Source organism: Hermetia illucens, chromosome 1 (assembly GCF_905115235.1).
Source record: "Hermetia illucens chromosome 1, iHerIll2.2.curated.20191125, whole genome shotgun sequence".
In the NCBI taxonomy this organism is placed as follows: domain Eukaryota; kingdom Metazoa; phylum Arthropoda; class Insecta; order Diptera; family Stratiomyidae; genus Hermetia; species Hermetia illucens.
In genome coordinates this window covers 71,039,568-71,527,446 of record NC_051849.1, presented here as the reverse complement: position 1 = coordinate 71,527,446, position 487,879 = coordinate 71,039,568, and the positions used below count along the sequence as shown (strand labels likewise).

Sequence of the window (487,879 nt, the reverse complement as noted above, 5' to 3'; positions counted from 1 at the left end):
GAGAATACTATCCGGTCCTAGTCCTTTTTTGCCCTTCATGGGCAGGACCGCTTCTTTCATCTCATCAACAGCGTCAGATCGAATCAGGTGGGCAGGAAAAAGTGCCTGCGCGACTTCTCCCTTCTTCGCTACTTACATGGAACAGGGTGATCGATAGGCATTGCGTTTTTTCTTATACCTTAGGTCCCAAAAGACCCTGTTACGTCGCTGATTGACTCCTAAAAGCAGCATGCTGTTCACCTGTTGATTTCATGGTAGAGTTCCTTTTGCTCCCTTGTATTCTGCGGATCTAAAGGTTACCTCATCTTTCACGCTGAGCAATCCACCTAAGTCTGATGCGGCTCCTTCGTAGACTAGCAATTCCAGCCGTCCTCCAATACATAGTTCCCATGATACAGTCTCTTTTGAACCACCGATGCATTGCAAATTGCGGTGATAAGACTGATTGTTTAATGCACCAACAATTCAGTTGCAGTTCTTCTGTCGCGTCCATGTCTTGTGACTCATTTACAAATCTAACAGCTTCAACAAGTTTGCAAACGCCGATTTTTCCCATGTACCACTAGAATATTCGGAGGAGCCATTTGTCACTTCGAAAAAAATGTCCTGATTATTACTGGCCGTGAAAACTTCCGCTGCATGTGGATCATGATTCTTGACTTTTCAGGTTTTACAACTCATCTTTAAAGATCTGTCACCTCCCGGAACCGGGAATTTTCTTTCTGCAGCCCGCGGTCTTTGCAAAGAACACACCGCTTTTCCGACTCGCGAGTGTTCACTTTCTGTTCCAGTTCGACACACCTGTAACGTAAAGGGCTTCTGTGGTGCCCTTTGCAAACCTTTGCTATGTACCCGTAGGCCAAGCACTTAATGCAGCGGGTCGTCTTATGCTGCAAATGATCCACCCGATCTTTATTTTCCCCCAATACAGAAATTAGATCGCTTTTTTCTCAGGGACTATACCCCCTCTGACAAACAGGTGAGAGTGAATATTGAAGCCATTCAAAACATAATTCTCAGTAACACCTATAAAGGAGAAATGGATGCCGCAATAACCGCAGTCAACAGAGGTCCTAGAGATGAAGCATTACCAACTGGTTCAAAAATGAATGAAAGCTCGAATTGGATGTGTACCGAGCAATGCTGCAAACAAAATTGCGAACACCATTGCGTTCGGGAAAATAATCCTTCGAAGATTTTTTGGTCCCCTAATGGACGATTTCGTAGCCTATACAACGACGAAATTTATGAACGACACCAAAATAATCTGATTCAATGGATTGCGGTGGGTGTGTCACTTAATCTGAATATATGACAATGATCCAGCTTGGAATATCTATAGGGGCAGTATCTATGGTAGAAAAAGAAGGCTTGGCAAACCGTGCCTCAGGTGGAATGATGGTGTGGGCAGCTTTTAGGAATATAATTGGTAGACCTCGGCACAAAATGGTGATATCTGGAGACCGGATACCGACTGTTGCGCCGTTGATGATGATGTCTTCTGGCTGTTTGGACATCAGGCAGTAAATTTCGGACAAAATTGGTAAGGACAGTGGGCACCATTGCGGAAATGATCCATAACGAGATCAAAAACGCACCCGGACTTACAAAAAGTTACTAGGAGGTATTGATTAATATATTTCCCCTGTGAGAATATTTGAACTCTATTCGTAGATGTAACTCGAATGCGTGGGCGCTCACAGCTCCCACCTTATCACCAAATTTTGTACCAATTGTTTTACAAAACCTTAAAACATCACTAACGATTAGGGAAAAAAATTGTCTCATTTTTAAGGGTTCGTTGAAAATGAAAGGTCTTGAGGGGTACTTTCCGAAGCCAGTATTGATTTTGACATTGATTACGGGAGTCCGTAAAGAGTCAATTACTTCAAAGAACCGCTCTCAGAAATTACCTACCTGAAAAGGCTGAAAAATATTATGGCGTCCATTCATATGGTATCTAGGCCTCAAAATACTCTCCAAGGGACTACAGAGTGAATCCTACCTGGTGGCAACTTCTCCTAAACCTTCGAAGGAGCAGGCGGAAGAAAGAGAAGCCAGAGACGTGAACGGAACTGACTTGATGCCAGTTCGAGTGATCGAATCTATGAAAACCGGGCACCGCAAACCAGTCAGGGTGCTAAGTAGAAAACAGAGGAATGCTCTGCGGGATGAGATGAGACTTTTCTTGGAAGAGGACATGGAAACTGCGGTACCTCCAAGGGCGGATTCAGTACAGACCCTCCTGGAAGTACACCACCCGGGAGAGCGGGTGAGAGAAGTGGTAGGGGGAGAGTTGACGGTTCTTGCAACCCCTTCAAAACGTAAGTGCTGCAAGGGGAACTGGAATACTGCAAAAGCGGTTGTTACCCATGAAAAGATGAGAACTGCCATACTGTCCTTTGAACTTTTCAAAGCACCTGGCATGGATGGCATCTATCCGGCAATGCTAAAGGAAGGTATGGAGCACTTAGAGCAACCTCTAAGAAATATTTTTCGAGAACGTCTTGCTCTGGTCTACGTATCTTCCTCTTGACAAAAGGTTAAGGTAGTCTTCATACCGAAACCTGGGAAAGATGACTATTCTAATCCAAATAACTTTAGGCAAATCAACTTAACGTCATTTTCGCTGAAATGTCTGGAGAGGCTTGTTGAGCATCACATTCGTCAGAAGGCGCTAAAGTCGCACCCACTAAATGAAAACCAACATGCTTACCCATGTACTTTCGCCACTTCTGTGGAGTATGCTGATCGACTCACTACTATGCGAACTGCAAAATTTCCCAAGCTTGTGCTGATGACGTGGCTGTGCTTGCTATTGATCGGGATCTTGGGACGGTGTGTAGAAATATACAACGTGCCATTGATTTGATAGATAGTTGGTACCTCAGACATGGCCTTTCAGCTAATCTAAATAAAACAACAATGGTATTATTCACAAAAAGGAGAAAACTGGATGAACTTTACCTCCCTGAGATGAGGGGTACTACTCTTTCAACTATCCGAAGAAGGGAAATATCTGGGAATTACTCTAGATAAAAAACTTCTTTAGAACAAACATGTAGAGGTAGAAATGAAACGAGCTCTCATAGTTTATGGGCTACGGTAATATGAATATACATTGATATCACTAGGCCCATGCGGTAATATAGATATACATTGATATCACTAGGCCGATGTTCGTTTATGCATCCGCAGTCTGGTGGGTTAAGGTGAGTCAAAAAGGTTTTCACCGTAAGCTAGGCGGACTGTGTGTCTGGGTATCACTGTTCCCATGAGCACGACATCCGGCGCAGCTCTAAATGCACTACTCAATTTGCAACCTCTGGATATATTTATTCAAAGCACTGCAATGAGAGGAGCTCATAGACTAATTCGATTAGATCTACGGGGAAACAATAGGCGTGGGGGCACAGAGCATTGGAAGAACTACTGGATACTGAATCCTATTCTTAAAATGCCTTACGATTCTCGTGTTCCCATACATCTGTTTGGTAGAAGATATAAAGCTACTTTGAAGCGTAGAGAGAACTGGGAAGTTCCAGAGGAATGCGTGGTCTTCTACATCGATGGCTCAAAAACAGAAGAGGGAGCTGGAGTCTACCTCTAGAATAAAAACGAGAAGTGGGCTTTTCCTTTGGGACAATATGCAACGGGTTTTCAAGCCGAAGTTTATGAGATCCTAAGGGCGGCAAACTGGATGATTGACGAACTGTTGAAAGGCAGGCACATTGCAGTCTGGAGTGATAGCCAAGCTGCATTGAGGGCGTTGACTAGTCCTTTGATCACCTTGAAAATTGTTGAAGAATTCAGAAACCCTTTGAACTCTATCTCTATATTCAATACGGCGGAACTACTCTGGGTACCTGGTCACTGTGGGGTAGAGGAAAATGAAATCTCGGATGCTTTCGCGAAAGAGGGGTCAATCTCCCCTATGGCGGGACCGGAACCAGCAATTGGAGTATCAATAGCATTGGCTAAGTCTGTCTTCAAAAAATGGGAACAAGCTTCCCGCAATAACAGGTGGCAGAGCCTAAATGCTGCTCGACGAACAAAAATTTTCCTGCCAGAACCGCACATGCGTACCGCAAAGTTTATCCTGTCCAAAAGAAGGAGGACTTGCAAGAGTATTGTGGGCATTTTTAGAGGCCATAATTGACTAGTTGGGCAAATGTTCAGAATAGGAATTACTCAAGATGATACGTGCCACTCCTGTAATGAGGAAGCGGAATTCACGAAGCAATCCCTATGTGAAATCCCCGCCAATGGATGCATGAAGCATCAGATCTTTGGTGTCGATGTTCTCCAATTGCAACGGGTAGCATCACATCCACAACACGGCCTGAGTGCTCAGAAGCTATAGCTTCTCCCCCACCACACACGCACGCACGAGTCACCTTGGAGACGATACAAAAGAAGCTTAAAAAATACGAGGACTAACATCAATGTGGCCGGGGGAGTAAAAATAGGAAAAGAGTGTGATTTGATGCGAATTTTTCAAAGATTTTCATTTTCATTTATTCAAAATAAAAAAAATATACAATTTGTCTCATTTTAGCTTAGCAGTTTCTGGTAAATGTATTGCTCTAACTAACATATGTTCTGATTCTTTCATTGGTAATGCAGGCGTATATTAACTATACTAACTTAAGGGGGTCATCTCGTGTGAAGGATGTTTTTTTGGCTTTTTTTATATTTTTTTTTTGTGAAGAACTGGAGAAAGATACAAATACAAAGTTTCCACCATAGATTTAATAATATCCTGAGCGTGCATAGTAATTTTTCCAGCTCGATCACATAGTTCCTTATTGAAATACAGAGCAATTTACACACCCGTCTCCAAAAAAAAGGTTTTCTGCTGCCACGCTAGAGAGCGCTGCAATCATCTTAAAGAAAAAAAGTAAACGCGATTTTAACGTGCGGACTTAACTACAGTTCGCAAACTAGGATTATTAAAAAATATGAAAAACTAAATTTTTGGTGCCATGTTCGACTTTTTTTTGAATTTTGGTGTTTTTTTACGGCTTCTTCAATGAATAAAAAGAAACTACTGAATGAATCGCAATTATCCTAGTTTGCGGACCGTAGAAATATGTTCTGAAATTCAAAGAATTTCATTTGATAGAGTTTGGGCTATGGTGGCAGCCGATTTTCTACATTCAGTTTCGAGAAAAACGCATTTAAAAAGTAGAATGTGATTTTTAGCCATAAAGTCTTAACTGACCATTAATCTGCTATACCTAGTCCATAAACCTTAGGTTTCTTCCAGAAACACATGTACGGCCTTGGCTTCAATTCTTGTCCTTTTAGCGAAGTCATTCGAACGTCATTCGGACCGATAAATACGAGCTTTATTGCGGCGATCGACATAAATCTGGCATGCGACTTATCACATGTTTATCACTGTAATTTCCGAATGACTTCGAATATCAAAAAGTCACTTTGCCCATATATTCTACACTATAGCTAGATACAATGGATGCAAAAAAAAGTTTGATTCCGCGAATCCGACACACGGAATGACCCCTTAAGTCAAATCCTAACCAACAGTCAAAAATCAGCTCACATAATAATAATAAACATAAATGAGAGTAATTAGTCTTCCAACAGTGCCATGCTCTGCCAGATATTTTATAGATATCCCAAATCCAACATCAGCACGCAGTAAAACGTTAAAGTTCGTTATTTCGACTGCTGCTAGCCCACATTAAAAGAAAAATGATTTATTTTTTCACTTACGCCACTCTCACACCGTCTTATGAATATTTATTAAACTCCTAATTCTAACTGTTCTCCACTAATAAGATGGATTATACACTAATTAGCTTGGCCAGAATACTGGCTAAAGCTTGCGTCCATCCGCACCCATGGGAATCTGCAGCCATTCCGAGCTACTCTTTCTTCCATCTTCCGTTTGATTAGGTTTTTGGAAGATATCGAAACGTAGATAATATTTTGGCCAATCACTCCTCAAATTCAATCTGATCCACAATATTGGAAAATTGGACAGAAAAGTTATTTATTGCACTTGTTGGATATATGGTTTTTTGTTTGCTGATTTGCAAATTTTTTCGGAATAGAAAGTTTCACTCGCCAAAAAACCAATTTTCGGGACACTGAAAACAACAGATTTCACCCTTTTTGGATGAATGAATCGATTTTCGTGGCGAATCGGTTGCAAATGAATTTTCGATAACCTTCAAATCCAATTCAGCTAATTCGTTTAATTCGTCTACAAACCAGTAGTTAACATGGATGGATGGATGAGAACTTGTTTACATTTCTTGGGTTTCTCAGATATTTATTATGATTAAGGTGAATGTTGAATCTGTGTCGCTCTACTATGGCGGTGGGTGCACAATTTGTGGGAAACGTCCACTGTAGAACTAGTAACCCGCTTTCATCAATCCAAAGTAGCCAAACTAGCTAAAGCATGAGAAACAACAAAAGATTTAGAACTTTCTTCAGAATATGCTTATAAAAATCTATCCTCCTCATAAATGGCTCACTTCTATGGCTGCATCTTAGGTAAAACATCTAAAAAGAAATTTTAACAGTTGAACCTTTCATTGGTAGGACATTTGAGGTAGAGAAGGCTTTGTTTCTGTCCTATTTGAACGATACTATATACGGACTGGTAGCTAGCAAATTTCAGAATTAAAAGTTGATTATCAATGGTTACCCGCCCCTCGTTTAATCACGGACGTTTGCACTGCGACCTTCGGATAAAAAAAACAAGAATAAATTTTTACCACTTGCTTTCACTCCTGAACTACTCTATTAGTAGCTCTCTAGTAGGGCGAGAATTCCAACGTTATGGGTTGGCTTTAAGCGTTAAGCAAAGTAAGATGGTGGAATTCTAAAAAGCACTCCCATCTTTTATGGGCTAGATGCCTATCCAGCCTATCAAGCGACCATTGTTTCGACCGGCGTTATGATCGTTTACCATCTATTTCGATGTTCAGACCAATCTTGGCGAGTGAATTCTCTTTAGCGCGAATTACATGACCACACCTAGGAAGCCTCTCACGCAATTTTTCCACGATCTGTGCCCATATCGATCACAAATATCCCCAGTTCGGGTGTTATCAAGACGTCACTAATCCAACATAACATCTTCGTCTTCATTACCGCGAGACGTCGTTCATTCTCTTTTATCATCATCATTAATGGCGCAACAACTGGTATCCGGTCTAGGCCCGCCTTAATAAGGAACTCCAGACATCCCGCTTTTGCGCCGAGGTCCACCAATTCGATATCCCTAAAAGCTGTCTGGCGTCCTGACCTACCATAGATATTGCCCTTATGGGCTTGCCGGGTGGGATCACCCTCATCCATGCGGATTAAGTGACCCGCCCATCGTAATGTATTGAGCCGGATTTTACCCACTACCGGACGGTCATGGTATCGCTCATAGATTTCGTCGTTATGTAGGCGACGGAATCGGAGGATTCTTCTCTCGAACGCGGTCAAGGGTTCGCAATTCTTCCTGCTAAGAACCCAAGTCTCCGAGGAATACATGAGGACTGGTAAGATCATTCTTGCACAGTCTTGTACAGGAAGAGCTTTGACACTATGGTGAGACGTTTCGTTTTTGTAAGCTGAAATAGGCTCTGTTGGCTGACATCAACCGTCCGCGGATTTCCTCATCGTAGTTGTTATCGGTTGTGATTTTCGACCCTAGATAGGAGAAATTATCAACGGTCTCAAAGTTGTATTCTCCTATCCTTATTCTTACCGTTTGACCAGTGCGGTTTGATGTTGTTGATTGGTTGGTTTTCGGTGCTGACGTTGCCACCATATATTTTGTCTTGCCTTCATTGATGTGCAGCCCAAGATCTCGCGTCGCCTGCTCGATCTGGATGAAGCCAATTTGTACATCTCGGGTGGTTTTTCCCATGATGTCGATATCGTCAGCATAGGCCAGTAGTTGGTTGGACTTGAAGAGGATCGTACCTCTTGCATTCACCTCAGCATCACGGATCACTTTCTCGAGGGCCAGGTTAAAGAAGACGCATGATAGGGCATCCCCTTGTCGTAGACCGTTGTTGATGTCGAATGGTCTTGAGAGTGATCCTGCTGCTTTTATCTAGCCTCGCACATTGGACAGAGTCAGCCTAGTCAGTCTTATCAATTTCGTTGGGATACCTAATTCTCTCATGGCCGTGTACAGTTTTACCCTGGCTATGCTATCATAGGCGGCTTTAAAGTCGATAAATAGATGGTGCAACTGTTGCCCATATTCCATAAGTTTTTCCATCGTTTGCCGGGGAGGGAATCTGATCTGTTGCTGATTTGCCTGGAGTGAAGCCTCTTTGGTATGGGCCAATGATGTTCTGGGCGTATGGGGCTATCCGGCCTAGCAAGATAGCGGAGAATATCTTATAGATAGTACTCAGCAACGTGATACCTCCATAATTGCTGCACTGTGTGATATCTCCCATTTTTTGTATAGGATTGATAATGCCTTGTTACCAGTTGCCAGGCATTGATTCCCTGCCCCACACCTAGAGGATGAGTTGATGAACCACTTGGTATATTTCGTCGCCGGCTGTAATTCTATCGGCTCCTGGCGGCTTATGGGTTTTAAGCCGATGAATTGCACGAACTGTTTCTTATATGCTTGATGGTGGCAGTATTTGTTCGTCGTCGTCTTCAGTTGGCGGGACCTCCAACTCGCCGATATTTTGGTTGTTCAGTAGGTCATCAAAATACTCAACCCATCACTCCAATATGCCCATTCTGTCATAAATCAGATTTCCCTGTTTGTCTCGGCAGGATCAGCATCGAGGAGGCTTCATCCTGCTGACTTGTTGGTAAAACTTACGCGCCTGGTGTGGTTGCTCCCTGTACTTTTCGAGTTCACAGACTTGTTGGTTCTCCCAGGCTTCTTTCTTCCGTCGTGAAGTTCCTTCTCCGCTCGACCGAGTTTTTGGTAAGTCTTTACGCGTGCCCGCATTCTTTGAGAATGCAACATTACTCGGTATGTAGCATTCTTCCGTTCCGTTGCTAACTTACATTCAATGTCAAATTAGCCGTTTCTACTTTTCTTGCGGCTGGGGCCAAGTATGTTTGTAGCCATATCAATAATAACGCTCTTCAGATGGTTGTGAAGATTTTCGAGAGAATCTTGAGAAGTCTTCCATGCAACTCGCTCGAGGAAATCTTGAGCTTTCCGCAAGACTTCAATGCAACTCGATTCGTCAAAACTTTTCCTCAGGAATACTGCTTGGTAGCGATGAATATGGTTTCGATCGGGCCACGCTTTTAGATTTCGCCAACCCTTTAATAAAGGCTACAAACTTGTTGCTTTTGGGTTAAAACCGCAGAAGGAAATCAATCATAAAACTTTAGTTGATTTTAGAATATAAATAAGTTTATTACTTAAAAAATGGAAGAAGAACTAAAACTTTTTGTGTATACTCTCTTTCTTAAAATTGACATCTCAATAATTCATTTTTCAAATTCAATTATTTTTTTCAAATCACGGTCTGCTCCGCCACGGAAAACACCGATGGTGGCCACAAGATCATTTGTTGATGCTTCATCTCCAGGGTATCTGTTATCTGCTGTTATTCCGGCATCCATTTTCCTCTACGGAGGAGTTTGTTGTGAATGACTGTATTCACTCTCTCCTAATTGTCAGTGGGGATTGTAGGTAGTGTTGTAATTTAAGCCCGGTGATCCGAGGTTATATTGGCCCCCTATATGTTCTGATATTCATCAAGGCTGAGAGAGGCGGCGTTCAATCAGCACGTAGTCAATTTGGTTTAAAGAGGTCCCGTCTGGAGAGGCCCATGTATGATTGTGTACCGCTTTCCGCGCAATCCAGGTACTCCCAACAACCATTTCGTGCGATACTGCTTAAACCAGGTACTTATAACAACCATTTCGTGGGATACTGCGAACTGAATAATCCGCAGTCCGTTATCATTGGTATCCCTATGTAAGCTATGGGAGCCGACGTATCGCCTGAATATGAACTCCGACCCTACTTCCCTGTTGAAATCCCCAAGTATGATTTTGATATCATACTTGGGGTAGGCTTCGAGGGTCCGCTCAAATGCCTCGTAGAAGGTATCCTTCTCCGACTCTGCAGTCTCCTCTGTAGGGGCGTGAACGTTAATGAGGCTTATATTTCTAAATTTGCCTCGCAAGCGCAGAGTGCATAGCCGTTCGCTTGTTTTCAAAGCCGATAACAGCCGGTTTCATTTTTTGGATAACTAAGAAACCTACTCCGAGCACATGGTTGACTGGATGGCCACTATAATATATGGTGTAGCGGCTATTCTCCACGAAACCGGTTCCTGTCGAACGCATTTCCTGCAACGTTGTGACACCAGCCCTATATTGGGACAGGGTATCGCCAGGGAGCGCAGGTTCTCATATGATATAAATTATGTACACGATCCAAATGCGAAACTAGTCTCCTTACTGTCCCCCAAACTTTCGAAATGTTTCTTGATGTTTTCTTCCTGCATTAAACATGCAAGCACCCGTCGAGCTGCCACAAAACGCAAGACCCCATCCGACACAAGTTCAGTATCCATCCTTCATCCATCCAAGAAAAATAAATTCAATTTGCCGCCTTTCTGATTAATTTTCTCTTCAACGACTGCAGCGACACATCGCCGACATTCCGAACGGTCTCTTCACTGGTTTGGTATAATAATGCCAGTCTGAGTTCCAACATTATTGACATTTCGGGACCATTTCTAATTTGTAAACAGCTCCCGAACTAAGTCCAGGATGTCCGAAGCACAAGTTTCTTTTAAAAAAGTGAACAGAAAGCAAGCATTCGCTAGAAAACGGAAAGGATCCTCATCTGAGTCAGGTAAGCGCTATATCGGCAGTAATATTCTCCAGGGGATAATCACGAATCACGCTAAAATTGCAGATTCTGATGCTGAGCAGCAATCAGCCGTGGTCCGCGCAGAAAACCGCCGCAAAAAGACGAACCCCAATATTCAGAGCACGAAAACGTTTCAAAAACGGAAGAAGGAGGAAAGCTCGTCCGGCTCTGATAAAAGCAGCGATGATGAGGATGTTGGGGTCTCGTACAGATCGAAGCGGACGGCCTTGCCGCAAGGTCCCAGCGACCAGGGAGCGACCGCCACAAATGAAATGGAGACGGAGCTGGACAGGGACGCGCAGGCAATCTTCGAAAGGAGTGTAGAGATCAACAAGGAGCTTGGGGGCAAGGAGGACGACAAAGTCTACCGCGGGCTCAACAACTACGCACAATATTACAAAAAGAAGGACTCGGCCGTCGGGAACGCCAGCTCTGGTCTGGTTAGAAATGGTCCAATCCGAGCGCCCGCCCATCTGCGAGCCACCGTACGGTGGGACTACCAGCCGGACATCTGCAAGGACTACAAGGAGACGGGATTCTGCGGGTTCGGCGACAGCTGTAAGTTCTTGCACGACCGGAGCGACTACAAGGCCGGCTGGCAACTGGAGCAGCAACACGCAGCACAGCAGGCGGGCGAGTCGGACGACGACGACACAAAGTACGAAATTCACTCGGACGAGGAGACGCTGCCCTTCAAGTGCTTCATTTGCCGCGACAGCTTCACAAACCCAATCGTAACCAAGTGAGTCGGAATTTCTGCTGCGTCCGCTCGTCAATAAGCTAATATGAATCCCTTTTCAGGTGCAAGCATTACTTCTGCGAGCAGTGCGCCCTGGACAACTTCAAAAAGTCGTCCAGGTGCTATATTTGTCGGGCGCAGACCCATGGAGTGTTCAATCCGGCCAAGGAACTGATTTCGAGGCTGAGCCGGGGACACGAGCATGACCACGATGACTGCGGCGGAGGCGACGACAGTGACTCCTCAGATGGCGATTGATTGCATTATTTAAGAATAAGGTGTACAGCTGGCATTAGAATATTGTTTTATGGGAAATATATGTTATTTGAAGTAGAAAAAACGAAAAATACGATTTTAAATTTTTGCTAGTTATTCAGGTTTTTCCGACATGAATATGATTGCTATGGAACCCACCACTTATCGGGGACTATTAGATGGAACTTCTTCCCATAGAAAGATGGGATTCAGTAGAAAAAAGCATTTGTAATGTGAAATCCGTAAACAGAAAAACATTCATCGCCGCTCTTAATTCCGCTACTTTCTACACACTACGATGTCGCCCCAATCGCTAAAAAGCCAAGTGCATAAACGTCAAAATCACTAAATTCCAATTGACATCGAGTGTTTTCGTGAATTTCGTTCGTGAAAAGCGCTACAGTGTTTCCTGTCGATATTTATCAATTATCTTCAAAGGCAATTTGCTGTTATCCAGTCCAAACGTCTCAGAATCGAGTGCGGTACGTACACAATCCAAATAACTCATCATTCACATCTTCCATCCGCTGCTGAGCCTGAAAATTGTGCTGCCGAGGAAAAGCACTGTCTGCATTCGGCCCCCTTAAATCGAAGAAATCTCTGGCATGGTGGCTGCCAAGGCGAATATTTCCATCTCGTGCGCTTTGACGTCGTCGGCCAATGCAGAACGATCGGCTGACAAAGTTTATAAACAATTGAAGCGCTGATCCGCCTGCGACTTCGAGTGGGAATTTGTGCGTTGTGTCGCGACAGCGGAAAGTTACCCGACAAGGAGCAGTCCACGAGCGGTCGCTCGCCTGGCCCTATTCCTGCTCGTTCGGAATTGCGGGCTCCATCAAGGCTGGACGAACCATGGCCTACGACCACCGCCAAGCAGAAATAAGTCGACGGTCTATTTGCGGAACAAATCAATAAAAACCTAGTTTTTCGCAACACACGAGCTATTACCGTGAAATGATGTCAGATGCGCAATGGGGACGGCTCCCTCCTGTAATTTACATGACCACACCGGCCAATTTGATTTGAGCTTAATTAGCAGGCGAAGCGCTCCACTTGACGCCCGCGGCTTACCCAGGTGCATGCCAGCGGCCGCTCAGAGCGCCATGGAGCGCACAAAATCGCTTCACATATCCCCAGCTGTTTTCTCATATGGACTTCATGCGCCCAGTCTTGGGCAAACACATATTCAGAGTCTCTGGCTGCCTCCTTAATTCGTTAGTCTAAAAATAGCCTCGTTGGGCGCTGCTGATTTGTTTTTAACGCTGCTTGGGATGGCGCGTTCTGTTCGATTCTATGACGTCCGAAAAGGGCGAAAGCAAACGCTCTAATGAGCTTAGACGTAATCGAACAGCAAATGCCGCCTTCAATAAGTTTGGCTGAATGCAATTTGTCGGGTGACACGCACGTGACGTCAAAGGCGACGGGATAGGACGCAAGTCTAAGTTGGCGATAGTCACCATTTTCGTATTTGATGTAAAGCATTTGAAGATTGTTTTTGTTCCTTATTGCGAAGGTTAGTGAGTCGCCTGAGCAGCCACCAGCAAAAATAAACTAACTCCTTTGTAGGGATTTCCGATGTTTATGCCGATCCGAAATCTGATCCTAAGCAGCATTCATCCCAAATGGTTGATAATTATCGTAACGTGAAAAGGGACTGCATTCCTTCCTGAGCTAAAGCGGACGTGAATGGGATTCACCCCATTTTCGGTCCCTTCAGTCTCATGTATTATTTCGCGGGGTGGGTTCGTCTTTACTCCTTGTCTTTTAAGCTTTCTTTTTCTTCAGCTTTTGACCCGTTCACAAGCGGGGTCGGCTCGTCGTGATCGGTTTCGCCATTTGGCTCTATCGAATGCCTGATCTGGGTGCAATCTCGAAGCTTTCAAATCCCCATCCAGCGTATCAAACCACCGTTGTTTCGGCCTTCCTTTTGGTCGTTTACCATCCACTTCTATGTTCAGACCAATCTTGGCAAGTGAATTCTCGTTAGCACGAATTGCGTGACCATACCATCGAAGACGCCTCTCTCGCAATTTTTTCACGATCGGTGCAACCCCATAACGATCGCAGATATCCTCATTTCGGATGTGAGCAAAACCTGTCACGACATTAGTCCAGCGCAACATCTTCGCCTCTATTACCGCAAGACACCGTATACGTCGATCATAAAGAACACCAGTTGTGGAACGTCACTTCATCCAGGTTGGGTTAGTGCGTGAGGCAATTTCATAACGCAGTTCTCCATTGGCTGATAGCGTTGACCCGAGGTATTTGAATCGCTCAGTCCTGAACAGATAACTTCCGTTGACAGTGATTGTGCCTGTTTCATGGGGATCGGTCGTTAAAAATTCAGGTTTGTTTAGATTCAATCTGAGACCGTGTTGCATGAGGCGATCATTCCATTTTCGGACAAGTTGCTCGAAATCATTTTTGCTATGTGATGCTAGGAAAACGTCATCTGCATAAAACAGTGTATTGGGCGCAGGACGTTGGATATCCCGTGTCCATAACAAAAACAAGAAGGAGTGGTGAGAGGGCGCTTCCTTGACGAACACCAACAGAGGCACAAAGCGGTTTTGATACGCCCACCATACTTCGAACTTTACTTTTCGGATCGTACTAGACCAATTGAACCCAGCGCACGAGTTCTTCTGGCACTAAGTGTTGTCATAAAACCTACCAGATGAGTTCGTGTGGCACACGGTCAAACGCTTTCTCTAGGTACAGAAATACAATGTAAAGAGGGCGATGTTTCTCCGTGAGTAACCGCGCAGCGTGTATTGCGTCAGTAGTTCCGCAGTTCTCGACTAATACGGCTTGATTCACAATTATGTCAACGATTTCACGAATACGTTTGTCAATAATGCGTTCAATCTTTATGGTATGGGAAAATAACCGGATCGAACGGTAATTTCAACATTCTGCTGGACTACCTTTCTTTTTCCATATTGGCAAAGTGGTACTTTGTTGCCAGTCAAATGGTGTGCTACCTTCCTGAATAACCCGATTAACGAATTCACTGAGCTTCAGTGCTGGGTCCCAGCTCCTCTCTTTCCAGAGCTCAGATGCGACGTCGTCAGGTCCTGTGGCTTTCCCCGATTTCATTCGTTTTATCACCTCCTCGACTTCAGTTGCGCTGACAGGTGGAACTAGTATAAATGTCTTCAGTTGAAATCTGTTCGAAGTATTCTCTCCATCTATCCTTTGCGGCTCGACGGTTGCTAAATAAAGTACCGTTCTTGTCATTAACGCAACAGAAGTGTTCGATATCCTGTGTGCGTTCGTTACGACTTTTGGATGTGGATACGGACCTTTTTCGCCATGCCAAGTGTCTAGTTTATCGTAAAAATGGTTCGCTCGGATGATGTCGACGGTATTCTTATAAATTTGCCAATTGGCCAGTGTTTTATCGTCGAGAAATTTGTAGTTGTTCACGGACCTTCATTTCAACATCATTATTGCAAAGCCAAGTATCTCGGTTGATGTACCGCTTACCCGGCTTGGTGACCCCGAGGGTTGCAGAGGCCACTTTGTGGATCGTGTCTTTTATTGGGTTCCACGATTCTTCCCCATTCATAATGGTTAACAATCGCGTAAATGAGATCATTTCTTCTCAGGAAATCGCCACCATTTAATGCGCGACGGGCCAGTGCGTTCCTCACGCTGTTTTATCGATGGCTGATTCCCAGGACGGCGATCATCGGCCGATATTGAGGTGCGACGGTCTCATAGGGAACGGCTTTGCAATCAGTGACAGTGGTAAAATATCGCCGTCTTATGAGAATATAGTCGATTTGCGTTTTACTGTTTCCACTATAAAATTTAGGAAGATGAGACAACCGTTTGATGAACCATGTATTCATAACTACAAGGCCATGGGTGTCCGCAAAATCGATTATAAGCGCGCCACCCTCATTGCGCGCTCCGAACGCCTTTCCCCATGACACCTGTTACCGTCTGCCTTTTCACCCATATGACCATTAAGGTCGCCAGCATATCATCATTGCTGTCAACAGGCACGTGACAAACCTTTTCATTGAGAAGTTGCCAGAAAGCATCTTTCTCGGCATCAGGTCGACCTGTCTGTGGAACGTACGCGCTGAAGAAGTGAATAGTAACAGATATCAATGCGCCTTTTTCGAAGGGCTCTTGCGAGTTTCGCGGTCTTTTCAGTTAGGGTACCAATATTTAGCGTGCAGACACGTATTTGTTTTGTTCGGACTAACTTGCTTACGTCCTGACGCCATCCATGCGTCAAGAACCCTTGTCCATTTCTTGACAGGACAGAGACGCGTCCAGCTGCGTCGACTGTGGTGGACGCCCTAGCATTTTTCCGAGGCTCGTTGTTACTCAATCCGATCCTTTTGTTTTTAACGACATTGAATGCATTTGCTTGGTTGGCCTGTCGCGGGATCTGTCAACAAGAAAAATCAGGTAGGGTTTAGCTGAGTGGAATAACTCCAACTATACTCTATTGATCGCTTTCCCTGATCTCAGCATTTTACTTTTGTTTTACTGAAGATAGTACAAAGTACGGTGCCTCAAATCCTCCTCCTTTACCTGGGCTTGGGACCATCATACTATGGTAATACCATGGCGGAGTTTGTCTCTTAAGCTTTCCTCCTCTATGTTTCATTCACCAGCTCGTTCTGTATTTTTGGCAAACATTGTAACCCGCGATGAAATGGATAATGTGGCAACTGCTCTCCCCTCTGCGCTCAAACCACGCCTTTATGTTGGGAATGAGCCTGTTCATCCGCCGACTCTTCGAAAACTATCTGCGTTGCCAGAGATCATGCAACGCTGGCTTTGCCGCATTCCTGCGTTTTCATTCTTTTCGCCACAATATCGACAGGGATCATGCCTGCCACCACCAACAATGCATCATCTGATGTGGTTCTAAAGGCACTTCATGATGACATGCATAATCTAGATGCCCTAAAGCTCAGTTTGTCGTCAATAGATTCCCCGCCTTATTTTCAGTAATGACGGAAATCACTCCTATGGTGCAATCTAATGTTTGAAATTTCAACCAAATTCAAACAGACTAAAAAGCCCGCCCCATGTTGCGTGGTATCACAACTCGAGCTAAGATAAGTCGGAAACACAATTACGATGCGTGCGGAATGCGGACCGCACGTAGTTTCAATGTACAATGAAGATTTCAGGTCGGCGAAGTTCGCTCCACGTCGGCAAGCTTCGTTCTGATGACCGATTACGGCATTTTGCAAATTGGCGGCGTTTTTCGTTTTCGTCTGTTACTTTTGAATGAATTCGTTTTGAGAATTGCGGAAGGCACTATTTGCGTTGTAAATGCTAATTATTAATGTCACTTGGATTAGTCCCGTTGTCCCCATTCATAAAAAATGAATTTAAGCCGGAGGTACGTTCAAGTAACAGCCGAAAACGTGAACTGTCAACAAAATATCTGTCACGCATCGTAAAAGTTCAATTTTCCGAACTATTTTGCGTGTTGCATTGCGCATCGGACTTGTTTTATATTGCTTTATACGAGTCCGGGTTTTGCCCCTTAATTCCGCATATGATCAAACTGTCGCGCGTCAGAGTGCAGATGCGGCTGTCCCACCCTAACCCACTGATAAAAAATTTCGCTACGCGCAATGCCTCGTTATGCGAGCAGAGGTATTACGTGTCAGGGCCTGCTCTCCTCTCGGATAGTAATTCTCCTCTCAACCATCACGACTCTCTTCCTTCCTTCATCTCCTCCTTTTATCAAAGCTCCTCCCCAGACTTTCACAGAGGCTAACCGCGTCGGGCCAATGTTCCGGCATAGAATCCCCGCGTAGGTGTAGATCACCTTTCATTATTTTTCTTTATCTAGTCTACATTAAATCAATCAATATTAATTAGCCTGTACAATTTGTGGTGTCTGAAAACATTAACTTCTCCCCTAAATTAAGGTCTCTCTTTCTACCAATTAGGCTCCACAATGCATGCCCCGCAATCCCACAGTCCTCTTCATCCTTCCCGCCTTTGGTCATTGTCCTTGCCCGGGTCCAAATCGGGTAAAAAGTAGCCCTTTCTCAATTTGCAGTCCTTTCTCGCTTTACTCCAAATTAGTCCCTCAATCCTGTCCCTCGGTGCCCTAAAACTCCCGTTTTCTCGTTTGCCAATACGGAGTACTATTTTGTGTTGTTTTGTCTTATGTTTGTTTAGTTGTAAGTTATGAATTATTCTTAGGTTTAAGCACATGCTATGTCAAATGAGCATTGACATTAACCACATTTTCACTTTATACCATGTAACCGGCTAGGTCGGATATTTCCATAGGTTAGCGTTCATACTTAATTAGTCACGCTTGAGCTTTTAAGTTATTATTTTGTTGTACTGCACATGTATTTCTTTCGTTTGCTTAATAAATAAATCTGAAATCTGCTTCATACAAGTCCGTGTATTGAACTTCATTTGTCATCTCTCTCACTCCGCACGCACTTCAGTAGCCCGGCAACAGGCAGTTACTCATAAAAAATAAAACTGTCAAAATTAATTTCCCGCGTCAAATGCCAAGGATGACGATAAAGTATTGTTTCATGCCTTGCTGCACAAAAAAAACTCCAAAAAATTCCACACAAAGCTTTCTTGGCTGTTCCGAAAGGAGATTTTCCGAAGAAGTGGATCACCATCCTCCGACGAAATCCAGTTTCTTTGGAGTCAGGTTTAAACTGTGAGGATCCTTTCAATGCGAATTAACATTTTTAAGGTTTTGTGTGAAACAAAACCTTATTAGAATCGAGACGGTGTCTGTCTGTCCGTCTGTTTGTCACATCCGATTTATTCGGAAACGGCTAGACCGATTATCACGAAAATTGGTGAGAGTATGTAATCTGGTGTTCCCTTTACATGCAGTAAGTGGCGTCATCTTGTGTCAAGTCTAAGGGGGGGCTCCCCATACATGTGAATGGAGGGAGCAAATTTTTTTTTCACAGAATGTAGCCATGTGGGGTATCAAATGAAAGATCTCAATTAGTACTTTTCGAAACTGGTTCAATATTTGATATTGGGTGAAACATAGGGGAGTGGGGGTTCAAAATATGACCCCCAAAAAGTGTAACAGGTCTCCTTCTCAGAACCTATCCAACCGAAAACTCTGAAAAAAATCACAGTGGTGCATCTCTACGAAATCTAGGCCTCAAAATATATCCGGTTCCGATATCTGAACAAATAAAGTTAATAATAGTATATTTCCACATTTTAGAAATTTACCCGACACCGCCCCTTATGTTCATCGCAGAAGTACAAAATTTAGCATGCATATAATGAAGAACATAGTGCACAGTTTGGTCCAGTTTGAAGAAAATCCAATTATTACTAACAAAGTTATAGGGGGTAAAACTTTACCATTTTTTGTGAATTTCACGACATCATCATCACATATCATTTCGTCAATACCACAACGAAATGAGTTGTTATGGATGAATTATTTTGTTGTTATGGATGAATTATTTTGTTATATTGAATTATTTTGTTTTAGTTTTTTAATCATTTGTATGTAAATATCAATTACTCCAACCCATGTGTGTATGTAGGTATATAGTATATGCGTGCTAATGAACTTTGCGGGTAGTACCTAATTCAGATAGATATAAGAAGTAAATCGGAAATATGGGTACGATCAATTGATATACGTGCATATATGTGTACAGTATTCGGAAATAGGCAGTTTGTTTGTTTAGGGTGAGCGTAATGTGTACGTATGTCTCGTAGTTTGGAAAAATATAGGAGGATTATGTTGGATTTGTAGCTATATACGGATAGAGAAATGTGCGTTGAAATTTCTTACATAAGATGAACACAAAACCTTCATACCCGAAGCGCGAGCTTCCGGTATTCCGACTTGTTTAAACTTAACTACAATCTTAATTAATAATATACGATTGCGTTAGGATTTGATGTCACGAAATTCAAATCCCGCTCAGTGCAAATCCATTTTTTTGCGGCCGGGCAATCTTTCAGAAACGTACTTCTTATCGACGCCCAGGTAAAGATGTCAAAATTTTCTGTTTTGTTCTACCATTACTGACTTTCACTTTCACGGTGTTTTCCTTTCTACGGTCCGTTTTCCGTTCTTTTTTCATCCGCCAGGGTCAAATTGTCCTTTTCTAGCCAGGTCTTTACTACTCTCACCGTCTCGATCGCGTCCACATCCCCTGGGTGCTCTGGCGCAACAAATACAGCGCCCAATACCAAGCCTTGTGGAACCCCCGTTGTTACATTGTAAACCTTAGGACTCTTATCCGTATCATACCAGAGAGTGCTCTGCAAGGTAATTCTCAATCAGACTCGTCAAATATCCACGAACACCCAAGTTGGCGCAACTGAGTGCGTTTTTAATATCCAATGACAACACGGCACAGCAGGCACAAGAATTCAGTCCTTTTCTGCAAGGCTGCCCTGTGGGTTGGGGCTTAAGAATATCCTCAAAGTCTTCCCTGCTTGTTGTAAGAGGCGACTAAAAAGGATAGAAATTTGTGGGCTACCAACCTACAAATTTTGAAACTTGATTGCTTCAAAACTGTCAACAACGCGTCGGATAATGACTAACCTTACGGCTATGACCTTTGGCTATCGAAAACGGACTATGATTGGTTTCTGGAATGTGCGCACGTTCCTCGACAACGGTAGCGAGTGTCTTCAGAATGCTCGCTTTCTTCAACTTGAGCAAGAATTCCAACATATATGTAAGCTGTAAGTCTAAGCGAAGTAAGATGATGGGATTCTGGATAGTACCCCTTTCTCCCTTGCGACAACGGGCCTTTGTATTCCAGAAAGCCAAGTGGTAGCAAATTCGAATACTGTGTCGGGTTGTTTTTGAGGCCAACGGCTCTTTTGACCTGGGGTTGATTTCGGACAGACTTTTAACTGCAAGATTCAGATCCACATTAAAGAGCATCACAATTGCACAATGCTATACACCAACGGACTCTTCCGACATAGGGAAAATGCTTTCTACTAGCATTTACACACAGTTCATAGGAGGTTTCCTAAAGGTGACATTATGATCGTGATAGGTGATCTGAATGCCAAGGTGGGATCTGACAATACTTTGCTCAGACATGTGATGGGGTAAGAGGTTATTGGCGGTAGAAACGGTGGGAGGTTCGCGGATTTCTGCAACTTCCATCGCTTCGTCTTTGGTAACACCGGACGAGCAATGAGATTAACCACTTCGCGATCTGCAGCAGATTTAGGAGTTGTCTGATGGATATGCGCAACAAAAGACGCGCTGACATCGCCTTGAAAAGGATCAGCATCTGATGGTCGCTTACTGTGTGTTGCACCCGCCACTTCCCGCAGGGTTGGGGAGATGCGACCTCCTAAGTTCAACCGCTTGTATGATCCAACTCTCGCTCGGCAGTGGGAGAGCTATCTTACTGATTGGACGGTAGATATACTGGATAATTCGCATCAGAATGTCGAAATGCTCTTTTTCGGGTGCTGCGCAAGTTGTCGGCCACGTCCCGAAGGGTGTCATAAAATCTGGCTGACTGCGGAATCGTGGAAACGGGTAAATGAACGGAAGTGATTAAAAGCTCTATTGACCGCTGAGACATGAGATTGATGCTTAGTGTCTGTGTGTCTAAGCCTATATTCGATGTATTCCCTAATTAATGAAATTATAAGAACCCAAAATGAATCTATGGGATAACCCTGGTCCCTGTTGGTACTGTTTGGGTGCTTTTTATCTCAATAGCCTTATGATGTTTTCCGGGGTAATGTGACGCAATTTTTGATAGTACCTTGGTCCTGTCGAAAAAGAATTGATGCCCCAATAGCAATTTGTGCTTCGCTGAGGCTGACTCTCTAAAGCGGTGTAGTTTACATCGCTTTCGTTCTCCTCAATCCGTTGCATCATCCTGCCCGTCTCTCCTATGTGAACTTTTCCGTAGGAGCAAGAAATTGTATATACCTCGCGTGTTGTGGCTTTCTGTTCTCCGGGATTTTCAGCATTAGGTCTATTTTGGTCGGGGGCTTCAAGATGGTGCGGATTTTGTGTGTCCTTTTGTGAATCCGTGTTCTCTTTGGGACTCCTCTGTTTCTTAATAGATCTATTTATTTGCCTGGATGAGGGCTTCCTTTATCGTAGATGCTCCTTGTCTGCAATGTTTATCCCTGTGATTGCATTATGACTTAGTGTGTTGTCTGGTTACTTGTAGGCCAGTGCATCCAGAAAGGGTAGCTTTCCATTTTGTTCTTTCTCCATGAAAATCTTGTGTTTCAGTACAGCCCTTTTCCGTATATAAGGAATTCATGAAGTGGGGTGACACGTTTTGATCACATCCGAAGTGAGGGTATTCACGATCGTTTTGAGGTTGCACTGATCGTGGAAAATTTGCGAGAGAGGCGTGTTCGATGGTATGGTCACGTAATTCGTGCTAACAAAAATTCACTTGCCAAGATTGGTCTGAACATCAAAGTGGATGGTAAACGACCAAAAGGCAGGCCAAAACAACGGTGGCTTGATACGCTTGATGGGCATCTAAAAGTCTCGAGATTGCCCCCGGATCAGGCATTCGATAGAGCCAAATGACGAAACCGATCACGACGAGCCGACCTCGCTTATGAACGGGACAAAGGCCGAAGAAAAAGAAGATGAAGTTTTTCATGTCCACGTGGCCAGATTAAAAGTTGAAATCGCCACCTAACATGGGGTATCTACCTAATTGCGCAGCTGGGTCCTTTTATATAAACAAAAATGATCAAAATACGGACTAAATGGATAGGTTCTCGATGACGACTTCCTCAAATCTTAGTCTTTCCCGCCTGAAAGAGCAGCACCGTTGTGGGAATCATTCCAGATATCTGAGTGTAATTATGCGGTGTTTCAAACGATTAAAATTCCATATAGTTTCCGGAGAATTTTACGTGATGGCTGCTCTTTAAATGCATCTCAGAAATACAGTAGATATCTGTTTTCAGGGAATCAACTAACAGCTAGGCAGTGGCACGTTGGGCGCGTGAAATCAAGGACGTGAAATTGAATGTAACGACACTTAAGACTTTCAATTCATGATAAGTTTGATAGCAGCGATTTGTCCATGTTCATTATTTTGGGCTGAAGCAAGAGCTTTTTAAGCAAACTTGGAAGCCGTTGAAGGAAGGCGTAGAAATTGGTTGCGGCGTAATTTTAGGAAGATATTTAACATAAGAAACATCCGGTTTGGCCAAATTTTATGGCGCCTGGGGCACTGTTTGCTTAGCTCATGTCACTTTGCTAGCTTCCGTTTTGGCCAATATGTTCTATATATACCAGGCCTCCGCAGTAGTGACGCGATATCCCGTTTGATCCCAATTGCAACAGTGTGGTGGTTCAGTCTTCGGTCTTGGATATTTTCCACGTGGATGTACACTTAACGCATCTGTGTAGTCCTGGCCAATTTGTTTGCCGTTCTTTGTCTAGCGACCGATTGCAATGGTAAGTTCCGAAAGGGTGTCGTCAATATCTCTTTTCCTGTGGGGACCACTAATAATAAGCGAGCGAGTCCTTAGCGTTGGTGCGGTGCTTGTTAAGATTTTAATCCTTTCTCTCTGTTGAGGGAGAATTGTTTCCCATGGTCCTCAATGCACTCAGCAAAGAATCAGATCATATCTGCCTTTGTATTCTTTGGTGACGTTTTAAGATTTTTCTCTTTTACAGTCTTCATAAAGATGGGGGAAGACAATATACAAATAAGTAAATTCTCGAAAATAAGCTTTCTGATCTGAGGCTAAAAATAAGCATGAAAACAAAACTGAGTTCATTGCGTGGATAACAACCACATACCTAGGTAGGTTCAAAGATGTTTGAATATTAGTCTCAGAACGGCGATATAGAAAAATACTTGGAGACCCTCTACATTTACTTCACCAGAAATTCGGTCATCAAAAAGTAGACGTGGTATCGATGATATTAATATATTATGGTATTCTAGACCATAACAGAATAAATTAGCATTAATTAAATAAACTCATGCCTGCAAATTATAAAAAAAAATTCCGATTTCCTGATGCGGAGATGACTGAGCAAAGCCTCGAAAGGAGCAAAAAAAGGCCAATTGATGTGCTCACAAAGCTCGGCTTTATAGTTCAGTAAAAAATCACCTCATTTATACCCTTGAGATAAGCAAGATGTTCTATTTTTGGAAAGTCGCTACAAAGCGCGGTGGTTTTTCAGTCATTAACCGTATCTACTGTGTTATAATGGGAAAGATATTTAAGCCGGGGCAAATTCCACCAAATGTTGTGACCAATCTCACCACCTGCAAAGAAGTTCTGGCGAATAGAATTTGGAAGATTATAATTTTACTGCGGAAAGCAGCGAAGAAATAGTTACACACTCTGCAATGAAGATTTTGTTTTCATCGATCTTTGTCTTGTTAATAAATGATTTAGTTCATAGCTGGAATAGGAATGGTAACTGTGACAATGGACGTACGGACGGAGTCAGTCAATAAAAGTGATGGACAATTGGGCTTGAAATTCAATTGCTCGTAGTTCAAGTCCTTGCATAACTAATTGGATCAGTATACATATTCGCGATCTCCACTGGTTTTGTATATTACTTGAATCACCAATTAATTAGATTTGTAATTAGTTGCATTTTGTTTCCAAGAACTATCAAGATCATTATTAGAAATTGTAGAACTTGCTTGCAGTTTTCCTTACTATCTGCTTATGTTTCATAGAATCTAGTGCTTGTGATGGTTGTTTCTTCCTCACATTGGTTGCATATAGCTGAAACAACCACCCCAATCTTCTTCATAAGGTAGGTTAAGGAACAGTGTAGCGTTTAAAGCCCTACTGGGGTTTTCATGACCCACTTAAGGGACAACAAAAATGTTTTTGTTTGGATGTTCACTTGCCAGCAAGAGTTCCAATTTCTCCACTCGATTGCGTTAACCCTTGCATTTTCAACCTTGGCACATGCAAAAAGCGGGTTCTGGCCCCACCATTGTGGATCCAGACCCTTGGCGAGCCAGGCCACCATACGATGCATGCATACATCAAAATAGGTTTTATTGTGGTTGTATACATCCAATAAATCTATTACGATGAAAGTCCACAGGTCATCCCTATCGCAGTCCTACATATGGTGCTTCCATGAGAGCTTGGGGTCGATATGTGCTCCTAAATATTTAATCGTTTATACCAGCTGGATTTTCGCACCCGATAAGGTGAGTAGCGTATAGCTGTCCCACATTACGTTCCTAATGAACATAACTAGTTCAGTGTTCCTAGCGTGCATCGTGAGTCCATTTCGGAATTCATGAAGAAGGATTCACTTCAGCTTTGGGATTGCCTCAAGAGAGTTAGTCTTTTGGCAAAAGAGTCTCCATGATGAACGTTTAGCCGATCATATGTTCTTCTTTAGAACCTTCTGTGCTTCTGTGGCGAAACGAGCAACTTGCGTGTCGGATGCACGAACTCCTCTCAACTAACTTAAAAATATTTTATACGTCGCTTAATTTGTCTTCCGCGGATTCCGAAATGAAGTGGCCGGAGTGGATCTATACCCATTGTAAAACCAATGCATTTGTGATCCGAGAGTGTGATATCATTTGATACTCCCCGACAAGAGACACAATGTTAGGGGATCCTACCGTAATGCCAATGACATCTCGCCTGACCACGTTGAAGAAAGTGGGTTTATTATCCAAATTGAGGTTCTGCAGATCGGTTCTTACCAGATACTCTTGATAGTCTCGATCCTCTTGCATTGATATTGGAACTTTCCCAGTATATGTAATAGGCGTCACATCCTGCTATTACCCCCATGCCTTTACTATTGACATGGGGCATGAGAGCTTTTTCTGCGTCGTAGGAGAAATATACAGGGTACTATAGAATTTCTTTATCAATGCTGACTTTTTATGGTTAATTTGGCCGTTGTGGTGTCGCTATCATATAGGTCGTTAACCAAATTAGCCTGCGGATCTTTTGAGACCAGTATGCAGGAGCAGGACCGACCACTCCCATTGGCAAAGAACTGGTCAGCATGTTGGAAGTCTAGGCCCCTGACGACCCCACCAACAACTCATGGTTCTTGTATGAAGTATATAAATGTCTTACAACTATGATTCCGACGACTATTAAGTGCAGCCGCCGCTTTACAATGCTGCAAATGTGAGCCACTCCTTCATGTTCTCCGTATGCACCTATCGACTAAAAGCGAAGCTTAATGCTTGGGTTTTCTCCCAAACTTTTCGCACTGCTCAGTATCGCAAACAGATGGCTTAGTGTCGCCATATAAGATCCATCCATAGGCTGCAAATACAGGATTAGCCATTGCCGGCCTAGCCCTCTTTGCTGCCCTTTGTATCTAAGAGTTAGGATCATCCGGGGATCGGTGCCGCTCGATTTGTCCTTAGTCGCAGGTGCCCCGGATGCTCCTTTATCCTCAACCTTGATTTGCTTGGAGGCAGTTTGCCCGGAGGTTCAGGTTTTCCACCGATGAGCTTATGGTTGTCCATTCACTCGGGGTTGGATCGCCGAGATTTAATTTTAGTTTGTTTTTAAATGTTTTTTGATTTTTCATAAATGGCCACCATGGCCTCAGTTTTATCAGGGAAAGTAAGTGAATATCGGCAAACCGTCTTTTTGCTGAGACAAGGCTAGTTGAAACTGGGTTTCGCCTAATACCCAGAGTTCACCCTTCACGGGGACATCATTACCCCTGTAACCATTCAGGCCTCGGCCCGGTAGTCCCAACTTGGCTTGGGGATTTTGATTATCGCTTGGGTTCAGATGTCACCTCTTATTTCCTAGAGGATATTTCTGACTGAGCTCCCTCACCACGACAGGCTAAGTAATCGTCGAGGGAGAGCTGTCAGCGTGATGGCCATTACTTTTGTTCCCCGTTCAATGAATTTCAAATTTCCGCCGTCGATTAAGCTCTCTGCTTTGCTTTAATCACATAAATTCGTCTAGAACAGATTAAATGGTCAGAATGATCCGTGCATTTATGCTGAACGATTAGATAATAGGAGAATATGCAGCAAATTGCTAAACTAGATGACTGTTTATATAAGAGTGAATCAACTTTGAACCGGATTTTTGCTTTAGAACATTTATTGATACAGTATGAATATTTATTTTGCTATATAATTGCGTTCGTTCACATTTTTCCGTCCGAATCAGAAATTGTTTAATTCAGTCGCACCTATACCCAATTGCGCACGAATGTTCTTACACCCTCATCGTTTGGATGGTTTATGAATGAATGTATGATCGATCATGCCATAGAAAAGAATCACACTTCGAATAGGCATAACTCGCATTTTTAAAGTTTTGTGGAAAACAAAACTATTAAAATCGGTTCAATGTTTGTTCCTCTCTCTGCCTGTTACACTCAATTTACTCAGAAACAGCTGAACCCATTGTCATGAAATTTGGTGACAACATATGGTCTGTGTGTCCCTTTACATGCAACGAGTGGCGCCATTTTGTATTAAGTTTGAAGGGGGCTCCCCATACATGCGAGAAAAGTAAATTTTTTTTTCGCACAAGATGATCATGTGGGGTAGCAAATGAACGGATTTAATTAGTACTTTTCACCTCCTCCCTCCCTGACTTCATTTCTGACGTTGGCTGCAACACAGGGGAGTGAGGACTCAAAATATGTGGCCCAAAAAGTGAAAGAGGTCTCGTCCTCAGAACCTATTCAACCGAACAATCTGAAAAAGATCACAACGAAGCACCTATACAAAATCTAGGCCTCATTCAGAAATCTGCTCGAATAAAGTTACTAATAGCATATTGCCATATTTTAGAAATTTACATGAAAACTCCCCTTCTAGAAGTACGAAATTTGGCATCAGTATAAGTGGCAATATAAGAAACAATTTGAATGCAATCCAACTATTACTAACAAAGTTATAGAAGGTCAAAGTTGTGGATTCCGCATGAATTCATTGTACTTCGACATGTGTGACGTGCGAACTCACATTACACACATCTACTGGATGTCGGCCGCACTAATTTGAGTAGCAACTCGCTCCGCTCCGCTTTTCAATAGATGGCGGGCTCATGAGTACTCATCAACTCACTGGCGTTTTCGAACAATAATTCATATCCTTGTCGAGTTTTGAATTAAACAAAGTAGAGCAAAATGGCACCTACCGCGGGTTTTGGTTGCGGTGTTCCTCATGGTGGAGGCGCGAGACAGCCCCTAATGAGATCGCCTTCACCCTACAATCGAAATCGACCAACTCACAAATTTTTTGTGGGTAGTGGATCCCGATGGATGTCGGTATTTTTGTATTTAGATATGTACATACATATGTATGCTTCGGTGCATGCGGCAAAGTAGAAATATTCAATATAGGTGTGTATATGGTAATATGGGGTAATAGACAATGTTTATTTAGAATGAGCCTAATATTTATGTCTTTAATATGTACATATATCTGAAAGTTTGGAAATACATGAAGGAATATTTTGACTTTGTTACTATCTGCGAAAAGAAAAACATGGATAGAAAGCACCTCACATAAGATGAACACGAAGCGCCAAGCTTCCGGTATTCCTACTTGTTTGTCGATAGGCCAGTCTCATTTCATCAAGCAGTTGTCAATAATACGCAGCATTGTACGTCGACTAATAAGAAAATAAACGAGCAATACGCATCTGCAATCCGAAAAAAATTGTGACAAAAATTTTCCTAACAAAACGTAAGGTCTTGTTTTTCCGCAGTGTTGTGCCTCCAGGTTTTCGCCATTCCATGCTTGTCTGCTCAGATCCTAGGGTGTAATGATTCACTCACATCTGTTCGATATTGTGCCAAAAGTCTTTCACACGCGGCAGATCAGGCTGCTTTCTGATCTTCTTCGATAACACAAATCATCTGAAATTATTGATATGATTTCAAATATTGTCAGGCGACGGTCTCCTTCAATCATCTTACGGATCGCAAAACTAGTATGTTGCACTGGTCAGCGGGAACTTTTTGTGGCAGTCGTAGGATTAGGCCCTTGACAGTGTTTGCTTCAGCGAATTGTGCAATCAGTCAACTCCAATAACGAAAATTGTATAACAATGTGTTCTTCAACCGACATGCTCTTGCTCAAACATGATGCTACTAACGCCAGATTATCGGGCTGAACCAATGAACTTAGCTCCTTTTTACATCCTCAGCACATTTAGTAAAACGTCACGTTACTTCACCTACGGAGCGTTAAGAAAAGTTCAATTAATTTTGATAATATGATTCACCCTCATATGTTACACAAAATGTACGTAAAAATAGTTCATATCATCATCAACGGCGCAAAAACCGGTATCCGATCAAGGCCTGAATTAATAAGGAAATCCAGAAATCCCGGCTGTGAGTCGAGATCTACCAATTCGCTATCCCCTAAAACTGTCTGGCGGCCTGGCCTACACCTTCGGTCAAGTTGAGGCAGGTTCTGGCTCGTTCTGTTTTTCTATCATAGATATTGCCCTTATAAACTTTCCGGGCTGGATCATCCTTATCCATAAGGAGTAAGTGACCCACCCACCACAACTTATTGAGCCGGATTTTGCCCACAACTAGATAGCGATGGTATCGCTCATAGATTTTGTCGTTATACAGGCTACGGAATCGTCCATCCTCACGTAGGGGATCAAAAATTCTTCGAAGGATTCTTCTCGTTTCGAGTGGTGGAGTTTTTGTAAGCAGAAATAAGCTCTGTTGGATGCCAACAATCACGCGCGGATTTCATCGTAGTAGCTGTTATCGGTTGTGATTTTCAATCCTAAATAGGAAAAATTATGAACGGTTTCAAAGTTGTAGTCGATTTGATGTTGTCGCTTCTTTGTTCTTTGCTGCTGACGTTGCCACCATCTACTTCGTCTTGCCCTGATGCCTGCCAGGTGTATAAATATTATACCGCCTTTTTTGAGTTGAAAAACTCATATCTTTTAGAAAAATGATTAAATTCATTTCATTAGGATTATTCGGCATCACTAGTTGTACAGTTTTGTCAATTGTGGATGCCTTACCAGTGGAAGCTTTGGTCTATTGAAATGAACCATACATCGAGCCATTTTTTGACTTCTTCATAAGAGCCGAAACGCTGCTCCGCAAACGTGTTTCCCATTGATGCAAACAGGTGAAAGTCAGAAGGCGCCAAGCTTGATTAGTAGGAGGATGAAGTAAAACATCCCAGCGAAGTACAGCAATGGTATCCCTGACTAGTTTTGATATGTGTGCTGGGGCGTTATCGTGCTGAAAAAATACTCTTTCGTGCCTGACGTCCCGTTCTGCTCGCTTTTCAAGCAATGCATGATTCAAATTGACCATTTGCTAGATATGATCACACCCTTGTGGTCCCACCAATCACAGAGGATTGTCTTCTTTCCAAAGCGTTTTGGCCTTGCAGTTCGCCTAGATCGGCCAATGATTTTCTCTGTAAAGGATTCTCGAAATGGATCCATTTTTCATCCTCGGTCACAACTCGATGAAAAAGAACGCTTTCTTTCGTGCCTTTCAACAGTACGCAGAGCGGTAGTTAGCTGGTGAAAGGTTCCGTTGCGGTTCTCCGCCTCGGGCTGATTCCAATAAACCCGTTGGGGTGTTCCGTCCCCACGTACTCGAGGAGGGCGATCAGACCCGAGTCTGCAAGGAACTCACCTGAAGTGGCTCTGCCACGAAGCCTCACCGGAGGTTATCTGGTACCATGGGAACCGGGATGGCCCTCTGAGAACATATGCTCCAGGAGAATTCCTGGAGGATGTGTTCTCGGCCCGGTTATTTGCGGTTGGCCCTCTAGTGGGAGTTTCATAGTGGTTGTGCTTATGCCTACATCGCGGGCAGAGCTCCTCGGAGCTCGAGCGTGGAGTTGCGCTGTAAAACTCGGGTGCCGTACCCCTTAGTTGCGGCAAAGGTGTTAAATAGGCCTCGCATCCACTAGTATGAATGCTGAGCCTGCACTCAGTATAAACCAGGATCGCTGTGCTTGCATGGCGGGGCTCTGATCGTAGTCCCAAAATCAATCCGTGTCCGAAGAGGACCGTGAGATTAAGCCTTAACGGCAGGTACTCACGTTAAACCCCCAGGACTTTCGGACTTTCGTGCCTTTCAACAAGAATTTCACAAGTTGTTTTTCGAATTTTTTGCTGTCTTTCGTTCAATTCATGTCGCACACATTTTCCGCGCTTTTGATCCTTTCTCATGGCTTCCACACGTAAGAAAACATTCAATTGATTCACATTCAATTGTTCTCCGAGCAATTCTTGCAGTTAGGCATCTTTAAAATTTTTCGGTGGTCTTCCACGTTCTTCGTTTCTCAAATCGAAATTGTCACTTTTGAATCGTCGAAACCACTCTTTGCACTGTGTTTAGGATAGAGCATATTCACCGTACGCATTTACCAGCAAACGATGACTTTTTTGACGTTTTTCTTCAAATAAAGGAAAGTTTTGAAAGATCCCCACAAAACCACATTTTCTGGTGGTGGATTCGATATTTTCAAACCGACAAAAAACTATGTTGCCGTATGAAATCTCAAACGGTATGTGTTATCTATTTTTGACGAATGTCAAAACAATAAAAGACAACCGACGGACTAACACAGCTATTTATGAACAGCCATCAATGAATGGAGGGCATATTTATACACCCGGTAATGTGCAACCCAGGATGGTGCCTCTCGCATTTAGATCAGCATTGCGGATCACTTTTCCCAGCATCAGGTTAAAGAGGATGCATGATAAGGCATACCCTTAGACCGTTGTTGATATTGAATGGTCTCGAGAGTGATTTCGCACATTGGTCAAGGTCAGCCTAGTCAGTTTTATGTATTTCGTCGGGATACGGCATTTTTTCATGGCACAATTTTACCCTGGCTATGCTATCTTAGGCAGCCTTGAAATCGATGAAAAGATGGGGCAACTGATGGCCAGATTCCAAAAGTTTTTCCATCCTTTCCCGCATAATGAAGCCTTTTTGATATGGACCGATGATGTTCTAAGCGTATCAGGCCATCCGACCTAGCAAGATAGCGGAGAGCAACGTGACACCTCTACAATTGCTGCACTGCGTGATATCTCCCTTTTTATGTATGGGACACGATGCCTCGTTGCCAATTGTCTGGCATTGATTCGAACCAGTTTAGATGTAATTCTATCGGCTCCTGGCGATTGATTGATTTGATTTTCAAGTCAATGGATTGGACGACTGTTGCTTCCGTGCTTAGTACTGGCAGCATTTGTCCGTCGTTTTCAGTTGGCGGGACCTCTAATTCGCCGATATTCTGGTTATTGAGTAATTCATCAAAGTACTCAACCCATCGCTCCAATATGTCCATACGGTCAGAAATCAGATTTCCCTTTTCCGTATCGGGGTGTATAAGGCTTCATCCTGCTGACTTATTGGCAAAACTTCCTGTACTTTCAGAAACTTCTTGGTTCTCGCAAGCTTCCTTTTTCTGTCTGTGAAGTTGCTTCTCCACTAGAAAAAGTTCGTGATGGGTCTCTGCACGTGCCCGCGTCCTTTGAGAGTGCAACATTGCCTGGTATACAGCATTCTTCCGTTCGGTTGCTAGTTTACATTCGCCGTCGAATCAGTCATTCCAACTTTTTGTTAAAGCGCAATAGAGGGCATAATATTGGAAAGTTTGAAGGGAATCGTGTGATTATTAATTATTAAATAGGTCTAACTTGTCTGTTGACTTCATTGCACCCTGAATAGTCTGACATATTGAATTTATATATAGTATGACCTATTATCATCATCATCATCAACGGTGCAACAACCGGTATCCGATCTAGGCCTGCCTTAATACGGAACTCCAGATATCCCGGTTTTGCGCCGAGGACCACCAATTCGATATCCCTAAAAGCTGTCTGGCCTACGCCATCGCTCCATCTTAGGCAGGGCCTGCCTCGTCTTCTTTTTCTACCATAGATATTGCCCTTATAAACTTTCCGGGTGGGATCATCCTCGTCCATACGGATTAAGTGACTCGCCCCCCGTTACCTATTGAGCCGGATTTTATCCACAACCGGACGGTCATGGTATCGCTCATAGATTTCGTCATGTAGGCTCCGGAATCGTCCATCCTCATGTAGGGGGCCAAAAATTCTTCGCAGGATTCTTCTCTCGAACGCGGCCAAGAGTTCGCAATTTTTCTTGCTAAGAACCCAAGTCTCCGAGAAATACATGAGGACTGGCAAAACCATAGTCTTGTACAGTAAGAGCTTTGACCCTATGGTGAGACGTTTCGAGCAGAACAGTCTTTGTAAGCTGAAATAGGCTCTGTTGGCTGACAACAGCCGTGCGCGGATTTCATCATCGTAGCTGTTATCGGTTGTGATTTTCGACCCTAGATAGGAGAAATTGTCAACGGTCTCAAAATTGTATTCTCCTATCCTTATTCTTCCTGTTTGGCCCGTGCGGTTTGATGTTGTTGGTTGGTTCGTTTTCGGTCCTGGCGTTGCCACCATATATTTTGTCTTGCCTTCATTGATATGCAGCCCAAGATCTCGCGCCGCCTGTTCGATCTGGATGAAGGTAGTTTGTACGTCTCGGGTGGTTCTTCCCATGATGTCGATATCGTCAGCATAGGCCAGTAGTTGGGTGGACTTGAAGAGGATCGTAACTCTTGTATTTACCTCAGCATCATTGTATATACCTCAGCAAACGGGACAAATTGTACCAACTGGTCCTCCAGGTTGGGGGTTGGGTAGGGCTGACAACCCTACACGGAAAACAACTTGTTACGAAGCCACAACAGGAGCCTCGGACAGGACGGATTTTAAAACGACGGACCCGGCAAAGAACACGGAATAACGATTTACGCATTTTCTCATGGAACGTGCGCTCCCTGTACAGAGATGAAGCTGACGAGCAGCTAGCCGATACCCTGTCCCAATATAGGGCTGATATAACAGCGTTGCAAGAGATGCGATGGACAGGGACCGGTTTCCTGGAGAAGAGCCACTACACCATATATTATAGCGGTCATCCAGTAAACCATGTGCTCGGAGTAGGTTTCTTAGTCAGCCAAAAAATGAAACCTGCTGTTATCGGCTTTGAAAACATAAGCGAACGGCTATGCACTCTGCGCTTGCGAGGCAAGTTTAGAAATATAAGCCTCATAAACGTTCACGCCCCTACAGACGAGACTGCAGAGTCGGAGAAGGATACCTTCTACGAGGCAGTAGAACGAACCCTCGAAGCCTGTCCCAGATATGATATCAAAATCATACTTGTGGATTTTAACAGCCAAGTAGGGAAGGAGCCCGTATTCAGGCGATACGTTGGCTCCCATAGCTTACACGAAAAAACAAATGGTACCGGACTGCGGACTATTCAATTAGCAGGGTCACACGAAATGGTTGTTGGAAGTACCTGGTTTGCGCGGAAAGCGGTCCACAAACATACGTGGGCCTCTCCAGACGGGACCACTTTCAACCAAATTGACACCAATTGATTGAACGCCGCCACCTCTCAGCCTTCATGAATGTCAGAACATATAGGGGGGCCAATATAGACTCGGATCACTATCTCGTTGGCATGGAGCTCCGAGCTCGAATAACAATACCACCTAGAATCCCCTCTGACAATCAGGTGAGAGTGAACAGTGAAGCCATCCACAACACAACCCTCCGCGACACCTATAAGAGGGAAATGGATGCCGCAATAACCGCAGTCAACAGAGGACCTGGAGATGAAGCATCAACAAATGATCTTCACAATCACCTGAAGAACGTTATCATGGATACAGCCACAAACATACTTGGCCCCAGCCGCAAAAGGAATCGGAACGGCTGGTTTGACGATGAATGTAAGCTAGCAACGGAACGGAAGAATGCCGCATACCGAGTAATGTTGCATTCTCAAAGAACGCGGGCACGCGCAGAGACTTATCACGAACTCCGTCGAGTGGAGAAGCGACTTCACAGACGGAAAAAGGAAACCTGGGAGAACCAACAAGTCTGTGAACTAGAAAAGTACAGGGAGCAACCGCACCAGGCGCGGAAGTTTTACCAACAAGTCAGCAGGATGAAACCTTATACACCTCGATGCTCATCCTGCCGAGACAAAGAGGGAAATCTGATTTCCGACAGAATGGGCATATTAGAGCGATGGGTTGAGTACTTTGATGAGCTACTGAACAACCAGAACATCGGCGAGTTGGAGGTCCCGCCAACTGAAGACGACGGACAAATACTGCCACCACCAAGTTTAGGAGAAACAGTCCGTGCAATTCATCGGCTAAAAAATCATAAGTCGCCAGGAGCCGATGGAATTACAGTCGAATTGGTTAAATATGAAGGCGACCAGTTACACCAAGTGGTTCATCAACTTGTGCTCAAGGTATGGGACAGCGAATCAATGCCTGACGATTGGCAACGAGGCATTATCTGTCTCATACATAAAAAGGGAGATATCACACAGTGCAACAATTATAGAGGTATCACGTTGCTGAGTACCATCTATAAGATATTCTCCACTATCTTGCTAGGCCGGATAGCCCCATACGCCCAGAACATCATTGGCCCATACCAAAGAGGCTTCACTCCAGGCAAATCAGCAACAGATCAGATTTTCTCTCTGCGGCAAGCGATGGAAAAACTGTTGGAATATGGACAACAGTTACACCATCTGTTCATCGACTTTAAAGCCGCCTATGATAGCATAGCCAGGGTGAAACTGTACACGGCCATGGGAGAATTCGGTATCCCGACGAAATTAATAAGACTGACTAGGTTGACCCTGACCAATGTGCGAGGCCAGATAAAAGCAGCAGGATCACTCTCAAGACCATTCGACATCAACAACGGTCTACGACAAGGGGATGCGCTATCATGCGTCCTCTTTAACCTGGCCCTCGAGAAAGTGATCCGTGATGCCGAGGTAAATGCAAGAGGTACGATCCTCTTCAAGTCCACCCAACTACTGGCCTATGCTGACGATATCGACATCATGGGAAGAACCACCCGAGATGTACAAACTGCCTTCATCCAGATCGAGCAGGCGGACCGAGGTCTTGGGCTGCACATCAATGAAGGCAAGACAAAATATATGGTGGCAACGTCAGCACCGAAGACGAATCAATCAACAACATCAAACCGCACTGGTCAAACACAAACACGAACAAGAATAAGGATAGGAGAATACAACTTTGAGACCGTTGACAATTTCTCCTATCTAGGGTCGAAAATCACAACCGATAACAACTACAATGATGAAATCCGCACACTGTTGTTGTCAGCCAACAGAGCCTATTTCAGCTTACAAAGACTGTTCCGCTCGAAACGTCTCACCATAGGGTCAAAGCTCTTACTGTACAAGACTATGATCTTGCCAGTCCTCATGTATTCCTCGGAAACTTGGGTTCTTAGCAAGAAAAATTGCGAACTCTTGGCCGCGTTCGAGAGAAGAATCCTGCGAAGAATTTTTGGCCCCCTACATGAGGATGGACGATTCCGTAGCCTACACAATGACGAAATCTATGAGCGATACCATGACCGTCCGGTTGTGGATAAAATCCGGTTCAATAGGTTACGGTGGGCGGGTGACTTAATCCGTATGGATGAGGATGATCCCACCCGGAAAGTCTATAAGGGCAATATCTATGGTAGAAAAAGAAGACGAGGCAGAACCTGTCTATAAGGGCAATATCTATGGTAGAAAAAGAAGACGAGGCAGACCCTGCCCTAAGATGGAGCGATGGCGTGGGTCAGGACGCCAGACAGCTTTTAGGGATATCGAATTGGTGGACCTCGGCGCAAAACCGGGATGTCTGGAGTTCCTTATTAAGGCAGGCCTAGACCGGATACCGGTTGTTGCGCCGTTGATGATGATGATAATGATGATCACGGATCACTTTCTCGAGGGCCAGGTTAAAGAGGACGCATGATAGGGCATCCCCTTGTCGTAGACCGTTGTTGATGTCGAATGGTCTTGAGAGTGATCCTGCTGCTTTTATCTGGCCTCGCACATTGGTCAGGGTCAACCTAGTCAGTCTTATTAATTTCGTCGGAATACCGAATTCTCTCATGGCCGTGTACAGTTTTACCCTGGCTAAGCTATCAAAGGCGACTTTAAAGTCGATGAATAGATGGTGCAACTGTTGTCCATATTCCAACAGTTTTTCCATCGCTTATCGCAGAGAGAAAATCTGATCTGTTGCTGATTTGCCTGGAGTGAAGCCTCTTTGGTATGGACCAATGATGCTCTGGGCGTATGGGGCTATCCGGCCTAGCACGATAGCGGAGAATATCTTATAGATGGTACTCAGCCACGTAATTCCTCTATAATTGCTGCACTGTGTGATATCTCCCTTTTTTATGTATGAGACAGATAATGCCTCGTTGTCAATCGTCAGGCATTGATTCGCTGTCCCATACCTTGAGCACAAGTTGATGAACCACTTGGTGTAACTGGTCGCCTCCATATTTGACCAATTCCGCTGTAATTCCATCGGCTCCTGGCAACTTATGATTTTTTAGCCGATCAATTGCACGGACTATTTCTCCTAAACTTGGTGGTGACGGTATTTGTCCGTCGTCTTCAGTTGGCGGGACCTCCAACTCGCCGATGTTCTGGTTGTTCAGTAGCTCATCAAAGTACTCAACCCATCGCTCCAATATGCCCATTCTGTCGGAAATCAGATTTCCCTCTTTGTCTCGGCAGGATGAGCATCGAAGTGTATAAGGCTTCATCCTGCTGACTTGTTGGTAAAACTTCCGCACCTGGTGCGGTTGCTCCCTGTACTTTTCTCGTTCACAGACTTGTTGGTTCTCCCAGGCTTTCTTTTTCCGTCTGTGTAGTCGCTTCTCCGCTCGACGGAGTTCGTGATAAGTCTTTGCGCGTGCCCGCGTTCTTTGAGAATGCAACATTACTCGGTATGCAGCATTCTTCCGTTCCGTTGCTAGCTTACATTCATCGTCAAACCAGCCATTCCGATTCCTTTTGCGGCTGAGCCCAAGTATGTTTGTGATGATGATGACGTGATGATAACGTTCTTCAGGTGGTTGTGAAGATCATTTGTTGATGCTTCATCTCCAGGTCCTCTGTTGACTGCGGTCATTGCGGCATCCATTTCCCTCTTATAGGTGTCGCGGAGGGCTGTGTTGTGGATGACTTCAGTGTTAACTCCCACCTGATTGTCAGAGCGGATTGTGAGAGGTGGCAGCGTTCGATCAACACATGGTCAATTTGGTTGAAAGTAGTCCCGTCTGGAGAGGCCCACGTATGTTTGTGTACCGGTTTCTGCGTAAACCAGGTACTTCCTACAACCATTTCGTGTGATCCTGCTAATTGAATAATCCGCAGCCCGTTTTCATTTGTATTTTCTTGTAAGCTATGGGAACCAATGTATCGCCTGAATACGGGCTCCTTTCCTACTTGACTGTTAAAGTCCCCAAGTATGACTTTGATATCATATCTGGGACAGGCTTGGAAGGTTCGTTCTATTGCCTCGTAGAAGGTATCCTTCTCCGACTCTGCAGTCTCGTCTGTAGGGGCGTGAACTTTAATGAGGCTTATATTTTTAAATTTGCCTCGCAAGCGCAGAATGCATAGCCGTTCGCTTATGTTTTCGAAGCCGATAACAACAGGTTTCATTTTTCGGCTGTCTAAGAAACCTACTCCGAGCACATGGTTTACTGGATGGCCACTATAATATATGGCGTAGCGGCTCTTCTCCAGGAAACCGGTCCCTGTCCAACGCATCTCCTGTAACGCTGTTACATCAGCCCTATATTGGGACAGGGTATCGGCTAGCTGCTTATCAGCTTCATGTACAGGGAGCGCACGTTGCATGAGAAAGTGCGCAAATCGTTATTCCGTTGTCGTTGCCGGGTTCGTCGTTGTGTTATCAGTCCAGTCCGAGGCTCCTGTTGTGGCTTCGTAACAAGTTGTTTTCCGTGTAGGGTTGTCAGCCCCATCCAACCCCCAACCTGGAGGACCAGTTGGTAAAATTTGTCCGTTTTTAGGCGCGGGAAGCTCGCCTTCATCTTTCTCCATCTGCAGCTTTTTGTTAAGAAAGAGCTCCCAGCGGTCACCACGAGGAAGTGGAACTAGGGGTTGGGAGTAGAGCTATTGGTGTTGGCAGGCGTTTCCCAGGTTTTATGCTCCCTGGGACCTATAGTACCCTTTGATCGCCTATTAGCTACTTACAAATAGAACTCTTGTGTAACGAAATATCCTTACATATAAAAAAGTCTTTCATATCTGAAGTGCCGAACTTAAAGTTCCCGACTTGTTTTATCATGTTTGTTCCAATCTAGAATGCAGTCTTGCATAAAACATTTACTTGACTCACTGCGCCGATAACTCCTTGCACCATTAAAATCCAAAAACTGCCTACGGTGGTTTTCTAAATATTTATCTCTCACAGGATGACACCGGATATTTTTCATTTTTTACGTTTATAATTTCGAAACCTCGCGTGTCGTTGATAGAAATTTTCCACTCGATTTTCCCTGAGTTTGTAATTAAAATTGGTCGCATTTATTTACCGAAATTATCAAAATCGCGGGCAGGTGCTGTAAACTTGGACCAAACTTTGATCTTAACATTCAAATCAAAACTACTGAAGACACCTTTTACTGATTATTTTTCTTATTATATCTGAACGCGTTAATAACATTGGAAATAGCAAATTAACTCTCAGGTGTAAATTTGAGCATGAAGTGAATCCACATTAAATGAATTTCGAGCTCATTAAGAAGGGAACAGTTAACAGACTTGGCGGCGTGTTCTCAAGAAGGTTTATGCTTTAATTGCGCTGGCCGTGTATCCGTAAAACGTGCTTCGCATTGTTATAAACATTATATTGCTGTCTTTCTGTTTAGTCAGCACGTGCTAATTCGTGTCCATCGCAGTTTCCTACGTGTGTATCTGTTAATAGTTATCCATCACTTCAATGGTTATGCTTACATAAATTGACAACTGCTCGGCTGGAAGAAACATTGTCCATTAGATTAACATTAGAAATTATGCAATGGTCATTCAGGCACAATTAATAAGTTTAAATCTTCAGAAAAAATAGCCATAGGTGCTACAAAAGCTAGAAACAATTTACGCGCCTCCGGGAGCATTTATAACATAAGATTAGAAAAAGAAAATGATATGAATAAGCTTCCATTCCTCCTACCCCAAGTCTGAGAAGAACAGTTGGGCTTTGTGTTATTGATAAAATACAATGAGTTTTTTTTATTTCTGCTAATTGATTGCTAATGACATTGTCGTCGCTTTCTTCTACATTTACATCACCATGAAGCCATACAGTCTAATTCTCACATAGGTGGCCTTTAGCAAGTCCATTTACTACAAAATTTAGCAAAATAAAGTTTTTTATGTCCAAATTCCATAAACAAAATGTTTATCTTTTGTAGAAAAAGAACAAGTATTCGTCGCACACGCCAAATCTTCTATTCAACTCAGATGAGAATATCCCCAACTGCCAGGTTTTACAATTCTTATTTGCTTTTGAAATTATGAAAATTCTGGTCATATTTAGAAAAATGGCAACATACCAATTAAAATAATACATTTTTGGTTTTTGCAAACAGTAAGTGCTAAGTGGCGAAGAGATCTTTTCAGCCTCCGAAGTTTTCGTGGAAGTCATGTAAATCCAAATATTTTGGAATGTTAGTTATTCAATCGATCACGGATCTTGTCTCTGTGTCCAGTAGATGTTCTATTTTATAACCAAACAACCGCTAATCGGACTTATGAATCTCTATCTATTTCATCTAACAAAAACAAAACATTAAAATGATTGGAGTTAAATATGAAGGATAAACAACGGAACAATTATACTTAACAATATCATCAACATCCACGGCGCAACTACCGATGTTTTTCGATGGCGCTACAGCCAAAAACGACCCTTGGCCTCCCGGATGTATCGTCTTCAATTATGTCAATCCAAAGACCGCGTCCTCCAGTGAGAAAATCTTAGAATTGATCTGCAATCTGCATCCACTGAGTCTTCCCTTTTGGTCGGCTATCATCGGCACTGCCTCTCAGCATTCGCTTCGGAATCCTTCGCTCGTGCATTCGTTCGATGGAGCCAACCCATTGCAATTTCCGGATTTTGACTAATTTCGATGCTAATGGGTCGTCAAATAATTCATACAATTCATGATTGTATCTGATTCGCCATGCATCCCCTTCCTTTCCGGCTCCGAAAAACTTTCGGATTTTTAATTTACACTCTCCATTCACATGTATCGAGAGCCTCCCCTCAAACTTTACACAAAATGGCGCCATTTGTCGCATATAAAGGGAACAACAGACCACACGATCTCACCAATTTTCGTGAAAATTGGTCTATACGTTTCCGAATAAATCGGTGTGACAGACAGACAGACATCGAATCGATTCTAATAAGGTTTTGTTTCGCACAAAACCTTAAAAAACACACTTTTCCCTCAATCGTCAGGTATTTGTTCGGTTGTCTGTTGTTCTACTGATTAGTTTGTAGATTCCACTGGTGAGCTTTCTACCCCCTTCTTTTAAGAGCTCGGCTGGGATGCCATCGATTCCGGGAGCTTTATGTGATTTTAATTTAAACAAACCTGCCTCTACCTCGTACAAAGTGGGGGTGTGGGTACTTGTTCTCCGTTTGGGTCATCCGGAATGTCAAAGGAGAGGAAATGTGTCGTCGTTGAGTTCAAGAGTTCTTAAAAATATTGGAACCATCTTGCTCTTATTTGAGTCGCGTCAATGATGATATTCTTATTCTGATCTCCGCAGAGGGTGGTTTGCGGTTTGAAACTTATCATCTGTTTCACTGTGCTAAACACTCCCCGTGCGTCATTTTTTTTCAAGCTGCCGTCAAGTGTTAACATTTTGTTGTTATGAAACTTTCGTTTCTCTTCTTAGCGTATGGTCTTAGTTCGTGATACTTGTTTTTTCTGGCTCGGGTTCACCTTTCTATTAGTAGTCGGTAGGCTTCTTTTTTCTTGCTAATCACTTCTAGGCAGGCATTGAACCATTCTTTACGGTTCCTCTGTACTACTTGCCGAAGGGTGTTTTTAGTTGCACTCGGGATACCATCTCTATTTTCATATTTCGCCACTATTTTCCTCAAGACCAACATGCGTGTGTCGAAATGTACCTTGATTGTGAACATATAAGCCGCTTTGACCATGTTGTCTTTCAACTTTTCCACATTGGTTTTAGGAGTCCAGCTCCTGTGACTGTAGCTGTTTTTGCCTATCCGACAACGGCATTTCCTTCTAACCGGAAAACTAAAAGCGTCCTCGCGTCCAATAAGTTTGAGGTAGCTCTTTTTTCGACGAGGACGTGGTCAATTTGATTGACGTCATTTTATGTATGTTCTTAAGGGAAGGAAGTCGATAAGTCTTTTGCCATTATCGTATATTTCATTGTGGAGGCGTTGCCCTCCTGTTCTGCCTCATTGGAGAGCAACCCATTAAAATTTCTGTCCAGTTGGGTGTAGAATCTGTCTTTAATTTAATCATCTTTGTCCTTCATTGGTGCATGGCAGTTGATAAATCACATTGAAAAACTTCATATTGAAGTGGATTGGGCAGATTCGTTCATTGATCGGTTTGAAATCAGCTACCAACTGCCTAAATGTGCTGGTTATGACAAAGGCGACACCGAATTCTTGGTTTCCTCGCTCTTTGCCGCTGGTGAATATTGCGTAAGATCCGCAACCATTTCCTTGGCTCCCGAGTCATTTCGTTCCTTGGAGCGCGAGAATACTAATGTTTTTACGGAATACTTCCTGAAAAAGCTCCCGCAGTGCACCCATTCGAAAAAAGGATCGCACATTTCAAGACCCAAAAGAATAGTCCATTTGACGATGCTGAAGTCGTTGCCGTTTGATCTGTCCGATCCGAGGCTGTATCCTGGGTTCCTAGACACGTTGATATTTTCCGACAAAGCGTTGTCAGCGCTTTGCTCAATCCCCTACCAGGAGGGCCGACCTGGGTAGTATTTTTTCGTTTTAATGGCAAAACACCTAGCGTTTACCGCGTAGAGATGGAGGTAAGATTCGATAGCAGAGCTGCATATGTTAAAATACAGGAGACGTTTCATAGGATTTGTGCTAGCCTTGCACCAGATCACGGTGTCGCCGGGTGATCTTTACTATCACCCTGTCGATGTTCGGTCTTCCTTAATAAGGAACTTCGAACATCCCGTTTTTGCACCGACGTGCACCAACTCGATAAATAACAGCTGTCTGACTTTTTGATCTACACCATCACTCCATTTAAGGCAGGCTCTACCACGCCCTCTTTTTCTACAATGAATATTGTTCCTATAAACCTTCCGAGCTGATTATCCCATACGGATTAGGTGACCCACCCACCGTAGCCTATTGTACCGGATTTTATCCAGAAACAAACGGTTTTGGTATCGTTCATAAATTTCCTCGTTATGCCCCCCATCTGCATTCAGTTTAACCGACAGCAGTAACGATGATGGGAAGCGGTTGATCTGCCAGTTTTTGCTGTTCGCTCGGTCGGTAATCGAATGAAAAATTATTCGGCCAACATGTTTAGGATATGAGCGAGCATTTCATGTTTGTTTAGGCTATGAGCGAGAATTTTATAGGCATTTTTATCGCTAATGAACATTTTTGATAAATGTTCACACACAAAAATATCTCATCTTAAGCCCTTCCACGTGCAGAGTTAGTGATGTTACGGCTTGTCGGTACGTGGATGGTGCTTTCAGTTCAACTAGCGACCGGATGCATTGCGGGCTCTTTCGGCGTAACTGGCAGGTCTAACTGAATGTGGATGGCGGGCTTTATATAGGAATCGTCTATCTTCCTGGAAGCGGCCAAAAATTGTCCAAAAAATTCTCCTTTGAACACAACTAAGGATTCGCAATTTACCTTGCTAAGCATCCAAGCCTCTTGCTATTACGCAGGCCGCTTCGTCAGATTGTGTTCGAAAAGCGCAAAATAGTCGGAGTGCATTTATGTGATACGCACCTTCAATTTTTCTACTACTTCATCATCATCATCAACGGCGCAACAATCGGTATCCGGTCTAGGCCTGCCTTAATAAGGAACTCCGGCCAAGAGTTCGCAATTTTTCTTGCTAAGAAACCAAGTTTCCGAGGAATACATGAGGACTGGCAAGATCATAGTCTTGTACAGTAAGAGCTTTGACCCTATGGTGAGACGTTTCGAGCGGAACAGTCTTTGTAAGCTGAAGTAGGCTCTGTTGGCTGACAACAACCGTGCGCGGATTTCATCATCGTAGCTGTTATCGGTTGTGATTTTCGACCCTAGATAGGAGAAATTGTCAACGGTCTCAAAGTTGTATTCTCCTATCCTTATTCTTGTTCGTGTTTGTGTTTGACCAGTGCGGTTTGATGTTGTTGGTTGGTTCGTTTTCGGTGCTGACGTTGCCACCATATATTTTGTCTTGTCTTCATTGATGTGCAGCCCAAGATCTCGCGCCGCCTGCTCGATCTGGATGAAGGCAGTTTGTACGTTTCTACTACTTGCTTTATTTTATTGTACATTCACTCACACTGGGGCTGCATATAGTAAGATCAAGCTGACCACTCTTGAAATGAGGAGTCGATGTCTCGGCCTTGGACCACTTTTGGTAATGTGCTTCCGAGCAGTGCTCCGGTGTTACATGCCTTGATTGAAGAAACAGGGTGTCGTTGATCGGATACCAAACGAGATAGATAGAGCAGAAGCCGTTCATTATTTTCAATGGTGGGTACATAAGGTCAGAATCAGGAGAGGGTACTAGGAGATGGGAAACGCTCGCTGTCCACTGTTGCAGTTTAAAGCCTGGTCGATGTAGAAAATTAATAACTTCCTCCTGAATTTGAAATGCTTCAGTAATACTGCCGGACGCATCGAGCACACATTGAACTAGAAAGGGTGCGAGAAGAAGGTCAAAGAGAACCTTGAGATGTTCTTCCTCTATATAGTCAGAAAAGGCTATGCAAGCTAATGCAAGCGACTCACCGTTAAAAGCAAACCATTTAATCCTCGGTGGAGTATAGGGCATCTACACAATCAAAGCTAACAGCAGCAAACAAGCTTTTCTAGGCAAGATTAAAAGCGAAAACTTTATTAAGTATTCAATCTTCAGACTTCCCTTTTGGTTTAGAACACCTTTGAAGTTTTGCATTTTATTTCTCTCAATCTTTCTTTTTCGCTGTACACTCGAGATTAACTCTTAGTTATCGCTGTTAGGAACCTTTTAAAAATCAGTAAGCAACCACACCTACTTGTCATCACTGCCGCTTGACTGAAATGTGTTTAAGATTACTCTAGGCCTTCCTGAGGAACTTTTCCTCTACTGTTCAGTGCCAGTTATTGCTAGGACGATCCTCATGAGCTACGGAGTTGTGGCACTTCAAACTCCATTGAGATTTTACTTCGATGCAGCATGTAACATTAGCTTCTCCGGAATACATCTCCTGCCCAAAGAATTCACGTTACACTTCCTACTGATGTGGTTGAAGCTTGCCAAAGTCAATGAAGAGCAAATTAAATGGCAATCTGAACTCCACAATGATCCTCAAAGTGTTGTTGATCCTGAGGTAACTAGCATTCCAGAAGCAGAAATTTGTCAGCACTTGCTAGTTCTTTCGCTTTAGAGCTTCTGTGTCCTTGACTACGATACGCTTTTTGAATCGCTCCACCTATATTGGCAATAACAGTCTTCAGTTTTTTACGTTTATTGATCCGCTTTAAGTTTCAGCAGTGAACCAGATGTTATGGCGCCCTTTCAAAACATGGCTTGACTTTGACCAGAAAAAAGAGGACTTTTGATGAGGCCCGATGCTCATTGATATTCTCCTGTGACCTGTTCAAGATCTCTGTCAGCCGGTGATTACCTCAGCGAGGTATTATTTTCTTGACCTAACGTAAATATGATTAGCCTGAGTGAGGGTTGGTCCAGCTACACCCTAAGACGCATAGGTGTTAAGCGGCCATTTAGACTTTAGTAACTTTTTCCCCCTATTTCAAATTTAGATCCTCTATGGCGGAGTGAAAAAAAATACAGTTTAACTTTATCTGAAAAGAGATATGCCACAGCCTACATCCGCAACGATCTAGTGCTGTATTCAAGCTCATTGCTTAAGGCAGTTTACTCAGTACAGATATGGCTAAAGACTCACTTTCGGGACGCGTTTATTAGTCCCGCTTAAGAACACTAAACACAGGAGACTCCCAGCGCATTATTCGAAATTATATGATGGGGAAAAATCTTTATGCATCTTGAAAATACTGTCATTAGAAAGTGGAGCCGTTGAAATAAAATGCTCATATCAACAAAGCTTCCAGTTATTAGCCTGGGTGAGTCGTCAAACAATAACCATAGATTATCGTTGCGCTTTCATTCTACGTCGTTGTTGTAATCTTTTGGCGGTAATATAATATCGCAAGAGAATACGTTCGGGGTTCTCCCATCTCAAATCGACTATACCCAAACTGTGCAATCTGTAACACTGGAGCTTTTTTAAGAAGCGGTCTAGGCTTCTATTGTAATGCCACTATCAGAGGGCGTTTACAAAGCTTTAGTTTTATCCCGAATATAGTAACCAAAAAATAGTCCGTTCTTCGTGGAGTAAGCAGTTGCTAACCCAATAACTTTTTTGTTTTAGTCGACTTCTAGGACAATTATAAAATACTGGAGATAATTTTTATATCAACTCATTGGAGAGAGCCTACGATAATCAAATATCCCGAATTTGTGTTCCGTGTACATCTCGGCAATTGAATAATGAATTTATCAGACAAAAGGTTAGCTATCAAAAAGGAACCCTTCTGGTTCAATTCCGTTCATTTTAAGCTAATTCGCCTCCCCCTTTCTTTCGATTTCGACTACCTTATATTTAAATCTAGCGCATAAAAAGCGTTGATCCAATTTATCACAAGCCCATTAAAGAGGGGAATATCTTACAGTTTAATTCTGCACAGCCATGAACTCGCCTCCGTTAAAGATTGCTTAATTGAAGTTATTTGCTAAATTGAAGCATTTCCCATCATATGTCCAATTTGCATTATGATATCACTTTAAAGATTCAAACGGCTTGAGTTTACTGCTCAGTTATAAGCTCTAACCAAAGGAATTTGATCGCTTCAAGAAGTTGAAATAAAGACAATCCAATTATTGTTTCCTATTAATATATAATAGTTTGACTGTGTTGAACTTTGAAGATGCTTTTGGTGATGAGGTAATTTAGGCTTCAAGCCTGTTGGGGACTTTCCAAATAGGAACACAACCATTAATCAATTTCATATAAAAATATTTGTGTTTCAATTTGAGGGTTCATTAACAGGGAATTCATTTGAGGGCTAATATTTCCATGATATGAATCATGCATTTTAAAATAAGAGTCCCATGAAAGGAAATATGTAATATGTCTGGATCTGATATAGAAATAAATTTTTATGGATTATTATATTATAGCTGTCACTTGTACACTTAATACCAACCTTTCGATACATCAAATCTTATCTTGAGTACTTATCGCTCAAGATTATCTTTACCCCCCTCATTAAAATAACAAAAAGAAAACGTTTTCCTTCTATCTACTGTATATTAAATACACGCCGCAATATCGACTTAGGTTCAGAGGAATTATTCAATACAATAGAATCTCGATAATTCATATCGTCACAGGACAATTTGGTACGAAATATAGGTATTACCAATTACAGGGAGTGCAATATAAAGAAAATCAACTCTGGGGATCGCCAAATTTGTACCAATTAGCCGGAAATACGAATTATCAATGTTCGAATCATCGTGATTCCACTGTATTCTATTTGCCAATTAGATCTGAAGACCACACCATTTCTTGTGACAAACAAAGCAAAAGTTTTTCAGCACTGCAGACACACTTAACAGATATACTGCATAATTCGATGCAACATCTGGTCAAGATCAGTGCGATATTATATGAGAATGTTAAAAAAAAAATCATATTTCAGTATTTCAGTGTTTAAACCCAAACATCCGATGAATACTATCAAATTGTGCGTTTTCCTTCAAAACCAATACCTCAGTGGCAGGCATTACACCCAGCGAAATAATTATATGTGCAAACAATTATTTTGAAATTGATAACAAAAGTGGTTTTATTTGATTTTGTTTATATTTTTATTGAAACAGGTTTAATATAAGAATACAAAAAATAGATTGCCCTTTTTATTCTGTTGGCTCTTTTAGTCAATATAAAGTGAAAAAATTAAGCTCCGAAAGAAATATTTATATGTGCAAAAGTAAATTAGATTATAAAAAAAATAAGAAAGATAAGCTATAAAAACAAGAATTGATATTTTAGTATTTAGTATGGTCTCCATTATTATAAACCACTTGACTTAATCTAAATGGCATAGAATTAATTAAAGAATGGAGCGTAGAATCGTCGATTTTGGCCCATTCTTCCTTGATAGCTTCTTTGAGGTCCTTGAGGGTGTCAAATTGGCGGCCATTTTTATAGACTTGCTGAGAAAGAATACTCCACAAATTCTCCACTGGATTTAAGTCTGGACTGACAGCAGGCCACTCCAATAAAGGCACATTTTTGGAAGCAAAGAATTGCTTTGTAAACTTAGCAGAATGTATTGAAGCGTTGTCCTGCTGAAAAGTCCAGGACTCACCATAAATATCTTCAGCAAAGTCTAACAATACATCGTTAAGGAGTTCCACGTACATCTGCGCGTTGACTTTATGCGAAATAAAGCAAATTGGTGTCTTTCCATGGTACCCGAAACCTGCCTATACCATCAGAGATCCGCCGCTGAAATTGCGAGAGTAGCGCGTCTGTCGTGGTTGTCTGGAATCTCGCCAATACTTTTGGGAACCATCTGGTCCATCCAGATTAAACTTTTTCTCATCGCTGAAGATGACATTTCGCCACTCTTCGTGCCAAAATTTATATTTTTCAGCGAACTGGAGACGTGCCTTCCTATAGTGAGGGAAGAGTCTGGGTTTGGCACTGCGGTTTTCATATCGAATGTTACTGCTTTCATGTAAAATTTGTTGAATACGACGCCTAGTCACTTGCAGATCCAGTTCTGCTTTAATTTGTCCAGCACTCATGTTTTTGAACACAGCTAGGCGACCGATTTCCCGTTTGGTCCTATAACAAACCATGGGTATTCTTCCACTTCGCTTGATTTTGGCATAATTTTCAGAGTCGTCCAGAAAGTTTCTAATCGTATTCCAATGGCGATTAACTCTTGCAGCAACTTCCCCAATTTTCATAACAGATTCATGAAGACCAATTACGATTCCAGCTCATTTTCCGTCAGAGTGGTTCCACGTGGCATAGTGCTTTAAAAAAAATTCTGTTCGAAAAATAACTATTTTAATCTATAAATATAAATTTACCTTCTTCTTGAATTTCCTTACTGATTAAAATACTCACAAAACGTAATTACTTTCACACTGCGCGCTTCAAAACACTATCGCTATTGAAATGCACATATAAATATTTCCTTCAACAGACAGACGCCGCCGCAGGTTTTTGTTAAATAACGGTACCGCAACAGAGCGAAAATGAAAAAAACCGATTGTATTAAGAAACTACACACATACACGAAGTTATCTGCGTACTCAATGAATAATAATAATTATTATAAAAAGAAATCATACCAAATATATTTTTGCACATATAATTCTTTCGCTGGGTGTATTCTGGTAGAAAATCAATTTTTGGGACATAGCAAAATCAAGCACTTAAGGGGGTCATCCCGTGTGAAGGCCGTTTTTTTTGGCTTTTTTTAGAAATTTGTTGTAAAGAACTGGATAAAGATACAAATACGAATTTTTCACCATAGATTTATTAATATCTTAAGCATGCATAGTAATTTTTCAGCCTGATCGCATAGTTCGTTACGGAAATACAGAGCAATTTATGCACCCATCTCCAAAAAAATGTTTTTCTGCTGCCACACTAGAGGGCGCTGCGATCATCTTAAAGAAAAAAGTAAACGGCATTTTAATGTACAGACCCCAAATTTAAATGTACAGTCCCCAAATCACGATTAGTAAAAAATATTAAAAGCAAAATTTTTGGTGGCGTGTTAAACTTTTTGTTATGGATTTTGGCGTTTTTTCACGGCTTCTTCAATGAAAAAAAAAACTACCGAACCAATCGCAATTATCCTAATTTGCGGACCGTAGAAATATGTTCTAAATAAGTCGTGAAAATTTCAAAGAATTTCGTTTGATAGATTTTGGGCTATGGTGGCAGCCGAGTTTCAACATGCAGTTTCGAGAAAAAAGCATTTAAAAAGTAGAATGCAATTTTTAGCCATAAAACCTTAACTGACCATTAATCTGCTATACCTAATCCATAAGCCTTAGGTTTCTTCAAGAAACACATGTACAGCCTTGGCTTCAATTCTTGTTCTTTTAGCGAACTCATTCCAACATCATTCGGACTGATAAATACGAGCTTTATTACGGCGATTGACATAAATCTGGCATATGACTTATCACGTGTTAAACACTATAATTTCCGAACGACTCCGAATATCAAAAAATCACTTTACCCATATATTCTACACTATATCTAGATGCAATTGATACAAAAAAAAATTCTCACAAATCTGACTGGTGACAGTAGGATTTGTATCGTAATTTGACGTCGGATACCAATCGACTCAGCTGTGGATGAGTACCTGAGTCAAATCAGAATAATAATCTCGGGCGGGCGCAATGCTAACCACATTGGCTCCTATAGAGTACTATTACCTTGGAAATGCACCGTTACGGTCTTAAATGAAGTGCTCTAATGCACTTCAAAACCCTGGTCCAATTGGATTGTTGCGCCAACGATTATTATAATTTCTTATCACTAGACTGATATGAAATTTACGGCAATGCCATATAGGTATGAATGCAGAATGAACCTTTCATGCAAGAGAAGAAAAAAACAAAAGGTTCTTATATACTATAGAGATATAGAGATATTTTCATATAAAAATGAAGTTTCTATTGGTTTTCTCGGCATTGCAAAGAACCTCGGCAGACGCCGCAGCCCCGATGTGATGTACCGAACGATACATTGCAGTAATACTCGGTGATGTTTAGTGATGCCTTTTAATGGATATAATATCGGCACGGACTTATCACAATAATATCATCATTACTTCTCTACTGGATGGCAAATCGGCGATGTTGTGATGTTAAATGATGTTTACATCGCGCTCGATGACGGTAATGTGATATTACATTTTAAGGTGATATTACATAACCTACCCATCTCTTCTTCCAAATCTGATCAATGCGGAGAGAAAAGAAGAAGAAGATAAAGAAGAAAAGACAACAGGACAAAAGCGGATGTTGGCAGACTTAAAACTGCTTTCAAATAGCAGTACAAAAAAAATTGGCGCAGCTTAATGTTATTAACAATGTACCTGCATTTCAAAACAAATACAAGACAAAATATTGAAAATGAATTTACCACTATGATTGGGTCGAGTGATGCCGAAACAACGCTATCTAGATAGATAGATGTATGTACTAATTGTTCGGCATCGGCGATTTTCTGTCCATTACGATCCACGATCGGGATGATCTATCAGACTGGTATCGTCATTTTGTTAGTATTTGTCTTCAGTCTCGTTATCAGTGTTTCTTCCAAATCTGGGGGCATTCGGCTGCAGTCCGTTGAGCTCTCCTACGTCTCCCGACCAAGGCAACATGAAGAACGTCACCGATAACGAGAAAAAATAGTATCGGATTCTGCTTTGGAGATGAAGAGCAGAACGATCCCCAGCATTTATTACTGTCAACACGAGAAAAACTAGAGCGAAAAGCAGCCTGCATCTATCGGTTGCACTTTTTAAATATTTTGTGATGCGTACCAGGATTGTTTTAGCTGTTATCCTTCCGGATGTGAGTGGTTAAAGCACAAGGCTGTCATATGGAAGATCGCGGTTCAGTTATCACTGGTGGCAGTGGAATTTGTAACGTGATTTGACGTCGGATACCAGTCGACTCAACTGTGATTGAATACCTGAGTCAAATCAGAGTAATAATCTCGGGCGAGCGCAATGTAGTCAGCCTCCTACAGGGTGCTGTAATCCTGTAGTGTATCATTACGACCTTGAATGAACTGCTCTAACACAGGCCCTAATCTAATTGCCCCAACGATTATTATTAGTATCCTTCCGAAAGTAGGTAGAACTCAAATACCCCTTCGATGGTCGCAATCAAGACAAGCGTATTTCTTTAAGATCTTCACCACTTTCTGAGAAATGATTTCAGGATGAGCAGGTGAAATAATTTTGCTTGAGAATCGATGTCTGCCAGTTTATTAATATCTTCTGACAAATTTCTCAAAATTTCTGTGGTTGGTGCAGGAAGAAAAGTTTCCCACTACTGATCGATAACCGAATCGCAGAAACATCTCTTGTTGGTACAAACCCTTCGCCCCTGTAAGCGAAGGTAATGGAGCATAAAATTATGTCCACGATACGGTCAATCTGACTAAGTGTTTCTTAAGGACCAATCGAAACCCAACTAACCCTGTGACATGTCTTTAGCGTAAACAATGTGCCACCGACAACTAGGCAATTTGCAGAAGACTATAAATCTCATCGTTACGATGATCGAGACCACCAACTATCATTATCATTATCGCCTTTAAAAATTCGTGTGCTACGTAGAGTTGCCATAGACAGCATCCTTCTCTATTTCTGAAGTCTCTATTAATGTGCAACCCTGAGCTAATGTGACGTTATTTACCCCAATTGGTTTTGAAATTTGCTGCTGCTGGCAAATTTCTATTCCCTTTAATAGCCTTCAACGTCATGGAGGTTTCCTTCATTCATTCATTACAGTAAATTCTTTATCCACGGCTCAACAATCTTTGACCGATTTCTTACCATATTTCAATTTTATCCCGACTTTTTCCACCTTTGTCGTATTTACTATTTTTCAGTCCTTTCTCTTGCCGAAACCAGTGACCACGAGTTTCGCTCCTCTTCCCAGAATTCTAGTTAGTTATAGAGATTTAGACGTTTATGGTGTTTTCAAAGATTTTTCGTCTTATCCCTACTTTTTCGGCCCCATTTCATATATCGCTTTCATCACGAATTACGCTCCTTTTCCTTGAATTCTCTTTAGCTACGCAGATATAAGTACTAAATTCTTTTAAAATACTTCTCCGGCATTTCTGACGTTCATTTTATAGATCATTTCCACCGACCACAAATTGCACTTCTTTCCCCTGAATACCTCTTAGTTACGGGAATAGAAGAGGTTGAAGTGTTTCAAAAGATTCTTCATTTCTTCGCATTTTCTACTGTTGTTTTTCTTCTCGTTCAACCAGCATCTTAGATACCAATTTGCTTCCATTTCCCTCCTCGAGAACAGGGATCATTAATTTCGCTAGTTTTACATTGAATTTTACTTAATTTCGGTGATCTAAGGACATAAATTGTTTCAAAACATTTTCCAATTTTTTAATTTTTTATATATTCAATATCTCTAGGTTCTTTTTAGAGTCCTGCTACAACCGTTGAATTTGTTCATTTGGGTTAGAAATTTTTTCTAGAAGACTTGCGAAATTTGTATATATCAAGTAAATTATATTTTAATCTAACCTCGTCTTCATATCAAGAATGTAAATTCAATTTTAGGAATCACCAGGTGAAGTGGATGAGTCGGCAATGAAAGCCTTTTCGATAAGCTTGGAGCGGTTTGTGCTCTACCTAACATCCTTCTTAACTTAACACAGGCAATTACATGAAAGTAATTAGTACCAGGGTGAGGCGGAAAATCGGCGATATTACGGTATTGTTTACTGATGGATAAAGGATAATCTGCGGATTCCGAGCCAATACGCACTACGCAGCCCAATGGTATGGTCTTCCAAGCTATGCCAGTGTATTTCAAGCGAAAATACTGGCCATACTGGAGGCTTGCTGATGGCGATACGACCCGAGTCCCAAGAGCAACATAGTAATTTTCACCATTAGGGTCAACGGGCTGGTCAGAAGGGGCCCTGCTGCTGATAGTCCCTCGGCAGTCGCAGTCTAGAACCCGCGGGCTACTACAAAAGGGGGAATCTGTTTATTCTACTTGACAACTGACGGATAGCAAGGCACTATTTCAAAGAAGATCTGGTCCTTCTACAACAATACCCGATCACGACAAGTATACAGGATTACGTCGATTTTCACGGATTACTGACCTATAGGAGACATCAATCCCAGACTCCGCATTTTCTGCAATTCGCATTGCCGAATTGAGAAGAAAGGGAGATACTCTCACTCATTTCCTTTGCGATTGCCCAGCTCTAAGTAGAGCCCGGCTGTGTACACTAAATAAACAATTCTTTGTAGACCTCAAAGAGACCTCTAGTTTCGAATCTAAACATGAAAATCCACGCCGCACACTGCCTTAGTTGCGGCCGTGTCTGGCAGTCGCATTTATTGCTCGGCATGGTCAGGGCTTTGGACCGGTGTCATATATCGCTCCGCCAAAGCACGCTACCCCCAGCTGAAACCATGAACCAAGAGAACCCTTGCCAAAGCCGACTGCCGACTGGAAAAAAACGTCAACCTGCTCAAGAACGCCGTCTTGTGTCTGCCACCGAGGAACTTAACTATAAGGGCCCTCGTATGGTGGCTGCAGCGGCTTCCGGCTGGCGTCAATCCCCACCAGCTAATGATAGCAGATATAAGGAAAATTAGGAAAGCCACACGATTTTATAAGTTGTCTTTTAAACTGTTTTGTTGAAAACAAAACCTTATTCAAATCGACTCGATGTCTGTCTGCTTGTCATACATAATTTTCTCATAAATGATAACATTGTCATTAAATTTGGTTGATTGATTGAACTGTGAACCCCCTGTTTTCTGAACTATATCGGTGCACTTTGAAATTAAGGGGAGAAGGTCCCCATATAACTAGAAGATGGATGCTAAATTTTTTTCACCGACTATAGCGATGTGGGGCATCAAATGAAAGGTTTCGATTAGTACTTTTTGCGGCAAATATTAGTTTTGATATCGGATGCAAAGAACGGCAGTGAGGGGGTCCGAAAGGATCAATTACTTTAAGGACCCGTACTCGGAAACTACCAAATCAACAAATTTAAAAAAAAAAACAAAATACTCTCGATTGCAACCTCTGCTCAAATAAAAAAAAAGTTATTAAGACTCCACTAAGTTCAACCAATATTCGTAATTCTGCAGTAATATAGGTCACAATGTGTTTCAATATCATATTAGAAAGTTTGATGGAAATCCCAGTACTAGTGTTTTGGATCAGGGCCTTGAGCGTGTTAGAGCACTTCATTCAAGACCGTAACGATACACTACAGGATTATGATACCCTAATTTGGTAATTTGGTCAGCATTGCTCTCGCCCAAGATTATTACCCTGATTTGACTCACAACTGAGTCAACTGGTATTCGACGTTAAACCACGTACAAATCCCACTGTCACAGTAAAATTTGAACCTTAACATTCCGTTCCGCGCTCTAACCACTCAACCATCCCGACACACAAGGCTTTTCTTGTCTTATATCCACATTCTAGAATGTCCATTTTGTTAATCGAGAAACACTAGGCTATTGCAGCAGTCTCCTGGCTAAGGGATTAGGATGTGAAGCTGCAATGAGATCTCCTCTCTTACTGTTGTAATTTTAAGATCTATGTGGATGTTTTCATTTTTCATATATCATCGGTAATCATTTGTAGTATCTTGGACTGCACTTTCTGTAGCAACTCTGTATTAGATGTACACACTGAATTCCGGAAGTCCATATTGGCATTATGGCGATCCGTGGTATAGACGTGGTAGACGGTGCCTAGAGGGACTTCAGCTTGGATGCTGTATTCGCAAAACGTGAAGCTTTTAAATAAAAATAAAACTAGGTAGCTTGCTCCTACTACAATATATTAGTAGGAGCAAGCTACCTAGTTTTATTTTTATTTAGAAGAACTACAAGCATCGGAACGATAACTATTCTATGTGAAGCTTTTGTATTTCACTCTAAATTTGCACTCGAAGTGAAAACATGAAATTGTACTGGAAGCAGTTTCTTAATTTTAAAAATCAGTCCTTCGTGATATACTTTGGCGTAGGCTTGCGCAACATTCAAAAAGACCGCTGGTCTTTCCATCTTCTCCTTCTCTCAGGATATGTAGCACACTTATGGACCTGTAGGATGCAACCTGCGTTTGGCCTTTCCCACATTTAGGAGGCATTGTAATTCCAAGCCTTGGGGAAATAGGCGAGATGTAGAATTACGTTGAATATGTGAGTCACGTAGGGATTGCAACCCCTGGGAGTTCCTTCAAGGGATAAATGCCTCGGAATTTGGAAAATTCTAAGGGACGCACTCTTTAAAAATCCCAGCTTCATTCATGCCCAGTAGTAAACATGTTGATATTCGCAGCATTATTACTATCAGCCTACTTCTGAATAAACCGATAATTAACTCTTAAGTATCATATGAGGCACTTTCAAACAGGCGGAATTCTGGCAACATGCAATATTTTCGAGCCAACATAATTTAGAGCAGCATACATCCTGGCGCTTTGATAGACCTGCTTCTTTCCTTTCTCTCCCACAAATTCCTAAAATGCTTGTGTGCAGTGCCCCTACAAAGCACGTGCTTTTAAGTGATTCGCTTCAGACAACCTGAGTTCAAATATGTCGTGATATTTCTAAAAATATTTAGGAATATTTTTGCAGTAGACGCTGTGTTGGCTGCATGAGAAGCTATAATTAAATTGGGCAATCAGTTCGGCAGATAATTGGTTGACACTTTGATTTCAAGGCTCGGAGTGAAATTATGCCTCTTTCAAAAGCGTTTGCTGAGATACGCCGCTATCACTCCCGAAAAATTCCATCCGAAATTGTCTAAACCACTTTTTGCTTCGGCATTACTACAGTTTTTTTCCCTTTTGCAGTGTACTTTGCTTGATCTGAGCTTCAATACTTGATAGAAAGGGGAATAGCGCATTTCGCTGTTATCAGTTATTATACATACGACCACCACATATGACCTGCTAGATTGAATTCAACAAGTTCTATTCATAAGGCAGCCGCTGTGGTGTGTTATCTCGATTATCTTGGGAATATTATCAGTTGACATAAATTATTCACTAAAAATAAAAATCGATGTTCCAATGTTGGACATAATATGACGTCAATTATCTTAGAATTCTCTGCTTACCGACAACGGATAAATGTCGTTGCCTCCGCAAAATAGCGCACCAGTCAAGTGCTCACAAACCTATACAAATTTCATCTTATGGAGAAAAAATTGAAAACAAATCGAATTTATTAGAATGTATATGTATACACGATGCTGGGCTTTATTTTTCTTTTCACTCTCACGGAAAATAAAAGTGAATTTTGCAACCACCATTACTGCAAATAAATACGAGTGGCAGCTTCAACGCTTTGATTGCTTAATCGATCGTGAGAAATGGTGTGTTGTGCTTGCGAATGAGTTGAGAATGTTCTGATTTTAGCATTTCTTCTTTCAAATAAACTGAATAGTCTATTTATTTATGAATCGCATTAAAAGATTTATTTACTTTGTTTCAGGTTCATCTGATTATGCAAATATCACATATAGGTAAGGATTATTCATATTATCCTAGAAACGCACACATTATAAGGGCGGAACACAATAATTGAAGAAATAAACAATTAAACGCAACTATGCGATCTGCACAGGCCACTTTAGATTCATTGATTATGAAGAACTCCTAGAAAAGGAGAAAATTTTATTTAGAATAAATTCAACAAACAATTAAGGTGGTTCCCGCGAAAAATCGTTATCTTCTCCAAATAGAGTAAAATTGAAGCTGCCCTTGAATATAAGTAATAGCCTTTTGAACTTCGAATTTCTCTGGCAACTAACATCGGTGTAGCACACAATTGTCTTGCTGATTTTTTTTCAGAATACCCCTCCTTCGCAAAGTCATCAACTTCCGCATTTGATCAACTATTTTTTTACAGCAACGGTCGAAATCAAAACTAGTTTGTGTTCACAACAACGCACAAGCATATACCTCCATGGGTAATATGTGGATATTCCTATGCAAATTCAGAAACTATCAAAATCCTACACCAAAATAATAGTTTTTGCAAATAGGGCAGCGCCTGCGCAGAAAGGTTTTCATAAGTATCTATTGTCAGGTAATTAAAATATCGGCTCCAAAACAATTATACTTTTTAACGATATGATACTGACCCAAGAGGAATGTTACACAGGAGGTGAAACTATCCAAAAAAAGCAGGACAAAAATTAATCATCCAGTTTGATTCCGAGTCAAGAGCGTAGTGCGTTTTGCGCATCTGCGCTGTGTGTCGTGTTTCTTTAAGACTTGCGTGCGAATCCATGTAACTAAGCAGCGAGCTGCAAACTACCAATAGATACGTAAATAAATACAATAGGAAATTGATAAAGTGACGTTGCTATATTATACGGATCGCCGCCTTCTACGGTTGGTTTTGGCACCAAGCTGAAAATTTTCTATGCCAAACGCGGCCACGAGCACTAACACCTCGCACAAATGGGAATCAATATCATTGAAGATGCGCAGAACGCAATTAAGATCTTGCCTGAAAAACCCCGCCCACCAGATCTTTTTTCTCCCATAAAAATTCAAAGCTTGCCTAGGCAGTTTCACCTTTTGTGTATAGTCTTCTTGGGGGGTCACCCCATTGTATTGGGTTGGGCCACATGAAATGCCAGATTTTGACGTAAGCATTTAAAGAACTGATATTTTTTTTTAAAAACCGTTTGCATCTGAAACTTCTTTTATGGACAATTTGATTTTCGGACGCTGTAAAGTCCTCAAAGGTTTTATGATGTCTCCTTCGTTTCCTTCTTCCGACAAAATGACTCCAGACTGTCGAAACATCAATAAAGTACGTTGGATGCGGAAGAATTTCAAATCACGACTAAAGGGGTTTATACACCCTTACATCATACTGTGATGTGTTTTGGTTTTTTCTTTTCTGTTCGACCACTACCCAAATCCTTTATGGCCATATAAAATTCGCTTTTCATCACACAGCATTATATGGTGTGAAAAAGGAATCGATTTCGAGTTATAAAATATTTTATCACCGAATGTAATCATATGAGATATCAAATGCTCTCGATTAGTAGTTTCAGAAGCAGGTTCTAGTTTTGACGTTGGTTGTAAAAGGGGGAAGTCCGAGGATCCAAAAAGGGTCATTGATTTCAAGTACCCGTTCTCAGAAACTACTGAGAGGATAGACTTCGATAGGCATCATACAGGAAATTGCCCCTTTCACATCAAATATCTACCCCCCATGATATAAATTGTCAGTATCACTTCGACTGAATATCAGCTATATTCAACGTATTTTCACTACGAACTTTATATACCATGTAGCCAAATACTTTGATATTAAATTTCAACAAAACGTTTCATACCTGCAGCGCCGAGCTTCCGAAAGAAAACGCCAAAATTAAAAAGAAAGTTTACCAAACTACCAAAAATTTTCCTTTGGATATTTTTTAATAATCCTATAAGTTTTATAGAAATAGTTCCTTTCTTTCCTATAGTCCTTTTTAAGTAAAACTATTAAAAGGAAAAGACTTCTTCATTGCTGGTTTTGTAACAATTTATTTCACTTAACTCTATAGCCCTATATACCCTAGCCTATTAAACAAATTAACGTGATAATTAATTTTTAATTAATTTTTCTGAAATTGTAATACTGCTTTTATTAATTATACTAATTATCTGGAATAAGCTAAATGAACAGTTGCCCATATCGGTGTTCAACAACCTGGCGTTACTCTGTTTAAATATTACCAAATTTTCTGCGGAGTCTAGTTTGTGGACTTTATTTTTTGGGGGGTTCTAAGTTACGTATGTCCGCTTTTAAATTAGAAAAAAATAAATATATAGGTTATATGGATTTAGTATGTCCAAATATTCATTTTGGTGTTAGATTGATATTCAAGGTCTTAGGTTGGAGCAAATTCGTACAAAAGAGACAACTTTGATTTCTTATAAATTTATCCGTAAAATATTAGGTGAAAAGTTTGCAAGCCCCTTTTGCATGTATGCCCCCCCCCTTAAATTCAATGTAGAATGATGTTAGGGACCGCGTGGGAGGTTTACAATTCCAACCTTTTCACCAAATTAATGTCAGTAGGTATAACGATTTCTGAGAAAAGTGCATGTGACATAGGGCTAGACCGATTTCACATAAAAGGTAAAGAAATGATCGAATTCTACAATTATTTCAAATTGAAGTAAAGCTAAATAAGGTGGATGCTTGACGCTTCGGGTATAAAGGCTTTGCGTTCATTTGTCTGAGAAGATGCATGTTTTTCCATTCGTACCAAGCTAACAATTCAAAATATTCCTTCATATATGTATTTTCAAATTCCAAGTTGCATGTTCATATTAAACATAAATATTATGCGCATCTTAAAGAAATAAACATTGGTTATTACCGAATACAGTGGAATCCCGATAATTCGTACATCGATTATTGGTATTTTCGGCTAATTCGTACAAATTTGTCGGTCCCCAAAGTTAATTTTCGTTATTTTGCACTCCCACAATTATTAATCCCGATATATCGTATCAAATCCTCAAATTAATTGAGTTTCCTGTAGTTGCGGAAGCCTAATTAATTTTTCCGTATATTTAACTTTTGTGAGTTTCTACTGTATACCATTATTAATTTTATTTGGGGGTGATTGTATTTTGAGGCCTAGATTTGGTATAGATGCATCATTGATGGTTTTCAAATTTTAGGTTCTAAAAACGGGACGTGTTCCACTTTTTGGGGCTTACATTTTGAGCCACTGTGTTTCATCCAAAAAGAGGACAAATTTCGAAAACTACCAATTGAACCCTTTTATTTGATACCCCACACGCAATATCCTTTGAAAAAAAAAGTTGCACTTCCCTTTCGCATCTATATCCTTTCCTCTTAAATTTAATAGAAAATGGCGCCACGTCCTATATGTAAAAGGATTCAGAGACAACACAACTTTCATGACGATAGATTCTGCAGTTTGTAAGTAAACCGGGTATGACAAATAGACAGACATTGAATCGATTTTAGGTTTCACACAAACCTTAAAAACATGTTTAAAGATAAATGGGAGTGTAGAACGTGTTTGAAGAAACACACGGTTTTATTTGCAATACCAATGCCGTGAACTCTCCTTCATAACAGGGTTGTTCTTGACATGCCGCGTCACTCCCTTCGCGTTCGATACCTCATATCGGAATCGAATCACGCACATCTCCGCTTGAAATCCCAAGGTAATTCGCAAAACTTCCATGGTTATCAAAATCGATAACAAACCTTTATTGAAGATCACTACTGTCAAATTAATTTCACATTCGACCAACTTCTTGTCTGAAAGATGTGTTTCGGCGCCTACACCCAGGTTTTCGATTTCAATTTCTCTATAGAATTAGAGTTCCGCTAAATTGTTAGTCCGTCGTCGTTTCGTAAAATGCCCTACGACCTTGTCTATTAATTTTCCTTTCTTCATCACCAACACTTCTATTTTCTCTTTTTTTTTATTCTCATCTTCTCTTGTTGTCACGGTTGCCGACGTATTTGACGTATTTCACACTCTGCTTTTCCAAATATGGCATCAATTAAAATCCTACCCGCATTTGCTGTGTACTTTTGAACTTGAGTCTCGCACATTTGATAAAAATTCGATTTTACCACCGTATCATTTACTATTTCGCTATCACTTCCGATAGATGTTGAGACGCCAAATAAGGAAGCGAATCCCAGCTTTTCCAAAAACAATCTCCGGAAACAGTCAAACACTGGGCAAAATTCCCGTGCTTTGCATTCAATTCTTTCTCCTTGTTCAGGGCTATCCCCAACGCAATGTTGTAAATGAAAGCTGCAGAAATGTCTAAAGACCCAAAAAATTTATTGAATCCGTTCAGTCCGACAACCAACAAAAAAAGGATGAATTCTAATCGGCCATTCGCTTTGTAAGCGCTTTTAATATGCGGGTAACTTTGTACACTTTTTTCTTCATAATTCTCTCTCTCTCTCACACTACATAAGTATTTTGAGACAAGTTCACTTTTTTTACACTCCCATTTCCGGAAACCCCGTTGGAAATTCCTCCGTCTCTTACTCTCTTTGTACGGCTAGCGATACGACTCAGAACCTTCTATCATTTTGGAATATGGTTCTGGTAAAAAAAACTCCAAAAAAAGCAGTAAAGTCTGAAACGATCGAGACGATTTCTACTTATGACAATTCAATTGGATCTGAAACTTGGAGCATGTTAGAGCACGTTATTCAAAGCCATAACGGTACACTACAGGATCCTGTTGGAGGCAATATGGTCAGCTCAGGTTTTTTTGCGGCTCACCAAAGATGCGTATAGTCTAAAATTACCGTGACAGAACAGAACTATTTTATGATTTTTTCGAATTCAGTGTTCGATCAGTCCCACCACAGTTCTGGTGAAATTCTCCTTTTGAAGTCATTTGGGGCGGGTCTTCACGTCGTGACCAAAATCGTTTGCGCTACACATTTACAAAAATGTGAACCATTTATTTCTCCTCAGCAGCTCATCTTTTTTTAAAAAAAAAGGTTGTTCAGACATAAGGGTGAGACTAACACCCCTCCTGAAACCTCAGCACATATTTAGCCCATCACGGCATCTAATTCGCGGTCCTTAGAAAAAATGGTAGAGGATCCGGCCGGATATGTACTCCACACCATCGTCGCTTCTAAACATGTCGGTACAGTGTTCTTTTCTCCAGAAGATGAATCCGAAAACGATCGAAGGTCCAATCAACCGTTGTAGCAGAAAATTGTGTCCTGATTCGAAAGCATCGTCTACATGACTCATTGCCTCGTTAACTTGGGTGATACTGGATAAGATGGAGGTGATGCGACACCCAAATAAAAACCCATTTAATGATTGGAATAGGGTCTAAACTGATGGCGTCAGAAGACGTTTTTGGAGTTAGCCTCTTTTATTTCCGTAGAAAAGAGTATGCCCTTCGTCGAGATGTAAAGCCATTAGGTCATCGGAATGTCCGCTGGGAAGAGAGATGCCAACAGGGCGGGTATTGGGATAGGAAAGCAACTTCTGAACTTCCTTGCGGAATTACTGACCATCTAGAATGTTAAAGATTAGCTTGCAGAGCTGCGGCATGAAATTCGGGATGTTATGAAGTTTATATATAAGTTTTGAGGATTAAGAAAGCGTGTTTAACCAAATGCCCTAATCAGAACTGAAAATCTGGGATAGAATTGTTCCTATCGCAGTGCTCATCGATTATTAGTTTGATGGTCTGATCGAAAACTTTGGTGGCGGTTAACTGGATGAGGACAAGCCTTCAGCTGTTAGGAAGGAGAGAATTATCATTCCTTTTAGGGATCGGAATTATTTGAAATCACTTCCAGCTCACAGGAAAGCAGACGCTCCGAAGGGAGAGTATAAGTGACGAACTTCGCCTGATTTTCCACAAGAAGATTCTTAGTCGCTGTGTAATCATCTTTGTGCTTGAGAAGTATCTGATAATTTGAACTTTATGTAATGCCAGCATTCTCAGGCGGTTAATAACAACAATTGGAAGAATTTTCTTACTCGCCTGTTATAGCTTAGATGACGCTGGGCTTGCAGTTGGCTACCAAATTTGGGTGGAGCAATGGGACAGGGAAACTGCTTTTGCAACGTTAATGTCGGACAACTGATCAATTTGCGCTGGATCTAGGGTGAAATGACACAATTAAGAAAGAACTGGAGAATTGGGGGTTTGGAGTTTATGCCAAAAGTACGGAAGTCAAATATGAGTTTTAAGCTACTGTTTGTAAAATTAATAACAGTAACATTTGCACCAAATTAACAAATGCTTTATACTTCATCTGAAATCAAATTCAGTCGGGTTTCATAGAGCATTTTCAAAATATTGTGAAACATTAGAATATTTTGGGTTTTATTCTTGCAAATATATAGTGTATAAAATGCCGTATTTAGTCCCTGGGTTAGATTTGATAATTTTGTGGTTTGACAGTTTATGACCGTCCATCCTAAAATCATATAATGTAAATTCATCTCATTCTCTTCATTCAACTGTAATAGTAAGATGCACAGGAAATCATATTTAATGGGGTTTGGTTTTGCTTCTACAAAACCTTAAATGATAGAGAATTCCTGAAAATTCTGGCTTTTCTCACTTTTACTTTGAAATTATCATCTCGGAGGTCATGAATTTGCGAACTCGAAACGCTAGACAGTTGGAAGCCCTCCAAACCGGCGTAAAGTTAAGCTTCTCGGGATCAGCTGTACTAAAACGTAAACCGATAAATCGTGTACCATGCCATTGTTTACAAACTCAATCGTTTAAAATACACCAAGATGTCTGCTAAGTATCGCAAATCTCGGCAAAAAACTAACATCTTCAAAGAAAAATCTCAACACGGTCTATCTTTGCAGCCCATTGGAAAATGATTGTTCATCCAGACTGACTACTCTCTTCTATCAGCACTCAGACAGCCAATAGAGTTTGACTTACTACGGGTAGCTTTTAACTGATAGTACTAATCATTGTCGTTGGTTTTCGCTGTCTAACCAGTATTGAAACAAACCTGAAATCTGTATCTATACACTGTCGAACGTTGGTTACGTTTTAAGATTCATAAAAAAGAAATGTTTTAGTTACTCTCAGACACGGATTGCGTTTGGATGTTACTCTCGATACGTTAATACGTTTTATCACAATCGGAATATTTTGTTTTTAGTGAGATAATTTGAAAAGGAGTTAAGATATTTAAATATCAACCAGTGTAATTTGTGCGATCATGTGAATCGTAAACAAGCACTACAAGTACGGGTGTTTATTATCGAACATAAAACTAGGTCTCATTTTATAACTTTTCTCATATTTACAAATTGGCAACGTGCTTTGTGTATACCTTCCCACAGAAAGTGGTTACGGTTATTTGATAGCTTTTTTGAAATACATTAGAAGGTCGTCTGCAGTTTTCATTAACAAACGGGATACATTTGGAACTTGCAAATATCTTCACTGTTGTCATAGCCGCCGCTCCTATTATTTACATCAATCCCGTGAATATATGAAGTTTGGTGTTATTAATGCTAAATAGTAGTATTAACATTTACATATGTTAATTGAAAGTCAGTTGCTTGTGAATTGTGTGCGAATTTATCGCGGAATCTAATCTTGCTACAAGTATCTTATCGAATATTGCTCTATTGGTGTTTAGTGTTGGAGAATTTGACCAAAAACACATGAACACTTGTGCACATGGGAAATTATATCAAAACTTGAATGGTAATGATACTTTATTTATATCTATATACGATGGCACAATGAAATAGACAGTAAATGATAAAGTTAACAATTTAATTTTTACAAAATTGATAAATCTCAGAGCACTTGGTGCTTTTTATAACAATTGTCTTCAATTTTTGATTTTAAATTAAATCAGACCAAGCGTCATTATTATAACGAAGGGGTGTTTGTTAGATTGTGTGTAACCTTCATTCGAGAGTTTTTTTTTATTTGCTGAAATATAGGCAATAGAAAAGAAAGAGTCTCGACCTTTAAAATTGCCTCCAATCTACATACATTAAACGGAATCAAATTGTTTACTTTTCCTGCATTACATTTTTTCACTGGCTTCTTTTTCTTTGTTAAAATTAGATTTCTTTATATATTCACTCAAATTGCATTTGGAACATCAGGCAATTTCTTCTTCTTATATGATACCCTCATAGCCTCCTGCATTTATCTCCAATATACATTTGATTATACTTTAATTTCATTATCTTTACAATAAGCGCTGCGCAAGTGATAAGCCTATTGCATCAGGACAAACACCAGCCTCACTTGAAGACGACTAAAAAAAATTGAAAAATTTTATGATTATTGCAATCAAATTGCAAAATTAGAATAAAAAAAAATATTGATTTTATTAGAGTTTGGAAGAATGGTCTTTTTGAAGCTGATTCGCGATCTATCATGAAATTTGATACAGGAAATGACATGATTTAACATTAAGCTAAAAGAGGGAGAAAATGAAAAATTTATGTGGCGCGCTATGTCCCGCATAGGGGTCTATGGCAACCATTAATAAGAGCGGGGAAGAACCCAATAAGTTAAAACAAGTCGGAAATTGGAATATCATCGCTTCAGGTAGAAGGTTTTGTTGATTTTTTATGTAAGAATATCTGAATACACGATGGTTCCATTTATATACAATATTATTATAATTCGTAATGTATATACGTTGAATATCCCCGATGTTCAATTCGATATGGTACTGACATTTAACGCGCTGGTGGAAATCATTCTATTATAACTTTTTTAATAATAGAATGATTTCCACCATGCTTTTCAGTGTGCTGCTTGATATTAAAACCTATATTACTGAAAGGGGGGGTTTGGAGTAAATCGTCAAAATATAATAATATAGTGTTAATAACTTGATTTGAACAGATATCGTAGCGCAGAGTATTTTGGTGACTAGAAATAATGTGCATGGGCCATCATATTTCTTTTCAGATTTTTGGGCTTGATAGTTTGAAATAATTGACTCCTTTTGAACCGCCGCACCCTTCCCCTTGCAATCACTGTCAAAGCTATCTGGTACGGAAAGTACTCATCAAATCCTCTTATTTGATACCTCACATGGCTATATTCGGTGAGAAAACAATTTAGCACCCCTCTTTACGTGATCCTCGTTAAGTTCAACATGTAGCAGTGTAATTCACGGTATGCGTAGGGGTGTACTCAGTAGAGCACAGCACAGCTATATGTCACAAATGAAATTTGGTGCAAATAACCATTCAAATATGACCGCATTCCTTTATATTAGGTGGTTCAGGAAGTTGGGTGGATACTACTCGTTTCAAAATTTCGTAAGATAACATAAGAGATCTTCAAACCTGGTTCCAGACAGCTGAATTTGCTGAAGTATTAAAGAGTCTCTGTACCTATTAGGAACATAAATACTGTTACACGCTTCTATGCTAGAAATTTAAAAATGTTGTTTCTGGATATATACAATACATTTTTATTGATATATATTGTATCTAAAAAGCAAATACTCCTTCGAAATATTCGAATTTGGCCTTCAGGCGCGCTTTAAGTCAGATTGGTCAACCAACAATAGCCGCATGTGCCTCGTTCATTGGAAAATTGGCTACAGTACGAACCAAAGCTGTCAAGGGGGAAATCACATTAAAAGGCCTGTTTTCGCATATTTTTTTTTGAAATTTTTTTAGTGGCAAGAATTGCTCGGAATTGAATCAAATTTGGACATTATATTAGTCATATTCCGAACAACTTTCGAGAAGTTTTTGAAAAGTTTAAGCTAAAAATAAAAGAGTTACGCGACAATATTCTGCTAAAGGTCGTAACTGGAGTTCTCCAACTGCGGGACTTGTAGCGAATCCAATTTTTCTTTGAAATTAAAAAGCTTTTAATTTTACAACCACTAACTTATTTTCTAAGAATATGAATCTCAATGCTGCTGAAAATAATGAAAATCAAAAATTTTGTAGGTGCTTCAAAAAAATATTTCGGTTTTCATCATTTTTTTTCACTGCTCTTTTTTGCGGGCACCCTTAAGAATATGATTTCATACCAAATGTTGGTTCATATTTTCATTCATAATGATTGATTTATTACTTTTTGAGTCCCGCAAATGAAACTCGTCGTTTTGAGAAAAAAGCGTTTGAAAAAAAGGTGGACCTAACCCCATGCCCAATAATCCCTCACTTCTAACCCTATAAAATCTAAAGGAACACGGCCGTAATGAAGTGCGAATTTGCGGGTCCGAACGACGTCCGATTCACTTTGATAAAAGAGCGAAAATTGAAGCAAGGGTTTACATGTGTTTCTAGAAGAAATCGAAGTTTTATGGGCCATTTATCCTAGATTTACAAAAATTTGGAGTAATATAGAACATATGAAGCATGTTATCTTTGTTTGATCAAAATCGTACTATTACTAACAAAGTTACAGTATCTCAAAATTGACTTTACCGTGTAAATTTACTTCAACCCAGAGTACTAAATATCAATATTACACCAAAGTGGGTAGCCTGACAAGCTAAATTTGTACACATAACCGGCTAGATACAAATGGGATATTCCGCACTCAAATATATTCACAGACGAAACAAACAAAACCTTTCATATTTGAAGCGTCAAGCTTCCGGTTTTCCGGCTTGTTTTATATATATATACATTAGAGAAAGTGCCAAAAACATCAAAATTTCCAAAAAAAAAGTTTAACAAACTACCAAAACTTCACCTTTTGATATTTTTAACAATTCTGGTTTGCGGGTGGGTGTACTGAATTATTCTTTTCTTTTAGATGAGCAGGTCGTCCTCTAGCGAGCACTTTTTTGGAGATAGTTGGATAAATTGCCATATAGTTTAATAATGAGCGATGATATCAGTTTAAAAAAAGTGTTACGTGTGCTCAAGATATTAGTAAATATATGGTGGAAAACTCTCATTTGCATCTTTATTCAGTTCTTTAAAAATAACCAAAATAAAGGCAAAAAACAAGCGTGTCAAGAGAACAAGAGTGTCGGAGCTATAAAATGATCAGTTCTTTCATGGACTCATTCTCAGTATCTACTCAACCGAAAAATCTGTAAAAAAAAATGTCAAAGCTGCCTATCTTGTCCAGCTCTCAAAACATTCTTCAAATAAGTTAATAATATTTGGAAATTGACCAAAAATCTCCCTTAAGTTTATCCTAGCCATAAAAATTTGTAGCAATATAGACTATTGTATGGAACATGATATTCCCACTTTTGGTCAAAATCGTTCTATTGCTGACAAAGTTACAGTAGCTCAAAGTTGTATCTTCCTGTAAATTTACTGCAACGCAAAACGCTAAATGCTAATGTCACAGTAAATTGAGTAGTCTGACATGCCTAATGCATATATGTATGTAAATTACCGGCTACGTACAAATGGAATAGTTCTTCACTCAAACATACTTACACAAGAAATGCACAAAACCCTTTCATTAATTCCATATCTTTCAAGCGTCGAGCTTCCGGTGTTAAACTTTAGAACAGTATTTTAAAAAATCTCCGAGCAAACATCTGAACTAACAATTTCTTGCGGACCCTACTGGACAAAGGAAGACATCCCAAAACACAGAATAAAATTCTTGATTAACGATTCCCACGAAACTTTTTCCATTTCCTCAAATACAATTCCTATCGAAAATTCGAATGATACAATCTTTCAATATCAATCACCGGCAAGCTGATAGAAGTACATTAGAAAATGGACATATTACAATTTAAACAGTGTCCACCAGAGACAATAAATAAAAATAAAAAAAGCGATACGGATTTCGATTATTCATATGATCGTGTAATACTAAGCAATCAATTTTGATTTGAAGACATAAACGAAAATGGGATAACCAAAATCTCGTTTTCTTCTCCTTCTTTAGCCTTTTTTTCGTTCAGTAGCGGGGTCGGCTTGTCTAGAGGTTTTCAAATCAGCATCTAGCGTATCAAGTCATCGCCTTCTAAATTCAGACCAATCTTAGCTAGTCTGCTATCGGCAACGCGAATTACATGGCCATAGGATCGAAAACTTCTCTCTCTCGCAATTTTTTCATGATAGGTGCAACCCCATATCGATCGAGGTATCAGATGTAATCATAGCGTGTTACTGCACTGATGCAACAGAACATCTCGAAACTCGCCCACCTGAGCAACTCGCCTATCTGCCACTGCAAATACCAGTTTCTCATTACTTTAGAATAATCCCTCGAAGGTTGAACTTACCGCAGGTAAAAGTTCTTCAATTCCAACAGAATAGTTTAGGAAATCAAATGAAAGGTGTTTATTACACTTCTAGAAGTATATCCTAGCTTCATCATCAACTTGCTACTCGACCGAAAATTATGAGCAAAAATTATTTTGTCTAGTAAAAAGAAATATTTTCGCATGAAATTGAAGGCTTTATTTAGCTTACCCAGAATAATCGTTGCCATTTTTAACGTAATTGCACTATGTCTCTCTCGAGCCCTCCTCTCTATTAGCAAAAAACTGAGAGAGTCCATTTTCAAAAACCTCTCTCGAGGGGAATTTTTCACCAATAAAATCGTTCACCATCGACAGGAACAGATAATACTCACTTGGCGCCAGGTCCGGTCTATAAGAACCCCTCAATCAAACTTCCGGGGCTTCTGGCAAGTTACTATACTATTGATGTATGTGGCCTGGCATTGTACTGATAGAATTCTTTCGGACGGGAACTCGACGCAATGCAGCTCTTGAAGAGCTACTATATATCTAAATAACGTCAATGTTAGTGACTCCAGTGATGTCGGGGCAGAACAAGTTGGTTGGAAGCCGATGTTGACTATGGTGACACGGCACAGATAAGCAATTAGAGGAAGACGTGGAGTCCATATCAGTTTAAACAAAAGACGTTCTCACTCGCAAACGAAGCCAATACCTGCTCGCCAAGATTGGGCACAAGTGGTCTCTCTATGCGCCTGAGCAGAAAGATGGGAGATCCTCAATTTCATACTGGCCTGCAACTAGAGATAATACAATTAACGCCAAAACTCCAAAAGAAGGGTGGAGTGCTCTATCTTCAGATAACATTTTAGAAATCGTTATCAAATTTACACATGAAGAAATGAAGATTTACTAATTTTTTGAGATTTATTATAAATTACACATTTTTGTATAAGGGTAGGGTAGGTGTCAGTGGGCACTCCGAGGAGCCCAATTAGCGCTTTGGTGCGCCGTTTTGATGCCACAAACTCCTAAGACCGTGACTGTTGTTATCGGAGCAGGCAGCCAGAGTCCAGCCGGCTCTGATCTTCAGAGCCAGCCCCTAGCATTCACGAAGTAAAGCAACTCTCGCACCCTGCAGCTAGAAATCTCTCTGAGGTCCCCAAAGAATGGTTTACCCAGTGTCCGCAGCCTGACTCTAGCCAGAGCTGGGCAATCGCAGAGAAAGTGCAGGAGGGTTTCCCTTCCTTCTCCACAGCTTCGACAATGCGATTGTAGGGTATGCCAAGCCTAGCGGCATGGTCCCCTATGGGCCAGTGCTCCGTGCAGACCGCCGTAGTCTTGTATGCATTTGCACGTGTCTGGCACAAGAGCTATCGTGATCGGGCTATGTTATAAGAAGAAGCCAACATACTGGTACATACAGGGTGTCCGAAAATCAACGATAATACCTAAAGAGTTGGTACAGCAACTGAAAAGCATCCGGAAAAACATTAAATGTCCTTAGTGAAAAGTTTGATGGTTTTCGAAATATTAGCAATTCGGAATTGGAATTGGACTTCGATATTCCCAAAGGACACCAGTTGTGGAACTTCACTTCTTCCATGTTGCGCTAATGTGTGAAGCAATTTCATAACGCAGTTCTCCAATAGCTGATACCATTGACCCGAGATATTTAAAACGCTTAGGCTTAGGCTGGTCACTGCCACTGACAGGGATAGTTCCTGTTTCATGAAATTCAGATTGAATATGAGGCCATGTTGAATGAGGCGTTCATTCCACTTTTGGACAAGTTGCTCGAGGTAAATTTTGCTATGAGATCCTAGGAAAACATCACCTGCATGAAGAATTGTATGGGGCGCTGGACGTTGAATATCCCGTTTGACGGTGTCCATAAGAAGAACACAGAAGAGTGTTGAGAAGATGCTTCCTTGACGAACACTAAACGGTTTTAGTACAGCTAGCACACTTCGAACTGGCAGTTTTTCTGGCAGTGTTGTCGTAAAGCATACCAGATGAGTTCGTACGGCACACGGACAAACGCTTTCTCAAGATTCAGAAATGCACTGTAGAAAGAGCGATGCTCCTCACGGTGTTCCTCCATGAGTAACCGCGCAGCGTGTATTGCGTCAGTAGTTCCATAGTTCTTGGCCAACCCCGCTTGATTCACAGTTATTTGAACGATTTCGCAAGTACGGTTGTCAAGAACGTGTTCAAAAATTTTCACGGCATGGGGGAGCAACCGGATCGGACGGTAATTTGAATATTCTGTTGAACTACTTTCTTTTTCCATATTGGAACTGTCTTGCTTTCTTTCCAGTCAGATAGTGTTCTATCTTTCTCAATAACTCGATTAAAGAAATCACTGCCACAGTATTGGATCCCAGATCTTCGCTTCCCAGAGCTCAGAAACGATGTCGTTCGGTTGTTTTCCCCGATTTCAATCATTTAATTGCTTTCTCGACTTCAGTGCCGCTGGCAGGTGGAATGGGTCCAAATGTCGGCAACTGTTGTGGAAGAGGAGGATGAACAAATTCTTCTGTCGCGTCTCGAAGGTCGGTAAGCAAAATCATAACCGCAACAAATGTGTTCGATATCCTGTGTGCATTGGTGTCGACTTTTGACAAGTCGGTACAGATCTCTCTCGCCATCCCGAGTGCCCAGTTTATCGGCGTTTCTTTTCACGGACCTTCGTTTAAACATCGTCATTCCAAAGCCAAATATCTCGGTTGATGTACCACTTACCGTTTTGTGAATCATGGGTTTAACTTGGTTCCACGATTCTTCCACATTCGTAATGGTTGGTAATCGCGTAAAATCATTTCTCCTTCTCGGCAGACTTAAAGCTCTAAATCAAAAAACAAAAAGTTTCGAGATAAAAACTCATAATTCTCTGACCACCCTCATATTAGGTGCAAGTTTACCCTTTCGGCGGTAAGTAATTTCTACCTTAGTTCTTAGACTAAACTAGTGTAACTTTTAGGATCCTGCAAAGTACCCAACAAATCGAAAAATAAAATGCTTGATACCGATTAAGATCAATTGAAGCAATAAAAATCTTATAGCAGCGCAAGTATTAATAAATTTCCCTTTCGCATGGATAGGGAGCTCCCTCGATCTAGAAGCAGAATCTTACCACTTGTTGCATGCCATTGGTTGCACAAACCACAAACTTCGATCAAATTTCGTCGCAATAGATTCTGAAGTTTTCAAGTAAATGGTGCGTGGCGGCAGACAGGTTTTACGTAAAAAGCCATAAATAATCTTTCTGGCAGTTTTTATATATTATATAACATAATTTACTTTTTTTTTTTTTTTAAATTTTGTCGTTCCTGTGGATATTTCCAACTTCCTTTCTATATTTTATTGCTCGATTTTATTTTTATATCATAAGCTGAGGTTAATTTCAGCTTCTATTCCTGTAAGCTTTGTCATTTGACCACTTCTAAATCTATTATCCCTTATATCTATATCTATTGATATTGCTGTCTAAAAACATTGTCTTGCGCATACAGGCAATTTAAGTCCAGGTAATTTAGATTTGTTTGTTGTGCTAATTATTTAATTAATACTAATTAATAGCAAGTTTTTAAAAATTAAATTTTGGAGCATGATTTTTGTGTTAAAATGAATTTGCTGGTGGTGATAGGTGAAACCTCCAATTGGGGTATTTTTCCCTGAAGGCTTTCGTAATTTATTTATTCTATTTAATACTGAATGGAGTATGTATACAGTACGTAACAAAGTATGTCTATTTTTGAAGGTTGGTTTGTTTGGTGCTGTTGGCGCAAGTGTTTGATATTCCATATCTTTTGTTCGATTGCTGTTATACTTGTATAATGAGGCGGAGATCGTAAAAAATAGAAATTTCATTGCTGGTTGCTTTGATATGTTCCGCCGATGCAAACCTCCTTCTTTATTATTTGCCTTGTGCTGAAATCTTCTAATCTAGAATCAGAGATTCTGCTCTTTATTAATCCAGATTTGTAAGATAACTTTTGAGCAAATGTCAACAAATCTACATCTTTGTTATAAAAAAATTGTGATGTGGTCTTATACTTTTATCAGCATAGTATACTGATCATATTGCTCTAATAATAATTTTTATTAATTTCGAATTGTTTGTCTTGTTTTTTAAGATGTCTGTAGACTTAAGGTAGTAGTACAATGTGACGAGTTGAAGAAATCAGCTTTTTACGAAAGTGCATAGATGTTGAAAATTTACTGTCAAAATATCAGATTGCAATTCAAAATATTTCTCGACTCATCGCGCAAAGAACGGGGCGCGGCAGTAGATATAACTAGGAAGGACCAATAGTCGCAAGCATCCGTTCCAATCGTCCCTCTATATAATACCCTTCTTATAATCAGCTGACTCAGATCTGCGCATTATGTAAAAATATACACTGCTAGAAAATAAGTATACGAAAAAATATTTTGGAACATCTAGTCAGTAAAGGTTGTTATTAAAAATCGTTTATCAAAACTTTAAACTCGTTTTACTGAAAACTACTTAACAGACTTATTTACCTACTCATGCCGATATGTGGAACCATAAAAACGTTTAGTTTTATAATAATAAATATTTCCTAAACTATTTGGCATAAAAACTATTTGAAAAATGAAAAAAGTCCACAATTCACCATTTGTTAATTTTAAGAAGTATTTGCATATTCAAAGTTCCACATGTTGCGGTAACCCAACATAAAGAAAAAAAATTCATTCGCCAAATGTTTCCCCGAGTAAGATCATCTTTTTTTGGGAGGAGTCTACTTTGGCCATAAAAATATTTGTATTTACCACACGGGTACTTGCATACCCATCGACATACAAACAAACTCTCGGATCTTCACAATAGACTTGATTTTCACTAATGATGGAAATCATTTCCACGAAGATTGGGCCAACAAAACTCTCTTTTGAAAAAAAAAAACTGTTTTTGAAATTATCAGTATTTTAAATTTCAATCAAATTCAAATAGACTGAAAAGCCCGCGCCATGTTGTGTGACGTTACAACTCGAGCCGATAAACTTCTGTAGCCCGGCAACTGACAGCTACTCATAGAAATATAAAACTGTCAATATTAATTTCCCGCGTGAAATGCTAAGGAGGACGATGAAATATTGTTTCGTGCCTTGCTGCACGAATAATTTTTGACTGTTCCGAAAGGAGATTTTCAGAAGACGTGGATCGCCATCGTCCGGCAGAATCCAGATTCTTTGGAGACAGGTTTAAATTGTGAGGATCATTTCAATGTCAGTTAACATTTTTAAACGTTAACTCCAACCTTAGTTGATAATATACGATTTCGATAGAATTTTATGTTTAAATTCAAATCAAGTCACAAGAGAAGAGATACCGCAGAATATTCAAGGTTCGAATCCCGCTCAGTGCGAATCCATTTTTTGCAGCCTGTGAGTCTATCAGAAATGTACGTTTCATTGCCGTTCAGGCAAAATCCCCAGAATTTGCTATATAGCTTATTACCATTACTGCCGAAACGTAAAGTAACTTGAAGGATTGTCCATTCACTCTTCACTTTCCTTTTAAAAACTGATTGATTACTTGAAAAGTAACAGGTAATAAACACTAAACAGGGTGAAAAAGTTGACTGTCGGGGAGCGTAACCGAAAGTAACGACAGATGGTACTTTCGGTCACGCTGAAGAGGAAGTAAGTCGCTTCCCAAGTGGTTCGGTCCGTCACCAAGTGGGTGCGGACCCAGGACTCCCAGCATCTCAACACTAAACCGGATACCTTATGTAGATAAGATTGCTCGCTTGATGACATCACCACGTTTTCTTCTCCGCCTTGTGGGAACTCCCTCTTTAAACCATTATAATAAGCAAATGAGCGTTTCGCAGGTGAAACTACTATTTCCGCTTAAAAAAGCATATAGCCATTTTCTAACGCGAGGAGTCTATTGGTCCAATTTTCTGTCGAATTATGCATTAAGCAATTTTCTTCCATTTTTTAGCTAAGAAAATTTTGAAGCCGAAAAAAGTACACGTAAATCCATCCGGGGTACCCGGGTACCCCTTTACAAAATTTATTTATAGTTATTAAATAGATATTAGATAAATAAATTATGATAGGTTATGTTCATTTTTATTAAGGGGGTCATCCTGTGTGAAGGCTTTTTCGCTTTTTTAAAATTTTTTTGTGAAGAACTGGATAAAGATACAAATACGAATTTTTCACCATAGATTTATTAATATCTTGGTCGTGCATAGTAATTTTTCCACCCCCATCGCATAGCTCTTCATTGCAATACAGGGCAATTTATACACCCATCTCCAAAAAATGTGTTTTTCTGCTGCCACGCTAGAGAGCGCTGCAATCATCTTAAAGAAAAAAAGTAAACGCGATTTTAACGTGCGGACTTAACTACAGTTCGCAAACTAGGATTATTAAAAAATATGAAAAACTAAATTTTTTGTGCCATGTTCAACTTTTTTTGAATTTTGGTATTTTTTTACGGCTTCTTCAATGAATAAAAAGAAACTACTGAATGAATCGCAATTATCCTAGTTTGCGGACCGTAGAAATATGTTCTGAATAAGTCGTGAAAATTCAAAGAATTTCATTTGATAGAGTTTGGGCTATGGTGGCAGCCGATTTTCTACATTCAGTTTCGAGAAAAACGCATTTAAAAAGTAGAATGTGATTTTTAGCCATAAAGTCTTAACTGACCATTAATCTGCTATACCTAGTCCATAAACCTTAGGTTTCGCCAAGAAGCACATGTACAGCCTTGGCTTCAATTTTTGTCCTTCTAGCGAAGTCATTCGAACGTCATTCGGATCGATAAATACGAGCTTTATTACGGCGATCGACATAAATCTGGCATGTTACTTGTCACGTGTTTAACCCCATAATTTTCGAAGGACTCCGAATATCAAAAAATCACTTTACCCATATATTCTACACTATATCTAGATACAATTGATGCCAAAAAAATCTATTCCGCGAATCCGACACACGGAATGATCCCTTTAATTGTTTATAAGGTGTATATGCGAGTACGATGATTATAATTATATTTCATAAGACCATCGTTGCGAAAAATATATCAACTTTTCGGCGATAACATAGTAATACAAAAAAAATAATGAAATTATTGCATTGTAGTAAGTAGATTTATTCAACATAATTTGAATGTATTCATTGCATTCTAAACATTTAGTTATTTTTGCCGGATGTTCATCACCAACGGATTTTTACACTTATTGCAACTAGAAATTAAAACTCAACATCGTCTCCGTCATTGTATACACCCGGGACTGAAGAAGGGAACAAGTTGTTCCCGAAATATCAATATTTACAGAATAAAAAGTTACTATAGCGACGGAGACAGTGTTGCGTTTTAATTCCTAAGAACTTTTTGCTAAAAATATCGCGAACACGCGTTGATTATTATTTCCTGGTCTTTCTCCGTTTGCAAATAGGTTGGTTACTGCAAATGAGGCATGATCCTACTATAACCTTTTTGCCAGTATTGTCTCGCACTTGATTGGCACCAGTAACCTCTACTATAATTTGGTTTGTCTTCTTAACATTTGACCGCTAATTTCACTGGTTGATTTCGCATAATCTGTTGATTTGAAACTTGATCTTCACTCGTCTATATTGCTAATTCTTCTGCCAGTTATCATACTAAAAGTCTCCGTTGGTTGTTCTTTTTAGGAATAACTATATTTTCCTAATAAAAGATGTAAGCATCAAGGGTATTGAGGAAAAACGCTAGCGACCATCTATACGTACATTTGGCTCACGATATCGACACCGTTTTAGTTTTACTATAAAATATAATTATCTGTGGCTATGTCATCATCTAAAAAATACATAAACATGTGTCTTATAAAAACGAAAAGCTTTATTTAATTTTACAAAAAAATGTTAAATAATATACCGATCAACATGCGGGAATATCCGAACTGTGCTTGTAATAGCCATGCAACGTGTGTATCTTTCTTCTTTGAGTATACAAAAGCATACTAAACTAAACTAAACTGCCTCCAAAATGTATAAATTTGCTCCAACAATGTTACAGAATGTTTCTCAGATATCAAAGAATATAGAGATCTTCCTTTTTACTTATCTTTTCAATTCGAGGAAATTGGAATTATCTGAATTAAGAAGGTATACTGGGTATTATACCTGATTCAGGATTACAAACCACTATTTGTGATTCAATAACATATGATAATAAAAAAAACTCACTATATAATATTTTATTCACTTTAAATACCTTCATGAACCATAACTTAGTCAATATCTGTCTAATATATGAACTACTTTTGAGCTACAGTATTACTCATAAATCTGTGCTTGGGCACCCGGGTGGTAAACAACGTAGATTTTTTTGAATGGTAACACATATAAAGACATTGTTTCATTTTGGCAAGGTTTAGTAAATTGGGAAAAGTAAGTGACAACACGTGCTATTTATTTATGTGTCCTCTTTTGCTGACATATAATAATATAAGCGAAAAGTTAAAAGGAGCGTAATCCACAAAAAACATGTATCCAAAATACAATGGAAAAAAGTAATTGAAATGCAGGCATATTTCGCACTGTTGAAACACGAAAAATTACTTTTTTTTCTAACCTGTCACAAAAACAAATGACAAGAGCTATCGAGTTAAAATTTTGAATGCTCATTCACACACTTTGAAGTTAGAAATTTCACTTATAAAAAAAAAGATAGAAACGAAATTGGGGTGTCCATGCCTTTTCGACATATGCAACATTTTCTGCGCCTTTTCCAGGGAAATCTGACGGGAGGATACATTTAATAATCTTATATATAAAAATCAATTGCTGTTCGTTTGTCTCGCTAAAACTCGAGAACGGCTGAACGGATTTATGTTATCTTGGTTTTGAAATGTTCGTGGAGGTGAGAAAAATTCGAATAATTGCCGGTAAATCCCTGAAAACAGCACTTTTCTTTTTCTCATATAAACGTTTTTTTCTAAACAAGATCCTACAGGTATGCAAATTGATTGTTTGGGATGAATGCACAATGGCCCATAAGAGGTCACTGGAGGCACTGGACAGAACGTTGAAAGATCTTCGTGACAAGCCAACTATTTTCGGTGGGGCCATGATTCTGTTGTCAGGTGATTTTCGTCAGACTCTTCCAGGTATTCCCCGATCAACTGTTGCTGATGAACTAAATGCATGCCTAAAACAATCGAATTTGTGGCAGTATGTAAAGACGCTCCAATTAACAACTAACATGCAAGTATTTTTGGAAGAAGATGATACTGCGAATGTGTTTGCAAAGCAGTTGTTAGACATTGGAAATAATAAAGTTGCAGTGAACACCTCGACCGGATTCATCACGTTACCCACAGATTTCTGTCACATCACAGACTCAAAAGAAGAGCTTATTCAGCGTATTTTCCCAGATGTAGCGCAAAAGTTAAATAACCATAATTGGCTGGGTGAACGAGCAATATTGGCGGCGAAAAATAAAGATGTCGAGGATCTCAATGCGACCATTCAGAATTTTCTTCCAGGACAGTTGGTTTCCTTCAAATCAGTCGACACCGTTATGAACCAGGATGATGTTGTAAACTATCCCACGGAGTTTTTAAATTCACTGGAATTGTCTGGATTACTACCTCACAATTTGCAGTTAAAAATAGGGTCAGTTGTCATGGTGCTGCGTAACATTAATCAACCTCGACTGTGCAATGGAACAAGACTGGTTGTGGAAAAGCTGATGAATAACGTCATTGAGGCAACAATCATAAAAGGAAAATACAAAGGAGAGGATGCCTTGATACCGCGGATACCAATGATTCCAACGGATTTACCATTCGATTTTAAACGCTTACAATTTTCACTACGCCTGGCCTTTGCGATGACCATAAATAAATCGCAAGGACAGTCGTTAGAAGTTTGCGGAATCAACTTGGAGTTTCCCTGTTTCGCGCATGGACAATTATACGTCGCGTATTCGCGTGTCGGACAACCGTCTTCTTTGTTTATTTACGCACCACAAAACAAAACAAAAAATATAGTTTATGAGAAAGCTTTAAATTGATTAACAAACTGTATCATAGCAGTGTGAGCCTGTCAATATCAAATTTAATCCTTATAAATAGCCAGTATCTCAGGAAAGCTCTATTTTGTAATTAAGCAACATGAAGTGTCGAAAGTAATAATAAAATTTCATGATTCATTCACAATATGCTTTTTTATTTAATACGGATTCGTTTTGTTTGTTTTAAAATTATTTTATACAAAAGTTTGGGTCTTTTATTTATCGATTGAGGCCGTTCGAAGTCTGCCGGGTCAGCTAGTATGCAATATTTCTTCGTTCTCTCAAATATTAACACCTAGCTTTCCCAATATACTCCTTTCAATTTCTTAACTTCCATTCCAACATCTATTTACATCCAACATTTAAAATGATTAATTTTATTCATTTTAAAATAAATCTAACAATTGGTAGCTTTCCCCTAAGCACTTAAATCCATTTCCATTTTTAAAAAAATTAATTTGTACACAATAACAATTCCCTAATATTGTAAAGGTCTCGGTTAGTAGGAAAAGTGGGTAGTGCGGAGGCCGAAAGTGATCATGTCTTTAAGCTAGAACCCATTCGCAGAAACTACCCAAACTAAAAATTTGAAATAAATCAGGAATTTGCCACTATATGTGGCATATATAGTATTATAATATTATTAACAAAGTTAATAATATTAGTTTTAGTAATTGACTGCAAAACCCCCCTTAAGCTCATTCTAGCACCATGCAATTTTGGGATAACATAGAGCATGATCCTACCAAGTTTGGTGGAAATTGCACTATTAGTAACAAGGTTATAACAGGTCAAGGTTGTCGCTTCTTCGTAAATTCAAGACTGAATGGGGATATTCTCACATAATATTGTATATGCATATATTACATGCTACGTACTAATGGGACAAGTGCACACTCAAATGTCTTTATAAAAGGAATACACAAAACCTTTCATACCTGAGGCGTCCAACTTCCGCTTTCCCGACTTGTTCTTTATAAAAGCAGTCAATGCGACGTGACTGGCTAGAGCCTATTCCGTTTTTAAAATCAAAGAAATCACGCCTTTTAAATTTTCAAGCAATTATATAACTAATTATATATGTACATTTTTTGGATAGAAAATATTCAAATGCCATGCTCATATTTACGCTCGATCTGAGACATAAAATTACTGTGAAAATTACTGACTGATTTAAAGTTTTTGAAGGATATTTCACCAGCGAATCCATATTACATACTGCACCGGTAACTGAGAACAGCTTTCGTTAAATTCAAAATTTCCCAAAAAGAAAGATTATTAACGGTTTGTCTTCAGATGATTTACTTTTTAAAAAAAATCCCGGTGTCATTGACTTTGAAATCACCGGAACTATCGAGGCCTTTCCGGGAACCAGTCTAAATTGCTTGAAGTTTGCCGAAATTACGATTTATATAAATGTAAAGCCAACTCTTAAAGCTCTAAAGGGGAAAGACCTTTTAATTTCGCATAAGCACTTTATTGCTTTTTTGTTTATAAATCATAACCTTTTTAAAATCGGTTCAATGTCTGTCTGTCCTATTCACTTTTCTCGGAAACGGCTATACCGATTGATACTAAGGTGGGGTTGAAAATGGTGATTTCTCTAACGAATCTATTCTCAAGAACTACCCAACCGAAAGGCCTAGACCTTAAAATGCTCTTCATAACAATATCTACTCAAATACAGCTAATAATAGTATATTACTGGGTTTACCCTACAGTTGCAGGAATATAGACTGAGGTATAAAGTTTGATCAAAATCGTATTGTACTATTATTGATAAAGTTACAGGCTATTAAAATTGTAGACTTACTGCAACCCAAAATACTAAATATCGGTATCACACTAAAGTGAATACTTTGACATAATAAATGTACGTATACATTGCGGGCTACATACAAATGGGATAGTTCCCCACCCAAATATTCATACAAAAGATGGCGGGGGAGAGGGAGATCTTGGATTGCACATCAATGAAGGCAAGACGAAACATAAGTTTGGCTCGTACGGTTTACGGGATATCACCATGTTTGTTTGGTTTTTTCGACGCAAACCCACGCATCGGTTAAGAACACGTGAATTTTTGTACAGTGATACTTGTAGAACTGAAGTGTAAAATTCTAATAAGTTTTCTCAAACCGTAGACTAACCCTTTAACTGACGAGTATACAAATTGAGGATAAATCCTCTTCTTCCTTCTCAATACTCAATCTACACTTTACAAATTTTTGTAACGAACATCCCCTCTGAAGGTTGAAGTACAGAAATGTTGGGTGAAGATATGATCCTTCTTAGATCTTTCCTTTCTCGCTCTAAATCACATGCGACCGAGAGCCCGTTTCGATGGGCCATTTTAGTACAGCTGCACCTAACTCCAGCACATTTTCATGATTTTAGATAAATTTGCCTTCGTGGTAGGCAAAAGCCTACTCGGAAGGTAATTTTGGTCATTCCACTTGTAACCATTTTTTACATTTGCTTTCCCAGATTTTCCAATCGAGTTGGACATTTTTCTGCAGGGATTGAGCGAGTACTACTCGATTTGAAAAATTGAGATAGTATTGCAATGTTGAAACAAGCAAGAAGAAACAAGATAAAAATCGATGATATTCGGAAGGAATTTACCAATAAAATAAGAAATGTCATTTTTGTGGACGTTGCCATTTGAATGATAAATTTATCTACGTTTTCGCGTAGATATGTAACATAAAAACTGCATCTCAGAGGCCGAAGTAAGAAAAACACAACATATGTCATTTGGGTGGAACGAACTTAATCACATGTTAACACACTGAAATAAAACACACTACGGAATGACTACGGAAATAATTATACCAACAATAATTATAATTAATGGTGTATCCAATAAAATATATGAATGGATGCAATTGGCTTTGTGTCGCCTCCGTTACTAAACATCGGGCCTGAAAATGTTATCTTCAAAGTAGGAATATAATACCAACCGCACTTAACCCACTATTTATGTTTAACTCTTTGTAAGTTTTAAGTATGTTATTCATATTACTAAATCAAAATACCAATTCATAAAATGCAGAATAGTGTGTGTGAGGAAATCCAGTTTGAAACTAAATTTCGCCCCATTTTATCCGTTTAGCTCTCGTTTCACTCTATACGTCAATAATGATCAACACTTCGCGCTCTTACAATATGGAAAAATACAATTATTCACTTTAAGTTGAATCTACCATTGGTTGTAATCAAATCCAACACAATGCCTTTGATTTAGGGCTAGAGTTTATTGAACGTTAATTTATGAAAGAAATTATCATTGAAATCGGCAAAAACTCACCTATAAATTGCTTAGTAATATTTGTGCGTCTGACATCATGCGTAACCGTGTTCAGTTTTTTGTGAGACTATGGTTTGTAGCTGCTTCAAAACAGTGTTGAGAAAACTTGTTTTACAGTGTGGTGTATGCATAGCCAGCATGAGTTAATACGCAATAAAATGTAGAATCATGTTCCCGAAACTCATTTACTTTGCAAGATTTTCTCTCTTGAGATTGAGGTCTAATTTCAACCATATCTGACTTTCTGGTTCTGGAAATCTTCCACTTGTAATACATAAACACGTCCGAAATTCAGCCTTGTAAAAGAATTGTGGATTGAATCCGCAATAGTTCTAACTTTCTATACATGAATTGAAATCCTACATGCTGGTGTAGATTCAAAAAATCAATGAAAACTAAGTATCACTATTGTGAATTGAAGTTAAATCAAACATAAAAGCCATCCGTCAGTTATCGAACCGAGATTATCGCAAATATCTTATTTATAAAAATATATTCACAACTCCGATTTTATCAAAGGGGGATTTATCCCTGCCGTGATTCAAAACCAGATCAAAGCCGAAAGACTAGTCTGGAATATATTGATATCGTTCACTTAAGTTAATATTTACATATTTGGCGTACTTTCGTAAAATTGGTAGTTTATGATAAGGTTTACTCTGAAACAGGTTAAAGAGAAGTATTTTTTCATTGGGATTTACGAGTGTTTATCCGCTGCCAATATACTATCACGGCCGGTAGAATTTTATTCAAATGAATAGCTTCCTAATGAGAATAGAAAAAAATGCAGGACCAGAAACTTACTTAAGGGAGATCAACCATTCCGGAACTTCAACCTTCTTTTTATGAAGAGGTATCATAATTCAGGATGCTGATCCGTTGAAAAAACATTATCTGAATTACCATATTAATGGTTTTAATTTAATGTGATAATCATTGACTAGGCATTAAGGGGGAAAGATCCTACAGTACTTTCAAATTTGGCACTTTCCTTTTTTTGCTTTAAAAATTCATTTACAGAGAACGTTAAGAATGTATTTGGAATGTTTGAGCTTAATAGAAAGTCTAAGGTCCCTACCAAATACAAGATCGAAAATTTTACTCCCGAGGCTTTCCCCCTTAAGGAAACTGTCAGAATAATTTGCTAAAATATGCCTTTAGTGCGAAAGATTAATTTGGATTTATATTATTTTTTTTTTATTGTTTCCATTTCATTAGAAACCAATATTTTCCCAAAATTACAGATTTTTAACGAAGAAAAAACCGTTAATCGAAATTTCGTCCCGCTTATTACTTACATCAAAAGCTGAGAAGTAGAACTTTTGATGTAAGTAATAAGCGGGACGAAATTTCGATTAACGGTTTTTTCTAAAATTTTGTTTAACACAAAACCTGATTAAAATCGATTTACTGTCTGTCCGGCTGTCTGTTTGTCACATCCTTTATCTCTGAGAAGGTTACTTCTATTGATATGAAATTTCGCAGAAAGGTGGGAACTGTGAATCCCCTCGCATACAGTGAGTAATACAGTTCTGCGCTGAGTTTAAGTGGAGGTCCCCATACATGCAAAGGGGGAGCGTAAATCTCAATGTACACTTTCCAAAGCTGGCCTCAGTTCTGACGTTTAATTTAAAACGGGGGGAGTGTGGGTGCTGGAAAATGATAATTTCTTTCGGGGACCTATTTCCAAAAACTAACCAACCCAAAAATGTGAAAAAATAATGAACGGTGCCTAGGCCTCAAAATATCCTCCCTACCGATACCGATAAAGCTAACACTAGTATATTACCATATTTATGATTAGTGTATATTTTAAAATTTGACTAGGAAGCGCCCTTAACTTTGTCCTAGAATCTTCAATTATCATAGACTATACTATAGGCCACGATATGGCCAAATTTGATGAAAATCGCACTATTTCTAACAAAGCTGTAATAGGCACCAAATTAAAGTGAATGGTCTGAAAAACTAAATGCATAAACATTACGAGCTGCATAAAAATGGGGCAAATTCCCATTCAAATATTTTTATATAAGAAGCAGTAGAAGGAGGTTGATAGGTTATGGCTGTTTTTTCCACTTTTGTTTTGCACCAGTGACGAAATAATAGAGAAATCTACGCAGAAGAAGAAAAACAAAATTGTCTGTTGCCAGTTTCAACATTTCTGCCGAATTTCATGCTAAATGGTATAACCGTTAGAATGACTTCTCTACCGGGCGACCGTGGCTAACATTCCCACAATTAAATAACATTGGTAAAAGAGGCAATTAAAGTAGTTAAGATGATTCTCGACTATTTTGTTTCAAATAAGTATGTGAATGTAATTGGCAACGCGAGATTACCTATTATTATTACCTTAAATACATATGCGGAACATTGCGCGTCAACCCCACCTTCGTACCGTTGCTATCGAGTCCTGGCAATATGCATCAATTCTCTCCACCATTTTCTGAGAAACTTGCAGTCCTCCTCCGCATAGTCCTCTGGCGACCAAACGTCAATCATTCTGTGATAGTAGATTCCATTGCATGGCAAAACCCACAATGGAGTTGTCGTCTTTCTCAATTTGTGATATATTTCACTTCCACTTTCTGATCGACTTATCCACGTACCAGCACGCAAATGGCACAGCCAAGAAAAACAGGTATAACAGGAACGTCATCGTAAATCGGATCCAAATGAAACTACGCCAGGCCTTAAGGCAAACATTTTCCACATTCCTCCAGGAGCAAACACAAAATCAAGGCAACGGGTACTTGGAGCTGACTCAGAACATCCAAAGGATGGCGTGGATTCCGGGTTACTTCAATCATTAGACGATATTTACTGAGGACTCGAATGCAATCGGTTAAGGATAAGAGGAAGTGTATGCGAAATGATTTATGTAGGGCAGACAAAACGAATAGCTTTAAAAACCCAAATCATAAAGAAAATTTTCAGAAGATGAAACACTGAAGAAGGAGACAGTTGGTTTCCGAATTACGTATTTGTATATATTTGAAATTATTATTAGCAAATAAAGGAAACTCTTTCCCCTCCATTCTCGCCTGCAGTGACATTTGTTAGAGTTGATTTCCAGAATGGCTTTAAGCGCCCTTTTCGATGACACTTTTAATCAATCGTGTTGATACCACAATGACCACATGATTTCTTTTAGTTTTTGGAGGAACCAGAAGTCTGACGGAATCAAATTAAACGAATAGGACAGTGGTTGAACGTTTGATGACATTCTGGTAGTCTAAATTAAGTTTTCACACGCATTAACACAACCACGACATGAGGTATTGCATCTTAAGTTCAATTGATCTTTTAAAATCCATTAAATAAACCATTAGTTTAGATGAAAATCCACTGCACGCACCTAAATTGGGCCATCAATTTTCAATTTTGACAATTTGCCAACCTTAGGAACATACCAGATTCGTTTTTTGTCGCTTTCTTATTGCAAAAGGTTCTCCCAAATTTAAGGAAAATTGGATTAATTCTGTTCATTAGATTTTTCTCTATGCTACTCCGCGCACCAAAAAACATGCTTTGAGAAGAAGCTTTTATTACTGATTTCTACTGTATGTAAACCATTGGACACACCATTCGAAATATCCTAATAGAATTGCAGTTATTCTTGAAAAAAATAACGCCGACGCACAATGCATCGTCCAGTGGACAATAATCGAAATATACCATAGTTTGACGAGTTTTTTACTATTTGGTATTAATAGGAGGACCCTCGACAATTGTTAAATCCGAATAACAATGGCGGAAATTAAGGAATCATTCTTTTTTTAAATAACCGCTACTTCAGTTATACTTTATTTTTCGTGTGAAACGCCTCATATTTTGAATAGAAACCCGTCTCCAAATATTTGTCACTAAACTGTCTTGCTGGCCTGTCAAGTCAGAATAATTACCATTATTGATATATCCTTTGGTAATTCTTACATATTTTAGTTGCCTTATGTATACACTTGAATTTGCTGTGTAGCTTGTGTACGTCTGAATGAGACTTCCTAGGTTATAGCATAGCAAGGGAAGAATTGCAAAGGAAAATCAGCAACATGAGCACGCTTTTTTATCTCAAGTTTAAGAAAAAATTGGACAAAGTCGGTAAAAATCGTAAAAATTTCATCTGCGCTTCGCTTTTCCGCTCCTGCAATATGTACAGTCGTCAGTGGACCCTACAAGCATTGTAACGTAGCCTAGGCCAGGCGAACTTTGTGGAAGACTTTAGACTTCATTCAGTTGCGCTAGATAGAAATGCGAGTGAAGGAGCTTTGCTGCAGATATGGCTGCAAACTCTTCAATTAGTGATCAGCAATCATCTTTAAATTATCCCCAGGCCCGAGTTTTATACATTGACTTAGAAAGTATAACTTTTTTATGTCTGTGATTAACGATATGCATACCGACTGCTTTCCCAGCATTTATTCATTAAATTTGAAGATCACACCAAAATGTTCCAACTGAAATTTCCTTTTGCGTAGACTCTTTTGTAACTTTTTCGACTGAAAGCAGAATTGGGTGTAGAGATGAAGGGAAAGAATTAAAACTAACATGCCAATGGAGATTCAATGACAATACCAGCCATAGCCAATATACGGTCACCAATGTTGCATTAAGCGTCGATGAATATTTCTTTTTAAGGTTTTCTTTGCAAAACAAAACCTTATTAAAATCGGTTCAACGTCAGCCGGAGACGACCCAGAGGGGAGAGCAATGCTACTAATGTCTGTCTCTGTCTGTCACACGAACTTTTCTCAGAAACGACTATACCAATTGATACGAACTTTAGTGAACTATGAACGCCCAGACATGCACTGAATGATATCCTTCTACGTTGAGGTTAAGGGGGGAGGGGGGTCCCCATACATGCAAAATGTTTTTTCACCGAATATAGTCATGTTGGGTATCAAATGAAAAGTCTCGATTAGTACTTTTCGGAGCCGGTCTTAGTTTTGAGATTTGCTAGAAAGGCGGGAAGGGTCAAAAGCGATGATTTCTTTAACGGGCCCATTCTCAGAAACTACCCAACCGAAAAATCTGAAAAAAATCATGAAGTGGCCCCTGTATGGTGTCCAGGCTCCAAAATACTCTCCATATCGATATCTGCTCAATATAAGTTAATAATAGTATATTTCCATATTTTTGGGGAAATTGAGTTAAGTTTATCCCAGAGTTGGCAGTAGTATAGAATATAATATGAAGCATATTACCCCCAAGTTTGATCAAAATCATACTATTATTAACAAAGTTACAGTAGTTGAAAGCTTGACTTCTCCGCGTAAATTTACTGCAACTATATTTCAGTATCACACTAAAGTGAGTAGTCTGACATGCTAAATCCATATACATAACGGGCTTCATGCAAATGGGATAGTTCTGCACTCAAATATACTCAAAGAAGAAACCAACAAAACCTTCATAACTGACTTGTTTATGGCTACTGTGGGTCAACCCGCGTCCATCGTCTACTGATTACTGTCGGCCTATAAAATGCACATTTGTTGAGAGCTGAGTAAAAGATCGTAATGGAGAAAGTTTTTGAACTCCAGATAAGCGAAATTGGGTTATAAAACCGCCAAGCAACGAGACTGAACTTTATGTTTCTCATCTTGTTGGGAGGTAGTGCTTTCTTTTCTAATCCGTAACATTACAATCTATAACTTAAAACCAAGAATTTGCATCCCCATATGAACATGCACCCGAAATCATTTTCTAGCCCAAAGCCAGCCCGAAACCAACATAAAAGCAAATCCGAAGTCTGCCCGAAACTAGTCCAAAGCTAACCTAAAGCAAGTTCGAAACAAACCTAAAGCAAGCTCAAAGCCAGTCGGAAACCGGTCCGTGTAAACACAAGACCTTATTAAAATCGGTTTACTGTCTGTCTGTCTGTCCGTCTGTCCGTCACACGCATTTTTCTCGGAGACAGTTGTAGCGATTGGCAAAATTTGGTAGAAAGATTGGAACTGTGAACGCTCACGCATATAGTGAATTACATCCTTTTACGTCGAATTTAAGGGGGGCTCCCCATATATGCAAAAGGAGGGTGTACATTTTTTTTCATCAAATATAGTCATGTGGGGTATCAAATTAAAGGTCTCGGTTAGTACTTTTCGAAACCGGTCTTAGTTTTGACATTTGTTGGAAAGGCTGGGAGTGCGGGGGGTTCAAGGGGGGGTTTTAACGAACCCATTCTCAGAAACTACCCAACCGAAAAATCTCAAAAAACAGGGTGCTGCCACTATATGGTGCCTAGGCTCCGAAATACCCTCCATACCGATATCTGTGCAAATAAAGTTAATAATTGTACGTTACTATAATTTTTAGTAATTGTCAGGAAAACCCCCCTTAAGTTCACCCCTAGAATCACAAAATTTTGCAGTAATGTAGGTTACAGTATAGAGCATGATCCTGCCAAATTAGGTGAAAATCGCACTATTACTAACAAAGTTATACTAGGTCAAAACTGTCGCTCGTCTGCAAATTCAAGACTATGAATGTCAATATCACTTAAAAGTGGATATTTTCACATAATATATGCATATATTACGTGCTACGTACTAATGGGACAAATGCACACCCAAATCTCTTTATAAAAGAAATACACAAAACCTTTCGTACCTGAAGCGTCTAGCTTCCGGTTTCCCGACTTGTTTAGGATTTCCTTCTTCTGGTGACCGCCATTTAGCGCCGATACGTATTGAAAACATCATGTTTCATCACCAGTAACAATAGTTTTTAAGCAGTTTTTGGTATACAATGGGACAAATGCACACTCAAATCTCTATATAAAAGAAATACACAAAACCTTTCATACCTGAAGCGTCTAGCTTCCGGTATCCCAACTTGTAATGTTGCATACCTCACCTACCCATCTCTAGATAATATCCTCAGTGAGTGATCTCTAAAACTACAAAGTTCCTGCATTTTCCTCCCCTACCGTCTGAGTGGCTCCTGTGTCCTATAGCCATTTAAACTGCACCTATCCGTCGCTCCGTCTTTCGTAACCAAGCTGGGGCCGGCTACGGTTTCATACGCACGAAAAAAGATCATCGGCATATCCTCCAGTGGCCCGCCGCTACGTTCATCATCGTCGCCCGACTCACGAGCACTTTTAAACCATTCATGCTCCTGATAGACGACCCTTTTTTAGAAAGTGTTGTTGCCGGAAACAGTGAAAACGCACAAAGTTATGGCGTTGAAATTTGGAGGGGAATGTCAGTACAGATGTGGCAATTAAAATCGTGTTAATAGGAGCACGACGAATGGGCTCTTCTTCAAGGGATGGTTTTTAGTTTGAACTCACGCAATGCATAGTTCCGGATTTTATAAGCAAAAAGATATCATACCCTAAGGTATGTTAGAATGTCTTTCTGTGACACCACAATGTACCGTTACGTCCTGAGTAAATTTTGACTGATGGGCAAAAAACAGGAACACATGCTTTTAGGTAGTGAGAAAAAGTGGATTAAACTATTATAATTTGCTTAAAAAAATTGTGGAATAAGACCGCTGGAAGTAAACAACAATACCAAGACGCACAGGATTTCAGCATATACTCAAGATATTCTTAGAATTTTCATAACGTTATTGAACTACATGCAATGAATGACACCTCAATTTAAAATATCGAACATTCGTCATCAATTACAATACAATACAATTGGCCTTTCCGAACAGCTCGAACTAGGCTGCAACAATGGTTTCAATTACGCTCTCCTACAAAGTATATTAATATTTCCATGGAAAATGCAGAATATTACTTTATTACATTTCTGGGAAAGATCACAATGGACAGTGGTGAACATATCACCACGAACAACAACTAGCGCTTGCAATAAATCTTCAACAAAATCTGAATTGTAACAAATAAATTTTAATATGTGGATATGAATTCTTTTTACTTCCGCATATCTCCAGAAATATTCTTCAAACTACTGGATGAAACATCGACAAAAAAACTACGCCGATATTTTTTTATCTAATTGCAGAATAACATGGAACCTGAAGTGAAACGGCCAAGATTTGCGTTAAAGATTGATGAATGTGAAAATTCCCGAGAAAAAACAGGAAATGTTCCCATGGAAATAAAATGTGTTCTAGCCAACGAGCTCACTAATCAAGTTAAAACCACTCGAGTGTATGTTGGCATCATAAAAAATATGAAAAATGTATCCACATTGATTGACCAGCTGAGCCGCAAACTACCCTTAGCGGATTTACAACATCTGAAGCGTGTTCGAAAAAACCAAATAATTCTGTTCAAAAAGGATGCAAGTGCGACAACCGACAGTAGAATAATTGATGAACAACATCGAAATACCGTTCTACAGTTTTTAGAGAATCAAGGACTAGACGCTAACATTGCTGCGGAACTTTGCATTGATTTGTCGATTACTGAAGTTGCTGCAACCCAACCAAAACTGCGCTGGCAGTACGACGAAATGAATCGATTATGGCCGTGTAAATTTCATCCAAATAAATATTTGGAAGCCTTACATTCAAATAAGAACTTCAAGGACGCGGAAAAATCCTTTCATATGAAAATAATGTCAGCAGTTAAATGTCTAGCGGAGAATGAACAATCAAGAACGGCTGGAATTTGTGTTGATCCCCGCACGAACAATATAGTCGCAATAGCTTCAGAGCAAACCCAAATCAATCCGCTACTACATTGCCCGATGGTGTTAGCCGATTTGGTCGCAAGGACCCAGAATGGGGGAGTCTGGAGTTATAGTATTGACTTTATGGAAAATACAGGAACTCTTAATTTTAGTGGCATTTCAAGGATACACTACGAACTTCTTAATGCAAATTTTGAAAGTCTAAATTTCGGAGCAGAAAAAGTTGATCCGAATCGGAAAATCAATAATGTGGATGCAATGGAGCAGGACAATTTATCAAAATATGGACCATATCTATGTACCGGTTACGACATCTATTTAATGGAGGAGCCGTGTTTAATGTGTGCTATGGCTCTAGTTCATAGTCGAGCCAAAAGGGTTTTTTACATGAAAAAGACCAAGAAAGGGGCACTAGGATCCAGTTTAAAATTGCACACTGTAAAAGATTTGAATCATCATTTTGAAGTATTCCAGATATTCGAATCAAATGAAATGGTTGATTAATCATGACTGATGTTGAACTAATCACAATTTTGACGAGAGAAGATTCCACTATTAAGTCAACTTTTAGTGCTCTTTCATTAGGTTTCCCTCTTGTTTCTTCCTGAAAAGTTAAAGACCCATTCAAAATTTAATTGCGCACTAATCAGGAATTCATACTTCAGAAAGCTTATCTCTATGACCAGTCATCCTGAGTCATTGGATGTTTTATATTCAAATATCAAATTTAAGCAGTAAATTTTTGGGAAATAATTTGTCCGCAGTCTGTAACACGGAATGTCACCATTAGGTTAAATTAGGAAACATTTGAAAAAAAGATCCAATTTCCAATTAACTTGAACAGTTGCTATGAGATCCAAGTGATGCCTTTTGTCTTGAATTGTTACTTGAGAATTTAAAGCCGCAATTGACCAGCTCTTATAACAGTATTCTGAAGACAGTTCATGTCGGCATGCAAACCGGAGAATATACATCTTATTAATAAATTCAAATAACTTTTTTTCGCAATTAAGTACAATTTCAATTAGAAATTAAGAACGTGACGTAAATGGTTGAAATTTTTATTTGCAAAATTAGCAGAGCAACGTATGTGTAGGAGTACACATTGTGACTTGTGAAGGATAAACAATTAAAATTTATGTTGGATTTTATTGTCTTTATTGTGCTTGGAAATTTTCCATGGAATCGTTAGATGATCCTCATAACAGAAAATATGAATGGCTTTTAAATTAAATTATTCTTGAAAATGTTGGTTTTATTGTAAAATTAAGACGGAATAAGGCCATGGGCAAAATTTGAGCATCATATTTTCTTCACTGTATATCCAGTCCCTTCATTTTAAATTGGGTTTCATACTAATTAAATGATGTTACTCGAGTAAACTCCAAACCAAATCAAGTCGTTAATCGTTTATTATTCGACAATTCCAAGCAAGACACAATTCAAAATGAAGAACTTCGTCGGGTACGGGCCAGATACCGTAAACCCCTTGATGAGAAGGCGGTGCATAATCATATATTAAGAAAGGGCAATCTCTCCATTGCGGACTAAGCTATGCAAAGGAATCCACTATCCCAGGATGGCTGACGAGCGGGGCGTCTCAGAAACGCATGACGTTGGACAGTGGAGAAGTGCAATAATAATAATCCTTGGCGCAACAATCCATGTTGGATCAGGGCCTTGAAGTGTGTTAGAGCACTTCATTCAAGACCGTAACGGTACACTAGGAGGCAATGTGGTCAGCATTGCGCTCGCCCGCGATTATTACCCTGATTTGACTCAGGTACTCATTCACAGCTGAGTCGACTGGTTTCCGACGTCAAATCACGATACAAATTCCACTGCCACCAGTGAGATTTGAACCGCGACCTTTCGTACGACAGCCTTGCGCTCTAACCACTCAGCTATCCGGACACCGGAGAAGTGCAAGCTTTTCGGAAAGTCCCGAAAAATCTGAAACACATTTCAACAAGAAGTTAGATATTGTCATCTATTTGCAGTTAAGTCTAAAATTGATAGACCAGTAGCTTACTCCACACTACAATTTTATTTTATTGTATATATATATATATTTCGGGAGCAAGTTGCTCCCGAAATATATATATACACAATAAAATAAAATTGTAGTTTGGAGTAAGCTACTGATTTATCAATTTTACATTTCAACAAATTGGCAAATGGCTGACGCGCCTCTTTTAGGAATATGTATGTATGGATGTGAAGCCTGGGAAGGGACTCAGTCTCTGAACATTTAGACCTTAGTAGTGCATTTTACTTGAGATCCCCTTCCAACCAACGGAATATCCCGAATTCGCTTATGTATCGCAGGATCTCCGTTAATGGCCGAGGTACTACCTGCTGCAGCAGAAGTACATTAGGATGGACACATCAACTTCTTAGTGTACGCCCGGCTAGTAAGTTCGATACTCACAATGCTTCTTGACTAGATAAACTTTGCAGTATTCTTTTATTTTTTTTTTTTTTTGTTTTTAACACTTGCTCCTATTGTTTCCAGTTTTTGATAGCAGCAATAGGCAATGCTTTTGACACTCCCAATTGCTGGCTTCAATCTCGACAAGGGAGAAATTGACACTCCTTTTCCTAAAGCATCCAAGATTTCATTTCTTTCTATACCACAGTGAGCAGGTAACCACATTATTTTTACTGTATTGAATTTAGATATAGCGTTCAAACGATTTTTATATTTCTTAACAATTTTTGAAGTAAGCAAAGGACTGTTTGAAAGATAGACCCCAAACCTTGTTCTGTCCTTTAGTCATCGGACGACCTCAGTATATCTCGCCATGCATTCTTCTGGTCGTTCTCAATTTTCTCAACATTTTACCCCCATTTTACATCTCTTGCCAAACAAAAGTTCCCAGAATTCATCAATAGATGTTACAAGAGCTGGATTCGATTTTTCCAGTGATATATACCACTCAGGTTCGCTGTTTCCCCATAGACCTAAGGGCATTAATTAGCCTATAAACTGCTATCATTGCATGGCTCTGAGTATGGACACCCTCTCCCCCCAAAATATTCGGAATCACAGTATGCACATGAAATCAATATGCAGCTAGTTAATTTTCTAAAATAAACCTTCCTTTATAAACTGTCAAAGTTTCATGACATTTTGTTGAGGGGAAGTGTAAATACTACAGTTAATTTTGACAATAGTTTCTGTGCATCGGTCGAAAAATGAACAATCAGCTGAATGACCATCAAAATGTTGTGTTTGAAAATTGCAAGGACAGCATTAAACACGCTGGTAATGCCGAAAACTTTCTAAAAACTATTGTTACTGGTGATGAAACATGGTGTATTATGTTCGTACGTACCTGAAACTAAGTGAACGGCGGTCACCAGAAAAAGGAAATCCTAAAAAACACGTTTAATAAATTCAAAAATTAAAACAATATTCATGTATATTTTGTTGTTCATTCCGGTTACTTTTGGAACAGAGGGTGTATATTTAAGGGTTACAAATTGAATAATGCATCAAAAGTTGCGCCAAATGTCATGTTTATCGCATCGGTAATACTCAGAATTCTTCTTTCTTCGGAACGTTGCAAGGTTTTGGCAAAAACCGACCAGTTTCCTCATTATTGTTAGAGATATCGTAGTTTTATTTAGATTCACTGAAACCGTGCGAATCAATGCCTGACGACTGGCAAAGATTATTATCTGTCTCATACATAAAAAAGGAAATATCATGCAGTGCAACAATTATAGAGGTATCACGCTGCTGAGTACCACCTATAAGATATTCTCCGCTATCTTGCTGGGCCGGATAGCCCCGTACGCTTAGAACGTCATTGGTCCATACCAAAGAGGCTTCACTCCAGGCAAATCAGCAACAGATCAGATTTTCTCTCTGCGGCAAGCCATGGAAAAACTGTTGGAATATGGACAACAGTTGCACCATCTTTTCATCGACTTTAAAGCCGCTTATGAGCCAGGGTAAAACAATGCACGGTCATGAGAGAATTCGGTATCCCGACGAAATTGATAAGACTGACTAGGCTGACCCTGACCATTGTGCGATGCCAGATAAAAGCAGCAGGATCATTCTCGAGACCAGACGACATCAACAACGGTCTACGACAAGGGGATGCGCTATCATGCGTCCTCTTTAACCTGGCCCTCGAGAAAGTGATCCGTGATGCTGAGGTAAATGCGAGGGTACGATCTTCTTTAAGTCCACCCCACTACTGGCCTATGCTGACGATATCGGCATCATGGGAAGAACCACCCGAGACGTACAAACTGCCTTAATCCAGAGCAAACAGGCGGCGCGAGATGTTAGGCTGCATATCAATAATGGCAAGATGAAGTTCATGGTGCAACGTCAGCACCAAAAACGAACCAACTGACAACATCAAACCGCACTGGTCAAACGGGAAGAATAAAGATAGGAGACTACAACTTTGAGACTATCTAGAGTCGAAAATCAGAACCGATAACAGCTACAACGATAAAATCCGCGCACGGTTGTTGTGAGCCAACAAAGCCTATTTCACCTTACAAAAACTGTTCCGCTCGAAACGTCTCACCATAGGGTCAAAATTCTTACTGTACAAGACAATGATGTTTCCAGTCCTCATGTATTCCTCGGAGACGGGTTCTTAGCAAGAAAAATTGCGAGAACTTGGCCGCGTTGGAGAGAAGAATCCTCCGAAGAATTTTTGGCCCACTACATGAGGATGGACGATTCCGTAGCCTACGATACCGTAACCGTCAGGTTGTGGATAAAATCCGACTCAACAGGTTACGGTGCGCGGGTCACTTAATCCGTATGGATGCGGATGATCCAGCTCGAAAAATCTATAAGGGCAATATCTATGGTAGAAAAAGAACACGAGGCCTGAGGTGGCGTAGGTCAGGACGCCAGACAGCTTTTAGAGATATCAAATTGGTGGACCTCGGCGCAAAACCGGGATGTCTATAGTTCCTTATTAAGGCAGGCCTACACCGGATACCGATTGTTGCGGTAACAGTCAAATTGAATTTTAAATAACGGTAAATACAAATTATTATTTTAATTACTTCATTTTTCCTTAGCCCGACAAGTGTTAGGACACACGCCATGTTCCCAATCATGATACCAGCTGAAATGATGGAATCAAATAGCTTCTCTCCTCCAGAATTACATTTGCTATTTGCACAATAAAAAGCATCACAACGTCGTATTAAATTTAAGACCACTTGACTCGACATACGCTACCAGATCCTTTAGTTTCCGGATCGGTGGAAAAGAGAGTAGGTATACAAAGATAACTGCGACGCTTGTCCTTTCACCATTAACCTGGTATTGTAAGAGCAACGCAAGTAGACGCTTTGTGCCCAGGGTCTAGTTGCGTTGATTTGTTGCTTTTAACAAATTAAAGTCAGGACACAGGTTCTCCGTTTTGTGGATCTTTCATCATAAAATGTTTTTGATTCAATACCTCAGATTTGTTAAACCGAATCCATGGCTTTTGTATCAAAACTGGTCTCGGATTCCGCTAAAACTTCCGCTTCATTGCATCCCATTTCTCAAGATAGTTCCACATCTGGCGGTGCAACAACGCCATTTAGGGGTAAATGACAACCATATATTTTATTAAGAACGAAATTCAGATCCTGCGCCTATACTCAACTACTGCATAGTCAGCGATGATTAGACGGAACTTTTCCCAAAGTTTTTCGACACAAGCGCTACATTACAAAGTATTTTCATTTACAAAATTCATTATAAGTAATCTTCTAGCGGGTAGTTTTCTTCAGTATCAGACACAACTCAGGAAGTGCTACCGCCTCATGGCATTACCTGTAGCACGCTTGCCGTCGGCCCACAGATAATTCACGCTGAAGTAATTTCATGATCTTTGAAACTCTCAGTATCCCAACTTGTTTGAAATACTTGAATACATGAAAGACAAACTAATGCCATGTGCGAAATAATTCGAAACGTATCGGGGGAAAGTATCTATTTTTAATAAAATCGAATTATTTCTGAGAATCGCAGTTGTTGCTACGAAAAGAGGCGAAAATACTATAACTTCCATAAATTTTTGAAAAGCTTTTATTGATAATGCAATGAACGGTGCGCAGCAGCCTGAGCAGTCTGTAGTTTTCCATGATGATATGATTCTCATTTACAAGGTGCTTGGTTATCAATGATCTAATTTTCTCTGATTTTCTAAGATGTTCTTGGATTCCAGTAGGCGCGAATCTTTTGATTTGTCCGCTATGAGTTTGTTCGAATTCGGGACGAACTATCAGTATACCACTTCATTTTCGTATTGCTGGAGACCTTTTTTGTGGATTCTAGTAAATAATTTGTCATAAAAAAATATATATGCATATTATTCATTTGACAATCTTAAAAAGTAATCTGCAGTTGTGTGGTCCTTCAAATATTTGCATTGATTCAGGTAATTCTACATAATTTAAAAAGGAAAATCATTTAATGTGTGAAATCAACTCCATAACAGAGTTAAACCAGTTTTCTCTTTTAGGTCTTTTAGGCTTTTCCGAAAGGTGTAAGGGGAAGGGGGATTGGGAAGAACAAGCCATATTATTTCGTTAATTTCCGATAAACACATTGACGTTTCCTATATTATTGTCTTTCAAGATTGGTGTGTTCTCACTCCCTGTACCATGAGCTTGATTCTATTATTGACCCTCAAGCTAATATCTCTGGTCTGTAACTCAACGAACAAAATTGTTCTCTTTGTTTTTGGTATAGGCAGGTCAATTATATTTGCATAGTCGATGAAGGCTACCACTTGAAAAGACCTGAATAGTGCCGACAGAAACTGGGATTTAGAGGCGAACGTATATCAGAACTAGATCGAAAAGTTCAGTTCTCCGTCCATCTCCTTATCGTCAAAAGTTCACCGATTACAATTTGAACGGTCGTGAAATATTATCATATAAGAAACCATTGGCTCACAGTTTTAGACATCCTCGTTGTAAGGAGTAAAGGTGCTAAGTATTTTACATACATTGCTATTCTAATTCTGATTTAGAGCTCACCGAAATTATACTATTAGTAGCCTTTGCAAAGACTCTCTATATCTAGTGCCAGAAGACCTCATGCACTATATTAAATTTCTGTACCACTATCCGAAGAAAATACAGTTTGAAACGTTGTATCAGGTACAGTGTATTCCAAAATAATAGAGCTTTGTTTGATTTGAACGAATTCAATGCGAATACATGATATTCGACTTAAGTGATTATTTTTTTTTTTATCGTATTATGAGTTCGAAAAAAACACAAAAATCACAACATCCTATCTGCCGTTGAAAAAAGACAATGAAAAACACTATTGTATTTCCATTATTTCATCGATTCAATCCGTTCCATTCGATCCAATTTCTGCAAGAAGTCGTTCTCCAGAGTGTACGACACTTCGGTAATAACCGTTTACATCTCATCAACGACACGTACTGCTACAAACATCGATTTTCTATCAAATTACAATACGGCAAATTATTCAATCCATAACATCGTTCTTCTGTAAATTGGCGCGCTATACTACTGGTAAACGAATGGCAAAAGAGGCTGCTTCTCAAAAACCGGATAAGGCTCGATTGAAGTACTGCAACATACGACTATTCAATTCATGCAAGAATCCTCTTTTCATCACTAACTATTGTGACGAAAATCACTTTGAGAAAATTATGTGTGACGTCGATGTAAATCGTAGTAATGGCAATTAGCTAGGACACCAAAATGATATAACAGTAGGGCGAATATTTAGTTAAGATAATTATTAACAGATGGCGCCAATGCCAGTAAGGAGATCTTGTCAAAGGTGCAAAGTAGTTTTCTAGTAAAATGTTTGTATGCCTTTCTGGAATCTTCCGCGGGGTATAAAAGGGGCGGAGGTTCCAAAATTAGAACAGATCGCGTCGGTTGCAAATACGCCTCGAATTGTAACAGTTGAAGGAATTGTTTCAGAATTAATTATACAGTATGGTTGCATAATTTAGTGTAAAATAAACGCTTATATTAGTTATCTTACGGGTTTTTGTCTAGTAGTAACAGTATTTCACACATTTTTTAAGAATTTTTTTTAGCTTGGAAGATAATTAAGGTTTTGTGTGAAACAAAACCTTATTAGAATCGAGACAGTGTCTGTCTGTCTGTCTGTCACACCCGATTTATTCGGAAACGGCTTGACCGATTGTCACGAAAATTGGTAAGAGTATGTAATCTGGTGTTCCCTTTACATGCAGTAAGTGGCACCATCTTTTGTTAAGTTTAAGGGGGGCTCCCCATACATGTGAATGAAGGGTGCAAATTTTTTTTTCACAGAATCTAGCCATCATGTGTCGAATGAAAGGTCTCAATTAGTACTTTTCGAAACTGGTTCAATATTTGATGTTGGGTGAAACATAGGGGAGTGAGGGCTCCAAATATGACCCCCAAAAAGTGTAACAGGTCTCGTTCTCAGAACCTATCCAACCGCAAAATCTGAAAAAAATCACAGTAATGCATCTCTACGAAATCTAGGTCTCAAAATATATCCGGTTACGATATCTGCACAAATAAAGTTAATAATAGTACATTTCCGCATTTTAGAAATTTACCCGGCACCCCCTTATGTTCATCCCAGAAGTGCAACAACAAGTACAATTTTGCGTGCGTGTAACGAAGAACGTAGTGCACAGTTTGGTCAAGTACGAAGAAAATCCAACTATTATTAACAAAGTTATAGGGGGTGAAATTTTACAATTTTTTGTGAATTTCGTGCACTCTACAACCTGCATGACGTCATCATCACATATGAATTCGTGAATACCACAACGAAATGAGTTCTTATGAATTGGGTCGCAGAGAATTATTTTGTTTTAGTTTTTAAGGTTTTGTGTAAACACAAAACCTTATTAAAATCGGTTTACCGTCTGTCTGTCTGTCTGTCTGTCTGTCTGTCTGTCTGTCCGTCACACGCATTTTTCTCGGAAACGGTTATAGCGATTGACACCAAATTTATTTATTTATTTATTTAATTAACGGACAACAAACAGAGAGAATTCCAATTAATTATTGTCCTCAGGAGGAGGAGAAAGCAAACAACTTATCCTACGTTTAAAGCTACTTAAAGTAGGGAAGTTAAAAGGACCAAGCTGTTTTGCATTATAATTTCGGCAAAGCCTGGGAATCGGGGAATGAAAATAGACTTCGAACTCCGCGAAGGGCACGTTGAAAATATCTGCGTTACGTGTGTCATAAGACGCAGGGCGGCAGGTGATCTCGTCAGCGGCGGAGCAGTCCATCAGGCCCGAGGAAAGTTTAAAGAATGTGCATAGATCCAGATAGGATCTACGCTGTTGTAGGAAGGGAAGGTTTAGAAAGCGGAGGCGGGAGGGGTAATCCACACGAGGGAAGCTTTTCTTAAAGAAGAGAGAACGGGTGAATTTACTTTGCACATTTTCAAGGGCAAGACAATCACAGTTACGAGTGGGTGACCAGATCACGGAGCAATACTCGAGGGTATTCCTCACAAGGGAATTGAAGAGAGCTAAGGAGGGTTGGATGGAGTCAAAATCAGAGGAGGAGCGAAGAATGAAGCCTGACAATTTTGCTGCTCGATTGATAACATCGAGGTAATGGGTGTCAAAGCGCAGCTTATTGTCGAAAGTGACTCCGAGGTCTTGAGTGGAATTTAAGCAGGATAAGGAATGTCCGTTAAGCGAGTAGGAGAAAGAAGTCGGTGAGGATTTTAGGGAGTAGCACATAGAGTGACACTTTCTGACGTTTAGCGCTAAACCATTAGTCGAGCACCAACGAACCAGAGTGTCCAGGTTATTCTGAAGGGAAACACAGTCCATAGGCGACGATATAGCGGAAAACAGCTTAAGGTCGTCTGCATAGAGCAAACAGGGACAAGTAAGGAGGGGAGGAAGGTCGTTAATAAAAAATAAAAATAGCGAAGGACCCAGAATAGACCCCTGTGGGACGCCAGAAGAGGGGGAGAAGGAGCGGGAAGTACAGCCGTCAAAAGAGACGCGGCAGGATCGGTTGGAAAGGTAAGAGGCAAGCCATAAAACCAGTGGTATGGGAACATTTAGGGACGAGAGTTTGGATAGAAGTATCTTGTGATTTACAGTGTCGAAGGCTTTCGCGAAGTCAGTGTAAATGGTATGCACTTCTTGCCGTGAATTTAGACATTTGGCGACAAAGTTGGTAAAGTTGAGCAGGTTGGAGGCAGTGGACCTACGTTAAACGAAGCCGTGTTGTTCTTTCACTATGTGTTGGCCAAAGTGGGCGGACAACCAGTCGCTGACATATCTTTCCAGGATTTTGGAACAGGAGGACAGGAGGGAAATGGGACGGTAATTCTCGGCAAGCGAACGATCGCCACTTTTGTGAATGGGGATAATGAGAGCCTCTTTCCACAAGCTGGGAAAATGATTCTCTTCAAGGCTTTTGTTGAAAATAAGAGATCGGGGAAGGGAGATGGACTTACCAGTTTTGATCAAAAAGAGGTTTGGAAGACCATCGTAGCCAGGTTCGACCTTGGCATCAAGTTCGCCAATGAGGTATTCGATAAGGATAGGAGTAAGAAGGGGAATGGTAGGCGATGCGGGGCAGGCTACATCTACTATCGGGAGGGATTCGGAGGAAGGAGGAGGGACATAGACTGACGAAAAGTAGCGGCAGAGTAAATCACAAGATCGTTGGGGGGAGTTAGCTGAGAAGCCAGAGAATGTAATGGACGGAGGGGATAACTGGGCGGGGCAGCGGGAGTTGCGAATGTGGGACCAGAAAGGTTTCAGATTTCCGCGCTTTAGTGAGTCTTCCACGCTGGACAAATATTCCTGTCTGGACTTACGTATTAAAGATTTGACCGAGGAACGAAGGGATTTGAAAAAAACTAAGTCAGCAACATTTCTAGAAGACAGGAACTTCTTTCTCGCAGTCTGTTTTTGACGTAGCTTTTTATGAATTTCAGTGGTGAACCAGACGGGGTAAGAGCGTAAGCACTTAGGAGAGGAGGGAACGTAACAAGGAAGAAGATCAGATAAAATGGTATAGAAAGTGTTGAGTGCTTGGTCACATGTAAATGGAGAGAGTAGGGGGACCCAGTTGATTGACGCCAGGGCTGAGTTCAGACCTTCGAAGTTCGCCTTACGAAAGTTGAACTTGGTAGGCTTGCGAGCGACAGGAGAGTGGAGTCGGGATATCTGAACATCGAACTCGAGAGCAGGATGATGGGCGTCAGGGGCAACGTAAGACGGAGCATGAAGGGATTGGGAAAGACAACGTACAGGAAGGTTAGAGAGGACAAGGTCAAGAGTGCGATCTAGGTGGTTTCTAGAAAGGTTAAATTGGAGAGCCCCACAGGTGTACATGAAAGTGGATAGAGGAAGGGAAGGGTGGGTCGAGTTATTAGGGAGGGAGGGAAGGCCAGGTGTAACGGGCCAGGAGAGCATAGGAAGATTAAAGTCACCACAGAGGATGAAAGGAAGTGAGGGAAACAAAACGGTTAGGGCTTCTGATAATCTGTCGAAGAAATCCTCGTACAGAGAAGGCGGGCTTAGGCAGGGAAAATATACACACGATATGATAAAGGGACATACGTTTGGCGGAAGGACACGTATGGTAACAGAATCGTAGGAGGAGGAGGAGGAGGAAAAGATGATTTCGGCACGGAGAGGGGATTTAACAGCTATTAGGGCACCTCCGCCAGTTGTCTTGCCAAGCGCAACGCAGTCTCTGTCACAACGAAAGACAGAGTAACCTTCGAGGAGCTCAGAATCTAAAATCCTGTCATCCAGCCAGGTTTCAGAAATGCAGATGACATGATGTTGGAATGCTAAGGCAGACAGTTTGAAACCCGACAGCTTGGTCCTTAGACCCCTTACATTTTGATAAAATAGCTTAAAGTTATTGGAATCATTCAAGTTCGGCGAGGCAGGCGGGCGGGCCGGAAATTTTGACGAATCTTAGACCTCTGATAAGGCTTAACGAAGACCCCCTGTGGCCAAAAGGAGGATTGGACGATAGCATCGAAGTCATATGGATATGTCACTTTGAAAGAAGCAATCACTCGGTCAGGAGAGCCATCCTTCGTCAGCTTCACACAGGAAAGAGGTGACAAAGTTGAGTTGCTTTTGCTTCTGATATAGGTCAGAATTTCGTCGGGCGTAGTGGAGTACGCTAGCCTTGACACGAACAGCTGTTTCGGTGGCGAGGCGACGTTCAATTGGGGACCGCTCGGACGACATGAGGTCGGAAGGGCCTGCGGTTCAGCGGTGGCGGGCGTCGATGATACACAGGAGGAAGCGTGCGGTGGTGCTAATGTAGCGACTGTAGGATAAACGCCAGAACTTCGTAGCGCATCCGATGTTGCGTAGGGAACTTGGCCCTCGGATGGAGGATTTTTCAGTAGGCTAGCGGACGTCATCGGGTTGATACCATCTTTTATGGACACACTGGAATTAAGCGAGGCAGATCGAGGCAGAGAATTAGAATTAGTCGACCGGGGCGACTTAGGTATGGCGCCAGTTTTGTTGGCTGCAGTCGCCGGCGAGGTATAAGCAGAGCCAGTCAGCGGAATCTCAGGAGCTGAGACTACGCTGGAGCTCGATAAAGTAGCAGCTTGCGGGGGCAGAATTGTCGGCGATTTTGAAACTGCAAGTTGAATCGATGCCAAAGTCGTCGTGTGTTGATGCAGCAGCTGAATTGCATCCGATAAAGTGGTACCGCAGCAGGCGTTACAGCGATAGGTAACGTTAGGGGAAAATTTAGCCCGAATGTCTATAAACGCAGAGGGAATACCCAAGCACTTGGCGTGGAAGGTCGCACCACAGTACCCATCGCAGTCTAAAAATTTGGAGCGAATAGATTCCGGCTCCTTACAAATGGCACACAGAATGCCATAAATCGGTGAGGAAGTTGCCATAATAAATTTGAAAAAAGTTGATTAAACGCACAAGCCACGGGAGTGTAGTCACAATAGATTATCGATAATAGTAATTTGAAGTTCAATTGGGAATGAAATTACGCGCACACTGTAAAGATTCGGCAACAGTATAGTTTATTAAAGAAAAAAGAGAGTGTAGAGTGGGGCGTAGGAGGATCGAACTCAGTATCTAGCGCACAATAGGCGAGCGTGTTATCACAGTACCACGTAACACTTTCAGTATCCTCGATAACAGAGAAACAGGAATTAGTAACGAAGATCGCCTAAAGATATGCAAAAAAGTCAGAGTTATTTACAAATCACTGCACTTCAAACAAAAGGTAATTGACCGGGGAACAGTAATTCCAAAATTAGATGTAAAATATTGTTTTCGGAAGAAAATTTTAAGTCTTCGAGAGCACACAAGAAGCGCGAGAATTAGCCGTTTCACTTGCGCGAGGTATTGATACAACGCACAGCACCAAGTTTCTCAGGAAAAGGCTCAGAGAATAAGGCAAAAGGAAACAGCAGAGTAGTCGCAATAAAAAGTCCGTTTAGCACGTCCGTTCGACTCAAAGTCAAAGTGGGAAATTTGGTATAAAGATGGGAATTGTGAACGCTCACGCATACAGTGAGTTACATCCGTTTACGTCGAATTTAAGGGGGGGTCCCCATTCATGCAAACGGGGGGTGTAAATTTTTTTTGCATCAAATATACTCATGTGGGGTATCAAATTAAAGGTCTCGATTAGTACTTTTCGAAGCCGGTCTTAGTTTTGACATTTGTTGGAAAGGTGGGGAGTGCGGGGGGTTGAAAGTGACCATTCCTTTAAGGGGGCCATTCTCAGAAACTACCATACCGAAAAATCTGAAAAAAATCAGGAGGCTGCCACTATATGGTGCCTGGGCTCCCAAATACCTTCCATACTGATATCTGTACAAATAAAGTTAATAATAGTATATTACCATAATTTTTTGTAATTGGCAGCAAAACCCCCCTTAAGTTCAAGCTAGGACTACGAAATTTCGCAACAATATAGGATATAACATAGAGCATGATCCTGCCAAGTTTGGTGGAAATCGCACTATTACTAACAAAGTTATAATACGTCAAAGTTGTCACTTCTTTGCAAATTCAAGACTATGAATGTCAATATCATCCGAAAGTGGATATTCTCACATAATATATCCATATATTACGTGCTACGTACTAAGAAATCCACAAAACCTTTCGTACCTGAAGCGTCCAGCTTCCGGTTTCCCGACTTGTTCCATATTGGAACTGTCTTGTTTTCTTTCCAGTTCACGTTAGCACCATGAAATTTCCCAATAATATAGGGTATAACATAGAGCATGATCTCACCAAGTTTGGGTGAAATAGCACTATTATTAACAAAGTTATAATACGTCAAAGTTGTCGCTTCCTTGCAAATTCAAGAATATGAATGTCAATATCATCCGAAAGTGAATATTCTCACATAATATATGCATTTATTACGTGCTACGTACTAAGAAATACACAAAACCTTTCGTACCTGAAGCGCCCAGCTTCCGGTTTCCCGACTTGTTTAGTTATTTGTCAACCAGACATGTGGGTGTGTAGGTATATAATATATGCGTGCTAATGAACTTTGCGGGTAGCGCCTAATTCAAATAGATATAAGAAGTAAATGGGAAATATGGGTACGATCAATTTATATACGTCCCTATATGTGTACAGTATTCGGAAATAGGCAGTTTGTTTGTTTAGGGTGAGCGTAATATCTATGGCTGTAATATGTACGTATGTCTCGTAGTTTGGAAAAATATAAAGGATTATGTTGGATTTGTAGCTATATACGGATAGAAAAATGTGCGTTAAAATTTCTTACATAAGATAAACACAAAACCTTTATACCCGAAGCGCGAGCTTCCGGTATTCCGACTTGTTTTTTATTTAACTCTACTTTCTGCCGATATTTTCTTCGGTGAATTTCAATTTGCCTTGCTAAGATGTGCCGGTTTGTGCCTAGCGCGCAAAATCACTGCTTCGGAATATTTACCGAACGCCCGCATTTTATTTCGCCTGTTGACTTTGTTACGTTGGATGCCTGTCAAAAATTTCACGACAATTTCAGTCAGAAAGCTTCAGAGGGCGATCCTCTCTTTTCAGTTCCGTAGTGGTGGCTTTTTATTCGTCCCTTTCCGCAGGTGTGTATTCCACAAATAGGGCTTTGCATTGCTTCTTTGCTTTCTTCGGCATTTTCTCATTTTTCCCAACTGAAAACAGGCAAAATCAATTAACTATTAAAAATAGCGTATTAAAGTTACAAAAAATTAAAATTAGGAATTGGAATTAATTTGTATCATTTTTTCCGCTATCCGAATCATTTTTGACAATCATCATAATCCTAAGGAGCAACAAACATCTGCAGAATACATCTTGAAGGATAGGACTTCCCATTCAAATATTGCCAAATATTCTTCTACCGATTCCGCGTTGCATTTGACATGATTTTTTTTGCGATTCGACAATTCCTTCAATTCATTATCTTCAATTTTTTCTCGGTTATCCAGGTCATCCTTTGTTTTTCAAATCAAAGTCACCCCTTTTAAAACGTGCGAACCATTTATGACATGTTTGCTTAACTATACACATACAGCGAGTCACAAGTGCGATTGAATAGACTCGACATTTTTTATATTTTAAAATTAAATACATTGGAAAGTATACAAACATAGTTCAGTTTCCTCAACAAATGTTTAGCAAAAATATCAAAAAAAAAAAGATTAATATCTAAAAAGTTACACTCGAGTAGTCTTCTGATTTTGGCCTAAATTTATTGTAATACCGCATTAATGTTTTGTATGTCCGCCTTTTGCTTTTCAAATTGCTTCAGCAAAACATGGTGTCAACTAAGTTCTTGCATTCATCTGGATCAATTCTATCTCACTCTCTAACGACACAAGCATAAATTTCATCCAATCCGATCAGATTTGAATCCGATGATCATGGTGGCCAGTGGAACCATTCAAAGGACTGATTTTGTTGCTATGTTTTCGTCGCCCTAACAGAATGCTTCGGAAATCATTGTCATGTTGGAATTTAATGCCTCGAACACTTTTCACCATTTTCGAAAAACTCCCTTCAACTTATTTAAAACAGCAGTACGCAGACATCCTTTCCCATACCTCCTCACACATACCAACCCCCTCTGACATAATTCGACTCCACATCATCACATTACCCCCACCGAACTTCATCGTTTCCTTAACAATATGTGGTGTAAATTTTTTTCTGCGACGTCCCATGTCCACTAGCGTCCGTTCGACTTCAATCTATTTATTTTTATTTCGCCTGAAAAGATAGCACCCTCCCAGGCCTCTATAGTGAAATGTCCATACTTTTTCGCGAAGCTTTGCCGTAGTCTCCAATGGCGTTTAATCAGCATCAGTTTTTTAACCTTGCGGGCCTCCGTAAACCGCTCACTCAACTCAAACTCAACACATTGTTTCTTCAGTAAAATTAATATAATCTTTCTGTTACAGACTGCATTGTAACGGTATTATTTCCTGCTCCTGTCCTAATCGGTGGCATAATTTTGTGATGCGTCACGACAAGTAATTTGGGTGGTTGCTCATTTCGTGCATGCGATACGGCATCCAAGTATTCTTTTATTATGGTTAGCAGATATTTACTGGCCGTGCTAATTGATATACCTAACTGTGCAAAAATTTGACGGTGAGAATGAATTTATCGGTTTCATCCTAAATGGAAATGTAGCAACCACAATAAGCACTCTTGTTGAGTTAAAAAATCTGAAAAAAATCATGAAGCTGCTTCTATATGTTCTCCAGGCCTCAAGATGCTCTCCATATCGATAACTGCTCAAATTAAGTTAATAATAGTATATTACCATATTTTGGTGGAAATTTGCCCAGAGTTATAAAAGTTGGTAGTAGTATAAAATATGATATGAAGCATATTATCCCCAAAGTTGACTTTACCGTGTAAATTTACTGCAACTAAATATCAATATCACACTAAAGTGAGTAGTCTGACATACTAAATGCATATACATAACGAGCCACGTACAAATTGGATAGTTCGCACTCCAATATACTTACAGAAGAAGCAAACAAAACCTTTCATACCTGAACCGCCGAGCTTCCGGTTTCCCGACTTGTTTTATTGGGATTCAGAAGTTCTCCAAAAATCTAAATAAGCGTTAGTTTAGAAACTGCTTTTCTCTTTCTGTCATTAAAATGTATCTTTCCGATGTTTCTAGCGATTAAATAAATAAGTGAGGCTGAAGATGTATTTTGGCTTTTCGCTAATGTTTTTATTAACCTTCAGTACTGGACGCCTGCTAACAGTTACAACTTATATACTTTTATTATTTGCAAATCTGGTTTTATATCTTAATTGGATAGGAAAATCGGATTTTTAATAAAAAGAAAAGAAAATTACAATTATCTACTATATATCTGAATTACGTGTAGTGTCCACTGGTCGCCTATAGATGCATACATTTTGGTACGCATGAAGTTTATTCGTTTCACTTAGTCATTTTGGCACCTGTCGATCGCTGATATACACTTTATGACACTTCTGCTATGTGTTTTGCTACGATGGATTTGGTAACTTTACTCAAGTTCTTAATTGCCGCTTTCGTCTCCTTTATATGGCCCCTAAATCTAATCTTCTGCAATGAAGTTATCACGTGTACAGCATTAAGTGTAATGATATCTGTGTAGATGTCCTTCACAAAGGAGTAAACAGGAAATTAAAAAATTTAATTTAATCCTAAACTTAGTGGTTACCAGTCTGTTCGCGCAAGCAGTGCTATAGATGCCTGTTCTCCAATCCCTTCAATAGAAAAGTTTTAATTTTATCTGGAACATTTCGCTTGGCCCTGTTAGTCAAACCTTTTCCTACTGCGCCGTGTCAGGTTTGAATAGGTGACACTCACTCTCTTCAGTGGGCTTAATGAATCCTCCTCATTCATGCAAAAGGGGAGTATAAATTGTTTTTCACCAAATATAGTCATGTGGGGTATCAAATGAAAGGTCTCGGTTAGTATTTTTCAAAGCCCATTCTCAGAAGCTACCCAACCGAAAAATCCGCAAAAAAATTATGAGGGCTTAGGCTCCGAAATACCCTCCATACCAATATTTGTTTAAATAAAGTTGTTAATGGTATATTACTATAATTTTTAGTAATTAACTGCAAAGCCCTCCTTGGTTTATCCCAGAATCATGAAAGCATAGAGCATGATCTTACCAAGTTTGGTGGAAATTGCATTATTACTAATAAAGTTATAATAGGTCAAAATTGTCGCTTCTGTGCAAATTCAAGACTGAATGTCAGTATCACGCTAAATTGAATATTCTCACATAATATATGCATATATTACGTGCTAGGTACTAATGGGACAAATGTCCACTCAAATGTTTTTATAAAAGAAACACACAAAACCATTCATACCTGAAGCGCCCAACTTCCGGTTTCCCAACTTATTAATCTTTGGTTTTGAATCATCGCTTCAATAATGCATATATTCATTTTCCGTGGGAATATCCGCGATTTGGTTCTTTTTTTTTTGGAGAATTCTTCAGACACGAGCGGAGCTTGTATTAGGTGCCCGATCATTACAGCCATTTTCGGTTTGTTTGCCTAGAATGATGTTCTAGGGATTATATGTTGAGTACTGGTAGTTTTTTATTAATATCAAATGAGACCTTACAATATATGTATAAATTGGGATGCAAGCAAACAGTAGTAGCGGGATTCACGAATAAACTTTGCAGTATCATTTCTTATATAATAAATTTATATATAATAATTTATAAGTAAAAAATAAAGAAAATGCAAGTAGAAATTTCGTCTAGCTCCTATCTAAATACTAACAATTTACAAGAAACGCTAAACCTTTGTAATCTTACGGAGTTCACCTTACCCATCGAATTAATTCTCAACCCATCGAAATGTTTCAGTATTTGATGATCTTATGTAGTGTGTATAAAATTGGTAATTATCTTCTTCTTCTTTCTTCATTCAGAGCTGGGGTCGGATTGCAATTGGTAATTATATTGTTTAGTAAATGGATTGTAACTAGGAGCGTTTTAATGAAACTCGTCGTATAGACAGACCTCTGTGGAATGTATTTCAGACTATTTATTGTGGTACTGATATTTTCTGATGTCTTAGAATGCATCCGAATTCATACGAAAACGACATCTTTGGTGCTATAACTTTGTTAATACAATTTAATAGTGTCATGTCTTTTGTTATGAATTTCTTTTATAATGGAGTAGAAGGCAAATAAAAACCCTATCTGGCTTCCCGTTAAAATCCATCCGCGGAAAATGCTCCACCTCGACGATCTTACCCGTCGGGCAACTAATAATATAATGTAATCATTTGTAGTGTAGTGTTCTGGCATGTGCGTGTACAACTGGTAATGAGTGTATGGAAATTGGTAATTCTCACACGAGAAGTGCTAATTTGATGTACTATAACTTTGTTAATTATAATGCCATTGTCATCAAACTTACTAGTTTCATGTAATATATTATGAGCTATTACTGCATTTTTATGCTTCTATAGTAAGTGGGTTGTGCTGGTGAGAATGAAACTTTAGGACGCATTTAGGTCCCCCACTCCCCTGTACTTCATTCGAGATCAGAAATAAGCCCAGCTTCGAAAAGTACTAATTGAACCATATTATAAGAAAAACAAGTTTGTACCCCCATTTCACATGTATGGCAAGCCCCGCCTCACTTAAAATCAACACAAAGTGATGCTATCCGATGCATTTAGGAGGATTTCACTCACCACACCTCCTCTCCAAATCTCACTGTAATAGCTTCGGCAGTTTCCCAGTAAATCTGGGGTGATAGGTAGACCGACAGACATTGAATCAATTTTCACAATATTAATTTTACACGAGGACTTAAAAATGAAAATGGAAACAAAACACAAATTTTAGTCTCAGTTCTGAGCGCTAGTATCATGTACTAGTTTGATATCAACCAAATTTAAATTGACAATGCGTTCTGTCATAGAGTTGGAGAATATCAATAATATTGATGCTTCTTCAGATTAACTACGTTTTAACGTCAATAGATGAATTGATGAATTATTTTTTTAATAGCTGTGAAACCTGGAGCCAACGAAAAGAGACGGCCCCAAAATGTGTCAAAATCTATCTATCTATCATCAATTAGCACTAGCAAAGTTGTTCATTAGCTTAAAAGTTCTAATTTTAATATTACCGAAATTAGATCAAAGGATAACAACCAAATCAAAGGGGGTGCATTGATAATTTCGATTTTACAAAAAATCGATAACTGTTATTAGTTTCATATAGTGCATACTATTTGTGGTTTTCATTGTTAATCTATTTACTTCACGCTGAAGCTTCTCGTAATCTGAATCTTAGTAAACACGCCAAATGAGACTATCAAGCGGGTGTATACAGTATTCGAGAATCTTATTATTCATTGCATTATGACATAACTCTAAACTGGTTTTCACCATTCATTTAAAAATTCAACTGATGTGCGCAGGGAAATCTGTGGCTAGTTATACACCGGGAATGAAAATGGAATCTTATGTCAGCTTCAAACTAAGCAATTCGTTATACATATCGCATGCATATAAGGGTAAAACAGAATAGTATGGTAATATGGTGTACGTAGCAACTTCAATATTCCAATTTAACCGGCGCAATGAGAAAAGGCAAATGGTATTATTCTCAATTGAAAAAACGTGAGCCTTCATTCTATTGTACAACTTTTATTATGTAATAAGTCATACTGTTCACATAAATTTATGTCCTCTAACAACTTCAATTTACATACTTTAAACCTTTATTCGTTTGAAAGAGACATAAATAGCAAATGCATCTCATTACATACTTAAGTAAATGCAGTTGGCATACAATTTACGTTGCTGACTTTAATCCTTGCCACTCTGATTAGCCATAATTTGTAGTTACACTAAACGGCACTATACGGTATACTCTGCAGTCGAATATTGGAATTTATGTCTTTTAAATGAATCTAAGAAATCACAATGAAGATCTATAGAATGCAATTGAATAGTAGTATCTAATTCTAGATTAATCTGTATGAATTTCTATCTAAGTTTAGGAAAGCAGAGAGCAATTAGTGAAGCGGTAGTAATGAAGGAAGTCGCATTTTTCAAAAATGTCCAGTATACACAATTGATGCAATGAATGCGAGAACGACATGTGACTAACAGCAGAATACATGAATAAATGAATTTATCGTGTACAAGTTCAAGGATACGCTTGCATCTATTTATTTTTTCTTGATTGCTCATATTGAAATGAATGCTTATATTCCCGAGCATATATTTGTCTATGCAGCATTTCTCGTAATGTTGAGTGAGGAGGCCGCTATTTCGATAGCTTGCAAACATCGAAAAAATATTGTTTTGATCCTCTATGGAGAGTTACATTGACCCTTGTTGTTCAGATGATACCTTGTTCTCTTCCCGGGTCCATACAAATAAACCCACACATAATTTATTCATTTAAGTTTAATTCTTCAATAGAATATAGAATTACCGAAAAAATGCTTGTAAAGCATGCTTGTAAAAGCTTGTAAAGATGAAAAGAAAATTCTCAATATTTTGATAATGAGCATATAACTAATCGCTTTTTTTGACAACTAACGAAATAAATTGATCTGTTTATTTAACAAAATGTTCGAGACAATTCATCGAATTGACATTTGTTAGCTATTTTTCAGAATAAAATAAAAAATTACGTTATATGAGGAGATGCCGAGATTATCCTTATTTGCAGTCATCATGATTTTTTTGCTTCTTTGGTTATCTATTTCATATTTCCAGCCTGCACTTTACGTCTTCTCCCGTGTTATGAGTGCATTATGGAACCCTTTGCGTTTTTTGCGTCCTCAAATAATTATCGAATGGAATGGTGTGACAGCGGCATGAATTCCATTAGCAACGGTTTAGATGCTTCTAAGGCTCATACCATTCAGCTTTTTATGAATTATTCTTACGTCAACCATCGTTCGTAACTGTAGCAGGAATTGTGGAGCAGTGTGAATCAATGAAGAAATCCAATTTTTTTAACAAGGACGCCCTTAGTACGAGTATTTTAGTACAAATTGTAATTATGCGAAACAAAACCTTGTTAAAATTGATTCAATGTCTGTCTGTCTGTCACATCCGATTTACTCCGAAACCACTGAATCGATTGACACAAAATGATGGTGAAAACATGCAAATCCCTTTACATGCATCAAGTGGACCCATTTTGTGTTGAGTTTCAAAGGGGGAAAATGAGTTTTGATATTAGACGGAATATGGGGAGTATGGGACTAAAAAAGCGAGTCCGTTCTCGGAGCCTATCCAATCGAAAAATTTGAAAAAAATCACAATGATGCTTCTGTATGAAATCCCTCAAAATACACCCCAGTATGATATCTGCTCAAATAAAGTTAATTGCCATATTTTAGAAATTTACCGAGAGACTGCGTACAAATTTGTCACTAATATAAGTGGTAAGATAGGACATCATTCTGAAGTAGATCCAACCATTATCAACAAAGCTATTGATGGTCAATGTTTGCTATTTCACGTAAATTTATTGCATTCTAAAGCGTGTATGACGTCATCATCAAATAAAATGAACTGATGTGAGCGACGGGTCACAAGGGAACATCTTAATTTTTTCTTTAGCTTTTCTTAGTTATTTATGTGTTTGTATATGCTAAATTTCCGAATAGTATCCAAGTAAGATGGTTATATATGCAAAGGTTTCCGATGCTTGTAAAGTCTTTTAAATTCTAAATATGCACGTATGCTTTTGTGCACGGAGTAAAGAGGAAATATTGAGATACTTTTGATCAATTGCGTGAATATATGTACATGTATTCATCAGTGTGCTGAGTAGGCAATGTTTGTTTTTTTAGGATGAGCACAATATCTGTCTTTAATATGTAAATATATTTTGGAATTTGAAAATATATGAAGAAATGATTTGAATTCTTAGCTTTGTACGAATTGAAAAACGTGCATAGAAAAAAAAGTCAAGCGACGACGGCTTTACGGTTTCTTACCAGGGCAGAGGCAAATCGTCAGACGCTGCCTCACCTCTGCCCTGGGAGCAGCGTAACCGTAGCGGCTCGCAGATGTTGAATGCTCCTTTATATAATTCGTAAAACACGACATGCCTACGAATTATATTGAGCGCAAATCCGCCTTATTGACCAAAGCTGGCCAGAGCTGAAATATTCGTTTTGAGAATGAAGGGGGTCCTAAGTCCGCATCAACTTAATGCAGGACCGGACCAATTGAGGAGCAACTTACTCCTTCCTTTCTGGTCCACGGACCCCTCGCTTAGGGCTTGCACCCAAACTTTTAAAAAAAAAAGTCAAGCGACGACGGCTTTACGGTTGCCTCTGCCCTGGTAAGAAACCGTAAAGCCGTCGTCTATTTCCTAATTAGAATTAAGGGGGTCATCCCGTGTGTCGGATCCGCGGAATCAATTTTTTTGGCATCAATTGTATCTAGATATAGTGTAGAATATATGGGCAAAGTAATTTTTTGATATTCGAAGTCGTTTGGAATAACACTATAATGTTAAAAGTCACATGCCAGATTTATGTCGAATGATGTCCGAATGACTTCACTAAAAGGACAAGAATTGAAGCCAAGGCTGTACATGTGTTTCTTCAAGAAACCTAAGGTTTACGGACTAGTTATAACAGATTAATGGTCAGTTAAGGTTTTCTGGCTAAAAATCGCATTCTACTTTTTAAATGCGATTTTCTCGAAACTGGAGGTTGAAAATCGGATGCCACCATAGTCCAAAATCTATCCAACAAAATTCTTTGAAATTTTTACGACTTATTCAGAACATGTTTCTACGGTCCGTAAACTAGGATAATTGCGATTCATTCAGTAGTTTTTTTTATGCATTGAGGAAGCCGTGAACACCAAAATTCACAAAAAAAAAGTTTAACACGGCACCAAAAATTTCGCTTTTAATATTTTTTAATAATTGTAGTTTGCAGACCGTAGTTAAGTCTGTACGTTAAAATGCCATTTACTTTGTTTCTTTAAGATGATCACAGCGCCCTCTAGCGTGGTAACAGAAAAACACCATATTTTTGGACATGGGTGTATAAATTGCTCTGTATTTCAGGAACGAACTAAGCGATCGGGCATTACTACTACTATGCACGCTCAAGATATTAATAAATTTATAGTAGAAAATTCGTAGTTGTATCTTTATGCAGTTCTTCACAAGAAATTTCTAAAAAATGCCAAAAAACGGCCTTCACACGGGATGACCCCCTTAAATGATTAATTTTATCGCACCAACGAAAGTATGGCAAGCCTTTTATCGCACCATCTTCTAACTTTCAATCCTAAAAAGGAATCATTTCCTGGACGAATTGTGCTCGTAATACAACCTACAACCTAATGTTTAAATGTCATGGAACAACCACATAATGACGATGATGCAGTTTTTACTGTAAATCTTGTTTTAGGGTTCAGGGTTCAGATTCGTTGTCATAACGATTACCAAAATCCCAACCTAGGGCAGTTGATCAACTACAGCGGCAAACCGAACCGAATTGAATTCTTATGGCAATAATACTACTGAAGAAATGAGCAGAAGATACATATATATGTGCAAAGCCTGCATTGTACTCAGAAATTAAGGAAAATCTGAAATTTGAATGATAATGTCACACAATTTAAATTAGACCTTTGTGGCAGAGTACCTCGCCCAGATTTCACATAACATTCTTAAAACATTATCGTGCAATCTAATAGAACACAAAGTAAATCAAATGCTGTTCCCAATATAATTATAGAAACCCACACCAAAATAAACAGCTTTGAAAATTTGACATTTGAGTTACTAATTTAAAAATGGCCTTCCTTCTCACCAAGCAATACACCTTGGATTTTCTGCCCATTAGTCAGTCAGATTAACAACATTAGATTTGCTGGAATTTGTTCGTAGTCTAACCCTCCTTACCTTCATCTCGAAATCTTAAAGCATTTGGGCAAAGTCTTAGTCTCTGTACGAAAGCAGCAGGAAAGATAGCAAAGTGCATTGAATGCCTACAAATTATCTAGCCAGCATAGCATAAAGGATGCACCGATAACGAGAAATAATGAGCAGGACAGCGACAGAATGTAACCCTGACGCCGATTTAAACTCCAAATTCCTTTGACGTTTTTCTAACAATTTTCTGGAATGCCTTTTATACGTATACCACTAAAAATACGCTTCTTATTGTCGAAAACCTCAACATCTATGGAGAACATGTGGAACAGAGGACACTTCTATTTGAAAGCCCTTTCGTGATGCGGCATGCAATAGCAAAACCACTCTTATTTGCACCAGTTTCCACCCCCTTGACCAATGCAACGGTCCCGTTCTCTTTATCATAATAACAGCTCCAGCGCATCGCGCGTGTAGTGACAATTTGACCCGCGAGGCAATTTCAACCAAGCTTTCCAATGTGATGCTTCGTATTAAAACCTATATTACTGCAACATTAACGAATTTAGAATGAACTTCAGAATATAATAATGCACTATTATTAACTATATTTAAGCTGATATCGTAACGGAGTGTATTTCAGGGCCTAGGTATCATGTGCATGGACCACCATATTTTTTTCAGATTTTTCGTTTGGATAATTTCTGAGAATGGCTCCTTGAAGTAATTGACTTGTTTCGGACCCCCGCACTCCTCCTCCTCCTGCTTCCAAAAAAAAAAATGCGCCATCCTTTTAGGTCTATGGGAACAGTCGCAATCTTTTTGCCGCGTCAATAGATGTAATCGTTTCTGAGAAAAGTGCGTTGTAAACCGATTCGACAAAACCTGATGTCCTTTAACAACTGGTTATCAAAAGATAGTATGTTTCTAATAAATTTCTTTGTAGCCGAAAAGGAAGACCATTTTTAGTTATATCTTGGTTTTTTTTTTTTTTACAAAAAGTGACAGATTAATAACCGCTAGTGACAGGTATGTCTATTAAGATTCTATTTTCAGGAGTGCGAACTATATCGTAACAATGCAATGTAATTCGTTTCAGCCTCTATCTCCTCTTCTATCATAAAATATTACTTTATAATATACAAATATAGAAATAAAAAGTCAAATTATCTTGTTTATCCGAAGTCTGGTATGTTGAAACCAGCATACTGACATTAACAACATTAACTTACTATGGAGTTACTCTTTTAGCAGAGGTAGAAAATCATCTAACCAATTTATGTACTCGAATTTTAGTATTTTGTTTGCGCCAAAACACCAATAAACAAGTTTTAGTTTGTTTATAAGACTCTGATAAACAAATTAGTGACTTTTTTGGAATCTTCGGATCCGATAAAAAGCCAATTATTATATACATATATCGATAGTCATTTTCGCTTCTCGCTCTCTCAGTCCTTGGCAGCAACAAAATGATGTTTATTAATCATCAAATGAACCTCCGAAACAGAAAAATTCGCCCGACCAGAAAAAAAGCCAACATTTTGCTATCTTGACCTAACTCTAATTGATCTCAATTGGAGACAACTAATTCGACCGAGCAGCAACTTATTGTGCATATGTTAAATTTGCTTCCACATATAAACGCTCCACATAAAAGATACTCAGCCGTCATCCAGATCAACAATATAAATGATAGATACTGGACAAATGTTTTTATTACGTGCGCTGCCTATACATGTATGTTTTGATGTTTTATACATTGGGCATGAGAGAAAGTTTACACCCTTTTCGCAGGGGTTCCAATATTGGTGACAAATTTGAATTCTGAACAAAACGCATTATTCTGCTCAGTCGAAGTGTGAACAATGTTTCCTTTATTTTATCCCGTCTCCCTTTTTGATAGAGCAGCATTTTTAGAAGATAAGTTGAAGATTACTGCTTTTCGTCATTCGCTGACTGAAGAATATGGCGATCGTGCTTCAGTGAATACATCGTATAATAAGATTTTGTGTGAAAGGTTTTGTTTTACGCAAAACCTTAAAAAGTAGCTTCAGTGATTGAAAAAGGATTGCCAACCGGCAGAATTAGAAAAAATTCCCTTCTAGATCTTCTAGATAAATCTTTTCAAATAGAATAATCGCAAAAATCGAAAACTTTGTTGCTACAGAGGCCTCGAAGAAGGAACAATTGAATTGCGAGATACTAGTGTATATATCTTCTTCTTTTCTGCAGCCTTTGTCCCGTTCACAAGCGGGGTCGGTTCGTCGTGATCAGTTTCGCCATTTGGCTCTATCGAATGCCTGATCTGCATCTCGAGGCTTTTAAAGTCCCATCCAGCGTATGAAGCCACCGTTGTTTCGGCCTGCCTTTTCGTCGTTTACCATCGACTTCGATATTCAAACCAACCTTGGCAGGGAATTCTCGTTAGCACGAATTGCATCGAAGACGCCTCCCCTGCCATTTTTCCATGATCCATGTGGTCAAAACGTGTCACGCCACTAGTCCAACGCAACATCTTCGTCTCCATTACCGCAAGAGGTCGTTCATTGCTTTTTATATTCGGCCAACACTCAAACCATAGAGGGCAACAGGACGGGCGACTTTGCGGTAAATTTTAGATTTGAGACGTTCGTTGATACGTCGACCAGAAAGAACACCAGTTGTGGAACGCCACTTCATCCAGGTTGAGTTAATGCGTGAAGCAATTTCATAACGCAGTTCTCCATTGGCTGATAGCGTTGACCCGAGATATTTAAATCACTCAGTTGTGGGCAGATCACTAGTGCTGACAGTGATTGTGCCTGTTTCATGGGGATCAGTCGTCAAAAATTCAGTTTTGTTTAGATTCAATCTGAAACGATCATTTCATTTTTGGACAGGCTGCTCGAGTTCGTTTTGCTATCAGATGCTAGGAAAACATTATCTGCATAAAGCAGTGTATAAGGCGCTTGACGTCGGATATCTGGTGTAACGGTATCCATAACAAGAACAAAGAAGAGTGGTGAGAGAGCGCTTCCTTGATGAACACCAACAGAGGCACGAAGCGGTTTTGATACATCCGCCATACTTGGAAATTTACTTTTCGGATCGTGGTAGAGCAATTGGACCCAGCGCACGAGTTCTTCTGGCAATAAGTGTTGTCATAAAACCTACCAGATGAGTTCGTGTGGCACACGCCCAAACGCTTTCTCTAGATCCTGAAATGCAATGTAAAGAAGGCGATGCTTTTCACGGTGTTTCTCCAAGAGTAACCGCGCAGCGTGTATTGCGTCAGTAGTTCCGCAGTTTTTGACAAATCCGGCTTGATTTACGGTTATTTCAACGATTTCACGAATACGGTTGTCAAGAATGCGTTCAAAAATCTTTATGGTATGGAAAAGTAACCGGATCGGACGTTAATTTGAACATTCTCTTCGGCTATCTTTCCTTTTCCATATTGGAACAGTGGCACTCTCTTGTCAATCAGATGGTGTTCTTCCTTCCTGAATAACCCGATTAAAGAATTCACTGAGCCACAGTGTTGGATCCCAGCTCTTCGCTTTTCAGAGCTCTGATGCGACGTCGTCAGGTCCTGTGGCTTTCCCCGATTTGACAGTTAAGCCCTGGAGTGTTTAACATAAGTACCTATCGTGGAGACTTAATCCTATCCTAGTCCTCTTCAGACACGGATTGATTTTGTGACCACAATCAGAGCCCCGCTGAGACAAGCAACAACGGTACCAGTCTATACCAAGTGAATGGCTTAGCATTCATACTGGTGGATACAAGAATTACCCTAAATCTCTACCGAACTAAGGAGTACGGCACCCGTATTGAAACGCAACACCACATCGAGGCCCGAAGGTCTCTTCTCGCTTGAGCACAACCACAACCACCATGAAACTCCCACTAGGGGGGCCAACCGCAAACAACCGAGCTGTACTCACATATAACGGGAGTTCACCCGAAGTATGAGAGTCCAAGGGCTATCCCGGTTCCCATGGTACCAGTATACCCTTGGTAATGTTTCGTGACCAATTTGCCACTTCAGATGAGTCCCCGTAAAGACTCGGGTCTAATCGCCCTAATTAGGCCTTTGGAGCATTCGCCTACTGCATCACGGCCGGCAAACCAAAGTGAATACAGCATCTCGCGGTGCCACCACTATGAAGGTTCTCCTCGACCAATTGGTTTTGGTTTGGCCGACAGGGTTGCCGCCCCGTCTTCCTTACCGCCACCTCTGAGCACCTCCCCGATTTGACAGGTGGAACTGGTCCAAATGTCGGCAATAATTGTGAAAGTGGAGGATGTGCAAATTCTTCAGTTGAAATCTGCTCGAAGTATTTTCGCTTTCTATCCGTTGCGGCTCGACGGTTGGTAAGCAATGTACCGTTCTTGTCATTAACGCAACAACGATATCCTGTACCTTCGTTACGGCTTTTACAAAGTCGATACAGATCTCTCTCGCCATCCAGTGTCCAGTTTATCGTAAAGATTTTTGTAATGGTTCGCTTGGATGACAGCGACTGCTTTCTTTGCTTCCCGGTTGACATTCTTATAAATTTGCGAATTAGCAAGCGTTTTATCGTCCAGAAATTTGTGGTAGAGGCGTTTCTTTTCACAGACCTTCATTTCAACATCATGTATGTACGTCTAAGTTAAATGAGCCCAATTTGCCACTTATTATTAGCATAGTGACAAATTTTATCTGAAATAGAACAGAAACTTATGCTCATACCCAATACATATGTCAAATTTGTATTGGAACGAAGAAAATTGTATTCTAGCTAAAATTGTATATTGTGTGTAGTATCAAACCATAAAGATGTTAAGCAAGTGGACGGTGTACATACAGGCGGTAGTTTTGATTGAAGTATGTACAAGTGTCTCCAAGAACAGCGAGGTCGTTGGACAATATCATATTAATAAACAAACTAATTAAGTGAAGAGCAAAATTATCAAGCAGACAGACAATAGCATGAACAGTAGATATTCCTTTTCATAAAATGTATTACCAGTTAGCATAGTATTGTAATATGTAGCATACAGTATGTGCTAGAAGCAAATTTCCGTTGTCAGCTAGTTAACGAATAAAATGTCCAAGCAACAAACAGAAGCTGGCGATCGAAGCATTACGAAAATTTTTAAGTCCTTTCATCTTTCGAAAGAGGTATTCTGGCTCAAAAGCAATTTAGCATATGTGCGAATTCACTGTGACCAAGCAAACACAAGTAGAATCAATCAGGCAGATGCTTCTACCGAAAAGAGTTGAAAATTTCCATTTGCCCCTTAAGAGATTCATACCACCAAACTAGAAAATATGTATAATCAGCAACCTAAAAGCAGCCTCTATGGTGCATAATTCACGTCAATAGGATGAGTGCAAACAAATTCAACAGTTGGTTCCCGAAATACAGTTTTTGCGACTTCAAATAGAAAACATTAGCCAGTAAAAGGAATTATCCCTGAACTTGTATCTATATTAAACTACCTTATCAGAAAAAATGGAAACGCTATAGCAATACGAAATTAGCCGAGCTTATTTCACAGTCGAAACAGTAGGCAAACCATGGATTTAGCTTTGCTCTGTTGACGCTACACGCTTTATAGTAAATTGGAGCCTCATGGTCCCAAAAATGCATTTCCTGCAGTTCTACAACAACTATTCATCTGTGGAGTAAATTTTGTAAGTTGTATGTATTTCCTTGCCATAAACGCTTTGATCCACTTCCACCTTCTGATTAATAAGTTCAAGGGTCTTTAGCCCATTTGCCGACGAAGTTGATGAAAGCTTGTAACTTTCGAGTAACAATATCGATCCCTTTCCTGATGCTCCTTCCGTATAGATAGCAGGACAAACGTTTTGAAATTGCTAACGCAATTTATGTGTGGAGCGACATCAAGTTCAACAGAAACTATACTACTAAAATATATTGTACAAATTGTTCAATGCCCTCGATATTCTGCCCATTAACGCAGGTAGCAGAAGAGCGATGGTGCGTGAGGCTGTCATACTGCCTCGATACCCTCATCAACAATATTTCCTATATGTATCCTGTTCAGTCCTTTATAGAGTACGGTACAAAAAGATACACAAACTAAACAGGATTCGAACCCAGGATAACGAGATCGATAGGCTGACGCTCAACATTCATCAATTTCAGGATATTAGTTGGCACCTCCGAATCAATGACGCCACTATAAGGACAAAAGTAAACGTAACACTAAGTGTTATAAATACATGCGACCTCTCATTGTCCTAACCATGTCTAGCAAACCCCTCTTACTTGGCTCGTCTTGCTAGTTTCTTCACCGCCCGGGCTTACTTCGGTCACCATTCACTTAATCCATCAGTGGCCCCAACGTTCAAGAGCTTGATATGCCGCACGAGTACCTGTACCAACTCGACGAAGAATACAAACTGACCGACTTTATCCTGCGACGTCAAGCAGGGGGAACCATTCACTCCAAAAAGGCATCGTTTCCCAAGTATCAATACACCGATTTTGCTTAGTGTACAATCCTGTCCCTAGCCATCTAAGCAGTGGAGCGCACACTTCCTTAAAGAAAAAAACCAGTAATACCATGTATTTATCTTAATAATTTTTGGGCATTGACCATTACCACCAGTCTTGGCAAGGATGGACGATTCCTACATAATGACGAAATCTATTAACGATGCCAGGACCGTCTCGTTGTGGATAAAATGCGGCTCAACAGGTTGCGGTGGGCGGGTCACTTAATCCTTATGGATGAGGGTGATCCAGTCCGGAAAGTCTATAAGGGCAATATCTATGGTAGAAAAATAAGACGAGGCAGACTTTGCCTGAGATGGAGCGATGGCGTAGGTCAGGACGCTAAACAGTTTTTAGGGATATCAAATTGGTGTATCTCAGCGCAAAACCGAGGTGGAGTTCCTTATTGAGGCAGGCCTAAACCGGATCCCGGTTGTTGTGCCATTGATGATAATGATTTCCTTTTCGAAGGCAGAACGAATTCCATCAGCCATCAACAAAATACTGGACTACATAACTAATGACCGGGTAGCCAGTTCAAAACTTCCATCAGTGGTCAACCGCTGGGATGACATAAATGTGGAAGAGCTTCCTTAGTAATGGCACATGAATTCGAAAAGAGGATTGCTACCACTTTGCACCATTCGAACTTTCATCATTGGACCAGCAACTGATGGTGAAACTGACAAACCTCCAGGAGATCCCGATTTTATAGTTGCTCTAATAGCGCTAAGAGGTCTCGGTTATGAAGTAAACCAGACTACAGCCTTCCATATTTCGCATTCTTAATTATTCCTCTTGGTCTTGACGGTCCAGTAAAAGTTAAATCTACATGTAACTGATCTAGCAAAAAGCTCGTTATACATCAAGACTGCGAACCTGGGTTTTGGCTATAATAATAATAATCGCTGGCGAAAAAATTGAATTTTATATGGCTCTTGAAGCATGTAAGGGTGCTTCATTCTAGACCGTAACGGTACACTGCAGAACTATGGTACATTGGCAATAAGGTCAACATTGTGTTCGTCTGTGATTATTATTCTGATTTCACTCAGGTACTCATCCAGTGAGTGATATCCAGTCACAATGCACATCCCTCTGTCCCCAGTGAGATTTGAGAACACGACTTTGCGCTGCGACAGCCTAGCGCTCTAATCACTAAGCCATCTTTAGGATACTTTAGGTTTTGTTGGCATTTATTTTCAGTCCAATTCCGTCCAGAACTGTTTCACCAAGATCCATGGATCGGTATGAGACCAGCAGAAGTCGTCAGTGTAGTTGATTTGTTTAAGGAAAAAATAGACTAGTCCACGTCGTGCAACCATGGCAGTCACCGAGAATAAGAAGAAATATATCGATGGCAGAAGGTAATCCTAGCGGGCCCCGCTTTAGACTCTAAATTCCTCCAAGGTATCACCTCGGTGCACCACATGAGATTTTGTTCCGTCATATGCCGCTAATAATGATAATGTTATTTGTCCGTCAAGAATGCCAGAGCCCTACAGATATACTCCCCATTGACATTGTTGAAAGTGCTGGATGGAAAGTGGCTGGAAGAGAAGTCTAAACTACGCCCACTGCTCCATAATGATCCCAAATATAGGAATGAGGTACAGAAGGATCCAACCAGAATGCTGCATATTGATCAAACTTTTGAAGTGTTCTTTTATACTTTCCAGGATTATGTCAGCTATTTTCTCGAGCACTCAAATATCCCTGAAAGTGTTGCATTCAGAACTGGTGCCCTCTTTCGTAGTCTTAACGATCATCCACTCCTTTATTTCCCTGTCGATTTCCAGGGTTTACATATAAGTGTAAGTAACAACTCTGCAGAAACTGATGAAGAGAGATAGAGAAATAATTTTACAATGAGACCGTCAAGGCAAGGGTTTACTCCAGGACGAAGTGCACCTTCCACTCCTTCAGCTACTCATCATCGCGGATAAAAACCCTATCGATAACCTCTAACCTTTTCGCATTATATTATTTTGGTAACGAAATCATTGCTATTTGCAAAAGCTGCTGCTTGACCGAAACGGAATCAAGTTACTTTTTCACGGTGCCTGATATTTCGTATTTTAAAACTTCTGTTCAGCAGAATTTGTAGATCTGTTGTATCTAGCCCTGTTTCCCTTGCTTTAATGGGGACAGTTAGTCCTTTGCAATATTTGAGTTAGAAACTGTAAAGCTAAGAATTTAGACTCTTGCAAATGTTCAACTACACTGAATTATAAATGCTAAGCAAATATGCAAAGTTTCAACTTCAAGCACCAATGAAAACCAAAGTTTTCAATTTAAATTAACAAAACAGGTATTTCAGCGACATATGTGTGTAATATTGTCAAAGCCCAACAGCGTACATTTAATACACCTTTCATGCGACTAGGTGTACTGTAAATTCAGTTTCTAAGCATTGTTTTTAAATCAACGTCATTGTATATCCTTACTTTTCTCTTTCCAAGCGTAGTGTTTCTGTATTTCAAATAACTGCAACAATCCTCTATTGGGTTTAAGTCCGCAGAATTACCGGGCCAAGACGTTTGATCCAGATCCAGTGAATTTAGGTTATTCATACTAGCTCTGGATGTATGGTAAGGTGCGCCATCCTACACGTATACAGAAACTGCAGATTGTTGATCTATGGCATACAAACCCTTTGTTTTACGTTAATGTTCTGCCCAAATCCCACTGTATCTTCAATAAATTGTATTGGATCAGATGCTTCTTCAGGAATGCGGCTACTGGTGGATATCTGATCTTTCATCATCAGAAAAATGTTCACCCTTTCTTCTCCGAACATAATTTATCATCTCAGTCACCGTCTCTAAACGACATTCGTCACTAAAGATGACCTACAAAAAATTAAAAAAAGGGAAAGTATGAACTTCGAAAAAGAAGGTCAGGAAAAAAATTATTTTTAACCAGCTTTTTTTTTAGCTGATCTCCTGCATTTCAACCCGTTTTCATACAAACACCTACGTAGTGTATAGCGTCTCTCATCTCATCCGAAATACACTGGGATGTTGCAGTTTGAGCCTCTTGAGACTTCCGTAAAATAAGCCCGTCTCCCTTTGTATAGCTTTGCGTTTTCTCTTGAAGTTTTTTTAACTACTTCGAAAAACCTTTGGTTTATTAGGAACAATGCTAAACTCTCTTGCTATTTCAGTCACTGATCATTTAGAAACACCAAAATTTAAGGTAATCGCTACACAGCTTGACCTTCCCTCTTTCAAAACGGACATAACTTAATTTAATATGTTACCGTAGGGGGGTCATATTACAGCCATAGATATTATCCTCACCCTAAGCAAAAAACTGCCTATTTCCGAATACTGTGCATACATATGTACGTATATAAATTGATCGTACCCATATTTCCGATTTACTTGTGCACAAAAGCATAGATATGTACATATATAGCACGTATATTAAATACCGCTGGTTTAATGTATAAATATATCTATCTTAATTAGACACTACCCGCAAACTTCATTAGCACGCATATATAGTGTATACCTACTACACACACGTCTGTTTAGAGTAATTGATATTTATATACAAAATGACTAAAAAACTAAAACAAAATAGTTCCTTCCGGCCCCATTCATACGAACTCCCTTCGGCGTGGTATTGACGAATTGATATGTGATGAAGACGTCATGCACGAAATTCACGAAAAATGGCAAAGTTTCACCCCCTATAACTTTGTTAATAATAATTGGATTTCCTTTAAACTTGACCAAGTGTGCATTATGCTATCCCTTACCCCCGCACCGAATTTTGTACCTTTGGGATGAACATAAGGGGAGTTGCCGGGTAAATTTCTAAAAAGTAGCAATATACTACTATTCACTTAATTTTTACAGATATCGGAACCAGATGTATTTGGAGGCCTAGATTTGAGATGCACTATTGTGATTTTTTTTCAGATTTTTCGGTTGGATAGGTTCTGAGAACGAGACCTGTTACACTTTTTGGGGGTCATATTTTCATTTCATTTGTTTCACACAAAACCTTAAAAACCGTCAAAAGGATCGCAGTTATCCTACTTTGCGATCCGTAGAAATATGTTCTGAAATTTAGAATGTTTATTAATCATAAATTCTTAACTGACCATTAATCTGCTGTACCTAGTCAATAAACCTTCGGTTTCTTAAAAACACATATAAGGCTTTGTCTTCAATTTTCAGTCGGTTAGTCCAAATATTCTACACCATATCTAGGTACAATTGATGACTGGGGTGTATATGGGAAATAAAATCAATGTTTTTACTCACGTGTACCGTTAAGCACGCCACAAATCTCACAAATCGGTTAACTTCCCAGAACTCGACCAGCTTAAAACACGACTTTGCACAAAATAGAGCGACTAGCAGGCAAATAACGGGTCTAATTTTATTCTAACATCCCACCCTAGATAGTAAAAACAAATAAAAGTGACAACATATTTTGATATTTCTTCACAATCGAAAACGCAATGATAGTAAATTTTCTCAAAAAAAAATCATAGTTCATAATTCGATGGACAGATACTATACTTTTCGATAGTCGGTTTGGACTTCAGGATTCTTTTTCGCTTAGATACTACCTGGATTCATTCACCTTATTTTGTACTTTAGTTGCAAATGTTTTCTCAGGTTCAGTTCTAATTCGTGCTATGAGGAGCTGAAGTATGAACATACTACTGTGATCAAAAACTAATTAATTTATAAAATATAAATTCTTTATCTATTCTTCCAAATCATTTTCATCCTCTTCAAAGTAATCCCCGTCCGATAAAACGCACTTTTGCCAACACTTTTTTCAGTCCTGGAAACAGAGGGAATAGTCTTTTTTCGGTATAGCCTTCAAGACCTTCTCCGATTCGGTTTTTATCTCTATCTATCGTGTCAAAGCGGCGTCCACGCATTGGCCTTTTGAGTTTGCTGAATAGCCAGAAGTCACGTATGCGTAAATCCAAGTCTCGTCTCCAGTAATGATGCATTTCAAGTGGTCCTGATAGTCAGACAGCAAAATTTGACACACATCAACGCGATGCTTTTTTTTTCCAAAAAATTGAGCGGTTTTGGCGAGACTTGACGCATTTGAGACACAAAACATCCTTCACAATGGTTTGGGCTGATCGAAATGATATTCCAACACTATCAACGAGGTCTCTAATTGTCAATCGTCGATTTCCAAGCACCAAATCTTTGATTTTTTGGATGTGGCCTTCGTCGGTAGACGTTGATGATCGTTCAGAGCGCGGTACGTCTTCAACGCGTTCTCGGCCCACTTTGAACTCGTTGTACCACTTATAAAATTTGTTTGTGCGATAGTTTGATCACCAAAGACCTTCCGCAACATTATCAACGTGTCCGCACAAGAATATTTTTTCCGCAGACAAAATTTGATGCAAGTTATTTGCTCAACAAAATCACCCATTGTAAAAATCGAAAAATTCACTTTTGGTTGTTTACAAAAACACGTGTAACTCGGAGATAATTAAACCTTTTGACAAACAGTGCTACCAACCTAGGAAAAAGAAAATTTACTTGCCTTCCTTTACTTCCTTATTTCCTTACTTTTTGATCACAGTAGTATGTAGATCAGATATAGATAACGACCTCACGTGAAGAGTTATGCCGGTGTCTCTTCACCAGCTCGCCATTTTTGCCACTTTGAGGTTGAGTTCTATTTATAGTTTATCTCCTGTTCGCTCCTTTGTGGAGTATAGGGCATCCACACAAGACTGAGACTGCTTCAGTTTATTATCATCACACTGTTTGATAAGCTCACAGCAGCAAGACGAACACATGCATCCATAATGACTAGGATTCGAACCCATAGCACCGAGAACGCTAGGTCAGCGCTCAACCCCTCCACCATTGCAAAGTCCCACCGCCCCCCGTTCCTTAATAATTTGGAACTGATGACACAGGACAAAGTACATGTTTTATCATTGTACGTAGTCATATAAAATTTATTCTATAGGATATCGATGTATCATGTATATTTTTCGTCGTATTCTAAAATGTTCTAAATCAAGGTTGGGTAGAAAATCTTTAGGTTACCTTTTCACAAACCTAGGAATAAAATCGAAAATTGCTGGAGGTTTCGTCGCATTGTCAGAAGCTGCCTCACTTCTGCCCTGCTGAGTATGCTGTTAGTGTTGCTTGATCCGATTATATTAATTCATAAACACGAGTGACCCATGCAGTAGGAATCAGTCGCCTCCGAAATTAGTACCATCAAGCAAATGGGAACACATTACCAACTCAAATCCTCAAGCAAATTCGCATAACTGTAGCCATCAATATTGAGCCATAGCCTTAATAAGGAACTCCAGACATCCCGCTTTTGCGCCGAGTTCCACCAATTCGATATCCCTAAGTCTTGCGGCCTGTCCTACGCCATCGCTTCATATGAGACAGGATCTGCCACATCTTCTTTTTCTACAATATATAGACCTTATAGACTTACCGGGGTGGATCACCTTCATCTATACGGATTAAATGATCCGCCCACCGCAACCTGTTGAGCCGGATTTTATCCACAACCAGACGGTCATGGTATCGCTTATAGATTTCGTCATTATATATGCGACAGAATCCTGGAATTGGAATTTTCCCCTTAGGAACATGTGCGACTGTGACTTATGTTTTAATTCTAGTTTTGTTAAGGGTGTTGTTGTTTATCTCTATGTTTGTCCTATTGTTATGGGTACATTATTTGGATATCATTTGTTATCAGGAAGCAGAAATATGTTTCCATCAATAGCGAAATGTAAATAGAAATCAAAGAAAATATAAGAACCATTTTATCTCTCATTTCTCATAATAAAGAAATCACAAGTCAGTGCTATGATATAAAATCACTGTCATCCCTCATCATTATTTTCTTCATATCAAGTAGTCAGCATTTGTATCTTTTTCATTCGATCCCAATTTGAGTGTCATTTATTTGATTTTAAGAAGCCAGAAATTTTATATCTCTTCCAAGGTACTATTTGTTATTCAAGAGGTTGCAAACGGGTGCTTCCAAATCATTCTCCCCAGGGAGTAGTAGTAGTGTAGTAGATAGTAAAACCGTTAAATGTTAATATATTTGAGAAATAATGAATGGAAGCGTCTCTGAAATTATAGTATATTTAATAGATCTGGTTTCTGAACGCGTTTTTATTTATCTTTTTTCAGATTGCGTACGCATCTCTATGATAATATACTGTCTAGAACTGACGACTTACTAAGGCCGCTGAGTGGAGTCCATCGAAGTCGAGTTGTGGGGAGAAGCCTCTGGTCAGAGAAGCTAATTGCGCGCGCATTTTAGGCTCTATTAAGCAAGTGATCTCAGTGCTGAACTGTTCAACAATTTATACTCTACGTTGGTAGTAGTATCTGCATACTTGCCCAGCTTGAATCAGCCATATCAACGTATGCTCGAGCAAATCTTACATATAGCCTGATAATTTTCGTTAGATGATTGCTCCCATATCAATCGACCCAGAGGAAAAACGACAACCAATAAGTATTTAGTACTTGTTGGTGGAACCTTATTGCCGGTTGAATACATTCACGGGAGAAGAAGTTTTGTTATCATCGTTGTCGTCATCATCAGTGGCAAATCGTTCTCGTGTTCGTGAATATATAGAATCTAGTGTCGGGGCTTTTATTCGTCAAAAACAACGTCTTCGTTTAAACCATAAAACATTTTATCAATTCAGTTGTTTAAGTTTATCCAAACAAGATAGACGAACATAAGGAAATTTGCAAATCGGGTCTTCGCAAAATTTGTCAACCTATAGTCGGTTGTTCAAGTTTTCAAGTCGTTAAAATGTTGTTTCTACTAGAACTGGCGAAGCAAGGCTTCGTTAAAAAACTCCTATACTGAATTGAGAACATTAGACTCAACCAAGTAACAAAGCGAGAGTTTTCCGCCATTTACAACACGTCTACGGAGTTTTATACGAGCTGTAGTGTTTTAGATTGCTCGTGAAACAAAAAGCCGACCAAAAGTCCAACTCCAAGGATACTAAACAAATTTCTTGAAACCCAGCGTTCAACAGATTGTTCACCACGTGTTGCAGATAAAAAAAACTGTGCTATCTTATATTGAAATCAAAGAGCCTCTTTCGGAGTGGCGCGAACAAAAAACATTTAACCGTGAATCTAAATCGTTTGATTTACCAACATTTCCCTTATCTTCAAAGACAACTGATGGAGAAAGAAACCATTATCAGCGAAAGTGAATTTGTGGTTTTCATGTTTAACAAAATGCTGCTGAAAATCGAAAATACCTTATTACGAAGCCACCGACAACGTGAAACAACTGGAATTAAGAAACTGTACAATTCATTTTTTGTTTTATTCTAATCGTGATAGACTTGACTATTTCCTGTATCCAACCAAATCAAAAAGTTAGTTACGTAATTGTTAAGGAAACAAACATTCTTGGTCAAATATTTTCCGTGTTTCGTGTTTGTTCAATCAGTGTTAAGTTAAAAAATATATTAGTTCTCAGTTTAAGAAAAAACAATTATCTCAGAGCGTCAAGTGCCTTATTATTAAAAAAAAAATATCCAAAAAATAGCTACGATTTCACACAGTGCTGCTTTTAATGTTAAAAATACAACTTTAAAAATTGGTGAATAATTTTATGATAATGTACAAAGTAATTTTAGGAGTTAATTTAGTTGTAGTTTCCAAAAAAATTCAGGACAATGACGCTGGAGTAAAACAAGAAAATGCATTCTCACTGTAGGTTAGTGTATTAAAAAACCAGGCGTTAAAGTTCTGCGTTCCGGCTCCTAAAATAAAACACGGATAACCAAATGTAATAAATTTTCGCACGTCTAAGTTTCCGCGGTGTGAAATTTCAGAAATATCGTTTTCATATAAATCTGACTTCGAAGGACGAGTAGAAGGATCTTTTTTTCTTTTTCCGTTCTCGTTTGTTGCATTAGTGTCAAAGTGCTACGATTTGTGTTGAAACCAGAGTCGAAGTGAAGTAAATATAATTTGTAACAATCAAGAATTCGGTGGTAAACAAAAGAAATCGTACAACGTGGTATATTAATAGAAAATACAAACAGAATATTAAAACGCGGTGGTAGTGCCGGGTTTGCGTGGAAGGATTTCTAACAAATTTAGCCGAATGGCTCTTTCCCTTCTATCGCAGACCAATTATACCGAACTGCAAAATATTTTCGATCCATCACGTTTAAGCTTTGATTATCAACTTTCTGACCAAATGGAATTGGCAACAGCCCCAGCACCTATCCATAATAACTTACAGGTAAGTTTCACGAAGTTTTTTCTAGACCTACTTATAGCCTTTCAAATGTATTTTTAAAATGAAATCCCGTATGCAGTTTTACCCATTTCCCTATATTTGAAAGCGCTGTTGAACCTGTCTAAATAGACCTCATTATATATTAAACATAGTAGGTCCTAAGAAAGCGTATAAACCATTTTTAAGAATATTCACCTTGCACTTTATACTGGTTGAAGCATCTTTTTCACCTTGAAGTGGCCGGGTATCACACAATTAAAGTTTTTGAATAATGCTTAGACCTGATTTGGTGTTGAGAAACATTCATCATGCATTTCACTTTTGAAAAAAAAAAAACAGTTTTTTTCATTGTCTGGAAATTTTGTAATTGTACATGACCCATCCACTGAAGCTTTCGAATGGTTGGCAGCTTCTAAGTCATTTTATAAGAGACACAACTCTCTTTAATTGCACGTAATTCGCCATATACCGTCTTCTTTCATTGGGCCGAAAATTCTTCAAAAGGCTCAACATTCAAAAATTCATCGCCCTGGTTTATTATCCATTTTTCGCTCCCGTAAAACAGGGTCGGCCAAATCAAGGTTTAATGTACAATACTGTTAGCTTTATTTTTTGCGCTTCTTTATTTTCAATATTAATAGCTCGAGATTTGTTTGCAAACAACATTAGCTCTTTGATTTCGTCCATTTCACTGTTGTCCTTTGTAACTGTTGCGTCTCAGTGAATGGCATTATCGGCTTGTTTGAAATTCTATAATAGTTATTTAACGTCACAATTTGTGTGATCGACATCTTCTTTCTAGTTGGTGCCATAAATTTATTTTTATGCTCGTTTATGTTTAGGCCAATATCGGTTGCTATGTCCCATCAAGTCTTTTTGGCCTTACCTTTTGACTAAGCTAGTATATTTTTATCATCCACTTAGGTCATGTAGGCCTGCTGGCATTTCCTGGATAAGATATTTCAGAGCGATGCTGGATTTCAGCTCAATTCACTGACCACTGCTTGCTTTTAATCTAGAGTTTGTACTTGTTAACTGATTTATTTGTACGCTGGATTAATTTATTGTCATTACGATGAGTCTGATCAGTTTGGCCAGGCCTCCAAATTCAGGCAGTATTCGAAAATCAATGAAATGAAAAATTGCACATATTGAAAGAGCTAAAATTCTCTAAAAACGACGCTGGCCAACATCATTTTTGGGCTAATAATTCGTTCCACACCTTTAGCAGAGCATTTTTTACCAATTCAGTTGGTATGTAAAAATTTTGCCTACAATCCAATGAAAAAATGAAATGATGGGTTTAAATTGGGAGAATTAGACAGCCATATATCCTGGTCCAAAAAGGAAAGAAAATTGTTTTTGGAACAGATTAAAATGCTTTGCGCAGAATACACCGGCGTCCAGTCTTGTTGCAAAGTCCAATCTTGATTTTTGAAGAGGTTTGGATCCTATGACTTTACTGCGGACTGTACAGTACCCTTTTGGTACACTGCTATATTCAATTTGGTCCCACAATCAACGAAAATCAAAGGTGTTTTTCGTTCCCACACACATTTCGATATCATAACCCTTTTTGGGGCAAACATGTACTTCTAAAATTTCGATTTACGTACTAGATTGAGCAGAAATGCTTCCTTGAAAAACAAATCAACCCTGTGTTTTTCATTTTTGACCATTTTCGCTATTTCACTCCTCAGTTGATCTTCATTTTGTCGGTAAGATATTCTCTTCTACCCGGCGTGTATGCTCGAAGATTTAAGCATTTTCTAACAATTTTACGAAGAGAAAATTGCCTAAAATCAACAGGTTGAGCCATGGTATACTTTGCCTGTTCTGGATTTAAATCAGTGTGCTTTCAAATTCAATTGATGTTTTTTGAAGTTATAGCGGTTGGTGGCCTTAGATCACTGTTTCGACCACTTTCCATTCGTCCTACGTCGTCGTAACCTTTTAAGATGTTACTTTTATTACTGTGCGGTATTTTAAACATTTTCAAGATGTTTGATGGTCCGACACAGTCCGGATACACTTTCTCCTTTCGCTTTTGAACTCATTTTGCTTGCTCCAAACATAAAGATTACAGAAGAAAGCGAACAAAGTAGACAAACATTACTGACTTACAACAAAAAAAAAAACATAAAAAACGTTAAATCAATGTTGCGCCTTCTACTGCACCCTGTATACTAGTTTTGAAGTCCATGAAAACTTGATGTTCGTTAAATTTATTTTCATAACATTTCCGTAATTCGTTGAAATCCTTCCTAGTAATTGCAGATCATATTTTTTGCTAAAGGCTCGAGCTTTCTTTCTATTATACTATTTTAAACAGCACTTGTCATCATGTACACAACAACGGTATTCCTCACAGCAAAGTTTGTCAGTTTTTTTTATTAATGGAGCGCATTACACTTTTGCACCATCCGTTCTACTTAGATTCTTGAGTTTAAATTGCCTTTAGGAGTTCCTGATGGTAAATCTATACCCTCTGTCCGAGGCATAGAAGTTCCGCAAGTATTCTGTCTACATCTGGCACTTGGTTATTTTTTAGTATTTTTAATATATCCTTAACTTTCCCGAGTTTAGGCGATGGGGTGTTGACTATTTGCTCGAAGTATTAGGCCATCGGCTTTTGATCTAATTCATATTTTCTATGAGATTCCCTGCTGCGTCTTAGCATAAAGTAGTTTTGGGTTGTAACCCTGTGTTCTTCTTTAGGGCAGGTTTGGAACAGAACTTGAATTAATTACTCAATCTACTCTGCAAATGTTGCCATTTATATGCTTAGGTTTCTTGTTTCCACAGACGTTATCAGTTGTTTAATTGTACGTATTTGTTTGTCGCTACTAGTACTACTTATATACAGTATTTTTCCCATCAATTACGTGTTGGCATTCTTCACCGAATCAATGCTTTCTCTTTCAACTAAGTTCCTGACCGATTACTTTCTCCGAAACTACTTAATTGTATATTTTAATTGATCTCCAAACCATCTGAATGATGTTGATTCATTAATTTTGGTATAGCGTCAACACGCTCCGAAATAATTTAGTAGCATAAGAGCGCACCTGCTATTTCCCGTGTATTCTATTCTATATCGATATCTCGCTCGAAGGAAGTACGGACCCCTATCTAAATTTTTTCCGTCGATTTGATTGCACATCAAAGATGCAAGAGATCGATTTATTTGGTAAGGGCCACTATCTCTTGTGAATTCCTCAACATGTTGATGAGCTGAGCAAATTTCTGCTTCAACAGGTCTATAGCCATTAACTTGGATATGTCGTGGAGACTATTGCTTTTCAAATTCTATCTGCACATAAGTAGCTCGATGGCAGAGCATCAAGTACTAATTCAAAATACGTAAATCGAGAAAGGAACAAATGATTTAACTGGAAAAAATGCTTTTCAACGAGCTCTCAAACAACACCAAAAACAATAGTGCAATGCTATCTGCAAAATGTGATATTAACTGGATCATCCGACTATTTTCGGTACAAGGTGAACATGGAAGCCGAGTGGGTACAAAGTGACGCCGAAAAGGGAGCAGCATCCGCAAAGCATTTGCAAAAGGGTCTTAATAGTATATACGCAATTCCCAAAAAAATACTTTTTGTTTTAGAGCAGGACAGGCTGTCAATAAACAGATGAATTCGGAAAAAGTTCCCGATCATATTTTCATCACAATTAAAATGCTCATGAAGTTCCCGGGAATTATTTGCTTTGTATTGAATAAGAAGATCGTGAATCTGCATCTAGTTGAACATTGACTCCATTGTGTGATGAAATTTGACACAATTTCATCCAATACATGCAAAAGGGGGGTGTAAATTTTTTTTCATTAAATATAGTCAAGTGGGGTATCAAATTAAAAGTCTCAGTTAGTGCCTTTCGAAGCCGGTCTTAACTTTGACATTTGTTGAAAAGATGGGGAGTACGGGGGGTTGAAAATTATCTTTTTTTTACGAACCCATTCTCAGAAACTACCAAACCGAAAAATCTGAAAAAAATCAGGGGGCAGCCACTCTATGGTGTCTAGGCTTCGAAATACCCTCCATACCGATACCTCTTCAAATAAAGTTAATAATAGTACACTACTCTAATTTTTAGTAATTGACAGGAAAACCCCCCTTAAGTTCACCCTAGGCTACAGCATAGAGCATGATCTTGCCAAATTTGGTGCAAATCGCACTATTACTAACAAAGTTATACTAGGTCAAAACTGTCGCTTCTCAGCAAATTCAAGACTATGAATGTCAATATCACTTGAAAGTGGAAATTTTCACATAATATATGCGTATTTTACGTGCTACATGATAATGGGACAAATGCACACTCAAATCTCTTTATAAAAGAAATACACAAAACCTTTCATACCTGAAGCGTCTAGCTTCCGGTTTCCCGACTTGTTATGATGAAAGCCTCACATATTCAATGGATAATATGACTAAACTTTTTCTCAAGTAACTTGAAATTATTTTCAACTATGTGTACTACTGCACTATACTATTTCCAAATTGCAACAGATTTCCACCAGGTTCCTTTACCAATGACCAAGATACTTCACAACCACCAACTGAGGTATTTGCCCTTTTGATTCGAAAATACTCAATTTTATATTGGTCGCTGACTAAATGAATGAAAATTTGTAAATTCAACATGAATCACTTGATATCTGTGTTATGTACTTTTCAAGAAATATCCCTCTATTTAAAAACGCATAGCTGAGAAGTCGAAAACACTCGATTAGCACTTCTGAAATGAAAATAATGTCAATATACGCTCAATTGAGAAATAAATCCATCAAGACATGTGCTATTCTATTAAACTACCGAAATTGTGCAAAATCACGATGATTATTCTATAAATAATTGAGTTTCCGAATACAAATAGTATTCGTGTATCTTCAAGTGAGTGTAGTTATCGATCTTAAATGTTTTCCAAAATTTTGTTATTTAGGAAAGTTGATTTGGTCACTACTAGTTCTGCCATTGACATGGTATGTGATATTGAATTGGATTTTAGGTGGGCCTTATAGTGAAAAGCTAATCACATAGACCCTGTTGTAACTCTATTTTTGAAGACACAGTGCAACCGTCAGCGAAACAGGTAACGTTTCAGTTTAAATTTCAGTTCTTTTCTAAGCTGCGAAACAGAACCAAGTTAGATTCATATTCACTGCAGCATGCAGCCGTTTCTGCAACGAAATTTAAATCCCACATTTCATCTTCTCCTAGCGGAATCACGCTCAATTATTTTAGTCCTTTCCTTTTTTCGAAACAAATATATGTTTTCGTATCTTATCCTGACTACTTCCTATCGTACAATTGTTCATAGCCTTTTCAAAGTTGTATTCTCTTCGTATAATTCTCTCGTTGATATGAGCCTCCATTTCACTCCTTTGTGGAATATAGAGAACCTCTCAGTTTTCTTTTTTATTATTTTTCCTTCTCTATTTCATTCTCGGTAGGTATATGTATCATCTTCATTATCATTACACTAAATGCCAAGAAAACAAATAGAAATTCAAACCCGCGGGAGCAAGATGAAGCTCATTAACTCGACCATTCCCACGCCCTGGCCTACGTCGTTCCATCTCAGGCAGGGTTTGCTTCGTCTTCTTTTTCTACCATAGATATTGCTCTATAGACTTTTCGGGCTGGATCATCCTCATCCATACGGATTAAGTGACCCACCCACCGCAACCTATTGAGCCGGATTTTATACCACAACCTGACGGTCATGGTATCGTTCACAGATTTCGTCGGTATATAGGCTTTTCCATAAATCCGCGTTAAAATTCTTCTTCCTATTTCTGTACGTAGTGTGATGACACACAGTGTTTCCTAGTCAGTTTTGCATCCATAAAACTGGAATAATAGGAATCATATGAGCTTTCATCTCTAACTTCATTCACTCAAGTTCATTAGCATTGAACCTAATCACACTCTCAATGCTTTCCCGTAAATCCAATAGCACTTTTCTGCTTCATCTCAATACCTACCTGTCAATTAGCCTCTTCCTGCATTCCTTATATGTATTATTTTGCCTTTGTTCTTGTTCTGCTTGCAATGTTAATACTTCCAACAATCTAAAATTTAAAATCCTTGAAATAAGGGGTATACAAGGAAATTCACGAATACGCATGACACCATTCTCGAACAGGCCCGTTGATACTTCAAATTACTTGAAAGTCAAAGGTGAAAGGTGATGATATGGTGTCCCAAAAAGCCCTTTGGAGCATCTGTGTTATAATGTCAACATACGTCTTGATGCCTTGAACATCGTCGAGCCAGTATTTTGTTTCAATTGACCCCAGATTATCTACATCAAAGACTCGATAATTTTGTCCTTTGGCTTCAATACATTGGCAACAATGCCTTCCAAAATGTTCATGTGGATTTTGTAGCATTTTTTGGCAGGTCTCGACACGTCGTTGTGTTTGTATTTTAGTCAATTCGTGAGGAGCTTCTCGGCAATGCCTACTGACATTTCCAAAAGTGTGAAGATGCCACACAAATTGAAATTTTTGGAATGTCGTGTCTAGCGGACAATATAGGAGTGCTAGTTAAGGGATTTCTTACAACGGATTGCCTCAAAATTCACAGCCACAGTCGGCCTGAACGTATATTGTCTCCGTCACTGAACTTTTTGAACGAGTTTCGCGCAATACGATCCGACACCACATTCTCATCTTTAACTTCGTATATATTTTTTGTTGCTGTTGCTGCACTGAAGCCTTGGTTCCAGTAATGGCGTAAAAGGACTCGAAATTCAGATTTTTCCATTATTTTTACATATTATATAACAAATTCATATCAAATTCCTTTATTTAGTAAAAAAAAAAAAACAACAAGCAAGTCGGGAAACCGGAAACTTGATGCTTCAGGTATAAAAGGTTTTGTGCTTCCCTATGTGAGAAGCATAACGCAGTTCTCCATTTGCTTGTTATTGCCATTGCCAGAACTACGCGTTTTAAATATCCCGAGGGGCAGGTTACTGTCATTGCCAGAACACAGCGATTTAAATATCCCAAGTCAATGCTATCAGCCAATGGAGAACTGCGTAATGAAATTGCTTCACGCATTAACGCAACCTGGATGAAGTGGCATTCCATAATTGGTGTTCTTTATGATCGACGTATCAGCGCAAGTCTCAAATCTAAAATTTACTGCAATGTCGTCCGTCTGCCGCTCTCTATAGTTCTGAGTGTTGGCCGACTCTAAAAGACAATGAACGGCGTCTTGCGGTAATGGAGACGAAGATGCTGCATTACACTGGTGGCGTGATACGTTTTGATAACGTCTGAAATGAGAATATCCGCGATCGATATGGGTTTGCACCGATCGTGGAAAAACTGCAGGTGAGGCGTTTTCGACGGTGTGGTCACGTAATTTAGTACACCTAGGATAAACTTCAGGGGAGTTTTTTAGTTAATTTCTAATAGCTGATAATATACTATTAGTCAATTTATTTGAGTAGATACCGGAATGGGACTTAGATTAGTTTAGATTTCACATAAGTATTTCACACAAAACCTTAAAAAGGGCTGTAGATAAGTAGGTTCTTCATAAATGCGACTTTAATATTTCACGCGAATGTCAACTTTGCCAACTTGCTATAACTTTGGCGTTAATGGCCAGATTTCCATGAAAGCAGTATATAGGAAATATTATCTTCTATGCTGGTGCAAAATTCGGAAGCCCTAGGATGAATTTAAGAGGGCTTTTTCAGTAAATATCTAAAAGTTAGTAATATACTATTAGTAAGTTTATTTGAGCAGATATCGGAATGGGACATATTTTGAGGCCTAGATGTCATTTAAGCGCACCACCCTGATTTTTTTCGGATTTTTAGGTTGGGTAGTTCCCGAAAATGAGTCCTGTCTCACTTTAAGAGCGTACATTTTGACTCCTTACTCACGCACTTTGCAATCAACGCCAAAACTAATACCAGTTTCCGAAAGTACAAATCGAGACCTTTCACTTGATTCGCTACACGACTATATCCGGTGAAAAAATTTTTTGAATCGCCCCTTTGGATGTATGGGGAGCCCCCCTTTAAACTCCACCCAAATTTATGCCACTCGCTTTATGCGTGGGATTTCATAGTTCCCATCTGTCCTTCAAATTTCGTTCGGATCGGTTTAGCCGTTTTGGAGAAAAGTGCGTGCGACAGACACACAGACATTGAATCGATTTTAATAAGGTTTTGTTTTACGCAAAACCTTAAAAAGAAAACGAAAATAACCGGTTGTGCCAATTGGAAATCACCGCTACTGTTTGATCATAAGGTAAATAGTTCTATTTCGTATATATGTACATTGCCGCGATCTAACTTTCAGCGTCTGAAACACACATACATTGCAATAGGTCAATTAGCCTCTACTTAAGATGCTGCGAGGCTATAATCGTTTGCAGTTTTGCCCTTTGGCCTTACCTTTTGCACCTAAAGAAGAACGTCTCTGTTATTCCATAAGCGAACATACGTGAGTTTCTTCGTTTATTGAATAAATAAAATCTATATCAGTTGCTCAAGTACTTACCCTACATTACCCTATCCATCTTTCTTTCAAAACTAATTTTCCAAATTATTTCATAACCTTAGCCAGATCATATCTACCATCAAAAAGCTGAAGCTAAACAATTTCGAGCGTCAAACACTCCCAAAAGTTTCCGATACTGTAGTTTTCGTCCCTCATTTGATTTCTCGTTTACCAATATGTAATTTTCGCCCACAAACCTGAGATGTGTGAGCACATGTCTGTGCACCCTGATAGAAGTGTACATAAGAAAGTGTTCCCACCTCCTGATATGTTCTCCAGAAACTACAAACTATAATAACCGAAGATATCTATGAAACTACACTCGTTCAAATCAGCTACTTCCGCCAAGATTCCACTGTCTGGGAAGTTTATGAATTTTTTCAATTTTTTTTTTGCGCCTACAGATTTGCACGTTTCAGTTCCATTCCCAATCAATATTACTGTAGTATATATTCCAACACGGAAATAATAGATACGTCAGCCAGAGATTGAAATCAATTAGAAGGTCTTCCCAAGCAGCACAGCCAGTACAAAGAATACAGCAAGTAACCCAATTTAATAGGTTAATATCAAATTGGCAAATCCCACATACATTTGCAATTTCGCGCATAAATGCTTGATTAAGGAATTCCGGCCATTTCATCGCACAAACGACGCATTGCAAACTTCGTGATCCATCTGGACAAATGTTAATATTCTGCATTCTCCGCCATATTACGGATGATGAGAACAATCAGTCAATTTACACACGAGTACATAGAAGTGAGCATTTACGAGTAACGTAATGGTTACAATGAAGTAGTCTACCCTAGCTTCAGGTTCTACTCATTTGTCATATGAGCAATACAAGTAACGACTAAACGGTTTAAATGCCACGTAACATACCAGAACAAGCGCTAACTGAGTCATAAAGTTGACTAAACGATTATAATGCCATGAACTTCAGCCAGATAATAGCCGAAAATCAAACTTCATTGAAAAAGAGAATTTTATAAACTAATTTTTAATCCTAAAAAAATCTTCCTAAAAATTTGCGAGAAGGGTAAAGGAGAGGAGAATTAAAGAAAGGGGATGGATAATAGATATGTTCTCGAAATAGAAGGGAGATATTGTTAAGAGAGAGGGGTGAGAGCTGAATGATAATTGAGAGGGTCATTCTCATAGCCAGCTTCTTGTTCATCAATTCGAGCTCTGCAGCCACTCCTAGAACTTGCTACATTTCATATCTCCAACAATAACTTATTTCAAAAGTTGCCTGTTTTCGTCCCATTATAGCGCATGATTGCATGGTTAGTCGGATAAATTTCTTACAATTAGCCGAAATTTAAAAGATTAAATGTTTCTTCAGCTCATCTAGAGTAAGAGAAAAGTATGCACAACTCATATGGGGGAAAATCAACAGCCTATAATCCTATAATCTAAGTCTCCCATAAAGGGAAACTCAAATCCCTCAGAAAAAAGGGAAATCAAAACAGTCGACATACTTATGGCCAAATACATCTAAATTAAGGGTAACAAATCACGCTAGTATTATTCAACAAAACGTTCCTCCACTTGTGAGTGACGGACTGTTCCTCAAAGCAGAAGAGAAATTATTACAACCATCAATGCACTCAAACGAAGTAAAGCCGCTGGACTTGACGGTCTTCTTGCAGAATTATTTATCGCATCGCTGTACCTGCAGTTACTGCAGATTTGCTCCTTCCACTTGTACGCAAATCTTGGGAATCCAAGACTCTTCCCATAGGATGGAAGAAACGGATGATCGTTAGGACTCCAAAAAGGAAAACCCGTTTTGAATGTGACAATTTGAGGGATATCTGCGTGTTCCCTGCCGTCACAAAGATAATAAACAAAATAATCCTGTAGCGCTTCAAAGAACATCTCGAGAACTTGATCGGGAGAGAGCCTAATGATATCCGCTCCGGATACTCCTGCATTGACCACGTTTACACCCTACGGATAATTTTGGAACAGTACGCGGAGTTTAGACCTTCGCAGCAGCTGCTCTTTATCGATTTCGAGAAAGCTTTCAGTAGCATGAAAGGGGAGCGTATATGGGGTGCTCTACGTAGGTAGCAATAATATATATAGATAATATTCAACAAAGTCTGAACTATACAATTTGTTATTTAATTCTCTCTATACAAAACGTTATAATGACTATTTGGAGCCAACAACACCAGTAGTCGCTTACGGTCAGACTGCTTCGCAAAGTAGCAAGATGAAACCATCCGTACTTTTTGTACAAACGTCCATATGCCCAAAAGGAATGAACGAGATTTAGAGATTGACGCTCTACCCCCTCAACCATCGCGCCGGTTGTGAAAAAACAGGAAATGAGTAAAATTCTCGAGGACTTAATAAAGTACATAGGAATTAACAATTCGCAATGGAAACCGAAAAAAGGGAAATTAACATTTTCATATATCAAACAAAATCCAAGAGGCACAGAACGAGTCATACCATATACATCAAACCATGGCTTCCATCACAAAATATCGTCAGACTTCATGATCCGCAGGATATGAGTAAAACTCCGCCAATGAAGAAGAAGTAAAAAGCAGCATAAAACGGATTGCGGAGACACAAAATTAATAAAAGTGTCCAAATGACGATAGGCGAACGCAACGGCCGCAGTCTACTAAAACGAAGCACATGAAACCCAACCGCAAAAGGCTCACGGTTCAAACTGTAACTTTGTCAACGATTGTATGGTTTTGGCCATCATGCTTTATACTGTAGTCTATATTGCTGCAAATTTTTATAACTCTAGGATAAACTTAAGAAGGGTTTCTAATCAATTTCCGGAAAACGTAGTAAAAGTTTCATGATTTTGTCAGATTTTTCACTTTAACATTATTTTCGACTCTCCGTCCTCGCTGCATTTCCAAAAAATATCAAAACTAAAACTGGATTTAAAAAGTACTAATTGAGACCTTTCATTTGATATCCAACATGATTGCATTCGGTGAAAAAAATTCTTACACCCCCTTTAAACTCAACATATAAAGATGTAACTTACTGCATGTGTGGGCGTTCACAGTTCCCACGGTCTACCCAAATTTGGTGTCAATTGTTATTGTCGTTTCCGAGACAAACAGACATTGAACCTATTTCAATAAGGTTTTATTTTACAAATGAAACCTTAAAAATGGTACAGTAACGAGCAACGTAGACAACTGAACCTCGATAATCAATGAATGCCAAAATGCCGAGTTACGCGACCGAGGATGAAAAACCTACCCATACCCACCCATACCCCCTTCATACATTCGTGTTTTCTTTAGCCTCAAATGACATGGCATCGATTGCGCTATCTAATATTCGAGATGTCCTTTTTGGAAAAACCCGGCCGAAATTTATTATTCCCTGTGAGGTGGCATTACCCAGATATTTTACTTTAGTTATTTCTCCTTTCGTTTTGCGTTCAAAATGTGTCCCGGTTTTATTGTTTTTAGCTATATTTATAAGATATGTGACATTTTTTTTTGTTTAGTAGAAGTGCGAGGAACTTAGCCCACATTCCTGAACTATCATAGTGACATACAAGCATGTTTTGATAGATGCTTCTCACGAACTGTAGTTAGGTCCGGACGAACTGGCCCGGTGACAATTCGTCTATTTGTGAATGGTTATCAAAAGTCAACACAGGATGAGCCTTTGTGGTTGATAATTGGAAGATTTTTCTCGCCTTAACTTCCAATCCTCCCCTTGTCCCTCCTTCTCACCGTGGTGAATGGTAACTCTTCAGGGGTCAGCCTGCCTTCGAAAGTCTCAAAAAGACCTTTTTTCTCAATATTTTTAAGGAAAAATGAATTAAGCTCTAAGACGAAAGATTCAAATTTGTTTTCAGTTAGAATACTTGGTGGAGTTTTCTAATGGCGTGAAAGGTACAGCTCGCGATTCTTCTGCGAAACGGGGAAATCGAGCAGTCATTATTACATTTTTTTCTTCTCATTTCAAAGGATTCATTCGTTTTTTTATTTCAATTACGCCGCCCAATTTATAGAAATCATACAAATAAAAAGTCGGAAAAACGAAAATCAAAGTTTTCCATAAGAAAAAGTACCATTTTCGTAGTTTTCCGTAGTTATTCGCTAATCAGCTATTCACAGCTACTGTGTTGAACGTCAGTTACCTTTGTAAGTTTAGGCATTCGGTTATACCGTAATTACCTGACACTCGACTGCTTTTGACTTTGTATCTACAAAACTATTGAGTATTAGACTCTGTAACTTTGTCTTGCTATTTTCAAATATATTAAGAATCGATTGACATGAAAAAAAAATCGATTTTACTCAACTTCGTAAAACAGGAGGAAAATCTCTATCCTAGAAGAGAATTTAGGAAGTAAAACGTCATCATATCTGCCCGTCCGAAGAAACAACTTTTGCCTTTTTAGGATCGATTTCTCCATTTTAGTCTACTGTTTTGACATTCTTCTTGAATATAAAGGTGTATTCAAATTTCATCCACAGTAATTAATCACTGTCAAAACTCTTGAGTTGATACGCCTACGTTGCGATAACAAATGACCAGCTTCCACATTTCTAAATCTGAATCCAACGTGTTGCAAGCACGTTCATTGGACATCTTCATAGCTTCTCCTATTTCTTGGACCTTAATTCAATGGTCATCGGGCACCATTGGGTTGGGTCATCAAATAACATTTTTGTTCCAACCACCAATAAGATAAGCACACCGCGATGCCAAATCATCCGCTTGAAGCACCCATCCAAGAAAACTGAAATTTCAAATTTAGCTCCTACGTGTAGTCAGTGCGTATGTGCCTCTGTGTTAACCAGTTCAGGACCGTAGATCGGGTCATTGCAATTAGCCCACATGCTTTTAGTCTGATGTGATTGTAATTTATTTCAGGATAAATCTTGAAATACATACAATTCAAGTATTTCGTGCAACAATAACCTGGTCAACCAAAAAAAGAAGGAAAAGAAAAAAATAGACCGCTCGAAGCAGCCGGAGTTTCTACAATGATATGAACAGGACTGTAATTGCAAAGGACCTGATTCACATTCCCGAACTGGCTAGTGCAGAGGCCGCAAACCTATAAGAACAAACTTGGACACTTCTTCAACTTTTTGAATATTGTTGCTGCTGTCCCTCCTATCGTCAATTCGGATGTACATTCTATAGATCCCCAGATGGATCATTATAAATACGAGCAAAATGCAAAACTCATGCAATTCTCGAGGGCCACACGTCAATTTCTCCCTGAAAAGACCTGCACCTGTAGCCGGCGTTCTCTCCTGTGCAATGCTGAGGAAGCCCCAAAGTCTTTTCTGTTTCGCCGTTTATCTTATTTTCACATAAAGACTTTGGACCGTCCGCACTGTTTTTATCTTTCTATTATTATCATTGTGCATTTGTTTATGATTAAAATTTATATTAGGGATTTATAATACAATACAATTTTGACACTTTTCCTATAGGTTTTAAAATATTTCACTTTCAGGTGTCACAGATATCGCAAAATACGGCAGATTATCACGATTACGAAGTTATTAATTTCGTTGATTCACCACCAAACTCAAAAGATTCGTGGCCCAACGATTACCAGAAATGTAAGTTAAATAAATACAATATATACACAAATTTCTACAACAAATTTATACACTACTTTCCAGTTTGAAAACTAATCTAAATATTTTGTTATCTATTTAGCGGAAAGTAACACAGAAGGGCCCGTTATAATAGACGTCCAAACGGTTTACTCTTTAAATTCAAATCGAAAAAGACGAATGGATTGGGAATCACTGGATATTAATCAAGGTGTTGATACTTTATCCCAAACAAATACCAAAATTCCTAATTTGGGTAATAAAGAACGGGAAAAGAAAAAAATAGCAGGTAAGATATTTTTTATTTATTTAAAAGAAATCAGGATATAGATACCCAAATACTGTTTCAAATCTTATTTTACAACAAAAAACAGTTTAGAAAAAAATACTTAACAAGAAGCCTTTGTCCGGTATCGGGTTGGCCAATTTTATCGGTTATAGACTTGGTCCGGGTAGACCCGAGAGATTTCCAAATCATCATCTAGGATATCACACCACCACCGCTTGGTCGCTTCTTATTAACTTCGATGTTCAGGCGTGACTACAAACATAAATATCAAGTTAATTTAGAAAACTTTAGGCATATCCTTTCCTTTCACTATCAGCAATTCCCATGATAGTCCAAGGATATCAAAACATCATGAAAATCATCTTGCATAGCTTTTATGGGTTGCAAGAGCCCTGGATCCCTGGAACCCCCAGCAATTGGGGGAAACTGTCGGTCACGTTTTCGGTACATGAACCTATTTTTTCGGCATAACATCCATTTTTTTTTTTAAAAATAGGAACTGATTAGTTCTTTCAAGTTAAAGCAACTTATCAGACACTGGTTCAGCCCTGCCCTGAGAGTAAGAATATTGAAACAGGTGATGGTGCAAGGGCAGCAAAGTTTTGTGTTTCTCTATGCGAGGAACAATGAGTGCATGAGGGTCCTGTGTGTACATAATCAAAAATTCAATTGCATTCATTCATTGCTGTTTTTAAAGCGCCATTTGCACAATAGTCAACCTCATACGCTTCACACTAGTAGTTCAACATTATCAGCAAATGTGAAGAAGTTCACCTTCAAGAGATACAAAAGGCTGAGGCGAATGTCAATTATTCTCGTTATTTATGACGTCAGCATCTTATTTACATGGCTTAAGATGCAGTTTATTCGCGCAAATTTGATAAATTTGAACTACTACAACTTTGATGTTAATAGCCGAATTTCCACAAAACTTGGCAGTATTATGTGGGATTTTCAATCAATTTGAAAAAGTTGGTAATATTTAAGCAGATATTGAAATGGGTCATATTTTGAGGCCTAGATTTTTTATAAGCCCCTTGCTTTGATTTTTTCTAGATTTTTGGGTTGTATAGTCTCCGAAAATGAGTACTGTGTTGCTTCAAGTGTGCACATTCTGACCCTTCATTGGCGCATTTTACGATTCACGTCAACATTAATACCAATTTCAGAAAGTAACTAAGATCTTTCGTTTGATATCCCACATGACTATATTCGATGCAAAAAATGTTCCACCCCTCCTTTGCATGAATGGGGAACCTCCCTTTAAATTTCCAATTATGTTACTCACTGTACGCGTGGGATTTCATAATTCCCATATGCTCAACAAAGTCCGTTTAAATCGGTGTAGCCGTTTTGTTGCATGTGTCAGACAGACAAGTCACATTCCCGAATTCCTTCGCTGTGCTACTTTGCCCTACCTGTAGAGGTGAACTGTGGTTTGATTCTCCAAGTACCCAGAATGAATACCAGTAGTACACTTGAAAATTTTTTATTATTCCCGCTGGATCTATCGAAAATTTCTCCTATTTAGGGTCGCAAATCTCAACCGAAACCAACTGAACTTGTCTCAGCTTGTGCATGTATGTGTACGGGGTGGGGGAGAAACGTAACCTCTGAACACTTAGACAATAGTGATCCACTATATTCGGAACTTCCATGTAACGGAATATCCCAGATTCGTTTATGTACCGTAGTATTTTCGTTGGTGGTTGTGCAGTGGGTAGCACTCTGGAGTACATCAGCACCGAAAATCTAATGTCTGGTGCGTCCACAATCGAGGCACTCGCATTCGATATGTTCCGTTTATTCCGCTTCCTCATTACAAGATGTAAAATTCCTATTCTGTGTTCAGCAAATAAATTATGACCAGTCAGAATGGCCACCATTCTTCTGCCTCAGTATATCCCGGCACGCATACTTCCGGTTCGCTCTTGTTTTGTCTACGTTTGAAGATAACTGTTCTAACAAACAGATATATAGGGATCCGAGATCCAAAAACATTACAAGAACTGAAACAATTCTTTCAATATCTCTCCCAATGCCTCCCATGTCCACTGCTTCCCCATAGGCCTAAACGAATTGGTCTATGAACTGCTCTCATTGTAGGGCTCTGAATATACATGCATGTATATCCAAGGGCTGCAAATTGAGAAATGCATTTAAAGCTCCACCGAATGTCATGCTCATGGCACCGATATTACCCAGTTCTTTGCAGTGAGGCTAGTTTACAGTCAAAGCTCCTTTCGTTTCACCATAATCCACCACATTGCGGTTGCTTAAGCTAACATTTGCCTAATGGGAGCAACGTATATCCACATTACTGCATGAGGCCTAAGTCAAAACAAAGGTCCACCTGTACAGCCCATAAGCTGTGAGAGCTTGTTTCATCTTTATTTTTATATATTTGTTCATGAGAAAGTAATTACCTAGAATAACTCCCAAATATTCTTCACTTCTGCGAAGAGTTGAAAAGTTGTGCTCCTCGACTCTGGAAGCCAAAGACCACTCAGTTTTTTTTCCCTTTTTATACATAATGCCATCGTGGTTTTATTTGAATTTGCTGAAAGCCCATGCCTGAGGCACCAATTTTCAATCAAAACATTGTAGATTTCTACACACCAAGGTCTCGATCAACAGCTAACACAGCCGCGTTATCAGCATAACTATGGGCAAGTGTTGGCAGATTTTGCAGTTCACATAGCAGTGAGTCATCAACATAATCCACTGAAATTGCGATAGCATACCTCCTGAGCAGCCTTTCTTTGTTTCTGTTGTCAGGTAACAATCAACACCTACTTCAGCACTCAGCAGATCTATGCCTCAATATGATATACCATACATCCATTTTATTAAAAAATGGACGACATCATACTCTCGGGTAACACTACAACGTTTTTGGAAGGGCGCACAGTCAAAACCTCATTTAATGTCCACGAACACTTGCACCTGCACCTGAAATTTGCGTCCTGTATCTTGAAAACCAAGATATCAACAGCAGGCTTACAGAACTTTCTACGCTGATAATCATGTTGGATTTTTTGACGGGTGCGAACGCGACCCTCAACCAGTCTCTGTCGACATTTCAGCAAGAATAATGTTAAGTTGATTTGTCTGAAGTTTTTGCGTTTGAATACTCATCTTCCCTCATCCACCCCCCCCCCCCCCCCCCCCATTTGATTTATGGGCTTATTAACTTCTTCAAAATTTTCATATATGTTCCCTGAGACGGTAATTTAAACTAGTCCCTCCTTCTTTTCACCCCGATATGGAGCCGTCTGCAAAAGTTTAATTAATCATAGAGCTAATTTCAAACATTAAAAGAAATTCATCTTTTTGTTTATTACTAATTTCTTCAGTTGATAATAACGCCTTCAGTGGAAAAATCCTATTAACCTTATTCGCGAAATTTTATTAAAATTATTTGCATTTCCATTTACTTTGCGTACGTTAGCACCGGAATCTCTGCTCGCGAAAAAATATCAACTGCATTTTCCACCTTTATTTAATTAGAGTTGACTTGCGATTGCTGCTGAATTCCTATTTCCATATCATACAGATACATGTGTTTACATCTCCTCGTATATTGCACATAAAAGTTAATAAGAACGGTCATCATCATGAGCAATGTCGGGTGTCATCCTTTAAACTCAATTAAAAAAAATTGGACGCGTTAAGTGTAATAAACAAGATCAATTTTCATTCCATTACCATACACACCTACACACATTCGCACCAATCATGTGTACCGATTAATATTCGTTGGGGATTATACTGGTATCACTTAGTAACTGGCGCAAACTGGCAGAAATAGTATAATGGAACTCGATGCCTGCGTTTACTAGATTTCGATGAAGTATAACAGCATATTATGATTGAAAAGAGAATCAAGTAAATTACCACTATATTGAATTTGGTAATCTTTCTCAAATATCATAAAATTATCACGATGAAGTGATAATATGATTTTATTGCGATTAGATTGAAATAAGCTCCTGCTATATTTGTTTTCTCTGGCAGCACTATCTAATGAGCTTGTTGAAAACTTTATGGACTCATATGGGACTTTAGAACGTGTCTCAATTAAGTTTAGCGAAAACAACTCCCCGCATTTTACATAGACTTTACTCTTGACGAGCTATTTCTAGAATACTATGCCGTTGGTGGTCACTATGAAAGAGCCTTCCCGCTATTCCTCTTCGTTCTTACTGTGACGCGGGATATCCAGGATTCCGGGATGTCATAGCATCACAGCATCTGCGTGGTTTACATAGCAAGTACAAACATTCGCCATATTTTGCAATTAATTCAAAATATAAATTATGGTACATACTTTCATATATAATCAACTTTATAATTTTTCTTAAGAATTTTAAGCACTCTGAAGGCAGGGTGCGATCTTAACCAAGTGGTGGGGGTGTACGTGGACTAGTTCTTACAAATTTTTGACGAGTAATCAAATGCTTACTATAAAGAATTCAGCAACCTGGTGATCTGCATGAAAGAACTCAGGGCTAACCACATTCACTCGTACGAGTGACGGAGCTACGTTAATGCTTACCCATTTACTACCTTCACCAAAAACTTCCCCGAAGTTGTTCAGAAAATTTGAAATACAAGGTAATTCATCAAAACCCATGTTGTCCCCTTCAAAGTAATTCCCATCGGCTTATTGGACACACTAATCCTCGAAACATTGTCTATACTCGGTGTTTGGTGTGTCCATCAAAGAGCCCCCTGCAATTTTTCCATTAGCTCCTATCGCTGCTGAAACGCGTCGACTGAACGGAAAGAAATCACACAATCACATTCGTTAGTTGTTGTATAGTTGTATAGTTGTTGAATGATATTCTTTACGTGTTTGGTAAAAAATTCCCGGATTATAGTGGCATTAACAATAATTGTTAACTATCTTTTAGCAAAAATTCATAATTTACAACATCATTTCGATGGATGAAAACCATGAGCACCGAATTCTCCTTCAACTGAAAACTACGTGCTTTTTTGGCTTCAACTCATTCGTAGCATGCCATTGACTGGCCTAACGTTTGGGTTGCGTGTCGTACTTATAAACCCATCTGCAGTAATGACTCGGTTCATAAATGTTGGATCCGATTCAGCAAGAATCGTCTCGCAACATTTCATAATCGTTGCAAATTCAGTGCCATTTTTAAAATTGTAAAAACAGAAATTGGGGAGCCGCAGCTGGAAGCATACACGCCTTTTATTAGATACATTGTACTATTCTTTGAAGCAGCTTCCTACCTGCGGCGTTTGTAGCTTTTTTTCGAATCTGAGAACATTTTTCAAAGCCCAAGAGCTGAAGAAGGTGGGCAGTTATATGTAAAATACAGAGCCGTCTCCTCCTTTTCTTCAAATTGGCTACATAAAGCAGAGACGTCTACCCTAAATTTTTCCGTAGCGGTAATCTAAAATGCAGTGTTCCATTAAAAACTCTACTAAAGTTTGCGTGTACCCCCTTAAGCGATAAGAGGTCTCAGGTTCTTTCATAGATTATTACTAACCTCCTCATTACCAGTGACGTTCGGGTGCACTCACATCAGGAATGCTTCTTTCGGTTGGCCAATTTTCAACAATAATTGCCAGCAGCTCCATACCAACTGCCTGACTATGTCATGCTTACCTGTTGGAGCAGATTCGATCCCGTGATTTTTTCGCAAATATTCCTCATCTGCCGATAAACGGATAATTTTTCGGATATTTATCTATTTTTCAAATAAGCTTGTGGAGTGCCATCTCTATTACTTCTCTAGGATCCATACTGCCTGCAGTAGAATGTTCACCTAGGAATTTATATATCCCTTATCAATCGATCTACTAGTCTAGTAGTAGAAAAGAAGTTAGAATGATTGATTGGAAACCTCTTGCGTCTGTGCAAATGGTTTACCCGGGTACTGGAATAAATATCACCTTCATGTCACACCAGATAATTGGAATACGTATGAATCAAGGATTCGCGACATATATTTTGAAAAGACCCAGGGCATCCATTTCCCCTATCACGATGGCAAGAATCACGTCACGTCGGCCCGCAGGTTTACATCTATAGAACATGTTACATAAATGTCTATTTTACCTGCTCAAATTTACAATTTTGCATGCCAAAATCTAATATCTATCTTGAGGGCTTTATTTTGAATGCTGCTTCAAGGAAATGATTTGCCGTTTCCTCATCGCTTTCTATGGACTTTCCACTCTGTAAACGTAAGATATCTATAGCTATAATATATATATATATGTTTCAACTTCGAGCTCGTCTCGAACGGGTTAGTCTTTTCGTATGTCCACGATGACCGTTTAGTCGTCCTTGTGCTCAGAGTTTTCTAAATCTCCTTTGTCGCCTCATTATTTGTAATGAAGCGTCTTTTAAGGTTTTGTGTAAACACAATGATCATTCCTTTAAAGGGCCATTCTCAGAAACTACCCAACCGGAAAATCTAAAAAAAACTCAAGAGGCTGCCACTATATGGTGCCTGGGCTCCGAAATAACTTCGATACTGATATCTGTACAAGTAAAGTTAATAATATTATATTAATATAATTTTTATTATTTGGCTTCGAAACCCCCCTTAAGTTCATGCTAGCACTAAATTTCGCAACAATATAAGGTATAACATAGAGCATGATCTCACCAAGTTTGGTGGAAATCGCACTATTGCTAACAAAGTTATAATACGTCAAAGTTGTCGCTTCTTTGCAAATTCAAGACTATGAATATCAATATCATCCGAAAGTAGATATTCTCACATAATATACGCATATATTACGTGCTACCTACTAACAAATACACAAAACCTTTCGTACCTGAAGCGTCCAGATTCCGGTCTCTCGACTTGGTGGTATTGAAATTGTTCTGGATATCAAGTTGAACCAGAAGCTGAGCACCAGCAGATCCTAATTTTGAAACCAGAGAAAGTACTTATTGAGCGATGGCAGCTGAGTTATCCTCTTTGGAGTTAGTGGCGAACCCCTCCCACAGATCATTGAGGATGAAAGAGGAAGGAGCAGTACTATCCGAGCCAATCGTTCATTCTTTCATCGGCAAGTTTAACTGTTACATTTTACAGAATACACCCACCAATTCGAAACAACGCTTGATGTTTTGTGCTGATACGGTCTCTTCATAATCTGATCATATTGCTCCCGCGCCGGCTGAGTCGCCTTTGCTGTCATTTGGGTTGATGAGTTAGGATCCTCAAAGGATAAGAGCCGCTTAAGTTTGCCCGTAGCCACGGAAGCCCTGGACGATCCTTTCCCCTGAATTTTAAAGTACTTCCGCTTGCCTGTTAAGGACTGTGTGGCAATGGAATTAGTCCCCAATTGAATAAGTGGAAAATCCTAATACCAAAAGTTCACCATTCGCGGCCATATCCTAGTCCATCTATAATAGTTTGGAGTTTGATTAGCGCTTAGCTTCAGGTTTCTGTAGTTACCCAGAGGATCTCCCTTACTGAGCTATTGAGTACCATTTTTCTAGCATTACGCAATCTGATTTCTACTTGCTTCGAAAATAAAGAATAAAATACAAATATCGGCAGCACTTAGTGAGTATTTGAGAGGCAGTGGAAGGGAAGAGAACTTCTATATAATCTCTGGGTATGCACGCATCCAGTTCCTCAACCCTCAGGGTACGGACCATCAAAATGTAACTGTCAGTACAGACCTAATCCTTCAACTTTAATTGACTGTATATTTGTTTATAATGCAAAACTATTCTTTTAATCTATTGGGGATTTTTGTCAAAAAATGCGATAGTTTTATCAGATTTGTAATATTTTTTATTAAAAAAAATTATACTTGAAAATCAAACAATATTGCAAAAATATTCATAGGAACAAATGTTTCCTTTTCCAAAAGCTAACATTTTTATGAAAAAAAGGTACAGACACTTTATAGGTAGCTGTAGCTGAAAAGTTATACTATGATAGTATTATTTATTCTTCAATTTGTTTCCATAAATATATATACTTTTTTCAAGGAACCAAAAATGCGTTTTTCGGACTGATGAAAAAAAGTTATCCAAATATAATAATTTATCATAAATCTCCAAAAAAAATGTTTTATAATGTAGAAATATTTATTCCTTCATTTATATATTTGATAATGATTTCTAAAATGTCATTAGAAAATATAACACTCACGCACACTACTTTTTTGGCGTTCATGCGTACCTAGTTGCAACAACAAAACTTATGATCTCCTATCTCTCTGCTCTGGCGCATAGGGAGACCATTTGTGCCCACTCTTGGAGCATAGGTATGCGGACCCACCTCGTTTTAAGGGAAGGATGCTTATTATTTAAGCTGATCCAGACTCCTCGTCTCCCCCTAATTCCCACCTGCATCACCACTGCGTTGCGTCGGTTTCCCAGGTCTAGGAACTCTCAGCTTGTTCGTCCCATTTTCGACGTCGAGCTTTTCTCAATATAGCCCTTCAGGAGCTACAATGTTCCGAGTACTCGGACGAGACGGTATTTTTGCGGAAAATGCAAAGCCGACCATCGTTTTTCTTTTGGAAAATGGCGTTTTTTTCAAATTCATCGAAATTACGCTAACCCGGTCTGCGGCCTGAGAGATAATAATGGTCTCTTGGCTAATTTCCAGGTAGAAAAAAAATATTTGTGCCATTGAAATTGCTCGACCATTTATTATTCAATTTGTTTGATTCTTTAATTTTAATTTTACAACCCGAAGTACTAAATCTGACAGGCTAAATGCATATTTTCAACGGGCTACGTACAAATGCGATAGTTCTACACTCAAATATACTCACACAAGAAGCAAACAAAATAAAAATAAAACTAGGTAGCTTGCTCCTACTACAATATATTTTAATAGTTAGTAAATACGTATTTCGAAAGCTACTTACTTTCTTCCTCAGTACTTAAGCTACCTCCTTAGCTCTTTTTTTCCTTGGATACTAGTCATATACGAATGAAAAAATGTATTGAAAGTTTCTCACATAAGATGAACACAAAACCTTTATATCCAAAGCGCCAGTTTGTTGGGTTGGCATCACTTCCAATGTTTTAGATTTAGTATCCAAGGAAAAAAAGAGCTAAGGAGGTAGCTTAAGTACTGAGGAAGAAAGTAAGTAGCTTTCGAAATACGTATTTACTAACTATTAAAATATATTGTAGTAGGAGCAAGCTACCTAGTTTTATTTTTATTTAGAAGAACTACAAGCATCGGAACGATAACTATTTCAAACAAAACCTTTCATACCTGAAGCGCTACTAATTGCGCTCTGACTGTGAAAAGTTTAATTAAAAAACATCCTTTCCACCCATAACATAAGGATCCGTGGAACAGAAACTGAGAAAGAAAATTTCTTTTCAATTGGTTCGCCATCAGCGGACAAAGGACTCCCTTATATCCCTAAAAGTCAGCTTCGGCCGATTTGAGCCTGAACCTAGTAAGCTATGAATTATATTGTATATAAGGAGGCAAACAACGCCGAATAACTGCTTCGATCACGCTGCTTCCAGGGCAAAGGCAATGTTCGAAGGGTTGCTCTATCATTTGGGTTCTCTCTCTCTTCTAAAAAAGAAAGAAAAGTTGACTGACGGTTTCGTTCAAGGCAGAGGCAACTCATCAGACGCAGCCTCACCTCTGCTTTGAGAGCAGCGTGGTCGAAAGTAGCGACAGGTGATAATCGCTCCATTTATATATAAGCGCAAACACGACATGAGTGCAAATTATACTGAAGTGAAATCGTCATAAGTTTAGACCTAACCCAGGCCGAAGTGAATTTTTTATTGAGGATTCTAAGAGTCCTAAATTCGCATCCACTTGATGACGGATCGGACCACAGAAGAAATAAGTTTCTTCCTAAGCGGTCCGGTCCGTCATCAATTGGGTGTGAACGTACGACTCTCAGCAACCTCAACTAAAAAAGAAAGTTTCTTTCCAATTAGTCCGGTCCGCCGTCAAGTGGATGGCGGACTCGGACTCCCTTTTATCCCTCTAAAAAATTTTAACATCCTTTTATTTTCCAAGACTAAAATCTTATTGAAATTTTTACCTTCTTTAGTTATTATGATCGACTACCTCGTTATTTGTTAAGTTTCTTTTTGGTTTTCTATTAATTTTTCCTTGAAATTCCGGGCATTATGGTTTTTTGTTTGTTTAACTTTACACTAAATTCTTTTATTAAAAATTCAAATCTTCCACTTTTTTCAATACTAATAAAATTAGGAATCGTGAGACATTTTTAACGCAGATGAATTCGATTTATTTTTTAAATTGATGCCAGATAAATACCATGTTTTCAATGGAGAAACTTGGCATGGTGGTAAAGCAAATAAAGAGAGACTGACTGTCCTGGCCTGTTCTAATTTTGATGGGCCAGAAAAGTTACGTTTGCTAGTGATTGATAAGGCGAGAAATCCACGTCGTTTCAGGAACGTAAGATCGCTCCCTGTAACATATGATGCATAACCTCGAACTTGCCTGGTCGGGATTCGTTTCATCGACTGGTTGAAAACTGTAGATGATCACTGCCAGATTAAATGTAGACGCATAATTATATTCAGTGACAAATGCCTCGCTCACCCTAAAGCTTGTTTACTTGCCCCAAATGCGACAAGCAAATTACAACCGCAAGACTAAGATATATCGCTATATTGAAGAAATGGAAGACCCTGATAGCAAATTACCCCTGACTGTGCTTGATGCGATTCTAAACATTGCAGAGGGCTGGAAAGCAGTTCAACCTGAAACGATTCAAATTTTTTTCAAGAAATCAGGTTTTAGAAATAACGAGGTTGAAGTTATTTTCGAAGAAGAACCCATGATATTGCACAGTTTTTCTGGATATTCTTCCATTGATGACAACGTGGCACCCTACGAAATTCAAGCAACTGAAAATCTTGTTGAGAATGTGAATAACACACAAAAAAAGACCTAAGGGATAATGATGAAGACTAAGATGAATCAACTCCGACTAAGATGAATCAACTCTGACTTTGTCAAACGCCCAGGCATTATCAGCTGTTTCAGACGCTATGTAGCTTCTTTGAATCAAATTATGTTGACAATCTTGTAATTGGTAATGCATTAACATCTTTTTGTCAAACCAAAATAAGTGATTACTTTAAATAGCGTAATTATAATTATACTTTGTATTTAACGTAATTTTTAAATATATAATTTAATACCTACATATACGAAATTAGAACATAATACAAAATAAAACAAAGTACACGCTTAGGAAGTGTTTTTGGGTTCCTGTGAAATCGTCTTAAAGCGGTTTTATTGTATACTACTATATTTTGAAAATTTACTGCAAACCCCTCTTAAGTTCATCCTAATATTATAAACAAAGTTATGTAGGTTAAATTTGCCTCTTTCGCTTTAAATTACTACCCCCTAAGAAATAAAATGTTTGGAGCACATCGAATTGAATATCGGGTATATTTAACGTATACACAGTGTAAGTTATATATAAATGGTACCATCACGCATCCAAATTTTTTTCATCATCACCATCAACGGCGCAACAACCGGTATCCGATCTAGGCCTGCCTTAATAAGGAACTCCAGACATCCCGGTTTTGCGCCGAGATCCACCAATTCGATATCCCTAAAAGCTGCCTGGCGTCCTGGTCTACGCCATCGCTCCATCTCAGGCAGGGTCTGCCTCGTCTTCTTTTCCTACCATAGACGTTGCCCTTATAGACTTTTCGGGTGGGATCATCCTCATCCATACGAATTAAGTGACCCGCCCACCGGAACGTATTAAGCCGGATTTTATCCACAACCTGACGGTCATGGTATCGCTCATAGATTTCGTCGTAGTGTAGGCTACGGAATCGTCGACCCTCATGTAGAGGGCCAAAAATTCTTCGGAGGATTCTTCTCTCGAACGCGGCCAAGAGTTCGCAATTTTTCTTGCTAAGAAACCAGGTCTCCGAGGAATCCATGAGAACTGGCAAGATCATTGTCTTGTACAGTAACAACTTTGGCCCCATGGTGAAACCTTTCGAGCGGAACAGTTTTTTTTAAGCTGAAATAGACTCTGTTGGCTGACAACAACCATGCGCGGATTTCATCGTCGTAGCTGTCATCGGTTGTGATTTTCGACCCTAGATAGGAGAAATTTCCAACGGTGTCAAAGTTGTAGCCTCCTATCTTCATTGTTTTCTTTTGACCAGTGCGATTCGATGTTCTTCGTTCTTTTGGTTTTGGTGCTGAAGTTGCCACCATGTACTTCATCTTGCCTTTATTAATATGTAGCCCAAGATCTCGCGCCGCCTGGTCGATATGGATGAAGGCAGTTTGTACGTCTCGGGTGGTTCTTCCCATGATGTCGATATCGTCAGCATAGACCAGTAGTTGCGTGGACTTGAAGAGGATCGTACCCCTCGTATTTACCTCAGCATCACGTATAATTGTATAATTTTTACACAACTTTTTTTTCAAATTTAGTTACCTAACCATTACATTTCTGACGACTTCAACGTAGTTATAATCCGGCGCGTTTCTGGCCAGTTCTCAAACTGATCTGACTCCTGGCATGAAGCTTGGATCCGGAACCGTAGAAGAATGTTGAACTAGAACTTTTTTCGATTTCAAGACATCGTGCCGCCGTTGGGCCAGCTATGATCAATTATCACAGTTAAATATTTCCATTAACTTTATATCAATGCTGAGAGGCAAGACTAGGGAAGACTAGGGAAATGAATAACCACTTTGTTTTCCATTGTCTTCCTCATCACAGTATTAGCTCGCTTTGAACTAATTTCCAATAACTGTAGCTGGTAAAACCACATCAACATTTTTCGATTCAATAACGATGAGCTACGGATGGGTACTATTTAATCAGGAACTACAATTTTCATACTTAGGAAATTAACTTTTATTTCTGGAAGCCGTACACCTATTCTACCTATCAACTCGTAATGAATCGCATCTGCTTTCAATGTAGCTGTACTTTAACAATTAAAGTTCAGACTACTTTCCCTCATTTTGCTCTTTTGCTTGGGGCAGCAAACTAACGATAAATGAATGGGAGCTGCTCCTTTCAAAAGGTCCTTGAAACATTTCACCAAACGATTTCCGTTCTTCAAAGTAGATTGCCTGCCTCGTTCAATCTTTAAGTCAATAACGATGAATTCTTTATATCAAAATCCCTAACCCACTCGCACACTCGTATTTGATGTCAACTGTATCACAAACGGACTGTAATGTGTCTGTTGTAAAAACTCACTCCATTATCAGTAAATTTATGAAATCAGGTCGTTAATAAGGTCAGACTTGTATCAGAAATAGCTGCTCGCGAGCTGTGTAAACAAGAATGCCATGTACCAAATAAGAGCCTCCCGACAGTTCTCCCTTAGTGAATTACTAGCTTACACCATCGCTGTACCCAAACTCTATACTCGTACACAATAGACTGTAGTACCCAATCCACCCCTTCACTCCCCTAAATTACTATGATAAGAATGAATTTTATCTTTCGTTTATAAATAAAAGCGCGAGAGATATCGTACGAAAACAAAAACGCGAATTTCTGTGAGAAGCTTGGAGAAGTACGAATGACAGAATATCTCACGCTCGGAACTAGGCAGTAATTAGAACGCTTCCTCAACATTCAATGCCACAATATGGCATTGTAAATAAAAAGAGTAACTACTAACGCTCATTAAATTGCAGTAAACAAACAAACGAGACATTGGTGAATTTTGTGGTACCGGCGCTGTGAGAAAACCTGATATCATTAATTGTTGTTGAACGGGCATGTTCGTAACTTGTGACTATGTGCAATCAAATGAATCGAAAACAACGCAAAAGAACGCAACGTGTCTGATAGTGGTGTATTAGGTTTTGTGATACGTCTCATGTTATTATTTTAATGAAGCTTACGTAAATATGCTGGAATATTTATGAATAAGTAGGAAAAGTAGATCGGAACGTTGGTGAAAAGGTAGAAAGACATGAATGGTTTTGTGAATTTGTTCAATCAGAATGAACGAGAGAATAGCTGTCGACGTCAACACCAGCCACAGCCGTGTAAATATCAAGCTTCAAATATTGGTACGTTTCGTTCAATATTAAGTGATTTATGATATACTTTCTTCAGGAATGGTTTTCCTACCGTTTCGATTTTTCCGAGTGGAGTCAATTTGTTTTTCACGAAACTATTTGACAACTCAAACGGTCAATTTCACTGGAGTAGTAAAATGGTGACCTTCTATCTGATCCTCCCACACAATTAAAGAAAATTACGTTTCACGCAGATTAGCTAATCAATTTTCAAAGTTTCTTTTTAAAGCGATACTCTCATCCAAGCACGTGGTTATGTTTTTGGACGCTGCCAGCCTTACAGTCGCTTTTTATAGCTACTCTCTTGCTAGATGCAACACTTCAAAAAACCACACAAAAATTCACCAGCACTACGCCAACACAGGCGTTCATCTTTCATTAATTCGGTTAATGCTCAACGTATGTGTATTAAAATGGGTCCAAAAGTACATTGTTTTGGGAGCTTGTCTATTTTGTGTAGGTCTTATTCATTTTGAAAATATTTACGGAATTTCATACTCGTTTATATTGAATATATGTATATTGAACTCGATCTTTCACAAGGTTAGCTTGGCCGCCAATGTTTACTTGATAAGTTTACACAAAAACAGCAGCTTCATGTACATACATGGCAGAATTATTCAGTTGTAACCAATGAAAATATTCTATAGGCAATTAGAAGCATTTAAACTAATTGAAAATATAAAATATAACTCGAAAAATTTTACAGCTGTTCTCTTCCCCGTACCTTCAATGCGAAAGGTTCGGGAGAGGTTACGAGAGGGGTGTCTTCGATATTATGGTCCGCGCTGATGAGAACTCGCTAGCTAAGACGATGGGAGATGACCTAACGATAGGAAACGAACCAAAGGCCGACCAAAACAGTGTTGACTTGTTACACTAGATAGTGATTTGGACGAATGGTTATCTAAAAAAGAAGAAATGTAGAAGGTTTGTCTAGATTTGGTAGTTAAGTTTGCCCCACGACAATACTGGGACGGTGTCGAGGAGCCTACAACCGCCCTCTTTCTATTCGCTCATTTGTTTTGAAAGCAGCTCCATCGGCGCACTTAATTTTTAATATGAGTTTTATGCCTCAGAGAATCATTTGAACTATACAGATCCTGTGTAAGGATGGTGAATGTATAATAATTTGTTTAGGATAGTTGGACTTTTTCTGCGGTCACACCTATTATTCATCATAGAACAATAAAGGATAACAATATTCCTTAGAATAAATTTGTCGCTCCGAGTAGCGTCTTGTAATAAACATAGTCTGTAGGGTTTTGAAAAGGAGTTTTGGTTTCCTGAGAGTAGATAGGCCACCATTCCAGGTTGATTGTTGCTAAACATGAAAATAGAGTTTTAGTTCACCTCCTGAATTTGACCAAAATTCCAGTGCAGGTTCACCCGCATCTATAAGTGGGACTGTGCAAACGCGCCGGTCGATGCTGGTTTACATACCAGTGATTATTTAGAAAAGAGGGAATAGAATCTTAACGAAGCAGGGGAAATTATCTCTTTACATGTACTTTCCTAAAACATCACATGTGTTAATTAGCTTCTATAAATCCAAAAATAAACGATGAAAACGGTAACGGCGGTAACAGTTCAAACTCGCGAAGGAAAAATAGCCGTAAATTACATCGATACACCGCCTCAGCTGCAGCAAACTTTGAGATTCCCACCCTACCTTGGCATCTACCTAAACCACGTAAGGGAGAACGTATCTACTTGTCAAAAGCCGACACCAAAGCACACAAAATATCGGACACTTCTGTTGCCTTAATGATAGGAACGATACTTTGCTTACCGATCGACTAGCCGGACAAATCACGCGGATTTCAACGGAAGAATTTGCTCATCATCCGTTTCCACCTGCACTTCCGACATTTGCGGAAATTTCATCTGTCAGCACCACTGATGCTTAGAGGAGCCAAATGGGACAACAACCTTTTCGAATGAATTAACACCAGGTGACTTAGGAGAGCCTCTACGTAGTGGCACCATGAAACGCTGCATTCACATTCTTCACAAATGAGAACATCTGCGATCAATATGGGGTTACACCAATCGTGGAAAAAGTCCCAGAGAGGCATCTTCAATAGTAAGGGTATGCAATTCGCGCTAATGAGAACTCACATACCAAGATTAAATTTCAAAGTCGATGGGAAACAACCAAAAAGCCGATCGAAACAACAATGCTCTCATACGTTGAATGATGATTTGAGAGTCTCTCGACCCCATCCAGATCCGACCTATGATCGAGTAAAGTGGCACAACCGTTCAGCACGAACCGAGCCCCTAACCGGGATAAACGCTGAAAAACAAACAGATGTTATACCTTAAGCGTCCAGCTTCCGGTTTCCCGACGTTTTTTCGTATTGTTATTTTACATTGAGACAATGACAACAGTGATAAGCCTACAGCAGCAGGCACACAAAGGTCTGAGGGCTTAGAGCTGCGACTCCCCCCACTAAACTAAACTATTGCTATTGCTATTTGGTTTATTAGGATTGTTTGAAGATCTGATTTGATCTCAAGACGATGCCTATCATTTGCTTCACAAACACTTAGGGAGCAAAATTACAATAATCTTGTTAGCAGCATGCATATCATTAGACGCGAAAACGGATCTTGTCTTCATCACAGGGCCAAGTAGTGGCCGCAAATCACGTGGACTTAATACGCAACACTATCTCGAAGAAGTATTGCAGGCACACATTATGCCCTTTTCAGGATTCGTCGCTAAAAACTTTGTTTTAGTAGATGATAACGCAAAATCGCACACTGCACTATTGAACGCAAGTAGACAAAGGAGGTGAATTTACCGGTTATGCCATGGGCAATTCGAAGCGCAAATCTTAATCCAATCGAGTGGGGATGGATTTGAAAAAAAAAGAATATGAGGTGGAAACGCCATTCCAGCGAAAGAACAATTTGAATTTTTTGTTTGAGGATAGCGCGAGGCCTAAGTCCGCATCGACTTGATAACGGAACAGATCACTTGGGAAGCAACTTACTTCCCCTCTTGTGCACCATGGACGGAAGTTCTTCAGAAAATTGACTGACGGTTTCGTCCAGCGCAGGAGATTGAAGAAGCGTTACAGAAGAATAGAAGGCGATCCTACAAACATTTAATGGAGTCGATAAAGGGAACACTCGTTACTGATTGATTAAAATAAAGGATTACTTACAGTTTAGTTTTGATTTGTTTTTCGTTTTGTTCAAGCTCAATTATAGATTTTATTTATGCAAGTTGGATGTTATCTTCAATAGTCACCGTTTTAAGCCGATTCATACACAAATGTGCAATTCTTTTTCTCTCGAGTGTAGTTTTCCTGCTTCAACCTATAATGTCATAAAACGTGGTTTTGAAATTGCCACTATTGCCGGCATATTTGATCGTACAAAACTTGTGATGCCCCTTTGCCACCTAGAAAAATTCTAAAACCGAGTTGATTATCGAATTTGCCAGTTCTGGAACGGTTTAGTAGCCAGTATTTTAAGCGATGAAACTGAAGTGGGTTCTTCCTTTTTTAACTACAAAGTATTTTGTTCAAACAAATATGGTATTTCGGGAATCAATTGTTCGAGAATGAACACTGGAAAAGGAAGCAATTGATTTCCATAAAAGGAAAAGAAAAAAAACAAGCTGAACAAGGGAATATTTGGCTCTCGAAATATCGTATTTTTTTAATAAATTGTTTTGCACCCAGAAACGAGAAAAACGGCAAATATTTACGGAAGATTAAGCCATGTTTTAGACACTTTCAAAATCTGAACTCGAAAGTTTAAGGGAAAGGGGGCAGGGATGATCCTTACAGGAAAAAATAAGAAAACCTAACAAATTTCTGATTAGTTAAATTTCCATTTCCGACTTTATCTAAAAGTACTATTCTTACCGTATTGGATACATGATGTCCAATGAATATTGAAACTATCAAAGTCAGACTTTCAATTATCGACTATAGTATTACCATTCTGCAGCTTTTATACCCCTTTGTTCGCTATAACTAAAAAGGTAAAGGTTCCCTGGATTTGCGTGTAAAGTATATAACCAGCCAAACGTTGAAAAATCAGTTTCCACTTGAAACACATCATCCATGCAAAAGCGAAGTGTAAATTTTTTTCACCAAATAAAGCCAAGTGAGGTATCAAATGAAAGGTCTCGATTAGTACTTTCCGAAATTGGTCATTGACATTTATTGGAAAGGTGGAGAGTGCGGGAGATCAAAATTGATCATTTTTTCCACGGACCCATTCTCAGAAATAACCCAACCGAAAAACGGGAAAAAAATCTGGTCTCCGAAATACCCTCCCTGTTCAAATCAAGTTAATGATGATATATTACTATAATTTTTAGTAATTGACTGCAAACCCCCCTTAGGTTTGACCCGAAAGTGGATATTCTCACATAATATATACATATATTATGTGCTAGGTACTAATGGGACAAATGTCCACTCAAATGGTTTTCAAAAGAAATACACGAAACCTTTCATACCTGTATCCGAGAATATCCGAAAAAACGTGGTGCAAAATGACTGAAAAATATGCTCTTTTGGTTCTTTTTATTAGTAGTGACTCGTATGAAATTTCGCGATTTCCCTTAAAAAAGTTAAAAAAAAATATTGTGATTTTTTATTTGAGACTTTGGGGCACGGTTCTTGAGGCTATATTCCATCGAATTAGCAATTAAAGAAATTGCAAAAGAAAAATGCTGTGAAGAGTCCTTTTAAAAGAATAATTCACTGTTTCACAGTGAAATCGCGAGGCAGGTCAAATGCTTCTTCATTTCAAAATTATGGATTAGCAGATTTTATACCATCGAGGAGAAAGTGTTTTTATTGTGAATAAGTTCAACATAGTCAATCATACGCTTAACGATTCATTATAAGAAATAAGAGTTAGATTCCAGACCTCAATACCTTTTGTTAACTGTCCGGTACTATGGAAACATAAATTTCACAACCGCCCCTAGAAGTCCCTCCTCCGCCGCAGGAGGCTTTACACCGGCACCTGCTAATGCAGTGGATGGGGATCGCCAATCCCCTACTCAGTTAAAATCTTTAGGAATCTCCCCTTATATAGTTATTTATATATTTATACTATATTTACTTTTTCCACTTATATAATTTTCACGAATAATTCTTTCTTTAATTTAAAATCATCATTTTATTTACAGGAAGGAATAGTTGGACGGATGATATCGACTTCGACTTAAATAGTGAATTTGGAAACAATGGATATCTTAACAAGTACGTGATAATATTCTATATCATAGTTCAAATTTCAAACATTTATTTGCTAACTGTGTGTAGTTCTTATTTAAAGCTCATCCGTAGCATTAATAATTAGCGTACACTTTGGAGTCCATTGTTGAAAGCTGTATTTTCTAGAATCTCCGAAACTGATCTGCTTGAAAATATGTTTCAAAGCTCCATTATTAACTTTTCTAAAGTAAACGTTACACGATTAAAAATATTTTTCAACATTCTATCAACTTATGACTTTCTCATGTGACCAGTACAAACTGGTTCTTGTCATTTATTATCATATTACTACTAAATAGATTACCAAGTCGCTAAAACTCACACTTGATACAATTCCAATTGAATAATTATTCCCTAAAATTCTAGTGACGCATTTCTATCTCTTTCTTCGGAGCTGACTGTATTGAAGCAAGAAATACCATCACCCAATAGTGATGAGCGAAAGGTAAAACGGTTGCCGCAACAACACACTCAGCAACCCCCAAACTCTGTCAACAACGCGAGCGGTCAAAACAATGCTTCTAAGAACCTCCTCAATGACGACAATGGCAAAAAGGAACAATCCGCCAATGGCAAGACGGCAAACGGGTTGAGCATTGAGGATAAAACAAGTGCAAATAATGCAATTGGAGCATTGAAATCGAATAACATTCCGCAAAGTAAGCCAAGCGGAGATCAGATAATCGAACCGCAACCCACTTCGCTTCAACCGTTGAACCGCAGCCCATCAGGTGTATACACCCAGCAACAGCCGTCTCAGCCCCCAAATTTACAACAACAAAAAAGCATTAGTGGTGGTGCTGGAGGCGGTGAAACAAACAGTGGTAACAATTTAAATTTTTGTTTACATAAGTAGTTGACCAACTGTTGTTAATTTCAATTTAATGTCTCTTCTTTCTATTCGCTATAATAGCTCGTAATAGCCCCAGCCAATCAAACATTCCTGATGGCAATTCCGAAGATTTCAAGTAAGTTAAAAAGCTCCTCTGGCATTCATTTCTTTTAAAAACTTGAGGTGAGGTCGTGTACTTATAACATCAAACTCTTGCTCAGGTTTCAATACATATTGGCAGCAGCTACATCTATCGCAACGAAGAATAACGAAGAGACGCTTACCTACTTGAACCAGGGCCAAAGCTACGAGATCAAATTGAAAAAGTTGGGGGATTTGTCGCAGTATCGTGGAAAAATATTGAAGGTATGTTGAATATATTTAGTTATAACGATTAATCCTTTGTTTGTAGTAAGGTCCATTAACTTGCGTCAGATTAAATAAAGTGTTACAATATTGACCCCATTTAAGAAATTGATATGTGCTTCTATTAAATATTTCCTTAGCTAAGTGGTTAGTTCCTCATTGCAAGGGCTTTGGTATTATATTGTCCCAAATCGAAATTAGTTTGGATTGTGTAATATTATTCTTTAGTTACAAATATTACAGACAGGGTAGGTAAAAGCCAAGTTTTCACCATGCAGTTTCACTATTTCATCTTGGACCATAGTAATGCCCGCCAAATTTCATGGAAGTTTTCCAGATAGTCTACCTACAAAAAAAATCTGGAGTGAAATAGCGAAATTACAAAAAAAAACTTAATTTATTGATGTGATATTTCCAATTATGTCTAAACAAAACTTTTGTAAAACTTCATTAACATTCCACACAAAATTCATTTTATCATATCATTCGTGGAAAAACATATAAACCTGGGGACTAAAAAATTTATTTCCAAACATCTTCCTGAGTAACCAATATTCTAACGAATCAAAGAAAAAATTCATTTGCCTAAACTAACTCATACGCTTCATTTAGCTCCGTATACTTGTTGTTGGTATTGTTGACTTATACACATAAACTTTACTTTTCAAAAATTAACAAAAAGTAGATTTAATGGTGTTAAATGGCATACTCTAGATTATCCTGTTGAAAATAAAGATCATCTCTTCTATTTTTTTTAAGTCAAGCCATAAAAAAAATTCAATCACTTATCTATCGTCATATCATCTATAGCGTTGCCTTTCGTATGACTGAACTACACTGAACCATTTAGTCTTGTGGGTGTTTGATTTTTTGCAATTTTTCAAGGATTTTCTACGCAACTCACGATCAGACTCAATTCGTGTGAAGTAATTTAAGCCACAAAACCTCACCGAACCTTATCTGGTACGAGGGAAAAAAAGTGACTACAGTCAAAATATGATTGCGGGACACTAATTTCCTTATCCGTGTTACTATCCAAAAACCTCTGTTAAAATCGCAAAATAAGATGAAATGAGTGCAATAAGCCCTTACTCATCGAGAATGGAAGGATGAACTAGATTTATGGTTCCAACCGTCAAATGTAGTGATGGCATTCTGCTTATGAAGCTAAAAATTTGATAAATATAAAGTGTTTTTAGAGTCAAGTTCTATTCCTTCCGGACTGCATTCTATCGTATATGGAGTCACTTTTAAACCAGATAATGATATTAGTATTATAATTAAATCTTGGCTATATACACTTTAAATATATTGAGTTTAATTTGATTGTTCGGTGGTCTCAAACTTTTGAAAAACAAAGTCTGGACAGGAAAGCGTTATCGAAAATGTTATAAAAGAGATAGTAGATATAAATGACTGGCAACCTGGAATTTGACATTAAACGTTTTTTTTTTTCGGGATAAACTTTGGAACGAACGCCTTTGTGCGTCTTTCGCGGGATGACAGGCATTATAGCTTTGTTAATATTAATAACATTTGCATCAAACTTCTTAATATCATGACCTAAATCTGATCTGATTGCTGTTAAACACCATTACTACTTCAAGGTAGATTTTCTTAGCCTAGATTGCATACAAGGTCATAATCAGAAATCTTAGTTAAGGAGGCGAGATTAGTTTCTGAAAATAAGTCTTTATAAATGTAAATCTGCTCTTTTGGACCTAATTCGAAAAACTGTTACGTGCGTGGGATTTCAAAATGCCCATATACCCACTAAATTTCATGCTAATCCAATCCGTCATGAATTTCCTTCCCTCGATCACGGCTCTAGTTCCACGAGAGATCGGCAGCCCAGTCTTTGTTTTTTTTTTGTTATTTTCACGATACGTTGGCTTTTCATGTTATGCAAAAAATATAACTCCCCAACGCCACTATTCGGCCCAATCTTGGTTTCCAAAGAGCCTATTGCAGTACCTTGAATTGCTTTGACTCTCCTTTGCGTTAAACCTAGTATCACCAATTTGTAACTCATTTTTTGAGAATCTTCGCACATCTACGAAAAAGATAGAAAATCACTGATATTTTTTCCATACTGTTTAATTATCGATTTAATATGCAAATTAATGAAATTGCCTTTACTCCAGAATCCAATACATAATTTACAATTTTGGTTATATATCACCTTGCATCTATCGATAGATATCGGACATTATCAACCTGATTAGACGTTAATCAAGATAAAATGTGCATCGGTTAAATTGGGAATATTCCATCATGCTATTTATTGAATGCGTATCGATCAGGTGAATTCTAGATTGAAGACTTAGTCAATAGCAAAAAGTGAAACAGCTTCTAACGTACAAAAAAAGTTTACTTACTTATCGAGACGCTTGTAAATTTCATTGTCTTTCCATGTACAATGATTTACAAATAATTTCTAAATTGAAAGAGTATTTGTGGCTCTTTTAAAAGTTTTGTGTAAAACAAGACCTGCTTACTGTCTGCCACACGCACTTTTTTCGGAAACGTCTACCGCGATTTAACGATTTAAATGAAATTTGGTAGACACATGAGAACTATGAAATCCCAATCATGCATGTGTGGGATCTATACTCAATTTATATATGCAAATGGCGGGTATACGATATTTTTCTCCTAATATACCCCGAGGGGTATCAAATGAACGGCCTCAGTTAATATTTGCAGTTTTCATACCCTTTGCAAAATAGGGGAGTACGCGGCCAAAAAGTACAAACTTCAATTGAGGCCTCGGAGGAACTGTGCATTTCAAAACAAGTTTAACTTACTTAATGAATATCCAAGCCGAACTTCATAAAATAGAATCATCGAGCAGCCAAATATCCTGACATAACGAATCCGCAAAAGCTTAATATTGGGTTTAAATGAACTTCTGTATACTTTCTAAATAATGCTCAACTCTTACTGTGTAGCCAGATACTAACAATTGGCATATTGCCGACAAAGCAATTTCCATAACATTAATTGTGTAAATGGTTCTTGAGAAAATAGTGCACAATTTTTAACTATGGACAAATGGAACTGTCGAGCTCCAAGCCCCATCACATATGGGAACACAAAACCATTCATATCTAAAATGTCCTTTCATTCACAAACTTATTTAAAGTTTAATAGAAAAGGAACTGTCCGTCAATCTGTATGACACGAAATTTAATTTCAAAACTTGAGGGATGTAGGAAGTTCAGGGATAATATCTTAATTTGCATAAGAACTGGGGTGTATGCTTTTTCTTATAAAGTAGTCTTGCGGAAAATCAACGAAATGAAAACCAATGAGTTGCTATTTATGTAACTTGAATAATAAACAAAACCAAATACTTCTCTTTAAGAAAAATATACTCCATAAAGATCAATAAACTTCTGCTTAAATTTGCCCCAATAGCGTGATGCAAGACACATCCAGAAAATAAGTATACTCAATTTTTGTAAGCTTCAAACAATTACATGGTTGCATTTGTATAAACATATGTAAGTCATTTTTCGACATAATCACCATCTTTTCGATGCGAGTGGTAAAGCGGAGGATCAACGTTCTAATGTTTGCCTTGAAAGTCTCTGGCCAACTCCATTTCTCTATCTCCCCTTCACTTTTTTCCACTCATATTCACCTTCAAAGATGATAATCTGAAAATTTCTTACATTAAAAACAAAAACCTTCCCAACTGGATCCTAAGCTTTTGTTCTTAAATAAAATACAATTTAAAATCAGGAAATCCTTCGAGTTGGAAATTAGACATTCCTTTGAACTTGATACCTTCCCACTTTGCAGCTTCCTGCTTTTGTTCAACAGATAAGGGTTCCACTCCGTTGTCAATTAAATATGACCAGTCCTAACCAATCATCAAAATTCAGTAAAAAAGTGTTTATTAAAGCAGTGTTGGACAGGGTTCGTAAATTTTAGCAGAGCTTTTCCAAACAAAATGACCGCTTCCCAGCGTTCTTCATTAGACGCCTTTTTTCATAGCTGCATTGGGGGACACCTAACTGCAACTATTTCAAAGAGGCGGTACTGGAACCAGCAAAACGATTAAGTATTCTAACAACTTCCACACTACATAGGATTTTTTTTAAATGTGCTTTTGCAAATAAAATTTTTAAAAAAAAACCGCAAAAAAAATCGCTAGGAACGACGAACGAACGTTAACGACAATGGGAACAACATAGACAGAAAATCCTACGTGGTATAGAGGAGCAAGTAGTTCGGAATAAACAATAAAATTTTTTAGTCCACCGAATAAAAATCGTCCGAGATATAGATCGGGCCGACTTTTAAGTATTGGAAAATACAAATAAATTCGTCTTACATTTCCTTCCAGATTATCATCCTTTTCTTGCATTTCCCTGTTGATTTTACCTCGGATCTTGTCAGTTTTGCAGCAGCAAACAAGGACCTCTCCGTTTTGCTAGTGTGTTTGGAGCCGATCTTACAGCAATTTCAATGCCCATATTATTCAATGTTTGCATTATACACTATGCGTGCAAATCTATCGTTGAGTGATCCACCTATACTCCTTACAATCACTGAACAGCACTTTATTTTCACTCGTTGCGTTATTCTATAGAAGAAAACAATAGTAACAACTATATAAATGTATGACTTATTACAAAATAAAAGCGAAAAGTGAATTTACTTCACTAAGAAAGTAAAATAGATTCCCCAATTAACGGCCTCAATTATGGCATTCGAGCTCTTCTATTCTTGAGGAAGGACCAAACTAAAACGCTTACCAACACTTACATAAAATTCTATGAATAAAATAACGAGGAAGTGATATTCGTCGGAAATTTGATCGTTTCATAACTGGATCTCGAGATTTCCGGATGCATGCGGTGTTGGAAATGGCGATTTCGTTATCCCGGATTCAAATCCCGGTAATGGATGTTTGTGCCGTCCTGATGCTGTAGGCGTATTATTTGCACAGCATTAAATGCGATAATGGATCTGAAATACAGTCTCACAGGAAGCTGCGTCTATGTAGATAGCCTGTATTCACCAAAGGAGTGAACAGTGAAAAAAGTCGTACTTGTCCTGCGCCTTCAAGTCTTTTTCGATTCCGTGACAATATTTACATTTGCGGCTATGAATTTGCCGAAAAGGAACAAGGCCGTGACTCTACTTTCCACCTTGCAACATTCGAAAAATGTTGCAAATGCAGCGATGAAGTCTGGAGCGATTTTGTTTTATGGTACGAGCAAATCGTGTGTCGATTATATGGATCAAATTGTCACTCTTTTCACATCGAAACGCTGAACAGGACGATAGACATTGACTTTCTTATCTTTTGTTTTTCTTGCTCTAAGTGCTCAGGCCCTATGTACCAACAAACACTAAGGCGGATTTCATCTGCTCCACATGTATAAGCCAGGGTCCAGAAGATGATTTCATAAGTAGCTTCGATTTTTAATAGCAATGCAAATTCAAATAAAATCTAAAATTGACTGAAAAAAATATATAATATTGAAAAAAAAAATATTATAAGAATATATGTATTTGGAATGCAATATAAATCCAATCCGTAACGTAACATTTCCATACATTTATATGAAAATACATAGAGGTCTGACCAGACAACATGCACCAAACCAAAGATTATCGAAACAAGTGCCAAACGAAAATGAAAGTCAGTGACTTTATTATAATCCACTAGTGTCAGTGACTAATTTCACTCCTTGTGTAAATTCCGAGTATTATCTTCCTGGAATATAAAGGGAAGTCATTATATGATCCTTTCTCGCTCATATCTCCTAAATGAAAAGGAAGTATTTTTTTGCATTTGTAACAATAGCGTCCTAATTGCTATCAACAAACATTCTCTCTTAAAAAATCTGTCAAACAAAAAGGCCTTCATTTTAATGGTAGCCATGTAAAATCTAGGAAAAAGTTCGTACCGTTTTTCACAGAAGATAGGGTCAACTGAAAAACTGACTTCACTTACGGATATTATATAAAAAGTGGGTCTGTTCGATACTTTCTTTATTTCTTCCGTTCATAAGAGCAATCCAAAAATTATTTTCCTTGGAATAACCCTTGTATGTCAAACAAAGAGGAATGGATTTTCTACTATTATCAAGTGATTGTCTCTATTATCATTTTTTTATCTGGGTCGTCGATTACGACGAGCTGCCCATCAACATCCACTTTCATTGCATCGTTCCCAGGACATTTCGCCCTCTCATCTTTCGAACCTTAACACAGCAAAACCGAGTTATCCAAAAGCACTCAAGCATCTCGACATTATATAAGTAGTTTCAAACAAATCGACAAACATTGACAACATCAATTGTTATTCAACTTCATAAGCATCCATCGTTTTATTAAACTCAATTGAAAGATAAATTCTATCAAGAATAAAATGCACTCATTCTTTAATTTAAGCTGCCTACAGCATTTTCGCAATGAATATTCAGTTCTCAAATTCCAGCTCATGAGCTTAACCATTTAATTTTCTGCTCCGAATGTTGAATAGTCATATCCTGTGGAATCTATGACTCCCACGACCTTTAATTCTATTATATTAGCTTTCATTACGTCCGCGAATTCAATCGACATATTTGATTTAAGAAACGTATAGTATAATGTATTCACTAACAAATAATATTAAAGAAACCGTAAATTGAATTTACTTTGCGAAGAAAAATGGACCAGAGGCTCTTCCAATTTAATTGACTTATTTTCGCATCATGTGCTTCATAGTATCATAGAAACGATCAGTCATAGCCATCCAGAATATGGAAAATTACCCGGAGATTGTGGTTTCAGACATGGTTTTCGTCGAGTATTTAGAAAATAAAAGAATTGATCATCATATCAATTCTTCTTACTATTAAGACGGAATAGATATAATCAGATCATAGCTATTATTATTTCAAGCCAACGTAGGATGTAAAATGTTAAATTTTGAAACCAGCTTTTACATATATTTTAATTTCATTATAATAGCGATATCTTTCCACTGCTACGGAATTGCATCAAATATTGATTGAAATAGTATTGACAAAAAATCCCAATAACTGAATATAAGCAATTGATTTCGTTGTCTTGACTCTTGTATTTGGTTATGACTGACGGCGATTTGATGCAAATCGACCTATTTAAACTCAAAGAAGTTGTTTACTCAATACGCGGTTGAAAAGTTGAACTCGAATTAAGTCCATTGCGCTTGCAACATTGCAGAGCACACAAGTCAGTCCAAATGAACGCGCCAGATACGTCATTCTTTCCTATAAAATGTATGTATTTGAAATGACCAATTCCGCATATTAACGTTTTGAACGAAATAATTCTAATTTACAAGTCATTCAATTTGAATTGGACTGCATATCAATTAGGACCAATTTAGCCCAATCAAAAATAATCAAATGATTTGAAAAGTCTTCATAAATTAATCAAAATAGAAGAGGAATTTTTTTTGTCATGATTGCCTAAGACTAGGACTCAATGTAATTTAGCAACCACATTTAATATCGCATTCAATTTATTTTCATTGTTTTTTCTCTTCAAATTTGAACAGAGTATTATAAAAATATGTTTTCACGAACGACGTCTACAATATATGGAACGTGAGCAAATGCAACAATGGCAAGCATCGCGTCCAGGTGATCGCATTATTGAAGTTGATGTGCCATTATCATATGGTCTATGCCATGTATCGCAACCATTAAATCCAAATTTACTAAATACTGTCGAAGTCCTATGGGATCCAATGAAAGAAGTCGGAGTTTATATTAAAGTCAACTGTATATCAACTGAATTCACACCGAAGAAACACGGCGGCGAAAAAGGCGTCCCATTTAGAATACAAATCGAAACTTATTTAGATAATACAAATGTTGACAATTTGTTTAAGCCAATACATGCAGCTGCATGCCAAATAAAGGTATGATATTACATAAAATAATGGTGATTCATGTGTAGAATCATTTCTTTGTTAATCATTTAAAGGTGTTTAAATTGAAAGGAGCCGATCGCAAACATAAACAAGATCGAGAAAAAATTCAAAAACGTCCACCCTCGGAACAGGAGAAATATCAACCCAGCTACGAATGTACGATCCTGAATGATATTTCCACCGATGCTATTGGTCAGCAAGGATGTTACAGTCCAGAATAGTAAGTCTATTTTTCATTCTTTTATTTAAAAATGATTTATTCAGATATGCATGTAAGAGATTGTGCTATTATTCTCATTTCCATTTGTATAAGCTATCTCTTATTAAAAATCAGGGGGCAAATATTTTTCCATGACTTATCGTCGTTCCAAACCTGACGCATACTTCATCGTTGCATAGGAAAAATTCGAAGAATGTTGGATGATGTTCCTCAACTGCCTTAAAAGGCCAGATTTTTATCGCTTGATCTGGGAGGTAATGAATTATTATGCCCTGTGGACATACATCCTTGTAACTTTATAAAAATTCACGTTTCTTACAATGTAATAAAAAAAACGAAACAATGAAATCCAGTCAATTTTTCCATATTTATCCTTTTGATGGTGCTGCAGAATGAAACGCGGCTATATCCCCAGGACGCTTCCTTTCAATTTCTATAGTTTTTCTAATTGCGCTATGTCACCAGAAACTGTAAGTAGCCATAAGCAACCTTTATCAGGGTTTATTCTGGCATTTGTATCTTTCATTGTGTCATGCTTTACATCTGACTCCTTCTATCGATCGACGTGCAAAAGAAGGAAAAATGCTCAAAGATGTTGTTTCTTGTTTTTATATTAAAGTTCCGAAAAAGAAATGTAAATAAAGTCCAAAATAAAGGTTCTAGTGTATATACAGCGAGCAAAATTGAACTCCGGATACTCTAAAAAATACATACAAGTACTCCCTCAAACACTTACATGTTCAGAAAGGGGGTAAAAGCAGTCGATTTTTGTACAAGAAAGTAACGAATGGTCTCTTGAAAATAATACGAAGAAAATTGGCAAAAAAGGAAAAACATAAAACCCTTACTGCGAATTACAAAAAAAGGGTATTTTTGTAGACAAAATCGAAATCTAGACAAAGCTAAAAGTCGTAACAATGACATTAAAAACTCAAAAAATGGTTTGTAAATACTTCGTATGAAGATCTTTAGCTTCATATACAGCCTTCGTGGCATAGATTTGACCAGACGCTGGACATATTCGGCTGAATTTTTTTCTAATTCTTCGATATCTTCCATTTAAGATTTTTTTTGCTCGAAATGAACCGTTCGCGAAGAATCATCGACGTAATCCTACAGGCGCGCTATAATATTGCAGCCCGAGGATTGTGGAGGGGTTTCGACCTCATTCAGACAATTGAACAATTAAAAATCGCCAGTTTTCTACACTTTATTTGTTGAGTGAACGTCTTGGTACATCTTGAATGTTTAACGAATATGCAATTTCCCTTCGCTCGCATGGAATTTTAAAAAATCGATGTACATATTCGCATTAATATTCCCCTCTACGAATGCCAAATTACCTACGCCGTCCGTTCCGCAAGAGTTCAAACACCATAACACTTCCCTCGCCGTGTAATGTGCCTTTTCGGTTCCAATTTTGTGTTAGGCCTTCTCTACGCTTTTACTTTTCAACCGCTGGAGAATGCATTAAATTTACACTTGCCGGGAAAAAGCGCATCAAACCAAAACGTTGGTCCTCAAAAACGTAGTTCCGCGCAGACTGAAATCGCTTTACTTGATTGACTTCATTGCCACAAATACATCCGTGCAATACGTGAATTGCATTTCGTAAATTTTGAACCCACTATCCTACCACGCACCTTAATCGAGGATTTTTCTCCACTTCTAGGCGTATAAAACGCCAGCCATAGAAAATTACCTTCTCCTTTGCCCCTTTGTACTTATTATTTTCAATCGAATTTTCATGTTTAAATCTAGAAGTTATGTCATTAGTGGTGTTTCTAAGGTTGTGATTCTCCTCACCCATTATCCATAATAACTAATTGTTACCCGTTGAATCATGTATTCCTTGTACGAGACATTTCTAACTTTTATTTACTTTACTTTACACGCAGAGTCAAAACTGAAAGAGCCGGTTTGTGTAAAACAAATTAGTTGTGATTGTATGTGCATTATGACTCATCATCTAAGTAAAACTACGGATGTAATGTCCATATATGCGTCCACGAAGTTTTTACTGCGTCCGAATTTCAATTTTGTTTAAGAAAGTAGGATTTCCTGTGTTATTTGCTTTGTTCCTTATGTCCTTGTAAAAAAAAACACATACAACTCTTTTTACTCTCTTTCTGAACGCCTATGTATATCTGTCGCCGATGTCGGGATTTCAATTTTGCTCACCATACCTATGATAAATGTTCGGGGATCTCTGCGCTCCACGTCTGAATGCGGATCGAAAGTAGGATTCATGTTCATATAAATTAGTTTCTACACTACTGGACGACTTACAGCATTAGTGCCGTTTTCCCCATTTGAAATCTGAATAAAAGTCGAGACTTAATAATTCGCTTTCTGAAAAATGCTCGTGTGAATCAAACACGAATGACGGCAGGTAATAGTTTGTTAATAAATGTCGAGACTAACGAGACTGATCTGAAGTTCAGAACTCTTCTTCTACTAAACGAAAGCAATATTACTGTGCAAAACGAACATCTACTAGAAAGCTGTCTCAATCCAGGTCTTATCAATTTCTATTCAGCAAATTCCAATCGACAGATGGTAATCTTTAAGTAAGCTAATTACTGCCTTATACAATATCTTTCAAATTATTCATTCACCTAGACAAGTTCAGCACTATGGCGTTTGCCGGAATACGGAGAGATATTTTCAAATTCAGTCTCAACTGAAAATATCTGAAACACTCAGAAGCTATCACTTTTAAAGTATTTGAGGGCCACTCTGGTGAAAGATAAATTAACCTCCAGAATCATTACCGAGATGTCGGCTATGTCTCCGAACTGAATCACAGACAAAGACTTTGGATCTTCAGAAGCATTCCCAAATCCATTAATGTGTATGCTGTGCCATCCACAGTTGACACAATCAAGCACCTGAGCAATAAAATCCACACAGAACTGTTCAACTCAAGAGAAGGACTGGCTTCAACATGTCCATTCCAACTCATCTTTTTTTCCTGCTGAAAATTAGTTTCCACCTGAACTCAAGAAGATATTGCTCATGTTGTTTCGTTAAAATGAAGTTCACTACAGAAGTTGCTGCAACTTGAAAAACAAGTACGGTAACCCGAAAAAAGATTTTTTAGCAAAATTACCTTTGTCATTGACTCTCTCCACCTTATCAGCATGCATTTATATATAAGTCTTTCGACATTCAGGAATTACATATCTTAGGGGACTTGGCCGCTCGTATAAGATCCTGAATAACTCTGCCTCATATTTCTAGATTGGGGGAAAGGCTACTGGCAAAATTCCCTTTTCAAGGCGCTCATTGATAACTTCCCTGGCAAATGATGGTTCAACAAAGCGAAAATAAAATCAGTTATATCAAAAAAATTACTAAGGACTTAAATTGACACGAACTGCTTGCAATTTGATTCTCTGACTGACCTTTTCAAACATTTTTCCAATTTTTCTCATATTTGCGAGCGTTGCTGTGAATTCTTATGTGTGTTCCAACTCTCCTTCGAAGTTCCGGGGAAGCCATTTTTTTCCGAGTATTCCGCGCCACATAAATATAGAGTAATTCGTTTATTGGCAGCAGTATAATTTGTATTGCTTTTTTATTAACTCATCCACTCATGACTTACTTGTCCCAAAATGATTTGATCAAACCCGAGTCTGCACGGGGACTCATCTTAAGTGGCAAATTGGTCACGAAACCTTACCAGGGGTATACTGGTACTATGGGAACCGAAAAAGCCCCTGGACTCACATACTTCGGATGAACTCCTGTTGTATGTGAGGACAGCTCGGTTATTTGCGGTTGGCCCCCCTAGTGGGAGTTTCATGGTGGTTGTGGTTACGCTCAAGCGAGAAGAGACCTTCGGGTCTCGACGTCGTGTTGCGTATCAACACGGGTGCCGTACTCCATAGTTCGGTAGAAATTTAGGTAATTCTTGCATCCACCAGTATGAATGCTAAGCCATTCACTTGGTATAGACTGGTACCGTTGTTGCTTGTCTCAGCGGGGCTCTGATTGTGGTCACAAAATCAATCCGTGTCTGAAGAGGACCGTAGGATTTGTCTCACGACAGGTGCCTACGTAAAACACCATGGGCTTCACTGTCCCAAAATGGCTTTGAAGTATTATTTTTTCCTCATGTGAGATTTTACATAACTAGGATTGCTTCCTCATTCGAGAAAAATATCAATGTAAGATGACCAATTAAAAACAAATTTACCAAAAATTAGAGATGATACAATCAAAGTAGCTCTAGGCCACCCCAGGAAGCGTTATCCCAGTTTCCACTAGAAAAAATATCAAACAAATGTGGGAAAATATTAAAAATTTAGTTCTAAATTCGGCGAAAATGAAATATAGTTTGAAGATAAAAGAATAACACAAACCAAACATGACAAATATCAAAAATTTAAGCAGGCGATATGTTAACAAAATCTGCAGACGAAAGTAGCGAAAACGCAATAATGAAAAAATATAGTACTTGACAATATTATAAACAAATCGATGTTCGAACAGCGCTCAGTGTCGTAGAACCAAGGAAGTAGAACTACGAACCACAAAGTAAGGGAAATGCAGTCAACGAATCAATTATTTTTAATGAATCAAGTGCTTGAAAATTACTGCGAATAAAATATCGACATGCACTACATGCTTATTGATATCCATCAAACCCTACGGGAGTGCCGAATGTAATATACTCTGACATCGGACTAGGAATCTCAAGAAAACTATTCCGATTAGCAAAAGCGGAAAACAATAAGGGCCAAGCGAAAATCCAAAATGAATCGATATGAACTTTTCAATGGAATCACAACTCAAACAATGAAATACCCATGTTCGCTGTCAGCGAAGTGATCTCAACGGATACCAGAGAAACTCTGTTCACAAAATCCGCAAAACATATCGCATATCGCGCAAATCCAATGTACCAACGAGCGGAACACCGAATTCATGGAGAATAGGGAATATGAGAATAAGAAAGAGAGACCACTTATCAAAATAATGGACTTTAACCAAGAAAGTAGAATCTTTCCCTAAAGGCTCATATAAAAAACAAGTAGATAAAGTCAAAGTTTCTAAGAGTGGAAATACTCCTTAGGCAAATAAGGAGTGGTTATCGCGTCATAGAAGAAGAGCTCCAAATTAGTTAATTTTAATTAATTAAATGAGATCACTAATAATGATTCAACAATTGATTTACATTCGAGATTTCTAAAATCAAAATACCAATGTCCTTAACGTAAAAGTTCCCAAAACAATTTAACCTCCATGTGGAATATCGGGTATCAACCATATCTATGAGCCAACGCTGCCTTTTCAAGACAATATAGTTCAGCCCCCCTCTCGTCTGCATTTTTCCTCCTGTTCTGCACCATGACGCTCTAGGGCGACCTACTCGTCAGACATCCTTCGATAGTATGTCCAATTACATGGCATAACCCGTGAACAAATTGTCACTCTTTCCAAATATGTGACCTATCCCCTGTCACTTGCGCCTTCTGATCGACATGTCCTCAGATATCTGGCCCGTACGCCGGCGAAATTCTTCGTTAATCATGACAAGATACAGAATTAATGAAAGTTTGGAACTTTCGAGTGACAGTGGTGATTACTTTCCATATGCTATTCATATATAGCAGCACAGATAGAAGATTGCCGCAGAACATCCTCAACTTGATATTGATATTGAATTGCGTTTCAAAATCTTGGGTAAAATAGTGATGAGGGATTTAACGCTGTTAATGCGTCCAGCGATATCGAGTTCGGTGCGGTTATCGGCAGGAACCACGCTTCCAACATATACAAACTGTTCGATGCCATTAATGTTCTGGCTAGTAACGCAATCAGCAAGAATGGGATAACTAATCAGACTGCAAACATTGGTTTTTGTTAACCTTTATCTTTCAATCCAACTCTATGTGCCCCTTTTTCCAAATCCAGAACCATCTGGATAAGGTCCGTGACTATGTGAAAGAGGAAGCAAATGCCATTAGCGTAGCCAAGGTGTTTGAAGAAAAATGTCACGTGCCATTGAACTCCTCCACGTCCATCAGCCAAAGCAGGAAAAAAGTATCAATGACAAAAAGCAAACCCGATGGACTTCGCTTTGGACTTTAAGTTCTTCTGAGATTTTGTTTCGATTCAGATTTCGCTCTGAAAACATTAGTTTCTCCAGGACGCCCCTCCTTCTACTTTCTGGTTTTCATTTCGAAAGTAAATAATCCAAAGGTTGCTAATGTAGTTGGTGCAGGGGATCCAGAGTGGAAACCGGCCTTCAGTCGATCAAACTTTTGAGGTGTTTCTTGATGCGAACCAAGAAAATTTAGCTGTTATTTTTGTAATACCCCTTCAACAGTTATACGGGTGCCCTCTTTCGGAATTTTAACAATCATCCTTCTTCCCCCTTCTTCTACTCATTGAGAAAGATGTTAAGACTCAGGATTTACGAACGAACGTTAATGTTAATGGCTTCTCTTCCTAGGAATGGTTTATATCAGATATTATACGAAGAGGAGCCTACTATTAACATCTCCGATAAGACCATCAAAACCCTTACGACCATTTACAAGCTCCTGATACAGTTCTGCAATCATTGTTACTTCCGGTAGCTTCTGCCTCCTTAACGGAGGCCATGATAGAGTTCGTTTTGCCACGTTCATATCCCATCACGTCTTGTCAAGTACAGTTCTCGTACTACACATACTACACGGCAATGGAGCTTCAGCGTGTCGTGCGCACTTCTACCCGCAACTGTCAACAGAGTTCTCAACTCCACACGTTCTTCAATCCACTTTCACGTTTCACACTCAGCCAAGTCTTGCAGCGTCCTTCTAAGACGTGTCCGATATAAAGGCACCTTCAATGGTGGCCTAGTAATTATCAATATTCTCGAGCGGGTCATTTATATCGTTGCGTAACGTGAAAGTTTTCCCACTTTTGGACAATAGTCAATTTTCAAAAATGACCGGTATTGAATTTGCTTAGCTGACGATCTCTTCCCCTGTTAGCAGGCGCGAAGGTAAGCTATCATCGGATGATGGTCCTAAATCTACTGATCACAATTTGGACAATCTGATTACATATCCGTTCACGGTCAGGCGAAAGCCAAATGTATGACAGGCCCTATGCTCGAACAATCTACTGCCGACAAAGATGCTGGAGAAGTTTCAGAAATTTTCAAATCTTTTACTGGTTGTTATGCTCGCTAAGACAACGCATACATGAGGAAAGTGTTAACACAGTCCGACTTGGCATTTAGATGACCCATAATGATCACAATATCGCCTTAAGGAAACCTCTCCTGATTTACGAGTAGTTGTTCATATAAACCCATATATACTGTATATAGGAAGTCTTTGATGATCCGTAGCACTGCACAATTATGATGCTGCTTGATTTGGACCGCAATTTCGAAGTCAGCAGTATTCTCAACCTCAGTTCAATGGTCGTAGGACCATGTATGATGAATCTTATCGCTATCTAGAAGGGCGCCCGGATTACTTGTAAGGTTAACATACTTGCAAAAATAATAGTCACAGTCAATGTTATGTTTGCAGCGAATGACGCTCATTCATTTCTTCCCAAACCCACTTCCATTTGGTATTTTGGGAGGCTGTGATTCTTAACAATGTTGGCAGCCGGATGCGCTACATCTTTCCAGATGTACGGACATTCCTGCCAGCATTGTCATATTCAGAGCTTCATCATTATTATAATCATAATCAACCCCCAGCAGTAATGTTGATGAGCTATCAAAACTATCTTCTTTCTCTGAATATATTTGCCGGTCATTCGCCCATCCATATCAAAAGAATTTATAGACTTCGCTGATTAGACTCTGCACACGAAATGGAATTCTGTGCGAACACACAATATTCAAAATCTTTCGCAGCTGACTCTTTTGAATATTAACTATATCAATTTGAGTAGATCAAAATGTAGTTGATAGAGACTAAGCCTTTGGAATGAAGGGGGGTATAAAATGCTATGAGAATAGAAAAGGATAATGACAGCTAAATGGAAGGGAGTGAGCTGGAAAAGCAGATATCTAACTTCAATGTTAAGCAGCCAGATCAGCTCGAAAACATTATTGGTAATGTTTTTCTAATAACTCCAACGTACTATGCGAGGTATATGGGCCGCGAATGTTCTCGTTTCAAATATGACGTCTTCATCTAAATAGACACGACGAGACGTTGTTTGTTCTCTGGCAAAAACCCATAGTAGCCATAGGAAGCGACAGCTGTTTCAGATTTGGGATTCAACTTAATAAAACATTTATTCAAGAGCTCTTGATCATCAGCTATTTTATAAGTTCGGCCATCTCCAGTAAACTTCGTCATGCATATCTTAAAATTTCATTCCTCCTTCAGAACTTAAATTCAAATCAATTGTAAATAATTAATTGAATGCATTCTTTTTTCTAATTTCATTTCAATCACGCATAGTATAAAACCGACTGTCTCGCCGTTGATGCCTAATTCTCCTGTTCATATGCCAAAATATGATGGTGTTTTACCATTTTCAAATACCAATTCCAGCCCAATTGCTATAAATAGTGTAACATCAACAAACACAAACAATTTCAAACTAATGGATCAAAATATGGTTTCACCCCAACAACCCGACATTGAAGAGTTTGTAAGTTAACTTATTCTAGGAAAGATATCTGTTTTCCCATTGTCTATGATAATATTTATAATTAAATTTTGCAGTCAACAACAATTACCAAGGATTCCTCCCCATGTCAGGTGTCCCAGTGGCTAACTTTCTATCGCTTAACAGCTTATGTTTCAACATTCACTCACTTCTCCGGCTCTGACATTTTAAGGTAAGTGCACTCTTCAGGACCTTAGTTACGATTAACTTTAATTTTCGTTATTAACTCCAGGATGTCTAAGGAAGATCTAATTCAGATCTGCGGCCTTGCTGATGGCATCCGCATGTTCAACACACTCCATGCAAAGTAATAATTTTTCTTTACAAAAATTGAACTGTAATAATAACATAACACTTTTCCATTCAAAGGGCCATAACACCCCGACTAACCATTTACGTAAGCATTGACGGTAGCAGTTACCATGCTATTTATTTAACATCAAACACAACAAGGGAACTTGCTAAAAAACTCATCAAATTGCCTGGTTTCTACGAGTTGTGCTCGTCGTCTAACGTCAATATGAATGGTAACGTCGATGGCAATGTATACTCAGGCTGGGGTAAGAGTTTTCGCTTTTACATTTCTATTACAAACCAGCATTAATTAACAGGATGACTTTCTGTTTGTGTTTTCTCTTCATCCCCATATGAAAAATAAACTCATTGCCATCTAGGAATGCATTCTAAATACTCAGGAAGTGGATCGAATTTGTTTGATGCTTCCAAATTAAATATTTACACGAACGGTCCGTCCGGCATTCTTGTAATGGTAACCGATGAGGTTTTGAACAATGTGAAGGACGACAGTTTGTTCGCAATTGAAGTACAAAATGGAAAAGTGCTTATGAAGACAAATTACAAGAACGAAAGCTAAAGCGACGTTGCTGAATGTTCCGAAAGGATGCCATGGGCGTGGTGAATTAGCCAACGATTCGGAGTAAAATTAATCTTCTTAAGAACTTTTCGAGCTAAATACGAAAAATGTATCTATTTGATAAGTTGCGCAAACGTTATTTTTTGTTTATTCTTTATCAACGTCTGCTGCTTTATTTTTATAGAGAACTTATAAAAAGTGGAAAATGCTTTCAAAAAAATCCCTGTTTCCTGATGCACTTTGTAATATTGGTTTTACAATTTTTATTCGCTTTTCGTGAACCGAGTTAACTTTTAAATTTGTGACTATTGGTTTTTAAAATTCTATTTTATTCTATGAAGCACTAAATTTAAAGCTATTCACAATGTTATTATTATTACAGATCCCTTAGTATCCCTTAGTATTTTTGTTTGTGTGTGTTGCTGTTAAATTTACCATTGATGATATATTGTAACATTCTTTATTATATATACAAGCCCTTTTATCGAAAAAATAAAAAAAGATGACACACACGTAAATTGTTGTTTTTTCTAAGACACCCGCCACCCATATCAAGATCCGAAAACTCCAGTGAGCAAGCTATGTAAAGCGGATAGTTGGCACAAAAATTTACAGATGCAACCCTATTTAAAGACAATATGGAAAGCAAACAACTACCTTCAAAGACCTGGAACGAATAGAGGATAGGCTGCTCAGCTTCACCAACTGAGAAATGCCTTCGCTCAACTGAGAAACGGTGGCAAATCCTTCGAGAGGACTATAAAAAATTATAAGTGATACACATGTGCGAATTAATATTTCGAAAATTAATATTTCTCATCATCCACGTTTCCCACCCGCACCATAGGACAATTCTCATTAAAACTTGTTGTAGCTTTGTACTGATGAAGGGGGTAAGTTGCTCCCTAAATATATATCTACATTGAAAAATAAAAATTGTACTTTGGAGGAAGCTACTGGTCTATCAATTTTAGGCTAAACTACAAATAGCAGACGATATCTAACCTCCTATTAAAACTCCGTAAGTTTAATGTAATTTCTTTGAGCGCATAAAAAGGCGGACTGAGTAATAGATAGTACCCGCTGCAAAGAATTTATATTGGTTGAATGTGCATATTAATTTTAATTAAAATGCCCTATTACTTTTGTGTGGGTTAAAGTCAGCTTGAATTGTTATATATGATTTTGTAGCATATTTTATATAGAATAAGATGTGTAATTTAAATTTTTGAAAAAGTTCTCATAAAGTAACCACATTTACTATTGTCATTCCTTCACTTTTTTGGGCGGAGAACAAATGTGCGCAAAGTAATTTTCTTGATTGTTGTATTGTTGATTTATTATGTTGTTAGAAAACTCTTGTCAGAAGAAAGTGAAGCCGTTTATAGTTATGGTAACGTAAAAAAGTCCTATTCAGAGAATAGTTGCTAAGGAATTCAGCATCTCGATTGCTATTCGATCAAGTTAAAAGTTATTAACATTGGAAAAAAACTGTTATGCAAGATAATAATTCGCAAAAGAACACATTTAATGGACTGTCAAAGGCAGGACCACCATATCTTATAATTGGGCTAATCAAAATGTATCCTCTTTTCAAAAGAAAGGATTTGTCACATTCGACTATCTTTTGGAAAACGTTAAAGTACCCGCGGTCAAACATGGGGCGGACCTATGATAGCAGTTTCTTTTTTTGCTCATGATATAGTTGGCCCAATGTCTAAGGTTGTGGTTTTAAGGGGGTCATCCCGTGTGTCAGGTTGGAAAAGTCGATTTTTTTTGCATGAATTGTATCTATATATAGAGGAGAATATGTGGGCAAGGGGATTTTCCGATATTCCGAGTCGTTCAGAAATTACAGTGTTAAACAGGTAAGGAGTTTGCAGCCGCGGCTAGAGTACTCCATGAGAAAGAGCATCGAATCTTTTTTACCTGTTAGTTTTTTACCTGAGCCTTATAAATTCGAACACAGGTATAAATATAAAAAGATGGAAAACCAATCAATTGTCTAAACTTATTTGCTGTTTGGAATAAAAAGGATAATCCAGTCTAGAGTGAGCACTGAAAGGCTTTCATGGGAATCGATACTTATCAGAGAAGAAAAAGGACTTCGCATCAACATCAGCAAAGTAACTTTTAGCAAGCATGAACATGGATGTTCGAATTGCGACAAGTTTTGTATATTGTATATTGGATTTTGCTGAAGTTTTTTCCGGCAATTCTGCAAATAATAAAATATACGTAGTAGTAAAAAAGGAATGGGTAGGACATGTCCAGAAAAGAATGGGAACAATGAGTCGTCAAATGCATTGATCTGGACTTTCGCTCCTAAACACCCTCATTCTGGAGCCAAGGATGTAGAAATAGTCACTTTTCTGGCTGTAATTATTTTACTCAATGGCATTCTCAAAATCCAATGTCAAGTTGGTCACATATGTCAGGTTTATGCCGACCGCCTAAATGAAGCGCCAATTTGGCGGTCCGAACGACGATCGACTGACCTCGCTAAAAGAGCCAGAATTGAAACCAGAGAGCAACAATCGGCCTTACAAGACTTATTTGAAGAAACGGAGGGTACTCTCTATGGACCAGGTATAGCAGATTAATGGTGAGCTAAAATTTCACTGTTGATAATCACATTTAAATTTTCAAATGCGTTTTTCTCGAAACTGCATCTTGAAAATCGGCTGCCACCATAGCTCAAAATCTATCCAACCAAATTCTTTGAAATTTTCACGACTTCTTTAATACATACTAGGATGATTGCAATCGGACGGGTCATTTTGTTTTTATTCATAAAAAAGCCGTAAAAAACACCAAAATCTAAAAAATTAAGTTTAAAAGCCCACCAAAAATTTACCTTTTAATATTTTCTAATTATCCTAGTTTGCGGACCGTAGAATATTGTCCATATTAAAACGCCGTTTAGTTTTTTTTCTTCTGATGAACAGAGCGCCCTCCAGCATGGCAGCAGAAAAACACCTTTTTTTGGAGATGGGTGCATAAATTGATACGTATTCCAAAAACTGGCTATGACATCAAGCTGAAAAATTTATCACATATGCAAGAGATATCAATAAACATACGGTGAAAAAATCACGTTTCTATCTTTATCGAGTCCTCCAAAATAATTTTTCAAAAAAAGGCAAAAAAAACGGCCTTCACACGGATGACCCCCTTAATGGCTACTTCAAAATGCTGTAATTTATTATCGGCAACTTGAGCAACGATTGAATTTTTATTATCAATAATCCGAAACTTCAACTCGAACGCCGAACAGTTGGCTGGATGAAAATCATATAAACGCTCTTCTATGACCTGCACAAACCCCTCACTTCAATCCGATCAAACGTCTGTGATAAATCATTGACAAAAAGTTCAACGTAATTTAAAAAAAAAAGACCTGTAACCGCCAACCAGCAAGAGCAGGCGAGACTTCCAATGGATCTGATTTTTTGGCTTGTTGACTCCATGCTTCAGAACTATCGTGCAGTTATTACTACGAAATGATATGTGACAAATTATTGAACTTCTAATTCGCATATTTGTCCATTTTTTCATTTTTATTGAAGTTTTTGGTAAGAAAAACTCGTATTTTAAATATTGACGAAAGCGGTAAAAATGCAAGCGGTTCCTATATGACAACTGTTTTCGAAAATTGAAATTATACTTTTTATTCTATATAAAATATGCTACAAAATCATATAGAAACATATAATATAAAGATTATAATATATTTGTGCACTGTTCAGCGACTAGTAGCTCTAGCCTATTTATCGGACATCTTAGGATAACATGAAGTTTTCGCCTTTTCTCAATGTCTGGCCTGCCCAAAATTAGCCCCGCCTCATTATCATTTAACACGTCTAGAGGTATCTAGCCCGTACACCAGCGAAGTTCTTCATTTGTTAGAATCTCAGGCAAGATTATCCCAATGATGTGGCGCAGACATGAGTTGATGAAAGCTTAGAGCTATCGAGTAACTAACGACTAGCATATAGTAATGGAGTACAATACTTCTTTAAGGAGGCAGTGCGACTTCCCCTTAACAGAATAATAACTTAGTAGTACAGTGAAAGCGTTGAGATGGAACAACAACATGAAATTGTTGCTGAGATAGCTATTTCAGGTTTTGAATAAAACAGCGAATGGTGATTTAGCACTGTTTATGCATCAAGCCACATCGAATTCTGTACACCATCATCAGCGCTTCCTAAATATATAAACTATTCGACGCCGGATTTCAAATTCGACATATGTCACTCTAATAGTTTCTCTGAAATGCCACTTCTACGTAGAGCATTCCAAATACACTCCCTACTCACACGATTAAACCCCTTCTATCAATCGACGAAAAGCAGGTTAGAGCGGAATATATCCAGATCGGGATCCGCTCTGGCATTTGTCTTTCAAGTTTTGTCCTTTGTTAAATTATAGAATTATGTTATTGTAAATTAAGTTATTGTCTTTGCGACATCGAAAACACAAAAAAGCTCCTTAAACTGTCGCATCAAGATAGGGGACCTTCTTAGAAATCTAAAAAATCATCCTCTTCCTCCACTCACTGAGAAGTATCTACTAGGATTTACGGAAGAGTGACAACTCTGCTGCGCTTGATGGCAAAGGTGATTTCATTTTTATTTGGAGGAGCAGTTCATGTCCGCGTGTTAGAGTGGTACATTATCCGCAAGAGGAGCAACTTCACCGGTTAAGAATCGATGAGAAGTGCTCCTTCCGAACTCAGCCAAGCCTTGTAACATTTTTTTGGGACGTTGCCAACCACTCCACATGCAGCAAAGATAAAAGCATTTTTGATTGCGGCTCAACGCTCATGAATTTTCTCGGGCGGTTAGTTCAGAGTTTGTGGCTGTCTGGACCACAGTTAGATACTAGACAGCTACCACACTCCCCCTTGCCCTCAAGGGGGGAAATCAGTGCGAGTACACACGATTTCAAATTGTTTTGCCCTTGAGCATGAGCGAGATGTAACGAAAATCCGAGCTGATCGGGTTTTCGGTACATCTCGCTCATCCTCAAGGGCAAAACAATTTGAAATCGTGTGTACTCGCACTCATTTCCCCCCTTGAGGGGCAAGGGGGAGTGAGGTAGCTGTCTAGTATCTAACTGTAGTAGTACCAGAATAGCAAAAGCTCGCCGATCTCTCTCTTACCAATACGATTTGACGAAGATTATGCCTTTTCCTTGTTTAGCGTCTCTGATGTGTACAGATAAGCTTCTGCAAGACCATTTGCAAGTGGAGTCATTTTTAGTAAGGGTACTGCCTATAGTAGATCTACTGTGGTCTGGACGACAGCCATATTCAGATGATTCTTAAGCGTACTGTTGATGACGATGAGGTCGATTTGGTGTTGGTTGCCAGCCAGTGTACTCAAAAAGTATACAAGCAAAAATTCCACAGGAAAACGATTAAGATGTATAACTTTGCTCCGTTTGGGCGCATTGATGACGAAGAAAATTTCGCTTTTGTTTGGAAGAGCAGTCCGTATCACGGTACGCTACGGTCGCTTTCACCGAATGTTGTAAGATTGAGAATTATATCGTGGGTGAGAAACTTTCCGTCAACATCCCTCAAAGGACTGTCGAAAGCCTCACGACCAAATGCAAAATATTCCTTGATGTGGCATACGGCAATGAAATCGTTGCTATTTACAGCAACGTCAACTTACCTGTAAAAAGCTTCGACAGAATTCTTTTTGCCACGGCACACATCAGGGAATTTGTCACTAAAACCCGGACATAATGTAAGTCGAATTTTTAGAATCAGGTGTACCTCCTCTTCCTACCTGAGATGTACTAATAAATGTTATACACAATGTCTTTTGTTACCCACCCGCGCTGTAAGGGGGTCTATAGACCTTTTTTTAACATTCAAATAAAAAACATGAAATCGAACTTTATGGTGAAAATTTTATGACGATTGAAAAGAACAATCTATGGCATTTACTTTTTAAAATCTATCTCGTTTAAATATTGCCCGCGATTACGCTTTAAATGGTTCGTCCTATATTACTGGTATCTCACGAATAACGCAAGTAATGCGGACTTTCAAAGCGTTAATTGAAGCTGGTTTATCACTGAAGACCAGAGGGTTCACATAAACCAAAAAAAAATGGTCCAAAGGAGTGATGCTGCATGATCAATTAAGTGCCTACCGAAAAGATTTCCCAAAAAGTTCATCGTTCCTCACTCTGTATGGAAGTAGCGAAATGATGCTCAAACCGAATCTTACTGAAATACCCATTCAGACGTAGTGCCCTGCCAGCGAGGAGGATGGTCAGTTAGAGCCTTAATTAGGAGGTATGCAGGAGTCGTGTGAAATGATTAAATCGGTAATTACCGAGGATAAAATCAGCTGAGCTATAAACAGCTTCTCCGCATATAAATCCTTGACCTGGTATAATGCCAGCCATGCTACAGAAACAGCAAGGTAGAATTATGCCATGACTTATAAAGATTTAGAAGATTATGCCGTGGCTTGTAGAGGTTTACCGGATATTCTATGCAATTGGACAGGGCAGGACAGGTGGTGGCGTCTTCGATGACTTGTTGATACATTGTGTAAAGAATGTTTCCTTCGATTATGAGTGAAATCATGAAGCACGTTGGGAAACGTGTGCATGTGGACTGCAAGACGCGGACTCGTTATAAATCCAACTTACGCGGCGCTAATGTTGTTTACCACGAAGATAAGTTTAACCGAATTCCAATTTGCGCGACTGATTGAGCAAGGATTGGGTTTCTCCTTTAATGTAAAGTGTCTCAGTGTGATCTCGTCTGTGTCAAATAGGAGACTGAACATACAACTGAGGGCTAAGAAGGCCTATGTAGCCTTCCACACGTGCAAGAGAACTTTTTTAAGGAAATAGAGTCTTCCGCCAAGAATTCTCTAGATGTACACAGTCGTGGGTCATACGGTCATATTGTCTGGTGGCAGGCGCTCAGCAAAAAGTACCGATATAGACTTATGATACAATGTTCCTCCCCGACGGATCAAAGATTTGTGGGATTAACGCGGGAGTTTTCTCGGATACAAACATCGTAACTGATGGTCTGCTAAAGTACTGACGATACTGGAAGTCTGCCAGTTGCTGGAGGATGATCTGAGCGCCGAACATAACATAACCATTCTGACCAGTAACCAAGCGGCTATTAATGCTTTATATTCATAGGCGACATCCTCCGGGCTAATGGCTAATGGGCAATGCATGGACGCGTTGAACAGTCTGGGCGGCATGATCAAAGACACGCTCGTCTGAGTTCGCGATTATAGAAACATTGAGAGGAATGAGCGAGGTGGCGAACCGGCCAAGCGAAACTCTCCTCTTAGCAGTTCCTCGGTGAGCACAGTCTGCAGCCCCTTGGGCACTGTCAAGAGCGGAATCTACTCACCTTACTTCACAGCCCCGTTGGCTTCAGATGGGCAAGATCGGTGCTAATACGTAAAAGATTACGGCGGTTTGCACGGGGCGGTGGCCTATAGAGGTCCATACCGCCAATTTGCAATAGGCGAATCTGCAGAAAGGAGAAAGAAACCTTCAGGTTCTTTTTTTTCGATTGCCGGGCTCTAGCTTTGGCCAGGTTGCGGACACTAGTTAATCCAATAATAATTAATAGAAGTAACTTCTCCTTTTCTTAATATGCATATTTGTACATATTTCGGCGGCCACTTACTTAAAAAATGTCTCGTACGTAAAAGAGGAGCTATTTGTTTTAATTATTAAGCAATCTTACAAGGATCAGAAAACGATATCTACTAGGTAATCCATTTTTTGAGGAGCACAAAAAAATCTACAGTTGCAGAGTGGGAGAGCTGCTATCCTTCATGAATACTACGGACTGGTCCTTAAGACCTTAGCTGAGTGAACTCCGCTTTCCTTGCTTTTACCACAGCGTTCATAGTCTTAGGAGTTTGTGATATTAAAATGGCGCAGTGCCGCGCTAATTGCGCTCCTAGAAGCGGTCACTGATACTTACCTAAATGCTAGAATAAAATTTCTAAAAAAGCAAAAACACCCAAAAGTTTTACAAAAACAATATATGATGTAGGTAGGAACTACTAATATAGAACTTAAATTGATAAGTCCTTACCACCTTTTCAGTTAACGTCGCAGTTGCGTCTGTGCATCTTCATTGGTATTGATTCTAATTGTGCTCTATGCACGTGGCTGCATTTGTGATCTAAATAAGATCACAATGTCACTTTATCAATTTTCTACAATTGTTTGTTTGGCTGCTTGGCTACGCGGATTCGCACAAAGAAGTGCTCTATAAACACAACATGCAATACATTAACACGCGCAGGATGCACACGATCTTGACTCGTCTTCAGACCGAATGATTCTTTTTTGTCCGTTTTTTTTTCGAGTTCCACCTACTGCATATACATGTATTTACATATGTACCCTTTTTTATCATTCATCATGTAGGTATTATACATATAATATGTTAATAAGGATTATACTTATATGTAGCTTTATATCTAATCAACGTGATGCAAAATGGGTGTATTTTAATTAAATAGTAGTATTAGCATATCACCCACAAGAAAAAGTAGAAATAAACTGAATGAATTCTGCAGAAATTCCATAAGAGAGTACTTATAATAATGACCAATAGTTTCATCAGACACTGCCTTATCTCTGCCCTGGGAGCAGCGTTACCGAAAGTGGTTACGGGTGGTAATCACCCCTTTATGTATAATCGTAAACACGACATAAATGCGAATTATATCTAAGTGAAAACCGCTTTATATTCAGACCCAAACTAGAACGAAGCGATGTTATTTTGTTTGAGGATTCAGGGAGTCCGCATCCGCCAGTAATTCTTTAGAAAATTTGGGTGTTTAGCTCAAAAAAAGGGGTCCGTAGACCACAATCGTGAAATAAAGTTTTTTCCAAACAAAACATTTGCTCATCTTTATTTATTCATTAGTAGAAAAGGGGAACACAACGATATGTGTATCTACAACTAATATATATTTCCATAATTGTCCACATTCAACTTTCGATAACCAACAATCCTTCCATCGAGAAAAGGAAAATTTATGACTAGTGAAATAACGGTCAATTTGAACGAAAAACGGTTGAAATGGAACATCTGCCTAGGGAAATTTTATAACCACGACTATTCCCATCGCATTGGATAATTCCCAACCACTTGTCAAGTAAATGTCATTACGCCATCGAGTGAACGTGATTTCCTACTTCTTGTAAATCCTAGGTCCACCTTTTGCGGGAAGAATACATTTTTGTTTTGCCGGCGGAACTGGACCGAATGTTTACGAATTTCATAAATGAATAAATAAACACGGAAGGGTGTGTTGATGTAAATCGGGCGAAAGTAGACATAATTTTCAATAAAGTCTAGATAGACTCGCGGCCCTTGGCATAGCCTCGATATTATTATGAGTTCTGGTTGAAGGATTGCATTGGATAAAAGACTCATAATTTGCAGACAAATCCAAGAAACTGTGTAGTCCCTGGGTACAACGAAAAGTCGTGATTACAACCGATAACGCAAGTGCAACTTTAAAAAGTGTTTCGCGACTGTTGTGCATAATGTCACGTAATAGTAGAAAAAAGGTCGAAAGCACCCCAGCTTCTGAATGTATTGTCTGTCAAGAGGATCTGGGGGATTCCCACCAGTTGGTTTTCGATGAAGTCGGGGTCGAACTTGAGCTGCAGAAGCTTCTCTTCGAGTGTTTCAATTTGAAAGTTGTCCAGGACAAGAATATAAAGCAGGCGGTTTGCGACAATTGTCTAAATGACCTCATTGAGACTGTTGATATCCACCAAAAAGTTGTTGAAGAACAAACGTCGAATCCAGCTGGCGAAGGGCCATCCGGAGGAACAGGGAATAAGATCATACCAACTGGCGACGATGCCGAAATTTTTGATAACGAATCGGCTGTGGAAGTGCTTGATTCAGAAGATGAGCTTACGGAAGAAATGCTCGAAGAAGGTCTTCTGTACAGTGATCCAGATAGTGAAGAAGATGACGATGTTGGCTTAAAGAATAATTCGTTAAGTGTTGGCGATGATGACAGCAAAGATGCAGAGGAAGGCCATACAGAAGGCAGCCAAATGGGCCTGGATGAAGATGGTGAGAACATTAAATTGAAAATATTTAACCTTAATTAGTGGTTAATTATTCGTAGCTTAATTAGCGATGATATGTTTAACTTGAAATAGGAACTGTTAATCTATAATTTCCTCCGGATGGTTGCATCCGTCAGCTATTCAGTTATCAGCGTATGGGTATCACACAATTACAGTACATATTTAATCGGTTTGTCGGAACTTTCAAATATGATCAGCATAGATACATCTAGTTCTCTTAACCCAAGTTTTGTATTAATTTTCATTTATTGGCAAACATCCTCCGCAACACTTTTTACCTGGTTATGTTTGATTTGCTCTTGCTTATCTCCGTTAAGTCTGTATGTTTACCCGTAGTATCCTATGAATACTGTCAAAACCTATCATCTTTTACTGAAACCACTTGCCAACAATGTTTTCAGCAAATGGCGCAGCACGCCAAGAACGCTACGTGCCACCGTTGTTGGCCTCCCTACATACCTTCAATGAGGAGCTTGTCCTACTCAACTGCTCTATACCATACGTTTTGAGGGTGGCCCACCCGCTAGCCAGCCTGAGATAGTGGGTTCCACTGCATGGCATAGCTAGCAATGGAACTATTGCTTTTTCTTAATGCGTGTCCTATCCATCGCAACGTCTGCCTTTTAAGTAGCATCCGCTTGTATTTGATCCAGAAAAGTATCGGCGAAATTATGTGGGTAGCGACTTCCCATATGCTACCATACTCTTATAGCACGAGACAGCCTCAACTAAATGTTGTCGTTGCCAAGGTGCATTTTCAGATTTTTGACAAAATAACGAAGGCGGATCTACCGTTGTTAGCACTTTGAGTTATATTAACTTTGGGGTCCCCTTCGGCAGAAAAAATGCTTCTTAAATATCAAATTTGATAAAAACCTTCAATGCTCTACTTATTAAATAGGAAGAGGGCTATAACCCGTTGAGAATCTTGACCCTTCTCCGAATCCATGATTCGGCGGGAGACAAACAGATGCATGGCGTATTCGAGGTGATTGAGGAAGCGGGACCAGTGTTGGGCATATTTGTATTCGTAAATATGAATACGAATAACTTCGTACGATGATTTTCTATGAATATGAATACGAATGCGGGTCATCTAATCCGTATTGGTGAGGATGATCCTGCTCGGAAAATCAATAAGGACAATATATATATATATATATCAAAGAAAAAGACGAGGCAGACCATGCCTGAGATGGAGCGATGGCGTAGGTCAGGACGCGGCACAGCTTTTAGGGATATCGAATTGGTGGACCTCGGCGCAAAACCGGGAGTCTGGAATTCCTTATTAAGGCAGGCCTAGACCGGATACCGGTTGTTGCGCCGTTGATGATGATGATGAATACGAATACGGCTGTATTCTCACCTTCTCTCTCCGAAAGTAAATACAAACATATTCGTATTTACGAGTACGAATACGAATTCTGTTTGAATAATATTTCTAAGTGCAAATAATTTGTACTGAAATGTTAGCCTGGATAGCGAATATTAGCGGTTTAGTGATCTGATCATGTTCCACGTGTGTAGTCCGACTTAATCTCCAATAAGAAAATTGACAGGCGTTGCAGGTGTAGAAAAAAAGTATGTACATATAAACTCGAAAGATATTTTCAAACCTGAAGAATTGCTTGGGAAGAGAAGGTACTTGAAAGCAAAGACATAACATATTCTTCTTTTTCTCATCAGACAGGCAAATAGCTGTGTAAGACCAATGTCTGCTTCAGATAAATTTTTGTTTCTGATAAATATCTGTTTCAGGCAATGTCTGCTTCTGTATCAGGCAAATGTCTGAGGCCGCCTCAGACCAATGTTTGAGTTTGGCTTAGACATCAGACAGTCTGTATCAGACAATTGGCAGACAGGTCTGGGTCTGAAGCAAACAACGTGCATATAAATAATTGTCACTTACGAAATACGCATATATAATATAAATATTCATGTTTCTAAGTGGAGAATAGTCCAGGTCACAGTGGACTCTTATATTTGTACGCATCTCAATTCACCATTTCGGCTTACAACCGACATGCTATTTTTACAAATCACAAAGAACTGGCCAAATATTCCATTTTGGATCATTTATGTATGTATCGTGAGGGGTTGTTTTGCAATTCTTACACATGTATATGCATATCTACAAGCTTCAAGCTGAAATTGGGAATTGAGATGTATATGTCCACTCGGAGTTGGACTATTCTCCATTTAGAAACTTAAGTCTGAGTCTAAAGCAGCCTCAGAAATTTGCCTCATTCAGAAATAGACATTGAAACAAACATTTATCAGAAACATACATTTATCTACAACAGTCATTCGTCTGTATATGTCAAATATATCCAACACTGCTCCGAACAAGGCTGCATAAAGTTCGGACCATTATTGAAAGAATTGCGATCTCCTGCAATTTTGTTTCGTGATGCGGTAAACGTATCTAAAATCGTTTTTATTTGCAGCAGTTTCCGCTATATCGGCGCAATAATAAATTTCCTTTTGTCATGCGTACACTATTCTACACTCCCCGAGATTTCCCACAGAGTTCGCGCGGCCATACGCAGTCAGTCAGTCATATCTTATGGCACCTCTTTGGACGTGGCACCGCAACTAAGTAGCCCCTTAATCGCTTTCCAATACTCGTCAATATTTCCAGGCGGAGTATGCTAGTCTTCGTCCAATTAGCAAACTCTCCCAATGTCAAACGTTTAGATTATGCAAGCGGTCGTTGTTGAACTTACGATCGAAACTAAGCGAGCATCAAATGATGCCTTTTCGGGCCGATGCCTCTATCAAAATTTGCTAAACGAAATGTCAAAAGTATTTAATATAATTGCTAACAAATTTCAAGTGATTTAGAAATCGTACAAGCAGCAAATAGTGTGGATCCTTCAACATAATATATGTTGACAACATCGTCATCATCATCAACAACCGGTATCCGGTCTAGGAACTCCAGATATCCCGGTTTTGCGCCGAAGTCCACCAATTCGATATCCCTAAAAGGTGTCTGCCGTCCTAACCTACGCCATCGCTCCATCTTAGGCAGAGTCTGCCTCGTCTTCTTTTTCTACCATAGATATTGCCCTTATAGACTTTCCGGGTGGGATCATCCTCATCCATACGGATTAAGTGATCCGCCCACCGTAACCTATTGAACCTGATTTTATCCACAACCAGACGGTCGTGGTATCGCTCATAGATTTCGTCGTTATGTAGGCTACGGAATCGTCCATCCTCATGTAGGGGGCCAAAAATTCTTCGGAGGATTCTTCCCTCGAACACGGCCAAGACTTCGCAATTCTTTTTGCTAAGAAACCAGGTCTCCGAGGAATACATGAGGACTGGCAAGATCATTGTCTTGTACAGTAACAACTTTGGCCCTATGGTGAAACCTTCCGAGCGGAACAGTTTTTTTTAAAGCTGAAATAGACTCTGTTGGCTGACAACAACCGTGCGCGGATTTCATCGTCGTAGCTGTCATCGGTTGTGATTTTCGACCCTAAATAGGAGAAATTTCCAACGGTGTCAAAGTTGTAGCCTCCTATCTTCATTGTTTTCGTTTGACCAGTGCGATTCGATGTTCTTTTGGTTTTGGCGCTGAAGTTGCCACCATGTACTTCGTCTTGCCTTCATTAATATGTAGCCCAAGATCTCGCGCCGCCTGCTCGATCTGGATGAAGGCAGTTTGTACGTCTCGGGTGGTTCTTCCCATGATGTCGATATCGTCAGCATAGGCCAGTAGTTGGGTGGACTTGAAGAGGATCGTATCTCTTGCATTTACCTCAGCATCACGGATCACTTTCTCGAGGGTCAGGTTAAAGAGGACGCATGATAGGGCATCTCCTTGTCGACATGTTGATGTCGAATGGCCTCGAGGGTGATCCTGCTGCTTTTATCTGGCCTCGTACATTGGTCAGCCTAGTCAGTCTTATCAATTTCGTCGGGATACCGAATTCTCTTATGGCCGTGTACAGTTTTATCCTGGCTATGCTATCATAGGCGGCGTTAAAGTCAATGAATAGATGATGCAACTGTTGTCCATATTCCAACAGTTTTTCCATCGCTTGTCGCAGAAAAATATGTTGACAACGTCTACGAAAAAAGCGTCACTTGAATATTATGTTAAGAATCTTAATATCGATATAGTAATATTAGCAGAAATTTTCAATTATGGCGAAAAAAGTAGCAATTTCTCTCCTTTGATTTCAATACCATTAAAAGAAGACCAAACTTGTAATCGCGTTTAGACACAATATTGCTTTCCAAAGAGTTCCATATCAAACAAACCTTGACATTATCGTAGCTTGCATTAAAAGTCTACAATCCAATACGACAATTGTTTCCGTATACCTTCCACCTGCTCAGCAGCTAGCCTACACCCTGTCCCAATATAAGACTATTTAACAGTATTGCAAAAGATGTGCTGGGCAGGGACCGGTTTCCTGGAGAAGAGCCACTACACCATATATTATAGCGGCCATCCAGTAAACCATGTGTTCGGAGTGCGTTTCCTAGTCAGCCGAAGAATGAAACCTACAGTTCTACCCTTTAAGACCAGTCTTTTTTGAGTAGGTCACACTCCCAGGCCAGGAGTATTTTTTTTATTTCCCTATTCTGTTGAGGAGTTTACAGTTGATGTTGAATAAGTATTAGTATACATGTGGCCTCCCATGTAAACTCAATTTGCATCAGATTGATACATATGGCGCTGTACGTGTTAAAGGAGAAAAGTGTGTTGGAGGTAAATTTTCCAAAGAAAGATTGACTGTTCTTGCAATAGCAAATATGACTGGATCAGAAAAATTTAAACTTGTGGTTATTGACAAAGCTAAACGGCCTCAATGTTTTAAAAATGTTAAATGGCTACCTGTTGAATATGAAAACAACCCAAGAGCCTAGATGACGTCAGCATTATTTGAAAAAAATTATTGCGCGATTAGACAATAAACTTATTCGGCAAAAAAAGAAAATTTTATTGTCCTTGGGTAAAATGTATCAATCAATAAAACTAATCTTTCTTCCTCCAAATACTACGGTAGTTCTCCAACCAATGGATCAGGGCGTAATGAAAACACATTTTAGAAAACTTCAAATCATGCAACTTTTAAAAGACATCGATGAAAAAGGTGTTCCTGAAAAGTTACATATTCTTGAGGCCATTTTTCTAATTTCAAAAGCTTGGGATCGTATTTCTTCACGCACAATAGCCAATTCTTTTGCACATGCTGGATTCAATTTAAACGTAACAAAAGACTCGTGGTGACCGCTAGGAGGTCTTTCTTAACGAAAAGCTGCAGACGGAGAAGGATTAAGGCGAATCTCCCGCGCCTAAAAACGGGACAAATTGTACCAACTGGTCTTCCAGGTTGGGGGTTGCGTAGGGCTGACAACCTTACACGGAAAACAACTTGTTACGAAGCCACAACAGGAGCCTCGGACTGGACGGATTACACAGCGACGAACCCGGCGACGAGAAAGGAATAACTATTTGCGCATTTTCTCATGGAACGTGCGCTCCCTGTACAGAGACGAAGCTGCTGAGCAGCTAGCCGATACCATGTCCCAATATAGGGCTGATGTAACAGCGTTACAGGAGTTGCGTTGGACAGGGACCGGTTCCCTGGAGAAGAACCGCTACACCATATATTATAGTGGCCATCCAGTAAACCATGTGCTCGGAGTACGTTTTTTAGTCAGCCAAAAACTGAAACCTGCTGTTATCGGCTTTGAAAACATAAGCGAACGGTTATGCACTCTGCGTTTGCGAGGCAAGTTTAGAAATATAAGCCTCATTAAAGTTCACGCCCCTACACAGGAGACTGCAGAGTCGGAGAAGGATACCTTCTACGAGGCAGTAGAACGAACCCTCGAAGCCTGTCCCAGATATGATATCAAAATCATACTTAGGGATTTTAACAGTCAAGTAGGGACGGAGCCCGTATTCCAGCGATACGTTGGCTCACATAGCTTACACGAAAATACAAATGATAACGGACTGCGGTTTATCCAATTAGCAGTGTCACGCGAAATGGTTGTTGAAAGTGCCTGGTTTGCGCGGAAAACCGGCCACAAATATACATGGGCCTCTCCCGACGGGACCACTTTCAACCAAAATGACCACGTCTTGGTTGAACGCAGCCACCTCTCATTCTTGATGAATGTCAGAACATATAGGGGGGCCAATATAGACTCGGATCACTATCTCGTTGGCATGGTGCTCCGAGCTCGAATAACAACACCACCCAGAATCCACAACACAGCCCTCCGCGTCACCTATAAGAGGGAAATGGATGCCGCAATAACTGCAGTCAACAGAGGACCTGGAGATGAAGCATCAACAAATGATCTTCACAACCACCTGACGAACGTTATCATTGATACGGCCACAAACATACTTAACCCCAGACGCAAAAGGAGTCGGAACGGCTGGTTTGACGATGAATGTAAGCTAGCAACGGAACGGAAGAATGCCGCATACCGAGTAATGTTGCCTTCTCAAAGAACGCGATCACGCGCAGAGACTTATCACGAACTCCGTCGAGCGGAGAAGCGACTTCACAGACGGAAAAAGGAAGCCTGGGAGAACCAATAAGTCTGTGAACTAGAAAAGTACAGGGAGCAACCGCACCAGGCGCAGAATTTTTACCAACAAGTCAACAGGATGAAGCCTTATACACCTCGATGCTTATCCTGCCCAGACAAAGAGGAAAATCTGATTTCCGACAGAATGGGCATATTGGAGCGATGGGTTGAGTACTTTGATGAGCTACTGAACAACCAGAACATCGGCGAGTTGGAGGTCCCGCCTACTGAAGACGACGAAGAAATACTGCCACCACCAAGTATAGGAGAAAGAGTCCGTGCAATTGATGGGCTAAAAAATCATAAGCCGCCACGAGCCGATGGAATTCCAGCCGAATTGGTTAAATATGGAGGCGACCAGTTACACCAGTGGTTCATCAACTGATGCTCAAGGTATGGGATAGCGAATCAATGGCTGAAGATTGGCGAAGAGGCATTATCTGTTTCATACATAACAAGGGAGATATCACACAGTGCAGCAATTATAGAGGTATCACGTTGCTGAGTACCATCTATAAGATATTCTCCGCTATCTTACCAGGCCGGATAACCCCATACGTCCAGAACCTCATTGGCCCATACCAAAGAGGCTTCACTCCAAGCAAATCAGCAACAGATCAGATTTTCTCTCTTCTTTCTCTCTCTATTCATCGACTTTAAAGCAGCCTATGATAGCATAGCCAGGGTAAAACTGTACACGGCCATGAGAGAATTCGGTATCCCGACGAAACTGATAAGACTGACTAGGCTGACCCTGACCAATGTGCGAGGCCAGATGAAAGCAGCAGGATCATTCTCAAGACCATTCGACATCAACAAGGGGATGCCATATCATGCATCCTCTTTAATCTGGCCCTGGAGAAAGTGATCCGTGCTGTTGAGGTAAATGCAAGAGGTACGATCCTCCTTAAGTCCACTCAACTACTGGCCTACGCTGACGATATCGACATCATGGGAAGAACCACCCGAGACGTACAAACTGCCTTCATAGGCGGCGCGAGATCTTGGGCTACACATCAATGAAGGCAAGACAAAGTATATGGTGGCAATGTCAAACGGTAAGAATAAGGATAGGAGAATACAACTTTGAGACCGTTGATAATTTCTCATATCTAGGGTCGAAAATCACAACCGATAACAGCTACGATGATGAAAACCGAACACGGTTGTTGTCAGCCAAAAGAGCCGATTTTAGCTTACAAAAACTGTTCCGTTCGCGCTTACTGTACAAAACAATGATCTTGCCAGTCCTCATGTATTTCTCGGAGACTTGGGTTCTTAGCGTTCGAGAGAAGAATTATGCGAAGGATTTTTGGTCCCCTACATGAGGATGGACGATTCCGTAGCCTACATAACGACGAAATCTATGAACGATACCATGACCGTCAGGTTGTGGATAAAATCCGGCTCAATAGATTGCGGCGGGCGGATCACTTAATCCGTATGGGTGTGAATTATCCAGCCCGGAAAGTCTATAAGGGCAATATCTATGGTAGAAAAAGAAGACGAGGCAGACCCTACCTAAGATGGAGTGATAGCGTAGGTCAGGACGCCAGACACCTTTTAGGGATATCGAATTGGTGGACCTCGGTACAAAATCGGGATGTCTGGTGTTCCTTATTAAGGCAGGCCTAGACCGGATACAGGCTGTTGCGTCGTTGATGATGATGGAAAGACTCGTTTAATGAAGATGATTTACTGCCCCTTGCGGATAATCTACCTTTAGCTCAATGGGTCCGTACGTTGGCTGTAGATGACCTGACAATACAAGTATGTTGGAAACATTTTTCAAGTATTGATGACGAAATGAAATTTTAACTTTCACAAACCCTAATCTGAATTCAGACATAAATAACGGCGAAATAAAAGTGGATGAAACTATCGATTTCCAGCCACCTTTAGACGATACATGATTTTTTTACATTTAATGAAGGTTTGAAAGAAGATAAAACAGATTTTACTTTATTATATTTAGAAAAAGTAATTGAAAGGCACTTTTTAGAAAACAAGGAATCGCAACAACAAATCAAAAAGACATTTTTTTTGTTAAAATGAAACCAAAATCATCTGAGCCATGTTGTTGAGTAAATTACGCAGAATGTATAATGTTTGTTGTACTCATTTACCTTACTCTTTTTTTTTATCATAAATAAAAAGTATTTTTGGGGTATTCATCTGGTGCATGCATATTGCTACCTACGGGTATAACGACCGAATTTTACCGGTTGCTTCGAGGTCGTTATAAAAGATATATACTGTATATTTTTGAAGCATACGGAAGGAAAAATATACAACAAACGTTTTCAAAAAAAACTCATTTCCATCATCATTTCATCCATTGTGCCTCTGCTGAGTGTTTGTGTGAGATTTCATTAGCTGGAAAAATTGTTAAACGTTATAATAGTGTTTTTTTTTTCAATACGAAAAATGTATTTCCACGACAACTACAAAAAATGCGTTTTTTATCAGATGAAGAATTTTATGAGAACATCGATTACCTTGAGGACATGGATCAGAATTTCGATTTTCGATCGTACAAAATGCAAAGTCTAAATAGTAAATTCGACGACATCATTTTTCCATCGGACATTATTTGCCAGGTAAGCCAGGTGTGAAATTATTATGATAAACCATTAATACGAACAATAAGTAACATAATGAAGTCAATATTGCACATTGTGATTTCGTGGGTATTAAACAACTGCTACGTTTTCATTACTAATAGGTTCATTAAATGCGGGACATTTATTACCTTGTTATGTTTCAATAAATTACAGCTTTGTACAGAATCATTCAGCAAGCATGCTGAACTGATGGAACATATAAAAACTCTTCACGGCGCAGATGGTTCTTACACCTGTGTATTGGCCGACAATTGTGAACCAGCCACTAATTTCGATGATATGGCATACCATTTAGTATTTAAGCACTATGATTTGAATAAGTGAGTACGCTATTGCGATATTTTCCCGCCATTTTAATATATAATCCCACCGGTATCCAGCATCTCCTTGTATGCCCAATGTCCGTCTTGTGCAAAACGATTTTCTACGTTCACGACATTCAACAAACATTCTTGCAACGACACTAAAGCTTTATCACGAGCGCTTACGCAGTGTAATAAATGTGGAGATCTTTTCCAATCCAATAAAAGGTAGTAAATAGAAAAATTCAAATTAAACCAGTTAAATTAACTATTTTCCCTTCTTTTAGATATCGATTCCACTTACAGTTTCATTTAGATGATCATAGACCAAAAGGTTGTCTCATCTGTGATAAGATGTTCGCTGATGAGAATCATCTTTTTGAGCATTTGTTCTACGAGCATGAGGAGCATACGGATTTCACTTGCATAAGGTATGGAAATATAACAGTGTTCATGATTAAAACAAGTTACTGACACTATCATGGAAAATTATTCGCAGATGTGATCGAGTATTTACCACTGAGGAAAACCTAGCTAGCCATAAAAAAGTGCATGAGATTGGAAGGTCTTTCAAATGCCAAATGTGTCCGAAATCTTATTTATATAATCAGCAACTTAAAGATCATGTGGTAAGACTTTATTTTAAAAATTTTAATCAGATTAAAACTTTCTAATGAATTGATCATTTAGCTTGCACACCACAGTAATAAGAGGGCATTCCAATGTCACATCTGCGGGAAATATTTGTACAAACAATCCTTGCTAAACAAACATATTACGCTCCACGATAAACCAGAGGAAAAAGAAGTGTCTTGCTGCAGTATCTGTGGATTCGTTGGAGAAAGCGATGCGGATACTGAAGTATGCTATGCACTTTGCAATTATTATGTAATGATTGTTAAAATCATATTGCTTTGCTTTAGGATCACATTCAAAAACATCACAAAAATGATTCGGAAAGCTACATTGTCGTCGAGAAAATCGACGTGGCCTATTGCTGTGAGTACTGTGAAATGGCTTTTCAAAATAGGGAAACCTTACGCACACATCGAAACACCCATTCGAAAAATCAGTTCTTTTGCAATATGTGCCCGTTAGTGTATGATGAATTCAAAAAACTGAAAACACACAAGCTTACGCACGTGGATTATGTGGATAAAAGAAAAACTTTTCCAGTAATGCGTCACTATTTATGCGATGTGCAGGTAGGTGGCAACATGTGTTGATACCAGAAGCACAATTTTGATATTTATAATTGTTCTTGTCTTTTCAGGATTGTACGCACAGCTATCTGCAGTGGACAACTTTGCGATCTCATAAAAGGAATAAGCATTTAAACAAAAATGTTTTCACTTGCCCAAAGTGTTCAGAGGAGTTCACAAATTCGTAAGTATAACAGTCCAGTTGAAGCGCCCAATGGTTGAAATTGAATGAAAGTAGTTTTTAAAGGTAGATGCTATATAACACGTCAACGGTACCTATATTCCATCGATGTTCCCGAAAAGTTTACACTTTTCTTCGCAAGGATAATAACGTGATGTAGTTTGATTATCCCTTTCAGTGAAGCGTATGCAGCTCACAGGCTTTCATTGTTAATATCGTTGCTGAAATTCATCTAACTACATCAAATTTTCATTTACGTCTAACCAACCGTTTAACATACCGTCAGTAGGCGCAGTTATTTTATATTAGTTAGACCATAACAGTCCTCCATTAATTATAGTACAATTTCTGATTGGCTCCTTTTCATATGGTAATTTATGGTTTAATAACATTTTCAAAAATTAGGACACGATCGATTTGACTGAAAGTGTAGCCATTTGGCGATCGCCATGCTTTTTGTAAATAAAAATTACAAGACGTCTTTAGTGATTGGGTAGAGTCTTTGCCTGATATAATATTATCGATGAAATATCTTAGCGCATTTCAGCGCTGGATATTTTCCTAACATAGCCTCTTTTTACCGTATCCTTCCTATCCTATATGGAGGATAGCGAATCAATCATACCTATGCGCCACCCTTTCGGTTTCAAGCAATGTACTTCAACTCCCGGCAAGATTTTACGTGGAGCTTACACTCTTCCTCCGCTGTTCTACGCCACGTAGTTCTAGAGCGACCTATTGTACTTGCCGGTCATCCTGAAATACCGAGTTCTATTGCATGCCATAGACTAGTGGGGTAACATGCTTTGATCACATCCGAAATGAGGATATCCGCGATCAATATAGGGTTGCGCCGATTGAGGAAATTTGCGACAGTGGCGATCTCGATGATATGGTCTCGTAATTCACGCTAACGGGAATTCACTTGCCAAGATTGGTCTGAACATCGAAGTCAAAGTCGCAATCAAAGGGTCGGCCTCGTGACTGCATCCAGATCAAGCTTTTGACAGAACAAAATGGCGCAGCCGATTACGACAAGGCTTGTGAACGAGATAAACGCTAAAGAAAAAGAAGATTGCATGGCGACGGAGATGTCATCCTTCCTTAAAGTGTGGCCTATTTACACGTCTATCGGCCAGGGTACTCCAATGACACGGCGCAGTTATTGATGATAGCTTGAAGTTTTCGAGTAACAGTGGCGATCACTTTCGATTTACTACTTCCACATAACAAAGAAAACATTGGTGCGGAATAATGTTAACTTGATATTATAACATTTGAAGTAACAATGCACTGGGAAATTCGGTGGAAATCTTATAATAAGTAAGTTTTATCTTCGACTGACTTTGTTGCATTACCGTTGTTGAGTCGTTTGAGAGAAGATGATATGGTTCATTGAATCTATCCACGTTCTCCAGCCAAGGCTGCATGAAGGTTGTCACCAATAACGGGAGGACAAAGTATCGGTGAGAAAATGTAACCCTGGCGGACTCCGTCTAGAATTCAAAATGTCGGGAGCATGCAAATACTCTTCCAATTTTCATGCTTAAAGCGAATGCTCCTCTTGGAATCTTAACAATCATACCCTTCTTCTACTCCCTGGGAAAAAATTTAAGGATAACAGGATTTCCAAATAAGTGGAATCAACAGTATTGTGAAAACTGCACGGATGCCCGAGATAATTTCGCTTTTATTTAGCCGTGTAGTTCTTATCCATGTGACGATAAATAGAGATATGCTATTGAGAATCCTGGGAAAGTGTTCTTTCCATATTTTAAGCTGCTCGTCATTGTGGCTGGTTGGTCAACGTCTTCCCTCTCTCTATCCTTAAGTGAACCAATGAAAAATTTAGGAGCAGATGAGGCTTTTGCACGATACGGTATACAAAAATCGATATTATTTGAGGCAGCTCCTGCTTTCCGTAGAAGCTCTTCAATTGTGCGAGTAGTCGCCGACATACCATGCAAATGAAGGAGCGCGATGATGATCATTTGATGGTCGTGCTCCTTCATTTGCAGATCCAAATTTACTGCCGATTGCGATGCAGTCGATTGATTGGTCGTACACTGTCGATGTTTTGAGACTCAACTCTATGCTCTGTGTCTTCAAAGACAAGGAAATATAAACTGCATTCACAAACCTCTCATCATTATCGTTACAGTCCCCAGGTGTTGTTAGATCTCACCTTCAGATCGCCCAACCCGATCGTAATGTGCTTTTTAGGAAACCTTTCCTGACCTGCATTCATTTATTCATAGAAAGTTTTTTCTCTGTGTTAGAAGTCTCCCCTAATGCAGTTGCGTAAGCATTAGTCCGGAGTCTGATTCACACTTGATTCCGATATGTATTTTGGAGTGCAATAGCAGAGTGCCACAAAACGGAGAGATGCTACAAGAGCCTTACCATGTAACGGATGTATTTTGGGGGCCCCCGATACCATTGGCGAGGAGTGTATGTACATTTCTTAAATTCAATTTGTGTCCTTGTATTTGCTTGTAGCCGCAAATCGTAACGGACAAATCCATTCTTATCCGAGGCGTGGTGACCAGTGCAATTGTGAATTTCCTTTTCTTACGTCGTGCGATATGTTGCAGTTTTCGATCTCTGCCACAATATTAGAACTTTTGTGCATCGGGCACGCCACAAGCTAGAGTGCAGCGATATTTAGAACTTCCATCTCTGCGGCTCAGTCCTTACCATCTTCATAAAGGCTGATCAAAATTACGTGTATTTTTTAGGACCACTACCTTTCTTTTCCACTGAATCATTAGTTTCAATCGAATATATATCGTTTATGAAAAAATATGTGAAAAACTTCGTATTTGCAAAATGAACTACTGTTTGTAAAATAAGCATCACTCCGCTTAATCACAACGTATTTTCGTCAGTGAGATGTTAATTGATTAAAGTTTGTAAAGTTTGGATCCTTGCTTCTGTTATGCGATTTGTGAGCCAATGTAATGGGTTAACCTGCCTGACGCACAATTTTCTTTTCAATGACATCCTTGTAAATTATTTGAATCACATTTGTATCTAAGTTCTATGAAGTATTTCGCCGTTTAGTTTTAAACAGTGACTTCACATGGACGTTATTTTTCTCGGAACTGTTCTTACATTACAATATAATTGAATTTTCGTTGAGGAGAAGGAGTCCTGAGTCCACATCCACTTGATGACGAACCGGACCAAGTGGGAAGCCTCTGCCCTGGACGATATTCCAGCGAACTTTTTTAAAATATTTGATTTTGTTTAGGAAATTGAGGAGTCCTGTCGCCATCGGCTTGATAGCTAATCGGACCAATTTGGAAGCAAATTACTACCACGGTTGTGGTGCACGGAGTCCTCAGCCTTGGGCAGGCACCAAAGCTGCATTTGTTTATGCCTTGCAGTTTCGTTCAGGGCAGAGGCACTTTATCAGACGCTTCGACTTTCTGCCCTAAATATAATTCATACACATATCAGGCTTTTGAATTTATATAAGGCGCAAATACCAACGCTTCGGATATGCTGCTCCCAGAGCAGAGGTGAGACAGCGTTTGATGAGATGCCTCTGCCCTGAAGGAAACTGCACACAAAAATATAATGAAAATGTAATATATTTGTCTTTACAATGATGTTGATCTTTTGAACACTTCAGTCCCTCACATGTCATTTTACAAAACTTCAAGTATTCTTAGACCGATGTCGTACCATTAGCAATGCCCTTCAAAAAAATTTAGCTTAGCCAAATTTTCTTGCAGCCGGTCATGCACAAGAGTATCAATCCGGCCAATATGGTGTCCACTGATGGAGAGGCCACTGGAGTAGCCGGCGAAGTCGGTTGTACCGAGTAATCCGGAAAGATGCATTGTGGCTTTTGGACAAGATGGCTCCGGTCATATCTACTGCGGGGGTCACTAGAACTATTGGGAGTGCAGTGGTAAAGGAACCACACTCATAAGCCCTCGAAAGGGCAAGAGGAACGGCAGGTGGCCAAACATCAGCTACTCGCAGCGACTGCCCGCACAAATTTTGTGTAATAAATGGCCGCACGGGAATGCGGATTATAGAGTATCTGCTGGTGTGCTTTCCAGGAAGTCATGGAAGGTCGTTTGTCCGGCAACGTTCATATTACTCGTCAACTATCAACCTCACTAAATAATCCAAAGCAAGATCTTTCAAGAACTCCGAACCTACGAAAACGAAAAGAACAACTAAAGAAAATGAACCTACGTTCAAAGTAATTAGAAACAAAGAATGAATCTGCATTCAACAGAAAATAGAAAGAAAACGAAAAATGGAAACCGAGCGTATGCTCAACAAAAAAAAAACTACGGTAAACCACAAGGCATTAAAAAAGGAAAATGCACCTACGCCCAACAAGGAGAAAAATGAAAAAGTTGAAACTCGCACGAAAGCTGTGAGAATATTCCTCACTCCAAAATCTCCAGGAAACTCGCTAACGCCAAAGACAATAATTATACCTAAAGTACAAACTGTGCTCTAATGAGAGAAATGTCGAAAAAGTGGCTTTCCGTCATAGAATTGAAGAAGATAACAAGCAAAAATAAAAAAGTCAATGCTAAAATCCACTCTTCTTTGTCGTGAATCCGAAAACGAAAAGAAAATGCCCCGTTGAAGACGCCCAGGCATAACATCTCGCTATAGTTTCCCTTTTCCAATTAAAATACAACGTGTTTATCCGTTCCTTTTTCCCTACAAAGAGGGAAGATGACAAGATCACGACAAAATCCACGTCAATCCAATTTTCGCTTTTTGAACTTGGAAAGTTGACCGGAAATGGGACATTCAGGCATAGCCTGAATTCGTACTATCAAAAAAGATCCTCCTCCCGACGTCTTTCAATCGTCATAAAGATAGAAATGCGAACAATTGCACTTCCATGTATAGCATTAGAAGCGAGAAAGAACGATATATTGCGGATGGGCAGGTGTTGCACATCGCTACAATCCACTGTTTTCAACCTAATACCTGCCCGCTTCACTTCCTCAATACGACACAAAAGTAAAAGCATTTTTTTTTCATTTTTCTTCCTTGCTTGGATTCAGAAAACTAATCGAATGCAAAGTATTGCGGACGGCCGGACATAGCATTTAGTTACAGTCCCCCGTTTTCCACTCAATACCCGCGGATTAACAGCTTACTCCTCGGCACAGAAGAGAAGAGATTAGTAACCGCACGTCAAAAGGCACTTCACTTCGAGGGGAAAAAGGTGTGCAACCAAAAACTTAGAAAAGAATGAAGTCAAGTGTGGAGCCTAACCGGGAACAAAGTTGGTGAGCTATTGTTTCTCTCTTCGGCACACCAAAACGAAGTTGATGGCTGGAATAGGCTATCTTCCATTGATTTACTTATTGAAACTAAATGAATGATTGATCCTACATTGGGCGCGATTTGTAATAACGAATGGATTAAGCGATGATCCAAAAGACCATGAGTGATCGGAGTCGACTCAGCACTTCGTCAGTTCATTGAATAGGTCTGTCTGTAATGACAGACCTGCATCCTCGAATCCCTTCTTCGATTAATTTCTGTTGCACACTATTATCTTAAAGCAAATGACGTGATATAATGATGATCTGTTGCCGTCGATGGGCAGTTGTCTGCGGCGTACATCATTTCTTTCCACTTTTCTGGAATATATTCCGTGCAATCGAAGGCGAAAAAAGATCTCGTATATTTATTAAAAAAAAGGTACAACTATTTCATTTCCAAAAGTCGGGCGAATGAGAAGGCCAAAAAATGCATATCAAATCTTATAATATCTTATATTTTGTGTATGCTTGAGTAAATTACCTGAACTCTTAAAATTCAGCCATAGTCCTGTATTTCTATGGAAAATTATAACAGCTTATCAGAACCATTAATCTCCTTATATCTAGTTTCGCTGAGTAGCTTAATGGGTGGCTGTTAAGTCGACTCGGATAGTGTCGACACACCACAAGCCCAAGTATAATATATTGAAATGTACATGTCGGAAAATCTAATAGCAGTTTTTTACTGGGCAGTGACGATTATTTCAGAATATCCTTCACAAATCAATTGCAAATATTTTCTAATTTTCCTGTTGTGTTGAAAACAATTGGCTATATTAGTCAAATTATCGATTCATCTTTTCGATGAAGATTGAGTCTCAGTTTCTTATTTGTAACCAAACAGGAGTAACTCGTTTTTCTTATTCACAACCATAAATAAGGTATAAACATAATTTTTCAATTATTAAAAAAAATGTTCTTATACACGTTGCGGAAACCTATTGAATGTACGGGTCACGAAGAGAACATTTTTGGCGATAATATCCTATGTACATAAAACGCCTCAATTATAGTTCATTGGTTCAGATTTTGAGAGTTTAAGGCGTCACATCAATTTCACCGTCTGAAAGTTTTCAAATTTATTTTCTTATCAAAGTATTCTTTTAATGCACGAAATCATTTTATTTCATACGAGAAAAGGAAAGGCGATTTTAAAACTGTTTAAGTAGCCTAGTTCAGAAACGAAAACTTTGAATATGGAACAGCTCAATTTATTTAGATCTAATTTAACTAATTCTAATTTTAATCGTTATGTGTTAAGTATTTTTGTCAAATGTTGCCATTTCGATTCTCATGACAATTTTACAGGCCGGAATTGATTTTAAGAAACTGGCACCTCCCCTAGACTCTGTTTTTGATTAAATAATTCAATGCGCCAAAATAATGTCACCCCCTAAAAATCACCACCATAAGCACACGTTCATGTCCGATGCATGACCCAGCGGCTAACATTGGATCTGCTTGATGATATCTATTATCATTAAGGGCTATAATTTCGCTGGAGCTTTGACCTCGTTCTTCTTCTTTCAAAAGTTCATAGTGTTTTCTTCCGCTACTGTTGTGTGTTGATTGATCAATGTCAACGGAATGAAGGGGAAATATGAATATCTCAAAGAAAGGTTTAAAGAATATAGTTGGATATAATAAGTTGTGAATCTGTTAGTGTTGTGGTTGCTTTTCTTTCTTGGATAATGGAAATATTTGATAGGTAAGGCTTTCTGGTCATAATATTGAGACACGTGTCCTTCCTATCTTGTAGGTACTCTGAAGTTATTGTATTATTAACTAACATTACTTTCTAATATTTACTTAGCCATATAAATTAAGACCATATCTGACACAAATACGAACCCAGTGAACTTCCAGTTTAGTGCTCGAGGCTCAGGATACGTTGTTCATTAAAAAATTTTCACAAATTTTGTTTTTGAAAGAAATTTTGGAGATTGTCTATCTTATTCTTTTTTCGGCGCATTTTTTCTTGAAACAGTGCCTAAAAGGTGTTGCATGTCGAATTACATATTTAATAAAGCTGACACTTCTCTGGACATATCTTGAGAATTTTCTCTATGTCATTAATTTAATGTTAACATCCATTATATTGACTTATTGTCTCAACCAATTAGCTTGGTAATGAGTAAACAAATCACGAATGAATGGCATGATTTTGTGTGGAGGTTGAGTGGGGATCCTCGCATATATGGAAGGTGGTGCAAAATTGTTTTGGATAACATGTATGGTACCAAAGTTAATGATTTGGTTAACACTTTTCGCCTTAATTTTACTTTTTTTATTGGTTGATAGATAAGGGGGTGAGTAGTCAAAGTACATAACATAAAGATGCAGTGGAGTGAAAACTCGGGACTTGTTGGTTTCCTCTCTTTTCCTGGCAATTCATACAGAGACAGGGCTGCATTCTCTCATCGATACTATTTCATCTATTTATTGTTGACTTTTGTCATGTTGCCTTGGTGGGAGGGCATGGCGAATTCAATATCACTCGGTACATTGACACCACTAGATCCGCATTCGCTGTTTTGTCCAAAATCTGAGAATGTAGATACTTTAACACCAATATCAAGTTGCGGTTGTTGTTAATTTCTAGTGAAGATGTTATAAATTAAAAAAGAATGACTAATTCATTGCTGATTACGCTTGAGTGGAATTCACAACTTCAAGATGATCTATGACATTTGTTAGTATTTTAAATTATAGCATGTCTAGTGCTTTTAAGTATGCATAGGTCCTTTTTCAGGTTAGGGCTTAATTAATACTTTTCGAAACTATTTGATCTCGGGTGAAACGTAGGAGAAGACCCAAAATATGACCTTCAAAAAGTGTAACAAGTCTCGTTCTCAGAACCTATCCAAACGAAACATCTGGAAAAGAATCACAGTGGTGTATTTAAACGAAATCTAGGCCTCGAAATACATTCCCCCCGATATCTACGCAAATAAAGTTAATAATAGTATATTGGCTTATTTTAGAAATTTCCTCCTTTAGTTCATACTAGAAGTACTAAATTTGGCACTTGCATAAGGGATAACATAAGGCATAACTTAGGGAAGTTTGAAAGAAATCCATCTATCATTAATTAAGTTATAAAAGCTGAAACTTTTACATTTTATGTGAATTTCATGCATTCTAAAACTTGTATGAGATTATCATAACAGACCAATTCGTCAATACCACAACAAAATGAACCCACATGAATGGGAAGTTGGAGAAAAACATTTCGTTTTACTTCTTCTATCATTTATATATCAATATGAATTACCCGAGACAGACATATGTACCTATTTGTATGGATATGTTAATGAAGATTTTTGGTAGTGCCTAGTTCAGATAGATATATTTGTTTATTGAACCAGCGGTATCCAGAATACGTACTTTGAATGTATACTTTTATGCCCGAAGTAAATCGAAAGTAGGTGTACGACCAATTTATACTAATGCATATAGAATACAGTATTCACTAATAGGCAATATTTGTTTAGGGTGAACATAATCTCTACGTCTATAATATGTACATATATCTTGTAGTTTGAAAAAAATATGAGGGAATATTTTGAGTTTTTAGCCATATACGAATGAAAAAATGTATTGCAAGTTTCTCACATAAGATGAACACAAAACCTTTATATCCAAAGCGCCAGTTTGTTGGGTTGGCATCACTTCCAATGTTTTAGATTTAGTATCCAAGGAAAAAAAAGCTAAGGAGGTAGCTTAAGTACTGAGGAAGAGAGTAAGTAGCTCTCGAAATACGTATTTACTAACTATTAAAAAATATTGTAGTAGGGGAAAGCTACCTAGTGTTATTTTTATTTAGAAGAACTACAATCATCGGAACGATAACTATTTTAAAAAAACAAGTCGGGAAACCGGAAGCTCAGCACTTCAAGTATGAAAGGTTTTGTTTCTTTCTTGTGTGAGTATATTTGAGTGCAGAACTATCCCATTTGCACCTAGCGTTTAGCATGTCAGACTACTTACTTTAGTGTGATATTGATATTTAGTACTTTGGCTTGAAGTTAATTTAAACCGTAAAGGCAACTTTGAGCTACTGTAACTTTGTTAGTAATAGTACGAATTTGCTAAAAATTAGGGAGAACATACATCATACTATTATATAATCTATATGCTGCAAATATAATCCTAGGATAAACATAAGGGGGGTTTCTAGTCAATTTCCCCAAAAATATAGTAATGTATTATTATTAATTTAATTTGAGCAGATATCGATATGGAGAGTATTTTGAGGCCTGGACACTGTACAGGGGCAGCTTCACGATTTTTTTAAAGATTTTTTCGTTTGAATAATTTCTGAGAATGGGTTCGTTAAAGAAATCATCACTTTTGACCTTCAGCCAAAATAGGCTAGTATTTTCGCGACACCTAAACGTAGTACGCACCCTTCCAAGACGAATGCTCGTCGGATTCCCAGGATTTAGCAATTCGGCGACGACTGCAGGGGCCTGCATGGGACAATTCCGCATGGAGGGGCTTTAGTCCGTTTGAGTGCCTGGATGGCAAAGATAATTTCGCGTGTATTTGGAGGAGCAGTCTAGATTTGCATGTTACGGTGGTTAGCTAATTCATCCAAATGGAACTTCATTGGATATTATACGATTTTGGATCATAGTGGAAGAGAAGCCTACAGTTCATTTATCTCACATTGAGAGGCTTATGATCGCCTGCAAGCTTCTTCGTGATGCGGTGCACAGCAGCGAAATTGTTGCTATTTGTTGCAGCTCCTGCTTCCCCCACTAACACAATTGTGGCAAAGCAACTCTAGTGCGTTATGCGTCACAGTTAATATTCCTATTAATGCGCGCCTGGGGGCAGTATTCAGCAACAATCCGACACCCGATTCGTGTGTGCTATCATTAGCCTTTTCAGAAGAGCACAGTGCAGTGCACAGATGACTACTCTACAGAGTACCGCCATCTCACTTCGCTTAAGCTTCGAATCGTCGAAATTCTCACTCAAGCGATAGTGAATGAGAAATAATAGAGTGGGCTAATTTAAAGTGGCACAGTGCAACACTCCAGGGAACAAGCGCACGTGGGGGAATATTTAACTTGTTTAGCAAACCACATACTCGATTTGAAAGGCACTACAAAATCATAATAACTTCCAGATGTCACAATTTGCTATTTTTGTCACGCTTGGAAATTTTGATTTCATTTCATTGTTTCTAACAATTCTATCAATCTTCAAACTATCGATAAACATCTAAAGAATTTCTTTTGTTTGCAAATACTGAATTCTGGGAACCAACTGCTCCTCCATCATAGAATTAAGCGTTGGCTTAATTCGCTTGAATGAAACCATGCCAGAGTATGTGGACGAGATACTTCAGTTAAACTGCACTTTGCGTTTTGCTTGTTTTCAGTTTTTGGGGTAATTCTGCCCTCGTGGTTGATCGCCGTCAACTTAGATGGTCACTTTGGCTTCCCCTAATTTCTACGCTCATCACATAAGGTTCAACTATGATCAATCATGAGGAAAGAAGTATCCCAAAGGAAAGAAAAACTGGCGAATGTCCTACGTTCTTGAGCTGAACTTAAGTGCTGGCGGACCTGCACGGTCAACTTTCACTTCGTTTCTGGTTTGTAGAATAACTCTGTCCTCGGGATTGATCATACTCAATCCGGGTGGTCATTCTATATTTTGATACTCACCCACTTGGAATTAGCTTATTACAAACCATCGCTGTTAAAACGGAACGAAAGCGAATGATAATCAATATGTCACATAAGGCAATGTTCTGCAAAAGGGATGTTGGTCAACATTGGCACCAAGGACGGGGATTGCGCACGTTTGGTGGCCCTGCTAAGAAATAATGACCACTATCGTCTGGTCGAACGATTGATTTGAAAGTCTGTTGCCAACAATTGACCTAATTGAAGCAAGTGATTTAAAACAAATCGCAAATCCTAAAGCAGGTATGAAAAGTTGTATGGATTTCTTATGTAAGAATTTAAGCATTCCTCGACTGACATTTGAGCTATATATGCCATATATGGGCATCGTATTTTTTTCTCAAATGGTTTTTTTTTCTGGAAATTCTGGAAAATCTCCTTTCAGCAAACACAGGATCTATGCCTTCGAAAATTACTAATCAAAGCGTCTTTTCATTTCCTAAGAATGGCAACATTTACGTGTTGATTTATAGTTAAGTGGAATAAAGTGCTTGTGACAGACAGAGGGCACACCGATTTTAGTAAGGTTTTATTTAAAAAAAAAACAATCTGAAAACAAGTCTAGATTTAATTAACAATAAAGACATTGTGCTTGATCATGACAACGATAAATCATACACACTTTTTATGTTTGGATAAAAATGGAAAGATATTGGTAGAATGAACTTGATATATTCCGTACAGCCCTGGAATCCAGTCTTCCGTTCCTCAAAATCATATGACTCGGCATTTAAACAAGAAATTTCATAAATTCTACAGTAATAAAATAAAAATTCCGGGTACACGGTGGTTGGAAATAATGTTTAATTTAGTAAAGTTAATTTTGAATGTAAAACATGATATGCATTTTCACTACAAAGGGAGGATACTTTTCCCTCATATATAAACCCTGAATTGGAGTCCCAAGCATAGAACAGCATTCCAACATAGTACCTAGAACAGCACCGATATCTACAATATAATTTGTTTGCAATGCAGATGCAGTCTTTATTCCAGCCCAAGCTAACTCCAACTTCTACAATTATGTCATGACTTTGAAGCTCCACATCTTAATAATCCTTTAATGTCTTCTGGAGTCCTCGGCTCCCTATGTCCATCCTTCTATGAACAAATCTCCGTTACCATGCTTTATAAAAACGATTTTCACCAAATAGGGGATAAGCACTATTTTTCATTGAAGTTTGTACAATTTTGCTAGGAAGTTTTTTGTGGGTGCAATATACAATCGAAGGTGGTGGCCATCAGATTTGATGCACGTTTGGCATCAATAAAAAGACACTCAATTGAAAAACTATGCCCCCGAAGAAGAGATGGGAAAATTAATAGAAGTGCTCGGATCTTGCGGCATTGTTGATATCATCCTCACATTTTCTCACATTATGCCACGGCAAATTTATAGGTGCAGCTCAAGGAGACTAAACACAGGATATCCAATTCCTAGCGCATTGTTTGAAATTTTTAGATGGAGAAAAATCATTGCGCATGTTCGATCGTCTACGGTAAAGGGGCGAGAAAAAAATCCATGCATAAGGTCTAGTGTAAATACCGTGTTTATGATGCAGTGCATTGGTGTACGGCCATGTGGTTTCGAGTATGTGCCATTACACAAGTATTTATGGCTTGCCACATGGAATGGGGAAATACACACAAAAAAAAATCGTCTAGACATCATCGACACAACAATACATTAACCACATGGGTCACGAGCCAGTTAGCTACCTCGTCCTTACCCTAAGGGTATGCAATGACATTCCGTGCCCGTTGACCACTTGTATTCAGTCTTCTTGGCACAGCTATAAAGCATTTAAGATTTTCTTTTATCATCATATCATTTTCATTTTTATCATACTTTGGTCTTTCTCTTCATTTGATGTACTGTACTGATAACGGATCCCCAAATTAGAACAGGATATGATAGTCTTTAAAGCTTTTAATATTATCTTACAGGATTCGTTTCAACCAACATATGCAAACTGTTCATAGCGGAGCTGTCCACGCTTGCCCCCTGTGTGATAAAACGTACTCTTCCAAGATGGCAATATCAGTGCATGTAGCCAGGAAACATAATTCACGTAAGTATCCCCTCCATGTACAATAAACATTTCAGTTAAATTGTTATCATCTGCAATTGTTGTGTATTCTTTAACAGCAAAACTTCACTGCGACAAATGCTCCAGCGTTTTTGTAAATGAATATTACCTGCAAAGGCATATAACTGCAATGCACTCTCCTGCACAATGTCCGTCTTGCAACAAAGTTTTGAAAAGTTTAAAAAATTTACAAGTTCATCAACGATCTGTGCACAATCAGGAAAAGCGATATTTCTGCAGATATTGCAACAAGGGATATTTCAATCAGTGTGGTGCTATAGAACACGAAGAAACGGTAGGTTAAAATGAAAATATAGTATGTCAACGGTTACAGGTGAAACACGATCCTTTTTTTCTCCTATATACTAGGTGCATAAGAAAAGTAAACGATTTCAATGTAATCTTTGCGACTATAAGGCTATTTATAAGCAAACCCTAACAGTGCATATGCGCGCTCACAACAATGAGTCCCCTTATAAATGTGAAATATGTCCAAAGGCTTTTCGCCGTGCTTATGGCTTGTCCTTGCATATGAGGAGGCACTTCGACATTAGAGAGTAAGTATTTATCTGACATAGGAGTGGAATTTTGAAATAATATACTCCTCTCCTTTCAGCTTCGTTTGTCCATATGAAGGCTGTGGCGCTGCCTATCCGAATCAGGGTATTCTGAATTCACATTTACGGAAAAAGCATCCAAATGGAAGTAAGTACATTTTTATGACTTCGTTTGCGTATTTGTCTGTGAATCAATAGTTAAGAAATAAATGAGAATATTTATCCCCTAAGTTTAATGGGTAAGTGCAAGGCCTTAAATATCACACGCCTGGGGAGCATACACCCATACAAATTTCTATGTTTATGAATGTTGGGTAACCAACTCGATTAAGGTGACGAAGAATGCGGGGAGAATTAACAATATTACAGTTGCACAATGTTATTAGTTGGCTTTTGAATACAAGTTCAGAAATCAATAATTGGAAATCAAAGCTTAAGGTATGAAATTATGGAAGGTAATGCGTTGCCATTGTCACTACCTTAATCCGATTTTCTATTATTTGTTTACTCAACTTTATGAACTTCTTGACTCGTTCAGTTTTGCCTGGGAGTCCAATTGGTAGAGTTTAGTTATCATTTATTGGTATTCCGATAATCATTTGCGCTTAAACAGAAACCAGCAAGCAGTTTTTTAATTAAAGTTTTATTGAAAGAAATCAGTGAATGGCCCATCGATTACGGCGTTTAGTTCTCAAATATATTTTTTTGCTTCTTCTGCGGTTTAGTAATTATTTACCCGCAATATGCGTTAATTATTTACCGAGGCAGATAGTAAGACGGATGTTCGTAATTGTGATGTGGCTAGATCAATGTGAAACAAACTTGGTGAAGACTTACGTTGAGTATTTTAGAACTTACGGATGACTTCTTTGGATAAGTATATGGTATGTCCAAACGACAAATACTCCAGGTCAATTTTTGAAATGTATGATAAAATTGGAGCTCTATAAACGGTTCTTATTATAAACAAATAAGGTTCAAATGCAATTAATTAGATTAGTAACGTTTTCAGTTGTAGATTGTCAAAATATGGTAACGATGGGCATTTGATAAGCACTCTTACCTCATTTGGCATTATATTATTAACCTGGTATACCCTCTGATTTTGATTCTGTTCGCGTCAAGACTTACGCCAAGTAAATCAACGCTGACGATGGTGGGCATCGCAGTCTTTTTGAGAAGCTTGCTTTTAAATAATAAAGTTAATAATGGTGTATTATTATTTTGTGTCCGGATAGCTGAGTGGTTAGAGCACAAGGCTGTCGTACGGGGCGTGGTTCAAATCTCGTTGGTGGCAGTGGAATTTGTATCGTGATTTGACGTCGGATACCAATCGACTCAGCTGTGAATGAGTACCTGAGTCAAATCAGGGTAATAATCTCGGGCGAGCGCAATGCTGACCACATTGCCTCCTACAGTGTACTGTAGTGTACCGTTACGGTCTTGAATGAAGTGCTCTAACACACTTCAAGGCCCTGATCCAATATGGATTGTTCCGCCAACGATTATTATTATGATTATATTTTGCAAATTATCACAGACCCACTCCCACAACCATAAAATTGCAATAATTCAAGGCATAATATGGAGCATCATACTGAAAAGTTGGTGGCAATCATGCCATTATCAAGATTATAAAAGGTTTAAGTTGGCTCTTTAACGAGAAATTTCTGCACTCTAAGGGTGCTTCTGTCTTTTTCCAGACTATATCAAACACCAACGCCGTGAATGGATGGTTAATATGAATAGTGTTACACACCTTAGACTGTGTGAAATAACCAAACTCAACAAAAAGAAAAGAAGAAAGAAGCAAAGTGTGTAAATAAAACAAAAATATTCATCAAAAATAGAATTGTGCAATAGGTCCCTCCTTTTTGTGGTGTCGCCGCATGTAATTACCCCAGTACACGGTGGTTCAGCTCCTTTGGCGGTACAGTCATAATTAATTATCGGTTGAATTTGAGCTATGGATTATTTAAAAATAAGTTTACTTGCATTGTAGTGATAAGCTATGTAAGTAAAATGAATATTCGCAGTACAAACTCTCATACATATTTAAACAAGTCGGAATACCTTAAGCTCGGCGCGTCAGGTAAAAGGTTTTGTGTTCATCTTATGTGAGGAAGTCTCTATGCATGTTTTTCCATTCGCACATAGCTAAAAATGCAAAATATTCCGTCATACATTGGCAAACAAAACATGCGTATGTACATACAAATTATATGCATACATACATATTGTGCGGAAAATTGATCTAACGCATATTCACGCATTTCCATTTTACCCTGTGCATGAAAACATACATATGTACATCTACGTCCATTTTATTGAACACCACCCATAAATTTTATTAGCATATACATATACACACACTCTCTCCAGGAACTGATATTGATATTCAAATACTGAAAACAGCTAAAAAAGCAAAGCGAAAGTTTCTCCGCCGTTCATTAAGTTCACTTTAAACATATAATGATGACGTCATACACGTCCTAGAAATGCAATACTTTGACTTTCATTAGCTTTGTTAATAATGGTTAGATTGCATTCAAACTTCCCAGACTATGTACTATATCGCCTGTCAGCATAGGCGTATTTAGGGCAAACTTAAGGGGGGTTTTTGGGTAAATCTCCAAAATATGGTAATAAGACCTAGATTTGTTAGGGATGCATCACTGATTTTTTCAGATTTTTCGGTTGGGTAGGTTCTGAGAACGAGACCTGTTTCACTTTTTGGGGCACACATTTTGGGCCCTCCATCCCCTATATTTCACTTAATGTCGGAAATCAGTTTCGAAGGGTACTAACCGAACCGTTTCATTTGATACCCCACATGACCATATTCTGTGAAAATTAATTTTGGAACCCCTTTCGCATATATGGAGAGCCCCCCTTCAAACTCAGCACAAAATGGTGCCACTCGCTGCAAGGGGCACACAGACCACATGTTCTCACCAAATTTAATAATAATCGGTTCAGTAGTTTCGGAGTAAGTCGGGTGTGACAGACGGACAGACAGAAATCGAAACTTGTCCTTTTCTTTCGTGGGAGTTTTCTTAGCTAGTAATAAAAGGATCAGAGTTTAGCAAAAGACTATTCAAGAGATCTAAGTTGGTTGTTTCGCGTTACATTTTACGAGTTGGCTCTGCTGCCTTTTCGGAATGCTCTCCAATTGGCAATAGAACATGCAGAGCCATGCTGTAGGAAGGATGTACCATAGAAATTCTTTCACCCTGTTTCTATAACAAAATTAAACACTCTAAAATAGCACCTCTCAAGATATCGTAGAGTTACAGAAAAACCTCCTTGTTGTATTTCCGTCGTTCGAAGTACCGCTACCTCCGCTTCGGGGTTTATCTACTATTAGGCCTAATATGTTTTTAAAATCACTTTGTAGTTTATTTTTCCTACATTCTAAAAAATGTTGGTCTTTCGCGGATCTAGCTTGCCACTTTTTGAATTCTATCCTGTAGGCAACGTGACTAAAATATCCCAAAAACCTTATCCATGCATGCAATGGCGACAAACCAAATTCATGAGCATTATAGTCTATATTATTCATTCTTGTATGCCTGCTTGCATAGGTATGATCTGTGCTATAGTGAATCAAGTGAAATGGGCGCAATAACTTCTTTCGGTAACTCTAAAATACGCTTTTTTGTAATGTCTAATAAAGCCTGTAATTCAACTTCAGCTGATGATTCGCAAAAGTTAATTTCCCCTTTTTTTTAGCAATCAAAACTTTATGGTACAATGATAGCACCGAATTTTTCGTAGAATTAATAAAATTTTTAAGTAATACATATTGATGTTTGGTGAGTTTCGCTTCAGTTATCAAAGAAAGCACTTCGTTACTATCGATTTCACAATCATTTTTGGTGAAAGGCTCCGAGCTTTCCTACAAACTTTCTACAGCTGATTGGTCCACTTACGCCAATTAATCTTCTTCGCTGCAATCGGCAAAACGCTTGAGTGGTCGACCAGTTCGACACTGACCTTGAGACTGGTTATTTGTTAATGCCGTCTGGGACGTGGTTGCATGTTTATAAAGAATTACAATTTCTTTCATATCCAACCAGTTTGAATGCATGCTTTTCACTCCCCATACATGTGAATGGAGAGTGCAAACATTTTTTTCAAAAAATGTGGCCATGTGGGGTATCAAATGAAAGGGCTCAACGAAACTGGTTCCATATTAGATATTGGATGAAACATAGGGGAGTGAGGGCTCAATATATGACCATCAAAAAGTGTAACAGGCCTCGTTCTCAGAACCTATCCAACCGAAATATCAGAGTGGTGCATCTCTACGAAATCTAGGCCTCAACATATATCTGGTTCCGATATCTGCATAAATAGAGTTAATAATAGTATATTGGTATATTTTAGAAATTTTGCCGGAAACCTCCCCTTAAGTTCATGCTAGAACTACAAAATTTTACATTTGTATAGAAGACGACATAAAGCACAATTCGGTTTGTAGAAAATCCAACTATTATTAACAAAATTATAGAGTTTGCGGGTGGTTAATTCAGACAGATATATTTGTACATTAAACCAGCGGTATTCAATACTACTATATGTACATATGTATACCTTTGTGCATGAAGTAAACCGGAAATATAGGTACGATCAATTTATATACGTGCATGGATATGAACAGTATTCGGTAATAGGCAGTTTTTGGGTTTATGTTGAGAAGAATATCTATGTTTGTAATATGCACGCATATCTTATAGTTTGGAAAAATATGAAGGAATATGTTGGGTTTGCAGCTATATACGGATGGGAAAATGTGCGTACACATATTTTAAGATGAACACAAAACCATTATACCCGAAGTGGGAGCTTCTGGTATTCCGACTTGTTTGTATCTATCGTGGATTAAATTCTTCGCATTTGCTAATAACATTAGACTCAGAGTGTGAAGCATATGAGGTTGACTATCATCAGGGATTTCTATCAAATGATTTATTTAAATCGCTTTCTAAATAATAGGGGGTAATGGAAAATGGAATGGAATAGTTAATGTGACACGCAAGTGTTATGTACTCATTGCTCCTCACATCTGCTTCTTTTTCTTCAGCCTTTGTCCTGCTCACAAGTGGGGTTCGACTTCGATGTTCAGACCAATCTTGGCAAGTGAATTCTCATTAGCGCGAATCATGTAACCATACCATCAAAGACGCTTCTCGTAGTTTTTTCACGATCGGTGCAACCCCATATCGATCGCGGATGTCCTCATTTTGGTTGTGATCAAAACGTGTCATGCCACTAGTCCTACGCAACATCTTCGTCGTCATTACCGCAAAACGCCGTTCATTGTCTTTTATAGTCTTCCAATACTCAGAACTATAAAGAACACCAGCTGTGATATGCCACTACATCCAGGTTGCGTTAATGCGTAAAGCAATTTTATTACGCAGTTCTCTATTAGCTGATAGCATTGACCTGAGATATTTAATTCGCTCGGTTCTGGGCAGGTTACTGAAGCTGACAGCACTGAGCGATTTAAATATCTCGAGTCAATGCTGTCAGCTCCTCACATAGAGAAACACAAAACCTTTTATACCTGAAGCGCCACGCTTCCGGTTTCCCGACTTTTTATCTACTTATGAGTTACCTGTTAATAGGAAAAAAGGGCATATTTAGGTAAAGGTCTGATTCGTAGAGTGCGCAGCATTGTGGTACCTATATTGTTGCAGGCGTATATAAACTAAAGGAGCAGCTAGTAGATATATTATTTCAATCTTGGAAAATGAGCTTTCATTTGAAAAATCACTTTCGACGCTGTTCACCTAGGAAAGCTAGGGATATCTACGGACATTGCCTGCAGGTTCTGTGAGGAGGAGGACGAAACCTCTATGCACGTCCTGGGACAGTGTCCGGCACTTGTGCAAAGTAGGTCGATACATCTGGGAGAACACTTAATACCAGATGCAAAGCTGAAACTTCTGGAAGTGGGGAACATACTAAAGTTCCTAACGGTTACAGGCCTGCTTGAGATACTATGATCAACAAGTACACCAGTAAAAAGGCACAATAGTTCTTCAAGGACGCGGTGCGACTTTCCCTTAACAATAATAATAATTCGACGCTGTTCGGGAAGGTTTTTGAAAGTTTATGTAAAGAAAATAAACCAGAAATTAATTAAGGGTAAAGTAAGCAACGCGTAGCATCGGTATAATTAATAAAACTTCTAATAAATGCTATTAGTTATTGCTGAAAATAGGGGTACATACCTGTATCTTGCGTTTCTATTACAGAATAACTTAAATAAATATCACCTTTTCCACAAAACGAACACAAAGAAGTGACAGGTAGTGAGTCACAGACAACACAGTACACACTGAAAATATGATGTGTCAACTTCCGAGGGTGAGGAAGTATTTATAGCATAATGAAGTGCCACCAAAAGTGAATGATTGTATGTCAACCATTCACAGATTAGATGCTATGCATATTTTTGAGTTTTGACCTCTAGCTGAATCATTGTACAGTAGCCAAATAATATCAGACTTCCAAAATATGCTCACTTAAGTCATAAGGTTATGCACATATAAACGATAAAGAATTTGGATTAAACTACTTTGCCTTCAATCAAATAACAGGCGAAGCCACATCTCAAGCGTTGTCGAACGCCAGTTGTGACGATTCTATAATACAATATCCAAAGTTTTCGCAGGAATCACACTTTATCAGCTAAAACAACGTTGACATACTAATGTTCACAGAAATATTTAATTTGATGGGCAAGTTTCCACGTCATTTTGTCTTAGGACGTTAAAAATCCCTTAACAAACGAACCACGATATTACCATTGTGTTTTATAATGGCAAAAGTGGAATGGGCGATGGCCAATTGCCTCCGTATCCCATCGAGGTTTCATCTCACTCGTTGCTCCCTCTCGACGAAAAAGAATATTAAATTTTACAAAGAATTGAATGAAGAGATTGTCGTTTCACAAAAGTGAGGGAAAAACAATCCTCACAAGCTCGGATGGGAACACCTTCCAACGTATAACCGCAAAGGCTCGTAGATCCAAAGACTTAAGTTAACGCCTAGGACAAATACAAGAAACACTAAACTTTTAGGGCATGCTATCAATGAAAGGGCAGCAAACTTTGCTCTAAAAGATAGTGTAGGAAAACCGGGCTTAGGAACACTTGCTTCCAGGGAAAAGGCAAACCAAATTTCGAAAAACAAAGTCAAATGCACGTGAAGTTTAGCTATATTCCATCAAGATTTCATCTCACCCGAAAGGGGCATCCTTCATTGTTTTTTGCCCGGGAATATCAAGGAAAGAAGGGAATCCCAAAAGCTGCACCATTTGATAATTTGAGACAGAGAACATCCATTGAGTATGTGATTCGCCATCGATCGACCCAAGTATCGTGATCAGAAGGGATTTTTAGCTTCTGTTATGTTTACGCGATACAAAATAGCGCGCGAGAGACTGAAATGTCCAAAATAGTTTTAGGACCCGGAAAAAATGGTCAACACTCAAAAAATAGAAACTCGGCAGAGGAAAGTCCGACTTCACGAGAGAAACGAAATTGGAGAAATAAACGCATAACCAACCTCCGCAAGTTTATAAAAATATAGATTTTCTGAAATAATAAAAACGAAACCAACTATTCCAAACAGTTAAAGTCTCTACGTCATCAACTTCCACACTCGCTTCAACTAGAACTGAATCTGCCAAGATATAGTCTAGCGCTTCTCACTAGCTGACCTGATGGACGTGCTCTCCAATCACACTTCATCCTGAAATACAAATAATCGATTCTCTTTCATCTCATTTCTTGGATTGTCAAAATGTTAATATTATATTCCGAAACTTGATTGAGAACTTTTCCCAGTGCTTCAATTTTATTTAGTGAAATTAATGTTCCAACATCTAAAAGAGATTTGGCAACACTTTCCGCTGCCGAAATCGACAGTTTTCATTATCCCGGAACAAACAATATAGTATCACTATTTAACCCCCAACAATGAGAAAAAGACTTAATTATCGTGAATAGTAGGAAATATTATACATCGACAATCGATTAGCCTCTCATACATGCAAGCCTATAACCGTCAGGAATTTTCATATATTCCCTATTTCCAAGTATTTCAACTTGGCATCTGGTATTAAGTATTCTCTCAGGTGTCTCGACCTACTTTGTACACTGTCCCAGAACCTGTATGGAAGTTTCGTCACACACACGGCATAGAACCTGTAGGCAGTGTTCAGTGCGCGTAGATATCCCTAGCTAGTCCTAGTACTTTTACAGACAAATCTTAGTTTTTCATTCATTGCATGGGTCCTACTTTCCTAGGCCCCAAAAGTTCCGAAAAGTGGACAGGATTCATTTTCGAAAACTACTCAATCGTGAAATCTGAAAAATTAACGATGATCCGCTTGTATGAAATCTAGGTATCAAAATACAACATAGTTCGATATCTACTCAAACAAACTCAATAATAATAGTATATTGACCTCATTAGAAGACTTATTTTCAAGTATGTTTTTCGAAATTTTTGTTGTAAAAGATAATTGGAATTCAATCAAATTTGGATATTATATTAGTGATATTCCGAGCTATTTTTGAGATTTTTTGAAAAATTTGAACCAAAAATAAAGAAATTACGCGCCATTATTCCACTGAGAGTCACAACTAGAGTACTCCAGCTGCAGGACGTGTAGTGGATCCAATTTTTATCCGAAACCAAAAAGCTTATAATTATACATAATTAACTTAATTTCTAATAATATGAAGCTCAATGCAATAATCAAAATAACAAATTTTGCCGCTTTGCGTTCGACCAGCCGTAATTCCTTCGATCAATTTTGCATCTACAATAAAATTTTCTTATCTGCGTTGTTTCTTAAGGAGTAGAAAATCAAATTGCAACATTCATCTAGCTTTGCTCTGGAAACTACAAGAAGCATCCGTCTCATTCTGTAAGGCTCGTAGCGGAAGTCCTCGACGATTCGACGTATAGTATTTTTCCCTCACACGAACCACCGACGACAATTTTCGGACCGACTGCCCTGGGTCTTCAGAAATCAGCTCCTAACCCCTTAGATAATAGAGCCCCTTCGATTGTGTTTTCGTCGTCGGCGTTACAAAACTTTCATTGGATTTCTCTGACGCTCTGTCAATATGGGGTATCCGAAGAACCGAACAGAAATCCTGTTTGATTCTACCAGCGTGTAAACTGTATTTTGTAGAATACCAAATCAATTTTCTATAGAGTTCACTTTACACTTATTTTTCTTCGCTATGATATATTCATCCCTTCATTGTTGAATCTTCCTTTGCTTAGCAGCTCAGCAGACCATGGAATAAAAGGAATCGTTCATTATCATCATCAATAATGCAACAAACGGTATACGGTCTAGGGCTTCCTTAATAAGGGACCTCAGACATCCAGCTTTTGCGCCGAGGTCCACCAATGCGATATCCCTAAAAGCTGCCCGTGGTCCTGGTCTATGCTATCGCTCCAACTGAGGCAAGGTCTGGCACGTCTTTTTTTTCTACCATAAGTATTTCCCACTCCATTGTTCGGCTCTAAGCGTTGCTCGAATTTATTTGGATGGTGCGTTGTATATGTGTAGTATTTCTGTTGATCTGAATTCGTACTTTCTCTGTTTCATATTTTTACTTTCAAGAAGGGAACCACCACCACCACCACCTTAACTACGAAAAGAATATTCTTATGGATCTTGTTAAAGTTTTCCACCAGGGATCCGATATTTTGCTTTTTAATTTATATGTTCTCTTTCTTCAGGTATTTTTCTACTGGGGAAAAGTGCTTTCAGGTCAAAAGCCACTAGCACCTCACCTTTTGTACTTACCACTTACTTGGTTGCATCTGATGAGGTCTCTGCTGTTGTCCAAAATAGAACTACCCTCTACTCTTTGAATTTTCCCAATAACTGTTTGGCTAGTCTTTTTTTATTTGCTAACTCTAGTGATTTTAGTATGAATGGATTATATAACAAAAATTGATCTAATTGGCAGATTCCGATCGTAAATTCATTGTATCCGAAAACTAAAACCCCCAACCGGGAACGATCACGTCTCTTAGACACATTCGCTTGACCGTGTGACTTGAAATTACCCAAAATATGAAGGGGGCTAGTTAGTTAGTTAATTTACTGGGTAGAGCCGCAACTCCAAGCACTCAGGCCATTGTTATTTGATTTAAAATATTATTATTAGTTTAGTTTTCTACCTGCCACGAATTACCGGTACAGGCCCCTTTTGGAAGCATTCTATGTTAATGCTGTCAATACGCCCTGGTAGAAGGTACTCTTGTTTCCTACATATTTATATAACAGAAATATTTTGATCAGTATTATCTTATTTTATTTATGCTCTGTTTTCTTCCTATTTCCAGTAAATGTAAAACCGCGCAAACGAAGAACAATTGCAATTACCGGCTCGTCACCAACGGAAAATGACAAAGTCAAACAAAAGAAATCACGTCGCCGATTCGATGTACCCATTACAAACGTCTTCGTAGATGACGATGACGGTTTAGATGATGGTGTTATAGGCGAACCTCAAAACATGCCCTCACGGTCAGACAATAATGAAATAAATGAAGAAAATCCTGATGAACCTGTTGCTTATATCTTCGAAGCAAGCGGACAACATAATCCAGCTGTGATTGTGCAACGCAATGAATCTGATCATGATTATATTGTAAGACCTGATGATAGTAAAATTTATGGGAATGTTATTGAAGAATATGAAGTGGTTGCAGCGGATGTTGTACTGCAACAGTGAATGAATACTACTTGTACTGAGAAGAAGTGATCAACTTTGTAAGAAATAAAATTGTTTTTACTATGTAAAATGGGAATTATTTTTCATTTGATACCATCTGAATTAAGATTAGGATTAAGGATTTAAGGACTTTAACAGAAAAGTCACAAACAACATTAAGGCTCAATCACCTGTCATTGTCGGAAGCTTGTGCCAGTTTTTGACAGCAGCGCTGGTCCGGATATGGGGGAAATTGAACCCTCTTTTGCCAAAGCATCCGAAATTGCGTTCTCTCTATACCACAATGACCGGGTACCCAGAGTAGTTCCACCGTGTTGAATCTAGAAACAGAGTTCAATCAATTGAAGTGATCAAAGGACTGCTCAACGCCCTCAGTTCACTTTGACTACCGCTGAACATTATGATCCGCCTGCCATTCAACCGCTCGTCAATCATCCAGGTTGCCTCCCCAAATGTCAATCAAATCAACGGCACATCGTGTATTTCTACACACCGTTCCGAGATTTCGGCCAACAAGTATAAGCTTGAGCGTGGATTGGTGTATTATAAATTTTGCAGTTCGCATAGTAGTGAGTCAATCAACATACTCCACAAAAGCGGCAATAGCACACCACCTTGGGGGCAGTCTTTCGTCGCTTCGTTTTTAGGTAGCGATCATAGCATAGCATAGTTTGCCATTGTCATCGGCTGGGAACCCTCCCAGGTTCACGGTGTCCGAGCTCACCAGCTTCCCTTCCGCTTTCCCTGATAGAGGCGGAGGAGAAGGTTCATGCAGGCCAACCTGTAATCCCCTCTCCTTTGCGGTTTCCAATTCCTCTTATTAAGGAATTACTGTACTATCCTTTCTGTCTGACCCCGTCGTAGATACCGTGTGCAGGTTTTCCACTAAAGTGGAGGGCCTGTCTACCACAGGTTTCTTCGTGGGGAAATATGAATTTGGCGAGGCCTCCAAATTCCGTGCCTCGTTATGACCTGATTTCTCAAAGTCGCGGATGGATTCGAAGTCTGTGCTTGCCGCTTGAAGAAGAAGAACCCTTTGCTTCCTTCTTCATGTGTTTTTAGATACCCTTAATGTAGTAGACTATCACAGGTTCCCCCGCTACGACAAGGTGGTCTCCGAGGGGGACGTACACCCACAAGAAAACTTCTAAATCTACTGTTGACCGTAAGGTGGTCAACCTGACGGCTTGCTGAAGCTCAACTTACATTATAGCACATTTTGAACAATGGCAATGGCCTCCAATGGCAAGATCCCATTGCATGTCCGAGCGCATTTTGGTATTCAGATTATCTATTATCACCATGTTACCTTTAGAAAGCTCTCCTTGACCACATTTAATTTCTCATATAAAGTCTCTGTTTCCTTTGCAGCGCAAGTCGCCGTTAGTGCGTAAGACTGTTTTATTGAGATGTTTCTCATTCTGAATCAGAATCCCGCAATCAATACCCTATCCGAAACCGGCTCCCAAGTAATAAGCGCGGGGCTTGTGGTTACCGTAAGCATTAACCCAGCACCACCACGCTTAATTTCTGAAGAAAATAGCACAGTGCCGCAAGGGGGAGGGGAGTACTCCACAGAGCCCCACCATCTAACCTGTAATGCTAAAACTTACAGTTGGAGAAAGCGAGCATTCTGGGAACTCTTGATCGTTATACGATAGCCAAAGGTCTTTGTCTTTAGCAGTAGTTTCTATAGCAATTACAAATTCGTTATCTGCAGATCTTTTCCTTTTAGTCACCGCGAATTCTATGGGTATATTCTCAATTCCCATCTCATCACAATGGGGCAAAGGTGCCAATAATTAATAACGGCCATTCAGACTATAGTAACTCGTCCCTCCACCTTCAACAAAGGAGCTTGGGACTGTCGTTGGGGGAGGTCACTTTCTATGTTCTACTCCCCAATAGTAGCACATTGAGCAAATTGGCTTGGAGTATGAGACAGTTGGATTTCCAGATTTTGGGCAAAACGGCGAAGGCCGATTTAGTGCTGTCAGATATATAAGTTTTTGGGCGTCCCCGATGTTCTGCACATTGATACAAATAGGAGGAGGACAATTGTCCGTCAAACGGAAAACCTTAGTTTTGTTGGTGTTTATTTTTAATCTGACTCTTTTTCCAAATATAGAGCTATTTGGTCTAGGCCCATGGCTTGGTGAGAGCCAGTGGCGAAGTGTTTAGCGTTATAGTCGTGGAACGGTTCAATAAACCCCTCCACTACTCCAGGTAAGACAATATGAAAAATGCTATTGATGAAGAAGCGATGCAGAAGGTGTAATTTTGGGTCACCATATATCGTTTTGATAATAGCTATTAGTTTCTCTGGAATGCCCCTCCTGCGTAGAGCATATTGACGTTTTCTTTGATACGGCTTATTCTGTTTGAGCGCGAAATCAATGATGAGGAAGCCAAAATTAGTCAAATCTACAAGGTATTCACAATTGTTGTTACGATCACCATAACCATTCCTCCCAATCACATGTCCGAGCAAAGTGGTGTCAGAAACTACCTTTGTACTTAGATCACTCATCAGATCACATTGTCACTTTTAGGGGGCGTGTAGCTGCTGCTAGACTGGAGGCTCGAAGTTACTATAATGCTACCGGATTCTAAGTCATGAGAACCCGCTTCGCGGTACCCTCAGGTATAGTCCAACATCGTATACAAAAGTATAGTGCCGCAAGAACGAGAGGGATACTCTCCAGACCTCGAACATCTCACTTCGCTTAGATTCAAAATGTTTAGCTTATATTACCGAAATTCTCACCTAAGTTGGAGGAAACGAGTTCGAGTGCACTCCAGAGTCTGACCTAGACAATGAGAGCTTGCACCAAAATTCTCGCTCAAGTTGGAGAAACCGAAGATTATGGCCCCTCGTTAACGTTGTCGAGGAGCGTGCGCATGTTCAAAAAACGAATGATAAACTATGTTTGACAGGCAAAAGTCGTAACCGTGAGATAATTCTCTTTCCGCTGTGTTGGAAGTATTAGTAACGATTGAGTTTGGAAATTTGTAAGTTGTTAGTCCACAAATTTTTATCCCTTTTGGTCGCCTTTCACGACAAGCAGGGGATACTTTGGATCTATTCTTAAACACCACTCCAAAGGACTGGTCCCGAATTTTCTCCTAGGAACCTGCCGAGATCCATAAAAGAAAGACATTTTATCAAAGAACCATAAAGCCCTAAACCAGCTTCCATTTCATTAAAATCGCCCTGGGTAACATTTATATGGAAAATATATTCTGAGGGAGCCAGTGAAACACCACTTTGTTAAAATATCAATATAATTTCACAATATCAATTTTATAAACTTGTCAACTTTTCTTAATCAAATTGAATCAGCAAACATCGAAAATACGTAAAGATTTTTACTGTTCTTTCTCCCCTACAAACGGCAATTAACACAAAAAAGTACTCTATGAGCTGTATAAAATGGAATGTGTTGAAAGAAACAAAATGACAAATTAAAAATTATCCAAAAAGTTTTCTTGTACATTTTCACATTTGTTGTGCATATTTTTTACGTTTTTGATTTAATTTCTTTAATTTAAAGCATTCATCCAATCTATTTCTTCTTTTTCGCTTGCTTAGCCTTCAATTTCTCCTCACGTTTTCTATCCTTCTCGGTCAAGGATTTGTACAATTTGTAGCCGAAGAACGCTAAAAAGAAATGAAAAACATGAGTATTGAGGTGTCCAAAACTAATGTAAAAAGAAAATATCTGAGTAATTTTTCTAACCGAATAGTATTACTAGCACTATAACTGCTACGAGGAACCACTCTCGAGGGTCCTGTATCTTATGAATTATCGCTTTCTTCATAAGTTCCGATTTAATATCATCGACTATAGTTTTTGCTGATTGAAGGAATTCCGACGCATGCTTTTTTTTCTCTTCATCCGACATAGAGTTAAAACTTCGCGACACATCCCGTAAACCTCCGAGAAAGTTAAGCACTTGTTGCTCTTTTGAAGTACCTTTGAGGGCCCTCGATATAATTTGTTGCAGTTTCTCGAAGGGATCTACTTGCGTCACCAATTTTGTAAATGACGGCGCCAAACAGGACATTTTGAATTATTGGCTGTATAAAAAGGTAGGGAACTTTGTTAACATTAATTGTATACCCATCGATTCTGGAAGGATCATTGAATCGAACAATGCGATGTTTGTGCAAGAAATTAGCTTTTTTATATAAAATTTTTTATAGGTGCCAGAAGAATTCTCATTCGGGAGAATGAATTTTACGTTCATTTGTAGATTATCTGATGCAAGAAATGATGCGTGATCAGATCCAGATCTTAAAGGTCCTTCTAAGAACCAAAAACACCAGCTCAAGACCAGCATAAACTGGCAATACGACACTTTCTGTTTGACAAAGAAATCGACATAATGCTCATATCAAAAACTAATCTCACTCACAAAAACAATTATTAAATGCTTCTACGACACTAAGCATCCGGACGGCAAAGCCCATGCCCACTATTAAGTCTTATCTTCTAAAAGAGTATTCCAAAGACTATCTCCAAGCACGTTCGATACGATTACTGGAATAGACCAGTGAAATAACCATCACTGCAACCTACTGTCTTCTCAAACATTAACATTCCGAGGGTAAATTTATTGGTATTTATTGAGGAGCCTGATCACTCCCTGCTGCTAGAACTGCTAGACTTGATATCGTCTCATTTGTACAATCCACTTATTGGCTCGCAGATCGGCGAAAAATCTTCAACCTGATTGACTTTCATGTTACTAAAAACGAGAAACGGGAGCTGATAAGGAGCGAGCCAACCAATTAGATAGAGCAAGTTGATCGACGAGTTATAAAGCTACTTACGAGGTCTACCCTCTACTGCATCAACTGACTTTTCCCTGTGAAAAGCTATAAGAAGGTTGAAGTGATCTGTTCAATGCAAATTGCCACTGAGATCAGCAAGCAGTAGCTGGCCAAAAAAAGATGCCAAACAAGGAGAGGGGAGCTTCTCATTTAGATCTAAACAAGTTACTCGAGTTTTTAAAGAGCAAGTGGACCCAAAGAAAGCTCCAGGATATTATCTCATTACGGGAACAATGTTGAAGGAACTTCCAGAGATCGCAACGCAATCCTACGTCCTGCCTGTACTTCTCCTAGGCTACGCCGCTATGTTGCATCCTACATGGGCCTCCTACCCAAAGGCGTCCGAAAAATTACTACTTTCAAAAATGTCGCCACATCTAGCGGAAAACAAAGCGATTTCTCAACATCAATTTGTCTTTCGAGAGAAGCATGGTTCAATCGAACAAGTTCACAGGATCTTTTTTAAGATAAGGAGAATAGAAAGTATTGCTTAGGGGTTTTTTTGGATGTAGCGCAAACCTTCGACAAAGTGTTTGGAGATGATACTGACATTTAAGTATCCACACCGATCCTCAGGTTGCATCAAAAAACGTACAAACCCACTTAAGAAGTGTTTGAAAGCGGCTTACAAAATAGAGAATTCTCGTGAATGAAACCAAATGCTGTGTCGGCACTTTCACCCTGTACCCAATCAATGATGTAATGATCCCTCAATAGAATTAGGTAAAGTATCCCGATTTGAACCTGGATCGACGATTAACATGGAGAAAACATATTGAAACGAAGACACTGCAAATGAAGCTGCGAACAAAAAATATGTATTGGCCTTTTAATAACATCTAAACTCTAAGCTGGGATTCAAATAAGAACGCCTGCTCTACAAAGTGATCATAATGCCAATAAGGACTGTGCGCATCTAATATGAAGGTGCTACAGAGAGCTCAGTCCAGGGTACTAAGGATGATCGGTCTACCGTGGTATGAAAAAATGTCAACATCCACAGAAACCTTAAAATTGCGATAGTAAGAGAGGAGATCTCATTCCAGGTAACGAAATATAAAGCAAGTTTAGCTTCTAGTCTATTGTCAATCGATTAAAAAAATTGAACATTCTAGAATGTAGACGAAAGACATAACAGAAAGTTATGCAGACCTAACATAATCTTACTTTAATAATGTATCACTATCATGACGTGCAACGTCAGCATCCAAAACGAAAGAAACAACATCAAATAGCACTAGCCAACCGAGAACGATTAAGATAGGGGAATATAACTTTGAAACCGTTGATAATTTCTCCTATCTAGGGTCGAAAATCATAGCCGATAACAGTTACGACCATGAAATCCGCGCACGATTGTTGGTAGCCAAGAAAACCTATTACAGTTTACAAAGACTGTTCTGCTCAAAACGTCTCAGCACAGGGACAAGGCTTTTACTGTACAAAACAATAATCTTACCAGTACTCATGTATTCCTCAGAGACTTGAATTCTTAGCAAGAAAAATTGCCAACTTTCAGCCGCATTTGAGAGAAGAATCCTTCGAAGAGTTTTTGGCCACTTACAGGAGAATAGACTACGGAATCGCCTTTATAAGAAAAAAGTTTATGAGCGATACCAAGCCCATCGCGTTGTAGATGAAATCCGGATCAACACGTTGCGGTGGACCATATGGGTAAGGGCAATCCAGCCCGGGAACTCTATAAGGGTAATATCTATGGTAGAAAAAATACGTGGCATACCCCGCCTTAGTTGGAGCTATGTCGTAGACGGCAGACATCGAATTGGTAGACCTCGATGCAAAGTCGGGATATCTGAAATTCCTTACTAAGGCAGGTCTAGACTGGATACCGGTTGTTGCTCCGTTGATGATAATTATGATCATAAAAGTTGAGGTCTCTAAAACCCTAACTAGGCTCTTTCATCCAAAAACTACTTCAATTTGACAGAAGAACCCCATTCTAAGTTCAGCTCTTATTTGGAAGTAATATCATTTTCAACTCTGTTAAATTCTAGCTTGTCCCACTTTTTTGTGCATAACATAAAAAAGAACCACTCCAACCGAACTAAAATTAATAAAATAACAACAAGCTAAAAGAATCGTTCGAATATTTTTGAAAGGTATACAAAAATTGCCTTGGAAATATTTTATGAAGATCTACTTTTCATCTTTTCCATGAAGACACACATATAGAAATATTGAATCAATTTCCAGAGTGGAAAACAGCAAAGGCCTCGTTTTGACTTCTTTAACAATTTAGAGATAGTTGATGTGTTATTTAAGGTTCCAAATCTTGATTCGATGCCACTCATATAACACCAAATGACAAATTGATTGGATTCTCCTAGCACTCAGTCCTGTTATCTTCTTTTCTGTTGATAAGACTCACTAAATGTATTGTATAATACACATTTACTATGTAGGTCGTCAATCAATGTTCACTTGGATAAATATTGACACGTCGGATAATAAGTTTATTCAAATTATGGGGATTTATATATCGATCGATTCAATAACTCATTCAGCCAGTATACAAAAAGTATATGTAATCGAACGGTATGACGATTGGGTATTTGGCAAAAAAATCACATTGTTCGCAATCAAGGATATTGATCCAAGAATCGAGTAGTAGATCTCCATTAACTTCCAAATACCTACGGACCGGAATTATACTTTCACGATTTTGACCTGAACTTCATCTAACTAGAGAGCAACTGAAATATCCCCCGTCATTAGGTTCCTTTATCAATTGAACAATTTTTAATCATCCGAAAATAGATATGGTTTGATATGATACTGAATGAAGTTCAAACCAAATTAAATCACGCAAAGACCGAGATTAGAAAATGTTTCAAGACCGTGTTTCGTTGAAATAAAACCTTTAAGAAAATGCAAGACATTATCGAACGTTGTGACGTCTTTCATTTTCACCAGCAAACTTTTATCTAAATCTTAGGGATTAACACTTTGTTGATAAAGAAACAAGTGGAATATTTATATAAGTGGCTATAGTATGGCTTAAACTTCTTCTTCTTCGCAACGCTACAGCTCATTTCGGGCCTATAACCGCCTCGGTTAAGTGACCACGTCCCCCAATTGCTTATGCTTAAAAAGATTTCACCATCGACGTCAGCTGCGTATTCCCATCTTTCCTCAATTTTACAACTAGCCACCTTCAATTTTGCTCATAAATGCAGTAGACGAGCTTGCCATAAAAGGGGAAGGAACGCCGCTTTACGAACCAAAACCCTTTTGAGGAGTCGGAAACGAATTCATGGTTATGACGCCAAAGGGTGAAGAACAATGTTTGACGGAGCTATTCTGGACGAAATTAGTAAGAATGGAACAGTCCACATGAGATGCCAAATTTCCTCAATTTCCGGAGCCAGTGGCTTATCGTTCACCTTCTTTTCCACGCATTTCAGCAATATTAATAATAATCGCTTAGCGACCCTTCTTGGCAACTAATAGCACATTAGGCTTATTGTGTGGAATATGGCAATCAGCTAAAACTTATCGGTTCCAATACATGACATAAGCAGAACTATCGAGTATTGCCTGTGGTTCACATCGGGAAATCGGACATGTTCCCGTGATCAACAATACATATATTCACCATTACTGCCTCTTTATATATTGCAACCGCGCCATAACAGTGCAGCCAGAAATATTCTGCACTGGTTGACCATGGAGCACATAATTCCCTCCGTCTGAGCAAACAGTTTCCCAGCACACGGCCATATGTTCCACCAATTAAGATCGACACGTGGCTACCGTGATGAGGAAGGTTCATCTACTCCACGGTACGGGCGATGCATTCGAAATTTGGACGTGATAATCCGTATCCACCGTTGGAGATTTTCCAGATCGGCCTTCGTCCACGCAATCCACCAAAAATATATTCCCCGTGAGATGTGATTTCAGCCCCAGCTTCACCGTTGGAAAAATTCGGATAGTAGAAAATCCTTTAAATCACCAACTCGTGCATGGGTTCCTCGTAGAATTCGTAGTTACTTGCAGAAGCCTGCCTCGGTGATAGTTTGGATGTGGAAGTCTTCAGCACTATGTCTGTTAGTCAGTAACCGCGAAAGGGAGTTCAGTGCCATATAAAAATCAAGGGAATCCAATAAATCCGCCTGGATGATGTCTCTCTGTATGCGAATGGGCTCTGAGATGTTGGTATCCTCAGATGAAAGCACCGACAAAGTAGTATGCCACCGTTCGATGATTGTTGCCAAAAAATTTTGGATCAATACAAGTAATCCTTGCAGTGAAAAAGGGTGGAAATTCCTGTTTATGGTTCGACGAACCTCCTCTTCGGTAATATCAGTAAATAAGTCAGAATACCGCAAGCTGGACGCTAGGGTACAAAGGTTTTGTTCATCTTGTGTGAGAAATTTCCTATTCCTGCTTTCCCATTCGTTCATTTTATATAATGATGACGTCATACACGTTTTAGTGTGAAACAAATTCACGTCAAATATAAAACTTTGACCTTTCATAAATTTGTTAATATGTTGATGTTAGATGTTTTAACAGAATTGTGTCCTATATCATTCCTTATGACGACACCAAATTTCATACTTCAGGGATGAACCTATGGGGGGTTTTTGGTTAAATTTATAAAATGTAGTAATATACTATCATTAATTTTATTTGAGCAAATATTGGAAAGGGATGTATTTTGAGGCCTAGACTTTGTATGGATGCACCATTGTGAATTTTTTCAGATTTTTCGGTTGGATAGGTTCTGAAAATGAAAAGACTTGTTACACTTTTTGGGGCGCGTATTTTGAGCCCTCACTTCTCTATGTTTCACTCAGTATCGAAGGTATCATCAGTTTCGAAAAGTACTAATTGAGCCATTCCATTTGATCTATGACCATATTCATTGAAAAAGGATTTGCACCCGCTTTTGCATGTATGGGGAACCCCCATCGAGTGTAACAGAAAGACAGACGGACCACACACATCGAATCGATTCTAATAATTCTAATTTTTCTATCTAATATTTCTTTTACACAAAACCGTATTAATACACGCCCCACCACTGGTCCCTCGCGCATTCCGCTTTCTGAAGGCATCTGAAGTGAATTTCGCCATACCATCGAATAAGACTGCATACGATCGAAAGTTCCTGTCTAAATGTGTCCAGAATTTCAACAACGGCATTCCACCGGAGATGGCATAGCCCCGGCAAACTCTTTGAGTGTTGCTCTTCATCCGTCTGCTGACACCATCGGCGCCCTTTTGGGTCAACCTAGCGATACCTTAATGAGTCACATTAACGTTCCAAATGAATTTTCCATGGTAGATCTCTTCAGTCACTCAAACTAATAATACGAAAGCGATTCTTCTGGCCGTGCAACCTGACAGTCACAACTGCACCACAATACACAAGCGACTATAGTTGCAATAAGATATAACAACATCGAGATGCAATATCATCATTGATATGAGATAAAATTTTCGAAGTTGCTGGAGATGCATATCCTAGGAAAACCTGGTCTGCACAAGAGACCCATTTCCAAAAATATAAGCTTTTTTTTTATAAATCACCCCGAATATTAGCGGAAATTTCAGTCAGATGGTGAAAAAGAGTACTTCGGCGAGTACTGAAATTGTTGCCCGCATTACTGGCTCTGTCCCATCGACTACTGGTCACCAGTTTCCATGATGGTTTCAAGTCGAACACGTCCACTGAAAATGGTCGGGATAGTGTCACTGTAAGTAATAAAATGGTATTGGTCTACATATTCTTCCTCATCATTGTAATGTGAACCATCATTGTGGTGACTCATATGTCTTTCGGATCCTATGGAGAAAATACTGAAGGAATTAATTTCTAACAGATTGCTTCCAGTTGTGGGAGCCTGGGAGATTTATCACCGGAGTCTGTAGACTGGCTTAGCTGAAAATGAAATGCTAGGGGCGCGATGTACAATTACTTTGCTTAATTGGAATGTCAAAAGGTGGCTCTGACGCTGATCGGTGTACCCCGCTAGATGGCTGCACTCATCGACAGTTATCTCATAAAAAGAAGACTTTGCTACAACACGGACGACGGATCCAAGGAATACCTTGCCCCGCAGGTCCCATATAGAGTTTAGTGTTTTGCTCTCCATTGTAAAATGACATGTGTAATAGTGTTTATTACGAATTACTTTTACTAGCTTTACAAACAGACCTATCTAGCTAGTTACACATATCGTTTCAACGAAGTGGAGTTACTCCACACATCACTATGACCCCCTTATGTCCTGCTACCATGGAGATCCGATAATTGAACATTTTTGAACTGGAGCGGACAGGAAGCAACGCGTTTTCTAACAACTTTCGGTTTCATTACACATAACCAAGCATTCTTAATTTCACCAGATAATGATCAGTGAGTATGTATGAATTTATAGAATGATACAAGTCCATCCTTTCTGCAAAAAGGACATAAAAAAAGTAAAGAAAGAATGCTTACCAAAAACTAAAAGTATAATACTGATCATTGTTATGAAGACTATATAATCGCCTGCCGTAAGAGTCACACGATCTGGTTTCAAAAGAGCAGCTCGTAGTTCATTACGTTCCTCCTCGCTCATGTCCTGCATGCCATCCACCATTTTGAGGAGCTCCTCAAGACTTGGCATTTTAGATGGATCAAAACCTTCACCCTGAGGAACATTCAGTTCTTCGGGATTTTCTGGCAGTACATTATCCTGTACAACTTCGTCTGCCATCTTTCTTTGAGTACTAAATATTCCAAATAAGAAAAAAAATTAGAATGATTGATAACTGTAATGTTAATCGCTAACTGGTTGGAAAATTACGTAAATGTATAGATTGCGAGCTCAAGTCAAATATTTTTAGAAGTTATATCCATCAAAGCTTGATTTTCGATATAAGATTGCCATGCGGAACATAGCGCATCACACATTCCTGGTAATGCTCAGTCCTCGCGCGTTAGAGGAATATAAATTAGAAAAGAAATGTTTATTTTCTTCTTGGTCTAATCGCACGACTGTGGAAATTACAGGCTACGACTGACCGCAGATAAATACTATGAGGGTCACTCTATTGGCCCTTTAAATTTAGGTATTTCCTCCCCTCTCCCCCCTTCCAGAAAGTTCCGGATCACCTTTTTCCAGGGCGGTAGAAGGAAAATCCGCACCCGGGGTGAAGATTATGTGGAAAATCACCCCCCTGAGTGAGAAATATACCAGCTTGGGGAGAAAATTAAGCGGACCCGCCTATTATTTTGCATTGAAAGAAATTTCAAATTCCAGTACTCCGGGCCCGAGGGAAATTCCACTTTTTACCCTTCTCGTCAGACGTCCTTTCTGCTCATGTTTATGAAAATTTCATTTCTCTTACAGTACTTTGTGATGATTAGTATTATTTTCATTTTCAGCTCCGCGATATGTTTTCACAAGAGTATAGCCCGGCATCCTCCAAATTACGAAACATTTTAAGGGTGCCGAGCAAACAAATCCTATTTGGCGCTGGTGAAAGTTGGGTACATTGTCATATGTGAAGTTTCGCTAATGGTACGCACAATTTCCTTCCAGCTAGGCAAATTTAATGTGAGTGACTTTAATGTGAGCGACTTTCACTCCCATATTGCTGGAAAGATCTTCGTTGCAGTATATACTCCTTCCCCTACTTGAATATCTTATTAGACTTTTTTTATAACTTTGCTTTCCTATATCCTACTACAAACTTCTAGTAGCTCTTCTCTAATTACTATTCATCCCAATTCTCCTATGGCAATTACGATTCCACCCTTCCTCAGAAAATGATCAGTGAATGATAGTGAAATCATTGCATGTAATTTTAAGTGACCATATCCCAACCTTCCAGAGAATTGCCAAAAACTAATATTCGCCTCTAAACAGAGCCTTTTAAATAATCTCCCTTCCTTCGCTAGACAAAAAACTTAAAGTTTCTTTTGACTTTTTCAAAGGGTTGTTTTTTTTTTTTAATAAGTCTTATCTACAAAAAATTACTTAATTATAGTCTACGCTGGCCAGCAGATTTTCTACAAACTCCCTTCCTAGGGGAAATAAAATTACATGGTAATTTTGTGGTAATAATCTTCGTAAAAGTGCTAAGGGATGATATGCGCCAGCGCAGCGCCAACGAATGTCAGTTCGATGAGTGAACCATGCTATCCTGCTAACTGTGAAAAACCAAACAATAAACTGCTCTTCATTAGATTTTCCTGGTCATTAACAATCACGGGCATGAAAGAGCAAGCTGCCGAAACCTTGTCCCTTTGCTTGGAATCCCATAGAATTTGGCTCCTGGACGGTTATGTGGCGGCTCTACCAGTCTAATCATTGCAAAAAGTTGGTTTACTTCGGAAGTGGTTTTGGAAAGCAAACCTCGAACAAAGAATTAAGGTCAAATTAAATTAATTCATTATTTGGCAGTGGTAGCAATAAAGCTATTATGTAAGGTCTTCCACACACCACATAATATGAATTTGAGGTCATATCGCATTCCTTGCGCCCTTTATCTCCACAACTTCCAGATTCACGGACTGATCAATACCTTTCTATTCATATTTGAGCAAGGCCGTATATGTATGGAGAATCCGGGCTGAGAATGAGTAGAGCCTCTTCTATATTACCAAGGAATGGAGACTTTAATGAAATTAGATATCATTAAAGTCTCCATTCCGGGCCCCGACAAAACTCTGGATATCAGCCTCAACTCTCCCTCCCCCCACCTAGTCTATGTAGACCGTCTGCTAAGCCGCTAAATGGAAATGCTACTTTTATTGGTATACTAACTTCTATCACCTAACCTAAAGTGGCAAAGCTAAGTAACTAGCTCCCGAAATACATACATATATGAATGAAACCCTGTCATACTAGGAGAATTTACGGTTCTTATTATTGGGAAAAAACTATAAACATCAGGAACGATAACTATTTGAGTCTCTCAAGCAATATTTTTTTAGAGAAGATTTTAGAGTGGAATGAATAATAGATGGGCAGAAAGTGTTAATGAACTACTGTTGTTGTGTTGATGAACTACTGGACAACCAGAACATCGGCAAGTTGAAGGTCCCGCCCCCACCAAGTATAGAAGAAACAGTCTATGCAATTCATTGGCTTAAAAATCATAAGTAGCCAGAAGCCGATGGAATTACAGCCGAATTGGTTAAATATGGAGGCGACCAGTTACACCAAACAGTTCATCAACTTATACCCAAGGTGTGGGACAGCGAATCAATGCCAGACGACTGGCAAAGAGGCATTGTCTATTCCACACATAAAAAGGGATATTACGTTGCTGAGTACCGTCTATAAGATATTCTCCGCTATCTTGCTAGGTAGGATAGCCAAATACGCCCAGAACATCATTGGCCCATACCAAAGAGGCACTACAGGCAAATCAGCAACAGGTCAGATTTTCTCTCTGTGGCAAGCGATGGAAAAACTGTTGGAATATGGACAGCCTTTTCTTCTTTTCATCGACTTTAAAATCGCATATGATAGCATAGTCAGGGTAAAAATGTAAACGGCCATGAGAGAATTCTGTATCCCGACGAAATGGATAAGACTAACTAGGCTGACCCTGACCAATGTTCCAGGCCAGATAAAAGCAGCAGGATCAGTCTCAACACCATTCGATATCAACAACGGTTTAAGCCAAGGGAATGCCCTATCATACGTCCTCTTTAACCTGGTCCTGGAAAAAGTAATCCGTGGTTCTGAGATAATTGCGAGAGGTACGATCCTCTTTAAGTCCACTCAACTACTGGCCTATATTGACGATATCGACACTTTGGGAAGAACGACCCGAGACGTACAAACTGCCTCCATCCAGATCGAGCAGGCGGCGATTGGTGCGAGATCTTGGACTGCACATCAATGAAGGCAAGACAAAATATATGGTGGCAACATCAGCACCGAAAACCAACCAACCAACAACATCAAACCGCACTGGTCAAATGGGAAGAATAAAGATAGGAGACTACAACTTTGAGATCGTTGAAACTTTCTCTTATCTAGGGTCGAAAATCACAACCGATGACAGCTACGACGAAGAAATCCGCGCACGATTGTTGGTGGCCAACAGAGCCTATTTCAGGTTACAAAAATTGTTTCAATCGAAACCTCTCACCATAGGGTCAAAGCTCTTACTGTATAATATTATGAACTTGCCAGTCATGTATTCCTCGGAGACTTGGGTTCTTAGCAAAAAAAATTGTGAACTCTTGGCCGCGTTCGAAAGAAGAATCCTCCGAAGAATTTTTGGTCCCCTACATGAGGATGGACGATTCCGTAGCCCACATAACGACGAAATCTATGAGCGATACCTTGACCGTGAGGTTGTTGATAAAATCCGGCTCAATAGATTGCGGTGGGTGGGTCACTTAATCTATATATGGTAGAAAAAGAAGATGGCGTAGGCCAGGACGCCAGGCAGCTTTTAGGGATATCAAATTTGTGGACCTCGGCACAAAACCGGAATGTCTGGAATTCCTTATTAAGGCAGGCTTAGACCAGATACCGGTTGTCGCGCGGTTGATGATGAAAGTGTTAATGGTGTTTCCGCAGGGTGATCAGTTAGTCTACAAAGAAGGCGATACTTGGCAGAAATCACTGTCGTAGAAGAAATGGTACAAGTTGCATAGTGGATGATTAGATAAACTGAGTGGTTACTGAGTAGGCAGTGTGGGAGGAAGATGAGTCCAGTATATGCGCATCTTAAGCTACATATGCTTTTCGGTTCTGAATTTCCTCAAAACTGGTGATCACAAACTAAACTCCTTTTGTCAAAATTCGCACTAATAATGAAGATACAAACGTTTAAATAAGATACTCCCGCTTTGCTGCCATCTTCCCAGCACAGAGATCCCACGCCTATATACTCGTATGTACGTAAAAAACAATAGGGGACTTAATTGTCTAAGATAACTTCTCGACATTCATTTTCATTCATTTTCATACTGAGAAAAACCTATTTCGTAGAGACGATAGTTGATTTTTTTCACTTAAAGTCGAATAATGAAAACCCAGAGGATATATGGTTAGCAATTTATTAGTATGTTTGGAATGAATATTATCTGATTCACTATCAATGGCTAATCAAGGCAAGGCAAGGATGCCAAAACCTCGGATCAACTCCTAAATGTCACAGAGATAGTTTGAACGATTTCATCTTCAAAATGTAATACCAGCATCGTTGCCGATTAAAAGATTATAGACTTTGCTCACCTGAAAGAAATATGATGATGGCAGCAATGACGATAAACATTGTATACCTCATCACTAGATTTTCCTTTCCATAACTTGGATTCAAAGTTTGTGTCCTAACCTCACGTAACTCTTCCTCACTCAAAACTTTCACTGAATCTAACTTTTTAAGGAAATCACCAAGGTCGGGAATGTCTTTCTTGCCAGTTCCTTCTGGAAATTTAGAAGGTTGGTTCAAGTCCTCCATTTCACAAGATTTATTTTAATTTATTTTATAATAAAAAACCTGCTGCAATTTTCGAAGTCGGTCTTTTCTTTATTTATTTTGGAACAAACTTTTCTCTAGAAATAAATATTGCTCCACGTTGAAAGTGTTTATCGAATGAACCTTGCTATTGGAAAATTATCTATAACTCAAGATAATCCCCTTGATTTGTGCCGACTGAAAAGCTTTAGATATGGTGCACCGTTCCCATAAAAACTAATCAGAATATTGAATAATATTTTTCAATATCAATGGTCAAGGTTGTAAGGATGATACGAAATTATTTCCAATTATATGTTGCCTGTAGTATGTTCATTAAACAATCTGAAAACACCGCTCGTCACAACAAGGAGCTCTCGTAATGTTCTACTTATCCCTTTAACGTGATGCTTATATTCCACAAAGAGGGTTTTTCGCTAAAATTGATTTTATTTATTAAGGGTCATCTAACAAGACGACTCTACACTGCAAATCTAAAAGAATCAATTTTTTTGTTTTCTGCATTTTTCAATTCTTTGCATCTTTAAAATGACCTCCTACAAAATTTTGGGATGATTTTTTTCTCTTCAAGGCTACTATCATAGCCTCAAGGCCACCATTTTGTATTCCCTCTTTCTAAAATATGGATTTCTGCTATTCATTGACTTACATAAAAGAAGGCTTATTTTTATATAGGCCAGCGGCAACAGATTAATCAATTATAGGTAGCACACCAGGAAACGAATTGGAATGGTTGCGATATAACCAACATGAGGTGGCACACAATTTTCAAAAGTGAGAAGTTAGCAATTTTACGATACCCTGAAAAGACTATACGAGTCATTACCTCCGAATGACGTCAAGATATTGCTCAAGGAGTTCAGGTTAGGAATGAGTAGTCATATCGAGGAACGACCAGAGGGTAGAATTTCCATGACTGACATGACATTAAATGACAACCACCAACGCCTCCTTGATTTGCAAGCAGCAGAAATTTATTTATAAAATCGATATCCTGGACGTGAGATCATATCGCGGAGCAAACTGTGAAAGACCCGCGGAATAATAACTAACCGATGACCTAAAATACGCTATGAAAACAACACTAGAAGAAGTGCTTGAATATGAAACCTGACACCGAAAAAATTATTGGTTTGACAATGAACGCCAGGAAGCGCTTGACAAGAAAAACGAGGCTTATAGACAACATATAAAAGAAACATAAGGACGAAAAGAGAAAGCTAGAAAAATCTCCAATGAGCAGCTAACAACAGATTAATGCAAAAAAGCGATAATATCTTGACGAAGAATTCAAGGAAATTGATAGCAACATCGCGTGCAATAATACAAGCCAGGTCTACAAAGTAGTAAAGAGCTTAAGGCGTGGATACCAATCCAAATCAACCCTTAATAAAAACAAAAACGGAGCAATCTTTGAAGACGAAAGTGAATCACGTGATAGATAGGCGTCTCGTTTCAAAGAATTTCATACAGATCCCAATCACCAGAATTCACCACAAGAATTATGGTCGAGCATAATGGGAACATTGAACCGTCAACATTGGAAGAATCAGCAGAGAGTCAGCAATCAAATGTCCAAAATCGAACAAGGCGCCAGGCATATATGACATCCTCGCTGAACTCATCAAATCAGACGATCTATGGACCATGAAATCCATCCATCACAACTGTGGTCAAAAAGTATAGTATACCATATCCACAAAAAGATGATAATTTGACGTGTGAAAATTACTTTGCACATCCTACACATCTTCACAAAAATTTCAGTGAACCGAAATGACCGAAATGTACTGTACACAGTAATGGTTGACTTAAGAATTCCAGTTAAACTGGTAAGCCTTATCAGAATGGTAACATCCCACTCAAAAGCGCAAATCAGAGTCATCAACAGCCTGACAGATGCGTTTGAGACGAACGTTGGATTAAAACAAGAAGATGGACTGGTACCCTCTACTGCCCAATCTAGCACTAGACCAGGTTATACGGACGTTGCCTGTAAACACAACAAGCACAGTGCTTTATAAGTCCTGCCAAATTATCGCATATACGGACGTTATGAACATCATGGAATGATGTTTCAAATCAGCAAAGGAGGTTTTCATGAACTTTGATAAAACAGCAGGCAAAGTTGGTCTACAATTTAATGAAAATTACGACGCAAACAAGAAAATCTCAGATATACACAAAAAATACGAAGTACGAAAAATGGAGAAAAACTTGACGAAATAAAGCGACGAATTCAGCTTGCAAACAGGGCTTTCTTCTACCGATTCTAAAAGCCAGCTGCATACACAAAAAAGCAAAGTTCCGAGCATTCAAAACAATAATAAGACCTACGCTATGCTGCGGTTGTGAAAAATGGAACCTAACACAAAGTTCCGAAAAAGTGGTGAATATCTTCGGGAGGAGAATGCTGCGAAGAATAATAGAAGCTAAATGAGATTACGGCCAATGGTGAATCAGATACAACAATGAGTTGTATCAAATATGTGACGATCCTGAACTCTCCAAATTAATAAAATTTCGGAAGTTGCAATGGACTGACCACGTTTAGCGCATGGATGACACCCGGATATCTAAAAGCTTGTTCTAAGGGAGGGCAGAAAAAGAAAGACCGGTTGCAAAACCCCCAAAGCGCTGGGCAGATTCTGTTGAGGAAGACAGCGCATTTAAAAATTGAAGAACGCAATCGATGGATGGTGATGGTTAATCGGGAGGACATCCTGAATTAATGTATACACCTCCACTGTCTCAGACTCTGGTATTTCTAGCAAAAAGTTTTTAGCAATTAAATTTCAACACCATTTCGATCGCAACTATTATTTTTTTATTTGGCATATACCGATATTTGGGCAATAACCTGCTTCCTTCTTCAGTGGCGGGTGTATACACTGATACACAATAACTTAAAAAAAAGAAGAAAAAATACACAATTATTTTTTTCAGAAGTAATTCAATACTTCGTTGAGCCTCCACGATTAGATAGTACTTCAAATATGCGCTTGTGTCCATAAACGTTTTGAGTTTGCCTTGCGATATGAGATTCCATGCCTCTTTTATCGCGCTTTTTGATTCCCCGAGCATTACTACATCGGCTTTTATTTGCGTATACATGACGTGTAAGGGTTCCCCACAAATTGTCTGTGGAGTTAAAACCTGGGCTGCGTGCCGGTCATTCAAGAATTTGTACCTTTTTTTCTTCAAAGGGTTCTTTTATTTTCTTCAAACTATGGATTGCCACATTATGTTCATCTCGACGTTTGTCATGACAGTTGAGCTGAAAGCCATCTGGCTCATCAAAATTAAATTTTTTTTCATCACCTAAAGTACTTTGCACCATTCTTTCTTCCATGCTTGGCACTTTCTAACGAGATTCATTTTTGGGTCTTTGCGAGATTGATTAGTTGTTTTTAAGGTTTTGTGTGAAACAAAATCGTATTAAAATCGATTCAATGTCTGTTTGGCCATCTGTCTGTCTGTCTGTCACACCAGATTTACTCGGAAACAGCTGAACCAATTATCACGAAATTTGGCGAGAACATGTGGTCTGTGTGCCCCTTTACGTGCAGCGAGTGGCGCCATTTTGTGTTAAGTTTGAAGGGGAGCTCTCCATACATGCGAAAAAAGTGTAAATTTTTTTCATCGAATATGATCATATGGGGTATCAAAGGGCTCGATTAGTGCTTTCCGAAGCTGACCTTATTTCTGATATTAGATGAAACATAGGGAAGATAGGGCTCAAAATGTGCGCCCCAAAAAGTGAAACAGATCTCGTTCTCAAAAATTATCCAACCCAATATCTGAAGAAAATCACAGTGATGCACCTATATGAAATCTAGGCCTCAAAATATATCCCGTCCCGATATCTGCTCAAATGAAGTTAATAATAGTAGATTACCCCGTTTTCGAAATTTACCGGAAAATTCCCCTTAAGTTCATCCCAGAAGTACAAAATTGACAACATCATCAGTGGCGGAGTCCATGGAGACGTTTTGGTTTTCGTTTTTTGGCTTTTTTTTAGTTATTTGCATATCGGTGTCAATTACTCGAGGGAAACGTGTGTATGTATATCCATGTGTAATAAAGCTTGCGGGTAGTAACCAATTAGGATGCGTTGGATCAACTTATCAATGCAGTAATAGACACTGTTTGTATATTTAGAATGAACACAGTATTTATGTCGTTTATATGTATATACATATGTGTATCTTGGAGTTTGGCAAAATATGACGGAATGTTTTGTATTCTTAGCTATATACGACGTATGAATGGAAAATGGTGCATAGAGTTTTTCGCATAAAATGAACACAAAACCTTTATACCCGAAGTGCCCAGCTTCCGGTATCGCGACTTGTTTTTGATGTGTTCTTAAAAACCAAATCTCATTTTCGTGCAAAATTTCTCTTACTCAGTGACTGCTTGTGATTAGAAGCTTTAGTTTTGATAAAATTTGACTAGAAAATAGTTCACTCTTAGATGTCTCAGTAACTATCTGGTTGCGTTTCCGAAGGAGTCGAGTTTGTATTGCGGTCAAAATAAGCAATTTTTCCATATGAATTGCCTAATTTGAAAAAGTTGCAAATTCTATTTAAGACCTATGGATTTTCCTCCAATTTTCCTTGTAGAAAAGCTTATATCGTTGTACGCACGAATGCCAAGTCATTCTTGTAAAATTCGCATTTTAAATCCATTTTTAAGGTTTTGTTGATAGCAAAATCTTCTTAAAATCGGTTTACTTCACATATGATTTCCCTGAAACGGTTGTACCTATTAATATAAAATTTGGTAGAAAGGTTGGAACTGCAGATTCCCATACGTTGAACTTACTGTAAGTACTGTATTGATAATAGTCAACTTCATACGATTTACACTCAACATTATTAGCAAGTGCGACTGAGTGTGGTAAAGTAGCTTCTTCATAAATGGGAGTTTAGAATTCCAACCGTATGTCAATTATTATAAGGTGCAGTAAATTAAGTTTGAACTGCTAGAACTTTGACTCTAATAGGCGGCATAAAGGTTTTGTATTTCCCTATGTGAGGAACAATGAGTGTATGACAGTTCCGTGTACACATAGTTAAAAACCCAATTGCCCGCAAATAATTCGATCGGTCAACTTCATACGCTTACTAAGACTTCAATATTATTAGCAAATGTGAAGAGGTTCACCAACAGCATATACAAACAAGTCAGGAAACCGGAATCTAACGCTTTAGGTATAAAAGGTTTTGTGTATTGCTTATATAAATATTTAAGTAGGCGTCCCCCATTTGTACCTATACCATAATGTTTATGCATTTAGTTTGTTAGTAATAGTGCGATTTCCACCAAAGTTGATAGTATCATGCTCAATAGTATAGCCTATAACACTGCAAAAGCTGATGATTCTATAAACTTAAGGGAAGTTCCCAGTCAATTTCTTGAAAATTTACTTATAATAAATGCGTTAATATACTTTAACTTTATTTAAACAAGTATCGGTATGAAGAGTATTTTGAGGCCTAGATACCATATGCATAAAACACGATATTTCTTTCCAGATATTTGAGTTGGGTAATTTCTGAGAACGGGTCCTTGAAATAACAGACACTTTCCGGCCATCCAAATCCTCCCCCAAACCAATGTCAAAACTAATATAGGTTTCGGAAAACACTAATGGAGACCTTTCATTTGATACCCCATAGACTATACTCGGCGAAAGAAGCACACCCCCCTTATGTACATGCAATGGAATTAAGAGGCCCAACCTTTCTGCAAAATTTCGTATCAATAAAAGTAACCGTTTCTGAGATAAAAGACGGACGGATGGCCAGACAGACAGCAAACTTTAAAATGGATTGGGGAGAAGTAGATTCTTCATAGATGCAACTTTAATATTTCATTCGAATGTTAAGTCTTTTCATTAATTATGGCGTCGACATCCAAGTTAGATAAACGTGGATACTAATAGCTAATACTTGGCAGTATTATGCCCGATACTATCCTCTACGCGGCTGCAATTTGGTACTCCTAGGTTGAGGTTTTTGCGGTCAATTTCATAAGTTTGGTATATACATTTTCAAGTTTATTTGAACATATATTAGAATGGAACCTCTTTTGAAGAGTAATCACCCTAATTTTTTTTATAATTTTAGATTGGATAGTTTCTGAAAATAAGTCCTGTCTCACTTTAAGCTAGCACATTTGGACCTCTCACTCACCCATTTTGCAATTTACGTCGAAACCAAAATTTGCTTGTAAAAGATACCCCACACGGGTATATTAGGTGAACAAAATTTTACACCCCTATTTTGCATGTAAGGGGAGAACGCTTTACTCCAGGCAAATTTATTTTACTCACTGTATGCGTGGCATTTCATAGTCCCCACATGTAAACGAAATTTCGTTTGAATCGGTGTAGCCGTCTTGGAGAACAGTGCGTATGACAGTCAGAGAGTGAACCTATTTTACACAAAACCTTAAAAAAAGAATACAAACCAAACCACCATTCGCCGGGATAAAGCTATGGTCAGAAAAGATAAAAGTAGTCCTTTTAAATTGTCAAAATAGCATTCGAAATAACTGAAGAAATGAGAATTAGCGTGGGCTGTAGGCTTCCGAGGAGATGATTCAGTGATGTTCAGCCAAGAAGACTATACAGAGGAAATGAAACTCGAAAGTAAAAGTGGGACAAAAAATGAGTCATTCGATTTGAACCGAGTGAAGGTTACAAGTTCGGAGAACATCTCTTATGTGTATTGTTTGTCATGTTTGCATATAAACCGGCAGTTTTCTTGTGTGCGAATCCATGTAACCAGGCTGAGTGAAAAATGACTAATTAAAATTATGATATTATTCGGATCGCCACTTTCTACGATTAATTATGCACTTAGCTAGAAAATTTCTATAACAAATGCTACAATGTGCACTACCATCATCACCTCTTCACACAAATGGAAACCTATATTTGATTGAAAAGCCCCGCCTACAGGATTCCATCTTTTTTTTTCGTAAAAATTTAAGGTTTTCCAGGTAGTTTCACGATTAGCTTTTTGAACAAGTCAGTAGAAAAAATACCGCTCCTGCAAAAAAAACATAAAAAGGAGCCCGTATCATTTGAAATAGGATCTTAATTTTTGGAAAGGATTCGTTTCAGAGATAAAACGAGGTCCTAACCAGAGAACATTTGTGCACTGCGGAAAAATCATGGCGGACATAACATCAAGATTTGGGGAACGTTTTCTTGGCGACAAGTGGGCCGTTACTAAGAATATATGGCAATATTCATAAGCACGTCTATCTTATTATATAAAAATTATAATAGAACCGTATGGATATCCATGGATGATGACTGATCATCCGTCAAAGTTGGTTAACGACTACATTTTAGAACAAAATATTGAATATCTTGACTGACCAGCTCCTGCCACTCAAAATTTTTAAAATAGGACCAAGGTAAAAATTGGACGAAAAAATTCAATAACTGCTAAGAGTTATGGGAAGCAATGTAGAAATTGTGGAGCTCGATTGTCTTATCCATTAATAGAGCAGCAGTTATAAAAAATATAATCAGCAAAATTGAAATGCGGACACCGTCGTACGCAACACATAAGTGTTCAGAAAGTACATGTTTCGTTTTTTGACAAGAACGTAACGTACACTCTCTTGAATATAATGCAAACAAAATCAACGAAAAAGGATCAAATAAAACCATTGCTGAGGACGAATAACAAAAGAAACTCTATTTTTGTAGGCAAAATTAAAATCTGGTTAAAACTAAGAAATCGCAATGACATTAAAAACTCAAAAAAAAATTATTAGTTCATGCTCCGTATGGAGACTTTTAGCTCATATACAGACTTTACTGGCCGCAAATTCTCAATAATATTGCAATCAAAGGATTGTGAAAAGGTTTTGCGTAACTTAGTGCATTTAAATACACCACACGCGTATTTTTCACGCTTTATTCGTTTCGGCACTTTCAGCACTTTGAATGCTTGACAAATCCCAATTTCTCTGCGCCGGCATGCAGTTTTTTTTTAATTTCGGTGAACATATTCGCATCCATATTGGTCTCCAAGAATACTACATTACCCACGTCATCCGCTCCGTAATATGCCACACACGTGCACTGAAGTTAAAAAATATACTGAATACACATATTTCATAACGGTTAATACCGATCGCAATAACATTATTGTTTCTTGCAAACATCCAAACAGTAACAATAGACTCCTCGCCTTATTTTCAATGACGGAAATCACTTCTATGTTGCAATCTAACAAAACGCTCAAAAACCGTTTTTGAAAAAAAAAACTGTGTTTAAAATTATCAGCATTTTAAACTTCAACCAAATTCAAACATACTGAAAAGCCTGCGCCATGTTGTGTGACGTCACAGCTCGAGCCTAGAAACTTCAGTAGTCCGGCAACTGGCAGTTACTCATAAAAATATAAAACTATCAAAATTAATTTCCCGCTTGAAATGCCAAGGAGGACGGTGAAATATTGCTTCCTGCCTTGTTGCACAAATAACTCCATAAAACCCCCACAGAACGCTTTTTTGGCTATGAAAAAGTGAATCGCCATCGTCGGACGGAATCCAGTGCAGTCAGGTTTAAATTGTGAGGGAGTTAACATATTTTTTTGAACTTTAACTCCAATCTAAATTAATAATATATTGGGTCGAAATTTTGTGCCACTATTATTCAAAAGTGGTCAAAGGGTTTTATAGGTCCCAGGGCAAGACGTAGATTGGTACCCACGATGGAGCATAAAACCTGGGAAACGCCTGCTGAACCAACACCAACACCTCTACTACGAAACTCTATCTCCACCTCCACGTGGTGACCGCTGGGAGCTCTTTATTAACGAAAATCTGCACACGGAGAAGGATGAAGGCGAGTCTCCCGCGCCTAAAAACGGGATAAACTGTACTAACTGGTCCTCCAGGTTGGGGGTTGGGTAGGGCTGACAACCCTACACGAAAAACTGAAGTTACGAAGCCACAACAGGAGCCTCGGACTGGACAAATTATACAATGACAAATCCCCTACGACGAAGGAATAACGATTTGTACATTTTCTCGTGGAACGTTCGCCCGCTGTACAGAAATGAAGCTGCTGGGCAGCTAGTCGATACCCTGTCCCAATATAGGGCTGATGTAACAGCGTTACAGGAGATGTGTTGGACAGGGACCGGTTTCCTGGAGAAGAGCCGCTACACCATATATTATTGTGGCCATCCAGTAAACCATGTGCTAGTCACCCAAAAAATGAAACCTCCTGTTATCGGCTTTCAAAACTTAAACAAACGGCTATGCACTCTGCGCCTGCAAGGCAAATTTAGAAATATAAGCCTCATTAACGTTCACGCCCCTACAGAAGAGACTGCAGAGTCGCGGAAGAATACCTTCTACGAGGCAGTAGAGCGAACCCTCGAAGCCTGTCCCAAATATGATATCAAAATCATACTTGGGGATTTTAACAGCCAAGTAGGGAAGGAGCCCGTATTCAGGCGATACGTTGGCTCCCAAAGCTTACATCGAAATACAAATGATAACGGACTTCAGATTATTCAATTAGCAGGGTCACACGAAATGGTTGTTGGAAATACCTGGTTTGCGCGGAAAGCGGTCCACAAACATACATGGGCCTCTTCAGACGGGATCACTTTCAACCAAATTGAACACGTGTTGATTGAACGCCGCCACCTCTCAGCCTTGATCAATGTCAGAATATATAGGGGGCCAATATAGACTCGGATCACTATCTCGTTGGCATGGTGCTCTGAGCTCGAATAACAACACCACCCAGAATCCCCTCTGACAATCAGGTGAGAGTTAACACTGAAGCTATCCACAACACAGCCCTCCGCAACACCTACAAGAGTTAAATGGATGCCGCAATAACTGCAGTCAACAGAGAACCTGGAAATGGAGCATTAACAAATGATCTTCACAATCACCTGAAGAACGTTATCACAAATACGTCCACAAAAATAATTGGCCCCAACCGCAAAAGGAGTCGGAAGGGCTGGTTTGACGATGAATGTAATGGAACGGAAGAACGTTGCATACCAAGTAATGCCACATTCTCAAAGAACGCGGGCACGCGCAGAGACTTAGCACGAACTTCGGCGACCGGAAAAACGACTTTACAGACGGAAAAAGCAAGCCTGGGAGAACCAACAAGTCTGTGAACTCGAAAAGTACAAGGAGCAACCGCACCAGGCGCGCAAGTTTTACCAACAAATCAACAGGATGAAGCCTTATACACCTCGATGTTCATCCTGCCGAAACAAAGAGGGAAATCTGATTTCCGATAAAATAGGCATATTGGAGCGATGGGTTGAGTACTTTGATGAATTACAGAACAACCAGAACATCGGCGAGTTGGAGGTCCCGCCAACTGAAGACGACGAAGAAATACTGCCACCACCAAGTATAGGAGAAACAGTCCGTGCAATTCGTCGGCTTAAAATTCATAAGTCGCCAGGTGCCGATGGAATTACAACCGAATTGGTTAAATATGGAGGCGACCAATTACACCAAGTGGTTTATCAACTTGTGCTCAAGGTGTGGGACAGCGAATCAATGCCTGACGACTGGCAAAAAATGATTATCTGTCTCATACATAAACAGGGAGATATCACACAGCGCAGCAAATTTTAGGGAAATCACTTTGTTCAGTACCATCTATAAGATATTCTCAGCTATCTTGCTAGGCCCGATAACCGCATACGCCCAGAACATCATTCGCCTATACTAAGGAGAGATCAGATTTTCTCTCTGCGACAAACGATATAAAAACTGTTGGAATATGGACATCAGTTGCACCATTTGTTCATCGACTTTAAAGCCGCCTATGATAGCATAGATGCGAGGTTAGATAAAAGCAGCAGGATCACTCTCCAGACCATTCGACATCAACAACGGTCTAAGACAAGGAGATGCCCTATCATACGTCCTCTTTAACCTGGCCCTGGAGAAAGTGATCCGCGATGCAGATGTGAATGGGAGAGGTACTATCTTCTTCAAGTCCACCCAACAACTGACCTACGCTAACGATATTGTCATTATGGGAAGAACAACTCGAGATGTAACTTCATCCAAATCGAGCAGACAGAGCGAGATCTCGAGATATACATTAATGAAGGCAAGAGGAAGTACATTGTGGCAACGTCAGCGCCAAAAACCAAAGAACCAACAGCATCGAATCCCGCTGGTCAAACGAAAACAGTAAAGATAGGAAACTATAACTTTGAGACAGTTGAAAATTTCTCCTGAAAATGATAACCCATAAAAGCAATAATGATGAAATCCACGCACTGTTGTTGGCAGCCAACAGAGCCTATTTCAGCTTATAAAACTTGTTCGCTTGTCTCATTGTCTCACTATGGGGCTAAAGCTCTTAGCATTCAAGAATATGATTTTGGCAGTCCTTATGTATTCCTCGGAAAATTGGGTTCTTAGCAAGAAAAATTGCGTACTCTTGACCGCGTTCGAGAAAAGAATCTTCCGAAGAATTTTTGACCCCCTACATGAGGATGGACGATTCCGTAGCCTACATAATGACGAAACCTATGAGCGATACCATGACCGTCAAGTTGTGGATAAAATCCGGCTCAATAGGTTACGGTGGGCGGGTCACTTAATCCGTATGAATGATAGTGATCCAGCCCGGAAAGTTTATAAGGGCAATATCTATGGAAGAAAAAGAAGACGAGGCAGACCCTGTCGGAGATGGAGCGATGGCGTAGGTCAGGATGCCAGACAGCTTTTAGGGATATCGAATTGGTGGACCTCGGCGCAAAACCGGGATGTCTGGAGTTCCTTATTAAGGCAGGCCTAGACCGGATACCGGTTGTTGCGCCGTTGATGATGATGGTATATGGCTTTCTTTCTATAGCTTGGTATTCTATCTTGTGATAAGTTCTCCTGAACATTTTGTCATAGGCACTTGACGCCACTTTGTATATTTACCCTCTGTTTGCCTTAACTTTGCCCTTAACTAACGGTTAATATCGATCGCAATAATGTTCTATTGTTTCATGCAAATATTCAAACAGTAACAATAGACTCCCCGCTTTATTTTCAATAACGACAGAAATCACTTCTATGGTGCAATCTAACAAACTCTCAAACCGTTTTTGAAAAAAACGTCTTTAAAATTATCAGCATTTTAAACTTCAACCAAATTCAATCAGACTGAAAAGCCCGCGCCATGTTGTGTGACGTAACAACTCGAGCCAGGAAACTTCAGTAGCCCGGCAACTGACAGTTACTCATAAAAATATAAAACTGTCAAAATTAATTTCCCGCTTAAAATACGAAGGAGGACGATGAAATATTGTTTCGTGCCTTGCTGCGCAAATAACTCCATGAAAACCCCGCAGAAAACTTTTTTGGCTGTGAAGAAATGAATCGCCATCGTCGAACGGAATCGAGTTTCTTTGGAGTGAAGTTTAAATTGTGATGATCATTTCAATGTGATTTAACGTTTTTTAAACTTTAGCTCCAATCTAAACTGATGATATATTCGGTTGAAATTTTGTGTCACTACTTCAAATCAAGTCACAAGAGAAGGGCTTCCGCAATATATTCAACCTGCCCAAGGTTCGAATCCCGCCGTGTGCAAATCCTTTTTTTGCGACCTGTGAATCTTTCAGAAACGTACGTTTCATCACCGTTCATGTAAAGATGTCGTAATTTGCTATATCGTTTGTTACTATTACTGCCGAATCGTAAAGTAATTGAAGGATTGTCCATGCACGCATTGATTTCCCACTTTCCTGTTAAAAACTGATTGATTACTTGAAAAGTAACAAGTAATAAACACTAAACCGGAACTTTCACTTAGGTAAGATTCAAATTGCTCGCTCGATGACGTCACATGAAGTGTCAGTCAATCATCGCGGTTTCTTTTCCAACTTGTGAGAATTCAATTTTTAAACTATTATAATTAACAAATGAACGTACCGAATTGTTTTTTCTTAGGGGATGTAGTAATTGGACAAGTGAAACTACTATTTCGGCGTAAAAAACATGTAATCACTTTCTAACGCGGGAAGTCTATTTACACAAAATCAATTTGAAAAAAAAAATTTCGAAAAGGGAAGAGTTTTTTTAGAGTTTTCTGGGGTGGCCGAAACCTAGCCAACTTTGCCGTATATTTGACTTATCACCTTTTGTGAATCTCAACTGTATTACGATTTTTTATCTCTGTCCGGATTTCAATATCATCTACGAAAATAGAGGTTCTTTTGTTATTCGCTCTCAGCAAGGGTTTTATTTTATCCTTTTTCGTCAATTTTCTTTGTATTTGTATCCAACAGGCTGTGCATTGCATTCTACTAAAAACGATGGTGTCCGAATTTCAATTTTGCCCCCTCTATGTGAAGCAGTTATAAAAAATAATGGTCAGTCCCCTGTTCCAGTCCATTGTTCCTATGTCCACTTTAATTGTGAGTACCCAATGTTAAGTTGAATTTGATTTACCAAATACAGTCGAACCTGGATATAAGGAATTGCAAGGGAAACTCACTTAAATTCCTTATAAACAAGTTTTCCATTTATCCAGTTTTCCTTATACAGAGGCTTTCAGCAAAAAATTCCTTTTATCCAGGTTTTTAAAATCACCTGGTGTATTTAGTATTACAGCAACTTTGAGTTTTCATTTAAATACAAATAAATAATCCGCATGATAAATAAAATTAAAAAGAGTATATCAATATCAAAGATTCTTTATTTCATAAGTCGTCACTGTAATCAGTCGAATACATAAATGGAATGAGTGTCTATCTCATAGATATTAAGTTTTGAAAAAATCAAATATTTTTGTTTGTTTATCAGTGACCACATTTTCAACGTTTCTTTCAAGAGCGATAATATTTTCGAATATCTTTGGTTCGGTTTCACGCTGTTCAAAAAATTTTGTTAAAGTATGCAGTGCCTCTAACGCTTCCCTCTTCTTTACAAGTTTTATTTCAAGAGTATCGCCGTGATCTTCATCACTATCGTTTTCATTGGTGTCACACATTTGGAGGGTGCTCACAATGTCGTCGACTGTTTGCTCTCCTGTAACCTCGATATTTTCATCGACGTTTACATAATCTTCGAAGCTAGGTACCCTCTCACCGGCATTGGAAGTTAATTCAGACCACTCTTGGAATGAAGGCCGTAACTCCTCATGTGAAGAGTCCCATTCGGAATATTGGGGCTCTTGTAAACCATTTATCCTGAACCCTGCTTTCCTAAAACAGTTAGCTATAGTGGTCTGGGTTACAGATAACCATGCTTTTTTCACAAATCTCATTGCGATGAGAACGTTTATTTCCAAGCTACCGTTGCTTTCGAGATTTGTTAAAATATGGCGAACAACCTCCCGACGATAATTAATTTTAAAATTTTGAATCACTCCCTGATCTAGGGGCTGCAGCTTGCTGGTGGAGTTTGGAGGTAGGTAGACAACTTTTATGTGTTGTAGTTCATCTGAGCTGTAATGGGCAGTACAATTATCGATAAAAAGTAAAATTTTCCTATTTTCGAGGCGCATCTGAATATCGATTTTCTTAAGCCATTCCGAAAAAAGTGCTGCAGTCATCCATGCTTTGCTATTGTTTTTGTATTCAACAGGAAGAGTTATCACGCCTAAAACAGAAAAAAATCTATAGTATTTTAACTATCGACTCATAACCTTTATTCTGTTAATGTCATTTATACAGTAACAGCGAACGAAGAATCTTTTACTCACCTGCAAAACATCTGGGTTTCCTTGACTTGCCGATAAGAAAAACGGGTAATTTCTCAGTGCCAGTCATGTTCGCACATAAAAGAATAGTGACACGTTCCTTGCTGTACTTCCCACCATGACACGAAATTCCCTTAAAGGTAAAGGTCTTATCTGGCAAGCATTTAAAAAAGAGCCCTGTTTCGTCTGCATTGAAAATGTCGTTAGGAGAATAATCTCCCAGCAAAGCGGGAAGATCGTTTATCCACTGGCTACATGCGTTGATGTCTACAGCACCACTTTCACCAGAAATTTTTTTAAAAATAAGATCATTTCTTTTTTTAAAGCCATCCAACCAACCGTTGCTGGCGCAAAAACCTCCAATCGTCAACTTCCTAGCAAATTCTTCAGCTTTTTCTTTCAAAATCGGTCCATTTACAGGTACATTCTTGCTTTGGCACTGTTTCAACCACTCCACTAAACACTGTTCCAGATTCGGATATTCCGAATTACGATTTCTTTTTATTTTGCCATGTCCTTCAGAACACTCTTGTTTGATTTTGTCGCTTTCTTTTAAAATACGACACAATGTCGACAGCGGCACGAAATATTCCGCGGATATTGCATTCCGAGTTTTTCCGTTTTCAAACTCCTTTATCAATTTCAATTTCTCACTTAAACTTAAATTTTTTCTCTTGTTTTCGGACATGACAGCCTTTTATTATTAAAAGAAACAAAAGTTATAGCGGCAAAGGAACAGTAAAAGGTTTAATTTGCAAGTGAAAGAATCGTCACCACTATCACCGAGTTTCAAATTAAACTTTGAATAAACAAAAAATTTCAAAACGTGTCACAATAGAAAATTGCACGATTCTAAGAAAAAAAAAAGACCTTCCCTTTTTGTCGTTCAGGGGAAAATTCCATATATAGAGGTCATGACAACTGAATAACATAAAAATTTCCATTTATAGAGGCTCCGGAAAAAAAATGAATTCCTTATAAAGAGGTTTTCTATTCCATATATAGAAGTTCGAAAAATTGAAAAATGTTATTTTTTCTTTGAAAATTGAAGGTGCACGAAAAAATGTTCCATTTAAAGAAGTTTTCCTTATATCCAAGTTCCTTATATCCAGGTTCGACTGTAATATGGTTTTATGTCCCTGTTTTATCAAATGAACTAAATATCAAAACGTAAAAAGTAAAAGATTAACTTTTGCTTTATATTTATATGCGATTTTGAAAGAAAATGGACTATGCTATGCTATTTCTTCGTCCACAGCGTATATTACATGCAAAATGGGTGAAGCTGTTGCAGCAACAAGAACCAAATAAATCACACATTCAACCCATGGAAAAATCGTAAATATTAGATTTTTCCCTGTTGAGAAAATGCTATCTTCCACGTACATAATTGTCATCAAATTATACACGTGTTGGACTAAAGTAAATGAGGCAACTGGGAATTTTCATCGACCATGTGCTCACGAGATATGTATCATGCTATATTTACACGCACACATCAATCGCAGTCTAATGTACTGAGTACATCTACCAATCACAACCCGTATAGCAGTCGTGGCCGAGTGGTTAAGGCGTCTGACTCGAAATCAGATTCCCTCTGGGAGCGTAGGTTCGAATCCTACCGGCTGCGATAATTTTTTATTTTTCCTTCACAGAACTACAAAATAACAAAACAATAAACTTTCTTTTTCCAACCAGTTGACGAAATTATGAAAGGAATTTTCACAGAAAATGGAAAAATTGACACTTACACCTTATGTTTTAGGGAAAATTATATTAAGCCCCGAATGAGAAAAATCGCACAATTAAGCAGAATTTCGCACTGGAAACCACAATAGTGACTGACTAGAATTTTCGTTAGCAGATACCGGCTCGCGTAATTGATTGACTACAGACTAAATGAGAGGTACTGGACTGATAAGGTGCAAGGTATAATTAACCAAATAACCTCTGAGCACAACTTATCTGGGCGGGCTTAAAAGATTTTCCAGAGTATTTTCGTCGGCTCTGAAAATTGATAATAATAACTAATGGGAATGTTTTTTTTAATTTTCTAGAAAGAAACGAGAAAGAAGCAATTATGCTTACCACGCATGCATTTTTCGCCCAGGGTCTTAATAATTCTTGCATCGTTGGCATATATAATCGGAGAAGGTCAGAACCCTGCGATTTCAATGTTAGAAGCGAAGTGATATGAATCATATGTGTTACGTGAACGATAAACATTTACACAAAGACGCTAAATGTAGTAAACTTGAAGGGTTCCCCTTTTAATATAAAGGTACATTACCTAAATGCAAATAGTTCAACAAATATATATAGAGTAATATGTATGTTTCATTGCATATTGTGTTTGATATTCATACATATACTATACATATACATTATATATTACACATTTTCGAAAACTAGCCAACCGGAATCTCTGGAAAAATTATCTGAGATCTGAGCAATATTTTGGCTTAATAAGTGTGTTATCAAATGTTTGAAATTGACTAGAAAACTCTCCTTAAGGTTGAAACTGTGAACCCCCACCCATGCAGTGAATCACATCTTCCAACATTGATTTTTGAGGGTCCTCGTCGTACACGCAAAAGAAGGGTATAAACCTTTTTTTTGACAAATATAGCCGTGTGAGGTGTTCAATGAAAGGCCTCAATTACCACTCTCCGGGGATAGATAAGGGAAGTGCCCTGTGTGGAGTTACCAAATCTCGCATCCGGAGATGTGCGTGTATGGGCATGTTTATGCGCAGGCCGGGTAGGTGGGAAGTAAACGCCCACCCGTGGATAAAAATTGACTATGGGAAGGATACCGAGAAATTAAACCAAACATGGAGGAGCAGAAGAAGAATGAAGTTACGGTGCAGGGCTTCGGAAACCCAGTGCCGGCGATTTTTGGGAGTGAGCAAGCGGGCTCCCGGCCGTCGTTATCCAACGACCGCAGTTCCTCAGTAGTGGGAACCTTGGCTACTGTGGCATCTAACGTTACAAGCGTACTGGAGGAACTTGAACTGGCTCCAGTGATGGATCCGTTCAGAAGCAGCTCGATTTTTCGCAGATCCCCTCCCACACGGGCACAAGCCCCCACGATCGAACCTTCAAAGGCGGATGCGGAAGCTTGGAGGAAGGTAGAACCGGGGAAAAGAAATTATCGGAGGAAGATTAGACCGGAAGTGATTTTCATTTCCAAACGGGGCGAAGGGTCATACGCCGACATTCTCAGGAAAGTGAAGGCAGACCCCGAACTCACCAATTTGGGAGGCAACGTCAGCCGCATAAGACGGTCGCAGAAGGGAGATCTTATGTTGGAACTTAAGAAATCCAAGAATGTAACCGCGGACAAATTCTTAAGCCAAATCGGGAAGACTTTAGGGCAGGAAGCCGACATAAGAGCTAGCAGGCCGGAGATCACTATAATCTGCAAAGATATAGATGAAATCACGACGAAGGAGGAGGTTCGCGAAGCGTTGGAGAAACAGTTCGATGTTGCCGGACTACAAGAGTCAGTGGTGAAAACGCTAAGGAAAGCCTATGGGGGAACACAAACCGCCATCATCAGCCTACCAGTGGAGAACGCACTCAAACTGTTAGCAGCAGGGAGAGTGAGAATAGGCTGGGTTATGTGTCACCTTAGGGAACAGGTGGCGTTAAAACGGTGCTTTAGATGCCTTGGCTTTGGTCACATTGCGAAGTCATGCACTAACCCAAATGACAGGTCAAAGCAATGCAGGAGATGCGGAGTGGAAGGCCATATCAGCAAGGACTGCGGAGCTGGCCCAAATTGTCTACTGTGCAAAGGAAAGGAGGGTGTGGACCATCGGCACATTGCGGGCAGCAGCAGGTGCCCGGAATACAGGAGAGCCCTTAGCACGAATCGCAGATGAGGTTGATACAAATCAACTTCAATCACTGCGAGGCGGCGCAGGATCTACTCGCGCAAACCATCCGCGAGAAAAACATCGATGTGGCCATACTAAGTGAACCATACCGAAACCGCGTTGGTAGCGTTTGGGTCAAAGACCAAACGGGCCAAGCAGCGCTGTGGACTTGTGGAGAATAAGCCCAGGAGATAATGGAGCACCCGGAGGAGGGCTTCATCAGAGCGAAGGTGAAGGGCATCCACAGCTGCTATGCTCCACCCAGCGCTACACTCGTCGAGTATGAGCAGATGCTTGCTGCTCTTGTTTTGGATGCAAGAGGATGTTGGCCGATCATAATAGGAGGCGATTTCAATGCGTGGGGTCTTGAATGGGGCAGCCGGATAAGTAATGTCAGGGGACGTGTTCTCCTCGAAGCATTCGCGGAGCTGGACGTGGTACTGGCGAATGTTGGGTCTTCGTACACTTTCCGGGGAAGGGGCCTGGGGTCTATAGTGGACCTGACATATGTGAGTGCCACTTTAGCCAGTAGAATCGCTTGGCATGTCAGTGAGGACTATACTCACAGCGACCACCAGGCAATCTGCATAGAGATCAAGGGCGAATCGAGCTCGAAAAAGAGTTTTTGCAGAATGCCGGGTGGTATGCTTGGCTGGACAGTGAAAGCTTTCGAGGGGGACACGTTTTCCGCGGTGCTCAAATCCGACATAGCCCTGAATGATACGGTTGGAGAGAAAGCCACCCAGATCACTCGATGGGCGACGGAAGCATGCGATGCTACTATGCCCAGAAGACGATTGCTCCCCAGTAGGCAACCCAACTACTGGTGGAACAACGAAATCGCAAGTTTGCGAGCCGCATGTTTTCGGGCAAGGAGGCTTTGCCAGAGGCTCAGAGGAAAACCTGGTGGCGACGGTCGAGAGGAGGCACACAAGCAATTGCGTGGCCGCCTAAAGGAAGGAAAATTTTTGTCCAGCTAAATGACGGCATAATACCGCCTGTAACTGTGAAAGGGCTGCGGGAAATATGTAGTAGGTACGGTGACAACAAGGCCCCAGGTTTGGATGGCATCCCCAACCGAGCTTTGAAACTGGCAGTGAAGACTAGGCCCGAACTTTTCGTCAACACCTTGGAGGCGTGCCTAAAAGAAGGAATATTCCCTGCCCAGTGGAAAAAGCAAAAGTTGGTGTTGCTTCCGAAGCCTGGCAAGCCACCTGGAAACCCAGCGTCTTATCGTCCTATCTGCCTGTTGGATACAATGGGGAAGATGATAGAGAGAGTCATCTACAACAGACTCCTGCCCATCGTCGAAGCCAGCAATGGTTTGTCGGAACGCCAGTTTGGTTTCCGACGCGCCCACTCTACGGTGGACGTAATTAACATGGTGGTAAACCTGGCAAAAGGTGCACTGATTTCTAGCGGCTGCTGTGCCGTGGTGGCGTTGGATGTCAAAAACGCATTCAACTCGGCCAACTGGAATATAATTAAAGGGGCGTTGGCTGACATAGGTGTCCCCGGATGCTTAGCGAATTTGGTGGAAAACTACCTCTCAGAGAGGACTCTCTGGTACGGGACGGATGAGGGCCCCAAAGAGTACATTGTCACAGCCGGAGTACCACAGGGATCGGGATTTGGTCGGCTTTGCTGATGACCTAGCTGTGGTTGTTGCAGCAAAACAACCAGAAGATGTGGAGGTTTACGCAAGAGAAACAGTGAGAGCGGTAAAGTCCTGGCTAGAAAAGGCCGGGCTGACCTTGGCGGACGCGAAAACGGAAGCGGTCTTAATAACGAAACGCAGGAAAAATAACACTGTAAAAGGGAGGTCGGTGAACACACGGTCGTACCAAAGCCGGCTATTAAATACCTGGAGGTAATAATTGACACCAAATTGAATTTTAGGGAACACCTAGAGTATGCATGCCAAAAGGCAGCCAGTGCCACCACGGCGCTTGCAAAAATGTTGTCAAATATTGGTGGGCCGAAACATTGCCGGAGGTTGGTGCTAGCCGGAGTGGTGCGCTCCATCCTGCTCTACTCGTCGCCTGTGTGGGCAGAGGCGCTTGCAAACTCTCAGAGACGGAAGCAGGTGAACTCGGTTCACCGGCGGATGGCTTTGAGGGTTTGCAGTGCTTTTAGAACCACATCAGATGAGGCAGTATTGGTGGTGGCAGGCATGATCCCGGTTGACATTCTGGCCAAAGAAATGAGTGTCCTGTACAATGCAAGACATATGGAGGGGCATGCACAGCGTAGAAATGCGGCAAGGTCAGAGTCGCTTGATCTCTGGCAACGCAGATGGGACTAGTCTGCGAAAGGTCGGTGGACGCACAGGCTCATTCCCAACATTAGGGTGTAGCTTGAGCGAACAAATGGGGAGACCAACTACCACATTACCCAGTTCCTCACGGGGCACGGTGGTTGCTACAGGCAGTATCTGCATCGCTTTGGGTTGGATGATTCTCCTAACTGTCCCAGATGCGATGGCATACCGGAGGATCCAGAGCATGTGATGTTTCACTGCCCACGATTTGCGATGGAGAGAAGGAGCTTAAACCAGGTGCTGGGCAGGAGCGGGACCCCGGAGAGCTTGGTTACTGAGATGCTGGAGTCCGAGGAGAAGTGGCTTGCGGTTGGCTCCGCAATCATCCAAATGCAGGAGGATTTACTGAAGGAACAAAGAAGGAGGAAAGCTGCAAATAGGAGAAGGATGAGTGCCTAAGAGCAAACCTACCCCGCGAAGTAATACCTCAATGGTGGTCCCGCGGGGCTGGGGGGTGGTTTTTAGTGGGTGTGAATCCCACACGCGCCCGCTGTAGTTCCGTCGTTCAGGCGGCGGAGCTGCGGCGGACGTGTCTTTCTAAGATTTTCCACCTCCGTGTACGCACAAAAAAAAAGATAAGGGAAGTGCAGTAACTTTGTTGTCTTGCAGATTACTTAATAAGAAAGCTATCACCAGGAAAAGGAGAAATTTAAGGTCTGCTACCGATAACCGACGAAAGTCGCCTGACTTGGTAGCTGGGGCGGGCTCCCGTAACGGATAGCACGCCGTCGAAATCGGTAATCGTGGGGGGAAGGTGATGGTTCGACGTCTAGTCGTCACTATGACTATGAACATGACTCCGCTCGCTGTAACTATTTTGCCACAATCTATAGCGGCCACTTCAGCACGTTCGCATATGCAACGAAAGAAATGAACCTCTTAATCATCCCCACTCAGTACGAAAAACCAATGATTAGGGCAGGTACAACTTTTTACCACCCCTTATTGCACCAAAGATGCGTCGCCCGCAGGTTGAAGATCAGTAGTGCTTCTTTATTCGCAGCGACACAATCCCGGCCGTCATCAGGGAGCGTGTTTAATTGGAGGTCAGAGCGGGTGTTGGTGACCAAGAGTCAAGGGAAACAGAGGCGGCGGCAACAGCAAAATGAGGCCGCATTGCGGTCAACAGTCTCAGTATTCGCCGAAACATTCTTCGTTTTCATCAGGCTGAAGTCTCCGCGGAGGTTCGGGGCGAATTCCATTCCAAATAGAATTTTGAATTTTCGGAAATGGATCCTTTGCATAGATCAGGTATTCCCAGACTATACATCTTCAGCAACTTTGAAAATTCTATCTCAAATCGATGATGAGATTGCGTCTTGAGTGTGTCCTGATATTTTGCTACTGCAACTACAGTCATTTGTGTATTGTGGTGCAGTTGCGGCTGTTAGATGGCACGGTCAGAAGATTCGCTTTCGCGTTATTGATTTCAGTGACTGAAGAGATTTGCATCTACAATGCCAGTAGACGGATGAAAAGAAGGTGGAGAGGGTTTTCCGTAACTATTCCGTACCCAGTGAAACACCCGCAGTTGAAATTCTGGGCACACAAAAGCAGAAACTTTCTTTCGTATGCAGTCGGTGGAGACGGTATGGTGAAAGCCATCAACCTACCTTTTACGTGGGTAGGATCATTCGAGCCTAAATGCTTGGCACTTAGGTTAGTCTCAAATAAAATTCGGTATTTGGCGAGATTGTGACAACTGAAAAATAAAGTATTACTATATATAGTAGACTCACGAGATACCAAACCCCTAATAGCGAACAACCGACTTTGAACATTAGGTACGCTAAATAACAAATGATAAACCGCTCGAAATAGCGAACGTCATTTCTAGATTAACTATCATTATTGATGCTTGCAAGATCTTTTACATTTACAGCTTCTCTTTCTTTGCATATGTGCACATATTTTGGGAGCTATGTATTCCTGATTGAAGTTGACAGTAATGATCGTGGCATATTCGTCTTGGGGTATCGTGGTTACATGGAGCATGTCCTATTGATGGTTTCTGTTGATAAAAAGAAACAACCCCATTCAATTTTACCCTCTCGCTCGCTTCTTACCTTTCTAGTTGATTCTGCAGTGTTTCTTTATATGATTGCATATCCCATTCTTTTTCTCCTTTCCCAAGGGTACCACAAGAACCCATCCTGCAACCCTTACTATTTTTATTCTTCATCAACGATCTTCCTTCTCTCCTCCCTTGTCATTGCTCGTTTTACTCTAATGCTCTTTTTATTGATATCATCCTTAATAGATTGTGCCTCCCGAAAATCGGTGTTCTGTTAGTGAATTATAAAAAAATGTCAGTAAATACAACTCGCACTTTCTTTTTCTCCTCCTCTTGTCAGGCATTTCTTATCCTTTCTGAGTACCGTCCAAGATCTTGGCGCAACCTACAATGATTAGGTTCACTTCATTGCCAATCATTGGCTTCTTCTGCGTAACGCTACAACCCGTTTCGAGCCTTGCCTTCCCTAGTGGATTACTTCCAGTCCTTTGGGTTATTATACCTAATAATGAAGCGCTATTTGCGTCGGCTGAGCCCTTCCATTGTTTTCTCGGTTTCCCTTTAAATAATTTTTTGGTTATTCTCGTGCCACCCATTGGAGCTTTCGCAATTTTATTACTTTGAAGACTTCCAGGTTATCATACAATACTTTGGATAGAAATTTGAGCTAAAAACCCAATAATATAACACAGGCTTGATGGTTGTTTTATAGACACGAAGTTTTATTTTCCTGTGTATGTATTTTGACTTCATGATGAGGTGTGCCGAATAGTATGACATGTTTATAAACTATATTTTTCTTTTTTTATTTCTTAATGTAAATTTATCAATGTTCTCTAAGTCCTATTCACCAACTGCTTTCTAGTTTGGGCCATGATCTTGGTGTTTTGTTCATTGATCTGTAATCCTACCTCCTTCGCTGAATTATTGAGCTTCACGAAGGTTTCTTCGGCAATGAGGAGGAAAAACGATAAGATGTTGATCACATCGGCGTACGTTACCACGTTCTTTCTACTGACAAAAGCAGCAGCGTACCTTTGGTATCAGCATCTCTTACTATTCTCCATTGATGCGTTTATTTTCTAGATGGCTGAGTATTGGTATTAATTACTTTTCCACAGTAGAAACATACGCCTGCGCCTGGTTCCCTATGGAGGCTATCAATGTTAAGCCTCTTATTGGGGCTAGGTCCATTTGCGTAAAGTGTGCATATGCTAAACCGATAGGTAGCTTTCAGTGGACAGTGCTCAAAATCGTGGTTCGCTCCTCGATGGGTACGAGCATCGAAAATGCTAGAACACCATCTTTTCTGAATAAGCATTCGACAGAGCGAGCAATTTGCGTGACGAACGCACGTCAGACACAATCGTGTCCGGCAAATGTCATTTCTGAGTAAATTATCGACCGGAGCCGTCAATCCAATGATTTGCCACTTCGTCAGCATTCAACAGAACAGGCACCCCCGCCAAGGAAGTGAAAGGCAAAGTTTTTAATCGTTAAGCATTGAGTTATATGCATGTACATATGTATGTACCTAGGTATAGTAATCTGTCAAATCTATTTGAAAAATTAAAAATAAAACTTGGCAAGAGAGGCGTAGGACTCTTTTCCTCCACCCTCTCCTTCAGCTCTTTACAGTCCTCGTTTTCGTTTTATGTCGTTTGTCCTTGCCGGTTGATTCGCTTTGTCATAGGATATTCACGGACAAAAGAGAAGCAGGGCTTAATAACTACTGTGGTAATACGGGTGCCACCGTTTTGACGTAGGAACTCAGCAGCATGGTTCCACCATTTGTGTACGACGTTACGTCCATAATCTTGCGTGATTGTTTTCATTGATCCAATCCTTTCCGAGACATGACTTCAGGTTTTGTTGTAATAGATTCATTTCAAGAAGAGTTGATGCTCTTCGCTGCTAGTTGAGAATACACTGTCTCATTCTCGCCTTAGCATTGCCCGCAGGACCATGGGAAGGTGACGGTTCAATTTTGTCAGTGCTTTGATACCACTACCCGTGTTTACAGAATTTCGGGCTTTACATTGCGTTGCTCTTCTGATTTTCTTTTCCCGAAATTGTGATTGTCCTACTTTTTAAAAAGTACAACGCAAATTAACTCGATCTCGAACTGACAACAACGCAGAGCCTTTCTCAATCTGCCACATGCATACCCTTTAAACTCTCTACTAGCCTGGCCGACTCTCTATCTGTGGAGTGCCCATCGAGAAATTCGAACTTTCGAACTCTATTTCCACTCCCAGATTCTGAATTTATGTCACTGTTAAAACACAGTACAACTTGAACCCTTAGACTTATTTGCTACGTTTTTTAGGTTTCTCCATCGTATGTATAATCGGCGTCGTTTCCCACTCCATTGCAGAACTCACAGTCAGGGAATCGTGCCCCCTCCCCTTATACAGGTAATATTGAAAACCTCAATGCCCGCTTAAAAACTAGATAAGAAAGAAGATCTGCCACAGACCTAAGTTGGCAATGAGCCGTGCAGTCCGTGTGCCTCTTGATTCGTTTCCCCAAGAAAGTTTCCATTCAGTTAGTGTATGTTGCCGTTCTTCACGAGCAACCACCTCCCTTCAGTCCTCTCCCTTGCGTTTGTGGATGGTCCTGCGTTCCTCAGTAAGAAAGGTAACAAGGATCACTCCCGCCATCAACAATACAGCCGACTCTGAGACAGTGCGCGTACAACACACCTCCTTGCCAAGAGCATTAACCCAATCCTCCGTGACATAAAGCAAGGGCACCTAACATTTGGCATTAGCCGACTTAAAGCCGAAACTCTAGCTGCGGCCTTGTTTGCCGCTGCTTTGAATTGCTCGAAAAAGCTCATCTTCGAGTTGAGCGACAATCTAAGGTGCTTAACCATTAGTTTTGAGTATATAATCAACTCGCCGATCAACACGGGACGCAGGGTCGGGACTGAAAAAAAGCCAAAATGACTATTTCGGTTTTTTCCTATGTAAGGTTGAAATGCATGAATATGCCAACTCTGCTTTGCGCAACATCATATGCATAACCGACCACATGCGACTCTGCTCGCATGTCAACTCTTAGCAGGCTATTGTAAGGTGCATTCAGAGGTCCGACCTTAGGATGGGTCCCTGTGATGACCTAATCTCCATCTTTTTCTTGCCCCCCAGCGTCTATTAAAGTAGGGAGCTGTTTTTCAAATAATCCCTAAATATCCGCAAGAGGTAGCCTGGCGCGGGGAGGTAATTGGGAATTGTCTAGCATATCTGCAATCTCACGGAATCGAACGCATTTCTGACATGAAGCGTTAAGAGGAGCACTAATCGTTGAGATCAATGCTGGTAACGTCAGCTCTATGAACAACATCCACAACCGTCATAACAGCAGCCACTGTGAATGTCCCATCTCTAAAAAAGGAATGGTTTCGGGGGCAAGTCCGCGACCGATGGTGAAACATCAGTTTATATATCTCTGCCGAGTTACCTTCGGTTGTGGCCTCTGCTTATTTTTCATAGAGAGGGCTGACTCTTCTAGTTCTTTCATTGTGAAAAGTGAGCAATCCCCGGCACCTTCCACGCTTTTATTATTATCCCGAACAAGATCCGTAGAGAATAATGTCCACATTATTCTGTTTGATATTAAGAGAACAGGGTTTCCGCTTGGTTTCAATTTTTCGACTTTATAGCCGAAACCGCACAGATCTTGTAGCGCAGTCCCGTTTTAGCTGATATGTACACTGCACGTTGTGCCAAACGGCGGAGGTTACTTTCTCCACAGGTAAACAATTTCTGCCGCCCTTCCATACATTGATTGAAATTGTATCAACTGGTCCTCCAGGTTGCCGGTTGGGTAGGGCTGACAACCCTATACGGAAAACCGACTTTACGAAGCCACGAAAGGAGCCTCGCACAGGATGTATTTTACAAAAACGAAGCCGGCAACAAAAATGGAATAAAAATTTGCACATTTTCTTATGGAATGGGCTCAGCAGCTAGCCAATACCCTGCCCCAATATAAGGCTGGTGTAACAGCGTTACAAGAGACGCGTTGGACAAGGACTAGTTTCCTGAAAAAAAGCCACTAGACCATATTATAGCCGCTATCCAGTAAACCATGTGTTCGGAGATTTCGTAGTCAGCCAAAAAATGAAAACTGCTGTTATTGACTTGTGTCTGCGAGGCCCATTTGGAAAAGTAGACCTCATTAACATTCACGCCCCTACAGGGGATATTGCAGAGTCGGTGAAAGATGCCTTCTACGAGGCAGTAGAGCGGACCTTCGATGCCTGTCTCAAATATGATATTAAAACCATACTTGGAGATTTTAACAGTTACATAAGTAGCGACGAAGCCCGTATTCAGGCGATATGTCGACTCCCATAGTTTACATAAGGATACGAATGATAACTGACTGCGGCTTATTCAAGTAGTAGTATCGCATGAAATGATTTTTAAAAGTACCTGGTTTGCGCGGAAAGCTGTCCACAAACAAACATGGGCCTCTCCAGATGGGACCATTTTCAAATTAATCACGCGTTGGTTGAAGGCCCCCCACCTCTCAGCCTTGATGAATGTCAGAACATATAATAATAATAATTGTTGGCGCAACATTCCAATTAGATCAGGACCTTGAAGTGTGTTACAGACCCGGATCACTATCTCGTTGGCAGACGATGAATGTACGCTAGCAACGGAACGGAAGAATGCTACATACCGATTAATGTTGCATTCCAAAGAACGCGGGCACGCGCAGAGACTTATCACGAACTCCGCCGAGCGGAGAAGTGACTTCACACACGAAAATAAAAAGCCTGGGAGAACCAACAGATCTGTGAACTCGAAAATTGCGGAGAGCAACAGCACTAGACGCGCAAGTTTCACCAACAAGTCAGCAGGATGAAGCATTATACACCTCGACGCTCATCCTGCCGAGACAAAGAGAGATATCTGATTTCCGAAATTGGTGCGATGGGTTGAGTATTTTGATGAACTGCTCAACAACCAAAATATAGGGGAGTTGGACGTCCCGCCAGCTAAAACCGTCGGACAAATACTGCCATAACCAAGCATAGAAGAAACAGTCCGTTCAATCTACAGGCCGAAAAACCATAAGTCGTCAGGAGCCGATAGAACTACAGCCGAATTGGTTAAATATGGAGGCGACCAACTGCACCAAGCGATTCATTGACTGATGCTCAAAGTGTGGAACAGCGAATCTTGCTAGGCCGGATTGCACCATACGCCTAGAACATTATTGACTCGTACCAAAGAGGCTTCACTCCAGGCAAATCAGCAACAGATCGGATTTTCTCTCTGCGACAAGCGATGGAAAAACTGTTGGAATATGGACATCAGTTGCACCATCTTTTCATCGACTTTAAAGCCGCCTATGATAGTCAGGGTAAATAAAACTGTACACGGCCATGAGAGAATTCGGTACCCCAACGAAACTGATAAGACTGACTAGGCTGACCCTGATCAATGTGCGAGGCCAGACAAAAGCAGCAGGATCACTCTCGAGCCCATTCAACATCAACAACGGTCTAACACAAGGGGATGCCCTATTATACGTACTCTTTAACTTGGCCCTGGAGGAAGTGATTCGCGATGCAGATGTGAATATGAGAGGTACAATCCTCTTCAAGTCCACCCAACTACTGGCCTACGCTGACGATATTGTCATTATAGGAAGAATAACCCGAGATGTAACTTCATCCAGATCGAGCACGCGGCGCGAGATCTCGAGGCACACATTAATGAAGGCAAGACGAAGTACATGGTGACAAAGTCAGCGCCAAAAACCACAAAACCAACAATGACAATCGCACTGGTCAACCGTTGAACATTTCTCCTGAAAATTATAACCCATAACAGCTATAACGATCAAATCCGCGCACGGTTGTTGGCAGCCAACAGAGCCTATTTCAGATTATAAAACTGTTTCGTTTGCCTCATTGTCTCACCATGGGGCTAAAGCTTTTAGTACACAAGACTATGATGTTGCCAGACCGTATGTATTCCTCGCAGACCTGGGTGCTTAGAAAAAAAAAAATTACGGACTCCTGCCCGCGTTCGATAGAAGAATCCTCTGAAGAATGTTTGGCCCCCTACATGAGGATGGACGATTCCGTAGCTTACATAACGAAAAAATCTATAAGCGATACCACGACCGTCTGGTTCTGGACAAAATCCGGCTCAACAGGTTGCGGTGGGCGAGTCACTTAATCCGTATGAATGAGGATGATTCCACCCGTAAAGTCTGTAAGGGCAATATTTATGGTAGGAAAAGAAGACGAGGTAAATCCTGCCTGAGATGGAGCGATAGCGTAGGTCAGGATACCAGACAGCTTAGGAATATCGAATTGGTGGACCTCGGCGCAAAACCTGGATGTCTGCAGTACTTTACTAAGGCAGTTGATGACGACATTATTAATCAAAAGAAAATTCATCGAATGGCTACGATTCTGGCGACTAAGAATTAGAACATGCCGGTCTCCCATGCAGATGCTAATCAAAACGGTTTGCATAGCTGGAAATAAGTAAAACTATTAATCAGCACCCAAAATTATTGCCTGACAAAATGTTAAGAGTAGAACCGCAGCTTGCCGGCAAGAGCTGGCGAAAGGCAATCTGAAATAAATGATTTCTTCACTTCCTAATGTTTGTGATTTACTTTCCTCGTTATTTTATATATTATAAATTCTTTATGCATAATTAATTCGTTTGAAATGGGATCAAGCTTTATTTTTGTCATTATTAAAAACAGGTCGAAATTATAATTTGTAGGAAATTAGAATTTTTGTTTTTCGAATTGGTACTGTATTTATTTAGGAATCTTTTTAATTAATCAACTACAAGCATCTGGGAATTTAAAAAATAAATCCCATTTTACCACAAAATTTAACAAAAGTTTGTCCACGCGCGAGGTGTGTAGAGCCACTCCTTTCCCGTAACCGTGGGCCGAGCCAGAGGCACCCACGTTCCTCCGGCCCAACCCTAGTTACCCGACACGATCCTCCCCAGTTCTCACGGCAAAGATTACCCCCTTTTATTCTGAACATGTGTGTGTGTACCGATTGAACTTCTGTGGAGCTCGTGCATGCATTCCTCTTCAACTCCCCCAGGTTCGCACCCAGGTACTCATTCACAGCTGAGTCGACTGGAAGCCCGTCACGATCCCAATCTTATGCAGCGAGTGGGTTTCGAACCGCACACTCTTGGAACCGAAGGCTAGCGCTCTACCACTAACCCATATGAGCTTCGACGATCGTCGCTCCCTTTCTCGATGCGACCAAGCCACATTCAAATTACAAATAACGACCTTTTCGAGGCGAAAATTGTAACGACACCACTGCCTGCAAAATACACAGCAAATGCAACAACAACACTAGAACTGAGAACAAATGATCATTGCCCAAACAAGTTTTGTGGTTCCCGCGTATCAGAATGTTCTAATGCTTGCAGGTCACGGGCATAGTTTACATTAATGAATATTGGGAATTGCTCGAATCAAGTTCTGCGGATTTAAAACTACTCATCGTCGGCCACGCAATTTACAATTTATGGTTGTAATAAAATTAAAAAGAGCGTATTCGGTGGCATAATATAATAATAAGACCCAAAAAGGAAATTGCTTCGAGTGGGCATCGAACCCGCGGTTACAAGAATGGTAGCCATTTGCCCCTTTGCGCCATAGATTTTCAACAATCCTTTCTTGGGCATTACAAACGCATTAACAAAAGCGAGTTAAAAATTGCGATCGAAAACATATTGCCGACTCCGTGCAGTTTCTAGAGTTTTCTTCGTTGCCAATAATGAGTGAGTATTTTTTTATTGCATCCAATCGAGTGTTGAATTAAGAAAGGATGTTAAAATGTTCACCCTTTCAATAAAGTATAAATATGTATATATTCAAATTGGAGTATGTTGCATGAGTTTACAGATGTGCGTAACACCTATTAAGTAGTATGTAAATCTTCAGTTATGATTTCTAGAATACATCATTATAAACCGAATCGTTAAAGTTAAATCAACCTAAAATTGAAATTTTTGTAAAGAAGCTCAAAGGGTCATTGAGAAAATAAGATCAGCTAAGTGAATATTCTGATGATGCTTTTGCGAAGAGATGGATACGTCTTGTGACTGCATATTACTAATGAATACCAGGCACACTTCCATTCGAACAACGGACTGTGATTCATGGACGTGAAAAATCATCATCATCATCAACGGCGCAACAACCGATATCCAGTCTAGGCCTACCTTAATAAGGAACTCCAGACATCCCGGATTTGCGCCGAGGTCCACCAATTCGATATCCCTAAAAGCTGTCTGGCTTCCTGACCTACGCCATCGGTCCATCTTAGGCAGGGTTTGCCTCATCTTCTTTTTCTACCATAGATATTGCCCTTATAGACTTTCCGGGCTGGATTATCCTCATCCATACGGATTAAGTGACTCGCCCACCGCAACCTATTGAGTCGGATTTTATCCACAACCGTACGGTCATGGTATCGCTCATAGATTTTGTCGTTATGTAGGCTACGGAATCGTCCATCCTCCTGTAGGAGCCAAAAATTCTTCGCAGGATTCTTCTTTCGAACGCGGCCAAGAGTTCGGAATTCTTCTTGCTAAGAACCCAAGTCTCCGAGGAATACATGAGGACTGGCAGGAAAAATTAGCCTAATGAAAATATTGGTAGATCAGTTCATAAGCATGTGTGCAGACCTGTCCAGAGAGGAGCCCGTATTGTCAACGAATACGAATTGGATTCTGGGATATGCGTACGTTTCTCAACAACGGTACGAAGGTCCACAACATGCTTGCTTTCTCTAACCTAAACGGAAATTCCATCGGTATAGACTGGATATTTTGGTATTAAGCAAGATAAAATGCTCGTATTCGGGTAGCGAGTTTGGTTTGGAGAGGGAGAGGGACTCGCAGCTCCAAGCTTTCAGGCATTTTGTTAGGCCCATTGTACTGCCCCCTAAAATCGTTTAATCAACGACCTTTTGCCTGGAGCAGCCCCAGGCTTTAACGCAGATTCTCCGTTGAAGAAACTTTATCGAAGAGGATTTAGGACGATCATCAGCCTTAGGTCTGATAAAGCCGGTAAGTTGCAAATGAACTACAGGGCTTTGGCTACATATAGTCGGGACTACCACACCATTTTCTCCATGTGGTAGTTTAAGGAGACGATAAAAATGTCATCCTAAAGGCTCCGAGTTCTATCACAGAGATTTTCGCCTGTCGACAGGGATTAAAACTTTTTCATTTGTCTGCGTGAACCCTTGTAACTTCAGATCAGACTTGATAGTGATTCAAAGCCAAATGCTGGCTCTGATCCCATCATTTTCAAGCCAAGCCCTTCGTAAGCCAATCTTTCAGCCTCCTCATTGCCTACAATGTTCAAATGCCTTGATATCCACATCAGGAATATTTTGTTCAGTAGCAAGGGTTGATAACTCCACACCATCTGCCTTGATATGGTGTTGCTAATCAGTGCTGGTAACGTTGCACGTTCGTCGAGACAGATTCGAATGCTGCAAGTTTGCCAATTTTGTCGCGACCGTTCTCCTGCGAGCAATAAAGTGGCATATTAAGTGCCTATGTAAATGAGGCTATGTAAAAAATTACAAAATTTATACAACTAGTGGCGTAAGCCATGATCACATCTGAAATGAGGACATCCGCGTTCGATATGAAAGGCGTCTTCGTCGGTGACGTAATTCGCACTAACGAGGATTCAGTTGAAAAGATTGGTCTGAACATAGAAGTCGATGGAAAATGACCAAAAGGCCGTCCGAAAGAACGGTGGTTTGATACTCTGGATGGTGATCTAAAAGCCTCGCCACTGCATCCACATCAGGCCCTCGCCAGAGTAAAATGGCGCAACCAATCAAGACAAGCCGATACCGCTTCTAAACTGGACAAAAACTAAAGAAGAAGAGGAATATAAATATTTTTAAAGAAATATAACTTACTACGAAAAATAGGACCCTCACGAGATTTTCTGGTTCTTTTTTTTTAAGTTAATTTTAAAAATTCGTGAGTTGTGGGTTTCTCCTGAGGTCAAAATGATCAAATTATAGAACGCCAACGTTAAAGAATTAGGCATATGCGATACGCGCTGTAGAAGGAAAGAAAAGAGTCTGTGAAGATCTTACAGATGCGGAAATTTTGGAAGATGTGGAAATACTGAAGACCGCTAATAACAATCGATCTTCAGACGAGGAAACCGTAACCGACGAAAAATCACTTTCATCAGGTTCAGAAGCTGCGAAATGCATAGGAGAGCTTTATCGATGCTTATAACGACGTAAACTATTCGTAGTTGCTGTATCTATGTATATACATATTTCTTGCCTTTAGGTATCTACTCCCAAATTCAATAATATGAATTTTGGATAATTCGAAGTTTTTTATTGGTCCCTTCGATTTTGAATTAACCAGATTCGACTGTAAATATATATATTATAATAAAAAATTTTAATAAAATCTTCAAAATGAATTATTGATTGAATTATTAATTGAATTTATAGTGCGTCTAATAATTTGGCTAGGGATTGTATGTATCCGGTTGAAATATAGTCTTCATTTTTTCGAGAAGGCGGGCCAGTTCCATAAACGAGTTTTTCAAAAACACTCTTAAGTCCGATCCGCCTGCCATGACTGAGCCCTTGGTGAAGATGGCCATTTGTCGACCATACATCTCTTTTGGAGACCACATAATCAATAGGAATTAGAGCCATCAGATGTTTGCCAGGCGATTTTCAGATCGATGCATGACCTTGAGTGTAATTGGGCGATGTTTCTACCGATTATTTATTTGAAATAATAAAACTTGTTTTTTCTATTCGCCAGTGGAGAATTTTATTTTGCATCTGTGGTATTTTGGATCTGTGCTAGCCAAATCAGCAATCCTTCACTCCATGACGTCACATGAAGTGTCAGCCAATCACCGCCTTTTCTTTTCCGCCTTGTGGAAATCCAATTTTTAAACTATTATAATAGACTCCCCGTATAGGAAAATGACTAGATGTTTTTTTAAATCGAAATAGCAGTTTCATCTGCCAAATTACCATATCCGTCAGAAAAGCAATTCGGAATGTTCGTTTGTTAATTATAATGGTGTAAAAATTGAATTCTCACAAGGCGGAAAAAAACGCGATAATTGGTTGACACATGTGATATTATCGAGCGAGCAATTGGAATCTGATCTACGTGAAGGCACTCGGTTTAGCTGTTGTTACTTGTTACTTTTCAATTAATCAATCAGTTTTTAACAGGAAAGTGGAAAATTGATGCGTGGATGGACAATCCCTTCAAATTACTTTACATTCTGGCAATAATGATAACAAACTATATAGCGAATTTTGACATTTTTACCTGAACAGCGATAAAACGTACGTTTCTGAAAGATTTACTGGCCGCCAAAAAAAAATAAATTTGCGCGGAGCGGGACTCGAACCTTGGGCCGATTGAATATTCTTCTGTGCCTCGTGTCTTCTGACCTGATTTGACTAATAGTGACATGAAGAGTTAAAGTTTAAAAATGTCATGTTGATAAGTTGCTGCGTACTTCAATAATGAGCCATGATATCAGTTATGCATCTTCAAGACATTTCCATTTGTATCTTTATTCAGTTCTTCAAAAAATTTAACAAAACAAGCGACAAAAAACGACTTTCACACGTGATAGCTGTCTTAATGGAGTATCCTTTTGATGTTATAACTGCCTTTGTCCTGGTAGGCGTTGACAATTCCACGCTTAATATTAGGGCGGGTTTTGTAGAAAACATGTGTCTTCGAATTTGGCGACCAAGATGTTTCCATAGATGTCCTATGGGTTTGGTATAGGGGCTCTGTAATGATGTTTTCAATTGGTTCGGACTATTCTGGCGCAACCATTTTTGAACAAGTTTTGCAGTATGCTTGGGGTCTTTTTTTTTGTTTTTGTTGGAGGTCGAAAGACCCTTCCATACTCAGATACCTGACAACCTACCGTGCTTAATAGACTCTTGCATATTTTTTTTATTACAATTCGGTGTTAATTTACCTCCACACTTTTCCACGGTCATCTCTCTTAAATATATGAAGCTTACCTAAGACGAAGAAAATGAATGTCTTCCAGAAGTCATAGTAAAAATATTTCTTCCTTTTCACGAGTTTATGCCCATTGCACGGCTCTTTGAATTTACATAGGTTTCTTGCAAACATTATTACCGTGATATTCAACGTTGTATACCACACGTCCAATTTTTTGAGTATCGCATTCCTTCCTAGTTTCTTGGGTACTTTTTATTTTTAATTTTACTTTTAATTTTTCGAACAATAGACTCCCCGCATTCTTTTCACTAATAACGGAAATCATTTCTATGATGCAATCTAACAAAACTCTCAAAGGCCATTTTAAATTTGCCGTGGGTAAATCACGGCCCATGTGTTTTCCATTTATTGAAATTAAGGACCTGTTATGTGCACTAAAATGAGTTCCGCGAAGTGAAAAAGTTTCTCAATTGAAGAAAGAAGTGCAATATTACACCGTTTAGAAGCTGGTGAATTAAATGTAGCCCTCGAGAAGAAATTCAGTATGTCCCAATCTACAATATCGACGATCAAGAAAAATAAAAATAAATAGAATCCCTGTTTAAAACCGAAATGTGTGAGGACATCCACTCAAGAACAAGTAGATCAAGCATTATTATAGTGGTTTAAGCTTCAGCGCAACCGGAGAATACTCGTAAATGGACCCCTGCTTGAAGAAAAAGCTAACCTTTTTGAATAAGAGTTGAATATCTCTAACTTTAATTACTCAATGAGTTGGATAAACTGTTTTAAAGTAAGACTCAACATTGTCTGCGTAAGATTGTCGCAGAATTTTTAGTAGTTCAACAGAGTGGTATAAACGATTGGTTAGAAAAAGTTTGGCGCAATTTTGTGATGAAGAAATTTTTAATGCGGATGAGACTGGGTTGTTTTATAAACTAGTCTCAGACAAGACGTTGAAATTTAATTTAGTTAACAAAAGAAAGAGTAACTGTGATGGTGGCAGCCAACATGAGTGGCACAGTTAAAAAAGCTTCTCGAAATCTCGAATCGATTCCTAGATATTTGAAAAAGGTACGCACTTACCAGTTGATTATGAAAATAATCGCAAGGCCTAGATGGGATCGCGAATTAACGAAAAAGAAAATCCAGCTTTTCGTAGATTAGTGTCCTGTACATCCCTATATTGATGACTTTAGAAGCGTAACCCTGGTGCTTCTACCTTTTCCTAACATCATTGCAGTATTGCAACCCATGGCTCAAGGGATTATTAGAGCTTTAGAATAAAATTTGCGTAAAAATCTTGTCCTCAAAATTATCGAGTGTCTTAACATCGGAGCCAGCGCTGAATAACCAAAAATTACGGTTCTCGATGCTATTCTGATTCACGATGCCTGGACCAAACTTATTCAAAAGACCACTGTTATAAACACGCTTGATTTGGCCTAAGCACTGTACCTGTACCATGACTTCAAAGGCAGATGACTTTGTCTGAAGATCAGATGGCTGCAGAAACACTCAACATCTTTGTTCAAACTAACTTTGATGATGATGTTATGAAAAGTATGATGTCTCATATTAACAATGTTGTAAGAAGTTCTTACTATAGAACAAAAGTGGGTTACAAACTATCGAAAATTACAGAGTTTTAAATCAATAACTATACACTAAATGAATTTACCAAAAATACACTATTGTTTCGCTGTTTCATTAAAGTTTCCTATAAATATAATATTGTCTTATGAGTTCACTTTGTGCGTCGTCCGGTTAATGCGACCAAATTTCGTCGATCTCTTGAAAGTCGTTATATCCGGATTCCACTATTATTCAAATTCAAATCAAGTCACAAGGGAAGAGATACCGCAAAGTATTCAACCGATCAAGATTCGAATCCACTTCTGTGAAAATCCATTTTTTTTGCGGTCTATGAATCTTTCAGAAACGTACGTTTTATCGCTGCCCAGGTAAAGATGCAAGTAAAGTTTCTTGTACTCGGTGTCCAGGCATTATTTCCGCCAAAGCTGTGTAAACATTGTCTTTACTTTACTTTTACGCTGTCACATGTAAATGAATTATGTAACATATGGCGAAGATTTGCATTAATTTAATTTCTCACTTTTGTAAAATATATTTGAAGCAATCGATGGAGACATATTAATCAACGTTACAACATTATTATTATATAATTAACATGCAGTAAACAACATATTGAACTTTCGGTTTTGACCCCTTTCTTTTCGGGGACGTTGTACTTGCCATAATATGCTATATAGCTTGTTACCATTACTGCCGAAACGTAAGGTAAATTGAAGGATTGTCCTTTCATGCACCAATTACTCACTTTTCTGTTAAAAACTGATTAATTACTTTAAAAGTAAAAAATAACAAACACTAAACTAAAAACAACAAGAAAAAACTAAATCAATTTTTAAACCATTATAATCAATAAATGGGTGTTTGGAAATGGTTTTTTTTTCATCGGATATGGTAATTGGGCAGGTGAAACTATTATTTCGGCGTCAAAAAACATAGTTATTTTCTAACGCGGGGAGTCTATTATGCCTTGTACATAATCATCGAACAGGCATGACCTTCAGAATTTTCTCGAGCTTTTGTACTTCTACTATTTACTTATTTACTATTTTTGCAATTTCTCTCTAAAATATCTTCGTTTTTATTAATTCTTCGAATTCACGAGACAGCCCTTTGCCACGGGTTGTTATGTTTTGATATTGTTTAGATTATTAAGCAAATGATTACGAGCATGTTTTGTTTTTATCTCTAAAATGTAATTTGGTTTCAAAAATAAAACATTTCAGTGAGAGAAACTCTAAGTTATATGATCGCTTCAACAATCAAGCACTGACTATGACTATGGCATATAAACTGTTGCGATGTTTCCTTTTTTACTAGCACATATCTAACCAAATTCGTGAAATATAACATTTAATACGATTTTTATGTATTTATATGACTGGAATTACAAGATTGAGTTGTGGAAACTTACTTTCATGGGTGACTGTATATGTCATCCCACTTTAACCCGTTAAAAAATTGCGGCTGCCATCCCCAATTAAAAAGTTACGGTATCCCAAAATGAGACGATTTTCATACTAAAGCTTCGAACCTTATCCCCGCAGACGAAAATGTGCGTATAAAAGGAGAGGGCGGTATTGTCCCTCAAACTCCGTTAGAAAATTGCGGCGGTCACACCTCCTTAAAAAATTATGACCTTCCATATGGGAGGGATTTTCATGGCAAAGTTTGATTTGTCCAGGGGGTGAAGAGAGTATGCAAGAAAAACAAGAAGATCGCCCTTTCAAACACCGAAGAATTGCGACACTGGGGCCCGCGCGGTTGTGGGAGGGAGAGGGGATGGCAGGGTAAAGGGCGGCGAAATAGCGACCCTTTTGGGGGTTTTTTGCAGGATGGGATCTTTTTAAAATTTTGTGTGTAACAAAACCTTATTAGAATCGATTTATTCGGAAACGGCTAGACCGATTGAAACGAAAATTGGTGAGAGTATATAATCTGGTGTTCCCTTTACATGCAGTAAGTGGCGCCATCTTGTGTTAAGTTTAAGGGAGGGCTCGCCATACATGTGAACGAAGGGTGCAAATTTTTTTTTTCACAGAATATAGCCATGTGAGGCATCAAATGAAAGGTCTCAATTAGTACTTTTCGAAATTGGTTTAATATTTGATATTGAGTGAAACATAAGGGAGGGGGGCTCAAAATATGACCCCCAAAAAGTGTAACAGGTCTCGTTCTCAGAACCTATCCAACCGAAAAATCTGAAAAAAATCACAGTGGTGCATCTCTACGAAATCTAGGCCTCAAAATATATCCGGATCCGATATCTGCACAAACAAAGTTAATAATAGTATATTTCCACATTTTAGAAATTTACCTGGCACCTCCCCTTACGTTCATCCCAGGAGTACAAAATTTGGCATGCGTGTAATGAAGAGCATAATGCACATTTTGGTCAAGGTTGAAGAAAATCCAGCTATTATTAACAAAGTTATGGGAGGTGAAGCTTTACAATTTTTTGTGAATTTCGTGCACTCTACAACCTGCATGACGTCATCATCACATATCAATTCGTCAATACCACAACGAAATGAGTTCTTATGAATTGGGTCGCAGAGAAATATTTTGTTTTAGTTTTTTAGTTATTTGTCAACCAGACATGTATGTATGTAGGTACATAATATATGCGGGCTAATGAACTTTGCGGGTAGTGCCTAATTCAAATAGATATAAGAAGTAAATCGGAAATATGGGTACGATCAATTTATATACGTGCATATAAGTGTACAGTATTGGGAAATAGGCAGTTTGTTTGTTTAAGGTGAGCGTAATATCTATGGCTGTAATATGTACGTATGTTTCGTAGTTTGGAAAAATATGAAGCATTATGTTGGATTTGTAGCTATATACGGATAGAAAAATGTGCGTTTTGAATTTCTTACAGAAGATGAACACAAAACCGTTATACCTAAGTATCAAATCTTAGGAAACAACGAAAATCCTACTAACAGCATGATAACTCCCTAATACTGCTACAAATCTAAATATTCCAGGAGTTTCACCTTTCGAAAGCATTGTCATAAATTACTAATCCCCTACGCCAAGTGTATACGAGTATGTTGTCTTAATAAATATTTTCGCAACTGTTTTTCAATGGCATAACATAATCTTCGTGTAAAGTTTTTATCTTATCAAGAATCTTGTCCCATTATTGAAGAATACCGGCACCTGATAGCGGAGAATGTCTACAAAAGCTGCCATCACGACATATTATATTATTTAATAAAATATGGAAGGATAATTTGCCTGATTTTGTTATATTACTTCAGGAAAAAATATCGGATCTTAGAACGTTTCGAAGAAGCAACAAGAAAGCTACGATGCATTAAATATTAAGATGCTAATGTACATAACGTATGTGAGTGGGTCACAGCAAAATTTCCATATGAATGAATTTGGCTTCATCATAGTGAGTGGTTTAGCGAGTTTGGCACATTTTCATCAAATATTAAGTTGAATTAATTAAAATACGAACGCAGTAAATTCTCAACCGTTTTGGGAGTTTTTTTCCACTCTAATGAAATTGCCAAGATTTTTCTACTTAAAGATTGTCCTGTAAGAAAAACCAGCTCGACCTGTACCTCACATGGGAAATGACGATAAACAGAATTTATGCACGTGTGCCAAGTCACGCAACACACGCCTCGCTGTTGTTGCCTACGTAGCACTGGACATAAACGAATTACTGCATATGTTACCTAATAACTTCCTAAGCCTCTGGTGATAAACATGCTGATAATAAAATTGAATTCAATAACGAACCGCCACATTGGGCAGACAATGATCAATAGGGCAGTGAGCACTGGGCTTGAGACACTTGTAGCTGCTAATGCTGACTGCAAAACAGCTGCTCGCATACAACTCGTATGCGGATTTCCTTCCATTGATAAAATCCGTTCCGAACGACAACATGCCATCAAATTACTATAGCCAATTGAATGTTTTTTCGCGCACTCACCTACTGCCGAAACGACGATTAAAGCAGGAATGTAGAAAACGGCATTTGGAAAGCTGTGCTGGAAGGGATCCGATTTTCCGCTTAACTCCACCATTGTGATGTTATCGCGCCTGTTGTCACTTGTCCCCGAATCCTACTTAATTCAGAAAATCCAAAGAAAGTCCACTCTAAACCGACAATCGCTAAGATCTCCGCCGCTTGACGGGTAAGGATTATGTTATGACGTTTCAGAATAGCTACGTGGGCAAGTGCCACCTGCAAAGCAAAGTAGTCATCTCCTTCCTTCACCTGAAATATTGCGGTCTAGCGTTTGTATTGTACCTTTTCTAGAATTTTTCGGGTGGGTTTACAACCCCATGAGCTGCTTATTTGAATTCCAATTGGGAAACGCGAATATGGCAGCATTGAAGTGATATTGGCGCCAGATTCGATGTCACAATTGAAGGTTCGCGGGATTGTTTTGATTTGGTTCTGAATATTGTTATTGACACTGTGATTTTCGAGAATGCCTGTCGCAGGCGACGAGATCGAAACAACGCGGAAGTTCCTGAAAGACCGTTTACAGCGTGACTTCATAACTTTCCGCGGACATGAGGAAGAATGGGAAAATATCCGTGGATTGCTGCGCAGGACGGTTGAAACTGGTGAATCGAATTCGGTACTTATAATTGGACCCCGCGGCTCAGGGAAGTCCAAGGTAATTGTTTAGACTTATTAAGGGCTCCGTACTATTTATATAATTTATCCACATCGTTTCAACTATATGAAATAAACATTGATTTCTACTGAGGTGCGTCGATATGTGAAGTATACATACCTCACCTTGTGTAACTTCATTCACTTTTGTGTATTTTGAGCTGGGCATACTAACTAGGAGCCGTGCATATCTTCCTCGCAGGACACTTTCAAGTATGTCTGTTTGATTTTGACAAGGTCTGGCTAGTCGCATCCATAGCAGTTGTGCTATTTGTAATTATGGAAATCTTGTTTCCAGTTTTCGAAAACATTTCTATTGATACTGACATTCCTATTATGAGTTCCAGATTTGTCATTTTAGAACTTAAATCCTCTGCTAAGTCCTCCTGTGTGTGTTTGATGTTTGGGAGACGCATAGTTTGATAGTTGATCTCACCTGCTGCAACTGGAGCACATTAACACCGAAGTTCTAATATCTGATGCATCCACAGGGTAGGCACTTACGTAGCAAATGCTCAGTAGATCCCGCCTTTTCATAACAGGAGATTCATTTATTATCTTGTATAATCCCTATTCTGAACATATGCCCAGTTAATGAAAGTGAATTATGACAACTCCGAATGCTTTTCGACAGGATAATAACGATTTTGTCAAGAGTAATTGTGCCCCTTTAGTAATTATAGTGTATCTATAAACTATAGTATGTCGTTTAAGCCTATAACCGAAAAGGACTTTCGTATGTTCCCTATTTCTAAGTTTTTCAACACGCAATCTGGTATTAAGTATATATGTTCTGTGGAGGATTGATCACCCCTGTTCGTAGATATCTCTAGCCTCCCCAGGTAATAGTTTAGCTTGCGATGACCATTGACCGCGCCTAAAAACGGGACAAATTGTATTAACTGATCCTCCAAGTTGGGGCCACAGAAGGAGGCTCGGACAGAATGAATTTTACGATGAAGCCGGCAACGAAAACGGCATGGCACGTGTACTGTCTGTACAGACCGGATGCTGTTAAGCAGATAGCCGATACCTTATCCCAAATCAAGGCTGATGTAACAGCGCTGCAAGAAGTGCGGTGGAAAGGACCGGTTTTCTGGAGAAATGCAACTACACCATATAATATAGTGACCATCCAGTCAGCCATGTGCTCGGAGTAGGTTTCTTAGTCAGCCAAAAAAATGAAGCCTGCTGTTTCATAATACCTAACGACTGGCAGGGAGGCATTATCTGTCCCATACATAAAAAGGAGGGTATCCCACCGTGCAGCAATAATGGAGGTATCTTGATAAGCCGGATACCGGATACATACCAAAGAGGCTTCACTCCAGGCACATCAGAAACAGATCAGATTTTCTCTCTGCCCCAAGTGATGGGCAAAACTACTCGAATATGGCCATCAGTTGCACCATCTTTTCATCGACTTCAAGGCTGCCTACGACAGTATACTCAGGGTAAAATCGTAACTGTAATGGTCATATCGGTATTCCGGCGAAATTTATAAAACTGACTAGACTAACCCTGACCAATGTGCGAGGCGAGATAAAAACATCAGGATCACTCTCAACATCAACAACGGTCTAAGAACAGGGGATGCTCTATCATTCGTCCTCTTTAACCTGACCCTGGAAAAAGTGTTCCGCGATGCAGATGTTAATGCAAGAGACACCATTGTCTTCAAGTCCACCCAACTACTGGCCTACGCTAACAATATTGACATTATGAACAACCCGAGATGTACAGTTTACGATCCAAATCGAGCAGGCGGCACGAGATCACGGGTTGCAGATTAATGAAGGCAAGACGAAGTACATGGTGGCAACGTCAGCGCCAAAAACCCAAGAACGAACAAAATCGAATCGCACTGGTCAAACGAGAACAATAAAGATAGGAGACTACAACTTTGAGACCGTTGAAAATTTCTCCTATCTAGGGTTGAAAATTACAACTGTAGACAGCTACGACTATGCAATCCGCGCATGGTTATTGGTAACCAACAGAGTCTATTTCAGCTTACAACAAGTCAGGAAGCTAGACGCTTCAGGTATGAAAGGTTTTGTGCATTTCTTATATATATTTGGGTGGATATTTGTCCCATTAGAACCTAGCACGTAATATATGCATGTATAACATTATGTGAAAATGCCGACTTTCCCGTGATACTGACATTCAAAATCTTGAATTTGCACAAGAGCGACAACTTTGTAAGTGATTTTCATCAAACGGATTGCGCTATATCTTATAGCGTCAAATGATGCAAAATTTGGTGTTTGTAGGAAGAACTTAAGGGTGGTTTTCCAGCCGATTACTAAAAATTATAGTATTATTAACTTTATTTGAACAGATATCGGTATGAAGGGTATTTCGGAGCCTAGGCACCATATAGTGGCAGCATCCTGATTTTCTTGAGATATTTCGGTTGGGCAGTTTCTGAGAATTGGTCCGTTAAAGACATGATCACTTTCGGCAGCTCGCACTCTCCACTAACCCAGCTCTTTCATTTGATACGCCACTATAATTGGTGAAAAAAATCTGCACCCCCTTTCACACATACGGAAGTCCGGAAACTGCAATGAGATGACCACATCGGACGAATGCACGAAGGAAGTATTCCAAAACGGATGCGGAAATTCACAGTAAGGGAAGCCAAGGAAACGTTGGGAGAACTCATAACTGGGAGACCCGGTCTGTGGATCGAGTTATTTGGAGGCAATGCATTTGCGGGCCAGCGTTCTATTTGGGCTGCAGCGCCATCAAAACATTAGCGCTGGCAAAATGTCATTTACTTCAGGTGAAAATCACCCGACTTAAAGGCTCCTACTGCTCATCTCATTTCAGCTTCCGAACATAACTCTTTTACTAGTTTCCAATTCACGGTCTCCCCCCTCTGTTCGTTGTTGGGGTGTAATCCAGGATGCTGTTTCCTTCCGCCGTGTTGTAGGACCCCGGAAATTAGTTCTGAAATGGAACCGAGTTGAATTATTAACGCCTTTCACTCGCAGAATTTAGCCAGTTTAACTATTAATTCCGGTGGGAGCCAAGTGTCGTTTCCTGGGAAGTATTCTGAAACCGCAACTGCCTCTCGAGTTCTTCTCTCGGCTTTCTGTGAGACTTGGACAGCCACGGGGTCTCCAATTAGAGACTGTAAAAGATATATATATTTGAAGTTTCTTTTGAAAATCATGCAAGTCCTCAGTTTTTCACAAAGGAATCCCAAATTAACTGCATGCTTCCTCCTTGTAGACTGCGAATCTGTCCCCGGTACACCCAGGGGTCTTGAGCCAGCACTATTCCAATGTTATCTTTGGAACTTGGTCTTGCAGTTATTGCAGATGCGGCTTTTGCATGGTAGAGATTTTCTTGGGCTCTTTTACTGCTGACCATCGGCTCCGTTGGTGCTTGAAACTCTTGTTCAATGTCGGAGTATTATCCTCCTCTTCTGACATGGTATTTCCTTGCATTTCACTGTGCGAGTTGAGGTCTAGGTCGTCCGACTTTTCCTCTTCTGTGTAAGCCCTTGCTCGGATTGTGGTGGCGAAACACCTTCAGAGAACTTCAAACGCCCAAGTTTAACATCGACCGCTTATTTGATCCAGCTATCTTTCGATAGTGGAAGATTTATTTTGCTGATTGGACAGTTCGCTGGAGAATATTGATAAGTATTGAACGGCAAATAAAATGGTCTTTTCTCTCTTTGAGGAAAGAAAATTAACTATTAGACTGGTAGGTGAAGCAGAAGTTCCCACAAATAATGATCAATTTTTGCGGGAAGTAGTAGTGGATAGGTCCCACATTAACAAGCCGTCAAGTCGAAAACTCGAAGCCGTCAAGGGGAAACTCGATGGCTGACTATGCAGCGGTACCCACTGTCCTAGAATGACCCAGAAATACATGGCACGGAAAGTCCTACAGGGAACTGAAGCACATTCTAATAAATCAATAGCATGGACGCTTAACCATGATTAATGCGTTATGCCCAGATATCGTCAAATGACAATCACATAAAACAAAAACAAGATATATGGGGTCTTTGAAAACTACCGAGCACTCTGTATACTGAGCGATCCTCATGCGATTCTAAGCAAAAAACTGGCCAGTTTCTTTCCGGATCGTACCAATTGTAGAGAAACTTTCTCCCACTTGTTAAGTCTATGGATTCCTCTTTCGTCCAGAGCAAAGGTAACTCATCAGACTCTGTCTCAGGGACTCGAGGTGGTTCCTAATTGTTATCCACTCCCCTATATAGATCCACAAATTTAACATGGGTCTGAATTATTTTAAGACGAAGCACTGCCTAATATGAAATCATTTTTGGATTGGATTAGTTTGCTCCTCCCTCAACAAGAGAGCAAGCAAATGTAAATAGAGTAGTCAAGATGTTTGAAGTCAAGTCATTTTCGATTGAAGCTTTAAACGTTCTTCGGACAAATAAGCATGGAGAACGTCTTTGATAAAAAGAAAAGAATATTATCGGCGAAAAGGCGCAATGCTGGCAGATTACAAATTTCTCTTAGATTTTACCTCGATGCGTCAATACATGGCGCTTTGATAAAAGCTATTAGTTTCTCTGGAATGCGCCTCCTATATAGAACATAGCAAGTACATTCCCCGTTGACGATGTCAAAAGCCATCTTCACATGGATGCAGAGCAGGTGAAGCTTTTTAGCTTAATGATGGTCTTTTCTGGAATAACCTATCGCTTGCTTATTCAATGTTTTACTTCGGCCTTTCCTAGGCATTCCTTCCGTTCGTCAACATATGTTTTCATTTTCGATCAACTAGAATTAGATTTTGGAGAATATTTGGACACTCCGTTTCAATCTAATTTTCCCAAAAATAAGGCAAAAGGCACTCAAGCAACAAAATGTGAAAGTAGCTTGTTTCCGAGTGGTTCGGCCGCGAATATAGCTAGAACAAAGTTTCGACTGGAATAGATTCTATGTCGCATTTGAATTAAACTTCCACAATTGAAAAAAACATACTTCGAAATATATTATAAAACTCCTTTTCCATTCCCAACTCTAAAATTTTAACTGTTTTCATCATTTCAGCTTATTTCATCGGTGCTTTATTCCCTGCTATCCGAAAAGGATTTCTATAAAAACGCATTAATCGTGCATCTGAACGGCCTTATCCACACAGACGATCGGATCGCCCTGAAAGCAGCCACAGTTCAAATGAAACTCGAGAATGCTGTCGAAGGCAAAGTATTTGGATCATTCGCTGAAAATCTCTCATTTCTTCTAGCGTGTCTCAAATCGGGTGACAAATCCAAATCAAAAAGTGTCGTATTCATCCTGGAGGAGTTTGATATGTTCTGTGCGCATCATAACCAAACATTGCTCTATAATTTGTTCGACGTATCTCAGTCAGCGCAAACACCAATATGTGTCTTAGGGATCACATGTCGTCTTGATGTTGTTGAATTATTAGAGAAGAGAGTCAAGTCCAGATTTTCTCATAGACAAGTATTTCTATCTCCATCAGGAGATGATTTTAACGAGCGAGTGGAACTCTTCAAAGAACTAATGCGATTGCCTACTGAAAAAGAATTAAGAGCTCTTGAACCAAGAAGTATAAATCTCGTCGACTTAAATTCATCCTTGTGCTTTCTACGGAATATTTTTGAGCCGAAAAACTATAAATTTAGCAAAACTCATGTTGAAAAATGGAACAAACATATTGAATCTCTGGCATCTAGCGTCGCAGTGAAGACAGTTCTCGAATACCTCTACGATATTGATGTAACCGAAGTTTTCTTTAAAAATTTCCTCTACCGGTTGGTATCCAAATTAAACCCCGACCATAGTGAACTCACAGTGGACGATATTTCCAAAGTAGCATCAGTCTACAATACTGATGGCAAAGTATTACTCCTGAATGGCTTATCCGTTCTTGAGCTATGTCTAATAATAGCAATAAAACATCATTCAACAATCTATGACCGTGATCCCTTTAACTTTGAAATTATATTGGGACGATTTAACAAATTCGCAAAGACTAGCACGAGTATGCAAGGTGTTGAACGGGCAGTTATTTTGAAGGCGTATGAACATTTGAAAAACTTGGAGATCATTAGCCCCATAAGTGGAGGCGCAGCGAAAGTACAAAAAGAATTCCAAATGAATAAATTAATGTTGACATACGGGCAAATCGACCAGGCTGTTGCGAAGTATCCCGCTCTACCGACAGAGGTTGCACAATGGGCGCAAAGTTCAATAGCATGATTACGCCTAACCAGAGTATTTAAATAGGGATCATAGTATCAAATATTTATTGTTTTCTAATTAGAAATAAGTACTACATATATGGTATAATGTATTTTTGTTCCAACACCAATTCACTCAAATAAACCAGATATAAGATCTATGCTCTAGATGTTTTCAGTTAAGTTTTATGGTGGTAATGAGAATTTTCCTCAATTTTTTTGCATCTTAAAGCCATTTCTTCTTGTTTAGGATTTCTGACTCAGCCTTGTCAGTGAAATATAGATCTCCATTTCAAAAACATGGAGCTGTATGCCTGGGAGGTAGAAAGAGCAGTTTAAATGTATAATTTGCATATGTTTCCAATTAAAAGTAACGATCCATGTTCAATGCGGGCATTTGCTGAATTTAGTATAAAATAGCTTCCCCAGCGAAGCTTGTTATCATTCGTGATCAGTTCGCTTTCAAGATAACCAACAATGAAAGTAATTACACTGTTCCTAGTAATCCTAGCCATTTTCCATGCATTGGCAATGCAAAGTGAAGGTAGTCCCGGGTTTTTCTTGAAAATAACCAAAAACATCCCTCGGCTAGGACGGAGTGCACCATCATCAAGCTTGGAAAAATACATCTTGAAAGCTGCGAAGAACATTCCCAGGATAGGGCGTCGCGATTACTACGTAAGTACTGTTATTTCTACTATCAGGACCTCATGTAAAACTAACGTTACTTAGGTTGATCCAAATCTGTCCGAAGACACGACTAAATCGTGGTACGACCAAATAATGATGCCATCAAAGAAAATGTCCGATAATTTCAACGTGAATCACTTAAATAACTACCATTTGATTCAACCATTAGACGCAAACACAATTTACGATGTCCTGACCAGGGATATGCTGAACAGTCATCGTTTTCGATTTGTTTCTTGGAAGGATTTTGATCGTGCTTTAGAACAAGATGACGAACTCTATGATAAATTGCTGTCAATCGGTAAAGAAGCAAATTTAAACATACCGGGTGATTCAAAGCAATTTGTATCGTTATATGGTGATGTATCTAATAACGATTTGCTTTACTATAGGGCTGATCGAGATCTAAATGCCCAAGACGAAAACGGACAAAAGGAAATGTGAACATTACTGAACTATTTATAGTTTATCTTTCAAATTATTTTATCTTCATCTAATTTTTAATAAACTAATTGCAGAATACTAAAGGTTTTTTAGTAAGAACGCATTGTGTTGCAGCCTTAAATTCAAAGTGGATGTCTTTCTTGTGATCCAACGCATCTCCACCCATTATGTTAGTGTAGAACTTCGCCTCTAAATGTGGTTTCAAGTTGAATTGGCTCCACAGAAACCTCTTAAATTTTGCAACCATCATGCAAAATTGGTGGAACTTTATTCCACATTTGAGGATGAATATTCTAAAAAGCGAAGTAGTTTGATATGAATATTTGGATCTTAGTCTTACAAACGAATTAAAGAACACAGGAGTGTATATAATTTAATGCATCCTAATTATAATTCCGAAATCCAAATGTTCAATTGTTAGATGTTAGATTCAGAAATACGAGCCGAAAACCGCTTTTCTGCATATATGTCCTTATGGGGTTTCGCTCTCACAGAATCTGTACTAACGCCTCACAATATTTTCTACTTTTTTCCTGGGAAAAATTCTCCAGTGTTATCGCTCAGTATAATTAAATCCCTAGATGTGTTCTCAGAGCGATCAACCTGACAGCCATGATGTCACTTTTCTTAATGTAACTATCCACTGCTACTTCTGCCTTTTGATTGATACATTTACGGGTATGTGGGCTGACGCCAACGTACTTCTTCGTTCGAGATTATATTGGGCGTTTTGAGGATTTCGGGTAACATTGGCACACAGAGAATATTGGGGAGGAACAGTTTGAACTCGAAATAGTTCCATTAGGTTCAATATCGTCGTAGAAACAACGCTTCGTAAATGGATTGACGCCTTCTGTGCTTTTCCCATTAATGCAGATAGAAGGAATGCAGGGCTGACGAGAGGTAGAGGGAACGGGGTGATTCATCCGGACCCGGGCTTTTCTTGGAGGGCCGAAACAGAGACTTTAACAAAAGTAGGTAGATACTCTGGTAATACAGATGGGGCCCTATTCAGTCTGTACCCGAATTTTCTCTTTACACTTTTCCTCAGGAATGAATATTTTGCGAAAAATGCGAAACGTTATTAACCAGTTCCTTCAATGCAAAATTTGTGGAGATAAAAGTCACAGCGACGCGATTTCAAATCTATGCTTTTCTTATGAAAGGAGAGTTTATGTGGTATCCACATTGCTGGAATAAAAAAAATAAATTAATTCTACCTTAGTTTCTGAAGAGTGATTGGATTGAACTCTGCAAGAATTTGGTGTATAGATGACGAATTAGACTGATGCGTCCGGCGGCCAAACCATATGGCTACGGTAGGTAATGTATATGCGAACAGTGACTGCCCTCCAGCAAGTCTTATTTTGGCAGGCGCTCCTGATTTTATTGCAGCTAGTTTGGGGGGGGGGTTATAGTTTTGATATCAGAATGCATCAAATTTGACCATCTGCAACCAAATAGAGGAGCATCTAGTTGATGATTCCCAATTAACCTCTTGCTTTTGCGCCAACAACCTGGAGAATCGATCCAAAGAGCACATTACCTCCAGGAACATCTCACCCAGCTCTTGATTGTACCCGCTATTGTAGAACATCATTTACAACGATATATCCAATCTCCAACAAGTTACAGTGAATGATGCCAAAGATAGCATTGATTTGAGAATGTCGGGTTGTACTCATGTGTAGGGTGGAGCAGAAAATGAAAATAATAATTGCAAACTACATTGTCCCCTTTAAGTTGGTCAATATTTAGGAATCATATTGGGTGCAACGTTTAATTTTAAACGACTGCTCTAGTATACTTGTTACAAAACGTGCAGCGGTAGTAAAGCCCATGCGAGGTTAATGGCGAATGCGAAAAGTGTATTTGTTTTACACTTTTAGGCTGCTGAGGCTCAAGGTGAGGAGGAGAAGGAGATTATTTTCATCAGGTTATAATTTACTCGGGGATCCTGAATTGAGATATCCAACGGAATAGCTGAACAATAATACAAGGGAAATCATAATTTCCAGTCCGAGCCCGGCTTTTCCCTCTATGGCCCTAAAAGAAGGGATAGCCTATCAGATCGACAACCCTGGTTGGTATTTATCTTCAGTCCGACTCTGCTTGCCTCTTTCCTTAAATTCAGAGCCATTTGACGAAGGCCTAGCATAGATAATGTCAAATTCCTTTGCAACTTTACCTTGATAGGGCAGGTGAACGCCTTTCATGCCTAAAGTGCTCCAGATGTTGACGCTCTTGAAAGCTTTTTCGGAGCTGATGAAGAGCGGATTAAGCGCAATTGCGCACCCCAGATTATCCCCTTTTTTCACCGCCTGGAAAAGATCTTGGATTTCTTGGATGAAGCAGTTGTATGCAGATCAACCTACTTCCACGTTTTCGCAGTCAACCAGGTATTATGATGCCCCTCGCAACCCCTTCAGGAGGTGACCGATGACCATAGCACCGGGGATAACAACATTTTTGATGACGGCCCATAGACATCAATATTCTACCCTCTTTCTCTTCTATGTATAGTATGTCTCCGTAGGTGCCTAGCACTATACTGTTGAGATGTTCGGTACTCTGGGTCGGAATCTCGCAGTCCATATACTGTCTAATACCAGCTCCTAGATAATTGTGGCAAATTTTGCTGTTACCGTTCCAGACACTAGATTCACGTTTGTTTCCATCGAATAATACAGTACCGCAAAAGAAAAAAAGTACTCTTCAGGACCCCACGATCTTACCTCGCCAAACCTCAGTTTGTTCAGCCTGTAGCACTGAAACTTTCGCTCAAGTTGAAAAAAGAGGGTATTTTGGGGCCACAGATTATTATTCTGTTAAAGGAAGTTGCACTGGGTCGCTAAAGAACTTTTGTGCATCTTTTCCTGGTTATAGTCTACTTACAACTGCTAACTATAGTACGTGAAGCAAGCCTATAACCGTCAGGGATTTTAATACATTCGCAATATTTCAACTTGGCATCTGGTATTAAGCATTTCCCCAGGTGCATCAACCTACTTTGCACAAGCCCGGGACACTGTCCTAGAATGTGTATGAAGATTTCGACACACTCTACACATAACCTACAAACAGTGTCCGTAGATATCCTTAGCTTCTCCAGGCGATAGTTTACTTGGCAGTGAGTATTCCCAATATACCAGGAGGGGCCACCGATACCTGATTACGAATAGATCAGTCAGCCTCCAAGACGTGGTTTTCGTTTCTATAAGGTAGGGTAAGGATATATCAGTGGCCTCTCCGAGGAGCCCAATTAGCACTGTAGTGTGCCGTTTTGGTGCCACGAACTCCTAATAATATGACTACTGTAATAAGAGCAAGGAGGCGTTTCTATAGTATAAGATAATTGGAGATTTGCAAGTTTTGAACTCACAAATTACTATTCCTTTTAATTGACTTTTGCAAGAAGCAGAGAATCCTTTGATTGAATTCCCAACTCACAGGCATGCGGGTGCGAATGCGTACAAGATCACCGTGATTGCATGGAGCACTAGCCGAATGAAGGAAGGTCTTTGAGGAGAAGTGAGTCTTTGTGAAATGCCTCCATACTTTTGACTACGTATAATCTTATGTTGTAGTTGCCATTAACGCCAAGCACACCTACGTGCCATGGCTATCACTTTCTACCAATGCGCTTCAGCTGCGTCTACGGTTTTCCAAGAAGCTTGCACACTTTCTCGGCCGTTCTATGGCACGGACGACCCACTCGTCGGTCATAATGGGATAGTGGGTTGCCATTGCATGGCATAACTTGTAATAGATTTATTACCCTTGCTTAACGTGTGACCTACCCACTGGCCGTCCATCGACCCATTTCTTAATTATTTACTATCTTGAGGTAGAATGATGAAGATTTAGATTTTTTGAATAACAGTTGAGGTCAGTCTCTACTTGTTGGTGTTGATGGTGCATTTCCATGTTTTAGACAAAACAGCGAACATGATGAGAATGTTTTTTTTAAATCGCCATTGGAAAAACGACAAAAGATATGATTTTGAAATTTTGATTGCTTATTTATTAAGGTTGTTGAAATTTTAATGGTCAAACATAATAAAAAATAAAATGACGACCGTCCGGCATTGCAGCACGGTTCCTTGAAAAATAAAATATGCGCCACATAAAATTCAGCGGAAAATATCAATCGGCAACCAAAATACCAAAACATGTCTATCAGTTTTGAATAACAGCTATTGCATAAACATCAATTTGAGTAGTTTTTCCGAATCCTTACAGCACGCACCGAAAAAATGTGTTTCGATAAGAATGCTTTTAAAGTACGTAATGTTCCAAAACCTAATTAAATATTGATTTGAAATTTTAAACAGGTATTCTTGTAGTACTGTATTACCAAACGAAGTATAATAGTTTGGTATTTATCTTCAATCCGAATCTGCTTGCCTCCATTTTGAAATCCATAGACATTTAGGTGACTCCAAGCATCAGCGTGCTCGGGGTGTTGGAGAGAAAATGATGTGATCCATTAAACCCTTCCTTATCCTCCAGCCATAATATAAGCGATATGATGTAACGTTGGACACCAAATTCGTCCCACGTAGAGCATTGCAGATGTTCCCTGTTGACGAAAGCTTTTTCAAAATCGATGAAGCGGCGATTGGAGCTGCCCCACAACAATCCGAAAAGTGTTCATACAACGGTAGGATTCGTCGACTCACTGGAATAGATCTAAGATTCCCATGTAAGTATGATTTTTTTTTTTTTTTTGAGTAAGAAGGTGAAATCGATTTACGGACAAAGTTCCAAATTCTTATCTCAGACAGACTACCAGCTAAAACCTCCCGGGCTACGTCTAGGACACTAATTCGGTACCGTTTGATACATTGCCTCTGACCAGTCCTATTCAGTGTAGGAGCACAGAACCGTAGTTCAGGAACCTCGACTACTCCAGTATTTCTCCTATCCATTTCTTTTGCATGTTGAGTATGACGTGCCACTCCGTTCCACGTGTCCTCGCTTTATAGCGTGGCCTCAATTATTGTGTTCGGAAGCAATTGACACCCTTCCGTCAATAGACGATGACGCTGCCACCTTCTACAGAAGGAAAAAGTGTGGCAGGCATCAACCCCTACATCCTTACAATAAATGTAGTCGGGTGACCATAATTTCCTGATTATGGACAAGTGAGAATGAAAATACCCGTGTCCGCTAAGAAGCAGGGTTAGGTAACTTACGAATGAGTGGAAGTAGCAACTCTGCAGGGATTACAGGGGCTGAACAGAATAGTTACGCAGGAAGACCGTTGAGGAACAGTCCGTCTCCGCATGTTCCGGTGGCTTACCAAACCACCGACAGGAAGTGGAAATTCACCGGGTGTTATGCTAGGTGACAACCATTTGAGACATGGTCGGCAACTCCCACTTGCCAGAGATAAACATATTTTTGATAATAGGCCCGTTCCCATCAGCATTCTCGGCGAAGTTTTCAGAGTTTGTGCCATTTATGCAGCAAGAAAGTTCTTCAAGCGCTAAACGGCAGCCAGATTGCGAAGAAAGCGAGCATTCTAAGGGCTTACCTTAGTTGAGGAGCGTGTGTACATTCCAGAAACTAAACTTAATCAAAGGCGGAATAAAATAAAAATAATGAAGTTTAAAACGAAAAATACGAATTTTAATTTAATTTAAAAAAAATCGAATTAGAATTCGATTCATGCGGAGTTGAACGGTACCAATAAAATCAAACCACTCAGTTCACCGAATTGCACGTGGTATTTTGCCGTTTTGCATTACTAAACAACCTTCGGAGATATTGACTTTCCTATCTGCTGGCAGCACAAGGCGTAAGGCCGTCTTTTTATGCTATTTAGAAATAGACGTGCAGCTACTTGGTTTCTAAGAAGTCTAGGAGATAAGATACTCACTCATTTGCTAAGAGCATGGTTCCCACATCTCGTTCTTCTTGGCCAAGTCACTTTCTTTCCTCGTGATATTTTTAATCTTTAAATATTTCCAGCATCAACGAATTCCAATTGCGAAAATTTCCTTCCGCGTGGATGGGAGCAATAAAGATATTACGACATTCCGTAAATTATAAAATTTATTCAAAATAGCGCACCCGGAAGATACTCATAAAAAATAAATATATTGCGGTAAGAAAAAGTGTGCGTCGGCCGGGAATCGAACCCGGATCAACTGCTTGGAAGGCAACTATGCTGACCATTACACCACCGACGCCACGAGGAACTTTTCCCAAAGAACAAGCAGAGAGTCCGGATTAGGGTTAGATTAAAATTCAACCACCTAAAAGGAAGCACATTTTGAAGTCATACTAACGCCCTCAATCCCAAATATAAACTTTTTTACAATGCTCAATATAATCTCTTTATTTTCATGCATTCAAAAACTTTGCGTGATATCCAATGTGTTCTCCAATGAAGCTGGCAATATAGAAATAGCTGTGATCGTAGCCCTCGCGCATCTGCAGAACGCACTTCAAACGATCATTTTTCGCCGCCGCCGCTACGAGATTCTCCGGTAAGAGTTGTTTTTGTTTGTAGAAATTGTCTTCGGTTCCCTGAAGAGAGGTTGCAAGTCATTATAGGCAGGGCAAGGACACTGAGACTATTTGTTTACCTGATCAATTAGCAATTCCATTGGTACTCCATTATAAACTGCTGCTAATTCCGTAGCATCCCACTCTTTCCATTGGCCACTTTCTGCACTGCCCAGATATCCTTGGAAGGCTTTTTGGCCCCACGGAGCATTGATAGGATTTGAAATCGGCGCAAATGCAGACACTGAAGAGTAGAGTCCGGGATTTTTCAAGGCACATATTAGAGCTCCATGCCCTCCCATGCTATGGCCACAAATACTTTGTTTTCCTGGTACCACTGGGAAATTCTCACTTATTAAAGCAATGAGTTCCTTTGTCACGTAATTGTACATATTGTAGTGCTTTTTCCATGGTTCCTGTGTGGCGTTTAGGTAGAAGCCGGCTCCGGAACCGAAATCGTAGGAATCATCTTCTCCTGGCAGATTCACGTTTCGCGGCGATGTATCGGGACAAACGATGCAAATGTTATGTTCAGCCGCATATCGCTGAGCCCCCGCCTTTATGACGAAATTTTCCTCGGTACATGTCAGTCCGCTCAGCCAGTACAAGACTGGAACTTTCCGTGTCTCCGATTCCGGAGGAAGATATATCGCGAACTTCATATCACATGCCAATTCCTTGGAGGGATGCGAGAAAACCTTCTGGTAGCCGCCGAAGATTTTGTTGCAGGACACTTGTTGTAATGCCATGGTTCCGACTTTACGAATGAACTCGACTCCAAATTTAACAACCTCTGCTCGAAGGAACGAGGGAAGAATACCGGCCGTCATCCGGTATTATGACAATTATTTAGACTTGCCGAAGTGTTTCTCAAACTGTGAGCAACACATCTAATTGCGATTTTAAAAATATTCTTATTGGATTAAGGGAACTGTACTATAAGATCGACTTCTTTTCCACATATTCTACTGAGTGATAACTTGTGAAGAGGTTATTACTTCGATTAAGAAACTTTTCAAAATACTAAATCTACATCTATTAAGCTTCCTTTCGCCTTATAAATTTCTATTAGATTATTATCGCTGATTAGTGGCTCATTTGCTACTAGCAATTGGGTTTAATGAAGAGATTTGCCAAGTGCCATTTCGAAATATGAAATATATAATAATACATGCCTTTATGGTTCCTATGTAGCACTATGTGGGGCATATTACGTTACCTATGCCTACATGCCACCGCTATTGATTTCTGGCGAGTTCCTTCAACCTTCCCCCAAGATTGAGCAGTTTATTCTCTTTCTCGGTTTTTTTACGTTATTTCGTTTAGAGATAAAAGGAAACAGGAAGTGAAATTGATACAGATCTCAATCACTATAAAGTAACACAGGCCCAGCTTTCACGCACCATTCGCTGGAAAAACATCAAAGTGGAATATGTAATTAGTGAACCATATCTCAATTATGGAGATGTCATCTGGGTGAGAAACTGAAACAGCGAACGTCTGAGAAAAGAGTCTTTGATTCAGTCATGGAATGCTCGGGGCCCGAATTCTTTAGGACCAAAGTAAGATGCCAGAGAATACAACCCAAAAATCATAGAGTTATGAATGGGATAGCGGAAAACTATTGTCTAGCAACATGTCCAGCTTGAAAAATTCACGGAGCTGGAGTGGATCTGGTATATACGCCGCACCACCGGCTAAGATCGTTGGCAGGATAGCGAGCATTAGCAGTGATCACCAAATAATATAGATGCAGATCAAAAGCTGGACGTTTCCCTCACGACCGATATTCAACTGAACGGGAGTGTCGTAAATAAAATCATTCAAATTAGTTAGTGGGTCACGGAAAGATGCGATGCCACCATTCCCACTGGGCAGCTGTTACCCGCCCAGTAGGTTTTCCAACTATTAGAGTAGTGGAAGAGTAAAATTCCAACACGGTTTCGTATAAAGCGGCTCTATCACCGATTCAAAGGGAGACGCGATGGCGGCAAGCAGAAGGAAGCGTATTAACATCTGTGAAGAAACTTAAAAGAGGCGATACGGAAGGGTAGAAGGAATTGTTTGAAATAGCTGTGTGATGAGGTTCAATACACCTTTAGGGTATGACTTGTAGCGTTATAATGAAAAGGTTGCGGGGTCAAGATTACCGCAGCTACCCTGTCCGTATCTTCTGGAAAAAATATAGCCTCTCGCGAGTTTACTACAGGACCCCGCCCTGGGCTCACTGAAACATAGTGTACAATGATGTATTCAATCTACCTGCTTTGGTGGAGGTGGGTTACATCGATGACTTACTCCTGGTTGTGGTCAAGAAACATATCGACAATGATAAATTATACTCACGCGAAGCAACTAGAGCTATTAAGAGTTAATTAGAAAACGCTGGACTGATATTTACGAAGGAAAAATGAAAGTGGGTCTCATCACCAAACACCATAAGACATATTACGCTTGCATTAGAATTGGGAGTCATATCATCTTCAAGCTGGCTTAAATACTTGGGAGTGATGAGGCTTCACTCCAGGCAAATCAGCAGCAGATCAGATTTTCTCTCTGCGTCAAGCGATGGAATAACTGTTGCAATATGGACATCAATTACACCATCTTTTCATCGACTTTAAGCCAGAATAAAACTGTACACGGCCATGAGCAAATTCGGTATCCCGACTAAATTGAAAGACTGACTAGGCTGACCCTGACCAATGTGGGAGGCCAGATAAAGCGGGATCGCTCTTGAGACCATTCGCCACCAACAACGGTCTAAGACAAGGGGATGCCCTATCACGCAGCCTCCTTAACCTGGCCCTGGAAAAAGTGATCCGTGATGCTCAGGTAAATGCGAGGGGTGCGATCCTCTTTAAGTCGACCCAACTACTGGCCTATGTTGACAATATCGACATCATGGGAAGAACAACCCGAGACGTAAAAACTGCCTTCATCTAGATCCAGATCTTGGGTCGAAAATCACAACAGTCCATCTCTCGTTCATCGCAGACGACGAGCACTATCTGTAAATGGATGACAACAACAGTAGGAACGCTCAAAAAGGGTTCCGTTGAAACACAGACTGATCTCTACCATCAGGAAAGATTAGAGAGAAAACATAGTGAAATCAATTATCTCTTTCTCACCGCGCATGAGAATATCTTCAATACGCCAATACGGGTATAAATTGCCCACTTCACCTGATTGTCAAAACCGCGACTGGGTCCCGGGAAACGCGGAGCACGCATTCTACGTGAAATACTGCTACCACAAAAAATGGTACCGGGAATGCTAGAATGCGAATAGGATTGGGTCGGGATTGATTGATGATCAGTTTCGCCCAACGTAAACCAGAGAAAAAGTGCGATTACGAACGCTGCGTGTAAGAACTGGAAAAAATTTAGCTAGAATAAGCAAACTTCGAATCGTGATCCAATACATGATGGTAGTTCCCTGGGGCAGAGGGGGCCGCAGGTGATTCTAGCAGATAAAAATCCACTGGTATGCCTAGGCCAGTGTCTTTGAAGATTTCCACTAACAGCGCCATAAAAACGTGGTTGGAGATGATCGTGCTTGTCCTAATGGAAGCCAAGACGAAGGTGGACTTGAAAATATATCCAATGCGAAAAATTATCAGCAAGTTAAATGGACCCACAAGATTATGTTCCCTGTGTAAAACGGATGCATGAAGCTATTTCTCATGGCAGAAGGGGTCACGATCTTCGGGTTCGCAGATGACCTGGCCGCGGCTATCATCGTGAAATATCTCGAAGAGCCGGTGGCTTATGCAGCGAAAAGAAAGACCGCCAAATTAGAAAGGGCTAGTTGATTTGAGCGGGGAGAAAACGGAAGTAAACAGTCTCAGTAAAAGTCTGAGGACACATGGTTATCTCGAAACGGGCTATTAAAAATCTGGGAGTGATGACCGGCACTAAGTTGAGTTTCAAGAGGAACCTGCAATATGCCTATCGAAAGCAAAAAACACTGCTTCGGCATTTGTGCAAGTGTTCAATACTGGTGCACACGTGACCCGAATTGGCAGAACCGAATTTGCAGCACATTTAGAGCAACAAGAAATGATGCCGCGTTGGTTGTGGCATGATAATGATGAAGTCATAGGGAAACAAGTTATAACACTACGCAGTTCGCTGTTACGAATGTGACCTGGTGGTCACTAGGTGGAGTAGTATACCGAAAACCAAGACCAGATGCTGTTTCATTTCCCCATTCTCAGGCAAGGGCGAGAAAAGTTTAAAGCGTCTATCTCAGTTGCAACGGAGTCAATCCTATTCGCATGTTTGAGTCTTCTGTAGCGGTTCTGATCATATTTCGGGAAATAAACTTCCCAATGTTCACCAAATTTCACAATAGTTTAGGCATATAATGCATATAATCCAGACCGCAACCGCCGCCGTTAGTTCCCTTAGAATTCTTTGCATATCTGGCGAAATATAAGAGATTTACTAAGGCGAACATGACAGGTGTATGGACATACAGAGATTATATAAAGTGGCGGCCACAGAAATGTTGAAGGTAGTCTAACTGCATATGGAGGGCCATAAAAGAGTTACGCTATCTTTCTACTAACTGATATTTTTTTTGAGTATAAATTGAAGTCTTATGATTCAAATTAAATCAGTTCATCTTAAGTTTTGTAACTCATCTGAAAATGGGACTGTCTAAATGAAAAAATGACACATTCTACAAAATATGACTGAAAGTGATAATATGAAAATTCTTATACTACGATCGGGAAATTTAAATTTGAGTGATATCGATAGCAGAGTTGTGTTTAGTAGACTTATAATGAGAAGATTTTCCACTCTTATCGGGTTATTGTGTCTATTGAGAATAAAAAGGGGTATAGAATGGTCTGGAAAACCAATCACCACCTTTCACATATACAGCGGTATACTCTTTTATTTGGCACACACACCTTGGCTGTGAGAAGAAAATATTTGTAGAACTATCGGACAGGAACTACGGCGTAAAACGAACAAATGGCTTGACGAATAGTGCCAGCAGCTAATCGATGACGACTTCTAATGAAATCTGCAGAAAGAAAACAACGTTAACTTTAAGAGTCATAACTTAAAATCCGTTTATGAACCGACGAAAAGAATGCCTGCAGGATTCCAACCCAGAACCAAAATATTGTGTAAGGACGCAGTTGAGAACCTTATAGCTGATAAAAAATCGATGGGCCCAATATTTCGGGAGCTACTCAATGCCGCAACCCAACCATTAAGCAGATATTCTCATTAAAGCAGATACTGGAGAAATACTGGGAATATAACGCTGATGTTCACCAAATCATCAGAGTGATACTGAGTTAGTCTAAAGCTATAAAATCAGCTAATAAATTGCGTTGACACAGAATTTAGATGGTACGCTATTGCATAAATCATCCCAGATAGTGGTCCTTAGGATGCACATGCAGTGCCTTAGAAGAATTTAGAATTTAAATTTCCAATGTTTGAGTGGTCTGATTATGCTTCAGGTGAAGATTGAATAATTCGGCAAGTCCTCATACGACTTCCCGGCAGTGACTTCTGCATATCTATCACATTCATGCGCAGTCGATCTCATGATTAAGTCGAACAAGAAACACAAGGTGCAAGGGCTCGGAGACCAAGCGACTTTTGCAAACAGTGAACGCCAGCGGCCAGTCGACGAGGTACGCCCCGTGAAACTCTTCAGCGAAGTGGCTAGTAATTACTTACGGGTGATGCTATCGAATGGTAATTCCACTACTAAGAAATTGGCGCTGGGGGTGTGGACCAATGCTGAGGCCAGACCATTAAAGGGCTCCAACGTAAACATTACAATTCATTTCACAGCACAAGGGCCACTGATCAGGGCAGACTTAAAACATGTATCTTCGCTAAGCCTGTACACTTTTCTGTGTCCTAACCTGGGTCCCGGTGACCTAACCTTGGTCAAACTAGAACAGGCGGGAGTAGAGAACGTGTTCTCGGCTTACAGGATCACGATCGACCAGTTCCACCAGAACAATTACAACATTTGACGACCACCGTCGCAGCAAAGAAGGCCAATGTGGCACTACAACAACCTTCCATTTCGCTAGCAAAATGGTAAAGTGTGACGGGTGGGAGCATATTCTTGATATCACCCTACTAATTGACAATGGGATTTCCAGGGCGCAAAAGAGGAAAGTGTCTGATTAGATCACAGTTGGATATTTTTCAGTTTAAAAAAAATGCAAAACTACCTTAAAACAAGTCGGAAACCGGAAGCTAGATAGACATGAAAGGTTATGTACCTCTTTCATGTACTAATATTCGAGTACACGATGGTTAAATTTATACATAGCTCGTAGTATATATACGTTGAACATACCCGATATTCAACTCAATATGGTACTGACATTTTATATCTTAGGGAGTGTCAATTTGACGCGAAAAAAGCAACTTTGACCTACTGTAATTTTGTTAATAATGGTAGGATCTCCGCATTAAAGCTTATATTAATGCAATTTTATGGATCTAGGATGAACTTAAGGGGGTAGTAAATTTTAAAAATATATTCTTCTTGTTATTTTTCTTCAGCCTTTGCCCCGTTAATAAGTTGGCTCATCGTGATCGATTTCGTCATTTGGCTCTATCAAATGCTTGATCTGGATGCTATTGTTAACTTTATTTTAGCAGATATCAGTATGGAAAGTATTTCGGAGCCTAGATGTCATACAGGGGCTGATTTTTTTCTGGTGGGTAGCTTCTGAGAATGGCCATTTATTTCCAGTGACCCTTTTATGTCCCTCTCACTCCCCCGTTTCGCAATCGAATTCGCACAAAGGTCATAGTTATCTCTAGCAAGGGCAATCTGTCCTATGCAAAGATACTCAAAAAATTCAATGCTGATTCCAACCTGAGGGGAAATGTCAACAGAATCCGTAGAACCCAGGAAGGGGATCTAACGTTGGAGGTGAAAAGATCCACCATGGGCAAAACTGGCAGCTTTCGTACTGAAGCTAAAAATCACTTGGGGAGAATGCTTCAGTACGTGCCTAAAAAAGTGAGATCTACATACAGTGTGAGGATCTCGATGAAGTGCTATCGAAAGAAAAAAATCGCACTGCCTTGAAAGAGCAATTCAAGCTAGAAGAACTTGTGAAGGAGTCTATTGTCAGTTTGAGAAGAGTCTGCGGCAGCACTCAAACGCCCACCATACGATTACCAATGAAGGCAGGACAGAAGTTGTTGGCAGCCGGAAAAGTTTGGATTGGATATGATGTCTGCCGTTTGAGAGAACAGATCTCACTTAAGAAGTGTTTTAAATGCCTCATATTTGGACATTTGGACATTGGCATCAACGCCATTGATCGATCCGATCAATGCAGAAAATGTGGCGGGCATATTGCCACGGAGTGGAATAGAGGCCCCAAATGCCTGTTGTGCGAAGGAAAGGAGCGGGATAGCCGGCACACTGCCGGGAGTAGTAAATGACCGGAATTCGGAAAGGCATTGACTGTAATGAGAAAATGTGGTTTGTCTAAATAAATATCAATCTCAGGATTGCTTGAGCAGACAACCCACGAATCGGAAATGGAAATTGCCATTATAAGTAAGCCTCAAACCGTCACTGTGGCAAATGGGCTACAGATTTAATGGTGGAATGGCGATATGGGCGTGCGATCGACAAGCCATACAATATATCATGAAACTAATGACTTTGTGTGAGCGAAGATAGGTGGTGTATATGATTACAGCTGCTAGAAAAATAAGGCTTGTCTGCAAGATGACCAGACCTTCATAGAGGTGTGGTTAGACCAACCTAATAAAACAGGCGCCTCTACAAAAAGCTTTCCGTCTAGCAGAATGCATCGTCAAGCATGTACCGCGTCCATGCCTAGGAGATGCACATTCTTCGGTAAAAGTAGAAGGCATTGCTCATCGCTGCTAACCCTCATAAACTGAGTGCAATCTACAGAAGGACAGTCGTAAGAGTGTGTTTTGCCTTTAGGGCTGTCTCAGATGAAGCTGCGCTCGTCATTTCGAGAATGATGCCCTTGACATCTTAGCAGGTAAGATGCCGAACATATACAACGCGAAGCCTATCTCTCCTCCTTCCGCAGACGAAAAACGTCGAAAGGGAGAGATCTCTAAATAGATGTTGTTGGAAACGCCCGGGAAAAGGTCAGCAGGCTCATTACTGTCATCATGGAGTGGCTGGAGAGACGCACGGTAAGATTAATTATAATCTAACCCAGTTTCTCATGGAGCATGAAGGATATTGCTAGTACCTGTACAGGTTTAAACTGGATATCTCACCCGATTGTCTAAACTGCGATGGAGTCCCAGAGTACGTATTCTTCCATGGTTCAAGGTTTCTGGAAGAAAGGAAGGGAGGAGACTCTAGGAGAGGTGTTGGTACCAGAAACTTTGGTGCGGAGAATGTTAGCACGCGAGGAGGATTGGGATACGGTGAAATCCTTGATCGTATCGATCCACCGCAAACCGAGAAAGGCAGAGGAGTCGAGAAAAGCGCGATTACGTACGCCGCGTAGAAAAGAAAGCTAGAGTGAGCTGACTCCGCCCTTTGATGTAATACCTTATAGTTGTTTTAAGGGGCATGGCGGGGTGGTTTTGTGGGTAGGAATCCCACACGTTGACGTGTGCAGACCAGTGTCTTTGAAGAATAAAAAGAAGATAAACAGGCAAACTGTAGCCCAATTTTACTAAGGTTTTGTTTTCAACAACCGAGACAAGGGATGACCTCGTTAAATACGCGTAGCGTACTGTGCTGTCATACTGTGTGAGATTGATGCTCAACAGGTTACGGCACAATATTCTTCACCAACAAATCAAAAATGACCTTTGTATTCGGTGCGGAGGTTTCCTCGGATACACAGAATGTGGTCGAGTCGCAATGTATTCCACGCGGAAGTACTGGCGATACTGAAAGCCTACTGAGTACTGAGGCATGACCCGAGCACCAAGCGTAGCATATTCTGATCGACAGCCAGGTGGCTATTAAGATTTTATTCTCAGTGGTGATACCCTCAAGACTAGTAGGCCGTAGGATGAAAGTCACCGTCTTCTGGGTCCCCGTTCTTAGGAAAACAGAGGGGAATAAGCGGGCTGTCGGACTGGTCAGGCGGAGCTCTGTTCTTGGCTGTTCCTCGGTGATTGCAGTCGTGTTCACCATGACGGGGGTCAACGATGGAAATTATTCGCACATCATGCCAGTCGCTGACTTCAGATGGATTATAGCAAGATCCGCGACAGCTTTTGGGCCAGATGTATTCAAAGCTTACAGGATTACGGTGGTCTGCAGGAGATACTGGCCTTTAGGGGACCATGTCGTCAAACTAGCTAGAGCCGCCAGCAATTGCAAGGGGAGTTACTATCCTTCGGCTATGAGAGTGAGATATGATGATTTAACGTGAGAAAATACAGTATCTAAAAAAAATCCCCCAACGAATTTTTATGTCAACAGCATGATAATAATTACCGGAACAATTTGGTGCGAATTGACCTGCAGACTCTGCTTTCTATTCAGTTTATTGTGTTATGCAGCTTGGCTGTGAATACCCCACATTACTGAAGAAGTAGGGATAATATACTTCCAGATACATTTTAACGTCTGAACCATTCCACTTCTCTTCAAAAGGATGGATACTTCCCAAGGGGCTACACTTCGCGCTCCTAAACAAACAATTAAGCGACTATATCTCCTCCACACCCACAAATCCATTTCCAAAAACGTAAACAAATCAAGCCGGTGGTTCCCAATTGTCATTTTGACTTCATGAAATAAAACGTCAAATGTGGCAGAAAACATAGAAAATAATTCGGAATCCAAACATGCAATGAATTTTCTCCCAAAAGTAGATTAAGATTCTAATGCATAGATCGAATTATTTACTTAATAGATCATTTAAAACATTATCGATATCGTCTAGAGCATTTGAGAATTTGTTAAGAATAGTTTCTAATTTGATTCATATTCGATTCCACACAAAATATCAGGTCAGTCTGGCAACGTCCTGCCCAGATATAGTTGCGAAAATTCGGAGTACGGTTGTAAAATGCGCAAAGCTTGTCGCCTGTGTTTGTGTGTAGTAAGACAGCGCGGACAGACGACAGTTCATCAATTCGTCAGGAGATTTTCTTCATTTTCCGCCCGCGAAACGTTTGTTTCAGTGAGAATTCCCATGTAATTACCGTGTAAATCCAATTGTACGAAATTCCGTGATTGTTTGCCGCACGAGTGCCGCGGCGGTGCCTATGAAAGTTGCAGCTTGCTCCGTGCCGTGAAAATTGTTCGATAGAAAAATGCACAACGAATGCAAGTGACGCGTCTCGGTGGCCTGCTTTTTCCACTAGGCAGTGTCAAGCAATTGGCCAGGCGATTAGCCCTCGAAATTGCGTTCGGGAATCGTGACGACGAGTGTTTTGGCTGCTACTTGTGGACAGTCTGAGCAAAGGATATTGCCTCCAGGACGGTGCTGTGCATTGTTCTGGGCCAAGTGGAACTCGGCCGCCGTTCTGTCTCGTCTCGGCGTTTGGTCCTTTCTTCTCTTTATGTCGCTGCTTGGCCGCCGTCGATATTTGTCGTAGAGCTGGAATCGGAGTTGTTTCGGGCGCAGCAAGTGGCAGAAATTCATTCATCCCAACGATCGCGCAGAGTTTTCCTCCTCGCTCACCGTCAAAATATGGATGACAAAAATGTCAGTGATCTATTGCAAGCGAGAAATTTTTAACACTGACGACGATCCCAGCGTTCAGCGTGCGAGGAATCCATAACCCGAAATAGAGTTCGAGGGTGAATTTGCGCTTTCCTTTGCGTGGAAGCCGAGCGATAAATAAAAGAGGAAAATTGTGTGTCTGAAAGTGTGAAAATTCCGTGCCCGGGAGTGAGGTGGTTGCCTGTCTAACGTATTGTGTTGTGCGTTGTTTCTCCGTTGCGAGAAGGGTGGAAAGGCGCTGTGACAGGCGTGAAAAGCTACGGAATCCGAATTGCTCGAGGACGAGATTATCGGCAGCAGGAGGAAATTACCGTGAAAATGCCAGGTCTAATCGGGGTCGCAGAGTTCGTCGAGGAGACTCGCGAGGATTACAATTCGCCAACAACATCGACGTTTGTGTCGCGGATGCCTCACTGCAGGCAGACCATTAATATCCTAGACGAGGTTGGTTCATTTCTTCTACATTCCCTGTCAAATTCCTTATAGTTATTCAAGCTTGAAGATATGCCTATTGGAACTCCGAACCACGGGAGATAGTTCCCAAGTTCAGAGACAAGACGAACCGAAACTCGTACGTGATTGGAATTCTAATGACTGGATATTAGATCTGTAAATGGACAAGTGGCTGTGCGAAGCCACTGTGGTTAGAATCGGGTCGTTATAGTAACAATATTGCTCGCCGTATCTTTAATTGATGGCTGTAGAACCGAATGGAATTGTGCCCGGTTTATACCGTCTAATGGGCGTATTAGGGTCTAGTATGTCGTGGGTTAGATTATCTTCGTAGTTAGTTTGATGTATTCGAAAACTCTAATCATTAAATGGAGGAAACTGGGGGTGACGAACCCGCATGAAATGGGCCCGGTGAAATATTAGAATTTGTCAGAACTTTGCTCGAATACAATAAGCTTCTCGAGGTTTTTCAGATAAGGCTTGATGCTTGTTTTACCCTTTGAAGTCCTTATCATTTAAAAAAATACCTTTTAATTCATCACTTACCGCACGGAGCTGAATTGACGTAATATCCGGGAACAATGTTGATAAGACGAGTCCACTACCCATTCCTTTTGAGTAGCGTTTTAATCAGCCGGAATCGTGTTTCCGTTAAAATATATAGTTCGTTATCGAGAATTTAAAATCCCTTATACCCGATTAGTAGGTGAACTGTACGAAACAATTGATCTTATTGTGGTATTAGGTTAGTCCTGGGTAAGATTCATTTTAAAGATTCTCGCCAACTATTTTGTCAGGATTCCTATTTAAAAATCAATATTTGGGCCAATAACTAGAAGCAATTTACAGTAAACCTAAAATAGTTATCAAAATGCTGAATTTTATTGTCCGTGGACCTGCAGTCATGCAACATTTGGAGGTACTACTGGAAGTTGCTTTCGGATTCCAAGACTTATTCTAACCTAGGTAGCGGAATTTATTTATTATATTATATTTATTTTACTTTTAATATTCCAAGACGGCGTCCCGGCTAACAATCATTTCTCTGAATGCACGCAACAAGTTAGCTTAAGTTAACAATCGCACAAAACATGGAGCTGCTGGACGGCCTAATGGGGAGATTTATGGTGTGAGGCCACTTATTATCAAGGAAAAGATGAATTCGGTTAGTTTACTCTGACGGTTATATTTACTAAGAAGTTTGTACTTCTTCAAGACCGATCCATTTGTCGGTTCTCACCAAAAAAATGGCTTTCAGTACATAAAAGACCCAATGGTCCTGCCTGCCAGTATTACCTGCCTACCTTTCCCCTCATTCCTCTCCATGTTTAGTAACCTATTAGCAAACTTGACGCCAATCTCAGCCCTGATTACGACCGTCTTCTAAACATCTTTTTGTTTAAACCTGGTCATTTTTTCTCCCTTTCCCTATCTTTGTTTTCAACATAAGCCTCGCAGAGAAAAATTTTCTTGATCTTTGGAAAGAGGCTCTAATCTCCATCCACAAATGTGACGATTGCATTCTTGTCGACAAATATCGTCCCATTTCGCTCCCTTTCTTGTGTTCCAAAATCTTGGAAAGGTATGTCAGGGACTGGTTGTCCGCCCACTGTGGGTGCTTCATAGTGAAAGAACCACATCGCTTTGTTAAGTGTAAGTCCACAGCCTCCAACCTCTTCAACTTTATCTACTCTGCCGCCAAATGTCTAAATTAACGGTAAGAAGTGCGTACTGCCTACACTGACTTTGTTAAAGACTTCGACACGCTCAGGACCTCGGAGTCACTTTCGACAATGCCTCGAAGTCATCAATCGAACAGCAAAATTGTCAGACTTCATACTTCGCTCCACCTCTGATTTTAATTCCATCCAACCCTCCTTAACCTCCCTTCCGCTTTCCCCTGAGAAGTACCCTCAGGTACTGCTCCGTGGGCCGCCCACCTTCCAATTGGTTCAGGACGTTGAAATGTATTAGAGCCCCATTTAAGACTGTAACGGTGCACTACAAGACTATAGCACCCTGTAGGAGGCAATGTGGTCAGCATTGCGCTTGTCTGTGATTATTATTCTGATTTGACTCAAGTACTCATGCACAGCTGTGTCGACTGGTGTCCGCCGTCAAGTCACGATACGAATTCCAATGCCACCTGTGAGATTTGAACCGCGACCTTCGGTACGACAGTCTAGTACTCTAAAAACTGCGCTATCCAGACACAGTAGTTCAAGAAGGCCTTTATTAGTTCTCTCCCTCATCAATCATTTATCCCATTTAGACAATTTCAACATAAATAAATCCAATCAAAACTAGCCCACATAACAAAAACAAATCCAATAACCACGTCATATATTTGCACATGTATGTATGTTCAGGTTCCTTATATCAAACCACGGATAATTAACCTGTGGGCCAACGAAGCTCTTCGGTCGATGATACACCGCAGAGTAAAGAGAGTAAATAGATGTCATGAGCGTAGTTCACGTGTTTGGAGAAAGATGTCATGGTCTATTGAAACCATCCACGCCTTTTGGACAAGGCAACTAGAAGAACGCCTTGGGCAACAAAAAGAAATAATATCGGTAACAACCCTGACAGACCTCGTTTTGGACCTCAAATTCCTCTGGGATTTTAAGTCGGTGCTAACCCCTTTTAGTCGCATTCTATGATAAGCAAGGAATATTTCGAGTGTGTTCTTAAACACCGCAAGATATCCGCTCTAGACAACCGAGATTCGAATTTGAAGCACTAGATGCTGGTCTTTATCGTATCTTAACATATATATAGTAGAATCTATCAAACTCAACGCTCCAAAACCGGACTCTTTTCCTAACCTGATCAAAATTGCGCCACATAACAAAAATGTAACGTAATAGATTTGTATATATGAATATGTTCTGGTTCTTTAACGAATTGAAATTGTTCTTGTAAATATATATTTGGTTTCTTAAGATGTCAACGTTGAATAAAAAGGAAGACACTTGCAAAGTTAGATAAAGATGATAGCTTTCAAAGTGCTTCGTGGAAAACTAAGCTACTTCTAAGCAGTGGAAAAGAAATCGTGTAAAACTGCAGTCGACTTTGGCTTCAGTAGATACGGAAAGCGGTATTAAAAACCATTAAACGTCAGGATGGCAAACGGTTGATGGAGTGGTAGGCTTTAGAAGGTCATAAAATTTGTTTTGCATACGAATGTCGGTTTAGATTTTGTTTAACCAGGAGAGGTAGTATCCAGCAATGGTAGATTAGCGGCAACTTACTGGAGGTTGGTTTGAAAATCCACCAAAATATCATCTTTGGAGAAAAGCCAATCATCATGCCGTCGAAAAGTTCATTAAAAGCGATCTCCAGGTAGTAATGCAATTCGGAGCCATAGCGAACCCACGGGCCTTTCATACCCTTAAACTATGGAGGTCACTATTCAGGTAAAAAATTCGCATAGAAAGACGTTACACCGTTCAAAGAATAGTTCGACAAAATGTTTGTTCTTGAGGTTTTTGCAAGATTCGAAGAAAGAGAGAAATATTTAACATTTTTGATTCAGTCAATGGATCAAGGTCAGACCACGAAGATCCATTTGGTGACATGAACCAAGAAGGAATTTTGGGATCCAGTCGTGGAATAGCTTGTTAATTATCAGCCCCTACAAAAGCTGTTGATTCTGATTCTGATGAGGGGACCTCCAAGGTTAGCCCCTCTACAGCAGATAAGGTTTTAGAAATGCCGTGATCTTGTATGAGCTGCGATGACTTTTACATGGAAGTAGATAAAATTCGAGCGAGTGGGTGAGTTTGATACTAGGCAGTGATTGGCGGAAATTTTATGTGCAATTTACGGGGGTAACGTTGCAACGGAAGGTGTGTTAGTAACATTGGAGGAGAAGGATAAATTAATTGTTGGTGAACAAGGTTCAGTGTACACCGTACCACCATAGAAAGAAGAACCCGATCCCTGGGTTTTGCTTTGAAATTAGGAACCTGGGTTCTCCACGAGTTATCCCGCCGGAAAAGGAAAGATCGCTTGCCCTATAGAATCGCATTTCTCGCCAGAATAAATAGAAGTCAAAAGATTCTCTGCCCTATTTAATCAATGAGAAATGGGTTCTTTACAGAAATGTTAAATGTCACAGAACTATTTATAAGAAGAACCCAACGCCCCAACGACATCAACAAGGGGATTTCATTCTCATAAGGCCTTATTGTGTGTTTGGTGGGACATTCGAGGGATTATTCATTGGACACTGTTACCATGCAACCAAACTCTTAACAGCTGAAGTGTATTGTGCCCAGCTAGAGTGTCTTGAGGCGGCTTTGGAAAAAAAGGTCCATTCTTGTTGAATAGAGGCAACGTCAAATTTCATAATGACAACGTCAGGCCCTGGTTTCGTCCAAGGTGCAGTTAACTTATCAGTAGTGTCATTTATTTTCAACTTTTTTGTTTGAAAGTGTGTATAATGAAAACATTAATGCATATTTCAAATTGTAAACAGTGAAATCGCCGATGAGATTCTGGTGATACCCTTCGACGAGAGGAAAAGAACGAATATGTTTTTAACAAAGATCGTAGCTTGAAGCTTGTTATGAAAAATATTCGCGTCATGGAAACGCTACTCTTAATTTCGACGGAATTTAGGAACGTTCAAACGAATTTACCGGCTCGAAATTGTATTCGCCTAGTAAGATATTCTGCCTCATGGAGATAACTTTTGGCATTCTGCCTATGAATTTGGTTTTCGACTCGTAGAATCTATATCAGACCTATTTCATCTACTATTAATTCCAACTTTTGCACGGAATTTAGATTGCGTCTGAATCTCGTCTGCTTTCCCTGTCAATTATGTGGATTTTACGAAGAGTGTAAATCCCTAGAAATAGGGGCAGAAGTAGCTGGAATGGAGACATTGTCAGATAGTTGAGGTGTTCCTTCATTGTCAAAAACTTCTTTCAATTGTTGTTCCGGTTATTATTGATATCTGCTGAATTCAGTTGTTTCATAGAGTAATGGCTTATGTAGCTTATGTTTCCAGCCCATAAGGAATCTGTAGCTGCACGGAATTCTGGAACACGAGTACTAGACAGACTCAAAATAGAGCAAGTGCTCTGGATCAATGCTGGTTGGCTTATCTACTTTATCATATCGCGAAGGGTTAGTTATGCATTTTCCGTATTGACATCGAAAGGATATAAGCCACATTTTCTGAAACCGTTGCGGATGACATCTTTTGAAAGATCATTGAAGGCTACTCCTAAAGTGGTGCAAATACAGCTTTGGTAACACATCGACTCCCAGTTTTCAGTCTCCAGTCATTAGCTATAATATTTTTTCCCAATCATTTTTCAGAGAGCGAAATTCAGATACGTTGGCCGGTTGTTGCTTTGTGTTGCGTTTGGATAGAATTAGTATAGAATAATACTATTATCAAAGCATATTTGTGGCGTTTCTTGATGTATATGCGATTTATGACCATCTATTAACATCAATACTTGACGTTATTTAATTTTGAAGTGAGAGTATTAGCTATTTATCCATAAAACACTTTCGACGTCATACACCCTTTTTCAGATTTGCCTACGCTCCATTCCTTATTAAGTTGCTTTACGATCTCGGATGGGATTCGTTCATATGGATAAATTATCAATGGTGGCAATACATTTCCAGATACCGCTAATGTATTTACGACCTATGGGCCTTACCTTTGCCCCCTTGCTTATTTCATCTATCGCTTTTAATACATCTTCCTCTTCATATTTGAAGAGAATTTTCTTCTTTAGATTGCACGCGTGAACAGTTTTTGGCGATATGCTGTCTGTTTTCGAGTCTTTTTTCATATAATTGAACACAGAAAACATATAAGATTGTAAAATTATTAAATACTAAAAATTCTCAAAAAAGTTAGTTCACCAGTAGTTGACCAAATGATCAACCATTGATAAATTGCCATTTAATTGAGAATATTTTATTTATCTAATAAAACCATAGATAGAGTACAATCATAGTAACTAAAAAACATTGAATTTTCTCTAATTATAGTAAAAATTAAAGATTCTAATAGATGGAAAAAATCCTACTATGTTACACGTGCTAAATATAATGGCCGTCCGGATAGAAATGAGCGACAACTGTTTACAAAAACGTCTTTAAAAACCAAATAGATGGAATTGTACTCATTTTTTTGCATGACTGACCGATGTGCACATGTTTCTCAATGATACCAACCGCTAAACAAGTCGGGAAACCGGAAGCTAGACGCTTCAAGTATGAACGGTTTTGTATATTTATTTTATAAAAACATTTGAGTGGATTTGTTCCATTAGTACCTAGCATATATTATGTGAGAATATCCACTTCCGCGTGCTAATGAGTCTCGAATTTGCACAGAAGTGACAATTTTGGCCTATTACAACTTTGTTAGTAATAGTGCAATTTCCACCAAACTTGGTAGGATCATGCTGCGTTATAGCCTACATTGGTGAAAATGGGGTTTTGCAATCAATTATTAAAAATGATAGTAACATACTATTATTATCTTTATTAAAACAGATATTGGTATAGGGGGTATTTCGGAGCATAGGCACCATCGACTTCGGAAAGTACTTACCCAGGCCTTTCATTTCATGACTGTATGTCGTGTACCCTTCCCGCCTTAAATTCGACGTAATATGATGTAACTCACTGTATGCGTAAGCGTTCACAGTTTCCACAAAATTTGGTGTCAACCGCTATAACCGTTTCCGAGAAAAGTACGTGTGACAGACAGACAGATAGTAAAACGACTTTAATAGGATTTTGTTTTACGCAAAATCTTAAAAAGTGACGGGAAATTTAAAGATTTCCTATTTTTGACAATAGAAGATTGTAATGATCAACCATTGATCCCTGTTCCTGGACTGGTACACCCACCATGTTTATTTCATCATCATCATCAACGGCGCAACAACCGGTATCCGGTCTAGGCCTGCCTTAATAAGGAACTCCAGACATCCCGGTTTTGCGCCGAGGTCCACCAATTCGATATCCCTAAAAGCTGTCTGGCGTCCTGGCCCACGCCATCGCTCCATCTTAGGCAGGGTCTGCCTCGTCTTCTTTTCCTACCATAGATATTGCCCTTATAGACTCTCCGGGTGAGATCATCTTCATCCATACGGATTAAGTGACCCGCCCACCGTAACCTATTGAGCCGGATTTTATCCACAACCGGACGGTCATGGTATCGCTCATAGATTTCGTCATTGTGTAGGCTACGGAATCGTCCATCCTCATGTAGGGGGCCAAAAATTCTTCGGAGGATTCTTCTCTCGAACGCGGCCAAGAGTTCGCAATTTTTCTTGCTAAGAACCCAAGTTTCCGAGGAATACATGAGGACTGGCAAGATCATAGTCTTGTACAGTAAGAGCTTTGACCCTATGGTGAGACGTTTCGAGCGGAACAGTCTTTGTAAGCTGAAGTAGGCTCTGTTGGCTGATAACAACCGTGCGCGGATTTCATCATCGTAGTTGTTATCGGTTGTGATTTTCGACCCTAGATAGGAGAAATTGTCAACGGTCTCAAAGTTGTATTCTCCTATCCTTATTCTTGTTCGTGCTTGTGTTTGACCAGTGCGGTTTGATGTTGTTGGTTGATTCGTCTTCGGTGCTGACGTTGCCACCATGTATTTTGTCTTGCCTTCATTGATGTGCAGCCCAAGATCTCGCGCCGCCTGCTCGATCTGGATGAAGGCAGTTTGAACGTCTCGGGTGGTTCTTCCCATGATGTCGATATCGTCAGCATAGGCCAGTAGTTGGGTGGACTTGAAGAGGATCGTACCTCTTGCATTCACCTCAGCATCACGGATCACCTTCTCGAGGGCCAGGTTAAAGAGGACGCATGATAGCGCATCCCCTTGTCGTAGACCGTTGTTGATGTCGAATGGTCTTGAGAGTGATCCTGCTGCTTTTATCTGGCCTCGCACATTGGTCAGGGTCAGCCTAGTCAGTCTTATTAATTTCGTCGGGATACCGAATTCTCTCATGGCCGTGTACAGTTTTACCCTGGCTATGCTATCATAGGCGGCTTTAAAGTCGATGAATAGATGGTGCAACTGTTGTCCATATTCCAACAGTTTTTCCATCGCCTGCCGCAGAGAGAAAATCTGATCTGTTGCTGATTTGCCTGGAGTGAAGCCTCTTTGGTATGGGCCAATGATGTTCTGGGCGTATGGGGCTATCCGGCCTAGCAAGATAGTGGAGAATATCTTATAGATGGTACTCAGCAACGTGATACCTCTATAATTGCTGCACTGTGTGATATCTCCCTTTTTATGTATGAGACAGATTATGCCTCGCTGCCAATCGTCAGGCATTGATTCGCTGTCCCATACCTTGAGCACAAGTTGATGAACCACTTGGTGTAACTGGTCGCCTCCATATTTAACCAATTCGGCTGTAATTCCATCGGCTCCTGGCGACTTATGATTTTTTAGCCGATGAATTGCACGGACTGTTTCTCCTAAACTTGGTGGTGGCAGTGTTTGTCCGTCGTCTTCAGTTGGCGGGACCTCCAACTCGCCGATGTTCTGGTTGTTCAGTAGTTCATCAAAGTACTCAACCCATCGCTCTAATATGCCCATTCTGTCGGAAATCAGATTTCCCTCTTTGTCTCGGCAGGATGAGCATCGAGGTGTATAAGGCTTCATCCTGCTGACTTGTTGGTAAAACTTCCGCGCCTGGTGCGGTTGCTCCCTGTACTTTTCTAGTTCACAGACTTGTTGGTTCTCTCAGGCTTCCTTTTTCCGTCTGTGAAGTCGCTTCTCCGCTCGACGGAGTTCGTGATAAGTCTCTGCGCGTGCCCGCGTTCTTTGAGAATGCAACATTACTCGGTATGCGGCATTCTTCCGTTCCGTTGCTAGCTTACATTCATCGTCAAACCAGCCGTTCCGACTCCTTTTGCGGCTGGGGCCAAGTATATTTGTGGCCGTATCCATGATAACGTTCTTCAGGTGGTTGTGAAGATCATTAGTTGATGCTTCATCTCCAGGTCCTCTATTGACTGCGGTTATTGCGGCATCCATTTCCCTCTTATAGGTGTCGCGGAGGGTTGTGTTGTGGATGGCTTCAGTGTTCACTCTCACCTGATTGTCAGAGGGGATTCTAGGTGGTATTGTTATTCGAGCTCGGAGCACCATGCCAACGAGATAGTGATCCGAGTCTATATTGGCCCCCCTATATGTTCTGACATTCATCAAGGCTGAGAGGTGGCGGCGTTCGATCAACACGTGGTCAATTTGGTTGAAAGTGGTCCCGTCTGGAGAGGCCCACGTATGTTTGTGGACCGCTTTCCGCGCAAACCAGGTACTTCCAACAACCATTTCGTGTGACCCTGCTAATTGAATAGTCCGCAGTCCGTTATCATTTGTTTTTTCGTGTAAGCTATGGGAGCCAACGTATCGCCTGAATACGGGCTCCTTCCCTACTTGGCTGTTAAAATCCCCAAGTATGATTTTGATATCATATCTGGGACAGGCTTCGAGGGCTCTTTCTACTGCCTCGTAGAAGGTATCCTTCTCCGACTCTGCAGTCTCCTCTGTAGGGGCGTGAACGTTTATGAGGCTTATATTTCTAAACTTGCCTCGCAAGCGCAGAGTGCATAGCCGTTCGCTTATACTTTCAAAGTCGATAACAGCAGGTTTCATTTTTTGGCTGACTAAGAAACCTACTCCGAGCACATGGTTTACTGGATGGCCGCTATAATATATGGTGTAGTGGCTCTTCTCCAGGAAACCGGTCCCTGTCCATCGCATCTCTTGCAACGCTGTTACATCAGCCCTATATTGGGACAGGGTATCGGCTAGCTGCTTATCAGCTTCATCTCTGTACAGGGAGCGCACGTTCCATGAGAAAATGCGCAAATCGTTGTTCCTTTGTCGTTGCCGGGTCCGTCGTTTTAACATCCGTCCTATCCGAGGCTCCTGTTGTGGCTTCGTAACAGGTTGTTTTCCGTGTAGGGTTGTCAGCCCTACCCAACCCCCAACCTGGAGGACCAGTTGGTACAATTTGTCCCGTTTTTAGGCGCGGGAGACTCGCCTTCATCCTTCTCCGTCTGCAGCTTTTCGTCAAGAAAGAGCTCCCAGCGGTCACCACGTGGAGGTGGAGATAGGGTTTGGTAGTAGAGCTGTTGGTGTTGGTTCAGCAGGCATTTCCCAGGTTTTATGCTCCATCGTGGGTACCAATCCACGTTTCGCCCCGGGACCTATACTACCCTTTGACCACCATGTTTATTTACTTTATGTAAAAAGAGAAGCTATGCCACCTTGGAATTGTTGCCCTTTCACAATATACGGCCTTTCCGGCGACCGATTTTTCGGCAATCCAGGAATAGCGGATTCAGAATAGCCCGCCATGGAATTGCCTCCCTATCGCAATATATGGTCTATCCACTGCCACTTATGTCTTTTGATCAGTACGTTGGCGGGTATCTGACCTGCACACCATCGAAGCTTCGTTCCCGATATAAGATGTAGATATGAAAGGGAAGAAGGAATGTTGTCACTTTAATGTTAGTGCTGAGATACTGGACTTTCAAACTTCGAAAAAAAAAAACAGCGAAGTAGGATTTAGCGCTGTTAATGTTAACTTCGATGTGACCGGTTACGGAAACAACGCTATACATATCATAAATTGCTGAATATCCTCGAAATTCTGTCCATCAGTGGAAATTGTACCACGGCTCTTCAAACTAAAGACATTGGCTCTGTAGGTAGTACATATTTCCAGTTCGACTTCTCCTTATCCAAAGTCATTTCGCCAACGTCCATGATTCTGTCATGTCATCAGTTTAACTGAAATGTTCGAAGGACGACATAACATTTCGACCTTTTCCCGTCGCCCGACGCAGCAAGGTAGCATAAAGGAGTTTACGGATAGCTACAAGAAAAAGTATCGTAGACCCCGTTTGACCGTTCAATGAAACAAGATTGAAGTCCCTATAGAGAAGAAAACATATGAAGATATTCCACCGAAATGATACAAGTGCATGGAAAAACTGAACAGCAAGAAAAGTGAGCTCATGAAAATGTGCAGTAAAAGAGGCCTAATACAGCGGGAACAATAGAGTTAATCAGAATAAAAGGAGCATATTGATTACTAGTTCTTTAAATTTCTTGCTTATCAAATTTGGAAATAAACAGTTGAATGAAAGACAAAATAATTTTCTTTTCTGCAAATTAAAGAGAAACTGTCTCTTCCTTTTTTGGTCCACGGATTCTCGCAACTTTCTAGGCTGAGCACCCAACTCTATGTTACCTTATCGTTTAGGATAGAGGGAAAAAACTGATCAGACGCTGCCTCACCTCTGCAATGGCCTAAAAGTGATCAAAAACGATTACAAGGTGTTACTAGCTCCCTTTTATATATTCACAAACACGATGTTAGTATGGATTATACTCATTCAAGACCATCTTATTCTGGCTTAAGCTTAGTCGACCTTGTAACTGTTCCCGGTCATCTTGCTCTTAAGGCAGAATTGTGGCAGTCTCTGATAAGTTGCCTCTGCCTCGGACAAAACCGGCGAATCCAATCGACTCAAGCCGCTGTGATACAGATGATGCTATGCATCGAATTTGCTGCAGAGAGTCGAAAATCAAGGAGCTGGATTCTAGATTACCTTACACTTTGATAATGGTTAGTCTCTCTTTGAATTTTTCTATAAAAGCCCCAAATGATCAGAACTATGAATGATTTATCTCTCCTAAATCATGTTAGTAACCAATTTTAAAGTATAAGCCTACATTTTTCTTCATTGGCAGCTCAGATGATCTAAAGAAGACAGGTGATTACATTTTAGCTGCGGGTTTATAGAGGTATTTTTTAGCTTCGAGGCTTTAGAGGTCTGAACACTAAAGACCATCCTTATCTTTTATTTTTGAGGGCCTTTCTCATTCTATCGACAGCACCTTTGATATATTGGAGTTTGATTCAACGGTTTCGAGCGTTATACAAGGTCGAGTTTTGTTTATTTGCAAATGCCCTGCATAGAAACCTATTTTCATATCCATCATCGGCTTACGAAATACATCAAATTGAGTTGCTTCCTCATTACAAGCGAGCAGTTTCCAGTCAAAGGTTTTTTTCAACGAGAAAACACAATTCTAGTGCATACGAATGGCTGAGAACGCTTTATAGATTCGACTCTACAAATTTTTAAGAATCTGGGTATGGAAATTTACCGCATATTCCATATTTGCTGGATTTCTGACTATCTCCGGGGAATATTTTTTACGTACCACCCGAACGAAGATTTTCTTTTAGGGCCTCAAAATTCCATACTATTGGAATAAATGCATTTCTACTTTATTGCGACAAAAGGAATTGATTTCAATGATTTTTCAGATAAATCAACTTCTATTCGGGCTAGATAATCATAGGGTTGACGGATGGGAGATTCATTATAAAATATCATTGTCTAAATAGACTATGTAATTGAAAATAAGATTAGTTAGCCACAAAAAAGGCCAGGGCCTGCAAGAAATCCCCGAAATATAAGACATAGGACACAATGGGTGTGGGCACTTATGAACCTTTTGGAATCGTACGATATTTCACACAGTGTCCATGGCAGTAAACGAACTTTCATACTTAATTACTATATAAGTTTAGTTTTTATGCTGTACCATATGTATGATTTGCACGGGAAGCGTGAACCCTTTCCACTCTGGGCGAGGGATAAGAATTGGACATTAGAATCAAATCCAAAAAAAGTGTGATGTATCTAATGTAATTCCCATTACAAAGGAACCAGATTGAGTCTTTGATACTCAGAGATTATCTACACTTTGAATCATGTTTACCTTCCATTCAAGAACTGCTTTCCTATACAGCATATAGGAAATTTCTGCTATCGTTAAATTGGGTATTACCTGGATGTTTCACTCGTAGAAGCAGTTTTTTTTTCTCCATAAGGTAAAAACACTTTGATAATATTGCTGTATAATGGAAGGATATATGTTCTTCTATAACGGAATCGTAGACTTTCTTTATCTCATTTGAATTTGGCGATAATAGAAATCCATTAATTTGCTTGCTTACATGTATGACACACAAAAACCCATTGGGAGATTTACGCTCTCTGTAATAATCGGAATTCCTAACAATCACAATCGTTACGATGTGAAAACAAACTCCTCCATCCGTCCTCAAGGGGGAACATTCGACAAGGATGTAGAAAGCCTTCGTCATAAAATCGATAGGTTTGCATGCATTCAGTTCGTTCTTCCTGAACGCGCTGCAGAGTTTGAAAGTTATATCCATCCATTTTTCACCATTTTCGACTCCAATCGAAGTTCTGTATGGTTGGCGGGATTATTTCCTTTTCTAATTCATTCGTTGGTTGGTTGATGTGCACCGATGTGAGCCACGTCGCCGAACATGCAGTAATTGCAGTTGCAAATGTTTTCAGGAATTTCACTCGAATATTGATCCTTAAAAAGCCTTCATTCACCAACATTCTTTCCACGTTTATAGAAGTAGAATGAATGCTTCTCCAGATTTTTCCATTTGTTCTAGCTTGGCGCCAGAAATGTGATGGAGGACATGAAAGCCTTTCACCGTTTTCTCTTGAAAATTCAAATGGGCAAATGTAAATGCTCAATCAGATACTGCATTATATGAGTACGGAGAGCCGTGCAAGTGGCTACCGAATTCCAAGTCAATTTCAAATATGGAATTCTAGAGGATTGACTTAAATAATCCTTTCAATTTGGTTTGACTTTGTAGATATCTGTATAAGGGAAGTCGGGCACCGTTCAGCTTCACCTCTTTTCAAGTGGACGATGTATCTCCGTTCCGCTTAGTGATCAATTATGGTTTCGTTGGCAAACAATTCACTCTAATTTAGGGTAAAAAGTGCAGCTGGCGTCTCTCAAATGTTTCTGTTGAAAATATACTCGCAACGTTTTGAGTATAAGTTCCCTCCCATTCAAAGATCTTTAACACATTCCTACTTACACATCGTACACTTTCTTATTATTACTATCCCCTTCGAACCCTCATCAAAGCGCACAATGACTGTAGCATAATATGACCGAAATCACGGAAATACAATCTTATATCTGAGCCATTAGTCGTACATTCTGATCTCTATCTCTTGATTCAATCATTGTAGTTTATTAGAAGGAATATTTGAGTTCATAGCGAGGTCATACCCACGAAATAACCATATGTCGCTGCATACTATTAAATTGTGACATATTGTTCATTCCGGCGAGGAGCGGGTACACGAATTCTGCTTGCATGGAAAAAGATCTCGAGACAGAATCTCTCTAGCTCGTGTGACATCACTTGTAACTTTTGACTTCCTGACCCACTTCATTTCAATTGTTTGCCGCTTTACTGATTGTTGCTGGATGGGTGGATTGGATGATTCTGTTGTTTGAAGCGATGGTCTGGTGTCTGTGGCCTGCCTTGACACCACCGAACAATTGTACTCGAAAATATGAGATCTTGTATGAAAGCGGATTTCAATTGAGCTTTAAAATTGCCAGCAAATGAAAATGGTGGTTGTGCAGAATTCTTTGATGAAGTTAACACAATGGGAATTTTCTGTATTGAATGCTAATAGCGAAATTATTGCATATTTAATAGCCGATAATTATACCCCTCTGATTCGAAGCCTTCTTTGGTGTTTAAATTCCAGCGTATGTAAAGATTGTTGGGTTTCCTAAAACATTAAGCTCTATCTTAATGTTTCAACTGTTTAGGATGCACTCAGTAGTTAGTAATGATTGATTCCTAGGAAGGGAGTATCTGTTATACTTTTGATGGTATTGAGAGAGTAAAAACAATATCTAATAGCTATAAATATGAATATATGAGAAAAAAGACCACATATGCTACCGTTGTCGATACTTGGCTACGCACTTCGATTTCACCAGAGCGCCTCAAGAAGTTCGGCTCCGACTGCGCTCCACTATATATACGTCCAGCTATGTTCCATTGCTTGCCCTGCTTCTCAATTGTTTTGTGCCATGACGCAGTGGTCGATCACTCTGGGGTGCGGATGCCACTTCCGCTTCCCGATCAACATAGTCACAGGTATCTGGCCCGAGCACAGATAAAGTTCTTAATTTTTGACTGCCTTAGATCAGAATACCCCAATGCTGCTGCGGAGGCAGGTGTTAATATAGGTTTGGAGCACAGTACATCTAATAAGTAGTATCCACACTCAATGGACCGGACCTACAATGTATTGGGGAAGCTTATCCGTACACATCTTAGGCACTAAATCACATGTAGATGCTGCCAGATGTTGAGGGCCTATGATGTGTACATATTCAGCCACAATATTCGGTCAGTCTTGCTGGGTTTAATGTTACTGTTGCGCATATCATTGCAATAGTATCTTTTTGTTGTCGTCAGACAACCAGGGCTTCTCTCTTGCCTTGTATACTTTGAGACCAGCATTCGAGAGCCTTCTTCTAGGCGTAATTTTCGTAGTCGAAAGCGGTCGTAAAGCGGTCGAGCGTAAAGTTTGCCCTATCTTCAGCATTACCAAAACGTTAAAATTTCACTTGAACAGTACACAGTGAACAGGCAATGTATTTAGGCAGACTGGGATGAGAGAGGGGAACAAAACATCGATTTTCAGAATTATTGGTCAATATCAAAGCGAGAATGCGGTTATTGTAATTGCGATTAATGTTGGATCGGTGGTGGTGGGTCATATAATTAGGGTAGATGAGAAGACCGAGGGGATTTGGCCTTTCAATGAAAGGATAATTGTGGTTCCTGCAGAGGATGAAAGGTAAGCCAGGATATTTAACTAAGAGAACATTCGAAGTTTCTTTTCGATGGGATAGTTGAGACACCAACAAGGGAAAAGATACATGGTGTTATGAAGGGGGACGCTTTCTGGGGGGAAATGAGAGCAATTAGGACCTCATACGAGCAAGCAAGCAAGGAGATAATAGCGATAATAGAAATATGCTGCCTATCAGCAATTAAAACACCAACATGTGAGTTTAACTGACACTTGGATATCAAGATCGCAATGAAAGGTAGTGTAATCGTCCAGGAGGTCGGGGATGTGAACTTGAGAGAAAAACCAAATTTTAGATATGCAGATGAGTCATATATTGCCAATGTGGCAGATAATCTAAAATCCAACCACTTGGTTCTTCACATTTTGGTAATACAGTGGATTCCGATTATTCGTATTTCCGGCTAATTCATATAAATTTTCCGGTTCCCAGAATTAATTTTCTTTGTTTTGTACTCCCGATAATCGGTGATCACGATATTTCGTACCAAATCGTCAGTCCCTTAACCATACGATCGGGATTCTATTGCATGGTATTCAGTGCGACGCTAATTACAAGGTGAATTTTTCGCTGAAAATCATCGGTAAAAAGGCCGGGAGGCCAAAACAACGGATGATTCCACACCTGCAAGTCCTGTGGGTAGGTGATTTTGAATGACGCCATTATTCAGCCAGAACTTCCTTTTGTTTCCAAAAATAAAAGGGGTCGCCCCCATCGGACTTTGGGGCGGTCATAGAATCTTCGGTGACCTATCTCAAAGGGATTCCCGTTGACGCTTTCCTGCTATGGAAGCGGGGTGAAGAGCTGGCAGCGCTGTGTCGATCCGAAAGAACATCATTTCGAAGAATTTAAAATTTTTGTTTGTGACTATTCAATTTGAATCTGTTTCGATGCTTTTGATACAGACCCTGCGTTTTTGGAGATCCTTGGGTGGGTTACTTTAAGGACTTTCTGGAATTCTCCTCAGTCTAGTCTAAAGACTGATTGAAACGCTCCAATACCGTAGAGCAAATATCTTCTAGATGCTTTCAGCATCTATTCAGGTAACAGAAATCAAATTCCTAGAGTCACTCCATTTTCACTTCATCCAAATCCAGAATTTTCAATTTGTTGCGTTGGTATTCTCTCTCAATCTAGAGAGTATAAATAATCTGTGCACCGATACTAGGCTTTGAATGGTTACTCAAAATCGTAACGAAAAATTTTAGCTTTTTCAAAGACGAAGCGAATATCTATTTTTATAATTTTTCAAATCAAAACCAAGTAACGCTCATTCATTGAAATCTATTACGAGTTACATTTCTCGGTTTAAGCTCATACTTCTTGCAATAGTAGCAAAATTTTCGATTGGGCGGTCATGACGTATACAAGGACAATTTATTATAGTTGGGAGATCAACCTCACGAGCACACTAAGTGCTCTCTTCACGGTAACAATATTTTAGCGAACTACTATTGGCTAGAATTTATTATCACAAATGGGTTACTGGAATGACGCACATGTGCATTACAATGCTGACTCTGTTAGACTCTAAATTGGTCTAATCAATTTCATATGTTTCATAAAAACCGCAACATTTATCACTTTACCATACATTTTCCGTTGTGGTATTCCCTGGAGTCCACCCGATAAGATACTATCTATTACGAAATCAGATAGGACAATTATGTGCATCTAAAAATTGCAAAATGGGAAAAACTTACCAATCAGCTATGTCTTAAGATTTGACAACATTCCGTTATCAGCTTGTTGGCAGTGACTTAAAACTAAAAGGTCAAGTTATTCATAAAATTCCAATAGAATTCTGAGGCACTTTGTCGTGAAACGCGAGGCATAAATTTAGGTCAGAGTCGTCGCGTATTGTGTCTGATATTTTTAGCAAGTTTTGATTGCGATAGGCCTGAAGCAGAAAAACAAAAATTGAACGGATTAGAAGAAAATATGTTACTAATTTTGCCGAGATTCTGAATGAAATTTGTTGTATATTCCTGGTTATTGTGGTCCAAGTGGGAAAAACATATAACGTTCCGCTTTACTATCGTAACTTCTAAAAATATTTTAGTTAGCATTGATAAGCAATGAATGTGCCGTATCTACTCGTGCCTGCAAGAACGAATGAATACGAGTTTGTTTGTACATATCATGAAATTAATGAATCACTAGCTGCAATGAACCGTGCTAGCTTGAACCTATTTGAACCAATATTTAATTAATAATAATTGTGGAAATATATTCAATTCTGGGAACATGTGATTACGCACGTGTGAAATATATGGAGAGAATTTGAGAGTCGTGTTAATTTTATTCATGGTCCTATATGAGAGTCCATTTCCATTTTTTACCTACGGGAATAAATAAATATATTGGTGACAAATTAGGGTTTTGTGCCGGATAACACATTCTAAATTCTGATCGATCAAAAATTGACTTATTTGTGTCCTAGTGTGAAATCTTTGTTATCCCCTTGAAAAATCATCTTGGGCTAACTATATTTAACTAAAAAAATTTACTGATGGTTTCGTCCAGCGCAGAGGCAACTCATCAGACGCTGCCTTACCTCTGCCCTGGTAGCAGTGTGGTGGTAATTGCTCCATTTATATATAATCGCAAACACGACATGAGTGCGAATTATATTGAAGTGAGATCCGTCGTAAGTTCAAACCTAAACTAGGACCCAGTGAATTTTTTGTTGAGGATGCTGGGAGTCCTGAGTTCGCAACCATTTGATAATGGACCGGACTACTTGGGAAACGACTTACTTCCTCTATTTCTTTTTTGTCAAAAAATTTAATTCCATTTCAACAAGAACTCAACAGATACTTCTCATTTTAAGGCTTCGTTGCAATTTTTGGCGTTAATGTCATCTGTCAGCCATCAATGGAGAATACACCATAAGATATATAACAACTCTATTCAACATGATAGATGACATATTTATCCCTAGAGTTCTATGTCGAGTAGCTTTAGGAAGGTATATATAAAAACCGTTTTTAAAAAATTAGCAAACATCGCACCTTTTCGACGTTGCTTCTAGCCTGAGAACCATCTGTCAGGTTTATTGGTATGAGCACTTCACCCCTTAACGACCTTGTAAAGCGTATAATCAGACGCTGCTAAAGGGGATATATACTTCAAGTACGTTTCAAGTTCCGATTCTCGATGTTGTGTCTAAGAAGTTTCGCTAGTTTTGTAGTAATAACGTACTAACACCAGCTAGAGGCGCTTCAGCGATGAAAATTTGTATTTTTGCCAACATCTATTAACATGCTTCTGACTAGCTCGACTCTGAGGTGAACCGTTTTACTGCGACAAGAGTTTTGTCTACACCACTTTTAGTTTTGAGCACCACCACTCCAATAGTCAAATAAGTATTTATACTCGTATATTTAAACATGAATCAGTTAGTAAATTTGGTTGTTAATCTGCTAGAGCTATCATCAGGTTTAAAATTTCTGAGGTTTTTTTTAATCATTGTAGAATGGTGCAAGGAAAGATCGGACCACATATGGGTCCCTAAAAGTTCATGCAGGTATTGTATCTTCATTCAACCATTTTGTCAATTTGATAGATATTGCCTGGGGATGGACTTCACAGTTTTCTTCCAACGTCATAAGCTTTGTCGTCTGAATGACTTGTGTTGTACTGGTTATATCCTCGAATATTGAAGTTTTTTAGGTTTCTTCTAATCTTTAAGCTTAATTCTTTGAGTCAATGACACCACTGCTGTTTGGAAGTGAGAAGTTCTGAACCTTCTTTGACTTTGTGAAATGGACCTGATAGCATGCGAACAACGGATGATTGACTGGTTATTTGACATTCTGGTTAACATTTCTGCCACGCTGGAACAGCTTAATATCCAGGTATACCATGTGTGTGCATATGAAACCCCGGCTTTTGTGTCAAAATGAAACACTTGCTGGAAAGGAAAGCACTTTTAGATCAAACTATTGATCACGCTAATTTTCAATCTCTTTTTTTTTAAGTGCAGATTCGTTCATGAAGAAAATAAATGGTAGTCAGAAGGAGCTTTAGTACCTTACGATACACCAGACCTATTTGGTCCGACTTGGTTTTGCTAACGATGGTTGTCTACTATCGATCCATGATTTTTTTTGCTTTGGTTACCCAAAGTAAATCCATTTCTCGTCGCCTGTCACGATTGAATGGAGTTTTTCGGCAGCCGCTTTGAAAACTGCAAGACCAGGCTTTATATTACGATTCGGGTAAACTGTAACCTCCATAAGCATCGCAAAGCACTCCATGTGATTCCGCTGCATTTTTCTTTAATTTCTACTTAATGATTGACGCACATCGATGCGGTCAGGGTCAAAATCGCACATTTTTATAAAAATACTAAATTTTGTTGTAGAACATTAAAAATATTTCATACGAAAATTCTTGGAGCAAACCAAAGCATCTTGAAAAAAAATTGCGAAATTTGATAATCCTGCACGCGAAAGTATCTATGCGCGAACAGCGCTTTCATATAGTATGCACAACGAGGCATTTGAACCATCAAAAGTACTTCGTTTCGCTTTTTTGCTTATAAAAACTGTCCTCTTATTTCTGTACTAACATTTCAGAATCCTTTGAAAAGTGTGGGGTCGCTCTTACTCCAATTAGACACAATAGGGAAATGTATCATATACATACATATATACAAGAGGAACTGCCGTAGATATATAAAATATTGGCAGTATCATTGAAAAAAATTAGATATTCGCCAGTTTTCTCGGTTATAGGCTTGGTCCGGGTAAAGTCGGGAGGCTCTTAAATCACCATCTAGTTTATCATGCCTTAGCAATTTTCGATGGGGTAGGTCCCCAGAAAGTCAATTTAGATGTTGAATGACGCGCGTGATAGTGTCCATGACAAGAACAAAGAGAAGTAGCGAGATGAACACCGAGAGAAACAGGGAACGATTTTGATATACCTGCTGCACTTCGAACTTTACTCTGCGAATCGGTGTATAGCAATTTAAACCAGCACACGAAATCCTCTGGCACTAGATGTTGTCGCAATGCCTCGTTCAGGAAATCAATGTAGAAAGGGCGATGCTTCTCACAGTGTTTCTCTGCCCGTAACCGCTCAACCAGTTCATTTAAACCATGCTTGATTCACGCTAGTTTGAACGATGCCTCCAATGTGGTTGTCAATAATGCATTCAAAAATCTTCATAGTATTCAGATGATAAAGAAATTGAAGGACTCACTGAATCAAAGTGTTAGGTATCAGCTTTGGGCATTGCTTTCTCCGATTTCAATCTTTTGATTGGCTCGTCGATTTCTGTAGTGTGATAGGTGGAATGAATCGGATGCCGTCCATGCTTGTGGAAGTGAATCTTCCTTAAAATCTGCTCGGAATATTCAGCTTTTGACAAGTCGACATAAATCTCTTTCGCCCTGAACATGATTGTTATTCCATAGCCAAGTATCTCGGTTGATCAACTGCTTACCAGACTTTCTGACCCCAAGGGTTACGTGTTTTTGGTTTGATTTCTTCGGACTTTGCAATGGTCGGTAGTCGTGTAAGTGAGATCATTTCTTCTTTCTTGCTAAAATACTACCATTTAATTCGCAGCGCTCTTCTCACGTTATTTGATCGGTGACTTGGTTTGTTTGCAGGGCAGCAACCTCTGCATCTCGTCTTGGCTTTGCTTCAGTGACCTAAACCTTTAGAGATGGTAATACTGACATCGTATTGAGTACATTGGCTACCAAAGTAGGGAATTATATTATATTTTTACCGTGTTCGCGTTCCATGTCGCAGCATTTGAAACCGCGCCATTGCATTTCTTGTAGAGCGCATGTATCAATGTGCCTACTTCGAAGGGCTCTTACAAGTTCCTCTGTCTTACCAATATAATGCATGCTGACACAGATTTGTGGACAAAACTGTATCTCACCTTGGGAAAATTGGCGACTATCGATGGTTTAGATTGTACCTATTAGGTGGTTTGCAAAGTAATTTAAGTTATCTTACTTCGACACCAAAACCACTATCACTGTTGATGTAAGTTGGAAGAAAATTAAAAAAACATATTCTTCACTTGAAGAAGGTTATCTTTTAATTGACGTTGGCGTAATTTTATAAATTTTCTTCCAATTGATATAGTCAACCTTCCATCCCCGGTGGGAGCTTCTATAATTTATCTGTATGTTTTTCATTTTGCCTCGGTCAGCCCTTGCTCAACAGATCCACCTCTGCAGTAGATGAATCCGATTGACCATACTCTTAAGGCGGCTTCACGCGCAAAACGAAACTAATAAAAACAAATAGCAAATGTCCTTGCTCGAACGCTTATTGTCCCCCGGAATAATAAGAAACGGCATGCCTTTTGTCCTGATGAGTTCTTCCTGCTTCTAACCAAGCTAATTTTTCTGTATTTTCAATGCTTCATACAATCTATGGAAAATGTGCAAAATCCGCTTGTTATCTACAATCTGCTGGTGAAATTTTTGCGTCCACATAAAAATGATCCACGGCATATCAATTAAAATCTTTTCGCACGCACCAGAAACAAAGGAAACAGCAATGATAAATGGTAATCAATACTCCTTCCTTCGTTTCAATACCAACAGCTTATCAATGTTGAGATGATCGCTGGCAATTCTGGTTGCTGGAATTCCTAAGCAGTCAATTTTTCCATATACCATTCACTCAGAGCGATTCTATGTGTAACTTTTCGCTATCTCGTAATATTTCTCCTGTCACAACCATAAACTTATCCTATTGTTGTCTTTAATAGTCGATATAGTTGGCCATAGTGGCAGCAATAGCACAACAATAACTACTAGAGAATTAGGTACCTAATATTGTTAATTAAAATGTCACTTAGAGGAAGAGCTAGGAGCTTGGGGTGATAAAATAATATCCCTTAGGAAAAGGGGAGGATGCGAAATATTTAGAGGAGCTTCCTAGATGCAATCCAAAAAGATTTTAATGTCGTAGTCGCGTACGGAACGGAAAGTGGCGTTTGGAGGATGTAACTGCAACATTCATGCAGTTTTAAAAGCTGGAAATGAACATTTATTATAATTTTATTATAACCGTAATATCCATCCGTCCTTCACTCCAATGTAAACGAATTCTCCTGTAAAACATCGAATATTTTCTCAAATTAATCTGAAATCCCAAGTGCTGTGAAAACTGACGATCTGCTATAATTCAATTTACAAAAACCCTTGTTTGCTGAAATGTTCTAAAAGCTTAATTTTTTAATCAAATTATGCCGCAGCTTAAGTGTATTTTCATTATCTTCAAATTATTTACTTTTGTATTTATTAATTCATATCGTGGTTTCATCGTTATGCTTACTGCTTGTGTTGAAACGGCAGATTAACAAAATGTTCAATTTCCTCAAGCAAAAGACAATTTAAGGACTAGCAGAAAACATAATGCCTTCAGAGATATAATTGAGGCGATTAAAGTTTCTTAAGATAACGACGAAGAACGGCGCTGTTTTTGGAGCATTTTCAAAAACGATAAACACGGGGCCAAGTAGAATTCAACGTATTTGTCTTGAATGGAAATATGATATATTGTAAAGGACAGTAGGATTTATCTTATTCTGTCTTTATGTAGTCGTATTATGTAATCTTTTGGCATGAATGCAAATTTTGAGATAATTGTTTTGCATCCATAAATCGATCATTTATGACTTATTTTTATTGATATATGAATGCTGCCCATACAAAATCACTCTCTTTCCAATACCCCGCGCTCATGAAACTCCAATAATCGAGCTCGGGACAACTGGAAATTATGTTTAGCACATATTTCATATTTGAAGCCATCGAAATTGCTGTACATGCTGAAGTCATAATTTTACTCATGACCTAGTCTCAGACACGAACTTTTATTATCTACCACTACCATGGTGTGTACATTAAAGTTCTAAAAATATCCTTTGAGGGCCCCGCTGGTTGCCGCTGAGATCTTTGCTAATTAAATCTTGTGAGCTTATAGATGTTATAATAGATATTAAGTCCAAGCATCTTGAGAAATTTTCGTAATTAATCTTCTCAAATGAAGAATAGAAGACGTCACCTATTTTTGATTTAATTCTAATTTTAGTAGATTTCCGGTTGTTGTACATTAAAATGAACATTAAATTATGTTTAGATTGGTGCGATTTTAGTGATTTTTGGAAAGGAATTCCATGTGTTAATTCGGTAAGATGTGGATTTTTCAAGTATATCCAAAACTGTCAAGTTTGTTTAATTGGCGTAGAATTGTTGGATGATTAATTCGTTTTCTCTGATTTTCTAGTTAATTTGAAATATATTCACATATTTCATTTTTGATGAAAGTTTTTATCATTCCGTGTCAAATTGATTCATCTATTTGTCCTTGGCCACCAACCGTTTGAGAGAGACACATGAATGCATCTACATCTGTCTAAAGTGTCAAAACTTTTCAATTAGCGAAAATCAAACTACATCAATGCTAGCATGATGCATGAACCCGCAAAGCGAGTCGAAGCATTCAATTTGGTTTGTTTATGTGAAGCCCCATCTGCAGGCGTGTCTACCTGGCAAAGACCGCGTACCATTAGCTCGTTTTAATATTAGCAGTGCATGAATTGTTTATTTAATTTTCAGTTGTGCTTTTTTCACCCTGATCACCATTCATTGTAAATTATACAAAGGAGACGTGCTGTCAACGACGCAAATAACTCACTCACTTAAATGCATTGCATTTGAATGCTCAACAGGACTGCATAACCGAACAACTACAATATAATTGAACTTAAGGTGCTCACGCGTAAATGCTTCTTGACGCAAGCAGATGGCATACCAAAATGAACCATAGAGGGAGAATCTCGCTAGTAAGCTATAAAAGTTTGCAAGATGAGAATGCCAATGAGTTAAAATTTTATATCTTTAGAAAAAATTGTTACGTTGTTCGAAATAAACAAAAAAATTGATGTGGATTTTTGTTATATTGTTTAGAAAATGCTCGTCGTGTAGGGTATGTTACGGTGCTTTTACTGACTTGAAGCTTGGAATTTTAAATGGTTGTTTGTTGTTTACAATGGAAAATAGATCAATAATTTTAGCGTATTTTCTTAGCGGACGTACTGGCATTTTTGTGTTTCAGTTTATTCACGTGTTGCTATGCCTCTGGGTATTTTTGCTTATGGTGGAATGGTCTCCGAATTGAACGGTTAGCACATTTGAATTGAAGGCAATTCATTATATTTTTGAATATTTATTTATTTCATTATATAATGTTCCGTGTCCAAAATTGAAACCTGTTTGCATTTTTCACTGTCACTGTTTTAATCATCACCGTCAACGGTACAATAAGCGATATCCGGAGATCTATGGATCTCGTCTCCCCTCTCTAGAGCAGGGTCTTCAGATGTCCCGATTTTGCCAGGTTCACCAACTCGATATTCCTGGCGTCCAGTCCTACGCCAACGCTCCAACTCCCCTCTCTAGAGCAGGGTCTTCAGATGTCCCGATTTTGCCAGGTTCACCAACTCGATATTCCTGGCGTCCAGTCCTACGCCAACGCTCCAACTATGGCAGGTCTGCCATATCTTCTTATTCTACCATAGATATTGCCCTTGCGACCAAGAGTTCGCAATTTTTCTTGCAAAGAACCCAAATCTCCGAGGAATACATGAGGACTGGCATGATCATTGTCTTGTACGACAAAAGCTTTGACCCTATGATGAGACGTTTCGACGTATTGCCGTGCATAGGAGAAATTATCAACGATCTCAAAGTTGTAGTCTCTTATCGTTTGACCAGTGCCATGCTATGTTATTTGTTCTATTACTTTTGGTGCTATGGTTGCCACCATGTACTTCGTCTTGCCTTTATTAATATGCAGCCCGAGATCTTGCGCCGCCTGCTCGATCTGGATGAAGGTAGGTTGTACGGTTCTTCCGCTAATGTCAATATCGTCAGTGTGGACCAGTAGTTGGGTGTACTTGAAGAGGTTGGGGCCTCTTGCATTGACATCTGCATCGTGAATCATTTTCTCCAGGGCCAGGTTGAAGAGGACGCATGATAAGGCATCCTCTTGTCTTAGATCGTTGTTAATGTTAAAAAGTCTCGAGAGTGATCCTCCTGCTTTTATTGGGGCTCGCACTTTGGTCAGGGCCAGGCTAGTCAGTCTTATCATTTTAATCGGTATACTAAATACTCTCATGTTCGTGTACCGTTTTACCCTGGCTATGCTATTATAGGCGGCCTTGAAGTCGATGAAGAGATAGTGCAACTAATGGCCATATGCAAACAGTTTTTCCATCACTTGTCGCAGAAAGAAAATCTGATTTGCCTGGAGTGAAGCCTCTTTAGTATGAGTTAATGATGTTCTGGACGTATGGGGCTATCCGGCCTAGCAACATAGCGGAGAATATCTTATAAATGAGTGTTTCTTCCATGCTTGGTTGTGGCAGTATTCGCCCGTCTTTATCGTCTTCAGTTGGCCGGACCTCCAACTCGCCGATATTTTGGTTGTTGAGCAGTTCATCAAAGTGCTCAACCCATCGCTTCAATATGCCCAAAATGGTCGGAAATCAGATTTTCCTCTTTGTCCCAGCAGGATGAACATCGAGGTGTATAAGGTACTGGTAAAACTTGCGGTTGCTCCCTAAACTTCTCTACTTTACAGACTTGTTGGTTCTCCCAGGCTTCCTTTTTAAGGTTTTATGTAAACACAAAACCTTATTAAAATCGGTTTACTGTCTGTCTATCTGTCTGTCTGTCCGTCACACGTATTTTTCTCGGAGAGGGTTATAGTGATTGACACCAAATTTGGTACAAAGGTGGGAACTGTGAAGGCTCACGCATACAGTGAATTACATCCTTTTAGGTTGAATTTAAAATCAGGAGGCTGCGACTATATGGTGCCTTGGCTCCGAAATACCTTCCATGCCGATATCTGTTTAAATAAAGTTAATAATAAATAAATAAATAAAGTTAATAATAGTATATTACTACAATTTTTTGTAATCGGTTGGAAAACCCCCTTAAGTTCATCCTAGTAGCATGAAATGTTGCAGCGATATAGGCTATAATATAGAGCATGATCTTACCAAGTTTGGTGGAAATCGCACTATTACTAACAAAGTTATAATACCTCAAATTGGTTCCTTCTTTGAAAATTGAAGACTATGAATGTCAATATCACCCGAAAGTGGATACTCTCACATAATATATGGATATATTACGTGCTACGTACTAAGAAATACACAAAACCTTTCGTACCTGAAGCGTCCAGCTTCCGGTTTCCCGACTTGTTCTGTTGTAAAGTCGCTTATCCACTCGACCGAGTTGTGATAGGCCTCTCCGCGTTCATTGAGAGTTCAGCATTGCCCGGCATGCAGCATTCTTCCGTCCCGTTGCTAGTTTATATTCATCGTTGAATCAGTCGTTCTCACTTTTTTTGCGGCTGGGGCCAAGTATGTTTGTAGTCGCATTAATGATAACATTCTTGTGGTGGTTGTGAAGATCATTTGTCGATGCTTCATCTTTAGGACCTCTGTGCAATATCTATTTCCCAAATATAGGTGTTATGGAGAGCTTTGTTGTATTTAGACTCATCTGATTTCCAGAGAAGATTCTGGGCGCTGTTGAAATTCGAGCCTGGAACTTCATGCGAACGAGATCGTGATCCGAGTTTATATTAGTCCCCTATATGTTCTGACATTCATCAAGGCTAAAAAGTGGCGGCGTTCAATCAACACGTGGTCATACTGGTTGAAAGTTGTCCCCTCTGGAGATACTCGCGAACCAGGTAATTTCAACAACCATTTCGTGCAATACTGCTAACTGAATTATCCGCAGTCCGTTATAATTGCTGTTTTTTTCGTAAGCTATGGGAGCTGATGCATCGCCTGATGGGTATAACGAACGAATCCGTTACTATAAAAACTCAGAATCGAAGATGGTTTCAAATCACACAGCCCTTCGTCGGCTGAAAAGGTTAAAACCTCATAAAATCATGATCTAATTGTGTAAATTATAAGTAAGGACGATTTTCTCAATTTGTTTTATTTCGAAAGAAAAGTCACTAGTCAATTTACTTACAATTGGTCGTGGTTTTGAGAGGCTGAGTTTCTTCAGTGGGTAAAAATCATACGTGTCTTTTAACAAATTGTAAGAGCTCAATTTATTTTCATTTCAAGTTTCATGGAGGCTAATTCGAATAAGGACCCTGTTCTCTATCAGTTTTGGGCGAATTGACTTTTTTGTCTATTTCCTCCCTTCTCCTACAGCCAGCAGGAGATTAACATTGATGAAATGCCTGACAAAAAACTCACAATATTTAAGGACTGGATGGGCTGCAGTGTTGTCGTTGTCAGTCACCATTCCTGCAGGTTTCAGGCTTTTCACGATGAAGGATGTCTTTCATGCGTTTCAGAAGTTCAATGCAATAATTCGGGTACACTTTGAAGCCTCAGTGGTATGGAAGTTCAATGCAATAATTCGGGTACACTTTGAAGCCTCAGTGGTATTAGAGGAAACTGTCAACATGACTTGAGATTAAATCGAACTTGGCGAGCGTTCCTAGGTCTTGGGGACGCTACCCAAACCCACTATGACGATTGGATGTTTTTTAGTGTCGTAATTGTGAAATGATTCACTGAATAATAAACATTTAGTGATAAACTCTTTTTCTGTAACAAACCTTTCAATTGTTGCATCCTCTCTCCTGTAAGAAACTCACAATAAGTTTTCAATGATCGAAATCTACGGAATTTTCCAAGTATTGAGGTAATACAGAAGTTGAAGTAGCATACTGAAAACGTAGAAGCTTTTCAGTAATTTTCCCTGTGATGAGGTCATGCTCTAGTGTTTTCTAGAATTGTCTAGAGTTTTCTTTGATCGTGTCGGTAATCTGCTTGTTTTTGAAAGGAGCACATTTTTGTGCTGTCTGTCTGCTTTCTGCTTTGGATAGGGTTAAACAATTGTTTTTAAATGAATGGCGCACCTTATTCCCAGATGTTATTCTCGAGTTTTATGCTTAATTTCTTTAGTAGACGCTGCTGAATCTCCCGCGATCTTATTTGAGAGCCCTTTTTATTTTTCTGCTGTTTCATCGATGGGATTTATATTTTTGCCGTTTTCTCCTTACTTCGCGCTTGGCGAGGAGCAGTTGTTAGATAATGTCAGGCGATTTAGGAATTAGATTTGGCTTACTAATTCGCTGCTTAGTGGAATGCTTTATTGCAAGGACCAGCACCTCATTAAAAGCCTCAAGAGACTAGGTTTGAGTACTTTTAGAGATTGGCTTTTAGGTCGTCCGCCACACATTGCCACACAAATTTCGTAACGATGAGGTGTATCTTCAATTTGCCAGTCAGAACTTCTTCTACACTCTCCAGCAAGCTTCCCAATGGTACGACGTCATCGCATCAGAGAGTTGATTTTGTCGACGTGTGGATCTTAAGTTGACTGAGAACGTTCAGGATACTCATCGTGCTCGAACAAATATCGACAAACTTTGAAACGTTCATACTTCTTGAGCCTGTCTGATGCATCACAGTAAACCGTTTTGAATGTAATAAACAATTCAGTCGTAAATTTTCCATGTCTAATAGGGAAACAAGTCGTTATTCCGCGTAGCTAATAAAGACCTAGCAATACCAAACAGGTTTTCCTGGAATCAACGGAGGGATCTCGTAAATTGTACCCCTTCAAATCCAGGCTCTTGGATTTCTCATTTCTCTCTTTCGCAATCATTGTCAAAAGTAAACTCTACATATTTTAAAAAGTAGTAATTAGGTTCACTGCATGCGCACAATTTTTTAAATTGTCATATACTTTGATTTTATTAAGATCCTATTGGTATTACTTTACATAAAATATGCGTGACAAACAAATAATAATAATCGTTGGCGCAACAATCCATATTGGATCAGGGCCTTGAAGTGTGTTAGAGCACTTCATTCAAGACCGTAAGACAAATAATTATGCTTGTAGATAATATAGGCTAGATTGGTTTCCTTCATGGTAGAAAATAATTGCATTCTTCCTTCTGAGGAATTTTCTATTGAAGGAAACGCGACTAAGAAAACAACTCGGAGGTAACTAATTTCCTTCCTCTTCAGATCCCAAAAAATAATAATTTAGTATGTAGTTTTGGGCAGACCAGCATGAGTATCCAAAATTTCAATTCGAATTCTTTGGTTCTACACTTACAACCCTTTGAGTTTGCTTTTTATTGTCATTTAACTTCCCCATATCGAAATAAGCTTGCCTAGGCAAAACTCCTCCATTTGCATTATTTGAATGTAGGGACGTTACAAAACACGCTAAGGAAAAAGCCCTTTCACCTTTCTCCAGCATTGAAAGGACGAGGATAGCGAAGTACAAAAGGAATTAACATCATGTGAATAGTCCTAAGGAGGTTTCGGGAAAATCTTCATTTACTCCTTTATTTTCATTCAGTTTTAAAAAAAAAATTTTGAAAGAAACTATTGTACTTTAATAAGAGAAAGTATGAAATCCTGGTAATTTGTGGGCATTTTCTCACCGGCCGTACTCTTTGTGTCTTTATTTGCCCGCCTGTGATTATTATCCTGATTCGACTCAGATATTCATTTACACCTGAGTCGAATGGTATCTGACATCCAGTTAGGATACAAATCCCTTTACAACCAGAGAGATTTGAACCGCTACGGCTACGACGCCCACCGCTTTAACCACTAAGGCTTCTGGATTTTTCAAAATGGATTGAACTTTTTTAGATGCAGATGCGTAATAAAACCATAGTATTTTTTTGAATGCTTTATGTAACTTTGCTCCGAAAGAAACAAACGCGCTCCTTCAAATCAAAGTTATTTGGTTAAAAGTCGATAATTTAAAAAAGTCTTTCATTAAAGTATATTATTATAAATTTGCTGTTAGAATTTAAAGCTTATTTGCAGAAAATTGAAGATGCTGTCTCACTTCCGCCCACATTCTCATTTTAGTTCAAAATCAGTCTCTGTTCACAGAAATCTATAACGAAATATAATATGTCCATTATTAAGATTCTCAACATTATCATGTCGAATTCTACGTAAATTGCACGCTATTCCAAGAGTACATTTTATATTCTTATTTACCATTCTGTCCTCCATGAAACTATTGGCTGCAAATTTTCCCATATTAAATTTTATATGCATTTTTCTCTATGATTTATAGCATTTTAAAGACTTCCCATATTTCTTTATCGATAAACTGGACCATTTAACGAGCTACCTTTGATAGTGGTTGTTTATATTGATCATAATTCTGCTTAGTATCTGGTTACGACTTACGATATGACTGACATTGGTTTAAATTTACTTTTTTATATCAGAAGTTTCAGGCAAAGCTGAATCGAATACAAAAATCAACGTAATGAACCACATTAGTGATATAACTTCTCCTGCCGTACACTCAGATATTTTCTTAATTGCAACAAATTTTCTTACGTAAGATTGTATGATATTAGATAGCACCTGCTCATTAAAGTTGAAGATCAGATGATTTAACGGTGTAAGAGATTCTTTCATAACGAAGCTATTGTTTTGCTGTTGCGGACTAAATAGGCTCATGAAAAAATAAGTGCAATGATTGGTTTCAATTAATTGCTACTTTGATTTACTTCGCTATTTCCTATCGTTTTCTTTGTTTATTAGCTTTTAATAGAAATTATTGTTGAATGATAAGGTAAACGAAGTAGAAGTAAACGCTGCGTCGATCAAAAATATTTTCTTGGGCATCTAAATAAATTAGGATCGGAAGGAGTGGTAAGTTGACATTAACAATACGACACTAAAGCAGTTTCGAGTCGAACTAAGCAAACCTATTTGAAGGGGTTTTACCCTTTCATAGTTTTCATTGAATATAATGGAGCGTGACATTGACAATACGAAAAAATTGGGTGAAATAAATTGACGTGTAGGGTTCTATGCTCTGAGATAGATTTCCGCCTAAAATACCCCTGTTGTCTTTACAACAATTGCTCTCGTGGATCATCAGCTTTTTCGCTTTAATAATTTCTTGAGTGCACACTTTGGTGCAAAAGCAGCCTTCAGCTGAACTACGGTTGCACATCTGAGGTGAATTGTACGGTTCATTCGTTTAATGGATTTGGTCGTGGCCGTAGTTCACCCAAAGGCGAGTTCAAGGAAGGTCGTCCAAAAGCAGTTGTTGTGCCAGAAAACATTGATGCTGTGAAAAATATGATAATGGAAGATCGTCATGTGACATACCGTGAGGTTGAGGCATTTTTGGGGGTTAGTATGAGAAGCATAAATATCATTTTGGATGAACACTTGGACACTCTCGTTGGATTCCTAAAAATTTGACAATTGCCCAAAAAAGACATGTGTCGTTTAGTGTAAAGAAATGCTCAAAAAATACAATCGCGGTGCGTCAAATGCCTTATATAATATCTATACAGGTGATGAATCCGCCAAGCAAATGGTCGGTTTTCGGAAAAACTAGACATGGCTACAGTGCCGTTAGAGAATCGTAAGACAGTCAATTCTGAAACCATTTGTTTGACCGAAGTGTTTGGTAAAGTAAGAAATTGCAGGTGGAGAATAATTCTCCACCATGACAATGCGCAAATTTGACCAGCCAAAACATCGAATTAATGGGTCATCCGCCGTGAAGTCCTGACTTAGCACGCAATGACTTCTTTTTATTGCCGAATCTGAAGAAAAAACTACGTGGTCAACGATTTCTATACCCCAAGAAGCAGGTGAAGCGTTCAAAAAGCATGTATTTGGGGTACCTCTTTTGAAATGGCGAAAATGTTATGGCAAATGGTTTGAGCGAATGCAAAAATGTTTTGATCATCTAGAGGAATGTTTTGAAAAGCACTAAATCTATTTTCGATCATAAATTACTGTGTTTAATCATTAGGTTAAGAACATATGGAGCAGTCTATGTATATGAGTTTTTTGATGACCAAATCATACCCTGTTAATGTGTTACTTCGGAATGTACTCTCGGTATATTTTTTTGTTTGGGATATGGGGGAACCTAAGTCCACATGTACTTCATGTTTGACCAGACTAGATGGAAAGCAATTTACTCTCACTTTTTCGGTCCACGGATCCCTCTGTTAGTAATCATCACTCTTACGGTATTTTGGAATGGGGAAGAGGTCGAACATATTTCGGAAAGCAGACATAGACTCGTTCCATATAAGGTAGCCTAGGCTTAGCTGTGGCTCCGCGCTCGGTAAATTCGCGATATCTCGATGTATCGGGGTACTACGATTGTGAGCTACTATCTCGGTTCTGCTTGCTGAGGAGTCGGATTCATTGATTTAAATCAATAATTTATATCAAGTAATCAACTACCAGGAACTATTATTTATTATAATATCTAAAAAGGAACTTGAATAAATCCAGTTTCTTATTGGTAGTCCGCGATGAGGGTACCCAAAATGCTCACTGATGTCGCAAATTATATAATCCTTATTGGTGATTTTATTCAACATTCCGCTTTATTACGAGCGCATTGAGTGTTACTAATGTAAAAAATTGCAGTTTCCTTAAAGAGATGGCAGTTAATAGAGTTAAAATCTCCCATTTGCGGCTTAATTTGGACAAATGTGCGATGATGATTGCAATAATGTTTTTGAAAAAAAAAAATCTGACAGGAACGAAATCAAGAATTTTGGTATTTTGGAATCTCTACGATCGTTTTACTTTTTTCGCTGAGATCATCGCATTTTTGGCAGCTAAAAACTACGCAAATACCCTTTTTTTCCTTTGAATTTCTTTCCGGAAGTTTTTCAACAGCTGTATGCAGCAAGAAGGCATTATCTGTCTCATATATAAAAAGAGAGATATCACACAGTGCAGCAATTATAGAGGTATCACGTTGCTTGGTACCATCTGTAAGATATTCTCCGCTATCTTGCTAGGCCGGATAGCCCCATACGCCCAGAACATCATTGGCCCATAGCAATGAGGCTTGACTTCAGGCAAATCAGCAACAGATCAGATTTTCTCTGTGCCGCAAGCGATGGAAAAACTGTTGGAATATGGACATCAGTTGCACCACCTATTCATCGACTTTAAAGCCGCCTATGATAACACAGCCAGGGTAAAACGGTACACGGCCATGGAAGAATTCGAATTGATAAGACTGACTAGGCTGATCGTGACCAATGTGCGAGGCCCGATAAAAGCAGACGGATCACTCTCAAGACCATTCGACATCAACAACGGTCTACGGTCTGGCCCTCGAGAAAGTGATCCGTGATGCTAAGGTACAATCCTCTTTAAGTCCACCCAACTACTGGCCTATGCTGACGATATCGACATCATGGGAAGAACGACCCAAGACGTACAAACTGTCTTCATCCAGATCGAGCAGGCGGCGCGCGATCTTGGGCTGCACATCAATGAAGGCAAGACAAAGTATATGGTGGCAACGTCGGCACCAAGAACCAACCAACCAACAACATCAAACCGCACTGGTCAAACGAGACCGTTGGCAATTTCTCCTATCTAGGGTCAAAAATCACAACGGATAACAGTTACGATGATGAAATCGGCGAACGGTTGTTGGCAGCCAACAGAGCCTATTTCAGCTTACAAAAACTGTTCCGCTCGAAACGTCTTACCATAGGGTCAAAGCTCTTACTGTACAAGACATTGATCTTGCCAGTCCTCATGTATTCCTCGGAAACTTGGGTTCTTAGCAAGAAAAATTGTGAACTCTTGGCCGCGTTCGAGAGAAGAATCCTCCGAAGAACTTTTGGCCTCCTACGATGGACGATTCCGTAGCCTAAATAACGACGAAATCTATGAGCGATACCATGACCGTTCGGTTGTGGATAAAATCCGGCTTAATAGGTTACGGACGGGCCACTTAATTCGTATGGATGAGGATGATCCAGCCCGGAAAGTCTATAAGGGCAATATCTATGGTAAAAAAAGAAGAGGAGGCAGACGCTGTCTGAGATGGATCGATGGCGTAGACCAGGACGCCAGGCAGCTTTTAGGGATACCGAATTCGTGGACCTCGGTGCAAAACCGGGATGTCTGAAGTTCCTTATTAAGGCAGGCCTAGACCGGATATCAATTGTAGCGCCGTTGATTATGATGATGTATGTATGGTCAGTTCCATATCTCCATTATACCATTTTTAGCCAACCTTCATTTTCAGACCACACCGTATTTATTGAGCAGTCGCTCTTCTGTTCTTGTGTTCTGGTGAAATAATTTTCACCGTGAACTAATCAATTGTTTTATCAACGTTTTTTCCCTACAATCTCACGCTCTATCTGCTTTTTCCTTTTTGGGTCTCATGGTATTTTTTTTTTCTCTACGAGTCCCACTATTTTTCCACTCGGTTATTTGGTCCTGCTACTTTTTCAAAAGATATGACCTCTAAAATTTGGTGTTTCCTGCAAAGGGGTTTATGATAGAATCCTCATTTAGTTGAGAACCATTGAGTTCGGTATAATGTTACTATTATAGTATATCCAAAGATTACTGCCAAAATCATTCTCTGGACGGAGATAAATGTAACATTTGCTTGAAAACTGTTCCCATGAGATATCATTCTAGTGTATTGAGGTAATAGAATGCCACATTTGTGAACTCATATGGTTGGTAGACATGTTTCGAAAATAGACAAAGATAGTTGCCAATCATATGATAATGAAGAATAATTATAAGGATCCAATACTGACTTTTGAATTTAATATCAATAGTGGAGTGGATTCAAGGTTCCCCCTGGTTTTCTACTCATTCATATGATTTTCAAAATTTAATTTTTCCCACCACTGTTTCCCTATTCTCGCCCTCAGGTCACACAACTTCAATAAAAAGCCAACTTCCATGTACGACTTACTTATCCTTTTTGTAGGAAATCAGCCGAAGGTTATATTTATTATTGGATCCCTCTACACAACTTTATAAGGTCAAGGTATACTTGAGGACAGAGCAGAAAATTTATTCTATACACCCACAACTTGTTGCTGCTATCGAGCAAACTCACGATTTGAAAACCAAATTCACAAATTTTTCTTTATATCTTTTCTAATAGTGATATATTGCAATGAAATTTCCGAGAAAATGTTGAAAAAAATTCGCAAATGTATATATAAGTTACAAAAATTTAAGTCAAAATAAAAACTCCCACGCTTGTTAGTTCAGCAGAGAAACCAGAATTGCGTTCATCAAAAGTGAATTCTACTAGTTATTCAAGAACAACCTTTAATTCCAGTTTTTAAAGAAAATAACCAAAAAATAGTATACCCACAACGTGTTTGGTTATGCAAAATAGATAGTTGTTAGTAAATAAAATTGAAATGAATTTGAATATATAGGTTTTTGCTACAAATCGCCTCGTCTATAAATGCTTTATAAATATCATTTTTTTAAGTATTCAAGGAATAACACCAACTGGTAATAATAACAGAATACATTTAAATCAATGTGTCACAGTGATGTACTCGTTTTTTACAATTTTTCCATATTCAGCGTCTACTATAATTAAAACACTAAGCGCCTGGAAACCTGGCAAAAAATACTCGCTTCCAACTATGGAAATAAGCAACTACCATACACACTGGTTTCTCCCATTTTCGGAAACGTTTCCATTAGAGAAAACTACTAGCCGTGGTTTTTCTTCATTCAAAAATTAATTATAGAAAATGAACGAATTCCTCAAGTGTTCTATAAACACACGGAGAAGTAGATAAAAAAATTCAAATAAAAAAAATTGAATCAAACTCTCGTTGATAAGATTTCCATTCCACTTCGTTGGAGTACATAGAATTCGATCACAGGGAACTACTTTACTGTAGATATACATGTGAGAATGGATATTTATTCAAATTACACTACTTGCAAGCTTGGAGATCTTCTGAATAAATTTTCCGAGCTAGTAAGTTCCAATAGTTCAGTTTTATGAGGTTTTCGAATAAAACTTCTTGGGAAAGTAAGATTTCAAATTCTGAAACGATGAATGGTAAATATTTGTGTATTTCATTCAGTGCATATCTATCTGTGGCTTCTTTTGATAAAGCTCTTATCGACATTTAACAGTTACGACGTATTTATTTGATTATGGTTGTAAGCTGTGGAAATTATGATAGTATTATTGCAATAGGGAAGAATGAGCTGACTTTGAGAAAGACTGATAAGAATTATCGGAGTTTTGAGCTAGAAACTGGTTAATGAATTATCTACCTGTTTGGAATTGTTTGTTTCTAATTGTGCTATTTTGTAAATTAGCTTCATCTTCTTTGAACTGATTAAAGCGTAGATAACATTAACATCTGAATCACAAGGAAAAACACCAACTTTCAAATCATCACATGGTTTAAGTGAATAAGGGTGGTACTTCCCCAAGATGAACAAATATTTGTATGTCCCGGTCTATTTTCCTCTGTTCTATCTAAAATTATTGTTTTCTTCACTTTTGGACGAACGACCTTCCGTTTTGCACAGTGGAGCAGCGTATAATAGGGGCAATTATCTATTTTTCAATTTGCTGTTGAGGTGGCATTAAATTTCAAATTTTGAGCCGATGTGCTGGGGTAAAAAAACTTCAAGCTTCTCTGTCAACATTTAATAATAATTATTCAATAATTTTATTTGTTTTTCTAGCCTAGTTTTTAGTCCGACTTCTTATATATTATCAGTGCTGTCCGTGCATATCTTCATATTTAATCCTTTATTTTCCTTGTTACTATCTAAAAAAAGGACTTATTATAGTACTCGACTCCAGAAACGAGTGATTCGAAGAATCGACCTGTACATACAGTGCAGCAAGTGTCGACTTCTTCGTTCCCGGCATATTAGTTGAATATGACGACCTGCATACATGATAAAATACAGCATTAACCATTTGGTCATTTCCTTATAAATTATTTTGTTTGAATGGTAGAAACGAATCACTTTGTCTTGACTATTGTTTCTTCAATCGAATGGAAAAAATCGGACGAATTTGTTTTCTATTGACTAGTGTTTTTGTTAAAGCTCGCAAACAACGACATTTCAGTAAAAGCTTGTTATCTTTTTCAATGCTACATGTGTAGTAGGAACGTATGAATCGTTATATCATAAAAATATCAAATGGCGACACCTCGTTTGAACTTGTGGTGAATGGGTACAACATTTCTACAATAACATAGGTCGTTTTGAAATACATAATTTACCAATGAATGATTCCACTTGTTCCACTCCACTTCCACTTGTGAATAAACAACATTTTTTCATTAAAAGTTTCATCTGGGAGCCCTTACATTTTTTGGTAATATGCCCCTTCTTCACACATCGTCCGGATCGCGTCAATATGAAACATTTGAAGCATCTCTTTAAGGGGGTCATCCCGTGAGAAGGCCGTTTTTTGGCTTTCTTTAGAAATTTTTAGTGAAGAATTGGATAAAGATGCAAATACGAATTTTTCACCATAGATTTATTAATGTCTTGAGCGCGCATAGTAATTTTTCCACCCCGATCGCATGGTTGGTTATTGAAATACAGGGCCATTTATACACCCATCTCCAAAAAAAGGTGTTTTTCTGCTGCCACGCTAGATGGCGCTGCGATCATCTTAAAGAAAAAAAACTTAAGGGGGTCATCCCGTGTGAAGGCCGTTTTTTTTGCCTTTTTTTGAAAAATTATTTTGAAGGACTGGATGAAGATAGAAACGTGATTTTTTCACCATATGTTTATTGATATCTCTAGTATATGTGATAAATTTTTCAGCTTGATTTCATAGCTAATTTTCGGAATAGGTGTTAATTTATGCGCCCATCTCCAAAAAAACGTGTTTTTCTGCTGCCACGCTAGAGGGCGCTGTGTTCATCTGAGGGAAAAAAACTAAACGGCATTTTAATGTGGACAATATTCCACGGTCCGCAAACTAGGATAATTAGAAAATATTAAAAGGTAAATTTTTGGTGGGCTTTTAAACTTAATTTTTTGAATTTTGGTGTTTTTTTACAGCTTTTTTTATGAATAAAAAAAAAACTACAAGTCCGATTGCAATTATCCTAGTTTGCGGACCGTAGAAATATGTACTAAAGAAGTCGTGAAAATTTCAAAGAATTTGGTTGGATAGATTTTGAGCTATGGTGGCAGCCGATTTTCAAGATGCAGTTTCGAGAAAAACGCGTTTGAAAATTTAAATGTGATTATCAACAGTAAAATTTTAGCTCACCATTAATCTGCTATACCTGCTTCATAGAGAGCACCCTCCGTTTCTTCAAAAATGTCTTGTAAGGCCAATTGTTGCTCTCTGGTGTCAATTGTGGCTCTTTTAGCGAAGTCAGTCGATCGTCGTTCGGACCGCCAAATTCGCGCTTCATTACGACGGTCGGCATAAACCTGACATATGTGACCAACTTGACATCCCACTGTCACTAGGACTTTGAGAATGCTATTGAATCCTTCATTGAAAATAATTACAGCCAAAAAAGTGGCTATTTCTACGGCCTTGGCCCCAGAATGAAGGTGTTTAGGGGCGAAAGTCCAGATCAATGACTCATTGTTGTTCTGGGTCTCTGCTCCTAAACATCTGTTCAAGAAATCATCTCGTGACAAATCTTCGTAGATTGGTTTGATGACTGTTTGAACTTCTTCAGTCAAAGGTGCCTTCTCGTGGTGAAAACTATCCAGTTCTCCTTTAACTTCCGCTTTGCGCCATTTGCACCAACTGTCCTCGCCTGCTGGACAATTTTTATGCTGAGGATTTTCGTCTGTAGAACATTTATGGAAGAAAGTTTCCCAAATTTCTTGCTTCATTCCTTCTATCGAATTTGCGTATCGACGAATAGCTAGCCCAGAAAATGTAGTAAGGTCCTTATCAGTAAGTTTTCCAGCCCCTTTTCCACCAATGCCTTTGTGATTCTTCTTTGCATTTCTAAGCCGCGTTCCCATTCTTTTCTCGACATGTCCTACGCATTCCTTTCTTACTACTACGTATATTTTATTATTTGCAGAAATTTGCAGAAATACCAGAGAAAACTCCAGCAAAATCCAATATACAATATACAAAACTTGTCGCAATTGGAACATCCATGTTCATGCTTGCTAAAAGTTTCTTTGCTGATGTTGATGCGAAGTCCTTTTTCTTCTCTGATAACTATCGATTCCCATGAAATACTCGTTTTTTAGTGCGAGCATGACGTTGAACGTTAAAACGATCCTCCTCCGTACGATTCATTTAAAAAAATCACTGAACACACAAACAGCACAATACTTACAACAAAATATAACTGAGTATAACTTGAACGCCTTTCAGTGCTCACTCTAGACTGGATTATCCTTTTTATTCCAAACAGCAAATAAGTTTAGACAATTGATTGGTTTGCCATCTTTTTATATTTATACCTGTGTTCGAATTTATAAGGCTCAGTTAAAAAACTAACAGGCAAAAAAAGATTCGATGCTCTTTCTCATCGAGTACTCTAGCCGCGGCTGCAAACTCCTTACCTGTTTTACCCTGTAATTTCTGAAGGACTCCGAATATCGGAAAATCCCTTTGCCCACATATTCTCCACTATATATAGATACAATTTATGCAAAAAAAAAAAATCGATTTCTCCAACCCGACACACGGGATGACCCCCTTAACTACAGTCCGCAAACTAGGACTATTAAAAAAATATTAAAAACTAATTTTGGTGTTTTTTATGCCTTCAACAATGATTAAAAAAAAAACTACTGAATGAATTGCAATTATCCTAGTTTTGCGGACCGTAGAAATATGTTCTGAGTAAGTCGTGAAGCTTTCAAAGAATTTCGTTTGATAGATTTTGGGCTATGGTGTTAGCCGATTTTCAACATGCGGTTTCGAGAAAAACACATTTAAAAAGTAGAATGCGATTTTTAACCATAAAACCTGAATTGAACATTAATCTGCTGCATCCAGTCCATAAACCTTAGGTTTTTTGAAGAAACACATGTGCGGCCTTGGCTTCAATTCTTGTTCTTTTAGCGAAGTCATTCGAACGTCATTCGGATCGATAAATACGAGCTTTATTACGGCGATCGACATAAATCTGGCATGTGACTTATCACGTGTTTACCACTATAATTTCCGAACGACTCCGAATATCAAAAAATCACCTTGTCAATATATTCTACACTATATTTAGATACAATTGATGCCAAAAAAAAATTCGATTCCGCCAACCCATACGATTCGACTTTTTCCAGTGACCAACAACTTCTGTGATGACTCCACTGATAATCGTATTGTCGCCATTTGGATACTGCCAAAGGGTTTTCTCAAACTCATATTTAAGTGTTTTTCAAGTTACTCAAATTTGTTGTCGTATTTTGCTATGCCAACGGTTGAGCTTTTCAGTTTGGACTTGAGATTCCGTTTTGGGCTCTCCAGATTGTATTGACAAGAAAGCAAGAATCTTTAGATTAGGAGCAGGTTTGACCATTTTTAGCATCTACGCGCACGACACTGGAGTACAATCGAACTTGAAATATGACTATCAAGTGTAACAGGTCTCGTTCTCAGAACCTATCCAACCGCAAAATTTGAAAAAAATCACAGTAGTGCATCTCTATGAAATCTAGGCCTCAAAATGCGTTCAGTTCCGAAATCTGCACAAATAAAGTTAATAATAGTATATTTGCACATTTTGGAAATTTACCCGGCACAAAATTTGACATGAGTATAAGGGATGACATAATGCACAATTTGCTCAAGTTTAAAGAAAATCCAACTATTATTAACAAAGTTATAGGGGGTGAAACTTTGTCATTTTTTGTGATATCATATCAATTCGACAATACCACAACGAAAGAAAAGAATTATTTTATTTTAGTTTTAGATTTTAGTTTGTTTAGAGTAATTGATATTCATATACAAGTGACTAAGTATATGAATATCAATTACTCTAACCAGACATGTGTGTATATAGGTATATAGTATATAGTCTAATTCAGATAGATACAGGGTGCGTACAGTATTTGAGGACAATTTGAGAGTAAAAATAATTAGCTTTTAGCTTGAACATGAACGAATGAAACTTGACGAATTTTTTACACAACATTAACTTATTATATATCGATAAACTCAGTCAATAAAATTTCCATTAGCTGCAATAACCTCCTCGATCCGGGTCCGGGAACGATTGCATGCCCGAATCAAATCCTCCTTGTTCATATTGACCATAACGGTATTAATTGCAGCCTTCAGGGAAGAAATAGTGTTATTAGAATGTTTGTTGGTTTCACGCTCAACTACACATAGGTAATAATCCAGAGGATTAAGGTCTGAGGAGGTAGGCGGCCATAAGTTCGGTGTTATGTGGTCATGGAAATTTTCAGCCATCCAATCTTGTGTCGCCATCGCTTTGTGTGAAGGAGCAAAGTCTTGTTGAAAGATATAGGGGCTGTCACCGCGAACACTATCAATCCAGGGTTTCACTACTGTCTCTAGAACTTGGATTTATGCAGCAGAATTCACTCGAAGTTCTTGAGTGAAGAAGCGAGGTGGCATGACATGTCCTTTGTTGCTCACAACACCCAAAATCATAACAGTAGCTGGAAACTTCGTGTGTATGACAACAGGAACCCCTGTAGGATCGTAAGAGAGCCATCTGTCATTTCTGCGGTTGGTCTTTTGGTCTTGGTCAACATTTTTTTCATCAGAAAAAAACCATAACATCTCAGGCGCTTCAGGGTGTTTAATTTTATTAAGAAGGCGTTTTGATCGGATAGCTCGCTGTTCTCGTGCTTGCTTCGACATAAGCTGTCGTCTACGCAAAGCGTAAAATTTATATCGGAGATTTTCTTGGACAAGTCGACGGATAAGGCGGTCAGAAACATGAAGCTCCTTCGCAAGGGCTCTCATTGATTTTGAAGCGTCCTCGTCAATGATCAATTTCACTGTTTGAATAAATTCAGCAGATCGGACGGTGTCGCACATGTTTTTTTCGCGTTTTGCAACAGATTCTATATCACCGCCTGATGCTTCCAATTTACGGCGAACCATATGAACGAATGAACGGGCGCACTTAAGAAAATTAGAGATACCGGTGTGATTTTCACATATTGTGACGATAACCGCATGTTTCTACATTTCTTGAGTTAAGTTGTAGTCCTCCATGTCTTATCTGAAAAAGAGCAAAAAGTAAAATAATGGTTTCGGGAAGTTATAGCGATATATATGCATGTCCTCAAATACCGTACGCACCCTGTATATTTGTATATTGGACCAGCCGTCTTTAATATACATACTATATATGCACATATGTATGCTTTTGTGTGCGAAGTAAATCGGAAATATGGATACGATCAATTTATATACGTACATATATATGTACAGTATTCGGAAATAGGCAATTCGTTTGTTCAGGGTGAGGATAATATCTATGACTGTAATATGTAAGCATATTTTGTAGTTTGGAAAAATATGAAAGAGATGATTTCTTTAACGAACCCTTTCTCAGAAACTACCCAACCAAAAAATTTGAAAAAATTTATGAAGCTGCCTCTATATGGTATCTGTTCAAATTAAATGAATAATAGTATATTACCATATTTTTGGTAAAATTAAATAAAACCGCCCTTAAGTTTATCCCGGAATTATAAAAGTTGATAGTATCATAAAATATAATATGAAGCATATTATCCCCAAGTTTGATCAAAATCATACTATTAGGAACAAAGTTACAGTAGCTCAAAGTTGTCTTTAAACTAAGCTTACAACCGGAAGTACTAAATCTGACATGCTAAAAGCATATACATAACGGGCTAGGTACAAATGGGATAGTTCTACACTCAAATATACTCACACAAGAAGCAAACAAAACCTTTCATACCTGAAGCGACCAGCTTCCGGTTTCTCGACTTGTTTGTTAATTTGATTTCATATAGCGAACGATAAGTAAATTTCGCATCTGTGATTTCTTAAAGGAAATGACTAAAAACTTATCAGAGAACTTGCTACGAGATGGATCATTTCCAAAATTTACATTCCATAAAATTGTAATGACAGCTTAAGTATGTGAAGATAAATCTGGTACAGCCGTACAAGCCCCTTACTGGAGTATATATGTTTAAATACCGCAAAAAACGCTAATCTAAAGAAAGTTAAATAAAATTTCAACATATCGCCACAACTGCTTATAAAAAAGCTGGCATTTGTATAATTTTTTTACAATTTTGAAATATGCGGGTATTAATATGACGAAGCGTCACTCCAGGAAGTGATATATGAACAACAAAGGCTTACATACATACTACTTACTATTAGTCATACTGACTTTTATTGAAACAAGTGAATAATCTGCATCCACACCATTAGCTTGAATGCAATAAAAATTCTAATTTATGTAAACTATGTAATATTGCTTACGAACAGATGCAAACTAAAATTTCTTTTTTATTTAATAATTAAGGTATTGGATAAAATAAAACTTAATTATAATCAATTGATGATTGCTTTTGGTTGGCAAAACATCGAAGACATTGTAAAATGTGTAAATCTAGGCAGCGTTGTCGCAGCGCTGAATATTAACAGCACTAAATCCGCTTTTGCTGTTGTGCCCAAAATCTGGAAATGCAACTATTTCATCACCAATATCAAGGTGAAACTATTCCGTGCCAATGTTCTCTCTGCACTACTATATGGGAGTAATAAATAGAAAGTGATCGCGATTACTCTCAAGCCTTCATCAGTTCATGTCTGCATCATGGCAGGTGGATATTCTGGCCTGAGAGAATAATAATTAATAAAGAATTACGTTAGTTTATGTGGCAGATATCCGTGGGCGTGTTGATCAGAAAGCGGAAGTGGCAGTGAATAGGTCACATATTGAGAAAGGGCTATAAAATTCCATTGCAGGTTATGCCATACAATGATATACACTATCCCAGGATGGCGCACGAGCGGGCCGCCATAAAAGTTCGTGGCGTAGAACAGTGGTGGAGGAGTACAAATTTGTCGGAAAATCCTGGGGTGATAAAAAGCACATTACCAGACAACGATAACGAGTATGTGTGGTTGACACGCTATGCCTCACATTGGTGTATGTACATGTGTATATAACATGTTATGATTCCCAGACGGAATACCGAATAAAATCTCTTGAATAGAAGTTCTTAAAACGGGCCATGATTTTGCCATTGGCCAGAACCTCGATATTATTATATGAATGAAAGTATGCAATTGTAAGCAAATTAGAGTATATTTTTATATGCTATTAATATTTTATTAATGCTTCCAATATGTCCAATACTTTTTCATAATAATAATTAATATTAATATTTTTCTTTTCGTTTTGCAGGTGAGTGCTACAACGGATTGATCTCTAGCGTAAGTTGTATCTCAAGTTCGGATTAAATAAAAATCGATTAAAGCTTATAGAAATTTAATAAACCTACCCAAAATGAAAACAGTCAGGGTCGTAGAGAGGCCCCAGGTGAACATTGTTCGAAAAAATCGAGGTCAGCGCTGGTGAGAAAATTATATTGTCACTTTTCATTGAAATTCAGATTCCGAGCCCTCAAGTCCAGGAAGATGTAGTCCAGATTGATGATTGTCGCGGGTAAACATAGCAGAGGTATACTTGTCTATATAATAGTTTCCACACTTGTGGTAACTTGTCACCTTATGATGTTTCTACGCCCATTTTCAAATACATAGCCTTTGCGGAGGGTGCAAATATCTGCCTGCATTTTAAAATTTTTTTTTCTGGTTTTACATCCTCTATTTTTTTCCGAACTATTGTAAGTTTTTCAACAATTTACTTTATATCAGTTGGGCTACTAATAATATAATAGATTCATTGACTAAGGCTCCTCTGCAGTTTGTATTTCGTAACTATTTAAGTGTAGAATATGCCAAACTATTCTATAGAGTTTGATATGGTAGCTTTCACTTTTTTCAACAAAGTATTTTCTTCGGGAGTGGTCTTAATTCGGTGCATTGCCTGTTTGTCTGACTGCTTGTCTGTCTTTTTCAGAAATTTTATGTAAAGGTTGAAACTATGAACTCCCACATATAAAATGATCGAATTTGTTTTACATATAGTTAAAGGGTGTGTAACATTTTTTTCACCGCAAATAGGGTAACAAATATAAGGGCATTAATTTTTTGTATTAAAATCATATGGCACTGTTTTATTGGACTTTTGGTAAATAAAGCATCAAGCGTTTGGCGATAGTTGGACGGTGATTGTAAGGGCATTTTACATTAAAATTTCCAGAACAAAATCGTTAGAACCATTGCTCTGCTACTCACGTTCAGATAATAGCCTATCTGTAGATCTCACATTTTCTCACGAATCTGGATTGCATTGTAGCCTTTTAGGAAGACTTTCAAATCGATCAAATTTCTTATCTGTACAAACTCATTTTTCAACTCAAGTAACTTTTAACAGCTTGCAAACATAACACCCTTTCTTCAGTTGAAAATCTATTGAAAATGTAACTCTCCGATGAACATATATTCTGTAAAATAGATGAAATTGTCATAAGTAATTAACTTTAAAGATATAATCAAAATATTAAAAATTGATTAGTTCTAAATTTAATATATTCTTTGAAAGTTTAGTTATTTTGATTATTGTTTTGCAGCATTTTTGGCCTTCTATAAGCAAAAAGGCAAGGCTAGTAAGGTGGCAATAAAAGTTTATTTGACTCTTGTTTGGCACCACCACTGCTTCCATCCCATTCTCAACAACGGAACACGTGCTGCTATGTATGTGCTTGTCTTACTTTTTTGGGCTGCCGTTTATTAAGGGGGTCATCCCGTGTGAAGGCCGTTTTTTTTTGCCTTTTTTTGAAAAATTATTTTGAAGGACTGGAAAAAGATAGAAACGTGATTTTTTCACCATATGTTTACTAATATCTCTAGTATATGTGATAAATTTTTCAGCTTGATATCGTAGCTAGTTTTCGTTAATTTATGCACCCATCTCCAAAAAAAGGTGTTTTTCTGCTGCCACGCTGGAGGGCGCTGTGTTCATCTGATCAAAAAAACTAAACGGCATTTTAATGTGGGCAATATTCCACGGTCCGCAAACTAGGATAATTAGAAAATATTGAAAGGTAATTTTTTGGTGGGCTTTTAAACTTAATTTTTTGGATTTTGGTGTTTTTTTACGGCGTTTTTTATTAATAAAAAAAAAACGACCCGTCCGATTGCAATTATCCTAGTTTGCGGACCGTAGAAATATGTATTAAAGAAGTCGTGAAAATTTCAAAGAATTTGGTTGGATAGATTTTGAGCTATGGTGGCAGCCGATTTTCAAGATGCAGTTTCGAGAAAAACGCATTTGAAAATTTATATGTGATTATCAACAGTAAAATTTTAGCTCACCATTAATCTGCTATACCTGGTCCATAGAGAGTACCCTCCGTTTCTTCAAATAAGTCTTGTAAGGCCAATTGTTGCTCTCTGGTTTCAATTCTGGCTCTTTTAGCGAGGTCAATCGATCGTCGTTCGGACCGCCAAATTCGCACTTCATTACGGCGGTCGGCATAAACCTGACATATGTGACCAACTTGACATCCCATTGTCACTAGGATTTTGAGAATGCCATTGAATCCTTCATTGAAAATAATTACAGCCAGAAAACTGAATATTTCTATGACCTTGGCCCTAGAATGAAGGTGTTTAGGAGCGAAGGTCCAGATCAATGCATTTAACGACTCATTGTTATTTTGGGTCTCTGCTCCTAAACATCTGTTCAAGAGATCATCTCGTGCAAATCTTCGTAGATTGGTTTGATGACTGTTTGAACCTTTCCAGTCAAAGGTGCCTTCTCGGGGTGAAAACTATCCAGTTCTCCTTTAGCTTCCGCTTTGCGCCATTTGCACCAATTGTCCTCGCCTGCTGGACAGTTTTGATGCTGAGGATTTTCGTCTGTAGAACATTTATGGAAGAAAGTTGCCCAAATTTCTTGCTTCATTCCTTCTATCGAATTTGCGGGTCGACGAATAACTAGCCCAAAAAATGTAGTGTTTCCAGCCCCTTTTCCACCAATGCCTTTGTGATTCTTCTTTGCATTTCTAAGCCGCGTCCCCATTCTTTTCTCGACATGTCCTACGCATTCCTTTTTACCTATTACGTATATTTTATTATTTGCAGAAATACCGGAGAAAACTCCAGCAAAATCCAATATACAATATACAAAACTTGTCGCAATTGGAACATCCATGTTCATGCTTGCTAAAAGTTTCTTTGCTGATGTTGATGCGAAGTCCTTTTTCTTCTCTGATAAGTATCGATTCCCATGAAATACTCGTTTTTTAGTGCGAGCATGACGTTGAACGTTAAAGCGACCTTCCTTCGTACGATCCATTTGAAAAAATCACTGAACACACAAACAGCGCAATACTTACAACAAAATATAACTGAGTATAACTTGAACGCCTTTCAGTGCTCACTCTGGATTATCCTTTTTATTCCAAACAGCAAATAAGTTTAGACAATTGATTGGTTTGCCATCTTTTTATATTTATACCTGTGTTCGAATTTATAACGCTCAGGTAAAAAACTAACAGATAAAAAAAAGATTCGATGCTCTTTCTCATCGAGTACTCTAGCCGGGGCTGCAAACTCCTTACCTGTTTAACCCTGTAATTTCTGAACGACTCGGAATATCGGAAAATCCTTTTGCCCACATATTCTCCACTATATATAGATATAATTCATGCAAAAAAAAATCGATTTCTCACATTTCGACACACGGGATGACCCCCTTTTAATCTTGAAACTCGCATTCGTATTGTTCCACAGAAGAGTAGTTCCTCAAAATCCATTGATGATAATCAGGCAAGGCTGTTCCTAAAGTGAGTTTCCGCTCTTACTTCCTTCGGTCGAACATGTCATCATCCTGTGACAGTCATTTTGCAATTTTTCTGGTTTGCTGACGATTATATATGTAATAATACATTAGTTGTACTAATTGTTAAAGTCGATCACAAAGAACATCAGTTGTGGAACGCCAATTCATCCAGGTTGCATTAATGCGTGAAGGAATTTCATAACGCCGTTCTCCATTGGCCACAGATATTTAAATCGACCCGAGATATTTAAATCGCTCAGTTCAAGGCAGGTCACTGCCGTTGACAGTGATTTTGCCTGTTTCATGGGGATCGGTCGTCAAGAACTCAATTTTTGGACAAGTTGTTCGAGATAATTTTTTCCATGAGACGACAGGAAAACATCATCTGCATAAAGCAGTGTATAGAGCGCTGGACGTTGGATGTCCCGTGTCACAGTGTCCATAACAAGAACAAAGAGGAGTGGTGAAAGAGCGCTTCTTTGATGAACACTAACAGAGACACGAAGCGATTTTGATACACCCACCACACTTCGAATTGTACTTTTCGGATCGTGATAGAGCAATTGAACCCAGCGCACGAGTTCTTCTGGCACTAAGTGCTGTTGCAGAGCATACCGGATGAGTTTGTGTGGCACACGGGCAAACGCTTTCTCTAGATCTAGAAATGTAATGTAAAGAGAGCGATGCTTCCCACGGTGTTTCTCCATGAGTAACCGCGCAGCATGAATTGCGTTAGTAATTTCGCAATTCTTGACAAATTCGGCTGGATTCACGGTTATTTGAACGATTTCGCGAATACGGCTGTGAAAAATGCGTTCAAAAATCTTCATGGTATGGGAAAGTAACCGGATCAGAGGATAATTTGAACATTCTGCTGGACTACCTCTCTTTTTCCATATTGGAACTGTAGTACTTTCTTGCCAGTCAGATGGTGTTGTTCCTTCCTAAATAACCCAATTAAAGAATTGACTGAGCCACAGTATTGTGTTCCAGTTCTTCGCTTCCCAGAGCTCAGATGCGATGTCGTCAGGTCTTCGTTTTCGTTTTATTCGTTTTATTGTTTCCTCGATTTCAGTTGTACTGACAGGTGGAACTGCTCTAATTGTTGCCAATGATTGTGGAAGTAGAAAATGAACAAATTCTGCAGTTGAAATCTGTTGGAAATATTCTCGCTATCTATCCGTCGCGGCTCGACGGTCGGTAAGTAAAGTACCATTCTTGTCATTAATGCAACAGAAGTATTCGATATACTGTGTGCGGTCGTTTCGGCTTTTGGCAAGTCGATACACCAATCTCTCTCCCCGAGAAACTTGTGATAGAGGCGTTTCTTTTCACGGACCTTCATTTCAGCAACGTCATTTCAAAGCCAAGTATCTCGGTTCATGTACCGCTTATCTGGCTTGGTGACCCCGAGGTTACAGAGGCCGCTTTGTGGATCGTGTCTTTAATTTGGTTTCACGATTCTTCCACATTCATAATTGTTGGTAATCGCGTAAATGAGATCATTTCTTCTTTCTTTTCACGAAATCGCCACCATTTAATTCGCAGGACGGCAATCAACGGTCGATGTTGAGGTGCGATGGTCTCATTGGGATCGGCTTTTCAATCAGTGACGGCGGTAAAATTTCCCCCATGGCACCTGTTGCCATCTGCCTTTTTGCCCACATGACCATTAAGGTCGCCTGCCATGATGATATACTCATCAGCAGGTACGTTACAGGTCTTTTTCATCGTGACGTTATCAGAAAACACCTTTCTCGGCTTCAGGTCGATCTGTTTGTGATGCGTTTGCGGTCAAAAAGTGAAAAGCGCGATCAGCTAATATAATGGTGAGTTTCATCAGCCAATCATCAAATCGTTCGACTTCTTTATTGGCATCACGGAAACCCGCGTTGAGTGTTTGGGCTACCGAAATAGAGAAATTTGTAGCCATTTTTACCGCGCTCGCGGGTTTTTGCAGACCGCAGATATCAATTTGCCTTTTCCGAATGGCTCGTGCGAGCTCCTCGGTCTTTTCAATTAGGTTGCCAACATTTAGCGTGCAGACACGTATTTGTTTTGCTCAGACTAACTTTCTTACGTCCATGCGTCAAGAAGCCTTGCCCCTTTGTCGAAAGGATCGGGGCCCGTCCTGCTGCGTCGACTGAGGTGGACACCCTAACGTTTTTCCAAGGCTTGTTTTTCGATCCCATCAGGTTATTTCTAACGACATTGGATGCATTTTCTTGGTCGGCCTGTCGCGGGACCTGTCACCAAGAGAGATCAGGTAGGATTTAGCATAGTGAAATAACTCCAACTATATGTTGTTTATCTCTTTCCTTGATCTTAGCATTGTTTTACTGAGGATAGTACAAAATGCGTTGCCTCAAACCCTCCTCCTTTACCTAGCCTTGGGACCAGTATGCTATGTTAATAGCATGGCGGAGTTTCTTTTCGAGATCATGAAAATAACAAGTCGGGAAACCGGAAGCTTGACGCTTCAGGTATTAAAGGGTTTTGTGTTTCCCTATGTGAGGAGCACAACGTAGTTCTCCACTGGCTTATAGCATTGACCCAAGATATTGAAATCGCTCAGTTCTGGGCAGGTTACTGCCATTGCCAGAACTGAGTGATTTAAATATCTAGAAGGGCAGGTTACTGCCATTGCCAAAACTCAGCGATTTAAATATCTTGAGTCAATGCTATCAGCCAATGGAAAACTGCGTAATGAAATTGTTTCACGCATTAATGCAACCTGGATGAAGTGGCATTCTCCAACTGGTGTCCTTTGTGAGCGACGTATCAGCGCACGTCCCAAATCTAAAATTTACTGCAATGTCGTCCGCCTGCCACTCTCTATAGTTCTGAGTGAGCCGCCTATAAAAGACAATGAACGGCTTCTTGCGGTAATGGGGACGAAGATGTTGCATTGCACAGGTGGCGTGACTCGTTTTGATTACGTCTGAAATGAGAATATCCGCGATCGATACGGGTTTGCACTGATCGTGGAAAAACTGCAAGAGATGGTGTGGTCACGTAATTCACGCTAACGAGAATTCAACAACCAGTATTGATCAGAACATCGAAAGCAATGGTAAGCAACCAAAAAGCCGGAAAAAAAAGTACTAATCGAGACCTTTCATTTGATACCCTACACAATTATATCCGGTGAAAAAAAATTTTGAATCCCTCTTTTGCAGGTATGGGGAGCCCCCCTTTAAACTCCACCTAAATTTATGCAACTCGCTGTATGCGTGGGATTTCATAGTTCCCATCTGTCCACCAAATTTCGTTCGGATCGGTTTAGCCGAAACTTGTTTGCACTGATGAAGGGAACAAGTGGTTCCGGAATATCGGCATTTGCAAGAATAAATACCCACACCAACGAAAAAGAAACAACAAGTTTTATTATTTCAATCGGTTTAGCCGTTTTGGAGAAAAATGCGTGTGACAGACAGACAGACAGACATTGAATCGATTTTAATAAGGTTTTGTTTTACACAAAACCTTAAAAATTGTAATTATCAGGTCCGTTTAAAGTTAATTTCTTCTCATCAGCAAAAAGACAATTTTTTTCCAGGGGACGTGCTTTTTCCTGAATGCGTTATGTTTCAATTTATGAGCTACTGCAAAACTCTTTATTATGGAACGAACTGTATTCATACCAGTATCCGCGTCCAACTTTAACCAAATTCGACACTTTTTGTATTATAACCTGCTAATCTCTACCTGTTAAATAACGCGGTTTGCCTGAAACAGGCTTTCCCTGCCCTCCTTAATGCTCTTTGCGACTTTTGAAACGGCCCATCTTCTTTGTTGAAATTTATTATAATTTTTATTTCACTTTTAGTGGCCCTTATTCTGTGTCGCATCTTTAATTTTTTGCCATAAAAACGATTCTCTGAGGTATTTCAGTTCTAATCTTCTATTATTATTGTAGTTTGTGGACCAATAGGATATACATATCTGTAGATTTAAGGTCTTCACCCCACAATCTTATTTAAAGTGGTCTTTAGTCAAGAAGTCTGACTAGAGATTGTCTGATGCAGTCATGATTCTCTCCGAAAATCTGCATTAATGGAAGTTGTTTGCTGTCAAGTAATAATGGTATCTCCTTTTGTGTATGTTTTATTTGTTTTGGGATCAACACAAATTGGGGAATTTCAATTTATCGCTTCAAAAATGGTGAAATATAAATTCATAACCAGCCTAGCTCCCATGTTTTTCGATGGCCTGAATCGTAAAAAAAAAAGTAAAAAATTTCTTGGTATCATCTGAGAAAACAATTGATGAAATTATGTAACTGTCCAAGGTGAAATTCACTTCAGTGAAAATTTGGGGATAATAGAGATGACACAATTAAAGGAGGCCGCATGGAAACATTTTGTGCTTTGAAACAAAAATTCCAAAATCATGCTAACCTTGTTTCCAAAGACAAGATAACCAATCATACGGTGTACAAAATAGCAAGCGGGAAGGTGAATTTGCCTCAAAAATGCTTTAAGTATTGGAGGTGTGAATTAATTCTAGGCGTTTTCCAAAAGATGTTATAATTAGTAGTGGCTTCATTGGAAAATACTTTGGCAGCGCTTGTCTACGAAAATGACAAGTCCTAAGGGACTTATTCGCACTGATGAAGGGGATAAATGATTTGGGAAATATGGGAAATTTGTAAAACCAATAAATATCACTAGGATAATAGAAAAAAGCAACTCTTAATTATTTAAAATAATTTTAATTGTTAGAAATATCGCGAATTACATTTATATTACTTTTTTGTTATAATTTAAAGAAAAGTACAGCTGGCAGTGATCATTTACTTGCTGAAGATTACGGTGAATATTCTCCAGACGATACTAGGTGCAGAAGATGGTTTATACATTTCAAAGAAGGTGTTCATACTGTTGAAGAAGATGAAGATGAAGGGTTGGAATCATAACTTGATCAAGATTCATACCAAACACAACCATAATTGGTTTTTGCATTAAATGTTGAATTCAATTGTCACAAAATGAGTAAAAGTAATAAGAATGATTTAAAAATGGAGTTGTTGGATCCCACACAAGCTGAAAAACGTTTATGAAATGCCTCTCCAACGACAACAAAGAAAGGTAGATTGACTGACGGTTTCGTCCATGGCAGAGGCAACTCATCAGACGCTGCCTCACCTCTGCCCTGGGAGCACCATGACCGAAAGTAGCGACAGGTGGTATATGTAATCGCAAACACGACATGATTGCGAATTATATTGAAGTGAAATTCATCGTATGTTCAGACCTAAACTAGGCCGAAGTGAATTTTTTGTTGAGGTGGTCCGCTACGTCATCGGGTGGATGCGGACTCACGACTCTCTGCATTCTTAACAAAAAACATCGATTTATTATTGGAGATGAAAAACGGAACGTAAGTGAAGCCGGGGAGACCAAATCCTTCGCAGTCAAATCGAGATATTCATTATGATAAGGTTATGTTTTTTATCTGGTAGGGTCACAATGGTGTGATTTATTATGAGTTGCTGAAAACAGGTGAATTCATTACTGGCGACGGCTACAGACGGCAACTAATGTGTTTGAAAGGAACAATTCAAGAAAATTGTGCGGAATAGCTGAACAGGCAAAACAAATTAATTTTTCAATATTACGTCAGATATCATGCTGCTTCTGTTGTTAAAATCTAAAACCTAGGAAAGGACGGTGAAACCACCCGCAGAATTCGGCACTTACCCCACCCGCAGTATTCAGCAGACATAGCCCCTTTAGGCCTGTCAATGCAGTTAGCCCTTCCAAATCAGTGGTTCATTTCTCAAGAAGATATCAGAAATTGGCTTACTCCGTGTAGGAATTCGTAAATTGCCAGAAAGATGGGTGGAAGTTGTAGCTGTAACAAGTATTTGAAAAATAATTGATTTTAACAAAAAAACGGGTGGACTTAATTCACACACCCAATAGAATCAAATATTACAATAGTGATTGTCTTCGATTTTTGAGTATCGAGATATGTCAAGCTCATCTGATATTTGCCTTACTTTATTCAATTTGAAAATTAATTCGGCTTCATATTCCGTTTCGAAAGAAAATGTGTTTATGGAGATGGCATTCCTGGTTATATTAATTCAGTTATATGGTTATATCTTTGAGCTAATACTGACAACAACTTAATGAAAATTGCTTGGATAAAAATGTTAAGTATTTCTTGCTGACATACAACTATCCAATGCATATTTACCCACTCAAATGTGAAAATTAGACTTTGGAATTCTGGTATATTGACATCTATTGGTATCTCAAAGACAATATCTAGGATAAATAATAATTGAATCTACTTCAGTCAGGTTAGTGATCTTATTTCCACTCATATATGTATGTACATATAGTTTTGCATCGCACTTGATTGACATCGGAATGCGAACACATTCCATATTCGCAGATAAGATTGAGGAATTTGCAACATTTGTACTATACGAGTATGTTATTTAGCACACCTCACTTAGAGCAAATGTGTAAATTATTCATTGAATACATGACAATTATCAGTTCACAAAGTGACTTATAATGTTATCATATGTTTTTGCCAATCGGAATATTGAAAAGAAGTTAGAATTTTAATGCAAATAAGTTCTACATACTGGTATACTCACGCTAATGATTCGTCTTTCTGCAAGCTTTTGATTAGACATATTGGAATGAAGAAGAACATCAATAGATTGTTCAACGAAAGCATTAGTCATTCATGCATGTATCATTGCTTTCAAGCGAAGAAAACGTTGCACCTGATCGATAATGAATCACTAGTATCTTTATGAGATCAGGTAAAGACTAAAACGATCTTAGGTCGAAGAAAACTTACTTAGTCATGCGGAATGCCACAGCAAAAAAAGGAAGAAATATCTGAAAACTTGTTCCAACAATCTACTCGAGAAGCAATAAAAGGAGACAAAGAAGAACGAGACCTTGAAGGTCACCCGTTTAGTGGTGTGGTCATAAGAGTTTCGAATAGTCATAGCTAATATTTTCACGGAGTAGCATCAGCAAGTGCACTTGTCCTAATATTCGCGACAAAGACAAGCTGAAGAATGTCACAGTGGTCTATCAACTTTAAATTATTTCAAGGAGCAAAAAATGAAGTTTGAATGAAAAGAAGAAAAATGTTGAAGGTTATTGGTGATATTTGATTAACATTTCAATCAGTGTTTTCTCTTTTCGCTTTTTTTGTCATTGACTGGCAACTAATGCCGCTGAAATCTTGGAGAAACAACTGTGCCAAATAGATCTAATAAAAACGTCTCAGATATGTTTTGTTGCAGAACTTGTTTTGGCAATATGTAAAAATGTTTGTCTACTTTTTACTGTTCTCTTTACATGTGATTGATAGAAACTGGTTGCACCGTTAAATTCTGAGGGGAAAGCCGCAGTTTATTCATCTCACACGCTGATATTCATTTATGCAAACAAAATATGATAATGTAGTCGGTAGTATTTTACAAATAGAGGCACTAAGTTTGGTGACATCATTCGCTATTTTTATTTGGGAATATGCATTGTATGCAGCGTACTTTGTCTATTTGATTAAATTTTGATGTTGACTATTTGCAGGAGAAGCAAGAGCTTTGGCCATTTTAAGTTGTTGTTTGTAGCTTTCTCAGATATTCGAAAAGGTTAATGAATAATCGAAAAGTAACTAATGTGGAGGGATTTAAAGTCACATCACTGATCATCCCAAGATAAACACAGTCTTTTTTCTCTTTTACTGCTCCATTCGCTTGCTTATCTTTTTCCGAAGGGAGAATCTTCTGAAAGACACTGACCCATACAGGTATGTAACTAGCGTGTTTGATTTTCACCTGATTAAACGGCCTTCAATTCGACTCCCATGCTCTCTTACTCATACATTGCAAAAAGGTTGTGTACATTTTTTCACTAAACATAGTCATGTGGGGTATCAAATGAAAGATCTCGGTTAGTACTTTCTGAAGCTGGTTTTAGTTTTGACATTCGGTGGAAAGGTGCGAAGAGGGGCGCGGTCGAAAGTGATCACTTTTTTTACGTACCCAGTTTCAAAAACTACCCAACTGAAAAATCTGAATAAAATCAAAAGGCTGCCACTATATGCTGTCAAGGCTCCGAAATATCCTCCATATCGATATCCTACCAAGTTTGGTGAAAATTGCATCATTAACAAAGTTATAATAGGTCAAAGCTGTCGCTTCTGTGCAAATTCAAGAGTTTGATTGTCAATATCGCAAAAGTGGATATTCTCACATAATGCATATATTACATGCATGGTATTAATGGGACAAACATCAACATCATTTTTTTTTAAAAGAAATACACACAACCTTTCATACCTGAAACGTCCAGCTTCCGACTTGTTCTTAACTAAAACCAAACTGGGCAAAACGACATACACAATAGTGGGATCAACCTAAAAATTTATCTGCAGATATTTCAAATTTCGCTTTGATTTCCCTTAAACTCATCACTGAATTGCTAACAGCATAGTTACTTGGCGGTCGAGCTAATGTAGAATAATCAACATTTTAATGTAGTCTACAAGTCTACAAATTTTTAAAAAAAATTTGAGATTTTTTTTGTGATCTTTAAATTTTTCTAGCCTCATCATCATCAACAACGGCGCAATAACCGGTACTCGGTCTAGGCCTGCCTTAATAAAGAATTTCAGACATCCCGGTTTTGCGCCGAGGTCCACCAATTCGATATCCCTAAAAGCTACCTTGCGTCCTAGCCTATGCCATCGTTCCATCTCAAGCAGGGTCTGTCCCGTCTTCTCTTTCTACTATAGGTACTATAATGGCACTGGGCAAACGAAAACAATAAAGGTAGTACGCTACATCTTTGAGGCCGTTGAGGCCTATCTAGGGTCAAAAAACACAACCGATAACAGCTATGACGATGGTGAACCTCGGTCCCAAACCGGGGGAGTCTGGAGTACTTTATTAAGCAGGCCTGGACCGCACACCGGTTATTGCACAGTTGATGATGATAGTTTACTATTGCTACAAATTAATCAAAACAAATTAGTATTATTTTTACAGTTAAAAAATTTTGTATCAATATTTATGGTAGAATTAGGTATATTATTTTCCCGCATAATTTCTCCCAGAAGTTTTTCATTCCCTCCCAGTTAAAATGCTAGCCCACACTTCCTTGCGATGCTGAAAAGAAGTCAAAAGGCGATAAGTTACGATTGCAGTCAGGAAGTTTCATCAATTTTGCATCGTAACGTTCCCCGAATGGCGAATGGAGTTGTAATGCAAAAGAATGAAATTCATCACAGATTGCTTCTTTCTTTTCCTTCAGGATAACAATTTTCAAACATCCGGATTTCTTTGACAAGAAACGTGGAAGTTATCTAGTGAATATTTCTTATCTTGGACCTAACATTGAGTTCTTCCTACCAGAGAACTATCTAATTATCTTCCTTCATAAGATTTCGGATCGTCTCGATGCTACGACGGTGATACTAATCTATGGGCGACTATGGACACGTTGTTTTTCGACCTTCCCCGTTCTCCAAATTCTTTGTTCCATGCAAAGCAATGAGTTCTTGACGAGGATTGTCCTCAAATTTGGTTAGATCACTCAAATTTGATTATAATCTGTTGTTTCAAGGAGCTAGGTACATTCTTCTCGCTCATGGTTCCCCTAATATTAAGAGAACCCGACAGAATTTAGTGCGATTCTATCCACTTCTCATCAACACCAATAGTTTTTGGATCATGAGGCATCATGACTAGAATATACGTGGTAAACTTTGAAGATAAATCGATTTTTAAGGTTTTGTGTAAGACAAAACCTTCTGTCTATCGCACCCGATTTACTCAGAAACAGCTAAACCAATTGTCACGAAATTTGGTGAGAACGTGTGGTCTAAGAATCACTTTACATTCAATGGGTGGCATCATTTTGCAATTGATAGACCAGTAGCTTATTTTATTTTCATCAGTACAAAGCTACTTTGTACTGATGAAGGGAGTAAGTTGCTCCCGATATATATATATATATAAAATAAAATTGTAGTTTGGAGTAAGCCACTAGTCTACTAACTATCTAACCTCTTAGAAATGGCATCATTTTGTACTGAGTTTAATGGAGGCTCCCCATACATGTGAAAAGGGAGTGTACATTTTTTTTTACAGAATATGGCGGTGTGATGTATAACATGAAAGGGTTCAATTAATACCTTTTGAAATTGATGATATTTTTCATACCGGGTGAAACATAGGAGAGTGTGTCTCAAAATGTGAAACAAGTTTCTTTCTCAGAATCTCAAAATACATCCCATTCCACTTAGATAAAGTCAATAATAGTATATTACTATATTTACCCGAAAAACCCACTTAAGTTCATCCTAGAAGTGTTAGTACGGTTATAAGTAATAACAAAATGCATAATTTTGGAAAGTTTCTAAAATATCGAACTATTATGAACAAAGTTATAGATAGTCGAAATTATGTGTCACACGTGAATTTATCGCACGCTAAGACGCATCATCATATAAAGTGAATTCATATGAATGGCGGAGTTGGAGTTTGGAAACACGTATGTATATCAAGGAACATTTTGAATTGGAGGTATACGCGAATGGAAAAACGTGAACAGAGAATTCTCAGGCAAGATGAACACAAAACCTTTATATCCGAAGCGCCCAACTTCCAGTACTCCGGCTTGTTCTTATTAATGCTGCAGGTTCAACAATCGCCTCAGTATTGAAAGTCCTAATTTTCCAGAGGTTAATAATTTAATTCTAATTTTGTGATTTAGTTTCGTAATTCCTAATTAATGTGACGAAGTTCCCATAGTCACTTCAATTCATCAAACAGAAAGATATATGATGACAAATTTAAATTCGTTTTGGAAATTTTTCGTCTTACCTTCACGAGGTTTGCAGGTTTCTTCTCTGCTGAGTTTAATATTTTTAGGTACCTTCAAGGCTAAAAACGACAGAGTTGACTGTAATATATGGACTCGAGTTTGCATATAGCTATACATAGTTCACAGACTTAACTTGTATCCTCGTAGTTCACTATTAAAATTCTGCGTAACATTTCTCATATTAAATTCAATCCCTACTGCTCATACAAATGAACTTCCTCGTCACACACCACCAATTTATAATTCACAACCAGACAATTTACGGTATTTTCATTCCAATCTAACGCCCTTAATTAAACCGATTTATATTTAAACACTGTACGTTTAAATTAAGAACCATAAAAAGTATAATCAAGCGACAGGGTGTATGGTGTTTACTCCTTTCGGGCTCCTTGTTTTCCTCTACGCCTTTCTACTTTTCAACGTGACCTCTTCTCGCCGGGATACATTTCACCCCATAAAGCTCTCAAATCCCGATTGTGTCAAAGTACTCAGCCTAAGAGTGGCTCAGCTTAGGGTCGAATTGTATAGGGCTATGGGGGGAGGTGTACTGCCGCATGTCGTACCTGTAGCCTACATAAATGAATTGTGCTTGAGTTTATTATGAAGAAGATACGTACACTCAACTACGATCGCACAGATTCACATCAATCAAATACGACAGGAAATTGCTTGAAAGGACGTTCAAGTAGAACAAGCCTTGTTAATTAAAACCTTATTTTTCTTCACTGGTCCATTTCGCAGCTGCAGCTGGTGTTATGTTAGAAATATATCAATTACTGCCAAATATTATACAATCCTACACCTCATTTAACGCTAAAAATCAGTTTCCTTTTCTAAGGAATATATTTTAGGAAAGTGATCAAAACCGTTACTCTTCATTAATTCCAAAATAACTTATAAGACCAATTTCAATATCACAACCTGCGTCTTTCCTTTATTATTCGCTTCTTCTGATGAATATAGATTAATTCTATTGAAGTTGAGATTTTCACCTGGGGCGGTTAATGGAATGGGGGGTTAGGTATCTTGTTGAAGTTTTTCGAACTCATTCTGAGGTTTTCCATTCTTTTTATTGGAGCTGTAAATGAAATTGTATTGATTTTACTTTCTTTACGAATGATACTGATTCATTACATTTCCTCATTTAGAGAAGGAAACAGGAGAAGGATTCAGCTTTGAAATGAGTGTGCAGAATTAGATGCTGTGTGAAAGTTTTTAATGAAACATCCTTTCCGAGTTGTGGTATTTGTATTTTATGCTCCATCGTTAAAGGTTCTATATGTTTAGTACTTACCTGTATAAAGGCTGCTTATATATATTAGAGGTAACACAATTCAGACGATTAAGGATGCAAGATTCTTCGTATTGCATACATGGAACCACAATTACAAATTTTTGTTTGACAATTTCGATTCATCGATTGTATTACTAATATAATGGCAATTGGGGAAATCAATGAATGTAAAATAGCCTCTGTTTACCTTGTCTGAAAAGTTTTGAGTTAGACATAAATGAAAGCATTTTGGTTCTTCAATATAGCTTTATTTTAGGCTGATAAATTTCTAATGGAATTTGGAAAAGAGATACAAATGCAATGGTCTGTTTGCATAATGAAAACGCCCTTCCTCCAGACAAACTTTCAAGTAAGCGAAGAAGTAGGCATTCGGGGCCAGATCTGGTGAATTTATGGGTACTTGATCACTTTGAAGCATAATTCATGTATTTTGGCCCCAGCAACCGTCAACCATTGAGCAATAGTATTGTATTAAAACTAAAACTTTCTTCTCATTCAACTAGATTCACTTTTTAGCCAATTTGCGACTTTAAACTTAACCAAAGTTACAATGAGTAGGATATGTTTCTTTTATGGTGTACAAGGCATCCACACATAGAAAAAGTCTATGTGATTTCCAATGAAATTTTTGTGCTTCAGTTTTATTATCACCACATTTCATGCCATGCTGTGCAAGTGACAAGTCTACACTAGCAAGACAGCACAAAAATGAACAGAAACAACCATGACGAACCCGGGGTGGCGATGTTGGCCATCGCACCGTTATTAATATAACCTTTATTGTATTATCCATTCCGCTTCCACGATTATCGGAAAAGACAGTCGCCATCACCGTATGGACCAATGGGAGCGTCTTTGCCTTTTTGAAAGCCAATTTCTTCCTGTACTGATTCCTTCGAAATTTAGAAAGTCCGAAAAAAATGTATGATTTAAAAAGGTAACTTCCTGGACGATCTGGTGCTCTATATCGCGGTAAGCTTTTTGTGGCTTATGTTTATATAACAAATAGATCTAGTTAAAAACATTAACTTCGGAGTAGTTCTGATATGGATAGTTTTTCGTCGACTTGACAGTTCAAGGCTAGCTAGTGGTTTATTGTCATGCTGTCGAAAGTGCTTCTACGTAAATTTTCGACAATGGTCACAATGGCATATCTGATACTGATGAGAAAGTCTCCATTTCAGACGTGATCACTGATTTTCGATTTCATAACTACAAGTCTGTATTCGTTATGTTTGATATTTGTCCAGCACTCGGAACTAAAGAGAATCGGTACGGTACGTTTTATTTGAGGTAGCGGACTCTGTATGATATTAACTTCTTTGTTGAAGTGTAGGAAATCCACATAGTCTCTTCAGGTTATTGCACTTATATGCGAAATAATTTCATGGAGCGGTTCACCATTGACTGAGAACACAGTTTCAAAGTACTGGAAGTAATCTGTTCTGAGCAGGTAGCTATAACAGACAGTAATTTTCTCGGTCTCCTTAGGGTCCCTCATCACAAACTCTGTTTTTTTTTAGATTGATCGTAGACAATGTTCCATGGTTTTAATGCGTCCGTGGTTCAAGAATTAGTTTTCCTAAAATAAAACATCTTAATGACTTTGGAATCATGAGAAATACCAAATACGTGCCATATCAAATTTCAAATTACCTTCGGAGCACTTTTCCGTTCTCCTTAACACTCGCAATCTGACTGAAAACTCCAGTCAACCAGCCAAATTAGCTAAAACAACAAGTCGGGAAACAAAAAGCTGAACGCTTCATGAAAGGTATGAAAGGTTTTGTGTTTCCTTATGTGAGAAACCTTGAGGGCATGGCAGTTCCAGCACACTGTTAAACATTCAATTGTGCACTATTTTTCAAAAACAATTTACGCAAATAGTTTGATCTGGGAAGTACTGTCATACCATTCACATAGCAGTTCAATATTATGAGCAGTGTGTGTGGAAGTTCACCAAAAGCAAATATAAAGAAGTACTGGGGAGAAGTAGTTTCTTCATATTCGCTTGTATGACAATTATTCCCATTAATTATGATGTTAGCATCTTACAGTGACTCACAAAATTGACCCCGCTCTCGATGTAAATTGGATATGTTACTAAAAACTCAAAAATGAATATTTATTTTATTCAAACTGTAAAACAGGAAAGTAACAATAAACAAGTCGGGAAACCGGAAGCTCAGCGCTTCAGGTATGAAAGGTTTTGTGTATTTCCTTTATAAAGAGATTTGAGTGTGCATTTGTCTCATTAGCATGTAGCACGTAAAATATGCATATATTATGTGAAAATTTCCACTTTCAAGTAATATTTACATTCATAGTCTTGAATTCGCAGATAAGCGACAGTTTTGACCTAGTATAACTTTGTTAGTAATGGTATGATTTTCACCAAATTTGGCAGGATCATACTCTATGCTGTAGTCTACATTGCTGCAAATTTTGTGATTCTAGATTGAACTTAAGGGGGGTTTTCCTGTCAATTACTAAAAATTCTAGTAATGTACTATCATTAACTTTATTTAACAGGTATCGGTATGGAGGGTATTTTGCACCCTAGGCACCATATAGTGGTAGCCCTCTGATTTTTTTCAGATTGTTCGGTTGAGCAGTTTCTCAGAATGGGTTCGTTAAAAAAATGACCACTTTCAACCCCCCGCACTCCCCACCTTTTCAACAAATGTCAAAACTAAGACCGGCTTCGAAAAGTACTAACCGAGACCTTTAATTTGATACCCCACATGACTATATTTGATGAAAAAAAAATGTACACCCCCCTTTTGCATGTATGGGGACCCCCCCTTAAATTCAACGTAAAAGGATGTAACTCACTATATGCGTGAGCGTTTACAGTTCCCACCTTTCTACCAAATTTGGTGCCAATCGCTATAACCGTCTCCGAGAAAAATGCGTGTGACGGACAGACAGTAAACCGATTTTAATAAGGTTTTGTGTTTACACAAAACCTTAAAAAAGAAATAGTTACGAAACACTCCACTAATTAATTTCGTGACTTTACACGACTATGTGGAAAAATATTTATAGCTAATATTTTGTGTACACTCTGACGTCTAGTACGTCCTGGATTCTCATAGTCATACCACAAACTAGGTTTTCACCAATTTCCGATAGTATTGTATTGTTAGCATCCTGCAGAGTTGGCCACGATTCGGTTAATATCTCCGACTCCCATGTGACCGACAGTCCAAAGGTGTTCGGTGGGGTTAAGTGTGGATATTTCAAAGGCCAGTCTAACGCTTTTGTTTCGCACGCCTGGAGGCACTTGGTAGTCAATCTTTCTGTGCGTTGCGGATTATTGTCCTGTTTATACGCAATGTCCGAAGCATTAACCCTCACATCTTCCATGGTACCAAACAAATGATTTTGTAATCCCTTAATATAAGAACCCGCTGTTATTCTTCCTTCAATATTCTCCAATCTCGCAGCTCCTTGTCATACAGTCCCATACCATATTTGAGCCCCATGCAAACTTCAATGTGGGTTCTACATGATATGGGTCTTTTTCCCTGCACGATTCCTATACACCCATACGCGGCCGGCCGACTCAAAACGCCTTATTTCGGTCTCATCTGGCCATATAGCCTTCGTCCAGTCAGGTTTCATATTTTTTTTAATTGTTACACCGTTGAAGTTAATATCTGGATTTCCAGAAAGTTTCCAGTATTACACACAATACTTTCATCTATGCTATTGGTGTTTGGTAGTATTAGGATGAATTTTAAAAAGCTGGGAATATACTATGCTACTTATTAGATATCGGAATGATATAAATTTTGAGATCTAGGTTTCATATAAGCGCATTGCCCTGATTTTTTTAAGAATTTCAGGTTGGATAGTTTCCAACAAGTCGGGAAACCGGAAGCTGGACGCTTCAGGTACGAAAGGTTTTGTGTATTTCTTAGTACGTAGCACGTAATATATGCATATAATACGTGAGAATATCCACTTTCGGATGATATTGACATTCATAGTCTTGAATTTGCAAAGAAGCGACAACTTTGACGTATTATAACTTTGTTAGTAATAGTGCGATTTCCACCAAACTTGGTAAGATCATGCTCTATGTTATACTCTATATTGCCGCGAGATTTCGTGGTCCTAGCATGAACTTAAGGGGGGTTTTGAAACGAATTACTAAAAATTATAGTATTATTATTATTAACTTTATTTGTGCAGATATCAGTGTGGAAGGTATTTCGGAGCCCAGGCACCATATAGTGGCAGCCTCTTGATTTTTTTCAGATTTTTCGGTTGGGTAGTTTCTGAGAATGGCCCCCGTAAAGGAATGGTCACTTTCAACCCCCCGCACTACCCACCTTTCCAAGAAATGTCAAAACTAAGACCAGCTTCGAAAAGTACTAACCGAGACCTTTAATTTGATACCCCACATGACTATATTTGATGAAAAAAAAATTTACACCTCCCTTTCGCATGTATGGGGCCCCCCCCCTCAAATTCGTCGTAAAAGGATGTAATTCACTGAATGCGTGAGCGTTCACAATTTCCAGCTTTCCACCAAATTTGGTGTCGATCGCTGCAACCGTCTCCGAGAAAAATGCGTGTGACGGACAGACAGACAGACAGTAAACCGATTTTAATAAGGTTTTGTGTTTACACAAAAGGTAACAGGGTACAGGTACAGGTTTCGGTGTGCACAAAATCTTACTTAATCTCACTTAATCCGTAGAAAAAGAAGACGAGGCAGACCCTGCCAAAGATGGAGCGATGGCGTAGGTCTGGACGCCAGACAGCTTTTAGGGATATCGAATTGATGGACCTCGGCACAAAACCGGGATGTCTAGAGTTCCTTATTAAGCTAGGCCTAGACCGAATACCGGTTGTTGCGCCGTTGATGATGTTGAAGATTTGGTTGCACAAGCCGCTTGAGATGAATCTCTAGCAGGCTCAGTCAGGGCGATGTTACATTTTAGTGGACACTATAGACTACCTCAAACCAATCCCGTTACTCAACGGGATAAAGATTAAAGATGAAGTATAGACTACCAGTGCGGTGCAGTTCAGAAGAAACCTTTAATTGTTTTGTGGAAGTGGTATAATATCCGTGGCCAAATTACATTACTTATACACCGCGGGTTCTCCAATCAAAGGTTAATTTTTTGATATTAACACATTTTTTTTACTTGACAGAAAGTTCTTAAACAGTGCTTTAAAATGCACGAGCCTATTCAAAAAAGATTTCTGGTCTATTTTGACAGCGTGGATGGGGAGTGTACTTGGAATGTCCTAGGCAGTTAGGGCATTACGGAAATGCAGATACCTTAAGACCAACACCACGTTAAGGTTGTTTCAAGCCATTGTTGCATTTATGCTGTCATATAGGAGCAGCATCTGAAAAGTGGGTGCCCCTGTTGCTTGAAAACTGCGAGTCTTCAAAAATACCTAACTTCGCCATGTCATCGGTATACTCTGGCCCTACAAAATCTCGAACAAGAGATGTGTCGGATCAGGTACCGTAGACGTATTGATTAGGATATGGAAGTAGCAGTAGATAGGGCACACTTCAAGAAAGGGCGATAACTCTATTGCTGGCAATAATATGCAATAGAATCCTATGTTCCAGAGTGGCCGACACGAGTGGGTCGCCCTTGAAACACATGATGCAGAGCAGTTGAGAAATGCAGGTTTCTCGGGAATGCCTGGCGGAAACAGCAATGGCGTGGTGACATGGTGGATACGCTATGCTCCGTCTAAGGGATATTGGCAACTATCTATACATAAGTATATACTTCTGGTTGGTTCAGAATTGGCTTGAAACTTTGCCAGGTAATTTTTTTAAAATCTTTGTTTACTTGAATTCGGAAGATTATGTTTGTGATTAAGGAACGCATATGGTGTATTTGTTTTAAGCATTTATTGATTGCTCCTTATTTGGAAAAAAAAAGTCACACAGAATCTATACCAATGTTAAAAATATGCGTGAAGTCTTAGAAAACTCATCATATTCCCTGAACACACTAGTCATCTTTTCGGAACTCGACACTCGTTTTTGGACGTAGAACTCCAAATAGACTCCAATAGACGGGCCAGAATGTCTTAAGTTGGGGTGTGTGGTGAAGAGAAGGGGTTGAAAGAAATGTGTAGAGCCCAGATATTCGGTCATGTAGTATAGTTTAGCAAATTAGGAGGGTACGTAACCGATTGTCGTTGGAGCGAACAAAACCGAGGTGAGATAAAAATATCTTTTATCGCGTTAGTAGCCTGAGAAAAATTTCTAGTTCATACAAACTGATACCAAGTCGATCCAGCTGAAAGTTACTAAATCCGGGTAACTAGAATATTTGTCCATTGTTTAACAAACTATTTTGCTTTTTAAGGTTTTGTGTAAAACAAAAACCTTAAATTGCTACCTGTCTGTCTATCTGTCACATGCATTTTTCTCGCAAACGGCTGCATCGATTGAAATTTGAATATCTGGAAACTAATATCACACAGACGATGGAGTGCCGCGACTGTGTGGAGTTCAAAGGGGTTGCCCCCATACATGAAATGTGTGGTATTAAACAAAAGGTTTTGGTTAGTGCTTTCTCAAACAGACATTAGTTTCAAAATAGTAATAGTGCTCAGAAACTATACAAAGAAAGCATCCACAATGATGTGCCTATATAAAATCTAGGCCTTAACACTAACGATTATTATTTAAGTGAAGACATACATAACTGCTAAAAAAGGGAAACTTTTAATGAAAAGGCCGATAGTAACGCAAGTAGACAATTGTCGATACTTTACTCATATTTTGCAGAGCAAATTAGTTGTCAGGGTCTTCAAACAGAGTGCCTAATTTTCGACTACATAAAAATGAAAATGGCAACTGTGTACCGAAAGTTACCCACACTAGAAAATAAGAAACCTTTCATCCCTAAAGCGTACAATTTTCGGTTTCCCGACTTCGTATGTTCTTCATTAAAGACTGAATATAACTGTCACAAAAGCAACTTAAGTTACAAAAAACAGTTTCTTTGATTCTTTAGAATGAAGCCATCTATTTTCAAGTTAGTTGATTCTACTTCGGTACCATTCCTTGTCTTAAGAAAAAGAACTTATAACCTACTTTGAATGTTTGAAATATTGTCCGCGCAAAAAGTGTATCATTGAACCGAAAAAAGCATCCAGATAAAACAAGGGGTGGGTTATGTGATGAATATGGTGGAAGTACAATCAGACGAGATTTCTGATTTCTATGATGTCTGCTGGTATTATCGATTTCTACCGTTACGGTCTATAATCAAACGCTTTAACACGCTCGAAGGCCCTGATCCAATTGGATTGTCACGCCAACGATTATTATTTCCGAATTACCACAATCTCGGCGGATGCCGGATTTCACCTAATACTAGCACCAAGTGTCAAGCACTTAGGCTCGAAGAATCCGGGTGTTCGGGTGGCGACCACGTATTTTGAATAGCACACATGAATCCCCCCCCTCTCAGCAAAGAGCTCCCCAGCACACAGCTATCTATCCGACAAATTCAAATCAGCAAAAGGCTGCCAAAGGCAATTCACGTGTATGCCGTGCATTGCATTCATCGATCATTCAAGTTAAGTAGAGTCAGCCCATAGTTTTACAAGCGTTACAAGCAGCTGCATGGAAGGGATTCGCCTGCTCTTTACTGTAGAAATAAGGACGTAGCGGGTCGACTTGGTGGTGATGTTATGCCGCAACGTCAACCCCGCCCCTGACTCCGATGTTACGAGCAAATTCATGCGCTCCATAGTAGGAGTTTGGATGATGCATTCGGAATTTGGACATAATAGTCCGTATCCGCTGCTGGACGTATTCCAGATTGGTTTTCGTCCACTGCACTATTCCGAATGCATAAACCAATACAGCAATAGCGAATACATTCCTTGCAGAATTCCTAGGTATTTGTAGAAGTCTGTCTCGGCCATAGGTTGGATGTGGATGTCACCAATGCTATGTTCGACATGTCAACTCGCACTTAACATGTAAGCCATATTTGATTGCAAAAGCATGCTCTCTATCATCATTCAGTAGCCATGAAAGGGAGTTCAGTGTCATGCAAAACCAAAGGGGACTAAACGAATCCCCCTGAAAGATGCTCCTCCGTGTACGGATGGGCTCTGAGGTGTTGGTATCCTCAGATGAACGCACTAATAAGGTGGTATGCCATTCTTCCATTACTGTCGCCAAAAACTTTATTAGTTTCGGATTAATGCTATACAGATTTAGGATATCTATTAGCCAGGTATGCGGGACGCTGTCGAAAGCCTTGGCATGATCGATATAGCAACTAAAGAGATTTCTTTGGCCTCTAACTGCCTGTCCTACAACTATCGAGTCGATAATGAGTTGCTTTTTGCAACCTATTGACTCGACTCGGCAACCCTTCTGCTCCTTAGGCAGAATGTTGTTCTCAACGTGCGCATTGACATTTCTAGAGGGTTAGTAAGCAAGTAATCGGTCTTATGTCTGCGGGGTCCTGCAAGGTGTCCTTGCTAGGGATAAGGCGGGTAATCCCCGCAGTGAAGACGGATGTAAGGGTGGAAATTCCTCCGGCCGACGTGATTTATGCTGTGTGTCAACTGACCATGTATACTGGTGAACCTTTTGCACCAGAACATCCGCAAAATTCAAGCCTTCGGCGGTAATCCACTCAGCATGGTGGGCGGGTAAGCTCCAAAGTCCACCTTAATAATCTTTCGCTTCCGTTACCGAAAAGTGCACTGTATGTCTCTCTTGGGGTTCGCAGAGGGATCTGAAAAAGCTTCGCTGGTTCCTGTCGTACGTTGCATTCTGAACACGTCTGGAGTAATTTTCACGCAACCGATTGCATGCCGCAGAAAGTTTCTGTTTTAGTATGTTGAGAATTGTAACTACGGATGTTTCACCGGAGATGGTTTATTGCTATCCTTTGTACCTTATTTTCCGCTTCCTCCAAAAATCATCATCATCATCATCAACGGCGCAACAACCGGTATCCGGTCTAGGCCTGCCTTAATAAGGAACTCCAGACATCGCGGTTTTGCGCCGAGGTCCACCAATTCGATATCCCTAAAAGCTGTCTGGCGTCCTGACCCACGCCATCGCTCCATCTTAGGCAGGGTCTGCCTCGCCTTCTTTTTCTTTTTCTACCATAGATATTGCCCTTATAGACTCTCCGGGTGGGATCATCTTCATCCATACGGATTAAATGACCCGCCCACCGTAACCTATTGAGCCGGATTTTATCCACAACCGGACGGTCATGGTATCGCTCATAGATTTCGTCATTGTGTAAGCTACGGAATCGTCCATCCTCATGTAGGGGGCCAAAAATTCTTCGGAGGATTCTTCTCTCGAACGCGGCCAAAAGTTCGCAATTTTTCTTGCTAAGAACCCAAGTTTCCGAGGAATACATGAGGACTGGCAAGATCGTAGTCTTGTACAGTAAGAGCTTTGACCCTATGGTGAGACGTTTTGAGCGGAACAGTCTTTGTAACCTGAAATAGGCTCTGTTGGCTGACAACAACCGTGCGCGGATTTCATCATCGTAGTTGTTATCGGTTGTGATTTTCGACCCTAGATAGGAGAAATTGTCAACGGTCTCAAAGTTGTATTCTCCTATCCTTATTCTTCTTCGTGTTTGTGTTTGACCAGTGCGGTTTGATGTTGTTGGTTGATTCGTCTTCGGTGCTGACGTTGCCACCATATATTTTGTCTTGCCTTCATTGATGTGCAGCCCAAGATCTCGCGCCGCCTGCTCGATATGGATGAAGGCAGTTCCTCCAAAAATATAATATATAATCCTCTTCTGTTCATTTCTTTATAATTAGATTTGATCCGTAGATCCGTAGATCGTAGATCTTACGTATAGATTTTATGCATGAAGGCAAGATTTTAAAATTATAAATTCTGCTGAGATTTCCATATTAAAAAGCAGGATACTACCTGAAATGATAGTTGCCGAGGAAACTTGGGGTAGCGAAGGATCAAGATATGACAGGAAAATTATTATTATAAAAGAAATCGGAAAATCAAGGGAATAGAGAACTTGAAAATCAAAAATTAGAAAAAACTGCGAATCGGAAAGGCAAAAATGAGTTTATTTATATTTAGAATAAGAGGACACTGAGATCTGGCAGTTTTGTTTTCAGATGCTTCAAAGTCAAACATAAATCTGTAATTTTCACAATGGATTCCTCATATGCCGATAAGATTGACAAAATCTAGTGTACTCACATACTTGTGAACTGGACTATGATGTCGCAAGTTATGGAAGAAGTCACACATGTTTGCAATCTTTGAATGTTCGTTCAAAAATAAATGATCATTTCTCAGCATTTGATTATTCCTTTAAAAAGTATGTCAACAGCCGTTTAGAAAAACTAAGTCTCATCAACATTTGCTGTGAATAGAATCGACACATCTACAATCTCATTACGAAAATGTAGAAGAAAACATTTGCCTTGTGGTAGATGCGTTTATTAATTCATAATATCAACTGCATTCATCAAATCCAACCGAAAGGTAGTTTGTTTCTGTATATATACTTAAACGAATTGAGAATTCTATTTATTTTAAGAAAGCACGCAAATACATATTCAAAGCTAAAGGCGTTGGATAAATACTTTCAAATGCGATATTAAAAGGCAGACATAGAAGAAAAACGTGCAGTGTCTCCGCCATACCGCATTAACCGCATGCACTCCTTATAATGAATTCATTTCATTTTACACCCATCTACACATAGTTGTTAGGAGGTGAGAGTTAAGGTTCTGTGTATTTTCAAGTAGAGACCTCTTCAACAGCACGAATAAAAATAGGGAAGTTGTCGTTCATTCATCGTCACTGTCGTCTGCCCCGTTTGGCTCCTGTTGAGGAACAGGCAACTGCACTACTACAACAAAAGCATTACGAGGATGGTACACGATTCCTTTTTCTACCCTTGTCTCTCTTCTATTCACGGAACTATGTCATATACATTTTTGATCGGATCTATTTAAGCTCCGGGAACGAGTCAAATGAATGTTTAAGAAGCTTTAAAGGATACTCCTGAACGGAAGCACTCAATCATATCTCACATAAAAGTGATGTTGAAAGGACATTGAGAAACTGTTATATGGAAAAGTGTGCAAAAGGGTCGAATCAGATGAGGTCTGAACGGGAACTATTCACACGAAATTCTCTGCGTTTGAAGGCAACTGGAGGAAGGCGACTGATGGAGAGGTTGAAATGATTGTTACATCGTTTAATTCTATACTGGAAAAATTGGATGGGTATTCAGAAGGAACTTATAATTGGATGACTTCTAAAAGGGAAAACATTTGTTATTTTTTACCACTCCTCCTTCCGTTTTATTTCTCAACCCGAATTAAACGGATTCCTCATTTTCTGATAGAAATACGAAATTGGCTTTCAGACGTGACCCAATTTTAGAAATATGGTATTCTTTAGGAAGTCATTGTTAGGAAAATGATGTTTATTATGTGGCATAGTTGGTTCAGATGGTAAACGTAAAAGTAACCAACAATTCAATCGAACGCGGTATCCAATTGTTCAAAGTAAGAAAAAAATACCAATCGATAGAAGTTCAGAAGTATTCAAACGTTTTTACTTTCGTAAGAGATGGAAACTTTGCAAAGCCGCACAATCAAAAGGAAATACATAACATGAAACCCTATCGAAGTTTGAAAACTTTCGTAAGGTTCTCGATATTGTGAAGAACAAAACGTGGGGCGAAGTTTATTTTCATCGATTTGCCTACCTCCATGTAAGTGGTTTCGCCTATAGAAAACTTAGTGGAAACTATAACTTTGTTGTACATATACTTATAAATGCTCTTACTATCTGTATAAATGTTTGTTAAAGATTTTAAAAATTGTTTTACAGAGTCATAGTCAATATGCAGGAAGAGAAATCAACTAAGTTGTTATTTTTCAAACTAATTTTATCCGAATGGATGGATATGGTACGAGTTCAGTATTTATTATCTACAAACTGAATGGAATTTGCAAAGTTTAAATCCATTCATTCAAAGCTCCGTAATTGAAAATATTCGAAGTTCGGATTGTTTCGTTCCATTTGCTACTTGTTGTCTTACGTTTGTTGGGCTCCACTGAATCCGTTGGACACGCTCTAGTGGCGTCCTTTGTTCTACCCTTTTCATAGGATCAACCAATCCTCGATATCCCAAGACATTGAATTCTTTACAATAAAATCAAAGATTAAAGGGGTGGTGTCAGGTGCGTTCTTTTTCCTTGAAAATCTTGAAATTGGGTAATATCAGATTCAATTTTTTTGTAATTGAATTTCCAACACGTTTGGATTAAAGTGATCTTTTGCGGTTTTCTGATTGCACTAATGACGGATGCTCACCAGAGGATTTACATACTCAATCGAGATTATTCCATAAATTTTTCAAAATTCACAATTAAACTATAATCCAGGTTTGATGACTATACTGAAGATCAATATGAAAAATGTCAGTTATCAGAAGCTTGTTACAATAAATGGTCGAGCTAACTTAAACATTAGCCTCTTCATGTCGTACGCCGGGTTCGAATTCTGGTTACATTGTGGATGTTTATTTTCGATCTGCTGCTGTGAGCTTATCTCCTTCCACAAAGCATTAAGTGTAGAATTAATGAAACTCAGTCTCATTATATGGCACCTGTTCCTTCTTTTGTGGAGTATAGGGCATCTACACTCTCTTTCCTGTTACTTATATTTTCGATTTGTAATCAGAGTATGCTTAAGTCTCATTATCATCACACTAAAGCTGTACAAGCGATAAGCTTGCAGCAATACGGATGTGTACAAGCGATAAGTTTACAGCAATGGGAAAACACAAAGGCGAACACAAACATCCATGACGAACCAGGATTCGTGCCCGGGGTAAGGAAGTTGACAGGTTGACGCTCAACCAGCTCAGCCAGCGTGCCGTCTAGTCTCATTGCAAATAAAAAAAAGATAATCAGCGACTGTGCGCTTACTTTATGCTCCACCTGTATCACATACAGATTGTGCTCCAATCCAGCACCTATAAACGATACCACTATCATACCTAACTTGGCCACTTTGGTTTATTAGTATTCAATAAATAAGGTAATATGAAATGTCAGCGAAAGTAACTCGATCTGTATCACTCAAACCTCCACACCGTTTTCCATTTACTGTCTCGGTGAGCAAGATTCATTAGTCTGACATTCTTCCAAGACTTAGGCTAACTGCATCTTCTTTTCCGTTTTGATAGGCACGGTATGTGCATCATAGTCCATTCCTCCGTCATACTCAATGTCCTCTCGTAAGTGATAATTTCATCTACTTAAAATGACAAAATTCAAGTTCATTAGATGTTGTCCCGACCTTGCGGCTTCTCAATTTCGCTCGCCTGCATTAAACCAGAACTCTGATGTATGTACTCTATTTAGACACGGTAATAGTTAGATAAATTATCTTTTTTCTTCAGCCTTTGTCCCGTTCACAAGCGGGGTCGGCTCGTCGTGATCGGCTTCGCCATTTGGCTCTATCGAATGCCTGATCTGGGTGCAATCTCGAGGCTTTCAAATCCCCATCCAGCGTATCAAGCCACCGTTGCTTAGGTCTGCCTTTTGGTCGTTTAATATCGACTTCGATGTTCAGACCAATCTTTGCAAGTGAATTCTCGTTTGCACGAATTGCGTGACCATACCATCGAAGACGCCTCTCTCGCAACTTTTCCACGATCGGTGCAACCCCATAACGATCGCGGATATCCCCATTTCGGATGTGATATATTCCAAGTAAAATCGTATTTGATTGCCCTTCGCGAAAATGGGAGCATACTTTTCAGTTTCGTTTGTATTTTTCAATAATTTCGTAAATACATATGTATGAAGCTGAAATAAAAGTTTTTATCCTAAAATTCCGACAACTTTGAATTTTTCTAAAAGCATATTTAAGCACTCTATGTCAAATGACTAACTGGTTCTAGCAGATAATTTCGTCGTGGAATAAATGGTGAGTTCTCAATTCGCAGTTAAGATAATGGGCTTTAGTTGATTTCATTCATTTCTAGTTTGTTGAAATCCAGAGTTACAGCAGGATTTTCTACGGTGTCTTACGATTGATACTATTATCTAAAGTCCACATATACATATTTTGCGAGCTCAACCTGGCATTTTAGCATTTACCATTTAGTTCTTGTCTAACAAAGGCTTTCTAATCTATTTAGCAGGATTATGCTTTTTTAAGGAGAAAGCCGAAGTTTCAGCGTTCATGCTCATGTTATGATTCTAGAAGGGACTCCAACTCGAGGTACAAGATCAAAATTGAGAGAGTCCCTACTTCTAAGTGAAAATGCGAACCAGACTAGAATGATGCTAGGCCGTCAACTGAAAATTCCTAGTTTGCGGCGGGTTGATGTACTTCGTGAGTATGATAGTTGAGGCGGTTGAGCGACAGTCTCTCAATTTCGTTGCCTCGGGTCCGAATCCCGACCTTCATGGATGATATCCTGCTTCTTTAAGCTCTGTAGAGATTGTTGATGTTCCCAGTTTACCGAGAAGGTGTGAACGTTGCTATTGCAAGCTTTGTGAGTTCCATATGTTTGTTATTCTCGTCAATTGACGACTGTGTAATGCACAACGGAATTGAAAGTTCAGATAGTCCTCCGTTCGGTTCCATTGCCGTCAGAAGTCTGTTGTATAGAAGTTGCTCCAGATGTAATATTTTTTTTCAATATTTCCACCTTTCGTATTTAAATGTTCGATAGAGATCTCAGGCTTTGATTTTGCCGCTACCTTAGGTAACTTGTTTGTAATTTAATCCAGCAAATTTGCTATGTCATTTTCAAGTCGGCTAAATTGATCCGAAAATTCTATTCCGGTGGATGAAGAACATTTTTTATACTTCCTTGAGCATGAGACATCTACCCTTGCCAATTACATCTTTGATATCGCTTTGTCTTGCCTGAATACAGAAGTAACAATTCAGTCCTTACAATATTTTTTTACGAAATTGTCTTTATTATCACAGAGTCTACAAAAGTTGGTTCTTTCATGTTTGGTTTTACACTCTTCAGCTGTATCGCATTGGGTTTAGCTTCAACTTGCACCCAACTCTTAGGATTTACTGACAGTTTGTATGTCTCTAAGACTTTTGCTGAAATACATGCTACATGTTCTTTATGCTAGAACAAATTTTGAACCTTCCCGTTAACTACCCTTATAGGAGAATCTCCCAAAGCGTCCGCTCTTAATGTTCCTTTTGTCGTTGGTAATTCTTTTTCTAAAGAGAAAGATCGCCTATCATCCCATGATCACTCAATTCCTTTGGGGTGGATTATTATTCTGTGTTTTTCACATGTCCTCTTTTGTCTATTTAACATCTTCCCCCGTTTGCTGCCAAAGGTTTACCTGACGCTTAGTATCGTATCTACGACGCCTTCAATATTAATGCAAATTGGAAAATAATGTTCACTCATCAGATTGATAGCCTTGGTATTTATTTTCAGTCGGAATTTTTTTGTCTTCTTTTCTAAATCAATAGTCATTTGGCCAAACTTCATGACTTGGAGAGAGTAACTCAGTTCAGTCCAACCACAGGGTCACCCATCACGAAAGGAAATAGTGTCGATAGCAATACAACCCTGTCGAGCTGCGCTTTGGACTTATAGTTCTTCCGAGACTCTATACCGTTCAGCAAGTTACATTTCGCTGATTTCATAATTTGCTTTTGAACTGAAGGTTGACTATTCATTTGAAGTACATATATCCCACTTGTCATAAACTCGAAAGGACTAGAAAAGTGTTTTGACTTTCTAAATTTGATTAAACATTTTTATTATGGTACAAAATAATGTTCATTAATTGTAAATATTTTCCAAACGGTTTTGATTTTATGATGTTCCATGAAAAGGGCTGAAAATATCATTGGTCAGAATTTATTAATCCATCTGTATTGTTTCTTTACTGATGTACGATTAGCAAGTATTCAGTATATGACTTGGTTGATGGGGTATAGCGCGTCTACCACACCTACACGCCATCGCTCGCAGACTACACGAGACGATGGCATTTCTTCTCTACCGTTCTGCGCCAAGTGCCCTTGGGGTCCGCTATCTTGAGAGAGTGTCGCCCGTCCTTAATATGTGACCACTACCACTTCCGCCGCCATCTGTGCGTAATGTGATCACACGGGTGTCAGGTCTGTGTGTCGATCAAATTTTTCGTTTGTAATAGCATCAGGTCAGTGTACTCAGGGTAGGGTAGCATGTAGCTGTCCCATCGGACATTCCTAGTGAACATAACTAGTTCAGCTTTCCTAATGTTCACCGTGAGTCTATTACGAAAGCCCCATCTGTGGATTACATGCAGTGTTGCATTTAAGCGGTCACATACTCTGCTCTTAAACTGGCCGATAATAATTTCGGCTAGATCGTCCTCAAATGCTCCTGGAAAGACCTTTGTGTCCTCCATGACCCATAGCAAGGTATCTCTAACCAGGAGCCAGAACAGGGAATAGAGAACCGTTGCCTGTGGCAACTCCTGAGACATTCTGCCTCAATAATCTTCTGTCCGACCAATATGTGAATCTTTTTTCATTCTAGCATGTGAAGGATCCGATCGATTCCGTGCTGTCTTGCTGCGTTACAAATCGCCGCAGATGAGGCATAATTGAAACCGGCTTCAATGTCCATGAATGCGCGTATTCTTTATCGGACATCGTTTTGTTCAATTTTTGCCGTTGCCTCATGGAATGCTGTCTCCGTGGATTTGCCTTTCTGATAGACATGTTGCCTACAGCGCAGTGGTCACCTAGGGATATATGTAACCCTTCTAAACTGATCTACTAAACAGTCCAGTCCTTTTAGTAGAATGGAAGTTAGATTGATCAGTTGGAAGCTTTTTGCGTCTGTGTTTTGGGAATAAATATAATATTTATTTTCACATCACGCCAGTTAATTGGACTATAAATGTGCTAGGCAAGCACGGTATATATGCCGAATATGTAGACCCAGGGCATCCTTTATTACTAGAGCAGGAATAGTGCCATCCGGATCGGCAAACTCGTATCTATGGAACGAGTTAAATGCAAATTTCAATAGATCAAGTGATACTATTTTGTATGGCAGAGTCCAATCTTTCGGTTTAGGGTTATATGCTCCCAGGTCAAGAGAGTGTGCTTTGCGGTAGCTTTGCGATTCGTGTCCGCTACCACTCGGCTTTCCGGAGTATAAAAGCACATTGCCGCAAAAAGGGGGAGGAGTAGTCTTCAGAGATCCACCATCTTACTTCGCTTAGGCCCAGAATGTCCAGCTGGAGAAAGCACCGACCTAGGACCTTCGCCTTCGCCTGAAGCGTTGTTTGCTGGTTGCTAGCCTACAAATTTCTATTCCTTTTAGTCGGCCCTTATAACAAGCAGGGAAGACTTTGAGTGAGTATGTTCTTACGGCCCAGCTACAAAATTGAAAATATCCTTATAAAATTATTTGCAATTTTGCTATAAAATAATGCGCCATCTCCAGCCGTAAATCGTGATATTTAAAATTCACAACGTGTCATTTTTCACATTGTGGAAAACCAAAATGAACTCGAACATATTGCCGTTGTAAATTTACTTAATTATGCAGATTATGTTAATTTTTTATCAATATGTACTAAACGATATCATTTAATTCAGTTAGTCAGTCCGCTGCGGTTATTTGTGTGTCAATATATTTAAGGCCTTGTATAATTGTGCATTAAATAAATATACGTTCATCGTTTCATTACAGAGGCTCGAACTCGATCGTGAAGGGTTAACGAAGCTTAAAAAGGCTGTAAAAGCTATTCATAGTTCCGGAAATGGTGAGCATATACACATCACATATAATACTCCAATTGCTCGAAACCGAGCATTAATCATTCATTATATTTCCATTTAGTGCATGTCGATAACGAAATGTGCCTAGTCCGGGCACTAGAAAGGCTAGGCAGTATCACGTTATCCCAAGAAGAACCTGATATAGGAGCAGCGTTTCTGAAATTTTCCGTAGTAACAAAAGAACTGAGCGCTTTAATGAAAACACTAGTGAGTGCATGCATATTAAAATAGCTCATGCGAACTAATTCTCTTGGCTTTTTACAGATGCAAAATATTAGCAATATAGTCATGTTCCCAGTAGATTCAATCTTAAAGTCTGAGCTACGAGGTGTTAAGGGTGAAATGAAGCGTCCCTTCGACAAGGCGGCAAAAGATTATGAATCCAAATATATAAAAATCGAGAAGGAGAAGAAGGCCCAAGCGAAAGAGGTCGGCATGGTACGAACTGAGGTTAATCCAGCCGAAATAGCTGATGAAATGGAGAAGGAACGTCGTGTTTACCAATTGCAAACATGCGAGGTAAATATTGAAATGAGAAATTCAACACGTAGGGTTGAAAGCTTTAATTTTAATGAATCGAAAGGGCTTAGAGTTTTTTTTTAGTTCCTAATTTCATTAGTATTCAATGTCTGGAAATTTTATAGCAACTAGGTACACCATTGTGTACAATAGAGGACGAAATATAAAGGGAATTGTTAATTGTTGTTAATTATTTTTAAAACCTTCAACATATACGTGAATTAATTACAATGACTTTTTTGCTCTCTACTTTCAGTATTTATTGAAATATAAGGAAATAAAAACGAAAACCGGCATTGAACTATTACAGCACTTCATTGAATACTATCATGCATTGAATAAGTAAAAAGCTCCACCAGCGCCAAATACAAGCTTCATGTTCGTCATTAAATTCTCTTCCTTTTTCAGTTACTTCAAGGACGGTCTGAAGACAATAGAACATTTTGGCACATATATAGAAGATTTAAGTTTAAAATTGCAAACAATAAAACAGAAACAAGACGAGGAACGGAAGCAACTTTTAGAATTACGAACGTTGTTGCGAAGCACGCCAGACTTTGATCGTGTGGAGAATGTGGTAACAGATAAAGGTGCCGGTTATTCGTTGCACCAACTGCAAGGTGATAAACATCATGGCATCACACGTTCGGGACATTTATTGAAAAAGAGTGAAGGGAAAGTGAGAAGAGTTTGGCAGAAAAGAAGATGTCGAGTAACGCCCGATGGTTTTCTTGATATATGTCATGCTGATGAGTCGAAACCACCAACTAGAGTTAATCTCCTTACTTGCCAAATAAAACATGTTCCCGATGATAAGCGCGGATTCGATTTAATAAGCTGTAAGTGTGAAAGATGTGAATGAATTGCCTGGCTCAGTTACTTTTAGCACTTAGTTATCCAACAAAGAAAATTTTTGGTGTAAATTTGATTGAATCAGAAGGCAGCAGAGTTCAGTCTTCAGATTTTTCAAATAATGTGATTTAAATGCTTGCATATTCAGTTGTTCATCTTATTGTTGAAATTTCTTTCACTCAGCACCTACTTATTTTCAGATAATCGGTTATATCATTTTCAAGCTGAAGATGAAGCCGATCAGAAAGCTTGGATGGCGGTACTCGTGAATTGCAAAGAGAAGGCGCTGACAAGAGCTTTCCAACATGCTAATCCGCAAATGAGCCCTAGTTTAGTGGAACTACAAAAGGCTGTAATCAAGTAAGTAGATTAAATTATTATTCATGCACGTAAGGCAGTTATCGTAAATATTTTTAATAAAGTACGCTTGCTTTAAACTCTATAACCACATGCAGAGTAGCATGTTACAATCTCATTGCATGCTTTTTCGCAGGAATAAACCATGTTACTCTCGCTCTTCAGGAAAAAAAGTCAACTATTGCAATTTCCCTTGACTTTGTTCATTTGCATACGTTAAATATAGAAAAATATTTGTTGTGTGTTTAACATGAATGCCTTGTCATTGCATAGCAATAAGCCCTTAAGGTACTTGGATGTGAACACATATGATATTAACGTGGGGTGATTGATTGATTTCCTGGAAAACTCGTACATCCCCTAATTTTCGAGGGCGCAGACGTTGATTCCTGTGAACGGAAATTGTCTTTCATTTGAATTTATTTATATTTGTGTATTTTGAAGTCAGACACTCATTGAAACGTCTAAATTTGATATTGGGACTTAAGTCCAATATAGTGATTGATTAATTATTTCGTTAGATTATTAGTCTTCGTAATTTTAAGTTGAGGTTTGAAAGAACATTTAAAGAAAGTCATATTGCGAACTCAGGGGTGAAAAAGAAACTTAATAAAAATAAATTTGGACAGCACCTAGTAATAATAATAATCGTTGGCACAACAATCCATATTGGATCAGGCCCTTGAAGTGTGTTAGAGCACTTCATTCAAGACCGTAACGGTACACTACAGTACACTGTAGGAGGCAATGCGGTCAGCATTACGCTCGCCCGAGATTATTACCCTGATTTGACTCGGGTACTCATTCACAGCTGAGTCGACTGGTATCCGACGTCAAATCACGATACAAATCCCACTGCCGCCAGCGGGATTTGAACCGCGACCTTCCGTACGACAGCCTTGTGCTCGAGCACCTAGTAACTTATAACAAAATTCAGAGCGACGGTTGAAGTAAGAGTAAAAGTAGGCTGGGCTATCTGCTTGGTAGGGAGCGTATGACAATAAAACTATCATTTAGATGCTTTGGCTTCGTCAGAATGGGTATGAGGTCTATAGTGGACCTGGTATACATGAATGCAACTTTAGCTACAAGGGCTACTTGGCATGCTGATGATGACTATATTACTTGCGAGATGAAGAACGAATCGAGCTCTAAAAAGAGCTCTCGCTCGCGAGCCGCTCTACCGTTTGGGCTGCCTTGATGGATGGCAAAAGCATTTGAGAGGTATCCGTTTTCCCGGAATGGTACAGTTATAAGGAAATGAGTTACAGTAGTCAGTAGAAAATCTAATTATGGGTGGAACAACAGCAGGTAAGTTCTGGTGGTTTTACGTGAGTACCCGCCGCATCAACTTAATCCTCTGGCCCTCTACCCGCTCTGTAGGCTCTACCCGCCATGTAGGCACAACTGCAACCCCCATGAAACTCCCACAAGGAGGCCAACAGTAAATAACTGGTTACCTCTGGTGAGGTTTCATGTCCGAAGCCACTTCAGATGAGTCTTATGCATATATGGGTCTGTTCGCCCTAGCCAGGTCTAGAGCATTTGCATACTGCATTACGGCCAATAAGTAAATGTGAATACAGCATTTTCTGGTAGCATCATTTGAGCACTTGGTATTGACTCAGGCGACAGGGTTACTGCCCCGTCTGCCTCCTCGCCTACTCTGGGCACCCAAGTTTTCGTTTAAGCGGACTACTAGAGACTTAGAAGACATAGGCAGTTGCAACCACTTAAATGAGATCATTCAAAAAACTAATAGGAACTAGTTCAAAAAGCTTTGTGAGGATGCCGACATAAGCCTTTGAGGTGGGGCTTCCGGGTTGGTAATGAGGTGACCTTCCCGCATTTTGTCAAAGAAGTTTTTGCCATCGCATTTCCTCACCACCAAAATAATGGAAAGCAAACGATGGTCCTATTTTTGGAGTGGGCAATGCCTCCCTGGCGGTAACAAAAAGGCCTCAGGTTTGCATGCCATTCCTAACAAGGCTTTAAATCTGACAGCAAAGACTAGTTCTGATCTATTTTCCTTCGAGATTTGCCTAAAAGAAGGATAATTCCTTGCTCAGTAGAAAATGCAATAGCGGAGGCTCAGTATTCTATCGTCTGGTCGTCGGAGCGTTAGTATAGGTTTTCGCACGCTCGCTCTATTTCGATTGCAATTAGTACGGTGGTAAACTTTTCGAAAAAAAAAACATTGAATTCAGGCGCATTCAACCGAACCCTGAATACTTGGCGAATTTATTCGAGTCGTACCTCCCGGAGAGGACTCTCTGGTACGTCACAGCAGAATAACCACTGGGCTCGGTACTGGACCATCTGCTATGGAATGGAAATGGAATCTGTAATGTGGTGTTTCGCAAATCACATAGACGATATGGGAGTTTACGCGACGAAAATAGTGAAAGCGGGGAAGTCGTGGTTGGAAAGGGTCGGACAACCCCCGCGGATCAGAAAACAGAAGCCTTCATGATAACGAACTGTAGAAATGAAAAAGGTCCATTAAGGAGGCCGTTGTCCTCAATTCGATTAAAAAGATTATTTGCCTTTCCTGCAGTTGCTACCTCGACTTTCAAAATTTCTAACTCATTCATGATATTTTCTGACTATAAAAATTATTATCGCTGTGCTTTTTCTTAGAACTTTGTACACTGATGTTGGATGTTTTTATTTTGATAAGAGATTACATTCAGTTTTTTAAAGCAATTGTTCAGGCCGGTTTCTTGTTCAACTTATTTTTGTCGTTGCGGGAAAACCCCTCCAGAGTAATATTACTTTGGATTTCAATACTTCACCGTTATCTGCGGCAGACATCTTTCATGTGCTATATCAATTTAACATTGGAATTTGGGGTGAAAATAGCTAAAGGGTAATAGCCGCAGCATTTCAATAACATAAAAAATAATGCAAGAATTATTAAATAAAAAATCCTAACTGCCATATAATGCCGGTCACTCCTTCCTTTATTTTTAACGTTTCATTTGAACTCCACAATATTTCACATCATATCTCCTAAAATAATGTGGAGTTGAAGTGAAACATCGACCGTCACTAGACGCTCATCAAAATCCTACACGCCTAAAGGTTGTTACATGAAGAAACCACAAACCCAGTTTCCAAAGTTTGCAAGTACATATATTTGGAAATGAAGTGTTCTGACATACTTCAAGGCCTAAATCCAAATTAGATTATTGCGCCATCAATTATCATTATTATAAATACATATATTGGATACCATATCAATGGTATCACTCGACAACATTTGAATCCCTTTCCATCAGCTCCACTTCACCGCGGAGACCAGATGTCATTTTCATACTAGCTGCTACGTATCTACATAGATTGAGCTTCGATATTAGATTATCACTTCCCTGAAAATACATAAATATTTCTTTTCTTCACTGGTTTCATTTCGTTTCGAAAATATCTCATTGGAAACAATCAAGAATCTATCATGTCAACTTTCAGTACATCTTTTGAAATTCGTATCTTCGGATTAGAGTGCATCTACAAAATGCACATGGCTACGTATCTATCAACGTGATCATTGAGATAGAGTTTGATATAGAATAGAGAATATATCAATCGGCGGATACGAGTGAGTACTCGTATTATCATTGGCATTGATTTCGAGTAGTATTAGAAATCTAGCTGTTAAAATATATCACATTGCAACTTGTTGAAGGCATTTCAGTTGAGGACATATTCTGCTTCTTATTTGCACTGACTTTGATTGCTTTCTGGATTTGACATTGAATAATAATTTGGTTCTAAAGTTGATTACTTTTCAGCATATTGTTGACAGTCTTAGTTATAACGATCTAACTTTCATGTTTAATTTTTTTCTTTTTAATTATGATTCGAAAAACATCGGAAAGCATTTTTGTTAAACAATCTGTACTGCTTTTATCTTTAATACACGTCCTCGAACTTTCTTGAATGTCTTCAAGCTTATTGATTCTCTCCTCCTTAAATTTTCCTCCAAGTAAGGAAGGGAGGTTTTAACGTATTGCCCATATTGCCTTCCATTATAAAGTAATTTTTCTGATTTCTTCTGCTCTAACTGACTTTCCTTTAGAATTGGTGTACCCCGCAAGGGGTCTAATGCATTAACTGCGTGCATTGAGAAGTGATAATTGGAACGCCAACCGTATCTACAGGGTCTCTAATTCTCCATCAACGATTTTCGAACACCAATTCCTTTATTTCGTTTAAGTGTCTTTTATCACGTTATGACGTTGACGGTCGTCCGGGCGTTCCAAGTCAACACGTTCTACTGCCTTTTTTCAAACCTTTGTACCACTTATAAACATGTTCCTACAATGTAGCCACTCACATGTCGATAAACTCCTGCAGCAATGACCTTCTATTACACATCTCGGTTGAAAAAGTAATAAGTGCAATGGCCATATACCTAGCCATATAAAATGCGTATGAAAAAGTCGACCTAGGCTTACTGAAAGACATTTTCCTGGAACATAATATTTTCACTGACATTGCTCGATGGACTCTCCGGTTTCTTTCACACAGAACTTTGACCATCATCATCATTAACGGCGCAACAACCGGTATCCAGTCTAGGCCTGTCTTAATAAGGAACTCCAGACATCCCGGTTTTGCGCCGAGGTCCACCAATTCGATATCCCTAAAAGCTTTCTGGCGTCCTGACCTACAACATCGCTCCATTTCAGGCAGGGTCTGCCTCGTCTTTTTTTTTTCTATCATAGATATTGCCCTTATAGAATTTCCAGGCTGGATCATGCTCACCCATACGGATTAAGTGACCTGCCAACCGTAACCTATTGAGCCCGATTTTATGCACAACCTGACGGTCATGGTTTTACTCATAGATTTCGTCGTTATGTAGGCTATGGGATCGTTCAACCTCATGTAGGGTACCAAAAATTCTTCGGAGGATTCTTCTTTCATCTTTCTTGGACCATCAACCAACCAAAATGGTTTACAACAAGGAAGCTGCAGTCCCATACTTCTCAATCTTTACATTTTTCAACTTCATAACAGTTCGGAACTTAATACAGCGATCTTTCCGTACGTTGACAACTTCATTATTATTTCAGCCGGTAAACAGGAGAGGGAGCAATTTCAAGTCTAATGATAGAGACAAAATCCTTCACTGAGATATGTAACTATCTCAGCTTACCTATTAGGTTTGAAATGTCCAACACCATCACTTTTATAAGAAAGAAGAGGGCTGGTTTTACCTTAAAGTTAACGGCCACACGCTAAATCATCTTAACAACATCTCCTTCTTGGGAAAACGGAGAGCGTCGAACACAAAACCCAAACCCCATTTCGAGGACATTTTAGCGAAAGCTTAAACAGCTGCTAGGACAATCAAACTGGTCTCTGGTTGTAAATGGGAGCTACTCAATTTCCGAAACATAATCAGCCAATACTTGAATGCTAGGGGTTAAATAAGTTTTGCGATTCGATAAGAGAGGACGTTGCCACTAGCCTACAATTTTTTGTTATGTTGGTACACTCTTTATATAAACGTATGTAAAGTTTCATTTTAATCCGTTAATTCATTCTTTGTTTACAATCCATTTAGTATTGAAGGTTTAAAAGCAAAGGAAATTTATGAACGAATGTTGAAAGTTTATAAGGACCCTTCGCATTCAATTAGTACAGTAGAAAGATGGGTTGCTGAATTCAAACGTGGTCGTACAAGCCTTGAAGACGATCCACGTCAAGGACGTCCAAAAACAACGACAACACCAGAAATCGTCGAAAAAATACAGGATATTGTATTGGAAAAGCGTCGAGTGACTGAAATAAATTTACTAGAAGCCCAAGGCATCGTATTGGGCACTGTAAGCAATATTTTGACTGAAGTATTGGGTTTCAGAAAGCTGTGTGCATAATGGGTGCCACATTCGCTCACAAAAACATATTCGAATGCGAATTCGTTTAGAGGGTTTTCGAAAGGATAAAGTCGATTTTGTGGGTCGATTCATGATTATGGATGATACTTGGGTCTATCATCATGACCCTGAATCAAAACAAGAGGCAAAGAGTGGAGTGTTGTTGTGTAGTTGCTTTACATTCAAAGGGTGGAGTGAGGTTCTTCTGCTCCGAAACGAGTTCGTGTCCAGAAATCGGGCAAGAAGGTGCTAGCATCAGTTTTGTGGGATGCGAAAGGAATTTTCCTTGTGAATTATTTGCAAACTGGTAAAATAATAAATTCTGAATACTATTGTAACCTTTTAGACCAGCTGAAGGGAAAAATTCGTGAAAAAAACAGGTTTGCAGGAGAAAAAAATTCTTTTTCATCAGGACAATGCACAGCGTCACAAGAGCATTTTGACAATGGCTAAAATCCACGAAATCAAGTTTGAATTGTTGGCGTATCCATGTATTCACCAGATTTGGCCCCCAGCCACTTCGATCTTTCCAGACCTAAAAAATTCATGCGTGGAAAGCGTTTTTCATCAAATGATGAGCTCATAACAGCTGTGGAAGCGTATTTTTCAGCCCTTCCAGGTTCTCAATTCAGCGAAGCAATTCATAAATTGGAATCTCGTTGGAACAAGTGTATTGATGTTCACGGAGACTATACTGAATAATAAAATGAATTTCAAACCATAAAATTGTGTTTTTTATCGAACCGCAAAACTAATTGAACAATCTGGTATACAGCCTCGTCTATGGTCGAAGTAACAGAAAATTAACTCACTTGCGGCTGATCAATTCCGTAGATGTTTGGGACTTGCGATATCCACACCAAAGCATGTAATTTTTAGACTAGTCCACGAAATGCTTCCTATTCGTAGAAAGATAACATAACAGTCAAATTTGAAAAAAAATAACCCCAAGGCCGCCACAAAAATTGAGAAATATCTTTTAGCAGCCAATGGCTACTCTGCAGTCTTCAACAAGTTTCATACTACGCTAAACAGTTTTATACAAGACATCATCTAACCGAGTGAGGAAAGCCATAGCTTTCGAACCAATGGGATTTCCGTTCTAATAGCCGAGTTAGCCGCCATATAGCTTGTAATTGTAACATCTTAAGAGTTGTGATTATCGCGGAATGCTTACATCCTGGCAATGCTCTATGGACCCACATTCAACTAACTACATGAGTAGCTGGAAACATAACAATCTAATCAGGTCTGAAATAACTGATTGTTTTATCTTATGGACCCCGTTCCAAAAAATGCTGTTAACAACTTAGCCCTCTGTTCACTTGTCTAAAAACGCCTAGAAAAATAAATTCCTCTGCGTCAGGCGAGCTCATGCTTATCTCCAAAAGGGTTAGGCAAGATTGGGACGAAGAATACTAACTAACGTCGGTATCTAAAGGCATACCTTTTGCCAGTACGTCTACCTGGTACACCTTTGCTCAACAATCTAAAGCTCTAAAGCTCAGATTAATGACCAATCATATGTATGACAACCTTTTTCTTTTTAAAATTGATGTACTAATAACCGTAAGATAGACAAACGATTAGATTATCTTTAAATGTAAGAAATTTTCCAATCATTTTGTGAATTTTAAAGAGGAGTTCAAATCGTTGACCGATTTTAGATTTAATTTTGTTCCGCTCGCATGTCTCATGCACGCGACTTCCCTGTGGCACAGCAGTTACATACTCAGCCCAAGAAGAGATTCGACCCTGCATCCCTGGTGCTTCTCTCCTTTCTTGGGAGTTCATCGAAATGCCCCATTATTTCTATTGTTCATCAAAGAGGGATACCTCTTTTCTCACCTACGTGTAGTTGCTTGACGTTCATGACCTTAAATTGTTTGTTTCTGTTTTATTCCCTTTAGACCGTTTCTTTGTAATCCAATTCAAATATTTGGTTCGTTGATATTATCTAAATAAGCTGACACTAAATACCACTTGATGTAATTGGATTCACAATGTTTTCTCAGTTTAAAAACCTGCTTTGTAGGAAATTATTCGTGAAAAGGCAGAAATCGACTTTGATACGAGAAGGATTTCTGAAGATTGTAGATAGTATGATGCCTACACATTACGGTTTTGAAGCACTACATATTTCTCTGATACTTCACCATATATTCGTTGATTCGGTCAATGGAACTATACTTCTTGCATTTGTATTGTCCGATAGCCGACTCATTACTTATCCTGGCTTGGAAAAATACAAACTTCTTATATAAAATATTAATTTGATTGAGTCATTCTTATATTTACAATCGTTTGTAAACTTATTCGCATCTCTAAAAAATCTATAAAATTTATGGTTATGCATATGCTATAGCCATTGGTGACTTCACATAAAATTATGTCTTTGCGAACATATAAAGATGGCATTAATTGCTTGGAAAGTTCGTCGACTGCACCCTTCGCTCATCATCATATTGAAACTGTTTAATTTACTCCTCAACGTTGGGAAATTTGCACCGCATCAGCGAATATTGAAAAGGATGAAGAAGGTAGAAGCACTAGTTGTCACTATCACTTAATCCTGTGATTTATACTTACTTGAAACTACAGATTTAATAACGCTTCCATCAAATTTATGATTCCTACCATTACTCAATTTGTGTTCTAATTAGGGTAGAACCCATAATAAATTCACGCAGTAGTCAACTTGCTTATTTATCAAGTCATAGACTTCAGTTCAGTTTGCGTATGGTGTAACTTAATGAGGACAAATTGCAACATTTAATTGAATTTGCATAACGCAGTGAATCTTACTGTAGGTTTCTTGAATTACGTCAAAGATGAAATTAATTTTTACGAATTATCATTACCTTGAGTGAGGTGTTTACAGTTTGTTTTGAGGGGCTTTGCAGAAAAAAGGATAGTCCTGTTTGTTGGTTATTCAAAATCAGCTCAGAATTTTGAGCCGCTCTTAACTTTCCTCTCTTTTCCTTAACAGAACTCTCCTCTTCCAGTTTCTGTAGAAATACAATTTTTAGTGAATAAATTTAAAGTGTAATAAAGATGAAAAAAAAAAACGAAAATCGTTGATTCGAATTTCTGCAATTGCAACCATGTGTCTAAAGAATGATATGGCTGAGTGTACCATAAGGTAGGCATATAAAATAAAGTAATTCACGCTAATAATATACTTCCGACAAGAACTGCATACGACTAAAGCTATTAATGGAGTCTATTAAAATCTCACTTACTCCTCAGCCAAAGAAGGTGCACAAGTTACATGGATGGTGTTATCCGAGTTTTAATTTTTTCTCGTATATCCATCTTAACATCTTTATGAGCGCGAATTCTCTCTTCCTACGCAAGGAAAAAATCATTAAGAAAGCCCTTGTCTTCAAAGTTGTCAAATATTTACAAAGTCAGTGACAAAACTGTGCTCTTCCTGCGAATGACTATGATTTGGTTGTCGCCTTTTCTCTAGCAATATATAAATATTCCCAGCAGTACCGTAGTGAGTAATTAAAATCCGAGATTAATTTCATATTCAACCTTGTTGAAATATTTGCTGCGAATGACTTAGTTTGCTTAACGATATTTGAGAATGTAGATTGCGTATGATTGTGTACGTCATGTATACATACACCGTTTAGAGTCGTTAACGTGGAAGGTTCAATTTAACTAATTTTATAAGCATACGTAATGGATGCCAATCAAATTAAGGGTAAATCATGAAATTCGCTTTTTCTTCTTGCAGATACGTCCAAAAAATTCCAGGAAATGATAAGTGCTGTGATTGTGGATCAACAAATGGTATTTATACATTTGAAATAATAAATAAAATTACAATAAACATTAAATCCTCTCACATACATCTTTTGATAGATGTAACATGGATAAGTATAAATTTTGGGATATTGGTATGCATACAATGTTCTGGAGTGCATCGAGATTTGGGTGTACACCATTCACGAATTCAAAGTCTGACGCTAGATAATTTAACAACAGCTAATTTACTTATTGCCAAATCCATGGGCAACCTTCAATTAAACGATGTAATGGAAGCAACATTGGGAAAACGCAAACTAAGTCCCGACAGTTCAATGTATGTATGATATGAAAACTTAATGACCTAAATAATTTACCATGCGTGATTTGATAACGAAACGTGTTATTCGATTTACAGGGAAGAACGGTACGATTTCATTCGTGCCAAATATGTTGCGAAACGATATGTGTTGCGTATGTGTTCCGATGAAAATGATTTACGATGCGAATTGGAACAGGCAATTATCAATGCCGAAATTGGACAATTGTTACAAGCTTGGGCGGAGGGAGCAGATTTAACGTGTGTACTTCCGTCATCGGATGTTGGCGAGACAGCGCTACATTTAGCTGTACTTCGCGAAATGGGGTCAACGTTACATATTGTCGATTTCCTGATTCAAAATATGCCAGCTCAAGGTTTAAATAAGGCAACAAATCCTCCTGGACCATCGGATATGGTGGGGAAGAATACAGCGATGCATTTGTGCGCACTACACGATCGGCGAGAATGTCTTAAGTTACTTTTGCGGGCTGGTGCAAATTTTGAACTGAGAAATTCGGAAAATAAGACTCCATTAGATATTGCCAAAGAAATGGGACATGAAGCGTGTCAGGAACTGGTAAGCTACTGTAATATTTATCTCTTATTTCATGCCTGAGTTCAAGAATTTTTTATATCTATTTATTTTGGGGAATTTCCGCATGCATTTGAAATCAATTCACCAATTCGATATAAATATGGGGTAGCAGAACAAGTTCTCGAATATTATAAATTTTTTTTGCACAAGTTTGCGTTGTTTTCCATGAAAATTAATGCGTTTCTCAAAATTAGTCATGAAGAAACATGTCTCATAATAAACTACATACAATTAATTTCATCAAATATGGACAAGAAACTTCGAACCATGAACAATCAGGTTTGCTGATAATGTGTATGCATGACCACGCCTACCTCACAATTTCTTACATTTAGGATTATCGTGGTGTGTCAAATTTCTGTCGTCAGTTACAAAGCTATCCAAACGAAACCTATCGTTTTCTTCCATCGAGGCAACCATTTACATGTGAAAGATGTGAAAATGACGTTGCTTGGCTTCGATTTGCACGGTATCAAGTTTGTTAACTTCTGTATTCGCAATTGTTACAGGCACCAACGTTTGTCTATCAACTAGCCAGGCATATCTTTTTCTTCAGCCTTTGTCCCGTTCACAAGCGGGGTCGGCCCGTGGCATACCCATAGAGCAAACAAATATTTTCAATACGAGTCTTCCTTTGATGCTCACCGCTTGAAATAAGGCTCTCGACGTTTATTTATAATTTTTCTTGGCAACTCAAACTTACACAAACGCTTTTCACCAATATGGATTGATTAGCCAAAAGTTGATAATTTTTCTTTGGTAGATACTGTTTAATATGCTAACGAAAACCAAACAAACAAACAAATACAGCAGGCTGTAATGGAAAATAAAGACTTATTCGATCCTCACATTTGAAAAAAAATACCAAAGAAACTAAACGAACTAACAGCCAAACGTTCAGAATAAACTTTGCAAGTCGAAAGCACAACTGCTAGATTATACAGTCAACCCAACATTCATAAATGCAATGCACCTTTAAGACTTACAGCTAGTGATATTGGGTCTATTACAAATGAAGTGACGAAACATCTCACTATTCTGCTTCAACCCCGTGTGGGTAAAGGATTCTGCACTTTTCATCAATAACATACAAAATTTTATACTAACGATGTTGCATTCCTATATCATAATTTCACTCCAATGCTACTCCACTACTACATATTTTCAATGCAGCAACGAACTCTATGAAGATATCCTATTATTGCGAATTTTTTCATGGAAAAGTTTAATGAAAAGCACTTGGGAAACACAGACAAGAAACCGCCTTTTTGGCTACGATACGTTGACGATACCATCGTCATTTGAAGCTATAGCTCCCAGGAACTAAACAACTATTAGTATGTCTTCTGTTTACTCCTTTGTGGAGTATAGGGCACCTACAGTCTTTTTGTCGTTCTCCTTCATTCCCAATTTCAAAATAAAATAAGACAAGTGCAAGTGATATGCTCACAGCCGAGAGATAGCACAAAGATGAACACAAACATCCATGACGACTGGGATTCGAATTCAAGGCAATACATCCTCAACCACCGCGTTATCGACAACTTTTGTGAGCAGTCAAATTTCATAAATTTTAAAATCCAATTGCGATCTAAAACGATATGACATCCGCCGCCGATTCCTTCATTTCTGCGCGTGCTCGTGGAAATGATTGTGCCATTTTTATCGTAGTTGGCTAGATTTCTCTGAAATTAGACGTTTTCGCACTGGAAATTGAATGACCTTGAATAGCACCGAGTCAAGTGTCTTTTCTAGATCGAGAAAGGCAATGTGGAAATGACGATATTCTCGTTGAGAAAATAAATTCCGTCTTAGATGACGAAAAAGATAATGCAAATGCAACCAGGCGGCTGTGATACCGTTCATAAATTTATTCGTTATATAGGCTACGGAATCATCCATCATCCTATAGGGGGTTAAACATTCTTCAGTGGTTCCTTCTTTCGAAAACGGCTAAAAGTTCGCAATTTGTTTTGATCTTATGATAAGACGGCCAAAGCGGAACAGTTTTTGTAAACTAAAATAGGCTCTGTTGGCTGCTAACAACCGTACGCGGATTTCGTAGCTGTTATCGGTTGTGATTTTAGATCCTGGAAGTTGCCGGCGATGCTAGTTGATGACGTAGCAGGTTAACCATTCCCTTGATTTAATTCGTACAATGAAGGAAAATGGCACCAACTTATTTTATTTTACAAGTATCTTAGTAATGAAAATAACAATTTTCAATCGTAAAAAACAGTAAAAGCCAATCGGAAAAAAGTATGGAAACAAAACCCTCAAACTCGCAAGAAATTTAACTCAGACATTCACTTTGAGTAAAATACGAAAATCATATAATGGGTCCGTCGAAAGCCTTGGCTTCCGCTTTTCTTGCCCGAGTTGCTTTAGCACTTGTTTCGAGATTCTCTTGTTCGAAGTTTAGTCGATATATCCATTCCATTCTGATATGTTTTGACGATCGTGGCTAGTCAAATAGTTCATACAATTTATCGTTGTATCTATATAACTTGCCATGCATCTCTTCCTTTCACTGACCGGAAATGCGTCAAGCAAATGTTTTGTCATCTTTGTCAGGATTGTTCTGCCTTATTTATTGAGGACATTGCTTCTTGTTTGGATGATCAACTTTGTTTTCACATTGTTGATCCTTAACAGTTGACTTCATTACCTGAAAGACTTCCTTTTCACAAGGTAGTCACTTAGCCATAATGTGAAGATTGCCAATGTATGTACGCTATAAGCTGATTAGATCCACGACGAACCGGAATTCAAATCCTGGAAGCAAGACCGAGACACCCAACCAACTTGTTTAATTACAAATATTTGATCCGTTGTAGACCGTATCGTAAAAACTGTGTGGAAAGCCCACACCAAGGAAATTCCTCTATAGTTTTTAAGGTTTTGTTTGTAAAACAAAACTGTCTGTCTGTCTATCACAGGCACCTTTCTCAGAAACGGCTATACCGATTGACACGAAATTTGGTGAGAAGGTGGGAACTGTGGACCCCCAGACATGCAATGAGTAATATCCTCCTACGTTGAGATTTAGGGGGGAGGGGGGTCCCCATACATGTAAAAGGGGGGTGTAAATTTTTTTTCATCAAATATAGGCATGTGGAGTATCAAATGAAAGGTCTAGTACTTTTCGAAGCCGGTCTTAGTTTTGAGATTGGTTAAAAAGGCGGGGAGTGAGAGGGGTGCAAAGTGATGTTTTCTTTAACGGAGCCATTCTCAGAAACTACCCAACCGAAAAATCTGATAAAAATCATGAAGCTGCCTCTATACGGTACCCAAGCCTCAAAATACTCTCCATATCGATATCTGTTCGAATTAAGTTAATAATAGTATATTACCGTATTTTTGGGAAAATTGAATAAAACCCCCCTTAAGTTTATGTCAGAGTTATAAAAGTTGGTAGTAGTATAAAATATAATATGAAGCATATTATCTCGAAGTTTGATCAGAATCATACTATTAGTAACAAAGTAACAGTTGCTCAAAGTTGCCTTACCGTGTAAACTTACAACCCGAAGTACTAAATCTGATATGCTAAATGCATATTCTTAACGGGCTACGTACAAATGGGATAGTTCTAAACTCAAATATACTCACACAAGAAACAAACAAAACCTTTCATACCTGAAGCGCCTAGCTTTCGGTTTCCCGATTTGTCTCATCTTACGGTTGCCTTTTTTCGAAATCGTGTATAATATGCTCTTCCGTCAGTCTTTCGGTAAATTTACATTTTAGTTATTAGTTTATGGACTTGTCCCGCTACCTTTTAGATGTTCTACGGGAATCTTGTAGATGATTTGTCTCGTTTTCATCGCTAAAGTTTTGTTATCTTCACTTCCTTAAACACATGGTTTTGTTTGCCCTTTGGATTGCTTGCAATTGGTGTGTTTGGTGTCTGCAGCTTCGTCGCGCTTGGTAAATCCTGGAAATATTCAAACCACTTAGGATTGATGCCGGTAATATTTAATAATATTTATTGTCCGGATAGCTGAGTGGCTAGAGCACAAGGCTGTCGTACGGAAGGTCACGGTTCAAATCTCGTTGGTGGCAGCGGAATTTGTATCGTGATTTGATGTCAAATCAGGGCAATAGTCTCGAGCGAGTGCAATGCTGGCCACATTGCCTTCTATAGGGTACTGTAATCTTGCAGTGTACCGTTACGGTAAAATTTATCGAGAGTTTAAGATCGCCTTGCATAAAAAGTTTCGCGGAATTGAGCGGAAGAGTTCAACTCTAATCTTAGTTTATAATGGCGAGGGTTGAGGAGGAATATAATATCACGAGTGCAGGAGGACTTTTTTTATGACGCTACACTCTAATGTCGGTCTTTAGCCTCTCGAAGTCTTCGCCTCCATTCCAATCAGTACGTAACCTGCGCTGTCCATTAATTCTCCCATCTGTTTCGGGGTTTTCCTGGTGGCCGTTTCCCTTCATTAGGCGCCCGGGAATTCTTCCAGCGACAATACGCTTTACATGTCCTGCCACCTGGAGCTTGTTCCTCATATAATAGGTACAACTCAATGTTGTATCTCATTCGCCATCTGCCGAGCACCCTCACGGGCCTATGGTTCTCCTAAGGACTCGATGTTCCAAAGCATTTATTTTTTGCTCTTGGGCCTGGTTCATCGAATATGTTTTGCTGCGTAATACAAGGCATTTCGAATCAACATTTTAAACATTGTGAAGCTTTTTTTCCTGTGTACACTTTTATTTTTCAGAATTGACAGTTCGAAATTTTAATTATTTAGTGCCACGTTTTGCCTGATTAAAGTCTTTTTTTGTTGTGTCATGATTTTGGTGTACACTTCGTCCATTTTCAGGCCAATTTCCTTTGCTACTTCGTCAAGCTTCACAGAGCCTCTTCCGCGTTGTTTTTCGATCGTGCCAGGATATTTATATCATCCGCATAGGCCACTATCTTGGATGATTTAAATAACAGCGGCTTTATTTAGAGTCATGATATTTTCCGGATTATGTACTCTAGAGCCATGTTAAATTATTATGGGGCCAGCCCATCGTTTTGCTTAAATCCTAAGTCTGTGCCGGCTAGACTGACCCATTGTCATTCTGATGAGTCTGGCCAGTTTCGCTCAAATTTCAAATTCAGACAATATTTTGTAATATCTCTTACTCCTTTTCAGAAATTCCTTAGACTACTGCTATATATGAACAAAAAACTTCTACATTTTCAGATTCACTGTGCCATGCGTCAGGAGAAAAGTGCTTTTGATCACATCAATACAGATTGGAATTTACATGAAGATGGTTCCACTGATTTCTCTGATGATGATACAATGATTGACGAACGGGTAGATTCATTTAAACTATTGAAATCAAGGATATCATTTCATAGCTTGAATTTACTTGCAGAGAACACGCTCACGACCCCCAAGTTTTGCAGGTGGTGATTCACCTGTTGCGATTCGATCGCGATCATCAACATGTGATTCTATTCAGAGTGGTTCTAGTCCAAGTTCAAGTTGTCCATCGAACCGGCAATTTACTTTACCTTCAACAATGCCATATGCACAAGCGGGAACGAGTCCCAAACAGCACATGCCGATTGCTCAACATGTAAGCGGTAATGTTTCTAGTCCTAGTTCAACGTCAAGTGGTACAAAGCCGTCTAGTACGTGTGTTAACAATCAAAATAATCGAAAGTCCTCGTCAACGTGTAAGTCTCAATTTGTGTTTAGAACTGGGTACCCTCTCAAAATCTAGGTCTCAAATAATGAAATATATCCAATTTTCTTCTACTTCCAGTAAATGTAAACTCACTGAAGAAACGCACTGCTCCAGCACCCCCCGCTAACAACTCTACAATCTATGGTACGCTTCCGCACGCACCTCGACACAATCCCAACTATGAACAAAATGAAATGCGCACAATAACTACTCATAAAAATCAAACTGAAACGTACAGTACACTACCTCACTTACGTACAGAAAGCGGACGTAATTTTCACTGTGATAATAGGATATATGAGAGGTTTGACGCGATTATACCAACATCTGCACAACAACAAATGGTTGCTAGTAAATTTGAAAAACATTCCGGTGATAATGTGATGACAACGTTCGGACACAAACGGTCGCCAAGTGGTGAATCGCTAAATCGTAATGTGAATTTGGTTGGGGCGAAATTAGTTTTGCCGCCAGCTAATGAAATACCAGTTTTGAAGCCAGTTGATAAATCGTTACCACGTCCTCGATTACCACCACCGGGTCCACCGTCAGGTAATATTAAATTGAAGAAAACTTTGTATGAGTAAAAATATATATAATTTGTGGGATTTTTGTTTGAATTTGATCACATGGGTTTTGAATTCTTCCTCCTCTTATTAACTACTTTGCCTAATTAATTCCCTTATAAATCATTTCATTCTTGGCTTTCATCTTTTTCATTTTTTGGGATAAGCTGGTAAAAATTACTTATTTCTTCTGAAAACAGGTGGTATCATTCATAATTTGCATTAGTTTTAATATTGGCATTATTCCTGGCGAAAACGCATATATCTTACAAAAATTATAAACATTCATTCTCATCATTCCATACAAATCGAAGAGTCTTTGCTGTCATTATAAGTAAAACCTATTTGAACCTTGGCTTTAGTGAGAATTGGTCTTATTCAGAATGTGGGGAACATACTAAAGTAAATTTCTGTGAAATGCAAGAAAAATGCGCGTACAAACATATGGGAAGAAAACTGAACCGAACGCTATCTAGCAGTCAGCTATCTGCATAGGTGGCTCGACTAAGAACTTGAAGTTATTTGTGCTGATAATGCAGATAAGAATTTTAATTCGACCATTTCTATCGTTAAAAGTACAAAAGCTAATTAGTAGCCGATTCGCAATCGTACTAGCAAGTTTTAAGTGGTAGATCAGGAATTTGTTGAATTATTATAAATGGCTATAGCGAATAGCTGTATTAAAATGACAATAGATTGCCAAATAATATTGGGATAAGATGAACCTTGCCTTTCAATATCTGTGAAATCAAAAATGGAAATTTTAAAAATTTGCTTTAGAAACATTTCAGTCATTTACGATACATTACAATTTTTTTTACAGAGAGAGGTATATCCAACGGACAATCAAATGAAAGTATTAGCTCAATGGATGAGGGCCCCATTCCTCCACCACGAAAGGTGAGTACTTACCGCGTTATGCAAAAATATTAAAACAAATGCTTTACTACTTTCTTAATTATTTACTCTGTTCTTTCTTTCTTGATATGTTCAAATGACTACAGTTTTTTTTCAATGGCTTGGGTGTGGTATATTTATTGCCTACAGTTTATATAATTTATTTTGTATAAATAAATCCTTCTATGATCGTTATACTGAAACTGTGGGAATAATATCAGAATAAAGATTCTAGTCCAGTTTATAAATAAACGGCAACAGGGCATAATCAATCAATCTAATGGTCAAATATTATTTGAAAGCGGAATACTACAGAGGAGATACACGGATTTAACCGTCATTATTTGTTTATAAATTATCGGTTTTTGAAGGAATACGAAATATTTTTCTACCAATTATTGTAATTCATCTACAGATAAATTCATAATTGATTATGATTATTAGATTGATTTATCAGTTAAATTGTAAATATAGAGAACTGATGCCGTCATTATTAATAATAATAATCGTTGGCGCAACAATCCATGTTGGATCAGGGCCTTGAAGTGTGTTAGAGCACTTCATTCAAGACCGTAACACTAGGAGGCAATGTGGTCAGCATTGCGCTCGTCATTATTGAGTATCCGTAATCATCACTTTTTAAACCAAATATACAAGGTGCGGCAGCATAACTTCCTTTTTTAAAATGCGCGCCACTCAGTTAGTTGATGTCATAGCGGAGCGCTAGTGGTCTCGTTCAAGAGGGGATACTGTAAAGTTTTGTCCCGACACGGTTCAGCCGCCATCATGCGTTGGAATAGTGAGGAGCGTGCCTTTGCCGTTGAGGTTTACTTTTCAAGCGGATGTTCGGTTATTGCAACACAGCGTGCATTTCGGAATCACTTTAATTTAGCCCCGTTGGCTCTCGTCCCAGACCGTAAATCAATTGTTACATGGGTCACTACATTCAGACAAACTGCAAGTGCGACAAAAGGAAGAACTGGAGTCCCTCGGCCCGTTAGGTCACCTAAGAACATTGAAGCAGTGAGAGCGTCAATGTTGCGATCGCCACGGCATTCTGCGCGCAAACACGCATCTGCCCTTGGACTATCCGATCGTTCTGTGAGAAGAATTCTTCGTGATGATCTTCATTTTCATCCCTATAAGATGGCGATAGTGCAGGAACTTTCAGAACGTGACTTCAATTCTCGGATGAACGCGTGTGAGCTTCTTCTTGATGTCGCTCCCGAGGGTGCTATTGTTTTTTTTTAGCGATGAAGCCCATTTTCATTTGTGTGGGTCGGTTAACAAAGAAAACATGCGCTACTGGGCTGATACCAACCCTCGAGAATTGCCTCAAAAGCCTTTGCATTCACCCAAAGTCACAGTGTGGTGTGTAATTTCCTCAACTGGAATTATTGGTCCCTGGTTTTTTGAGGAAAATGAGGTTACAGTGACAGTGAATTCGGACCGGTATGTAAACATGCTACAGAATTTTTTTTTCCCACGGCTAGAAAATTTGGATTTGGGGGACACTTGGTTCCAACAAGACGGTGCAACAGCACACACTTCAAGAGCATCGATGGCTGTTTTGAAGGAACACTTTCCAGAGCGCCTTATCTCAATTAGAGGCGATTTGGAATGGCCGGCACGCTCTCCCGATCTGTCCCCTTGTGATTTTTTTCTATGGAGTTTTTTGAAATCCCGTGTTTATTTGAACCGTCCAAGAACCCTACAAGATTTGAAGACCAACATCCAAGAAGAAATTGCCAACATAACACCTGCTATGCTAACAAGAGTCATGACAAACGCCAGAAATCGGTTTACGCAATGTAAGGAGAATGGGGGACGTCACCTAATAGATTTGATCTTCAAAATAATGTAAATAAAAACTTGAGACATGTACCTACATTATAAAAAATAAATAAATATTTTCCGATGCATACAATAGTTTTTATTGAGTTTTGAAAAAAGGAAGTTATGCTGCCGCACCCTGTATATATTGGAGTAAGAAGATATATATAGACATATAATATTTAGTCAATCCGTCGGCAATGACCGATTTTTTGTCTTGCTTAAAAAGAATGTCCTAGTAACGGATTAGGCCTGGCTGAACGCAAGTACCCAGGAAAGCCGGGAGCATATATCAATTCTTAGAACGGGCTTTTATCTACTCTAAGCATGTTAATGGAAAATAATATTCCTTATTACACCCTTTGCCGTAAAACTATCCGCTATCATTTTTAATATCGAGCTATTTACGTCCACCTGCGGTTATATTGTTTTCTTGGATGACCAAATGTAGGCCAGAACTATGCGTTTTTAGATAGTTTATAATGGTTCGAAGAGCTCTGAGCAGACTATTCTAAATGATCTAATTGATTGTACATGAATCAGCTAACTGCAATATCTTGCTGGAATTTTAAGCATAAGGTTATGTGATAAATTCTTTACTTGACAGAGTAAGCGTTGTTTTACAGCACTTTCTTAGCACTTATAAAATTTGTGGGTTCCTCATAAAAGGACTGTTTGCCAACTCCCGGAGCTCCATTCCTTCTTCAATCATTACATTGCATGCACAATATTTCCTAGGTTTCTACTCCTTAAAAAGGTCTTCCTACATATATGGCGCCAATTCTTGAGTTCTCTTTATTTGTTTTATAGGGTGATCTTTGAATTGCTATCATGCAATTTTTTACATAGCATCGTTGACGTCAGTGAGCCGCGGATAGAAAATAAAACGGTGATCGTGATTCGCCATTTGATGGTTGTCTGGGATAAAAAAAATAAAATTTTCTAAATCGGTATTATGTTGATTCCCTTGTTATAAATTAGGCGCTCGGGTGTCCAACAGGAGAAATAGTTAGTCCTTTTTGCAACTTATTATATAAGAGTAGCACAATATAAAACTACTAAAAAATGAATCAAGTTATAACACATTCAAAGACTGGAACGCAAATGTGGACAAAGAGGCTTATTATTAATCTGTAATGCCAGGTCCGTAAGGATCCGATTGCTGGTCACTGACGTTGTGTCATGTCTTGGCTGAATTATGGCTTTTTGCAGGGTTCTCACCTTCTGCTCCGAACGATCGATAACAACGTTATCGATAGTTTAATTTAATTGTCTGAAGTGCTTTGTTTAAACATCATTACAGCCAAATACATGACAATATTGACCATTTTTCCAATGTAAATTTTTGAGCGCGGCAAGTCAAATGCAACTATTTTGCCTATGACCTCTTGGTTGCTCAAGTAAATTATGCGAGGATAGTCTACATAAATGATATTAGTAGTATTCGTAACGGATTAAAGGAATCCTACTTGAATTTATAAGTCACCACACAACCTGTTGTTTTCGTTTGACTTCGCTTAACTGTTCATAATGGATGGACACGATATATGTTTCGGTTTTTTTTTCTTCATCGGATGATTTACATGATATAATGATCCAAAAATTACTTAAATCACAGAACCAGAGTTTCTCCGGACTGCCAGGCAATAGAATTTAGGCTCTGGGTGATTTTACCGATGACGATCAAACGAGCAGCAGCCTTCAATTGCTACTGATAATCGATCGCATATTAATGTTTAATGAAATATCCGCGATATTTCCGGAAATCTCTACGCCTTTGCTCCACGAAACGGAAGATATCGAAAACTATCTGCGAGATGGGTCACAAAACAGCTGACAGAGCAATACAAATTAAATCGAATGCAGACCTCAAAAGAGTTTTTGGAGCGCTACAAACACGAGGCGATGATTTTCGCTCTATCGTTACTGGAAAAGGAACTTGAGTTGCCCACTACGCATCTAAAACCAAAAGACATTTTGAACAAGGGCATTACACGTTTTTACCCTACGCCAAAAAATTAAAATCATTACATCTGTGTTCTGGGACAATATAGACATAATTTGAGACCCTAAAAACATCGAAAAGAGCGATTCAGAAAACTGCCAAAGGGAGTTTTCCTGCTGCAAGGTATTGCCAGATTTCACACGCTGCTTTCTACGTTCATCCAATAATGATAATGTTCCTCATTGATTACAACTATAAGGTACCATTTACATTCTTGTCCAAGACCCTATGGAGTGACGTAAACTGGCTATAGTATTATAGTTTACTCTTCTTCAAACAGTATATGTTTTTCGCAAAGAGTTCTTCTTATACCAGTCTCGCAACGTAGTTTTTGGAATTAGTCAGAAACGAAATATTTCTTTTAGAATTAGCGACCTTGCAATAGTCAAATACTATTTATTGGGTGGCGAATTGCCTTTTTAGACTATACATTTTGGTCTACTAGGGGCTGTGGGATATTAACGTAGCCAGGCTAACTTCCTGTGGAGTTGCGTCCGCTGCTTGTAGATATACGCGTTTCTAGACCACAACCAGCTTACGACTCTTGAATGGTTTTCGGGTTTTATAGAGTCCCGACTTATGGGATTTCTGGATCGCCATGCTTTTGGAAAATCTAGTATTTATTGACCTGGTGCAATTGATCGAGTAGCTTTAGTAGTGCTGCTGCTCCACCACTTTATAAGGATCAATGATGCGGACATAAACTAACGCCACGGAATCTTTCCTGAAAGCAGCATTGTTCGATATTTTTATCCATTGTAAAAATCACAGAACACACCAGAAATGATCTGACAAAATCGAGCACTGTAAATAAATTAAATGGAAGATCAGGCTCAAATTGTCACGGGGACAAAAATAATTTTTGCAATCCCTTCAAACTTCCCAACTTGTTTTTGATTATTGGGCCTTTGTCCGTCATAATCAACGGTTTCCGGGCTAGAACTGCATAAATAAGGAACTATGCTCCTCTCCTCTCGAATGCGGCAATTTTTCTTGCTAAGAACTCAAGTCTCTGCGGAATGGTAGGGTCATTTTCTTCACACAGTAATAGCTTTTATAAGCTGAAATAAGCTCTGTTGGCTGCCAACAATTGTGTACGGATCTTGTCTTCGTTGCTATAATCGGTTGTGATTTTCGATTTATTGATTTCATCACGTAAATCACATCTTATATTTAGATGTTTGGGAAAACTTCATTCTGAATCGCTCCAGTATTTATTCTCACCTGACTGTCAGATGGTGTTGTCACTCTGGTTAGGAGCACAATGCCAACACGATGGTAGTCCGAGTATATATTGGCTCTCCTATATGTTTTAACATTCATTAAGGGTGAAAGGTGGTGTGATTAACGTGATGATTAACATGTTGGCAATTTGATTAAAAGTGGTTCCGTTTAAAAAGGGCTAACGTTGCTTGTGGACTTCTTTCCACGCAAACTAGGTACTTCCAACGAGCATTTAGTGCGACACTGTTAGCTGTATGATTCAGAATCCGTTTTCATGGGTCTTATGCAATCTGGGGGGCCTGATGTATCGTCTGAATACCGCTCACTCCATACTTCATTGCTGAAATTTTCCAGTATGATTTTGATATCATGCCTGGGGCAAAATGCGTTCCAATACCTCGAGTGGCGCAGTTTTATTGGAGAGGCTTTCGTAAACAGAATCCTTACTCGTAATTCTCAGTACACATAATCAGAATTCTTACTCGTAATTCGAATTGGTAATATCATTCTATAGCTTATGTAACATTTAACTCCGGAACTGGAATTAAACTGACTCCGAGAGTGGGTCTCAGCCCTTTTATACTTCACTGAATATTTCAGATAGGTACATAAATACTTTTCTAAATTGATCCGGAATTTCTTGCCGACATTCCAGTCCTCTATTATCAAGTATTCTAATGAAATATTCGTCTTCATCGTCATCAGTGGAGCATCAGCAAGAAGGAGAGGAGAGGAAAACTCTCCAGAATCCCATCATCTTACTTCACACGCCTGGTCTGAGTCGAGACAAAAATTCAATTTTTGCTTGAGGATGCCTCTGTCTGATGAACGAAATTGTCAGCCGTTAAGCATCTCAATTTTTGCGAAAAGGGTCCTTTTCCATCCAATTGTGATCAAGAAGTGGGGAAATTTTGAAAAAAACGTTTTTTGTTACGCGTACAGAGGTTGGAAAGCTCAATGAACGGAGATTTTAGTGGAATCTAGTTTATTGTAGATGATCGTGCATATAGTTCCGATATTGATAAAAGCGTTAAATGTAGTTTTCTTCAATTTTGCTACCATTCCTTTGTGGCTAAAACACTCTTGACTATGAATGGGCGTTTTTCGGCAATACCTCATGCCCTGTTTATAAACCCTTTTTCCTGTGCACTTCTCTTGCACGCAAGTTTTTTACTGTTTATTTAGTCATCTCAAGACTGCACCAGCAGCTACTCCCAGCATGTTTCGGTTCACTTAAAGTTTTAATTTCACATAGTTCTTTCATGAGTTATACTTTGAATACCACGCTTTGTGAAGCTTTTAATTAAGTGACCTCCCTCTAGACTTAAATCAGATAGCTCTCTTAAAAGACAACTTCTGAAATTCTCGTTTGCATTTCGATGATCCTCGTACACACTCATTAAAAACATCATTCATGTCGAGAAAGGAAGTATCTTGAATATCAAATATCCAATCCAAATATATAAAACAACGATAAAAATAAGACATTTATTTTTCATCATTTTTACAGCGTAGACTAGCAAAGTTGTTGATATCTTCGAAACTTGAAAGGGTATTTATTTTTGTTGGAGTGTACAATTTTCATTTCATGAATGTTCCGCTTACTTTCGTAAAGATGCAGTCCATGCCTATCGATTCAAAATGCTTTAAACATTCCCAATTCTAACATTACAAAGGCATACGCTGAAAAATCTGCTCAGTTTTACGTAACTAATCCATGTATTTGTTGTTTATTGTATACATTGTTGAAATGTCCCATTCTGTCCAATTTCACACAGAAGAATTTTTCGAAGATAAATATTTGAACGCTTATTTTTTTTAACCATTTAAAGATTCTATCTCAATCACCTGGATCAAATTATGGCGATTATGAGTCGTGGAACGTCGAATTAGATTCATCCGGCCCTTTAGATAGCTCAGCCGAATCGAATATTCTCACAGCCAGTGATAGTGATCGACTAGATATAGCTGATGCAATGAAATCGAAAAATTATGTGAGTTGAAATCAGATTTAATAAATCATAATTTTATATTTTAATACGAACGATTCCATGTAAGATTGTCGGATTAAACTAGGATGGATTTGTTTTTTCACAGACTGGCTACAGAAGATGTCGAGCTCTTTACGATTGTGCCGCCGATAATGACGACGAATTAGAATTTCGCGAGGGAGAAATTCTTATTGTCCTCAACGAACGAACCGATGACGAAAATTGGATGGAGGGTGTAATTGAAGGCAATCCATCACGACATGGAATGTTTCCTGTTAGTTTTGTTCATATGCTCCCTGACTAAATTTTCCGCCCGAATTTATTTCCTAAACTTATTTATTACAAACTGTTACGTAATTTGTTAGTATTTATAAATCGATAATAGAGAAGCAATCGCTATACGCCGTGTCCAATAATTTCCCCAAGTTCATTTCCTTGTTGTTTTGTGCTTTAATTTATTTTGATTATCCAAATGCGAAGATATCCTTACGTGTAGCTCTTACAATTTTGTATGAAAAGTAATGGACATTACAAAAGTATAGTCACGCTCAAAAAATTGTTTTGTGTACAAGTGTGCATAGTAATAAAAGTATTCGATATCGTTGATAAGTTATCTGTTTTTGATTGTTTTTATCTGTTGTTCATAACTTTCCTGTATTGATAGATGCACTGTGTATACAAAAAGGGAGTAAGGAAAAAGATAAGAAGAAGCAAATTAGGATATGAAAAATGTACGAACAATACACAAGAAATGAAACCAAGCGACAGTTACAAAGATATGTTAGTATATTATTTTTAATTTAAGAGAACAATAACAACAATATTTATGCTTAACGTAATGTTGTGAAAATCTACAGGTGTGTTAAGAATGTGTGTGAACGTAAAAACGGTATATAAGTTATTTAAATAAACGGAGACATTGTGTATCAGAAGAATATAATATTGAAAAGAAATACATACGAACTATAATCTAAAAGAATGCGCTGCCATATTTTCAAATCGCAAATACCAGTAACATAGAGAGGATAATGCAAATGCGAACATTTTACTTCAGTGTTGTGACGTTAGGAAATTTTAAAAAAGAAATATAATATGAATGGTAGCGATGAGAAAATTAATATGAATAGGAACACTTTGTGTGATAGACATTGTTGAGCTTTTATCGTTCGAAAGGTAGTGGAATGATCGCTTTGACATAGATTGGTAGAGGATTTCAAAGTAAGGTAATGTGTAGACAGTGCTCACAAAAAGTAATTTCTGCTCAATGATGTAATGGGTCCACCCGTAAGACTACTCGGTTCTGTTAGAAAATCAAAAACAAAAGATAATATTCAACTAATTTAAAAGATAATTTAATCTTATTCTATCATAGCTCGCCTTTGTAAGAGTAAATGGATACGACTTTGGTGAGTGAAATCATCTGATATTATTGATTTTCAAAATTTGATTGAACTCCGATTAATCGCGCTGCTTCATGTCTAATTGGTTGGATTGGTGGTCTGATTCACCAATAAGAGGAGGTATTTTTACTATCTAGACTCCTCAAATCGGTAATTATCTAAAACTATCGAAATCGAAAAGATGAATAAACAGGGTTTTTTTTTTTGAAAATGACAAATCAGAAGTTTTTTTGCAATGATTTAAATATGTTGCCATAATTTTTTAGCAAATCTTTTATATCCTTTAGATTTAGTCGTACTTGGCAACATCTTTGACTTTTCAGTACCAAAGTAGCACCTTTTAAAGTTCGTACTTCGCCCTATTTTTCAAGACTTTTTTAGTCAAGTAGGAACTTTCCAACAATTTGCAACAGAAATCGAAACAAAGTCAATATTTTTCAATATCACGCTTTGCTGAATGACAATATTACCGAAAAATTGAAGTGGTAACGTTACGTGGCCTGTCGCTACTTTGTGAAGTAGGTGAACATTTCCGTAAAAATTGCAAAAACGAACTAGGGTTTTCGGTGAATGCAGTACACCACACGATTAAATATATAAAATAATGTACTAAGTGTGACGACCTAACTGCGGAAGCTGACAGTTCGAAAACAACGGGACGTCATTCGCAGGCACCTTTAAAAGCGCCACCTCATTGGGAGAAGATGCCACGACACATATGGGGGCAGGTCCATTTTTAGAGCACACGTAAATCATAGTCATAGTCGCCCGACCAGAAGAAAACCCTTCATGTCCGAAAATAACCAAGAAAACAGCCTGCCTATGTAAAAGAACATACCATTGTAGAATTAGTCTAAGGTGCTGTGCTTTGTGTCTCACAACTTAGGCATGAGAATAACACTTTGTCTTGCAGCAAGATAACAACCCCAAATATACCTTGTCGATACATGTGGCATTTGCTCGAACTCTAGGTCCATATACGGCATATCTCCTCAAAAATTTGCAGAAGGTACTATAGGAAGCTAGGAAGGAAATTTCCCCCGATGTGATTCAATGCCTTGCCAGTTCGATGTATTATTGTCTTACAGTTGTATTTGCGTAAATTGAAGCCCGAATTTGGTAGCTCTTCAAGTAGAATCCGTTCATTATTCTTGCACTCAGTTATGCGCATTTTCTTTTTTTTTTGGGTGGGAACAAATGTGTTGGGTTTTTCTTCGTATAGTTTCATACGTGTTTAAATGTGAGCTCTTCAACCTCGTCTCTCCTAAACCACTGTACCAACAATATTGGCATTCACATTTCACCTATAACACAAAATACACACTATCAAAAGTGAAAACCTTATTTTTTTTTTGCTTGAACCTTAGTGCGTTCATTTAAAAGTACTATTTAGTATCTTCTTGTCACATTTTTTAATGCCACAATTTTTCCGCTTTCAACAAGACTGCTCGGTAATCAATATATTTTATCCACGAATTTCTGCCAGCCTAGAAGCTTGTAACTTGATGTTGGATTACCAAAAACGACGATAATGGAAATCCTCCTTATTGATTCATTGAAAAATAGGAAAATCTTATCATCCACGAAATTCTTTCTAATGTTTGTGTATTTTTCTTGTCTTGGGTTGGACCTAATGGTAACTTTGATCGTAATCTTGAATCAGTAAAGTGTAATTGGAAAGTGAACGTTTGCCAATTATTCTAATAATAAACAACCGTTCAGTTGTTTGCATCACTTTCAAGGCAAACTTTATTACAATGGTTGCGGCTACGAAGTTCGTGTTGATTACCTTAATTAAAATACAACGAACCTCAAAGAAGCGGCTGATTCGGTTCCTCATACCTGGAGTTCGCTACAAACGGAACATGTGATAGAAACACTTTTCCAATGACAATTAAGTCTCTTTTTCAGTTCCCGATAAGGGAGCATAGCGGATTCTCAGACTAATATCCCAGAAACGAAGTTATGACTACTAATGTGTATTAACGTTTATTATTTTAAATGTAAACTTGTTTAATTCCTCGGTGTAAGGTACTCTTGCTATGGCGCCCTTTGACTAGCTCAATCCAGCTTAAGTAAATTTATCATCGTCTTAAAGTTATATTCCAAATTTGTTTGCTTTTGCATGTAAAATAACGTCTGTCATAGGGAAATTTACATTTCGCTATTATGAAAACTCCTTCAGAAGCTCGTGATCAAACTTATAATGCTTGCATTTTTTAACTTTCTTGACCCAAATTTCTATTAGTTGCTATCGGTGACTTGCTCAATTACTTTTCTATGTACACATAGTTATGTTCGATATTGCTTTCAATCCGTTTCACAATATCACACTCACTCAAGGTTATGCCTTGTGCGTTTGTTTTACACCACCAGACAATGACATCTTGTCAATTACAGTAAACAGTTAAAGCTCTTCTGACCGAGAGCACACTTACATACTAGGAAATTTTCCCAATCTATTAGAGTTCGTTATAATTTCTGAAAATTTGTATGTAATATTCAGCTCGGAAAATTCGTTAATAACGGATTCGTCATATCCAGCATAAAATGGAATGAATTTATGAATATGTGTATTGAATAACCAAATATTTGGTAACTCACAAGAAAGAGAGATTACATTCTTCCAATCGCTAGTGCTTCGTAGCTTCCTAAACGACATACGTTAGAAGATAGTTTATGGGGTAAACCATTGTAAAGGCCTAAAAACAGAGCAAACTTCGGGTTTTTTTGTTTTTTTTTTTTAACTAAACAAGATATCGATATTCAGTAAAAAATTTTATTACAGAAGTAATAGGGAATGCTTTCAAATTTCACCAAAGCTGGCTTCAAGACGCGCCTTCACAGGACCGGGCAGAGATATCTTTTCTTTGTAGCAACTGCAACAATTTTAAAAATATAGTGCTAAAACAAAAAGAAATCGATTAGGTATCACAAGAGCTTCTACACTGTATGATTTTTTTTTTAAAATTAATATCTGCGAAAGTAGTGTGGTTATTAATACAAAAATTGAAAAAGAAAGCCAAAAATCGCTCGAAAATTATTAATAACTAATAATACTGTCGGGGAGTTCTGAATGTACAGTAAAAATTTTAAGTCAATCGAACAACAATTGTTTTTGATACCGGTCCGGCCAACTCGAAAATTGTTGTTTTCGGAAAAGCGTGTTTAAAGTTTCAAACCCCGGAATTGCACTCATATGGAGCAATGAAAGAGACCGCGTAATTAGAGGTCTTACAGAATTTTTTTCGTATGTGAAACTTTACTACGTGATTCGTGGTTTCTTCTAGAGTAGTTTCCCCCTTAACAGAAAGATATATGACGTATACTTATACGTAGGGAGAAAACCACATTAGAGGTTTTCGGAATCATTTTTTTTTTGTTGGATAGATCGTTAACTTACTTATCCTAAAATAAACTACAAAAATTTCAAAGCGCATTTTGTCCCACTTTAGATTTTATGAGCGTAGAGCCGAACCATTATCGTGGACAAGCTCAGGCTCGAGCGTCCAGGAGGTAGTCTCTCTATGTCCTTACGTAAACCTCGTTATGTAAATATCGTATTTATTACAACTTGGCGCCAGTCCCTTCTACGAGTGCTTTTATATTTCCTGCAATTGTATTTTGTTTGTAATTAGGAGTGAGGAATGCCTTCTTATCTCAAAATGACCTCTCTCACATTTGCAAGAATTCTAGCTCAAAAAATAATAAATCGATTATTATGAAGTTTCATGATATAATTCTTTTATAACTGGATTGAGGTTCATAAAATAGTTATGTAATTTAAAACCTTTTTAGTCAGATAAAAATTAAAGACGCTACTAACTTAACACTCATTGAATGAGAGTGATAACTATAGTGAGACGGCTGGGGACGTTTTATTCGAATCCAAGAAGAGACAATAGATATGTTTAAATCACAGGTTTGGATGTGCTTAATTTCAATCATCTACTACTATATACTACATTCATTTAAGTAATTGTAACGTTAAATACAACTAGGTGACCGGTCTATCGAGTGTATATGAAAATGATATCGTTGCTTTTGCTGTTGCCAGTCCTAAATATCTTTGAGAAGAATACTAAAGGATTCAATTGAGGATGATCATGGTTTCATGACCTATATGAGGATGGAGGATTCCGTAGCCTATCTAAATCTATGAGCGATATCATGACCGTCAGGTTGTGGATAAAATCCGGCTCAATAGGTTACGGTGGGCGGGTCACTTAATCCGTATGGATGAGGATGATCCAGCCCGGAAAGTCTCTAAGGGCAATATCTATGACAGAAAAAGAAGACGAGGCAGACCCTGCCTAAGATGGGGCAATAGCGTAGGTCAACACGCCAGACAGCTTCTAAGGATGTCGAATTGGTGGACCTCGGTACAAAACCAGGATGTCTGGAGTTCCTTATTAAGGCAGGCCTAGACCGGATACCGGTTGTTGCGCCGTTGATGATGGTTTCATATCTGAAAAGTCATCACATTGCTTTTCTAAACACTTACCGCTACAGCATAATCATGAGAATAACGAGGTTTCTAGTTCACTGTAAATATGCTTTACACAAACGGTCTGCCAATTCTACTACAATTGGATTTATTTTTTTAATACCTGCTGAACGTACGGCCTCATATTTTTAGTAGATCTTCCCGGTAAACACTAAATGTGTCGTTAGATCCTTGACAACATGAGCCATACTTCGTCAAATTCTCACGCTAGTTTACAATTTTTATTCACAATCAAACCAGCAAAACAACAAAATCTAAAGCATCATTTGTTATTCCAAGTTTCATATAATTTTATTCCCTACCTAGTGAGGATGCTAAGATGCTTTTGCTGTGGTTTATCGAGAATTTGGAGGGTGTTGTGCTTCTTGTGCTTATGGCCTCGTCTACTTACATGTTCACAACTCCAACAATTGAAGGTGAATGGCCACAAAATAGGTCGTTGCAGGAAATAAAAGATATCGATTATTGTCTTCAGTTTCCAATAATTGGAAATTCGATTAAGTCTAGGATTTTTAGGGAGTTTCTCGCCAACCAAGTACCAAAATATATGAGTGGTAAGTTCATCTTAAAATTCTTTTAATTAATTCATATAATATTTAATATTTAGAGCTTCCCTATTAGAAAAGATACATGTTCCCCCTATTCTTGGAAAATAATAAAAATAAAACAAAATTTCTGGATGATTTGCAAGTTGGAAGGGGGAGGGGAGTTTTGCTTCCAAGCCTAATACATAGCTGAATGAGGCTGCTTGAGAAAGTTGTTAGTTGCTACGGTTTACAGAGATTTGATGAACAAACTAAGTTAAATGCCATACAAATGATTACTGATACTGGCAGTTTATTGTTTACGGAAGATAATTCTTTCATGAAAGTTTTTTCATCTATGAAATGGATAACTAACATCAACTTTCTATTTTTTCACAACTAGAACAATTCAACAACTTCTTATTCGACGGCAGGACTCGGCGATAATGGTGATATAATATAGTTCATAAATACTCATCTTGATATTGAATTGATTTGCATCCTTTTCGTGAACCTTCTAGTTGAAGTTTTTCCAACAGCAAGTATCAAAGATTGCACAAAAAATAAATTTTTTCCTTTCCACATTTTTGCTACTTAACTTTTTTGTAGTTTTTTTTCCGGCCCAATGAACGGTTTTCGTTAATGTTTTCTATATCAATTTCCTATCTAATTTTATTCAAGACTTCACATTTTCTAATGTTAGCTCTCCAATTTACTCTGAGGATACCCCTGTGCAATCACATTTCAAAAGCTTGAAGTTTTTGTTAAGTCTCTGCCTTCAGTGTAAAACTGAGGTCACCCACGGTGCTGACAATCAGGAAAGTATCATCAACACTGTGAGTTTTTCGCACATTTAAATAAACAAAAGAAACGAGCAAAGGATACGTACTCTGCTTGCCGCTATTTCCAAATCTGAAACCACTTGACCAAAGTCCATATGTCGGTGAGAGAGCAAGCAGATAACATTAAAACTCTCCCTCGCCCTCCAGTGAAGTCAGCATTAAGGACATCATCGATAACGTGAAGAGAAAGTATCGGCGATAGAATACAACTATGGCGAACTCCTTTTTTAAAACTCGAATTCTTCCGAGATTTCATGTCGATGCAGCACCTCAGATACACTCTGTTTGACGCTGCCGACAGCTTTTTCTAACTCAATGAAAAGTAGGTAGGGCGGGGATCTAAATTCTGCATACTATAATGATCCAAAGGTGGTTAATGTGGTCGGTACAAGCGGATTCAGGGTGGAAACCGGTCTATCTTATTGATTTGGATTTTGTTCCTCGATCTGTATCAGAATTTTTTTAGCTCTCATCTTCGCGGCAATCTTTCAATTGTCGCACTCAAGAACGCTGTCTTTTTCGGAATAATGACGATCAAATTTCTTTAACTCTTTCATAAGATCTCAAATTCCCAGGATTTGCGTACAAATGGCGTTAGCAACTCTGTTCCGTGCTTTGATTTCCTAAGGATTGATAGTGGAGATGATTTCACTTATTTTTGGGGAACCTTGTTTTTTTGGTATTTATCTTCAATTTGATTTTTCTTGCCACCTTCTCCAAATTGAGAGCTATGTAAGAAAGTCCTATGACTCGCTGAAAAAGCAAGCAAATGGGGTATTTGAATAAAGACTGAAGATGACATTGAAATCCTCTACATTGCAAGTTGAATAGGGTGCCTGCTCTTTCTTTCAGCTTTTATTTTAATTATACTTTCGTTGTTGTTGCAAGTACCCCTCCAATTATCACTCTCGAGACTGATACCTTTTTTCCAGAATATTAACAATCATACCTTTCTTTCTCCCACTTTCTGGAAAAAGTTACATATTCGCAAACTTTTGAATAAGTGGAAGCAACAGGTCTACTAAAGATGTTTGGGCTGCAAGATGCAGTACCTCAGGGCGCCGGTCAAGTGTATCGGCTTTATTCCGATGAAGTGCATTGATGGCAGAAATAATTTCGCTTCTGTTCTGTTCTGTATCTCTATGAATCGATAATTGGCCACGTCGTCCACCATAGGTAAGACTTCATTGGATATTATTCCATTGGAAATCGTTATGAAGTGCTTCTTCCAAGTGGATAAGAGGTTTACGGTTAAAATTCTTCACTAAACCATCAATAGACTTATAACCACCTGTAATTCTAAATTCGTCCTTGGAGACGTGTGACGCAAATTGTTTAATTGTTTCAAGTATAATGCATCGTTTCAGCCAGGAATATATCCTGAATTGTAGATTAAATTAAAGAATCACAACTAGCAGTTCTTAAAACTTCGGTATATCTACTATCTGGTCCAACTACTTTGGGATGTTCGTCAATATTAGTAATTACCCACATTTGTTTTGCTCAACCAATTTTTCTTCCTTTAAATGCCCTTCCATCATTTCGGGTATATTATTGATCATCCATGCATTGAATGTTTTATTTTGTACGAGAAATGTTTAAGCTCTTCTTTTTTTTTCAGGTCAGATTTCTTTCTTCACCTCTTCGTCGGTTGAAAATAAAATGCTGTGCGCGCCACTTGGCACGTTGTCATGTAAAAATTACACTCTCCGTTTCAACTTCTTTATGGTCTCGCAGTATCGTGAAACAGAAATTCAATCAAAATTACCTCTTTTGAGTCTTAAGAGAGAGAGAGTGGCCATTGTTTGTTTTTAAAATTGAAGTTTTGATGGGGGCTGTTGCGCTATTAACAGAGTCTGAGGAGTGCTGTTAGAATCAAATTTACAAAATCCTCATCTTCTTAAATTGCTCAAGAAACTCGCAGACACTATCGGCTCGTTTCAACTTGTGCTGTTTTGCAATTCATTTTGGGGTCCATCCCAAGGTTTCGGTAATTGTGTTGAATAAGAGATTTGGAGTGTCGTGGACACGACACAACAATTTCAATCACAAAAATTTTCTCAATTTGCTGCATTAACTAATCTTGTGCTTCAAAAGAATAGACTGACCAGGGCAGAGGCAACTCAACAGGCGCTGCCTCACCCACCATACCATATCTTCAGAACCAGGGGCGACTCGTCTTCATCGGTTGCGCCAAATCACCATCTAACGTATCAAGCCATATTGTTTCGACCGGTCTTCTTGGTCGTTGCTTGCCGATGTTCAGACCATTCTTAGCAAATGAATTCTCGTTGGTGCGAATTACATGACAATACTGTGGAAAACGTCTCTTTCACAATTTTTCTATGAACGATGCAACCCTATATCGGTCGCGGATATCTTAATTTCGGATCATAAGATGTTACACAATTGGTCCAACGAATCATTTTCGTCTCGCTACTCATTGCTCTTTATAGTCGATCAACACTAAGAATGATAGAGGGCGACAGGGCGGACGTCACTGTGGTATGACACCATTTGAACATATTCATTGCTTTACCTTCAGCGAGAAGAAACTTGATGCAACACGCACGTCCTTTTGGCAGATCTGCTTGCGATTAGTTACGACAATCGTTCCTTTACTTCAGTTGGTAGATTATTCTTTCTCATATTAGATTCTATCTAATATTAACCTTCTACAAATTTTTATACGGCCGAGAACAAAATCGCAAATTGGAACGCAATTCGAATATCGGAGGTGGTTGACATTGCGTCACAACATCACCACCAAATTGACTTGATACGCGGTTATTTTTTACAGCAAACAACAGATAAGTTCCTTGCATGCGTCTGTTTGTAAGGCAGATTATGGGTTGACTCTACTCAGCTTGAAAGATCGATCTTTCAATCCAGAGTGGGCTGAAGTCAAACCAAGAGCAGATCGATTAACGGAATTCGAAGGCAGTGCGCGTAAACACGTGAATTATCCCTGGCACCCGTTTGCCAATTTGAATGTGTGAAACAATTAGACGGTTTTTGCCTTTTCGCTGGTATTATTTATTTTATTCGCATATTTCGAAAACCACTTGCGTCCGGATAGCTGAGTGGTTAGAGTACAAGGCTGTCGTGATTTGACGTCGGATACCAGTCGACTCAGCTGGTTATATACCTGAGTCAAATCAGGGTAATAATCTCGGTCGAACGCAATGCTGACCAGATTGCCTCCAATAGGGTACTATCATCCTGTAGTGTACGGTTACGTTCTTGAGTGAAGTGCTCTTAACACATTTCATGGCCCTGATCCACTTGGATTATTGCGTCAACGATTATTATTGCTTGAAAAAGTCTGTGGTTCTGATGAAAGGAACTAGTGGTTCCCGAAATATCGGGATATGCGAATAAAATAAATAATACTAGTGAAAGAAGCAAAAACCGCCTAATTATTCCAAATAATTTATTCGCTAGAAACACCGCATGATTACACTTAAATGGCTGTGTGCTTGGGAGCTCTTTGCTGACACGGAGGAATTTAAGCGTGCCATTCAGGACAGCATGGTCGTCACCATAAGCTCATATGGCACCAGTGCAAAACATAAACAGACATATGTAAGGTGATTTTTTCTTATCCTTCCGTAGATAGTGGATGACTACATTTAGTCTTGTTGTCTCTTAATAGAGTATCATATACGCTATTACATACTGTACCACTCCGCCCATCCGATTATTTCCACTATATTCATAATTTATTGATTGCAATCCTTCGTATATTTGTAAAAACGTGAGATAAGCTTATCAGTTCCTAGTTCGGTAGCAGATGTGATGCCTTCAATAGTTATCAGTCAATCTGCATTCTAGAGACTATCTGAAACGCATCAATATTTTCTTGGATATTTCTGAATATTAGGTACTAAATTCTGCTTGTTTGTAATCACTGTATAACAAGTCATAATTAAAAATTTCTTCGTTTTGTTTAAGGTAATGATTGTTTTTATTTGAACCATCTAACTATTTAATGAATAAGCAAAATTAAACCTATACATTGACCGCATAAGGAATGCTCTTAACGTTCAACTGGTTATTCGCATTCAATCCAACATCGTCGTCCACTTTAGAGGTCTTAAATTCAAACACCAAATGATTGTAGGTTCTAGGTGTGTATCATATTGAAATAAGTTGGTCTCGCTTTGTTGTCCTCACCTTCATTTCCACCTGCCAATCTCTACATTTTCTAGCACTGTCGAAAACAGAAGAAAAACTGGTTAGCTCAAATAGATACTGATGACGTACAATTTGTAAGTAGAAGTAGATGATAAACAATAATACAATACAATGCAATAAAACAAACAACATTTAAAATAATGCACTCATTGCTGAGGAGAAATTGCAGAAAATATATAAAAAATATTTAACCAATGCTACGTGCAACAAAAAGTGGTGTTTCTGCTATGATTGTAATGGTCCAAAAATCCACAACAAGGATGTAATCAAAACAAATACGTTGAATATAAAATGAGAGAAAAACTGAAAATATAAATGTTAAATATAGCGTTGTAGTTTCTCTATTAAAAGATGATATACAAAACTAAACTTTGAGAATAAATAAAATCACATATAATCAACCGATGAGCAGAAAAACATTACGATGAAAGAAAAAAAAAACTTATTATAATTAGAGGAAAACAAAGGTATAATTATAGCAAACTTTCTAAAATTCTCGAAAAAAATTATGTAAATCGGCAAAACATCGTCAAATTTTTCTATTCGATATTTTTTACGTCGTGGTCAATGATTATTTTACGAAAAACATACGGGATAACCGTGATGGGAATCAAAGAGGTATTTTCTAGGCCAAAGAATATCACGATTAATTTTGACTAGGATTATGTATTGTATATTTTTAGTGGGTAAACTGCGAGATGGAGAAAATAATGAGTTTCATCTGCTCTTAATATTTACGTGTATAGTTATCCACGAAACAAACGTGTACGTACATACATTGTGTATTATTATTAATAAGGATCACTATTTTCTGTCTCTTTTTTAGTTGTTTTAACGAAGAAAGGATTTACAATTTTATAAGAGGTAAAGATATCTGTAAATAAATATAATATGTTATATAGATAATGTTGTTTAAATTATTACAACAATTTAAAATGTTATAACCAAATTCGATAAAATGAAAAACGAATTGAATTTATATTCTTCGAGCTCTAGACTGAAGTCTAGTCATTTTCTTCACAAGCGTCTTGCGTCCGGGTACACTTGATGCAGAGTTTCCCGAAATATCACCTTAGTAGGTAATGTGATATCATATTACTTTTTCGACGAAACGAGAAATATTACAAAGTAACATTACAAACACCATCATTCGTTACACTAACGGCACATATGATGTTATATCATCAAAAGCAAATATTAACACTCAGCAGCGAATAATAATAAATATAACTTATCACTGAAGTAATTTTCTCTACATGTATTACATTCATAGCGCCAAATAGGTAACAATGAACCTTTCAAGCAAGAGAAGAACAAAAATAAAAGGAATCCATATAAGATATTAGATAGTACCTACAATATTTTCACAAAGAGCAGAGAATCATGATTTTGGCAACTTTACTTAGAAGTTATCTTTCCTTGGCATAATTTAAAGTTAGTCTACCACGTAGAAATTGGAATTCATCTTCACCCCAAAGCCAGCCGAGTGAACAGATTGGGAAATGATAGTCAGCATCGGCACTTAACAGTTGCCATTTGTATTACTTGTATACTATTATGTAGACCAACTCATCGCCATTCATTACCAGGCGATAACATTACAAATCAATTACTTAAAGACAATGTGAATCACTTAATCAGTTTCTAGCCCAAATTCAATCAAAGAACAGGCAATCATAACTACAATAGATTCGCAAGCGATACACAGCGTCAGGATCAGTTCGGCAGCCACGTAGAATTTTTCTCCTCGCAGGAAACGGGCATTCTAAGATCCCATGATATCTGTACTTAGAAGACAGTGTCTAGTATCCAAGAAGAAATATTCATCATTATTTCAGTCCTGAAAATATAGTTGTCATAAAATCCATTGTGAATGATAGCGCGTCAAAATCATAACCGAATAATCTTTGCAAGCCCGAGGGGTAACCGCTGTTGCAATATATAATCGGTGTCCGTTGCTGACTATGTTTTTCAATTATTCCTGGATAAGTACGTATTATGTTAAGTGTTCAAACCCTCTGCCACTACATTGATTCAATACAAACAATGCCATTTAGGTATGTAGACGGATTGAGTGAAACAATTAATGTTTTAAGGAGCTTAATTTTTGAATGTTGAAACCTTTCTCGGTCCTTCATTACCATTTCATTGAATGACCAAGTTCATCAGATCTGCCTAGTCGTAAATATGTTATGTACATAAATCTTATATGCTGTTCCACCTTCTAATTCAATATATTCCGAAAGCACAAACAGATCCTTCGACATGAAGCAGATACTACAGCAACACACAACCGCTAAGTAAGGCATTCAAATTCAACTCCCCCACTTGAATATAAATTTCAATAATTCAGTAACTTTATTTCTTTTTCTCCTAAACACTCTGTGAGTGAGGTGAGTCTTGATAATTCACTTTCATCCTTTCATTCCGCTCTTCTTCTGCCATATCTATTTCTGAAGTTTTCAATTTTTGCATTCCTCCTCAACAGTTTTGATACTAATGGACGCAAGAACTCTTCCCTGAGCAAATTGCAATATAATCGACTTTTAAATGAGGGCCAAATATAAATGCTGCGGTGTTGACCACGTAAAAATTAACTGGGCTTCCTAATTCGACTTAGAAAACTTAGTCGATTCTACAATTTGTTGCTGAATATATTTCACCCCTCACTTTCCAAGTGAACTCTTGATAGCACACCTTAAAGCTGGCCTCAGAAAATCATTTAACAAACTGTCAAAACACAATGGACAGCATCGAAAACCCGCCGAATATGTGCCAGCTTGTTAGGAAGGACTTGAAAATCGACCAAGACTACTATCGGCGATGGAATACCAACTTTCGAAGGAAGGCGAAACAGTCCTTTTTGTATTGAAGAGCAATTTCCCGAAAACTGGCGTAAAGGATGAATGGAAGGGAGCTAGCGTGTAGCCCCATAATATAGCCTGTATATCCTAGGAAAATTTGTTTGTGTCCTACTCGCTAAGCTCAAGAAATATTCAGCAGCTGCACCTCATCAAGTCATTTTCCATGCTTGTTATTCCTCAGATAGTATATTACCACTGTGCTTAAGCGAACCACTCTAGTATGATATGAAAGGTCGTCTCGTCCTCCTCATTATAGAGGAAGATCGGTTCTCATTTTCATTTGTTTCTTTCCAGGATATCGTTTTGACTCGCCATTCATTCTATAGTATGCAACCCACAGCTATTTTTCATCATCGATTCTTGCGACACTGTGTTTTTATACTCTGGAAAACCTAGTGGCAGTAGACGCGGGTGGGTGGTCGGACTGTTGCTGACGGCTACCGCAGGACTCTTATTACCTGAGGACCAGTCTCTGACAGTATCACAATTATGCACCACTACGCACCAACTGTGCTGACAATGACATCGAAAATGGCCACTATCTGATGGTCACTTACCTTGGCTTGCGTGTCTTTATCTTTAGCGTTTTCGTTCATATCCCAGCTGGACCTTATAAGGCCTGACTAACTTCCAAAACATGAAGGCGGATTGATGAATGTAGTGACTTAAAGAGCTGAAAATTGTGTCGATGGCTGAAAGCGACGGTAAAATGCGATATCGTGACAAATTAGCAGGCAGTGTACGCCTTGTCAAAAGAAGTTCCACCATTGCATTAGTGAGAGAAGCTGAAGCTGCCATACATAATAACGATTTCACTACAATCTACTGCATCACCACAGAACGACCAACTACATTCGTAGGCTTTACGATGGTCCTGTGAAATACGTTAACGGTGGGCTTTTTATCCACGATGATTTTAAATTTACGACTACATTCCGAGCAACAACACAAGCTGTTAAATTATATTTAACATCTAAGTGAATCTAAGTTATCAATTAGCTTTTCAATAAATCAGTTGCCAAATTAATTAGATTGTTCCTTGTTTTTGTTAGTTCGGTATAATATAAATTATGGTTAGCAACAATTTCGGTTCTGTATATGGCCGTTGCTATTTTGTATACAATTTTAGCATGCTAGGTATGCTTAATTAGCATGTTTAATCCAGTACAAATAAGTACAAAAGTTGGTCATTGTGCAAAGCAATTGAAAAGATTAATGTAATCTAAATTCCGAAGTTGATTCCGGTTAAATTATTTATGTTTAAACGTTTTCAGGACCGAGTAATGTAAATTCATTGCGTTAACAATATTGTACCAATAACTTAAGGTGAGTGCATTCGCGTGTACATGGGTCAGCGGCTGACCCCATTTGTTTGCTCACAGCAGCTGGCCCCATTTTATAATAGTATGTCTGATGTTTGGAAAAGTTATGTGATGCAGAATTTTAAAAACAAACTCTTCTGTAAGTACGATTTAGAGTATAAGAGGAATAAGTACGAATAAAGCATTAATGGTGAAAACACTGCTTTCAACTTCATACCCTTGAAAACCCTTTCAAAGTAATATTCCTTCCTAAAACCAGTGGAAGTAATATTATCCTCAAGCGTGGTCAAGATACCGGAGCGGCACAAAGACGAGCTTTCAGCACAAGGTATGCCTACAAACTAATGAAAAGCTTGAGGTGTGAATGTCAATACAAAGCCACCCTTCATAAGAGCAAAAACGGGGCAATCATTGGGGGCGACCGTGAAACACGTGAGAGAGGTGGGTTTCTGATTTCAAAGAACTCCTCAACCCTTCGCATGCAACTCAATCACCAGAATCTACAAGAATTATGATCGAGCATAATGCGAATATTGAACCGCCAACATTGGAAGAAATAGAGTCAACCTTCAAATAACAAAAAATGAACTTATTAAATCAGGCGGCCCATGGACCATGCAAGGTATCCCTAATTTTGTTTTCTTCATCTAGAACCAAGAACAGAATATTCAAAAAAACAAGTTGGGATACCGGAAGCTGGTCATTTCGGGTATAAAGATTTTGTGCTCATTTTATGTGAGAAACTCTCTATGCACGATCTTCCGTTGGTACATAGCTAAGAATACAAACTCCAGGATACTCATGTGAACATACATATTAACGACATAAATACTTTGTTTTATCCTAACATCTAATCAAACATTGTCTATTACCGCATGGCGATGCATACATAAATGTGTAATGTGTGCATCTAAATGAATCTAACGTATCTTCACGCATTTCCACTTTACTCTGTGCACAAGAGCATACATATATGTATGTTATTACGTAAATTAAAAACCGGTGGTAACCAGGTACATACATGTCTATTATATTGGTTACTGCTCGCAGGCCTTATTAGGACATAGATATACATACACATGTCTACCTCGAGTAATTGACACTGATATACAAACCACTAAAAAAGCCAAAAAGGGGAAACTAAAACGTCCCTATAGACCCCGCGGTTCATATGGGTTCACTTTAGATGATGATGACGTCATACACATCTTAAGGTGTAATAAATTTCCTTGAAATGCGAAATTTTGACTTTCTATAACTTTGTTAATAATAGTTGGATTGAGAATTATGTCCTATATTATCGCCTATACTGATGCTAAATTTTATACTTCTAGGATGAAATCAAGGGGGGTTTTCCGGTAAATTTCTAAAATATGATAATATATTATTATTAACTTTATTTGTGGAGATATCGGAACGGGATGTATTTTGAGGCCTAGATCTCGTATATCGTATATAATCGGTTCAACCTTTTCAGAGTAAATCGGGTGTGACCGACAGACAGACAGACGAGCAGAACCGATTTTGATAAGGTCTTGTTTCAAACAAAACCTTAACAACGCGACAAACATCATTACTTTGTATGAATTAGACCGGTGACGACCGGTGAAATACCAAGGAGGTTTTCAGACTGAAAGACTGAAAATTGACAATTTATTTCCGGTCAAACAGGTGCAAGAAACATGCTGCGAATTCAACGTCTACGACCGTAACATATTCGCGGACTTCAAACAGGCATATCACAGTATTGATCGAAAGGTACTATCCAAAATAATGCTTCACTTGGGAATCCCAGCAAAGACTTACCAGAATTACAGTATCTCACTCAACAGTGCAGGTCAGAATCAATAATAGTGTGAGAGGTACGTTCGAGCCAAATGTCGAGTTAAACCAAGGAGATGAGCTGGCAGCTCTACTGTTCAGTTTGGCAGGTTGTACGAAACTTTATATACTTAAGTGTAAAACTGATAAAAAATGGACTGATCGGTAGCAATCAAGCTCGTTTGAATCATTGTGAAACAGTGTGCGGATTTAAACTTCGCACCGCTCCACCTGTTATTCATTGACTTCTGAAAAGCTCTCGACAACGTCAACAGAGCGCATATCTAATATTCTACGCAGAAGGCAAATTCCAGAAAAACTCTAGCTATTACCAGGGATGATGGTGATATGATGGTGCAAAAAGTCTATGGCCTTCAGTCTGACTGACCGTCATCCTGTTCCTTATTCGGCGTACGCCAATGTTCTTTCTGTGCTTCTCTATGGGAAAATGAAATAAGTTTCCATCAACTAATGTCTAAGTGGTATTACCGGCATGCTCTGATCTGAGAGAATATCCAATGAAGATCTTTGTCGGCGTATTTATTTTACGGAAAAAGGAATTCACTAAACTTTGACATTTTTTCAAAGTAGGGCTAGAAAATAAGAATCTCAAGTACGAGGATGAGTTTCTTTTTCAAGATATTTCGATATTTAGTTGCCAGGCCTAAAATTGATGAATACTTACCAAGTATCTGGATAGTTCAAGTGGTTAGAACGCTGGGCTGTCGTAGCGGAAGGTCGCGGTTCAAATCTCATTGGTGGCAGAGCTATTTGTTTATCGTGACTGGATGTCGGATATTAGTCGACTTAGCTGTGAATGAGTACCTGAATCAAATCAGGGTAATAGTCTCGGGCGAGTGCAATGCTGTCCACATTGCCTCCTATAATGTACTGTAGTGTACCGTTACGGTTTTGAATGAAATGTTCTAAACACACTTCAAATCATTGATCCAATTGGATTGTTGCGTCAACGATTATTATTATTATACTTATCAAACTGGGAGACCCTCACTTCAATAGCAATGCAAAGCGGATTAGTGGTGCTCTGTGATTAATTATGTTTTGTGAAAAGCGAACCAATAATTTCATTCTAAAATACAAGTAGTCAAAAAAAGTGCAAACCAGACAGAACAAGTTTAGGTACATATATGCTTCAATTACAATCTGAGTGTAATTATGTTAGCACTGATGAAGGGAACAAGTGGTTCCCGAAATATCGGTATTTGCAAGAATAAATATCTACGCCAACGAAAAAGGAACAACAAGTTTTCAGGGATCGTCAACGATCCTTCATGGGTCGTTTACGATACGGGGAGTGGCGTCCCCGAGGTGCCCGAGCAAGTAGTTCTGACCCCCTAGCTGGCATAATACTTGCGTCCTAGGTAGTAGCCTCGAGAAAGTTTCTCGGTGAAGAGCGAACTGCTAATGACCGATACACGCTGGGACACACTGGGAGTCCCCGGAGCCGTCGACAACTCCCTGTCGACGTCGATGGGGTGATGTGAGCCTAGCTCTGCCAAGGTGGTAGTTGTGGCGTGTATCAGGAGCCAGTCCCTTCGGGACTCTGGTCGGGTAGTGTGCATTGAACCGGTGTTAGTAGACCGCGTTGCCCCGAGCGAGCGCTGATCCGTCCGTGAATTCCGGGATCAGCTAAGCGTAGGTCAGGCCTCAGGGAACTGGGGTAGGGGCTGTGTCCCCGAGGGTATACCCGTTCCTGACTATTGCGGCCCGCTCCCTTGCACACGATGCGCTGGTAAACAACTCAAATGGAGAAAAAAAACGAACAGAACGAGGAGATAGTGGAAATGGAGAGTGAGCTGACTGCGTTTATTCGCAGCACGAAAATGCGCCGTTCGCCCCAGCGCCCAGCGAAGGACGCAACAAGGGCTGAAATACCCGACGAGACATCGGGACGCGCAGACGGAGAGAAAGGCTCGGAAAGTGATGCAGCACCTGCAACACAGATAGGAGGAACCCAGACCATACAGCACAGTGCTGTAATTGGGGAAAGAGGCACAGTGGAAACTGCCGAAACTAATAAAATGGTTTCGAATATAAGCCGAGTGGGAGGACTGTCGATTACTCTGGCACAAGCGGAAGAGGAAAGACTTATTAAAAAATGCACAGCAATTGTGAAGCACATGCGATCTTCGACGTTCCTTCAGAAAAACGTCGGTAAGGGAGTGAAAAACGGGCTAATGGAACTGGAAGAGCTCCTGGACAGGATTTCATATTATAGGCGAACATGGAAAGTAAGACAAAATCCGCAGGAAGCAGAAACAACCGCGCTTCCCGAGGAGAACACCACGAGTACCAAACGGATCGCTGACAGCCCATTGCAGAGTGAACTTGGTAAAAAACGAAAGGAGGAAGGGACATCTGAAGGAGACTTCACTCAGGTACTCTCCAGGGCTGGAAAGAAGAAGGCGAAGAGGATCAAAAGACAACAACACGTCGCGCCATCAGAAAAACCTCTGCCTAAAACTAAAGCGGACACGAAGGATGGAGTGTCAAAAGAAAAGGTGGGGAGACGAAGGAGGACTAGACCGCCAGCTTTGCTTATTAAGCCGACGGAAGGCAAGACTTTTGCGGAAGTCCTCAGCGAAATCCGTTACAAAATCAAACCCGAAGACAACGGAGCGGAGGTGTCTTCCATACGTAAAACGAAGGGTGGTGGAGTCTTAGTCGAACTAGGCCCGAAGACTATAAATAAAGTCACGTTCTGTGAAGCAGTCAAGGGGCTTCTAGGAGAAAAAGCTTTGGTTTCTAGCCTGGAACCCACGTGTGCTTTAGAAATACGAGACCTTGACTGTCTCACGGAAAAGAACGAGGTAGAAGAGGCCATCAAACGCGAATGCCCGGAGGTAACCAATGTCCGGATTGGTATCACCTCCGCAAACTCACGAGGCCAAAAACTCGCTGTGGTGGAAGTTGCCGAGCACTACGCGAGGAAGCTTCTAAACAGCGGGAAAATAAGAATTGGTTGGGTAGTGTGTAGGATACGAATTCGGGCCGCCCCAACCAAATGTTACAGATGTTTGGATTATGGGCACACATCTGCAAACTGTCGGGGACCTGACAGAAGGGCAACATGCCGTAAATGCGGTCAGGCAGGCCATAAAGCGAACAGCTGCAATGAAAAGGAAAGCTGCGTTCTATGCAAGGACCGTGGCGCGACTGATGAGAGCATTGCGCACACTGCGGGATCGGGGCGGTGTCCAGTTTTCAGAGCAGAACTGGAAAGAGCTAGGATACGGTCAACATGATTCGCATCCTACAAATCAATATGCACCGGAGTGCAACCGCTCACGAGTTGCTAGCGCAGTTCGCTGCGGAGACCAAAGCTGATTTAGTACTCATCAGTGAGCAGTACCGAAACAAGGGCCCAGTTTCATGGCACCCAGACATATCAGGTACCGCTGCCATCTGGGTTCGGGACGGCACCCTCCTGGGGGTTCTTGCCCAAGGCCGAGGGGACGGCTTTGTTTGGATTCGGTGTTCAGGGATAACGTTTTTTAGTGTCTATCTTACGCCGAATGAGACGATGCCGGACTTTCGTCGGAGGCTTGAGGCATTGGAGGACGCTATCTTAAGCACGGATGGGCGGATCCTGGTCGGAGGTGACTTCAATGCTAGGGCACTTGAATGGGGCATGCCTCACACAGATTCCAGAGGGAAACGAATTTTGGAAATGGCGGCGAGAACAGGACTGGTAGTTCTAAACACCGGATCCACCCCAACGTTCCGGCGCCCGGGCTGCGAAGGAAGCATTCCAGACGTAACCTTCGCATCGGAATCACTGGTGTCGCTGGTGGACGGGTGGCGAGTTCTGGAAGAGTTTTCGGCCAGTGACCACCAATACATTGCTTTCGAAGTGGTGGACACAAACTCTCGGTGTGCGCCACCCCAGCGATCTTTCTGTGTATGGAACGTCGCGAAGGTGAACACCGGGAAGTTTGTCGAAACTCTGGGAACGGGTGGGGCCACGCTGAAGGGTACTCCTGGGGGCGGTGGCGCCGCTGCTGACACTGTCGTAAATTCAGTTATGAACCTGATAACGACGGTCTGCGGAGCCTCCATGCCCAGGAAGACATCGAGGCGCGGCAAACCTTCCATGTATTGGTGGACAGTGGAAATCGCAGAGCTCCGGAAGGAATGTCACAGGCTCCGCCGCTTAACACAACGTCTAGGCGACCGTGAAGAGGCATGTACCATAATGATGGAGTACAAATCAGCCAAAAGGAGACTCCGCAGCGCAATAAACAAGAGCAAAGCTCGCTGCTGGCAAGATCTGATCGACGAGGTGAACGGGGATCCGTGGGGACTCGGTTACAAACTTGTAACCCGAAAAATTGGGGCTCTGCGGAAACCCTGTTCACTTAAGGCCGAGCAGATGGACCGCATTGTGAGGGCACTCTTCCCTGCACACCCCGTATGGGATGGTGACGTCGGCGCGGAGAGCGCAGAGGACTGTCCACTTTTCTCTGTAAAAGAGTTGGAACAGGCAGTCCTCTCTATGAAAAACAAGAAGGCGCCAGGACCCGATGGTATTCCAGCAGAGGTGTACAAACTGGTATTCCAACACCGGCCAGGCCTACTGCTCGGTGCATTCAACGCTTGCCTGAAAGAGGGCATTTTCCCTGCTCGTTGGAAAGTTGCGAGGCTTGCGCTGATCCCTAAAGGGAAAGGCGATCCCGAACTGCCGTCTTCATACCGCCCGCTATGTATGCTTGATACTGCTGGGAAAGTGCTCGAAAAGCTCATCAGAAGTAGACTCGCTGAAGCGATACGCGCTGCCGGAGATTTATCTCCCCGGCAGTTTGGTTTTAGGGCAGGGAGATCGACAATTGATGCTGTCATGCAGGTCGTGGACGCCGTTCAACGAGCAGAGGCACATAGCCGCCGAACTCGACGGGTGGTGCTCCTCGTAACGCTTGACGTCAGAAACGCCTTCAATTCCGTAAGATGGAAAGACATTCTAGGCACACTAGACAATACCTTCAACGTGCCGAACTATCTCTTACGGATTTTGAGGGACTATCTGAGGAATCGCTCCCTGCTCTATGAAACACTAGAGGGTCAAAGGTGGATGGAGGTCACGTCGGGGGTAGCACAGGGATCCATCCTAGGGCCGGACCTCTGGAACGCTACCTATGACAGTCTGCTTAAACTCGACATGCCAGAAGAATCGCGCCTGGTCGGCTACGCAGATGATGTCGCAGCGCTTGTTGCTGGACGCACTGTCGAACAGGCGCAAAGCAGACTCGGCATATTGATGCGACGGGTAAGCGGATGGATGACTACTCATGGTTTCAACCTTGCACTGGAAAAAACCGAAGTAGTCATCCTGACTAAGAAGAGAATTCCGACCCTGTGTCCCATATCGTTCGGCGAGTCGATAATCGAGTCAAAATCAGCGGTAAAGTACCTCGGGTTGACTCTTGACTCAAAGATGAGCTTTTCTGAGCAAATCCAAGCAGCAGCGAACAAGGCTGCGGTTGGAGTTTCGGCGTTAAGTAGGCTAATGGCAAACATTGGGGGTCCTACGTCTAGTAGGCGACGTCTCCTGATGAGCTCAACGCAGTCTGCCCTGCTCTACGGCGCAGAGGTATGGGCTGGCGCTCTTAACAAGGAGGTATATCGTAGACGCCTCGCGCAAGTACAGAGACGGGGAGCTTTACGAGTGGCGTCTGCGTACCGCACAGTCTCTGAACCGGCCGTGATGGTGATCGCGGGAGTTATCCCCGTTGCCCTTCTTGCTAGGGAGCGTCAGGCCATATACAAGCGCAAGGGAGATGAGCCAAGGGAGGTGGTTGCTCGCGAAGAACGGCAACACACTCTAGACGAGTGGCAGCTCTCTTGGCAAAATGAAACTAGAGGCAGATGGACTGCGCGGCTCATCGGCAACCTAGGTGCGTGGCTGAATCGGAAGCATGGTGAGACTGACTATTTCCTTACCCAATTTTTAAGTGGGCATGGAAGTTTTCAGTCTTACCTGCACAAGATTGGAAAGGCGCATTCTCCGGACTGTGTGTTTTGCAATGGAGTTGTGGACGATGCCCACCACACTTTTTTTTCTTGTGGAAGGTGGGATGGGGTTCGTCAGCAGCTCTATTTAAACACAGGGGATCTCTCTCCAGACAACATTGTGGAAGAGATGCTGAGGACTGCTGACAGCTGGAACCGTGTTGCCCATTACGTTCGGGCCCTTCTCGTTGCTAAGAAGATAGAACTCGACCGGTGGAGGAGCCGGATGGCAGGGAGTTCCTTGAACTGACAGTTCCCTTCCTCCTCTCCCCTCCCGTTGGTGAAAGGAATTCCCTGATTTGAAGGCTCCGCAAGGCGGGAGAGATCGGGGGCTGGCCCGAAGTAATGTGACAAACGGTTCCAGGCTAGCTCTCTGACGATGGGGAGGTGTTTAGTTGGTAGTCCGACGATGTACCGAATCGGGAGTCCAACACTGTGTGCGTAAATGCATTCACCTACCCTACCCAAAAAAAAAAAAAAAAAAAAAAAAAAAAAAAAAAAAAAAAAAATTACCGGCATGCTCTGATCTGAGAGAATATCCAATGAAGATCTTTGTCGGCGTATTTATTTTACGGAAAAAGGAATTCACTAAACTTTGACATTTTTTCAAAGTAGGGCTAGAAAATAAGAATCTCAAGTACGAGGATGAGTTTCTTTTTCAAGATATTTCGATATTTAGTTGCCAGGCCTAAAATTGATGAATACTTACCAAGTATCTGGATAGTTCAAGTGGTTAGAACGCTGGGCTGTCGTAGCGGAAGGTCGCGGTTCAAATCTCATTGGTGGCAGAGCTATTTGTTTATCGTGACTGGATGTCGGATATTAGTCGACTTTGCTGTGAATGAGTACCTGAATCAAATCAGGGTAATAGTCTCGGGCGAGTGCAATGCTGTCCACATTGCCTCCTATAATGTACTGTAGTGTACCGTTACGGTTTTGAATGAAATGTTCTAAACACACTTCAAATCATTGATCCAATTGGATTGTTGCGTCAACGATTATTATTATTATACTTATCAAACTGGGAGACCCTCACTTCAATAGCAATGCAAAGCGGATTAGTGGTGCTCTGTGATTAATTATGTTTTGTGAAAAGCGAACCAATAATTTCATTCTAAAATACAAGTAGTCAAAAAAAGTGCAAACCAGACAGAACAAGTTTAGGTACATATATGCTTCAATTACAATCTGAGTGTAATTATGTTAGCACTGATGAAGGGAACAAGTGGTTCCCGAAATATCGGTATTTGCAAGAATAAATATCTACGCCAACGAAAAAGGAACAACAAGTTTTTTTTATTATTTCAGACGTTCAATTACACGTATACTTCACCTCTACTATTATTTTCTGTTCGAAAAATTTTTGTACTACCGGGAACGAATTTTACATTCAGGATTTCTAAACATGTACTGCGAGGAGGTAACTTCCTTAACCTTAGACTACATCTATAAATCTGACTAACTGGTTAGAATCGTAACAATACCATGATTCGATACTACTTTTCCACTGCGAAGACAGAAAAATTCACTAGAATTAAAGTGTGCTTTCTCCAAGAGGACATTTCTTCAACGATTGTGATCGAAATTTCGCGTTTTGCGATCAATATTCAAATAGTCGACAACTACAATTAAAGTAGTGGAAAACACCCGAGATTTTTTTTCACAATAAACTTCTTCAGTGAAAGGTATGTTATTTACAGAATATTTTCCGTTTATTTTGAAAATAAATCACCAGAACAGAAATCGGAAAAATTGTTTCTAGATTTTCGGAAACACCAACAAATTTTATAGATCGATGGATTAATATGAATTAATTAATATGGAGTATGAATTTCAGATTTATGGTTTTATTTTTGAAAAGTTAAATCAGTTCCTTTCCTTACCTGTAAATTTGATCCATTTATTTATACGATAATTCATATTGTCAAGGGACTGATGATTTGGTACGAAATATCGCGGTTTGCAAAATTATAAAAATTAACGCTGCGGACGCAAGGAGGATTTGTACGAATTAGTCGGAAATACAAATGACCAACGTACGAATTATCCACTATATTATTAAATTTACTTACTTTTTTCAGTGAATGTACTTGAGTGTAAATCTTGTTAAGCTACTTTTAATAGAATGTCCAATTACGGACGATTTGTCTCATTCCTTATGATGTGTGCTAAAAACTTTCAACTTTCAACCGGCAGTTCGCTTCTAAATTATCTAAAATTCCGTTTTATATAGTTTTATATCAAATTTTAATTGACTAGGTATATTGTATAAACACATCAAAAAGTTCACTACTCTCCACTTCCGACAGCTAAGCGACATCTCTCCACTCGCCAACGACTTATCGGAACGTTCCTTGAACACGAATGTGTTATACAAGAATCCGACGGAGCAGAAGCAAGAATACGACGAGCGGTCCCTCAATAGTGTAGTCGGTCCGGCATCCATCTTTGTAAAAGTCTAGGGAAGTGTAAAACAAGTGCTCAGTTAAAATGTCGCTCCTATCTGCACGTTTGGCCACCACCGTGGCCCGGTCATTGCCGAAGGCTGCATCACAGGTATATTAACTAAAATCCATTGAAATTTCCTTAAAAGTTTTGTGTTCAAGCTCAAAAATCCAATTTGGAAAAAATCGATGACAGCCGACATAATGAGTATGTGGGGTGTCCGGTGAGATAAATTTCTGCAAAATCTACAACGTTGGCGATGTGGATATATTTACAGTAGCGAAAAGTGATTGGAGGATAATGAAATGTGCTAATTTCCTTAAGAAATTGGAAGTTAATTGGTGAAAATTCGGGGTTAATGCATTCCGGTAATTCGCTATTATGCAACGTGAGTTGGCCGTGTTCTGTGTCGTTATGTAACGAAGAAGGAAGAATTGTTCTTTTGTGAAAGTAGTGATGTTCCCTCGAAAATCCTATGGATCGAGAGCAGTAAATGCCCTGAAAATGTGATCTTTTCCCCTAGAAAACTTTGGTCTGCAAAATTATATAACCTTTGAGGTTAAGTTGACAGACGGGTGTTCGGTTGGCCATTCGCCTTATTGGAAATGAAACATTAAATGTTGAATAACTGGGAGGTATCCCTAAACAGATCAATTTAAAAAAGTTTCTGGGATAACTACATCGTATTTTATATATCATGTTTAGCACTCTTGAATTCTATGATAATCAGGACTTGCGAATATTACTGTTTTGTCCAGGGCAACTGATAAAAAATTTCGCAAGGATTTATCCCTAATGGTGTAAATGAACAGTTTGATTACAATCGTTTTAATAAAGTTGGGATACACACAATACAAATATAGTAGAACTGCATTATGCTATCCCCAAATTATTATCAACGAACTATGGAAGGCTTTGCCGCAACTTGGCTATCTGCCAAGAGCATTGTTGTTGTAAAATCCTTAACTGAATGCGATGGTCCTACTTATCTGGGATATTCAAATTGTTAATGCGGTTTCCTTATATCATAATTCGGACATTCTCCCTATGTTAGATTATACCCTTTTCAAATCTACTTGGAATGTTATGTAACAATGACAAATTTTCGGCTTAGTACGCGGCACTGAACTCCTTGTCTGCTATCATCTCCACAAACCTCATGTACTCCTCTGTATCATTACTATAAGCCTTTTTTCAAATACTGAACTGGTTTTTCTGAGCTTATGTATTTGATACAAAAGCTAAACATTCTTGTCTTCAGTGAGGTTTGATTGAACCCTTGGAAAGGAATCTTTTTTCCTATATCACTGAGAATTTGTATTTTGTCTTCCAGACAACGCTTTGAGAGGCTTCGGTAGTCAAAGAAAATTAAAAAATCAATTTCATGTTAACGTATAGCTCTTAGATTTTAGACAATACAAGGAAGGAAGAACTTCCACCCCTGCACACAGAATATCGTTACAATAATATCCAGAACGGTGCTCTGCTTACCGATCGACGAGTCGAGGCGGAAAGGTGTCGAGCAGAAAGGAAGAATTTCTTCATCCTCCACTTCCACAAGCACTGCCGAGATTTGGAGCAACCACCAGTCAGCGTGACCTCGACTTCAGTAGCACTGACTGGTGGGATTGCTCCAAATATCAGCAGTGCTTCGAACGAAGGAATTCGGGGGAAGGACCTGGCGACAACCCATCTGAGCTCTGGAAAGCAAAGAGCTGGGTTCCAACACTCTAGCTCAGTGAGTTCTTCAATCGGGTTATTGAGGAGGGTAGAATACCATCTGAGTGGCAAGAAAAAGGAAGGTAGTCCAGCGGAATGTTCAAATGATCGTCCGATCCGGATTCGCTGAAGAACTCCGCAGCGGATGACGCTATACACGTGAGAAACACCGCCCTCTTTACATTGCATTTCTGGATCTAGAGAAGTAGTTTGATCATGTGCCATACGAATTCGCCTGGTATGCTCTGCGGCAATACCTAGCACCAGAAGAACTCGTTCGCTGGGTTAAATTGCTCCACCACAATCCGAGAAGTAAAGTTCGAAGTTTGGTGGGCGCTCCAAAACCGATTGGTGTCTCTGTCGATGTTCATCAGAGAAGCGCCCTTTCACCATTTTTCTTTGTTCTTATTATGGACGTCGTCACATAGTACATCCAACGTCCATCGCCCTATACACTTGAATGAATCAGGCACATTTATTTTCGGTGGCAGAACTGAGCGATCTAAATATCTCGATCCAGACGAGGTGTCCCCGATTTGAAGTGGACAAAGGCCGAACAAGAAGAAAATTGATGCAAATTGGAAGAGTATAATGATTACCTTGGCTTTGTTTCAAACCCTTTTGCGTTCGTCACGGAAATTGCTCGTTATGTCACAATTCTTTTCGAATACGTTGTCAGGGACCTCACGACCTAGCTTTTTGGGGATTTGGCTAATCTAAACATTTTTGAGCGGTGCTTATAACTTCGATGAATGCACATCCAAACGAAGAAAGAAATATTCAGATGCTCTGAAGGAGAAGACGAAGATGAATATGGGCATTGATCTCATCTTTTTTTGTTCATTTGTCGGGCGGCCATTTATGCACCTGGCTTCGGACTCGATTCCGATTCAACGGTGGTGATTATTTCATGGCTAACGAGGGTCACCAATGAGATAGATCTTTTTGTTTTTACACTGGGCCTCGCAGTCACGTTTCTTCTTAATTCACTGAATACTGGGGATATCGCGAGTGCCAATCGTACGAATTCAGCGGTCTTGAGAAAATCCCATAATTAAATGAGGAAAACAACCAATTCAATTTATATCCTCCTTCATTATCATTGACCGCTAGAAATTTTCTTGCATGGGTTATGGTCGCGTTTTTCAATTGGCAAATTCACGGAGATATCGTCCTCGAGAAAGTTTGATTTTTCAACCCTATTCTTGGAGGGCTATGTAGGATACCTTCCATTGAACAAGCGAAGGGGTTATCCCCGCAATGTTGGGAGAGCTTTTCATAAATTCCATAGTTGTGTTTCTGGTGCACGTTGCTCGATAGAGAGGACTTATTGATAGTTTATCTGGCAATTGCACTGTTCCCCTTGAAAACAAGCAGCCGAGCCAATTCAAACTTCATTTATTCATTATAAGGGTATTTCCCCCAATTGTATTCTCTACTAAGCCGCGCTTCTTCCTTGACAGAATGTAGTAGACCCTTTCTGCGACTGCCTACTTCGTCGAATATTAGATACTACATTGTGGAAATACTCTTGGGATGGATCGTTTCTGTTGTCGGTAAACGTTTGACCACGAGCGTTTTCATTAGCCAACACAAGGATTTGAAACTTCTGGCAGAAGTTTGGGCGAACGGCGATATTATTTGCGGAAAGTAAGGGCTTCACACGTTTCTATACGCTTTTCGTCCGCATTTGATTGATCGATGTACTGTACCGTTGTGCAATTCATTTTGACACTCGATTACGGAGTCACACGAATGTATTAAACCGCTTCGTCACTGTTCGCAAGTTTGTTCCTGGCTGGACTTTCGGACAATGCTCGGATATGGTTCATTACTTTCCTTCCTATCATCCACATCCCCTCCTGATAAAATCCATTTTTCACGGACTGCCAGTATTAAGGTTTTGTGTAAAGACAAAACCTTATTAGAATCGAGTCGATGTCTGTCTGTCCGATTTATTCGGAAACGGCTAGACCGATTATCACCAAAATTGGTAAGAGCGTGTGATCAGTTGTTTTATTTACATGCAGTCAGTGGCGCTATTTTGGGTTAAGTTCAAGGGAGGCTCCCCATACATGTGAATGCAGGGTGCACATTTTTTTTTCATAAAATGTGGTCATGTGAGGTATCAACTGAAAGGCCTCATTTAGTACTTTTCGAAACTGGTTCCGAATTAAATATCGGGTGAAATATAGAGGAGTGAAGGCTCAAAATATGGCCATCAAAAAGTGAAACAGGTCTCGTTGGTACATCTCTACGAAATCTAGGCCTCAAAATACATCCGGTTTCGATATCTGCATAAATAAAGTTAATAATAGTATATTAGCATACTTTAGAAAGTTAGAAGGAAAGAAGTTCATGCTAGAACTATAAAATAGTTTTGTGTGAAGAACGACATGAGGCACAATTTGTTATAGTTATAGAGGGTGAAAATTTACCAGTTTGTTTAGGGTGGGAATAATATCTATGTCTGTAATATGTACGCATATCTTGTAGTTTGGAAAAATATGATGGAGGATGTTGGATTTGTTTCTATATACGGATGGAAAAATTTGCGTAGAAGTTTCTCGTATATTTTAAGATGAACACAAAGCCTTTATACCCGAAGCGCGAGCTTCCGGTTTTCCGGCTTGTTCAGAGATGTTGCCGTTATTACAGTTAACTAAGCAAATCTATCTTTTGAATTTCTACATTGGGTTCGGGATATTCAGCATTGCTATCTGCCAGAGTTCCACCTCACTTCGATACATTCAAGATTTATTGAATAAATGTCCGTTGTGAGTTTTATTCTCTTGAAGCCTGAAGCCTTAAAGTATCCAGGTAGCGTCACCTCTGTATATTTTCTTAGAGATTCATATAAATCATTTTCAAATGTTCGTATATTTTTGGAAATATATACTTTCCAAATCCTACCTTATGCACGTTTTCTAATTTACTGTTATTTTTCTCCAGATTGCCGTCAAGGCCGCATACCCAGCCGCTTCTCTAGCTGCTCGTAAACTCCATGTATCATGCAGTCAACGCAGTGCCGAAATCTCTTCCATTTTGGAAGAAAGAATCATGGGTGCTGCACCAAAGGCCGATTTGGAAGAAACTGGACGTGTATTGAGCATTGGTGACGGTATCGCTCGTGTCTATGGTTTGAAGAACATCCAAGCCGATGAGATGGTGGAATTCTCCTCCGGATTGAAGGTAAGCACAAAAATTTCTATCACAATAAAGATTAATTGTTGAAATGTTTCTCTTCCTGTAGGGTATGGCTCTGAACTTGGAACCCGATAACGTCGGTGTTGTCGTCTTCGGTAACGACAAGTGGATCAAGGAAGGTGACATTGTCAAGCGTACTGGTGCTATCGTCGACGTTCCAGTTGGTGAACAGTTGTTGGGACGTGTCGTTGATGCCTTGGGTAACCCCATTGATGGTAAAGGACCAATCTCGACCAAGGATCGTTTCCGTGTCGGTATCAAGGCCCCAGGTATCATTCCTCGTGTCTCTGTACGTGAACCTATGCAAACTGGTATTAAGGCCGTCGATTCATTGGTGCCAATTGGTCGTGGACAGCGTGAATTGATCATTGGTGACAGACAGACAGGGTAAATTTCCTTATTTAAAGCGTAACACACTGTTTCATCTAAGTTTCTTTACGTTCGCAGTAAAACTGCCCTTGCCATCGACACAATCATCAACCAGAAGCGTTTCAATGACGGACAAGATGAATCAAAGAAATTGTACTGTATCTACGTTGCTATTGGCCAGAAGAGATCCACTGTCGCCCAAATTGTCAAGAGGTTGACCGACGCTGGTGCCATGAACTACTCCATCATTGTCTCAGCCACTGCCTCTGATGCTGCCCCTCTGCAATACTTGGCCCCATACTCTGGCTGTGCCATGGGTGAATTCTTCCGTGACAACGGCAAGCACGCTTTGATCATCTATGACGATTTGTCGAAACAGGCCGTCGCCTACCGTCAAATGTCCCTGCTGTTGCGTCGTCCCCCAGGTCGTGAAGCCTACCCCGGTGATGTATTCTACTTGCATTCACGTCTATTGGAACGTGCTGCTAAAATGTCCCCCACAATGGGTGGCGGTTCATTGACTGCCTTGCCAGTCATTGAAACCCAAGCTGGTGACGTATCAGCTTACATTCCAACCAACGTCATTTCCATTACTGACGGCCAAATCTTCTTGGAAACTGAATTGTTCTACAAGGGTATCCGACCAGCCATCAACGTCGGTTTGTCTGTATCCCGTGTCGGATCAGCTGCCCAAACCAAGGCCATGAAACAGGTCGCTGGTTCCATGAAACTGGAATTGGCCCAATATCGTGAAGTCGCCGCCTTCGCGCAGTTCGGTTCAGATTTGGACGCTGCCACCCAACAATTGTTGAACCGTGGTGTTCGTCTCACTGAATTGTTGAAACAAGGACAATACGTTCCAATGGCCATTGAAGAACAGGTACGACGACAATAATGCCGAGTCAACCTTCCTCACCAACCTCATAACATTCTCCTAACTTTCAGGTCGCTGTCATCTACTGTGGTGTACGTGGATACTTGGACAAAATGGACCCCAGCAAAATCACCAAATTCGAGAAGGAGTTCTTGCAACACATCAGGACAAACGAACAAAGCCTTTTGTCGCAAATTGCCCAGGAAGGCAAAATCTCAGATGCCACTGATGCTAAACTGAAGGATGTTGTCACCAAATTCATCTCAACATTCACAGCCTAAGTTTCTAGTTATTTAACATCGTATTAACACCCAACAAAGAAAAGTTTAAAATCGAAAAAGATCTCGTTCGAATCGTTTTTGAGCGATACTTAGACAACACACACACACACAACTTTTTAAACTTTTTTTAAGATACGAGCATCCTTTGAGAATGAAAAGTCAACATCAGAGTAAATATTAGCAATCAAAACTTGACAGTTTACCACCATCTGTTGTATAATGAATTGGAGTTTCCACCTTAGCGAGAGAACCGTTACTTTATGTTTTCGAATTGAAGAGAAATGAACGCAAATAATCCCTACGACTTAAGAAGATAAGAGTATTCTGTATGTGCAGAGTCGATTTGCTCTAATGCAAAGTAAACATCTAAAACAATAAAAAATGGTAAAAATTAACTAAATGTGGTTTTATTCAATAATGGGAAAGTTTACAATATTGTGTGGATGGTATTGCGAGGATTTGTACGATCTCAGTATAGCTGTTGGGGGAAACGACGTGGTGACATTGCAGACGATTTGCTGTAGGAGAATGCTATATTCGCAAGAATTTTTAAGAAAGCTGGTGTGATGCAGGACTTGAAATAGGAGGTGTTACCTGATTTTACAGACCGTAGTAAAATTAGCGTAGATGAATTGATGTGTTGGAACATCAGATGAAGTAACCTTTATTTCCTTTAACTTCAGCTGAAAAGAGGAGAGACAAATGAATCCTGTATCTATGTGTTTCTTTAACAATTGCAATGGAAAACTTTAACGGCGGAGAATGAAAAGTGCACAAAAAAACTTGATATCACACTGTATCCTGAGAATAAGTCGAATTTTTCTGATAAACAACGACAGGACACCACTCTAATATGTACAGTGCCGGTAAAAATGGTAAGATACTCTGTTTTTCAAGAAATCGAGAAGTATTGAAATGAATTGCAGAAGCTGTGTATGGATCTGAAATGATCACATTATATTACATTCTTCTGAGTAATTTACGGGGCTTTTCTGGTTTAATGCAGCGAATAATTAGCAGAACAAATTGGAGTGCAGATAAGTAGAAAAGATAATACAACACATCAAATCATTCTGTTTATTCGGGAACATTTTTCATGTAGAAAAAAAAAGTTTATCCAATTGTTTTTCAATATTTGAAAGCGATTTTTAATTAATTTTGTGTAACGAATTGAACATTATAAAAATATTACATAATGAGGAAAAGTCCACAACGGGAATTGCTCGGATCAGAGTGAAATTATGCGGTGTTTCCAACGATTAATTAATTGAAGTAATAAAAACTTGTTGTTTCTTTTTCGTTGGTGTGGGTATTTATTCTTGCAAAAACCGATATTTCGGGAACCACTTGTTCCCTTCATCAGTGCAAACAAGTTGAAACTTGTTGAAGTTGAACGTTCACACAAAATCCTAGAGAGGCTTGAGGTACATTGCCAGCAACCGCCAACTATAATGAATATGCGGTTTTGATGCCTTATGCCCCATATAGGGGTTTACGGTGATCATATATCAATAAAATATTGATGTGCTGTCCCAGATATTAGCGTACGTTGGCTCATCCTTATCTTCTTCTTTTTCTTCCGTCTTTGTCCCGTTCACAAGCGGGGTCGGCTCATCGTGATCGGTTTCGCCATTTGGCTCTATCGAATGCCTGATCTGGTGCAATATCGAGGCTTTCAAAACCCATCCAGCGTATCAAGCCACCGTTGTTTAGGCCTGCCTTCGACTTCGATGTTCAGACCAATCTTTATTGCGGAAAATTTTAGATTTGAGACGTTCGTTTATACGTCGATCACAAAGAACATCACATGTCGTTCGATGTAAAGGCATTGTTTCCCAATACACCAGTAAAAGAGTCAATTTTCGAACTCGAGAGATGGCTGAACCAGTTTGAATCTGGCCCGGAATGGAGAAGAAAAGTTCGTATCTTGCCAGGCTCTGCATGAACGAAAACTATTTTACATTTCGGGACAGATTCTACAAAGCTACTTCGGGAGTAGCGATGGGGAACCCCCTCTCGCCATTACTGACCGAAAGGTTCATGTCATCAATTGAAAAAGAAATTGAATCGAGGGGAATAATGCCTAAAGTATGGTTTAGGTATGTAGACGACGTATTTGCGATCGTTAGAAGGGACGACATAGACATGGTCATCTCCTCTATAAACAAGATCCATAATAAAATCGAGTTTACACTAGAGGTAGAAAAGGATGGGGTTCTACCTTTCCTGGATCTAAATGTCGTCAACTCTAACGGAAAGCTTAAGTTTGAGATATACCGTAAGCCTACAGCAACGCAGAGAACGATACCGGTAACTTCACATCACACATTTTCCCAAAAAATGGCTGCCTATAATTGCATGATTCACCGACTGATCACATACCCTCTTTCAAAATACGGTTTCAATAAAGAACGACAGTACATTATTGACACCGCTATTAAGAATGGGTATAATTCTCAGACCATTGAGAAATTGATTGGAAGGAAAGTCAGGCAACACAATAGGCATGCCTATACAAAGCTATTTTCGCAGCAGAAGGAGGCAACCACCAGACGAATAAGTATCCCATATTCCTACCTATTCAACAACCTCAGGAATTGGGTAAAAAAGTACCAACTGGAAATCGTAGCTTCGAGTCGATCATCCACCTTGCGGAGTTTACTGGGAAGCGTTAAGGATCCTTTGGAAGCGGACGAAAAAAGCGGGATTTACCGAATAACGTGCAGCGACTGCAATAAAATATACATAGGACAAACGAAACGCCTGATAACGACGAGATTTGATGAGCACATCAGGGAAGCGGTAAATTGTGTTCGGAAAGAAAAGTCGTCCATAAGGTCATCAGTGGCAGCGCACATAGTCGAAGAAGCCCATATCATTTAACGCGATAACCTTGAGGGGGGGGGGGGGGGTTATTTTCATGTACGAACAGAGGCACCGGCCACGTACAAGCGAAGATAAGTGATCATCATTACCTACCTCATTACCTTCTAATCCAATATATCCTAGAACCCAGAGTATCTAAACATGAACAAGCCAAGCGTATCCACTTTATTAAGGCAGTTTAGAGTTCACCATCAAAGTATTCTGCCCTCCATATTTCATTTGAAATATACATATATATATTTCCACCTGTTGTATGTTTGTTTGAACCAATGATCTCTACGCCCGCTATCTCTGCTGCAGGTGACCCGCCAGTGTTAAGTTGCTGCTTTTAATCCAATCCGTCCAGTTGCCTCATTGCGTTTTAAATTCCTTGTCGAAATGAAAGTTGATCACGCTGCTCCCGGGGAATAAGTGATGCAGCGTCTGAAGAGGTGCCTTTATCCTGAACAAAACCACAAGTCACATGAAACTTCATTATCATGATGTCTCTTGGAATGGACTGGTTCTTTGCCTGTATCTGTACGTGACGATGATTAGAAGTCAACCTAAGAAGGACCTCCAAAGATGCCGTTGGGCATGTCATCATTGCCTCAGTGCTACACACACAAGCCAGTTTGAAATTTTCGCAGTTCCCTGACTGTTATGTTCAGATTAGTACCTCCTAGGTAATCATTAGCTTTACAATATACATATATTTAGCGCACTATTTTCGGGATGCATCCCCATTCCCATTCTGCTGTGAAGTTGCCCTTATAGCACTCCGACATATGTTCCCGAAGGGCTTCCAAGTATTTAACATTTGTTTCTAGTTTAACTGCTACCGTCATGTATTTTAGTGACTATCAAGCGTAATTCTGATCCGGGTAACCCGAAATTTGTTTTCAGAAAAATGCGTTTAAGTTTTAAGTACCGTAAAAATGCATTTGATTTGCAATGCCTGCAATATACAGCTGACCTTTTAGATTACGTCAGTGCTAATTTGTCTTGCAGCGCCGGACATGGATTTCTTCGCCTTGTTTATGCGTTTTAAGTTGATCTCGTATCACATGTTATACGTAAATGTTTGGGCCGACTTTCATGCCCATAGCGTTCACTATTTCACTTTAGCTTTGGCCACGCTTTGGTCCGAAGTTCGGGCGGTTCTCCTCTGAAGAATTTTTGGCCCCCTACATGAGGATGAACGATTCCGCAGCCTGCATAACATCTAGTTGTGTATAAAATCCGGCTCCACAGGTTGCGGTGGTCACTTAATCCGTATGGATGAGGATGATCCAGCCCGGAAAGTCTATAAGGGCATTATCTACGGTAGAAAAAGAAGACGAGGCAGACCCTGCCTGAGATGGAGCGATGGAATAGGTCAGGACGCCAGACAGCTTTTAAGGATATCAAATTGGTGGACCTCGGCGCAAAAACCGGAGTATCTGGAGTTCCTTATTAAAGCAGGCTTAGACCGGATACCGGTTGTTGCGCCGTTGATGATGACGATAATTGGCAATCATGTTGTTTTGCGAATTATGAAAAGGAGCGTATACCACCTGTGAACCCCTTCGGGCACGTTACTCCCATGGTAGAGGTGAGGCTGCGTCTGATGAGTATCCGAGTTACTTGATTTTTAAGATATGATAGTATAGCTTAGACCCAAAAAAAATCGTTTGCCACAAAATTGTAGAGTGGTTTTTCCCTTTAACAAAAGGTACAGGTTATTTAAAATAAAAAATATGAAAAAATAAAGGCTTGAATCTGATGACTAAATAGTGAAAAATAGACCTATGTATGCTTCTACCAATAAAAATCTTCAAATTCTCTTTTTTCATATTTTAATGGCATACGAATAAGTACTAATTGGATTAGAAAATTATTATAAATTATGTTGGACTATTCAGAACGCTTCCCTTTGAAGTGCCTACGTATAACACTTCTTAAAATTCATTCAACACCAGCATTATAACAGTTTGTTGTGTAATTTTGACATTTGCGAAAGTTAGAAGTAAACATGGCGACATGACGTCTTGGAATGTTGCAGAGTCGCGAATAAAGTGAATTTTTCTCAGAAAATATCGTTCGTGTAGTCGATCCGGTAAAGTATTAAGTGCGCCGACACAATCACGAATCCAAACGACAATGTGAGTGGAGTGAATCTAAACGGAACTGTGATAATTTCGAATGATAAACGAATTCGCGAAAAGCCAACCTGAAGAAAGTTGGGGAGGAAATAAGACGTCTCGAGTAATAAAATTTCGTGTGCATCGAGCAATATAACCATCCCGATATTATTTTAATGGCCAGCCGTGAAGGGAAGAGTTAAAGTGGAACGAGCGTGTGATAGGCACAAAGAAAACAAAACTATTTTTGGCAACAGTCCCGAGTGGTTCCGCATTGAGAGGTATGGATGACGGATTTTATTTTGACGTTCTTTTTTCGCCTGGGTGGTGGGCACAATGCATCCCGGCCGCGACGAGCTCTCGCTGACGTAGTTTATAATTAGATGATTTCTGATCTGAATTCGATTTCTGTAGTTGCAGGCGATGTTTTGTTGTCTGAATTTCGCAAGAATTGTGTCGCGCGACACAAGCGCGAATGCAATTCTGAATTGATGACAAATCAGGGATACCCGTGTGGAGCCCGCGCCCTGGAATTGGTTTTCGAACCGGGGCAGGATGTTGACGGAAGTTCCGAGCATGTTTTCTTTTATTTAGTATTGATTTTCATCCTCAGCATTTGACGTTGAATACGTTTCTGGTTGTGCAACTTGCCAACGTCGAGAATCAATAGAGGGCCCGAGGGAGTGCAAAACTGCCGAATAGAGACGGAAGGTCGAGCGCGGAAATCATCCCGATGTCGTTCACCCCAGCTAGTAGAGATTCGCTAACAATTTGTCAGGGAAACACGGTTATAGCTAGAAGTCATTGGTTGCAACGTAAGCAAGATCACACTTCACATTCCTCAGCAATTCAATTTCCATAATTCAACAATAATCCCCCCGTGCCGAGACCTGCGGTCGCTGTGACATTGTTTACAATACGCTGGAGCCGAGTGGTGGCACGATGATTCACCATCGATTTATTCGATCGTGACCAATGAATGATAATTCAGTGCAAGGGGGTAGTGGGGTAGCGGCGCAATCACTGGGGGATATTAGCAAGTAATGCCTCAGCTCTGCGTCTATTTTTTGCAGTGCGATAGCAAAACCCATATCTGTACTTCTAACTTTTGTGAAGTGATGAAGGCATGCGAACATTTATGAACTTTGATTTTGTCGTTTCTACTTTGAGGAGCCACAGTCACTTGTTTGGGCCATGCAAAGGTCATTTTTTGGATTGAGGGATACGCGAAAGTTTCGGAGCCCAATGTTTATTATTATGATTTAAGGTCTTATAATTTCCTTTGAAATTAGCGGCTATTCTATATAAATCCTTTAAGCATGCTTACGTCTTTGTAGTCATCGCAATTAATCGCGACATTCCATATCGAACCTTGGCCCCCGTTTTGGTTCGCCTGTAGTTGGTCGATTTAACGGCTGCTCATCTGGTTTGAAAACTGTAACAGTATTTCTACCCGCGTCGATTGACTTCCATACATACGAGACTTTCCTGTGGAGTGTCTGGCTGATGCTTGGTCTGGATTCAGCTGAATCGAGGTACATTTTGTATAAAAACTTTTCCCAGTTGCCGTTTTCCGTTGGAATATAACAAAAGGCATACATTGGTAGTTCGTTCGAAGTTTTGTGCAACTGGAGTGAGAATATCTGATCTATATTCACTATGGTGCAAAAATGGGTCAATCTCATACGAAAATGAAAAAAAAAAATACAATTAAAAATTATTTATTAAAAAATAAAAAATATAGTATTAAAAATCGAAATAAAAATTAATGAGTTTGTACTCTAAGAAAAAATTAGAACACCAAATATCATTGACCACTTAACAATTTTGTGGCTTTTTTAACATTTCTATTATCATCAACGGCGCAACAGCCGGTGTCCGTTCTAGGACTGCCTTAGTAAGGAACTTCAGACATCTCGGTTTTGTGCCGAGGTCCTTCAATTCATCATCATCATCAACGGCGCAACAATCGGTATCCGGTCTAGGCCTGCCTTAATAAGGAACTCCAGACATCCCGGTTTTGCGCCGAGGTCCACCAATTCGATATCCCTAAAAGCTGTCTGGCGTCCTGACCCACGCCATCGCTCCATCTTAGGCAGGGTCTGCCTCGTCTTCTTTTTCTACCATAGATATTGTCCTTATAGACTTTCCGGGCGGGATCATCCTCATCCATACGGATTAAGTGACCCGCCCACCGTAACCTATTGAGCCGGATTTTATCCACAACCGGACGGTCATGGTAACGCTCATAGATTTCGTCATTGTGTAGGCTACGGAATCGTCCATCCTCATGTTGGGGGCCAAAAATTCTTCGGAGGATTCTTCTCTCGAACGCGGCCAAGAGTTCGCAATTTTTCTTGCTAAGAACCCAAGTTTCCGAGGAATACATGGGGATTGGCAAGATCATAGTCTTGTACAGTAAGAGCTTTGACCCTATGGTGAGAGGTTTCGAGCGGAATAGTCTTTGTAAGCTCCTTCAATTCGATGTCCCTAACAGCTGTCTGGCGTTCTGACCTACGCCATCGCTCTATCCATCCATCATCTTCTTTTTCTACCCTAGATATTGCCCTTATAGACTTTCCGACTAGATCATCTTCATCCATGCAGATTAGGTGATCTGAATTTTATCCACGAGCAGACGATCCTGATATCACTCATAGATTTCATCGTCCACCCTCATGTAGGGGTCCCAAAAAATCTTCGGAGGATTTTTCTCTCGAATGCGGCCAAGAGATCGCAACTGTTCTTGCTAAGAACCCAGGTCTCCGAGGAGTACATGAGGACTGGCAAGATCATTGTCTTGTACAGTAAGAGCTCTGATCCCTGTATAGTTTTAATAATAATAATCTTTGGCGCAACAATCCAATTAGATCAGGGTCTGGTGTGTTAGAGCACTTCATTCAAGACCGTAACAGTACACTGTAGGAGACAATGTGGTCATCATTGCGCTCAATGGAGATTATTACCTTGATTTGATTCAGGTGCTCATTCACAGCTGAGTCGACTGGTGTCCGACATCTAGTCACGATAGCAAATCCCTCTGCCTCCAGTGAGATTTGAACCGCGACCTTCCACTACGGTAGCCCAGCGCTCTAACCACTTGAGCCAACCGTGACACGTGTATAGCTTTACTTGGATTTAATCGTCTTAGCTGTTATCGGTTGTGATTTTCGACTTTGGATAGGAGAAATTTTCAACGGTCTCAAAATTGCAATCTGCTATCTTTATTGTTCTCGTTTGACTAGTTTGATTCGATGTTGTTGATTCTTTCGTTTTTGGTACTGACGTTGCCACCATGTACTTTGTCTTGCCTTCATTGATGTGCAGCCCAATATTTCGCATCGTCTGCTCTGTACACTTGGGTTGTTCTTCCCATAATGTCAATATCGTCAGTGTAGGTCAGTAGTTGGGTGGATTTGAAGAGGATCGTGCTTTTGCGTTAACATCTGCATCGCGGATGACTTTCTCCAAGGCTCGGTTAAAGAGATCGTTGTTGATGTTGAATGGTCTCGAGAGTGATCCTGCTACTTTTGTCTGGCCTCGCTCATTGGTCAGGGTCAGCCTAGTCAGTCTTTCGTGACCGTATATAGTTCTGCTATCATAAGCGGCCTTGAAGTCGATGAAAAGATGGTGCAACTGATGGCCATATTCTAACAGTTTTTCCATCGCATGCCGCAGAGAGAAAATCTGATCTGTTGCTAATTTGCCTGGAGTGAAGCCTTTTTAGCCTTTTTTAGCCTACCAGAAATGAACGTGTCAGCTGGTGTAATCATTTTTGAGGCCCCCCTTTTGGCGTGAGAGTTTGGGACGATTTAGTGGGATTTAAATTATTTATAATTTTTATTACATGTTTTTTACCAATCCGCAATAATTTTGCATTTTCCCGGCTTGATTTAAATTCCTAGTCGTCAGAAATAGCTTCGATTTTTATTGCGATGCTAAGGGCTCTTGTTTTAACTAAATCATGTTGAATAGCTTAGCACGAGTTTAAACAATGATTATAAAAATTAATTTTTCGTTAGAATAGTGATAGGGAGAAAAATAATGTTAAAAGAACAGTTTCTGGATTGGTCCAAAATTGAGTCAATGCGAGGCTAGAGTTCTCTTTTAAGAAAAAGGGGGAAGAAAGGAAGGGAGGCATAATTTCAAACCGAATGAGTTATTCGAACTATATAGAATATGATAATAAATAATTTTTTTGCTAACTCCAGCACATGCGCTATAAGAAGGGAATCTTTATACATTTAACCAACGTTGACTCATTTTTGCACCATACTGTATGTACATAAACCTGCTTAAGAAATCTCCAATCCGGTGTGAAGGAATTGAGGCGCCTATCGGATGATTTGCAGTGGCGTTACACTGTATTTCACCGGTTCCCCTTCAAATTCTTTACCTTTGGAGATAAAAATGAGGTATGGTAACATTGGGGCTCTGTTGCAGGGCTAACAGCTTCTCTATTACCTTTGGGAATGAAACTCTAGTGACATGAAGATAGTAACTAACACGATTGAGAGTCGCTCAATAGCATCAGGTTCGTCGCCCCTAGAGGTTTGGCGGTTGGTTATGCCATCAATCAACCAAACGAACCGAGCAGGGAACAGAAGCCGACTTCATAACGTGTTTATAACCCGTTTTGCGGAACTAAGTCATGCTTCGGAACAAAATGTTGTCAACCAATATCGGATGATAGTGTAAAATAATCGAGTTGCCATACCACCGTGGCAGCAAATTTTCGAAGAAGTTTCTCTTCGCATCGGTGCGTAGTCGACTGCGACTGATTAAAGAGCAATTAAAATCTTCCCCCTCTAAAACACTCCATGAAGCCAGTAGTCAGAAGAAGTTGAGTAACTGGGAATGTCGACTCAACTTATAATGAGGCCTTGAGGGTATTCCAGGTCGCATTCACAGAATATACTGAGCTTCTCCCAGACGCCAGGCCAGATTTAAAAACTAAAGTTTACTTCTGCCATTAGTAACCCCATTGCTGCCGTTGACAGAATTTTGGGTGATCGTTTGGCTAGTGAGATTCCTGCGGTAGAGGTTCATATCTTGTTCTGCGTTGCAGTTGGCATGGTTATCCGTCTCCACAATCAACATTTTGGAGCGAATAACAGAATTATGTGTAGGAGCACTTTAAACTTCTGAGTGTTTCGACTCAACAAAAGATTTGAAAAGTTGAGAAAGGGTATCGATCCTGTTGCGCAAGCGCATCTACGAAATCCATCACAAAGTATGTGCTAAAATAATCCTGGAACGCATCAAAGAATATCTCGAAAGTTTGATCGACAGAGAGCAGGCTGGTTTCCTCTCCGGATTCTCTTGCATTGACCATGCCAACATCCATTTTGGAACAGTGTTCGGAGTTTGGATCTTTGCTGCCTCTGCTCTTTATCGATTTCGAGAAAGCTTTCGATAGTCGAGAAATCAATATTCATTATTAGAGCTACATATGGTGACGCAAAATTTCACGTGCCATGAGATAAAATCTCAGAGGATTTTGGTGTAGAAAGCGAGAGTTGCATTTTGTCATCGATATTATTTCTTCTTGGTGATGATCCTGGAAACGTGGTTTCTTCCGATGGTGGCACCGAACTGTATGTTGCGCGACGCATTAAGAGCGTTAGACCCGCGTTCTCTGTCCTGTCTAAAATCTGGAAATGCAATTATTTCGGTCTCGGGTCTCGGGAAGACGTGGGGAGCTGAAGGCCATTAAGAGGTTATGACGAATGATGGCGCGTAGGTGTGGTTAAATGCCAACCATCTAGATACCATGTGCGTGTACTACCATAATTTTAGGGGTGGGTGGTTTGTGAGACCTGGCCCTTGAATTAATTGAACTCTTTTGGGCAGTTGCTCCATATTTTATAGTTATTATCATTTGTTTCCCTTTTATTGGTTACAATTTATTTTTTTTTAATTGTAGATTTGAGGACTCCCTACACATTTTAAATAGGATTAGGTGATTAGGTACTAAAATACCGACGTTGAATTTTTCGCTAGTCCTTCGTCGGGCTAAATTGGTCCCGTCATCCAAGATCTGAATCGCTGACACATCTGACGAATAATCTTAAACAAAATGTTTTCATATTTTCTGTGAACATTTTAATAGCGGCTGGAATTATTTTTGAATAGCCTTATCCTAATTTTTCTGCGTCCAGTGCTGATGCCCTTTCACCCATGCCAGACGATTTTCTGGCATCGTAGCAGTCAGCTCCAGCTTCCTTAAAGATCGGCAAAGTCTCAACTCCACTTTTGCAAACAAACCGTCATTTTTCTGTGAACCGTCGTACTATCAAAAATTGTTAGTCCAAACACTTTAAAGGTGTAAATTTTTTTCACAGAATATGGTCATGTGAGGTATCAAATGAAAGGGCTCCATTACTTTCTGAAAATGTATAATATAGAGAAATGAGGCCTCAAAATGTGTGCCCCAATAAGTGAAGGAGGTCTCGTTTTGAGAATCTATCTAACCAAAAACTCTCAGAAACACAGTAGTGCATTTCTACGACGCCTAGGCTCCAACATACATCCGTTTCTGATGTCTGCACAAATAAAGTTCATAATAGTATATTTCCATATTTTAGAAATTTACACGGAAACCACCCTTAAGTTCGCCCTAGATGTACAAAATTTGCGTAAAGAATCAGATAATGCACAATTTAGTCAAGGAAATGCAGCTATTATTAACAAAGTTATAGAGGGTTCTACAGTCTGTCAAGTAAGAGCGTGGTCGACTTCATCGATAGGTAATGGAAGATTTCGCTCTAATTCCTTCGCGAGCCGATAGAGGGAAGCTTTGTCCTTGATGCATTATCAACAAAGATTCAGTTGTCGTTTATCTTTTGAAAGAGAATCACGTTAAGCGCCATGAGTGCTAAGTACGCGTCGCGCTACGACGCTGTTCCTTTGCATCCACCCGAAAGATCCCAAAATGTCGCAATCAGCGGCTGCTTAATATATGAGAAAGTCGAAGGCATATTTGTACAAAAATGGATACAGCGATATAAAGTGACTAAAAATGTCGATGACTTACCAGAACGTGGCTCGATAGGAAAAGTGAACAAAAAAGATGAAAAAAGAATAGTGAATCTGTTTTCGCAGAATCCTGCTTTAACGCTGCGGCAAGGACAAGCAAAATTAATGGCAAAAGGTTTAGATATATCCTACGAAACTATCCGAACCCATCTTTGTACTCATGATCTGAAATGGCGCAACACAATGACGAAAACATGAACATGAAAAACATGTGACAAAGCGACTCGCTTGGGCGCATGAGAATATTGATAGAGATTTTGAAAATGTCATTTTTACTGATGAACGTTTTATATGGGCACGTTCTGTCCTCACGCGAGCCTGGTCATCTTCCACCAAGAGGCTTGTTCAGCGGACCGTAAAACATGGAATAAAGGTGCATCGTTTGGGCTGCTTCTCAAAGCGGGGATTCGGCACTTTGCACCTCTTTACTGGCAACCTAAATGCCGAGAAAATGATAAAAATCTACAAAAAGGCTTTACTGCCATCTGCCAAACGATGGTTCATCACAAGAAATGAAGATTGGATTCTGCAGGAGGACAACGATCCTAAACACCGCAGCAAGGTCTGTACTCAGTGGAAGACTCAATCTGGCATCGTTACATTGGATTGGCCGTCGCAGTCGCCCGATGCAAACCCTATTGAAAATGTGTGGGCATATATTAAACGGAAGCTTCGTGGAAGACGCACATACACTTTCAAGCAGTTGTCTTACGAAATTCGTCGGATCTGGAGATCCTTACCACTAGAATACGCCGTCAAATTAGTAGAAAGCATGCCTCGGAGATGCCAGGCAATTATCGACGCCGGTGGTGACTGGACACATTATTGACCAAATTGCATCATTGTTTGTAATGTGTACAATGAATATATGTATATGAAAGTTTCATCAAATAATTTTTTTTATAAATTAACACGACCACGCTCTTACTTGATAGACTGTAACTTTGCATTTTTTGCTGAATTTCGTGCATTCTACAACGTGTATGACGTCATTAAACCACATTAATTCGTCAATACCACAACAAAGTGAGCTCACATGAATGGGGGGTCACAAAGAAGTATTTTGTCTTAGTTTTTTAGTCATTTGTATGTGAATATCAATTACTCCAGACAGACATGTGTGCAGGTATGTATATACGTGCTAATGAAGTTTTCGGGTAATGTCTAATTTAGATAGTTATATTATACATATTTATATTTACATTAAACTAGCGGTATTCAATATACGTACTTTATATGTACATATGTACATATGTATGGTTTTGTACACGAACTAAATCGGAAATATGGGTACGATCAATTTATATACCTGTATATAAGCTCTTATCGTACAAGACTATGATCTTGCCAGTCCTTATGTATTCCTCGGAGATCTGGGTTCTTAGCAAAAAAAACTGCGAACTCTTGGTCGCGTTCGAGAAAAGAATCCCCCGAAGAATTTTTGGCCCCCTACATGAGGATGGATGATTCCGTAGCCTACATAACGACGAAATCTATGAGCGATACCACGACCGTCAGGTTGTGGATAAAATAGGTTACGGTGGGCCGGTCACTTAATCCGTATGGATGAGGATGATCCCACCCGGAAAGTCTATAAGGGCAATATCTATGGTAGAAAAAGAAGACGAGGCAGACCCTCCCTGAAATGGAGCGATGGCGTAAGTCAGGACGCCAGACAGCTTTTAGGGATATCGAATTGGTGGACCTTGGCGCAAACCGGGATGTCTGGAGTTTCTCATTAAGGCAGGTCTAGATCGGATACCCGTTGTTGAGCCGTTGATGATGTATATGTACACGGTAATAGGCAGTGTGTTTGTTTAGGGTGAGGATAATATCTAAGTTTGGAAATATATGAAGGAATATGTTGGATTTGTAGCTATATACGGATGGAAAAATGTGTGTAGAAGTCTCTTACATAAGATGAACACTAATCCTTTATACCCGAATCGTGAGTTTCCGTTATTCCGACTTATTTCTTTATTTCTTCACTCAATCGATCCAATAATGACATGCAATATTCGGTATTGATAGTTTTACGTTCGCATAGATAGTCGAAGAATAAAATATCATGCGCGCCTCAAAATACGGATGCCATAACCTTGGCCGCCACTGCTGTCCACACAGCGGACTATCGTTTTGATTCAGGTGTTCAGGTGTGTAGTGGTGAATTCATGTTTCCTTAAGATAACATGTTCTTAACAAAATTTTATCACGATAAAATGGAAATAATTTTATTGTAAGAAAATTAGCATACTGCCTTTGGAAAGCTATTGCTTTCACAAAACTAACTCTATTTTCAAAAACAAGCGTTTGATTCTAGAGTGAATTCCCAGCTGCGATTCAACGTTTATTCTAATGCTCTAGCTATGGTAGGCTTTGAGTTATAGGTTACAAGTGCGAATTGTGAAACGACTTTTTAATCTGCAAATTTTACGTGCTTTTTGTAATTTTAACCTTTTGACAGCCTTTTATTTTTCATCTATTATTTATACTGTATTGTATGTGTGGCTTTTTGCTCGATACCTATGCAAAAATTCAGCTGTGCAAGAGTCAGTCGCTTTTGACGAAAATTTGATAGGTTTGACAGCCCGCCCACGTCTTAGTATTCCAGTAGGCCATCAGACTGTCCGGCTGTGGCTTCACCGCTTCATATATTCAGCTTTCCATTTATTTATTGGGAGCGATTCTGAATTCTTATCGAGCCTGTGGTGCCCGTTCACCTTCATCCCATTTGTTTTGCTCTTGGGGAATTGCAGCAGTTCTGAAAATAGACGTTGAGATGTTTCGACAGCGCTTGAAGTAGAAGCTCAAATTCACAGGTTGTTAAATCACCGTATTTTCGGTGTGGGTGTTATTCTTCTCATGTTTCAGCAACTCCTGAAATAGAGGCTCTGATTTTTTCTGTCTCCAGTGGCGAGTCTCGTTCTTCAGATATTTCAGAAACTCTACTGGCTGACAGTTGTCGTACATGTCTGGTTGATCTTCCTGTGGTTGATTTCTGCGTGGTATTTTCAATAGTTTTCAAAATTTGATATCTCACCGGACACCACCAAAATATTTTCCATTAAAAGCCACATATATATATATCAATTATCATGGTAACGGGGTGATAGGTGCAAAATTTTTCTGTCGCAGCGTCATCTGGTGGCTTCAGGATATTTAATTATTTCCCGCGAATATGATTTGATATGCGATTCACTATGTACGATTAGGGGTCATTGCTTACCAAGCTTTTCATGATTACCGTATAATGAGCTTCGGTGATGCTCTTGCAGAAGGGTCCTCTAGGTTGTTTTTCAGGTTACTCACCATTGACTTGCCTGATTCTGTTGCTTGTCGGAGGTTGATGGCTATATCGTATGAAGTTTTATTCCAATATTTCACAATGATGGATTTGTTCAGCTGGTTTGTCCCAATTAGGAATTAGATCTTTGGTTGCCGACATCTGCAGGTATGACCGCATCATCAGTTTCTTGCATCCTTTAAGCTACAAGGAATGATAGTGCTCAGTTTTCTGTTGCTATTCTCTGAAATATTTTGTTGAAATTTGACTAGAATTTTCGAATTTGATTGCGTAACTGTAATGCTGCTTCCACTTTATTTTGGTTTTGTTTATAAACAAAACGGCCGTTTGTGCACTACGTTGAATGTGTGTTCTTTTCAAACATTCGATTTTTATTCGCACGAAAGATCTTGAAATACTTGATATTTGCGCCTCGTCATAATCACATATTTCCGTAAAATCGATCAAATAATACAGAATCTGATAAGAAAGGTTCGTTGTAGTGAGATATTTGAGTTCAGCGATTCTTTGGATGTGTTTTATATGTGCTATAGAAACAATGCATGTTTAAAACGATTTCATATGAACAATAATCGCTTTTGTTGCGTGTAGTGGATTTAAGTAATTAAGAAGAAAAAAATCGTTTGATAAGTGAGTACAATAGTTCATGTTGAAGTGAATTAATGGGTTAATTGGGGAGTTCCCCCGTAAATAGAGCTCATAATTAAAAAATGGGAAGCGCGGATAATACCAGGTTATACTCAGATATGAAACTCGTGGTTTGCAAGTTTATAAAGTTATGTTATTCGAGGCTGGAGATTTATTTCAAGTGCCTTGTGAAAATTTTAAGGTGTGATAAATAAAACCACTAGAATCGGCTGTCTTGTAAACGTAGAATGAGACTTCCTTGTGCTCGTATGAGTGTGAATACGGCTTTTTGTCTTCATTGAGAAAAATATATTTCTTTTTCATGGAATGATACCGTTGTCCAAAAGTGCACGGTCGTAGAAATTAATCAAGACAAAAACTGGTTTGATTATTATTCATAATTTTTTAATCGAAATACACAAATAGTAATTATGCCAGGTTCGTTTTACTGTTGGTTTCGCTGACCAACTTCATATAAAATGATACTTAGGTAGGTAAATTCTTTGATTTTCATTTTGAATTTCATGAGGCACGATGGGTAACATGTGTATAGGGTGGGGAGAGACTCAGTCTCAGATCACTCAGAGGATAGTGTACCGCATAATCGCATAATTTCCCGTATCACACCACTTGTCTAACGTAGCATCTTCGTCTTCGTTACCGCGAGGTTCATTGTCAAACAGTCAGTCAACACTCAGAACCATAGCAACAACATGTTGAATAACACTGGGGTAAATTTTGAATTTGACACGTTCGCCATTTCATCCAAGTTGCATTGATGCGTAAAGTAATTTCATAACGGAGTTCACCAATGGCTGATAGCATTGATCCGAGATATTTAGATCATTTAGTTCTGGGTAGGTTACTGCCACTAACAGCGATAGTTCCTGTTTCATTAGGCACGGTTGACAGAAATTCTGTGTTATTCAGATCCAGTCTCAGATCGTAGTGCATGAGGCGATCATTTCATCTTTGAAGTTGTTCGAGACAGCTCTGCTATGAGACGCTAGGAAAGCATCATCTGCATAAACCAGTGTGACAGTGTCCACAACAAGAACAAAGAGGAGTGGCGAGAGGGCGTTTCTTTAATGGACACCGACGGAAACACGGACTACCTTTTCCCATTTGTAGTAGTGTTTGTGATATTGCAGGAAGAACAAATTCTTCCGTTGAAATCTGGTCGAAATATTCTAGTCATCTATCCATCGTAGCTCGTTGATTTGTACCATTTTCTTATTAACGCAACAAAGTGTTCGATATTCTGTGTGTGTTAACAAGTCGATAAAGATAACTCTCGCCGTTTCGAGTGTCCAGTTCACCCAAGAAGACTTTACACAGGGGGAGCAACTTTAGCGGCAAAGGTGCAGGGAATCTGATCGTGCAGCTTTCGGGTAGGGACGAGGTAGGAAAGTGGTATTGGTGTCACGATACCTCATAGATGGGTTTCTTGTGTATATTTCTTCATCTTATCTTAGCAGGAAACGGATGGGGAGCAAGCATGGATCAATGGGCGAGAATGTTGCGCGTGTTTGCTTCCATCAATCTTCCCATAGAGGAATTTTGAAGCGTCATTCGCTCAGTGATTTCATTAAGATCTATTACAATCAATCCGAAGTGAATCTTTAAGCAAGCTCTGCTTTTGGTTCCCGCTGGGATGTGGGAAGCCATAAACAATGTGCAATCTTTGATGTTATGAGATATTCTTTGTTTGACTTTGTTTTCTGACGAAAAACCTACGGTAGAGATTAAATATGTATATCGGTTGATGAACTGCTTAGTAGGTTTGATGACTCCGGGGGTTGCATACGCCACTTTATGAATCGTGTTTTTAGCTTGATTTGCTCATGATGTTGAGGTGCGATGATCTCTTAGGGAATGGCTTCATAGTCAGTGGCGGTTATAAAGGGCTTGAAGATAAGGCAATCGTTTGATGAACCATATATTTACAAGTACATGACCTTGTGTCTCCGCAAAATCGACGTTCGTCACCCTTACTGCGTGCTCCAAACCCCTTTTCTTTCATGGAACTTGTTGTCGTCTGCCTTTTCACCCACATGGCCCTTAAAATCGCTTGCATTGACGATATAGTCATCGGTGTGCTCGTTACAGGTCTTTGAGTCGAGCAGTTGCCAGAAGGAATCACATCAGCTCGATCTGTGTATGGTGCGTTTATGGCGAAGAAGTTAATTGTGCGTTCAGGTGATACAATAATGAGCTTCATCAGCCGGTCATAAAATCGCTTGTCTTCTTTAATGGCATCACAGAAACTCTCAGAAATGCAAAGCCAAAAACATATTGAGTGTGTGGATTACCAAAAAAGAAAAGTTTACAACCACTTTTGCCACTTTGTCACCTTTGGTACCAATATAGTTTTTTGTCGAGCACAAATATCAGTGCGTCTCTTCCGAAGGATTCTTGCGAGTTCCTTCGTCTTTCCAGTGAGGGTGTTAATTTTTAGCGTGCAGACTTGTCGGCTGATTTAAATGCTCTAACACATCTCCAAGGCTTTGTATACAACACTATAATTTTTTTTTTAACGACATTGAATGCATAATGGAGTAACTCCAACTAGACTTTATTTATATCTTTCCCTGATTTCATCATTATACTTTCGTTTTGCTGAGGATAGTACATTGCCTCAAAACCTCCCCCTTTATCTGGAGTTGGGACCTGCATGCTGCACACACATAGTAAGTGTTCCGCAGATTTTGCTTTTGGGTTACAGGAGGAACAAATATCATCTTGTGACACTCCAGCTAGTGTATTAAGGCCGGTCAAAATGTCCATGGGACTTCTTCACTCCATAGGGTCTTTGAATTGCCTCCTTGTCGATATTGCGAACAGCAGTAGATTTAGGAGTTCTATTCTGGATGGGTGTAACGAGACGCTAACATCTGCCTCGAAAGGGGCTTCTTCTCATAGGGTTGGAGAGCTTCGATATGATCCAGCTGTCGTTCGACAGTGGGAGAATTATTCTGCTGATTGGACGGCAGATGTCTTGAATAGTCGATTAAAGATGCTCCTTTCTCAGGCGGTTGTCAGCTATGTTCCACGCTGACTGCGAACTGTGGAAGTGGATCGATTAACTTTATCGCTACGATGGCGGTGAACGTATTGTGCTCAAGCTGTGGTATTGTGACAAATCTAAAGAAGTGTATCGTGATATGCGCCGCGACAAAAGGGAATTTACTATTGCGTTGGTCTGGAAAGCGTACGCGCCGCAAGTTACAATGGTTACAGAATCGTATACTGCATCATGGACGGATTTTCTGGTGGTGGCAAATCTTTCGAGATTCAGAGATTTTAACGATCGGTTTCTCATTAACAGCAATGCGCAGCTCAACAGGTGGTAGGATCACTTGATCATAATTGTCAATCATACAACATGTGTGGAAGTTCTACCTCATGTGAATGAAATGGGTAACTATTGTAACATACGGATGCGGACCAATCGTTCAAGTTGGAGTCAAAACATTTCTGCAATCAATATGCTCAAGCCGAATCGCCGGTCTTGATGGTCTACCTATAGAGTTCTTCATCACTGTTTCTGCAGAGCTGCTATTTCCACTTTTGCAGAAAACGTGGGATTTTGCGATTTTTCCCACTAGTGGAAGAAGCGAATGATCGTCGAGATTGTGAAGATCAATCGTTGGATATGGTTGGAATTCACCTATTACTGAAGTGTATCAGGCCTATATACCCCGATGATATGTCTTAGACAAGTATTGACGACGGTGTCGAGCATTTAAGTAACAGTTGTGTAGAGTAGCACATGCCCCCATATCAAGACAGAAAGAGCATTAGCACATAATATTCTCAAGTTGACTTTGGTATTGAGATAACTGCACCTCTAGACTTTAGACAAGACAGTGAAGGCGGATCTAGGTATGTTAGTGCGTCCAGCGTCATCAGCTCAGTTCATCCGCAGATGCCACCCTACCCATATATACAAATTGATCGGCGTCTTTGGTGCTATGTCTATTAATGCAGATAGGAAGAGTGTGATGATCCTCTCGTTTCAAATTCAGAGCTATTTAGCCAAGGTCCATGCCTCGATGAGGGAGTAAATAGATATCATCAAAAATGAAAATTTTGTTTGGGATGAGCTTGTCCTGAGCCCACCATGTACTTGATGGCGGGCTGCACATATTTGAGAAGCAACTTACTTTTGCAATGAGCCGACTACTCTTTCGTGGGCAAGCGCCCAGTACTTTTAAAATTTTTTATAATATTGGCTATGCGGTTTTGATTGCAGGGCAGAGGCGATCTGATCAGACGCTGCCTCAGCGCCTTTACCCTGCGGAGCAGGGTGACCGAAAGCGGCAACAGGTGGCATTTGACTATTTTAAACCATGCGGTGGATTTCGTCGATGTTGCCATTCTCGGTCCTCTAAAATCTTCATCATCTTTGTGTATGTATTACTATGTTTAAAGGTATTGAACCACTTACAGATCATTGTTTTCACGAAGACAGACTCGCCGTAATAGTTTTCAAACCATTTTTTGGTTTGGATAGACTCGAAACCCCTTATTGTCTATGTTTTGCATATCAACGTCAACACATTGTGTTCAAATTTTACAAGGAAACTTCTGAATGTTGGCACTATTCGAATATCATATGGGATTTTTCCTACACCTTATATTTCAGCCCGCGGACTTATCACCCCAAGGATAGAGGATGTGAAGGTTCCTCATTTTCGTATAAGGAACCCATACATATGCATATGGAGCGCATGGCTGTCACCTGTCACCTCATCCTTATATTGGCTGCGAACAGACAAGCTCACAACCTCCAATTTTTTTAGATAATAGTTTAGGGAGCAGTGTTCCGTTAGAAGTCCTACTAGGGCTAGTTTAAGAGCATCTGCTATCAGCTCTATTTCAAAAGGCTTCAATTACCTGATAACAATGATTGAAAATTGGACTCATCATTTTTCTCCTTCAGTGATTACGATTATATGTTTTCTTCAGAAGGACTGGAGGAAGGAAAATTCGCAAATTGTGTGATTTGCACGATCTTATTCACCTGATATTGGCCCACGGATTTCCAAATGAAAGGCGGCCCGAGTTGCCGTTTTTTCAAGTGTCAATTATACTAAGCATGTATACATTGTTAGTCGCTTTCTGTGCCATCTGTAAACGAATGAGATATTTGAATGGTCTCAAGGTCCGAGGGCGGCGGAGTAGTTTTCATTACACTATCACTATGTATTCTTGGGTGGCTCGGGCTACATATAAAAATTTTTGGTAGGCAATCACCTGCGAGGCATAAAAACTTGATTCAATTAGAAGAATAATTAAGCTTCTGAGGTTCTTTACTACGAAAGTGTAGGAAGAGCTGACTTCCTGACATGAGAAAATTACAAACAGTTTCCTTTCTTAATGCACAAAGATTTTAAAATTTGCCTTTATTTGTCGTTATTTGCTTGCTGGTTTTGTTGCTTGAACCTGAAAAGATTCTTTTCTTGGTCATGCGGGCAGCAGTGACTGCCCAAGAGAAGACCAACCTTGATGTGGTTATCGAGTAATTTGACGATTCATGGGGAGCGTTTCGCGTCCGACTTCAAAATGAAAAGGCAAATTGTCGATCCATCCTAAATCATCGCAACTTATCTAGAAAAATCTCGGATCACGATCGTGAATTACATTGAATGTAAAAAATTATTCCTTTTAGTTCAATTTCTGCGCCCATTTTGGGACAAATTTGGTCGGGGAATTTAGCCATCTTACAATAAATAGTCACAAGATCTTAAAAATCACGAGGTTGAAAAACAAATACTGATCTACTACTCTCATTTCTTTACAGAATTCACTATGTCTGACTTCATGCCTCGGGATCTTCTTCCCGATCTTTGGGAAGAGATATTACAGAGGCATTGGAACTATTTAGACACTGAAGAGGGTATGCAGAAGCTCGAAGAACGAAAGAAACTTGAAGGTATTTACTTTTGAAATCAATTGGCTGAGAGGTGGTTAAAGCAGGTATTTTCATTTTCTCTTTCAGCTTGCTTTAAAGAATTCTTAAGCATAGTTCCACACGATCGAAAATTTTTCCTTCCCGAAACAGCACATGTCTTGAAGAAATCGATAAAGGAAATGGACGACTTTTCAGCTTACAAAGCAATGATGGGATTTGAATCGATTAGTCAATATGCAAATAATTTATTTACGAAACCTTGGAGGAAGGAGTATAGATATATTAAGGTATGTGGTGGACCAACGATGATGAACATTCTGATGATCTGATAGCTTTGCAAATATATTTGAATGGTTTTATAAAGTGGAGACGTAGTGAAAAACATGAGCCTTTGGCATTATGTGTCGCTCACTGTATTCTATGTGCAATGTTCTGTTTCTTGCATGATGTTTAACGTTCGTAATAACTTTTTATAATTTGCCTCATCTTGTGTTTCATATATTAGAAGCTTAGGTTGACAATTCAAAACATCATATATGATCTATAAACATTTGATATACATATCTATCTACATTAAACTTTTCGTCGAGCGAAAATCATATTATTTTTTTGTGCATTTTTCAGATGTATTCTGGATTTTATGCACACGATATTGGTGCAAATCTGGTAGACGCTGATAAGTTATTCGAGGCAATGGGTTATAAAATATTGCCAGATCAGACGTTAATGCTTGACGGGCCAATTTGCCCCGATCAAGTGACGAATGTGTCGCGTGATGCCATGGCTGCGTATGTTGAGTGTCAAGTAAGTATAAAATAAGATCAAGAAGACTATACACAGGAGGTGAAACTGGTAACAAGTCGGGAAACCGGAAGCTAGACGCTTCAGGTATGAAAGGTTTTGTGTATTTGTTTTATAAAGAGATTTGAATGTGCATTTGTCCCATTAGCATATAGCACGTAAAATATATTATGTGAAAATTTCCACTTTCAAGTGATATTGACATTCATAGCCTTGAATTTGCAGAGAAGCGATAGTTTTGACCTAGCATAACTTTGTCAGTAATAGTGCGTTTTTCACCAACTTTGGCAGGATGATGATACTGTAGCCTATATCGCTAAATTTTGTGATTCTAGGGTGAAATTAAGCTGGGTCTTCCTGTCAACTGCTAAAAATTATAGTGATGTACTATTATTAACTTTATTTGAACAGATATCGGTATAGAGAGTATTTCGGAGGCTAGGCACCATTTAGTGGCAGCCCCCTGATTTTTTTCAGATTTTTCGGTTGAGTTGTTTCTGAGAATGGGTTCGTTAAAAAAATGATCACTTTCAACCCCCCGCACTCCCCACCTTTTTAATAAATGTCAAAACTAAGACCGGCTTCGGCAGGTACTAACCGAGACCTTTAATTTGATACCCCACATGATTATATTTGATGAAAAAAAAATTACACTCCCCCTTTGCATATATGGGGACCAATTATATTTGAACCTTGTTCTTTGACCACTCAGCTATCCGGACACTACCCCTCAATAATAATAATAATCGTTGGCGCTACAATCCATGTTGGATCAGGGCCTTGAAGTGTGTTAGAGCACTTCATTCAAGACCGTAACGGTACACTACAGAACACTGTAGGAGGCAATGAGGTCAGCATTGCGCTCGCCCGAGATTGTTACCCTGATTTGACTCAGGTACTCATTCACAGCTGAGTCGACTGGTATCCGACGTCAAGTCACGATACAAATCCCACTGCCACCAGCGAGATTTGAACCGCGGCCTTCCGTATGACAACCCAGTGCTCTAACCACTGAGCTATCCGGACAACTACCCCTCAAACTCAGCCGAAAACGCCACTGGTTATATGTAAAGGGTTTCACGGACCACACCTTCTCACCAAATTTCACGACAATCAGTTCGAGTAAATCGGGTATGATAGACAGACAGACAATGAATCGGGGGTTTTGTTTTACAAAAAAACTTTAAAAAGGAGGACCAAAAATGAATCATTCGGTTTGAGCCGGCCAAGTCAAGATTACAGTACGTTCTACGCATCTGTTAATGTATTGTGTGTCGTTTTCCTTCTGTGTGCGAATGTATATAATAAGAAAACCAGTTACAAACAACCAATAGGACAATTTTAAAGTATAATATTATTCGGATCGCCGCCAGCTTCGATTGATTTTGGCGTGCACTAACACTATGACACAACTGAGAACCAATTCCAATGAATATGCGCAGAAGACAATAGCGATCTTGAGTGCCCATCGAATGTTATCTTTTTTGTTCCGCAAAAATTCAAAGCTTGCCTAGGCAGTTTCACCTCCTGTCTTCTTGAATAAGATAAATGTTTATAGTAGTTAGTGAATGTTTAAATTTCCGCTCTATTTCAATATCACTAAGAGGATTGTGAAACGCACTGAAGAAGGAGACATTCGGTTTCTGAAATATCAATGTATAAGGGGAATTGTATTTGCAAGGGGGAACTACATTAGGATCGATTTTTTATTGTATAGATCGTTAACTTAGCTATTCCAACAAAAGTTTCAAAACGAAATTCGTGTTTCTTTAGATCTTATGACCGTAGAATTGAGCGATTATCGAGTACAGGCTCAGGCGGAAGCGCCCCAGAAGTAGTCGTTTTATATCCTTATGTAATCTTGTAATGCTACGTAAATAGTGGATTTATAGGTACTTGGCGTCAGTCCCTTCTACCAGTGCAATTGTATTTGTTTGTAACTACGAGTGAGAAGTGTCTTCATATCCGAAAGCCGACTTTTCAAACATTTCACATTTTCACATTTGCGGAAATTCTAACTCAAAAAGTAATATATTGATCATTATGAAATTTGAAGTTATGATTTTTTGCATTACTTGTAAAAAAAGTAATGAAAATTGAATTGTTTTTTTCGACAGTTGCAAAACAACATTGTAGTGTTCATCGGTCGTGATTTTCGACCCTAGATAGGAGAAACTATCAACTGTCTCAAAGTTGTAGTCTCTTGTCTTTATTGTTCTCATTTGACCAGTGCGATTTAATGTTGTTGTTTCTTCGTTTTCTGGCGCTGACGTTGCCACCAGGCCCTTCGTTTTGCATTCATTAAGGACCAGCCCAAGATCTCTCGCCCCTTGCTTGATCTGGATGAAGGCAGTTTGAACGCCTCGCGTTGCTCTTCCCGCTGTGTTGATATCGTCAGCATTGGCCAGAAGTTGGGTGGACCTGAAGAGGAGGGTGCCTTTCATTTTTTCCAGGGCCAGATTAAAAACAATGGATGATAGGACATCCCCTTGTCTTAGACCGTTGTTGATGTCGAATGGTGTCGAGAATAATCCTGCTCTTTTTATGCTCTCGCACATTGGCCAGGGTCAGTCTAGTCAGTCTTATCAATTTAGTCGGGATTTCGAATTTTCATGGCCTTATACAATTTTACCCTGGCTATGCTATCATAGGCGACCTTGAAGTCGATGAAAAGATGGTGCATCTGATGGTCATATTCCAACAGCCTTTCCATAGCTTTCAGCAGAGAGAAAATCTAATCTGTTGCTGATTTGCCTGGAGTGAAGCGTCTTTGGCGTGGGCCGATGATGTTCTGGGTATATGGGGCTATCAGGCTTAGCAAGATAGCGGAGAATATCTTATAGATGATACTCAGCAACGTGGTATCTATGTAATTGCTGCACTGCGTGATATCCTTCTTTGCCAGTCATCGTACATTGATTGCTTGGTGTAATTGTTCCAGTTCATTTAACTAGTTCTGCTCTACTTTCATCATATCTTGGCGACCTGTGGTTCTTTATCCCATAAATTCCATTGGCTGCGAAGATCATTTGTCGATGTTTCAGCTCCAGAACCTCTGTTGATTGCAGTTAATGCGACATCCATTTACTCTTTATAGGTGTTACGAAGGGCTTTGTTTTGGCTGGATTCAGTGTTCCCGTTAGCTGAATGTTTGAGGGGGTGTTAGACGGCGGAGTTATTCGGGTCCGGAGCTCTATGCGAAGGAGATAGTGTTCCGAGTCTATATTGGCCTTCTTATATATTCTGACAGTCATCCAGGCTAAGAGGTTGCGGCATTCGATTAGCACAATTTTTGTGCGATACTGCTAATTGAACATTCCGCAGTACGTTATCATTGGTGTTTTTATGTAAGCTATGGGAGCCAACCTATCGCCTGAATATGGGCTCCATCTCTAATTGACTATTAAAATCTCTATTTTGATATCATACCTGGAACAGACGTTGAGAGTTCGTTATATTGCTTCGTAGAAGGTATCCTTTTCCGACTCTGGGATCTCCTTTGTAGGGTCGTGAACGTCAATGAGGCATAAATTTGTCTCGGAAGCCCAGAGTGCATAGCCTTTCGCCAAAAACAGCTGATTCCATTTTTTGACTGACTAAGAATATATGGTTTATTGGATGGCCACTATAATATATGATGTAATTGCTCTTCTTCAAGAAACCGGTCCATGTCCAGCGCATCTATTGTAAAGTTATACTGGGACGGGGGATCGGCTAGCTGTTGGGCAGCATTCGATCTATACAGGGACCGCACGTTCCATGCGCAAATCGTTATTTCGTTTGAGCTGCCGGGTTCTGTAAATATTTAGTATTTATCTCGGTAAATATTTAGAATTTCGGTCTAAGATTTTTGCAGTAAACTCTCAACTCAAAACACATATAAAAGAAAAATTTGTTTTTTGAAAAACCGCCACATAAAAAAAACCCTTAATGAATATCGAATCGGATCTCTTATGTGGATAACTTCGTTGTAAAATCGTATTTGGATTCCATGGGGAAGTTAGAAGCTTCTGACTAGTATCATTTCACCTTTACGAAGAATCATTGGAGTGTTCTGCTTTGGCGAAAGTTAATAATAGAAATTTCATAAAACGGTTGGTAAATTGCAAGCAGTTGTGGCTTTCTATTCCCAATTCCAACTCTGCTATGGGCAATATGTCACTCTAATATAATTTTCAATACACAATAGACCGCAAATAATAGTATATGCGCTTATGTATATGCTTTCATTGCGGCTTATAAAAAATTAAGTTCAAGAATGTAATGTTTAATAAAACGTGATTGTTTTATTTTATGTCATATTTTCGGGGTAAATCTTCAATAGCGGAACCCTCTTGCTCTGTGAGTTGGGATTAAGAATACCCTCATAGGTGGCTAAAATGGGTAGACATTTGTGGGCTAGCAAACTGCAAATTTCGATTCCGGTTCAGGTTAAGCAGCATCACAATTATACAGGGCCATCCACCAAGGGAGACTCGATATAATTCAATAATGCAATAATGGGCAGAACATCGAAGGCGTCGATCAATTTGTACATCTAGGAATCGTTTTGTTTGCATTAAACTGGATGTCGCTCGATGCGTTAGCAGCGCTTTCTGTCTAAAATCTGTTGGAAACGGTCTGTGTTAATTTTTGTAGTACCCTCGGTTTTGCGACATGGACGATATGTCATTCGCCTTTCTCAAGGAAAATCAACCTAACAATTAACCGCTTTTCCCTAAACTCAAGAATCCAACAAATTTCAATTTGAATTAAATTACAATTCTTTTTTTTGAGGATTGCGGGGTCCTAAGTCCGCATCCACTTGATGTCAGATCGGACCAAATTCAATTGCCATCGAACATTGACCAAGAAAAATGTACGTTGACCCTTTTTGCTGACACATCGACATCGATTGACCTGGGTTAGAGCGAATGTGCATGCATTTAACCATGCAGAATGCTGAGCCGACTTTGAATTTGAACTTCAGAGCCAGGGTCGTCGAAATCAGAAATGAATGTAGCCAGGAGCGGCTGATGGGATGGATAGCTTATGAGTTGGGGGTGATCGATCTTTTGAGAAGGAGGAGGTACTGCGATCGTGGCTTCGTGCGGTTTTGTTCTTGGAAGCAGGAATTCCGCGGCAAGTCAAAGCCAAAGGATCGGGATTCGTGCAGTGGGAGCAGAAAGGTTCTCATACATGCAAAAGGTGGGTGTACCTTTTTTTCCATTGAATATAGTCATGTGGGTTATCAAATGAAAGGTCTCGGTCAGCACTTTCCGAAGCGGGTCCTAGTTTTGATATTTCTTGGAAAGGTGGGTAGTGTGCGGAGGGCCGCACCAACCGAAAAATTTGAAAAAAATGAAGAGGCTACCACTATATGGTGCTACTATTATTATATTACTATAGTTTTTAATAATTGACTGCTAAACCCCTCTAAGTTTATCCTAGAATCACGAAATTTTGGGGAAATCGCATTACTAACAAAGTTATAATAAGTCAAAGTTGCCGCTTTTGTGCAAATTCAAGACTTTTAATGTCAGTATCACGCGAAAGGGGATTTTCTCACATAATATATGCATATATTATGTGCTAGGTTCTAATGGGATAAAAATACACTTAAATGTTTTTATAAGAGAAATACACAAAACCTTTTCTATCTGAAGCGTCCAGCTGGACAGTTTCCCGACTTGTTTTTATCTAATCGTTTGGTTCATGGGACCCACTCGCTCAAGATGGTTGACGAGTGGGTCGCCCCAAGGGAGTACGGACTTTTTGGGAAGTCCTGGTGGAGCTGAAGCGTATTTCAGTGAAGCGGGAACGATGACGCATAAGTGTGGTTAACACGCTAGATCCCACCAAGGGCTGTTTTTTATGTAGGGGTCTAGAAACTGTTGCGCTACCCTCTACTTCGCGCGCTAATGTTAGCGGCAGTTCTTTGAGTACCCCCGGCTTATCTACTAAGCCAATCCCAAAATACCGAAGATTCCTGGATTTTCAAATGATCTGATGTTTCAGCTGAATGTAGTATTGGGTTCAGTGTCCATCGACGTATAAATTTTAGTTGAATTTGGATGAATTACGACGGTTAGAAGGCGGAAACCACAGTAGGTTACGTTTGTTTAGTTGGTTGTGCAAGAATACGTTGTTGATTGTTGGTAGCATAGCGGTGGCCAATAACCTTTTGGGAATCACAATATTATCTTTTGTTACGGTTATTTAGGAATATTTGATAAAAAGAATATGTTTTGCAGATATGACACAAGTTGGTCGCTAATTTTGAATGGAACTATATTTATTTTTTAGATTATGAAACAAATATTCCTGGGACTGACTGCTAGTGAATTGTCTTGTTCATGGCAAGATATTTTTAATTTTCGGGAAACTCATATCGGTAAGTTGACAATTTTATGTACATTCTTATTTGATGGATTTGTAAAGTCACAATCATTATTACATAGGAGGTGCATCACAAGCAATACGAGCAATGACTTACGCAATACATGAAAGACGGTATAAGAAAGAAAAGCTAAACGCAGGTAAGTTTTAACTCTTATTTCGTTGAATTAGTTTGCAAAGGGGTATTTTATGTAGATAATTGCTATGGAGCCGGAATCCAGCAATCACAACCTCAACCTCAAATGATTCCTTCGTGCGGATTATGTGCGCATAGTTGTCACGCTACATCTCAGATGCCACCTGTAGCGAGTGCTTGTAATCATCATCCAATGCAACCACAGCAACCAGCTGCTCAATCTACAACACAATATCCGGGTATGTGCAGTATTCATTCACAACCTACACAGAATATTTATATGCAAAACGCTGTTATGGGGGCGCCACCTCCAGTTCCACTTCACTATAAAGCACCTGGTTATGTTCCGCCGCAAATGTCACATTCGAAAAGTCTGGAACATTATGGAGAACATGTTAATACAACGGCGGGAGGGCTTCCCCACCGACATTCTTTTGATCAGCCATATGACAATGGCGGCCGGCCGCCTTATGATGGAGTTTACGACTGTGTCGATGGGTACCAAAGTTGCAATTTCAGTGCATACAACCACCCTTATAATCGATATCCGTTGCCATATAATATATCGAGTCAGTTGAATAATCACTTTCCCAGTCAATGTGCGGCTGCAATGAATAACGTCAATCAGTATGCACCCCCGCCACCGCCTCCGCCCCCAGCAGTGGTGGTGCCATGTAATCATAAGGTTGCTATGCCGGAGCAACCGAACTTTTATGGGAAACTGCAACCAGATCAAGTGTACGGGGACTGCAATGGTTACCTGAAAAAGGCGCAGGATGTGTATAATAACCATGGAAGTGGTAATGTAAAAGATAATGCACATTCACGGCAGTACACCTACGGATCAAACGGTCGTTCGAACGAGCAGCTGATTGATCTAGATGATAGACCTCAAAATGAGTTGCAGTATAATCGTAATCTTAATAATTTCGACAATTACGATCATCCGCCGAATGGACGCGGCTATAAAGTGAAGCAGGCACAGCAGAATTACGATGTTTCCCGTGCACCTATGAACAATCATACATCAAAGGATTTGTATAATAGAAACTATGAAGAGCTTGATGATATTCCTACAAACAATGCTACCTATGGCGTGAGTGACCGGAAGTCAGCTATGAAAAAACCCTCAGATAGATACGCCAGGAACGCAGAAATTCTGCAACAGTATGAAAAAGCAATAGACAATAATGATTTATCGCGATCTCGGGACTACGATAACTACCAGGATACCGTAGATACGGGGGGTCACATTGTGAATGGCGCAAACTCTGAAATTTCTAGGTCCCATAACAAAGATCATGATGGAGTGGGATCGTTTGAAACATGGGACTACGTTTTCCAGAATCTTGAAAAACATGGTTATTCAAAAGATTTGGGTGATAGAGGTGATTTACTGATGCGTGGCCTCGATTTAGACTCTATGAATATCGGAAGTGCCAGTGAAAAGCGACGGAGTCGAAATATGGACTCACAGAAACGATCGGTGGCCAACGATTCAAGTACGAGTGCGGCAATGAAATCAAAAACATTAGAGAAAGCCGACCTTGCAAAAGATATAGTCAACTTAAAGCCAAAAGTATTAGAGAAATCTATTCTAAAACATGATAACGATCTGGTAGTGCAAAAGGCAGCAGTGACAAAATCAACACAAGTACAAAAGCCAACTCCTGCTATGTCGACGCCAGCAATGCAAAAACTGAAAAACACGAAATCTTCAAACACTACTATTGAAGTAAATGGAAGGCAATCTCTTACTTCGAATACTGCAATAACGACGGCAATAGGCGGAAGCGGGGCAGGAGTGGCGAATACTCGCCGGCAATCATCTAATCATCGTGCATCCGGATCCGGTTCAGTACCAAACACTTCGTCAGGTGGTGTCGCGAAGGTGGAAAACAATCAACAGCAAACTTCTAATTCGGCATCAAATATTGTGACAAATTCGAGTGAGTGGAGTTGTAGGTTTTGTACTTTCTTAAATCCTGATACGAAACGTATTTGCGAGATGTGTTGTCGTAGTAGAGATTTTATATCGGATGCAAGTAATGCACCAACTTGTGTATAAAATTTATGCAATATGAAGTAATGAATACGTTTAATATGATTTTGTCTAGATTAAGGTGATTTCTGGTTGGGATTGCGGTAGGGAATAGCGAGACTATCAGAAAGTAAATACGAGAGAAAGGCAATATCACGTGGGCCGAAGATTACTGGAGATTCGGGAGAGGATAAAATCTTATTCATTTGACCAGTCGGTGCAGAAATTATGTAGTAGCATCTAGTTTAGAGGCATTTTGATCGCGTAAAACACCAGGTTTTGCTCGACATTAAAGTCTAGAAAGTGCTAGATAGACAAAAATTGATCCCTCGTAGATTTCTTATTCAATTGGAAAAGGTTCAAAGTTCAATGCGGGCATTGAGTTGTTATAATGAACTTGTATACTTTTGAAAATAGTAAAAGTTTGTCCTAGATAATAACATTCGCTGGTACATCGGTTTTTAGGTAGCTAGGTCAGTACCTCGATTAGTTTTTTATTTCAAGTTGACACCTTATATCGAAATTCCGAGCAGGCTATCCTCGATTCAATGTCTTGCCATTGTAGTAGAGTTGTATATTAGAGTAGTCATTCGTCCAGCGAGTACCATTTAAGGGACCAGAAATCACAAATCCAGGCAACTTCAGAAAAATAACAAAAATAACTAAAACACCTTAGCAACACCAACTTACAAATAATTGGCGTACTGAAAAAATTGAGTACGCGCTCATGAAAGAGAAGAAAATATTCATTATTGCAAAAGTCGTCGTGCATATAAAAAAATTCTCTGAATTAATCAGATCTAGAGTTTTTCTTGTAAAGAAAACTATAGAGAAGTATGAAACACTCCCATTTCGTGCCTCCTTTTAAAGTGTTAAATTAATATCTGTTCGGTTTTTCGTTTCTTCGATGTAACACCAAAGTAAAATGTAAAAGAAAAATCGTGAAATATTATCTCTAGTTTAGTTAACTCTGACTATGCTTGTTTGCTATTGTAGTTATTTTTGTATTCACCTCTAAATTAGTTGGCCCATTTATGAGCAACAGAAGAAAACGAAATTTTTGGTTATTGTTAATATTATCTGGTTATGTTTGTAAAATTTTGGAATATTTCATATAATATTTTGATGCTTGTGTTATTATTTATGATGATTTTAATTGTTGTAAAGTATTTACTAATTTTTGTTGATCATTTGTTTATATTTTTATAAGTTGTAAGATAGTGGAAACCTATTTAAAAAACGCATGATAACTAGGAACTGAGATTACATGAAAATTTTACTATTTAAAATTAAGTTTTTTCTTCCCTTGCCTAATTAATTTCCTTGCGCATCGAACAGGTATCAAGCGGAGGAGGTATATAATGTATATGGTACATTTATAAAAGCAAAGATGAAGTTGCAAGTAGACGGAATTTATAGATTTTTGCATGATTACAGCAGGAAATATTTGGGTTTCATGTCAATGAATATGTAGTCTATTTTTCGTACTCTTGGTAATAAGTTCCAAAGAAAACTGAATTTTTTTTATCATCGGGGCTTGTTTGATGATTATGTTAAGCTCATATGTATTTCAACTTAGCGTTTCAGGTACATTGGGGAGATTATTGAAGAGTTTCTTTTTCAGGATAACAGTGAAAGATAAAAAAAACTTCTTTCTTTTTGTGACTAGGATTCGAACAAAATAGTACGGAATTGTTCGTCTACCTGGTTGAAGCTTTGTTTTAACGTGTGAAAGAATAGACCGCAAAATATTTAGCGTACACCTTATTTTAAGTATAACTGAATAATTCCTATGAAACAGGAAAAATCAATTCGTGTCCGTTTTCTTCTTTCATCAAATTGCGATTTCCTCGGCAACAATGAAAGTGACGTGATTTTCTCCCCCTCTTGCCTATTGGAATATGGACAAAAAAATAATATTGAATAAAACAAGTTCGGCTTTAAATTCAATTTTTATATCCGTTTCCCTATTAATATATGAGCAAGTAACACCCTGACCTTTTTTCTTTATTCTCAGCATATGTATATTTCGCATTCAGGTTTAACCTTCTTTTCCAAATATATTTCCAACGTTCTGCTGTAAATCTCTCGCGGAGGCGAATTGCCGCTTTTGGAATATATTGTTATCGCATTATAAGTCTGCGTTGCTGAAGTAACAGTGTCTGCTGCTTTTATGTCGAATTGGCTATTAACAGCAAGCTAAATATTGCTTTAAAAGATCTTTTTCATTTGTTTGACTAACCAACACGATTGATAACAAAATCTAGAGTAATTACGATTTAATTTTCTCTTTATTTTAATGACTAAAATCACAATCAAAAACACATCCAGAAGAAGGCCTCTGTTGCGAGAAAGAACCCGTGTATACTTGCCGGTGGTCGAGACAGAAGAGACCGGCTTATCTACATGCGGTCTTTTCCTGTCCCAACCAACGGCACCTTCTCGCCGCTAGTCCTTCACACCCGTGGCGAGCTCTAAAGAGTGGAGGGTTCGGCGCGCCATCTATTTGCTCGCATTAGCAGCATTCGAAATAAATTTCGAATGCTGCGAATCCTGCCACGCCACACAGGTCTTTAACAAAAATTACTTACGTCTACATCGGGACATTTCTTGCTGATTGTGGGGTGGCCATCATCGTTGACGTCGGAGTAAGAAGGAGCGCACGCTTGGCCGTTATTTCAGCCAGAGGGATTTGCCCAAGGTGGTCCGATGACGGTGGTAGGACCACTATAGGAGGTCGAAGTGTGGCGTGAAATCCGTTTCTGCCAACAGATGGTATTCATCTTCACCGTACCCCTTGTTAGTTTGTTTGTTTGTGTTACGTGAAACTGGTTTGGTATCTGCCCACGAAACCTACTGGTCGACCTGACCAGCGCAGTGCGTTTGGTAGGAGATTTTGATTTTCCGTGGCAGTAACAAGCGCCACTAGTTGTTGGTCCAGGTCGTCTGGTTGGACCAGTTGCTGTTGTTTGGATTTTGAATACGTTAAAAATCAAAACTGGCAAAGTGCCGATCAAAGAAAAAATCAAGTGCTAGGGCAGACCCATAAGCTTTCGAATGAAAGGTGTGTTTTAGCGTGTCGATCCCTCACGTGTCATTCTACAAAATTCACGTGCCTATACTGATGCGTGGGTTCGCACTGGATCTTGAAAATTTTCAAACAAACAAAGACGATTCGCGTAAGCCTATTGAGATAAACCAAAATTCGAGCTAAAACTGAAAAAAAATAACAGCCGGATTGCGCGCATGGAGCCGTAAATCTCCGGACCCAAGTGCCGCGATCACAGTCTCCATCCCTGTTTTTTTCTTTTGCCTCAGATGTTTATTCAGGCGCGACTTCTGAGGTTCCCTCCCTTCCTTGACATGCTCAGGTTATTGTTCTGGAGGATATCCCTAAGTTAAAAGCTTGCAGGCTTCAGGAGGAGGAGAAAAGAAGAAAGTCCTCAAACTGGCAAGAGAGTTATTTCATTATATTAAGTATATTCATGCAATACCCAATTAACAAAAAAACTTTCAAAATTAATTCTCATGCAAATATGTTAGCAAATTAAGGATGTTTAAAACCAAATTAGATACATTTGAATAAAGATATTATAAAGAAAACGAAAAAAATAAGTAGCAAAACCAAAGAAAACAACCCTCTTCCAGAGCTCTGGTGATCACAACTTGTTTTCCAAGAAAAATTCCCCACAATGATTGCCCCATTCAAGTGGGACTGAAAAAAATCGTCGTAGAAGAAAAATATCAATGCTAAAAAAACTAACTTTATTTCACTCTCTCTTTACAACCTTGTATACCATATTTGAGTTACGGATCGGGAATCATTACACCTTACTTCTATAGCTAAATGATACTCCAATTATCGGTCTTTACAATTGCCGTTATTATTTACGTTGAAACTTTTTTAAATGTTACTCTCGTCCACGATTTGAACTTATTCATGAGTCATGGGTTCGTCATACAACACAGACTTGGGAACTGCCAGACAATTTACTGACAATCGATTCCGTGCGAAAAACTATTCCTTTCCCCACAAGGACGGAAAATTACTCTTGTGAAAATAGCTTGGTGTGCCCTCGCCGAGCCACAATTATTGTTGAAACTGAATTATTGGGGATATGTCACTCCACACTCGCTTTCTTTTCGTGGTAGCTATTATTAATTTTTAGTCTGGGCACACAAAAAAAACTACGGGGCTGATTGGACGTTTTAAATTTGCACAAGTAGAGGTATTTGGCGGTTCTTTTAGAAATATTCATATAGTAAGAAGATGCCAAGCGACTCCACAAGAAAACCCAACGTGAAAAGCTCAACCGAATTTTACTTCCGGTACCGAGCCCCTGTCCTCGCCAGCCCGTCCATTAGAGATGGCGCTCTTGCCTCTTAAATATCCGCTTCACGCCCCGTGTCCTGCGCTTAGGAAGGTAGGCCAGTAGCAGCGAATCAATAGCACCTCCATGTTCGAAAGTACCATCCTCATCGGTTGCTACTTTCTATTTGTTTTTCGTTTTTGGCTCGCCTCACGCCGTTGCTTGCGGACACTTTTTCACTCATCCTCGTTTTACTCGTTTATAGCTTCACGACTTCTTGACTACTCGAATATGAAACACTCTTGCACCAGGCTGGTGTACTGCCTAAATTCTTCTCTCAACAACGGACACTAACTTAACACTAGAGTTCAGGAGTTCCTGAGCTGTTCCAAATCGTCGGCTTTCTCAACCATTTTCATGACTCTTTTCATGAACGCGCGACACTCCGGAAGATTACTGTTACCATCCACTCCTCGCTCGTAAAGTTAACAGTTCACCGGCCGTTAATTAACTGCCCATCATGAACAGGTCCTGATCCCTTTACGATCGACCTTGAACTTCTAGAGTTAATGATGCTAGCAAGATACGCAGCAGCGTGGGTGGATGCGACAGATCATTCCCCTCTGTCACGGTCAATTCGCCCGGATGCATTCAATAATGTGCAATATGCGGCGAAAGTTAAAATGATTGCACATTATAGAGTGCACTTTTTGATCAAATTAATCCCAAAAAAGGCGAATGAAATCCCGTTCCCGTCGCGAAGCCGCGGCCACTACACACGGTCTCTGTCATTCACTAGAAGCAGGTTCGAGTGCATACTCATCATTATTAGCTTGGTTGTACTATGAGTTCAGTGTTTTGTTTGCTATGAATTCATTGAATATGAGTTTGCATGCAAACTATTGTGTCATAACAGATCTCATGTATGCAATATTATTTTTATCATTCTTTAATTGTGTACATTATAATAATCTCAATAGTATTATGTTAATTCTATACAGCTGGTGTCTGTTAGTTGTTCCCGGGCGGATATAGGCAGATCTCCGTACCTTCGCCCATTTGACTTTCACTAAAAATCCAATATGTACACACATATTTGGTATTACGATTGCAAATTGTCGGCACATGAATTCGTATAGGCCAAGTACACTCTAAGCTTTTACGTCAAAATTATATATGATTTTAAACTGAATATATTTTTCTTCAACACAATTATACTTAACTTATAAAATTTGTTATGTATATAATCTTCTAATTTTTATATTCAAAATTCACAAGGTGATGTAGCTTTTCTAGGTTACGATGTTTACGCTGCCGCGGTTGGGAACCGAAGAGTTCCGCGCCATCTACCCGTCCGCATCCGCAACATTCGAAATAAATTTCGAATGCTGCAGATCCTGCCGCGCCACACATATTTCACAAAAATCTAGCATAGGGAAACGTGCAAAAGAGTCTAGCTGTTAGGGAAAAGTTGTCATCATCATCATTCATTAATACATACTGTACAGGAAAATTTCGGGAATGAAAGAAAACAAACACACACAAACACAGATATATTTCAGAAAAACGGAAAGAAATACATAGAGTAGCGCGCGCAATAAATAAACTGCACAACTAGTCATCATTTCAATATACATAAGATAAAACCAACGTCCTTACTATTACACCTCACACACAGAAAACATGGCGGCCGACTCTTCTTTCTACCCTAAGATATCAGAATCGATGAAATTCTTCTTGCTAATGCTAATGCAATTGGAATTGCAAAAAAAACGTGCAAATGTGGCACCGTGGCGGCTTCGTTCTCGGTGCCGGCTATACATATAAAAATGCAAAATTGTCTGGAGCGATGTTCTTAGGGTCATAGCAAATGCGATTATATACCATATTAATGCACTAAATGTCCTTTCTGGTGACGATATGCATTGTAATCTTTGTCTACTTGTTATGAGAAACACAAACTTCTCTTATGCACAGTAAATAAAATAAAATTCCGAGATTAATACTACTATTATTCACAGTTCTATTTATTTGAAAAATATACTTAAAACTACATTACTACAAATTAGTTTGATACACATTCACTGTTATCAATTTTGTGAGTCGGCGAACACGACTAGACATTGTTAATAAATGTTATTCTTGAC

At 39.3% G+C, this 487,879-nt stretch overlaps 13 protein-coding genes, 3 long non-coding RNA genes and 2 other non-coding genes across 35 annotated transcripts; 13 read left to right on the top strand and 5 right to left on the bottom strand.

Annotated features, from left to right (window-relative positions):
* The first annotated feature begins 10,674 nt into the window (after positions 1 to 10,674).
* On the top strand, positions 10,675 to 11,938 carry LOC119646170 (E3 ubiquitin-protein ligase RNF113A). Its single transcript, XM_038046548.1, has 3 exons — positions 10,675 to 10,834; positions 10,898 to 11,594; positions 11,654 to 11,938. Exons 1-3 carry the CDS (start codon positions 10,750 to 10,752, stop codon positions 11,847 to 11,849), a joined length of 978 nt encoding a protein of 325 aa, XP_037902476.1. The 5' UTR covers positions 10,675 to 10,749; the 3' UTR covers positions 11,850 to 11,938.
* A 130-nt stretch (positions 11,939 to 12,068) lies between these two features.
* On the top strand, positions 12,069 to 92,766 carry LOC119646168 (probable inactive tRNA-specific adenosine deaminase-like protein 3). The gene is made up of 3 exons (XM_038046547.1): positions 12,069 to 12,328; positions 57,334 to 57,364; positions 90,893 to 92,766. The coding sequence occupies exon 3, from the start codon at positions 90,899 to 90,901 to the stop codon at positions 92,027 to 92,029; it is 1,131 nt and encodes a 376-aa protein (XP_037902475.1). The 5' UTR covers positions 12,069 to 12,328; positions 57,334 to 57,364; positions 90,893 to 90,898; the 3' UTR covers positions 92,030 to 92,766.
* LOC119646171 lies at positions 64,498 to 131,276 on the top strand. The gene is made up of 2 exons (XM_038046549.1): positions 64,498 to 65,084; positions 130,098 to 131,276. The coding sequence occupies exon 2, from the start codon at positions 131,118 to 131,120 to the stop codon at positions 131,271 to 131,273; it is 156 nt and encodes a 51-aa protein (XP_037902477.1). The 5' UTR covers positions 64,498 to 65,084; positions 130,098 to 131,117; the 3' UTR covers positions 131,274 to 131,276.
* Positions 78,566 to 79,594, top strand: LOC119652284 (ATP-dependent DNA helicase PIF1-like). The gene has a single exon (XM_038056317.1). The coding sequence runs from the start codon at positions 78,566 to 78,568 to the stop codon at positions 79,592 to 79,594; it is 1,029 nt and encodes a 342-aa protein (XP_037912245.1).
* Positions 131,277 to 131,302: 26 nt separating the features above from the next.
* Positions 131,303 to 185,303, top strand: LOC119646167 (transcription factor CP2). 4 transcript variants are annotated; one of them, XM_038046544.1, is made up of 14 exons: positions 131,303 to 132,195; positions 146,214 to 146,322; positions 146,423 to 146,608; positions 165,839 to 165,911; positions 166,293 to 166,750; positions 166,840 to 166,894; positions 166,980 to 167,124; positions 174,674 to 175,039; positions 175,105 to 175,271; positions 183,794 to 183,893; positions 183,968 to 184,083; positions 184,144 to 184,218; positions 184,281 to 184,471; positions 184,586 to 185,303. In XM_038046544.1, the coding sequence occupies exons 1-14, from the start codon at positions 132,055 to 132,057 to the stop codon at positions 184,783 to 184,785; spliced, it is 2,382 nt and encodes a 793-aa protein (XP_037902472.1). In that variant the 5' UTR covers positions 131,303 to 132,054; the 3' UTR covers positions 184,786 to 185,303. The 4 variants fall into 4 exon arrangements, with proteins under 4 accessions (XP_037902472.1, XP_037902471.1, XP_037902473.1 ...); XM_038046543.1 differs by having other exon boundaries at positions 131,306 to 132,195; positions 183,701 to 183,893; XM_038046545.1 differs by having other exon boundaries at positions 131,306 to 132,195; positions 183,701 to 183,893; positions 184,523 to 184,728.
* Positions 185,304 to 193,845: 8,542 nt separating this feature from the next.
* LOC119647025 (zinc finger protein 595) lies at positions 193,846 to 230,318 on the top strand. Of its 2 annotated transcripts, XM_038047762.1 has the most exons (14): positions 193,846 to 194,904; positions 203,961 to 204,091; positions 204,269 to 204,435; positions 204,496 to 204,645; positions 204,705 to 204,848; positions 204,917 to 205,046; positions 205,108 to 205,278; positions 205,341 to 205,622; positions 205,691 to 205,803; positions 218,765 to 218,889; positions 218,967 to 219,202; positions 219,277 to 219,464; positions 219,524 to 219,612; positions 229,857 to 230,318. In XM_038047762.1, exons 1-14 carry the CDS (start codon positions 194,361 to 194,363, stop codon positions 230,246 to 230,248), a joined length of 2,862 nt encoding a protein of 953 aa, XP_037903690.1. In that variant the 5' UTR covers positions 193,846 to 194,360; the 3' UTR covers positions 230,249 to 230,318. The 2 variants fall into 2 exon arrangements, 1 of the variants encoding a protein (XP_037903690.1); XR_005248795.1 differs by lacking the exons at positions 193,846 to 194,904; positions 203,961 to 204,091; positions 204,269 to 204,435; ... (8 more) ...; positions 219,277 to 219,464; positions 219,524 to 219,612 and adding an exon at positions 219,998 to 220,348 and having other exon boundaries at positions 229,857 to 229,994.
* A 3,197-nt stretch (positions 230,319 to 233,515) lies between these two features.
* LOC119647283 lies at positions 233,516 to 287,314 on the bottom strand. Of its 10 annotated transcripts, none has more exons than XM_038048185.1 (3): positions 237,748 to 237,892; positions 234,226 to 234,329; positions 233,516 to 233,909 (listed from the first exon to the last, which is right to left on the bottom strand). In XM_038048185.1, the coding sequence occupies exons 2-3, from the start codon at positions 234,314 to 234,316 to the stop codon at positions 233,815 to 233,817; spliced, it is 186 nt and encodes a 61-aa protein (XP_037904113.1). In that variant the 5' UTR covers positions 234,317 to 234,329; positions 237,748 to 237,892; the 3' UTR covers positions 233,516 to 233,814. The 10 variants fall into 10 exon arrangements, with proteins under 10 accessions (XP_037904113.1, XP_037904106.1, XP_037904112.1 ...); XM_038048178.1 differs by having other exon boundaries at positions 233,989 to 234,329; positions 237,748 to 237,890; XM_038048184.1 differs by having other exon boundaries at positions 237,740 to 237,881.
* Positions 262,828 to 262,909, top strand: Trnas-cga. Its single transcript has one exon. It is a non-coding gene; the product is annotated as a tRNA-Ser (tRNA).
* Positions 287,315 to 287,444: 130 nt separating the features above from the next.
* On the top strand, positions 287,445 to 294,138 carry LOC119647280 (origin recognition complex subunit 4). The gene is made up of 2 exons (XM_038048173.1): positions 287,445 to 287,770; positions 292,821 to 294,138. The coding sequence occupies exons 1-2, from the start codon at positions 287,579 to 287,581 to the stop codon at positions 293,994 to 293,996; spliced, it is 1,368 nt and encodes a 455-aa protein (XP_037904101.1). The 5' UTR covers positions 287,445 to 287,578; the 3' UTR covers positions 293,997 to 294,138.
* Positions 294,139 to 294,409: 271 nt separating this feature from the next.
* LOC119647282 lies at positions 294,410 to 295,187 on the top strand. Of its 2 annotated transcripts, XM_038048177.1 has the most exons (3): positions 294,410 to 294,655; positions 294,710 to 294,995; positions 295,060 to 295,187. In XM_038048177.1, the coding sequence occupies exons 1-3, from the start codon at positions 294,455 to 294,457 to the stop codon at positions 295,074 to 295,076; spliced, it is 504 nt and encodes a 167-aa protein (XP_037904105.1). In that variant the 5' UTR covers positions 294,410 to 294,454; the 3' UTR covers positions 295,077 to 295,187. The 2 variants fall into 2 exon arrangements, with proteins under 2 accessions (XP_037904105.1, XP_037904103.1); XM_038048175.1 differs by having other exon boundaries at positions 294,710 to 295,187.
* Positions 295,188 to 301,236: 6,049 nt separating this feature from the next.
* Positions 301,237 to 301,308, bottom strand: Trnag-ucc. Its single transcript has one exon. It is a non-coding gene; the product is annotated as a tRNA-Gly (tRNA).
* Positions 301,309 to 301,429: 121 nt separating this feature from the next.
* On the bottom strand, positions 301,430 to 302,483 carry LOC119647281 (S-formylglutathione hydrolase). The gene is made up of 2 exons (XM_038048174.1): positions 301,708 to 302,483; positions 301,430 to 301,648 (listed from the first exon to the last, which is right to left on the bottom strand). Exons 1-2 carry the CDS (start codon positions 302,455 to 302,457, stop codon positions 301,463 to 301,465), a joined length of 936 nt encoding a protein of 311 aa, XP_037904102.1. The 5' UTR covers positions 302,458 to 302,483; the 3' UTR covers positions 301,430 to 301,462.
* Positions 302,484 to 311,603: 9,120 nt separating this feature from the next.
* Positions 311,604 to 419,111, top strand: LOC119651079 (arfGAP with SH3 domain, ANK repeat and PH domain-containing protein). Of its 3 annotated transcripts, none has more exons than XM_038054424.1 (17): positions 311,604 to 312,770; positions 391,203 to 391,275; positions 391,353 to 391,498; positions 391,556 to 391,810; positions 392,067 to 392,152; positions 392,219 to 392,649; positions 392,863 to 393,022; positions 402,650 to 402,705; positions 402,778 to 402,997; positions 403,079 to 403,559; positions 408,785 to 408,901; positions 408,963 to 409,266; positions 409,356 to 409,829; positions 410,667 to 410,743; positions 417,313 to 417,354; positions 417,635 to 417,796; positions 417,879 to 419,111. In XM_038054424.1, the coding sequence occupies exons 1-17, from the start codon at positions 312,645 to 312,647 to the stop codon at positions 418,095 to 418,097; spliced, it is 3,429 nt and encodes a 1,142-aa protein (XP_037910352.1). In that variant the 5' UTR covers positions 311,604 to 312,644; the 3' UTR covers positions 418,098 to 419,111. The 3 variants fall into 3 exon arrangements, with proteins under 3 accessions (XP_037910352.1, XP_037910369.1, XP_037910360.1); XM_038054432.1 differs by having other exon boundaries at positions 311,606 to 312,770; positions 417,900 to 419,111; XM_038054441.1 differs by lacking the exon at positions 417,313 to 417,354 and having other exon boundaries at positions 311,605 to 312,770.
* On the top strand, positions 336,392 to 337,489 carry LOC119651095. Its single transcript, XR_005249414.1, has 2 exons — positions 336,392 to 336,734; positions 336,832 to 337,489. It is a non-coding gene; the product is annotated as an uncharacterized LOC119651095 (long non-coding RNA).
* A 9,998-nt stretch (positions 419,112 to 429,109) lies between the features above and the next one.
* LOC119648488 lies at positions 429,110 to 443,301 on the bottom strand. The gene is made up of 3 exons (XR_005249047.1): positions 443,181 to 443,301; positions 430,037 to 430,137; positions 429,110 to 429,279 (listed from the first exon to the last, which is right to left on the bottom strand). It is a non-coding gene; the product is annotated as an uncharacterized LOC119648488 (long non-coding RNA).
* Positions 443,302 to 443,674: 373 nt separating this feature from the next.
* Positions 443,675 to 450,587, top strand: LOC119648481 (ATP synthase subunit alpha, mitochondrial). The gene is made up of 5 exons (XM_038050246.1): positions 443,675 to 443,853; positions 448,414 to 448,653; positions 448,715 to 449,055; positions 449,116 to 449,917; positions 449,983 to 450,587. Exons 1-5 carry the CDS (start codon positions 443,788 to 443,790, stop codon positions 450,190 to 450,192), a joined length of 1,659 nt encoding a protein of 552 aa, XP_037906174.1. The 5' UTR covers positions 443,675 to 443,787; the 3' UTR covers positions 450,193 to 450,587.
* A 4,291-nt stretch (positions 450,588 to 454,878) lies between these two features.
* Positions 454,879 to 455,423, bottom strand: LOC119654106. The gene is made up of 2 exons (XR_005249789.1): positions 455,270 to 455,423; positions 454,879 to 455,216 (listed from the first exon to the last, which is right to left on the bottom strand). It is a non-coding gene; the product is annotated as an uncharacterized LOC119654106 (long non-coding RNA).
* LOC119654091 (protein tamozhennic) lies at positions 455,324 to 482,846 on the top strand. Of its 2 annotated transcripts, none has more exons than XM_038059258.1 (7): positions 455,324 to 455,461; positions 471,956 to 472,087; positions 472,154 to 472,353; positions 472,691 to 472,870; positions 479,153 to 479,240; positions 479,308 to 479,385; positions 479,441 to 482,845. In XM_038059258.1, the coding sequence occupies exons 2-7, from the start codon at positions 471,964 to 471,966 to the stop codon at positions 481,447 to 481,449; spliced, it is 2,679 nt and encodes an 892-aa protein (XP_037915186.1). In that variant the 5' UTR covers positions 455,324 to 455,461; positions 471,956 to 471,963; the 3' UTR covers positions 481,450 to 482,845. The 2 variants fall into 2 exon arrangements, with proteins under 2 accessions (XP_037915186.1, XP_037915192.1); XM_038059264.1 differs by lacking the exon at positions 455,324 to 455,461 and adding an exon at positions 466,157 to 466,639 and having other exon boundaries at positions 479,441 to 482,846.
* The last annotated feature ends 5,033 nt before the right edge of the window (positions 482,847 to 487,879 follow it).

What these genes read in the sequence shown, in the direction of transcription:
- LOC119647280 (XM_038048173.1), top strand. Translation starts at nt 287,579, where the DNA reads ATGCCTGTCGCAGGCGACGAGATCGAAACAACGCGGAAGTTCCTGAAA. An exon ending in GCGGCTCAGGGAAGTCCAAG is followed by an intron (nt 287,771 to 292,820) that starts GTAATTGTTTAG and finishes TCATCATTTCAG; the next exon opens with CTTATTTCATCGGTGCTTTA.
- LOC119646167 (XM_038046543.1), top strand. Translation starts at nt 132,055, where the DNA reads ATGGCTCTTTCCCTTCTATCGCAGACCAATTATACCGAACTGCAAAAT. An exon ending in ATCGTGGAAAAATATTGAAG is followed by an intron (nt 167,125 to 174,673) that starts GTATGTTGAATA and finishes AAATTTGAACAG; the next exon opens with AGTATTATAAAAATATGTTT. An exon ending in GGATGTTACAGTCCAGAATA is followed by an intron (nt 175,272 to 183,700) that starts GTAAGTCTATTT and finishes AATCACGCATAG; the next exon opens with TATAAAACCGACTGTCTCGC.
- LOC119646171 (XM_038046549.1), top strand. Translation starts at nt 131,118, where the DNA reads ATGGAGAAAGAAACCATTATCAGCGAAAGTGAATTTGTGGTTTTCATG.
- LOC119651079 (XM_038054424.1), top strand. Translation starts at nt 312,645, where the DNA reads ATGCCAGGTCTAATCGGGGTCGCAGAGTTCGTCGAGGAGACTCGCGAG. An exon ending in ACCAATTGCAAACATGCGAG is followed by an intron (nt 391,811 to 392,066) that starts GTAAATATTGAA and finishes CTCTACTTTCAG; the next exon opens with TATTTATTGAAATATAAGGA. An exon ending in ACCACCGGGTCCACCGTCAG is followed by an intron (nt 409,830 to 410,666) that starts GTAATATTAAAT and finishes TTTTTTTTACAG; the next exon opens with AGAGAGGTATATCCAACGGA.
- LOC119648481 (XM_038050246.1), top strand. Translation starts at nt 443,788, where the DNA reads ATGTCGCTCCTATCTGCACGTTTGGCCACCACCGTGGCCCGGTCATTG. An exon ending in AATTCTCCTCCGGATTGAAG is followed by an intron (nt 448,654 to 448,714) that starts GTAAGCACAAAA and finishes CTCTTCCTGTAG; the next exon opens with GGTATGGCTCTGAACTTGGA. An exon ending in CAATGGCCATTGAAGAACAG is followed by an intron (nt 449,918 to 449,982) that starts GTACGACGACAA and finishes CCTAACTTTCAG; the next exon opens with GTCGCTGTCATCTACTGTGG.
- LOC119646170 (XM_038046548.1), top strand. Translation starts at nt 10,750, where the DNA reads ATGTCCGAAGCACAAGTTTCTTTTAAAAAAGTGAACAGAAAGCAAGCA. An exon ending in AGGATCCTCATCTGAGTCAG is followed by an intron (nt 10,835 to 10,897) that starts GTAAGCGCTATA and finishes CTAAAATTGCAG; the next exon opens with ATTCTGATGCTGAGCAGCAA. An exon ending in ACAAACCCAATCGTAACCAA is followed by an intron (nt 11,595 to 11,653) that starts GTGAGTCGGAAT and finishes ATCCCTTTTCAG; the next exon opens with GTGCAAGCATTACTTCTGCG.
- LOC119647282 (XM_038048175.1), top strand. Translation starts at nt 294,455, where the DNA reads ATGAAAGTAATTACACTGTTCCTAGTAATCCTAGCCATTTTCCATGCA. An exon ending in TAGGGCGTCGCGATTACTAC is followed by an intron (nt 294,656 to 294,709) that starts GTAAGTACTGTT and finishes AACGTTACTTAG; the next exon opens with GTTGATCCAAATCTGTCCGA.
- LOC119647281 (XM_038048174.1), bottom strand. Translation starts at nt 302,457, where the DNA reads ATGACGGCCGGTATTCTTCCCTCGTTCCTTCGAGCAGAGGTTGTTAAA. An exon ending in TGGAATTGCTAATTGATCAG is followed by an intron (nt 301,649 to 301,707) that starts GTAAACAAATAG and finishes ACCTCTCTTCAG; the next exon opens with GGAACCGAAGACAATTTCTA.
- LOC119647025 (XM_038047762.1), top strand. Translation starts at nt 194,361, where the DNA reads ATGTCACGTAATAGTAGAAAAAAGGTCGAAAGCACCCCAGCTTCTGAA. An exon ending in ACGGATTTCACTTGCATAAG is followed by an intron (nt 204,849 to 204,916) that starts GTATGGAAATAT and finishes AATTATTCGCAG; the next exon opens with ATGTGATCGAGTATTTACCA. An exon ending in GAAAAAGCATCCAAATGGAA is followed by an intron (nt 219,613 to 229,856) that starts GTAAGTACATTT and finishes TCCTATTTCCAG; the next exon opens with TAAATGTAAAACCGCGCAAA.
- LOC119646168 (XM_038046547.1), top strand. Translation starts at nt 90,899, where the DNA reads ATGGAACCTGAAGTGAAACGGCCAAGATTTGCGTTAAAGATTGATGAA.
- LOC119652284 (XM_038056317.1), top strand. Translation starts at nt 78,566, where the DNA reads ATGGCCCATAAGAGGTCACTGGAGGCACTGGACAGAACGTTGAAAGAT.
- LOC119647283 (XM_038048178.1), bottom strand. Translation starts at nt 234,316, where the DNA reads ATGTCCTGTTTGGCGCCGTCATTTACAAAATTGGTGACGCAAGTAGAT. An exon ending in AGTGCTAGTAATACTATTCG is followed by an intron (nt 233,910 to 233,988) that starts GTTAGAAAAATT and finishes ATTTCTTTTTAG; the next exon opens with CGTTCTTCGGCTACAAATTG.
- LOC119654091 (XM_038059264.1), top strand. Translation starts at nt 471,964, where the DNA reads ATGTCTGACTTCATGCCTCGGGATCTTCTTCCCGATCTTTGGGAAGAG. An exon ending in AGAACGAAAGAAACTTGAAG is followed by an intron (nt 472,088 to 472,153) that starts GTATTTACTTTT and finishes TTTCTCTTTCAG; the next exon opens with CTTGCTTTAAAGAATTCTTA. An exon ending in AGGAGTATAGATATATTAAG is followed by an intron (nt 472,354 to 472,690) that starts GTATGTGGTGGA and finishes TGCATTTTTCAG; the next exon opens with ATGTATTCTGGATTTTATGC.